This window comes from Bos grunniens, chromosome 7, assembly GCF_055505025.1.
Source record: "Bos grunniens cultivar Pamir isolate PY7600 chromosome 7, Bosgru_T2T1.0, whole genome shotgun sequence".
NCBI classification, from domain to species: Eukaryota; Metazoa; Chordata; class Mammalia; order Artiodactyla; family Bovidae; genus Bos; species Bos grunniens.
In genome coordinates, this window is record NC_141171.1 from 46,418,911 (window position 1) to 46,993,624 (window position 574,714).

The window sequence follows — 574,714 nt, forward strand, 5'->3', positions numbered from 1 at the left end:
GAGTTTCTGCACCTGCTCAGGCCTCTCCCAGAGGGTGCCTCGCTGCCCCCACCTCTGCCTCCAGCGGCAGCACAGGGTGACAGAGGCTCAGCGAGCAGACATCCATGGCCTGCCCCACCTCCCTGTCTTCAGGGCCCCTGTGGGTCCCCTTCTCCCACTCCTGGCTTCCCCCAGACTGGACGTTGTCCTGCTCACTGCAGACTCCTGCCTCCCCCCCGAGTGAGGGCTCCTCCCAGGTGGCCCGGCTGCGTCCCCCCTCAGGCCAGCTCAGCCACAGGGAATGGGCCACTTGTCAAACGCTCTTGTTTAATTTTCCTCGCTCACAGTCTGCTTGTTCCAACACCCTGCAATGACACGGGTGTTAACCGAGCACCGGGGACTATAATTATCGGGGTTGAGAGACGAGAAGCTCCTGGTGGTGCAGCAGCTGCAGACAGGAGCGCCGCCCAATCTGTCCCTGGAGAGGAGCCGCTCGGCCCGACTCGTGTCTGAAGAGCCGCCGGGTTCGCGCCCTTCACCCTCTGCTTGTCTGACCGCGAGCCAGTTGGGATTTCTCCCTCGTGGGCCCCCAAGGCACTCTCCTGTGAAGGGGGAGATGCTTGGATATTATTGGGTCGAGTGTGGCTGGAAGTGTCTGATGGGGACGGGTAGCGTGTGTGGTCTTGTGGCAGGCAGACAACGCTACTGGACTGGGAAGGGGCCGCTCTTGACCACATGGGTGGCGGAGGAGGCTGGGTGAGCCCCCTGGGGCCACATCTAGGGAGCAGGGTAGGACGTTACCCGGGATAAGTACAGAGTGCTGTGTTTAGGTTCAGGAGATCAGTTCCTAAGTTCTGTCTGCCGGTGGGAAAGACTAGACTCAGCAGCGGGAATTCTGGCTACAAAGCTGGGGTCAACTCGTGTTATATGCTGTGGTTGCTTAGTCAGCATCCCTGAACCCTCTAAACTCTAAACCCATGAATAGGTGTTTAGCATCCTGAGTGGCTGAGGGGACAGAAGGTGCTCCTGGGGATGGTACCTCGTTGTGAGATGCGTGGACAGCCTGGCGTCCTGAGGAGATGGCCATCTCGTCCTATTGGGGTGGGGGGCGCCTCTGGGATCTGGGGATGGAAGGAGAAGGGACGCTCACCTGTGTTCAGGTGTGTGAAGGGCACGTGTGAGGAGGAGGCAGCAGGGGGCAGGGGTTGGCTCTGGAGAGGAAGGTTTGGGCTCAACATGCATTGTGGTGACCCAGGATGGAGAGTTGGGCTGTCAGGGATGGAGTCCCTGGTCTTTGGGGTCCCTAGTAGGCAGAGTTAGGGTGGCTGTTGGAGATGTTGGAGAGAATAACTCCTGCCTGGACAGGGCTTCAGGTTGAGTCTCGTTTGCTGACTGCAGGGCCTCTAACCCTGAAGCTAGTCTTGGCTCTGCCGCTAACTGGTACCCACTCTCTGGGTTAGTTTCTCCCCTTCTCTGTGCCTCTGTGCTCCTGCCTGGGATGGAAGTAAGGTCCTGCTATCCCTTGATTTATCCCGTGGGTGGTATCAGGGGCACGTGGGGAATGGGGTGCTGATAGGGGGCACTGGGTGCTTTTGTGGGCACACGCTCCAGGGTGCTGCAGAGCCCTGGGGGTCAGTGTTTGTGGGCAGAGCACTTTCTCCTAAGACTTGTGCTTCCCCAGTGAGATCTCGATGCTGTGGTCTTGAGAGCGTGATGGTTCAGTGTGAGTCTGTACTGTCAGGGCTGGCACTGGGACCCAGGACTGGGAGAGCCGTCAGAGCCCACGGGACTGGGGAGGGGGAGGCCCCAGCAGGTCTCCTGGCCGAGCCGTCATGAGCGCTGGCATCAGCATGAGTGTGTCGTAGCCCCTTTCTTGCTCAGCATGTTTGGTGGGCTGTACCAATGGCACAGCCTGGCTTCTGACAGGTGAACCTAGCTTCTGGGAGTCAGCGATGGACTTGCTGAGGGTCTCCGGCCTTCTGGGCTGGCTCCAGGGCCAGAGGATGGGGTCTGGGGAGGAAGGAGAAACTGGAGCTCCTAGGGAGCATCAAAGGGTTGGTGCGAGGTTTATTGGGGCCTTTACTGCCCTAGTTTTCATTATTTACACCCTGTTGATTCTAGGAGTTCCCGTTAAACGTGTAATAAATATAAAAATATTTTACAGGCCAGTGAAAATTCCACAGCAAAAATAACTCTATAAAGAGGGATTTTGCCCTACATTGCCCGCTGCCGAATTCTGTGTGGCATTCCTCTGAGCCTGTTGGCTGGCAGCAGGGCGATGAGGTAGCTGGGTTCCTTGGTTGCGGGGGCTGGGGGTGTGGGCTGGGTGTTTAATTAGCCCCTTTACCAGCCTGTGAATGAAGCAGCTCCTCCCCGGGCTGAGCCTGCCAGCTCTCCCAGGCGGTGGTGGGTAAGTGGGCTGGAGTGGAGCCTGGGTCCCAGATTGCACTGTGGAAGTCTGGAGAGGCACAGGGAGGAGGGCGGCGACAGGTTAAAGCTCTTCCTCCTGCCCTCCCTAGACAGTTTGAGATGCAGCCACGGTCACAGGCAGAGAGGGTGGGGCTGAGAAGGGAGGGTAGCGCAGTGATGAGGACCAAGGGCTCTGGGGTCAGCCTGGGGCATTCTAGTCCCGTTTCTACCATGTAGTAGCTGTGTGATCTTGGGCAGATAACTTGCCCCCTCTGTGCCTCAGGTTTCTCCTTCGTAAAATCCTACCCCACGTGGTCATTGTGAAGCACGTGCCTGGTCCTAGGAAGGACTCAATAAATGACCATAATTGTTATCTTTATGCTCAATAATTATAATTATTTTTAATAAAAGCACGGCATTCACAGTTTTAGAAAATTAGGTGTAGGGAGAAGGATGCCTGCTGCTTCTGTCTGACCAGCACGATCCAGGTCAGGAGCCACTGGCCACGTGATGGCCGCTGAGCCCTTGAGATGTGGCTGGTCCAAGTTGGGATGTACGTGAGGCACACCCAGACTTCCCAATACTTGGTGTAAATAAAGTATCTCAGTAATAATTTAAAACTATTGATTATATGTTGAAATGGTATTCTCTGTGTCTTGGGTTAATCAGATATATTATTAAACTTAATTTCACATGTATCTTTTTTTTTTTTTAATGTGGCTGGTAGGAACTGTACAACTACATATGTGGCTTGTATTGGTGGCCTGCATTGCATTTGGGTTGGACAGCTCTGCCTTTCTCTGAGCAGGGCAGGCTTGAAGCCCTTGGTCTCTCGTGTGCTGGCCCAGTCCAGCCACCCATGTTCTAGAATGGGAGCCATGGCTGCAGAGGGCAGTGGCTTCCCTGAAGTCTCAGCTGTTGCGGGGCAAACCTGCCCCACAACTCAAGACACCTTGGATCATGGAGAGATGCTGACAGTTCGCCTTGCTCCTTCCATTTTCTGGTTATTGGGAGAATTAGATCCAGGGAGTTACGACAAATGTGTGTTTGCAGCTTTGTTGAATGAGGTCTGTGGTGTTTGGTGAATTCCATGGCATGCTTGGGGGCATGCAGCTGCACGGTGGGGACTGAGAGAAAGATGCAGGTGGCTCATTGGCCTGATGGAACACAGATGGACTGAGTCTGCCTCGTGGAGGTGCCGCGAGAACAGACCCCTGCCTCCCTGAGCGCCCACTGCTGCTTGGGTACGAGGCAGGGTGGTCAGAGAGGAGTTTTCCTTTTAAAACTTTATGTATTTATCTTTGGCTGTGCTGCGTCTTTGTTGCCGTGTGGACTTTTCTCTAGTTGTAGCGTGCAGGCTTCTCACTGCAGTGGCTTCTCTTGTTGCAGAACATGGGTACTAGGGGGTGTGGGCTTCAGTAGCTGTGGCAGGTGGGCTCACGCTCAGTGGTTGTAGCTCCCAGGCTTTAGAGCACAGGCTCAGTAGTTGTGGCACATGGGACCGCGGCATGTGGGATCCTCCTGGATCAGGGATCAAACCCGTGTCTTCTGCATTGGCAGGCGGATTCTTTATCACTGAACCACCAGGGAAGCCCGGAGAGAAGTTTTTGGATAGTGGTAAGACCCCACGTTTACTCTGTGGTGATACAGACCAGGCCGGCAAGGTGCTCTTAACCCCACAGCAGCCCCACAAGAGCTTTGGGGTCAGAGCATCTCCACATTAGAGAGGAGGCAATGGAAGGATAGTAGGTGGTGGACATGAGTTAAATCTCTTTAGTTTTAAGGCGTGTGCTTGGAGCTCAGCTCTTGCTAACATGCCGTCTGTCTTGGCCACTCACCTGCTGAGGGCCCCTTGTCCTTCTGGTCCTGGTGGCCACACTGAGGGGAAGCACTGGCCTAGGTGGTCCAGGTGTCTTGGCACAGACTTTGGAGTCAAGGCTTTGCCACTGCTTGGCTATGTGACTCACTTCACCTCTCTGAACCTTGTCTTCTTTTTTTGTAAAATGAGGGTAATACTGATGCCTGCCTTCTAGTGCTAGTTAAATGAAATGCTGTGCTCCTGCCATGTAACAACCTCTTGATAAATAATTGTGGCTCAATAATAATGCTGATGTCAGCAATTTGACTAGAATCATACCACATGGCGGAGAAGGCAATGGCAGCCCACTCCAGTACTCTTGCCTGGAAAATCCCACGGACGGAGGAGCCTGGTAGGCTGCAGTCCATGGGGTCACTAAGAGTCGGACACGACTGGGCAACTTCGCTTTCCCTTTTCACTTTCATGCATTGGAGAAGGAAATGGCAACCCACTCCAGTATTCTTGCCTGGAGAATCCCAGGGACAGGGGAGCCTGGTGGGCTGCAGTCTATGGGGTTGCACAGAGTCGGACATGACTAAAGTGACTTAGCAGCGGCAGCAGCAGCATACCACATGGACATCCTCTTAAAAAATGGTCTTCAGAGTGGAAACAGATTGGAATTTTCTTTGAATTCATTTTAGAAATGTGTCTCTTTGCTCCTGTCCCATCAGGTGGAGGGATCACATGGTCCAGAGTCATCCTTAGGAGGTGGGCCAGTGGGGTCTTAGGGCTGTTTCTGAGCATGTCTGTGGCCTCACCATCATTCCCAGTGGCTTCTGGGTCTTGGCTCTGAGTGCTCGGGGCAGCTGGCCACTCTCCTTCCCTCCCATTTCTCTGGGCTCCTGCGTGCATTCTGCACTGCTTGAAGAGCTGTGGGCTTTGAAGGGGAAGGGCATGACTGGACAGCCTTCACTCCTGCAGTCCCTCTTAGGGGGCCTGGACTTAGTTGATGCCCAGGACACCAGTGGCTGCAGAAAAATGGCCCTGTAGTTGAGATGCTGACTGGGTGGATCTGAAGGTCTTGGCCATTTGTCACTTCCTGTGATATGATCTATTGCCCTGGGGGAGAGGATAAAGAGTAGTCATTGCCACATTTTGTAGATGAGGAAACTGAGGTCTGGGGCATGACTATTTCTAGGGGCTTGCAGGGTGAAGTCTTAAGCTGGGAAATTCAGGACCCTTCCTTTATGATAGCTGCTTCCTAGCTGGGCAGAGGGACTCAGGAACTAGCTTGGATGCTGCTCTAATTCAGGACAACCCCACTCAGGACTCTTCTCCCATTGGCCTTGGCCTATTCTGTTGAAGTCCCCTAGAACCCTGGGCCTGCTACCATTTGGACTTGGACAATTCTAGGGCTCTCACATGTGACTGGGTTTCATCCCTGTTTTCTCTGACTCCCCTGTCTCTGCCTCTCCTAACCTCAGAAGAGCCCTGCACGGGGATTGGATTGAACCCAGGTCTCCCTCATTGCAGGCAGATTCTTTACCAGCTAAGCCACAAGGGAAGTCCAAGAATATTGGAGTGGGTAGCCTATCCCTTCTCCAGCAGATCTTCCTGACCCAGGAATTGAACCGGGGTCTCCTACATTGCATGCTGATTCTTTACCAACTGAGCTATCAGGAAAGCCTAGGACTGGGAATGGTGTAGCAAAGACTGAAGGCAGCATCTTCATTGACCCAGGGGTGGAGTGGGGAAAAGACTGCCAAGTGCCAGCCTCCCTGTGGCCAGCCCATGAAGACTGGCCGTCCCTGCACAGGCCCACCTGTGGGTGGACTGGTCATGGTAGGTGGGGAGGCTATGTGATAGCCAGCGTGCATGGGGCTGGGTGTGAGCCAGGCTCTGTGCCATAGCCTTCACACACTCTACCTTTGCACACGTACAACTCAGAGAGGTAGGCGCTATTGTGATTCCCATCGTATTCCTCTTTTTCCCTCCTTTTTTTGGCTGTGCTGGGTCTTCATTGCAGCATGTGGGCTCCTTCCGGATGTGGGGCTCAGACTCTCTAGTTGCTGCGTGCAGGCTCAGTTGCCCTGCGGCATGTGGCATCCTAATTCCCTGACCAGGGATCGAACTCAGGTCACCCACCTGGAAGGCGGACTGTCAATCACTGGACCACCAGGGGATTCTCAAGGTTACCATTTTAGAGATGTGAACATTGAGGGAGGGAGTAACAATGTGAACATTGCAGCAGGGAAGCACTGGGACTGAACTTTGAAGCCAGGTGGTCTGAGCCTAGACCAGGCTTCTTATCATGGGGCTGTCTGCCTGTCTGCCAGTGAGGTGGGGGCTGCCTCACCCCCAGAAGTGCAGCTCCAGGACGATTTCCCTGGCGCTCTGCCCTTCCCAGGCATGGCCAAGCCCCCCAGCATCCTTGCTCTTCTGATGCTCTGCCTTTTCCTTGCCACTCAGGAGAACAAGTTGGAAAGCCAGTGACGAAAGGGATGTTGTCACAGGAACTTCCTTAACTCTGCTCTAAATCTGCAGAAACAGTGACTTATTCCCAAGTTTGGGCTCTTCATTGTAGCCACCATCTGGACACACAAACACCCAGAGCCTGCCAGTAAGAAGGAGCCCCAGAGGCAGAGGCTCGTGTGTTCTGAGCAATGTGCTGTCACTCTCCTACGCTGCCTTTCCCTTTCCCCTTGAGGCAGGGCTACATCTGCGACCATTTCACAGGTGAGGAAACTGAGGCCCCAAGGAAGTTACTTTATTGCTATTGTCACAATAAATGGAGTGATGCCTGTCACACTGCTCTCCAGAGGGCAGAGCTAATTTGGTGTTTCTGGTGCTTCCTTGGCTCTCCTAGTGGCCTGGATCACAGATGACAGATTACCAGCCACTTTATTCCCCTTCCATCCCTGGCAGTGGTGTCCACCATCAGGGCCAGCTGTGTAGAGCCTGGGACAGTGAGAAATGCTGGCTGCGTGGTCCTGGTGAGTTTCTGCCCTTTGGGCTTGGTGTGCCCATCATAGCCTGACGGGGTCTGGCTGGGGGCACCTAGCAGTCACTGACTGCCATGATGGATGGTGCAGGTATGGGGTTGGGACCTCAGCAGGGCAGGAATGCAGAGGGTCTGAAAGCTGCTGAGTTGGTGGGCACATCAAAGGCAGTATGGTGAGGGCCTCAAGTAAGGCCTAGGGGCTGAGGGTCTGAGCCCCTTAAACATGAGGGTTCTTTCCTGCCACTGGTCCAGAGGCCCCTTGCTCAAGTCTGCAGTCCAGGCTCTGTTGTGTCCATCCCTGAGGCCAGCGGGTGTGCAGGCCCACCAGGCTTGTGAGGGCTGCAGGGCAGGGTGGGTGGCACGTATCTTGGACTCTGTGTCTTCCTGTCCTCCTTCCCATTTCAGAGATGTGACCATGGAGGCAGGTGGGGGCAAAGCTGGAAGACCCTTCTCCTGGGCAGACCCTTCCTTGACTGGTCTATCTTGCATTGCTCCCTCCCGTCTGCCAGCCCATGCCTTTGGAACCACCCCTTTCAGTTGGAGAAATTGTGCTTCCATTACCGTGTGTCTTGGCTGTGAATTTTGACTCCTAAACTAAGCCAGACCCTGGGAAAGTGCAATCTCTGTCTTCCCCTCCAAGCACATGAGCTGGGATTCGGAGGCATTCCAGAGCATTGAGGTGAAACTTCTCAAACAGAATATCGGGTCTGTAGTAATGTAGCCTTTGCCGTCTTCCCTTCCCTGGGGCCAGTGCACACCTTAGCAGAAGTAGCCCTGAGGCCTGCCCTGGGTTCCTCTGAGGTTTGCTGCCTGGTATCCTTAGGAGGTGATGATGGGTCTTTCCAGATGTGGTTCAGGAGGACCATGCCCGGGGCTGGGCTTGGGGAGTGGGAGAGACTGGCTTAGGCTGTGAACTGCCCCTATCAGGCCATGGTCTCAGGCAGAGGCTCAGATGAAACCCCTTTGCTCCCCAGGCTTGGTTCTGCCTCCCCCATCTCAGCCAGGTGGCTTACTCTGCCTGGGTGACCAGCCTTGGCTGCAAAGCAGATGGTAACTGCCTTCTGGGACAGTGGCTGCCACATGAGAAGGCCTGAGAACAGGCAGGAGGAGGCCCAGCTTCGACTTGATACTAGAAGGCCTTCCTCATGGCAGGGTGGTGGGCAGGAGGCTCAGAATTTCTTAAAGGTCCTGGCTGCTGAGCACCTGGCTGCCTCTTCTGGTGGGGGCCTCTGGAGGGGCTCTCCTTCCCACCCTGGGTGTCACTTGGGGTGGCCTCTGCTTTCAGGATGCAGACTTGGCCTCACCAGCCTGTGGCAAGCAGTGTTTAATCCCTCTTTTGTGTCGTCACAGGCTGGGGTGAGAGTTCACGAGAGAAGAGAGTAACTAGGCTATGTAATTAAGTCGCACACTTGGCACGGAGACCCAGTGTTAATGCACGTATCCCATTTGCTGGCTTTTCCAGGCCTTTGTCCCCAGCCCGGGGCCCACGGACTAATTACAAGGTGTAGGCTCCGGGGTGGTTCAGTGGCCTGGCTGGCTGTGCTGAGCCATGCCTGCTCCTGGGTGCTGGGCTGGCTGTGCTAGCAGGGGCTGTGGGCCACCTGCTAGGGCTGGCCTCCATGATGGCCTTGTGGATCTGCCCTGGGGAGAGGGGTGTGGGAGCCTGGGTTGGGGGTGGTCATCGCTGGGGAAGATGTCTGAATTTTCCATGCACGAGCTGATCAGGCTGGCCTGTGAGGTAAGCGGCTGCAGTCCATGGGGAAGAAAGAAGGTGGAGCAAAAGGGCAGGGGCCGAGCTTCTGCCAGGGCTCTGGGGTTGTGAGGAGGTGCGTTCTGAAGATGGGGACTCTCTGGTGACCACAGTGTGGTTCCCAGAAGCAACTGTGCCCCAGCTGAGCCTCTCTGCCTTGGGCTTTGTGGAGGGAACTCCTTTCCTCCCAGAGGCAGACGCAGAGGGGGTTGAACATTAGACTCAACGACCACATCATATCTTGGAGGAAGAGCCTAGCAAGCCCCTGTCATGGTGAATCCCAGAAGCCGATCATACACAGGGACCCTGGGTAACTTGAGTGTGCGTGGGTCACTGAGAACAGCTCCTGTGACGCCTGGACTCGTTTCTGAACGAATAATAGTCATCACGTGCATTATATTTCCACATTCCCTACTGTTTTGCTTGCCTTAGATCTTATATATTTTTAAACATAATTTTTATGTACTTATTTATTCATTTTTGGCTGTGCTGATCTTCCTTGCTGGATGGGCTTCTCTAGTTGTGGCAAGCGGGAGCTACTCTAGTTGCGGTGCGTGGGCTTCTCCTTGCAGTGGCTTCTCTTGTTGCACAGGCTCTAGGGTACTCAGGCTTCAGCAGTTGCAGCATGGGGGTTCAGTAGTTTTGGCTCCCGGGCTCTAGAGCACAGACTCCGTAGCTGCAGCACATGGGTTTAGTTGCTCGGCAGCAAGTGGAATCTTCCTGGATTAGGGATTGAACCTGTGTCTCTTGCATTGGCAGGTGGATTCTTATCCACTGTACCACTAGGGAAGCCTTGCCTTAGACTTTGGGATAGATTTGAAGGATGGTTTACTGGGCTCAAGTCTCTCAGATAAAGTGTCCATAAAACTTGGAGTGAAAAAACTTTTTTCCTCTCGGAGTTACCCCACCAGTAAATGAGGCATGTTCCATTGGTTCCTGAGTGGGCCCAGAGTGGTGGTGGATAGGCAGGGCTGCTTGGCGAGGCCCACGACCTTCTCCATTGGCATCCCCCCACCTCATCCCTTCTGAGAAGTCCCAGAGTAGTAACAGCTAACGCTACTGAGAGTCAAGCTGTTCTAGGACCTCATAGGATCTCAGTGTTCCTCACTGTAATCCTCAGACAACCTCTAGAGTTAGGGGCTTTTTGGTGAGGAAGCGGAGGCACAGAGAGGTAAGTGACATGCCTCCAATTACTCAGGAAGGAAAAAGTGGTCCAGGACTGGGAGGTGGGCTCTCAGCAGCCAGAGGGTCTTCATGAGGCAGGACTGAGCCATATCCTCACTGGTTTATCCTGGTTACCCGAGCTCCACGGAGCTGAGCTTCAGGATGGCTATCGGTGCCCCAAGCAGACCCCTGTGAGTTCTCTGCACCCCTCTGCCTTCTGGTCCACCAGTAAGCAGGCCCAGATCTTCTGTCCCATCCCTGGCTGCCTACCTCTTAGAAAACTAGGTGCAGGAGGACAGTTCACTATTCTGAGACTAGAAGCTAACTGTGTTTAAAAGTATGAACTAGAACCTCAGTGCAACAGAGAGCAGCTCCTGGGCCCCTATAGCTGCAGCAGGTACTCCTGCTTATGGGGTAGCTGACAGCTGGCCCCTGTGCCAGGCCACACGTGGCGACAGTGGGTCACTGTGTGTGTCCTAGGGAAGAGCCGTCCCAGGCAGAGGGCAGGTCTCACCAGGGAGCCCCGTGAGTGCCTTGGCAGAAGCAGACTGGCTCTTCCTCGTCTGGGTGGGGACCCTGGGATCCTAAGCCACCCAGAGGGTCTAATTCAGTTCATGTGCCCCATGGGCCCCAGCCCAGCGAGCTTGGACCTCAGTAAACACTTGTTTCTAGATGTTTATTTTGGGGTTTAATGAAAAACAAACTAGCGAATCCCTGCACTTGTATGGAGCCAAGTTCTCAGTGCCCCTTGGTGGGCAGATCGCCTTCCTCCTCACAGCGGTCCAGTGAGAGTGTCCCGGCTCACAGCTCCTCTGGCCTCTGCATCTTTGCACATGCTATTCCCTCTGCCTGGCTGCATCCCAGCCCTGCTCCTTTGACCTGGCCTGGTTATCACCTACTTGGCCTTCAGGTCTCCACTGGGATGTCTCTTCCTCCAAGGCCTTTCTCTGCTCCCCACCAAGTCTGGATCGGGCCCCTCGGCTCTCAAGGAGCCAGTATGCACACTGTGCAAAGCCTAGGTGGGTGACTCCCCCTCCCTCAGTGACAAGGATTGTCTCGTCTTCACTGTTGGATCCCAGGTTTGTTGTGTGATCATAAGAAGGAGTGACAATTACAACAATAATGGTCCATGTGTGTGTGCTAAGTCGCTTCAGTCATGTTCCAGTCTTTGCAACCCCATGGACAGTGGCCGCCAGATTCCTCTGTCCATGGGATTCTCCAGGCAAGAATACTGGAGTGGGTTGCTGTGCCCTCCTCCAGGGGATCTTCCCTAGCCAGGGATTGAACCCATATCTCTTATGTCTCCTTCATTGGCAGGCAGGTTCTTTACCACTAGCGCCACCTGGGAAGCCCTCCATAAATGTCAGCTCTGTGCCAGGCACTATTTTTGGCATTTGGCAGGTGTTTACTGATCCGCTTCTCACATCAATCCTAGGAGGCAGGTGAATTATCTCCATCTGGCACGTCAGGACACAGGCACAGGAGTCTCTAACTGGTCCACAGTTGCACAGCGAGTAAGGACTGGAGTTGGGCTCCACACCCATGACTACTCTCCTCTTAACTATGTGCCGGGCTGCCTCCCCTGCTTGGCACCTGGAGACATACGATCAGTATCCCATCATTCAACAGAATAGATCTGTCTACCCCTATAGGTTAGAACTGAGGCTCAGGATGAAGGGGCTTGACTGAGGTCATGTGACTGACAGCAGAAGGGGGACTCCAGCCCACCCAGACCACACGCTCCTTGAGGGCGGGAGCTTGACCACAGTCTCCTTCTGTGTGTCACCAGCTTCTGGCTTGGCACCTGGAGCAGAAGGGGCTCATCTCTAGGGATGATAGCCTGTCAGTTACATCCCCCTCCCAGCACCGGAACCTGGGCCTCCCTACCAGGAGCCCCTGCAAAGAGGTGTTTGTGTCAATGAAAGTGTTAGTCGCTCAGTCGTGTCCTACTCTTTGCAACCCCATAGACTGTAGCCCGCCAGGCTCCTCTGTCCATGGGATTCTCTAGGCAAGAATACTGGAGTGGGTTGCCGTTCCCTTCTCCGGGGGATCTTCCCAACACAGGGAGTGAACCTGGGTCTCCTGAAGCTGAAGCTCCAATACTTTGGCCACCTGATGTGAAGAAATGACTCACTGGAAAAAGACCCTGATGCTGGGAAAGATTGAAGGCAGGAGGAGAAGGGGACGACAGAGGATGAAATGGTTGGATGGCATCACCAACTAGATGGACATGAGTTTGAGCAACCTCCAGGAGTTAGTGATGGACAGGGAAGCCTTGTGTACTGCAGTCCATGGGGTCTCAAAGAGTCATACATGACTGAGTGACTGAACTGAACTGATCTCCTGCATTGTAGGCAGATTCTTTACCATCTGAGCCACCAGGAAAGCCCTTGTGTTGATGGCTGTCGGAGGAATGACTGTGGAAGGCAGTCAGGCAGAGGCCACGGTATGCGGGTGTAAGCTGGAAAGAAGGCCCATGCTCCTGCTTCCGGCCTTGAGTGGGGCTTTCCTTCTGGCTGGACTTGGGTTCATCTTTGTCTGAGAACGTGGCTATCTGGAAGTGCCCACAGGGATCCAGGATGGAAACTTTGTTGGCAGCCCCCAGCAGGAAAGGAGGTTTCTGTCTTAGAAGGTGAGGTTTTGTTTTTCTGGGTAGCCTAGAGTGAAAAGACATTTATGAGTTCCTCATGGTCCAGGAGGGCCCCTCGCGCCAGCGGTGAGCAAACATGGGCGCTGCAGGTTGATAAATGCACGGTCTTTTGTTGGGCACACCTGGCTCAAACATCACACGGGATGGGAGTGACTCCGTCAGTCCCTACTCCCTGCATAGCAGCACGGAGTGATTTCAGACATTCTCCTTTGGGCTCTGACAGCTGTGTCAGCTTCTGGCCACACTCAGAGGCGAAAGGCATGTCAAAAGTGAGTTTTCAACCTGCAGCCTGCCGCCTTCCTGCCCGTCCCAGTCTTGCTGCCCCAGCCACACATCTGTCCTCTCTGCTTGCCTTTGCACTGGCATCCAAGGTCCAGCCCATTGCCTGTTTCTGATAGGCCCTAGACAAAGAATAACCTTGTATGTCATACACCCTTTTCTCCAGAGAAGTCCAGAGCCCTCCTTACATAGGAATTGAAAAGTTAGTGTCACCCATCAAATCAGGATATCAAATGCCCTGCCAGGGATACTGACCACAGCCAGCATGAATTTCCCAGCATCATGCCAAGGCCAGCAGCAAACCAGAAAAAGGGCAGATCAAAGGTTATTCTTCCTGGCCCTTGAGCCTAGAATTGAGAAATTCTGTAATTAAACTGTTCAATAAAATCAGTTTTGATAATTCTCTTTTGTGCTGCTAAGTCACGTCACCTGCTGAAAACTCAAGCTTTGCTCACCTTGGGCTTATTATTATAATAATAACTGGAGGGAATCACCCTCCTCTTTGTAAACTAGCAGTACAATGGCTGTTAAATCTAAAAGGGAGCTGTAATTTATTTTAAGATTCAGGGATTTTGTATGCGCAAGTAGGCAGCAATTATGAAACAAATACTATAATTATAACTGCTCTAGAAAAGTGAATGAGGCAGTAACTAGCTGAGATGTGTTTTCTGATTAGAAAATATATTATTTCAGTTTTGAGCAAACTCTGATGGGTCTCCTGTCCCTGGATTTTTGGAGTTGAATCCAAGAATGATGAAGAGTCTGAAAAGCTCCATCTCCACCTGATTTGCTGAGGGAACAAGAGGCTGACAATGTCATCGGTGAGCAAGAGTGTCTCCCGGGAGTCAGGCTGGGGAGAGGTTGAAAGATTGTGAGCCAGTGCCAGCAGGGAGGCAGTACCTGCTCTGCCCTCTCCTTCCCTCTCCTCCATCTGCACCCCACAGGGAGGGTCAGCTGTGTAGCCTGCCTTCCACGCCCGCTGAACTGGCTGAGTTTCGTCCTTGAACGTCTTTGGAGCTGCCCCGCATTTGGAGCCTCCACTGGGCTTGGCCAGATCAGATCTCTTGCCAGTGCCATGCCCAGGAGAGCATGGCACTTCTTTCCTGTTTCCCCTTTTGGAACATACTCTGGAACCCACAATTAGATCCCACAAAATGAGTTATCTTTATCCAGTGATGTTGTTTTTCTAAGAGACAGTTTTAACTCTCGGGTGCAGCTTTCTTGAAGGCATCACCAAAACATCTCATGACTTGCTAGAGGTTTTAGGACCTCTCTGGGTTCTTGGTGGGTGGTCTGAGACTCAGAGTTTCCCCACAGCTGGATGGTAAGGAACTCAGAAATGTTGAATATAGACTGACATCTGACCTGCCTTGGGTAACACGGAGACAGAAGATAGGATCTGGTGTTAGAATTCCTGGGTCTCTTTTCTCATTATAGAATTAAAATCAGGATCTATCTATCCATCTATAGATAGATATATCATTTGGAGCCAAGGTTTAAGTATTGGAGAAAAATCAGGCTCTTGAAAAAAATATGAAGTTAAAAGGATTTAGCCACCTTGATTAAGAACTGAATCAGCAAAAGCAAAATTCCTTATTAGAATGTGAGCTCCTTGAGGTTAAGGATGTACCGGTTCTGTCTGTCTGTTCACGGCTGCTTCTCCAGCCCATGGAACAGTACTTAGATCACATAGATGCTTAATAAATAAGAATGAACATTTCTAAGAATAACTTGGCTCACTTTAAGTCTTCCCTGTCAGAATGAGACATGCAGTATGGATGTATATGTATAGTTAGGGGCCAAGATCTTCTGGAAAATACTTCTTTTAAGGGGAAGGAGAAACAACCAAAGGATCTGTGCTCACCAAGTGGACCTACTGAATCTTGTTGCCCAAGAACTTGCAGAAGCAACAACTATTAATTCTGAAGGGTGTTGATGTAGTGAGACCATGCTGCTGACTTTTCTTTAACACTTTCCAGCCTCTTTGGGCAGTGTTAGTATCAGTTGGCTAATGTTTTTGTCAGCCAGAGTTTGTACCATGGTCAAGTAGGCATGAATATGTCTGTATTTATTTTTGTACGTAAACAGATAAAAAGAGCCACTTGATGAAAGTGAAAGAGGAGAGTGAAAAAGTTGGCTTAAAACTCAACATTCAGAAAACTAAGATCATGGCATCCAATCCCATCACTTCATAGCAAATAGATGGGGAAACAATGGAAACAGTGACAGACTTTATTTTCTTGGGCTCCAAAATCACTGCAGATGGTGACTGCAGCCATGAAATTAAAAGATGCTTGCTCCTTGGAAGAAAAGCTATGACCAACATAGACAGCATATTGAAAAGCAGAGACATTATTTTGCTGACAAAGTCTTTCTAGTCAAAGCCATGGTTTTTCCAGTAATCATGTATGGATGTGAGAATTGGACCATAAAGAAAGCTGAGCACCAAAGAATTGATGCTTTTGAACTGTGGTTTTGGAGAAAACTCGTGAGAATCCCTTGGTCTGCACAGAGATCCAACCAGTAAATCCTAAAGGAAATCAGTCCTGAATATTCATTGGAAGGACTGATGCTGAAGCTGAAGCTCCAATACTTTGGCCACCTGATGCGAGGAACTGACTCATTGGAAAAGACTCTGATGCTGGGAAAGATTGAAAACAGGAGGAGAAGGGGACAACAGAGGATGAGATGGTTGGATGGTATCACTGACTCTATGGACATGAGTTTGAGCAAGCTCTGGGAGTTGGTGATGGACAGGGAGGCCTGGCGTGCTGCAGTCCATGGGGTCACAAGGAGTTGAACACAATTAAGCTACTGAACTGAACTGATGATTTAACCCAGAAAATCCACTTCTAAGAATTTATCCCAACAACAAAAAAAATGTCCCTTGCACTCAATAAATATTTTTTGAGTAATAAATATGAGCAGAGACTTAGCCATCCTTAGCCATGAAGGATGTTCACTCATGTTAAGAACACAAAGGTAGAAGCAGCCTATATATATCTATCCACAAAATACAGTTCCAACCAATGAGAGGATGCTCTGCAGCCCTAGAGAAGATACTGTTCGGGAATATCCCATGACAGTTACAAATATTCAGAATTAATAAGCATAAAATCCAGGTTACAGAAATGTCATGTAGTTAACATGATCTCATTTTGTCTTATATACCAAGGTGGTGCGATTACTAAAAATTTATCTCCCTCTATATTTTCAGACCTTCCACAGTAATCAAATACAGCTTTTTAACAAGGAAAACAATGTTTTTTTCCTTACACATAAATGATAAATTTAGTACAAAGCCTGGATGAAATACTCAGCCCCATATAAAACTAATGGTTGCCACAATCTCAGGAGTGATAGAAAGACTCGGTCATGGGACGCAGCCGGATGCGAATTACAATAAGCATGTTCCACAGCGCTAAGGGACAGGATGATGCCTTAATTTTGACAGTGGGGCACGGCCACACGTGGATGTGGTCTCAAAATACAGGGTCCGCATCTCAGGAGTCCCTCTCTCCCTGCCCCTTGAGTCTCTAGGAGGCCACTAGGGCAGAGGGCCACATGCCAGACCAGGAAGGTGGCAGCAGGGGCATGGCCCTGAAGTGCCCTGGACCCAGGTTCCAGGCCAGCCCTGCTCTGCCTGGCCGGGGCACCTTGCAAGGGGTCACGTCCCCTCTCTGACTCTGTTACTTCTGTGTACAGTGAGAACTCCTGCCCCACCTTCCTTACAGCAGGCTGATGGATGGAGCGAATGAGAGGCCTACTACGTGCCAGGCACTGCGGGAGTGTTGTGTGAACACGAGGTGATTCCCTGTGGATTCCAGGCCTCACTCACGGAGCCAGGTCAGACAGCTGGGGATGATCCCAGGAATGCACTGAGGTGGGTTTCCAGCCCACCCCTGCCCCCACCTCCCCGTCCACCGCCTCTCAGCGCGCTCAGCCACACACACCTGCTGTCCCCTCCCTGACACGTCTTTCAAGGAAGTCAGTGTCCCAGAGAAAAGCAAACCTCTCAGGCAGCTGCTGGAAGCAACAGTAGCCCTACTGTCCCAGTTACAAGAATCTCTTTGCAAAGAAAGTTTTGACAAAGAGAAAGGCAAAGAGAGAACGTGGAGGGGGGGAGGTTGTGACAACAGAAGGGCAGAGCAAACCATTTCAAGTCCTGACACAGGCAAACTGGTTCTTAAAGTCACCTGTTTCTGACAGGAACGCAAGGCCCTGTCCTGTCACGCCACACAGCTGGGGCGCTATGCGATGCCAACTGATTTATATAAGCTCGTGAAACCCCGTTCATTTGAGTTCCCTGTTTGTACAAATAGTGTCAGGGGCGCATCCACGCACCCTGGCCATCCATCAGCGCCGCTGTGCTTCCCGGGCCGGTGCTGATTCACCTGGGCCCGAACCCCACTCTGTGTACACCCCCCACAAGCTGCGCATCCTGCAGGCAGAGTCTGTCACCACCAGGCCTTTCAGCCTGCTGGTGCCTCTTTCCCATCTATCAGGCCCACAATAGCCGCATTAAGGCCGATGAAACCCTCAGCATTCAGAGGGAGAGGAAGGGGCCCCCCTGACTGACAGGATGGGTTGGCTGTTTACTCTGACCATTTGGCCCAACCAGAGCCTAGGGGGTTAGAAACCACTCCTCTGCCAGCTTGTCTGTCCTGGAGAGAAGAAAGCTGAGGGTCTGGAGGTAGCCTTGCAAGAGGCACCCATGCCATTCTACGGCAAGAACCTTGATGTGGGAGAAGGCTGGGAACCTTAACTCTGCTCCGTGGGTACATGGGGCACTGAGACCCTAGGAACCCAGGGTCAGCAGCTCCCAACCAGCTTCTGGGGAGCTTGGCTCCAAGCCTCTCAGAGACTCCATGTCCACACCTAGGGTCAACCACACCCACAGGAGACCTAGTCTGCCCCGGTCAATCCCAAGTCATTTACTCTCAAACACAAATTCTTCTCTAGAAGTCAATTTAAAAAAGAAAATACACACGTGCCAATTTGCAGCCTCATAGCACAAGTCCCATGGGACAAGAAGGGTGTAAGGGCGCACACTCTCCATAGCATGGATCCAGGGCTATGATTTTCGGCTGTGTGATCCCATGCCTTGACTTACAGAGCGACAAACAACAGGCGAGCCCCATTTGCACCCCTGAAAATGAGTTATATTTACTTGGTTACATATTTGACATGAGCTCAGATGAGCAAACAGTGCAACACAAGCTACTACGACACTTATAAAATCAGTGCTTTAAATTCTCAGCCTATACTGATCTTTCCCAGGTGGCTCACTGCTAAGGAATCTGCCTGCCAATGCAGGAGACACAGGAGACTCGGGTTCGACCCCTGGGTCAGGAAGATCCCCTGGAGTAGAAAATGGTAATCCACTCTCATATTCTTGCCTGGAAAATTCCAGAGACAGAGGAGACTGGCAGGCTGCAGTCCAGGGTGTCACCAAGAGTCGGACAACTGAGTATGTACACACTGATCTTTTCTCAGTTCAATTCATGTCAGTCATTCAGTCGTGTCCAACTCTTTGAGACCCCATGGACCACATCATGCCAGGCTTCCCTGTCCATCACCAACTCCTGGAGCTTGCTCAAACTCATGTCCATCAAGTCAGTGATGCCACCCAATCATTTTGTCCTCTGTTGTCCCTTTCTCTTCCTGCCTTCAATCTTTCCCAGCATCAGAGTCTTTTCCAATGAGTCAGTTCTTCGCATCAGGTGGCCAAAGTATTGGAGTTTCAGCTCCAGCATCTGTCTTTCCATATTTAGGACTTATTTCCTTTAGGATTGACTGGTTTGATCTCCTTGCAGTCCAAGGGACTCTCAAGAGTCTTCTCCAACACCACGGTTCTAAAGCATCAATTCTTCAGTGTTCAGCTTTCTTTATAGTCCAACTCTCACATCCATACATGACTACTGGAAAAACCATAGCTTTGACTAGATGGATCTTTGTTGGTAAAGTAATGTCTCTGCTTTTTAATAGGCTGTCTAGGTTGGTCATAGCTTTTCTTTCAAGAAGCAAGCATCTTTTAATTTCATGGTTGCAGTCACCATCTGCAGTGATTTTGGAGCCCAAGAAAATAAAGTCTGTCACTGTTTCCCCATCTATTTGCCGTGAAACGATGGGACTGGGTCCCATAATTTTAATTTTTTGAATGTTGAATTTTAAGCTAGGTTTTTCAGTCTCCTCTTTTACTTTCATCAAGAGGCTCTTTAGTTCCTCTTCACCTTCTGCCATAAGGGTGGTGTCATCTACATGTCTGAGGTTATTGATATTTCTCCTGGCAATCTTGATTCCATCTTGTGCTTCATCCAGCCTGGCATTTCACATGATGTACTCTGCATAGAAGTTAAATAAGCAGAGTGACAATATACAGCCTTGATCTACTCCTTTTCCTATTTGGAATCAGTCCGTTGTTCCATGTCCAGTTCTAACTGTTGCTTCTTGACCTGCATACACGTTTCTCAGGAGGCAGGTCAGGTGGTCTGCCATTCCCATCTCTTTGAGAATTTTCCAGTTTGTTATGATCCACACAGTCAAAGGCTTTGGTGTAGTCAATAAAGCAGAAGTAGATGTTTTTCTGGAACTCTTTTGCTTTTTCTATGATCCAATGGATGTTGGCAATTTGTTGGGTTAAATGATATGAGTGTTTTAATTTTTTATTTTTTTATAAGTGCTTTTAAAGTTATCACATTCATGGTGAAAAGTTTAAAGAGTGAAGGAACAGAGTGAAAACTTGAAGCCCCTCAATCTGCTCTCTAAAAATAACCACTGTTAACAGTTTTTAAATATTCTTGTATGTGCACCTTTTTAATATAAATTGATTAATTGCTTTTACAGTATAGTATAAATAGTGATTGTTCTGTTTAATAAAGTGTCCTGGGCAACCTCACAGCATGACATCAGCATTCTAGCTTTGTGGCATAGTTGTATTAGTCGCTTACCAATGGACTTATTTTTCTTTAATTAGGATGCATGCCTCAATGACCATCCTTATGTCTTGGTTTAGTTGTGCAAGTATAACTGTAGGAGAAATCCTAGCAGCAGAATTGCTGTGTTGGAGAGCTATGCCAGTTTATAAATTTTATAGCTGTTGCTAAATCAATGCTCGTGTTTGACATTGTCACTTGTATTGGCTAATCATTTTCCACAATGTGTCTTTTTACACTCTTACCAGCAGAGTATGAGAATGTCTGTTTCCCAACATCTTTCACTAACTGCAGATTATAAATTTAAGAGATGTCTACTTTTTAGCTAAAAAAGAAGAGATATAATATTTGTACCTTGGTTTACATTCTTCTTAGCATGAAGCACTCCTTATTGCTGAGATAGTGCTTCAGAGAAAACCTGTTTTTTGTTTTTTTTTAAGACTAAATTCCTTGACTACTTGGGCATTTTGGGGGCAATTTCCATTGCACATCAGTTTCCTTACCTACCAAATGGGGATAGTGAAATCTACCTCTCAGGGTTGCAGAGCAAACATCTTGTGAGTGATTTGTCTGGCCTTCCTGACAGGAAAGGTGGCCTTGTGCAGTCCGAGGAAGGGTAACCACTTCTACCTATGAGCCTGTGGTTTTCTCCACCTTTGGAAGGTCCTTCAGGTAAGAGCCCTGCCTTTCTGGAGTGGTGCCTCTGGTGTTGTTTTTACTCAGCGTTGTCATTCTTTCAAGTTGCCAGCTCCTCCAGTCATCACCATGCCCTCCCTAGCCTCTGCCCTCCCGTGGTGCCTGAAGCGCGGGATCACTTTAGCTTTGGCTGGTTTTGAAGGGGGTTGGGGACACAAGCTACTTTGCTGGGAGGTAACTCTTAGGACTGCCTTCTGGAAACCAGATACGGATTTGCTGAGTGCCTACCAGGCACTGGGCACTGTGCTGGCTGCTTTATGTGGCTCAGCCCAGTGATTTCTCCTGAGGGCCTGCTGGGAGGGTGTTCTTACCTTCACTCAGGGGTGTAGCATGGTGGAGGACTCTTTTGGAGGCACACAGCCAGTTGGCAGGAGAGCCCAGAGCTGACCTGCTCCCAGGCCTGTGAGCCTTCAGTCACTGTGTGCTGCTGAGGACAGCTGGCTCACCCGAAGTCTGGGACCCTGCCCCTTGAGGAGTTCTGTCGGTCAGGACTGGAGGGTACCTGGGTGTCATGCAGGCTGCAAGGGACAGAACGTCCCCACTTAGCTGCAACAGTGACCATCACCCCAGCCTCACTAGGTCCAGGCTAGTTAGGTCCCTCTCTGGGTCCCAGCCGTGTCTCAAAGTGGGCCTTCGGGGTACAGTTACATGGTACCAGGGAAATAGGGTCCTGTTCCCCACAGGACAGATCCTGCAGGTCTGCTCACAGGCTCCCTAGAGTGGCCCTCCCTAGCCTGAGTTGTCTGGCCCTTGTGCCCTTCTGTATTCTCTGGGTGACACTTTATTTCTGAAAATCAAAGTAAGTTTGAATGAATTATTTTATTTCGTATTTATATTTTCTTATTTTGAAGTCTTTTTTTTCCTGCTAATACTGACTATGAAAAATTTAAACAATGGAGTACAGAACACATTTAGGTATTCAATATTTGAAGAACAGATGAATGTAATATAGAAAGTGTAAATTGCCTTGGTCTCCCAGAAACAACCATTGTCAGTAGCTAGTTAAATAAAGTTTCATAATTTTCTTCTAGGCATGCATATATAGTCTATACTTGTTATTTACATGAATGGACTGATATGACACATACTGTTTCACATTCATTTAATAACATCTTGGGCTTCTTTCTACATCATCCGCACACAAACCTCTACCTCTTTTTGGATATCTGCTTTGTGTTTTGCTGTATAGATGGCCTTCAATTTATCTAAGTCCTTTACTGATGAACATATGGGATGTTTCCAACTTTCCGTTGTTTCAAACCATGTTGCAAATGTATACTATTTTGAAAGGCCTCTTCGAAATGAATAAAAAATTTCTAGAGCATGTTAACTCTATACTAGAAATGATTGATCACCTGTTTTTTAGAAGTCTTTGCTAATCCAGCCACTCAGAATCAGTCCCTTTCTCCTGGGTCTCACTGCCCGTGACTTGCTTCATCTTCTCCTTTTTCCGAAGGAGAAGTGAGTGTCTGCCCTCTGGACAGTGGCAGCATGCTGCTTTCTCTATCTTCTATCTTTCTTTTCCTTTTTCTATGGTGGTGGTGGGGATTTGTTTTTAAATTTTTCAAAAATTTTAAATTAAAATTTCTTTAAATTGGGGTATAGTTGGTTTACAACGTTGTGTTAGTTTCAGGGGTTCAGCGAAGTGAATCAGTTATGCACATACACATACCCACTCTTTTTTAGATTCTTTTCCCATTTAGGCCATTACAGAGTACTGAGTCAAGTTCCCTGCACTGTTCAGTAGGTTCCTGTTAGTCATCTGCCCTACATATGGTATATGTGCATATGTCATTCGCAGTCTTCCAATTTATCTCCCTTCCCCTTACGTCCTGGCAACCATAAATTAGCCCTCCACATCTGTAACTCTGTTTCTATTCTGCAGATAACTTCATCTTTACCCTTGTTTTAGATCCCATGTATAAGCGATATCATACGATGTTTGTCTTTCTGTTTTTGCTTTTTAAATTTAGTTTTCACTTGTTACTGAAGTTTGACATTAACATAAATAATTTAATATTTATATAATACTTGCTCTGAAAAAGAAGCTTCCCTTCCCCTGAATACTCATCTGTCCTCATTTTGACTTCCTAGGACAACCTATTTCAGCCCTTTATCTGATTTTTAGGGATATTGACTTTCATAACTCTATCGAACATGTTTGTATTTCTACTTTAACATTTTTCAGTTTTAAGCTCTATGTATTGACTTCTCATTGTGAACAGCAAGCATTTATACTTCTTATCTACTTTTCACATATATGTCTTCTCGTAGTGCCTCCCCCCACGCCCCCGCCATGCTCCTAAGACAGTTGCATCCTATGTTTGATAAGTCAACATTTAGTGTTTATACTATCTGGTCTATGTCTTTTGAAACTATGAGTATTTTCCTTGGGCTACACAATGTTTTTGTGTTTCCCTACAATTAATAATTATTGTCCTTGTGTAATTTTCTATGCATTCATCATGATTTTGTCTCCTCATTATACCCTAGTTATGCAAATCTTCTTAGTATATTCAGACACATGAGTATTTTATGAGGTTCATCTCCCTGAAAAAGTCTCCCCTGGAGCCTTCTGACTTGCTGTGGTCTGGACTGGTTGCCCTCTGTGCTTGGTGTACATCTTAAGCTTTTCCTTCATCATAACCCTGGGAATTGGTGTCACTTCTCTCTTCTGAGTAGGATTTCCTGTCTCCTGTATCTCATGCCTTCTTCCTCCTTGGTTCCCTCCCTTATCTGGCAGAGCAGAGTCTCTGTGGCTTCCTGATAAAGGATGTGGTGGAGGTAAAGTTTTTTAGACCTTGTGCATGTTACACAGTCTTTATTTTCCCTTCACATTAGCTTGATAGTATGGCTGGGTATACAACGCTAATTTGAAAATAATTTCCCTTAAGCATTTTGAAGGCTTGTCAATTGCCTTTTTGCTTCTGAAGTTACTGTTGAAAATTCTGATGCCAATTTGGTGCTCCATATTTTTTGTGAAACTTGTTGCTATTTCCTCTTCAGAGGCTTCTAGAAACTTCTTTTGGTTCCCAATGATCTGAAATTGATATTTGGTGGGATTTTTGGTATGATTCTCTTTGCTTTCATTTGCTAGACACTCAGTGAGCTATTCAATCTAGAAAATCATGTCTTTTAGGTAATCTATGAGACTTATTTAGTTTATGATATCTTCCTGTCCTTCTATTTTCTGATTCTCAAAAAAATCTTACATGGTCAGTTGCAGAAATAGCCTCTTCCTCACATCCTTGTCCTTTGCCGTGTAACTTTGTGGTTCTTCCTTCTCTGATTCTGGGTTGAGACATATGGGCTTCTTTGGGCCAGTGGGTTGAGGGTGATCACGATACAGGCAAAGGACTGAAAGCCACATGTGTGAGTGAGCTTGCTTGCTTTTGCTTGCTACCATCACCATGAGAAAAACATGCCCAGGTTAACCAGTGGTTCCAGGAGGAAGATGAGAGACACATGAATCAGAGCCAATCCTCAGCCAAGATCAGCAACCACTCCAAATATGTGAGCAATAATTGCTTATTCTTGTGTGCTACTGAGGTATTGTAATTGTTTATTATTTAGCATTATTGTGGTAATAACTGATATATCTGATTATTTAGATGCTGAATCTCTTAGCGTAACCCTTTAATTTTCTTTTTACTGTTCTTTATGGGAGATTCTCTCAACAATATCTTTCATCCTTTCTACTGAGTTTTTCATTTCTGCTGTCATAATTTCTAAGAACTCTTTGGTTCTCTGCATGTTATTGCTTTGTTGTATCCTATTCTGTTTTCATGAAAGCATCATTTCTTATTACATTAACTATTATTCTTTCAAATTTTGCTCACCTTGCATATCTCTTTCTTCCAGGTTGCTTTTTTATTCTGTTTATTTTATCCTCTATCTTTGATTGCAGAGATTTCCTCTAATGTCTCATAATCTTTGCTTGTCCACTCATACTCACTAAAAAGCTGGTTAGAAGCTTTGTGTATGTGTTGTTCACAAAAAAGCAGTTGTTTTGTAGAACTTCTGACTCTTCTTTAAAGCTAGAGAGATGACCCAGGGACGTCTCCTCCATTCTGCAGCTTTGAGGACATCTGCCAGGCTACCAGCATTCTGGGAATCTTATGGGGGGAGAAGGCAAGGGGTCCCAACATTTAGGGTGTCAACTGTTACTAAATTCCTCTGTTTCTGGTATAGCAGCCCTGTTCTCAGCTGTACTTGGTGTCCCTAAACCAAAGTCCCTTTGCCAAAGTCTTTACAGAATAGACTCCCCCTGTCTCTGTCAGCAAGGAGAGTGTGGTCACCTGGCTTCAGGGAGTTGGAGAGGGGATCTGTGTGTCTCAAAGTGGGTTATCAGGGCTTTCAGCCAGCCCTTTCCCACTCCTGTCTTATCACTCTTTGAATTGCTGCCAGTAGGTTGGGCAAAAAGGTGACCTCACCGCTGTGTTGCTGTGCATTTCTTCGAATAGTAAGGCTGAGCCTCTCTCGTGTGTCATGGCCGTCGTGTGAACTGTTTGCTTTCTGTGTGGTGCTTTATTCTCTCTTCTGAAGGGCGTCCTCGGACCTCAGTTCAATCCTGTTTTTACTCCCTGGGTGTCATGTGTCCTGGGGTCTGGAGGTCTGCAGGCTGTGTGGCAGTGGGAGAGAGGCACAGAGCTGGCGAGGGGGTGGTCCCGAGAGCAGGGTGTGCCCTCCCCGGGTTCCCCCCTCTCCCCTACAAAAGTACGTAATTGGAAATGGGCCCAGCCTTTTCCCCACCTCAGCACAAGCCTGCCACTGACAGCTCCTAGGGATGGAGTGGTCCTCTGGGCTGCTTGACTTAAGGGACAGCTCTGTGCAGGGCCCCATTAGCAGCCAAGTCCTGGGTGATGATTCTGGCACCAGCCTGAGGTTTGGCATTTACCAGGGTTTACATTCCACAAAGACGGTTACCTTTTCTTTTCTTTTTCAACCTTAAAAAAATTGTGAAATATAACACATATAGAAAATGTTCAGTTTAACAAATTATTATAAAGCAAACACCCGTGTAACCACCTCCCTGGGAGACAGTTGGCTTTTAACAACACCGTGGCAACGGGAGCTGGCAGCTTGCCCCTCAACTGTTGGGCTGTCCGTTCCCCTCCAGCCCACCCCGAGTCTTGGGGCCTGGGCGGGGTGGCCCCTGGTCGCTGGAGGTCCACTCAAGGTGTGGAGGCTCTGGGGCAGGGCCCTGAAGTCTAGATGGGGGGTTGAGTGTGAGACTTGTTTTCTCTCAGCCCCCTTCACTGACCTGTGTCCTGACAGACTCAGGGATCACTCAGAACTCAAGAATTTGCGTGGAACCCAGGGAGCAGGGGGAGTCCAGAGACCCAGGGTGCGAAGCCCAAGGCAGGCCTGAAGGCCAGGTCTGGCTGGCATGGGGTTGGGGGCTAACCATGAAGCACTCACCCTCCACAGAGGGACTTGGCCCTCCTGCCTAGCCTGATGCAGGGCAAGGCCATGTGTGTGGGAGGGTTCGGAAGGGACTGCCCTCCGTGTGGGAGATATTCCTCATGGATGAAGGTTAGTACGCGTGCTCAGTCCTCTGGGGTGGGCCAGCTGAAGGACATTCCTGTCCCTGGGCACTGCCCCTCCCTTTTGCTGCAGCAGCCCTGTGGTTCTCCAGATGGGATGTCTTCCCCTGACAGCCAGGTCCCAGGTGGAATGCCCATGTCCATTAAAGTGCAGCCCCTATACACAGGAGACGGGCCTCGGCCACTTGTTTGCCTCCACTTCCTTCCTTTACTGGTTCAGCCCACATGGAGCTCCCCACCATCTTCTAGGCACTGGGTGGCAGCAAGGGGCAGGACAGACTCAGTCACGCTCTCGTGGTGATAGTCTAGTGTTGCACAGTCCAATAGACTTTTCTGGGATGACAGGGCATCTGAGGGGGCGTGGTGCAGGGAGGAGATGGAGGAGACAAGGAAATGGGCACCTCAGGGCCATGGGAACACACAGGGCTTGCATTGGAGCAGTGCTGGCTTGGCAAGGCTTCCTGCACAAATCAGCCCTGAAGGATGCAGATGGCAAGTCAGGCAGAGGGCCCAGGAAGTGTGATCAAGGTAGGGGAAAGGCACATGCCTAGGGCTGGTGAGGAGGGACGTGTGCACTTCTGGAATGGCAGGAAGAGAGCCTGAGGGAGGGGCCGGGAGAAGGGTGGGCACTGGGAGCGGTGGGGGGAGGGTGGAGAACTGGGGAGTGGCACGGAGTCGCACCTGGAAGGACATCTGGGCAGATCTGCATTTTCAGGTCACCCTGGTCGCTGCAGGGCAGGAGAAGCGTCTGGAAGGCAGGACCAGTTAGGAAGCGGCTGTTGCGGTCTACCTGGTGAGAGGCAGAGGCAGCAGGGGGAGGGACAGGACTGGAGGCGGAATCGGCAGGACTTGTGGACGGGATGGATGCTGAGGGGGAGGGAGAAGAAGCAGAGGTGAGGGACCTGGTGCTTCTTGCTGGGGAAACTGGGCAAGGAGGAGCCATCCGCGGAGCTGGCGATGCTGGCGGAGGAGCAGGTGCGAAGGAGAAATGAGTTCTATTGGGGTGAGCTGTGTCGGAGGCTCCTGAGGGCCACCGGTGGGCCTTTGGATGGGGGAATCTGGGGCTAGTGGAGTGGTCCACTCTTGTGGGCCTGCTCGTCTCTGGTTCTGCCCCTAGGCTGTCACTCTCAAGGTGCCCCAGACCAGCCCAGCCTGGGGAAAGGGTGGTCCTGACCGGGGTGTAGCCATAGCTCACTGATGTCTACTTGGGATGTGTCTGTGTACCTCTGTGTAGTGGGGTCTTTTACATACACATTAGGAAGAAGTGGGCTGGGGGTAGAGGAGAGGGGAACACAAAGTTTCAAAGAAGAACTTGTCCCAGGAAGGTGAATTTTGCTGTGTGGGGTTAGGCTCATCTGGGCTGATCCTGGAGCCTCTGGGCGTTGGCTGATGGAAGAAGAGTTGTGTCATTCCCTACGCTCTGCCTCCTAGACTGGTCATGGAATAGACTCACTTTTTGCTCTGACCACCAGCCTGTGGGTTGCCTAATTATTCGTGTTCTTGGGGGACTAGCATCTTCGAGTACAAACTGAAATTCAGTACATGCCAAATCCAGTTTACGCTATTTAGGTACAGTTGAAGCTATTTGGGCCTTCTAGGGTGTCTACCAACTTAGCTGTCCCCTCCTGGCCCCCACCAGCTCCTCCTCCTTGCCATTCTGTGGGCTATCTGGTCTTGGCTTCTGCTTTTGGTTGGGAACGCATGCATTTTGTATTCAGAGGTACAGAAACTGGCCATGTGACACCGGGATAACATGTTCTGCTGAGTCTCTTGGATGGGGCTCGGGACTAAGATCTTAGACTCATCTTGTCCTGATCTTCAGTGGTGACAACTGGGAGAGTCCATGTTGATGGTGAGGACCCAGCCCAAAGAGGGCACCATAGAGTGGTTCATAATCTTGGTCTGTGGCCTTCTGCAACCAGCCACGGCTCCTGACTTGGCCAGGTAGCTAGTGGGGCCAGATGCACGGGCATGGCTGTTCCAGGAAATCCAGCCCCAGGGTCAAGTTTGCTTAGGATGTTTGTGGTTTCCTCTGTAGGCGTCCATCACCCAGGTCTATAGACTCTGCAGTGTGTCCACTGCTGTCCCCTGAGTCACTGCCAGCTGCTCTAGTTCAAGCCTTCACCATTTCACAAATCTCCCTACCTTCTCTGATCTGGCCGACCCTCCCTGGCAGCCGGACCTGATCCTGTGAGTCTTATCTTTGACTTTTACCCAGAGTGTTCCCATCCCTCCATCTCACTCCCCTCTGCACGGCCAATTTCTGGTCATTCAATGCCTGGCATATAGTGTGTATTCATATGTTTCTCAAGTGAATAAATATAAATTAATGTGAATTGAGTCCTTTTGATCTTGACTGTTTATCATTTCATAAGGAAGTCTCTTACTCCCCTTCTTATTTTATGCACCCACACTTCGTGTTAATAAGTGCAGATATGTGTTCATTTGGCCGGACTCTGTATCCTGGAGTTGTGGGGGACCACTATCTGTCACATGCTGCATGTTGGCAAATATTGTTGAGTTAAATTGAGTAACATTATCTTTTCAAACTTAGAAAAGCCAGGGAATCTCCATTAGAGATCAGATACTTTTCCTGATATTTGGATTCTTCTGATGGTGAGATTTTGTGTTTTGATTTTCAGCCCCCGGTTTCATGGAGAAGGTGGCTTGTGAACCTAGAGGATGGGAAGATCTGATCCTGAGATAGAGAAAGTCGTTTCAGGCAGAGAGAAAGTCTTGAGCTAATGTAAGAGGCGAGATGTTTTCTTCTTCAATTCAACCCATAGGTCATTGTCCCAGTGTCCAATTCAGTGGCTCTGAATTGTCAGTCATCTGACTTTGAACTTCTTTCCTGGGCTTAGGTCCCTCTGAATCTGACCTGGCCTTGCTCCCCATCTTCATTTTCTGCTGCTTCTTGTCTCCAACTTTGCTTGGACTGCTGCTCTTGCCTACGATGATGTTTCTCAGGACATGCGTCTTGAAAGCTTGAGCCTTTCCATCTTCCATTGGAATTGTGATTTTTAGCACCTGCACGTTTTGCATCTTTCCCAATGTCCCTCAGCTGCATGTATCTTACAGTTCAACCAACTTCATGCTTCATCCGTCCCCACAGTGTCCTTTAGTTGTTTGTTTATTTGTGAGTCTAGTATATCCTTGTTGCTGCCAGGGTCTGTGGAGGAGTCAAGCGCCTAAGACATAATCTCTGTTCACATAAGGTTCTTGGTCTACCTGCAGAGTGGAGATACAGGAGGAATGGCTACTCAAGGTCTTATGCGGGTCAGAAAGGGATCTGTCAACCATGGCCTCTAGCGGGGAGAATCAGGCAGGGCTTCACAGAGGAGGGAACCTATGGGTTGAGTCATGGCATATGAGGAAGGGATTTAGTCCTGCAAAGTTGAGGTAGAGAAGACTTCCAGGTGGGACCGTCTTGAGGAAATTTAAAGAGAGAGGAGAGGGACTTCCCTGGTGGTGCAGTGGTTAAGACTTTGCTTTCTAATGCAGGGGTGGGGTGTGGGTTTGACTCCTTGTTGGGGAGCTAAGATCCCACATGCCTTGCAGCCAGAAAACAAACAAACAAACAAGAAAAACCCCACAGAAAACAGAAACAGTATTGTAACAAATTCAATAAAGACTTTAAAAATGATCTGCATGAAAAGAATTATAAAAAAGGAAGACAGGAGAATAGGGGCTGGTAGAGGGAGTAGGGTATTAAGCTGATGCATGGAAGTGAGATAGGAGACTGTGTCTGGAAAAATGGGCACAGTCTGTGTTTTATGACGATGGATATGGGGATGGAGAACGCTTGCTGGTGTTGAGCAGTGAGGTGTGTTGCTAATTTTGATAAGTCAACATAAAAAATTAAAGGTGATCAGGCACCATAATGAAGATGATTTGGGGTAGAGAGAAGTGACTGTGGGGGGCGAGGGATGTTGAGGAGAGTGGCACTAGGGGCCCCCAGCACCTGGTGACCCCTGCCTGGGTCTCAGGAATCACAGAGGAATGAGCTTATGGGAGCTTCAGTGACTCCTAGTGACTTCAAAGGAGCCAGCAGAAGGTTGCAGACCATGGGGTCTCCCAAGAAGAGGGGAGGATGTCACCCCATCTTCCCAGGCTGGGGTCAGGCTTTCCTGTTTTACTTCAGACACTTGTATCATTTGAAAATTTTACAGAAATACATGCTACCAATTAAAATGATAAACACTTTGTTCTAACTCAAAACAAGAAAGAAAACAGGGTGCTTGAGGTAATGTGGGTGGTGATGGGACCCAGGAGCTGACCTCTAGGAAAAGGTTTTGAACTGTAGTGGGTCTGGGGTATCTGGTTGCAGGGTGAGATGAGGTGTCTTTAGAAAACCACGGCATCCAGTTAATGCCTGGTTAGAAAAGGGATGTCAGATTTATGATACAAGACAAACTGTCATCACGGATTAAAACACTTCTGCGATCCAAGAGTAACAGTCATTGCTTGGAACATTTGCTAATCTTTTAAAAATTTTACCAATGTGAAACAGATCAACTGCTTGAGACCGGCTTCTTAAAGGTTAGGTTATTCATTCGTGTAGTCACTTAACTGATATTTAATTGATTCATTGAACTGGTCCACTGATAGTAATTCCTGCAGAACCAGAAGGCAAGGTAAAGAAAGTGGGTCCTCAAGAAGGTGGGAGCTACAGAGTTTCACTTTTTATCCCCATGTGGATTAAGATGTTGTAGTTTCTGGGAGTATGAGAAGCATCTTGAAGTACAGCTTGATTTTCATGTTTATTATTGTCAGATTAATGCAAAAGACACTAAAAAAATGCCACTTACAAAGGAAAAGTTAACAATTGTGTGGCATTTTATGGGAGCCCCCTCATTTTATGAGGGTTGTGTGTTTTGGGCTCGCATATATAGAGGAGGAAGGGGCAGGAGGTGGGGAGATATGAAGGGGAAGGCCAGGGGCCAAACCAGCAGGTCCTGTCCTAGGACAGTGATGCCATTGTAAAGTGCTGGGTGCTGGTGAAGTGTGCAGATTGGAGGCCCACCCCCGAGATTTGCATCAGGAAGCCTGGTCTGGAGCCTGGCAGCCCACAGGTTTAGACAGTTGTCTACCCAGGAGGTCCCCAGGAGGACCTGTGACCCCGAGAGAAGGCAGCCCCAGTCTCGTAGTTTCTAAGGATGCCTACTGGGATGCGGGTCTCCTCTGTTTTAGGGCCACACCAGGCCCATCCACTTGGGTGGAGGGAGATTTCCGACCTGACCATCCAATCCCACAGTCATTCCTTCAGTTTTATGAGTTCTAGGTGTCAAGTCCCTGAGCCCTGGGACTCAAAGGCAGGCTTGTGAGGCCCAGGTAGCAGGCTTTGGACATGGCCTGGGCTCTGCAGGGCGCAGTGGCTCCTGGACGGGGAGGCCTTGAAGGGTTGGGAAGATTCTTGGCGCCAAGAGGACTGAACAGGAGCAGTGAGACTCTCCTGAGTCCAGATGGTGGCAGAGGCCCCAGGCTGCTGCCTCAGGACCCTGTGGCAGGCTGCGCTCCATATACCCACACCCTTCAGCAAGGCCCTTTAGTCTGGACCTTGACCAAAGGGCAAGTTGGAAGGTTATGATGCCCTGTAACAGAACATGTGCTGAAAGTGAGTGTTGGAGGAGGTGAAGAAATTGTTGCATCGGTCACCTCACTTTACAGATGGGTAAACCAAGGCCTCGAGAGGAGATATGACCCATGGGGAACTAAAAGGAAGATGGGCTATGAAATCAGACAGAAATGGGTCCTCTCCACCTCTGCCATCTCAGCTGGATGACCTTGAACAGACTGTGTGACCTCTCTCTGCTCCTCTGTAAGATGGGGATGATAATACACGCACCTTAGGCTTTGCTATCAGGATTCAGCATGAGTGTTTTCAGAGTCTGGCACTGTTGTTGATGCCCAGAGCTTGGGTCAGCGGTGGTTAGGCTGTGACTGGCTGCCCGGCCACCCTGTCCAGTGTTCTGGTCTGGGGCCCCCTGCTGCTGGGGCTCCTCGATGCTCTTAGCCTGGTCAGGCCTGTGCTCCAGCGATGATGGTTGGGATTGGGATGTGGGGCACTGAGCAGGCTCTGTTTGCTAACTTTGTGTATTGCTTAATAAGGAAAACACGGCTTGTCCTGGCAATCAGTAGATCTGGCCATATATGGGGAAAAGGAGTAACTTGGATGTGGTCAAGGACGCAATTCTGAGTAATTCTGATTTAAAACAAAATTAAAGACAATATGGAATTGCCACTTTTCTTTGTCCACTGTGGTTATGGAGTGATTTCTGGTTATAAATAGGTAACATCTTGCAGGGGGAACCTTAGAAATAGCTGTGAACTGTTTGGGGGAACAAATCCTTTCCACACTTGAAAGACCCTGGCATAGGGACAGAATCCCTGTGCATGGAGAGAAAGCGTTTTTCAGGCAGGCAGAGAAGACTGAGGTCTTCTGTGGCCCAGCCATCTCCAGGGTAAATTCTAAATCTGGGGCCCTCTTGGCCTCTCTGCACTGGGGCACCCACTGTCTTTCCTGCAGCCGTCTGCTTCATGGTGTCTTCGTCAGCTCCATTCCTTAGCCTTCACTCATCCATTCGTTCATTTGACTCACTCAGACACATCCTGAGCACTCATCCTGCGAGGCAATGCTCCGACTTCCTCCTGCTGGTGGCCTTGCCCCTCTGGCTGCTCTCGGTTCATGGCTAGTGCCTGGGGCTCTGTCCTTGGTCCTTTCCTTTGCTCCCTCTGTGCACTCTTCCATCTCCTCTTGGCCTGATTTCCATAGCACAGCAGTTCAGAGGGGCCAGTCTGCCTGGGTCCAGTCTTGGCCCTACAACTTCCAAGCTGTGTGACCTTTAGTAGGTTGCTCAACTTCTCTGAGACAGTTTCCTCACGTGTCAACTGGAGATGATTGTAGTGCTTACTTCTTGGGTAGTTAAGAGGACTAGTTGAGTTAATCCCAGAAAACTTCTAAAACAGTGCCCAACAGCAGGTCAGCGCTCAGAAACCTTGGTCCTGCTGTTGTTTGCTGATGATGCCCAGTTCTCTCGCTGGATGCCCTCTTTGCCCCGACTGCCATTCTTGACAGGAACAAGGTAGGCGGAGCTCCTACTGTATGCCACCGCATGCTTGGCACTCAGTCAGGGCATGTGGCACTGAGGAGGTCACAGTCCAGGACATGACAAACATTTCAGTGTGTGTCCTGCCCGAGAGCTAGCACTCCCCCACCCCACACTCCAGCTGACATCTTTGTCCACAACCCCTTGCCAAGGCCAGCACCCTCGTGGGGATTAATTAGGGCAAGGGTGTGAGAAAGAGACAAAAAAAGGTCCAGGTTTCCAGCCTGGGTAGAGGATGCTGCCATCCATTCTGCTTCTAAAGTATTTCTTGATTCTTCATCTCCTCTCCATGGTCATGGTCCCTGCCTGGGTCTGGCCTCACCATCTCTCTTCTACCCCTGTGATCTCTCTGGATAAAGCCTCTTCTGCTTCCTCTCATTCATCCTCTGACCTCCCCTGGCCAAAGTCAGGCCAGGCCTGGGGGAAGCTCTTCAGAGGTGGCCCATCCCCCCCTGCACCTGCAGCCTCCTCCTCCTCTGCCTGGGGGAATCCTGTGAGCTCCTTCCCTCCTGTTTGCTGAGAGCCCAGCACCCCCTGCTCCTGGAATACCTGGTCCCGCCTCCTGGGGAGGGAGGGAAGGTGCGCAGGCTCTGTGGGAGCGTGGGGCTGAGTGACCCGTCACATCCCAGCCCTGGCTTTCACCCAGCAAAGCAAAATTACTGAACAATTATTTCCTTGAGTTCTCGGAGGCTCCCCAGGTCTGTCCCTGATCCCTCTCACACACACTGTCGTCACCACTCCTGTTCTGGTCATAACAGACTCAGCTACCTCTTGGCCAGGGACCCCTTCTTGGGCTTGTCCCGTGGGTGCTTGGTCCTTGGACTCCAAGGTTGACTTTGCCTGTTTCCTTGATTGGACCTTCAGAGCTTCCTGAACCAACTGCAGGTACCACTGTGGCCTCCAGCTGACCGATGTGAGCACCCACCCGTCTGGCTTTCTATGGGGGAGTCCCTTCTCCCGCACCTGGCCCCTGTGTGTTTCTGGAGGGCAGGAGTCTGCCTCCTCCTGGTCTCCTCTCAGAGAGGAGCAAGCCCAGAGCTGACACACAGTAGGTCTTAGGCCACCGAGCCTTCCTGCCCATGTTGCTGGCTCCCTGGGGGAGGGCACATGTGTTTTCTCCCTGCAGTTCCATTTTAACCTTTGTTTGAGCAGAGATTTCTATGTTAAGACTTTCTTCAGAGAAGACCTGAGACCCTCTGGGCCAGTCTGTCTATCTGGTCTTTCAAACTTCCTGATCAGGTCCTCCTGCGCCCTGGGTACTTCTTGTGCTGCCTCTTCCCTGACCTGCGTGCGGCCCTCAGTTCTGATTCCTTGTGACCCACGTCCTTGTGTGCATCAAGGGGGGATCCTGAACCAAAGCCTGGACCCGGGCAGCCCATAGATCTCAGGTTTGGTCAGTCTAACAGGTAGACCTTGTGTGTGTTGGGGCCAGAATTTGGTCCTGGACTGAAAATTCTGCCCAAGTGTTGGCCTGGCTCCTGAGCTACTGTATCTCCACGCAGATGCTGGGCCCTCAGTGCCTGCTTGTCAACATGGGGGTGTGGCTTCTTCCCTGAGATGTTGGAGAAAGCCAAGGTATAGCTGCCTTCTGTCCTCCCCACCCTGGGGAGGAGAGGTGGCCAGGGTGTGAGTCACAGGTCCCCTACCCTCCATCCTAGAGCATGGAGGTCATCCCTTCTGGATATATGGAACCTCTTCTCTGAATTGGTCCCCAGGACCCTATCCCAACCACCTTGTCCTTCACACAGTGGGCAAAGTGGAGTCATTCCATTGTTTTCCAAGGGTCATGCTCAACCATGCCCTCCCCTCCCAGACTGCATCTTTCTGCCACTCTTGTGACATTTGATCAAGCAGCCTGGAGCTTCCCAACTCTCTGGCTGGTTTACATGGGTACAGAGTATTCTATGGTTATCATAACTTACTTAATTTTTCCTTCATGTATGTTTGGGTGGTTGTTTCCAATTTTTTCTTTATTATAAACAATATTCAGGGAACATCTTTAGAGGAATGTTTTTGTAGGGCCAACAAGTATGAACATTTATCATGTTGGTACATAATGTCAAATTGGTCCCCTCAAAGAACACTTACACTGCATGAGAATGTGTTTCCATATACCCCAGCCAACATGGGTTTTGGTCCTGTTTTTATTTTTTGCCTTTATGGAAGCAAAAAAAAATTATACACTATGCCTATTTGCATTTGATTTTTAGCGGCTGTTTTGTATTTCTTTTTTAAAAAAATTTAGCTAATTGATTTATCAGATCAGATCAGATCAGTCAATCAGTCGTGTCCAACTCTTTGCGACCCCATGAATCGCAGCACGCCAGGCCTCCCTGTCCATCACCAACTCTCGGAGTTCACTCAGACTCACGTCCATCGAGTCAGTGATGCCATCCAGCCATCTCATCCTCTGCCGTCCCCTTCTCCTCCTGCCCCCAATCCCTCCCAACATCAGAGTCTTTTCCAATGAGTCAACTCTTCGCATGAGGTGGCCAAAGTACTGGAGTTTCAGCTTTAGTATCATTCCTTCCAAAGAAATTCCAGGGCTGATCTCCTTCAGAATGGATGGGTTGGATCTCCTTGCAGTCCAAGGGACTCTCAAGAGTCTTCTCCAACACCACAGTTCAAAATCACCAGTTCTTCGGTGCTCAGCCTTCTTCACAGTCCAACTCTCACATCCATACATGACCACAGGAAAAACCATAGCCTTGACTAGACGGACCTTTGTTGGCAAAGTAATGTCTCTGCTTTTGAATATGCTATCTGGGTTGGTCATAACTTTCCTTCCAAGGAATTTATAATATTGTGTTAATTTCAAGTGCACAGCTTCAGATTATTTTCCATTATAGGTTATTAAGAAATACTGAATATAGTTCCCTGTTTATACAGTGGGTCCTTGCCGGTTATCTATTTTATATATAGTAGTGTGTATCTGTTAATCTCTTACTCAGAGTTTATCCATCTTTTTCCACTTTCCCCTTTGGTAACCATAAGTTTGTTTTCTATGTCTGTGACTATGTTTCTGTTTTGTAAGTAAGTTGATTTGTATTTTTAGATTCTATGTATAAGTGGTATCATATAATATTTGCCATTGTTTACTTCATTTAGTATGACAGTCTCCAGATCCATCCATGTTGCTGCAAGTGGTTATCTTTCTTTCTTTCTTTTTTTAATGGCTTCTTTTACAGATTGCTTGTTCATATGCTTTGCTCATTTTTCTACTGGAGGCTCATTTTGAGGAACTGAATAGTGAGAGCTCTTTGAATGTTTGAAGTGCAGCAACTGGAACTCAGTAGACCAGTTCGTAAAAGTTTGTGGTCAAGTAACTTTGTTGTGTCTTGAAAAGATTTTATTTAACCACATATATTTTTTAAATTAGAAGTTTTAGGTTTCTGTGTGGTTGAACTTTTCTCTTTTATATCTTTTAACTTTTCAAATAATATGCTCAGAAAGCATCCCTCTCCCTTGGCAGATTATTTGCCCATATTTTCTCCTAGAACTTACAAAGTTTTATTATTTATGCCAGAATCTGTGTTCCATCTATAGTAGAATTTATTATAGTTTAGGGATAAATGTATAGATTTAACTATTCCTTCCCTTACACCAACAAAAATTAGCCATCAGTTGTCCTGACACTATTTTTTAAAATTTTATTATTATTATTATTTTTATTTTACAATATTGTATGGGTTTTGCCATACATCAACATGCATCCACCACGGGTGTACATGTGTTCCCCATCCTGAACCCCCCTCCCACCTCCCTCCCCATACCATCCCTCTGGGTCATCCCAGTGCACCAGCCTCAACCTTCCTGTATCCTGCATCGAACCTGGACTGGCGATTTCTTTCTTATATGATATTATACATGTTTCAATGCCATTCTCCCAAATCATCCCCCCCGTTCCCTCTCCCACAGAGTCCAAAAGACTGTTCTATACATCTATGTCTCTTTTGCTGTCTCGCTTACAGGGTTGTTGTTACCATCTTTATAAATTCCATATATATGCGTTAGTATACTGTATTGGTGTTTTTCTTTCTGGCTTACTTCACTCTGTATAATAGGCTCCAGTTTCATCCACCTCATTAGAACTGATTCAAATGTATTCTTTTTAATGGCTGAGTAATACTCCATTGTGTATATGTACCACAGCTTTCTTATCCATTCATCTGATGATGGACATCTAGGTTGCTTCCATGCCCTGGCTATTATAAACAGTGCTGAGATGAACAATGGGGTACACGTGTCTCTTTCCCTTCTGGTTTCCTCAGCGTGTATGCCTGGCAGTGGGATTGCTCGATCATAAGGCAGTTCCATTTCCAGTTTTTTAAGGAATCTCCACACTGTTCTCCATAGTGGCTGTACTAATTTGCATTCCCACCAACAGTATAAGAGGGTTCCCTTTTCTCCACACCCTCTCCAGCATTTATTGCTTGTAGACTTTTGGATCGCAGCCATTCTGACTGGCCTGAAATGGTACCTCATTGTGGTTTTGCTTTGCATTGCTCTGATAATAAGTGATGTTGAGCATCTTTTCATGTGTTTGTTAGCCATCTGTATCTGACACTATTTATTGAATGATCCACTTCGGTTCCTCTAAGTGGAGATGCTACCTGCATCATATTCTGAATTTCCATATATGTGCTTGTGTCTGTTTATGAGTTTTTCTCCTGTTTCATTGGTCTGCTCACATTCATGTTTTTTTTTTTAATTCATTTTGAAATTTTTAATTTTTAGAGTATTTATGTATTTGGCTCCCTCTGGTTCCGGCTGTGGCACATGGGGCCTGTGTTGCATTCTGCAGCGTCTGCCGTTGTACTGAGCAGGCTCTGCAGTTGTAGTGCATTGGCTCAGTAGTTGTGGTCTGTGAGCTTAGTTGCTCTGCAGCACATGGGGTTTTAGTTCCCCAACCAGGGATCGAACCCATGTCCCCCGCACTGCAGGGCAGATTCTTAACCACTGGGCCACCAGGGAAGCCCCTGCATTTCTGGTTTTAAAAGCACTTTTGTTAATAACTACCAGTCATTGAGTTCCTCCTGTGCTTCAGGTACTTGACATACTTGATCTCCAGTCTTTCCTGACATCCTACAGGGTGTAGGGACAATGGTCCTAGTGTAGCCAAGGCTTGCAGGGTAGATGAGTCGCAGAAGGTCAAAAGGGTAGTAGGTGGATTAGCCAGGAATCAGACCCAGGAATGCTTGCCTGTAAGTCTGGCACTTCCCACCACCCTGTCCTGCTCTGGTGACCCCACTCCGCACCGTCTGGGGCATGTGGGAGAGGTGGCTTAGAAAATACCAGCTGGAAGGTGACTGTCTCGCTTCACATCATTGAAAGCGGAGGCCTTGGGGAGTGGAGGCTCTCTTCAGACCCAGCCCTGGTTAGAAAGAGCTGAGTCTGGGACTCTCAGCTCACTGACTCTGTATCCCCAAACCAGCGTCATGACAGAGCTGACCTGTTGGCCTGCTCATGGGCTTATCCATGCCCGGTCTCCGAGCTGTTACAAAGATTCCACTGCAGACACAGCTGATGGGCAGTCTCCCTTGTAGAAGAAGGTGGGTGTGGTGGTGCGCATTGCTGAACTGATGGGAATTACATGATTCTTCTGCGTCTTAGAGCTGTAGGCTAGAGGGTTCCTAAGAAGTTACATGGTCCAGCCCTGCCAGGTTTAGATCAAGAAGCTGATGCCCAGAGAAGGGACAGAACTTTCCTGGAGTCCCTGCTGTGGGGATCTTGGGCATATTCCCAAACCCACACCCTGCAATGAGATGTGTTGAGTAAGAACCCCAGCTGGAACTTGGCTCTCAGGGACAGTGGTAGGAAGGTGTCAAGTCAAACCCCAGCCTGGTCTCCTGGACTCTGAGATGGCCCTGAGGGCAGGTCTTGCTAAACCCCATGGAAGTGTTGTGGGATGGTGTGTGGCCTTCTCCCAGCCTACGATCTTTATGGCTGACACCAGGGGAATTGTACAAGAGTGTGATAAGCATCGCTGTTGAGATTGGCACCTCTTGGTAGTGCTTTCTGTGCCCCAAGTATTGCCTGCTGGCTGCTTCCCATGGGAGAAGTGGTTCAGCTTCAGACTGCGTAACCACCTAGGCCAGAGATGCAGTGTATGCATGGGCACACACGCACATACATACACATACATGCTAGTCTTTGGAGTGCTCGTGTCCCCACAGTGCCGTCAGGGCCAAGCCCCAGAGTCTCTTGTCCAGGGTCTGTGGGTTCTGATTTTCCACTGGGATCCTGGGCCATCCTCTCTTCAGTGCTTTTGCCGTTGCCCACCCTGCCCTGCGGTACTCATGTCTCCTTTCTCTCCATGTGTCAAAACTCTGGCTGAGCTGTGAGGCTCAGCTCAAATCTTTCTCTGGCTCTTTTTTTTTTTTTTTCTAAAGATTTTTTTGATGTGGACCACTTAAAAAATCTTTATTGAATTTATTACAATATTGCTTCTGATATGTTTTGGTTTTTTGACCATAAGGCATGTGGGATCTTAGTTCCCCAGCTGGGGATTAAACCTGCAGCCCTGGCATTGGTAGGCGAAGTCTTAACCACTGAACCACTGGGGAGATCCCTCCCTGACTCTTCTGTAGAGTCTTCTGTCCCCAGCCTCATGCAAATCCCAGCTCTCTCCCTCTTCTGAATGTTGCTAATGTTCTTCTGTGTCATCCACATGGGACTGGAGCTTGTACTGCCCTGGGACAACTCTTCTATAGAACTCTCCCTAACAGCATGTGTGGCTGTGTTTTCATGAGATGAAATCTTGTTGATCCGCTGAGGCAGTAATCTTGTATTTCACAGTGCTGTGTACTCTCATCAGAGTCTGGCACACAGTAGGCCCTCAGGAAATGTTGGTTGCCTGGTGGATTGGAATGAGCCAATATGTAAACACAAACGGAGACGCTTTCAGGCCTCAGTGGGTGCTTGCCTGCGCTTGCTGGCGGCCAGTCGAAGGCGTGAAGTGGGCTTGCTCAGCCCTGTAGGACGTGCACCGGAGAAATGCTGAGATGTGGGGATTAGGGAGATAATGCAGACCTGGGGTTAAAAGGCTGGCAGTGCTTTATTCCCCTGTGAGGGGGAAAAGGGCCTTTGGGCAGCAGGTGACAGGGGAGGTGTGAAGTGGCGCTCCCAGTGAGGCCTCGGCAGGAGACCTTCGCTGCCGTCCACCTGGGAGGTTCCTAGAAGAGATGGGTGAGGAGTTTGGCATGAGGTGGTGGGATGTAGTTCATTCTCAAACACTCTCTTTGGGCCCAAATAGTCCTCCTAGCCAGTCCTAGGAGCTCTCAGAAGACTGTCCTGGGCATGGGACACATTTTCCCCTTTTTCGACCCTAAAGGGATGCTGAGTGCTATTTGAGGGCACCTTCTTGAGTGAGAAGTACAATGTACTTGCCGTTCATTTGCTTACTTGTTTATTCATTTTGCGTTGGGCCTAATGATGTGATGCTGACCTGCTGAAAGATCTGAGTGGGGGTCCCCTGCTTACAACACTGAAGCAGCTGGTGACTGTCTCCTGCGTGGGTGACAAGTTAAGGTCATGCTCTCTGTCATCCAGGATAGCACCCAGGCTCCTCGGGCTGGCATGTGGTGGCCTCCGCCCCCAGCTCTGTAGACTGCTGTGGCTCTCCTCTGTGTTCTCTAGAACTTCCTCGAGCCCTGCTGCCCTTCTCACATTTCCCAAACACACTGGCTGCCTTGCACCACCATTCTTCTGCTCATGTTGATTCCTCTGCTTGGACCCGCCAGGTCTCCTGCGCTGTCAGGATGAATGAGCCCCAGGCATCCTAAATAGAGCCCTGAGTAGACACATGTAGGAGAGAGCATGGAGTCAGGCAGTGTGTATGCATGCTGAGTCATTACATCGTGTCCGACTCTTTGAGACCCTGTGGACTGTAGCCCGCCAGGCTCCTCTGTCCATGGGATCTCTCAGGCAAAAATACTGGAGTGGGTTGCCATTTCCCTCTCCAGGGGATCTCACCAACCCAGGGATTGAGCCCATGTCTCCTATACTGGCAGGCTAGGGAAGCCCAGAGTCAGCTAGATATGGATTCAAATCCTGCCTTTATCTTCCTGGCTTGGCATGTTACTTCCCTGGGCCTGTTCACCAAACAATAGCACTGACCTCACAGGGCTGTTGGCGGAGCTGAATCGAGGGAGGTGGTGCCTGCCCCTTCTCTCCCTGCTTCCGTACCATTCTCAGTGTGCAGCCTGGAGATGCCTCCTCCTCCTGGTTATTTGTCTTGGTGAAGCCCTTTTGTTCAGATGGTTACTGAACACCACCGTGTGCCAAGTGCCCAGCACTGGGAGTAATTTTTGTTTGGTCATCGGCCACCAAAGAGTTGTAAGAGCCCATACTTGGCTCCTGGGGGAAATGACATTTGCTCTGACAGACTTCCTGCTTGGCTTCCTTGGTGGCTCAGACAGTAAGGAGTCTGCCTGCAATGCAGGAGACCTAGGTTTGATCTCTGGGTCAGGAAGATCGCCTGGAGAAGGGAATGACAACCCACTCTGGTATTCTTGCCTCGAGAATTCCATGAACAGAGGAGCCTGGCGGGCTACAGTCCACTGGGTCACAAAGAGTTGAACACGACTGAGTGACTAACACTTGCTGAATGTAGGAGGCTGAGTGAGAGGTAACTTGGAGAAGATAGGAGGGAAGAGAGTTCTAGGCAGAGGGAGTAATGGGGTGAGTGGGACCCAGTTAGTAATGAACTATGTGAAGGTATTTATCCTAAGAGCAGTAGGAAGGGTTCTATGCCAGGCTGGGGTCTTGGTCACTTGTGCATCCCCAAAAGCAAAAAACGGACAGAGAAGGACCAGAGGAAGCTGGGAGACCAGTGAGGAAGGGCAAGACAAAGGCATGGCTGGTTGGGGTAGGGGCTGTGGCCATGGAGAGATCCTGGAGGTGAGGTTCGTCAGTGTGGTGAAGGCTGGGTCCTGGGCAGTGGGGGGAGAGGGAACAAGGACTCCTGGGTTCCCGCCTCTTCCACTGGGATGCATGTATGTGTGGGGAGCAGGGTGGTAGCCACGGAAAGATGAGCTTGTTTCCTTGGATGTGTAAGCTCCCTGAAGCAGGGATGGGCCCTCACACTCCATGTCTCTCCCATGGGCCTTTATGCCCAAGAGGATTTCAGAAGACTTGTTCCTGGTTAAGGTGAGAAAATTACCCCTGTTCCCCCATCGGTCAGCAGACTTGACCATGGACACACCCCCTTGGACTCCAAGGCTCTCTGCGTTGGGGGGTCGACCCTGTGCTCATCTCTTGGAGGAGGCCCAGCCCCTCCTGGGCGCTCCCCGCTGGGACTGGTGTGCCGAACCTCCCTGTTCTTAACAGGACTGACTGGGGTGGGTCTCCCACCGCCTCACTGAGGCAGGCCTGGGTTTGGCCGCCCTCCCGGCTGTGTTGTATCCAGTGGGAAACATTTAGAATATGTGAACGTAAGTGGCTGCTGGAGAGAAATCTACAATTTCTCCTATTATTGGGAAAGAGCTAGGCTACCATAGGCTACCAGATGTCCTATGTCATATAATGGTATGTTTTATGGCAAATGAAAATATATATAAAATCTGTACCCAGAGAGCTCCCTACTTGCTAAAAGGGGGCTAGATCCTTCTTTTTATTCTTACCCTTTTCAGATTTTTAGGCAAGAATTCCCTTTCGGGCAATGAACTTATCTGCCAAGTTGGGGCCCAGGGGGAACCCTTATGGGGGACTCGTAAACCCCGTCTTTTGAGGAAATCTTGGGGCTGAGGCCACATTCAGCCCCACGTGTTTACACAATACTCTCTCTCAGCTCTGAGGGGCCATTAGAGTTAATTGGGTGAATAATCTGTGTTTAAAAAGTCCCCAAATACGTATTTACATAATCCACGCTTTGCCCAAGCCTGCTCAAGCCTATTTGTGGGATCTGGAGTGGATCTGGGCTGAGCGTCTTCCTCCCGTGCTTCTAGAGCAGCTTCTCCTGTTGGTGACCATCCTTCGGTGAGGACGGGGATAGGCAGGCTTCCCTCCTGGCTGATGGCGTGGTGGGGCCTATTAGTGTGGGGTCTTCCTGAGCCTTGGCCAAACACGTGTTTTGGATCACTGTCCTGAGAGATGCTGTATGGGGAAAGAGGTTCCACGGTTCAGTAAGTTTGGGAAGCACTGCATCTTATCTCCTCTCTTGGAGATTCCCTGTGCTCATTATTCCACCAGGACTCCAAGAAGTCCTACAGTAGAGAGGTGGATTTAGCTGTGTCTAAATCCAGCTTCCTTCAGATGTTATCTGATCTCAGCATCTCCATCCCTAACTCTGATGAATAGCCCAAAGAACTAGCCTTCTGTAGAAACACATTGGGAAACAGCAATCCACCCCCACTCCGTCCTTTTTTTTTTTTTTTAAACCAGGGGGCACTTCGAGTTCTGGCCACCCACCCAGACATTGTGTGTACTGCCTTTGGTCGAGGCCCTTGTGTGCAGTCATGTTGGCTGTGCACACACAACCCCCAAGAATGCTTTTCACATGACCACAGCCTTGCTGGATCTTGGAACAGGAAAGACTCCAGGCATTAGAGGCAGACCCAGGGTGTTGCATGGAGACACGGCATTCTCAGTTAGGGAGCCCTTACAGCCTGCCCACTCCTGTAGTTCTGTGCCCCGTTAGTTGCTGGCATCCTTTCTATAACATTGTCTGTATGGGTCACTCCAGCCACAGGAATTCTCTGGGCTGGTTTGGGCACCAGGAAGGATGAATTCAGATACACTCAGGCCAAGCCTGCTTCCAATAAAAGCTGAGCACTCACCCTCGGGAGTAGCCCTGCTTATCTGTCTTCATGAGGTTCTCAGTCTTGGCTGCACATGAGAATCACCTGGAGAGATTAAAAAAAAAAAAAAATCCTGATGTTGGGTCAGAACTCTGATTTGTTAAATCAGAATCTGGGTGGGTAAGAAACCTGGCTCAAATAAATGGTCAAGCTTCCAGGTGATTCCAATGTGGCTCCATGAGGAGGTGGAGCGCAGCCACGCTGGAGCTTTGTCAGGAGAGCTGGCGGGGTAGGAAGGGGAGCAGAAGTTCACGGCGCTACTCCGGGCTCAACCGCGACTGCATGAAGGACCAGACCGCCCACCTTCTCCAGTCCTGCCTGGGCAGCCCTCTGCAGTGTGGCAAGTCCCTGGGTGAGGAAGAGGAAGCGTCCTGCCGTGTTTACCCTAGGGATGCCTTTGTTGGGTGGTCCTGAGAAGGATGACGGCCAACATTACCGAGCAGGGTGTCTGCTGTGGGCCAGGTACTGTAAGGTGAGTTGACTCATTTAATCCTCACATTCCCCATGAGTTAGGATTCCTGGTTATAGATGAGGAAATGAAGGCACAGAATGGTTATGGAGGGCACCCAAAGTCACACAGATTCAGAAATGATGGAGCCTTGGTTTGAATCATCCCCGTGAAGAGTTCTTGGTGCAGTGCTGGTGAAAAGCCTTCTTGTAGTTCAGGAGCTGTGTGAGGGGTGGTGTGGCTGGGGCTGGGAGAAGAGACCATGTGTGTGTGTGTGTTCTCTGAATTCAGGGATGGACATATTTCTGCTTGGGCTGAGGGGAATGGGGTGGGCCTGTGGAGGAGCAGAATCAGTGGGGGTGCTGAGCCAGCTCCCCCGAGCCTCACAGCTGGCTGTGACTACTTCTTCCCAACTGAGTTCAGTGGCATCCAGTTGGAAGCTTAAAACCAGCCAGTGTGAGCATTTGCACCATAGAAATCGGCAAACACTACAAATCAGATTTTTATTTACTTAGTTTCTGTGAGAGCTGGCTCTTACACATTAGCTAGCACCTCACTCGACCCAACTTTTTAAGCTCAGCACCATTGGATTGAGGCTAGTGGGTGAAGCTAGAGGCTTGGATTAGGATGGGGGAGAAGCCAGAGGGCAGGGTGAGAGAAGTGGATGAGAAGCTGTGCAACAGAGTAAATAGTTCTATCAAAGGAAATGAAACGAGAGAGGCAAACACGCTTCCCTGACTTAGAGCAATACGGTGAAGAAGCATGGTGAGTGCTGAGTAAGTGTTAATTTCTCTTAAAATTGGGATTATTGGGGAGAAAACTAGCAACACAGACTGGAATGGAAATGAGGGGAAGGGAAGGGACCATTCCTGAAAGATGTGCAAACTAATGGGGAAGTTCTGCCCCACCATGCAGGCAATGAGCTCAGAGAACCAAGTTGCAGCTTGCAGTCCTGGGCCAGAAAGCCAGAAAAGCATCCTGAGTCTGCCTTTGGGAGCGGGCAGATAGGGGCTCCGGCAGTGAGATGGTTAAATCAGAATAACAAGGGGTGATTTATCTTGCAGCCCCAACATTCCCTTGCTCACTGCTCCGGCTGGCCCTGATAATGCTCCCGGGTTGCAAATCTACCTATTTGTCAAGTCCCTCTCCACAGCCGGGCTCTCTCTGGCTGCTTGCATGGTTTATTAAAGAGGCGTTTGCTACCTGTCATCTCAAACGGCCTCCTTTATCCAAAACAGAATAATAGAGATATCTCCCTCCAGGGACTCGGGATGCAAATGCCCGAGGACAGGTTGCCAATTTGCTGCGTGTATTAGGAGAAGGAAGCTGTCAAGGGAAACGGCCAGGATCCAGGCTCTTCTAACAAGCTCATTTCTGGGTTGAGGGGAGACCTGGGCCGCTCGACTTTAGATTACGTGGGCACGCGCCTCTGCTTTCCTATGGACAGCTGTCAGCAACGATCGTTTCTCCCCGGGAAACAAAATTGGCTTTTCTCCCTGCTTCCCCTCCCCCAGCTCATCCTCGGGTAGTAGGGGGACCCTGCCAATAACTGTCAAGAAGCCGTCCAGCTGTGGAGCTGCGCCTGCATGAGGGGAGCTGCGGGCAGCGGGTGCCTGCTCTGCGGCGGGTCACCACGGTTAGCAGGCTGGGGAAGTCGGTCTTGGCTGGTGTTTGCTGCGGTCCAGGGGACGGGGGTCATTTTCTCCCCTGAGGGAATCTAGTCAGAGCAGCCCGCCTATGTCTGGTGGGCACGGGGCAGAGATGCTTCTCACTCTACCCACCTTGTCCCTCCCAGGATCTCATCTTAGAAGGAAACACAGGCTTCCTTCCTGCCCCAGAATCTCCCCACACTTGGCACCCACCACCTTGGCTCTGGGATCACTCAGTGTGATAGTTGGGGTCTAGTGCTTTCTGCCCCCAGGAAGACTCTAGACTCTGAGAGGACACAAGTGCAGAATTAGGGAGCCCACCAAGAAGCTCCCTGCAACTCCGCATTCCTCCGAGCATCCCTCCCTCCGGGTTCACAGGTGAGGAGGCTGTGGCCCAGGGCCTCCCTGACAGCTGGTGAGTGCTGGGCTTTGAACTTGAACCTGGGGCAGGACTGTTGCATTTCCTGCATGGCTGTGCTCGGGACCGTGCTGTGTGGAGGATTCACAGCCCAGGAGAAGTAGCTTCCATATCCTGTGGGTTGTCTCCAGTGTCGTGGCTCTGTGGGCTCAGGCTGTCCAGCCAGCTTGAGGGGCCTGTCTGTCTCCACTCCTGATGGTGGGAGGGGACGGCAGAGTCTCACTTGAGTGTGTGAGACTCCTGGATCCCTAAGAGTTTCATGATCAGCGGGATCTCTCTTCCCCACCATGTCCTCACCTCCATTCCACCCCTCACACTGCCTTAAGACTGTGTTACCCCAGAGCAGGGCCTGCAGTTCACAGAAGTGTCCTGGGAGGGTGGCGGCAAGGGTTTATCCTTGAACTGGGCAGAGGTGACCCCAGTACATGGAGACACCTGTTGGACCTGTGCCGTGACCCAGAGCCCAGAGCTAGCCAAGGAAGGCAGAAGTCAAGGGCCTTCCTTGACTGGAAGCCAGACCACGCCTTGGGGTCTTGGAAATAACCTCAAGGAAGGGGTCAGGGCCCTGTGGGCAGTTTGGGTGTCTGTATGAGGCAGGGAGGCCCCCGTGAGCTGGGGGCACCATGGAGCTGGCTGGCTGCATGTTTGCCAGCTCCCCGGTCCTCTCATATGTTTTGGGTAGGTGCTCAATTCAAGCGTGTTGGTAGCCTGCCCCACACCTTTCCGTTCCCTGGTGTCATCTTTACCTCTTGGGACCTCTCTTAGACACTTACCAATGCTGATGGGGCTCCAAGTGTGTGCCAGTACCATGCCTTATTGGCAGGTCCACCCTCCACGTCTTAGCCCCTATTCCTTCCCAGATGTCAAGATTTCCTTCCTTGCCTGTTGTACTCAGGCTTCTCTCTGAGTCTGACTGACTCAGCCCCACCTGACCTGTTAGTATCCTTGTTTTACAGAAAACTGACTCTCAGAGAGGTTAAGGTCAGAGCAGGATCTGAGCCCAGCCATTCTGCCCCCAAAGTCTGTGTTCTTACTCCTGGAAGGGCTGCATGTTGACTGTGGCAGCGCTTTGGGCTTAGAAGTGAGGACTCTGTGTGCTAGGAGGTCTTGCCAACACACTGTCCTGGTGTGACTCTTCTGTGAAGAGGGTCTAAGATGCTGCATCTGGCCACAGCTCAGGGCTGCCTGAGGGTGGGATGGGAGGATAGAGTGGAGGAGGACCTGTAGATCTTTCCTCTGGGATGGCGGGGGGGGGGGGGGGGGGCGGGCATTGCTGCTCTTGCCTCAGCCTGTAGGGATGCTGGACTAGGGCTGGGGCCCCAGGCTGTGGTTATGAGCTGGTCTATGGAGTTGCCAGTGCCTAGATATCATGCCCTGCAGGGCTGTGCCACCGTTTCTGGCCAGCTGTACAGCAGGGAGACCTGCTGTGGATCCCTCTGCACTGCATGGCAGGATTGCATCCACCTGCCAGCCCAGTAGCAGCTGCCCATGGAGTCCATTGAGGGTGGAGATCTGGGATTCCTTGTACATAGTCTATGCTTCCTAGAACACACTGTCAAAAAGGCAGCCTCTGGGTGAGGAATGTCAAGGCCAGAAGGAAAAAATGGAACATTTGTGGGGTTCTACCCACAAATGACATTGGTATGTTGGGATTGTTCTTCAACGTGAAGTGGGACCTTGGGCACCTCACAAATTCTGAACCTGGGTTGTCTCAGCCAGTGCCTGACACGTGGTGAGCAATCACGGTTGTCTAATGACTCTGTCAGATGGGAATGGTTGCTATCTCAGAGGCTGGTAGGGGGTGGAGTGAGATGGAGTGTGGAAAGCAAGTGGTATGCAAAAGGCTTTAGGTGCTCAAAGCCCTCCTTTTGGTAGGTGGAGTTGGGGGAGCTTGGCACCTGGCCGCTCTCATGGTGCCTCTTGCTTGCCTCTCACTCATCTGCTTTCCCTCTGCTCTGGGACTCTGAGACCTTGCTCTAGAACACAAGACACTGTAATTTCTCTAGGGGAGATTCCCCAGGAGCAAACTTCGTGAAAATCTTTGAGTAGATGTGTGAATGCCAGAGCAGGAAAGGCCCTTAGAGGCATCATGGAACCATGGAATGGCAGAGATAGCAGAGCCAGGCAAACCTGAGTCTCATCCCAGCTCTACTGCCTAATAGCTGTGTGGCCTTGGTTAGCCCACCGCCCCTCTCTGAGCAGCCTCCTCAACAGTTCCTATCCTTGGAGGCTCTTGTGAAGCCAGAATGAAGGATCTTTGCAAAGTGGAGAGCTATATTTGTATTTATTATTAACATGGTAACATGGTAACTGTGTTAGGAGAAGCTGTGTTGCTCATGATATTTTCCAGTCTTCTTGTTCCGCTGAGGGGGCATCTAGGGCTCAGGAAGGAATGAACGGGGTGAGAGCAAGAGAGCTAGGTCTTGGGTTGAGAGACCGGTCCCAGGTGCTCTCCTGCCTCTGTGCTCTGGAACCACAATGGGGTGGGAGACAGCGGTTGTCAATCAGCATCCCCGAGTCCTGGTATTCATTCCCCACCAATGGTGAATAGGTCCTGTTTGTCAGAGGGAGCTGGTCAGCCAGAGCCAGGGCCTACTTGGAGGTCCTCTCTGGAGCAGATACCCCAGAGGGGAATGGACCCGTCCGCAGGGCCTGGAGAGCTCAGGCTGGCAGACGTCCTCTGTCGGGGCCTAGGGAAGCCAAGCCTGACTTAGAGAGAAGGCATCGTGGCTGAGTTTGTGCATTTTAGGAGAAAATCAGCCCAAATAACTCCCAGATTCAGACTCAAGCTGTGCAGGTGAAGAAGGCAGGTAGGAAATTACAGCCACTTGAGGCTTTCTCTCCCAGGGACTTGATTAAAGCTGAGGAGTGTTGGAGCCAAAATAACTGGGAAAAGTGCTCTTTGATATGTTCATTTGGTTTTAATTTGCGGGGGGGGGGGGAACACAGGGCAGCCCCAGCTTGTTTTATTTCTGCTTCCTTTTAGTGTCTTTCACTTGGCTCCTCTCTCCCACTCCCAACCCCCTCCCCTCCTGGAGTTTGTGAATTTCAAGGTCAGCTGAAAGTCAAACTTTACCATGTCGGTGATGAAATGCAAGCAGATGTGGCTGGTTGGGCTGATGGAGGCCACACCCTGAGAACCATGCTCAGTCCTGTGGGTGATGCCTGGCAAAATGAACAAAGTCTGATCGCTTACAATCCTGGGTTTCCATCTCGCAGATTCGGATTTCAAAGTGAGGGCCAATCAGGCATGTGTTTACCTAGGGGGGTTGAGAGAAGTGATGCTGGCTAGGACAGGCATGGCTGCCTCATCCCCCTTGCCCGTGACTGAGAGCCAGTGGATGGGTGCCAGAATTTGGGATTGGCCTTTGGCACATGGTGCTGGCTTTCCCGGGGACCTTGTCTGCTGGCCCTCCTTGCTAGTAGAAGGGTTTGGTGGATTTTGGTCACAGCCCATGTCCGTCAAGTTGCCCTTGCTCCCCCCAAAGTGCATTAAGCCATTGGCAAATCCTTGCCATGTGACCAACGTGGTGTTGGCAGTGACCTCAGGGTGAAGGTCGATCTTTGGCTGGGCCTCCTGGCATCACCCACACCCCTCTGTGACTCAGAAAGTGGCCCAGCTGGCTGCTTCCTGCTGCAGCATTCTGGCAGATACGATCAGATGGTACAGAGAGGAGCGGTTTCTGATGTCCTAGCTGCTTCCACCACTAGCCCAGACACTGCCTCTCAGGCTCCACAGGAGGTCTTGCATTGCTCCCCAATGTGCGGTCTGTTGATGGACTGTGGCAGCCTAGTCCCTGGCATCCTTGGGAATCCACCTTCCCAGTAACATGCTGGGACTGGCTTACCAGGAAAGTGGGGAGACCCAGCAGACCTGGGTTTCTTGCTCTGTACTCACCAGCTCTTCCCAGCCCAGCTCCCTGCACCCAGTGCCTCTCAGTCCAAGCTACAGGACAGAGCAGATGGATGTACTGCCCATGAGGCAGGAGGGTGGAAGGATGGGCATTTGGGAGTCAGGACTGTGCTGGGAACCAGCTCCATCCGTGGTCAGTCATGAGACCCCTGACTCACTTCCTAAGTCCTCCAAGTCTCAGTTTCTTTGTCTGAAAGAGGGGATAAAGGTGCCCTCCTCAGAGTTGCTGTGAGGATGAAATGGTGCATGTAAAGTGCCTGGCACAGTGCCTGTGCTCAATAATGCCTGCTATTATAGCTATTGTCCAAATCCGGCTAGAGCCGTTAGAGATAGCGTTGTAGGGAGGGACCTGCCTGGGCTCCCCTGTGGGCTGCTGGGTTTTTGTAGCTGCAGAGCCCAATTACCCAGCCTTTTCCTCCACCCAGGAGCACAGCTTCTTCCCCAGGGTCCTCACCCCAGCTCAGCGAGAAGCAGAGGCAGATTCAGATAGGGAGTTAGCCTGAAATCACCCTTTCTACCCTGCCTCTTTGATTGGCAGCGCACTGCAGAGAAGTGATGTGTAAAGAAATGTCCCTTCAATCCAGGAGCTGTCCAAAATGGGAATAGTTTTCACGGCACAGTCATTTTTGGATAAGAAAGTCTGAAATGAGAGAATTCTGAACGCAGAACAAAGCAGAAGAGCCTGCCACAACAGTGCATGTGAGTCAACCCGCAGCGCCTCGCAAACAGCCTGCCTTGTTAAAATCAGTCCCTTGGTGCAGGCGGGATTAGCGCTCTGCAAACTTCCCATCCCAGGCCTGTCTGCATTTTTACTTTCCCTGCTGCACGTCTCTTGCTGATCTTCCTCCCTTCGTACCCGGGGGGATTTCCCACACATAATGGAGGCCACTCCCATTGCTACAGTGAAGGAGACTTTTTTCCTCTGCTTTGGGCAGAAAAATAGTAACTTGTGCTGGGAACACAGAGAGGCTGAAACACTCTCTGGAACAATTCCCTTGGCCCAGTCCCCGACTCTTTGCATTGTGAGAAGGAGCAGGGAGGCCCAAGGGAAGGTGCCCTGGGGAAGGGCCCTCTGGAGGTAATTTTGTGGGAGTCCCATGGGCATTCTCTTCCTCCCCCTCCTCCTCTAGCAAGTCCTGCCTGGTTAACTTACTCTGCAGAGTTGGGGCCTCCACTCTGGGGTTCCCAGTGGCAGACACAACTATTCACACATGGTACCCCAGGGGCTGTGTCCTGTGTGGAACTGCTGACCACCCCCCGTCCCGGTCACTACTTGCCACAAGAGTGGCTTGTGGGCTGAAAAGCATGTCCAGGAAGGAGCAGCAGGCCACACCAGGAGGAGGTTCTGATCATTTCTGCCCCGTGGCTTCCTGCCACTCTGGGTGAGCCCGAGCAAGACCGGCCGGCTGGGCTGGGTTCTGGAGCCAAGCCCCTTTCCTCACCCTGTTTGCTGAGCCTCCCCACACTTTGGCCGCTCATTATCTCCCCACTGGCGGGCGAGTGGGAGAGGCCGCGCCGAGGGGAGGGCCAATTACTGGGGCCTCACCGCTACGCACCGCCTTGAATGCATTTTTCTTAAATGGTGAAGCCCTCTTCGGGGAGAGGCAATTTGTGGGGAGCTCAGGGCCGCATAATTTACGGGCCCCTCTAGCCTGGGTAGGAGTGAGGTGGCTGTGGCTTGGTTTAATTAGCTGGGTGTAAGCCGAGCACATCACCAGAATGGGCCCGGAATCCTGGTCACCGAGGCTCATTTCTCTTCTGTGCGAAGCACCGCCAAAGACGAAAAGGTCTAAAGTTACTTCATTCATTGGATCCCTTGGTTAGCAACGTCTTCCAGTTTGAAATATAAACCCACTTATTTTTCTTAACAAGAATCCAGCCCACCAGCTACAGTGTTCTGCTCATGCATTTAATAGGAATAATTGAATGGAGCTCAAATTATCATAACCTAATGCTTTCCGAGGCAGATCCAGCCATGGCATATTTTTTCCTACAAGGAAGCAAGTTATGTGAGGCAGGGCAGTGAGGGGGAAGCCAGCCTCAAGTGCTGCCGGTTCCTAGCTCTGCTCTGCAACGACTTGTTGGTTGAATTTCAGGGGCTGCTGGCCACTGGGCTGGGGGCCTCTAGGGGCTTCGAGAGGCAGGGCACCAGGGTGGTAGGTGCTCCCTAGGTGATATGCAGTCCTCAGCTGGGCATGACTCCCTGGGTCATTTTAAACAATGATCAGGGAGAGAAAGCTAGAGATGAAAGAGACCATGGAGTGCTAGTACTCTTGGTGGTAGCAGCAATCCTAATGATGTTTGTGGACATAATTAAATATAACAGTGATTATCGGTAAATGAGGATGCCCACTTACTGTATGGTTGTGGGAACTGAGGTCCCAAGATATGGTGCTGATGACAGACCCTTGATCCAGTTTTCTATAGTCCCCAGAGCACAGAGGGAGGTTTCCAGTGATGCGATTCATAGACCCAGACCCTTTGAACAGATAGGATACGCAGGCTCTGGAGGGTCCATGAGGAGCTCTCCCTCACCAGCTACCCAGTCTTGGGTAGGCCTCTCTCAGCCTCAGTTTCCACATCTGTAAAATGGGGCTACCGCCTGCCCTGATTCCCTCATAGCACTGGTGTGTGACAACTGTGAGAATTCATGCAGAGGAGGGGGCACAGCAAAGTGCTGCCAGGGTCTTTGAATTGTCACCCCCACAGTGCCCTTACCTGCAGAGACAAAAGCTTCCTGGCCCCACTCAGGCATGATTTTGAGCTCGAAATGACCAGAATGAAAAGAGTGGCCAGAACCAGGGGCGGGCTGCTGACTGTGGGTGGCCTGGATTTGAGCCCTGTAGCTTTCCCCAGATATGGCCCTCATGCAGATCGTGTACGGCAGAGCAGAAGGTACTGCGTTTCTGAGCTTTCCCCTCACTTTCATCAGCCCACAAAGGCAGGCCTTCAGGTCAACCACCTATGGAGGAGTAGGGGTGTGTGAACACAGGACCTGTGCTTTTTCAGCCAACATGGCCCCCTTCGGAATCAAAGAAGGGCCCGTTTCCCAGGGGCATGTGTATAGTCCCTTCCTTATCTCCCTCCCTTTCTTCCTTCTCTTTCTCTCTCTCTCTTTCTGGAACTACATGTAAAGTTATCAGGAAACCCCAGCTGGGTGTGTGATGGTGCTGGGCTTCACCTTGCCTCACTGGGGCTGAGGGTGGCAGGTGCTGGGTCCCCCGTGAACACTGTTATCCTCCCAGGGCTCGGCTCAGAGGCTCAGGAGATTTGCCCAGTGCCAGCAGAGAAGCTGTGCTGGTCTGTTGTCAGCACATAAAAAGGTCACAAAGGCAGTGAGAAAGCTCTAGAAGGCCTTTGTGATCCCTCTCCCCAAGAGCCTTGCTGGTTAGGCTTTTGTTACTTAACAAAGCAAGTGGTGCCTTCGCTCTTCAATCACAAATCGTGATGTTGACTACTTCAAAAAAGCAGAGTGAATATGATTCCAATATTTATCTTAGCACAAAACTAACATTTCAGGGCCTATGCCCATAATTCAAATGTTGATGGGGAACACATTGTGTGAATGTGGTGCAAATATATACAAGGGGGGAAGTTGCTTATATTTAATAGGGAAACATGAAGTAAACATTTTTGAATAAAATGGCAAAGACTTGGGTTCTAGTTGCAGTTTCTCAGTTGAGCATATTTAACTGGCATGTCCGAGGAGCTGTCATGTGGTCTGAGGGCGGAGCAGGGTGAAAGTCGAGTTGTTGTTACCAGCGATGCCTCTCAGAACCCGAGCCCACGACTCCGTGTTCCCAGCTTTGCTGCGTACTTGCTGATCTAGAGGCTGGCCTGTGGCTCTGGGAAGTTGAGCGCGGCTCCTTGTTCTCTCTCTGTCTTTGCTTCCACTCCAGTGCTCGTTAGTGGCAGGAGCCCTTATAAAGGCACGTGGGAAGGGGAGCGTGGCTCCTTGTTAAGGGCAGTTGCCTTCTGGCTGCTTTACAAGAGTCTCAGTACGAAGGCTCCCCTCCCCGTGGCATGCTGTGTGTGGAAAAGAGAGGCGCAGGCCCTGTGTTCTCGCTCTGGGAATCCTTATGCAATGGAAAGCCCGGCTCCTGCCGGCATCTGACATCATGCGAGAAGGCCTCGCAAGCCTTATGTAAACACCCAGGTGCCTGTCTGTGCAAATGTGGGGCCTTGACACTGGCAGGCTCCGTTTCTGTTACCACTGCAGGGTGTGGACGTGTGGGCACTCGCAGTTCCTTCTGGAAGTCTCTGGTCTTTGTGTGTGGATGGGGAGGCAGTTCTGGAGCTGCCGCTGCACAGCCCCAGCCCCCTGCCCCCGGGAAGATTCATCAGGTTTGTAGAGGTGGAGGGCCTTTGTGATGCTGTGCATGCTGGTTCCTGGGGCTTTAGTTTCCATTCTAAATACGTCTTGCCTGCCAGGATACAGCCACGTGACTTCTGCAAGTGAAGAAAGGACACTTTGGACTTGTTCCCCTGGCTCTGCTCATGGTCATCGTCTTGTTCCGCAAGGTTTCATTTTCTCACTGGCTGCACTTTGTGTTTGTACGGGCTTCCTGAGACAGCAGGACCATATAAGCCTTGGTGCCCCACTTTCCAGGGGACAGAGATAAAGTGACACCCAGAAGAAGTTCACAGGGAGGGGGGGACAAGGGGAGACCTGGAATCTCATTGGTTCAATTCAGCAGACACTGACCAGGCGCCGGCTGTGTACCCAGAGCTGCACCATGAGTTGGGCAGGGGTGGTGGGGCAGAGAGGGGGCAGAGCTAGGTCACCCGCGGTTTCCTAAGGTGTAACGTGAGTAAAACAGAAGTTAGGACTTTGCTTGGGAAATTCAGAGGCCATTTGTTTCAGAGGATCTGCTCTGGGACCTAGTGGTGGTGATGATTAAATTGAAAATTAAAAATTATAAAGCTGATAACAGTGCTTATACATATGCCAGAAGCTGTTCTAGGTCCTTTATGGATGTTAATGCATTTAACCCTGACAAACAGTCTCTGAGGTGGATATTATTACCCACATTTTTACAGCTGTGTGTAATAACGCCTTGTCCAGGTTAGAACACAGATAGGGTGCTGGTTTCTCACCCCAGGCTGTCCAACTCCAGGGCATATGCCCTGAGCCACTGTGCAGGTGAAAAGAAGCAGGCACAGGTGCTGAGTGTATTTCTGCTGCAGTCCTTTCCCTGGGGACTTGGTGTCTGGCTGATGACCCTGACCTGGACATTGGCTCTCTGTGCCTCCTGGGGGTGGGCAGGATGGGCCTGGTGCTGAGAGGAGAGAGCAGGCCAGGACTGCGGCTGCCCACTGTCCATACCCAGGACTTTGCGGCCTTCTCTTTCTTGCAGAGAGCCTGGGACTCAGAGCTTTGCTGCTCTTTAGTTCCACTTGCCACCTGAGGAAAGTGTGGGGCCAGCTCTGCCCACTGGAAGCTGGAACCGCATCCCAGGGTGGGAGGTGGAGCTGGAGCAAGGGTGAAGTGACTGGACTGAGGCCCCGCCATGCCTCTCCTCCTGGCTGCTGCCAGTGGCTGCTTACCGGGAAGGGAGCACCATGGTGCGTGCCTCCCCAGCCTGCTGATTCCGCTCTCAGATGTGTCACGGCTTTCTCATGTGTCAGGCTGTCACTTCACACTCCTGCCCCTATCATTGCTATCTACTCCCACCTTGAAAACAGACAACAGTATGGCTGATTCTCGTCTGAGAAGCAACTATCTGAGAAGTCTTTGGACACACTGCCTGCGCGTGTGGTGTGAGATCCAGTGAGCAAGACTCAGGAGGGATGTCCAGGCCTGGACCAGGGCTGGGGAGGGAGACAGATGGTTGCAGAGGTGTGTGATGGAGGAAGAAAGGGTGGTGGTGATGTGGAGGTGAGATGCCTGTTTTGAGCATCTTCTACTTTGTTTAAGGCATCACCTAGGAAACTTGTAGATCTTTAGAAGCTGGGTGGTTTGGGAACCGTTTAGCCAAAGTGAACTGATTGTTCCACTGGGTGAGTAGTTGGGACGTTCGGCCTAGGGTGCTGGGGCTGCAGGAGGAGGCATTCTTGTGAGAACCAGTGTGTGGAGGGCTGGGGGAGCAAGATTTTCCTGGGCATGTTGAGTGAGATAAGTGGTTGAAGCTGAAGACTTCAGCATCACACTGGGCCCTTGGGGCATCTGGGGATGATGGAAACTGTTGAGCTTAGGCAAAATGTTATCTACTTCTGAAAGCCTGTTTCCTTCCAGCATCAGTACATCCTCCTCCTTCTTGGTGGTCTCTAGAAGCAGCCCCAGTGGGTGTTGTGTATCTGGTAGCTCTCTGCCGCCTAAGGAATGACTGAAGGGGCCGCTTAGTGCCGTTTCTGAGCCGGGAAGCAGTGGAGGGGGTGGAAAAGCAGAGCAGTACTGGCTGCAGTGTCCCCTTCCTTGTTTCCCTGAAATGGACCCACTGGTGTCATGGTGTTGGAGCTGGGGGAGGACGGGTGGTGTGAAGTGACTCCATGTCTCAGCTATGGGTGTGGAGAGGTCTGCTTGGGTGACATGGTGACTGGCCTTCAAGACTCGAACAATACCTGGGTAAAGGCATGTCCCGTTGTAGGTGTCTTTTGAGGCAAAGAAAAATAGTTTTTTGTTTACCAAGAGAATCATCCCCTGTTGCTAAGGAAAGAGCTAGAAGGAAGGGGTGAAGTGCCCGGAGGGGAGGGTGTGTGGTGACAGGACTTCCTCTGGGGGAGGTGCCAGAGGAGGAGCTGAGGGGTGGCCCTGTATCTTCTGTGCCCTCTGTGCTCTTGCTGGGACTTGGCCTCTCCAGGACCCGTCCCCCTCGGGCCCCCACGGAGCAGAACACCATGTGCGGAGTCTGAGTTCCCTGATGACCTGCTTTCCTTCTGAGCCATTGGTCCAAGTTCCATCATCTCTGTCTCCTCCAGGTGGCCCTGGGTCCCCAAGCCTCAGGCTGTTGTCTACCCAGTGTCAAACTGATGGGGGCTCTGGCACAGCTCAGATCCTTTAGATCTTTGTTCTCTTACCTGGGTTCTCTTCTCCCCAAGGCAGGGTTTCCTGGAGTGTGGTCTGTGCATGACCGCTGGTGCCCACAGTGACTCTAGGAGTCCCCTTGGGGTACTTTTTTTGAAGTCAATAGTTATGGTTGTGTTTGATGTATACTAAAAGATGTTCGTGAACATACGCAATCTCAGGTTTTGGGTTTCTCAGGCATTAGAACCAAGGATGAGACCTAACGTCTGTGGGTGACTGCAGAGTGTGCTGGTAACAGCAGGGCTTTGGGGACAGACTGCTTGGTTCACATCCTGGCTCTTCCCTCTACAGACTGTGACACCTTGGACTTGTTGCTCAGTCTTCTGTCTAACTGGGGATCGTAAGAGGCCCTTCCTCTAGGGTTGTTGTGAAACTGAGCAAGTTAATGCATGTAAAACATTTAGAAAGTGCTCAACAGATAATGCATACTCTGTTGGTGTTAATATTATTTAAAGAAATAATATTGAACAAAGAGTAGTGAAGATGGTATGCAAATAGCCAGCTCCAAAGTAAATGTTCTTTCTGCATAGATAATCCTGGATTCCTAGTTCAGCTCTGCACCTGCTCTTTTCTGTGTCCTGGGGAAGGCATGGTGGCTCTCTGACTCCTCAGTTTATGCATCTGTACAATGGGGAATGGAATGTTTACCTTGCAAATTTGCAAGGTTAAAAATAGACCACCCTGGCATAGTGACCGGCACACAGGGGTCATTTGGGGGCAGCTCTTGTGATGCTGTTGATGACATTGTTTCTGCTGCTATACCTACCCTGTGAGTGCCTGAGGGATGGGACCAAACACACGCATCTTGGGAACTAGAAGCACCCAGGATGGGGGAGATGCTAGATAGACTCATCAGGGCTGTGTTCTAAGCTCAAGGACGGGCACCTAAGAGTGAGCGCAAGGCAGGTGGGGCTGCTGCCTTAGGAACTCAGGCTGCTTCAGGGAGAGACACCCAGGGGTGGACCAGGAGGAGGAGGATGTTGGGATTTCAGGCTGCATTAACTGTGAGGCTGCCTTTTTGACGAAAAGTGGGAGAAGAGGCCAGGCAAGGGGGGTTGGTGTTTGAGCCTGCCTGAGGCCCCTTCTTAGCTCCACTGCCTTCCTGGGCCCTGGTGACATGTGCTCTTGGAATCTCCACAGGGCCTGCCCTCCTGCCCTGCCCTGGGCACCCCCGGGTGAGCTCTTGGTTCCCAGTGAGACCAGGGTGGCTTCAGTCTGTCCTCTTCCAGCCACTGGCCTCAGCCAGGCTGTGGCAGCCCTCAGGAGGAGCCTCCAGGTGGCCGGCACCGTGGCCAACCAGGCATGCTTTCTAGAAGGCTGACAGGTGAAAAATGACCGAATCTCCTGACCCTTGGCCTGAAGGAACGTGCGGACAGTTACACTATGGTGTCCTAAACTGGTGACCTTGGGACTCCGGTGACCTGAGAGTGTGGAGAAACCTCTGTTAAGTGGCCTGGAACCCCCTCACAGGCGGAGAAAGTGAGAGTTCTGACCTCTGGCCTTGAGATTGCTGAAAGGAGAGGTCCTCGTATGGCGGTGCAGGAAAACCCGAGCGGGGCCAGGCCGTGGTGTTGCAGCCCCGGCTCTGGCAGGGGGAGCGGAGGTGGACCCTGGTCTGAGCTTGTGAAATGATACATTTTGCCCTCACTGTGTGCTCTGTGGAAAGAGATCAGTCTAGACCCCTTTCTTGTTTTCAATTAGTGTACCCCCACTAGCAGTGAGTATACTCTCTCCAGGGGACAGAGAGTGGCCCTCTCTATGTGGGGGTAGTAATAATAATCAAAAGACAGTATTGCTAGTTGTATTACTACAGCTGCTGTTAATTAAACATTTACTAAGAACTGTGGTGCTGGAGAATACTCATGAGAGTCCCGTGGACTGCAAGGAGAGCAAACCAGTCCTAAAGGAAATCAACCCTGAATATTCATTGGAAGGACTGATGCTGAAGCTGAAGCTCCAGTACTTTGGCCATTTGATGAGAAGAGCCGACTCATTGGAAAAGACCCTGATGCTGGGAAAGACTGAGGGCAGGAGGAGAAGAGGGCAACAGAGAATGAGATGGTTGGATGGCATCACTGACTTAATAGACGTGAGTTTGAACAAACTCCGGGAGATGGTGAAGGACAGGGAAGCCTACAGTTAATGGGGTTGCAAAGAGTCAGACACGACTTAGTGACTGAACAACAGCAATAAGCCCCACTCTGTCCTTATCTGAGCTACCTATAAGCCCTAGGTGGTAGATGCCAGCTCCATTGTACATAAGGAAACTGAGTTGAAGAAACCCTAAATGACTATTTATTAGTTATTAATATTATTTAAAGAAACATCATATACAGCCTAGTAAATGGGCTCAAATTCCTGAGCGTGGATTCCAAAGTCCATGCTTTTAATCTCTAGCTTTTCTTTTGGTCTTTATCATATAACGGCTTAAAAAAAAAAAGGCAAGAGAGGATTAAATTGCATTTCCGTTCTAGACCTGATTGTCCTCAGAGCAAGGATTGTGTGTGTGATGATTCTGGCCTTTGCCTTACCCCTTGGGTCGGTGGCCACAATACCGGTAGCCATCCTCGTAGGCCATGTCAGATGCAGCTGCTGCTCTGGGCTCTGTGGAAGCTTTCCCTCTGCCCGTGGGCTGCTGTAGTGACAGAGCCTGTCCTGGGTCTGTGATGAGGTGTCTAGGAAGGCTGCTGTACTAGCGGCAGGAGTCTAGGGCCCTCTTCCTGGCCAGCAGTGTGGCCTGCTGGGGCTCCCTGTGGCACCTTCCTGGGGTACTCCAGACATCATCTGGGGGCAGATGGCTTGTCTTTGTCCTTCCGATGCCAACTCCGGAGTCCTGTACAGTCAGCCAGTCAGAGAGGATGTTGTGATGTACGTGATTGTGAGGTTTGGTGCTCCTCTCCGAAGTCCAGACTTCCTGTATGAAGCTGAACCAGGCATTCCCTCCACTTCCTGGGTGCCTGCCTCTTTCTCTGTAGAGTGGGGTGGCCATCCCTGTCCAGCCTCAGACACAGGGTCACTTTCAGGCCAGATGAGCTTAGTTTGTGAAGGCTTTGTTCTAAATCTAAGAGGGTGCGTGGTTGCCTTTAGATACCCCCTTGGAAGCCTTCCTTGACCCATCTGTTGGGTTAGGGGCTGTGTGTCCCCAGCCCCCATATATCTTTTTAGAGCTGTCATTACACTGTAGCAGAGCTGCCAATCTGTGGTGTTGTGTCCCCCGCACCCCTCCCCCAAATCTGAGAGTTTTTGAGGGAAAGGACTGTGCCCTGATCGCTATTGGTGGCACAGAGCTGACACCCAGTACGTATATGTAGAATTAGGAGATGATTGAATGAATCCATTTCCAACTGGGGGATGTGCTTGTGAGTCTTTCTGATCTCTCAGTTGGCAAAGAACTTCTAAGAGAGATTAGGAGGGGGAGGAATCAGATGTCATGTCTCCTTAATATTCTCTGAGTAACCTGTGGGTAGATCAGGTGTGGCTTGATCCAGCACCCAGACTGTCTCCATGACAGGGTTTCATTCTCCCCATTCCTTGGTTCCTTTAAGTGAAGCTAGTCCTATTCTCAGACCCCGCATGGTGAAAAGATGACTACAGCAACTCTGCCCCCATATCCTCTCTGACTCAGTCTAGTGGGACAGATGGGGAATCTTGGTCCCAGCATTCCTAGGAGTCGTGGAGCTCATTGTGATCGGACTAGCTTTGGTCATATGCCCTCTCCTGAACCAGTTACTGGCCAGGGGAAGGCCGTGTGCTAATTAGCTTAGATGGGACTTTTGCTCTACCCTATGTGGAAATGAGGAGGAGGGCATGGCAACCCACCCCAGTGTTCTTGCCTGGAGAATCCCATGGATAGAAGAACCTGGCGGGCCACAGCCCATGGGGTCACAAAGAGTCAGATGTGACTGAACAACTACGCATAGCACAGGTGGAATGACAGTGTGGGAGGGTGGATCCTCCAGGGAAATGGAGGCTGTTGCTGAGAGAAGGGGAGAGGCATATGGAGGAAATAGAAGGTACTTTCATCATAGATAGCATTTTATGTAAAAAAAAAAAAAAAAGAAAAAATCAGTGCATCCATGCCTCAATTCTGGGCCCCTTCAAGCTAAAGATGTTTTCCCCTTCAGTTGTCTGCATCAGCCCTGCAGTTCTGTGTGCATATCCAGTAAGGGCCCAGTTGCTCCACAGATGCCTCCCTGGCTTAGCTGGGGACCGGCTGTTGGCACTGGGCTCTTTCACGCTTTCTGGCTTAAACATCTCTCAGTCTGTGCATCTTGCTTATGGCATGTCAACTAGGTGGGGCCCTAGAAGGCATTGGTTGCGAACTGCCCAATGAGAAAACCAAAGCCCAGAGACGTGAAGGCTCTTCCCTGACAGCGTAGCCAGTGTCAAAGCCAGGATCAGAACCTGGTGTCCTGGCCCCATCTCGGCTTTCTTCCTAACCCTCGCCCTCCTTTCTACTTTGAGATGAGACTTCAGAGCCACAGACACACACAGGAGAGACTCAGGCAGGAGTCTAGAGGACTCGTTACAGGAGGTCGAGCACCAGGATGGTGCCTTGTAGAACAGTCCCGTCTCCAGATGCAACCCTGAACCTGCCTGCCCTTGGGTGCCCAGCCCAGGGTCTGCGGCTGGCCTCCAGGCTCCAGAAAGTCAGCAGTTAAGTTGGCAGCCTTTGCCTTTGTCCTTTCTGAGCTGAGTGATTAGGGTCTCTAAGAGTAACCATTATCTGTGTGTTTGGGGAATGCATGTTTTTCACACATGCAGCCCTTCCAGAAAGATTTAGCCTGGGGATGCAGCAGACGGGCTCTCCATTGAGGGCAGATACCAATCATTTTTACAATTGTTTGCAACAGGAGAGGAAGCTTGAGCTTAACAGTTCTGTTGTGGATGGATTTGGGGGAGAAGCATGAATGAATTATCAACAGGATGGCTTCTGCTTTTATCCTGGGATTTGCTGCCGTCCCTGCACTCCGGCCACCCTGTGCAGAGCCCCAGGATTTACATTCCTCACAGGTGTGGGCCTCATTGTGTGCTGAGGTCTCAGGGGCCCGGCTGGCATCTGTAGGAGAGAACCTGTCAGGTGTGTCCGGGGAGGGAGCACGGTCCTCAGAGGGGAATTTGGGGCAGCCCCCACACTTCTTCAGTTGGGGGAGGGTCCCCAGCCAGGGACACAGACCTGAGCAAGTACCCACCAACCTCTGGAGTTGATCTGAGCCCCCATAATGTTTTAAAGAGCCCTTGACAGCAGTGACCAAGAGGGATAGCTTTTTCAGCCTCTTGCTAGGGGGAAAAAAAAAAAAGATCCTGCTCAGAAATGCATTTGCGGGAAGTTTGAAGTTTGAAGCCCTCCAGCTGCAGCTTGGCGGCCTGGGTGGTCGGGTGGGTGGGATGGTGTCCTCGAGTGGGCGGGGAGTGGAGCATGGCAGCTGAGGAGCACAGCCAGGAGGGCAGGAGTTGCATCTAAACAGCGGTGGTGGGTGTGCCATCTGACGGACCTGGGTTCAAGTCTTGCCTCTTGTTCAGCAGCTGCAAGAACTTGGGCAAGCTACTTGGCCTCTCTAAACCACAGTTTACTTATCTATAAGACGGAGATAATACCTCTTTGGATATGATGAGATTTAAGTGAGAAATTGCATGTAAAGCTCTTGGTGCTATCAATGGAAGTGTTCTTTGCTGTTATTACTAACAACAGTGGTGGTGGTGGTGGTGGTGTCAAAGGTGCCCTGTCCCTGGTCTCCATCAACACTTCCCCAAAGACCCCAAATAAACACCAAAGCTTTGTAAACATACTGTGTTTCTAGCCCTACTCCCCCTTCCAAGCAGACGACCACCTTTAAGCTCCTGTATTGTAGAAATTCTGGCACCGTCCCTAATATTGATACAGGTGATATTTCAAAATGATTTGTCACTTTCCAAATGTCAGGCAGTTCTGGGTGGGACAGAAGCCAGAGTGCGTGATTCCTGATTCAGAGAGGAGGCAGGTGGGAGCTGAGTACACGCATATACCTGGGGTGGTAAAAGGTAGGACAGGTGGAAGGATGGGCAGAGGCAAGTAGAAACGGAGGCCCAGGACAGTTTCCCATACCGCACCCCGATAATGACCAGACAAGGAAGGTGGGGGACTGAAGTCACACTGGTCAGCCTCAGGGGTCTGTGTACCTGTCTTTTTTCCTGTGTGATGTGGTGGTGGACACTCTGCTGACGGTTTGACTCTGTCTTCCAGGAAAGGTGGCTGGTGTCATCCCAGATGTCATGGTCAAGAGGAGCAGAGTCGTGCCTGCTGAACACAGGCCTGTGCCTCACCCTCCCCAAACTCGCTCTTTCAGAAACATGCCCTCATCAGTTTTCGGGAGCCCAGGGTAGGGGCGGGGGTGGCATCTTGACACTCAGGCCCTGAGGATGGTCCTCTGGGTCTTCTGCAGGCATCACCATGATCTGGCCCTCAAGTGAAGTGCCTGGGGAGTTTGGAGGTGTCCCACGTGTGTCCATTCCTGCTCGTGCCCCCCACAGTAGCAGGCAGTGCCCTGGAGGCATAGTTTCTCCAGGAAATCCTCTCAGCCCACACCCTACCCTACCTGGTGGGGTAGGTGAGACTCCTGAGTGGGTGGTCTTCTGTGGTGGAAGGTGGTGCCGGTGCCCTGGTTGGGAGAAGTCCCCCTGGCCGTGTCCTCACTCTAGCGTGTGGGTCCCCTGGCCTCCCAGTTGAGGACAAGTTCCACTCTTGTCATTCCCCTGCCTCCAAGGGCCTCCTTCGTTTTGTTTCTAGTTGTTTATTTGGTTGGCCAAGTGGCGATCTTGGCCCCAGAATACATGAGCCGTTGGACCAAGATCTGAGTTCGTGCCGTGCTGTGTCCTAGGAACCTGGCACCATACTTAGTATTCAGTGTTTCATCATGTTCCTGTTTTATGCCAGGCCCTGTGCTAGGACTGGGGTGCAGCAGTGAGCACCACAGATGAGGCTGCATCCCCAGAACTTAGAGTCCAGAGGTGAATCCTGGGAGCTCAACATGTGCTGGTAGGAGGAGCGATCTAGTGAAGGGTCCAGGAACCCTCCTGGCCAGGGCAGGGTCCCTGACTCTGTCAGCTCCTCTGGACACGGGTGGCAGGACTCAGGGCTGCCCCTCCTGAAGGTGGTTAGGACTAGGGCCCTGATCGCTTCTGATGAAAGGGGCTGGCGGGCAGCCCAGGCCTCGCTCACCCAACCTGTTGGGGTTTCAGATTTGTTCCATCTGAGCAGTCAATTAATTAGTAATTGGAGCTCCCATCATCCCGGGCTCTGAGCGAGTTGCAGGGTGCCCCTCCTTCCTCCTTTCCATTCGCTCAAATTGAGCAGCCAGGTCCTGTGATATCATTTGAAACCCTGCCAAGAAGCAATTAACATGCTGTTTGCTGACAAGGATTTGCTGCCGCTTCAGGAGCAGGGGCCGGGATGAGAAGGCCAGTGGCGGGGAGCCGAGCCGTGAGAGCAAACAAAGGTGCGGATGGAGGTGCTGCTACCGGTCTTTGAAAGTTGCCAGGCCAGGCGGGAGTGGCCTTCTCTCCTTGGACCTCCTTCTCTCGCCCCTCCCTGCCCAGACCTGCACACTGCAGGGGTGGCCCTGGATTGTAGAACAGGATGGGTTTCTTGGAAATTCTGATGGCAGTGGCCAGTTACTGAGCTCTTACCAAGTGCTAAGTGCGCTGGACTGAAGAGCCCATTCAGTCCTCACAACAACCTGGAGAGAACCCATTTTACAGGCCAGGAAACAGAGGCACCAGAAACGAAAGGGCTGGCCCCACGTGACCCAGGCAGTAAGCGGTGCAGGAGAATCTGAGCATCTGGAAAAGCCTGCATGTTCAGGCGGGTACCCAGTGTGGATAAAAGGGTCAACCCCTGGGCCCACCGCCAGGTCACGGTGACTTGCTACGGGACGCGGGCTTGATAAATGGTGCTGTTGCGTAATCAGTGGCTGCCTCTGCGGGGTGTTAGGTGGAATCTGGTGGAGTGGCTGGCCCAACCCAGCCTTGCTGACAGAGCAGAGGCCCACGGCCGTGAGGGGCCCGCCTGGGTGAGGCTGAGGGGCAGGGCCGTGTCCCCGTCCCGGGTGGCTGACCCTGTGACAGACCCTGGGGACCCTCGAGGAAGCACCTGCGGGTGGCGGTGTCCTGATCGGAGGGGACTGGGAGGCCTCTCTCGGTGGCTGGGGTCCCCATGCTCTGCTTTCCCACCTTCTCAACAGCTTTGGGTCCGGCCTGTGGGGACTCCTGTCTTCCCTGCTGTTGACTCATCCTGGGTGGAATTATGTACAGAAATTAGTCAATGGAGCCGGTCCGTGGACCACAGGCAGCTCCCTGCAGGCGCAGTGCAGGGGCTGTGCCCGCCTCAAGGGTCCTTCCTGGACCTGGAGTGGTAGTTTCATGGGTGTGTTTTGTGGGGGAGGGGACTGCTCCTTGCAGGGCAATACATACAGTTGGAGGCTGGTGGCCCTGCCCCCTGCCTAGTGGCCTTCCCCCCATCCTCCTGAGAGGGGAGAGTAAGCTCTGGCTTCTGCCGGCTTCCAGAAAGACATGGAGGCCCTGAAACTGGAGGTGCTGGCACCTCCCACCCCAAGCCCTTCCCAAGCATCCCGTGTGCCAGGCACAGAGTCGGGCACTGAGGATTTGGGGGAAAACAGCACATGTAGGAGTCAGAAGAATCTATGCTAGATGGGGCAGGTGTGAGAAATGCTGTCCCACAAGAGGGTTCCTTGTTGATTTCCTTAAGGTAGCATGGACCCTGGGTGACACTTGTGTAGGACACGTGGTGCAAAAGGGCAGATAGCCACAAGTGCACCCTCTGCCTGTTTCCACCATCCGAGCCCGCCTGCAGAGACAACCACGGTTTCCGGGGCGTCCTTTGTGTCCTGCCAGAGATGTGCTCAGTCAAGCGTGCGGGGGTCAGGGCTTGTGCATGTATCTCATCCCTCCAAGCTTTTTCTTTTTGTGAATAGCAGTGTACTCTATATGCCAATCTGCCTGATTGCTTTTTTCCCCTTTAATATTTGGCACATCTCGACACTCATTCTGTATCAGCTCACACAGAGCTGCCTCGTCCTTTTTATTGGCTGCATATTATTCTGTTATGTAATGAGGCCATACATTTTTGGACCAGTGCCCCGTGGATGGGCTTTGTGGTTGCTTCTTGTTTTTTTCTGTTAACAAGTGACCCTGCTGCAGTGAATGTCTTCTTTAACATGTGCGTGAGCAGGAGAAATCCCCACAGTGGACAGTGGATGAGCTGATCGAAGCAGATACGCATTTGTGAAGTTTGCCTGATGCTGCCGTGTTGCCTCATGCAGAGGTTGTCCCACTTTTCCTGTCTTGGCCGCAAGGTGTGAGTGGCTCGCTTCCCCATATCTCCACTAATGAGGAACTGTATCAACTATGCTGATCTTTGCCAATCTGATGGTTGAAAAGTGGTATCTCATTGTGGTTTGGATCTGCGTTGATACAGCTGTGGGTGGCTGAGCTCTTTTGCATGTGTTGCAAGCCACGTGTAGCTTCCAGGCAGGTTTAAGCAGAGGGCCATGTGAGTGGTGGCGTGACCCTTCACTGGCAGGCCTGCTCGCTCTGCCCACTAACCAGTGCTCGCTGAGTGACACACGCTGGTCAGGAAGGGGCAAAAGAGACCTGGGGTGGGGTTGCCTGGGCCACTCTGCCAAGGGTCAGGTGAGGAGGGTTTGCCTGCCTGGAGTGCTGGGGCGACATGGCACGTGATTCACTTCTGTCTGGTGATGGAGAGGAGAACTTGGACTCTTTAGACCAGGGAAGAGTGGGGGGCAACCTTCGCCCTGACTGGCAGGCAGTTCTGCCTGGAGGCTGGGAGGGAGACGCCTTGCTCTCTAGAGCTTCCCACTCTTGGGACTTAGAGCCAAGGTGGCTGCTATGGGACACTCTGCTCCTCATTGAGCTGCCAGGCTCTGGGCCGGGGCATCCTCGCTGCCTGGAGCTTTCTCTGCTGCAGGGCCCATGGTGGTGGTGGGTGAACTCCACGTGTGTCCATCTGGTGCATGGACCAGCTCCCACCCCCTGCTCCTGTGAGCTCCCGTGGTTTCAGGCCTGTTCTTCACACTCTGCCTTCTCCTCCCCGTGCCTCCGGCCCCAAAGCAAGGGGGGGCGGCGAGCTCTCAGAGCTTCTCACCCGGCTCCTCCCTGACGCCGATCTCTTCCCCTACTCTCCGACTTGACCACTGTGGCTCCTTAGTGAACTTCTTCCCCTTGATGACAGTTGTGGGCATGGGACTGCCCACCTAGAAGCCTCCATGGATAAGAATGAAGTCCCCCCTCTGAGCAGCCCCTGCCTCCAGTTCTCCTCTCCAAACTCCATCTTTGTCCAGATCTGCCAACCCGCCCTCCCCAGACACGCACTGTGCCTTTGGGCCTCTGTCTGATCTGTTCCCCAGGCCTATGGTCGTCTTCCTTTACTCAACGCTTACCTCCCCTGAGATCGAAGTCAGAGGCGCTGCCCAGGAGTCATTCTTCAGCCACACCGACCTGCTATCTCTGCCCAGGGGCCGCTTTGGGGGTCAGTCTCCAGGGGTCCAAGGGATTGGAGTGGTGGTGATGGCTGTGGTCATAGTCACAGCCCACAGGTGTGGTGGGTGGCAGGTGTGACACTTGAGGCTGAGCGTCAGAGCGCGGAGCCAGTGCCTGTAGGTGCTGGAGGTCGAGTCCCACCTGGGAGAACAAGTGCTCCCTCCTCACCTGGGACACCAGCCTTGTCATCTCGCTGCTGCCGCAGCTGGAGCTCCTGGCCCAGGGCCTGGCAATGTGTAACTGGTGAGGGAGGGGATGAGGGGTGAGAAGGGTTTTGAGCAGAAAAGCAACAGTCAGACCTGCCTGGTTACGAGTCAGTGGACTGAAAGGAGGAGACGCTTCCAAAGGCTGTGTGGGAGTCCACACGGGTGGACCCAGGGGACGAGGGCCTGGGTCAGGGAGGAGAGTGGGGGAGGGAGGGTGGCCCATTCTGACAGAGTCCTCCTGGGGCTCTCTCTGTGAGCTGGGTACAGGCTTGCCCACCAGGTCCATCCCTCTGCAGAGCAGGGATGGCTGCTTTCTTCTTGCAGGTGTCCAGCACAGCGCTCACACATGGCTAGCATGCAGCAGGTGCCCACTGGAAGGCGCCGGCTAAGCTTGGACCTGGAGCCCTGAATCCTGAGGGAGTCTAGGTGGGGAGGCATTTTCAGTGGGCGCTCTGCACCTTTTCTGCTTCACAACCAGAGGTAAGGGCCAGGCAGAGCCAGACGTGGGTGATGGCTTTGGCTTTCGAGGTTTCTGGTGTCATTTGCTGAGGAGGAGGTTGCCATGTAGCTCGCTGTCTGTAAAGAGCCCAGTGCAGGGTCTGGGCACAGCAGGTGCTTAGCCAGTGGGAGCCATTGTGATGGTGGTGCTAGAAGCCAGGAGGAGAGAGGGCTTGGAACCCACAGGAGTCAGAACAGAATGAGGGTGACACCCTGGATCAGCCCCCCTGGGGACTGTTGTGTGGCCTGCGACATCAGCCGTGGTAGCAGAAGGCTGGGCTTGCCACTGTGGTCTGGGGCCTCTCAGGACAGGCTCTGCAGGACTTGGTAAGGATGACTGTTCTTGTGCCCTCCTGACCTGTCCAAATAGATGAGTGTGTGGTCCTGCCCTCAAGACTGTTCTGGGTCCCCGCTGGCTCTGGTTCTGGGTGGACAGGTGGGCTCGAGGCTGGCAGGCAGAGGGGAGAGAAGTCAGGGACAATCTGGGGGCCTGGTGTCTGGCCAGGACCTGCCCTCAGTCCTGTGCCAGGCTGACGTCACCAAGTGTGAGACCCATCACTGGGCACAGGGGTGATGAGGCGGAAGGAAGGTCTTGGGAGGCCAGGCAGCCATTGTTGGCTGGCTTACCTGGATTAGGCTTTTCATGTGGAGGGAAGAAAGAGATCTGCTTTGTCGCAGCCGAGGCATCAGGCTGGAAACACGGTTGGTGTTCCTGGCAATCCCCGGCACTCTCCAGAGCTTATTTGTTGCCTTCCCGAGACACGTCCAGGTGCTCTCTGTTATGATAACAAGTGGTGACACAGAGTTACCTTGAAATGGGATAAACAAACAGACTAAAAATAACTGGATTTGGGGTGGCTTGGCACCAAATCCAGCTTGCAGGCTGTCGCTGCTCAGCCAAGGGTGAAGGCAGGGATCATCAAAGGCACCACGACCCTCAGAGCCCTGGGGGAGCTGGGGTAGGGTGTGGCTGAGTCCCTCTCCCGTCCCCACTCCCACCACCATGGAGCTGTGGGCTGCCTGAGGGTGGAGGTGCCAGATGGTGATGAGACCCCGGCGGGAGGGGTATGGTGGGCCCGGATGTGAGCGAGGCGGTTTATGTCTGTTTGGAGGAAGCTGGGCCAATGTTTGGACATCTTTATGGTTTGGGGAGTTTCTTGGCCTCACCCAGAGGAGCCACGGTTGCATCAGAATTGGAGGTCCTGTCCTTGGTGGCTCATGCAGTGGGAGAAAAGAGCCAAGGGAGCCACTCTGGAGTCTGTGGAAAGATGGGGAAGTATGACTGCTTTCTAATCCCAGGCTGCTGCTCCAGACCACCTTGTGCTTCATGAAGGGATTTGCGTGATGCGTTGGAAGACTGCTCTGGGCGAGGCGGAGGAGGAGGATGGGAGTCATACCTGTGCGGGGTTGCATACCCAGGATGGATGTACATCTTGCAGAAGACCTGGCCTGAGGAAAGGCCCATCACAGGGCACAGAGGAAGAGAGTTCTGGTGCAGGACCCACCTCCTCTGCCGTCACTACCTGTCCATCAGTTATGATGCTCTTAGAGATCACAGGCTTGCTTCACCACTGACCCCAGGATTCCCTCCAGCAAACAAACGTCCACCCTGGCAGTCATAGGTCCTGCCTCCCGCATCTTTGTTTCTCCTCCTGGCCATGGGGTAGGACTGGGTTTCACTCTCCCCTGATGTTCAGTGTGGCCATGTAATTCGTCTTATTTTCTCTTTCCCTCTGGCACAGAAGTCCAGAGAATATCTAATCTGTCTTCTCGGAACCCAGAGTGAAGACGGCAGGGCAGAAACCTCAGCCGACCTGCAGTGGGTGTGTTGTGTAGGCTTGAGGCTGTTTGTTATTGCAGCATCACCGAGCCCATCCTAATGGTCTAAGTGAGGGAAAATTCCCCATGCCTAGCCTAAGAATCAAAACCTAAGAGCTTAGAAAGGTAGCAAATGGCTTTTCACAGCACCTCTTTGCTCACTAAGTACCACAAACTCCTGTTTGTCTTCATGTGCTGTACGTATTTGCTCAGTCGTGTCTGACTATTTGTGACCCCACGGACTCTTCTGTCCATGGAATTCTCCAGGCAAGAATACTGGAGTGGGTTGCCATGCCCTTCTGCAGGGGATCTTCCCAACCCAGGGATCAAACCTGAGTCGCCTGCATTGCAGGTGGATTCTTTACTGTCTGAGCCACCAGGGAGTTTTATATCTGCTTACAGGCTTATTATGTCTCCCCTCTAGAAAGTCAGCTTCGTGAAGGCCAGAACCCCAACCCTCAGGTTTATATCTGAGTAGCCAGGGTATACTGCGGAGCTGGTCCAGGATGGGAGGCCCACAAGGACTCGATGAGTCCCTGGATTGGGAGGTCTGAGGGGTGTGGTGACCTAAGGTGGAGACTTGTAAATATACTTGTTTGGTGCTGACAGTGAAGCAGGAGCTTGATGAGTTATTCTTTGAGTGAACGAGCTCTGGTGGAGACGGGTTGGGGTAGTGTCACTTCATAATGTGGGAGAAATGGCGAGCTCTCCAGGAGGAGAGACTATGGTACCTCATCTTCTCTGTGCTCCCGGCCAGCTTCATGCAAGGAGCAAAGGAGGAGCTACAGTTTCTGGAGAAAGGAAGAGCGATTGGGATGGTGACTCAGGCCACCCCCTGCCACTCGTCACAGTTCGATTGGTACTGGTTCAGGGAGCAGAGGGTGGAGTGTGAGTGGCTGGACAGGTCTCGCAGGCTGCAGAGTCGAGCCCTGTGATGGGTCCAGAGGGTGTGAGAAACTGCGTGTGTGCGGGTGTGAGAGAGAGCATGTGAGTGGATGAATGCTGGGCACCACCAGGACCAGCTTTGCGAGCTCTCTACCCCAGAGGACTCTGTGCTGCCCAGGAGGCTAGGAGAAGCCAGGAGCCCTGGAGAGAGGGCCAGGAGCTTGGAGCAGGTGACCCGGTTCGGGGTGCTAGTAGGGAAGTGGCTCCCAGGCCTGTCCTAGACTGGCATCTGGCCTTTGCGCATCTCAGAACCCAGCAGGCCTGGGCCTTGCTGGGCACCTGCTCTTCTCTGGGATGTTCTTTCCTGGGATATTCTTTCCACGTGGTGACTGGAGGTCTGCTCCCAGCATGGCATCCTCTGTGAAGCTCTCTTTGACCACTAAGAGCTGGTGTCTACCTCCCCACACTGACCCGGACCCCCACACCACTCCTCTGCGCTCACACAGTTCTCAGCTCGCTTCTGTGAGAGTGCCTATCTCCCTGACCATGTCACCTCCTCGCTGGCCTCCTCCCCCCAGCAGATGGCAGGGCAGGGCTCTTATCTCACTTCTGTCTCCTCACTTGCTGCCTGGCATGTGGCTGCCACCCCCATCAGTGACTGTTGATGAGGGTCATGGTGTCTTCAGGTAGCTGATGGCTCTTGGCTAGAAGAGGAGGTGGTCTGATGGTGTGTTGTCAGTAGGAGGATTGAGGCTGGGCCACAGAAGTAATAGACAGGTGTTGGCTCACTAGGAGGAGGAACTTCCCATCAGAGTGTCCTCTAGGGGCCTGGCCACCTTGAGGCCCCTTCCCATCTCTGGAGGTGTGTGAGCAGAGATAACATGACCCCTCTCCATTCCAGAAAAGAAGTGGAAGCATTAGATGTTCCAGCTCTCTGTCAGATTTTACTGGCCCTGCAGTCTGGGGTCTAGAGCAGCTGTGGCATCAGGTAGTTGCCAAGGTGCTAAGCTGAAGTGTTGCGGCCCCAGGAGTTCCCAGGTGATACGGGTGTGGTCTGAGGGTTCCGGCCCTGACGGGTGCTCACCTTCTGACCTCACTGAAAAGTGGGGTTGAGTGGCCTCGTCAAACTGCCCAGAGTGCTGAGATGGGAGAGGAAGCGTGCCTGGCCCACGCTGTGTGTGAAAACCCTCTTTCCACAGCAGGTTGGGCAACCTGGGTGAGGCTGAACCATCCCTGACCCCACACCCTGTGGAGACTCCACTCTCCTGTGGGGAGTTTCCTGAGGGGAACACCACCCTGGTCTCCTCGAAAGGCTCAGGGTTCACCCGCCCCCGGCCAACGGACAACCCCCTGGCAGTTGGATGGTCTTATGCCTGGCTCTGGGTTTCCGAGTGGTCCCTAGGGCAGTTGAAGGAGGTGGCATCCCCAGGTGGCAGGTTGTTGGTATATAATGGGGAGCCTGTGGCTCAGTGTCTCCGTGATCCACGTGCTTTCGGCTGTGTGGGACGGCTGCTGTTCTTGGTCCTGGGGGCTCAGTTCTCCTGCCTGTGGCTTCAGGAAAGGGTGCCCACCTCTCACTGTGGTGCCCCTAACTGTTCATCAGGGCTACTGCTGGATACACATGTCCTGACCCACCTCACCCGGCTCAGCCCTCGTCAGTATCACTGAGCCTCTGTCCCAGGACCTCCAGCTCCTGCCTCAACCTCCCCTGAGCTCTGCCCCTCCTCCCCTGCAGCCTGGCCACCTCGGCCCTAACAATGCCGTGCTTTCCACCTGGGAGCTTTTGTGCACGCAGTGTGCTTGCAGTAGACTCTTGCTGTCAGTGACTGCTCCTCTTGGAGGGGACCGTGTGACGTGATTGAGGGCATGCGGGGCGGATATTTGCAGAAGGTGCGTGTCACCCTTGCTCCTGTGATGGCAGGGCCAGTGCTGCTCTGACCCCATGCCAGCTGAGTGGCTCAGCCTCAGGCCAGGCATGCAGTGGAAGGCCAGTCACACACCCCTGGGCTTGGCAGACCTGTCTGGCCTTGCAGGAGGTGAGCCACAGATGGGTCAAGGCTTCTCCCTTTGGACAGGCTGTATACCTGTGTGACCTCAGGGTGACCTCACTGCCCCTCTGTGGCCTTGGCTGCTGGCTGGGGTTAGTGGATCTGGCCCATTACCCTGGTTGCTGAGGTGTGCTGAGCTGAAGAGCTGTCTGATCTGCTTACTGAGGTGAGTGACAGTCCCAGCAGAGCAGGAAATGGAGAGGTGTTGAAGGAGCCTCTTTCCCTGTCTGAACATTATAGCTAACGTGGACAAAATGGGGTTCCTGCCTGTGTGTGGTGTGGGTGAGGTGGTCTCTTCTAGGGGCTGCACAATGCTCTGAGCTTTAGTTCTCTTACCCTTTCAGAGCACCTGCTGGGTGCTGGTCCCTATGCAGGACAGACGAGGTCCTGGCCCTCATCAGGGGTCCTGAGGGGATGTGGAGACTCAGTCTGAGGAGTGTGTGTGTGTGTGTGTGTTAGTCGTTCCATTGTGTCCAATCTTTGTGACTCCAGGGACTGTAGCCCACTAGGCTCCTCTTCCATGGAATTCTCTAGGCAAGAGTACTGGAGTGGGTAGCCATTCCCTTCTCCAGGGGATCTTCCCGACCCAGGGATTGAACCAGGTTCTCCTGCATTTGCAGGCAGATTCTTTACCGTCTGAGCCACCAGGGAAGTACCTAGTGTGAGGAGGGGCGGGAGGATTTGGGTGGCAGGGGTAAGGACGGGAGAGGTATACTTGTCACTGGGTTGAGCCCCATAATGAAGTGGCATCAGCGAAGCCGCAGAGATCCTGGATGCTCCTGTGAGGCTGCCTAACCTTTTGACTTTTGCAGGGACCTGAAAGTTCAGTGAGCCCAGTGAGCTGTGTGGCAGGGTAACATGGCATCATACCCTACAGCCAACGGTAGTATGTAATTCTTAATATATTAACCTAGTATGCTGTTGTAATTGATAGTTTCTAGCTGTATGGCGGTCACATGCATGAACTGGTCTCTCCCTAAACCTCGCAGTCTGAATTAGCCCCTAGCCCTCCCACGGTGCCCTGTCTCACCGTGTGCATGGCCTTCTGCATCACTTGACGTTTAAGTTCATTCATTACTTGCTGCTAGAACGGAAGCACCCTGAGGGTGTGGATGATTCTGGTTACTGCTGTGTCTCCTGAGCCCAGAGCAGGCCCAGCATGGGGTACAGGACTGGCTATTGATCAGTGGTGAATGCATGGATAAAATGCACCCTGGATTTCCTCGGAGTCAGGGGAACTGGGTGTTGTTGCTCTTCCGTGTTCCAAAGGGAGGCAATGAGCCTTGATGAGATGAAGTGACAGGCCAGATCACTTAGCTGGTTGGTGCCAGCACTGGGGTTTGGACTCGTGCGCATGCACAGGTCAGGTGGGTATGGACGTGCCCTGGTTGCAGCGTGTGAGGGTAGAGACTGGCACGCGTAAGGGCTGTGTATGAGCCGCAGTCACTTTATTGCATGTGGCACGTCGAGATGGAAAGGCTTTGCAGGAATTTTGCTTTATGGGTAATAAAGGCCTTTATGTGCCTATAATGTGGACGTGGGTCCAAAGAGGATTCTGCCCTGCTTTCTACCAAGGGGCTTGGCGGAGACTCCTGTGGGGGCTGGAGCTGCTGGCCCTGCTTTGAGTAGACTAGACCCCAGGGAGGAGGAGATGCTGGCTCTGGGCATGGCCTGGGGCCTGCCTGGGGCAGGTTGGTGTCCATGGGGCAGGGTGGAATGGCAGCATCCCTGGGGCGAAATGTAGGTTTAAGCTGCCTCCGTGGGAAATGTGATGTTATGTAGCTCATTAAATCCTACAGGAGCAGCGAGGAGACCTGCTTCCAATTATCAGGATGAAAATTAATGGAATAAAACCTCCAGCCAGGCTGCCTGGTGGTGGATCAGGGAAGGCATGTGCTGCGCGGCCAGGATCGGCCAGGAAGTGCTGGGGCAGTCACATGGGTGAGCCAAGCGAGGAAGCACAGACTGTCTGCAAATGATTGGGCAGGGGCGGGGGTCCTTGCTAATCTTCACAGCGTGGTCCCCTGGACCAGGAGGGAAATGGGGCTGAACAGGCAGCTGGACGAGGCTTGATGTGCGGAGCCCTGGGACGGGAGGAGGCCCCTTGGCACCCTGACCAGCCTCTGGGGCTGAAGGAGAGGTGGGGTTTGCTTTCTTGCGAGGTGATGTGGAACTGTGTGCTGCCCCTGAGCTTTAGACCTGGGGCAAAGCTGGGATGGAATTTGGGCTCCCTTTTGAGCATGTGCCTGAAAGCCTTGTCCTTGGGGGACTCGGTGAATCTCAGGCGCTGTGACAGCAAGGTGGGGAGCCCAGATGAGCTTGGCTCCTGTTTCCTGTGGATCCTGAGGACAGGCTCAGGCCCAGGTGATGATTGTGCCACTGCTGCTACTCCGAGCGGGTGGTGGTGTCTCGAGCTGAGAGTCCCAACTGAGTCCTGGCCCTCCGGGTGGATCAGAGCCCGTTTGTGCAAGGGAGCAGGTCTGGCTCGTGGCTGCCTTTCCTCCAGCCATTCTCTGCAGGTCTTTCCTGTTGGGACTCACTTTCACAAATGCTGCCTGAGTACTGTCTGCCACCATCCAGCCAGTGTGCACTGAAGGGAGTGGGCTGAAAATTTAGCCAGGTCCACAGTCCACTCTCAGGTGGTCTCCCCTGGCTCCCCCTTGGTTTAGGCCAGTAAACACTCAGTTCATATCGATGATCAGTGACAACCTCAGAGACTGATACTGTATCATCTCCATCCTACTGGAAAAGAAGCTGAGGCTCAGAGAGGTGAAGTGATGTCCCCAAGGACGCACCGCCAGGAGGTTGTGAACTGAAACTGTGACTCACATCAGAGCCGGTACTCTGAGGAGCAGCATTCTGCGGCCTTCTTGGGTAGGTGAAGTAGCCTTCCTTTGAGGACTCTCAGGCCTCCCCCTGCAGCATCGCAGGACTTCTCACGTCACTCTTTGCCGGTGGTGAGGGTGACATTCTTAGCTTCACTTGGCCAGGGAGGAAACTGCTGGTGGCTTGTCGCACTCACACTTAATTGATGCCCATCTATGGAGCATGGCCCCAGGATGATGGGTGTGTTTGGTTGAACTTGTTAAAGTCCTTGGCTGCCAATAGTGTGTCATGGGGCCTCTTGCCTGGAGTTCCCTTCAGTCTTGGGGAGCTGGTTGTTCTGTGTCCAGAACCTAGGTTCCCTAGGCTCCTGGCTTTCTTTATGGGGCTTCTCTTTGCTGGAGGCTGCCCTTGCTGATGGACCACACAGAGTGTTTGGCTGGCAGGGTCTCATGGGTTAGTGCACGCAGCCCTGGATGGAGCGGGCAGTTGGGAGGCTTGGGGCTCGGTCAGCCAAACTGGACTGTTTCCTCGGATTGTTGTGTTATATTTATTTCCACTAATCTACTTCTCTTGCCTGTTTATACACAGAAAAGATCTAATAAAACGTATCTGAGACTAGAGCAAATGAAGACCATTTTGGAAAGAAGCATAAAAGGAGCGCTGTCTTGGAATACTTAGCTAATCTGAGTTGCCCCCTCAGCTCTGAGGTCCTGCCTTTGAAAGCTCCGTTTCTCCTTCCGTTGCCTGTAAAAGCGAGAGTGCGACTTCTCAATGCTAAGCCGAAGCTGGTGGCCTGCCTCTGGGGTGGGGTTTGCACACATGTGCGGATCGAGAGCAGGAAGCTCTTCCTGGCTGGAGGATGCTGGCACTGTAGCTCTTCCATCTAAGGATCCCTGTGGAAAAGTGGGCTGATTCCACCACTTACGTGCCAGGACCCCGGATGCCGAGGCAGGGGAATGCTGCAATCTAAACATTTACATTCTGAAAAATGGGAAATCATCCACTCAGATATAAATTAGCCAGGGCCTGACGGGTTTATTACATCCTGGAATGCTTTCATGAGGCTTTCAGAGGGGTCCATGTTGCAGGCCCAGGTCTCCAGCTGGGCTTGCCTGTGGCATGCTCCTAGGGAGACCCTGCTGGAAGACACAGGCTGGGAGGACTTGTCCTTAAATTCCTGTGGGCCCTGATTCATGTGTGACATGAACAAGGAAACACAGTGCTACACCCTGGATGGTGAGGCACCCTGAGCTGTGAGCATCTTAAAGCTGAAGGGGCGAGGTTAGTCCGGGAAAAAACAAGGGAGGAGTCAGACGTGGTGGCCCAAAGAGAGGTGCTTGGATGATCATGGGGCAGGAGAAATGTGCTGAAATGTGTACATTTCATAACATATGCAACAGGACTCTTGTTGAGCAGGAAGAGGGCAAGGAAGGAAGCAAGAAACGAGCAGGAAGGAAGGATCACGTGTCCTTCGGGGTTTTCAGACAAGTCTTGGACCGTAAGTCCCGGAGGCTAGGCTGGGTGTGAAGTCAATAGAAGCTGGCTTAACTCCAGCTCACCAACAGTGGCCTGAACGACACTGAGGGAAAAATCCAGGGAAAGCTAACTGAGTCCCACGCTCAGGACATTGAGGGGGTCTTAGGGAGAGGTGGGGAAAACACACAGACCTAACCATAAACACATAATTGTAATGAGCCAACTTATTTCTCCCTTCTATAATTATATGTACTTCCAAATCTATGTAGGTATCTTAGCTCTAAGTAGAACAGATGCTGAATAAAAGATTGTGGTGGAGTTTGATGTTAATCCTGAGTGATCTTTGACACCAGCTGTCTTTTTCTGTTTCAGAGTAAGAAGCCCACGTTGTATAGGGGGTTTAACTTGGGAGTCTTTATCCCGAGCAGTGGTTCTCAAACCAGCTTGCATCAGAATCACCTGCAAAGCCCGATACAGCAGAGTCCTAGTCCCACCCATCTTTAGAGTTTGATTCATTAGGTCTGGGGTGGGTCCTGGAAATTTGCATTTTTAACAGGTTCCCATGTGCTGCTGCTGCTGTTAACTGGGGAACCACACTTTGAGGAGCACTGGTCTAGACAGAGAGAAGGGTGAGGGCTTTGGTGGAAGATGATGGATTCTATACAGAACTTCCTTGGGTCTGAGAACTTAACATTTATGTCTTTGATGGAATGAAAGAAGACTCATAGATATCCTTGGAATCATTTTTTGTTTTTAGGAAGAAGCCAGAGCCTCCTATATGGTGGGTGGAGCCAGCTTGCTGCCATGCAGAACAGCAACTGGCTTTGTGGGTCTACAGATTATTTCAGCAGGTATTTCCCAGGGTCCATTCTGTGCCTGGTCCTGTGTGTGACCTGTTGTCAGCATCGGGAAGGACTTGAGCAGAATGTTTTCAGTACAGTTGAATCTAACAAGTGCTTTGCGGGGCGGGTGGGGCACTTCCTTGTGCCCTGTTGGAAGCTGGAGGAGGGATGATGCCGCAGTTGCCATGGGGATGCCAGGGGTCATCCCCTACGCTCTCCCCACTTTGTGCTCGGCTCCACTTTTGGTCCCCAGTAACAGTTCCGGACTCCTCTGGAAGCCAAGGGTTTCCTTTAAAGCCCGTGGGTCACTTTGACACCCAGGTGTGTCTGTGTCCTTTGGGGCCTCCAGCAGACACCTGAGCCTGAATGTCTCTGCCCCTGGGCCTCAGCCCTGCCGCCCCTGCACCTCCAGCCAAGCCCTACTGTGTTCTGACCTCTCACCGTGACCAGGTACCATAGGTCTGTTTTGCATCCGCTTGCCACCATTTTCACTGAATTGTAAACCCAAAGCTGGACTTCGGAAACCCATGAATGGTTCTTCCTCCTTACAAATAGGCCAACCCCAAAGCCTGAATGAGCACAAGGAAGGGGCCTGCTGCCGTGTAGCTGAGAGACCGCCTGACTCAGAAGGTGAGACAGACCACCTGGGTGCCTGTCACGTGACTCGAGGCACGTCCCTTCTTCCCCTGGTCTGTTTCTCTTCTCTATCAGATGAAGTGTGATAGTGCCTGTCCTGCCTTCTCTCCTCTCGTGGTGATGTCACCACTTTCCCCAAACATGCGCAGATTATTGAGGGTATCAGGGTGACAGGCAGACCTGTAAAACTGTCATGAGGAGGGCAGGTGACCCTCCTGAGGCTGGAGGGTGGGGTGTAGAAGCCCCCTGAGAGAGAGGCAAGGGTTAACTTGGAAGTGTGGCATGGCTGTGAGACACAAACTGAGCACCTAGATTCACGTCCCCCTGGGCAATTTACTAGCCCTAGGAATGGGACCATGACTCTTAGGCTGTTTGAGCTTGTCTCACCTGGAAAAAGGAGATAGGGAAGAGAATGTAGCCTACCGGGTGATGTTACACTCTGTATTAAGATCCAGTGAATGATGCGACATAACAGAGCTTGTTGGAGTGGCTTTAGAGTCAGCCACAGGAGAGTGAGGGAACACCTTTGGATAAAGGAACCCAAACTTCCCGTTCCCCCAAATCATGCCACGCTTGCCATTCACAACTGGCTAGCCTGTGATTACGGGGTAGAGGAAAGTAAAAATGCAAGGAATGTTTATTGAATGAGACTGTGAAGAGGGGAGTTTGGCTCTCCTGGTGCTGGGGTAATTTTTTAATTTAACTTTTATTTTTATCAAAGGAATACATATTCATAGCCAAGCAGTCATAAGCTTATAATGAAAAGCAGCCCACTGCCTCCCACCTCTGATTTCTGCTTTCTGCTTTCTGGAGGTAACTGTTTTTAATTCTTTTAGTTGTTTCTTTTGATAGTTACCATATTTCTAGATAATGTGCTTATATTATCATTTTCTTGATTTTTTGTTTTAGATGTTATTTTTGACTTTCAGTTATACAAGACGGGGGTTAAGTTTCCCCGCATCATTCTCCTTTGATCAAATAGGTGCACATAACTTCCCCTTTCCCCGTCTTTATGAAGCATGGTTGTACCCAGGTTATGATGGCGTTAATGCCCACCATGGTGTAAACATCCATGTAGTATACTGTGGTCATTTTTCTCTGGATTGTCGTTTTGTTTTCTTTGAAATTAGGTATATAGGAACTGACATACTATTTCATTGCTTGACTTTCTATTATCATTTATCCTTTAATTCTCTGATTAAACTCTAAATATTCTCTGAATATATTCAAATGCCCCTGTTAATCTCTGTTTCATTCTTTCCTTCAGTCTGGATAGTGACTCTGTAGGCACCGCTGCTGAGTCCATCCTTCACCTTCACATGGGGACTCTTGCTGGATCACTTGTCTCCTGAGTCCCATGCTTTTTCCTTCTTCCATTTACTCTCTTGCAAGGAGCATACACACCTTCCAGTGCCTTCCTGAGAGGGCTTCCCTGGTAGCTCAGCTGGTAAAGAATCTACCTGCAATGCAGGAGATGCCAGTTCAATTCCTGGGTTGGGAAGTTCCCCTGGAGAAGGGATAGGCTATCCACTCCAGTTTCTTGGGCTTCCTTGGTGGCTCAGACGGTAAAGAATCTACCTGCAATGCAGAAGACCTGGGTTCAATTCCTGGGTTGGGAAGAACCCATGGAGGAGGTCATGGCAACTTACTCCAGTATTTTGCCTGGAAAATTCCATGGACAGAGGAGCCTGGTGGGTACAATCCATGGGGTCGCAAAGAGTCAGATACAACTGAGTGACTAAGCAGACATCTTCCTAAGAAAGGGCACATCGGAGGCAGAAACTTGGAGGCTTTGCATGTCTGAAAATATCTTTGTTTGACTTTTATGCTTGATGAGTAGTTGGGCTGAATATAAAGTTCTAGCTTCTCCTTAGAAACTTGGAGGCACATAATGTTCCATTGTCTTCTACTTCCCATTACTCTGGAGAAGTCAGGTGCCACTCTGTCCCCATCCTTAGAAGGTGAGCTTTTCCACACTACTCCTTCCTTCTCCCCTTGCCCCTGCCCAGAAGCTTTAAGATCCGTCTCTTTGTCACGAGGGCACTGAAGTGCACATTTCTGTCACTTAATGTGAATTTTAAAAAATACATTGTTTTGGGCACTAGATGAATGCTTTTAAATTTAGAAACCCTAGCTATAGGGATTTGCCTGATATGATTTATTTGATAAAAGTTTCCATCCATTTTCTCCTTCTGGAACTCTTTTTTCTTTTTTTAAAATATTGAACCTCTTTAACTGATCCACTGATTAACATTTTCTCCTTATTTCCACCATTTTATTGTTTTACATTCTAGAGCAGCTGTTCTCAGACCTTTTGGTCTCAGATTCCTTTTTAGTTTCAGGATCTATTTATACTCTTAAAGATCACTGAGAATCACAAAGACCTTTTATTTATGTAGACTATACCTATATTTACCATTAGAAATTAAAACAGAAGTTTAAAATTATTAATTCATTTAAATAAACTCAGTACATGTTAGCATAACTAGCATAATTTATGAAAATATCAATGCATTTTTCAAAGCAAAAAATTAGTGAAAAGAGTGACATTGTTTTATAGGAGCAAGTCTGATTTCATTTAGATGTGTACTTGGAAGAGAGAAGAATATTCCTAATTGCCCTTTCAGATAATTATGGATATCTTCTTTAATATTACAATAGAACTCTACCATGATAAGTTCTCAAAAGTTAGTTTCAATGTGGAATCTGAAAACTTATCAGTAAACATTTTTTTTCTGTTACGTTAAAAATCCTTTGCTCTATCTTGTACATGGAGTGGATATTACCTATGCCTGATTTTGTAACCTCATTTATTGATCATTTGGCAAATACAAGTGCACTCATCTCCCATGCCAGTAAGGTCATGCTTAAAATCTTGCATGCTAGGCTTCAGCATTACACAAACCAAGAACTTCTGGATGTCCAAGCTGGGTTTAGAAAAGGAAGAGGAACTAGAGATCAAATTGCCAACATTCACTGGATTATAGAGAAAGCCAGGGAATTTCAGAGAAACGTCTGTCTCCATTTCATCAGTTATGCTAAAGCCTTTGACTGTGTGGATCACGACAAACTGTGGAAAGCTTAGAGAGATAGGAATACCAGGCCATCTTACCTGTCTCCTGAGAAACCTGTATGTGGGTCAATGAGCAACAGTTAGAAGCCTGTATGGAAAACTGATTGGTTCAAGGTTGAGAAAGGAGTACGACAGGGCTGTCTGCTGCCACCCTGTTTGTTTAACCTATATGGTGAGCACATCATGAGAAATGCTGGGCTGGATGAGTTACAAGCTGGAATCAAGATAGGTGGGAGAAACATCAACAATCTCAGATACACGGATGACACCACTCTAATGGCAGAAAGCAAAGAGGAACTAAAGAGCCTCTTGATGAGGGTGAAGAAGAGCCAGCTTAAGACTAAATATTAAAAAAGCTAAGATCATGGCATCTGGTCTCATTACTGAATGGCAAATCGAAGGCGAAAAGGTGGAAGTAGTGACAGATTTCCTCTTCTTGGGCTCCAAAATCACTGTAGATGGTGACCACAGCCATGAAATCAGAAGATGATTGCTTCTTGGCAAGAAAATGATGACAAACCTAGACAGTGTGTTGAAAAGCAGAGACATTTTTCTGCCGACAAAGGTCCATATAGTCAAGGCTATGATCTTCCCAGTGGTCACATATGGTTGTGGGAGCTGGACCATGTAGGCAGATGGTCTGAGAAAGAAGGCAGAATGTCAAAGAATTGATGTCTTCAAACTGTGGTGTTGGAGAAGACTCTTGAGAGTCCCTTGGACAGCAAGGAGATCAAACCAGTGAATCTTAAGGGAGTTCAACCCTGAATATTCCCTGGAAGAACTGTTGCTGAAGTTGAAGCTCCAGTATTTTGGTCATCTGATGTGCAAAGACGACTCATTGGAAAAGTCTCTAATGCTGGGAAAGATTGAGGGCAGAAGGAGATGAGGGCATCAGAAGATGAGATGACTGAATGGCATCACCTATGCGATGAATATGAATTTGGGCAAACTCTAGGAGATGGTGAGGACAGGGAGGCCTGGTGTGCTACATTCCATAGAGTCACAAAGAGTCAGACATGACTGGGTGACTGAACAAAAGCGCACTGAGTTACAGAGATCTTTGAAATGTTGACACATTTCTTTATACAATATCACATAACTCAATTTGTGAATATCACTGATCTCAACAGAAGAGTGTGCTCTCAAGATGATGGTATTAGATGAGTTTCCTAAGATTCTAATTTTGCTTGAAAGCTCAGATTTTATTGTAACTAACAAGTATTACCAGGTATGTTCCTCAAATTGGAAGGTTTCCTTTGTTAATTTTTGAGAGAAGATTTGCTGATGTGGAGTTTTTACTTCGAGTGTGTGACAGTGAAGAATAGTGACTACTTGTGCAGTTGGCTGCCACCCCCTGATTTCTGTTAAGACCCAGAAGTTTTACCCACAATTGCTCTGGCACCATGTGTAATGTGTAAATGTGTAATGTCAGTGTAAATGTCAGCTCAGTGGAAAAGGTGAATAATGACTTAGTAGTATTGCAAAACTGGAGAAGGAAATGGCAACCCACTCCAGTGTTCTTGCTGGAGAATCCCAGGGACGGGGGAGCCTGGTGGGCTGCCGTCCATGGGGTCGCACAGAGTCGGACACGACTGAAGCGACTTAGCAGCAGCAGCAGCAGTATTGCAAAATAATTTTGGTTTCGTTGACCCCATGAAAGGGCTTCAGGAATCCTTAAGTGTGAGGACCACACTTTGAGAACTGCTATTTTAAATTATGTCTTCAACTTTATCATACAAATATTTATTGGGTTTTGTTTATTCTTGTTTTCCTTTTTTAAAATTTCTTAGAGCTCTTGCTTTGCACTTCTTTGTATTGATAGTTTTCAATTTTTACTTTTTAAGTGGTTTATGTTCTCTTATTTCACTGAAGGTATTAGTTGTATTTTTCTCTGGAGTTTTCTTTTGCTCTTTATATTGTATCTTTTCTCTGGGTTACTTTTGTTTCCTTTTGGTTCTCCTGTCTTTTTTGGTGGAGGCTGGTGATTCTTGACTCATATTTAAAATGAGGTGCCAACATGTTGGTTGGAAGTCCTCTGGGCATGGAGACCCTCAAATACTGGTATTTTGGGGAGTTTTTCCCTGGGCTGATTAGTTTCAAGGTGGGGGGAATATTACAGCCTGACACATGTAACTCTTGGAGCCCAAAGGAGAAAAGGCACTGGGGGATTGGACTGCTTTGTATATTGATTTTCACAGAATCCCGTTTGAGGATGGCACCTTACCACTTTCATCAGTTTTTGCTTTGTGTCATTGAATTCAGAGGGTAGAGCTACCATTTTCTGAACGTTTGGAAGAGAAATAATTGGATGGGTGATGAGGATCAAGGAGGGCACATCTAACTGCCCCCTTTAAAGACTCTTAACTATCTGTCTTCTTTCAGAGACACCATCACCCCTAACTCGCTTGCCTTTCCGAGGTTCAGTCTACAGTAGCTTACTTCTGAAGGCTGGTCCGAGCAGCCTTAGCTTAGTATTAGCTTAGCACAGTTTCCAGCAGACTGTGGAATACTGCAGCCTTTGTCTGCATCACACATCCATTTGCTTTCTGGCTTCCAAAATAGTTTTGACATCTTTCTTCTGTTATTTTCTTTTCTCTTGGTCCTTTTGGATTGAGGCAATAAAATACCTTACTTTGTGTTAGGCAATGCGGGGGACACTGTACAGAGGCTCCATTTATTCTCTCCTCCTGGTGCTCATGTCTTCTTCCATCCCCCTGCCTTCAGTGTGATTGGGACATGTGACTTCCTTCTAACTAACGGAATGTGGCAAAGGTGGCGGGATGTCACGTCCATATCTTACACAGGACTGTAGCATCAGCCTTGCTTGAAGGTTCTCTCCCTCGCTGGCTTTGATGAAGCATTGTGGGAGGCCCACATGGCAGGGCTCTGAGGGCAGTCTGCACCCACAAGCAGCTAGGAAATGAGGCTGGCCCCTGGCTGCAGGTCAGCAAGAAAGCCCCAGGCCAGCAGGCTGCAAGGAGCTGAATTATGTCAAAAGCCACAGAAGACTGGAAGAGATCAGTCCTTCCCCATATGAGCCTTGAGATGAGATTGCAGCCCCAGTGGACACGTTTTTGTAGCTGTGGGGGTTACGTACCACAGTAACAGTAACTAATGGAGGCAGTCTTCAAACTGCTATGTTGAACTGGGCATTTAGCTCCTGTGCTTTGGCCTCCTGGGCTGGTAGCCAGGAGTAGCTGAGTAGCCCGCCTCTAGGGCTGCAGGTCAGGATGCTGTCACCTAAAGACTCCATGTACATTTCCTGGTGGTTATAGGATTCAGAAGACTGGACAGGAGGGTCTCAGAGATTCAGAAGGAAGCTCCTTCCTCCTCTTGTGGGCTCATCCTTCCTGCACTGTGGGGTTGCAGAGGTTTTGTACCCAACTCATGGACTATGCATTCCCTGTTGTCGAGCTTGGAAGGGGTCTGCAGCCCAGCTCTCTGTGATCTTCCGAGCTGGTGGTCATGGAATGCTTTGCAAAATTTAACTTGAAACGCTGGAATTTAAGTTCCACCTGTGGATTAACAAAGCACTGTGAAATCCAGGATGGGCTACTCTGTGAATGTCGCAGAGTGGGTCTGAGGACTAAAGCGGAGTTGTGGCAGGAACTTAGCCAGGAGCCTGAGCCTGGCTGCTCATCTTTGCTTGGTTCTTACCAGCTGGGTCATCTTGTACACATGACTTAACCTTTCTGCCCTCAGTTTCTTCGCCACTAAATCACTCAGTCCTTCACCCAATCTTTAATGAGTGCTGATTGTGTCAGACCCTGTGCCGGCTGCCAGATCTCCAGAGAATGTGATGTGGTTTTTGCTGTTAGGGAGCTTCATTGGAGGTGGGATAGAGGGGCCCCCAGTAGACAGGAGAGCAGAGCTTGTAAACAGGGGAGGGAGGGCGCTGCAGACACATTTTTTAAAAAAATCTTTTCATTTTAAATTGGGGTACAGCTGATTAACAATGTGATAGATTCGGGTGAACAAGCTGCAGACACATTTGTTTGGTTCATCCAGTGTTTTGTTAGTATTAGTTGCTGAAATTTAAAAATTGAGGACTTTGACCTTTAAATTTGGATTTCAGACTTTTCTTGAGAAATAAGAAGATATGGAAATAGTTACCAAAAACTCCCTTCTTTAAATGGGTAAGGACCCATGCCTCTGTTTAGAGAGAGAGAAAGAGGGCTGGGAGGACTGTCTTTTCAGGAAAACGAGAGAGAATGCAGGTAGGATCTGTCTTCTCCGGTTGAGGTGCCGCCTGGGGGCTCCTGAGTTTGTGACCCCTGCCACTCAGGATGCAAATGCTGAATGGGGACAGAGGATCCAGAGGAGGAAGGGCATGCTGAGGTCCAGGTCATAGGTGCCCCCTCTACCTCTTACAGCTGTTATAAGGAGCAGGGGGGCTGGCCGACACCAGTGGAAGCCTCTCAGTCCTTTGTAGCAGACAGGTCATTCATGGATCAGTATCGAGGGCCAGGCATTCATTGGCGAGTTGTTTCACACCACAATCTACATCCTTTGCATGGCTCCTTGAGTGCAGGAGGGCTTGCCTGGTGGCTCAGATGGTAAAGAATCTGCCTGCAATACAGGAGACCTGGGTTCAATCCCTGGGTTGGGAAGATCCCCTAGAGAAGGGAACAACAACCCACTCCAGTATTCTTGCCTGGAGAATTCCATGGACAGAGGAGCCTGGCTGGCTACTGTCCATGGGGTCGCAAAGAACTGGACACGACTGAGTGATTTTCACTTTACTTCACATGAGTGCAGGAATTACGTCTGAACGCGACCAGAATATGGCTATGAAAATGGTTGTGGGGTCCAGGTGGCAGTTATCTTCCTCCCTCAAACTTCCTGGCCAAACACCAGTTCCCTCTAGGACGTGGTATCTGCCCCCTCTGTCTCAGCCACCGTGACTGTGGCCATCTTGTAGCCCCAGGAACCTCATCGTCCTGTGGGGCCCTTGGGGACTGCCTCTTCGTGGAGGGTCCTGTCAAAGGAGATGCTCAGGAATGGCATCCTGGTGGGCCTGAGCTGACTGAGTGCCCCCACCTTAGGCCCGCCTGAGGCAGCTCTGGGGAGGGCCGGGGAGCCTGGCCACTTATCTCACACCATTAGGCTTTGGGCAGTGCTGCTTGCAGACAAAGGCTCGAGGAGGATTAGGGGTAATTACCAGGCCGGCTCTTTATTCCCAAGGTTTAATGGGCCCAGCCACTGTAATTGTACCTGCGGGTTTCAGGCTGCTCCCTCCCATCCAAAGGCCAGGCCTTGGGCTGCAGCGTGCAGACCAGAGGGCAGACCCTGCTGCTTGCCCACCTGCCCACCTAGTGCTGGTGGTAACCGGAGTGTCCAGTGGCTACAGGTAAATTCAGTGTGGTGTGGCTTGGCAAGGCTGAGGAGCAGAGTTCATCGTGGAGAAAGTGGGGAGCCCATTGTGTGCTAGGGACCTTCTCATGGGGGCCACAAGGGCTGCCCTACGTTCTCAGGACCTGAGTGACTCTAGAAATCTCTGTCCATGTTGTGGGGGTTCTCTGTGGCCTATGGGTGCTGCAAGTGTCTCCAGAAAGGCTGGACATTCTGGAAGACAGCGCGGTTGAGGACCTTAGCCTTGTAAGGTGGGGCCAGCCTTAGAGATGGGCTTTGGCTCTGGGTGGCTTTTGTGGAGGAGGGAGACCGGCCTTTGCACCCTGGGTGCTCTAGGGGACAGGGCCACTCAGACAGTCCTGGCTGTGGCTGTGGGCACAGGCTGGAGGCCCTAGGATCCTAGCTGACGGAGCTCACGTCAAAGCCAAGGGGGAACCACTCTCTCGTCTGGGGAATCCCTGTACGGTCCCTCTCCCCCTGGGAGCCTTTGCAAGGAGAGTTCAGCAGAGGGCATTTGAAAATTCAAGCTATGCATCCTTTTAATCCTTTCAGGGAGCCTGTAAGGTGATATTGATGGCGATGTTTTTATTTCTTAGAATTATTTTTCCAGTCATTCAGGTGAACTCAGAGTACCATATCGGTTTTCCACCTTAAGTAAGAGGATTAAAAACATTGCATAATGCAGGACCTGAGTTAAGTGCTCCAGCCCCAGCGCCTTGTCACATCGTGTAATTGGGAGTAATTGCTGGTGTGGGGTTGGAGAAAGATGCTCATATGGGGGTTGGGGGTAGGGCTGGGGGCCTGGTTTGAACCATTGTTACTGGAGGCAGAGCAGGCTGAGTCAGGGGGCTCCTTCACTCGGACAGGTGTGTCCTGGGCATCATCTGAGGGGAACGTGGGGTTGCTTTGAGGGTGCTGCAGGTGTTGAGGGAGATGGGGGCAAAGCTGACTCTCTGGGGACAGCAAGGCTTGATGTCATGGACTTCTTGGGTCCTTCTACTCTCTGGATGTCCCTGCTTCACTCTTGGGACAGGGGATCTGACCATGACCCTCAGTCTCTCTGAGCTGCCTCCTGCAATAGCTTTGGTTAGGTGAGACTGAAGTTCTCTGCTGGGCAGGCTGTAGGGTAGTTGGTTTGGGAAGCTTCCCTTCCAAGGGCTGTAGATTCTCCAACCAGCATTCCTCAAATTCAAACTGGAGTGTGCCCTGGATCTTATGCAGTCCATCTGCCTTGCCACAGCTGCACAAATGCCCTTCATACCACACTCTTGCTCATCAGTGAGAGCCTGGGGCAGAGGGAGGGAGACCCCAGCCCTGCAGAAGTGATGGGTCACGTAACACTGGAAGCGTCTTGGGAACGCTGGGTGGTGGCCACAGGGCAAGCTGCTCCCACGTCTTCTCCCTGCCCAGTCACCGTCCGGCCACAGATGTCACCTGCTTTCCCGAGTTTGGATGCCTGCTTCCTGGGGTGGGTGGTTTGAGGTGGGGAAGTAAGAAGGAACGTGACTCTTCTTCAGGAGTTTGTGGCTGAGTGGTTTGTGGAGGCTCCCTGGGGGAATAGGAAGAGGGAGAGAGAGGTGAGGCCTGGTTGGGAACAGTGGCACGTCTCCCGGATTCTCTGTGCTTCCAGGAGTGCAGGGCTGGGAAGGGAGAGGTGGTCTCGACTCCCTCCCCTAGACTCCCCTCAATCCTACCTCATGTTCTCAGTCGTCACTGTCCCCAGGGAGGGAGGAGAGATTCGGCCCCAGCACAGCCATGGCCCTCTCAATACCCACACTTGTTTTCAGTCGAGGGTCCTCTTGGGAACAGAAACAGCAGCTCACGAGGATGGACAGGAAGCAGAGACTGAGGATGTTGTCCGTCTGTTGCACTTCAGAGCAGGTCTTAAGTACCTGCCCCCGCTCACCTGGTGCTAAGCCCCGCGTGGCTCTGTGCTCCCAGGTCAGCTATTGCAGGCAGCCATCTATAGGCCCAGCACACACAATGGCCCAGCAGATGTTGCTCTCAAGGTCTCATACTCCTCCCCAGGGACTCAGAGAGGCACCCCTGCTCTTCAGGAGCTTGCTAGTCAGTGGGGAGAGGGTTCAGTTCAGTTCAGTCACTCAGTCATGTCTGTCTCTTTGCGACCCCATGAACCGCAGCACGCCAGGCCTCCCTGTCCATCACCATCTCCCAGAGTTTACCCAAACTCACGTCCATTGAGTCGGTGATGCCATCCAACCATCTCATCCTCTGTCGTCCCCTTCTCCTCCTGCCCTCAATCTTTCCCGGCATCAGGGTCTTTTCAAATGAGTCATCTCTTTGCATCAGGTGGCCAAAGTATTGGAGTTTCAGCTTCAACTTCAGTCCTTCCAATGAACACCCAGGACTGATCTCCTTTAGGATGGACTGGTTGGATCTCCTTGCAGTCCAAGGGACTCTCAAGAGTCTTCTCCAACACCACAGTTCAAAAGCATCAATTCTTCAGCGCTCAGCTTTCTTCACAGTCCAACTCTCACATCCATACATGACCACTGGAAAAACCATAGCCTTGACTAGACGGACCTTTGTTGGCTAAGTAATGTCTCTGCTTTTGAATATGCTATCTAGGTTGGTCATAACTTTCCTTCCAAGGAGCAAGCACCTTTTAATTTCATGGCTGCAGTCACCATCTGCAGTGATTTTGAAGCCCCCCAAAATAGTCAGCCACTGTTTCCACTATTTCCCCATCTATTTCCCATGAAGTGATTGGACCGGATGCCATGATCTTAGTTTTCTGAATGTTGAGCTTTAAGCCAACTTTTTCACTCTCCTCTTTCACTTTCATCAAGAGGCTCTTTAGTTCTTCTTCACTTTCTGCCATAAGGGTGGTGTCATCTGCATATCTGAAGTTATTGATATTTCTCCCAGCAATCTTGATTCCAGCTTGTGCTTCTTCCAGCCCAGTGTTTCTCATGATGTACTCTGCATATAAGTTAAATAAGCAGGGTGACAATATACAGCCTTGATGTACTCCTTTTCCTATTTGGAACCAGTCTGTTGTTCCATGTCCAGTTCTAACTGTTGCTTCCTGACCTGCATACAGGTTTCTCAAGAGGCAGGTCAGGTGGTCTGGTATTCCCATCCCTTTCAGAATTTCCCACAGTTTATTGTGATCCACACAGTCAAAGATTTTGGCATAGTCAATAAAGCAGAAATAGATGTTTTTCTGGAACTCTCTTGCTTTTTCAATGTTGGCAATCTGATCTCTGGTTCCTCTTGCCTTTTCTAAAACCAGCTTCAACATCTGGAAGTTCACGGTTCACGTATTGCCGAAGCCTGGCTTGGAGAATTTTGAGCATTACTTTACTAGCGTGTGAGATGAGTGCAATTGTGTGGTAGTTTGAGCATTCTTTGGCGTTGCCTTTCTTTGGGATTGGAATGAAAACTGACCTTTTCCAGTCCTGTGACCACTGCTGAGTTTTCCAAATTTGCTGACATATTGAGTACAGCACTTTCACAGCATCATCTTTTAGGATTTGAACTAGCTCAACTGGAATTCCATCACCTCCGCTAGATTTGTTTGTAGTGATGCTTCCTAAGGCCCACTTGACTTCACATTCCAGGATGTCTGGCTCTAGGTGAGTGATCATCGTGATTATCTGGGTCGTGAAGATCTTTTTTGTACAGTTCTTCTGTGTATTCTTGCCACCTCTTCTTAATATCTTCTGCTTCTGTTAGGTCCATACCATTTCTGTCCTTTATTGAGCCCATCTTTGCATGAAATGTTTCGTTGGTATCTCTAATTTTCATGAAGAGATATCTAGTCTTTCCCATTCCATTGTTTTCCTCTATTTCTTTGCATTGACCGCTGAGGAAGGCTTTTTTATCTCTCCTTGCTATTATTTGGAACTCTGCATTCAAATGGGTATATCTTTCCTTGAGAGTACACGTACCTGAACCCCCTCCTGAGGTGGAACAGGCTGGGGTCTTCAAGACCACTGCTCTAGTCTGCTGCAAACCCTTCCTTTACAGGTGGAGCGCCTGCAGCACAGAGGACAGGTGCAGAGCCACAGGCCACCCAGTGACTGAGTCAGAGCTCGGGCTCATGGCTCCCAAGTAGATGCCCCAGGATGGATGATGTGATGGTGTGGCTGACTGGGCACCAAAGATACTTCAGGAAACATCCATCTGGGTCTGTTGCTGAGGACAGGCTAAAATGGAGAGTGTGTGGAGGGGGAGGGAGATGGGACAGAGAGAGGGAGAAAGAATATGTGTGAATGTATGTGGTTGTGTACCCTGATCCATTTGCTGATGCCATGTACATTTCTGGACCTGTGGTCATGTTTTTTTCTGGGCCCAAGATGGTTAGGGAAGGAAGAAGGGACCCTTGGATTCTAAGGCCCCCAAGTTAGATGGTTCTTGGCTGGATTCTGCAATTTTCTGAGTTCTTCTTGTTGTCTTCCCTGTATCTTGTCCCTTAGATCAGAAACCCCCACGGGAATGAAGCCCCCTGATGTATAACCTGGAATTCCCCAAAGGAGAACATCTCAATTGTCTTTGGTGGTGTGACCCATTTTTATAAGTGAAATTGAACTGTCTGTTTAAAATTGAGATTCTGCTGAAGAAAGTTGCATTGATTAAAATGGAGATAAGGGACCAGCACCTTATCCTTCTTTCCTTTTACTTGGTTTGATGGTTCCCCAGGTAACACCATGCAACTCTAGGGCTCTTTGAAAAATGCTTTCTAAGCCACTTTCCCAGGCAAGGTGAAGGGGTGAAACTGGACTCTGAAATCAAGTTGCCTGATTCGTTCTTTGGCATCTGCCACTTGCCGGCTGTTGCGACCTTGGGCATGTTTCTTAATCTCTCTAAGTCCCCTTTCCTCATCTGTAAAATGGGCACAGTAAGATTATACTCAAATTTGTTATGTGGATTAAATTAGTTAATCCACGTAGAGTATTCAAAACAATGACCAGCACATATACTGAAAAAGTTAGCAGTTATTAAATGTGAATTCTTGAGCTTACATAAGTCCCGAGCATCCAAAGAAATTCACTCTAGCGGTGAGAAGTGAAGCCATGACAGGTGTTGGGAGAGAGGTTTTCAGGTGGAGAGAGGGCCTGCCTTCAAACCCTCAGGGTTGCCTGCAGGTCAGACCAGCCCTGGTCTTGTGGGTATTGACCGTGTTTGCAGGTGAGTCACAGTGGAGACCTGCCTCTTTCCCCTGACTCTGCTTGCATAGAAGTTGAACAGGATTAATCAGGGTGTTGAATTGTGTCATTCTCCTGCCTCCACCTGGGGCGGGAGGGTTGACGGGCTCTCTGCTTGGGCTGTGCTGCCAGAGGTGGTGAGAGGAGGGAGTGGTGGCCCAGCTGGGAGACCTGCATGCGTAGAGCAACTGTGACTGATGTAAGGTTAGATCTGAGAACCTCCCTAAGGAGGGGACCCTGGCTCCTTGTCCCCCAACCTCCCCCCCCCACTTCCTCTGTAGGAGGAACTGAACAATTATAATATGGTATCACCATTATTAGGGCCTCCCTTTCCTCACTCTTGGAGCTCCAGGGCAGGTCCTTGTATCCCCATCCTAAGGTGGGGTGCCTGAGGCCCAGAGAGGTGAAGCTGCTTGCGTGGCTGACTCAGGGTCAGAGCCCATGGTCTCCTGACTGTGCTGAGGCCTCACAGATCTGCCTCAGGGGGCCAGAGGGCTGGAGGCAGGCACACCCTGGGAGTGTCCCAGCTGCTCTGTTTCCAGTGGAAGGGCCTCCTCCGTCTGTCTCCACTGCACCGGGAGCTCCTCTGGTCCCATGCTCAGCGAGCACCAGGAGAAGTTCACTGAACAAGGCGACAGCGTTGGGAGGTATTCCTCAAACGTGATGGAACTGCTTCATGGACATGCAGCCCGGGTCATGACTGAGCTGCACAACCGGTAGAGCCGTGTGTCCTGTCACAGTGTGTGAATGGTTGAATGTCCATCAGGGTAGACGGTAAAGATGAGTGCTGCTGACTGAGACACCTTACCACGGGACCTGCCGCCGCTACACCCAAGGCACCCACGCCAGCCCTGGAAGATCTTGCCCTACCTTGCGGCTGTAGGCCGTCAGCTTTGTTTGTTTTTGGTCCCTCTGTCCCAGGGAAGAAATTCTGACTTAGAAAGCATCTGGCCTTCCAGAATGTTCCTCACTGCATCTGCACAGCAGATTACTATCTCCGTCCACCTCTGGGTAGTGTTCTTGGTGTCAGCCTGGTATTCTGAGTACGGTGGGCTGGGGCGTGTGCCCTCTGAAGAGGGTCAGAGGGTCAGTGGCCACATTCTGTAGCTTTCCACATGCCTTTTCTGCAGTTTGCTGTGGGAGCTACCAGGGCAATGGCTCTTTGCTATGAGAAAGAAAGCCACTTAAGCGTCTCTGGGCCTGGGCCTCTTGTAGACTTATTTCACATGTGTATACTGGGATCATGGGTCAAGGCTGGGCACTCTGGGCAGGTCAGAGGCCTTCTTGAGCAACGCTTTTTGTTTAACTGGTAGAGCATCTTGGAGGGAGGAGGAGAGCATGGGCTGACTTCACTTGATGGGTGAAGCTGAGGTTCTAGGCACCTGAAGGCTTTTTAGAATTACAGTATCAGGATGGCAAGAGCATGATGTATTCATTCACTGGGTGCCGCTGTGTGCCAGCCACTGTGCTAGACACAGGGACTCTGGGCCTGAGCAGCCACATCTATGACCAAGTGTGAGCCGCCTCCTGCTGGCAGCGTTCTCCCGGGACAGGTCCCTGCCCCGTGCCAGCCCCTCCTTCTGACAGGCTGTAGAGCAGGGCCCCTGGAGCCAGCCCCCAAGGTCATGAAGACAGTGGGGACTGGTTGGCACATGCCAGAGTTCTAGGTGTCAACACATCCAAATCAGATTTGGTTTTATCTTGAAAAAGTTTCAAAATTGAATGGGATTTCAAAATACTTCTTTCATAGGTGTTTCAAAATTAGAAGACCCAAAACCCTATACTGTCAACCTGTATGTCCCAGGTTAGGCCAGGATGCTGCTCGGCTCCTCAGCCCTGCCCCGCTCCCCAGCCTCTTGCTACAGCTCCGTGGGATGGAGCTTCAGGGATGGAGTCTTGCCTATCCTGGTGAAGGATCACTGGGTGCATGGAACAGTGTGCCATGAGAAAGAGCCCAAGGCGTAGTGCTGCAGTGCCCTTTGGTGGGGGTGGGGACACTGGCCTTGGAGCCAGCCAGGCCTTGGACTTCGGTTCCCACCTGGCTGACTACTCCTGGAGAAAGCCCTTCTCCCGCAGGTCTCAGTCTCTGAGCAGTTGTGGTGATGGTGACTTATGCCAAGAGGGCTCCACGGGGCTCTGGGTCCAGGCTGCGTGTCCTCACATGGCGCTGTGCGCTGTCTTCCAGTCCATTAAGCCATTGCTCTTTCCAGGCTGCACCTGGCTAAAGCGGAACAAGCTCGCTCCCCGGCGAGCCTGCCTGCCTTGCCCACTCCAGCACACTGTGCTGTCCTGTCCCCAGGTCCCCGCTGACCCATTCTCTGGGGATATGCCCTACCGTGCCACAATCTGTGTGTGTGTGTTTCCCCATCGAGACTGGGAGCTCACTAGTAATGGACCTCAGCTCCCTTTCCGTCTCGTATCTTTCCCATGGCCTTGGCGGTGGTATGTGGGTTGTTCGGAGACTACAAACAGGACACAACTCATCAGGATCACAGTGGCCTATGGAGAGGAATTTCCCATGGATCATATATTTTCCTGGTGTTCTAATAGCTTTCCTCTGGACTCCACATGAAGTGCATTTCAGGAATCGGTGTCATGCTCTGGCAATTGGTTGGTTTTTTTCCACCCATGGATGGTCATGGGGCAGCTGTCCTCTATCCTGAGGTCCACGGGGACCAATGAAGGGCAGGAAGTGGATGGAGGCCTGGGGAGCCCACTGCCTGGTTTCCCATCGTGCCCATTGTTCCCCAGTCTTTCCCAGAGACAGGTTGGGGTGGGTCTGAAAGGGAAGGAGGTAGCTGGGCCAGTGCTATGGTTTCAGCCTGCTGGCTGGGCCCGCGAATGCAAGGATTATGGAGACGCGACCCCTTTCTTCCCTGCTGGAAATGGGCCCCAGAGAGCTACCACTGGCCTCCCTCTGTTGGGAGGGCAGGAGGAAGCATGCACCACAGATTCTGTGAAGTCTGCAGGTTTCACTCAGTTGGGATTTGTCATCTGGCAACCAGTCAAGTATCTGCCATACCTGTCCGTGTCAGCTGCAGCCTCCACAGCCAATCCGCATGATGAAGTATCCAGTCAAGTTTTGGCAATTCCGAAGGTGTGGCAATCTTGGTTCTTGCAAGGGGCCAGTGGGGAGCATTGCGACAGAGGCCCTTGTGCCGGGCCTGCAGGCTGCCCCAGGAGGGCGGCGGAGGGCACCCTTGACAGTTGACATCTGTGTCAACAGCGCCCAGTGACACACCGGGGGAGGACGAGCCTGCGCTTGGCAGGCCAACAATGGGCTGATTGACGAAATGAACTTTTCCCTCAAAGGCCCCACCACTGCCAGGGGTGCCTGGGCTGAGTGGTCTGCCTGCTGCCCCTGGGGGCCTCCCCTGGCAGGCTCAGAGCAGGGGGCGGGAGTGGGTATTGGTCCCTGCTGTGGTCACGACATGTCCATGAGCCTCTGGGAGCTGGCTGTGGGGTGAGGGCAGGCTGGCGGCTTCTTGGCGTGCAGGAACAAAGGCCTGGTGGCGACGAATGCTGTATGGGTGGGAGTGGCTGGGCGCTGGGTTTGTGATGTATCCACCATGCCTCCCACCTGGTGTGGGGAGGGAGGAGCTTCTTGGGCTGCTGGGAGTCATATTTGTCCTCCCACAGCAAGTGGCTCATTCTGGGGGGAGTGTTCCAAGTGCTCCCCTGAAAGCTTAGCCACACTGCACTTCTAAGCTCAGTTCAGCATTGTGGTTGAAAATCTTGGCTCTTCTTCTTCCCCATGCCCCATCTTCTTTTCCTACACACACACACACACACACACACACACACACACACACACACACACACACTCGTACACACAGTTACACACACAGACACACACACACAATCACACAATAAACACATGCAATCACATAGTCACACACACACAGGCACACACATTCGCACATACTCACAGATACACATTCACATGCACTCACACATACACACACACACACACACTCTCATACACACTCAAACACACACACGCACGCTGCCTTGCCTGCTGAGGCTGCAGGACTCATGTCAGTTGGGAGGTCAGGTGGCCCAAGGCCATGGTGCTGGGAGACTCTCTATATAGATGTGGACGTTGGAGCCTAGGTAGCCTTAGGTGATGAGACCCCAGTTGACTTTGCCAAGTCCACCTACTGTTTTCCCCTTTTTTCTAAATCTTCAGACTTAAGTTACTCAACAGTCCCCACAAGACAGGCCACTGCCCCTCATGGGGTCCCAGGCATGTGCTCTTCCTGAGGGCGTTTGTGCCTGCTGGGTGTGGATCTCAGGATTGGGTGTACCCAGACAGCGAAGGGAGAAAGGTCATTTCAGAGCTGAGGAGGAGAATAGACGGATCTTCCAAGGCCCAAGTTTGTCCATTTCACTTTCTGTTGAAACCTTCAAAGCCTCCTTCAGTGGTAACTTTCAGTCAGTATTCTCAGGATAGAGACCCAAAAGCCAGTCAGGGTCCCTCCTTCACTCATCCTGGTTCTTTAACATCAACTCTGCTCCGCTGCTTGTTCTCCTCCCATAGTATCTGACATTCAGAGGCCTTATGGTGGGATAAAGCATGGAGCCCACTGGCTCTTTCCTCTTTCCTTTCTCTCCTGCCCTTTCCACCTAGTTAACTCTATGGAATTTTCCAGGTGAGAGTACTGGAGTGTGTTGCCATTTCCTTCTCCAGAGGATCTTCCCGACTCGGGTATCGAACCCAGGTCTCCTGCATTGCAGGCAGATGCTTTACCCTCTGAGCCACCAGAGAAGCCCTTTCACCTAGTTAACTCCTGTCAATCCTTCAGTTTTTTTAGCATTTTTCCTTGTAAATATTTTCCATCTTGTTTTTTAAAAATATTTTTAATAAATTGTAATCATAATTGTTTAATAGATTGTGAGAGAATTCTACCACGTGGAGTGTCTTTTCTGACTCTGTTTCAGTTGTCTGGTTCATGGTGTCTTATTTCCTTATGTGGCTGAGTAGTTTTGACCATGTGCTGATCATTTATATTGAAAAAAATATTTTAGGGTCAATTCTTTTAGGGAAGCTTTTCATTTGTTTCTGCTGGGGTTTGAGGGTACTACCGGTTAATTCAAACTTGAGATTCCTTGAACTCTCAGGTTATTTGAAACATAAGCGTCAGGACCCCAAGAGGGCTGGTTTATTTCCATTTCATCCTGACTGAAGCTCTTTAGAGATTCAGCTTACTGTACGTGGGGAGTTAAATACCCGCCACCCACGCCACGGGTGAGCACTGGACTTTGACTTTTGTCCCTCTTCCTAGGAGGCCACCACAGTTATAGTTCAACTTTGCTTCTTCTAGAACAGAAAATGATCTCTGGGCAAAAGTAGCTTTGAATATTGGGCTTGTCTCTCTATGTCCTTTCCTTTTTTGTAGATTTTGGCCTGGTAGTTCTTCACTGTTCTTTTGAGAAGATTAAAAATATTTTATTCAGGGTTTTTATTTTGCTTTATTAATTTTACCTTGTCAATTAATGAGGTGTAATTGGTGTACAGTATTATATTAGTTTTAGACACACAACTTAATGATTTGATATTTGTATATATTGCAAAATGAACACTATAGTAAGTCCAGTTAACACCCATCACCATGGCTAGTTACCAAAACTTTTTTCTTGCAATGAGGCCTTTTAAGATCTGCCCTCTTAGCAACTTTCAAATATGCAATGTAGTAGTATTATAGTCCCCATACTGTATTTCACATCCCCATGTCGTGTCATTAGGGTTTTTAAGATGTTCTCTGTGAAAAGTTGGTTAAAATTCAGTAGCTCTGCTTAGGAGAACAGAAGTTTCTTGGTATAATTGTAATTTCCCCCACGCAGCCTTCTCCGACTTCTCCATCCCCCGTGCTGTACCCTCTGCTAGTACCCCTCTCCTTTCTAGTTGTACGTAGGAGTTCATTATTTGACTAACATATCTCTCACCTCCAGACTGTAAATCCGTTCAGACAGGAGCAGGATACGGTTACCACTGTATCCCAGCTACCTAGAACAGTGCCTGAAATGTCACCTGTTCTTAAGGACTATTTATAGTTGTAATTACAACTTACACTTCCTTCACTTGGTCCATCATATTTGTTTTTATGCCAGTTTTTGCTGTTGCTTTCAATATGCAACTCTTATCTCCTACTTTATATTTTGGATCCCTCAAAGACCAGTTTGACCCTGGCATGCATGTAAGGATTAAAAACATAAACTTTAAATTTAGAGAATCCTGGGTTTTATCCATGTTCCTTCCTAGCTGTATGGTCTTATGTGAGTCTGCTAATTTCTCTGCGCTTCAGTTTCTTCATTTGTAAATTGAGAATAACATTTGCATTTATTTTAGGTTGCCTTGATGACTGAGTGAAATGATACTTAGCATAATGGTTGACTGTGTACCAACCTCTTTCTAGTGTACCTTCCTACATGCAAGTGTTAATAAGGCAAAAACTATATGGCTCAGATTCTCTTCCAGCTGAAGTCAGAGTGTAAATAGGTGCATTTGAACAAGATTTGGAAGGCAGAGATGAAGTGGAGGTTAGCGTCTTGCTGCCTTGGCAACAAGCCTGACAACAGCAAGCATAGACATGATGCTGTTGACTCTTCTATGTCAGAATTCTAGTGCCTGGTCACCAGTTTTTTGGGGAGTGAAGAGGCATTTGTGAAAGTGACTTCACTTTATATCCTTGGATTACAGCTGTGGAAGTGTGTTTTTGAAGTCAGCAGTTGCAGTGGCATCTTCTTGATACCCTATTAAATCAAGTACCAATGAAGCTCTGGGTATAATCCATCCTGAGGCATAGTGCATTTCACATATGACCCTGTGAAGTTCAGTAAACAAGTTTTCTGCTCCAAAACACAATGGTGAAACAGGCATAACGTAACAGTTATAGAAAGTTCTGTTAAGCAAGGGAGAAAATATAAAGAAAAAGAGGTCATTGGTCCCAAGCAATTTCGAAATCCAGCAGGCAAACTCCATTTAATTTCGAGGCCACTTCTGGGATTCTTGGCTCCAACCTCTGGGCTCAAGTCTCGATCCTCTGAGTCATCCTTCCTTTTTCATTGTAGGTATCATGTATTTGCATTTAAGGAGTTTGATCAACCTGCTTCTTGCATGGACACTTTTGGAGTTCATACAGCCTTCTGTCATTTAGTCACCTCTCTTTCCACTTCATTGCAAACTGGCAGTATTTCTTCTGGTGTAACATTCTCAAGAACTTTGTAGGTCTCCTCCTCCCCAGGTCTTTGCTGGGCAATCTCATCTCTGTTTTGGCTTCCATTGAGATGGCTGAGGGGGACCTATGAGTCACACACTTAATCTTTTCAAAGAGCCTTTTGTGTGACTGAATACTGTGACCTTTTGATCTTTCTGAGGTACTAGCAAAAGATTGTCCAGCCACACCCTCAGTTTTTACCCTAGAACCTATTTTCCTGACGGTGAATCTCTTAATTTTAGTGTCTTGCAATCCAGATAGGCTGAGAAATTTTCCAAATCACCAAGTTCTGGTTCCTTTTCACCAGTTCTTCAGTTTATCTTTTTCCTTTTGCATTTTACCACAGACAGCAATCAAGAATAAACCTGGCCACGCCTTTGACACTTTTCTTGGAATTCTCCTCAGCTAAATATCCAAATTCATCACTTACAAGTTCTGCTTTCCACATAACTGCAGGGCACAATTCCACTAAGTTTCCTGTCACTCTATAACAAGGATCTTTTTTCTTCCAGTTTCCACTAACATTTCCTCATTTCCTTCTGGGCCTTCATTGGCAGCACCTTTAACATCCATATTTCTACTAATAGTCTGTTCACAACAATTTAAGTATTCTCTAAGGTGATTGAGGTTTTTCCCTACCATGTTCCTCTTCCCTTCTGAGTCCTTACTAGTAGAGCTGTTAATGTCCATATTTCCACTAATAGTCTGTACAAGGCAAGCTAGGCTTTCTGTCATGCTCCTCAAAATTCTTCCAGTCTCTGCAACTGGAATTGCAAAGTCACTTCCACTCTTTTAAGTATTTGTTAGAGACAACCCCCTCTCCACTTCTGGTACCAAAATATGTTTTAGTTTTCCATGGATGCTGTAACCAATGACCACAACACCAACTAATTATCTTATAGTTCTGGAGGTCAGAAGTCTGGAATGGATCCCACTGCACTCAAAACAAGGTTGTAATCAGGGCTTCATTCCTTGCTGGAGGCTCTAGGGAAGAATCCATTTTCTTGCCTTTTCCAGCTTCCAGAAGCTGCCCCCATTCCTTGGCTCATGGACCCTTCCATCTTCAAAGCCAGCAATAGCTGGTCATGACTTTTTCACACCACATCTTTCTGACACTGGCTTTTCTGCCTCCATCTGTTGCATTTAAGGACTCTTGTGATCGTATTGGGCCCATCCAAATAATGCAGGATAATTTCCTGTATTAAAGGCAGACCACTTGCAACCATAGTTCCATCTACTACTTTAATTCCCCTTTCCCATGAAACGTGAAACATTCACCAGTTCCAAGATTTATGACATGGATATCCTTGGGAAGCCATTACCCTGCCAGCCACACTTCCCTTCACATTGGCAGATAGGCTCAGTGGGGTTGGGAAGACTTTGCTGGAGGCCCATCTACAGCTAACTTTTCTAGTCCTTTTAGTGGTTTTGTTAGCATCCAGTTTCCTAGCTGAGTAAGCTCCCCGTCCTCCGAGGGCTCCCGTGCCCGGTGACAGCATCGCAGCTATGAAGTGACAGAGGAGGACAAGGAGGATGGTGACCTGTTTCCCAGCCCTGAGGGACGTGCGCTATGGGGACTGAGCAGCTGCCGCCCAAGAGGGCTGCAGGGAGTCAGCATGAGCAGTGATGGTTCACAAGAGTGACTGGGCTTTGTGGAAAGGGTGAAAGGCGCCAAACACCTACTACCTGCTAGGCACTGTGCTGGGCTTTATTTCCACAGTAATTATATTTAAGTTCATGAGCTTCCCAGGTGGCCCAAGAATCCTCCTGCCAATGCAGAAGAAGCAAGAGACGTAGATTTGATCCCTGGGTTGGAAAGATCCCCTGGAGTGGGAAATGGCAACCCTCTCTAGTATTCTTGCCTGGACAATTGCGTGGACAGAGGAGCCTGGCTGGCTACTCATCCCTGGGGTCACAAAAGAGTTGGACACGACTGAGCATGCACGCACGGGCTCTAGGAGCAGGGCTTCACGAATTGTGGCACGTGGGCTCAGTGGTTGTGGTGCACAGGCTTTAGCTGCTGCACAACGTGTGGAATCTTCCCGGACCAGGGCTTGAACCCATGTCCTCAACATTGGCAGGCAGATTCTTAACCACTGGACCACCAGGGAAGTCCAAAAAAACTAAATTTTGATTTTATTTTATTTTAATTAATGTTCATTTGCATAGCTACATGTGAATGGCAGCTACTATATCAGACCACACAACTCTGATAGGTTAAGTTGTCCTAGGTTTTACTGTGGCAGAATTAGGACAGTCACGAGGGAAGGGTTTGGAGTTGGGCAGCCCTGTCTCATCACACTTTCTACAACTTGCCTTGGTGTGGCTGCTTCTCCCAGACCCTAGCCCCAGCCTTGAACAATTCAACTCCTTCTGCTGTCTGGCCATTGGCTGACACCAACCCTGTAAGCCTTATCTGTCACTCCTCCACAGTTGTCCCCCTGGAGCTGGGGACTTGTCATTTCATGGTTTAAGGGAGCCAGTAAGAGAGAGGGTGTATCTGGGGTGGCAGAAGCCAGAGTCAGCCAGGCTGGTACCTTGTTGGATAGAGCCTCCGGATGCTGGCACCTGAGATGCCATGGCAGCATCATCACCCCACGTGGGCTCAGCTCGGTCCTGGAGGCTGCTTCCCCATGTGCCGCCATATGTCACTTGTCGGTTCAGAGCTGCTGGTGTTTGCCCTCTTGGGGGTCTCCTTTTCTGCTGTGTGTACCTAATCTGCTTTCTTGGCACACATGAGAGCAGGTGGTATTGCAGGGGTGGACGGCTGTGCAGTGGGGACTCGTGGCTCTGGGGAATCAGGGTCTCCTGTAGGCTGCTCCTTTCTGAGCCCTCGCTTGTGGCCCCATGGGGGGCGTGGCAGAGCTATGGAGCTGTGTATGGTGGGACTGGCCTGGGGTTGGTGAAGGTGGGATCCTGGCAAGAGGCCGGCTATAAATGTTTGACCAGGCAGAGTTTTAAAGTGTCTGGTTTAGGGGATGTGCCTGAACTAATCCTGTTATTAGCTGGATTATCTCTTCAAACTGGGAACCAGCCTCTGTGGGTCCCCAGTGGGGTGCTCAGTTGGGAGTCAGGGTGACTGGCCCCACCCGGGGTGTGTGCCTGGTGTCACTGAGCCTGCTGCCTGCATGGCAGCCAGGTGGCTTCTACTCCTGGTTCCCCCACTCATTTATGCATCCATCACACGGTTGCTGGGCGCCAGGCCTAAAGCTGGCTGCTAGGGGCCCAAAAGGGAACCCAACCAGATGGGGTCTCACAAAGACAGAGCCCAGTGGAAGACTGCAAAACAGTAAAAACCAAGGTAGGTAGAGATCTGGGGCGTTTAGGATGAAAGGCTGAGATGAGGCTGAAGAGGTGGGTAGGGACCAGCACACAAGGAGGGCCTTGGGGGTCTTAGTAGGAAGTCAGCCTCCGTTCCAGCTGTGGTGGAGGCTCCTGATAAGTCTTAGGAAGCGAGTGATGGGATCAGATGTGAGAAAGGATGGATTAGAGGACACTGGCTGATGCAGAGTGAGACCACAAGGAGGCTATCTGTTCATTTGTTCAATCATTTGTTCACTTTTTTAATCCAGCAAATATCTGGGTTCCTATTAGCTGCCAGGCCCTGTTCTAGGAACTAGGGATGAATCACTGAACAAAATGGACAAAAAACTCTGTCTTCAAGGAGCTTATATTCTAGGAGAGGAAAAAAAAAGAGACATAGGGAGGGGGAAGGGAGTGGCAGAGAGAAGGAGAGGAGGGAATAGTGTACATAACTGCTATAATAAATGTGTGAACAATGGAGCATGTTAGAAGATGAAACATGCTACATAGTAAGAAAAAAAGTGCAGAGCAGGACTCGACTCTAGGGGCAGAGTACCTCTCATGAACCGGGAAGATGTGAGTAGAGACTTCAAGGAGACGAAGAAGGTATCCATGTAGATGGGACAAACCCTAAGGCAAGACTGTATCTGATGTGTTTGAGGAACAGCTGGAGGCCAGGGAGCCTGGAGTGGAATGGCCACAGCAGAGAGGAGCCGAGGAGTCAAGAGAAGGTGAGAGGTGCACGGTGCTGTGTACAGCAGTATGTTGCTATCCGTGGACGCCCAAGGAGCTCATGGATAGAGCTCATGGGATCTTTGAGCATGAATGGCCAAAAAAAAAAAAAGGACACCTTTATTTTCCTTAACCTTTAACAAGATTCAGCATGAATGTATGAAATTCAGCATACATTTCAATTATGATTGTAGGCAAAAATCCCATCTGTGACTTTCTCAACAATGCAAATTACAGATATTTTTATTCTACATGAAAACTATTCAGATAGCTTGAAATATTTCTTCTTACCCCGAGTTTGGTTTTACAGCATGCACCGACCCTGTGATTTAATGCATACATATCACAGTGTCACAAATTTTAAAAATTAACTCTTTCAGCAGAGTCGGTTTCACTTGTAAGGCTCTATAATTTTTATACACGTACAACCTTTCCCCACAACGAGTTCTCCGGCCTCTCCGGCCTGCTGGGGGTTATGGCACAGAACCCGCCAAGGAGCTCTGGTGTGGAGTCTGACTTCACCTGACACACTTTGAGTGGAACGAGAAGCCATCGCAGGATGGTGAACACAGAATCCTCCTTTTAAAATGTAAAGCGAGATTCTAGCTGCTTTGTTGTGCCAAGACTGGTAGAATCGGGGTCAGAGTAAAGGTGGTCACAGAGATCCTGGTTGGAGATGGTGAAGGTTCAGGCCAGCATGGAGGTCCAGGGCTGCAGGGGTTAGCCTGGATGCACAGTGAAGGGAAGGCCAAGAGGAAGTGCAGCCAGATGGGGTGTGGGGAGCGAGAGAGAGGCTTCAGGGATGCCCGGCTGCTGTGACTTAGCTGCTCAGGATAGATTTCAGGGGAGGTAACGTTTGCGCTGGATTAGAAGGTGGTGCTGGCTGTGTTGTTGAGTCCTGCAGGGCCTGTGTGCTGTCATCTGCAGCCCTGGCAGCCTGCCTGGGACCCGTCATAGGTCCCCGTGATGTATCAGTCCAAAGGTGGGGTGCAGGTGGAGGGAGGCTCTAGGGGGTTGCTCAGGCTTCTGGCTGGGGAGCTAGGAGGGATAGCTTTGACGTGATGATGGTCCTGGCACCCCAGGAGAACAATGGGCAGAAGGCATTTGGTGCTATTTAAACTCCTAGGCCAGGGAGGCATTAGCCTGTGCTGAGTGGGAAGGAAGCTCGCTTCAGCTCCCTCAGCTCTCTGTTTAGCTCGGGTGACTGATTGATGGCCACGGATTTAATAACGCGGTCAACCAGGGCTACTCCGTGCAGGATGAATTTGGTTGAGATGTAAATATTTTATATCAGAGTATTAACTGCTTATTAAAAGTGTATTGAGATTTATATGTTATGTGGCTATAATTATAGACATCACAGAGAGGTCATTTGCTTGCTGGAAACATCTCTAACAGAGCTGTTAATCCGGAAATGTGCGTCCTGCAGTCAGCTGGCCTTTAGGTAGGCATTTTACTTGTCTTATTAAAGCAGAAATTAAACACAGGTATACATGCTGCTGCACAGGCGGCTCCTTTTCTGGACCCACCACATGCAGGTCACGTGGCACCGCCAAGCCCTGAGTCAACTCTTCTGAGATAAAAGGGAGTTGTGTGCTGCAAGGTCGTCTTGGCTTGTGGTGATGAGGGGCACCCAGGGGAGAGTTGGTGTTGCTTCTTTCTTCCACCCACGTCCAGAGGTTGATTGCCCAGGTCTGGGTGACGAAGGGGACCTGCCACAGACAGTCATACCCCTCTGTTCATGGTCAGTGCGTACTTGCTGTGTTCACTCCTTCTTGTGGAGGGAGGTACCATACTCTCTGGAGACAGATTGGGGTCTGTTGTGGGTAAGTGATTAATTTTTTTTTCTTTTAACTGAACATCTAGAACTTGCTCTGTATGAAAAATATGTGATCAGAGTAAAACTTAGAGCAAGTTACCCATGGGAAAACAAGTATTTTTTGAATGATTAAAGTGTGTTGAGTTTAGGGGGCAGCTTGGAGTCCATCCATCCATCCATCCAATGTACTGGGTGTCAGGTGCTGGGAATACAGCAGAGAGAAAAATAGAAACTCCTGCCTGCATGGAGCTTATATTCCCCTGGGAAAGTCAATTCAGTTCAGTCACTCAGTCATGTCTGACTCTTTGTGATCCCCTGGACTGCAGCACGCCAGGCTTCCCTGTCCATCACCAACTCCCGGAGCTTGCTCAAACTCACAAGTATATAATGGACCCGAATGGATAAACAATAAGGTCCTATCAAATAGCACAGGCTCCCCAGGTGGCTCAGTGGTAAAGAATCCACCTGCCAAGCAGGAGATTTGGGTTCGATTCCTGGGTCAGGAAAATCCCCCAGAAAAGGAAATGGCAACCCAGTATTCTTGCCTGGGAAATCCTATGGACAGAGGAGCCTGGAGGGCTATAGTCCATGGGGTTGCAAAGAGCTGGACATGACTTAGTGACCAAAACACCCACAACAATAGCACAGAGAACTATATACAATATCCTATGATAAAGCATGATGCAAAAGAATGCATAAAAAAGAATGTACATATGTATGTATAACTGAATTATTGTGCTATATACCACAATATACCAATTGTGCTATATTGCAAATCAACTATAGTTCAATTTTTAAAAAATGATTAGAAAAAGGTTATTTAAATAAGATAAAAAAGCATAATGGATTCAGATCAGGCTGCATACAAGAGTAATTTTATCCACCAAATTTAAATGATTTCTGTAACTTTTTTTGTGTGTGCTTTGTTCTTATTTCTTTTTAAAATTGCTTTAGTTGTAGACACATATCTCAGTGTGTCCTAAACAGTCATATCCTGGCCTTCTGGGAAATGGCCCACTTCTGGTTTCCTGGACTTCTCACAGCTCCAGCTTCCTTTTACTGTCCTTCATGAGAGTCCTTCTGTCGTGTCTTCATGGGTTTCATACTCCCTGACTCGGAAGGCAAGAGTGTGAGAGACGAGCTGTGCTGTGGTCGCTCCAGGCTGCTGCCATGCCTGTTCTGGGCTGATACCCTGTGGAGGTGGGGCACACTTCCAGCGCTCTACTCTTTGAGTCTTGGAGTCTTCTTTCTTGTAGTCTCCCCTCTCCTCCCACTGGCAAGCTGTTCCTCCTCTTACTGTGCTCGATCCTTCTCCCTCCATCTCCAGATCCTTCTGGCATGCACACAGAAACAAAGAAAAACTGGCTCAGGTCTTCCAAGAGGAGGCTCGTTAGCGGACTGATAAGGCATCTTCATCATTTTTGCCTTGAGGTTCCAATAATTGTTGTTAACAAAGTCTTAGGCTATAAAGAGAGGCACATCCCTGGGAAGAGTTGAAGGACCTCTACTGACTAGGGCAGCTGTAAAATGGGCACATTTTCTGAAAGGAAGCTGAAGGAACAGGAGGTTGAGGGAGAGTAGAGGGTTTGCACAGAGCCCTCGTCATTTAGCTGGCTCAGGTGGTACTACAGTCGCAACCCTGTAGAAGGCGCTCTGATGGGGTCCCTGAGTGAATGGTCCTCCAACTGGGATCTCATTTTCCTGAGGCACCTAAGCTTGCGCTGGCCAGTGCGGGAGCCATTGGCCATGTGGGGCTTTAGAACACTTCATGTGTGACTAATGGGGCTGAAGAGCAGAATTTTCAATATTTAAACATTTTAATTAATTTAATTTTAAAAACAAGTACAGCCTGCCAGCAGGGAGGAGAGAAAAAACTATAAAAAGCAGACCCAAGGACTCAGAAAGTTATTAGAAAACTTTTAAGTATGTTTGGAATAACTGGGGTATGTGAATTTACTTTTACAACTGTAAATTTTATGAGACCTAAATACTGATTAAATATTTCTGAGGAAAATCTAGCATCTGAATTGACACCTGCTGTAAGTGTAAAATACACACCAGAGTTCAAAGACATAGGATAAAAAAAGTTAAATATCCTGTTTTATATTTAATTGCACATTAAAACAATAATATTTGGGGTATATTGAGTTAAAGAAAATATATTATGAAAATTAATTTCACCCGCTTCTGTTCACTTTAAGAGCGGCTTCTCAAAAATTGTATTTGAGACTGGTATTATATTTCTGTTGGACAGTATTGCTCTAGACCTTTCTCTGCCCTTGTTTAGGTCTGAGGCTGTCACATAATTTGATGGCATTCAGCCTCCCACTGAATTTGTCCTAAGAACTTTACATGTTTTCAGTCTTCCCAAGCGTCCAGTGAGATAGATACGATGATTTCCCACTTAAAAATATATGGAAACGGAATCTCAGGGTGATGAAGGAACTTGCTTAAGGTCACACAGCTAATATGGAGCAGAGTGGGGTCCCTAGAACCAGACAGGCCTGGGTTAAAGGCACCCTGCTACTCACTATACCACACTGGCCCCACTCTAAGCCCGTGATTTCAATGCCCAGCTTGGGGCAGTGTATCCTGGAGCAAGCTCAGCAAATGACCACCAGAATTATAAGAGTCTTTGGGGGGTCATGCTTTTGGGGGGACTCTCATGGGAGAGGAGGTGAGCCCTGGGCTGTACCTGGGGAGCACTGCCACTCTGCTCTGAGGGGTGAGAGAGATCTGAGGGCATAGTCTGAAACTCCAGCAGCTGAACTGAAGCCCACATCCCAGCCACAGACTTGACCCATTGTGTGGCAGAGTGTTTTCAGCAACATCATGAGGTGGCAGGGCCAACACAATGGTCATCTCCGTCTCGCAGGTGAGCAAATTGAGCCCGATGTGGGCAAAATGACTTCCTTGAGATGACCATCAGAGCTGGGCCTAGAGCCAAGGGTTCTTTCTGGTTCCAAATTTAGAGTATTTTCCACTAAGAAAGTGGGAAAGACCGGATTGCTCAGGGTAGGAGAGGATGCAGGAGGTGAGCGGGCCACCTGCAGACCCAAGCTTGGCTTTCACAGTAACATCCCTGGGGCTAGAGACCTCTTTCCTGGAGGTCCCTGATGTTCTCTGGTTGCATGAGAACAGAGAGCCATTGGGTAGGACTTTGTGCAAGAAAGCAAGTCCTGGCCTTTCCTGGATCTTGTCTCTAGGCTCACTTAGCTTTCGGAATTCTGGGTTCTGTCCTGACATTTCTATTTATTACCTATGTGTTGCTTCATCCCACTGAACTTCAGGTTCCTTACCTGTAAAATGGGACTTTATCTTGCAGGGGGAGGATTAGCAGAGAGGTTGGGAAATGTCTGGCACGTGGGTGCAGTGAACACTGGGGCTCAGTCACCTGTGGCTCTCTGGGACCCTCCCTGTCTCTCCATGCGAAAGACGGGAGGCCCAGGAAAAAAGCTGCAGTCTGAGGATTGCAAGCCTAGAAGGTAGGAAACACGACTGCAGAATTCTCTCCAGCTGCAAATTGCATGTCCAGTCTAGGTGCTTTAGTTTCTTACCATAAAATCTGGTAGCAATGCCAGTAAGCTTGGAAAGGATTCTTGTTGTTCAGTTACCATGTCGTCCCCGACTCTTTGTGACTCCATGGACTGCAGCACTCCAGGCTCCCCTGTCCTTCACGATCTCCCGGAGTTTGCTCAAACTCATGTCCATTGAATCAGTGATGCTATCTAACCATCTCATCCTCTGCCACCCTCTTCTCCTTTAGCCTTCAATCTTCCCCAGCATCAGGGTCTTTTCCAATAAGTTGATTCTTCACATCAGGTGGCCGAAGTATTGGAGCTTCAGCATCAGTCCTTCCAGTGAGTATTCAGGACTGATTTCCTGTAGGATCGACTGGTTTGATCTCCTTGCTGTCCAAGGGATTCTCAAGAGTCTTCTCCAGCCCCACAGTTCGAAAGCATCAATTCTTTGGTGCTCAGCCTTCTTTATGGTCCAACTCTCATATCCACACACGAGTACTGGAAAAATCACAGCTTTGACTATATGGACCTTTGTTGACAAGTGATTTCTCTTCTTTTTAATCAGAGGTTAAAGCGTCTGCCTCCAATGCGGGAGACCCAGGTTCGATCCCTGGGTCGGGAAGATCCCCTGGAGAAGGCAATGGTAACCCACTCCAGTATTCTTCCCTGGAGAATCCCATGGACAGAGGAGCCTGGCGGGCCACAGTCCACAGAGTCGCAAAGAGTCGGACACGACTGAGCGACTTCACTTCACTTCAGGTTGATCGTAGTTTTCCTTCCAAGGAGCAAGCATCTTTTAATTTCATGGGTATAGTCATAACTGGCAGTGATTTTTGGAGCCCCAGAAAATCTGTCACTGCTTCCACATTTTCCCCATCTATTTGCCATGAAGTGATGAGTCTGAATGCCACAATCTTACTTTTTTGAATGCTGAATTTGAAACCAGTAGTGGAAGGGATTGCTGTACTTAGTCTCAGTCATGTCCAACTCTTTGTGACCCTATGGACTGTAGCCCGCCAGGCTCCTCTGTCCATAGGAATTCTCCAGGTAAGAATACTGGAGTGGGTTTCCATGCCCTCCTCTAGGGAATCTTCCCAATCCAGGGATCGAACCCAGGTCTCCCGCATTGCAGGCAGATTCTTTACCATCTGAGCCACCAGGGAAGTGATGCTATCTAACGCTAGTGGTAAAGAACCCTCCCGCTAATGCAGGAGACTTAAGAGACGTGGGTTCAATCCCTGGGTTGGGAAGCTCTCCTGGAGAAGGAAATGGCAACCCATGCTAGTATTCTTGCCTCGAGAATTCCATGGACAGAGGATACTGATGGGCTATAGTCCATGGGCTCCCAAAGAGTTGGATTCAAGTGAGGCGAGTTAGCTTGCATGCACACAGACCCCCAAGGGAAAAATGTGTGTGGTGTCATGCAAAATTAGTTTTTCAAGGACTTGGCTTACTGTACCAGATAATTCTCTTGAAAGTATTGGTCAAGCAGGGGCCATAGGGTGGATTGCTTCCCTCCACTCCCCCACCCCGCCCCCACCAAGGCAACCTAGTTTCCTAGAAGAGATGACAAATTCTGGGTCGTATAACACTCTGTCCAGGAAGCATCTTTGGAGAGCTCCATGACTATAGCCAACTTGCCTTTGAGGTAGAGGACCTGGCCAGCTCTGCCAGAGGAGGCCCCAGGGCCAGCTCCTGGGGCCAGAGGAGCCCAAGCCTGCCTCCTGGAACTCACAGCCAGCCTTGTGGGGAGAGGCAAGGATGCTGGCCCTTGCCTGTTCCCGGCTGGTGCAAAGCACAGCAGTGCAGAGCCCAGGCCTCCCTCTGCCTGCCTTTCTCCATGGTCGCTGGATATCTGAAGACCCTTCCTGGCAGAAACCGGCAGTCTGCTTGGGCAGAAGGTGTATCTAGCCCCGTTTGTGTTCTCCCTCCTCTACCCCAGACTATGGCTGCTGCTTCTGTGTCAAGTTCAGACCCATCTTGAGAGGGAATCTGCACCCAGCAACCAAGCAGAAAGGCCCCTTCTCCTTCTGTCCCAGGGCCCAGTTGAGGAGGAGGGTGGGCAGACTGAGGGCTGAAGGTGCTGGGACCCTGGCACCTTTAAGAAGCTGTCCTCCCTGGCTGGCCTGGGGCTTGGTGAGCCCAGGCACTCTGCTGATGGTCACTTGGTGATAAGCGGTAAAGCCTGGCTCCTTTCGCCTTTGAACTGAGCGCTGCCTTTCTTCCGCCTGGGAGCCGTTTTGAACTGCCAGTTCCTGGGGATTAGATGCATGTTTAGGCTGGATGAACTCATGAATGAAAATATTTTGCTTCGTGGTTTCGACAACAGAGACCTGCACGGTGGGCCCCCCTTTTCTCTCTCCCTCGCCTAGCACCACCCACACAGGCCCACCCTAATAGAGGGGGCGCAGGCTCTCCCAGCAGCACCCGAGCTGCTCTCTGATAGTTTGGACAGGACCAGTGTGCTGTGATGCAACCAGACCACGGGCAGCCTCTGGGCCAGGTGAGCACTTTCTCGATCATTTTCCCCTTGATCCATGATAGCAAGATCGCCGAGAGGCAGCCCAGGGGGCTTCCATTCACGAGCAGGGGCAAGGTGAGGAGGGAGGAACTGGCCCTGGATTCGTGTGCTTCACCTCGCTTTGATTCCACTTCCATGGGCGCCTTGAGCTTTGGGGGGTGTGGGTCGTGTGGTTGGCCATCTGAGTCCTGCCATCTTGGAGGTGTGGGGGTCATGGAAGAGACAGGGGTATCAGAGTTCAAATCTCTGCGCGGACTCTTAGTTGTGTGACCCTGAGAAAGTCACGCCGTTGCCTCACATCCCCAGTTTATGGGTGAAGACACTGGGATTCCCACATCTCCCTGCTGATCTGCTCTGAGGGTTGTTAGTGCATGAGGTGCCAACCATTGTGCCCGGTATGAAGTTAGCATTGCATCACTGTCCATTCCCTCCCTGTTGCTGGGCTTGGCTGGGCCAGCAGCCTGAGCCAACACCCACTCCATGTCTCCTGTGCCCTACTTTCAGAGAATGAGGAAGACCCAAGGGAGGTGCTTACAGGGCCCCAGTGTGACGGATGAAGTCATCAGCTCCTAAGTGAATTAATGCTGCAATTAATAGATTGATGCTGTTGCTGGCTGGGTTACACCCTTGGCTGGTTCCACCAGATATATCATCTTTATTGTCACATAACTCTGGGGGATACTGAGACCAGCACCCACCATCCAGAGGGCAGGTGTCGGTCATCCCCTCTTGCACGAAGTTGCTGGGCACTTCCTGTAAGGGGCGTAGGCCGGTGGCTACTAGATATCTGCACTGGGATGTAGTGCTTTCCGTTGTTGTTTAGTCGCTAAGTCATATCTGACTCTCTGCGACCCCGTGGACTATAGCCCGCCAAACTCCTCTGTCCATGGAATTTTCCAGGCAAGAATACTGGAGTAGGTTGTCATTTCCTACTCCAGGATATCTTTGCAACCCAGCAATCGAACCCATGTCTCCCGCATCTCTTGCACTGGCAGGTGGATTCTTCACCACTGAGCCACCAGGGACGTACAACAACAATTGGGGTATAATGTTTTCTGTTACTTAGTGAACAGATTCAGTTGAGGATCAAAACAAGCCTTGGGCTGGTCACTGATGACCTGGCTTGTCTGGGTGGGAGGCAAGCCTGGTGCCATCTCGTGTGTGTATGTGTTGTGGGGCAGAAAATATTATTGGGCTTGTCTCATCTTAACTCCTGATCAGCAGCTCTATCACTGAATAATGGGTAGTGTTATTCTACCCAAGTACTATAGGCTACATGGAGAGAAACTAGAGTTAACATTTTGGAGGCTTCTCGTCTTTTCTTTTTTTCCCTCTGTATACGTTTTTCTCCACTTATAAAACAGTATGGTCCATTTCTGGAACTTGCACTCACTTTCCAATCTACCGTGTTATGTATTGCTGTGTGTATACTTCAGTATATCGTGATAGCCTTTTACATTCTACACCACCGTTTGCGAGGAGGGCCTGTGGTACAAAAGTGTTCCAGTTTTCAAAACCACTGTCTCATATGTGGTTGTATAGGTGTCAGCCATCACTAACCACACGGTGATGAAGCTCCTTATATTAATATAAGCTGCCCGCAGACAGCTGTTTCCCTAAGAATAAATGCTTAGAAATTTAATTTCTCAAAAAGATATGTGTTTTTCAGGCTTTTGCTAAGTTGCCTTCCAAAACGTTAGGACTAATTTACCTTCCTCCCAGTAGTGAGAGTGTTTGCTTCCCTGTATTCTCTCCGATACCAGGAATCAAATATTTAAATCTCTCCTCTGCTCTACTAGAGGAAGATAAACGAATATGTTATTCTTTTAACTCGCGCATGCAGCGTGCGGAGGCCCATGCTGAGTCTTTAGTGAGGACCTGCTGTGTGCAGTACTGTGTGTGCGAGGCCCAGGCAGGCCCTGGAGAAGCAGGAGATGGTGGGCCTTGTGCCACGGGGGCTGACGGTCATGTCCAGAGGTCAGGAAATGGTGTCTGTGAGGTTGTTCCTTCAGCTGGTGTTTATCAAGCGCAGACTGGGGGCAGAAGGACCGAGAGCTGTGGGAACACGGAGGAGGGCAGCATTAGAGAAGGAGATTGCATCAGGCTGAGGCCTGAAGGAGAAGCTGAGATTCGGCAGGGGAGGAGGGGAGAGGGGTTGTAAGCGCCTGCAGTGTGGACGGGAGTGTGGGTAGATGTCAGACGGGGGCTGATGGGTGGCCTCTGGCAGTGCTGGCGTGTTTCTCAGGGAGGCCAGGCCTGTGGGAGGTGCACAGGTGTGGGGCTCCCCTGCATAGTGGTGTGGAAGATGGGGTGAGGGGCACCATGTGGCCCCCTCCCTACTCTGAGGCATCCCTTCTGGATCTGCTCTGGGATGAGTCTCTCGAAAGGCTGAAAAGAACCTTTCTCTGGATTCAGAAGCTGTGCTCTGCACTGTCCCTTCCTAGGCCGGGGCCCGAGGGTTCTGGGTGAGAGGGAGTCAGAGGTGCCCTTGATAGGCAGAGCTCAGCTCCAGGAGGAGGCAGGCCCCCGCCCAGCTCTGCTCATCTCAGCCTCGCCGGCCTGCTTCCGGAAAGCCGCTTCCCTCTTGTCCCTCCCTGCTGCCTCTGGAAGGGTGGCCTGACTTCTCACCAGCGCCCTTGGGCCCCGTGAGGTAGGCCTGCACTGAGGTTGCTGGCTGTGCGCTGGGCATCTCAGCCTGCTTGTTTCTTTCATGGCTGGGTCCACGATACTGCCTTCTCTCCAGTGGAAACCTGTGCGTTCTCACTTCACGTCTTGGCTTCCTTTGACAGATCCCCATCTTAGGACTTGCTCATCATTCCAGGTGGACAGAGATCACCTCCTCCCAGAAGCCCACCTAGCTCTCTAGCCCTCTTGGGCAGGGCACAGCTCTCCTTGCTTAGGGAAGGGGGGCTGCTCAGAGGGGGTGGGTCTGTAAGGCAGCATTTCTCTAAGAACCAGAGCAGGAGTTGCTCAGTAGGCACCTCCCTCCTTCTGCTGTCCAGAGTAAAGTGCTAAGGAGAGAAGCGCAGAGGCTGTGTGACACGGGTCAGAGGTCAGGCTCAGGAAACAGCAGGTCTGGAGGGGACCTGGCTCCGCGCTCAGATGCTGTGTAACCTCAGGCAAGTTACTTAACCTGTCTGAACCGAGGTTTCTTCATCTGCTTGATGGAGAATATGCCTCAGGGATGTTGTGAGCATTAACAAGATAATGAGTGTGTAACCCTCATAACCCCCGGGCCCCACGTGGCCAGGCCTCTGCACAATCTGGCACCCAGAAGTAATTAGAAAGCTGTCTCTTTATTGTCTTTTGAAGGAAGTTGAACAGTTGGAGTCCCTGTCCTGTGCCCCAGAGGCACACTTGAGCCCGTGTGCCCAACAGCAGTTCTCTCCCCCAACCAGCTTTCCTTTCCTCTGTGCTCCCCACACCCCAACTCTTGGTAATGTAGATGGGCCCACCCTCCAACAAAGCCTTTCTCCAGTTTCGTCCTTCCTCTGCCCTGCCTACCACCTCCTGACCCTACATCACACAAGAGGCAGGGGCAGCTGGCAGACACAGGAGTCCCTTAGAATGGGTACAGGGAGGAAGAAATACTTACATGTGGATGGATGAGCTGTCTTAGATGCACAAGCTCCTGGTCTACTGTTCATGCTACAGTGGTATGAGGCTGACACAATTCACGAAGTGTTGATGGAGGACCTATTATACACCTGGCACCAAGTTAGAGTTCATCCTCCGAAAAACTCTGCGAAGCCGGCAGTGCGAGCACCATGTGACAGGTGAGAGAACTGCAGCTCAGAGTGCCTGCATCACTGTGAGTTGTACAATTTGTCACCCCCACCAGTGGTTAAGTGTTAGCAGGGTGCCAGGCTGTGTGGGGAGCTCTGCAGGGTGAGGGAGCCCCTAAGAGTCCTCCCCTTACTCCCAGGTCTGGCAGGGGGACCATTTGGATGAGCAGAGAACAGGCTAGAGGCAGGTGATGGACAGAGCCTAGATGTGCAGGATTAAATATTTACATTAGGTAAAGATGAGAGTTAAGTGCCTCAGAGGCAGGCAAGGGAGAGTGGAGGGAATTGCTGCTGGGGCAGCCCCAAAGAGCTCCTAGAGAGCTGCAGGAGAGGGGACCGTCTCTGCGGGCTCAGCAGAACCGTGAGGGGCTGGGGCCAGAGCAGGAGTCAGGGGCTGCATCTCCTGCGAGATGTGTGAGATTGTGTGGTGGCCCAGGAATGTGGGAGCCACATACTTTTGTGTAATTAGGTCGGCTCCTCTGCAGCGACTGCAATTAGCTGCAGGCAGGAGACAGGACTTCCTGCAGCCAAGGTCACTTCTGCACCTGGGGCGGCTTACCTGGGCTCCTGCTGTCTGGGCTCGGGCCCCGTGGAGTTTCCGGCAGGGGCAGCCGAGAGGCAGGTGGGGCTATTGGGACTCCAGGGTCACAGCTCCCACCTCACAGCAGGAGGAGAGAATTGTCCTGGCCCTCATCCTGCCACTCAGCCCTTTTTATATCTTCTCTGATGCTCAGCTGAAGAGGAGCCTGTTGTTCCCTCTCTTTACCTCTTCGGGGGCTGTTTCTGAGCCTTTCTCACTGTTGCTGCCTGTGAGACGCACTGTCAGCACCCTGGAGGCAATCAGCACCCCTGCCTAGTCAGTGAATGCCTTGTATGCCTCCTTCCATGGGGAGCTCAGTGGCAAGAATATTCTGAGACTCTGGTTTTTCCTTTTGAGGGGCCCAACCTATCCTGCTTTAATGAAAAATATGAAGAATGGGATGATCCTTGCAGCCACTTTGTTTCTTTTACAGTCCAGGGAGTATTATTTACTTACCTAATTTTATCTGTAGCAGTAATAATTACAGTCTTTGTGCCCCTTACCAGCCCTGCCTGTCTGTCTCCTGGAATTATGAGATACTAGACATGAAAACTTGGAAGCAGGAGGGTCATTATTCCCTTTTCTTTACAAATGGGAAAAACCAGAGATTGAAGTGAGTTGTTTGCTCAGGGTCACGTGGGGCGGCTGACAGTGGCCCTGGGCCACAGGGGTGCCAGGTGGCACCATCCTCGGGCTTTCACATCCCAGCTGGGATGAGTGCTGTGGCTGAGATGGGACATTCAGTCTGGGCATCTGGGCTCTCCCACCATGCCAGGCTGGGCTGGAGAGAGCAAGCTGCCTGGTCCATCACACAGGGTTGAGGAAGTCAGTAGCATGATGTGAGGTGATGCATGTGAGCAGGGAGGAGGCCCTGCCCTGCAGTGGCCTAGGGCGTGGTGGTGGCAGACTTAGGGCACAGCTTGGGAACACACTGGCTGCCCTCTCAGGCCACTCTCTCAAGGCTTTGCTGTGAGTCCCTGGTTCCTTTATTCAACACTGTGTACCCCAGAGTTGGAGAATGGTCTCTGAATCCTTGGAGCTTGGCTTTTCCAGCTATCCCCTTGAGGAGGGGACGCTGAGTGCACTGACCACTTGCTATGGAGTGCAAGTTAACTCAGGCAGGGCGCCTGAGGTCACCTATGTTCACAGGACACAATCTTATATCCCTCTCTTTATATACCCTTAGATGAGGTACTATGTGGTAAATGTAAAATCAGTACTGTATGCCTGCCTCCCTGTAAATGTTCAGTTGCTGTTAGTGGCCATTATTACAGTTTTAAACAGTATTATTAAGGACACAGACAAGGTTCTTTGAGGTAACAGGCCTGCCCTGGTGTGGGGAGGCGGTGCTGCAGGAAGAGTAGCTGACATCAGCTGTTGGCTCTGCATCTCCTTAAATCTCACCTCCTCTGATAGGCCCAGGCACCTTCAGTAGGAAGGAAACTCCAGTTGTTCTCATTATTTCTGAGTGGTTGTGTTCTAGAAAGTCACTATGACACAGAAAGAGCAAATACTGAACTGTGCTTCTAAGGGAGGTGCAAAGTTTGGTTCCTGCAAACCTCAGTCACAACACACTCGTCAACTGAGCGATACCTAATCTTGTCCTATGTGAGTTTCTGTGTTGAGACACCTTCTGTAATATATGTATATTTAATTGATGAGCACTAAACTCAATAGTAGGGTTTCTCTGGTGGCTCAGTCAGTAAATAATCTGCCTGCAATGCAGGAGACTGGAGTTCGATCCCTGGATGGGGACGATCCCCTGGAGAAGGAAATGGCAACCCACTCGAGTATTCCTTCCTGGAAAATCCCATGGACAGAGGAGCTTGATGGGCTACAGTCCGTGGGATCGCAAGAGTTGCACACGACTTAGCGACTAAACCACCATCACCAAACTCAGTAGCACCCTCACGCCTAAACAAAGCTTACTTAGTACAGGGATGGTCTCTGTAAAGCGTACCACAGTATTCTTGCCCTTAGGTGTACTGGGTGGCACGTCTGCATGGCACCTGGGGGCCATTTTCAATGGTAAAATCACCAACAAAAAGCACAGAAATGTGGCCAACGAGGCACTATGTTGACTGTGGAAAGGAGGCTTGAGTGTAAGAGCTGAAACAACCAGGCAGAGTGTCGCCACGTCCCACCTCACCTGGGACCCTGCACATCAGGGAATGCAAAAATTCACTGTTCTCCACGTGTCTACATGTGCTCATGCCAGTCCTGCACGGCTTGATTCGGGGGGTCACTAATCAGTTTCAGCAAATAGGGAATGGTATACATGGAGTCTGTAAACTGTGAGCATCAGCTGTGTATGGCAGCGAACCCACACTTCTGGCCCAGCCCAGCTGACGGGGATTGCTCAAGGATGGGAGGTGGCAGCAGAGCCCTTGAGCCACAGGCAACTCAGATGACCCCAGGGCCAGCTGCCGGCCCAGCCCGAGCACAGGGAGGCCACGGGGCTTTTAGGTCCCCTCCGGGCTCTTAGGTCCCCGCCGGGACTGTGGCTGAGCCGGAGCGCTTCATCCCAGGCGCCCTGATGGGTTCTCCATGCACAGCACTTGAGCTGTTTACGGCAGTAGGTGGGAGGGATGTGTTTATTTGTACTCTTTGGCCATATTTTGCACACGTAAATGAAAAGAAACTAATCTTTGCAGGATTTTCACTTTGTGCCCCCTTCTGCATCCTGCGTCTGTTGGCTCCACAGAGCGCTGGCAGAGAAGAGAAAATTTGTTGGAGGTGGTCATATGTTAGGGACCCAAGCATCTGTGCAGGTGGGAAGGAGGACGGGGAGATTATGGATTCCCCAGTAGAGATCCCCCCAGGCCTGGCTCAAGGTGTGGGGTGGGGGTGGGAGTGGAGAGGAGGGCTGGGAAGGAGGACGGCAGGCTCCCCAACCCTCCCCAACTCCCTAGACTTACCTGAACCCTGTTAGTCCCCTAGAGGCTGAGATTGAGACCACGGAGGGTCCCTGGGCTCTCATCACCTCAAGTTGCAGGTGGTAAGTGAGGCCTCAGAGGGGCTGGGCAGTGCGTCCCCCATCAGCACGAAGCAGGGCTGGTCCTGGGCCAGACTTCCAGCCTCTCAGACCAGCATGCTCTCCACGTCAGCACGAGACAGTGCTGCTCCTTCTCCCTGAGCCTCTTGGTGTGTTGCAGAAGGGCAAGTTTCCTTCTTTTGTTAAGGACCTGCCCTCAGTTCTTTGGAGGGGTTAGGAAGTTGGGCTTTGGAGCCAGCTTGCCCACAGTAGAATCTTGGCTTAGTCACGTATTGGCTGTGCAACCTGGGGCAAGTAACTTAATCTCTCTGTGCCTCAGTTTGTTCTTTTTAAAATGGGGATTGACAGTACATATTCGTCAAGGTTGCACTGCAAATTTAATCAGTTAATATTTATAACACATCTAGAACAGCAGCTGGCACAAAGAAAGAGCTCTGTGTTTGTTAAATAGAGTAAAATTTATAGAATTACTGTGTGATCTTGGGCAAATCGTCCTTCTTGTGCCGCGTATTTTTTTGTCATTTACAAAACAGGGGTAGATAATAATACCTACCACAGAGGGCTGTTGTAATCACTTGATGTGATGAATAGTGAGTTTACAATGCTTAGTGCAGGGTGAGCTTTTAAAAACAGACTAGATTTTATTATTGGCATTTTTATGCTCTGGTAGCCTTCTCCCTGCTCCCTGGCACTCTACTGCCCTGAATTCGGATGAGGAGAGCAGAGGAGAGCAAACACAGATGGGCCAGGGGAAGGGAGATGCCAGGCTGCTGAGATCTGCCTGCACATGAGGCGCCTCTGGGCTTCCCCTCGGCAAAGCCCCTGTGACTAACTGGGTGGAAGGTCCCCGGAAATGAGTGGGGAGCTGTTCTCTGAGCCCCACCCTGCAGGGGCCTGGCTGCCCCACCCTCAGGGAGTCTGAGGACCTGCACTGGTCCCCAGGGGGTCCTTCACCAGGTCTCCTGCCTGGGGCTGATGTCTCGAGGGCGGCCCTTCCACCTGCCCGGGCATCTGGGCACACGTGTAGCCAAGGGCACTGTCGGCAGTGGGAATGCCATTCAGGGGAGGCGGATGCCTGCAGAAAACTCCCTTCTGCAGTTCTTCTGGAGGGCTCGGGATACACTTCACAGGAAGCGTCAGCACAATTTTCTAATCAAGTTGAAGTCCGTGGCCCGTAGTTAGAAACAATAAATGAAACGCAATTTGAGCCGGCACTTTGCCTGAGTCTCCATTTCTGGAAGTGGGTGTGAGTGAGAAGCTGGTCTTTCTGAGGGAAGAACTTGACCCCCGACCCTGACAATTTAGCCCCCAGCCCTACCCTCAGCTTGCAGGGGTGGGACCCTCGGACTTTATTTTAGGTAATCATTCCAAAATCTTGATTTTGATCTGTCAGGTCAAAGTCCACACTTCTCTGTAAATCAGTGCACACTATTCAGCAGACTCTTTGTTTCTCCTCCTTCAAGCTCCTTCCACCTACCATGCTAGAGTTTGGTCTCAGAGATCATTGTTTAATCAATATTAAACCATTCACATAGTTTAAGTGTTTACTTATGTGCTTTGAATCATAGTTTGCAGTAAGAACAAGTGATGCCCCCCTAATCTGCCTTCACTACGCTCCCCAATACCCTAATTATGTAATTTAGAAAAGAACATTTCCTGACAGCAGTTTTTCAGTGCGCGGCAACAAATGCCGACTGGGGACAGGACCAAACAACCTGGTAATAGCTAGCACATGGAGAGCGCTGCCTCGGTCCAGGCAGCTTTGGCTTGGGGCAGACGCCCGTCCGTTTGGGTTAAGGCTTTCAAATGATGGCGTATTAGTGCCAGTAGAAGTAATTCCACATGAAAAGAGCTGAGCTAATAGCCCATCTCCAGTCTCTTTTAGTTTGCAGAATAGGCCCTCACTGCAAATTGTTACTGACTCAGACAGTCAGGAACAGATATCTCACCCAGCCTATGGGACTGACACGGCCAAAGCCGTGTCCAACAGGCCAAAGTTTAGACCAAACCTGCTCTTCATGAACTTGCCAATCCCTCACATCTATGGTCTAGAGGCTGGGCCTGAATGTTGCTCATTGTTTTTGAGGGGAGTTTGGAGACTGGCCTATTGAATCAAGTAAGTGGGAGTCTGAGGGGCTGTGGGTGTCATGTTGGGAGGTGGGAAGGCTCCATGGTTTCAAGTACACCTACACTTCAGCATCACCTGGTCAGTGTGGCAATTTTGGGTAGGAGGCGCCCTTAATGCTTTTCTCCTCCTCTGCCAGTGTCCACCACTAGCATCTCCAGTCCACTGACCCTTGCTCACCCTTGTCTGGCTTTGTGAGACCTCAATGCTTACTGATTCAGCTGCTTCCATAACAGGAATGGAAAACTACCCTTTCTGCTTCCCCGTTCCCTCATGGATTCCTCCGTCTGACAAATATTCCGTTGCTATGGAAACTCAGTGGACACCTTTGGGGGCTCACCTGTCTCAGCATTTGGGGCCTTGGTGTGCAGCCACTCCTTGGGCGGAAGCCAGCAGCTGTGGGCCTGTGTGGTTATGTAGTCATTCAGCCACTCGGGGCTGTGCTCTTGACAGTCCCAGAGGAGGGGTAGGGGACGAGTGAGAAGCAAACTGAGCTGCGGAAATCTTAATTTGGCTGTGAGTCCCAAACCAATGCGTTAGCCTTTCTAGAAGCGCTGGTTGCTATGGTTACAGAAGTGGTGCCAATTGCAAGAGTTGTTTTTGTGGTTAGGGTGCCTGTCTTAGACAAAGAGAGTGAGGCCAAGCCAACAGCCTCCATCCTCCCACTCTTCAAGGGTTGGATATTGTCAACCCTGGCCTCGGAAGGTGGGGGTGACAGCCTCCCACAGTGGCCCTTTAATCCTTGCAGTTATTCTGGGGGTCCAATGGCTTCAGCCAGAAAGGAGTCGATCACCTAGCCCTCCGAGAGAGACCCCACAGGTGGGCTCACCAGTGGAGATGGGGCCACTCAGAAATGGCAGAAATCAAGAGTTCAGCAATCTCTCTCTCGGGACAGACTCACCATAGAGCGTCCTTTATGGAATCTTCTGCCACCCAGAGCCTGGCCACGAGCCTGCGTGTAGGGCCTGCGTCTTTAGGCCACATTTTGTCTTGGGCCTCAGATATTAGCTCCCCTGAAAAATTTCCTAAGTGACGGAATGGAGGCCTTTTCTTTAGTAGGGGTGCTTGTGTAGCTCGTTAATTCTCAAAGTGTTTTACAAATATTTATCCACCTTAGGTCATTTGCAAACCTAACCCCTGTCATCCCACCTCAAGGTTGTCCCCTCCAGCCTGGTTGCCCAAAATGAAGTCAGAAGCCTTGGACTGGGAATTCCACATTGGCGGATTTTGAAAAGCTGGCCTGAACGGTTTGTTTATTTCTCTAGTCTGCCCTTCTTAGAGTCCCAGAATGTGTCAGGACTTCCCAGGCCAGACATGCAAAGCCCTTTGCCCTCCCTGCCAGAGGTGAGAGTATTTTATTTATGAATTCATCTTAAATCACTTTTTAAAATCACTTTTAATCAAATTAATAGTCTTTCTCTGAGATTATGTCAAAGCATCAAAAATAAAGAGGGCTTTGGATGGGAGTGAGGTATTTTAGGACAGGTCACCAATTCCCTCCGACTTGCTTTCCCTGCTGGCACAGGCAAATAGAGAAAGTCTAGTTTGTTTTGCTCTCAGAGATACCTGAGGTCTATTTCCTTGTAAAGAGGAAGGCCCCCCCGCCCCGGGATTTGGAGGCCTGGGTCATTCCCAGGGGCAGTTGCATGCTGAATGTCAGTGATGTTTCCCCCAAGACCCACCCAGATGATTCCTGGGTTCCTGCCCCTCCCCATCTTCCCAGCAACCCACCGCCCTGAGTTTCATCAGGGTTGCTGGCCTCAAAGTGACCAAACCTGAATTTGCCTCGGCCCCTGGTCTCAGAGGTTGTGACTAATGAAGACTGACCCCTGGTGAATTTTCAGAAGCCATGACTTGCCTGCACTGAGCCTGTTCTGCCGATAAGATAGGCTTTTGTGTCGAGTGGGCAGGGGGGTAGCAGCTTCTATACGGTCCATATCAAGGTGTTACTAATCCTTGGCTGGCTAATGTTTGCCAAATAAATAGCCTCATTAGGAAGGTCTATAAAAGTCCGATAAGATTCTTCTAATTATCCCCCAAAGCACAAATACTTGGGGTTTCAGTTTAGCAGAAAAGAGACATCGAGAAAAGAGGGGAAAACGTGCGAGTGTGAATATTTAACAATGGGTTTCCCTCCACCTCAGCCCTAGCACGGGCACATCTACCATTTCATATTTTGTTTTTGCAAAAGCAACAAATTGCTGAACAGGAGGAAAAAAAAAGACAATGACATATTTTAGGTTACTATTTCACCTTTGCAAATCAATATACAAGCCATTAAAACTACATTTTTCCATGAATGATAAGTGTAATTACCTCTCTCTTGCCGTAAAAACTTGTCCTTATTAAATGTAAATATTTAAAAATGATTGAAATATATTTGAAGGGCACTTTATAGCTTGATTTTATATGCTGACATCTGGGTTGCCTTTCCTAAAACACTCTGTTTCTTGGAGAGTTATTAAATTAGTATTTTGAAAGGACTAACACTAGACTTGTTCCTTGTTTCAATTTTAATTTCGTACATATTTAGATTTACTGGGAACTCAGAGAGGGCTTACATTTAGCTAGTACATCGTTATGTTTGTGGGATTTGTACACGTAGAAGTCATGATATTATTTGCAGAGAGTATCTTTACACAGTGGGAAACTCCATCTCTACCCCTGCAAAGTATAAGAGTAGAGGAATCGAGAGTCTAAGATTTCTGGCTATAAATGTTTAATTTTCCAATTCTTCTGAGCAGGAAGATTGCTTTAAGTATTTATTTTACTTTTAATTGTGCATTATTTCAGATAGCAAATTACCCGATCTATTTTCTTATAGATCTGTCAGAGATTATTTAGTTGAACTCCGAGAAAGATACGCAGTATGATTATTTTATTTTTTATTTTCCTAGCTCCACTCTTAGGAAGAGATTTTCTTTTTCTTTAAAAATTCTCATTTTTAGTTGTCTCATTTTTAGAACGGTGAGATTCAGTTCTGTGCTTGAGAAAGTTTCAGAGAAGGATAGAAAATCTAATATTTGAAAACACAAGCTTCACTAACATACTTAATTCCAGATGGCAAAAAGACCATGCCCAAAAATGTGAAAGAATTCAACATTTGGTGGCTCAAATATTTTTTCATGATAAACAAATATTTCTGGGGTGGATGTATTCCTGAGCTCTGCATAGGAAAGCAACCATCCATGCAAGCCGCGCTGGGCTGCCCTTCAAACTCTCTTTGCTCTTTTCCTTTCACTATGTTAAATCCTTGAGATGTGTGAAGATGTTATGATAGGCAGTGGGTCAAGTGATCTGCACATGTAGCTTTTTATAAATTTTTCTTTGCAAAGGAAAATTTTTCTTCAAATAAATCCCCCCAAATAAATGGTTTGTAAAAACAAAAGTCTATTTGTTTTGAAATTGCACAGAAGAAACCATGTTATAACAATATCTCTTTTTTGAGTTCTGCCTGAGAAAAGAAATTTACCTATAGTCAGCGATTTCCCTCATGATAAGCCTTTAAAAAATAAAGTTGTCTCTTGGGAGAAAATAAACATTAGCGAAGTGGAGGTATTTGTAACGAGGTGGCCTTTATTCACTTGTCCAATGGAACTGTTGAACCTTTGTTTTTCTATCCACCCCCCCCACCCTGTGTCTTTTTATTTCTTTATAGTTCTGTTCATGTAAATTCCTGAACCATAAGCATTTTAGAAATTTGTTGCTTGTAATTACATAGGTGCTTCTTGGATGAGCAAATGTGCTGTTTTTTCCCTATGTGGAATAGAAATTTTAGATAAGTTTTTAAATTCTTTTTTTTTTTTTTTTTTTGCTGAAGCGTTTGGCAAATGTCTGGGGTTTGAGGGTATTTTCACGGTGCCCCCGAAGGTGAGCAATCGAATAGGGAACATGCAGCGTTCACCAGGCAGTGACTTGGGAATTTTTCAGGAGACATTATTTTCTTACGTTAATGCCTTTGTAGATTCCATCGACGTTCAGACATCAAAGAGCATGCAATTAATAATGGGCATCTGGAGGGCTGATCACATGCTTCCGATGTTAAAGTGGTGAACGACAGGACAATCAGCCGTGGTCAGGTATTAGCTGTAATCATTTCTAAACAACAGCAGCGAAGCCTTCTCTTTTGTGCCTCTGCTCTCAGAAACGCAAAAGTTCACGTACAAAAGGTTCCCGTAGATGCTTTCCTTCTGGTGGATGAGTGAGTAATAAATGATTTGTAGACCTACATGGTCAGTGTTGAGTCAAATCACCTTAATTTCTTCAGTAAATGCAAACCCAATTTTGTGTGAACTTTTCCCCTTGAAGCCCAACATGGACGCAGGGCGACAGACAGCTGTTCGTATTATTTGAGCCTTTAGTTAATCCTCACCGATTTGTCCCTTTATTTGTTTGCATTTTCCAAAATATACGAATATTTCTCTAGCACTAGGACAATAGTCACTCTCTGCCTGCTGCCACCAAAAGCGTCCTTCCTAGTTATTTCATTTCTTTGATGGTAGCTTGTTTATCTTTTCCAAAGCGACCTATGTTACCCAACCCTAAGTAATATAAGATAGGCAGGTAAGACTGTATTTAAGCTCAACAAAAATGTTCCAGAGAAATATGGCGCTTTGGGCTCTAAATGCTTCAGCAGGTACAAAAAAACCTGCAACTCTTTAACAATAATTCTCATTTGAGTAGGTCACAGATAATAAAGGAACTCTTGTTTCTGGGAAATTAAAAAAATGACATGGGAGAAAATATTTATTTGCTCTCTACATTGGTCAAATGACTGGTGGATATTAAAAACCTGTAAACAGACAGATGCAACCAATTCTCTTTCATTAACAAATCGCAATTTCACAATAAAGTAAATGCATTAAAAAATGTCAACTTCCGAGATGCTGAAATTGTCAGAGCTTGAGCATACTTTAATTGTTTAAAAAAAAAAAGATATTCTAAACAATTCAGGGAAAAAAATTTTCTTGTAAATCTTTAAAGAACCAACTTAAATGTTAAAGCCTCCTTTGGCCGTTCAGGTAGCCAAAGCGCCGTTCAACCATGTGTACATTTCTGTACGTTTGCCCTTAGACTAAATCTACCCAGTCACCAGCTTTGTTTTCCTTCTAAGTACAAGCCATATCAGCAGCACATTTTAAAGTTAATTTGAAGCAGGGTCTATATATGGCCATCAGCAAATATGTTATAAGCTTATTATTTAATAGTGATTCCTGGGTAAGGCCATCATCCCCTTCCTAAATCCAAATATAAAAGCTGAAATCGTATTTGTTAAAACTGTCATTTTGAATTTGTGGTCCAGATTGTTTTCCTGAGCGTGCTGAGTAAGAGGCTCGAATGCTCCCAGCTGCAGGCACCCGGAGCCCAGCAAAGCCGCGGAGGCCAGAGGCTGAGCAGCTCCCAGCCTCAAACTGCCTGCCTGCTTCCCCCAAACAGAGCTCCAGCCCAGCGCGCTCACGGCTTTTCCACATTGTAAAATCATTTGATTTATTTGTTTGGTTTGGTTTGGTTTTTAGAAGCACTGCAGAAATTATTTCCTACTGGCAGAGAGGGCACTTTATGTTACACTACATTAGTTTCACATCATTAGTTTAGGGTCCTCAAACTTAAAATTGTAAAGTATATTGGAGGCTTCTAGAGACCTCAGTTCTGACCAGAGCAGAACCAATTAAACCTGATGGATTCCTTTCACTGTCTGTAACGTGTGAGGCCATACAGAACAAAGTGCTGTGGCATTGCTGAAGGGATTCCCTCTGTTAGCTTTGGAATTTGGTGGTAGGAAATGTTGCAAGTTATTTATAAAAGAGGCAAAATTCCTCTGGTACTGTTCCGGTTCTTAAAAAAAAAAAAAAAAACACGTAATTTTATCGTCACTGTTTGCAACAAGAAGCCAAGAAGGGGTGCCGATGACAGCCACGGACCCCATCTCTCTGGGCTGTCTCTCTCACTGCGTCAGCCACTTCCCGCTCCGCACTCTCGCTCTTTACAAGTAATTCTAAACCCACCCGCGGATAGAGAACTAGCCCAGACCAGAGCGGCCCTGCTGGCCAGGGGTTCACCCGGCAGGGTGCCAGGCTGGGGGAACCTGCACCGTGGGGCCGGGACTCTCGGGCCCCTCCCCCGGTCTCCCCCACAGGGGTCCGCACCCAGCGAAGTTCTCCATCCCCTGGCCGGTGGAGGTGAAGTTCGCGGAGCCGGGAGAAGGTAGGCTGGAGCCTGGAGCGCCTTCTCCGCGGCCGGGCGGAAGGAGAGCCCCCGCTGGCTGGCCGGCTCCCACGCGCCCATTCCGCTCTCTCCTCCCTGACCCTTCCCTCCCCGGGGTCCCTTCCTTCCCGCAGCTTTTGAGGGAGACCTCGGCCCTTGCTAGTTGCGGTGGCGGAAGAGCCGCCGTGTCAGGTGAGCGCTCCCCGAAGCTCTCCTGCCACCTGTTGGCCGCCTGCGGTGGTGACGCCGGGAGAAGCCGCGCTGGTGGGACTGGCCAGGCCTGGCTTCCGAACCCCGGGGAGGATTGTTAATGACTTCTCTGCGGCCGCCGCTGTGTGCTGGCCAGGGCCCACAAACTGGTCCAGGGCCCACAGACTGGCTGACCTGCAGGTCTCTCCTGAAGCCCCCTCGGCTGGTTCTCCGAGGTTTCCCAGGCCCCCATCTGTGGCCCCTGAGCTAACCCACCCAGGAATATAATGCACAGGATGCCTCCTGTCCTGGCATCCTTTCTCTCAGGCAGCCATGGGACCAATGGAAGGTCCAGGGTGTCACTGGGGCCTCATAGGGCAGTGGTGTCTGGAAAGGGTTTGGTGTGTGCCCTGTAAGAGCCACAGTGGGGGGTGTGGGCTGTGACCCCCTGATGTGGTGCTGGTGCTCTGCCCTGAGACAGTGGAACAAAGGGAGGACAAGCCAGCCTGTCCAACCTGGGCATTCTTATACTGAGCAGAGGGGTCTGCCCAGCCCATCTCATTCCTTCCTTCCTGGGAAGTCCCCAGAGTGTGGATGGATAGCGCAGGGAACTTCAGCCAAAGGTCAGAAGGAAAGGTGTAGGAGCTTCAGTATATAGGAGGCTGTGGCGCTTTCACACTGGAAGCTGGGGACCTTTTACTACACAATGAACCATGCCCAGTATTGTAGACGAGCAGTTCTGGAGAAATCAGGAACCCCCAACAAACAGGCTGGAGTTCACTCATGTGAACAGCTCTCTAAGGCACTTTTAACAAAGTGGGGCTCTAGTTTGGTGGATGTTTGGGGCATTTTGATACAAAGCAGTGCAGCAGTCCATTTCTGAACCATCTGGGGGCAGAACTAAACCTCTTTCCAGGGACCGATGGGCCAAGTCTTAGGAATGGATTTGGCCTGACTTTGAGAAAGTCACATGTGCTTTAGGAACATGAAAGGGCAGAGGACAAGTGTGGCGAGGATACTCTCATTCCTGTTTTAGGGAGGGGGTCTGGAGCCGTGGCTTCTCCAGGCCCCACTGGAGGGGGCCAGGAGCCACAGCTGCTGTTGGCCCACGCCCGGCGCTCAGCCCAGTTTGAGACACTGTGTATTTTCATTCCATGGTAGTTTTATACACAAAGACTGCATCCCTCTCAGCCCCACCCGCTTGCGGCTCTCCCAGGCCTTAAACACAGAGTCTGAGGTCCAGTGGGGCATCTGTGCTTAATGCCGCTCAGCAGTGTGACTGGACCGCTGACACCCAAGTTTTACCAACAGAGGTCAAGCTGTTTTCATGGGGGCTGACTTATGTGTAATGTTAATACCTTTCCTCTAGTCTGTTTCGGGGGAGGTGATTGACCCTGAAAGCCAAGGGTGCCTGTTTTTAGGTGACGGTCTCCTGGCTTATCTAAGGCCAAAGTGTTCTTCCCTCCTAGTGTCTGAAATCGTAGGGAAGGGACTCTGGTATCTGGCCAAGTGGCTGCTGAGAAACCAGCCCTAAAAAGTTATTTTCTTAGTCCAGGGGTTCATGTGAGCCCTGGACTAGGGGTGATTTAGTTGTGTTTTTTCAGCTCACCTCATAATTTAATGGAGAAGAAATTCTTTGGCATGTTTCCTCCTGGGTGCCGACTGCCTTTGGAGGAGTTCTGTATGGAGCAGTGCCCCATGGTCAGAAATCTTCTCATTATGCCAGGCCTGGGCTTTCGGTAACCGCCAAGTGGCTGGCTGTAGTCTCTCAGGTTAGCCAACAGAGGAGGGAGAGAAATCCTCCTTAGCCGGGACTTGCATTTTTATGGAGAAGGAGGAATGTTAGAGAAGTCAGTAAACTTCCAGTGCTCACAGCCCTGTGCACATGAAGAGGAGAAGAAAAAACCCCAGGCCACTGGCTGTTTACTCCCAGCACAAAAGCGGCCTCCCTCCCACCCCTTCCCTTTTATTTTCGGCCTCTCTGACAGAAATGTATTACCGACTGAATACGCCTTCCCACAATACTGTCCGTCACACCGGCATGAGGGACCAAAGGTAAGCAGACTTTAAACACACCTGGCACCACTAACTCCCGCCTTTGTGCTTAGAATGGCCGCCAGCCAGCTAGCTGCCCTGTCCCCCATTCACATGTCCTCCAGAAGAATTCTGATGGGGGACTTCTTTCTGAGGCCGCGTAGTATTCTCAAATCAGGCCATTCAGACGCCTTGAGAGAGCTGGGGCAACCTCTGGGGTGAGCAGCCTGGTCAGGCTCCTAAAGCTTGAAGCCGCTCAGCCTAGAGAATTCCCTGGGGGCAGGAAGCCTCCGGGAGGGACTCTTGACTCCCAGGTGGGCCTCAGCAGAAAGGGCAGGGTTTCTGAGGCTCCCAGGTGAGCCCTGTGGTTGCTAACTGTGCTGATGCTCTTCCTCACGCCCCTTGTGGGCACCTTGGAAGAGGGGGCAGTTGGCTGAGCTGTGGACTGTCTTCCTGGCTTTATGCATCTGGAGTTGTGAGCTTTTCCCCAGAGTTGTGGCAAGTGAGGAGAGAAGGGGTGGTTACTCTTCCTCATTCCAGGTTGCTTGAAGGTGCACCTCAGCGTTTGGCCTTTCCCATAACTGGGTACGAAATGGCCTTTTCTGAAACAGAGAAGAAGACTCCTGAGTCATTCTCAGTCTTCTCTCCAGCTGCTCCAAGTTCATGTGTTGTAACTTTCCTTCTCCTGTGATAACGTATTCCAGAGGCCAGTGAGAAGAAAATGTGGGGAAGTCTTGTAAGTGGGAACATTCTCCTTTAGGAGATGGAGCGGTTTGGGAGGGTGGTGATGCTTTCCAGGATCACAAAGCTGAGAGGTGAGGAAGCCATTGTGGCACTTGAATTTGGGGCTGATAAGACTGGTTTTTGTAAAATGCTGGAATCCTCTGTGATTGTCACTTGGGAAACTCATCGTAGTGTTTATCTGTTGAGGAAGGAGAAGACAAAATGGACTTCTAGAACATCAATTGGTTTGCTCGTTGTCAACCCATCACTTAGTGTTAGTTCTGGCTGTTGAGTGTCATTGCTACCAGCCACTTAAGCCCTGGGTGAAGCCAGGCTCTGCGTCAGCCCATCCTAGAGATAAAATCCAGCCCTGCTTTTCTTCTCCATGGGATCTCGGCCTAGGCAGCTGAGTGTTGCTCTGACTCCAACAAGCAAACCTCTGCAAGCAAAGCCCTAATTATTAGCTTGAATACAAATTGGATCTTGACCTCAAATGAGATTCAAGAGCATAGAAACAGATACTTCGGGAAGAGCTAAAGGAGATGACAGAGCTGTCGTCACGGCCATCTGGTCCTCTTCCTGAATTTCCATGCCCCTCTCCTCTCCCCCTCACCCCTGCTTGCCCTACTGGAATCATTCAGTATTCACCTGGCTGTGAGGGTGAACATTGTGAAATTCCAAAATTGTTTCAGTGACTTGAAGACATGGAAAATACAGACTCCTTGCTTGGTCCCTCCTGTCTTCAGCTGATACAATCTCATGGAACCATGGGCGTACCAATGCCAGTTATGATCCAACTGAATACATTTCTGAGAACATGAAATCTCCCATTTCCCTTTGTTTTCAGCACAAAAGCCATTCTCACTCTGAGTATGTCAGACACAATCATCTAGAATAAATCTCCAGAGAGAAAAGTACATCTAAACATGAGTGACCACTCCTTTCCCATTTTCCCCCACTCTCCCCATCTTCACAGTGAATGAGTCACTGGGGTGTCTGCTGACAGCTTCTGCTGGCCAGCCAGACTGGGAGGAGGATCAAGGGACTTCTTGCAAAGTCTGAGGTTGTGGCCTCAGACACAAGGTCATTGAATTCCAGCAGGGGCAGAGTTTGGGCTTTTGCCCATTGGGCCACCTCCATTCTGGTTGAAGGTCAGAAGAAGGCCACACCCTTTGTTTCTAGGCCTCCACTATGCCCGAGGCTTGTCTAGAAGGTGCTCTGGGGTTTTGGCATCCACTGTGGAAGTCTAGGAATACTTAAGTCAGCCTAACTCTTTGTGCACATTAAAGGCTGGGAGTCTGGGGCTGCCCTCTCCAGGCCCTGGATGGATGTCCTCCTCAGAACACCTGCTTACTGTTAGTGAAGGGGATGCAGCCATGGGGAAGAGTACGTGGGAGCCTTTGCCAAATCAAGATTTCAGAAGCTCCCTTCAGAACTGGAAGATGTTTGTGATTGAGTAGTTAATTGTCTCCCTGCATCTACAGTCCCTGTTCCAGATTTTTTCCTTTCAGTACAGGATCCAGTCCATGAGCACAGACTGCATTTAGCTGTCAGGGCTCTGTTGGATGACTTTCAGTCTGGAACTATTCTTCAGCCTTTCTTTATCTTTAGATTCATGTTTGAGAGCTCTTGCTGGGCTGCCGCATCCTTTCAAGGTTTCAGAGCAGGAGGCACGTGCTGCCTTCCGTGTTCCATGTTGGTGTCCCGCAACGGTCACTTAGATTTCCTGGTCAAGGTGTTGTCTGGTTACTACACTGTATCCAGCTGACCCTTGAACAACATGGGAGTTGGGGCACCGACTCTCTGAACAGCAAAAATCTGCATATAACTTATGGGTGGCCCTCTGTACATGCGGTTCCTCTTTGTCTGCAGTTTTCCATCCTTGAAGCCAACCCACCACAGATAGCAGAGTACTGTAGTGTTTATTATTGAAAAAAAGTGTGCGGATCGGTAGACCTGTGCAGTTCAGACTTAAGTTGCTCAAGGGTCAGCGGAGGTTACTGTTCCCCCTTGTAACTGATAAGCGGTCTATGAAGAGCCACTATGACATGGGAATAGCCTGCTCTTCACATCCCTTCCACTCTGAATCTAGCATCCTTCAATGATTCTTTTCCCAACCAGTCTTTACTATGTTGGTCATAAAGTGGTGATTTTCCAGTTCCCATACTTTCTCCACGTTTATCAGTTGGCATTCTCCTTTGAGTAAGAGCCTACCATCCCTGCCTTGCACCCTCACTCTCTTCTTCCTTCCTCCCTTTTTGCTTCCCCCCTCTCCTGCTTCTGCTTCTCCTGCTGCTTCCTCATCATAGTCTCATGCTATGCTATGCTAAGTCGCTTCAGTCGTGTCCGATTCTGTGCGACCCCATAGACAGCAGCCCACCAGGCTCCACCATCCCTGGGATCCTCCAGGCAAGAATACTGGAGTGGGTTGCCATTTCCTTCTCCAATGCATGAAAGTGAAAAGTGAAAGTGAAGCCGCTCAGTGTCCGACTCCTAGCGACGCCATGGACTGCAGCCTACCAGGCTCCTCTGTCCATCGGATTTGCCAAGCAAGAGTACTGGAGTGGGTTGCCATTGCCTTCTCCATCATAGTCTCATAGATGCCTATTTTATTCCATGGGTTATAAGCTCTAGTATTGTTACGTATTTGGATCCTGAAATTGTCCCAGATGTAGCCAGTGAAGTCGCCTTCCAGCTTGGCTCCAGCGTCCTTTGACGTGCTACCATCAATATTTTGAGTTTGCTTTTTGGCATTAACAAGATACTTTCAGGCTTGCCTTGTACCTTCCTTGCCGCTGCCCTTGTCTTGGAATCAGGCATTGTGCTCAGGAACCCTGGTTCCTTTTAATGGAGAATGGTATGTAAATAGGTATGCCCCGTGCTACTGGCATGTCATTGCTTCTAGACTCCTTCAAATATAGGAGGTACGTATTGTATATATATATACACAAATACACACTTAACACATCCTAGCTTCGAAATAAATAAATAACACACATTTGAAGTTATATATGTATATATGTCATGGAGAGGAAAATAGCAACTCACCCCAGTATTCTTGCCTAGAGAGTTCCATGGACAGAGGAGCCCGGTGGGCTACAGTCCATGGGGTCACAAAGAATCGGACGTGACTGAGTGACTAGCACACATATGTGTATACATATTTCAAACTTTATATACCTACATGCGTGTATATGTATACAACCTGCCACGGTTCCATGATGTTGCCCTCAAGCCATCCCATCCCTGCTTGTTCTTCGTTACCTCCCTTCATACCATCCCACATTTGAATCTCCCTTCTTCCACAGTGAGAACCCTGGCTCCCAACAACACCACACATTTACTGATACCCTCAATCATATAATATACATAAAATAGTTTCAAAATTTCTATACCCATATTAACTGTATAAAAAAAAAAAAAGGCCTAACTAAAAGAGTTCACCTGGGAGTTCCCTGGTTGCCTATGATTAGGATTTGGTGTTTTCACTGAGGAGTCCCAGGTTGATCCCTGGTCGGGGACCCATTCTGCATGTCACACAAAGCACAGTCAAAATCCAAACGAGACAGAAATAGAAAGAGTTCACGATTAGTTTGTAGTTCTTTCCCCCCTTTCCCCTTCTAAGGGGGAAAGATGGTATATAGTCAACATTTGCTGCTGTTGTTGGTTAGTCACTAAGTTGGACTGACTTTTGCGACCCCATGGACCATAGTCCACCAGGCTCCTCTGTCCATGGGATTTTCCAGGCAAGAATACTGGAGTGGGTTGCCATCTCCTCCAGGGGATCTTGCATACTTTGTGTTTTTTTTTTTTTTTTTAAACATTACTTGGATTACCTCTTATTTCCTTTTCTTTTCAGTGTTGTTCTCAATTTAGGTTTATCAGATGATATCTCATGATTAGATTTATCAGAAGTATGTTTGGTTCATTTGCTTTCGATTTTAGCTTTTTGTTCCCCTCATCCTTATTGATAGAATTTTATTTCTGATTATGTACAATATTAATATGCTTCCCAAAGTCCAAGCTGTATTAAAAATATGCTCGGAGAAGTGTTACACCGTTCCCTCAGATGTAACCAATCTTATTTTTTTCTGTTTTTTTTTTTTTCTTTTGGTGTGTCTCTTTTTGCAAAAACCAGCAAACATTTTATGTTTTCCTATTTCTTTTTTCTTATACAAAATGTCGTATACTGTAAGTGTTTTTCATTTAGCAATATATTCTAGAAACCACTCTATCAGTTAATAAAAGTCTTTCCCATTCTATTTTACAGCAGCATATTTTTACTCCATTGTATGTATATAACAGGGGCTTCCCTGTTGGCTCAGAGGATAAAGCATCTGCCTGCAATGCAGGAGATCCGGGTTCAATCCCTGGGTTGGGAAGATCCCCTGGAGAAGGAAATGGCAACCCACTCCAGTATCCTTGCCTGGAGAATCCCATGGACAGAGGAGCCTGGCGGACTACAGTCCACAGGGTCACAAAGAGTCGGAAACAACTGAGCGAACAAGTTTGTTTTCAATCAGTTTCCTCTGTTTGAGAATTCAGGTAGTTTGCAATATTATGCTGCAGTGAATAAACTTTATGTGTTTATATGCTCATTGTGGGAGATGTATCTTTAGGGTGATTTCTTAGAAGTAGAACTGTTGAATCAAGATAGAAAGAGACATAGTTTTGTTACTGTTCCAGACTCCTCTTCATAGGAGTTGTACAAAAGGCATTCCCATCAGCAGTGTGTGAAAGTACTTATTTCTTTACAACTTTGCCAACAGAACATACATCAAGATTTTGAATTTTTGCCAATCTTATAGGTAAAAAATAGTATCTCAGTGAAGTCTTGTTCTGTATTTCTCTGATTGTGTGTGAATTTGAACATCTTTCATAGATTTTAGAAGCATTCTTAAGTCTTTTTGGTGAATTGTCTATTTATGTCTTTGCTTAATTATTTTCCTATATGATTTTTAAGAGCCTTTTAAAGATATGTTAGCCCTTTATCCAGAGAAGGCAATGGCAACCCACTCAGTACTCTTACCTGGGAAATACCTTGGGAGGAGCCTGGTAGGCTGCAGTCCACAGGGTCACTAAGAGTCAGACACAACTGAGCGGCTTCACTTTCACTTTTCACTTTCACGCATTGGAGAAAGAAATGGCAACCCACTTCAGTGTTTTTGCCTAGAGAATTCCAGGGACAGGGAAGCCTGGTGGGCTGCCATCTATGGGGTCTCACAGAGTCGGACACGACTGACGTGACTTAGCAGTAGCAGCAGCACTTTATCCGGAGAAGGCAATGGCACCCCACTCCAGTACTCTTGCCTGGAAAATCCCATAGACGGAGGAGCCTGGTGGGCTGCAGTCCAGGGGGTCGAGGTCAGACACAACTGAGCGACTTCACTTTCACTTTTCACTTTCATGCATTGGAGAAGGAAATGGCAACCCACTCCAGTGTTCTTGCCTGGAGAATCCCAGGGATGGAGGAACCTGGTGGGCTGCCGTCTATGGGGTCACACAGAGTCGGACACGACTGAAGCGACTTAGCTTAGCTTAGCCCTTTATCAGTGATGTACGTTGCAAATATTTCCTCCCAGTTTGATGTTTATCTTAATTTTACTTGTGGTGTTTTATTGCCATGCTAAACTTAAAAAATATTTTGTAGTCGTCAAAATTATCATTTTTTAAAGTTGATTTCATCTGGATTTTGATTCATAATTCTTATAGAAGGATTCACTCATGTTTTCTTTTAGTAGTAATATAATTTAGTTTTTCACACTAAGATCGCTGGTCGGTTTGGAATTTATTTTTGCATGTAATGTGAAGAATGGATCAAATTTAATTTTTTTCCAAATGTCTATTGTATCAGTACTCTTTATTACAAACTATATCTCTGCCTGAGTGACTTGACATATCACCTTTATCATGGACTAGATTTCCACAGGAAGTTTGGTTTATTTCTGAATTAGTCTGTTCCATTCGTCTGTCTTTTTATGTGCCAATACCACATAGTTTTAATTCTGTCTATGCCTGCATGCTCAGTCATGTCCCAAACACAAAAGTAGTCATGTCTGCTTTTGTGTTTTATAGGAGTGTGTTATAGTTTTCTTCATAAGAGTTTTGAATATTTCTTGTTAGATTTATTCTTAAGTACTTTATCTTTTCTACTGCTGTTTTAAATGAGAGGTTTCTCTTACATTATATCTTCTGATTATTTATTATTTGTGCTTATGAAGGCTATTGACTCTTGTTTATTTTATATCCTGCTGCCTTGATGAATTATTTTATTGTTTGAGTTAGTTCAGTGGTTCTCACTACCTGGTCTCAGCACATTTGAGGTTCCTGAGACACATTTAGTGGACTCACAAGGTCCGAATACTTTTTGTAATAATAAGACATAATTTGCCCCTTTATTAATAACTTCATTCTCTCTTGAGTGTACAGTGGAGTTTTCCAGAGGCTACATAATGTGTGAAATAATAACAGACTAAATGCAAAAGCAGATATGAAAATCCAGCTGTTTTCTGTTAAACTCTATAACAAAGAGATGTGCAAAGATGTAAAACAATGTCATTCTCACTGGAAGTTTTTGTATTTTCAAATAGTGCTATTTATGTTAACATGTTTATTAGCATTACTTTTAAATTAATATTTAGAATTTTCTCAGTTTTAATGTCTAATTCAGTAAATATCAGCAAATTAAAGCTCTTTGAGGTCTTTAATAATTTTTAAGGATGTAAAGGAGTTACAAGATCAACACTTTTGAGAAACTCTTGAGTTTTATCAGTTCTTCTCTAGGTTTTCCGGGTATGCTATCACGTCCTGTGCAGTACAGCTCACTTTCTTTATTCTGTTACAACTCTCTCGAGACTCTTACCGTTTTCTCTTGCCCAGTTTCACTAGCTAATCCTTCCAGTACAATGCTAGTAGCGGGAAACTGGGCATCTGTGTCTTCTGTCTTCAGCGGAAATGTCTCTGGTGTTTCCCCATTGAGTAATAGGCTGAGATGCTGCCTTAGGACTGTGTGTATTATGTTTTCTAAGTTCCTTTCTCTGTGTTTGGTGTTTTTCCATTATTGTCTAAAAGTTTCTTTGGTATTTAGAAGGGTTTTTATTTTTGATCAAGCCACTGCCTTTGCATTTGTACCTTCTACACTGCCCTTAATCTATCCTATTCTTAAACTTTTACCTTGTGGACTATCAGTTTCAAATGATATAATTTACTCCCATCTATTACCTAAACAACAGTCAGTGGTCATATTTTACTTTCCCCTTTGTTCCCATTTTTAAAGTTATGTTTTTTCTGCTTGGTCAGAACATATAATGTTTATATATTCTTCTGTTACCATGACCCCAGCTTCTCCTTCTTTTATTCTTAGCTCTGTAATTAAATATATCAAGTGATCACCATTGATCCCTTTGCTGAAGGCCCTCCCCCCATTATCTTTTGGTTGGGTAAAGCTTGGTTTGATAAGGCTAAATATAAAATCCGTGGCTTGTACTCTCTTCCCTGTGTGTTGAAAATGCTGTTTCAATCTGGCCTTGTTGTTTATGCAGCTCAAAGGAAGTTTTATGCCAGACTAAATTTCTCACCTGCATTAAGAATTTGATGCTTTTGCATAGAGGTTGAGGATGTTTTTGTCATTAAAATCAAGTCATTTTACTAGGAAACATCTCAAAATTGATCATTCTAGATTAGTTTTCCAAGCACACAGGGGCCTCTTCAATATGTTGATGTATTTCTGTTGCATTATTTTTCTTCTTCATGGACTCCAATCATATGTATATTGGACCTTCTTTGCCCATGTTCCATTTTAACTACTTTCTCTCTGATATTTTTTATTTCTTTTTAAACTAATTTCCATTCTGTTTTTTTGTTTTACCTTTCTTCATTGGCCCTTATTAACTGTTTTATTTAGACTTATTGTTTCTTTGGTACCTTGTCATTTATTCTTTATTTTGGAGATAGTTTTGAATTTTTCTTTAATTTTTTTTCCCGAATTTTATCAACTTTCGCTGCATTTCTTCCTAATTTGAGGAATCCTCTTTTATTCTTAGGTTTTATATGTGAATCTAGCTTTTTATAGCTTCAAATTTAAAATCGTATTTAATTAGCTTGAAATGTTACTTTATAGCTTTCTTCTTCTGTTTCATGGTTGTTTTTTATTTTGGTGGGAGGGTGAGAAAATTTTTAGCTAAACTGTTTGATTTGTATTTGATCTTTTCTTCTTATAGTAGCTGCTGCTGCTAAGTCGCTTCAGTCGTGTCCGACTGTGCGACCCCATAGACGGCATACAGCCTTATTCTGATTTTGTTTCCCCCTCCACTCCTGGGTATTTTTGAGGAGAGAGTTCCTATTTCAAGAGCGCCCTCTTATGTCAATATAGTGAAGTACAGTTTATTGAATGGTTGGTGCTGGGAGTGGAGAGAGTTGAGTTCAGTCACTGTGGAATGTTTGCGGCCCCATGAACTGTAAAGGCTTCCCTGTCCATCGCAACTCCGGAGCTTGCTCAAACTCACGTCCATCGCGACGGTGATGCCATCCAACCATCTCATCCTCTGTTGTCCCCTTCTTCTCCCACCTTCAATCTTTCCCAGCATCAGGTTCTTTTCCAGTGAGTCAGTTCTTCACATCAGGTGGCCAAAGTATTAGTTGCAGCTTCAGCATCAGTCCCTCCAATGAATATTCGGGACTGATTTCCTTTAGGATGGACTGGTTGGATCTCCTTGCGGTCCAAGGGTCTCTCAAGAGTCCTTGGGAGTGAAGAGACGGGTTTGGTATATTTTGTTTCTGACTCTCTCTCTTTTTTCCTGCAAGATTCTTAGTTTCCCTCTCTTTCTTTCTTTCAAAATTACTGTCAATGCTCTAAGGGGCAACACTTTAATTTCCTTCTTCTTTTAAAAGTCATAATTCTCTGTCATTGCTGCCTCTAACCCAACTCACTTTTAAGTAGTTTCCCTGTAGCCAGTGTTGTGAACTGCTAAGTTTAGTGTGTTTTTTTATTTTCCAGCTTTGTTGAGGTATAATAGACTTTAGTGATGGACTTTTCTTTTCTGGGATCATTCTTTATCTGTGTCCTCCACTCCCCTCCTCTTTTTCCTCATGGATTTCCCAAGACTCCCCTTTTTAGAGCTCTATAGTCAAAAACTTGCAGCAGTTGTAGGTGCTGTGTTGAAATTTGGTGTTCATTTCTTTACTTAACTGTAATTTGAAGTTCATAGTATTATCTAGTGCCTTGTAATGTTGAAGACATGGATCATGTATAGATTTTTTTCCTGCCTACCCCCACCCCCCATCAGTCTTAGCTTCTTTGTATGTTTCTTGCTTTTGGTTTTAGATGTGAGGAAAGGTTTGGATTTAGGAAGCCACCATCATCTTCCATCTTATTACTGAAAAAAAGGTGAAAATGTTGATTTTTAAAGGAACGTCTATCATTGCAACAAATGGTTTTAAATTACTTGGATTAACAAATTTGGTGACAATAAGACCGCTACCTGTGTTAATCACATTTTTATTTATTATTTTCAGTGAGAGAAATGTTCCATAGTGGAAGTTTTTAGAAATCTTTTCATACAGCATAGGAGTTGTACCCTATTGTGAGAGAGGGTGGCCCCTGTAGAAACATAATTATTCTTCTTAAAAACACTTATCCTCTGAAAGCCATTTCAGTTTTAATGCTGGCATTTCCCTACTATTCCTTATGGTTCAAGAATCCCTGCACTCATCTTCTTTGCTGGTTGTTGGCATATTGCTAAGTATCCAGTAATTTTTTTTAAGCATCAAAAGAAATACCCTAAGCTCTACATTTTTCTCTTGATGGGGGTGAGTTCAGTCTAAGCTAAGTCTTTGCAAATGAGAAGAGCCTTGGTTCTGATAAGTGGCTGCTAACAAGGGAATTGCAAAAACCAGGAGACTATCTTTGTAATAAGGCAACTGTATGTTGTTTCTTGGAGCTACTGTTTTGGTGCCTTCTCCAGTGGTCTCTCAGTGCTTGTCTTATTCCATTTCTAGTAGGTGTTTTTTCCCCTCCTCAGAGAATCTTTGTAAAAACTGAGGACAGTGCAAGGCAAGTATTTCTTGACCAAGACATAAAATCACTAGCCATACAAGCAGACAGATTGATAAATTAGACCACATGAAACGTACAAACTTCTCTTCATCAAAACACACCATCAGGAAAGTGAAAGTCAGTCTATAGGATGGAAGAAAACATGTATCCTACCCTATAAGTAACATTCTATAAATGTTATAGAATTCTACTTAAAGAATACATAAGTAACATTCACAAATTCATAAGAAAAAGACAGCTTACTAGAAAAATGTCCAAGGAAGGCCTGAAAAGATATTTCATAAAAGAGGATATCCACATGGCCAAAAAGCACATGAAATAGTGTTTAGCTTCATTAGTCATCAAAGAAACACAAATTAAAACCACAGTGAGATAACACTATATTTACCAGAATGACTGAGGTAGAATAAGCAAACAAACCCAGAAAATACCCAAGTGTTGACAAGGATATTGAATACTGGAAATCACATACACTTTGTGTAACTGTGTCTGCTGCTAAGTCACTTCAGTCGTTTCCGACTCTGTGTGACCCCATAGACAGCAGCCCACCAGGCTCCCCCGTCCCTGGGGTTCTCCAGGCAAGAACACTGGAGTGGGTTGCCATTTCCTTCTCCAATGCATGAAAGGGAAAAGTGAAAGTGAAGTCGCTCAGTCATGCCCGACTCTTATCGACCCCGTGGACTGAAGCCTACCAGGTTCCTCCGCCCATGGGATTTTCTAGGCAAGAGTACTGGAGTGGGGTGCCATTGCCTTCTCTGGTAACTGTGTCTACCAAGGTTAAAATATACCTTCCATTCTAGGTGTATGCCCAAGAAAAGCATGCATGTAAACCTCAAAAGACATGTATTAGAATGTCATAACAACACCATTTGTAACAGCTCTGAACTGGAAACCACCGACATACCCATCAAGAGTAGGAAGGATAAATGAATTATGGTATAAATTCACAGAGTGGAATACTATATATTGCGATTAAAATGAACAGCCTACTTCTATTTCCAACAATATGGAATGAGGCTCATAAACATAAAGTTGTACTTCAATAAAAAGTTAAAGCAGGAATAAAAACAAAAAACTAGACCAAACAACCTAAAAACTGATGCTCCAATGGGAGGTATTCCTGGGGTTTTGTATTAATAGTGAGAGCCTCCACGTTTAGAACAGGTTGGATGGCAAGGCCACTTAGCTAGTTGGGCCCCCAGTCCACTGAAGGGGCCAGCGTGGCCACCTGGCCAGCCTCTGAGCCACAGTTCTGGACGTGACGGGAAAAACCTTGATAATGTCACAAACTAAAAACAAGGACAGAGTCTTCTCACCCACAAAAGTTACAGCTTTGAGAATTCCTTTGTTTTTAATCAATTTTTACTCAGGCAACGTAGAAATACAATTGCCTTCGTTTACAACATTACAGGTGATAGAATATCACAGATATCCTTTAAAATAGCGTGAGGTGGGAGTGGCTGGGGGACCATGGTTAAAACATGATTGCTCATTATCCGATGGTTGTTGAGCCTGAGCCGCAGATACTTGGAACCTTGCTGTGGTGTTCTCTGCATTTTTGTTTCTGCTTAAAGTTTTTTTTACTATAAAAAGCAAACACAACACATCATTATTGAAAAGGCTTAAGTCATTATAGATCTCTAAGCTTCTGGTATTTATTCCTCTTTTCCCTGCCGCAGCTAACTGTCACCAGTTTAGGTCTGTCTTAGGAGGAAACAGATGGCATGTTCTAACTAGGATGATTTGAGGAGGTTTTAGTAGAGAGACCCTATGTAAAGTCATGTCAAGGGAAGGCCCAAAGCATCACACAGTACCCCAGGGAAAGCTTTCTCACCTTTAGGCCCAAGGAACCGAACCTGGGAGAAGAGAGCCGAGCAACTTGAAAGGGGCCGGGAGCTTTGGTTGTGGTCAGTTTTTGGAGACACTGTAGGTAGAAACTGGGAGAATAAATACTCTGGTCTCCTTCTCCTCCATTCCTTTGATCTTGTATTGGTGCTCAGCACTGGCTGGAAGGCAAGGTCACCCGCTGGTGCCTCCCAGGGCATGGGGTAGGCTGGAGCGTGGTGGAGAGTGGATCTGCAGGGGCACGTGGAAGATATCCAGTGTAGGTCTAACCATATGTTTTCCAGTGTGTTTGTGTATGTATATTTATGAATCCAGTGGGTTTTCATTGTTGTCTTTTTTTTTTTTTTAATATCCTTGGGATCATATCATATGCCTCATTCAGCAACTTGTGGTTTTCACTCATCAGTGTCCTGGTGTTCTTTCCATGGCAGTACTTCAAGATCTACCTCATTCTGCCTTGTGCCTGATAGTATTCCACAATGTGGACGTAGAATAGTTTATCTTACCATTAACCCTTGACAAAAACTTAAGTTGCTTCCTTCTTGAGACTTTGTTGTCTTAACCCTGGAGACTCTCTGGCCATCTTGGGAACATCTGGAAAGTGGCCACATGTAAAATGTCGTTTGTTTCCATGGAGTCTCATGATTGGTTGAAGGATTTTTGTGTTGTAGGATATACTTGAACTATTCAAACAGTTCTGACTTTTGGCTGCTGAGACTGCTGGGGAGAAAGATAAGGAAAGCCATGAGGACTGGATCAAGAGTTGGAAGATGGAGTGTGAGTTCCAGGTTTGCCCCCTGCCTTGCTGTGTGACCTTGGGCAAGTTGCTTAACCTCTCTGATCTTTGGTTTTACCTCTGTAAACTGCAGATGATATTCCAACCTGCTTCACCTGCCCCCTGTAGTAGTTGTGAAGGTGTTGGGAATCAAAGGGTGAGAAAGAGCTTGAGGTGGAATCCGGTGACAGTTCCCTATCAGAAGACAGGGCTTGTGCTTCTGTTCGCCAGGCCTCTCCCTGCAGGCAAGACCATGGCAGAATTTCCAAGAAGGGTGCTGTTTCCCTGCTCCCATCACCCCAACCACAGCCGTGGCTCAGATTTGGCTTCCCTGAGTATTATCCGACCTTGTGCTTTTTGGTTGTTTTTTTTCCATGGGGCTAATTTGCTATGGGACTTGGACTCCTTTTTTCCTAGAAGCCTGTATGTCTCTTGGGATTGGAAGACATGGTCCAAAGACCAGTAACCAGTCCTTCTCTCTTCTCTGACTTTAGATTAGAGAGGCTGCAGGTGTCACAGTCACCACTCCACAAGGGCAGGATGACAAGCTAGAGGATAGATCTGTGTCCATTACTTATACCAGAGCATCAGAACTCGCTTTCTCCAGAAAGCATCTCTTCCAGTAAACCACAGCCATTGCTCCTTGAGTGCTTATTGCGGCAAGCACCATGCCAAGTGCTTTCCATAACCATCTCACTTGGTTCTCACAAGAACCCTATTATCTGTAGTCTTACTTCCATTTTACAGAAGAGGAAACATAGGCTCAGAGTGTTTAAGGTGCTTGCCCCAGGTCATGCAGTTAGAAAGAGGCCGAGTTGAAATTCACACCCCAGTCCAGTCTCTCTGTGACAGCAGGGCCATGTCCTTGGCCACTGGGCTGTGTGCCTTCCTGGCTCACTCTGCTATACCTGAGGCCACTCTGCCCTGCGTTTCTTAAGGTTTCAGTGTGGTTTGACCTGGACTATTTCCTGTCCATGTGTGCCTGACTCCCTAAAAAATAGCGAATATGTTTCTGCTTTTTTGTGCCCTCTGGAGTGACTGGGTTAGAGTTGTGTATGTAGTAGGAGCTCAGCGAATGCCAATTTCTTGTGAAAATCCTACTGGGGTGCTGTTGGCAGGACCGGCAGAGCAAAAAGGCAGCATTGGCCCTTTATGGAAGTTATCAAGAAGATGAATAAGGCTTGAAACGCGAGACCCTGGCAGGGCTGACTCAGACCTCACAGAATGACTTGCCCTGGCCTTTGAAGAGCTGAGAGCTATTTACATCCAACTAATGGACCTCGCTGGCTGCGAGCAGTCAAAGCCGCTGTATAAATACTCCCGCCTAAGGCCACAGAGTGAGTGAGGACAGGAACAGGAAGAGACCCCTCCCCACCCTCCTCCCCTCCCTGAGAAGCCCATGGGGGAAGCGATGGCTCTGATTTGGTGGGGAGCCACTGGCAGCGAGCCCGTGCGTGGTAGCAGCGTGGAATCTAGTTGGCAACGTGGTGTGTAGAAATCTCTCACGGCACGAGGTGCTTTGAATAAATAAGTGGTGGCCAGCTGTTAGTCTTCCTATTGGCGTGAACATCCATCATGGCATGTTTCAAATATAAGTCTGGGAAGGAGAAGCTCAGACGCCCATGAAAGGCAAACGCTAGGCTGATCACCCAGCCCAGTCTGGCACTCATGCGCCTCAAGAAACTCACAAACTGGAAACACTGGCAGGGGTCTGTCCCGGGGGTTGGACACAGGGTCTCATGCTCTCTATAGGTGTCCCCCACCCCACCCAGGAGCTGAGTGTTTTCCAGCAGGGGACTCATGAGGATGCCAGGCTCCTGCTAGGACCTGTTTGGTGGAGTCAGTGCAGTGCTGATGGCAGCTTCCCTTTGCTGGGTGTCCTTCCCCATCTCCTGCCACTGGCCCTGAATCACAACAGACCTTGAGAACAGGTGGGCTGGGAAGGGCAAAGGCTCCTCCCACTGGGCCCAGCCCCTTGTCTGCACATGGTGGTCATGGCCCAGGGGCTGTTTGAGGTGCCCTGCTTTGGGGCTAGCTGGTGAAAGGGCAGAAGGTCACCACCAATCTATGGTGAGCTCTCCAGTGCCACTCTCTGTCCACTGGGAGCAGGTCCAAACCCACCGTGGCAGTCTCGTCTACCCTCAGCCAGGCTGGGCGAAGGAGCCTGGGGCCTGCCTAGCCTGTGCTCCTCACATCCTGCAACCAAGTATGCTCTCTCTTGTCTTCATTTAGGATCATTTGTATTGCTTTTTTGTCTTCCTCCCTGGGTATTCATTCATTAACCTACTCATTCTAAAAATATTATTTTGCATCTACAGTGTACCAGGCACTGGGAAGACAGGGGTGAGCGAGAGGTGGTCTCTTGTTACTGGAGCTGACCTTTCATTGGAGTGGGGTGCGCAGTCAGATAAAACACAAGAGACTAAAAGATAACATCATGTTGTGAAGAGTGCTATTAAAGAAATAAAGGGGAGAGAACCTACTCTAGATACTGTGGCTTTTTTGCTGCTACAGCTGCTAAGTTGCTTCAGTCGTGTCCGACTCTGTGTGACCCCATAGACGCCAGCCCACCAGGCTCCCCCGTCCCTGGGATTCTACAGGCAAGAACACTGGAGTGAGTTGCCATTTCCTTCTCCAATGCATGAAAGTGAAAAGTGAAGTCGCTCAGTCGTGTCCGACTCTTAGCTACCCCATGGACTGCAGGCCACCAGGCTCCTCCGTCCATGGGATTTTCCAGGCAAGAGTACCGGAGTGGGTTGCCATTGCCTTCTCTGGTGGCTTTTCTGAGGAGGTGACTTTTAAGCTGAAGCCTAAAGACTGAGAAGGAATCCACCAAGTGAAGATGAGGGGGACGAGCATTCCAGAAGAGAGACAAGCATATACAAAGGGCCTGAGGTCAGGGAGAGCTTGGTTTCCTCGTGGAATTAAAAGACACGGAGGTGTCTAGAGTGCCGAGAGTTGAAGGTGATCTAAGAACAACTCAGAGTGGCATCTCAGGCCCTGTAACAGTCTGGAGAGCAGAGGAGCTCAGTGGGCTCTGCTAAGGTTGGGGAGGCTTAATGGGGAGAGGGGGCGTGGTGCACTGAGAATGTTGCTTTAGGAACATTCCGTACACTTGTTACAGGTATCAGGAGCCTAGTGCTTGCCACGTGTTGTACTGAGTGCTGGGATGGATGACATTGAGTTTGGATGGTCTCCTGGAAGCAGAGAGGACCCCACAGGGTCTTTACCTTGGGGTGACATGGTAAGATGGGAAACGGAGCAGCCCCAGGGGCAGTGGCTTCAGTGAGTTCTCTGCAGAATGGTTTCCCAGAAACCATTCCCCACTTTCTTCCTACAGCCTGAGACCCAGGCTTGTCTGGCCTTTCACAGCTGGTGTGGCCAGTGCCCTCTTCATAGTAGGTGCATGGTGCCCCGGACTCTGGAGCGTGAGCTGAGAGGAGGAGGAAGAGGTCTGTTCCAAGGCACAGAAAGCACAGAGGCTGCAGATGTGGAAAGGGGAAACAGCCCTTATTGCCCACCCTCTAGGCAGGCAGGGAAACTGAGTCCTAGGGGGAAAGTCGCAAAGTTTCTTGACTGGCTGCTAATTGTACTTTGCACTTCATGTTTGAAAAGTACTTAAAGAGATGGACGGTGTGACCTGCCCAGCTCACATATCTATCTGTAGTGCCGTGAAGGTGGCTGGCCTGAGAGTATCTGCCATCTGTGTCCTGGAGAGCCCTCAGCTTGTGTATCCCAGCTCCGTTATTCCTGAGCATAAATGGACTTATCTCTGGCCACAGAGGCTCTATACCCTCATGTGTTTGGAGGGGTCATTTCTATTCTTAGGCTCTTTGCTCTCCTTGAAGGTTTACATAAAGTGTTTATAGCTGTTACCCACACTAACCTCTGCTTACCACGTGGAAAACACTGGCAGGACTTATTTTGCTTTAGGGTTTGTGGGAGGAGAAGGGGACGATGAAGGATGAGATGTTGGATGGCATCACGGACTCAATGGACTTGAGTTTGAGCAAGCTCCAGAAGATAGTGAAGGACAGTGAAGCCTGGCGTGCTGCAGTCCATGGGGTTGCAAAGAGTTGGACTCAACTTATTGAATGAATTGAACTGATCTGAACTTGGGCTTTAAATGGAAGACACTAGGGCTTGTTGGATAGGCTTTGGTCTCCAGAGTCATGCCGCCTGGGTTCTGGCTGTTTGGAGCAGTGACCTGACCTCACTGAGACTCAGGTCCGTCAGAAGAGAGAGTCAGACAGTGGTCCCTGCAGTGCAGACTGCGGCTTGCTTGCCCGGCGCTTGTCCTCAAGCACATTCTATACACAGCTCAGTGATGCTGCACCCTGAGTGCATCACAGTCACCAGAGGGTCTGTGCAAGTAGGTGGCTGGACCCCCCTCCCCCAGAGGAGCCCAGCCAGGAGAACTAAGGTGGGCCCAGGAATCTGCCTTTCCATCCGGTTCCCAGGCTGTTGGTCCCAGGACCACACTTTGAGAATGGCTGCGTGAGTGCATTTAATCAGCCATCACGACAACCCCCTCAACTTGTTATTACTGTTATTATGACTTTGCTGATGAGGAAATTAAGGATTAGCGGGTGAAGTAACTTGCCCAGGGTCACACAGCCGCTGGGCGGTGAAGCTGGGATTCACATCCCAGTCTGGGTGACGCACAGCCATCATTCCTGGACTCCGAGGGGAGTTGTGTGTGAGTCCCAGCAAGTGCCTGTCTGGCAGGGATGAGGCACTCCATACATGCTGGCTGCGGGCCCTTTACCCCTTCAGACCCAAGCGGGCCTTTATCGGAGATGATAGTTGACACCGAGTGGTTTTCATTATTGTTTGGTGATACAGCAGAACCAAATTATACTCAGAAAACTTAGATGAGAAGATCTAGACTAGAAAGGATGAGTGCCTGGAGAGGGGCTGATTCACCAGTCACAGGCCTCCAGGGTGGGCAGGGACCATGCAATCACTCGTTGTCCTGGCCCTTCCCCAGCAGAGGGTTCCCAGCCCCGTGGGAGGGCTTCCAGGGCTGGGACCTTCACTCACTCCGCTGACACCGGGACAGAGAGAAAGGGCTTCATTTTCAGAGGCGGGGTGTTGGCCTAATGGAGCCGGCCCAGGCCCGCAGAGGGACATCACGGCCTCTGTCTTCCTGAGCCTCTTTCCCCAACTGGAGTAGGGGGTCTGGTCCCCACAGGACAAGCTGTACACTGGGAGCCCCTCAAGCCTGTGCAGACAACATGGGTGCAAACACAGAAGACTGAGTCCAGGGCAGCACTGGGAACCTTAAAGCTGGACTTTACAGGAGGGGAGGGACTGCTGGTGAGGGAACTGGCCTGAGCAAAGGTTCAGGCAGTGTAAATGCAAACGGCTCCCTCAAGTCACATCATGCAGTTCTTCCAGCACATCCAGTCCTATCTCCCATTGATGTTTCCTCGATGGAAACGTTTCTACTCTAGTCAGACAGTGGGCCACCTTGCCTACCAGGCAGAAGCGTTTGGGTTGTCTGCCGTTGAGGTAAAGGAGCAGGGGGCTGCAGAGTCCTAGAAGCAGGCAGATCCACTGCCTGTCTTGGCCTGAGCTTCAGCTGCTGAGGGGGCATGTTGCTTTTTTTTGTTTTTTTTTTTTGGAATTCTCAGTCCAAACATTGTTGCAAACTTTCTAAGTAAATCCTCTGGAAGCTGAATTATCATGGAGACATCAGCCAGGCAGTCCCTTCTTTGTACCCCATCCTCTTTTTTTTTTTTTTTGCTGGCAAGGAATGGATTTGGGGAGTGCCATTGTCTGTGTTCCAGCTCTCCCAGCCCGGAGCAGACCCTGCTGAAGCTGGTACCTTTATCTTGGTGAGCTCAACCCTCAACTCTCTGGGTCTTAGCTGGATTAAGGGCCTAGATGTTGCCGAGGAGGAAGGAGGGACCTCTGTAATTGCTGTTTAAATCTACCTAACAATAGCCACATGTGGAGCCAGATTTGAGGGTTATTAAATATGAGCACCATTCTTCCCCCAAACATGCCTGTGTTTGCATAGCTGGGCAACATGGGGCAGCGGGGGCTGGGAGAAGGCTGCCGAGTCAAAAGGGGGCTTCAGAGGCCCCTTTTCTGAGAGAGAGGGCAACCCTGGGTTTGGCTGAGAAGCCCGGTGACCAGAGTCTCCCAGCCCTGGTCTGGACTCACTCTAGGCCCCTACTCCTTTCTTTTTTTTTTTTTATTTTTTAATTTTTTGGCCATGCATGTGGCACATAGGATCTTAGTTCCCTGACCAGGGATCGAACCTGCGCCCCCTGCATTGGAAGCAAGGAGTCCTAACCACTGGACTGCCAGGGAAGTCCCCCCTGCTCTTTTCTTAGGGGTTCTCATCCTCTGCAGCAACTGCCTGCTGTCTTGGTGTGACACAAGGGAAGGACGGGGTGCTGTGGAGAGAAGCCTGTAAGCTGGCTTATCTGCTGCCATTTGGGGACAGATGGTCATGTGCATCTCAGCTTTGCCCTGGTGCCCCTTGCCCACAGTGAAGGGTGATGGGCAAGGACATTTTGTTGTGACGGTGTGGCATGCCCAGCTCCTTCCATGGCGGGGTGGAGGGAAAGCCCAAAGGCTCAGTTTCCCAGCTCTATACCGTCAGGCCTGAGAGCTGACGGTGAGTCACATGGCCTTATTCTGACCAGCTGATGTTTTGGAGACAACGTGCTCTGCAGGTGTGTGTCTTTGTGACAGGAACCAGCTCAGGGAAAGACCTGGAGTGAGTGTGGAGCTGCCTCTGGAGGGGGCGAGGTCCCAGGAAGGGTGCAGCCAGCTTCCGGTGCCACCCTCTGGCTTGGGTGTGGTGCTACCACCTGAGGCTGGGGGTGTGGGCTCCCCTGCAAAGGTCTAGGTGCTCTGGGACCCTGGAGGCAGGACGACAGGTGTGGCTGAGACAGAGACCAGTGGATGCCGATAATCCGGGAGGGCTGCCGCTCTGAGTGAGCCCCAGGGCGGCCTCTCCTGTCACTCATCAGACATGGTGGCTTGTCAACCATGGAGAACAGAATTAAAATCCTGCAAAGACATGTCTTTCCTTTGATTTTTGCTTTAAATGACAGATTTAAGCAACTTTGTAAACTGTGTTATTCAAGTTAAATTTCCAGAAAGGAAACTAACACGTCATAAAGACAAAGGACAGACAGGGAAATACATTTGTATCACATGATAGATGAAGAACGTACACATTTCTTACAAATCAGTAGAAACTTCTTGCAAGGTTGTGGAAATAGCAACCCTTGTAAATGCTGGTGCATGTAGCCAGGGTATTTCTGAAAGGCCCTTTGGCATTAACTACCTTTAAAATATGCACAAAGCTTTATGTTTTGCCTCTTTCTACAAGGTTCTGTTTCTTACAGATTTTTCTCCCAATTTTGGACATCTTTTAAAAAAAATTTCTATATGGCTGCACTGGATGTTCGTTGCTGCATGCCAGCTTTCTCTAGTCATAGTAGGCGGGGGCTACTGTTCGTTGCAGGGCACGGGCTGCTCATTTCAGTGGCTTTTCTTGCTGTGGAGCACAGGCTGTAGGGCGCGTGGCCCTCAGTGGTTGTGGCACACGGGCTGACTTGTTCCCCGGCACGTGGGATCTCCCAGACCAGGACTGAACCCGTCTCCTCGGCATTGGCAGGCGGATTCTTAACCCCTGGACCACCAGGGAAGTACAGTTCCCCCCCTTTTTTTTCTGGTCATGAATAGCAAATTTTTCTTCTTTGGGTACCATTGTATAACATATTTATTGTGACTTTTGTTATGTTTATATACGTATAATGCATTTGTTTTGAAATGCTGTTGTAGATCATTTCTACCCTGTCCGTAGTCCGTGTTAGCCATGTTTCTAAGAGCACTGTAACACCAGGCTCTTCTCCAATAAGAGTGGGGTTGGGGTTGGGGAGAAGGGAGAAGTATGGGCTTTGGTGATGGTCAAGGATGCCAGCCCCAGCAGTGTACTTCACTCTCTGGGTGGTTTCAGGTGGGTTACCTAACCTCTCTGAGCCTCAGTGTCTGCATCTTTCACAGAGAGTACTGCACCCAGGGGCACTGTTGTGAGGATGAGATGAAGAAGTAAGAGTAAAGCCCCTGGGCACTGGTTCTGCCTGTGGGGACTGCTTGGTGAATGGAGTCATGGGTACCAGGTGGACAGGGTTCCCGTGACTAGCACTTAATCATTTGGGCCCAGGGAGCTTCGGTGGTTACTAGGTCCAATCCCCTGTGTCTTGGCAGGACTGTATTCCAAGCATCCCCAAGAGACTGCTATCCACTCCTATCTCAAGGACCTCGGAGGCGGCGCGGGGGAGCCCAGACTCCTGCTTACTAATGCATTCCAGTGTCACACCCTTGGAGCCAGGAAGTCCTCCTGAGTATCTACACTTAATCCCCCTGGCTAGATTTGAAGGTTATTATTTTTTTTTCCCTTACTGTTTCTGTAGGGGAAAAAAGACTGAAATTTTGCTTGTGCAAAAAGGTGTCTGACTTCCATGGCAAGCAGCTCTATTTTGCAATCTCCATATGAAATCCCTTGGTAGGAAGGCTCAGGAGGAGGAAGTGAGAGGGGCTGTGGAGAGAGAGCTGTAATATCCTGGGACTTGTCCCTGATCAGCCCTTGGAAAGGAACCACATTACTGGACATGTCCTCCCTTGACACCCGTGTATTCTCCTGCTTGCACTTATCTCTACGTGGCTGTCTTGAAGGAGTGGAAGACTCACTCTGACCTTCCTCCCCCAGCACACCCATCTTGCTACCTCCTCCAGGGTCCTTCCTCTCAGGGGGGTCTCTGTCCATCCACTCACACAGCTGGACACTCAGGGGGCGTCCTTGACCTGGCCGCTCTAGCCCCCGGGGGTGTCCGGCCCCGTGTCTTGTTGGTTTTACGTCCTGTAGCTCTTGAACCCCTCCGCGTCTGTCCGTCCTCACTGCTGCCACCGTATCCCCCTGCCTTGTCTCTTGCCTGGACAGCTGCAGTAGCATCCTCGCAGCCCCCTCCTTTTACCTGGCCCTCCTGGCCTTTTCTCCATTCAGCACCCAGAGCCATCTCTGCAGAACACCCTTGCACTCACCTCTTTAATGGTGTCCCACTGACCTCTGTAGAAAGACCAAACCTCTTTGGGTGCCCTCCAAGCCCTTGTCTGTTGTCTTGCCGCTCCTTGCTCTTTACTCCTCAGCCACTTTGGCCACCTCTCCCAGCTCCTCAAACATACCATGTTCCCTCCTACCCCGGGGCCCTGACACATGCTCTCATCTCTTCCCAGATCACTTTCTGCCCTACCCATATCTGCCTGGTTAACTGTTACTTATCCCTTAGATGTTAATATAATAGTTATTTCTAGCAAAGCCTTCCCTGACTCTCAAGCCAGCTCAGGTGCCTTTATCAAAAGCTCTCCTGGAGCAGAGTTCCTTTCCTTTAGAGTCCCTCACTGAGTTTACAATTAGGCATTCATTCATGTGTGTGTGTGTGTGTGCGCCCTCAGTCACGTCCGACTCTCTGCGACCCCATGGACTGTAGCCCACCAGGCTCTTCTGTCCATGGGAATTTTCAGGTGAGAATACTGGAGTGGGTTGCCATTCCCTTCTCCAGGGGGCTACAGTCTTCTGTGGCGGGCTATGGTCCATGGGGTCACAGAGAGTCAGACACGACTGAGTGACGAACATTTTCACACTTTCTTTGGTGTTTAGACCAGGCAGGAGTGGTTCATCAGGTGTTTCATGCAGGATAGTTGTCAAGTTCTAACCTAAGAGGGGCTTTGTGCTCCTGAACAGGCTGGTGTACTCAGAGCCTTTGTGGATGGGGTTATACCTACATGCTAGAAGAAGAGCTCTTGCTATTTATAAGAACCCCATTTTTATGGGGTGAAAAAATCAATCCTTCCCTAAAGCAAATAATTACCAGCCGATTGGTCCCTTTTGTGACTTCAGTTTGCCATGTGCACTAAGAGCTTAATTAGCTACTTCCTAGAGAAATAAGTGACTTTAGCTGGTCACACAGTCTTTGTAGGAGTAAGCTCCAAGGGCCCTAGTGGTAATGGGGTCTTCTCAGGCAGCTGGTCAACCTCCGGGTCTCAGAAGTGACGTCGAGGGCGTTTGGTGGTTACCACAAATAAATTGTCACTGTGTATGAACCCCGCAGTGAGCTGAAGAGCTAACCCTCTTTCTGCATTCCTCCCATTCTCCCTTCCCAGATGTATAATGCCCTCTTGCAGTTCCAGTGTCTCGGTATTGATGGGTAAAAGTGCCAACTTGACAGGCTGGTGGTCTAGTGAGCAGGTCGGCCTGGGTTTGTCCTGGTTTGTCACTGGCTGTCTGTGTAAGCTGAAGCATCCCTTCACCTGTTTGACCTCAGTCTACCCGCCTGATGCATCGCTTACAGGTGTGTGGGGCTCCCTCTAAGAAAACAAGTCAGAGAGGCTTTGAAAAGTCTAGCATTCAAATCCAGAGAACTCTGAGGATGGAAATAGACCCATTGGCAAACGTGAAGAATTTTTAATGCTTGATCTTCTGTTCTAATGTCTGACCTCCTGGTATAGGTTCATCTATTTCTCTGGGCCTCAGTCTCCCCAAGGAACAAGCGGGTTTGATTCTGGGTTGGCAGATAGAAGAACTAATTGCTGTCCCACCTCTGCTCTCCCGCAGTTAAGGCAGACATCACTAATGAACACCGAGTATGCAGTCCTCCTCGGTAGAGAGCCACAGCCAGCCAGCCAGGACTCCTCTCTCCAGGCTTGCCTCGGCAGTGAAGCTGTTTGTCAGTTGTGGAGAGCACACCCTCATGAATCAACTGATGTGCCTATAGGAGGATCAAGGCCCGGGGAGGCTGACTCGCCCAAGACTTGGGGGTAAGTGCACTTGTGAACTTACAGCTGGCTTTGGGGAGGTGGCTTGATGGCGTCTAATGTTTGGAATGTACTGAACAGGTCCAACTCGGGTCAAAAATGGACCCATCATCTGTTTCAAAGGCATCACTCTTTTCTTCTGCCCACCTCACGGGAGGCCCTTGACTTTGTTCACTGTCAGAGGTCTCTGTGGTCCTTTGGCTGCCTGCCTCCCCTCCTGTCACGGGGTGACTGTGGCAGACTCCAACAAGGATTCTGCCAGTCCCCATGGAAGCAGATCCATGGCCATGCCCCTCCCTGGGACCTGGGGCTGAGCACCCTCCTTGGAACAGGTATCTGGGGCCACGAGCCCCAGGAGGTGCCATCCTGTCTTTAGAAGCGAACTGGTTTTCCATCATGTAGGGAGCTTTTCTGCCCAGAGGAGTGAGGACAGAGAGTTATTTTGTAAAGGAAGAGGCTGGGGAGGCTGTGGCGAGAAGAAGCATCGGGAAGCTTAGGTGAGCGGCTCAGCTCTTCTCTCCCCACCCCATCCAGTGTGGGGTCCCCATGCGAGTGTGTGGCTGGGGAAGGAAGGGCGTGCCAGATGGGGCCTGAGCTGAATTTAGGTGTGGGCCTCTGAATGAGCAGTGTGATGTTTGGCCTAGGCTCCTGAGGGTGGCAGGCCCAGCTGAGGCACCAGCTCTGTTTAGTCAGAGGACTGGGCCTAGGGGCAGAGGCCTGCGTGCTGGTGGCCTGCCTACTCATTGGCAATAGAGTAGTTGGAGGTACCGTGGGAGAGGCAAAGGTCCTCTCTGCTCTGTACCCCTCTCATCCCCTTCTCTAATTTTATTCTTTCTCTCTTGCTTAAGAAACTGATGTCATGAAGACATGATGTGGCCCAGTAGGCCAGACCCCAATGTGACCCTGTCCAGACCCCAGGTCCAGACATCCCTCCCCCACTGCTCAGGTGTATCTCAAGGGCCGGGTACCATTGCTTGTGAATTCTGGGCATCTCAGACAGGCAGTTTTCCTCCCGACCTGGTTATGCCATCTAACAAATTCATTTGGGGGCGAGCTCGGAGATGAGGTTCAGAGGAGTGCGAGAATTGTCTTTTTAACTGTCCCCAGGATGCCTGGAGCAGGCTTGGAGGATTCTTACTAATCTAATCCCTGTCAGAAAAAGAACGATAAAACAGTTCAGGCTTTAGAAGCCAAATCCCCTTCCTGCGCTCACACTCCTCCTAGCTTTCTCCCGGACTATTTTCCCTCCTTTGTGATGAAGTCGTGGTTCAGCTCCTCCATAAGGGTTTCAGTGGATTTCATGTTTCACTCCTCCAGTTTTCATATTTAAATCTGCTTTACTCTCTGGTTTGACTTTCCACTGACCCTTGAAGAATTGGCGTATTTTAAGGAGGGGGAAGAGATCTCATTATAGGAAATGAGAAAAATGGGGCAGAGTTTTAAAACTTTTAATGACTAAAACACTGTTCCAAGTCGGTATTGCGCTGGGGTTGAAGTCACTGTTTGGTTACAAGTCTTTAGGTCTAAACGGGGTTGATGACATCTGTTTAATTTTAGATGTCTGGAATACATTCTGAAAATAATGAAATCCAAATGTATGACCAAATTAGAGAACAATTTTATCTGCGACAAAGAAGTTTTTAAAATAAGAGCAAACATTTCGACCAAACAAAACTTTAAAAGACCCATCAAACCTTTGGTCATCTTGCCTCAACTTTTTCCCAGTGGGTCTCCATGGTTGAGAGAACTCTGTGTGTGAACCAGACGTTATTATGTAATTTTATACCCATTTTCCTGTCCTTTCTCTGAGCGTGCGCTCTGCTATGTGCTGTCAGCCCCAGAGAGACTGTGTTTAGGGAAGTGAGGACCCTTTACGGCAAAGCTTCACTAATGAAGCAAAGGGCTCTTGTCACCAGCACTTGGGGCTACCTGTCAGCTGTTGTGTAATAAGCTGGATAGCTTGGGCGGGGACCTGGGGAGAAATTCAAAAGTGCAAAGACCATGCTGGTGCCACAGGGGGATAACCCTGGGCATGGGGACGGACAAAGACTATTTCTGACTCTCACATGCCCACTGTGACCGAGGCAAGTCCCTGACCCTCTCTGGGCCTGGCTTTTTCCATCTCTATGAGGAGCTCAGGGATTCTGGGAGGCTTGTCAGGGTTGACCTCCCTCCAGGAAGGTTGTGTTGTGCTGAGGATCCCCTATGATTAAGACGTGCACTGAGCAATTCCTCCCACCTCCCTGGAAGTCTGGCATCTAGGATTATGTGTAGACTCTGCCCATGGGAGTCTCTTCATTGTCCAGTTCCCGGGAGTCCTAGGAGGATAACCAAGATTCTGTGTCTACTCCGTGCTGCCAAAGAGTCCAGTGTCTGGGCCACCTCTTCCATCCTTGGTGAGACTTTCCTATTAAGACAAGAAGTAAATTACGGTTCAAGTTTTGCCTGATGTCTTAAAACATTTGGTTACTGGGCAAGGTAATTCTTGCCCAGTGTTTGTGCCTTCCAAATATTTGTAGATTCTTACCTGTGTGCCCTGACCCACCCCTCAGATATCAGCTCAAGTCTGTCCTAGAGAACCAGCCCCTTCTCTCTGGAGTCCCCCCAGTCCCCTTGCCCAGGACTGCTTTCCCAGATCAGCTTTCTGAAGTGTGGCCCATGCACCATTGTCTACACGCTTCTCACATGGTTTAGGTTTGTCAGTGGGATGTCCCAGAGACGGGAGAAGGTTTCCCAAGTGCTGGCCCTTGACCAGTGACCACAGGCACACTGGGAAATGGGGGTTCTATGCCTGTGCTGCCCGGCTCAAGGGCCTGGGGTAAAGCTTGGGCTTGGTGAGGCCTCCACGCTAGACTGGCCTCTGCAGAAATGAGCAAGTGGAGGTGCTGCCTGCTGCGGACGGATGATGGACGGATAGGTAATGCCAAGGTGAGCCCCGGCCTGCCCAGAACTCGGGGGTCTGTACATTTTGCCTGTTAGCTGCTTCTTGCACCATCTGGTCCATTCTCAAGACTTTGTTTTTCAGTTGGTGCCCCCACTGGTTGGGAGGCATCATTAGCTGTGCTCTGGGCTGAGGTGGAGGATGATCTGATGGTGGTGATATTTGGCAAGTGTATTTGGGTACATTCGTGGGGGGTTCCAGAGGGTTCATTGTTAAGGGGCATGGATTCATCAAGGACAGTGGGCTGAGGTCAGCAAGATGAGAGGCCGAGGAGGAGGGGACGCAGTGGCACCACTGGCAGCAGGTAGTTGGTGAGGGGCTGTGGGTCTCTGGGGATCTGGAGTGGAAGTTTCATTTAGGTCTGGGAGGTGGTAGGTGAAGAGCACTGGCGTGGGAAGCACCACGGCCCCCCGATGCTCCGTGTGACCTTGGGCCGCCAGAAGCCTTGCTGGGCCTCAGTTCAAACTCTATGAGATGTGAAGGCTGACACCCACCTGACAGGCTTATGGTGAAGCCCAGATCATAAAATGGCATTGAAAACCATTGTAAAGATGGCACTTTGTGAAGTCTAGACAAGAATAAGAAGTTGGAATTTTTGTTCATTCTAATGAGACATAAAAGGAGTATTGATGATAGTAAGTCATCCAGCCCTGTTTTTTGAAGTCCTTCAGGACAGAGGAGTTGAAAGAACATGGAAATAGAAGTCAGACTTAGATTTCCAGGTTTCTCGTCCCTCACTCTGTGTGTGGCTCCGGGTCTCAGTGTCCCTAGGTGCACAGAGGGTCAGTAGGCCTTACTCTGTTTTCCTTCCTGGGCTGCTTTGCGGTCGGAGGGTGGGTGGGGTGGTGGTGAAGTGACCAAGTGCTTAGCAGGCGGGAAGCACCGTGAGGATGGGTTGAATGGGTTGGGCTGGTGTTGATGGCCTGTGTTGGGCTGGTGTTGATGGAAGGGCATTCAGGCCAGGACATCTTGGTTCAACTCTGAGGACCAAGGCGTCCTGAGCTGGATGTTTTCCTGTGGTCCAGGTATAACTTGTTGCGTAATGAGGCTGCTGAGCTCGGTCTCTAACTTTTTATATGGCAGTAAGGGTCTGAATGCAAGTTTGTCAGGGTGGCTGTAATTAGAACTCAGACTTTGCAGGTATTAAGTGTGGCTTAATGTTTTAACTATGGTACAATAAATTTACAACATCAGGGCCGTGTCTAGCTACTTGGTAGACCGAAGGCGTGAAGAGGCATAGTCACATTTTGCCAGATATATATCAGAAACTTCCCTGGTGGCTTAGATGGTAAAAGCATCTGCCTACAATGCAGGAGACCCAGGTTTGATCCCTGGGTCAGGAAGATCCCCTGGACAAGGAAATAGCAACCCACTCCACTAGTCTTGCCTGGGAAATCCCATGGACGGAGGAGCCTGGTAGGCTACAGTCCATGGGGTCGCAAAGAGTCAGACATGACTAAGCAACTTCACTTTCACTTTTCAGGGAATTCTGGGGGCCAGGCTTGGTGCTGGATTTTTACAATTGAAAAAATTTTTAATAACTTTAGTTTTACTGGAATGGTTTTACGTTCATAGCAAAATGTAGGGAATGGTACAGAGAGTTTCCATGTACTCCTCCCCCCACCACCTTGCATAGCCTCCTCTATTGTCAGCATCCCCCACCAGAGTGGTCCATTTGTTGTAACTGATTAACCTGTGTTGACACATCACGATCACCCAAATCCGTAGTTTACACTGGGGTTCTTCCTTGTACACTGCATGAGTTTGGATAAATGTTTAATGATATGTATCTACCATTATAGTATCAGAGTCATTTTGCTGCCTTAAGGACCCTCTGTGCTCCATCTGTTCATCCCTCCCTTCCCCCACCCCCTGGCAACCACCAATCTGTTTGCTGTCTTCAGAGGAGTGAAGAGATCTTCTCAGGCCCCTTGGCCATCAGTGGGGAGCCAGGATTTGACCCCTGGCTGTCTTCCTGCAGAGCTGATACTCCAGAACACAAGACTGCCTGTTCACCATTTCATCCTCAGGCCATGGCAGGTGTGACCCAGGGCAGCCCGGGAAATGGGGAGGTGGGAGTGGTGGCTGAGACTCGGGGAGGAAGAAGACAGCCACTGTGATTCCCACTTCTCTTCACCCTTACCCTAAGTTCTGACATAATCAGGACACTGGTCTTCACCATGTGGGCACTGGGCCTTGGGGGAGATTGGGTGGGTGATGGGAGGGGGACTGAAGAGCTGGGAGGACACAGTCACTCATGTCCTAGTGACCAAGCATCGGGGCTGAGCCAGGCGCTGTGCTGGATGCTGGGGGCATAGCAGAAAGCATGACAGATAGGTCCCTACCTCCTGGGGATCCCAGTATGGTGAGAGACAAAGATAGTACACATAGATAAATAAAGCAGAAAATTGTCAGGGGTGACAAATACACTGTAAAGCATTAAAAATGGGTGATGTGATGGACAACTCTTTTGAACTGGGTGGTCAGGGACAGCTTCCCCACGGAGGAGACAGTTAGGCTGAGATCTGGATGACAAGGAATTAGCTGTGAGAAAATGAGGGGAATGCATGACAGGCAGATGAAACTGCAAGTGCAAAGGCCCTGGGGTTGAACAAGACTGGTGTTTTGAAGATGCAGAGTGGACAAGACAGCTGGATTTAGGAATCCAGAAAGGAGTGGTAAAGGATGACATGGGTGAGATAGACTTCAGATCATCTGGGGCTGTATGGGGCAGTGTCTAGGAGTTTGGTAATAATTCCAAGTACAATATGAAGCCAGGGTGGTGGTGGTGGTGGTAGTGGTGGTTTAAAAGATGCCTTTGACAGTGGGTTGTAGGGAGGACAGGTACAGATGGGAGGTGAGTTAGGCTCCAGGTAAGTGTTTGGTGTAGAGTTAAGAGGATTTTATGATGGATTGGCACTCTGTCCAGAATTGCTTAAGCTGAGAATTATGCCTAACCTTTGGCAGCATTATTTTTTTTTAAAACCTCTTTGAGCCTTGGTTTCCTCATCTGTAAAGTACTGTTAATAAGAAGACTTAACTTACTGGCATTTGGTGAGGGTTACAGTAGCTCAGATGGTAAAGAATTTGCCTACAATGAAGAGTTGACTCATTGAAAAAGACTCTGATGCTGGGAGGGATTCTGGGTAGGAGGAGAAGGGGACGATGGAGGATGAGATGGCTGGATGGCATCACCGACTCGATGGACGTGAGTTTGAGTGAACTCCGGGAGTTGGTGATGGACAGGGAGGCCTGGCGTGCTGCGATTCATGGAGTCGCAAAGAGTCGGACACAACTGAGCGACTGAACCGAACTGAATTGAACAATGCAGGAGACCCGGGTTCAATCCCTATGTCAGGAAGACCCCCGCAGAAGGGAATGGCTACCCACTCCAGTATTCTGGATGGAGAATTCCGTGGACAGAGGAGCCTGGTGGGCTACAGTCCATGGAGTCTTGCAGTCAAACATAACCAAGTGACTAACACTTTCATACTCAAATGAGATAATGCACATAAAACTGTGCCTGGCATGTTACCAGTTCTCAATATCTTCATGAGCACCGTTACTAGTATGTTATGTTTTCCCCTACCATTTCTTCAGTGGGACCTTAGGTAAATCACCTGGCCTTGCTGTGCCTCAGTTTCCTTATCTGAAACCTAGGGATCATAACAGAACCCCCTGACCCCCGAGAGCTGCTGGGTCTAATGAGGTGAGATGAGCAAAGAGGTGCATACTACAGCTGGCACACAGTAGGTGTTTAAGAAGAAGAGCTTGCTTGCCTTAGCCCCACAGCCATTTGCTGAGGTGGGGAGGAGCCAAGGAAGAGTAGGTTTGGCGGAGTGGGAATCAGGAGTGCAGTCTGGGACTTGTTCAGTTTGAGAAGCTGGTAGACATACAAGTGAGGGAATCAAGTTTGCTGTCAGGAGCTTCGGAGGGCTGGGGCTTGACATTGACATTTTGCATGATAGGTTTGGAATGTAGAGCCACACTGGGTGAGCTGGTGGGCAGAGAACAAGAAGAGAAGAGGGCTCAGAGACTAGGGCCAGGGCAGTCTTAGACGTGGGAGGAACCAGACAGGGCGACAGGGAAGATCCAGCCAGGTGGATGGGAGGAAAACCGGGGGTGTTGGGGAAAGGCTGCCCAGGGGGCCTGTGACCACCTGAGCTGTTGACCTGGTGAGAGCCGGTTCAGTGAGGAGGCAGGGAGCCATGGGAGAAGATGGAGCTCTCTGACCCCGTCACAGCTCTTGAGGTGTTTTGCCAAAACGGAGACGGTTAAATGGGGTAGCACCTTGAGAGGGATGCAGGGGTTTTTTTTGACACAGAAGAAAATACAGCAAATCAGTATGCTGGAGGAAGCAGAAGGGAGATGATCCTGAGAGAGGCAACACTGGCAGGAGTGGGGTCTTTGGGAGGGTTCGAAAAGTAGGGCTTGGTGTCAAGGAGCTGGTCTTGCATAGGAGCAGAGATGCTTTCTTCACGCCCAGTCACCAGAGGGAAGGCAGAGAGGGTGGGTGTGGGGGAAGGATCCCTATGTTCTCTGACCCCCCTCCCCCATGTCTGTCCCTAGACCAGACCTGCCTCCTGATCCTTCTGCCCATACGCCTCCTGAGGTTCCTGCTGCGTTCTTCTGGGCAACCTTGTCCTTTCCCACACTTGCACACCATTTTACCCACTTCCACTGTCTTCTGTGCTTCAGCCCATCCTTTCTCAGCCTCGCTTAGCCTCTTCCTCCAGGGCGCCTTCCTTGATTATTTCAGCTGTTGGGGCCCTGATGATCCAGAACCTAGACAGACCCCCAGTTACTCTGCCTCCAGGGTCAATGGGAGGGAGGCTGCCTTGTTACATCTCCTATGCCATTGTCCTGAGGTCCTCTGTGGCTGGGGAGCACACCGTTAGTTCATGGAGTGAGAGGAAAGAGATTGAGGGCTTGGGTTCTGAGGTCTCACTGACCTGGGTTCAAGTCAGTGGTCCCTGCTGGTTCTGTGATCTTTGGCAGCTTTTTAAAAGCCTCTCTGAGCCTTGGTTTCCTCATCTGTAAAGTAATACTAATAACGCGACTGAACTCATTTGCCTTTGGTGAGAGTGAAATGAGATCATGCACAGAAAACGTGCCTGGCGTGTGACTGGCACTCAGTGAACATCACCATGCGCACCAGCATTAATACGTTATGTCTTCCCTACCCTTTCTTCCGTGGGAGCTTGGGTAGATCACCTGGCCTTGCCCTGCTTCAGTTTCCTTATCTGAAAATAGGGATTGTAACAGCACCCTCCTGCGAGGGCTGCTGGACTTAATGAGCTGAGGGGCGCAGAGTGGTGACTACCACAGCTGGCACGTAGTAGGTGTTTAAGCAGAGGGGCTTGCTGCTGTGATGATGCTGGCGACGATGACAATGATCACTGTGCATTCCTGTCTCCTGAGACTGTGCAGCTGGTTGCCTGGGGCTCCCTCCAGCTCTGCCAGGCATTGGCAAAGGTACCCCCACCCCTCTCCTCCCAGGCTCAGCTCCTTCACGTGTTGCTTCTTACACTTTCCCACGAACCCATTCATCTCTGGCTCTAAGGTTACAGGGCTTTGAAAATGAATTTTAAAAATTATACTCTGCTGACCCTTTAAACTTCATTTTAAATCCCCCTAGTGCCTTAATGAAGCTCAGGCTATTTTGAGCATCTTGGAGAAGTGAGGCTGACAATGCCTTTTGAATTTACATAAAAACATAGGAACATGCATGGACCCAAATATGTATCTGTATAATTAAGAATAAAAATCATAACCCCCTCAGCGGGCTGTGCTAGTGAGCATCAGGTTTAATAGGGGATTAGAAGGAGGAATTAAAGTTGCCCAAGGGGTACATGCAGAGACTTCAAACACCTTTCGGAAAACAAATTAACGTGGTTTTCAGAAAGCCTTTTCCAAGGGCGGCAGAGGGTTTCCTCGGGCTTCCCCGCTTTCTTTTGAAATGTATTTTTAACACTTGTGTAAACAGTTTGGGCCTGTGACACGGGGCTTCCTGGGCTCCCTTCATTAGCTGGTGTCTCTGGAAGAAGAATTCAGCTCATTATCTGGGTGTTTTGATCTTCCTGGCGGTGGCCGTTGCTTCTGGGCCCGGCCTGGGCCCACCCTTCTCTCTTTCCTGTCGCCTGGTGGTGTGGAACCCATAGGCATGTGTCCTGGCTTGTTTCCACATCTGCCCACTGAAGCGTGGCTTCCCAGATGCGCCTTCAGTTCCTGGAGAACGTCCCGTCTCCTTGGCAGAGGGCAGTGGTGGGGAGGGTGGAGGCTGGCCCTCCCTCAGGTTCATCTGTGACGTTGGCAGAATCGGCCTTTGCCACCCCGGCTCCCCTGGCCCCTCTGTTTATTTCCTGTTGCCCTCTCCTCGGGCACATCTGCAGTGGAATGCATGACCTCTGAAGGTACAGAGTTCCCCATCACTGGAGGTATTCAAGTAGTGTCCTGGCCTAAGTCTTAAGGAAATCTGTGCCCTCCTATGGAGTGGACCTAAGTCGGCGTTAAAGTTCCCCACAAATCTGGGATTCTGTGATTTACATTTTACAAGCAGAGTCTGAGCCAGACCATGTGAACCTTGGCAGCCACCAGGATCCCTGTGATAGAAGATACAACGCCTTACTCCAGAGAGTCAGCACCAGTGGCCCTTATCCTGCTGCCCTTGCCTGGGGCAAAGGAGAGGGTGCTCTGTCCTCCGGAGGTTCCAGGCTTCTGTACAGTCATGAGGACACCTTTACAGGGACTCGGGATAAAAGCTCCAAATGGTGACTGTCTGGTGTTCCTTTTAAGCCTCCCTTACTTCTGATGTAAAATAGGGGCAATAAATTATAATAGCTACCACATATTAAGCACTTAGGGCTTGCCTTGTAGCTCAGCTGGTAAAGAATCTGCCTGCAATGCAGGAGACTATGGTGCAATTCCTGGTTCGGGAAGATCCCCTGGAGAAAGGATAGACTGCCCACTCTAATACTCTTGGGTTTCTCTGGTGGCTCAGACAGTAAAGAATCTGCCTGCAGTGCAGGAAACTTGGGTTTGATCTCTGGGTTGGGAAGATCCCCTGGAGGAGGGCATGGCAACCCACTCCAGCATTCTTGCCTAGAGAATCCCCCATGGACAGAGGAGCCTCTCGGGCTATAGCCCATTGGGTCATAAAGAGTCAGACATGACTGAATGACTAAGCACAGCACAGTAAGCACTTACTGTGTATCTGAAGCACTTGATGGCTTATAACCACTCAGGAGGGGGTACTATTATTGCACCCACTTTGCAGAGGAGGAAACTGAGGTCCAAGAAGTTGAACTCACTCGCCCAAGGCTATGGATAGTAAGTGATGAGAAGTAACACCGAATAACCATCTGCTGGGGATCTGCTGGGTTCTTCACAGGAAAGTGGAGGTGACCCCAGGATCTATGCTGAATTCTGCCAGAAAATGAGGAGGGTGTGGCCCAATCTGCTCTTGACCTCCTGGGAAGGCCCAGTGAGGGAACGCCTCACACCTCAGTTGGTACACTGTCCAGGGCTGGCAGGGTGCAGGCCGTGAATGTGGCATTGCTTTTCCCACAAAGAGCTGGTCAGCCAGTGGCATCCAGGCTGGGCTGGCCGGTGCACCATCTTCTAGAAATTTTCTCACCTTGGCCAATGGGCTGGCAGCTGGAGGTGAACCCTGAGGCTGATTCACCCTGCATTCACGGGAGGCCACTTACCTACTTCCTGCTGCTGCTTCCTGCCACTGTTGGGCAAGTGCCCAGGAGGAAGAAGCAGGGAACTTCCTTGTCCCTGAGGAAGGATGTCATAGAAAGGGACGGGTGCTGGCTTCGCTGATCAGTGGTGAGGATATGGAGGGGACCTGGCATCTCCTGCACTCTTGTAATCCTGCTTCTCACTAGGCCTGTGCAGAAACCTCATGCATCCCCCAGGCTGCCTGCCCTGCTCTCACAGGGTCCGCCGTCTCATGTCACAGAGCCACGGTCACCAAAGGTGGGCTGCTGGAAGGGAATGGCTTCACCGTGGAGGTTGAACCTTGAAGCATGGGAGAATTTCCATGGGCAGAGCAGGGGCTGAGGGTGATTTTGAGCAGACCCCCGGGTCAGATGTGGCGCTGAGCTTACAACACACTTGCTGTTGTTTCTTGCTCATCATCTCCTGGGCACCTACCTTTTCTTGATTAGGGGACAGAGACAGGGAAACGACTTGGCCAAAGTCACATGGCTGGATCTGAAGTCAGGAGAGCACACGTGCCCATGTGCTCTCCCCTGGGGCAGCTGGGGGGCACAGGGCATGCCCTAGGGAAGGACCTGGTGGGTTTGGTGAAGAGAGGAGGGAGAGACCAGGAGAGAGAGGAGATGGCAGGACATGAGGCTGGGGTTGATGGTGACGATGGAGTGTGTGCCCAGAATGTCAAAGGCCTCATTCAGTAGTATGCTCTTAAGCATCTAACAACCAGCTCTCCGGGAAGGAAGGACAAAAAAAAAAAGAAGAAGCCTTGATTTGAAGTGTTTGCCCATTTCCATGGTGTAAGTGTTTCCACCATGGCCCACTTCAGCCCATCCATGTGATAGCACTGAGGGCTAAGCTCTTGAGAGCCGGCGTGAGCTGTCTTCAGCATTCTCGTGGCTCATCTCTCTGTCTCTGGTGTTCAGGAGACAGTAGAGAGGTCATAGGAGAGGTGACCTCTCAGGGTTGGCTCATGTTGGGAAAAGAGACTGGAGAACATGGCCAGTTAGGAAGCCACTGCTGACCCTTGCAGGCTGAAGGGGGCAGGCAGGGGTGGGGGATGGGGGTTCTTGGAAGAGAAGGGCCAGATCTCATCATAGACACTGAAGTAGATGTCCTTCCCTGTGTTGGAAATCTCATGGGTCTTGTGCTCTAAAAATGCCTGTCTCCGTGGGAGGCTTCCAGAGGCAGTGAGACCTCGGTGCTCGCATTCCCCTCCAAGGTCAGGGGGGCCTCAAGCAGTTTCACATGAATGTGCTCAGCTTCCCATTCAGTTTGTCCAGCAACAGCATCTATTCCCCCAAGAAATGACCTGGGAGTTTTCATCTGGGGAAAAATAAAAATGGATTTCCTTGGAAATAAACCCAGTTGGGGAGTTCAGGTCAGGGCAGAAGGGCACACAAGAGTCTTACTCCGCTGTGATGAGGGCTGCTGAACTGCCGGGACATCTCTGGGACCGGGGAGAGTTCAGAAAGGGCCGCCCATCCTGATCCCATGTGGGCAAGGGGACTGAGGCCAGAGGAGTGCAGGCTGGTACAGAACCATCTCCCAGGGCTTCCTGAAGGCAGACGGTTTGGGCCGAACTTCAAGTGTGGGCAGGTTCTGGAAGAGTCAGTGTCTCAAGGTGGGAGGCCTAGGGTGTCTGTGTGTTAGTCGCTCCGTCGTGTCTGACTCTTTGTGACCCCATGGACTGCAGCCCACCAGGCTTTTCTGTGCATGGGATTCTCCAGGCAAGAATAGTGGAGTGGGTTGCCATTTCCTTCTCTCATTGGCTCAGATCCATTCCCAGCCCTTCCCCTGATGGCTCTGCAACACGGGGGCTGGCCCTGAAAACTTCAGTTCCCGGGCTGCCTTGACAACTGGTTCTGATCAGGTTTAGCCTATAGGAAGCAGCGGCAGGAGACTGGAGGGCCGGAGGGAGGGAGAGAAAAACGCACTTCTGCCTGTCTCTCTGCCACTGCAGCTGTTGCCTCTAGGGCTCCAGCTCCCATGGTGTCCCTCCGGGGCTCCCGTCTCCCTGTGGTGTAGGCGGCCTTGGCCTAAGGAGGCCTTTGTGTGATTGCTGCTGCAACTGCAGGGCCCAGCCTCTGGGCTCTGGGAGCATCTCCTTTAGCTTCTCCCCCAGCCCTGGGTCTAGCCCTGCCCTCCTCCTGCTAAGGCCGATGCTGCTGACCTCGGCCTCACCTCATTCTCCAGCCCCTGTGCACCCCTCCCACCCCCGCTGTCTTTGCAGCTTCTCCAACTTCGTCATCTCATCACTGCGATGCCTCCTGGGCATGGGCTGTGGGCTCTGTTCACCTCACCGGATGCTGACTAAACCAGTTTGCCTCTTGTCATGGGAAGGGGTGAAGGGCAGGAGAGGCCTCCTGGGGGTGGGGGGTGGGGGTCTTCCCCCTCACCTTGCTTTTGAGTCAAACCTGGTGCCTCCTTCTGCCCGGGCAGACCCCTGAGGCTTTGTCGACTTCTGAAGCCGACTCGTCTCTCTGCCGTCGCAGCAGGGCCTCTCTAGAGGCTGGGCACTTGGCTGGAGCTGTGACCCATTATCTTGCGGTTCCTTCATTTCTGTGGTTGTAGCTGGCCCCTCGTGCCAGCACCTACATGCTGACTGGCTGCCTTTCCCTCCTGCCAAGCCCTCTCCCTCACCCTGCCCTGACCTGCCTAGGGTGGAGGGCCCACTGACCTCCGGCCCAAGCCTGGCGTTCTGTAGCTTCCTGGAAGACCGTATCCGAGTGGGCAGAAAGGGTGAGGCTGGGGCCCAGCCTTGTGAAGAGGAAGCACTTGTCCAGGGTTACGCAGTCAGGGCCAGGAGGTCTTGGCTCTGAGACACTTCCAGGCCACAAGTGTGGCCACAGGGCTTCCTGGAACCAAGCTGGGAAATCACCAGTCTAGTCCTGGCTTCTGTTTTACGTGTGAAGAAAAACATCAGCCAAAGGGGAACAAGGCTTTGCCCAGAGTCACAGTACACCAGTGGTGGAGCAGGCGCTTAGGCTGTGGTCCCTGTCTGGCACCCGCTGGGCACTGCCCCCAGGTCCTCAGTGGTTTGGGGAAGCACAGCAGGTGAAAGCAGAGCCCGTCTGCTGACAGAAGAGGCCTCAGGCAGGCCAGGGTGGCCCCAGTGCTCATTCCCCAGGAACCCCTGCATCCGGCAGCCCACAAGGTCAGCAGAGGCCTCTCCAGGGCCCAGGTGTGCCCGGCCACCGCTGTGCGCGTGTGTGGCTTCCTGCCCTGGGAGTGGGTGCAGCAGTGCAGAAATCCCCGAGGACCTGCCACCAGGAGTGCCAGGTTGTGCAAGAGCTGTGTGCAGTGGTTGTGCTTGTGTAACTCTGTTTAAAACAAAACAAAACTGGAGGGTTGTGCTTTGCATGGATGAGGGGTGACTCAGCAGTGCCCAGCCCCTTGAGGGAGGTGCCAAGGGAGGCCAGTGTGGCGGGGCCACCCCGAGGGTGCAGGCTGTGTGTGCACAGTCCTGTGGGAAGCCCCAGCAGTGGGAATGGGGTGCCCTCTGCCCAGGCTGCTGACTGGCTTGTTGTGCACCTGTCAACTGAAAAAACAGACAATCTACAACATTGGGTTGTATCTTATTCAGCAGACTTTCTGAGGACTTAAGCTCAGGACACAGCATCTCAGATAAATGCTGAGAAAACTGTTCCAAAGAGGCAAGGGAGGAAACCAGATTATATAGAAGTTTTTGCAACAAATGACCAGGTAGTTGGAACATCAAAGGATTACTGTTAATGAAGGAAAACCAGGTATCTCAAGCTAAGGAATCTAACCATGTTCCTTTCCCTGGTGGCTCAGATAGTAAAGAATCTACCTGTAGTACAGGAAACCTGGGTTCAGTCCCTGGGTCGGGAAGATCCTCTGGAGAAGGGAATGGCAACCCACTCCAGTACTCTTGCCCGGAGAATTCCATGGACAGAGGAGCTTGGCGGGCTACAGTCCCTGGGGTCGCAGAGAGTCAGACACAACCGAGCGACTAACACTTTCACTTAGCTATGCACCTCAGCTATCCAGGGCCAGTTTCCCGTGCCTTCTCACCCTAAGTCGTCTCAGGGTACACTGTAGTGGGTGGCTGCGGAGGCTGACCATGCCATGGGCATGGCAGTTTGGGTAGCCTGTTTTTTTTCCATCCTGAGTTTTTTCAGGGCTCAGCATCTGGGTGACTGTAATGTGATGGCTTGATGGCTGCAGCATCCTTTGTTTACTGATACGGCAGGAAATCCTTTAGTTCTCATACCCACTGGGTCACCTCCCACACCCAGCCCTCACTCTCCGCTGCCTGACGAGTAATCCCCCTTCCTGCCGCCCCCCGCCCCACAGTAGCTCCCCCACGCTTGGGCACACCCGCCAGCTCTGGGCAGCAGTCTCAGGTGAGGGACCCAGAGGCAGGCCAAGCCAGGTTCAGCGGGTGGTCCCAGTCAGGTGGGAGGTAGTGAATGTGTAGGAGAGAGTCCTGAAAAGACGTCTAGAGAGAAAGTCGCTGCCTTGTCACACAAGGCCTTCAGTGACTGGCCTGCCTGGACTTTGATGTGTGAAAACAGAGAACCATGCAAGGCTTTGGGGCAGGTTGGTTTGGACGAGGTAGAAATACTTCAGGAAGGTGGGTGGGGGAAGTGGGCGGAGCTAGAGCAGGGACAGCCAGGGTGGACTCCACGCAGTTTGTAACTCAAGCACCGAAGAGGGCTGGCTCAGGGCAGTGGCCACAGAGGGGAGAACCAGGCTCGGTCAGCCTTGCTCAGCTGGCCCCCCGGGCCTGAGGAGGCGGTGCTGTCCCCCATTATAGGGGGTTGGGGGTCAGGAATGCAGGGTGGCAGTGGAGAGCACCCTGTTGCATCCTAACCAGCATCATGGGCAAGTTACTTAATGAGCCACTGCATTGCTAAGTTATTCACTTATTAAGCAAACGGAGATCCATTCCCAACCTGCCAGTTGGAAATGACCCTACTAGTGTTGTCATGGGGACAGGATGTATACAGAAGACCTGGCATGCCAGCTGGTGTGTATCTAGAACATGCTGGGCCCTGGAGGCAGGGCACATGACTGATCCACATGCTAATTGTTGCTTTCTCCCAAGGGTCAGATCCAACACCCCAACATACGCCCTCCCAAGGCTCCTTCCTTCACCACCTCTGTGAGGTACCCTTGGGTCAAGGTGGGGTTGCTGCCAAGGCCCCTCCCCACTCCCCCTCTCACTGTGCCCATAACTTGATTGAGGTAGGAACTAGCCTGCCCTTTTTACCCACTGAGGTCACTGGGGGGTCATGGCCCAAGATGCCCCAACTCCCACCACGGGCCCAGCATGTTTCCCCTAAGCCTCCTGGCTTGGGGAGCCGGGGAGGAAATTTGCCATAAGGATGGGTGGCTGACCAAGCAGCTTCCACCCGTCATTTTAAATCCCCCTTCCTTTAAAGGCGCTAATGGTCAAGAAGCTTCTCAGGGAAAGGCCTTGGTTTCTCTCCCACCAGAAGTGGGGCTAGGTTGGTGGGTGGCTGGACAAGTCCCTCTTCCTCTTGGGACCCCAGTCTCCTTGCTTGGGCCCTTGAACAGAAAGTTGGGGCCTGTTTGTGGGCATACTGGTGGCCACTGGCAACATGGAAGAGTGCAGAAGCCTCCCTGAGGTCAGGTGAGGGGAAGAAGGTCATAGAGCCAAGTGCTGGGGGCCCTGGCAGGGGGGCTTCCTCCCTGAGAGGTGGGCAGAGTTGACACGAGCTAAGGAGCTAGTCCTGGGCCTGTTCTTCCCCATGGATGCCTCTCCCAGGGCTGACTGGCCGCTGGCGTGGTGGGGCTACTAGGCCTTTGTCTCTGTAGGTTCCTGGCTTCACCCTCACACCTGAGCAGAGAGTGGAGATGACTGATACAGAACATGCTTTCTCAGCAAACAGGGCACTCCCTCCTGTTGGAGACTGGGTAGGAGGCTGCATTAGCTTGGGTGGAGACGTGTGTGTGTGTGTGTGTGTGTGTGTGTGTGTGTGTGAGTGTGTGTGAGAGAGAGAGAGAGAGAGAGAGAGAGAGAGAGATCAACAGGAGGGGAAGGGGCTGGTCTTCCTGTCACAGGGACAAACAGCCTGAGGTCTTGGAGAGAGCCTATGAGAACTGCTTCCTCCACCATGTGAAGGAATGGGCTGAGGAGAGGTTTTCCTCCCTGGACTGAATACCACTGATGCACTGAATACCGTCCTCAGCGTCTGAAGAGACTGGGGGGCCATGTGTGCCCATGCTAAATTGTGTCAGTCGCGTCCGACTGTTTGCAACCCTATGGAGCCTGCCAGGCTCCTCTGTCCATGGGATTCTCCAGGCAAGAAGGCATGAATAAGAAGAGTTGTTTTTGCTCTAGGCTGATGCCCTGGGGAGCTGAGCCAAGTCCCATCCCACGGTTGTGCTGGGGGCCTGTGTGTAGGCAGGAAATTGGACCAGGTGACCCCTTGGCCTGCTGAACTCGATGTCAGACCTCCGGGGTGGCTGGTCTTGGCTGGCACCCACCCTGAGGATGCATGCCAGGCCACGGTGAGCATTTAGGTAGGGTGCCAGGAGCCCCGTCACATTGCAGAAGGACTCCCCTTGCAGGCACACCCTTTACCAGGCAGCCCAGCACTTAGAGGTACCCTCATAAAACAGAATCATGGTGCTCTTGTCCATATTGGCAAGGGAAACAAGACCCAGGCTGGAGAGAGAGTGGGTATAATGTTCTCAAGTGTAAGTTTTTCTCCCATAAATTTTTAATTAAACCTCTGGCACCCATTATGTCTTCATCCCTGGAAAGCCCTTGCTGATGCCAAAATTACGGAATCATTTCAGAACACGTGTGAATCCAGTGAACTGACTCGCAGTTCCATGTGGGCACTGCTGGGACTGGAACTTTAATAGTTTCCTGGTGGCCTGATGGCTGCATTTCCGACTGGTAAGATGGTACTTAGTCCCTGGGCTGGAATTCAGCACCTCAGTGCTCCGCTGTGTCCCCTGGAGGGGCTTGGTGACAAGTGCCAAGGTCCTCGAATAGGTAAAGAGATCAGTGCCTCAGGGCTCTGGTTTGTCATTCTCAAAGGTCTGCATTTCCATTTTGATCGCCACCTTTGGAATTCATATGATCTTATCTATACTATCTTGATACCCACATTATAGCCTGGTATTGCTGGATGATTTAAGAAATATTTACATGTCTTCGTGATGGTGTCAGCATATTTGATGGTTTCAGGTTTGCTGCAAGGGAAGGTGAAATACAGCCTCAGTCCACCGTATGGAGGAAATTCTGTTTGGTTGCATCAATTTAGATGGAGAAAAGCCAGGGCAGAACAAGACCCATGCCAATGGGCAGTGCCAGAGGCCAAGATGTTGGTGTGCTGGTGGCCAGGGTCACATGCATATGGCAAGGGGATCTTCAGCAACAGGCTGAAGTTCATTGGCAGTAATTGTGCTGGGAAATACATGAGGAAGAGATGGCTAGAATTAGGATGAGGAGATTAAGAGTTTATTTAAGGCAGGTTTTCAATGTGATCATAAGGTTGATGTGGCTTCAAGTGAATAAGATACCTCTGCAGAATTATCAAGTAATCCCTTGTTAAAATGGGTGCTGCAGGCCTGTGTGGTGGATTTGGGTTTTGTATGAAAGCTGGTTATCCTTGCAAACAAAGCCTCAAAGTTATTAATGCCACTTTGTTTGCACACATCTGTTTGCAGGCATTCGCTCTCCGTGGTGGTATTAATTACATCAAAATACAGCAACAGAACTGGCTTGAGGCCCTATCTCTCTCCTATTAAACCCATTCTTGGCAATTGAACTGGAGTAAAACACATCATCTAATTTTGTCGGTAGTTTTGTTTGGATTTAATTTCCAAGTTCGCCGGGGCGTTTTATGTATTTAAGAGTTGCTAAATACTTAGTGGACAGCCCTGATTTTGGTTTCTCTGTATGCATGCACTCATTTACCGGTACACCGATTGAGTTCCGACTGTGTGGGAGGCGTGTGCTGGGCACTGAGCCTGCAGCAGTGAATGGATGAGATCCCTGTCCTCATGAAGTTGATAGCCTAGAGAGGGAAAAAGACCCCAAACAACACAAAAGCTGCACAAACAAATGAGTAAATATATAATAACATTATGAGGTGGAGATACACAAAAAGTTATCTGGGTAAGGAGACAGAGCAAACGAAGAGTGACCTTAGATAGGATGGAAAGGACAGGCCTCTCTGAAGAGGTGACATTGCTCAGAGACCTGAGTGAAGTGTGCCGGTCAGGAGAAAAGAAATCTGGCTTTGTTGCTGTTGTTCAGTTGCTAAGTCATGTCCAACTCTTTATGACCCTGTGAACTGCAGATTCCCTGAGTATCTCCCGGAGTGTGCTCAAACTCATGTCCGTCGAGTCAGTGATGCCATCCAACCATCTCATCCTCTGTCATCCCCTTCTCCTCCTGCCGTCAGGCTTTCCCAGCATCAGGGTCTTTTCCAGTGAGTCAGCTCTTCATGTCAGGTGGCCAAAGTATTGGAGCTTCAGCTTCAGTTCTAGCTTAAGGAGTAGCAAAGACTCCTGAGATGGGGATGTGGTCAGTGTGTGTTGTATAATATTATTTTAATTTGTGATGTGAATAAACAATTGATAGTCATCAACTCATGATGAGTCTGGGTTCTTGGGGTTTGGGGGTCTGCAGTGAGAAGTGGGGTAACCTTTCAGCCTCCTGAGGGTGAGAGGGCCCAGAAAGAGCCCAGGGCCACAAAGAGGAGCAGCCCAGGAGAGCAGAGGGGTTCCTTCAGGCTTGCTAGCTTGGTAAGCAGCTACAGTGGGTTGAAGGAGAGCAGAGGAGCTCCTGGTCCCCTGTCCTGTCCCCCTGCCACACCCACCCCAACAACACAGCCATCCAGAGTTGCATCAGAATCATCTAGAAGGCTTGTTAAAACACACGCGGCTGTGCCCCACCCCCGGATTTCTGAATGAGGAGGCCTGGGGTGGGGCCTGAGAATGCATTTCATCCAAGTTCCCAGGTGATGCTGCTGCTGTTGGTCCAGGGACCACACCTTGAGAATCATGGAGAGCAAACTGAAAACTATGCTGGGATCTGTCCGGAGTGACTAGAGAAAGAGCAAGGACCAAGCCTTCGAGAACGGGCCTGCCCAGGCTGCACACAGATGGTCCTCTGGCTCAGTGGGCCCTGCTGCAGAGTGACAGCCGTGATTCTGGGGCCCCCAGGGGCAGGACCAGGTCGGCCCTTGCTGAATGCTGGTGCATGTGTGTGACACATGTTGCCCAGGCATCAGCACACCCAGGCCGGCTGCTGTGGCCAGGACAAGTCAGGAGCTTCCCGGGTCAGGTCCTGCAGCTGAGGAAGGTGGGGTGGGGTGGGGTGGGGTTGGGCACAGTCTTGGCCCAGGGCCTGGCACAACCAGCAGACTGATGCTGAGAAAGCTCCAGCACTGATGTCAGTGCCCAGAGTTTCTCATCTCTGCCCTGTGGTTCCAGGGTCCGGCAGCTCATCTACCATCCCATTCCTGACTTTAGTCTGGTCTCCCAGGGCAGCTGTGTATGAGGGTCCTCTGCCAATGGTTTGGTGTTCTGGAAATGGGAGCACTTCCTTCCTTCCTGGAGGAAGCCGGCTCCTGGCCTGATTTTCCCAGATGAGGCCTCTGTTCTTCGCCCTGGTGCAGCCGTGGGTGTGGGTTTGAGAGTCTAGGGGAAAGGGAGGCGGCAGGCCGTGCTGGGCGCCCCGGAAGCATGGCGGGAGCTGATGGGGAACAGTTGAGCCAAGGGTTCCGCACACTTGGAGAATAAGCCCCAGCTTCCGAAGAAGCAGCAGAAAATTGATTTTTCGCGGCTTCCGTAGTCATCCTGAAGGATTTGGTAGGGTGAAAACTGGGCCCATTTCTCAGCTCTCTGTGCCCTGTGCTGCCAGGTCTGGTGCTGAACAGGCTTGTCCCAGAGGCAGAGAGGCCCTTCCGGCTCCTCCCACCACCCCGCGTCCCAGGAAGGGATGTGGGGCTGTCCCACTCAGCTGCCCTCCATGGCCAGCTGCTGCTTGTCTCGTGCTTGCCTTTCAGGGCTGCTGCCGCAGATGTGAAAGGTGTGTGTGAACCTGAGCCCAGCTGGGATTAGGGCATCTGTCTAGGGATGTGGCTGCGGCCCTTTGCTCTCTGGGGTGGGGTGGGGCGGGGCTGGGGAGCTCAGCATCTCCGTGTCTGTTCAGTCCCCTTGGTGAGTATTGTTGTCGGCACTGCGAAGGCAGCAGCCGGCTAGAGGGGGTCTGGGGTGGCCATCCCCCTGGGTGCTGGGCAGCCTTGCCAGGGGTGGGCCTTGTCTGGGAATAGCGGCCGGTTTTCAGCATGTGTCCTCTGTGTGTATGGAGAGTGGGGCTTAGTCCAGGCCCCGGGGAGCTGAAGATGCCTCCAGCCAGGGAGGAAGCCACAGCTACGGCCCGACTATTCCTGGAGCTCCTGTTGGCTTTGGATGATTTCATGGAACGCTTGGCCAGGGTGCTGTGAGTCAGAGCTGCCACCTCTTGGCCCAGCAGCCAGCACAAGGAGTGTTTAGCCTTCCAGAGATGTATGGTGTGGGGTGCCACACCCTCCCCCAGCCAAGCATCCAGGAAGCAGAAGACCTGGCTCTGTCCCAACTCTGTCCCACAAACTGAGCTGCCTCGGGGAACATCTCCACACCTCTCTGGTTCTTAACCTGCTCCCTGGCAGGAGAGACTAATCTCTGCCTTGCTGGGCTGCAGTCCATGGGGTCACAAAGAGTCAGCCATGACTTAGCGACTGAACAGCGAAGTGCCGCGCCCCTATCCACATTCAGAGGGGGAGAATCAGGTTCAGAAGGAGTGTGCACTTGGGCGGTTGCTTTTGTTGAGGTTTGAAATCTGGAAATGGGTCAGCTTTGCTGGTCCTCCCTGACGTGGCCTTATCAGGGCCTCCCCCTGTGAACAGCATGGCCTTGCATCGTTTTAATGTTCCCATCCTGGTGGACTTGTCGGAAGGACGTGTGAACACGCTGCCAAAAGATCTCAATTCATCAGGGGGTTTCATGCTCAAACCCCTGAAAAGTGGCAAGTGTTTCTTGTTCCTTGTCTTGTTTCTGGTGGCGGTGTCTGTTGTCCATGACCAGTGGCACCAGTGTTTGAGCTCGAGGTTGTGGTGGGGTTTTAGGGGAGGGGAAGAAAAGGGGAGTGTCACACAGCTTATCTAGGATAGGGAGTAAAGATACTTTCTTTAGGTAAAGTGTGGAATGGGAGCCCCATTGGGAATAATAATAATGGTATAGATATAGTGTTATAAATATGGATATTTTCCCCCAGCTTTGGCCTGATCAGGGCTTATGTGCCCTGGCATTGTATATATCACATATTAATACCTATAATTACTAAAGAGGAGCTAACTTTTACCAGACTTTTTAAATTAGTTAATTTATTTATTGAGACTGTGTTGGGTCTTAGTTTTGGCATGTGGGATCTTAGTTCCCTGACCAGGGATCGAACCCAGGCCGCTTGCACTGGGAGTGTGGATTCTCAGCCACTGGACCACCAAGGAAGTCCCAAGGACTTTGCATTTATCTGCAAATGCCGTAAAGCGCTAAGCCCTTTAATCTTCACTGTTTCGTGTAATTATCTCGAGAACTCGAGATATGGGTAATTATCATTCCCATTTTAAAGTGAGGGAAGCAGAAGCTGAGAGGTTGCAGATCTTGTCTGAGGTCCACTGAGCCAGGGCAGGGGTCCAGCAGGCCGAGCCCTTGCCTCAGACCCTGGGTTTACTTAGACCCTGAGGGTACCACTTCCTGGGGGCTAGGCTGTGCCTGTGAAGGATCAGCAGGCAGGACAGCGCTTTCGTTATAATAATGATGACGACAGTGATCCAGTGGTGGTCAGGGCAAAGGTTCTGGGGCTAGATTGCCTGACTCCAGATGCCCAGCTGGGTGACCTTGGGCAAATGACTGAAACCTGTGGCTCGGTTTACCCATCTGTGCCTCTCTCAAAGGTTGTTGTGAGGATGAACACCTGGGAAGGGCCTTGAAGAAGGCTGTTAATATGTGATCATCGTTGTTCCATCACTGTCCCCTGTGTATTCTCCCGGTCCACACTGGAAGGTAGGTGTCTATGGGTTAGGATGGAGACTGGCATGAAACAGGTGCCCAATATATCTTCTCTGTATGAGGGAATGGAGTTTACCAGGCAGTCTGGAGGGCTTCTCTAGTAATCAGTCTTCTCTTCAAAGGGTCTTCCCTACAGTTTACTGTCTGAGACCAACCCACAAGTAAGGCTGACCCTATCTCTCATCCATACTGGCCAGCACGAGCTCCCTGGGTCCGCCAGGTGGGAGAGTCCTGGTGGAGCTCCGTGCCCGCTGGAGGCACAGGCTTCTTAGAGAGGCAAGCGATGGCAGATGCCAGCTCTCCAGCCTGCAGGGCGGGGGTTGGGGGAGGGTTGGGAAGCTGTCTGTTTTCTGAACAGTGGGGGCCACTCTGTGTGGCTATGTGAGCAGCGGAGCTGGAGTCCTTGCCTGAGCCTCGTGGGAGGGGGCTCAGAGGGCCAGGCCAGCCAGTGCAGCAGGCCTCAGAGCCTGTCAAGGTTAACAGATAGGCCTTGCCTCTCCCCTAGGAAGTCATTCAATTTCTCCCTTGACTCAGGCCACATTGTTTCAAAGCATGTGGTATAAACTACTAACCACTGGGGAATCGCTTGAATTAACAAACTCATTTTTCCTGAGACCTGAGTTTGAACTTGAGTGAGGAGTTCAGGGCTCTTTTGCAGAAATCCAATAGATCAGGAGAACTCATGTTACACCATGTTTTCAACCTTGATCAAATGCACATTTTGCATGGTGGGGCCTTCTCCACGCCTGTACACTTCCAGCTGCACGGATAGCTCAGGACTGTGGCAGGCCAGGGCAGGAGCTGGCACGAGGGCCGGGCTTTTGGGGAATCCAGCCCTCTGCTTGGGTTGGAAGGCGCTTCAGAAAGGTTCCTCTCTCCCTCTCCCCCTCCTCTCTTCCCAAATCCTGCCTCCCCCATACCTGACCTTCTGAGTGCCGTTACTTAACAAGAGGTATGAAGGTTTTGCTGGAATGAGCCTGGATTCTGGACTGAGTCATGGGGCCCCAGCTCAGGTCTCTGGTGTATCTTGTCTCTGCCTGTGAAGACCTGCTGGGCCAGTTTCCTCTTCACCCAGGCGCCTGGCTACAGGGGCCACCATTGATCTGTGAGGTCAATAAGGAGTCAGTCAGCCTCCCACAGCCAGCCCCACCCACGTAGCCCACAGCCAGGCCTGAACCTAGAGCTCAGGGGAGGCCTGCAGATAGCTCCACATCCTAGAGGCCAGAGGCCAGCCCCAGAAGGCCAGGAGCTCCCTGGGGACAAGGATTCCATGTGTGGTATGGACTGGAAATCATAGAGCAGATGGATGGCCGAGTGTGGGGAAGGTGGGGCTCAGGGAGGAGCTCACATAAGAAGGGTAGGCTTCCTGGAGGAGGCTGGGTGGCATCTGGAGCTCCAAGAGAGAGGAGAGCAGGCTTGGCCAGTCTCATGAGGAACTTCCCAGAAAACACCATTACTCCCCAAACCTTGTCCTTTGCCATCCAGATATGGGGGATTCTGTTTTTGTGAGGCAAGGGGTGTATGGCCCAAACTAGTGGTTCTTAAGCCAGGCCCAGAATCCTGATCACCTGGGGGGCTTTATGACACTGTCAACGCACACCCCCACCCCAGATCTATGTAGTCAGTTGCCCTTGGGTCTGTGTTCTGAAGCTCCCCAGAGGATTACAGTGCTCGGCTAGATTCCAGAGACCCTCCCCCTGTGTGGGGTGATCAGCCCTCCTCCTTCCCTGTTTGGGCTTAAAGAACATGAGTCTATGGAGATATGCTTGGTGGAACCCCTGTGGGTTTCAGTGTCCCTAGGGCCCAGTAGCCAACTCCCAGCTCAGCTCAGGCTGTAGGTGGCAACCTGTGGGTCACAGGGTTGGACTACTGGGCCCCACAGGTAGGAGATGATGGTTCAGGTACTCCCCTCTGCCTGCCTCTCTCCACCTGACAGTGGAGGGCCCTCACCCTCTCCTCTGCCCTCTGGCTTTGTTTCTCAGCCTAGGGAGAGCTGGCTTTGGGACATATCATGATTTGCAGCTATAACCTCTGCTGTTCTGCAGTTCTCTTGGGGTTTTCTCATTCCAAGTTCCAGCACAGGGGATCAGTTTGGCGTAGACTTCTAGGTCAATGGGAGCCCATTGATTATTGCCTTGGGGGCAATACAGAGGGCAGACAATAGAAAACACGGCAGTCAGTGCTCCTGGGGTGGGGCCAGTGTTGTTGTTCCATCACTCAGCCATGTCCACTCTTTGTGACCGCATGGACTGCAGCACACCAGACTTCCCTGCCCTTCACTATCTCCTGGCGTTTGCTCAAATTCATGTTCATTGAATCCATGATGCCATCCTACCGTCTCGTCCTCTGTCACCCCTTCTCCTCCTGCCTTCAATCCTTCCCAGCATCAGGGTCTTTTCCAATGAGTCAGCTCTATGCAACAGGTGGCCAAAGTATTGGAGCTTCAGCCTCAGTCCTTCCAATGAATATTCAGCATTGATATCCTTAGGATTGACTGGTTTGATCTCCCTGCTGTCCAGGGGATTCTCGAGTCTTGAGAGGGGGCCAGTAGGTCAGGGCCATGTCTGGTACAGTTTCTGGGTGTTGAGGCAGAATCTTCTGGGAAACTGAAGCCTGCCAGAAGTATCTTCAGCAGGGAGAGCTGGGTGGACAGTCCTGGCATCTAATGTGCAGGCGGAAAAACTGAAGTTTGAGAGGGTGCCCCACTAGGATGCTGACAAGCCGAAGTCTTCATTTTCATTTTCATTTTGGCTGAGAAGAGGTCAGGGACCCAAATGAGGCCCAGAGTGGGTCCTGGACCATCTTGAGCAAACTCCAGGAGATAGTGGAGGAGAGAGGAACATGGCATGCTGCAGTTCATGAGGTTGTAAAGAGTCAAACACAACTGAGTGACTGCCCAGAAAAGTTCACACAACACTTTTCATCCCGTGTCATAGGAAGCTCAGATGAAGACGTTCTACCATAAAAGTTCCTCAACACAAGAAAACCAAGGCAGCCAAGAGACCCACAGGCAACTTTTACCCTCCCAGCCCCTGGTGCTCTAAAATACACAAGAAAAAAGCCATACCTGTGGTATGTGGAGCTTCAGCATCAGTCCTTCCAATGAATATTCAGGGTTGATTTCCTTTAGAATTGACTGGTTTGAGAGTCCCTTGCTGTCCAAGGGACTCTCAAGAGTCTTCCCTAGCACCACAGTTCAAAAGCATCATTTTTTGGTGCTCAGCCTACATTATGGTCCAACTGTCACATCTGCACATGACTACTGGAAAAACCATAACTTTGACTATATGGACCTTTGTTGGTAAAGTGATGTCTCTGCCTTTTAATGCAGAAGGTCCAAAGCTCTGTAAGATTCTTCGAGGGTCCCTAGACTCAGCCATGGAAGATCACTGCTTATTGGAACTTATCAGTTAAACCAATTTCTTGTGGTTTCTTCTTCTTCTACTGTGGAGCACGTGGCCTGGCTCTTTCTCATCAAAGGCTTGAGGAGGTGCCTTCAGAGTCTTTGCTGATGCTGTTGGCACCAGTCAGGGATATTCTCACCTGGGAGAGGAAGCCTAGGGCCTGTGCTGTGTGTGCATGCTCCCCACTGCTAGGTCAGTACCTGGCTAGGGAGAGAATTTTGACTTGGGTCCAGAAGTATTTTTTTTTTTGTACCTCCCCCTGTTCCTCCAAAAGATGTTCCCTCCCCAGGGCTGGGGAGGCATGTGAACTTCTTAGAATGTGTGCCCGCTGGGAGAAAGAACTGCCTTCCTTTGGTGCCTCTTTAGGGATCATCATGGCTCAAGGTGGTTTAGCTCATGACCAGAGTGTTTTCTCCGTGGCTTCCTGTCCAGGTCACAGCCAACTTTCCTGTACGCTAAGGGGCTCTCTGAAAAGATCAGATCCAGCAGTGAATGTTGCTGCACCTTCCTGAAAGCAGCCGTCATACAAGGTATAAGTTATGTGCCCAGAGCTCCTGACAGAGACATGCCAGTCCCCCGGCTGGAAGGCCTGAAAACAATCTCAGTGGTGGAGCAGGTGCTGACAGTGGGTGCTGCCACCCGCCCACAGCCTGTGCTCTGCGTGGACATGTGTGCACTGCTTATGTGGCTAACAGGCATCTTTACTGAGGGTGACGTTTACATGCTATAAAAAGTCCATTAACTGCATTTAAGCTTCTCCAGAGATGGCAGGGCCTAATCTGTATTTGGCATGTGACATGGCAGGAACTGAGAGATGCAGAGACCCCTTCTGCTGGGCCTTTGCTGGGATTTGAGACATGGGCTTTGCCAAGTGAGTAGGTGAGTGAATGAATGCACGAGTGTGTGAGACAGTGAGAGAACGACATCTTCAGGGCCAAGCATGACTCGTGCACAAAATGAGGCTGTTTTCCGAAGTTTTCAGTAAACAGGCTCTCGTTTCAGTGCCAAGTGGCACAGTCGAAATTCTGTATGGGAATAAGACAGCTTTGTTATTTTTGCAGATCAAAGTGTTATAAAATACTGCTCTCTGTTTTTAAATCAACTGTTCAGAAAGCGTTTTTGTTTTTAAGCTGAAGACTTCACAGGTTGAGCATCTACAGGAGTTTACCTTTTCCCGGTGCTGTGCTTTAAGCCTGAGTTGAGGATTGTTTGTGCACTCAAGCAGGGCCCTTTGGTCCATCAGCCAATGGACCAATCAATGGACCAGATCTGCTGGGTCCCTCTCCTGCCCTTTGAGAGTCACCCGAGCCCCTGAGCCACAGGTGGGTGCAGATTTGTTTGAAGCAAGGTCTCTGCTGCTCCTCCTGGGCCACTGCAGAGTTTGAGTGACTCAAAGACCCCTGGCCTGGAAGTGTTCCCCAGTGACCCCCTCCCCTGGACCTCCTAGACAATGTCCACCTCATGCTTCTTGGGGGTCACACCTGAGAACAAGTGAACTGAGAGCTCCTGGGGCCAAGCATGGGCCCCTCTTTTCTGAAACCCTTTACTAGTCTATTGCTGGACTTTTCTTACCCATTGAGTGCCTGATGGCACTGTCCCAAACAACTCAGTGTGGGTGGTGAGTTGGCACTCTGGGTCCTCGGAGTCACGTGCCGTGGGAGAAATAGACACTTCAGAACCAGAGCATCCTAAGCTTGAGTCCTGGCTCTGCCACCCACTAAAAATATATTTGGAAAAGGGACATGACTCCTCTGAGCCTCAGTTTGCTTATGTGTAAAATGGGGATGCTGCTACATACTTCACAGATTGTTTTGAGGGTTCTGTGAAAATGATGATGGTTAAGTGCCTTGCTCAAAGTAGATGCATGAGAACAAAATCACAACAGCTTAGGTTTGAATCCTGACTCTACCTCCTACGTGAGCCTGAAGCTCAGCAAGAACAAGTGACTTGCCGGATTTCTCTGTAAATGGTGTACCATCTCCTCTCACCTCCTGGTGACCCACACATTGAGCACCAGGCGAGCCTGTGGGTGCTGATGATCATGAGACTGACCCTCTTTGCTCGCTGATCAGGCCAGCCAGCAGAGGGTGAACACCGCCCCCCACCTCCTTTCCATGAACTGTGGGTACTGCCAGGCTCTTGCCTGCATGTCGGGGTTGCAGTGATTTCACAACCATCCTCCCAGCCTGGGTTTGGGGAGTTTGGAGCAGAAAGGTCTTAGCAAGTACCCCCTTTCCCAGGCAGGCCCCTGAGCCCACCCCACCCCACCTCTTGATTGCTAGCAGGCCTCAGAACTGGCCAGGCTGTGGAACGCGGCCCAGCCTTGACCTCGGGCCCCGAGCCCCCATGGTGCCCTGCCTGTCATGCATGTGCAGCCCCGTCAGGGTTGGCTCCCTGGGCCCGGGGGCTGCCCCGTGCTCCTCTGCGTCCCTGGCCGAGCATACCGAGTTATGTAATGCTGCTGAGCCAACATTTATAAGTCGCGGCCAATTTGCTGGCCTCGAGTTACACTGTGCAGATGCTCTGCGGTATGGTTGGCTTTTGTCTCGGAGGCCGTAAGCAGATAGCATAACTCCGCTTACCATTAGACATTTCGCAAATCATCTGGGCTCGAGCGTGCCGCAGCCAGACAGTTCATTTATGTTGCGAACGGTATGATTTGTAAAGTAATAAATTTCCCATCTCTCTGCCAGCAATAAAGTACAGCAAGCAGGCGAGGCCAGAGCCCTCCAAAAATACCCTGGCTCCCAGCGAGACCTGGAAGAGGGCTCTGTCAGGTTCTGTCTCTGCTCCTGCCTACACTGGGTTCTGGGAAATCAGGTTTGGGCCATAAATCCCCTCTACCATCTGGGTGACTCGGGGCCCTGGCACGAACTTGTTATTAGCATGTATAATTGGTCCCCTACCATGACACATTTGTCACTTCCCGGGCCCCTCTGCATCCTGGCATGAAAGGGCGGCGTGATGCAGTGACAGGCAGTTGTTGCCCACCCCTCCCTCTCTCTGTCAGCACATCTGTGCTCAGGGCCAGGTCAGGGCTGTTTGTCCTGGGAAATCAGTGGCAGACAGAGAGTTGTGGGGAGATGTGCTGGTGACAGCATCTTTCGGCCTCCGGGGAAGGTATGTGCAGGCCTTGCTCCGCCCAGGGTGCAGGGCTCTCTGTTGTGAAGATAGTTGCTCTGGGCAGAAAGTCAAGGACTGGTTTGCAATGAGCCTTGGGATGTCCGAGTCCCAGTTCCCTTCCTGGGGGAGGGCACCTGTGATCGGTAGATGCTTCCACATCTGTTGGAGTTGTCAGGGGGACCCCAGAGCTGCATCCCAGAGCGCCAGATGTGGTCTGGGACCCCAGAGTACAAGTGCATGGCTTGGAGTCCCACATTTTTTAAAAAAGTATTTATTTATTTGGCTGTGCTGAGTCCCAGCTGCAGCATGAGGGATTTTCAGTTGTGGCATGCAAACTCCTAGCTGTGGCATGTGAGATCTAGCTCCCCAACCAGGGATCGAACCCAGGTCCCCTGCTCTGGGAGCTCGGTGACCCAACCCTTGGGCTACCAAGCAAGTCCTTGGAGTCCCCATTTTTGAGCAGCCCTATCTTCTTGTCCTCAGTGGTGGCTTCTGTGTAGAGACCTGGCTCTGTCTCTGACCTCTGCCCTAGGTGATCACAGCACCTGCTCTGTTAGATACTGTGCTGGTCAGCGATGTCTCTGGGGACATCGGGGGCATGTCACGTCTGGGGAAGTGGAGCCCGGGGAATGGTCCACAGGCTGCGAACGTCCTCGTGCTTAGCTGCAGGATGCTTCCCACCCACCTCACCTTCTTCCTCCTCCTCACCTCTGCCTCCTCGTCTTCCACTATTGATATTTGCTTTTTAAAAATCCCATTGAAAAATGAAATAACATTTAAGAACTACATATAGAAAATAACATTTAAGAACTACATATAGAAAATAACATTTAAGAACTACATATAGAAAAGGGAGTTCTCTGTAGTGCAGTCACAAAAACGTAGTCACAGTGATGGTTTTGCTGTGTTTCCTCCACGCTGGCCTTTGGTAGTCCCTCGAGGGACACTCTCCCTCAGTCAGGGCAGCTTTGCCACCTTTGAGGGTGTCCTGGGCTTGCACAGGGCTCTTTGTCTGGAGGGGAGTGGGGGTGGGCAGGTAGATTCACTCCTCCAAGCGGGTCATGAGGAGGGTGCACTTCCCAATGTCAGAGTCCTGCCTTGGAGGTGGGCCAGTAGGAGCACAGGAAGGAGCCGAGGCCTCCAGGGTCCCCCACGACCTCCTTGGTCCTCCTGTCTTGCACCACGGCCTCCACGGATAGTCCTGCCCCGCTGTTTCCTTCTAGCCGAGGTAGGTCCGTCCCTTGGCGACTTCACTCCTGACGTGTTGACCTTGGGCCACTTGCCTTGCCTGTCTGGGCCTCAAGGTACCCTGAAGTGTGGGGCGTGATCCTTACTGGGCGGGGTTGTGTAAGGATGAAAGGAGACAGCCTGGCATCTGGAGGGCTTCAGCAGTGCCTACCAGCTGTGCGGATGTAATGCCCCTTGCCTACAGCGGGCCCAGGGCTGTCTCATGGCTCAGTCCTAGGAGAGGCCCACACACTCTTATGCCTGTGAATGCCTCCCTGCCCTGCCCTGACTGAGCAGTGCATAGCCTTGGCCTGGAGGTGATGTTTCAGGGCCTGGGACTGAATACTGAGAGTCCAGGAGGAAAGCCTGCCGGGGAAGTAGGAGAGCGAGGAGTGACTATTAAAGGGAAGAGTCTAGTCTTTGGACCTTGTTCTAGAGGAGAGTGGGCAAGGGTGGTGGGGTGACCTGGGCCGTGGGGAGGAAGTTGCTCGTTGCCATCTTGGTCTCTTTGGAGAGAGGTGAGGGCTGAAGGCCGAATGTGGGGTCAGGACCTACTGGCCAAAGCCCAGAGGATAAAGGCTGAAAAGAAAGAAAGGTGGCTACAGATTGCCAGGGAAGATGACCTGAAGCTAGTGCTGAGACTCCAGGGGCCAGGAGTCCTGAGCAGGAGACCTAGGACGGAGTTTTGCCGTGTGGCTAGAGCTGCTGGGGTACCAATACACTGTCCCCAGGGAACCGAGCCTGGTGCCCAGACTCTGGGTTGTTTGGGCACAACCAGGAGGGTCGGTAGGGATTGGTGGAGGGCCCTTAGTTTTGGTAGGATGCCACAGGCCACTCCTTCTTTACAGAAAAATGGCAGATGCTGGTTGAGCAGGTGTGATGTGCCAGGCACCATGGAGGAACTCAATGTACACGAGCTCTTTTGTTTACTCCTCACTGCAGCTCTGTGAGCAGGCGTCAGAATGGGGAAACTGAGGTTCAGTGAGGTTTAGTGATTTGCCCCACTTTTCCCAGCTAGGAAAGAACTAGAAACAGGGTTCCAATCACTTCAAAAATGTCTACTAGACCATAAGCTCTGTGAAGGCAGAGCCCAGGCCAGTCCTGTTCTCTCTGCCCCGATACACAACCAGCTGCCTGGCACAAGCAGGACGGAGCGGATGTGGCCACGAGGGTGGAGACAGGCCCAGACCTGCATGGTTCCTTGCGCGCACCTGTCATCTCAGGCGCTCCACTGGCCGTTTCTCTCTGCCCTGCCCGGGGTGGTTCTGTTTGCCAGTAGGGCAGACCTTGGGTAGACAGCACCCTTCTCCCAGCTGTCTCCCAGACACTCTAGACCCTGAAATTGTCGAGTCACATGTTTTCCTTGGATTTTGATAATTGGTGATTCATGTTTGCAAGGAAGGCAGGAAAGTGACTCATGCCGATTTAATAAACCTAAGCATAGTCTCAAGAATCAGCTGATAAATCGCAGACTGGCAGCCCACTCCCCCATGCCTGCCAGCACCAAGCACTCAGAAATCACCAAGTTCAACAAGCCTGCAGAAAATTCAATCTCCCCAGCAGTGTTTTCCTTATTTGAGCTAATAGCACGAGGCACCTCTCTTCTGGCACCACGAGGTGGGCCAGGGGGCCCTGCTGCCTTCCCTGGGGTCCCGTGGGAGGAGGCGCAAATGCTTCACATGGGGCAAGTTCCTGAGGCTTCAACAGTGATATGAGTTGCTGGGACATCCCAGGGTTTACCTTGTGCTCTTGGATCCAGCGGCTGAGCCCCTGGGGAGCCAGCCTCATGCCCCAGCTTCTGAACGCTGGGGTAACGTGAGCAAGGACCCCTTCCCCGCAGAGTAATGAGAACAAGGCCAACAGCCACCGCCCTGGCCTCTCTGGGCCGTGTCAGGACTAACACACCTCGGTCAGTTGTGCGGAGCTCAGGTTACTCGATATAAACAAGCGGAGGTGAAACGTGGCAGCCCAGAGGGGCAGCCCAAGGTGGCAGGGAATGCGTCATTTCAGACAGCTCTCCAGCGACGGAGATGATTCCTGACATCTAGCAGGTATTAACTCGGGAGTTAATCCTCCTGGGTTATGGTTCTGCGTGGTCTCCACATATCTCTGTTCCAAAGCACTTAGGCCAGTGGGCTGGAGAAAAATTTCAGAGATCCACTAGGTCAGCATCAATGCAGAGATCCTGTTACCGTCCGCATGCTCTCATTCAGGGCTGAGTCCTCACAGAAGTTCCAAAGGAGGGGGTGGGGGTGCCAGGCCATGAGGAATGGGGGTGCCCTCTTTGGATGTTAGGGGTTTCCTAAATCTGGTGGCTTTTCTGGAAGTTCTTTGGTATTCCCTCCCCATGTTTACTGAGCCCCTAGTGGGGAGTCAAGCTCCATGAAGAGTCCAGCCAGAGGAACCAGGATTCTTCCTTGGTGAGTCTGGTACTTGGTTAGGGTCCAGTCTTCCCCTCCCTGCTCATTCCTCCCTCTTTCTATTCATCTATCAAAAAAAAAAAAAAAAATGGATTGACTGTGATAATGTAAAGCATTATGTATGTATGTATGTAAAGCATTTAGTGTCATGTCATGACTGGCTTGGTGTTAGTTTTTATTATCAACATTCATATCATTGCTATTATTTAATATCTATTGCATGCCAGGCAAAAAAAAGGTGAGTAATGCTACAAATTGGTGAAAGGACTGCACAAGAGCTGGAAATCATCAAGACAGTCTAACCTCACCCCTCACACTGCAGGGGGGCCTAGCGAGGCCCTGAGGGATGCAGAGACACAGGCTAAAAGGGGTTTCCCCAGGAGAGTGCGGCTGTGCCTAGAACACAGGCCTCCTGCCACGGCCTGCAGCTGCCACACTGGGATGGCGTGGTCTGAAGACGCTTCCTGAAGTGAGTGGGTCTTAGGATGAGCTTTAGAATAACAGTAGGAATGAGACCAGCAGGAGAGAAGAGAAGAGAAGGGGCTGAGTGCCGCCTGGCCCCCATAGAGGGAGGGGGCTACAGGTGTAACCACAGCCATCTGTGTAGCATCATTTGAGGAGACCCAAGGAGGCTTCGTTGTCTCCACATTACTCTGTTATTACCAGCAGGTGCTTCTTTCTGGCCTTTGCAAATCAGAACTGTTGGGGTTGGGGCTCAGCCTGCTCGCCTGTGTCTGCTCATGCTCGGAGAGGGTGCCCATGGGTCCCGGCTGCAAGCCACAGGCCAGGAGTGGATTCCTTAGGGAGAGGAAGCCCATTCAGTCCTAATGTGCCATTAACCCCTGCATTTGTTTCCTCGGGCTGTTGTAACAAATTACCGGGAACCTGGTAGCTTAAAACAACAGAAGTTTATTCCGTCAGTGTTGGAGGCCAGGAGCTCAGAATGCAGGTGTTGGCAGGGTTGGTTGCTCCCCCAGTCTCTGAAGGAATATCTGTTCCATGCCTCACATGTAGCTTCTGGGGGCTGCTGGCAGCCATGGGCTTTCTGTGGCTTGGAGTTGTGTAACTTGTCTCTGCCGCATCCATCTTCATGTGGCCTTCCCTTCTGTCTGTATCTTCTCCTCTTCCTTTAAAGGCACTAGTCATTGATGGATCCAGGGTGACCTCCTCTTAACTGGATCTGCAAAGACCCTTTCTCCAAATAAATTTGTTCACAGTCACAGGTTCTAATTGGATCCAGGCTTACTGATGGATCCAGGGTGACCTCCTCTTAATTGGATCTGCAAAGACCCTTTCTCCAAATAAATTTGTTTACAGTCACAGGTTCTAGGAGGCCACCACTCCATCCACTACGCCTCTAAAGAAGTATGAAAGTGTGGCTCCAGAGATGGGTTACATGGTAAATTTTGATGGCATGAGGGGTTAAGTCTGGTTGAGACACAGATCTGGGGGTACCAGGAAAACTCCCAGAAGTGTTTGGCCTTGGGTGTAGGGATTTTTATTTTTGAGACTGAGAGTGCAGCTTAGAAGTGCTGATCAGGGGCATATGGGCATCCAGCAGAGCCTGTTGACAGAGCCCACCATGTTGGGGATGGAGTGTTGTGACCACAGCCTGCTCTTGGAATGGTCCAGAGCAGTGCAGTCCAGTAGCACTTTCTACAATGATGGAAATGTTCTTTATAATCCTAGGCATCTGATACAGTGGCCACTAGCATGTGTCTGCTGAGCTTTTGAAATGTGGCTAGTGCAATAATGGTCTTCCCTGGTGGCTCTGATGGTAAAGAATCTGCCTGCAATGCTGGAGACCCAGGTTCGATCCCTGGATCAGGGCGATGCCCTGGAGGAGGGAATGGCCACCCAGTCCAGTATTCTTGCCTGGAGAATCCCATGGTGAGAGGAGTCTGGAAGGCTATAGTCCATAGGGTTGCAAGGAGTTGGACACAACTGAGCCACTAACACAGCACTAGTGCAACAAAAGGACTAGATTTCACTTCTATCTACTTTTAATACACTGTATTTAAGCTTAAGTAGACCTACGTGACTAGTGGCTACCTATTGGCCAGCACAGCTCCAAAATATCTTGATTCGACCCTTTCCCCTCGTCTGTTCTTCATTTCACTATCAAAAATACATTTCATCATAAAGAGCTTAAATTGCTCTTTTGCTTTTTTATGTGTGTAATGCTTATGTTTTAACTTTTGGCTGAGGTATAGAGGCCAGATGGAGGTAACTGGTTTTAGACCCAGTACAAGAAAACGTGGCTGGCTCCTTGAGTAAAGGGAAAAGAGCGGTGTTTTCTATGGACACTCTTGCAGTTGACGGTTGCCTGGTCGTTAAGCTGGAGATGCAGCTAGAGAGGCCGTGGTGAAATGTATCCTTGCTGGCAGCGAGGAGGTTGCCTGGCAAGGTTGCTTGGAGCCTGAAGAAAGGGGTGATTGCCCACGTCAACTCCTCTGGCCCACTTTTGGGAGTCTATGAGTTTGGACTGCTTTGCTCCTTTTCTTGGCTTCTGGAAAGCCACAGATGAAATTTGTGTCTTACAAAGCTGTGTGCGCTCAGTCGCTTCTTTGCAACCCTATGGACAGTAGTCCACCAGGCCCCTCTGTCCATGGGATTTCCCAGGCAAGAATATGGAACAGGTTGCCATTTCCTACTCAAGAGCATCTTCCGACCCAGGGATCAAACCTGCGTCTCCTGCAGCTCCCTCACTGGATTCTTTCATCATGAGCCACCAGGGAAGGCCCTTATGGAGCGGTTTCTCCCAACCCCCTCCTTGTTTTCCCAGTTCCCCAGATGGACACTGCATACTGTCTTACTTTAGAGTGAGGATATTTATTTTTGTACACTGTTTAGACATGATCTTAAGCAACACTTCATTTATTTACCCATTCACATGTTTTTGACCTTCTGGGTGAAAAATAAAGCATTTTCCTGAGAGGAGAAAAATCTCAGAGGAGGCAGTTCTTGGGGTGATGGGTTCTTGATAGGACATGTGTGGGCTCACAGCTCATCTCTCTTCTTTCTCCTTGCTTTTTTTTTCTGGCTTGTGCTCATCTGAGATGGTGGCTCTGGTTCTCGAAGCGTGATCTGCTTGCCCTCCTCCATGCTCATGCTTGACGGGAGCTCACAGGTCCAGGCTGGAAGTCACAGGCCAGGCATAGAAGACGTTTCCAGTGACACAGGCAGAGCAGCCTGTTTTAGGTGGGGAGCTGTGGAGGAGGATGGTGCGCTGGGTCAGGCTCACACCGCTCTGTGTACACGTAAGACACAAACGAGGGATTTAGAGGTGAAGAGTCCTGTGAGTGTTGCTAGGCAACCCTTCAGCTGGGTCTGGAGGTAACATAATCTCTGGGAGCAGCCTGGTAGGAGGGCCTCCTAAGGACAAAGCTGAACTTCAGAACCACCGCCTTCTGCGCCTGTTCCCTCCGGGGCTGCCTCTGGGAGGGAGTGAGAAAGGTCAGCAGAGCCACATTACATAAGCCGCACGGGTGACTGATGTACCCATGGATTCGTTATTGTTCTGTCTTCTTTTTCTCATGTATCTATTTGTACCCCACCTTGTACAAGAGAGGGTCTGAGGTGGTTTCAGAAACACAGCTGCTATAGCAGGATAAACATTAAATAAGGGAAGAAACTGGGGTAAGGGAGAAGAAGGATGAGGAAACGGGTGGGACCAGTCACTCAGCAAGTATCTGCTGAGTTCTGAGTATGTGCCTGCCTGTGCAGATAGAGCAATGAACGCAGCAACCACAGTCCTCCACTCCCAGAGCTGATGGTCCCATAGAAGAGGGGTGAGAAAGAAAGACCACAGGTCCAGTGCTCTTTTGGGGGGTAGACTATGCATTAGACCCTGAGCCTCCTAGTGGGCGAAGCTAGAGGGGAACACAGTTACGAGGGGCTGGGTGTGTTCTCTGTGTTGTTTGTGTGGGTAACAACAGAGCCGCAGTGATGAGCTTCACTCTCCTATCCTAGAAGTGCAGTCCATGGCAGGGTCCTTCTACCCTCTTGCTTCTCCTCCACTGCCAGCCTCATTTCAGGTGCCAACCTCCTGCCTGGGTTCTGAGAGTCAGCCCAGTGACGGATTTTGCTAAGCAGTTTGCCTGAGGCCCCACAGCTTCATGACTCCACTTTGACCCCTATCTTTGACTTCTTCCAGTTTGGTATTTATTATTATGCTTTCTATAGTGGGAGCCCCACTTGCTCATAGATTCTGAAGAAGCTTGATCATTCAGCCCCTGGCATCTCTTTGGGAGGGAGGTGGAATGTCCTTACCCCCTTACATCAGCAGACCAGGGTCTTCCCATCATCTCATGGATGGGTGAGGTGGCTTGTTCTTTGAGTAAAAATACTGGCATGTAGGAATCCATCTTTCCAAGGCAGCCCTTTTGTTTGTCTATTTATTTGTTCATTCCTCCAACAAATATTCTTGGGCATGTTAGGTGTTGTGTGTTAACCACCCATCATCTCTCCTGTCAAGGAGTCCAAGCTTTAGTTGAGGAAGAAGGATCAGTACATGTGAGCCTGCTGTGCAGAGTGGGGAGGGTTTAAGTATGAGATAGAGTGCTAATCAATAAAGCAGAAGTAAAAAATATAAGCAGGCTAAATTCATCCATACTGTATAACCACTTTATATGTCCTGGCCACAGATCAACCCTCATCCTGAGCACCCCTCCACAGAACTCACCCTATTTGGGCAAAGTGAAAGTGAAGTTGCTCAGTCGTGTCTGACTCTTTGCAACCCCATGGACAGTAGCCTGCACCAGGCTCCTCCATGCATGGGATTTTCTAGGCAAGAGTACTGGAGTGGGTTGCTGTTTCCTTCTCCAGGGAATCTTCCTGACCCAGGGATCAAACCTGGGTCTCCTGCATTGTAGGCAGACGCTTCTACCATCTGAGCACAGTCCACCTGAAAGTGCAAACGTTCAGAATGCAGTAGACCCTGTACAAGTTAGCCATACAGAAGCAGAAAGGGCCTCACCTCCTTTGTTCTTGGAAGTGTACTTCTGTTAATGCAACCTTAACTTGTCAGCAGCCTAGTGATATGAGACAGAGCCTAGAACAGGGAAGCCTGCAATACCAGCCTCTTGTACAAGCTGTGCCTTCCGAAGTGAGCCATGCTGAGGAATGCTGAGGGAATCTTTCTCAAGGACATGAGGGCAAGTGCCTTGTGTGTACTCCATTAATGAATGCCGCCCATTCTCAGGTTACAGGAGCAGGGCTCTTGGATGGATTTCAATGTTTTGATCCCTCTTTAAAGAAAGCAACCACAGCTATTCCAATTATGAATTCTGAAATACCATTTTGCAACCATTGGGGTGGGAGACGATTGGGCCCCTGTGTTATCATACCATGCATCTCCCAGAGATAGAGACCTGCATAAGTAAAACCATATTTCTGTTTTCCAAGATCCAAGGTACCAATCCCAGGGACTGTCAGGCAGGCTCAGGAAGCAGCGCGTGGGGAACATTCTCAGACTTGGTAAGTGGCTGGCCTGCTGATAGAGGAGATTAAGGTGCTTTTGATCTCTTTGGCCCTAATGGCAACGTCTTTAGTTTTTAAAGTGACTTGGGAAAGTCTTCCTTTGAACAGCCAAGAGACTGCTTCAAGAAAGGCAAGCCCTATTCTAGACAGATTGTCGGGGAGGTTATGCTGCTGAACTGTAAATGTAGTTGCATGAATTTTTCCTTCCAGTTCCTTAAGAGCATAGATTTAGCCTTCAGATCAATTAGCTGATGACCCACAGTGCACCAAGGCTCTGCAATCCCTCCCCAAGTCGGGTGGTCAGTGAAGGCCTCAGGGCTCTCCCTGGCTAGTCCAGCTTCCCTCTGCATTTGGACTCATCTGCAGGCTCATCTTACTTGGGGCCACTGCTCTGCTGCCACACTCTGCAAACCTCCGTCCAGTCTTGGCCCTCTGCTCACTGGAGGGAGGCTATTCCTGAAGGCAGTAGGGTGATGGAAGGACATTCTGGTGACACAAGTGGGAGAGTGGCATTTCCTGGTGGAGGGTTTGTGTGAAAAAAGGGTGTGTGTGTGTGTTGCTCTGACCCTGGATGTATGGAGAGCTACATGAATTAGAACTCAGATGTCAGATCATGAACATAAAAATTTTAGTTTAAGTAAACATTTAATCCCTTACTACTCCTTTGTATAATGGAAGTTAAAAGTAGACTCTAAAATCCAGACTGCTTCGGTTAAAGTCTTCATTTCTCTAGTTATTAGCTATGTGGCCTTAGTCAAGTCATTTTATTTCCCTGAACGTGAATTTCCTCATCTGGAAAACAGTATCTAATTCATTGAGTTGTGAGAAATAAAATCATGCATATGTAACATACCACCTGCTTTACCTGCTCTGTGATACTGTGCTACTGGTTACTTTACCTGCTTCATGGTACTACAACAGATGTTATAGTTATTCTAATGTTATCCATTCTGTCTTTGATTGCACACAAATGCCTTACCCTATTACTATTCATAAGCTCTATGTGCAGGGAGTTACGGGACTAAAGGAAAAGGGTAAGGTTTGATTATAATTTCACTAGAAAAGAATAAATGTACAAAAAGTGAATTTGTATCTAAGATCTTATAAATACATACTGAAAGAGAGAGGTCATTAGTTACTCATATTTATATTTAATGAGGGCTTCTGCCCAGTATATAAACAGTTGGAAGAGAACATTACTGCCACCCTAACAATAAGAACAAGCTAGCCCATTTATAAAATCATGCATGATTACAGTCCAAAGGGTAGCAGCCCTTTCAAGAAGAGGTGGGACCCACGAGTGTTTCACTGTGGGCTGAGCTGCAGGAGGAGGTAACCATCACAGAACCAAGTGAGACGGAAAGAGTTTAAATTTAAAGGAATTTTTAAGAGCCACGTGTGGGTTAGCATAACAGTTTAGAATTCTTGGAAGCTCCAGACTTGGGTGTGTCTTCGTACTCACTTTTGTCCATGGACTTCTACTGAGAACTCACTAGGAAGATTGGGGTCAGGACAGGAGAATGGACAGAAAATTCCCTGTGGTATAGGTACATGAGACCTACCCAAGTCTGTAGTTTAAGCAGGAGAACCAAAAAAATACTCTCCCATTTCCTGACCTTTCAAGAATAGGAGGCAGAAGTTATCTGCCACTGGGGGAGGGTAGGAGTGTTGAGAGACCCCCACCCTTGAGGAAGTATCAGACAGTAACTGTAAAATAACCATCATATGTTTGTCAGAGAATCTAGTAGGAAAGGTGGCAACATGGATGAACAGATACAGGATTTCAGCAGAGGGATGGAAGTGTGTGTGTGCACATGTGTGCACTTAGTCATGTCCAACTCTTTGCAACCCCATGGACCGAAGCCCTCCAGGTTCTTCTGTCCATGGAATTTTCCAGGCAAGAATACTGTGGAGTGGGTTGCCATTTCCTACTCCCGGGGATCTTTCCAACCCAGGGATTGAAACCATGTCTCTTGTGTCTCCTGCATTGGCAGGCAGATTCTTTACCACTGTGCCATCTAGAAAGTATATTAAAAACAGGTCTAAATGGAAATACTGGAGATGAAAAATGGGATGTCAGACATGAATTCTGTTGGTGTGCTTAGCAGATGGGACACAGCAGAGGAAAGACTCAATGGAGACATGTCAATAGAAATCATCCAAACTGAAACAAAAAGAGAAAAAAGAGTGAAAAAACAAAACAGAGCATTTGATCTAAGGGAGAACACCAAAAGGCTAACACACTTTAACTGGAATCCTAGGAAAAGAGGATGAGAGCAAAAAGGTCAGAAAAAAATATTTGAAGAGATAGGGACCAAACACTTTCCAAAACTAATGGAAAACAAACAAACAACAAACCCCAAACCATCACAGTCTGAGAAGCTTAGAAAATCCCAGGTGGGATCATAGTCAAATTGCTGAAAAAGGATAAAAAATTTTCTTATGGATTTATCGCAGACTTAGAGGAACAATGACAAGAATGAGAATTGACTTTTCATCAGAAATTGAGGTCAGAGGCAATGGAAATGCCATCTTTAGAGTGCTGCATGGAAAAAACAAACACAACAAAACCTGTCAACCTGGAAACCTATATCCAGTGAAAATAAACTCCAAAAATGAGGATGAAATAAAGATATATCGACACAAGTAAAAGCCGAAAGAACCAATCTCCAGAAGAGCAGGACATGCTAAAAAGGACTTCTATAGACTAAAAGAATAATTTCAGAGGAAAACCTGGTCCCATGGAAAGGAGTGGGCCCAAGAAGGAGTGAATAGGTCTATAAATTAAAAGGACTTTTAAAACTTAAAATCAGTCATTTGAAGTAATAATGACAAAGGAAGATGGAGGTTTATGGTCTTTTAGAACTAAAACCAATGGCAACAGGAGTACAAAGGGTGGGGGCATTGTACTTGGAAATGTACTGTCCTTAGTTCTTAAACTATTCAGGAAGTAGTAAAATATGTTTTGAAAGTAAAGTGATAAAGATAAATGTGTAATCTCTGGAGAAATCACTATGATGCAAAAAAGCAAGCCTAACATGTCAATTGTTGTTGTTTAGTCACTAAGTCATGTCAATAGCAGATGTGAGATGAAATACTAAAAATACTAATATTAAAATACTAAAAATATTTGTTTCATTCCAAAATTCAGGATAGGAGTAACAGAAAAACAAAAGGTGTAAAGGCCTAATGGTACTCAAAACCCGAATTTGGTATATTTAAAACAAAAATATATAAATAGTTAATTACATGCAAATGGATTACACTTCCCAATTAAAAGGCAGAGATGGGCAAACTGGATAAAAATGCAGGACCCAACTATATGTAGTTTACGGGAAATACACTTTAAATAAGTCACAGACGGAAAGTACAAGGTTGGGAAAAGATACCATGCGAACACTATGCTTAAGAAAACAGTTGAAGCTCTCCTAATATCAGAATGAATAGACTTCAAGATGATAAAAAGATAAAAGGGGCATTTTATAATGGCATTAAGTGTTAATTAATCAAGACATAAAAATCTAAAAGTTGTTGTATAATAACAGAGCTCCAAAATATGTGAAGCAAAAACTGACCGAGCTGAAGCTGAACCACAGCTGAGGAGTGTGAGACTCTTCTCTTTGTAACTGATGCGTTGAAAGATTGGTGAGTGTATAGGAGATCTGAACAGCACTGCCAATAGCCTGACCTAATGTACATTTATCTAACATTCCATCCAACAAAAGCAAAATGCACACACTTCTCAAGTGCCTATGGAGCATTCCTCAACCTAGATCATAAACTAGACCATAAAACAAGTCTAAATAAATTTCCAAGGATTGAATTTCTAAATGTTCTCTGAACAAAATGGAGTCAAAGTAGAAATCAGTGACAACAAGATACCTACAGAATTCTTCAAATATTTGGAAATGAAACAGTACTAAATAATGGACTAAATAGTCCATGAATTCAAAGAAGTCACAATAGAATTACAAAATATTTTAAATTTAATGATAATAAAAAGGTGACATCAAAATTTGTGAGATGCATAATTTTTAAAGGGAAATGTATAGCTTTAAATGATTATCTTAGAAAATAAGAAAGATGCAAAATCAACTACCTTTGTTTGCACCTTAAAATGTTAACAAGAGATAAGCTAATTAAACCCAAGTAAGAGTGGAAATCAATGCAATAGAAAACAAATAATAGGAAAATCAGCAAAGACTAATGTTGGTTTGTTAAAAAGAGTAATAAAAATGATAACTACCTAGGAACATTTATTTACTGGATACAGAATTTCAGTTTTGCAAGATGAAAAGTTCCAGAGATTGGTGAATATACTTAATACTGTTGAACTGTAGCCTTAGAAATGATTGTGGAGGTAAATTTTATATTACATATATGTTTAACCATAACAATTTTTATAAAAAGGAAAAAAGAAGACACAAATTATTCATAAACCAGGAATAAAAGATGAGCTATCACTAAGGACATTAAAAGGCTAATGAGGTGATATTGTGAACAACTTTACAGCAAAAGTTGTACAAAACATCCTGTTTCTATTAATACAAAGTAGCCAACATTCAAAAAACATCCATGTCATCAGTGACATATTACTTGAAAAACATAACCTGCAAAAGTGACACAAGAAGAAATAGCAAATCTAAACCCTATACTCACTAAAGAAATTGATTTGGTAATTAAAGTTTCCAACAAACAAATGTCCAGACCCATATAGTTTTTCTGGTGAATTCTTTCCAATATTTAAGGAAGCGCTAATAATCAATTTGTGGCACCCCACTCAAGTACTCTTGCCTGGCAAACCCCATGGACGGAGGGGCCTGATGGGCTGCAGTCCATGGGGTCGCTAGGAGTCGGACACGACTGAGAGACTTCACTTTTCACTTTCATGCATTGGAGAAGGAAATGGCAACCCACTCCAGTGTTCTTTCCTGGAGAATCCCAGGGACAGGGGAGCCTGGTGGGCTGCCGTCTATGGGGTCGCACAGAGTCGGACACGACTAAAGCAACTTAGCAGCAGCAGCAATAATCAATTTTACATAAGCTATTTCAGAAAATATGGTATGAGAGTATACTTCCCAACTTATTTTATGAATCCAGCGTTACTTTGATGCCAACACCAGACAAGGGTATCAATAAGAAAGGAAAATTACAGATCAAAGTCCCTTATTAACATAGGTATGAAAATCCTTAAAGTGTTAGCAAATGTAATCAACAATATATAGAAAAAGGGTAGAGTTCATCTCAGGATGTAAAGTTGATATACTATTATCAGATCAGATCAGATCAGTCGCTCAGTCGTGTCTGACTGTTTGCGACCCCATGAATCGCAGCACGCCAAGCCTCCCTGTCCATCACCAACTCCCGGAGTTCACTCAGACTCATGTCCATGAGTCAGTGATGCCATCCAGCCATCTCATCCTCTGTCGTCCCCTTCTCCTCCTGCCCCCAATCCCTCCCAGCATCAGAGTCTTTTCCAATGAGTCAACTCTTCACATGAGGTGGCCAAAGTACTGGAGTTTCAGCTTTAGCATCAGTCCTTCCAAAGAACACCCAGGGCTGATCTCCTTCAGAATGGACTGGTTGGATCTCCTTGCAGTCCAAGGGACTCTCAAGAGTCTTCTCCAACACCACAGTTCAAAAGCATCAATTCTTCGGCGCTCAGCCTTCTTCACAGTCCAACTCTCACATCCATACATGACCACAGGAAAAACCATAGCCTTGACTAGACGAACCTTTGTTGGTAAAGTAATGTCTCTGCTTTTGGATATGCTATCTAGGTTGGTCATAACTTTCCTTCCAAGGAGTAAGTGTCTTTAATTTCATGGCTGCAGTCACCATCTGTAGTGATTTTGGAGCCCAGAAAAATAAAGTGACACTGTTTCCACTGTTTCCCCATCTATTTCCCATGAAGTGATGGGACCGGATGCCATGATCTTCATTTTCTGAATGTTGAGCTTTAAGCCAACTTTTTCACTCTCCACTTTCACTTTCATCAAGAGGCTTTTGAGTTCCTCTTCACTTTCTGCCATAAGGGTGGTGTCATCTGCATATCTGAGGTTATTGATATTTCTCCTGGCAATCTTGATTCCAGCTTATGTTTCTTCCAGTCCAGTGTTTCTCATGATGTACTCAGCATATAAGTTAAATAAGCAGGGTGACAATATACAGCCTTGATGAACTCCTTTTCCTATTTGGAACCAGTCTGTTGTTCCATGTCCAGTTCTAACTGTTGCTTCCTGACCTGCATACAAATTTCTCAAGAGGCAGGTCAGGTGGTCTGGTATTCCCATCTCTTTCAGAATTTTCCACAGTTTATTGTGATCCACACAGTCAAAGGCTTTGGCATAGTCAATAAAGCAGAAATAGATGTTTTTCTGGAACTCTTTTGGTTTTTCCATGATCCAGCGGATGTTGGCAATTTGATCTCTGGTTCCTCTGCCTTTCCTAAAACTAGCTTGAACATCAGGAAGTTCACGGTTCACATATTGCTAAAGCCTGGCTTGGAGATTTTGAGCGTTACTTTACTAGCGTGTGAGATGAGTGCAATTGTGCGGTAGTTTGAGCATTCTTTGGCATTGCCTTTCTTTGGGATTGGAATGAAAACTGACCTTTTCCAATCCTGTGGCCACTGCTGAGTTTTCCAAATTTGCTGGCATATTGAATGCAGCACTTTCACAGCATCATCTTTCAGGATTTGGAGTAGCTCAACTGGAATTCCATCACCTCCACTAGCTTTGTTCATAGTGATGCTTTCTAAGGCCCACTTGACTTCACATTCCAGGATGTCTGGCTCTAGGTCAGTGATCACATCATTGTGATTATCCGGGTTGTGAAGATCTTTTTTGTACAGTTCTTCTGCATATTCTTGCCATCTCTTCTTAATATCTTCTGCTTCTGTTAGGTCCATACCATTTCTGTCTTTTATCAAGCCCATCTTTGCATGAAATGTTCCTTTGGTATCTCTGATTTTCTTGAAGAGATCCCTAGTTGTTCCCATTCTGTTGTTTTCCTCTATTTCTTTGCATTGATCGCTGAAGAAGGCTTTCTTATCTCTTCTTGCTGTTCTTTGGAACTCTGCATTCAGTTGCTTATATCTTTCCTTTTCTCCTTTGCTTTCCACTTCTCTTCTTTTCACAGCTATTTGTAAGGCCTATTTGATATACTATTAAAAACCAATCAAGTTGATATACTATTAAAAACCAATCTGTATAATTTATCATGTTAGTTACAGAAGAAAATCATCTTTGCATAGATGCAGAAAAACCTATGGACAAATTCTGGTATTTATTCATGATAACAGCCTTCCCTGGTGGCTCAGATGGTAAAGTGTCTGTCTACAATGAGGGAGACCTGGGTTTGATCCCTGGATTGGGAAGATCCCCTGGAGAAGGAAATGGCAATCCACTCCAGGACTGTTGCCTGGAAAATCCCATGGACAGAGGAGCCTGGTAGGCTACAGCCCATGGGTTCGCAAAGAGTCGGACATGACTGAGTGACTTCACTTTCACTTCTTTCTTTTCATGATAAAAACTCAGCAAACTGGGCATAAAAGAGAGCTTTCTTAACCTAACAAATGGTATCAACAAAAAAACCTACAACTGATATACTAATTGGTAAGTGAATGCTTCCTTTCAGAGGCTAAAGACAAAGTGAGGATGCCTCTTTCACAACTTCTACTCAACATTGTACTGGAGGTCTTTGACAAGGCAATACTATAAGCAAAAGAAACAAAGGACATACGGATTGAATAGGAAGAAGTAAAACTGTCTTTGCTTATAGGTGACATGACTTTATACAAAGAGACTCCTAAGGATTTTTGGAAGATGAGTAGAGCTTAATTAATTAAGTAGTAATTAATTTTGCAGTAGTGAAAGATAAACAGAGTTATGATTCCATATACTAGAAATGAATAGTCGACAGTAAAAAATTTTAAATAACATTTACTGTAGCATAAAAAATCAAATATTTAAGTGGGCAATTTTTCCTTTGACAAAGTGATCTTAAAATTTATATGGAAAGAAAAAAAGGCCTAGAATAGCCAAAACAGTATTGAAAAAGTAAAACAAATTTGGAAGACTTATCCTACCTGATTACAAGACTGACTACATAGCTACAGTAATCAAGACAGTGCAGTACTGATGAAAGGGATAAATGGAACAGAATAGAGTCTGTACATGCGCCTACAGATATATGGTCCAAAGATTTTTGACAGGAATGTCAAGGAAATTCAATGGGCAATGACAATCTCTTTAACAACTGGTACGGGAACAATTGGTTATACTTTTAAAAAATAAAAGAACTTTGGCGTCTATCTCTAATCATGTATAAAAGTCAATTCAATGTAGGTCACTGACCTAAATGTAAAAGGTAAAGCAGTAAGATGACTAGAAGAAAAAAAACAGAATTTTTTGCAACCTTAAAGTAAGCAAAGATTTCTTAGAGAAGTCACAGAAAACATGAACCATAAAAACAGAATCTGGTAAATTGAATTTCATCCAAATAAAAAATTTAGGCTCATCAAAGACATTGTTAAGGGAATAAATAGGTTAACACATATGTCTGACAAAAGACTTGCATCCAGAGTATAAAAACTCTTTAACAATTCAAGAATAAAAAGACAATTCAATTAAAAATGGGCAAACAGTTTTAATAGAGACTTCACTAAAGGAGATAGGCAAATGTATATCACCCAAAAAATAAGCACCTGAAGAAGTGTTCAGCATCATTATGTTTGAGGGAAATGCAAATTAAAATTACAGTGAGTTACTACTAGTTATCCACTAGAAGTTATCCACTGACAGGGTTAAAGTGAAAAAAAATTGATAACATGAAATGTGAGAGAGGAAGTAGAGGGACTAGAACTGTCCTGCATTGCTGGTGAGGGTATAAAATGATATAACCACTTAGGAAAACTGATTATTCTCTTTAAAAGTTCAAAATACATTTACCCTATGACCTAGCAATTCCACTTTCAGATATTTACCTGAGGAGAATGAAAACACATTTTCACAAAAATTTTTGCATCAGAATGTTCATAGCGAATTTATTCATAAAATTCTGAAACTGGAAGAGAGCCCAGGTATCTATCAGATGGAATGAATGACTGAATGGATAAACTGTGGCACAGTCGTATGACAAGTTATGAGCAATATAGAGGAATGAGCTTCTAATATACACAGTATCATGGGTGACTCTCAAAACTGGAATGAGTGAATGAAGCTAGATACCAAAATAAATATACTATGTAGTCCATTTATAAGAAATTCTAGAGTAGGAAAAACTAACCTATGGTAACAGAGATCAGATAAGTGGTTGATTCTGAGGGTGAAAAATTGAGAAGAGGTGTGGTATACTTTCTGGTTGAGAGAAATGTTCCATGTCTTTGTGTATATTTTTCAAAATAGATTGAACAAAACACTTAAAACCTGAACATTTCACTTTATGGAAATTATATGCTAATAAAAAATATGGGATTAAAAAATCTTTTTCTTTCGCTAGACTTCAAATCCCAGTTACCAGATTTGAAAGTACTGTATTTAAAATAAATCAGTGACACTCTCTAACATAAATCACAGCAAGTTCTATGACCCACCTCCTAGAGTAATGGCAATAAAAACAAAAATAAACAAATGGGACGTAATTAAACTTAGGAGCGTTTGCACAATGAAGGAAACTGTAAGCAAGGTGAAAAGGCAGCCTGCAGAATGGGAGAATATATTAGCAAATGAAACAAATGACAAAGAATTAATCTCTAAAATGTCATTCAGCTCACTACCAGAAAAATGAACAACCCAATCAAAAAGTGGACCAAAGAACTAAACAGACATTTCTCCAAAGAAGACGTACAGATGGCTAATAAACACATGAATAGATGCTCAACTTCACTCATTATCAGAGAAATGCGAATCAAAACCACAATGAGGTACCATCTCAGACCGGTCAGAATGGCTGCTATCACAAAGTCTACAAACAATAAATGCTGGAGAGGGTGCGGAGAAAAGGAAACCCTCTTACACTGTTGGTGGGAATGCAAACTACTACAGCCACTATGGAGAACAGTGTGGCGATTTCTTAAAAAACTGGAAATAAAACTGCCATATGACCCAGCAATCCCACTTCTGGGCATATACACCAAGGAAACCAGAACTGAAAGAGACATATGTACTCCAGTGTTCACTGCAGCACTGTTTACAACAGCTAGGACATGGAAGCAACCTAGATGTCCATTAGCAGGCAAATGGATAAGGCAGTTATATGTGGTACATATACACAATGGAATATTACTCAGTTGTAAAAAAGAATGCATTTGAGTCAGTTCTAATGAGGTGGATGAAATTGGAGCCTATTATACAGAGTGAAGTAAGTCAGAATGAGAAACACCAATACAGTATATTAATGCATATATATGGAATTTAGAAAGATGATAACAGTGACCCTATATGCAAGACAGCAAAAGAGACACAGATGTAAAGAACAGACTTTTGGACTATGTGGGAGAAGGTGAGGGTGGGATGATTTGAAAGAATAGCATTGAAACATGTATATTACCATGTGTAAAATAGATGACCAGTGCAAATTTGATGCATAAAGCAGGGCACTCAAAGCCAGGGCTCTGGAACAGCCCAGAGGGATGGGGTAAGGAGAGGGGTGGGTGGGGGATTCAGAATGGTGGGGACATATGTACACCTGTGGCTGATTCATGTCAATGTATGGCAAAAAACCACCACAATATTGTAAAGTAATTAGCCTCCAATTAAAATAAATTAATTAAAAAATAAGTTAATGGTATAATTATATTTTGATGGGCAAATGCTATGATAAAACTATTGTAAACCTAATTTGAAATATTTTATGAGAGCTACATCCTGTAAGCCTGTTCTTTAGCAGCAGCTCTGCTCAAACCCTGGAGAAGGTGATGGCACCTCACTCCAGTACTCTTGCCTGGAAAATCCCATGGACGGAGGAGCCTGGTAGGCTGCAGTCCATGGGGTCAAAAAGAGTCGGATAAGACTGAGCAACTTCACTTTCACTTTTCACTTTCATGCACTGGAGAAGGAAATGGCAACACACTCCCGTGTTCTTGCCTGGAGAATCCCAGGGACGGGGGAGCCTGGTGGGCTGCCGTGTCTGGGGTCGCACAGAGTTGGACACGACTGAAGCAACTTAGCAGTGGCCACAGCAGCATGCTCAAACCCAGATCTGCCCACTCAGCCTTCCCCTGGGGAGAGGAGAACTGGGTGGCAGGTGAGAGGCAGCCCCTGCCGGCCTCGTGGTGAATAGGCAGAGTGTCCACAGAAATGAGCTTTAGTTGTATCTGTTAATTATCTGCTGCTGAATCTGGAGCTTATGAAACCCTGTTCACTAGACTTCAAAAGCTGGTGAGTCGGCTCGGTTATCTCTTTGAGGAACCCACTTTATCCCTCTCGCCAATCTGTGACAGCAAAGATTTGGTTTCATTGCAAAATTGTCTGGCACGATGGCGTCAGGCTGACTTGGGAAGGGTTGGAAAACAGTGATGACTCAGAGCTCTGCTGAGGAGCATCTAACCCACCTATCTCCTCTGCATGCCTTAGCCTGGTGAAGGAGGGGGCAGGGTGGACCTGGCCCCCATGGGAAGGAGGCTCCAGAGGCCTTGCAGAGGAGTGGGGCTAAGTCCTCCATCCTTCTGTGGGAGCAAACCTCTCAACGTAGGCTGGGAAGGGTAGGGTTTGTTTGCTTGCTTGCCTTTCTTTTTTGGTCTTTGGTAATAGTTTTCATTGACTTTCATTGACTGCGGAGTCAATGAAAACTGGATTCCTTTCCTCAGCTGGTCAGGGTCAGCTTTGATTCTGGGTTTTCCTTTTCCTATCCTTTTATTAGAGTGAAATGAGGTTCTGTATCAGGTTCTTAGGTGAGAACATATTTCTGTTTGTTCTGCTTTCCTTGTTTTCCTTACTGGAGTAAGTGTTGTTTTCCTAAAATGACATATATATTAATTCGTTTACATGTTTCTAAAACTAAGGACGTTAGTTGAATTTATTTGTAGACAAAAACGGAATGAAAGATTGCTTTCCTACTTGTTTTTCTGCTCCCTGGCATTAATTTCAGAAGTTAAAAATCTGGGTTGTTGCTTCTTGTGCTAACAATTCCCATCTCACTAAATCATGGCACAGATGCAAAGTTTCAGTTTAATTTGGATTCTGGTATTATGCTTACGGAGGTAAAGGAAGACCCAGGCTTCGTAAATCTTTTTTTGTTTTTCCACTTTTATTTTTACATGTAGCTAGACTCAAAGTTTATGTCCATTTAGCTGACCTTTTCAATAGTGAGAGCTATTTTATAAGGCAGCAGAAGTGAAAGTTATCAGCAAGACTGGGTAATGTACAGTATTTATGAATGAACGTGCAAAAACCAACCTGGGGGTGTAAAATGTGAGGCTGTACTCAGGCAGAACTGCTTGTGACTTGAGCCTTCTTTGCAGTAAAGCATAATTCATGCTGCTGTTAGCCCTTAAAACAGGAAATAATATACCCATTTAACTTAATCACAATTTATATTACATGTGCATATTTCTAAACAAATGTTGTAGATGGAGAGTTTGGTAGCAATAATATTTATGAATTACACTTTTAGTTAGCAAAGGAAATGTGTGACCTCTTACATTTGGTTTGACATTTGAATTTGGTGTTCAGTGCATTTGACAGGGGTGATGGATTCTCATTAGCTCAATGTATAAACAGGAAATGCTTCCTTGGTGAACAGTTATTAATGTGGGACATCCCTGAATTTGAATTTTTAGTTGCTTATTCTGGTCCAGACTATGAAACTTATTTAATGTCTCCCTTTCAAAAAAATAAAAATAAAAGGAAAAAACAAGCTTTTAATATTGTGGCTTGACAACCTGAACACGTGAATGCCAGGTTCTGAAAAACAAAATGGTTGGTGAGCGGGTGGCAAGTAAGGCTGCAGGGATCTCACACACAGGGAGTAGCCCCAGCAGCGGGCGGCCCCCACGTGGCTTCGGCTTGCCTTAATTTCTAAATAAGATAACCTATAGGAATTAGAACATGACGTGGGGGCAGAATGGAGTAAGCTCCTACTTAACCTTTATCCAAACCAGGATTAAAGCTGTTCGTGCAAACCGGGAATCAGAGCCCATTTGCAATGTGACTTCAGACAGAAATTTCATCTTGAGTTTTCAGTGCTAACTTGCGATTCAGCGACAAGCCTATGAAACAGGAGCTGAAGGGAAAGATGCAGGAAAGTTGGGAGAGGCATCCAACTTCTGATGGGTAGGAGGAAAAGCCAGGCCCGTGTGCCAGCGTCCGTGGTGGGCCTGACTCTTCTGAGTCATGCTTCGAATCTAATTAGAAGTCAGTTAGAAACCCAGAAAGTGAAGCTGGCAGGCCCTTAATCTGTATTTCAGGTCTGCAGAGGGGGAAAGTAGCATTTTTATTGTTGGAGGTCAAAGTTTAAATTTAGTTTATATCAGATTACCAAAATATGCTTTCGGTAAGGTTAGATTCTCATGCTCGGAGAGAGTGGGACTGTAATGAAAGCAAACAGGGCCAGAGATAATCCCATTACAGATGAACTCTTCACTCGAGCCTCAAACATTTGGGAACCATAATAACACCATCTCAGCAAGAAGATAAAGCCGAGCGGGCGGGAGCCGAGAGGGAAGCTCACTGAGCCCCCCTATTCAACATACCCCCCTTTCCCTTATTCCCAGAGCACACCCTGCTCCAGCTTTTTAGCTCACAGCACTTGGAGAAATGACTTACTTATTAGTTTTTCTGCTACTTCCACCCCTAAAATTTAAGCCCCGTCTATGGGGTCGCACAGAGTCGGACACGACTGAAGCGACTTAGCAGCAGCAGCAGGGTAGAGATTGTTTTTTTCTATTTTGTTAGATCACAGCCTGGCTCATAAGAATCTCTCACTAAACACTGGTGGAATGAATGAAGGAAGCTCATTTCCTCTGAGCAGAAAGTGAAGATTTTAAAACCAAGATAGGGAGCCAGCCCCTTTGGGTTCTGAAAGAAGTGACAATTGCCCTAGGAGGAGGAAGGCATCATCATTCCTGTGGGTTCTAGAAGGAAAATCATGAGGCTCAGATTGGAGGTTGCCGGCTCTAAGTCTGTGAGAACAGGAGCCATGCCCGCCCTGGTACCCAAGGCCTTGCACCCTGCTACGGAGGCTCAGTAGCTGGGAACAGAGCTGGACAGAATGAACGAGGAGTTGGGGTTGGAAGAGCCCTCAGTTGCACGTCTGGGAGATAGTGTGTGTCTCTGCCCCAACCTTTCAGGACAGTGAATCAGTACAGGCTGAGCGGGACCCCGTGAATACTGCCGGTCACAGACTGGACGCAGATGGGGATGAACCATCCAAGGGCTGAGGAAAGAAGCTGACAGGGCGGGATGTGTCTCTTTGGAGCCAGCTTTGCTCTCCCTGCTTAAAGTCCCGCCAGGACATTCCTGAGCTTGAGACAAAATAAAGCATCACCTTTCTCCACTAAGGACGTGCCCGTGGGAAGACCACGTCCCTTCCTCACGCCTTCTTTCAGAAATCATGTGAAATAGACCGACGACTGCTTCTGCCTCCAGTGAACATGATTTGCAAACTACCCTTTCTCCTCCTTCCCCCATGGAAATAATGGACAGCCTGTCCTCTTCCTTCTTCAAATACTCTCAAGAATATTGGTATGAATCCCTGTTTTCTTTTGGCCTCTTAGAACAGAACCTTATTTATCAGTTTGTGAACTCCAGACCCCAGCTCTTTCCTCCCAACTCCTGGCAATGTTATCATTCTACCAGCCAGCAAGGGGGAAAGCCAGAGGCTTCTGCAGCAAAGACCAAGTATACAAAGCAATATGAAGGGGTCACTTACTCATTGAAGCCTCTAACAGAGGATTGTGAGCCACACAGGGCTGGTTGCTACCCTCAAGCCGCTTAGATACCAGCTGGGAAGATCGCAGCCTCCACCTGTGTGCTTCTGAGGGAGGCAGGTTGACCTGAGGTTGGCGTGGTGATAGGAGCCAACCTGGTCCTGGCGTGAATACCGCTCTGTGACCCCAGAGGTGAGCCCTGCTCCCTGGTAGGCCTCCCAGACTTTCAAGAGCCTGCCTTTGGCTCAGCTTTTGGGACAGAGAGCAGTCTTGCCTTGAATCATTCCCCACAGACCCGGTCCTCTGCAGGGAAACTGAAACCTGTCCTTTGAAGAGGCAGCGTTCAGACTGATGTGCAAACTCTCGATGGCCACTGCCACCTTCTGAAGAGAAGGGGGTGCAGCAGGCCGAGCTCAGGAGGCACGTAGAAGCATCCACAGTGTGCCAGGCCTTTTCCTAGACCCCAGCCTCTAAGGGCAGGCTCACTCACAGCCCGGGACCTTTCGTTTGCGTCGGCACTGCTCTTGCACTCCCTAGTCCTCCATTTATCCAAGGCCTTCCATCCTGAAACCCTGGGAAACCTCCACCATGAAGCCCTCCCTGAACACCCCAGATCCTGTCTGCCCCCGAATCTCTGTGGATTTTAAAATTGTTCTCTAAGGACTGTGTGCATTTTGTCCCCCTGAGCTCTGTGAGCTCCCTGAGTTCAGGGGCAGTGCTACTTCTCTGACCATGCCTTAGTTAATTAGTACAAGCCTTAGTATTTATCGGGCTTCCCAGGTGGCTCAGTGGTAAAGCATCTGCCTGCCAGTGTAGGAGACTGTGGTTCGATTCTTGGATTGGGAAGATCCCCTGGAGGAGGAAATGGCAACCCACTTCAGCATTCTTGCCTGGGTAATACCATGGACAAAGGAGCTTGGCAGGCTACAGCCCATGGAGTCCCTAAGAGTCAGACATGACTAGGCATGCACACACATTAGTACTTATTAAGCATGTCTTGAGGTTCAGCTATCACTTTGCCTTTTTTGACTTTGTTTTTGGAATGATTAAAAACTTTTCTACTTAAAAATATCTTAAAAGAGAGTGTTTTGCCTATGTTCTCCTCTAGGAGTTTTATAGTTTCTGGTCTTACGTTGAGATCTTTAATCCATTTTGAGTTTATTTTTGTATATGGTGTTAGAAAGTGTTCTAGTTTCATTCTTTTACAAGTGGTTGACCAGATTTCCCAGCACCACTTGTTAAAGAGATTGTCTTTAATCCATTGTATATTCTTGCCTCCTTTGTCAAAGATAAGGTGTCCATATGTGCGTGGATTTATCTCTGGGCTTTCTATTTTGTTCCATTGATCTATATTTCTGTCTTTGTGCCAGTACCATACTGTCTTGATAACTGTGGCTTTGTAGTAGAGCCTGAAGTCAGGTAGGTTGATTCCTCCAGTTCCATTTTTCTTTCTTAAGATCGCTTTGGCTATTCGAGGTTTTTTTGTATTTCCATACAAATTGTGAAATTATTTGTTCTAGCTCTGTGAAGAATACTGTTGGTAGCTTGATAGGGATTGCATTGAATCTATAAATTGCTTTGGGTAGTATACTCATTTTCACTATATTGATTCTTCCAATCCACGAACATGGTATATTTCTCCATCTATTAGTGTCCTCTTTGATTTCTTTCACCAGTGTTTTATAGTTTTCTATATATAGGTCTTTAGTTTCTTTAGGTAGATATATTCCTAAGTATTTTATTCTTTCCGTTGCAATGGTGAATGGAATTGTTTCCTTAATTTCTCTTTCTGTTTTCTCATTATTAGTGTATAGGAATGCAAGGGATTTCTGTGTGTTGATTTTATATCCTGCAACTTTACTATAATCATTGATTAGTTCTAGTAATTTTCCGGTGGAGTCTTTAGGGTTTTCTATGTAGAGGATCATGTCATCTGCAAATAGTGAGAGTTTTACTTCTTCTTTTCCAATTTGGAAATAGAACTGCCTTATGATCCAGCAATCCTACTGCTGGGCATACACACTGAGGAAACCAGAAGGGAAAGAGACACGTGTACCCCAATGTTCATCGCAGCACTGCTTATAATAGCCAGGACATGGAAGCAACCTAGATGTCCATCAGCAGATGAATGGATAAGAAAGCTGTGGTACATATACACAATGGAGTATTACTCAGCCATTAAAAAGAATACATTTGAATCAGTTCTAATGAGGTGGATGAAACTGGAGCCTATTATACAGAGTGAAGTAAGCCAGAAGGAAAAACACCAATACAGTATACTAACACATATATATGGAATTTAGAAAGATGGTAACGATAACCCTGTATACGAGACAGCAAAAGAGACACTGATGTATAGAACAGTCTTATGGACTCTGTGGGAGAGGGAGAGGGTGGGAAGATTTGGGAGAATGGCATTGAAACATGTGAAATGTCATGTATGAAACGAGATGCCAGTCCAGGTTCAATGCACGATGCTGGATGCTTGGGGCTGGTGCACTGGGACGACCCAGAGGGATGGTATGGGGAGGGAGGAGGGAGGAGGGTCCAGGATGGGGAACACATGTATACCTGTGGTGGATTCATTTTGATATTTGGCAAAACTAATACAATTATGTAAGGTTTAAAAATAAAATAAAATTAATTAAAAAAAAATATCTTAAAAGTTATACATGTTTGCACTAAAAAAAAACAAACTATTCAGAGTTGAGTACAGAAAAAGTTAGTAGCTCTTGGGTCCCACTGCCAATCCCGTTCCTGAGGTTATCAGACCTAACTGTATAGGACATCTTTACATCTCTCTCCATGCCCCCACAAACTTAAAATGTATGTATACACACATATTGGAATTTTAACTTTTCATATTTTAAATTATTTCTTTTTAAAAATAAAATCTGGCTCGCACTAACCAAACACTACCTTGACAGTGCTTTTTTAGGTAATGCCACCTCATGATATTGTGCTGGCTAGTAAATTTGCCGAGAAAAGCTTGCTTTATCAGTAAGGGACATAAACATGTTCAAACCTTCTGACATTCATGGATAACTCTTAAAAATTTTATTAATATAAAGGAAAAATAAAAAGAGACTGAGTAGTAGGACAATAGATGTTCATGGATGCTGCAATATAATATATGAGTAATTAAAAAGGAAAAAAATCCAGCATGGCTTTTTCTGTTAGTACATGTAAGATGTTATTTATTCTTTTTATTCTCCTAATAGCTGCATAATTTACATTTGATGGTATAAACATAACACAATTTATTCAACACTTTAACTGATGGACATTCATTTTGATTTTACTTTTTGCCCTGATAAACAGTGCTTCTGTAAACATTCTTGTAGATATGCCCTGCAGGACATAATCCTATAAGTGAGATTGCTGGTATTTTAAATTTTAATAGACGGTGCTATACATCTTTTCTAAAGATTATAGCAGTTTATCAGACCCTAGGAATGAGTGAGTACTCCTGTTTCCCTTACTAGCCCTAGGTATTACTATTCTATCACTCTGATGGGTCAGATTTGTTGTTTTAATTTGTATTTCCCTAACTAATGAAGTTGCATATCTTTTCCACTGCTTACTGGCAATTTACATTTCCTTGTCTTTAAATTGCCTTTTCATATCCTTTACCTCTTTTTCTGATATTCTTTCTTTTTCTTATCTGTAGAAGTCCTTTATTAAGATAGCATATAAACCCTTAGCAATAAGTGTTGCAGTTTTTTCTCCCTTCTTTTAATTTTGTCTATGATAAATCTGGCTACCTAAAAATTTAAAACTTTGCATTGTCAGGTATTAAAACCTCTCTTTCTTTATGGCTTCTAGTTTTTATGTCTTCTTTAAGAAGACCTTCTCTCTCAGAGTTTATATATACATTCCCATAAGTTTTCTTCTACTATTTTTTTTTATAGTTGTATCTTTTTCATTTAGATCTTTAATTCACCAGGAAGCCAGGATGTGTAGAAGGGTCTAGCTTTATTTAACAGGTGATGTTGGACTAACTGCCTATCCATAAAGGAAAAAACCAAACCGAAGCAAAGTTTCCTTTCCCCATTGACTACATCTGTGTCTTGTATGGAGTTATTCTACTTTTAGGATATGTTAGGTTCCCAGGCCTTGCTTTAGGGTGGAAGACAGCTCCCATTGTCCCGACACTGTACGAAGAATCAGCATGAGCACTGGTTCCCTGCTTGGGTAAATCTCTCTTTTCTTGATTATTAGCTATCAACAGGGAAAGGGGAGGGTTTCGATTACACATTCCCAAACCCAGGCCTATGTGAAGCTCTCAGAGCAGCAAATATCCTTCTTTTGGCTTGCGGGGTGGTGGGGGGTGGTGGCGGGAAGGACCAAATTTTGAATTATGACAACCCCAAGTGGTGCCCTAAATCACCAGGTTTCTTACATGCTGGTGACAACAGAGCCCCTGATATAAGAGGTCCTGGTCAGAGACACCCTTGTCCTTGGCAGGCTTGGGGGCGGTGTCTGTCTGGCTTTCTTTTCAGTATCTACTCGCAGGCTGAGATTTTCTTTAGGCCAAGTTTCAGCCTGGAGCAAATTTTTTATGGCTGTGAGCTAATCCCCTAGCAAACCCTGGTTTATATAGAAACGCTGACACAGTGCTAGCTCTGGTGATTCAACTGGGGCGGCTGGGCTATTTATGGCTCCCTGATGCCAATAGGGGATAATTCTCATTTAATAGATTCCGTTTCTGTGGGGACAGGGATCCCACTTTTTCTCCCCAGTGGAACTTCTTGCACCAGGACCTGAGCAAGTAGACGGCTGCCTGGGGGCAGGGGCAACCATGGGAGTAGCTCAGGCTGCAGTAAGTTTCAACCAAGGTGGGCTTTTCATCCTGGGATTGCAAGAGCCTTAGAAACAAATAAATATTTTCATCTCCTGTTTTGTCTCTGGGCAGTGGGCCCGAAAAGCATCTTGATTCTTCTCAGTGAGCCTTGGGAGAAAAGCTGAGGATGACTTAATTCCGTCTTCCCCTTTCCCTTTCTGCACTTCTTTCTTTGTCCTAAGGACCTGCAGCAAGGGTTCTACGCAGCCACTGTTTGTGGGCGTGAGCCAGGCAGGGCTGTACTCAGGGTCCCCCGGGAGGTGAGGCCGTGTGCATGGCTGACCCCTCCTGAGACAGCTCCTTTGCCCCAGGTGGGGGCTGACGGGACCAGGGGATGGGTTTGGGGCTGGCAGGAGGGGGCAGTTCTTGGTTTAGCTTCATTTCTATTATCAGCCAGTATGAATCTTGGGTTCCAGCTTGAGCTCTTAAAAGACCTAGGGAGTGCCTTGTTTCCGTTCCTCTCAACTGCCTCCTTACATAGGGTCAGACTTTTTAAAAAATTGTGGTAAACTATTCATAGCATAATATTCACCACTTGGAAGCATACAGTTCAGTGACATTAGGTCAGTTTGTATTGTGCAACCGTTTCTATCATCCATCTCCAGAATTCTTTTCATCTTACCCAGCTGAAACTCTGTGCTCATATTAAACAATAACTCCTGCTCCCTGGGGGGAAAAACTCTTGCCACTATGGGATGAAGGGTTTTGGAGCTGTGATCTCTGATGACCTGGGCCCTGTTAGGGTGGCTCTAGGGGGGTGCCAAGAAGCAGCCAAGCCCCTACAGAAGGGAGTCCTCTTCACCATGCCGGGCCTGTCCCAGTGACATTTGGAGGGTTAGACAGGTGAACTTCATCATCCCCGTTTGTCAGAGAAGCTTCACAGCAACAGGGTTAAGCAGTCCAGTAACCCAGTGGCCGAACTGGGGCTTGAACTGGGGCTGCCTGGCTCCAGAGCCTGTGCCCTTAACCATTTCTGGATATTTATTGCTAAGCTCTGGGGCTCCTAGTGTCATCCCCAGACCAACAGAGTCATTGCAAGAGCACCGGGCATTGGTCTCAACTCAGCAAAGCAACCAGATTGCGCCCACCTCATCTGTGGCCTTTGAAGTCAGCGATGTCAAAAAGCGGGACAGCCTTGTCTTTAACCAGCTTTTATGGGGCCTGTCAGGGGGATGGAAGCACTTAGAGATGGCAGGCAGATAAAGGATGGGCCAGGCCTGCCCTGATAAGGTGGCCCAGGACTGGGGGAGACACCGAAGCCGCCAGGACTGTGGTTTCTGCATGGGAGTAAGCACGATTTCTGGCAGAGCCAGAGAAGCTGTGAAGACAGGCTGGCGGCCACAGGATTTAGTGGTTTAGCTTTGTTGAAATCCTCAACTTCAAGGACTTCCCCTGGTGACTGAGTTTTGTCAGGCTAATTAAGAGCAAGCCTGGCCCTGCAACAAGCCAAGCTCTGGGAATAGAAGAGGGAGGGGAAGGGTGGGCGAGGGATGCCCAGACATGGCTGGGGGGCAAGGATCTGGTGTCAATCCTCATGGATGGATGAGGCCCCCCTTGCCATGCCTGGCAAGACAGATGGTGAGGAAGATCCTAGGGTGAAGCCTGTTCCGCTTTTCACAGCTCCTCTTCCAGCTCTCCCGCCCCCACTTTCCCAAAGGCCCTGACAGGCCTGGAGCTGGGAGGACTTGTGGACTCGAGCCTGGAGGATGGTGGGGGGTTGGGCATCCTTAGATTCAGGGTTCATCCATCATCTTACTCTCACATGTGAGCTTGGCTAGAGACTAGAACTTGAGATGTATCTCATGAGGGATTGTAGGCCTGGACGGAGGGGAGGAGACACGGAAGGGGCTGGTGAGTGTGCTCCTGGATAAAGGACTCCTCAGGGCTCTCCCAGGACTGTCTCCATGACACAGTGAGAATACCTGCCCAGGGCCTGTGCACAGTGCAGTTTCAGGGAATAGGTGGGGTCTTACTAACTAGCTAACCCTCCCCAAGCTCCTGAGATGGGAGAGGGATACTATTATCCCTATTTGACAGCCAAAGAAACTTTGGCTCAGAGAGGTTGAGTAACTCAACCAGTGTCACACAGAGTATATTTGAACCCATGTCTGATACCAGAGCTTCCCAGGTAGAGCTAGTAGTAAGGAATCTGCCTGCCAATGCAGGAGATGCAGGAGACACAGGTGCAATTCCTGGGTGGGAATATGCCCTGGAGGAGGAAATGGCAACCCACTCCAGTATTCTTGCCTGGAGAATTTCATGAACAGAGGAGCCGAGCGGGCTACAGTCCACGAGGTCACAAAGAGTCAGACAGGACTGAGTACGCACTCACCTCACTGACAGCAGAGCCTAAGCTCTTTAGCACGGGTTACCATGGACTGTACAGTCCATGGGGTTGCAAAGAGTCGGACACCCCTGAGCAACTTTCACTTTCACTTCATTGTCACAGAACCGGCAGCAAAGCCTGCCTGGCTATCTGCCCTCAGACCGATGCAGACAGACTGAGATGGGACCCAGATCACCTGCGGCCTCATTCAGTTCCTTCAGCATGAGAGGCTGTTGGATGCGAGCTGGGTCCCTCAGCCAGACGTATGACAGGAAGTGCGGAGGGGCCTCAAGAGCCCTGTTGGCCACTGCACGGTGCGGGGAGCAGACCAGGGGGAGCACTTGAGGGCAGGGGCCGTGTGGGGAATCTGTGCTCATACCCTGAGAAGCTGAACAATGAGCCAGGCAGTTCCTGCCTTTGCTCACAGAGCGGGAGCACAGGCTGAGGGGCACGGGGTGGGAGTAGGGCTCAGGAGTCAGGAGCCCCAGCTGAGATGGAGGGGGCGCTGGGTCTGGGAGGATGAGTGGGAGTTGGGGGGTGAGCTCTTCCTTCCTCAGGGAGTGGGGTGAAGAGCACTGCTGCTGGGCAGAGGAGTCCAGAGGTCTGTTTGGTGAAAACCCCAGCTCTGGTGAGTTCGTGACCTTGAGCAATTTAACCTCTCTGTGCCTTTCTGCGTCCTGCAAATAAAAGTAGTCCATGTGGCATGTGGTTGTTTTGAAGACCAGATAAATTAATGCAGACAGAAAGCTAGGTCTGTCCTCAGTAAACTGAAATGACCATGCAGGCTCTGGGCTGCTGCTGTTCTCCCAGCTGAGAAATACTAGCAGGCACAACCTTTGTGCAGAGGTGGAGGAAGGGGCCCAGCTGCGTGACCTGCGAGTGGGCAGGTTGCCCGTGTCTTACTGCCCTGGCTCCCCTGACTCCCTCACTTCCTACTTGTTTATATGGGTCTTCCCAGTGTGACATGTCAAGTGTTGTCCAATAGAACATTTTCCAGGGTTGGTGGTGCTCCTCTAGCTTGACTAAGAGTTAGTTAAAGCTTGTGGGGAGCATCATCCCAAACAGTGGAGAGGTGCTTGCTTCTTTCAACACACTGTCTTTGATCGGTCTTGGTCTTCCTGGTGCAAGGCACCAAGCTAGGCTCTGGGAGAACAAGCCAGTCACAGTCCTTGCCCTTGAGAGCTCACAGTCCACGGAGAAGGCATTATTCATTCATTCATGCATTCACTCAGCCACCATTTACCAAGCACCTGCTTTGTGCCAGCGCCCTTTCTAGACATTGAGAACTCAGCAGAGAACAGGACAGTCGGCAACTGCCCCCAGGCTACTCTTGTGGTTTGCTTTTCCGGGATGGCAGCAAGATGCAATCAGTCTAGAGTGATGACCCTCGGTCCCTACTATGCGCTGGGCACTGGGAATCCACTGTGGGCAGTAGGGCAGAGTGGTTAATAGCTGGGTCTCTGGGTCCCGTAGCCTGGGTTTGTATCTTAGCTCTGTTTACTGGCTGTGAGACCCTAGGCAGGCTGGATCTGAGTCTGCTTTGTCTGTAAAATAGGGATGCTAATGGTACCTTCCTCATGGGGTCACGGTAAGGATGAAATGCAATGAGGTGTGAAAGGCACTCAGCACTTGGCACGCTAACTGCACTTACACAACACCCACCTGTTGGGACTGTTGTCATCACCCTCCTCCAGCTTTCAGGGGCTCACCTGAGACCCTGGGAGGACTATCCTCTCTTCCCCGTCAATTGTAGGATTTAACATGCAAGTACTGTTGGAAAAGTCATGCATGTAATTCTGGTTCAAGGTTAACCAATCTCCTTTTCTAAGTAACCTTTAAAAATCAATTAGACTCTGTAAATGAACTATATGGGAATACAATCTTGACAAGTGTGGATACATGTATATGTATAGCTGATTTACTTTGCAGCACAGCAGAAACTAACGCAACATTATAAATCAACTATACTCCCCCAAAACTTAATTTAAAAATAAAAAGAAATAAAAACCAATTAGAAAAAGGCAGACAGCCCAGTGGAAAGATGGGTAAAGATTTGAGCAAATAGTTCACAGGAAAAGAAAGAAGAACAGCTTATTAGCAAATGAAAAGAAGTTCAATCCTGTCTATATTTTTTAAAAATATCTATTAACATAGCAAGATACAATTTTCACCTTGCAAGCAAATGAAGGTTTAAAATTTTGCTGATACCTTTTGTTGGAAAGGATATGGGGAAATAGACATATTCACATAAGTGAGTGGGGAGTGTGAATTGGTGCAAGATCTGTGGAGAAAGTTTGGAGGGTTCTATTAAAAATGCACCATCCTTTTGACTTAGCATTTCTATATACAGGAACTTATCTTATGGATATGTTAATAAATTAATGCAGTGATATGCATCTAAGGACATTTACTACCTCCCTGTTTATTGTAGAGAAAAAAATAGAAAGAACTATAAACATCCACCAATGGAGGACTGGTTAAACTAAGGTACTTGAATACAGTGGCATACCCAACAGCCGTTATAAGGTACCGGGGCCCTAAAATGTATCTTGCAGATCTTAACATATTGCTAAGATATGTTTTTTTTAAGGTATAGAAAAAGGAAAGTGTAGAGCAATATGCCCATTTGGTTTACTCTCATTTGGGTTAAAAAGTATAAGCTGATACACATGTTTATATGTATAGAATATACCCCAAGGAAATGCGTAAGAAACCACTCACAGTGGTTTCCTTCAGACAGAGGTCCCGGGAGCCTGAGCAGGAAGGGAGATCTTCATTCTACCTTCTTGTATTCTCAGATTTTTTTTGTATCTGTGAATTACTAAAATAATTACAAGGAAAAAATCAAGCCGACTGAAGCTACTCATTGCTAGTTACAACATTCATAGTTAAAAGATGAAATCTTGTTCCAAGTTTTTCTGGTTTGTGTTTTTGTGTGCGGACTGATATAGTATTCTTCCTCTGAAATCCTCCTGATTAGCTAAGAGATGGCTCTCAGGCAGGGCTGCCCATTTGGATGGTTTCAACGTAAACCAGCGTCCTGCCATTGCTTTGATCGAGGTGGAAAAGAAAGCCCAGGGGTTGAGCCTGACCTAGCTGGTGACGAGGGACCCCTCTCCTTCCTGAGTGTTTGATCCTGCATTCTTATCTCCCCCTGTAGAATCAGAATCCAGAAGCCTCTAGGGTGAGGCTTGAGGTTCTCAGAGCATCCTCAGTACCAACCTTACCCCTGTACTGGTGAGTAGGTAGGTGTTTTCTAGGAGCGAGACCACACACCCAGGTGGTCCTGGAGTTGTTGTTGAGTCGCTAAGTCATGCCTGAATCTTTGCAACCCCATGGACTGCAGCACATCCACTTTCCTGTCCTTCACTACCTCCAGAAGTTTGCTCAGACTCAAGCCCATTAAGTCAGTGATGTCATCCAACAATCTCAACCTCTGTCGCCCCCTTCTCCTGCTCTCAATCTTTTGCAGCATCAGGGTCTTTTCCAATGACTCTGCTCTTTTCATCAGGTGGCCAAAGTATTGGAGTTTTAGTATCAGTCCTTCCAATGAGTTTTACAGGTTGATTTCCTTTAGGATTGGCTGGTTTGATCTCCTTGGAGTCCAAGGGACTCTCAAGAGTCTTTTCCAGCACCGCAATTCAAAAGCATCAACTCTTGGGTGCTCAGCCTTCTTTATGGTCCAGGTCTCACATCCATACATGACTAATGGGAAAACCATAGGTTTGACTATATGGACCTTTGTCAGAAAACTGATGGCTCTGCTTTTTAATATGCTGTCTAGGTTTGTCATAGTTTTCCTTCCAAGGAGCAAGCATCTTTTCATTTTGTGGCTGCAATCACTGTCCACAGTGATTTTCAAACCCAAGAAAATAAAATATGTCACTGTTTCCACTTTTGGAGGTATGGCTAAAATGAATCCTTCCAATCGGTGAGAAAATCTATTTTTTGTGAGGGCTATTAGGACAGCTTTCATGTGTATGGAACTTGGGGCACAGTCTACTGTTTGTCCCTGAATTTTTGGTAGCTAGAGGTGACTTCTGTCAGGAAGTAGAGAGGTAGGAGCTTTTAGAGCAAGCAGCCTGCAAGCTGACTTGTAACTTCTAATAATAATTCAGAAGCCAGAATGCCCATACTTTTTTCTCCCTCATTCCCTCTCACCCCTTCTTCTTCCTTTCCTTTTCCTCTTTCTCACTGTTTTCCTGTTTAAAATTTTTATTAGTTTTTGTTTTAAATTTCATGTAAAAAAATAAAAATTACATTTGCAAATGGTTTAGAGTCAGATGTTACTAGACTTGTGTAAACACACACAGGCACACACCCCCCATATCCTGGTTCTGGACTTCTGCCCACCTCCCTCATTTTCTACTTCTCAGAGGCCACTATTGATACCACTAGTAATCTAGTGGATTCTTTTGATATTTCCCTCTGTGTCTCTAAATAATGTACTTATGCTGCTGCTTGAATTCTTCCATCTTTGGCATTGTTGATTGACTTTCTGCTGAGGAAATGAGGATTTAACTCTCTTTTCATCATCACCTGCACTTCTCCTCTCCCATTGTTCTAAAATAGTTAATAGCATAATTTCATTATATCGGTGTTTGGTGGTTGAATTATTGTGACCCTTGAAGTTCTGTTCATAGCTGAACTATGATGACTCGTACTTTCCTGACCATTTCCTCTCGTCAGTTACCTTTTTTCCACCTCTGCTCAGTGTTTTGTTATAGGTCACTAGTTCAACACCAAACTCCTCTCTAGCTGAATAAAGTCTGTCTTAAAATTGTTTCCACAAACTTTATTCTATCGTGTCCACCTTCTGAGAAAATCTCTCCCACAGCTTCTGAACTTGGTCGGGTACTTTCTAGATCTGTTATCCAGTTTTTGTTCCAGGTTTCTTCATTAGCATATTGGCGATTCCCTCAGTTTTATTTTTCTGCTGATCTTCTATTTCCTGGATCCCATATCCTCCTCTTTCTTTGGTTTCTTCTTTGCTTTAGTGGAGCGCATTTTTTTCACCATTAACTTATAAAGAACTAAGTATTTTTTGTACCCTTGGATATTTTAAAATGTATTTATTCTAGCCTCATGCTTACTTGATGGTTTGGCTGGGTATAGAATTCTGGGTTGGAAATAATCTTTCAGAACTTTGATGGCCTTGTGCCATTGTCTTCATGGTTACAGTGTTGCCAAGAAGGCCATTAGTGAAATCTGTTTCTCTCTCTCCCTCTCTACTATAGGAAATTTTCTTTGCTCTGGTTGTTTTGAAATTTTGTATGCAGTTCTTTAGAGTAGATATGTTTTTACTCATCCTGCAGGGCACTTTGTGAGCATTTTTGAAACTTATATCCTTCAATTCTGGTTGTTGCTGCTGCTGCTGCTGCTAAGTCGCTTCAGTCGTGTCCGACTTTGTGCGACCCCATAGACAGCAGCCCACCAGGCTCCCCCGTCCCTGGGATTCTCCAGGCAAGAAAGAACACTGGAGTGGGTCGCCATTTTCTTCTCCAATGCATGAAAGTGAAAAGGGAAAGTGAAGTCACTCAGTCATGCCCCAACTCTTCACTATTACCTATGAAAATTGTTTCCTTGATTATTTCCACTTTCATTTCCCCTCTTTTTATTTTCTACCTCCCCACCTACTCCCTGAAACACCTATTATTTAGAGGTGCATGTATTGAACTATTTCCTCAATATTCTCATTTATTTCTCTTCCTTTTTTTTTTTGTTTTCTCTATTTTCTGGGCTGTTTATCTTTGAAATTTTTATGCATTGTATTTCTTCCATCATTTAAAAAAGTTTCCAAGATCTCTCTCTTGTTTTCTAAACATTCCTTTTTAAAATAACATCTTGTTGTTGATTCATAGATATAATATTTTCTCTAAGGTACTGTGATTTCACTCAAGTTTTCTTCTCCTTCCCTACTTATTTTGGTCTCTATGTTTCATATTATATAGTCTCCACAAGTGCCTTGTTATTCTTGATTGCCTGATCACCTTTAAGAGTAGAGGTCATTTAAAAGCTGACTTGAAAGCTCTGTGTCCTTTAGGTGGGGCTGTTTAAACTATGAACTTCATGTAGCATAATCTAGGTAGGCTGTTTGCAAGAGAATCCTCACTGTTGATGTCTTTTGAATGTATCTCTTGCACTAGTAAGATTGTTCAGAGAAATTGTCTCCAGTCTTCTGCCTAGAAGGTATACATTTGGCTTTCAGCATTCATGGACTTTAGGAGGGAAAGAAGGCTAACTATCTCCTTAGTATGTGTATTACTAGTCTGCTCAGGCTGTCATAACAAAATACCACAGTCAGGGTGGCTTAAACAACAGAAATTTATTTTCTCACTGTTTTGGAGACTAGAAGAGCAAAGACAGAGGCTTGGTTCTGGTGAGGCCTCTCTTCAGAAGGCCACCTTCTCCCTGTACCTCACATGATCTTTCTACTGTGGGCAGGAGGAAGGAGAATGCTTTGGTGTCACCCCTTCCTCTCCTTTTCAGGACAATAGTTCTATTGAACAGAACCCTAACTTATGACCTCATTTAACCTTAATGACCTTCTTAAAGGCCCAAACTCCAAATATGATAATGTGGGGAGTTCAGTTCAGTCACTCAGTCGTGTCCAACTCTTTGTGACCCCATGGACTGCAACATGCCAGCCTCCCTGTCCATCACCAACTCCTGGAGTTTACCCAAACTCATGTCCATTGAGTCGGTGATGCCATCCAACCATCTCATCCTCTGTTGTCCCCTTCTCCTCCTGCCTTCAATCTTTCCCAGCATCAGGGTCTTTTCAAATGAGTCAGCTCTTCACATCAGGTGGCCAAAGTGTTGGAGTTTCAGCTTCAGCATCAGTCCTTCCAATGAACATTCAGGACTGATTTCCTTTAGGATGGACTGGTTGGATCTCCTTGCAGTCCAAGGGACTCTCAAGAGTCTTCTCCAACACCACAGTTCAAAAGCATCAATTCTTCAGCACTAAGCTTTCTTTACAGTCCAACTCTCACATCCATACATGACTACTGGAAAAACCATAGCCTTGACTAGATGGACCTTTATTGGCCAAGTAATGTCTCTGCTTTTTAATATGCTGTCTAGGTTGGTCATAACTTTTCTTCCAAGGAGTAAGCGTCTTTATTTCATGGCTGCAGTCACCATCTGCAGTGATTTTGGAGCCCAGGAAAATAAAGTCAGCCACTGTTACTCCATCTATTTGCCATGAAGTGATGGGACCAGATGCCATGATCTTTGTTTTCTAAATGTTGAGCTTTAAGCCAACTTTTTCACTCTCCTCTTTCACTTTCATCAAGAGTTCTTTATTTTATCTGCCATAAGGGTGGTGTCATCTGCATATCTGAGGTTACTGCTATTTCTCCCGGCAATCTTGATTCCAGCTTGTGCTTCATCCAGCCCAGCATTTCTCATGATGTACTCTGCATATAAGTTAAATAAGCAGGGTGACAATATACAGCCTTGACATTCTCCTTTCCTGATTTGGAACCAGTCTGTTGTTCCATGTCCAGTTTTAACTGTTGCTTCCTGACCGGCATACAGGTTTCTCAAGAGGCAGGTCAGGTGGTCTGGTATTACCATCTCTTTCAAAATTTTCCACAGTTTATTGTGATCCACACAAAGGCGTTGGTATAGTCAATAAAGTAGAAATAGATGCTTTTCTGGAACTCTCTTGATCTTTTGATGATCCAGCACATGTTGGCAATTTGATCTCTGGTTCCTCTGCCTTTTCTAGAACCAGCTTGAATATCTGGAAGTTCACGGTTCACGTATTGTTGAACCCTGGCTTGGAGAATCTTGAGCATTACTTTACTAGCATGTGAGATGAGTGCAATTGTGAGGTAGTTTGAGCATTCTTGGCATTGCCTTTCTTTGGGATTGGAATGAAAACTGACCTTTTCCAGTCCTGTGGCCACTGCTGAGTTTTCCAAATTTGCTGGCATACTGAGTGCAGCACTTTCATAGCATCATCTTTTAGGATTTGAAATAGCTCAACTGGAATTCCATCACCTCCACTAGCTTTGTGTGTAGTAATGCTTTCTAAGGCCCACTTGACTTCACATTCCAGGATGTCTGGCTCTGGGTGAGTGATCACACCATCGTGATTATCTGGGTTGTGAAGATCTTTATTGTATAGTTCTTCTGTGTTTTCTTGCCAACTCTTTTTATGGGGAGTTAGGCCTTCAATATGTGAATTTGTGAGGGGTATAATTCAGTTCATAATGGTATGTAAAATTTCACTTAACTGTTCTGTTTTCATTCTGATACTTTCATCTTCTGCTGTATTTGATGATCTCAATTCTGTTTCATCCTCTCTAGAAAATAATCTTCGAGTCTACTGCTGGAGTGGTGATTAGGCTGCCACCCAGGTACATTGAATGAGAATGGGTCTCTGAAGGTCTGACGGTTCTTAAATAGATTATAAACCAATTCTTCTTTTAATAGGTGCACATTCACCGCCACTTCTAATGTTGCTTCTAATTCCTGACTAGTTGACTTTTGGCCTGCATTACTGTTGACTTAGGACTCAGTTTTTCAGGTCTGCTAAATTGGTTACCACTTATCCAGCTTCCAAAATGTTCTTGCTTTTGTAATCTCTCCTGTTTTCTCTCTCCATGGGAATTATATCATAAAAATATCTTTCTGTTGTCAGCTTGTGTTTCTGGAGGAAGTAGAGGTAAATGTATGTTTGTCTCATTCTCCTTCTTTAACTGGACACCATATGTCTCCTTCCCTTGAAAGCAGTGGAAGCCCATCTGAGGAGTTAGCTTTGGTTCCCAGTCCATTTCTCCACCAACTCTGGTGTTTCCACAAAACATGTCTGTAGCGTCCAAATGCATTTGATTTTGAGGTGTTGAGTGATTTCTGGGGACCAATAGTCTGACATCACTTGACCAAAAGATAGAAATATACTCTGAGCTCATCACAAGTATGCAAACAATTTTAATACACTCAGAAAATGATTTGTGCTTCAAGTTCAACAAAGCTTCCACATTTTCCTGAACAGCATCTCCTTACATTTAAAAACTTGATATATTTCCGGGGGAATCTAATCCATATGTTTCCTATTTTTGTTTTTTTTTTGCTTTTAATGCATCTTAATATTGTTTCATAAAGCACTATTTAAGCTAACATTCTTTATTAGCTTTTTTTCCCTTAAGTAAGCCTTTTCCATTAGCTTTTATTTAGAACTGTATTTTTTTCAAAACTTGCCGACCACCAAGTTGAATTGAACCCCTAAATGTCTGAGTTTCACTTGAAAGTTTGACTTCTCTTGGCGTCTAGTTAGGGCAAACCCATATTTTCTAAAATCTTGTGTTTTCTGTCTGTGTTTCCCAGCTAAGCAGATCTGTACCCAGAACCCATTCCACAGAATCCTATACTCCATGGTAATTTGGACCAGAAAGAAAGTACCTACATGCAGCATACCTCTTGTTGTGGTCAACCATGCACTGGATAGATAAGAGTAGAAGGAAATATTCCCCTGCCTTGAGGAGTTCAGTCTACTTAGGGAGATGAGTAAGAAAAGAAAGTCTTTCATTTCCTTCCTGTATGTCAGATAATGGACACTTGGCCATGATTGTCCTATTTAAACCCAATGATACACATGTATTTTATCTAAATTAATCCTCTTAATAAGTCTTCAGGATGAATATAATTATTACCCCAATTTACAGAATAAGGGCACTTGAGACTCCAAATGTTGCTGAGCTTGCCCGAGATTGTACAACTATGAAGTGGTAGAGAGGCTGGTTTAGAAGGTAGGCAGAATTCCAACATATGAAAAGCAGGAACATGATTTAGGTACCTGGTTTGGAATGAGTATTCAATAGTGGTTGTGAAATAAATATAACAGGGCCAATGATACATCCTGTAAAGCTGAGAGAAGACTTATGCGGGCTGCCACCACTAAGAAAGATGTCCTAGAGGAGACTATTATCCCAAACCTGTCTTCACTTGCTCTGCTGCCATGTCCAGGTGACTGTCGTCTGTTACCTGGATACCTACTTTGCTGCTGTTGTTCAGCCACTCAACCATGTCTTGACTCTTTGCGACCCCATGGCCTGCAACACACCAGGCTTCCCTGTCCTTCACTAGGATACCTATTGGAGCCTGTCAACTGCTCTCCCCACTTTCCTTCTTGCCCCATTACTAACTGTTCTCCACACAGCAGCCAGCATGATCTTTTTTTTTTCTATTCAAGGTAAAATTTATCTACAGTGACATGCATACAACTTAAGTATTTAATCTGACGAATTTTAACAAAATGTATATACCCATGTAACCAACACCACATTCAAAACATAGAACATTTCTATTACCCTGTATTCCCTTTTTGTCAATACCTACCTCTGATAGGCAACTAAAATTCTTGTTACTATAACCATAGATTAGTTTTGTATGTTTTGAGTTTCATGTAAATGAAATTACACATTATAACTCATTTGTGTCTGTTTTTTTTTTTTCCCAATCAGGATGTTTTAAGATTCATCCCTGCTGTTCTGTGTAGTTGTACCTCATTTCTGAAATTGTGAAATAGTATTTCAGCTATAAAAATATCAACTTTATTGATTGATTTTTGTGTTGAAGGAGATTGTTACAGTTTGGAATTATTGTGAGTGAAAGTGCTACATTCTTGTACAAGAGAGTTAGTGAACATACATTTTTATTCTCTTGAGTGACTAAGAATGCAATTGCTGGTCATACATAGATACATATTTAATATTTTAAGAAAATGTAAAAATGTTTCCAAAGTTCTTTCACTGCTTTATACTTCTATCAGCAATGTATGGGGGCTGTGTTTGTTCTTTTTCCCCCTGAAACACTAGGACAGTGAAAAATAAAAAAGATAACACCCAGTGGTGGAGAGACAGAGGGAGCTGGAATAATTGGATATGGACATGGGGAAAATACAGCTTGGCCTATTCTCTGTGTGAGGTAGAAGTCAAGGCTTGCTTTTTTCTCATTAGCAATATATAGGTGTTCCAGCATTATTATTATTATATTACTATGTAGCATTAATTTTTAAAAAAGACTTTACTTTTGCAATGGAATTGTCTTGGCTCATTTGTCAAAAGGCATGTATGTTAGAGTCTATTTCTGGGTTATCCATTCTATTCCACTGATATATTTGGTGATCTTTATGCCAACACTGAAAGGACAACATTGGAAGGACTGATACCTGAACATGAAGCTCCAATACTTTGGCCACCTGATGCGAAGAGCTGACTCACTGGAAAAGACCCTGATGCTGGGAAAGATTGAGGGCAGGAGGTGAAGGGGGCAACAGAGGATGAGATGGTTGGATGGCATCACCAAGTCAACAGACATAAATTTGAGCAAACTCCAGGAGATAGTGAAGGACAGGGAACCTGGCGTGCTGCAGTCTATGGGGTCACAAAGAGTCAGACATGACTTAGCAACTGAACAACAACATGCCAACACTACACAATATTAATTTTTTAAATTATTTTAACCGAGTTATAATTGATATATTAGTTTTGGGTATACAGCATAATGATTTATTATTTGTATGTATTGCAAAATGATCACCATAATGAGTCCACTTAGCATCTATCACCATACATAGTTACTGTTTTTTTCTTGTGATAAGAACTTTCAAGATCCATTCCCCTGGCTACTTTCAAATATGCAATATAGTATTATTAAGTACAGTCATCATGCTGTGCTTAACATTCCCATGACTTACTCATCTATAACTGAAAATTTATACTTTGTGACCCCTTTCACTCAGTTAACAACCCCTAACCCTCACTTCAGGCAACCACTAATTAGTTCTCTACATCCCAAACTTGGGATTTGTTTTTCATATTTCATGTATAAGTGAGATCATATGATGTTGTCTGTCTCCTCTGACTTATTTCATGTATCATAATGCCCTCAATGGCTTCCCTGGTGGCTCAGACAGTAAGGAGTCCGCCTGTGATGTGGGAGACTTGGGTTCGATCCCTGGGTCGGGAAGATCCCCTGGAGAAGAAAATGGCAACCCACTATTCTTGTCTGGAGAATCTCAAGGACAGAGGAGCCTGGAGGGCTACAGTCCATACAGTCACAGAGAGTCGGACACAACTGAGCGACTAACACACAATGCCCTCAGTGTCCACCCATGGACCTTGTTCCAAATGAACCTTTTTCTGGCTCAATAATATTCGTGTGTGTGTGTCCCCTTTATCATTATGAAATGACCCTCTTTTTCTGGCATTATTCATCACCTGCTTTCTCCTGATTAGACTTTGCCTGATATACCTTTTTATGTATTTTTACTTTTAATGTATCTGTGTCTCATTTTGAAGTCCATTTTTCCTTGAGAATACATGGTTGTGTTTTATCTATATTGAGAATTTCTGCTTTTAGTTGGACTATTTAGAATAAAATTTAATATTAGTATATATATATAGTTGAGTTTAAGTATATCATCTAACTATTTATATTCTATTTGTTTCTACTGTTTTAATACCTTTTTAATAATATATTTTCCCTGCTTTGTCAGAGTTTTTAAATGATTCTGTTTTCCCCTACTCATGGCTCATTATGTTAACCTTCATTTTACTGTGGTTTTTCACTTGTAGTAATGCTGGGAGGGACTGGGGGCAGGCGGAGAAGGTGATGACAGAGGATGAGATGGCTGGATGGCATCACCGACTCGAAGGACATGAGTCTGAGTGAACTCCGGGAGTTGGTGATGGACAGGGAGGCCTGGTGTGCTGCGGTTCATGGGGTCACAAAGAGTCGGACACGACTGAGTGACTGAACTGAATTAATTTTAGTTTTTAAATGTTTGTATTTAACTTGCCACAGTATATTTTAAAATAATTTTATATCGTGTTATTTATAACATAAGAACTTTACGACAGTATAGTTCAATTTACCCACTCCTATTTCTTTTGCGATTTAAAAAAAAAAATTAAACTTCACTTCCAGGTATGTAATAATGCCAAAATCTCTCTTCTCTCTGTTGCATTAAACAGTCAAGTCTCTCTTAAAGGAAATCGGAAACCTTTTTATTTTGTAATAACCTGAGACTTACAGGAAAGTTATAAAATGAAGATGGAGATTTCCTATGTACCCTCCACCCGGCTTCCCTTAATGTTCACTAACATCTTACAAACCATAGTACATATGTTAAAAACTAAGAAATCAACACTGACACAATACTGTTAAGTAAACTAGATTTTATTCACATTTCATTAGTGTTTCTGATGTCCTTTTTCTGTTCCAGGAGCCAATCCAGAGTCCCACCACGCACTTAATTATCATCTCTCCTGGGACAGTAGTGTTAGTCTCTCAGTCACATCCTAGTCCTTGCCAGTCACCTCCCCCAGTCCTTACCAATCTGTGACAGTTGCTTATCTTTACTAGTCTTTCATGGTCTTGACACTCTTAGAGAGTTGTTTTGTAAAATGTCCCTCGCTCTGGGCTGAGTGTTTGCTCATGATTAGGTTGAGGTTGTACAAAGATACCCCAGTAGTGATGCGCCCTTCTCCATTACCCCATCATGGGGCACGTGATGTTAATACTACTGGTGGAGCTAACAGTGATCACTAAGCTGAGGCAGTGTCTGCCAGGAGTTTCCACTGAAAGTTATTTTTCCTTAATATCTGGAAGAAATACTTTGAGACTATGCAAATACCCCATTTCTCCTCAAACTTTCTCCCACTAATTTTAGCATCCATCAATGGATCTTAGCTGTAACAAATTTCAGGATGTTCTAATGGTGGTTTTCAGATTCCCTTACCCCTTCTAGACTTCCCTGGTGGCTCAGATGGTAGAGCATCTGTCTAGAATGCAGGAGACCCGGGTTCGAGCCCTGGCTTGGGAAGATCCCCTGGATAAGGAAATGGCAATCCACTCCAGTACTATTGCCTGGAAAATCCCATGGACAGGAGGGCCTGGTAGGCTGCAGTCTATGGGGTCACAAAGATTCAGACACAACTGAGAGACTTCACTTTCACTTACCCCTTCTGCTTGTGTTAATTGGAATTCTTGAAAGAACCATTCCTTCTCATCCATGTCTCTCTCTCTCTTAGTTTTGGTCCTTGTATATATTTTTTATCCTACAGGTTATTCTGTTGTTATACATTTTATTGCTTAAATTATTTCAACTTTGGCCAAGGAGAACTCTTTGATATTGATTCCTGAGCCCTTTATAGGTATCCTCATTTTTTTTTTTTTTTTTTTTTTGAGCACCTTGTCACTTTCTGGCACACAAGAAGCTCCAGACTCCTCTTGTATTTTCTGTGACCCAGGTTTGGATTTAACCACTTATCTAAGAATGCTTCCCTGGTAGCTTAGTTGGTAAAGAATCCGCCTGAAATGTAGGAGACCCTGGTTCGATTCCTGGGTTGGGAAGATCTGCTGGAGAAGGGATAGGCTACCCACTCCAGTATTCTTGGGCTTTCCTGCTGGCTCAGTCAGTAAAGAATCCGCCTGCAACGAAGAGAATAAAATACTTAGGAATATATCTACCTAAAGAAACTAAAGACCTATATATAGAAAACTATAAAACACTGGTGAAAGAAATCAAAGAGGACACTAATAGATGGAGAAATATACCATGTTCATGGATTGGAAGAATCAATATAGTGAAAATGAGTATACTACCCAAAGCAATTTATAGATTCAATGCAATCCCTATCAAGCTACCAACAGTATTCTTCACAGAGCTAGAACAAATAATTTCACAATTTGTATGGAAATACAAAAAACCTCGAATAGCCAAAGCGATCTTGAGAAAGAAAAATGGAACTGGAGGAATCAACCTACCTGACTTCAGGCTCTACTACAAAGCCACAGTTATCAAGACAGTATGGTACTGGCACAAAGACAGAAATATAGATCAATGGAACAAAATAGAAAGCCCAGAGATAAATCCACGCACATATGGACACCTTATCTTTGACAAAGGAGGCAAGAATATACAGTGGATTAAAGACAATCTCTTTAACAAGTGGTGCTGGGAAATCTGGTCAACCACTTGTAAAAGAATGAAACTGGACCACTTTCTAACACCATACACAAAAATAAACTCAAAATGGATTAAAGATCTTAACATAAGACCAGAAACTATAAAACTCCTAGAGGAGAACATAGGCAAAACACTCTCTGACATACATCACAGCAGGATCCTCTATGACCCACCTCCCAGAATATTGGAAATAAAAGCAAAAATAAACAAATGGGACCTAATTAAACTTAAAAGCTTCTGCACATCAAAGGAAACTATTAGCAAGGTGAAAAGACAGCCTTCAGAATGGGAGAAAATAATAGCAAATGAAGCAACCGACAAACAACTAATCTCAAAAATATACAAGCAACTCCTACAGCTCAACTCCAGAAAAATAAATGACCCAATCAAAAAATGGGCCAAAGATCTAAATAGACATTTCTCCAAAGAAGACATACAGATGGCTAACAAACACTTGAAAAGATGTTCAACATCACTCTTTATCAGAGAAATGCAAATCAAAACCACTATGAGGTACCATTTCACACCAGTCAGAATGGCTGCGATCCAAAAGTCTACAAATAATAAATGCTGGAGAGGGTGTGGAGAAAAGGGAACCCTCTTACACTGTTGGTGGGAATGCAAATTAGTGCAGCCACTATGGAGAACAGTGTGGAGATTCCTTAAAAAACTGGAAATAGAACTGCCTTATGATCCAGCAACCCCACTGCTGGGCATACACACTGAGGAAACCAGAAGGGAAAGAGACACGTGTACCCCAATGTTCATCGCAGCACTGTTTATAATAGCCAGGACATGGAAGCAACCTAGATGTCCATCAGCAGATGAATGGATAAGAAAGCTTTGGTACATATACACAATGGAGTATTACTCAGCCATTAAAAAGAATACATTTGAATCAGTTCTAATGAGGTGGATGAAACTGGAGACTATTATACAGAGTGAAGTAAGCCAGAAGGAAAAACATAAATACAGTATACTAACGCATGTATATGGAATTTAGAAAGATGGTAACGATAACCCTGTGTACGAGACAGCAAAAGAGACACTGATGTATAGAACAGTCTTATGGACTCTGTGGGAGAGGGTGGGAAGATTTGGGAGAATGTCATTGAAACATGTGAAATGTCATGTATGAAACGAGATGCCAGTCCAGGTTCAGTGCACGATGCTGGATGCTTGGGGCTGGTGCGCTGGGAAGGCCCAGGGGGATGGTATGGGGAGGTTGGGAGGGAGGAGGGTTCAGGATGGGGAGCATGTGATTTTTTTTAAAAATATTTAATAAACTTAATAAAAAAAAAAAAAAAAAAAGAAAAAAAAAAAAAAAAAGAATCCGCCTGCAATGCAGGAAACCTGGGTTTGATCTTTGAGTTGGGAAGATTCCTAGGAGAAGGGAACAGCTACCGACTCTAGTATTCTGGCCTGAAGAATTCCATGGACTGTACAGTCCATGGGGTTGCAAAATGTTGGACATGACTGAGCAATTTTCCCTTTCACTTTCCAAGGATCCCTGGTTGTGGTGGTGGTTGTCTTGGGGTTTTTTGCTTTTTAATTGAAGAGTGATATTTAGAAGCTAAAATCTGTGCAGTGAAGTCCTCAGTAGTATTGAAATGTCATTGTTTCTAGTGTCTGTCAGCACCAAACTTGGATATATATATACACTAACTTATTCATAGACTCATTTATGTTTATTTTTGTATCTGTCAGAGTGAATATATTTTAAAAACAATTGATTTCTTGTTGAGTTCTTATTGATTCTCAAACAATTGAGTTCTTATTGATACTTTTAATTGCAACCCAATACCAGTGTCCCTTCTGACCTTCCCCATTTGCTTCTTTGTAACTGCTTTTATAGAAAGTTAGAAACAGAATTTTCATTATTTACCCTATATCTGTTTATTTGTTCAACTCTAGTATACATTGGAAGTTGCTTCAAAATTGTTAACCCATATCTCTGTGAGAAACAAATTTACCAAATACAAACTGTATTTGAGTACAGTTCTTTTTCTTTTTAGCTCTATAGTACCTAATTCAAACATGGTTTTTGAAAGTTACTAAGGTTAGTTCTTCACTTTTCAATTCTCTCCAGTGTGCTTATGCTGTTCATTAGTAATGCTTAGATTATATATTAAGATTACAATTTATATTCCATCATGTGTTCCCACCACATCCTGGTTGATTGTATTTTATATAAATTTACATGCAGTGAAACTTCCTCGCCGCCACAACTGTTGAAAGTCCGTGTACAGCAACGAAGACTGAGCACATCCCAAACCAAACAAACATATACAGAAAACTTGCTCTTTGTAATGTACAGTCCTAAGGGTGCATACAGTCATGTCTTCACCACCAGACTTGTGATACAGAACAGAAAAGTTCTAGCAACCCGTACATTCTCTCTTAATTTGTATTATATCAGCCCCTTCACTGTCCTCTATCCCTGACAGCTGCTTGTCGTGAGTTTGTTTGCCTTTTTCAAAATTCGTAAAAATGGAAGTGTAGGATATATAGATTTTAGGTCTGACTTCTTCCATTTAGCCAAATGCATTTAAGATTTATCTATGTTGCATGAATCAGTAGTTAGTTTCTTTTCATTGTTAGCTTTTATTTATTGTTTTTTATTGTATGGATGAACCATCGGCATGGTGATTATCCATTCACTAATTTAAAAGTGTCTGGGTTGTTTTCAGCTTTCGGTGATTATGAGTAAAGATGGTATATAAATGTATAGGTTTCTGTGTGAAATTAAGTTTTTACCCAAGAGAAATAAAGAGTCCTGGACTGTTTGGTCTTATGGTAGTTCTACATTTAACTTTATATATTAAAAAAAAGCTGACAAATTGTTTGCAGCAGTAGCTTTCTTATTTTGTATTTCTACCTTCAAGGTATATAAGTTCCAGTTGTTTTGCACCCTTGCCAGCAACTGGTTTTGCCATAAAAACAGAGCAAACAAAAACCCCATAGGCATTCTTAGTATGTAGTGATTTCACTGTGGTTTTAATTTGCGTTTGCCTGATGACTAATGATATGGAGCATCTTTTTATGTGTTTATTTTCCCTTTGTATATCTTTGATAAAGTGTTTAAATTTTTGGCAATCTTTAATTAGATTGTTTTCTTTCTAAGTTAATTTTTATTGGAGTATAGCTGATTTACAATGTTGTGTTAGTTTCTGCTGTACAGCAAAGTGAATCGGTTTTACATGCACATATATCCACTCTTTTTAGATGATTTTCCCATATAGGTCATTACAGAGTACTGAGTAGAGTTTCCTGTGCTGTACAATAGGTCCTTATTAGTTATCTATCAGTTCAGTTCAGTCACTCAGTCGTGTCTGACTCTTTGTGACCCCATGAATCACAGCACGCCAGGCCTCCCTGTCCATCACCAACTCCCGGAGTTCACTCAAACTCATGTCCATCAAGTCGGTGATGCCATCCAGCCATCTCATCCTCTGTCGTCCCCTTCTCCTCCTGCCCCCAATCCCTCCCAGCATCAGAGTCTTTTCCAATGAGTCAACTCTTCGCATGAGGTGGCTAAAGTACTGGAGTTTTAGCTTTAGCATCATTCCTTCCAAAGAATACCCAAGGCTGATCTCCTTTAGAATGGACTGGTTGGATCTCCTTGCAGTCCAAGGGACTCTCAAGAGTCTTCTCTAACACCACAGTTTAAAAACATCAATTCTTTGGCGCTCAGCCTTCTTCACAGTCCAACTCTCACATCCATACATGACCACTGGAAAAACCATAGCCTTGACTAGACAGACCTTTCTTGGCAAAAATGTCTCTGCTTTTCAATATGCCATCTAGGTTGGTCATAACTTTCCTTCCAAGGAGTAAGCGTCTTTTAATTTCATGGCTGCAGTCACCATCTGCAGTGACTTTGGAGCCCCCCAAAATAAAGTCTGCCACTGTTTCCACTGTTTCCCCATCTACTTCCCATGAAGTGATGGGACCAGATGACATGATCTTTGTTTTCTGAATGTTGAGCTTTAAGCCAACTTTTTCACTCTCCACTTTCACTTTCATCAAGAGGCTTTTTAGTTCCTCTTCAGTTTCTGCCATAAGAGTGGTATCATCTGCATATCTGAGGTTATTGGTATTTCTCCTGGTAATCTTGATTCCAGCTTGTGCTTCTTCCAGCCCAGCATTTCTCATGATTTACTCTGCATATAAGTTAAATAAGCAGGGTGACAATATACAGCCTTGACGTACTCCTTTCCCAATTTGGAACCAGTCTGTTGTTCCATGTCCAGTTCTAACTGTTGCTTCCTGACCTGCATACAGGTTTCTCAAGAGGCAGATCAGGTGGTCTGGTATTCCCATCTCTTTCAGAATTTTCCACAGCTTATTGTGATCCACACAGTCAAAGGCTTTGGCATAGTCAATAAAGCAGAAATAGATGTTTTTCTGGAACTCTCTTGCTTTTTCCATGATCCAGCAGATATTGGCGGTTTGATCTCTGGTTCCTCTGCCTTTCTAAATCCAGCTTGAAATCTGGAAGTTCACGGTTCACATATTGCTGAAGCCTGGCTTGGAGAATTTTGAGCATTACTTTACTAGCATGTGAGATGAGTACAATTGTGAGGTAGTTTGAGCATTCTTGGCATTGCCTTTCTTTGGGATTGGAATGAAGACTGACTTTTTCCAGTCCTGTGGCCACTGCTGAGTTTTCCAAATTTGCTGGCATGTTGACTGCAGCACTTTCACAGCATCATCTTTCAGGATTTGAAATAGCTCCACTGGAATTCCATCACCTCCACTAGCTTTGTTCATAGTAATGCTTTCTAAGGCCCACTTGACTTCACATTCCAGATGTCTGGCTCTAGGTGAGTGGTCACACCATCGTGATTATCTTGGTCGTGAAGATCTTTTTTGTACAGTTATTCTGTGTATTCTTGCCACCTCTTCTTAATATCTTCTGCTTCTATTAGGTCCATACCATTTCTGTTCTTTATCGAGCCCATCTTTGCATGAAATGTTCCCTTGGTATCTCTAATTTTCTTGAAGAGATCTCTAGTCTTTCCCATTCTGTTGTTTTCCTCTATTTCTTTGCATTGATTGCTGAAGAAGGCTTTCTTATCTCTTCTTGCTATTCTTTGGAACTCTGCATTCAGGTGGATATATCTTTCCTTTTCTCCTTTGCTTTTCACTTCTCTTCTTTTCACAGCTATTTGTAAGGCTTCTCCAGACAGCCATTTTGCTTTTTTGCATTTCTTTTCCATGGGGATGGTCTTGATCCCTGTCTCTTGTACAATGTCATGAACCTCATTCCATAGTTCATCAGGCACTCTATCTATCAGATCTAGTCCCTTAAATCTATTTCTCACTTCCACTGTATATCATAAGGGATGTGATTTAGGTCATACCTACATGACCACTAGAATGGTCCAGTGGTTTTCCCTACTTTCTTCCATTTAAGTCTGAATTTGGCAATAAGGAGTTCATGATCTGAGCCACAGTCAGCTCCTGGTCTTGTTTTTGCTGACTCTATAGAGCTTCTCCATCTTTGGCTGCAAAGAATATAATCAGTCTGATTTCGGTGTTGACCATCTGGTGATGTCCATATGTAGAGTCTTCTCTTGTGTTGTTGGAAGAGGGTGTTTGCTATGACCAGTGTGTTCTCTTAACAAAACTCTTATTAGTCTTTGCCCTGCTTCATTCCGTATTCCAAGGCCAAGTTTGCCTGTTACTCCAGGTGTTTCTTGACTTCCTACTTTTGCATTCTAGTCCCCTATAATGAAAAGGACATCTTTTTTGGGTGTTAGTTCTAAAAGGTCTTGTAGGTCTTCATAGAACCGTTCAACTTCAGCTTCTTCAGTGTTACTGGTTGGGGCATAGACTTGGATTCCTGTGATATTGAATGGTTTGCCTTGCAAATGAATAGAGATCATTCTGTCGTTTTTGAGATTGCAACCAAGTACTGCATTTTGGACTCTTTTGTTGACCATGATGGCTACTCCATTTCTTCTAAGGGATTCCTGCCCGGAGTGGTAGATATAATGGTCATCTGAGTTAAATTCACCCAGTCCATTTTAGTTCACTGATTCCTAGAATATCGACATTCACTCTTGCCATCTCCTGTTTGACCACTTCCAATTTGCCTTGATTCATGGACCTAACATTCCAAGTTCCTATGCAATATTGTTCTTTACAGCATCGGACATTGCTTCTATCACCAGTCACATCCACAACTGGGTATTGTTTTTGCTTTGGCTCCATCCCTTCATTCTTTCTGGAGTTATTTCTCCATTGATCTTCAGTAGCATATTGGACACCTACTGACCTAGGGAATTCCTCTTTCAGTATCCTATCATTTTGCCTTTTCATACTGTTCATGGGGTTCTCAAGGCAAGAATACTGAAGTGGTTTGCCATTCCCTTCTCCAGTGGACCACATTCTGTCAGACCTCTCCACCGTGACCCACCCATCTTGGGTGGCCCCACACGGCATGACTTAGTTTCATTGAGATAGACAAGTCTGTGGTCCTAGTGTGATTAGATTGACTAGTTTTCTGTGATTATGGTTTCAATGTGTCTGCGCTCTGATGCCCTCTTGCAACACCTACCGTCTTACTTGGGTTTCTCTTACCTTGGGTGTGGGGTATCTCTTCACGGCTGCTCCAGCAAAGTGCAGCCGCTGCTCCTTACCTGGGCCGAGGGGTATCTCCTCATTGCAGCCCCTCCTGACCTTGAACGTGGAGTAGCTCCTCTAGGCCCTCCTGCACCTGCGCAGCCACTGCTCCTTGGACTTGGGGTTGCTTCTCCCGGCTGCCGCTCCTGGCCTCGGACGCAGGGTAGCTCCTCCCAGCTTCTGCCCCTGACCTCGGACGTGGGGTAGCTCCTCCTGGCTTCTGCCCCTGACCTTGGACGTGGGGTAGCTCCTCTCGGCCGCGCTTGTGTGCCGTTGCAGCTGCCCGCACCGCCGGCTCCTATAGATACTGTTAGTTATCTATAGTAGTGTGTATATGTCAATCCCAATCTCCTGATTTATCCCTCCTCCTCCTTTTCCCCTTGGTAGCCATAAGTTTGTCTTCTATATTTGTGACTCTATTTCTGTTTTGTAAATAAGTTCATGTGTATCATTTTTATATTCTTTTTTTGAAGTGTTGATTTTAGTACTTTCACCTGAGCATCACAGTGACTTGGCGTGTTTACAGATTGTACTCCATTAGAAGTTATTACAAGACAGTGGCTGTAATTCCCTGTGCTATACAGTATATCCTTGTTGCTTATCTGTTTATACATAGTAGTTTGTAGCTTTTAATTCTGTACTCCCTCATTTCCCCTTTGGTAGCTATTAATTTGTTCTCTATGTCTGTGAGTCTGTTTCTGTTTGGCATATACATTCATTTGTATTATTTTTTAGATTCTACATATAAGTGATATCATAGAGTAGTTGTCTTTCTCTGACTCATTTCAGTAAGCAAGCTTCATCCATGTTGCTGCAAATGGCAAAATTTCATTCTTTTCTATGACTGAGTAATACTCCATCATGTGTATACATACCACATCTTTATCCATTTGTCTGTTGATGGGCGTTTGGGTTGCTTCCATATCTTGAATATTGTAATTAGTGCTACAATGAAGCAACTCAATATAGAAAACACAACTCCCAAAAATGGGCATAAGACCCATTTTTTATTGCAAAAACAATTAAAAAATGGACATAAGACCTGAATAGACTTTTTTCAAAGAATATGCATAGATGGCTAACAGACATATGAAATTATATTGTGTTGCTATTAGAGAAATGCAAATAGTAACAATGAGATATAATCTCACACCTGTCAGAATGACTATCATCAAAGGTCTACAAAGCAAGAATGCTGGAGAAGATGTGGAGGAAAGGGAAATCTTTATACTGTTGGTGGGAATGTAAATCAGTGTAGCCAGTATGGAAAACAATCTGGCGGTTCCTCAGAAGCTAAAAATTGGAACTACCATATGATCGAGCTATTTGCACTCCTGGGTGTATGTATGTATGTGTGTGTGTGTGTGTATATATATATATATGTTTGGAAGAAAATGAAAACACTAATTTGAAAAGGTCATTTGTTTTCTTATTGTTGAGTGTTGACAGTACTTTACATATTCTGGGAACAAGTCTTTTATTAGATACGTAGGTTCCAAATATTTTCTCCCGTTCCATGGCTTGTCGTTTCATGCTGTTAACAGTGTGGTTCCTATAAAAAGCCTTTTTAACCTTGAAAGAAGACAGAAAGAAACCCTGACAGCCTTTTAACCTTGAAAAAATCTAATTGGTCGATTTTTCTGTTATGAATCATGCTTTTGGTATAGCTAGAACATCTTGGGGAAAATTAACATTTGAATAATATTGAGTCTTCCAACTCATAAACATGGCGTATTTCTCCATTTATTTAGGTCTTTGATTTCTTTCATAAGTGATTTATAGTTTTCATCTACAGATCTTGTGTGAATTTTGTTATATTTACACCAAAGTGTTTCATTTTTTGGTGCTATTATAAGTAGTACTGCTGTGTGTGTGTGTGTGTGTGTGTGTGTGTGCTCAGTTGTTTGACTCTGTGTGACCCCATGGACTGTATCCAGAATGAAGCAGGGCAAAGGCTAATAGAGTTTTGTCAAGAGAATGCACTGGTCATAGCAAACATCCTCTTCCAACAGCACAAGAGAAGACTCTGCACACGGACATCACCAGATGGTCAACACCGAAATCAGATTGATTATATTCTTTGCAGCCAAAGATGGAGAAGCTCTATACAGTCAGCAAAAACAAGACCGGGAGCTGACTGTGGCTCAGATCATGAACTCCTTATTGCCAAATTCATACTTAAATTGAAGAAAGTAGGGAAAACCACTAGACCATTCAGGTATGACCTAAATCAAATCCCTAATGATTATACAGTGGAAGTGAGAAATAGATTCAAGGGATTAGATCTGATAGAGTGCCTGAAGAACTATGGACAAGGGTCTATGACATTGTACAGGAGGCAGGGATCAAGACCATCACCAAGAAAAAGAAATACAAGGCCTCCTGTCTGAGGATGCCTTACAAATAGCTGAGAAAAGAAGAGAAGTGAAAGGCAAAGGAGAAAAGGAAAGATATGCCCATTTGAATGCAGAGTTCCAAAGAATAGCAAGGAGAGATAAGAAAGCCTTCCTCAGTGATCAGTGCAAAGAAACAGAGGAAAACAATAGAATGGGAAAGACTAGAGATTTCTTCAAGAAAATTAGAGATACCAAGGGAACATTTCATGCAAAGATGGCACAATAAAGGACAGAAATGGTATGGACTTAACAGAAGCAGAAGAGATTAAGAATAGCTGGCAAGAATACACAGAAGAACTATACAAAAAAGATCTTCATGACCCAGATAATCACGATGGTGTGATCACTCACCTAGAGCCAGACATCCTGGAATGTGAAGTGGGCCTCAGGAAGCATCACTAATGAACAAAACTAGTACAGGTGACAGAATTCCAGTTGAGCTATTTCAAATCCTGAAAGATGATGCTGTGAAAGTGCTGCACTCAATATGCCAGCAAATTTGGAAAACTCAGTAGTGGCCATAGGACTGGAAAAGGTCAGTTTTCATTCCAATCCCTAAGAAAGGCAATGCCCAAGAATGTTCAAACTACCATACAGTTGTACTCACCTCACACTAGCAAAGTAATGCTCAAAATGCTCCAAGCCAGGCTTCAACAGTACGTGAACCGTGAACTTCCAGATGTTCAAGCTGGGTTTAGAAAGGCAGAGGAACCAGAGATCAAATTTCCAACATCCACTGGATCATCAAAAAAGCAAGAGAGTTCCAGAAAAACATCTATTTCTGCTTAATTGATTGCACCAAAGCCTTTCACTATATGGATCACAACAAACTGTGGAAAATTCTTCAAGAGAAGGGAATACCAGACCACCTTACCTGCCTCCTGAGAAATCTGTATGCAGGTCAAGAACCAACAGTTAGAACTGGACATGGAACAACAGACTGGTTCCAAATTGGGAAAGGAGTACATCAAGGCTGTATATTGTCACCCTGCTTATTTAACTTACATGCAGAGTACATCATGAGAAACACTGGACTGGATGTGCTGGAATCAAGATTGCTGGGAGAAATATCAGTAACCTCAGATACGCGGATGACACCACCCTTATGGCAGAAAGTGAAGAACTAAAGAGCATCTTGATGAAAGTGAAAGAGGAGAGTGAACAAGTTGGCTTAAAGCTCAATATTCAGAAAACTAAGATCATAGCATCTGATCCCGTCACTTCATGGCAAATGGATGGGGAAAACAATGGAAACAGTGACAGTCTTTATTTTTCTGGGCTCCAAAATCACTGCAGATGGTGACTGCAGCCATGAAATTAAAAGACGCTTACTCCTTGGAAGGAAAGTTATGACCAACCTAGACAGCATATTAAAAAGCAGAGACATTACTTTGACGACAAAGGTCTGTCTAGTCAAAGCTATGGTTTTTCCAGTAGTCATGTATGTATGTGAAAGTTGGACTATAAAGAAAGCTGAGCATTAAGGAATTGATGCTTTTGAACTGTAGTGCTGGAGAAGACTCTTGAGAGCCCCTTGTACTACAAGATCAAACTAGTCCATCCTAAAGGAAATCAGTCAAAGCTGAAACTCCAATACTTTGGCCACCTGATGAGAAGAACTGACTTGTTGGAAAAGACCCTGGTGTTGGGAAAGATTGAAGGCAGGAGAAGGGGATGACAGAGGATAAGATGATTGGATGACATCACTGACTTAATGGACATGAGTTTGAGTAAGCTCCAGGAGTTGGTGATGGACAGGGAAGCCTGATGTGCTGCAGTTCATGGGGTTGAAGAGTCGGACATGACTGAGCAACTGAACTGAACTGGATAATTAAAGATGTTAAGCATCTTCTCGTGTGCCTCTTGGCCATCTGTATGTCTTCTTTAGAAGATGTCTATTTAAGTCTTCAGCCCCCTTTTTTTATAGGTTGTTTGGTTTTTTGATATTGAACTGCATGGGTTGCTTGTATATTTTGGAGATTAATCCCTTGTCAGTTGCATAGTTTGCAAATATTTTCTCCCATTCTGTGGGTTGTCTCTTTGTTTTGTTTATGGTTTCCTTTGCTGTGCAAAAGCTTTTAAGTTTAATTAGGTCCCATTTGTTTGTTTTTGTGTCCATTACTGTAGGAGATGGATAGAAAAACATATTGCTGTGATTTATGTCAGAGAGTTCTCCCTGTATTTTCCTCTAAGAGTTTTATAGTATTAGGTCTTATATTTAGTTCTTTAATCTATTTTGAGTTTCATGTTGTGTATGATGTTAAAGAATGCTTTAATTTTACTTTTTTACATGTCCAGTTTTTACATGTCCTTTTTTACATGTCCAGTTTTCCCAGCATCATTTATTGAAGAGCCTGTCTTTTCTCCATTGTGTATTCTTGCCTCCTTTCTTGTGGATTAATCAATCATAGGTGCATGGGTTTATTTCTGGATTTTATATCCTGTACCATTGATCTCTATTTCCTTTTTTGTGGCAATACCACACTGTTTTGATTGCTGTAGCTTTGTGCATGCATGTGTGCTCAGTCATGTTTGACTCTGTGACCCTTACAGACCTCTGCTCTATAGCTCTCCAGTCTCCTCTGTCCATGGAATTTTCCGGACAGGAATATTGGAGTGGGTTGCCATTTCCTACTCCAGAGGATCTTCCCGACCCAGAGATTGAACTCATATCTCTTGCGTCTCCTGCGTTGGCAGGTGGATTCTTTACTACTGCACTACCTGTAGCTTTGTAGTATAGTCTGAACTCAAGGAGCCTGGTTCCTCCAGCTCCATTTTTCTTAAAAATTGCTTTGGCTATTTTGGGTCTCCGTATAGATTAATTTTTTTTTGTTCTAGTGAGAATGCCATTGGCAATTTGATAGGGATTGCACTGAATCTAATATTGCTTTGGATAATATAGTCATTTTGACAGTACTGATTTTTCCAATCCAAGAACATGGTATATCTTTCCATCTGTTTGTGTCATCTTCAGTTTTTTCATTGATGTCTTATAGTTTTTGGACTTCAGGTCTTTGTCTTCTTAGGTTTATTCCTAGGTGTTTTATTCTTTTTGATGAGATGGTAAATGAGATTTCTTCTTTAATTTCTCTTTCTGATCTTTGATTGTTAGTGTACAGAAATGCAACAGATTTCTGTGTATTTAATTCATATCCTGCAACTTTACCCACTTCATTGATGAGCTCTAGTCACTTCCCGATAGCACCCTTAGAATCTTTTATGTATAGTATCATGTTGCCTGCAAATAGTGACAGTTTTACTTCTTTTCCAATTTGGGTTTCTTCTATTTCTTTTCTTCTCTCTGATTGCCATGGCTAGGACTTCCAAAACTGTGTTGCATAAAGGTGGAGAGAGTTACCTCCTTGTCTTGTTCCTAATCTTAGAGGGGATGCTTTCAAGTTTTTCACCATTCAGTATGATGTTAGCGATAGGTTTTCACAACTGGCCTTTATTATGTTGAGGTATGTTCCCTCCACGCCCACTTTCTGGTGTTCTCTCTCTGTTTGGCTCCTCTGTATATAATTTCATGCCTTCTTTTGGATTAATTGAATATTTAAAAATTTTTACTTTTGTGTTGGCTTATTATATCTTCATATATATCTAACATTATAATTATATATATATATAAGTGATTACAAATGATACAACATAAACCTAACTTTGCAGTCTATTTAGAGTTAACATTTTACATTTTTAAGTAAAATACAGAAAACTTACAACCTAAAAGGTACTTATTAGCCTCCCCACTCTGTTATAGTTGTCATAGATATTATATAAACATACATTGACTCCTTTTTTCAGGGCTCTGTAGATGATCATTTTTTCTTTCAATAGTCATGTATTTTTGAAAACCTAAACAGAAAACAAAATAGTCTATTACATTCATCTTTCCTGTTTCTGTTTCTTCATTTCTGAGGACTGAAATTGTTTCCTTTAACCTGGAAAGCTTCCTTCAGCATACATCTTGTAGCAATTCTGCTGGTAACAAATTCTTTTTGGTTCCTTCTTTGCATTTCTGAAGGTGATTTTCACTTGACACACAATTCTGTGTTAACGTTTCTTTCAGCACTTTGATGATGTTATTTCACTATCTTTTGGCCTCCACAGCTTCTGATATGAAGTAAGCAGTCAAATAACTAATCTCCTACATGTAATGTGCTTTCTCTAGCTGCTTTCAAGACTTTTTTCCTTATCTTAGTGTTTAGTAGTTTGATTTTAATGTGTCTGTATGACCTGTGGGGTTTTTTTTTGCATTTATTCTGTTTTAGATGTATTTGATTTCTTTGTTCTGTAAGTTTATTTTTTTTGCCAAATTTGCTAAATTGGACAATTTTTCTTAAGTATTTTTTTCTCTTCTACCTTGGGGACCCCAATGGCACGAACATTAGACCTTTCAAAATTGACACACAGATCCCTAACGGTCTGTTCATTTTTCCTCTCAGTAATTTTTGTCTTTTCTTTAGTTTGGGTAATTTTTATAGATCTATATTTATTGATCTTATTCTTTTTTTTTCTTTCATCTCCATCCTACTATTGAACCTATCCAGTAGTTTTTAATTTCAATATCCTTTGTATTTATCCTGTTTTTGTATTATCCTTGTACAAAATCCTGTTGTATTTATCAGTTTCAAATTTTCCATTTGATTCTTTTTCATAACTTCTATTTCTTTGCTGAACACATCTATTTTTTCACTCATTTCAAGAGAGTTTGTCTTTACTTCATAGAGAATGATTATCTAGCTGCTTGAAAGACTTGAATATTCTAACATCTTATTCACCTTGAGGATGGCACCTGTTGAGTGTCTTTGCCTTTGAGAATTGGTCAAATTTTTCTGGTTCTTGGTAGGTTGAGTAATTTTGTATTATACCCAGGGAGTTCTGTATATTAGCTTGTGAGGCTCGGGTCCTGTTAAAATATGCTGCAGAATGTTAATTGTTTTGTTTTAGCATGCCACAAGTCTGGTTGGCTTCAGAGGACAAGTTCTGCCTCACCTTCTGTGGGGAGCCTTTCTCACCTTTCCCTAATCCCTTCTCCATAGGATTCCCCCCACACTCTCCAGCTCTCAGAGACGCCCTGGTCTGGTCCTCTGTCTAGAAAGCTGGGGTTCCCTTGTTGCTTTAGCTACTGACACTGTTGCAGCTTTGCATGATTGAACCTATAGAAAATACTGATATGGTCATAGAATAGAGAAGAAAATAGCGCACTTTGCTCAACAAGATTCCCCTTGGTCAAAAGGACGGGCTTCTTGCAGGGGGTTAGGTGCCTGCATTATGTCCTTTGCATGGTCCTGCACTTCTCAGACTGAAGCTGGACTTGTGGTGGGGCCATGAGGGGAAAAGGATATTAAAAACAATGCAGACTCCTCCACACTCTTTGGCTTAATTTAGGAGCCATGTTGGCCAAAAGGGTCATTTCTTAGAGTTTTTGTTGCCTGCAATCACTTTGCAGTCTCCCAGTTTGAATCACTTCAGTTAAAGCCAAGAGATAGGACATCCCTGGTGGTCCAGTGGCTAAGACCCCATGCTACGAAGACGGGGCTGTGGGTTTGTTCCCTACTCAGGGAACTAGATCCCACGTGCCACAACTAAGAGTTTGCATGCTGCAGCTAAAGATTCCATGTGCAGCAATGAAAAAAGAAGATCCCTCATGCCACAACTAAGGCTTGAAGAAGCCAAATACATAAATAAGACAAGAGAGAAAGGGAGAAAAGATAAAAACACATAACTCATTACTATCATACTGATTATACTTCAGGTTTTAACTTTCCTTCCCATACCATCTGCTCTTATTTGCTTTTCAAGATCCTCAGGTAGCTGCTTTCTGAATTATATCCAGCATCTTTAGTTGTCATCATTTGGATAGACTGTGGTAGACGCATTCCATCATAGTTGGAACGGGAGTTAAGCCAGTTTTCACTTAGGGGCTTTAACCTCTGGCTTCTGCATTTGACAGCTCATTTTTGGAAACTTACACCTGCATGGTTCATGCAGACTCAGAGAACTCAGGTTGACAGACAGAAAGATTTTGTTTCTGTGCAACAAGGAGTACATTCTTGCCTCCTAGGTTCATGCAGGGTTGATTCTCTGTCTCTGTTGCTTTGATCTGTGTCAGGGCATTAGTGATTAACTGGCATTGGTCTCATTATATTTGGGGTAGATAGAGCCAGAAAGACTAAGTACAAGTCTAGTCTCTGTTATACACTCAGTTCAGGTGCTCAGTCGTGTCCAACTCTGCAACCCCATGGACTGCAGCATGCTGGGCTTCCCTGTCCATCACCAACTCCCAGAGCTTACTCAAACTCATGTCCATGGAGTCTGTGATACCATCCAACCATCTCATCCTCTGTCATCCCCTTCTGCTCCCACCTTCAATCTTTCCCATCATCAAAGTCTTTTCTAGTGAGTCAGGTCTTCGCATCAGGTGGCCAAAATATTGGCGTTTCAGCTTTATCATCAGTCCTTCCAATGAATATTCAAGGCTGATTTCCTTTAGGATAGGCTGGTTTGATCTCCTTGCAGTCCAAGGGACCCTCAAGAGTCTTCTCCAACACCACAGTTCAAAAGCATCTATTCTTCGATACTCACCTTTCTTTATAGTCCAACTCTCACATCCATACATGACTACTAGAAAAAACGTAACTTTGACTAGATGGACCTTTGTTGGCAAAGTAATGTCTCTGCTTTTTAACATCCTACTAGGTTGATTATAGCTTTTCTTCCAAGGAGCAAGCATCCTTTAATTTCATGGCTGGAGTCACCATCTGCAGTGCTTTTGGAGTCCCCAAAAATAAAATTTGTCACTGTTTCCATTGTTTCCCCATCTATTTCCCATGAAGTGATTGGATTGGATGTCATGATCTTAATTTTCTGAATGTTGAGTTTTAAGCCAACTTTTTTACTCTCCTCTTTCACTTTCATCAAGAGGCTCTTTAGTTCTTCTTCCCTTTCTGCTATAAGGGTGGTGTCATCTGCATATCTGAGATTATTAATATTTCTCCCAGCAGTCTTGATTCCAGCTTGTGCTTCATCCCAGCAGTCTTGATTCCAGCTTGTGCTTCATCCAGCCCAGCATTTCTCATGATGTACTCTGCATATAAGTTAAATAAGCATGGTGACAATATAGAGCCTTGATGTACTGTTTTCCCAATTCGTACCAGTTTGTTGTTCCATATATGGTTCTAACTGTTGCTTCTTGACCTGCATGCAGATTTCTCAGGAGGTAGGTAAGATGGTCTGGTATTCCCATCTCTTTCAGAATTTTCCACAGTTTATTGTGATCCACACAGTCAAAGGCTTTGGCATAGTCAGTAAAGCAGAAGTAGATGTTTTTCTGGAACTCTCTTGCTCTTTTGATGATCCAGTGGGTGTTGGAAATTTGATCTCTGGTTCCTCTGCCTTTTCTAAAACCAGCTTGAACATCTGGAAGTTCACGGTTCACGTACTGTTGAAGCCTGGCTTGGAGCATTTTGAGGATTATCTTGCTAGTGTGTGAGATGAGTGCAATTGTGCACTAGTTTGAGCATTCTTTGGCATTGCCTTTCTTTGGGATTGGAATGAAAACTGACCTTTTCCAGGTTACACACTAGCTGTTTGATATTGCAAGGGCCATTTTACTTCTCTGAGCTGGAATTTCCACATCTATAAAGTATTAGATGAAAATGCCTGACTTGAAGGCTAATTCATTGAACAATTATTTAGTATATGTCATGAGTGAGACTGTATTCTAGGCGCGGGGCATATAGTAATTTTAAAAAATCACACAAAAAATTCCATCTTCATGCACCTTATATTCTAGTAATGGGTGGATAGTAAAAGATATGAATGTGGAAATTACATGTAATTTATTAAAAGCAAGACTAATAACTGCTCACTATACACTCCTCACGTAAACATGGAAAACTTAAATAGCACATTTCTCATGAAGCAGCTGCCAGTCAACTTTCCCTGGCATAGTGAGCTCCAATTAGTTTGACTTGAAACGAGCCTTGGCTTACCTCTCTGACCATCCAGTTGTGCATATGCTTCCTGTTCATGTTCAGTGTTGGAAGTGCTCCAATCCTGGACAGACCCCATTGGAAGCATTGCCCAGTTGTTAACCACTCTAGGCAGAGCAGTTATATGTAAGAGATGAGGCTTTGTTTAAAAAATGGGCCTGGAGTAAAGTCAGACCCTTGATGACTATGAGCTTTTTAAAACTTTAAGACCAAAAGGTCATCGTGGTTTCATTCTTGTGGCTATTGTAGCTGAAGAATAGATAACCTACATTCCCTGATTTATACAGATGGCAGAGTTATGGTAAGTTAAAATTTTCTATGTGTACACTTTCCTATCCATGATCTCCTTTAAGGCTCACAATATCCCTGGAAGAAGAAGGAGAAGAGAGAGAAGAGGGAAGGGTAGGTGGAGGAGGGAGATGATGAAAATGATAACGGTGTGATGAGACTAATAGTTGACATTTATGAAGCAGCTATGAAATTAGCACTTTATATGGATTGTCTCATTTAATAAATGAGCAGGACCAAGATCACTTAGTTTCATTGCAGGGAAGACTGAGACTTGGGGAGTCACTGGATGGAATAGTCTGGGCCTCTGGCCCAGTCTGGTGCTCTCTGTGCTGTTCCCTGTCTGCCTGGCGGATGGGCAGTGCCAGGGTCCTGTTAGTCATGTGACTCCAGCCACCTCCCAGGGTCCCCCTGCAAGGTTCTGCCAAGCACTCCTCCCCTCTCCCCACCCACCCCCCACCACCTCAGGCACAGGCAGGTTCACAGCAAGGCCCCTGGGATGCACACATTTCCTGGGTAGTGACCTTTCCCCCAATCTGGGAGCCTGGGCTGTGGATTAATGTGTCCGTCACACTAACTAGTTATCACCCAGGAAAGTGTGACGTTGAGCATCATGTCATGGCTGACTCAATGTGCCGAACAGATCTGTGACTTGTTGGTTTGGCTGTTTTGACACTGGAACATTTTGACATGGTATAAAGAAAAGCGTTGAAAGTGTATGAAAACGTCAGCTTATCGTGTTTGTTTTATTACCTAATGATGTGAAGGATGTCCCTGACTCCTACCCTCTTGCCTAAGTATGAGGTTCTAGAATAGATGGGGCCCTGGGCTGGCATGAGGGTAAGGAAGATGTGATTAAATCTTTACAAACTGTATTTCTTGGTGGTAGGCTGGGATGAAGACTTAGCTGATTTTTTTTTTTTTGAATGCCACCTCAACAAACTCCACATTCTTGTGAGAGGCCACTCTTCACTGGCCACCCAAAGGGCAAGTTTGAGCATCCAGACACTAGAGGGAACCAAAGCCAGGGTGGTCCCTGACCTAAAGAAAGGAGTCCTCCAGAACATCACAGCTCTTGCCCCAATTCACCTTTATTTCCATCTACTCAAGCCCCAGGCTCTGCTGCCTCTTCCTCTCCTGGCATTTCCATGAGAGCACTTGGATGGGGTGTGTGGACCCAAACACTAGGCTCTTTCTTAAAACTGCTTTGGGTTTTGTTTGCTCAAACAGTTTTCTTAAAACTTGTCTCAAGGTTTTGATTGCTCATCTTTTGGCTTTCCTCAGTGCTTATGCTGCAGCAGTAAAGGCAGGAGCTAAAATTGAGAGGCTGTCTCAGATCCTGGGAGATACTGTCTACTGAGAATGTGAGCTTTCAAGTCAGGTGGACAAGGGGTTAGCCTGGCCTCTACTACTTAATTAATCAGGCAGGATAACTTCTCTGAACTTTGGTGCTATGGACCGAATTATGTCCCCACTCCCCTCCCCACCCAGGAAATGTCAATCCACTCCAGTACTCTTGCCTGGAAAATCCGATGGACAGAGGAGCCTGGTAGGCTACAGTCCATGGGGTCGCAAAGAGTCAGACACGACTGAGCGACTTCACTTTCTTTCTCCCCCCCAATTTACATATTGAAGTCATAACCTCTGATGTGATTATATTTGAAGATGGGATCCTTGGGGAGATATTTAGGTTTAGATAAGATCAGGCTCTAAAATCACTGCAGATGGTGACTGCAGCCATGAAATTAAAAGACGCTTACTCCTTAGAAGAAAAGTTATGACCAACATAGATAGCATATTGAAAAGCAGAGACATTACTTTGCCAACAAAGGTCTGTCTAGTCAAGGCTATGGTTTTTCCAGTGGTCATGTATGGATGTGAGTGTTGGACTGTGAAGAAAGCTGAGCGCCAAAGAATTGATGCTTTTGAACTGTGGTGTTGGAGAAGACTCTTGAGAGTCCCTTGGACTGCAAGGAGATCCAACCAGTCCGTTCTGAAGGAGATCAGCCCTGGGTATTCTTTGGAAGGAGTGATGCTAAAGCTGAAACTCCAGTACTTTGGCCACCTCATGCAAAGAGTTGACTCATTGGAAAAGACTCTGTTGCTGGGAGAGATTGGGGGCAGGAGGAGAAGGGGACGACAGAGGATGAGATGGCTGGATGGCATCACTGACTCGATGGATGTGAATCTGGGTGAACTTGGGGAGTTGGTGATGGACAGGGAGGCCTGGTGTACTGCGATTCATGGGGTCACAAAGAGTCGGACATGACTGAGCGACTGAACTGAACTGATTGTCAGTCTCTGTGTCTTTAAAAAAACATCTATTCAGGTCCTCTGCCCATTTTTAATTGGATTGTTTGCAGGTTGTTTTTACGTTGAGCTGCATGAGTTCTTTGTATATTTTGAATATTAACCCCTGTCAGATATATCATTTGCAAATATATTCTCCCATTCAGTAGGCACCTTTTATTATTTAGTTGATGATTTCCTTTGCTGGGCAAAAGCTTTTTAGGTTGATGTAACTCACCTAGAGCCAGACGTCCTGGAATATGAAGTCAAGTGGGCCTTAGGAAGCATCACTACTAACAAAGGTAGTGGAGGTGATGGAATTCCAGTTGAGCTATTTCAAATCCTAAAAGATGATGCTGTGAAATGCTGCACTCAATATGCCAGGAAATTTGGAAAACTCAGCAGTGGCCACAGGACTGGAAAAGGTCAGTTTTCATTCCAATCCCAAAGAAAGGCAATGCCAAAGAATGTTCAAATTACCACACAACTGCACTCATCTCACACACTAATAAAGTAATGCCCCAAATTCTCCAAGCCAGGCTTCAACAATACGTGAACCATGAACTTCCCAGATGTTCAAGCTGGTTTTAGAAAAGGCAGAGGACCAGAGAGATTGCCAACATCTGCTGGATCATGGAAAAAGCAAGAGAGTTCCGGAAAAGCATATATTTCAGCTTTATTGACTACATCAGAGCCTTTGACTGTGTGGGTCACAACAAACTGTGGAAAATTCTTCAGAAAAAGGTAATACCAGACCACCTGACCTGCCTCCTGAGAAATCTGTATGCAGGTCAGGAAGCAACAGTTAGAAATGGACATGGAACAACAGACTGGTTCCAAATTGGGAAAGGAGTACATCAAGGCTGTATATTGTCACCCTGCTTATTTAACTTATATGCAGAGTACATCATGAGAAACGCTGGGCTGGAAGAAGCACAAGCTGGAATCAACATTGCCAGGAGAAATATCAACAACCTCAGATATGTAGATGACACCACCTTTATGGCAGAAAGTGAAGAGGAGCTAAAGAGCCTCTTGATGAAAGTGAAAGAGGAGAGTGAAAAAGTTGGCTTAAAGCTCAACATTCAGAAAACTAAGATCATGGCATCCGGTCCCAGCACTTCATGGCATATAGATGGGAAAACAGTGGAAACAGTGGCAGACTTTATTTTCTGGGGACTCCAAAATCACTGCGGATGGTGACTGCAGCCATGAAATTAAAAGATTCTTGCTCCTTGAAAGGAAAGTTATAACCAACCTAGACAGCATATTAAAAATCAGACACTACTTTGCCAACAAAGGTCCATCTAGTCAAGGCTATTGTTTTCCAGTAGTCATTTATGGATGTGAGAGTTGGACTATAAAGAAATCTGAGCACTGAAGAATTGATGCTTTTGAACTGTGGTGTTGGAGAGGACTCTTGCGAGTCCTTTGGACTGCAAGGAGATCCAACCAGTCCATCCTAAAGGAAATCAGTCCTGACTATTCATTGGAAAGACTGATGCTGAAACTGAAACTCCAACACTTTGGCCACCTGATGTGAAAGAGCTGACTCATTTGAAAAGACCCTGTTGCTGGGAAAGATTGAGGGCAGGAGGAGAAGGGGACAACAGAGGATGAGATGGTTGGATGGCATCACTGACTCAATGGACATGAGTTTGAGTAAACTCCAGGAGTAGGTGATGGACAGGAAGTCCTGGTGTGCTGTGGTTCATGAGGTCACAAAGAGTCGGACATGACTGAGCAACTGAACTGAACTGAATTCTCTTTTTTTATTTTTGCTTTTGTTTCTCTTGCCTGAGAAGGCAGGTACGAAAAATATTGCTAAGATTCATGCCACAGGGTAAAACTGTCTATATTTTCTTCTAGGAGTTTTATGGTTTCAGTCTTACATTTAAGTGTTTAATCCATTTTGAGTTTATTTTTGTGTATGGTATGAGAGAGTAGTGCAGTTGCTTGTTTTGTATGCAGTTGCCCAGTTTCCCCATCACCATTTATTGAAGAGGCTGTTGTTTCCCCATTGTATATTCTTGCCTCCTTTGTGATAGATTAATTGACCACATAAGTATGGGTTCATTTATGGGCTGTCTCTTCTCTTCCATTGATTTGTGTGTCTGTTTTGTACCTATAGCATACTCTCGATTACTCTAGCTTTGTAGAATAATATGGAACCGGGGAACATATCTCCAGCTTTGTTCTTTTTTCTCAGCCTTGTTTTAGCTACTCAAGGTTTTTTGTGTTTCTGTAGAAATTTAGAATTATTTATTCTAGTTCTATGAAAAATGCCATTGGTATTTTGATAGGTTTTGCACTCAATCTGTAGACTGCCTTGAGTAGTGTGATTATGTCAACAATAGTAGTTCTCCCAGTTCATGAGCATGGTATATCATCCCATTTGTGTCATCTTCAATTTCTCTCATCAGTTTCTTATCGTTTTCCAAGTACATGTATTTTACCTTGTTAGATTTACTCCTAGATACTTTGTTATTTTTGAAGCAGTTTTAAATGGGATTGTTTTCCTAATTTCTCTTTCTGATAGTTCATTGTTAGTATATAGATTTTGTGTCCTGCAACTTTATTGAATTACTAGTTCTAATAGTTCTGGGGTGGTATCTTTAGGATTTTCTTTCCTTCTTTTTTTTTTGTAGGATTTTCTATATATAGTATCATGTCATCTGAATATAGTGACAGCATTACTTCTTCCTTTACAATTTGGACTCTTTTTCTTATCTGATTATACTATGTTGAATAAAAATATCAAGAGTGGGCATCTTTGTCTTGTTCCTGATCTTTGAGGGAATACTTTAAGCTTTTCACCACCAAGTAGGATGTTGGCTGTAAGTTTGTCATATATCACCTTTATTATGTTGAATTATATGCCCTCTATATATACTTTGTTGAGAGTTATCATAAAGAGATGTTGAATTTTGTAAAAAACTTTTCTGCACCTATTGAGATGGTCATATGATTTTCATCCTTCAATTTGTTAATATAGTGTGTCACGAATCATTGTTTTGTGAGTAAAGTAAGTCCTCTACATACTGAACCTTCAAAGATGTGAATGTGTATTCACATATCCAATCATGTAAGTTAGTTCACGTGTCTGACGTACGTTGCCATACGTGCATCTTCTACAGGTGGTTGTGCCTTTGTGTAATTTACTGTAAATTACCTTATAGAGAATGGCAGGACAGTATCTTTATTTCAAGCCTAGGAAACAAGGGTACAGTCAGTGTCAGTGTAGTTGGTACTGCTAAGAAACACTCAGATAATGATGGAAACCAAAGTGAAAGCAATTGAGTTAGTGGAGCAAGGCGATAATATGGATTTGGAGGCCCAGAGCAAAGATGAAGAGAGACAAGGGGAAGAAGGAACTGAAGAACTGAAGAGATTCATGCTGCAGGAAATGGCAAGGGGACTTTCTTTATTTGAGGTGGCACTGTTTGTGAGGCACTGCTGCTGCTGCTGCTGCTGCTGCTGCTGAGTCGCTTCAGTCGTGTCCGACTCTTAGCGACCCCATGGACTGCAGCCCACCAGGCTCCTTCATCCATGGGATTTTCCAGGCAAGAGTACTGGAGTGGGGTGCCATTGCCTTCTCCGTTGTGAGGCACAGGACCTGAATATAGAATGGTACATGAAGGTTGCAGCAGCTGTTGAGAATGCAATCCAGTGCTGCCGTGTCATCTGTGACAAGGAAAAAAGAGCTACTACCCAGACAACACTACATCACTTTTTCCAAGAGGCTAGCTGTTATTTCGTTGGGTAAGTTCTTTGTCCCTTTCTTTCTCTCCTCTTCTTCTGGGACCCATATAGTATGTACATTAGGGTTAAGCCTCTTGATGAGAGTGAAAGAGGAGAGTGAAAAAGTTGGCTTAAAGCTCAACATTCAGAACACGAAGATCATGGCATCTGGTCCCATCACTTCATGGCAAATAGATGGGGAAACAGTGGAAATAGTGGCTGACTTTATTTTTGGGGGCTCCAAAATCACTGCAGATGGTGACTGCACCCATGAAATTAGAAGACCCTTATTCCTTGGAAGGAAAGTTATGACCAACCTAGATAGCATGTTCAAAAGCAGAGACATTACTTTGCCAACAAAGGTCCGTCTAGTCAAGGCTATGGTTTTTCCTGTGGTCATGTATGGACGTGAGAGTTGGACTGTGAAAAAGGCTGAGCCCTGAAGAATTGATGCTTTTGAACTGTGGTGTTGGAGAAGACTCTTGAGAGTCCCTTGGACTGTAGGACATCCAACCAGTCCATTCTAAAGGACATCAGCCCTGGGTGTTCTTTGGTAGGAATGATGCTAAAGCTGAAATTCCAGTACTTTGGCCACCTCATACGAAGAGTTAACTCATTGGAACAGACTCTGATGCTGGGAGGGATTGGGGGCAGGAGGAGAAGGGGATGACAGAGGATGAGATGGCTGGATGGCATCACCGACTTGATGGACATGAGTTTGAGTGAACTCCGGGAGATGGTGATGGACAGGGAGACCTGGCATGCTGCGATTCATGGGGTCGCAAAGAGTCAGACACGACTGAGCGACTGAACTGAACTGAACTGAAGCTTGATGTTGTCCCAGTGGTCTCTTAAGCTGTTCTCATTTGTGAAAATGTGTTTCTCTTTAAGGTTCAGCTTGAGCAATTTCCACTACTCTGTCTTCCAGTTTGCTGATGTGTTCCTCTGTATCATCTGTTGTCAATTCTTTCTAGTGTATTTTTATTTCTGTTATTGTATTCTTCAGTTCTGTTTGATTCTTTTTATATTTTATAGCACTTTGTTATACTCACTGTGTTCACCTATTCTGAATTTGTTGAACATCTTTATGATCATTACCTTGAACTCTATCAGGTAGATCGATTATCTCCACTTCACTTGGTTCTTGTAAGATTTTATCTTATTCTTTCATTTGGAACATATTCCTCTGTCACCTCATTTTGCATAATTCTTTGTTTTTATTTCTATGTATTAGATAGGTTGGTTATGTTTCTTGGAGAAATGGCCTTATGTGGAAACTCCCAGTGGGGCCCAGCAGCACATTCCCCTCTGGCCACCAGAGCTGTATGCTCCAGGGATGCCCCTTATGTGGGATGCATGGGTCCTTCTATTGTGACAAGGCCAATTACTCTGGATACACTGGTAGGTGGGGCTGACCCTTGAGGTAGCTGGATGATGGGCTTGGAGGTGCTTAGGGATGGTGCTGATCTGGTGTTCATGGGATTGAGTTTCCACATGTCTATGCAGCAGGATCCTGGGACAAGTGCTGACTAGCTAATGGGAGGGTAACCCCCAGCACTATAGGATAGAGGAAGGGCTCCAGGACAGCACTTGCCAGCACCCGCGTCCTTGTGGTAGGACAAGTTCTCTAAAATGGTTGCTGCCAGCATCTGTATCTCAGGGTGATCACAGCTGTCTTCTCACTCTTCAGGAGACTCTTCAAGATTAAACAAGTAGGTCTGACCAAGACTCCTCTCAGATTACTGCTTCTACACAAGGCCTTGGAGTGTTTGGGATTTTGTGTGCACTGTTTAAGAGTGGGCTTCTCTGGTGGCTCAGACAGTAAAGAATCTGTGTGCAGTGCAGGAGATGCAGGCTCAATACCTGGGTCGGGAAGATCCCCTGGAAGAGGGCATGGCAACCCACTCCAGTATTCTTGCCTGGAGAATTCCATGGACACAGGACCCTGGTGGGCTACAGTCTATGGGGTGGCAAAGAGTCGGGCACAACTAGTGACTAACACTTTCACTTTAAGAGTGGAGTCTCTGTTTTTTAAAGTCATCTGGTTGTCTTGTAAGTGTGCTCTGCTGGCCTTCAAAGCCAGATATGCTGGGCCCTCATCTTCCTGGTGTAGGGCCCGTGGGCTGGGGAGCGTGATGTGGGGCTGAGACCCCTTACTCCTTAGAGAGAACCTCCATAATTGTGGTTGTCCTCCTGTTGTGGACCGCCTACCCAGGGGTGTGGATCTCGACTATACCATGTCTTCATCCCTCCTACCCGTCTCATGGAATTCCTTCTTTACATCTTTAGTTGTGGAAAATCTTTTCTGCTAGCCTTCAGGTTGTTCTGATTGATAACTGCTCTGAAAATAGTTGTCATTTTGGTGTGTCTGTGGGAAGAGTTGAGCTCAGAGTCTTCCTATTCCATCATCATGGTCATTTCCCTTAAAATTTTGATGAGTGACAATGCCAAATGTTGGTGAAGATGTGGAGCAGTTAGCATTGCTCTGCATGGTGATGCAAAATCATGCAGCCGCTTTGGAAAAGAGTTTGGCTGTGTAAGTTTAACATATGTTTACCATGTGGCCCAGCAATTAAACTCCTTGTTACTTACCCAAGAATAATGAAAATATGCACCCCCTTTAAAAAACAGAGTTGTACAAGAACATTCTTAAAGGAATTATTCATAATAGCCCCAAACTGTAAATAATCAACTGGTCATCAAGTGGTGAATGAATAAACAAATTGTAGTGTATCCATGGGCTTCCCTGGTGGTTCAGCAGTCAAGAATCTGCCTGCCAGTGCAGGAGATGCAGGTCCGATTCCTGGGTCTGGAAGACCCCCTGGAGAAGGAAATGGCAACCCACTCCGGTATTCTTGCCTAGGAAATCCCATGGACAGAGGAGCCTGATGGGCTATAGTCCATGGGGTCACAAAAGAGTCAGACGTGTCTTAGCGACTAAACAACAGCAATGGAATACTACTTGATAATAAAAAGGAGTGAAATATTCATATACACAACAAAGTGGATGACTCTCAAACAGCATGAAGCTGAGTGAAAATACTACATACTGTATGATTTTATTTGCATGCAATTCTGGGAAAGGCAAAACTGTAGTTACAAAATGCAGATCAGGGGTGACTGAAAATCAAGGTACAAGGGAGGGGATCGACTGCACAAGGGCTCAAGGGAACCTTTTTTGGTGATAAAAATGTTCTGTATCTTGATTGTGGTGTGGTTACATGACTATATATAATTACCAAAGTTAATCAAACTGTATCCTTAACATAGGTGAGTGTTATTGACTGTAATTTATGCCTCAATAAATCTGAAGAAAAAGAAAATATTTCAAATACCAAAAAAGCTGACATTTTCAAATGCTAGGGAGGATGTAGGGTAAGTGTAACTCTCATATATGGTTGGTTGAGGTGTAAAATTGTACAGCCTCTCTGGGAAACGGGTTGGCAGCTCTTTTAAAGTTAAATATGCACTTAACAGTATCCCGTTCCTAGGTGTTTATTCAAGAGAAATGGAAACATATGTCCACCATGAGACATTTATATGAATATTAATGGCAGTTTCACTCCTAGGAGCCCCAAACTAGACACAGTCCAAATGCTCATCAGTAAGTGAATAGATAAACAAGTTGTGGCCATTCATACAATGAAATAAATACCACCTAGCAATAAAGATCAGGAAGCTACTGAAATACACAGCCTTGTGGATGACTCTCCAAAACATTATGCTGAGTGAAGGAAGAACACATCTTCCAGGATTCCATTTACATGACGTTTTAGCGCAAGTAAAACTATCGTGATTGAAATCACATTCAATGCTGGCTGGAGGTGAGGGAAACTGACTGTAAAAAGGGTACCAGGGAACTTTTGAGGGTGACGGAATTACTCAAGATCTTGACTGCAGGTTTATGTATATGTGTGTATACATACATATATAAATATTTTATATGTATATATAAAATACATGTATAAAAATGCCATCTCTCTCTCTATATGTATGGCCTAATATAAGTTCTGACTAAAGATCCCTCAGTTTGAGTTTTTAGGCTTTCTGAGTTATAAATAGTAGAAAAAAATTTTTTTAACCTTTTTTCTCCAAAGACATAACTGTGTGCACCCTTTAAAAGTGGGCTTCCCTGGTAGCTGAGGGTAAATTCACACTCATTACAACCTTGAATTGTTACCATTTTAATGTGATTATTTTACTTTTTCAGGGATTCTCTTTAGCTTGCTTCCCTGTACTGAGAGAGTATTGTGAGAATTACATTTTTAGTTCTAAGTACTCATCTTACTCTCTGCCAAGGCTAAGTTGTCCTTCCGGCTTCTGGAAATATGATTAGGGGCTGGCCTTTCATCCAGGGCCACTAAGTCCCTTGTTTACCAGTCTGTGTCTGCTGTACATTTCAGAAACTTCAGGCCATTTAGATAATTTCCATGGGGGAAAAAAACAAAAAACCTTGTTATTTCAATTATCTAGTGGCATTCATTTAAAAAAAAATGATTTTTGCTCTATCTAAGCAGTTGATCCACTGGCCCACTTTGAGAAGAAAGGTGCAAATTCAAAAGTGCACACTGTTATTGGGAGCAGGGGATGCATATTATGAAGTACCAGGAATGTGCCAGGCACAGGGCTCAGTCCTTCATGAGCATTGTTTTCCTTCATGAGCATTAGTTTTTGCCCTCATATCAGGTACTCAGGCAGCTCCCATCAGCTCCATCTTTCACCAGTGCCTGAGGGGGTCAGCTTAGGGAATCAATGCTGCTTTCAAATTGTGGAACAGAATTGAAACCTAGAATCGTATCCCCAAATCCATGTTCTCTCTGCGGCATCTCTCCATCGAAAATAAATTATGGTGCCCAGATGGCCAAGGAAACTGTCCCACTTTCATTGTATCTGAAATGGCATCTTGCCTTTGTTTGTCCAGAGTACATGTTCCTGCCACATGTGAATGACTGAGGACCGTGGCAGGGGACAGGTCCCCGCTGTGTCACCATCCAACAAGCAGCCAGCAGGACTGGTTTCTGAAGTCCCTGAGATTCTGGCCTGATCTGGCTCCCCTCTAAGTCCGCAGAATGTGTGCCTCCTGACCTCTCAGCCCACCTGGAAGATCCCACAGTTTTCTTGTGAAAAGATCAACCCAAAGTTCTCAGGGTTTCAAGGGCTTGTGTTACCCACTGCTCTACCAAGCACATTTTACACTGGATTGAATTTCCCCTGCTTTATGCAGGAACTCTGCCCTGTGTATGAGCACACCACTGGAGTCATAAATATTAAGAACAAATTTTTCTTTCTTTTTTTTCCCACTGCCCAGTGGTGATAAGAGTCAGCGAAAACAGGCAGGTGGATAATTCTGCATGGATCACCTCAGTTCTGCGGGCTCCCCATGGGCAGGGTGACTGGGCTGGGTGGCGCTTGCTTTGCTGAGGCAGAAGAAATGCTTTTGTGCGTGTTGGAGGCTGGGGGAAGGTTCATGGCCAGGTCACGGCGCCAGCATTCTTGCCTTGGCCGCAGAGGCAAGGCAGCGGTGGGCCCCAACCCGAGAAGCCCAGGCCGGGGTGGGGAGGGGGCACGGGTCCTGGGAGGCAGAGCTGCAGCTGCTGTGTTTGGTTTCCCTTTGGTCCCAGGGATTTAGATAAAAGGGCTGCTTTTATTGATTGGGGAGATTGAGAAAGGGAGGGAGGGGGCTCTAGAATCAGTCTTTGTCTTTTTGTTTTTCTAAGCAAACATTTATTGAGCATTTACTGTGGACCAGGCATCATGGTGAATGCTTTTCATGCATTATCAGGTCGAATCCACGTGACAGCCCTGCTGTTAGAGTCTCATTCCAGCGAGGAGGCGACTAAAGCTCAGAAAGGTTAAGTAATCTGCCCAAGGTCACACAGCTTGTAAACGGGTGAAGAGTGTGGACCCTGGAGCCCTCTCTCACCTGAACTATTGCAGTAGTCTCTTTACTGCATTCTTCTTTCTATCCTGCATCCCCAATCCACTTGCCACTCTGCCCCCAGAGTGATCTACTTTTTAAGAATTTTTTTAATACATGTAAAATATCATGTATGAAACGAGATGCCAGCCCAGGCTCGATGCACGATACTGGATGCTTGGGGCTAGTGCACTGGGACGACCCAGAGGGATGGTATGAGGAGGGAGGAGGGAGGAGGGTTCAGGATGGGGAACACATGTATACCTGTGGCGGATTCATTTTGATATTTGGCAAACTAATACAATTATGTAAAGTTTAAAAATAAAATAAAATTTAAAAAAATTAAAAAAATAAACTTTTCATTTGGTATTGAGGCATAGCCAATTAATAATGTTGTGATAGATTCAGGTGAACAGCAAGGGAACTCATCCATATATACACACACACACACACACACACACACACACACACACACACACATACACACACATACACACATATGTATCCATTCTTCCCCAAAGCCCCTCCCATCCAGGCTGCCACATAACATTGAGCAGACTTCCATGTGCTGTACAGTAGGTCCTTGCTGGCTGTCCATTTTAAATATAGCAGTGTGTACACGTCCATCCCAGAGTCCCTAGCACGACCTCTTCCTCCTGGCCACATAAGCTTATTTTCCAAGTCTACGAGGGTCTCTGTCTTTTAGGTTCATTTGTGCCATCTCGTTTTTGATTCCACACATAAGGGCTGTCATGATATTTCTCCCTCTCAGTTGGACTGACTTCACAGAGTGGTCTTTCCAGAACTCAGGCCTGCTCTCCAGCTGCCAGTGGCCCTGCTTTCCCATGGTGCAGAATTCGCAGTGACCAGAGCACTACTTACCCTGCCCCCGGGACTCCCACTGAGCTGGGCCCTTCCCCGCCCCGGCTTCCCTCCCTCACACCGGGCCGTCCCCTACAATACCCCCACCTCCTGCCCAACACTCAGAGCACCTCCTGAGGGCCCTGCTGTAGGGAGCCCCTTTCCCTGCCAGTCACCACTCCTCCGCCAGCTCCTCCTGGCCCTGACAAGCTTGGCCATGGTCAGACAGGGTTCCGGAGGGGACAGCCACGTGTTGTTTGTCTTCCCCCGTGGCCCGTGTGGGAACGGGCCATGCAGTGGGTATTCTGCTACTCCTTGTTACGATGACTCTTGTGGGAAAACCTGCCTTTTCACCCCTTTGTTCTCAGCACCCAAGGTGCTTCACAGTCTCGGGGATCTCCAAGACCCTTCTCCCACTTGGCAGCGGACCCATCCCTAAAGCGGGGCTGGCCTTAGTGGCCATTTCCTGCCTACTAATAAAGTCACAGGAAAAAACTGGCTGTTGATTTGAGAGGAAGGTGCTGCCTCTGGGTGGGATAAGGCAGGCAGAAAAATGACAACCTAATGGGCCACCTGGGGAGGGTCTGGGTGGCCCTGAGAGATGCTGGGGTAGTGTATGGGGACATTTAGGGACAACATCGGGCCCCCACAGGGACGCAGCATGAGAGCAGGTGAGGGGCCTCTGAGAGCCCAGGTGTTCCCTGGCCAACAGAAAACCAGAGGGGCAGGGATTATCCCATCTGAGATCACAGAGACAGAGGTGCTTTGGATGCCATTTGCTAAAATGAATTAGGGCCCCAGTTGGGTATTCAAGTTGTATAAAAAACCTCCAAGAGGTATTTCTGGGGGATCAGTGTTACCCACTCTAGTTAATGAGCAGATAATGCTTCCATGGGAACTCCTCCACTGAGTGCTATTGCAGAGATCTCCCTGGCCTCGGTTTCCTTGCCTGTGACAAGAGGCCCCAGCACGGCAGCTTCCATCAGGCAGGTGATGGTGTCCAGGAGATGAGACTTCCCCTGTGCAGTGGGCAGTGAGGGCGGGCTGCCTGAAAAGTGTCAGGGATCTGTAGTGTCAGCGGTCACGCTGTGGGATAGCGCAGAACACAACTTGCTGTCGGTTGCTTGCATTTCCTTATAGGTTCCATCAACTCAGAGTTTTCACAGCAGTTTCTAGGTGGGGGCACATCTCCTGCCCCACCCATCCTGCATGTGGGGCACAGAGGGGCTCATGGTGGATGGTGGAGTTGGTATTCCCATTTTTCAAGTGGGTGTGACGTGGCTCAGGACAGGTGACGGTCTCAGGTCACACAGAGTTGTGGGGCTGGGGGTGGAAGTCAGGTCAGGCTCACTTGAGCGCTTGTGCCCCCGGCTGCTCCATTGGTGACCTTGCTCTGACCTCAGTGACAGAAAGGCCTCCCAACTGCACCGCGTGGGACAGCAGCCTGGGGCTCATCCTTTGTCCGCTCTTCCTGGTCCTCCCAGGACACAGGGATCATAGAATGTACCAACCATGTTTCTCTGCAGCCACCCCTTGGTGAGGGCCAGCAGATCATGGGTGGGGTGGCCCTTCCCTTCTTGACCTGATGGCCCCCGTGTGTTGCAGGCGGCTCTACCCTGTGCAAGGCTCACTCAGTCTGGAAGGCTCTTGCTGGAGGCAGCTGGGGGCAGCATTTCGTGGTTTATAGTTCCTTCCCAAGCTTACTGGTTCAGGTAGAAACAAAAGAGAATGACGCTTTGGGCGATGGCACGGGCTCACAGGTGTACATAACTCCTTACAGAGTGCTGCTCCCCCAAGGTCATGTTGAAGAGGCTCACAGGCCTGACGTCTCTGCTGAAGGACGCAGGAAGGGCATCTGGGACAATGGCTAGGGCTTGCGGCTGGCCAACCACGGCTGCCAAGGGCCAAGGGAGGACTAGAGTGCGCACAAGAGCTCAGGCCTCTGTGTCAAATGGCCTGGAGCTAGCTCCCATTACCTTCTGCAGTCTGAGCCTGAGCCAAGGTTCTTTGGGTCCCTGCCCCCTCGTCTGTGCAGCAGGGGGGTGATGGTGGTGGTGATATTGATGATGGTGGTGATAGTAACAGGCTCTCTCCACTGGGGCAGGCGAGGCCCTGCAGGGACCCTGGGCTGTGGAAAGCAGCCCCAAAGTGCTGGAAGCAGTTGACAGCCACTGTTACGGCTCTGGTGGAGTCAGGTCCCCCCAGTCCCTTCCCTCGGCAGGCCAGGAGGAGGCCGACTGGCTGCTGACCCCGCAGGACAGGTTCCTCCACAAGGTGGGTTCTGTGCCTGTCCAGAGCCCTCTCTGCTCGGGAGACACATGGAGATCGTGTTAAGGCCCCAGCGTCCATTGTTCAGTCAATCAGGCTAATCTGCCTGGCTCTCGATAAGGGCAGGAATCAGGTTTCAGGGAGATTTTCCTGGGATTACTTCTAGTAGCCGCTCAGTCTAGACAGGCCTCTCAGTTACAGAGGTGCAGACAAAGGCGAGGACCGGGAGTGCCCGGCCACGAGGCGGGCCCAGAGCCCTGCCCCAAGAGCCTTCCACCACAGTTCCTGCTTTCTTCCTGGGGGGTCAGCGCAGGGAAGGCGTCACCTCACTGGCAGACAGCCCTGGTCTGTCTGAGAGAGGGTCCTGAGCCCCTTTCGTGAGTCCAGGCGGGGCCCTAACATAGTGTGAGTGCCTGGTGTCCATGGAGCCCTCGCGCTATATGAAAGCACAGCTCACACTTTGCCCCAGTCAGTCCTGCAGGGGCTCATGAGGTGGCTGCTGATGACAATGGGCTGTCCCCACACCGAAGAGGTGGGCAGGGAAGTCTACCCACCTGCTCCTTCTGGTTCCTAGCCTGTTTTTTCCCCTATTTCCTTGCTCTGAGACTTGGGTGGTTGCTTTTGGACATCAGTGTGCCCATCTGTAGAATGGGCATGATACCTACCCCGCCAAACAGAGTCATTGTGTGAGTCACCAAGAGAACGTGTGTGAAATGGTTTTGGAAATTGTGAAGTGCTGTGCTCATGACGGTCACGGGTTCCTAGTGTGCTGCCTGCCACGGAGTTGACCATAAATAAGTGGATGGATGAATGAGTGAGTGTGAATGACCCACCCTCTAACATAGAATTGCTGAATGTCAATTGCTCCCGTTCTCCGCCTCCCTCACTCCCCCAACCCTGGGAAGTGTGTGGAGCAGCCTGAGGCTAAAAGGGACAGGGAGCTGCAGGTCCAGCCTGCTCCTCAGTTTTTCTGGAAGATGAAGGGGACCCATGTCCTGCCCTCACTGGCATCCTGGGGACATTGTCGGTGTGACCACTCCAATGTCACTGTGTCCAAATGGGATGTGTCTGCTCTTCTTGAGCCTGGGGAACAGAGCCTGGAGGGGCTTTGAGGAAATGTCCTTTGGGGCTGGATGTCAACTTTGGTCACATACGTGTGCACAGGGTATGGGGGGTGGGAGGAAAGGAGGAGACAGATAAACAGTTCTTTGTTTCCTGGCTCATCTACCTGGGGTTTGAAACAGGCCCTCCATTACTTCCTGGTTCTCTTCAGCTATACCTATGCCCTCTAAGAGAGCTAGATTAGGTTTAAAAGTACAAAGTATCACTCATTTAATGAATTGGGTTTTCTCAGAGTAGCACTGGAGAATGAAATGGCAACCCACTCCAGTGTTCTTGCCTGGAGAATCCCAGGGATGGGGGAGCCTGGTGGGCTACCATCTATGGGGTCGCACAGAGTCGGACACGACTGAAGCGACTTAGCAGCAGCAGCAAAACTAAAAGTCAAAACAGAATGGAAATACAATAACAACAGGAAAACTTACAAGTTCAGTGAGACTTTCAGGCATTGCTCTCTGGACACATGGAACCTACCTCTTAGGGTTATTTGATTTAAAGCCTCTGATCCAAAATTGACCTCGTACGTGAAGCTTGGAGGGCAGAGGCTACACAGTGATGACCCTGGTTGGCTGACTTGCACACGTCTTACTCAGTGTTGGGCAGTTATCCAGTCTGTCTGCTCTGTTCTTCAGATCAGAGTGTAGAATTAACAAGGCAGGTCTCTATAGCCAGGACCCTCAGGAGAGGCGTGAGGAAGGCATGGGGACCTTAGGGAGCTTTGAGTCTCAATGACCTGAGTTTAAGGCCTGGATCCACCATCTGCCAGCTGTGTGACTTAGGCAAGTCAGTTAACTCACTATGAACCTCTGCTTTCTCATCTATGAAATGGGGCGAATGATAGCACTGACATCATGAGGCCATTGTGAAGGTATGTCGGAGACGGTGGGCAGGAAAGGGCGTGTGGGGAGAGCAGGCCCTCAGAAGGATCTGCCTTTGGGAGGATGAGTGTGGGGAGCTGCCAGCAGGGCTGTGAACCCAGCAGCAATGCCTTCTCTGTGCGCTGCGACAGGTGTTCGACTTGTCCGGCCTTGGGTGCCTCGACTCATTTCCACGTTCACAGATGTATTGAAAAAGGCCAGTGGGCTCAGGACGAATGCCAGCTGAACCCTTGGAGTCTGTATCTCCACCAAGCCATGCATGGCTGCTTCCAGAAAGACGAGCAGAGCTATAATGAAGTCAGCACGTGTTCACAGCCATCAACTGGGTTAATAGCCTCTTTGGATCTGGTAAACCCAACTCTTTTCCACAGTCCCTGAGCAAACCACGTTGGTGGAAGGGAAGTGGGGAGCGCGCAGAGCAGGAAATGGTAGCGGCTCTGCCACCGCCTCTCTGTAGGACTTTGAATGGACCACTTGACAGCTCTGGGCCTCAGTTTCCATAAGCTGTCACACGTGATCATTCCTGTCTGTCTACCCACTGGGCCATTTTGAAGACCAAGTAGAAATATGTACAGAAAAGATGTCAGAATCTTATGCAAACATCTTGAGTTGTTATTAATGGAAGGACACGGTGATGTATGGATAGTCATTGGCAACAGTTGATTTATAAAATTCTGTCATTAAATATTAGGTTTCTGAGCTCCATGGGTAACTTGGAAAATATACCAACCACAACAAACATTTGCCTTTTGAGGAGTCTACACGTTGTGTGTTTGACATTTAATTGCACATCCTTCTATCTTCCTAAATAGAGCAGAGAAGACAAAATTTAACCTTTTCTTGTTGACCTGGCCATTATAAACATTATCAGCAGTGGTAGCTCAGATCAGATCGGATCAGTCGCTCAGTGTGTCTGACTCTTTGCGACCCCATGAATCGCAGCACGCCAGGCCTCCCTGTCCATCACCAACTCCCCGAGTTCACCCAGATTCACGTCCATGGAGTCGGTGATGCCGTCCAGCCATCTCATCCTATGTCGTCCCCTTCTCCTCTTGCCCCCAATCCCTCCCAGCATCAGGGTCTTTTCCAATGAGTCAACTCTTCACATGAGGTGGCCAAAGTACTGGAGTTTCAGCTTCAGCATCATTCCTTCCAAAGAACACCCAGGGCTGATCTCCTTTAGAATGGACTGGTTGGATCTCCTTGCAGTCCAAGGGACTCTCAAGAGTCTTCTCCAACACCACAGTTCAAAAGCATCAATTATTCGGCGCTCAGCCTTCTTCACAGTCCAACTCTCACATCCATACATGACCACAGGAAAAACCATAGCCTTGACTAGACGAACCTTTGTTAGCAAAGTAATGTCTCTGCTTTTGAATATGCTATCTAGGTTGGTCATAACTTTCTTTCCAAGGAATAAGCGTCTTCTAATTTCATGGCTGCAGTTACCATCTGCAGTGATTTTGGAGCCCAGAAAAGTAGCTACTGGAGGCCAATTAATGAATATACATTTCCCATGTATTATCTTAATTCTTGCCACAAACATGGGAGACAGAGCACATTATTTATTCTGTTTTATACTGAGAAAACTGAACTCATAGGAGTGAGATAACCCACATCACACTGCCAATAAGAAGAGGGACAGGTGTTCGAGACCCTGAAATCTATTGCCCTCTAGTATTGCCAATAAGTCATTTAAAAATACTTTGCCTCTCTTCCCTTCTTCTCTCTTTTCTTCCTTCTTTCCTTCATCAATACCTCAGTCAAAAAGCCATCAGGCATTGGTATGGTGGGAATGAGAGACTTGGCAAATCCTTTCCCCAAATAACACGGGACCAAATTGTCAAAAACAACCATTTCAGGGCTCTAGAAACTGACCAAGATTACATGTTTCCGGTAAGAAGGTAAAATGTTACAGCAGCTTTGAAAAACAGCGTGGCAGTTCCTTAAAAAGTTAAATATAAACACACTATGCAACCCAGTTAGGTATCTGCCTGCATTGGTTTCCTGTCATTGGTGTAACAAATTACCACAAGCTTAGTGACCAAAACTCACACAAATGGATTATCTTACTGTTTAGTAGGTTAGAGGTCCGCCAGAGCCTGACTGGGATACAGTCAAGGGGTCCACAGGGCTGCATTCCTTAGGAAGCACTGGAGGACAAACTGTCCGGCTTCTGGACGCTGCCCACAGTTCCTTGGTACATGGCCGCCTTCCTCCACCTTCAAGCCCGTCAGTAACAGTGGGTTGAGTCCTTCTCACATCACTCTGACCTTCTCTTCTGCCTCTCTTCCTTTTAAAGACCCTTGTGAGTAAACAGGACCTACCCAGACAATCCAGGATAATCTTGCTTTCTCAAGACCAGTTTATAAGCAACCATAATTCCATCTCCAACCTAAATTCCCCCTTGCCATGTAACATATATTTACAGGTTCTAGAGATTAGGACATGGGGGCTTCCCAGGTGGCTCAGTGGTAAGAGTCCACCTGCCAATGCAGGAGACACAGGAGACGGGTTTGATCACTGGGTTGGGAAGATCCCCTGGAGGAGGGTATGGGAACCCTTTCCAGTATTCTTGCCTGGAGAATCCCATGGACAGAGGAGTCTGGCAGGCCACAGTCCATGTGGTCACAAAAATTCAGACATGACTGTGTAACTGAGCATGAGCATGGGGGTTTAGGACATAATATAAAATAATCTAGGATAATCTTGCTTTATTCAAGTTGGCTGATTACTAAATTAGACTTCTTTGGGAGCCATTATTCTGCCTACCATACCACCCAAGATAATGAGAATATGTATCCACACAAAGACTTGTGCATGAATGTTCATAACATTATACATAATGGCCCCAAACTGGTAACAACCTAAATGTCTGTCTACTGGTTAACAACAGATAAACAAAGTATGACGCATTCTTAAAATGGAATATGATATGGAAGTAAAAAGGAGCTGTGGATGTCTGTTACCTCATTATGTAAAAACATTGTGCTAAGTGAAATGAGATGCAAAAGATATATAATTCTCCTTATATGACATTTCCAGAAGAGGTAAATCTACAGACAGGAAGCAGATCTGTGGTTGGTCTGGGGACGGGGAATGGGGTCTGGCTGCAAATGAACACTGGGGAGCTCCCCAGAGTGATGGAAATGCTCGGAAACTGAATTTAGATGATAGGTGATGGTTACACAGTTCTATGAACTCCCTGTACAAACCTTTGAATGATATAAGGTGGGTTAATTTTATGGTAATTTATAATTCACTGAAACTCTTCAGGGAGAAAAGTGTTTATGCAGGTCCAACAGGGTTGTGGCCTGGTAGGAGTTCAAGGCCAGGTGAGGAAGGCGGCTGAGTCTGGTAGCAGCCTAGTAGACCTGAGGGTTTGATTATGCACAGGATGACTGAGCAGATAAGTAAATATATTAGGATAATCGAGGCTGGTTTTCTCACTATTAGAGGAAGGAGTTACAGATAAGGAAAGGGGAAAGTGAGATTGAACCCAGTGTTGTCAGCCTAGAATTGGAGGTATTGGTATAAATACTTGGTTTTAAACATAGATAAGTTTACAAATTAGCATATATGTAAATATGATGTATATATATGTATTCACATATGTATATATTACTGAGCTCTTTCTACTAGGAGGGCATAGAAACACCTACATAGCAAATAGCATACCTGGTTGCTAAGGTAATGGTTTCTAATGCTGGTTTTCACTGAAGAATACCAGGACTGCTTGGAGAAATGGCTGATTCCAGGGGTGGGGCAGGAAAAGAACACAATGAGTTGGAAATACCTCCTACCAGAAAGTATGGAGGTGATCAGAGAATGATGTGGACATGTCCGAAGAACATGGAAGTCAACTTGAAAGGACTCCCACTGGTGCAATCTGGGACATTTGAGCATCATATTATATAATAGTAATGGGTTAAAACCTAATAGCATTCCATGAGTCCACACTGGTTTAAATTAATGCAGAAAAGAAAGCTCTTTATCATGGTAGAATGCCAGCTGATCAATGTAGAAGGAGTGATGGGGTTAGAAAAAAATCTCCACTCGGCATTCATTATAGTGGTAATGAATTCAAGTAAAACTCATTCATTAAAGTAGTTTCCTATTAAAACATTCAGGGACTTCCTTAGCAGTCCTGTGGTTAAGACTTCACCTTCCAATGCAGGGGGTGCCAGTTCTATCCCTGGTTGAGAGCTAAGATCCCACATGGCTTGTGGCCAAATACCAAAATATAAAACAGAAACAATATTGTAACAAATCCAATAAAGACTAGGAAAAAAAACCCAAAACATTACAAAATATATTTGCATGCAATGATGAGCCAGGCCTTGCTGCTGCTGCTACTAAGTCGCTTCAGTCGTGTCCAACTCTGTGCGACCCCATAGACAGCAGCCCACCAGGCTCCCCTGTCCCTGGGATTCTCCAGGCAAGAACACTGGAGTGGGTTGCTGCCTTGTTCTGTGCTAATCGGATATGTAGCACCGTCCGTTCCTACCTTGAATGGTCACAGGCTACTTTTTTAAAGTTTATCTGTTTCATGGCTCTGCATTCTTTTCCTGGGTGTCTGCTGTCAGTTAGTAGCTGTCTTTTTTTTTTTTTTTTTTTTTGCTGTGGCCTGTATTCCATCTGCAGGTAGTCCTGCTTGATCTTACTGGCAGCTCCCACCTATAATTTCCAATCTGTTGTGGCTTAGGACACCATAGGAACAAGCTTGTTAGGGGCAGCACCACTGGCTCTGAGGGACTTGTGCATGAGGAGAGGGCATGGGCTTTTGTACATGGAAGCTGGAACAATATTTTGGCTGCTCAGAGACCTTGTGGCCTATTTCCTGGCTCCTACGATACTTCGAAGAGGTAAGATTGCCTGAGCATTGGATATAACTAATGACCGCCTTTGGTTTGGGGGGACATCCGGTTTCTTTTCCTAAAGCAGAGTCACTTGACAGGTCAACATGAGAATACACACTCTCTGGTCACCACTGGAGCCCGTAGGTTGCCCAGTGTTAATAAATTGGCTGAGGCCACCTGCAGAGGGAGTCAACCATAGACAGACGCTTGGGAGATGGCTCCGGGGGGCACACCAGTCAGATGATCCTTTTAGTGAAAATGAGCAAACTCTTGGCTGTTAATGAGCCGAATAATTGCCCCAGTCACCTATCCAGACTCAGACCCTTTTGCTCAGAGACAAATGCTGTTTCTTCACTTGCCAGTCCACACATTCCACAGGCCTGTTCACGTCCATGTAGGCTGGGTCATCATGAACCCTGCAGCTGTGTCTGTCTTTAGCTGTCAGGGCCTGGGAGGAAGATACTTGCGGGGGCATATCCTCCAGACAGCTGTCATGGGGCCAGAGCCCTCACTGACAGTGACACCTCTGGGACTGGGAGTATGGGCAGGACAGATGGCCCTGGGCTATGGGAACCTGTCCCAAGATGTTTGGTCTACCACCCACAAATAGACATCCATCATCCTGAAGCTGGAAATTTGGTTTCTGTACTCATTTTTATGTGTGTTTATGTTGGCTGCTCTCCTCAAAATAACCTTGGCCAGCTGAGGAATAAGGGAAGTCATGCTGTGTCCACTCTGAGAGGGTAATTCCAAAGGGATGGGTGGGATGGTCAGGGACTTTTCTGATAGGGTACGACATGCCTCTGCTTGGCTGAGCTTGGTTTTAATGTGGGCCGAGTGCTCTCTTGGGAGTGGTAGCGAGGGTATGTCATGCCAGAAGAGGCCCCAGAAGCCAGCTGGCACCACGTGGAAGGCAGTTTCTTCCAAGGAGCAGCCATCATGGGCCGAAGAGGGTCTGGGTCTGGGGCCCATGCAGCAGAGCCCTCAGTGGCCCTCCTTTCTTCTTCTGAAAGTGAAAGTTGCTCAGTCGTGTCCAACTCTTTGCGACCCCACAGACTAGAGTTTATGGAATTCTCTAGGCAAGAATACTAGGGTGGGTAGCCTTTCCCTTCTCCAGGAGATTCTCCCAACCTAGGGATCAAACCCAGGTCTCCTGCATTGCAGGCGGATTCTTTACCAGCTGAGCCACCAGGGAAGCTCAAGAATACTGGAGTGGGTAGCCTTTCCCTCTCCAGCAGATCTTCCTAACCCAGGAATTGAACTGGGGTCCCCAGCATTGCAGGGAGATTCTTTACCAACTGAGCTATCAGGGAAAGCCCTTTATTCTTCTAGGCCCTGTCGTATGGATTTGGGAAGTACCTGTTCTTTGTGTACCCCTCTGTACTGGGCTGGGCACATGCAGCCTTCTCTGGTAGGAAACACAGGCTGGGAAGTGACGCTCTGGACTCTCACATCTGCCAAGAGAAGGGGACAAGCTACACAGTCACTTCCTCCCTTTGCTTTGGAGCCCCATGTCCCCATCTGTCATTGAGGGGGCCAGATTAGAGACCCTCTAAGGTTCCTTCCAGATAACATGATACTTGCAAAGCCACCTGCCTGGAAACTCTCCTCAGTGAAGGGTGTGTCTGTCCCCATAGGTAGACCCCTAGGCATGGAGTTCATGCAAGGCAGGGGATCAGTGGCATCCTTGCTGGCAACTTTTAAGATTTTTTTTTTTTCTTTGAGTTTATACTTGGTCACTGTGGTAGGTCTAAGTGTGAGTTTCTTTTTTTCTGTTCTACTTGGGATTCATTTGGCTTCCTAAATCTGAGGGTTAATATCTTTTACCAATCCTAAAAAAGGATCGGATGAGATATACAATAAATAAACTTTCTCAATCGATATTCCATTAAATTTTGCAAGGAAGTACTTATGACAGAACCATTTACTTTTTGCTCACAGATTCGTAGGTTGGGCTCTGGTGGCTCCACTCCACATGGAGGGTTAGATTTGGATCTAATCCACATATTGTCATCCCAGGATCCAGGCAGAGGGGACAGCAGTTACCGGAGACATGTGAGAAGCCAAGGCAAACCACAGAAGCACATTTAAACTCTGTACTTCATGTCCACTCACAGTCCATTGGCCAAAGAAAGTCACATGGCTACGCCCAGAACAGTGGGTGGGAAGTCTCGTTCACTCAGGGAAGGGGCTGAGGAAAGATGTTTTTTTTGCTGAGCAACAATGCACTGTATCACAGTCTGTCCACCTAGCCACAAATATCCACTTTAAGCCTCAAGCAGAACACACTTCCTTTCTCCCCAAGACTGTCTGAAGTTTTACCCAATGGTAGAATCCGGCTCAGAGTCTTGTAATCTCCATGAGGTCTCTTGGTCCAGAGTCTTGTGAACTAAAGAGATAAGTATTTGCTCTCTACCCCAGCCCCTTCCCCTGCAAAAGGAAAAACTACACAATGTGTAATTGAAAAATGGGGACAGTGACCACAATTATTATTCCTTTTGACTAGGGGAAGAATGGGAGGCCCAGAGCAGTGGCCCATGGTAGATTCCTCTTTCTGGGAAAATACAGAGAGATCCTCTTCTTGGGAGGGTAGGCAATAGTCCTTGATTCTTTCTTGAATATTCCTGGATTCCTTGATTCTTGGAGCAGTACCCACATCCATTGTTCTCCGTGGCTCCTGGTTTCACCTCCTGGGATTTTCTCCCTCTTCCATTACCCTCCTTGCGTCCCTCCAAAGAGAGTGTTAGAATGTATGCCTTCCTTCCATGGCCGAGAAACTTTCTATGGAAAGTGGGGATGGGTAGAGGCAAAGGCTTTTAAAAAAATCTATCTACGTTTGGCTGCGCTAGCCTTCGTCGTGGTGCGCGAGGCTTTCTCTAGTGGTGAGCAGGGGCTGCTGTCCAGTCGTGGTGTGGAAGCGTCTCACTGCAGTGGTTTCCCTTGTTGCAGGGCATGGGCTCTAGGGCTCCCGGGTTTCAGTAGTTGCAACACATGGGCTCTAGAGCGCAGGCTTAGCAGTTTTGGGACACAGGCTTAGTTGCTCCGTGGCATGTGGAATCTTCCCAGACCAGGGATCGAACCCATGTCTGCTACATTGGCAGGAGGATTCTTAACCACTGGACCACCAGGGAAGTCCCAGGTGCATTTTTAATGGTAATATAACACTCTCAGAATCATGTTTTAAAATGTGTTTGATTTTATTGTATTTTTATTACTTACCTCTAAAAATGTTTTTGAGTTCCAACTGCATACGCCACAAGCCTTTGGAGGACTGCCCCTCCCTCTCTCCTTCCCTTTCCCTCTGCCTCTCTCTTTTTCTCTCTCACTTTAATTATAGGTATGCTGAGTTAATCAGGCTTCCACAAGAGGAAAGCCTGATTTTGTTCTTTATCTACCAGGTATGATCTTAATCCCCTCAGATTTTAGCAAATGCTATGTGATGGTCACACCTGTGATTCGATCTGTGCTCTGAGACAGTGTCTTAAAGCCTGTGCCCTTGATTTGGTCTTTGACCTAAGACTGCATCTTTATGGCCATACCCTCAACTTGGTGAGAAAGCAGTTCCATGTTGCAACTTTGCAAGTCCAGGGATTTCGGGACCCTCTCCATTCTGCTTGCAAACTGGTCCCATGGTCAGTTCTTCCCTGCGCTCACTTCTCTCCTGTGCCACCCTATGAAATGCAGTGAGTAACATCCAACTCACTCACAGAATCATCTTTTATGACACTTCTTCACGGGAAGCCATAAATACACGAGGTGAATCTCTTTACGGGTTTCCAGGGCAGCAGTTTTCCCACCACATAACGCAAGTGCCGTTTCTCCAGCCCTGCTTAGTGTTCCTTACCACCTGCTGCCCGGTCCCAAAGCCAGGGCCACAGACTTTAGGCTGTCATAGCAGCCCTCACCTAGGCACCAAGTTCTGTATTAGTTCTAGCAGCAACAATACTTTCTGATAACTTCAGGGCTTACAGCAAAAACAAATGCTTCCTTTTAACTCTGGGATGTGCAGGGCTTTTGTTCTGCTCCACGCTGTGGGTCAGGTCTGGGTCCATGCCACTCTTTGAATATTCTGGGCTCCAGGCTGAAGTGCCGACCGCTATGGAGGGTGTGCTCATCTCATGGTGTATCACAGAGTGTGAGCACTGGCTTATTTTTACACAGCGGTTCTTTCATTTCCCGCCCCACCCCACCATCCCATTTTATCTTTGTGCCGGTCTCTAAGTTATTTGTTTAGATCTTTTCCAGTGAGTTAATTCTCACATCATCTGTGTTTTAACTGTTCATTGGGCATTTAATTTTATGTTTCATTTCTGGAAATTCTAAGTTGATTCTTTTTCAGGTATGCCTGGACAGTTTTGAAATGTTCTTTTTGCATTATGTTTAAGCTCACTGGTCTTAATTTCGGTTTCATGTCTACAAATTTAGTATCTGGTCCTTGGGGCCCAATTTTGCTGCCGTTGTTCTTGCTGACTGTCACTCCTGGTGCCTTCTTTGGGTCCTTGGTAATTTTTCATGGCGAGTTCATAGCTGACTGATTGTAATCTGCAAGCTTCTTGGGAGGCCTGGGCTGAGCGTGCATCCCCTAAGGAGCTTTTGTGGGTGCTTCCTCTTGCTGCCTGAGGATACCACTCTCTGAAGTCACTTTTCTTTTGTTTTTCTTTTTCTTTTATTTTTTTAATGTGGGCCATTTTTAAAAAGCCTTTATTGAATTTGCGACAATATTGCTTCTGTTCTGTTTTTGGTTTTTTGACTCAGTCCAAGGCATGTGGGATCTTAGCTCCCCAAACAGGGATTGAACCCGCACCCCCTCCATCAAAAGGTGAAGTCTTAACCACTGGACCATCATAGAAATCCCTGAAGTCACTTTAAATCAGCATACCTTCCAAAAGTTTCCCAGACTGAGAAGGTAAATTCATGTTCAGAGCCAAGCCTGGAGACGGCCACGTTTCCCAGTTCTCTTGTCCCAGGGACCGAATTGGAGGAAGTAGATCTCTTGCAGAGTCCTGGGTCTGGGCAGAGGTCTCAGTTCAGACCTCCCCCTTGTGTCTGCTTCTGGGTTTGGCAGAGGCCCAGGGACAGCTCATGGCTTTAGTGTTCACATGGCCTTGGCCTCCATATAGCACTGTCGCCACATCTGTTAGCATTCCCCACATCTGTTCCTTGCCTCTCTCCCTGCCTTCTTGGCTTCCTCTGCTTCGCCTTTGCATTTAAATTTATCTTTATTGTGTCCAATCCAGCATTTCTGGATGTTTATAGTGGGAGGGTGGTCGGGCACAAGGGTAGAAGGTCTCCCCTCCGTGGGATACTTACTGCTTCCTGGGTGCACAGCAGGCCCTGTTTCTCTAGAGGCCTGGGGGGCACAGTCCTGGACGCAGCCCAAGGACCACCCAGAGGAAGGAAAAGGCCCACGTGCCCTGCATTCTCGTCAGAGGACAGGGTGGATGGGCAAGGAGGGATGGTAGAGGAGTACTGACTGTGAATTTATTGAGTGCCTCCTGTGTGCAAAAGTCCCATGTTAGTGCCTCTCTACTCATATTTCATCCTATTTAAATATGGATTTAAATCCTATTTAATCCTCACATCAACCTTTTGATAGGCTTATTATTTAAGCCTTATATAATCCTCACAACAATCTTTTGTTTAATCCTTCTTATTTAATCCTCACAACAACCTTTTGAAAGGCTCAGAAACGGCAAGGGATGTACCCAAGGTCACACTTGTAGTGGGCAGCCAGATTGAGAAGCCAGGCCTACACCATTTTTGCTTCTTTAGAAACCAAGGCGCAGGTGGGCCTGGCCATCTGTGATGGGCCATAGGAGAAGCAGCCTGACCCGTCATGTACCGCCCTGTGCAGCTGGGTCTGAGTGTGTGTGTGCAAGCTGACAGGGGGCACCCATGAGGGGGGCCTTGAGGGGACATTCCCCCTCGTCCCTTTTCGTGATGGTTGTAGAAACTCAAAAGTGTGCTTTTTAAATGAGGTAGAGAGATGCTGTATTCTCTGGGGGCAGGGGGCTGTGGTGCGGTGGGGGCTGGCAGGACGGCCCAAACCCTGTCTTCTTTAAAGTCAGCGTGTGGAGTCACTGGTGACTCCAGCATGGACTCTTCAGGTTGAGAGGCAGGGGTTGGGGGTGGTGTGGATGGGGCTTGGCCGTGTGGTGCTCACTCTGCAGAAGTCCTGACTGCTCCCGAAACATTCGCCAGCCAGGACTCAGGGGGCCCTGGATCCTCAGGTGTTTTATTATTTTTGAAATCTAGATTATTTCCCAAGGATGACAGCAGCTTTGACACACAAGTCTGGCTCAGACTTTCTCCCCCAGCCCAGCAGTGTCTGCGTACACCTTTGCCTCTGAGCAAGCCACATTTCCTGTCTCCTCCTCGGCACTGCCCCAGCCCCCAGGCAGTCTGCTCCTTTGCAGCAGGGTGTCCCCCTCACTGAGAGGGAAGGCTTCAGCAGATGTTGGAGGCAGAGCAGAAGGAAGCTGCCCTCAGCGGATACTGAGACCTGTGCGGTGCTCACCTTGGCTTTCCCAGGCCAGCAGGGGCAGGGTGCTCTGTCTAAGGAGTGGGACAGGATGCTCTGTCTAAGGAGGGGGTGGCCTGGGGGCTGAGGGGCAGGCTCAGCTGCTGCACAGTAGTGCCCTGAGCTGACTGTAGGTCCACAAAAGCTTTCTGGGCACAGCAGCCTGGATGCTGGGCCTCTGGGCAGAGTTCTGTGGTGGGAGGGCAAATGCCAGGGCAGGGAGCAGAGAGTTTCAGAAAGTGGATCCAGGATACAGATGAGCCTATTTGCAGGGCAGAAATAGAGATGCAGATGGAGAGAATGAACATGTGGATATGGGAAGTGGGAGAGGGGTGGAAAGATTAGGAGACTGGGAATGATGGACGTGCGCTGCCATGAATAAAACAGACAAACAGTGGGAAGCTGCAGTACAGCACAGAGAGCTCAGCTTTGTGCTCTGTGGTGACCTAGAGGGGTGGGATGGGGGTGGTGGGAGGGAGGGTCATGAGGGAGGGATGTATGTATCAGTTCAGTTCAGTCGCTCAGTCGTGTCCAACTCTTTGCAACCCCATGAATCACAGCACGCCAGGCCTCCCTGTCCATCACCAACTCCCGGAGTTTACTCAAACTCATGTCCATCGAGTCAGTGATGCCATTCAGCCATCTCATCCTCTGTCGTCCCCTTCTCCTCCTGCCCCAATCCCTCCCAGCATCAGAGTCTTTTCCAATGAGTCAACTCTTTGCATGAGGTGGCCAAAGTACTGGAGTTTCAGCTTCAGCATCAGTCCTTCCAATGAACACCCAGGACTCATCTCCTTTAGGATGGACTGGTTGGATCTCCTTGCAGTCCAAGGGACTCGCAAGAGTCTTCTCCAACACCACAGTTCAAAAGCATGAATTATTTGGAACTCAGCTTTCTTCACAGTCCAACTCTCACATCAATACATGACCACTGGAAAAAACATAGCCTTGACCAGATGGACCTTTGTTGGCAAAGTAATGTCTCTGCTTTTGAATATGCTATTTAGGTTGGTCATAACTTTCCTTCCAAGGAGTAAGCGTCTTTTAATTTCATGGCTGCAATCACCATCTGCAGTGATTTTGGAGCCCAAAATCCACTGTTTCCCCATCTATTTCCCATGAAGTGATGGGACCAGATGCCATGATCTTCGTTTTCTGAATGTTGAGCTTTAAGCCAACTTTTTCACTCTCCTCTTTCACTTTCATCAAGAGGCTCTTTAGCTCCTCTTAAATTTCTGCCATAAGGGTGGTATCATCTGCATATCTGAGGTTATTGATATTTCTCCCAGCAGTCTTGATTCCAGCTTGTGCTTCTTCCAGCTCAGCGTTTCTCATGATGTACTCTGCATAAAAGTTAAATAAGCAGGGTGACAATATACAGCCTTGACATACTCCTTTCCCAATTTGGAACCAGTCTTTTGTTCCATGTCCAGTTCTAACTGTTGCTTCCTGACCCGCATATAGGTTTCTCAAGAGGCAGGTCAGGCGGTCTGGTATTCCCATCTCTTTCAGAATTTTCCACAGTTTATTGTGATCCACACAGTCAAAGGCTTTGGCATAGTCAATAAAGCAGAAATAGATGTTTTTCTGGAACTCTCTTGCTTTTTCCATGATCCAGCAGATATTGGCAATCTTGTTCCTCTGCCTTTTCTAAAACCAGCTTGAACATCTGGAAGTTCATGGTTCACGTATTGCTGAAGCCTGGCTTGGAGAATTTTGAGCAGTACTTTACTAGTGTGTGAGATGAGTGCAATTGTGCGGTAGTTTGAGCATTCTTTGGCATTGCCTTTGTTAGGGATCAGAATGAAAACTGACTTTTTCCAGTCCTGTGGCCACTGCTGAGTTTTCCAAATTTGCTGGCATGTTGAGTGGAGCATTTTCACAGCATCATCTTTCAGGATTTGAAATAGCTCAACTGGAATTCCATCACCTCCACTAGCTTTGTTCATAGTGATGCTTTCTAAGGCCCACTTGACTTCACGTTCCAGGATGTCTGGCTCTAGGTGAGTGATCACACCATTGTGATTATCTTGGTCGTGAAGATCTTTTTTGTACAGTCCTTCTGTGTATTCTTGCCACCTCTTCTTAATATCTTCTGCTTCTGTTAGGTCCATACCATTTCTGTCCTTTATCGAGCCCATCTTTGCATGAAATGTTCCCTTGGTATCTCTAATTTTCTTGAAGATCAGTGGAGAAATAACTCCAAAAAGAATGAAGGGATGGAGCCAAAGCAAAAACAATACCCAGTTGTGGATGTGAGTGGTGATAGAAGCAAGGTCTGATGCTGTAAAGAGCAATATTGCATAGGAACCTGGAATGTTAGGTGCATGAATCAAGGCAAATTGGAAGTGGTCAAACAGGAGATGGCAAGGGTGAATGTCGACATTCTAGGAATCAGTGAATGAAAATGGACTGGTTTGTGTGAATTTAGCTCAGATGACCATTATATCTACTACTGTGGGCAGGAATCCCTTAGAAGAAATGGAGTGGCCATCATGGTCAAAAAGAGTCCGAAATGCAGTACTTGGATGCAATCTCAAAAATGACAGAATGATCTCTGTTCATTTCCAAGGCAAACCATTAAATATCACAGGAATCCAAGTCTGTGCCCCAACCAGTAACTCTGAAGAAGCTGAAGTTAAACGGTTCTATGAAGACCTACAAGACTTTTTAGAATTAACACCCAAAAAAGATGTCCTTTTCATTATAGGGGACTGGAATGCAAAAGTAGGAAGTCAAGAAACACCTGGAGTAACAGGCAAATTTGGCCTTGGAATACGGAATGAAGCAGGGCAAAGGCTAATAGAGTTTTGCCAAGAGAATGCACTGGTCATAGCAAGCACCCTCTTCCAACAACACAAGAGAAGACTCTACACATGGACATCACCAGATAGTCAACACCGAAATCAGATTGATTATATTCTTTGCAACCAAAGATGGAGAAGCTCTATACAGTCAGCAAAAACAAGACCAGGAGCTGACTGTGGCTCAGATCATGAACTCCTTATTGTCAAATTCAGACTGAAATTGAAGAAAGTAGGGAAAACCACTAGACCATTCAGGTATGACCTAAATCAAATCCCTTATGATTATAAAGTGGAAGTGAGAAATAGATTTGAGGGACTAGATCTGAAAGAGTGCCTGATGAACTATGTATGGAGGTTCATGAGATTGTAGAGGAGACAGGGATCAAGACCATCCCCATGGAAAAGAAATGCAAAAGAGCAAAATGGCTGTCTGGGGAGACCTTACAAATAGCTGTGAAAAGAAAGAAGCAAGAAGCAAAGGAGGAAAGGAAAGATATAAGCATCTGAATGCAGAGTTCCAAAGAATGGCAAGGAGTGATAAGAAAGCCTTCCTCAGCAATCAATGCAAAGAAATAGAGGAAGACAACAGAACGGATGTATGTATGCATATAGCTAATTCACTTGGTTGTACAACTTTATAAAGCAACTACACCCCAATTTTTCAAAAAGAAGAGAAAATGGACCCTGGGTTCAGGTTGTGGTCCATCGCTTGCCTGTGTGACCTTGGGCAAGTTGCTTGACTTCTCAAAGGCTCACTCTCCTCCCACCTTGTGAGTGAGAGTAACAGCAGTGCCCTCCTCTGTGTTGTTGCTGCTGCCTTTTGCACAAGGCCTGACACATGCTAAGCAGTCAGTTAGTGCTCCCTGTGGTTGGTGTCATTGTGGTCGGTGTTAAGGAATCCTGGAGTCCATGGTGCTGACTTCCATTGGCTCTGGTCTGAGCGTCAGGATGACAGCTCAGACCATAAAGGCCAATAATTCAGAGCACCAATGTAGAAAGTGAGTTGCCAGCCGCTAGTACTGGCGCAGTGACACCCCTCACTCTGGGAGGAGGGCATCTGAAAGGCCAAGTGGGATGAGCAGGTGGTTGAAGGGGGAGAGCCCTCCTGGTAGGTTCTCCAGCGAGCCCGGCAGGTGAGCCAGTCTTCTCCTGCTTCTCACTCAGAGGCAGCTGGTCTACCCTGCCTGCCTCCTGGAGGTCAGGAGACAAGGGTCTTTCCTGGAAGAAAGCTGCAGAGGAGCCTGGGCTGCCAGGGATGAGAATCTGGAGAAAGAGCAGGCATACTAGGACCTCAGAGAGAATTAAGAGAAAGCCACCATGTCTGACATTTGGAGGAGGGTAGATACTTACCCACTAGGCTGCACTGTGCCTGGGACTGGGGTCTGGTCAGGATCTGCAGGCTCAGCCAGCTGCAGAGGTGGGCATTGATCCTGGACTCATGGACTCCAGAGCCCGTTCTCAGCCTGCTTGCTGTGTGTATCCCACTGGAGCTTCAGTGTGTGTCTGCTCAGAGCCTGCTCCTCCAGCCCTCTGTGGCTCTGCATCCCCTACATCACCGCCTGGCATGGGCTTCACAGGGTCAAAAACTGGTCCAAAACCAAGTGGCTGGAGCCCACGCTTGGAGCTTTGTTAGGTGGCACCATGAAATATTTGAGTGGGGGCACAGCAGCCTGATGGGGGAAGGTTTGGGTTAAGTAGTGGAGGGCCTGGGTTCTATTTCCCAGTAGGGCTAAGGGCATGCCTGACCTTGGAGCCAGCCCTGGCCCAGAAGAGGGGCCTTGTGCCCCTGGGCCCTCAGAGTCATGTTCATCGGGTGATGCTGGGAGAAAGCACTTTGCAGGGAAAGCTATGTTTCATCTACTGGATTTCCTTCCTTGCATGACACACGTGATTCCGCTAACCCTTTCTTGATGGCAAGTCCATCTTTCCCTGTTCCTGGGGGTGTGTGGGCCACTTATGCCCCCAAGATCTATGAGGACAGACTCTTGTAGATGGAATACAATACCCCACTCCCACCCAAAGGTGCTCAATCCTAATCACCTTTACATGGCACAAGAGACTTTGCAGATGTAATAAAGTTCAGGATTTGGAGATGAGGTTACATGGCTGGGTCCAGTGTAATCATAAGGCCCCTTGTAAGTAAGGGAGGAAGGCAGGAGTGTCAGAGACAGAAGGGGTGGGATGACAGAAACAGAGGTCAGAGAGAGGCAGAGAGGAGTTGGAAAGTGCTACACGGCCAGCTTTGCAGATGGCAGAAGAAGCACGAGCCAAAGACTGCAGGCGGGCTCTTGACACTGGAAAAGGCAAGGAAGTAGGTTCTCCCTCCGCCCTCCCCACCGCCCCCAGAAGAAACACAGCCGGTGACACTTTGATTTTTCGTATAATGAGACCCATTGTGGACTTCTGACCTCCAGAACTGTAGGATAGCATGTGTTGTTTTAAGCCACTAAGTTGGAGATAATTTGTTACAGTAGCAATGGGAAAACAACTCCAGACACTAAGACCTGAGGGCCTGAAGGAGACGATGAGCACGGGGCCTTCCTGGATCTGCCCCAGAGCCTCTGCCTGGGGCCCTGGACACTGCTGTCTGCATTGGTTTCCACTTCTTCCCTTGCCACGACCGGACACTCTGCTGGCGTGTCTTTGTGAGCATCTTCTATCTTCTCGGTGTTCATTTCCTTCAGAGTTGAGTCCAACAGCCGATCAGGAGCAAACAGAAAAGATAGCAGGCCCCTGAGGGAAGATCAGGCCTCACTGATGGGGAATGGAGCCCCCTTTTCCTACCAAGTCATAACTGTGAGCTTTGTGACAACAGTTTCTCTCCATTTGGCTGCACTTCATCAACAATTTCTGGCCTTATATCAGTGTTCCAGAGGGCAGAGCTCCCAGAAGGCTGAGTGCCAACCAAAAATGGGTTCCATGTGCTCTCAGGGAACACAGGACAGCTCACTCCACTCTCTGGCCTTTAGAGAAAGCCAGCACAGGAGTGGAATCTGTGAGTTTTTATCAGAAACGCCTTTGGCTTTGGTGTACTCAGAGAGCAAGCCCTAAAGACGGCATCCGATTGGCAGCTGGCTTTGTTAGAGGAACTGGCAGGCTGTGGTGATAGACAGGGGGTGGGAGGGGGGTCCATCAGCTTTGGTGTTTTGCTTTTTTCTAAGGCCTTAGGAATCTTCCATGACTAGGCCAGCCTTTGCTCCTAGCGGGGGCCTCCTCCCAGAACCTGATTGATCCACACATTCCTTGACATTTTAGAAACTTGAAAAAACAAATCAGCTCTTTATCTAAAGAAAAATTTAGCACAGACAATTAACCTTGGGATATGGGCATTTCACGGAGAAGGCAATGGCACCCCACTCCAATACTCTTGCCTGGAAAATCCCATGGATGGAGGAGCCTGGTGGGCTGCAGTCCATGGGGTTGCGAAGAGTCGGACACGACTGAGCGACTTCCCTTTCACTTTTTCACTTTCATGCATTGGAGAAGGAAATGGCAACCCACTCCAGTGTTCCTGCCTGGAGAATCCCAGGGACAGGGGAGCCTGGTGGGCTGCCATCTATGGTGTCGCACAGAGTCGGACACGACTGAAGCGACTTAACAGCAGCAGCAGCAGCATGGGCATTTCAAGGCTGTTGTAAAGGAGAGTGAGGCAAAGACAGAAAGGCAGATGGACCAAGACAGTGGTGCTTACCTCCCCAGAACTGACATGAAGCTGGTAGCTGGGTCTTGAGTGGTTTCTCTGCACTGGGGCCTCAGTTTCCCCACCTGCTACCCAGGTGGTTCCCCATGCACCCAGCCACTGACTTCTACCTCATACTGCCAGTTGATTCTAAGCCTGAGTATTGCCACAGGCCTGTGTTTTACATGACTTTACAGTGAGGAGGTCTTGCTTCATTCAGAAACAAGGAGAAAATATTTCATGAATGATTTCAAGAAATTCTCCTAGAAACTAAGAATTCCCTGAAGGTGGTTAACAGACAGTTCTCAGAATTTGCAAAGAGATAGTCACTTTTCCAGGTGCTTCCAGACTAGGGTGTGGCAGAGAGATGTCAGACCTTTAAGAGGAATGCCAGGCGGCGGGACTCCTACCTCAGTCCCTCCCCACCCCACCCCTTCCTGAGGGCACTGCCAGAGGACTTCTGTTGGCCTGGCCTCCACTGCTGGCTGCAGGGCTTAGGCTCTTGGAGCCATGGTTAGTTAACTCTGGAGTTTGAGCCCACAGAGAAAGTTTGATTTTCTGCAGCAGGTAGTAAACTGTCCCCACACACTAGACCAACTCCCTGAGCCCTGAAAGTGTTGTAATAAAACCACTACCTTCCCTCCCCAACAACCATCGCCAACTCAAATGAAAATGATTCCTTTGTAGAGTTGCTGATTACAAAATTCCAGCTAAGTTTCTTGACACCAAGTGTTTCTTACTGATTAAAGGACCTGCTTGGCTTTCCAGCCTGGAGTGTTCTGTTCTAAAGAGTTCATGGTCATGGCCTTTGGAGTGTGAAAGAACTGAGATTTAAACCCAGTTCTGTCTCTTTCTCCCATGTGAGCTTCTCACTTCTCTTGTTCTCCAGAAGGGGAGACTGGTGTCCTCCTCATGGACCTATTAGGCTTGAAGCTGCCATGTATGGAGTGCCTGCATGTGTGTGCACGCTCGGTGGTGTCCGGCTCTTTGTGACCCCATAGACTGTAGCCCTCCAGGTTTCTCTGTCCATGGGATTTTCCAGGCAAGAATACTGGAGCCGGTTGCCATGTCCTACTCCAGGGAATCTTCTCGACCCAGGGATTCAACCCACGTCTCTTATATCTCCTACATTGGCAGATGGGTTCTTTACCACTAGCGCCACCTGGGAAGCCCAGGTGGGAAGCCTGCACTAGGGCATAATAGTCACAGCAATCATGGTGGGTGTGTGTGTGTGTTGGGGACATCACTGTTCCTATCTTAGAGACAGATTATAGACTCAAAGAAGCTAAGTGACTTATCCAGGGTTACAACTTATAAGTGGCAAAGCTGGAACTTGATCCCAGAAATCGACTCAAATGTCTGCGTTCTTGACCACTGAGTTCATGCTCACCAAGTGCCCAGGAGGCCTTGTACTTAGTAGGTGCTCATGCAGGTGAGTGAATAGAGAAAGAGCTGTGTGCATGTCTGCAAACCTGACCTGAGAAGTCCTATCACAGGCGTGAAACCGTGGCTTCTGTGACCTTGGCGTGATGGCAGGCACACGGTGCCCTTGGGGATTGTTCCAGGGTGAGGCTGGGCAGGAGAAGGCCCTCTGGGATGCCTGAGCTGTCTCGTCCTCTTCCTCCTGGGTGAGCATCACTGGAGCTCGAGTCCAGATCCCAGATCCTGGAGGCGGGCACAGAGGTGCTTAGATTTAAGGGGTAAGTTCAAAGCAGAAAGGAAGCTCTCTTAAAAATGAAGGGCAGTGTGAGTGTCGGGGCCAAGGGAGGATGGTTGAGAATTCCTAGTAAAACTTTACAGCTTCCGCATTTCCCCTCCTCTAAATCTTCCCATGAAAACCGTGCGTCTGGGGGGGCCGTCTTGGCTGAGTGAGGGCAGGAGCCACCCATTAGCCCAGCTAGGGAGGGCTTTCCGGCTTCATTAGTGCTGCCCGTGGTCTGGTGGACAGTGGCATGCTAAGTGGGTGCCCGCTACGGCCCAGAGGTGAGGAGAAACAGCTACAGACGCCCGCGGCAGCCGGGTGGTGCCCACGCTGCCCTCCAGCCCTGCCGGGCCGCATCTGTGCAGAGGAAGCTCAGCTGTTGTCCCTTTTATGCGTATTGACTTAGTGGAGTGCAAACATGTTAAAAGTTCACTTTCTCCTTTATGGAAGTCTATAAAAAGGCTCTTAAACTGGAGTCCTAGGGCTTCAGCGAGACACACGTAGGCTCGGGCCCTGGGGAGGGCAAGGTCCATCCCTCTGCCTCCAGCATGGGGTGTGATCCCCTCAGCACGAAGCCTGAAAGCCCTGGTTTAGCCAGCATGGCTGCGGTGGACGCGTGACAGTGGGCAGAGAGGTCCCGACTCAGGGGCTGCCTGAGGCCTGTGGGCGGTCTGAGCCCAATGCCTGGCAATTGTTCAGTGACTTATAGACAAGTGAACGAAGGCTCTGGGGCTCATGCCAAGCGCCCAGCCACCGTTGCCCTGTCCTGCTCCCTGTGCCTCGGCATGGGCCACAGCTAGGGCTTGGGGCAGGAGCGCCTCCTGCTCGCAGGTACATACAGTGGCATGTCCGCCTGACACCTGCTGCCCCTTTGCACCCTGCTGACCTGACCCTGCAGAGGGCCGCACTCCCTGCAGGGGGCTGGCAGCACAGCTCGGGCCTTCCTCCATTGTCTGCCCCCATGGTCCACTGAGCTGATCCCTCCAGGAACTCGTAGGCCTGGTGGGCTGTGGCAGCCCCCCTGGCCAGGAGGGGTCTTCGCAGATAAGGCTGGGCTTTCCTGAGAGGAAGAAACATTCAGAGCTACGTGAAAGGCCAGAAGGGAACTGGCACTTTTGGGAAAGAGCAAGCATTCCTCTGGGTGCAAATCTAGTCAAAGCACAGAGGGTCAGATGGAAATCCGCACCTGAGGGGAGGCTGGCTGTGCAGTTGGAGCTGGTTGTGCCCCTCTGCCTTGCTTGATTGAGCTCTTAAGTCCATTTTGTCTTGAGTAAAATGGAGATATGTCACTAACTGGAGCATGTTTGGAAGGTGGGGGTTAAATGTAATACAAGTATGAGGCATGCAGCAGTGCATGGATTTTACTGTTTCCACCATCACAATTATCAGTCCCTGTCCCTGTCATTATTGGCAGTATAGAAACATTTGCTGGTGGAAGTGCCTCGGCCACGGTTGTCGCTCCACACACTAAATGGTATGAAAAGCTTGGGGTGTTGCTCGGAAGCACTCCGTGGACTGATGTTCTAGAACAGAGCTGCCCGATACAGTGGCTACTGAGTACTTACAAGGTGACCAGTGAAAACAAGGAGCTGAATTCTTAATTTTATTGTGTTTTAATGAATTTAAATTTAAATAACCACATGTAGCTAATGGCATAGCTACATTGGATGGCACAGTTTTAGAAGGTTCCCCCCAAACTGGGCATTGCCCAGCTCCTCTCTGTGCTGTGGTAATACAAGATGGGGAAGGGCTTGCCAATGACACCAGCCCCTCAGCCATACACAGTGCTGGGTTACAATTGACCATGGTATTGATAACCACGTGGCCACGTTCCTTTGAAGCTGGCCGCATGGAGATGAGCTGGCTACTGTCAAACACTGACCCTAGCCAGAGTTTGGATTCTAGCCATGACAGCCACGAGGCTTCTGACCTTTATGGGAACCAGAGCAATAGAAAGAAGCAGCTCATTTTGATGGAGCATCTGTCCCTGACACTGGGCTGCCAACTCCATTTTAACAGATGAGACCACCCCTGGAAGAGGCAGGGTGACCTGTCGGGACTTCATCCCCTAGCGGTTCCTCAGACCACAGAGATAAAGACGAGCCAGGTTTTGCACTGACTGAGGAGACACCAAAGTACAGAGGCTCAAGGTCTCAGGCTGCAGAGTGGAGCTTTCCTGGCCAGGCAAGGCATGGTTTCCCATCAACAGCTGTGGGGATGCAGGCTCAGAGGGTCAGGGGGACCAGCCCAAGACCCCACAGGGAGGTGGACAGCCACTGGCAGCAGGATGGAGATCAGGGGCTAGGTCTCTGAGCCCACTTCTCCCATGCCCCCCTCCCCGGTCCCCCCGCAACTCTGCTTCCACTTCCTGCGGCCACCCTCAGCCCCTGAATGGACAGGCCCCACCCCGGGGCGCATCCTCATGCACTGGAGGGTGGGCGGGGCCCAGAGTGGGGTGGTCCTGCCTCCAGGGGGCGCGGTGTTTGGTGGGGTGGGGGGCTGACAGCTGACAGCCTTAATGGGCACATTGTCCCCTCACTGCCGAGAGCGCCGCCCGGCCACTTCCTCACACGCCGCGCGCTGGATGAGCTCATGTCTGAGGCCGCGGGCGGCGCGGGGCGGCCGAGCTGGGCTGCAGGGAGGCCCGGCGGCCGCGAAGCCCGAGCGGCTGGGGCGGCAGAGTCGTGAAGCGGAACGTTGTAATGAGCGACGCCGGCTGGATTTATGGGGCTGCGCACGTGCGCCTGGCCTTCCTGCGAGGGCCTCGCCTGGGAACAAAAACAAGCCCTGGCCCAGGCACGGCGCGACTGGGTCTTAACAAGAGCCCACTAATTACTGGAAGGCCTCGGCCAGGTCCCCGGCCTGCAGAGGAGCAGAGTCGGTGCTGCTTCCTGTGTCAGCGTAGGCTTCGCTGGAGCCGGTCTCTTCCCAGGAGGACGTTCAAGGCCAGCCTCTCCCTGGCTCTATGGCCTCGTGGAAGGGGCTGATTCCACCCGCCCCCATCCTCAGTTTTCCTCATCTGTGAAATGGGATAACGCACCTTATGAGGCCATTGTGGGGCGTTCTAGAAGGAGCAAGAGTTGACTTGAGAGGGACTTACTCCTGGTTTTGAATCCTGTTCCGCCAGGTTCCTACTGTGTGGCCTGGCCAAGTCACTGCACCTCTCTGGTGCAAGTTGCCTCACCTAGAGTGTGGGGATAGGCTTGTTCACTGTCAGGGTCATTGGGAAGGTCTGCCAAGAGGACGCATGCAGGCTCCTTGGTGTTCCTAGCATTCATACTGCTGCCGCTTCTCCGTGCATGATCACATCCCTGGTTGTGGTGTTAGTGCGGTTTCCCCCGAGCGTGGAGGTGGCAGACAGGGTCTTGAGCGGCTGGCATCAGGTGATCCTGCCCTGCGCCCTGGTGGTCTGAGCAGCTCAGGGTCGGACCCACGTCCTGTCCAGGGCATTTGGAGACTCACCAGGGCCAACAAGCGCCATGAGCTTGTGATCACAGCCTCTCTCTGCTGGTGGGGAGCCTGATGGGACCAGGATCCAGGCCTTGGACTGAGCTGCAGCCTGTTGTCCTGTCCTGGGGCTGGGGCTGTGAGAGGCTTCCTGACTCAGGCATGTATGTCGGGGTCATCAGGAAATGCTGCCCATGGCCCACCCAGGACACCTGCCCAGGTTAATACCCTTGCCTGTGAAAGGTGTGACCTCAGCCTCACTGGCACACAGGCCAGGGCTCTCGGCCGCCGTCACACAGAGGTTTCTCCTGCACACATTTCCCGCTGCTGTCCCTGTCTATTGATACTGTGGATTTAGCATCTAGCCAGAAAGTTTCCATGTCCACACCCTTTTCAAATCAAGATCCAGGGAAGTGGAAACAGCAGATACCACGAGATCCAGGCTGCCGTTAGCTGTGCGGCCGGCTGGCTGGTGTCAGCCGAAGTCTGGTGCCAACATCAGACTTGACTCTGAAGCCTCTCTGTGCACACACGGAGCCAGAGACCCAGTAGGGTGTTGCTCCAGAACCGGAGCTCCAGGAGTGGGCGTATGCACCTGCGTCTTCCTCCTTCTTCCCCTCTGAGTCAGGCACTCTGACTGCTGGCTTGCTTCTGAGGGTCCCAGCAGGCTCGGCTTGACCGTGATTTGTGCAACCCTGAGAGAGAGTCCCTCTTCCCTTCTTCTTCCCTGGGGTGAGGCACTGAGGATGCCACAGGGCACTCGGGGAGGGTGGGGTCTTCTTTGCTTGCTCACTGCTGTACATCAGAGCTGAGGGCGGTGCTCGGCCCAGAGGGCTCCGGGGGTGTGTGTGAATGAACAGTACTTGCTGTCTGATGGGGAGATGGCCGTCAGCGCCAGACAGCTGTCCAGCAGGTACAGTGCTGTCACTGGTGGGTGTGCAGGCTACACCAAGGAAGGACACCCAGCCGGACGATGGGGTCAGGAGGGCTTCCTGGAGGAGGTGGAAGGGCAAGAGAAGAGACCCAAAAGGTCAAGCAGGGTTACACAAAGGCAGCAGTCATGTGTTCGGGGCCGAGGAACTGACACATGCCAAGTCTTGCAAGCAAGATATGACTGGCCTGACACAGAGTCAGGACAGGTATAAAGAGGGGCGGAGGTGGAAGGTGAAGCTGGAGAGAACAACCAGCCTTCCTCCATTCTCAGGCCTTTATCGACTTCGAAGACAGCTTTTAAAACTTCCATGGATGGTCTCATATCCTTAACCATTTTATAAATGGAGACATCGACCATCACCTCAGGTGTGTTAGGATTGAACCCTCTGTGTGTATGCAAGTCTTGCATGCTGGAAAGGGCCAAGTGATGGGGTATGGTGATGGTTTCGGGGTGCTGCCCTCTGAGTAGCCCTGGGGTTACTGGGGACACTTGAGGCAGAGGAGGGTTCAGCTGAGGGGCCCCTGGAAAGTGAGGCTCCCTGGGGGTCACCTCAATGGATGCTGTCTGCATCCTCCAGGTGTTAGGGTCTGCTCATAATGAAATCCTGGAGGGGCCATCAGTGGCTGTTGGCAAGCATGTCGTAAGTACTTGGTTGAGCCTAAGTTCCCTGAAGTTGGTCCAGCCTTTGCCCAAGGTGGCATCTCGTTACAGAAGCTGTGTGGCAAGACCAAGTAAGTAAGTGGCTTCTCTTCTGGGGCTCGGAGGCTGTCTCAAGGTGGGAATCCGTAGCTCAGACCTGAGGGGCCCTAATGAGGAGCTGCCAGGGTTCAATTAGGCGCGCGGCCCCAGCTCTGCAGTCTTTGACTGACAGCTCATTACCCTGCTGCCATTTTGGGGCAGTGGAATTTAATCTCCCAGATGGGAAGCAAATCAATTTGCCCATCGGCCACAGCTGAGCCTCCTTGAACTCAACTCTAATTTATTCTCCTAAGCTTAGGAAGCTTTGTCGTTTCAAGGTACAGAAATATCAGGTTTCCCAGCCAGCCTGGGCATGGTGTGCATAGGTGAACATGTCGAGAAGGTCAGGCCTGGAGCCCAACCTCCTGTTGGTTGGTGGGGACTGTGCCATCAGCCTGGCTAGGAGGAGACCAGGGTTCTTGCCCGGGAGGCCAGGCTCATCTGTGGGAAGGTTGTATATGGAAATTGAGGGCCATGTGACATCCCAGGTCATTGGGATCAAGGTCGCCTGCCCAAGAACTCAGCCTGGAAGGGACTCCTGCCAGCAAGGCACATGTGACCGGCTCACCTGGGCCGCCTGCATCCTGGGGCCACGTTCTTCTGTGTTGGGGTCGTGGCTCTGGTTTCCTAGATTTAGACACAAGAAGATTCAGAGGGTGTCGTCCTGGGACTCTGAGCTTTCTGCCCTCCCTAGTGAAAAGTGAAAATGTTAGTCACTCAGTTGTGTCCGACTCTTTGCGACCCCACCAGGCTCCTCCATCCATGGGATTCTCCAGGCAAGAATAGTGGACTGGGTAGTCATTCCCTTCTCCAGGGACTCTTCCTGACCCAGGGATCAAACCCAGGTCCCAGCAGATTCTTTACCATTTGCGCCACCAGGAAAGCCTCCAAAGTGTCATCATAAACCCACAGTGCACACAGGGACCTTTACCTTGTAATACCAGGTCTGTGCTCAGGACTCAGGTGGCCTCTCGCCAGTGATGACATTACCTGTGGCATGTGCGCCAGGACATGTGACGGTGCCCCCTCTGCTGTGGGTGCTGGGCCCCAGTGGGCTCTGGCAAGCAGTGGGTGCCCCTTCTAAGCATGCTCAAGGGAGAGTTAGCAGAAGAAGCACATTCAAAGGGTGAAACAGGCCAGGGAGGGCTTTGCTGAGCAGGAAGGTAAGCTGTCTTATAGAGCAGAGAGTCCTGGCTGATTCTGTTCAAGGTGGATGTTTCTCTGCTTGTCCCTTGATTTTGCCCCCTCTGACACACAGGGCCTGGAGTCTCCTGCCTTAGGTGAGTGAAAGTGAGCACATGCACGTGTGTGGGAGGGTGTGTGCATACACGTGTGAGCATGGGTGTGAGTGAACATGTGCGTGATGGTGGGTCACTTGAGTGGGAGCAGGGGAGTGAGGGGAAAGTGCCCTCTATGGAGAGAGAGTTTCTGAGATTCTTTCTCTGAGTTTGACAAAGGCGCCCGGCTGGGTTGGTTTTCAGGGGTCAGGGAAAGGCCAGTCTATTTACACACCTTTGCTGAGGAGCATGGAGGGGCGGTGATGGGGGCCGGGATTAATGAGCAGTTTTATTGCCTTGCCTGTCAGGAGGGTCATGCGATATTATTTTGATATCGGGGCCCCCAGAAGCAAACACAACGGGCCAGGTTATAAATGGGAGAAAAGCCAAAGAAAAGGCGGCCTCACCCTTTGCCATTGAGTGTTTCCCTTTCTTCTCGGCCAGGGTTGGCCTGGGACCCTCCTCCCACCCCCAGTGCCTTCAGGTGGATCGCTTCGAGGCGGCACTGAGGCCAGCTCCCAAGATAACACCGGTCAGTGGCGCCTGGCCATGAAAATTAAACACCATGGTTGCTAAAGAATAAATGGGCCATGCCATCCCCCAGCCACCGTGGCCTCTGATGAGAGCTGGACCACTCAGGGTGACTGAGGATACAGCCTGCATGACACAGAAGGAAACAAGGGGGCTACCAGCACCCTGAATCGACTGGTCCAGGCTACTACCGTCTCCAGGAAGGCCAGACTCAACAACAGACCAGCCGTGGGGCCTCAGGGTTTTGAGGGATGTGATGGAGTGAGAGAGGGCAATTACTGCGCATCTCTTATTCCCATCCTTTCCCTTTCCTTTTTCTCTTCTTTCCTTCTTGCCTTTTTTTCTCTGTCAGGGCTAACTGTATCTAGGACCAAACACAGTCACCTGACCCAGGTAAACACACCCATGGATGGACAGCTCCACATGCTGGGGGCAGGGATGGGGCAGAGCTAGGGCTGGCGTGGCTGCCTGGCTGTGAGCAGGCCGCAGACCCGGACCTCCCAGCACAGGGACACGACGAGCTTCCCTGGCTGGGACAGAGATGCCTGTGTGCCGTCCGGCCGCTCGTCCCTGTCTCCTGGCTGTCTTGGCTTAGAGGATTCCAACCTTCCCCACACAGCCTGGCTGTAGGTTGTCTGCTCCCAGAAAGTCTCCCTGAACACTGTGAGCCCGTGGGTGCAGCTCCCCCTGCCAAGCCCCTGCCCATACAGTGGCTAAGTCTGTGGGTCACCCACACTGCTGGGCAGAGGCAGCGTCTCACCTGTCCTTGCAGGAGGCCCTGGCCTGAGCCTCATTCAGAGTAAGCGCCCCGTGAGTCCTTGAAGCCCACTGCGCATGTGTGCTATGTGCTCAGTCATGTCTGACTCTCTGCGACCCCGTGGACTGTAGCCTGCCAGGCTCCTCTGTCCATGGGATTCTCCAGGCAAGAATCCTGGAATGGGTTGCCATTTCCTACTCAAGGGGATCTTCCTGACCCAAGGAATGAACCTGAGTCTATCACATCTTCCTGCACTGGCTGGCAGATTCCTTACCACTGTGCCACCTGGGAAGCCACTGGATTGTTTTAAATACGTGTTTCTGTTTGCCTATCATCCGGGTTCTGGGTATACCCCCAGGCCAGCTGCATAGGACCTAGAAGTTGAATAGGCAAGAAGCCATGTCTCACTGGAGTAAAATTTGGGAGTGCATACCATAGGAGGGGCCAGTCCCCAGGGCAGAGGGGATGGGAAGAACTCCATCTATAGACATAGACAGTTGAGTTCAAACCCCATTCCACACTGATAGCTTGGGGGATACACTTCACCTCTCTGTTGTAATTTTTTCATCTATAAAATAGGGAGGGTATGATCAACCTCCTAGGCTTGCCATGAGAAGTAGATGAAATGATGGATATAGAGGACCAGTACACACACGTGTCCACATGCACACGCACACACACACACTCACACAGTAGTTGTCAGTGTGGTCCCAGTTGGAGCCATGGCACTGTGTTAGATCTCAGATGTCATTTAAGGAAGCTCATAGGCTTTCTGACGAAATCGTCTGGATTATTCGGGGCAGAGCCCAGCTGCCGAGGGCAAAGGTTGCTCCTCAGAAGTAAGCAGGAGGGGGTGTTGTCTGCCCAGCTGCCGGCACAGGCTGCGTTGCCGGCTGCATCCTGAGGTCGGGCTGGGGCTCAGGCGTGGTGGCCGTGGGGTGAGTGGCTCCCTCCCTGCTCACTGCAAGCCTGCCTCCAACACAGCTCACAGCACCAGGGAGATGGGGACAGCCCTTACCTCTGCAGAGGCTGCAGGTTTCTCCCTTCCCAGAATAATCTCACTTCTGGTAAATTTTACTAACTGCAGACTTTTCATTTGAGGTCTGTGTACGTTTCAAGTGGTTCCTTGCACTCATACCATTTTTTTTTTAAGTAATGAGCTGTTTTCTTTTTTCCCTGTAAACATGAGGCCGACATCAGAGAACAGTTTTTGATCTCAGTTTTGAAAACAGACAGGGTGGTTTAGAGATGATGGGGATCCCAGGCGAGGGGTTGGCGTGCTTTCCCTCAGTGTCACTGAAAAGAATTTCTTCAGTGAGCCCACATTTCAGGGGCACAACACACTCTGGATTATCGAAAGTTTAGAAACACTTAGGTGATTATGGTAAATAATTCACACAAATCCTGACGAATGCAGTCTATTCTTTTGTGCACAATCGAAGAGCAGAAACCTGCAGCGCTCTCCTCTCTTGGCTTCCCATCCTTTGAGTGACATCTAGTGGACGATCTCTGATAAACACAGGACTGGGTTTTAAGGTGTTCCTTTTCCAGGGCGAAGGAAATGCCATTTACCTAGAAACTACTTAAACCTCTGTTCCATCTGTGTTTCAGTCTCTGAGTTGAAAATGGCACCAAGGCCAAGTGGCCTCTCTTTGTTGCTGATTAGTGTGCCATCTTGGGCCTTGTCTTGGTGGTCAGCATTTCTGTGTTTAAATCTGGTTATCACGAATTACCAGTGTGATCACAAGGTACTCAATCTCTCCCAGTCTGTGTTCTCAGCTGTAAACTGGCTCTAACAAAAGGACCTGCCCTTCAGGGCTGTCACAAGGGCAGAATGGATGATACCTGTAAGAGACTCAACACAGTGCCTGGCACACAGCAAATAACCAGCTCCTAGAAGCCAGCGTCCACATCACAGGTGTCATCTGCACAGACAACACTCTTGGGTGAATGGATACTCAGTATGGTTTGTCCAGGAAGACGTGTGCAGATATTACTGATGGAGTGATATCATTTTTAAGATGCATCTTCTTTTTTTCTTATTGTTTTAAAATTTTTTATATTGGACTATAGTTGACTAACAATGTTATGTTTCAGGTGTACAGCAAAATGATTCAGTTATACATGTATTTATTCTTTTTCATTGTTTTCCCATTTAGGTTATTAGAGCATACTGAATAGTTCCCTGTGCTATATAATAGGTCTTTCTTGATTATCTGTTTTATATATGGTAGTATGTATATGTTAATCCGACGATGTATCTTTAAAAAAAAAAAACCTTTCTTTTTGCCAAAATATAATTAATAAGTAGGAATATGTGATCTAGACACAGTAAAGATCTTGGGGGGAAAATGTAAGTCTTAATAACACCTTATGTTTAGGAAAATTTCAAAAAATCTTTCAGGTTTGAGTGAGAAGTGTTGTAGTTGCTTTTTCATTGAAAAGGCTGGTTGTGTGATGGCTTAGGAATTCTATTTTTATTTCATTAGGCACAGTTTGGAAAGGAAAAATGATCCTTTACATTCATCCAAGATATGCAGCGTGCTATGTATTTCCTCCTGGGTAAAGTCTGCTTTAGAATCAGGCACGTTTCTTTTCTAAAGTGACAAAAGCAGTCTTCTGTGCCTTTTAGGCAAATTTAGATTAAGGTGAATGTACCTTCTGAAGCATAGAGTGTCTGCATTTTGCTAACAAGTTGAGATAGCCAGAGTTTCGCTACTCTAGTGTGGCAGGGATCATCCCTAAACACCCACAGCTGTAAAAGCTGACAGCATGATGGGGGCCTTGGTGACAGCACCTTCCTTGCCTTTGGAAAGCTCCCAGTAACAGGGACCCCATCCTGTAGGAAACAGCATGGCCCGGGTTGAGGGCTGAAGGCTTCTGTCACTCCATCTGGCAAGTAAGTGGCCCAGGGGCTCTGGGTCCAGCCATGAGTCAGAGAGATGGTCAGGAGGGAGGAGGTGGCAGGAGAAAGCGGAGCTCAGAGTCTAGAGATCCAGGCTGGAAGACCAGCCTGCCACCTGCCACCCACATGGCTGTTGGAACATCTGCTTTCTCATCCATGAAATGGGATCGCACCCTTGCCCGGTGTCATGGGATGAAAGACTTTATACGAACTCCCCCCCTAGAGACCATCAGGGTCTGAGGCTGCTCTCCCTACCCCAGGGTGCAGTGACCACTGTAATATTTCTCAGGGGTGGGCTGCCCCACCCAGGGTCCCCCATTCCTGTGATGAGAGAAACCGACTTAGGACTCAGGGCACAGTAAGTTGGAACACACCAGTCAGAACAGTTTAACATTTTACTAAATCAATTCACACAAATTCCAAATTGCAAATATAATTAAGGACAACAGATTCTGTTCTGCCTTTTAAATCTTTCATTTTTCAAATCCAACATTAAGACAAAAAGTAAACAAAAATTAAGTCTGCTGCAAATTCATGATTTTTCTTCTTGAGGGGAGGAAAAAAGGAACATTATAGTAAAAAGAACGCCACTGGGTGTACAATAAAGCACCACGACACACGGTTACAAAACGGGCTTCCTGCGCTCTGCCCCACGTAGAAGACTGCTCTCCCCACTGCTCTGCATCAGGCAGGATTCCATTAAAATAAAACTATAAAATCTCCTAGGTTACACTAAAGTCAGACACGGTCTGGAACAGTGCTTAACAACAGTAATGTCAACTATCAGTGCTAACGTAAAAACATTTTAGAAGGTCAAACACAATTAAACTGGAAACCAAAACCTTATTTTCCCTAGATGAGCAAAACTGGGGGGAAAAAAAAATGAAAGGGTTCCCGCCTCCCACTAGGAGTGGAGGGGATTTCTTTTTTTCTTTTCTTTCTTTCAAATTGGAGGCGGGGGCATGGTGCGGGCTGGCCTGCAGTTCCTCAGCCTAGTTGGCATCCAGCTTGGCCATTTCCTGCACGTATATGCCTATACTCTCACTGTCGAAAAGCACAAAATACACCGTTTTGATGGAGGAGGACATTGTGGACACGAAATAACTGGAGATGGCCTTCAGGATCAGCTGAGCTGCCGTCTGCTTCGGAAAACCGTTCCTGTGAGAGAGAGAACGAGGGCTCAGTAACTACGGGGCCACGGCGGCCACCGGTCCACCCTCCCCAGCCACCTCCTCCCTCCAGGAGCTCCTCGAGTTCCCTGTGCCATGGTGGCCTGGTGCTGTGTTGGGGTTCACGAGCGGCCCTCAACCTCTGGCTGCTAGGACACAGGTGTGAGAGCCCAGGGCCACCAGGCAGGGGGAGGATGAAGCGGCGGCAAACTGTGTCCTGCAGGAAAATACGCTGTGTGCTCCAACAGGGGGCGTGCCATGATGCTTTCTGAGAGGCAGTTAGCAAGGCGACAGGTCTGTGTTTCGTGGCGTGTGGGGCGTGTGCTATCTCTTGTGGGCGGTGTGAACACTCACGGTTCTCTTCCCAGCATCACTGGGACTAGCATGGGGCTTGAGATACAGCCCAGGCTCCCAAAGGCTCCCCCGGGGGCTCAGTCTCAGGGGTAATGGAGGCTGGAGCTTCTCCAGGAAGCACCAGCCTCTGTCTTGTCCACGGTAAAGGGTTGCACCCTCCCCATGGGCCTTCCGATTTCATGGGTGCCGAATATCCTCCTCCCAGTACACACCAGCTTGGACACCCCATAGGCCTGAGTGTCAGGGAGCTGTGTAAGGGAACAGCCCTGGGACAAGTAGGCTCTTCATCCCAAGGGACAGCATCCAAGTCTCCACGCCAAACTGACATGAATTCACATACAATTCCATTTAAAGTAAATGTCACGTGGCTCAGAACTCAGGCAAGAATCTGAAAGGCAGGACTAACAGGATAAGCACTCTGCTCCGTGTGTGCCCGGGGCCGTTCCTGGGCAACATTGCAGGTGCGGACCCACAGGATCCAGGACTGTGACTAGGCTTAGTATAGGGCAAATAATGGCCCTGGATTCAGGCTCTTACTGACCCATCTACAGTTCAGGATACTGAGGGCAAGAGTGAGGGGCTGGAATCCACGGGGATTTCTTTGTTCATCTGCAGGTCTACTGTCTTCCATCCGACCTGACCTTGGAGTGTGAAGTGTGGGGCCAACTTGACTTTGCTTCGAATGGTGTGCCTGCTGCCCGGCGAGAGGCTTTCAAATGTGTCAGGTACAGGATTTCTCCCTGGCTCATTCGCTAAGCGCTGTGAGATGTGCACCACCTTAGCTTCTTTTGGAGTCGCACTTAATCTCGTCAGCACTCAGAGCCTTTCAGGGCCGAGGAGAAAGCCATTCTTGCAACTTGCTTTCAATCAAACAGGGCTTCACTCAGCTTGATAATGGACCCCTACTAACTCCTGAATGCTTCAGAAGTGAAGTTCACTCTTAGATGACACGGGCATCACCCCAGACCTGTTCCCAGTCTGTGCAGAGGAGCCTGCAGGCTGTATGTAGTAGGTGCACCCCAGAGTTGGGGCTCCCTCACAGGTTCCCCCGCCCCAAGCACAGGGCACTCCTGGCGGCAGCCAGCATACACGAGCCTGTAACCAGACCAGGGTCAGAAGCTGAGGGAGAGCTGCAGAGGTGTTCTGGCCAGGATGGTGCTCCGGACAGGCAGCCTCCACCTGAGGACCCCCTGGGGGCTCTGTGCACCAGCAGAGTTGGGGTGACCAACAGGCGGCCTGGGGTGGAGGGTGGTGGGAACAGTGCAGGAAGTTTCTCATCCCCACTCCCGGACCTGCAGGCTCAGCCTGGCAAGAAGCTGTTCTCACAAGCCTGGCTCAGCTGCCTTGACTCTCCTCACGGGAGTCAAGAAGCACAGAGGCCATGCTGTCCAGGATAAGATGCAGGCTGGAATGACTGCACGAAGTAAAGCTGACCTTCTATTTTGGCGCTTCTCTCTGGTGAGTGTGCTGTGGGGCACCCAGCTCACACCCTGGAGGGGCTACCCTTCCTTCCCCACCCCCAACTCTTGAAAGGGGGACCAGGCCCACTTTGGGTGCAAGCGTGCAGGCACAGGGTCCCAGGGTCACCCGAATAAGGGCCCCCTTGAAGCATCTCACCAAGAGCAAATGTTTATTTTCCTGCTGTAAATACAGATGCTGTCCGGAGAACTCATCAATTAAAACGATCCCACTTGTTCTGATCCTGATGAGAAAAGCATGAGAAGGGGCAGGAGTGGGGTCGCGGGGTGGTGGTGGGGGGCAGCAGCAGGACCGCAGAGCTCCACCCACCGCTGGGGGCAGCCTGCACTCAGGCCAGGAACTCCAGGGCCTTCTGACCAGGCAGAGCTCGGCCTGTACACACCACCTGGCTAGGTAGGGGCCGGGCAGCACTGGGAGGTGTTACCTCTGCACTGGAAGCCCAAGACCAGGCTCCACAAGCCCCAGACACCCTACTAACGATGCCCTCCTGGGTGTCCTTGCCTGCATAGGTGAGCTGGGCCGAGGTGAGGGACTCTGTCGTGTGGCCTGATGGTCACAGCTCACCTCCTCTGGCATGTGCCCCACTGGAGCTGGCTCTGGGCAGGGCTTCGTGAGCTGCCCTCGTGCCACTCTGACGCTGCTCTGCCCGAGCCAGGGGAGATGGTGTGGTACAGAGACGTGGCGGGGCCTCTCTGGGGCGCCCTCACCAGGCCAGCCACTGCACCTGTTGTGCCCAGCACTTTCTGACACAGACCTTCTCCCCCAGCTTCCCATTCCTCTGCCCTGGAGGATGTGTGACTCTGACTGAAGGGATATTAGTCCCTGTTCCTCTCAGTCAACAGTTCTCCACTTTAGCTTCTATCAGGATTATGGAAGGGTGGCCAACATGCAGTTTTCTGGGCTCCAGCCAGGAAGTCTGATGAGGTGAGCCCAGGGACCATGCTCTGAGAGCCACTGTTCTACACACAGTCAGGGTAGACTTGATAATCTGAACTTGTACTGTGGGCCCAGAGGTTAAGAACCTACAAGTGGGGAGGTCATAGAGCTACAGTGCCCAGGCCTGTATGCCCCACTGTTAAGGGAGCACAGGCTGATCTGGCTTGTCCTGCAAGGTTGCTGTTGGGTGACTATGAACATGATCTGTTTCCAGGAGACCTCTTGCTGACAAACGCAGACCTGTGTCCGAGGCAGTCACAGCCTGAAGAAGAAACTCAGCCATGGGACTGTGGTCACTCTGGACCACACAGGCCACCAGGAAGGAATGGAGGTGGCAGCAGCTTTCCTCTTGTCTTCAGGTACGGCCTCAAAACAATTTCTAGTAGGCACACTTAGAAGTATTTGTAATGGAATGGAATGTGTAAGACGCAGCAGCCTGGAGCCCCACAGGACTTGAGTCTGGGCCCTGGCTCTGTGCCTTGTTTCCCCACCTGGTGAAATAAGGCGGGTAATCAAGTATTTATTACCTGGAGAGGCTGTGCACATTGAACAAGACACTACACAGAGCCCTCAATCAATAGTGTCACCTATAAAGTGGGAACAGGGTCTTTCTAAAGGTACACATGGTGGGAAATGGCCTCCCAGGCCCTGTGACAGCTGGGATTGGGTGACTGCTGCTGTCTCTGCTGACAAAGTTGTAGTCAAGGCACCCAGAGGGCCGCCGTCCAGGCCTGCAGCATCCAGTTCTCGTGGAGGGCCGTCAGCCGTTGACTGCTGTGGTGTGGGCAGGGGCTCCATCGCCCTCCTGGTGCAGCTCCGACCAGTTTAGAGAGAGGTGCTCACCTCTGTGTGTCTCACTCATCTCTTGGCTTAGTGGCTGGCTGGCTGGGCTCCCTCGTGGGTGGAATAACCGCTGCCTCTCTGCTTGGCTGGGTCTTCCTCTCCAGTCACTCTGTTCTACCACTGCCGCGCTGTGTCTGCCTCCTGGCTGAGACCAGTTGCCACCGCTTCTAGAGTGAGGGTGGACACGGGCTCCCACTCCAGTCAGATCCCAGTCTGAATCGTGCCGACCTCTCTCAGCACAAGCTTCCTCCACTAGGAAGCAGGTTCCGCGTGGTGCTGACGATGGGGATGCAGGTGGGCTTTCCCGAGAGCTGGGAGCCCCCCATGTTCCATGTGGCCCCTCAGTGTCTTAAGGTGCTTTGTGAGAAAGGGCTTCCCACCCCTCAGAGGGTTTATCTTCCACTTTGACCTTTTTTATTGCCTTGACCAGACTAAGAAGGTGTCTAAGCTTCCCTGAAGTCACTCCAGTTGTGTCTGAGGCCTCAGTCTCCATGACTGTTGCAAGTGGACCCCATGGGCTACCTCCGTGTGGTGCCCTCCCAGGTCACCTGCTCGGTGATGGCTGGGGGCTGTCTGTACACACTGGTTTCCTGTCCACTGTCCCATCTGGATGGCAGAGATTCGGGTTCACAGAAGAGGGTTTCCTGCCTCCAGCTGGGCTGAGCCCCTCTTCATTTAGGGCTTTGCCAAGCGTCCCTGCTTCCAGTGAGCTTGGCCTCCAGGCCTGGTAAGGCAGGCCTGCAGGCCAGGGGCAGTGCTGAGGAGGCTGACCAGGGACCCAGAGATTCCTGTGGGGAGAGGCTGTGTCTTGGGAGCTGGAGAGCCCAGGTGGATTTTCTGGAGGGCAAAGACTAGAGGCCCAAGCCTGAAGGCTAAGAACAAAAGTGGCTTCTAGATGGACTCTGGTCTTCACGGACCAGGCCACCTGTTTAGTTGTCTCGGCTGTTTGGAAGATGGCAGGTAGCTTGCGTGATGCGGGCAGAGTGTCTGTCGCCCCATGTGGACCCCGTCTGCTGGGAGTAGGTCTACTTCACACTGTGCTCCTGGGCCTTCCTGTGCTCTATCTGGCTTTGAATAACTCTCCAACCAGAGACAACTCTATCCAGAGGTAAAGACCAGGCTCTCAGGGTCTGAGCTGAGAGCAGTAGGTTACAAGAGGGTGAAGCTAAAATTCAGAAGGCATTGGCATCCAACGCAATGCCTCCAAAGCCAGAGAGAGGCCAGGGCAACAAAACCCCCCAAGAGGCCTCTTACCTTCTCTTCAGGGCTCATGTAAGTAATTCTCCCCAATAGAGTTTGTCTCTTCTTTGTATTTGTCTTCTAAGGCCCATGCCCAGGGAGCAGGGAGGCTGATGCTGTGGCTGGGCAGGTCAGGGAATTCCAAGCAGTGTTTCCAAGGTTGTCTAAAATCTCCCACAGAGAGTGTGCAAGGAGTGGTGTGATCCTCTGGCAAGGCTGACCAGAGGGGACACTAGGTGGGGGTTCCATGTGCCTAATATCAAGAGCACTGAAGCCAAGGGCCTTGGATGAAATGCTGGCTCTGCAAGTACATGCTGTGTGACCTCTGGTGAGTGACTTAACCGCTCTAAGCTTCCCCTTTGCCTTTGAGTTGAATTAACAGTGCTGCTCACCTTGTGGGATTGCTGTGAGGATACTGCAGATAGGAGGTTTAGCACCACTCCTGAAACTCAATGAACAGCCATAAATGGTAGTTTGAAGAAAACAAACTGGCTTTCCTTTTTAGGCTCATAAATCTAAGGAGAGTTTAATCAAAGCCCCACACTAGCTGTTCCCCAAGTGCTGCCCCTCTGGAGAGGGGTCGTCCCCTAATGTCAAACAGAGCAGAGGGAGTCGGGGGGAATCCATAAATACTGTGAGCAGGATGCCCAAGGACAGGAGGGCCAGAGGCGGTTTCCCGAGCCCAGGGCTACACTGTGGGTCTCATTTGCCTTCAGTGGGCTCTAGGATTGGCTCCTGCTCTTAGGGGCTGGAGGAAGGCAGTGCAGGGGTGTGGTCAGCCTCCACATGCCCGTGACACCGGGCCTTGGCTGAGAGAAAGTGATCCCACAGCCCTTCACCAACATGTTTGCATTTATATTGTTTTCATTCCAGCATGACTTTTATGCTGGAGACACTGGATGCCACAAACAAGCTGTTTTATTTCCCCTCCTAAACCCCACTGTGATTTACTGGCCGGCTCTGGTGTAATCCCATTCTCTGCTCATGAAAGGGAGGGCAGCTGTTTACACGGCTCTGTGGGGCAAGGTCTGCCCCACAGATGTGGGGCCAGGCGGCAATGCACATGTGCTTGTCTTTGGCATTCTGCCCTCTTAAAAGCTTTCAACTGATTATTTTTTAAAACATTTTACTCCGTGAAAAATGTAAATAAGTTTGTAATAACAGATGCTCTTTTTATGGGCATGACTTCTATGCTTCAATTAAAAATTTCCCAATAGTCATATGAAGGAGCGTGAAATTATTACCTCCAATAAAGACTCCTCTATTGCTTCTCTCCTCGGAAGCACCTTTCATCAGAGTAGATCAAAGTGCATCCGAAACGCTAATTAACTGTGCCTTAGAACCGTCTGTGAGGAAGGGCAGTCCCTTAGCCTCACTAGCTGATAAGGCAGGCCAGGGACAGAGAGGGTGATTCACTTCCCAAAGGTCACACAGCCATGCCAAATAACAGAATTTCTGTGGGAGGATGGGAAAGTGGGAGAAGCAGGAAGCTGGCTAATTATGCTCAGATCCAAGAGCACGTTGTAAAAAAAAAAAAAAACTTGCAAGGGCTCTGGGACTGAGTAGGGTCAGTCCCTGGGGAAATTCACTGCTGGGTGCTTGCTGACTGCTTTATGGAGGGTGCGTGTCTGCCGGGTGCTCTTAGAACCAGCCGAAAGGGCTGTTAGATGCTCTAGCTCGGTCAGCTTTGCTTTCTTTTCAATGTGTATTTACATGGTATTGGCTTTTAAAATGATGGTCAAGTTTTGCTTCTGGCAGAAGAGAACAGAATGAAGATGTATGGCAACTAGAAAGACAGACGACAATCCAAAACACCAACGGCGTGCGTTCTGGACGTACCTGCACTTGGAGGTGATGGGGCCAGAGCACGGGGCAGGGTGGGCACGGGGACTCGAGGCTGGGGCGGCGTGCATGTTCCCTTGTCCTCTGTGCAGGGTCCAGCCTCCCACACACCAGCTTCGCTAGTAAGCCCCAGAAGAGAGCCCGCTTCTGCCCTTGTGCCCCCTCCCACTGCCCAGAACTGCAGGGCCCGAGGGGAGGTGTGGCACCCATAGCTCAGCTCCAGGAGGGGGACGCTTCTTCTGTCCTTGCTGGAGAGGGACGGGGAGAGGCAGAGGCTCCGGGGAACAGTCTTCCCGTATCAGGCCCTCTGGTGTGACTACTGTGACCCTGGCACACGGTGCCTGTCTGCCTACAGGCAAGGCCTTCTGCGTATAGTGGCTAAGCTCCGCTCAAGCAGACATCCCAGGACCGCTCTGGCATGTGGGCTGTGGGCCCCTCAGTGATGGCACTGTTCAGGGAAGCAGCATTACAAGGTCTGCACAAGGGTACAACCAGCCAAGTCCACTCTCTGTCCTCCTCGTGGGTTTGGAAGGGGAATGTTTGAGAAGAGCAGCTTTCTATGTGCACAAAGAACGGTTCTGGCCCAGGAGGACAGTGTAGCTGGCCGCGTCACGGGGCGTCAGTGTGCTGGACCCATGCTATACTGCACAGCCCACCTTCCTCAGGTGTTGGGAGGCACTGATGGCAGAGACCCTGCAAGGCTCTCCGTGTGCGCAGGATGCCCCAGGGACCGACACCTGCCGACACAGTGCCCTGGGCTGTAGCAGCTCTGAAGGCCACTTTCCACTTGCTACTGTGCCCTGTCCAGAGGGTGAGGCTTCTAGAGGCCTGAGGCTCAGACCCTGGGGAGGGAGGAGCCTGGAGATGTGACGGGCAGTGAGACACAGCCTCAGAGGCAGCCATCCCACCTTCTTCATGGCAGAGTTCTCAAAGCATGCTCTTTTCAGAGAGCACCTTAATGTCTGAGCGGTCCTGAGATGCTGCATGATGAAGGGGACGATCACGTTTCTTTTACAGGGTAGGGGGTTAGAGCCAAAGGCGGGGTTCGTCTGCCTGCTATCACTCGGCTGGTTAGCCAGGCCCAAGCCCGAGTGCAGTGCTGCTGACAGGCAGGGACCTTACGGGCTATGTGCTGACATCTGGGGTGTACCACCTGGGGTCGGGGGGGGTTGTGGTTGGGGGCTTGTGGCTGAGTCCTACCTGCCCCATTAGAGGTTCAACAACTCCACCCTTCCAGGGCTGCCCCTCTGGGTTGTGTGTGTGTCTCAGGGGCAGTTGTACTGTTCCCCACAACCTCTGTAAGTCTCCCTGGGGAGATTTCAGGGCTGGGAAGAGGGGTCAGCCGTTTCACGTACCTGCCCAGTCAGATCCACCTCATGCGCAGGGCAGTGAAACACAGGTAGAGAGGAGGGTGGAGAACACTCGGGAATCCCACAGGGAAGGGGCTTTGCCTAGCGAGCGCTGGACGCAGCCTCAGCTGAGCGTGTGCACGGAGCTCTCTGCCAGTGTGGCCCACACGCCCCGGGGAGGGCGCCACATGCCCTTACCTGCCGCTACCGATGGAGGGAAAGGCAATGGACTTCAGCTTCTTGTCATCCGCCAGCGCCAAGCAGTTCTTCACCGTCTTCTCCAGAAGTTCCTCACACTTGTCTGCACCCCAGATGGGACTGTTACAGTGGATCACAAACTTGGCGGGCAGGCCATGGCCTGCGCTGACAGCAGCTGCAGGGGACGAGCGAGGAGCAGTGAGTGGGGTTCCCACACAAAGCGCAAGGACCACTCTCCAGCACATCCCCCCAGACGCGTGGCCCCAGAGCCGCCTCCCTCTAAGGGGGACGTCCACCCCCACACCTGGGAAGCCGGCGTTAGGATGCATCACCATCAGGAACTTTAGCCAAGGTCACAGTAAACACTCTCCCTACCCTCCCAGAAGGCAGAGCGTTAACCATCTAACTTGACCAAATGTGTCAGAATGTTTGTAGCCTCCAATTAATTGCCTTCTGGGGTCTCCAACCGCCTTTCCCTCAAGTGGATTCATGTGCATTTAATTATGATGTATCTATAAATCTCTCAGACATGGTTCAGAATAAACCTATTGGGAAAGTAAATAGCATGTCTGCTGTTCTAGTCTTCTCCCTGACCAACCCATCCTGCTGGTTTTGACAGAATTAATTGGACTGTGTTTTTAGGATGGAACCGTTTCCCATCTTACTCTCTTCCTCTCCTAGGAGAAGCCTCTCTCCAGCTAAAGACAGTGGTCTGGGTCTGCTCCCACCAGGAAATGTGACAGGTCAGCCCCTGGCTCCCAGGGCATGTACCAGGGTTCCCATCCCAAAAGCTGCAGCGCAAAGAAGGTGGTTCTAGAACCAAGGTGTCTGATGAATGCTGCCTGCCAGATTTCTGTACAGGAGCACACTCACGTCTCCATCCACCGTTCCACTAAGACACCCAAACCTTTTTGATCAAATGTTCCCTAAACCCAATTTGTGAAGAACACCCAAGTGCTATCCAGGGGTCTTGGTTGTTACTGGGTCTGCTATTTGACTAGCAGAATCCAGAGAAGAGGGATTTGTGAGAAGTGTCTCATGCAGTAGCAACAGTCTGAACCCAAAGTCACAGGTCTGACTTTGAGTCCTGGCTCTGCTGACTGGTTCAAGAACTGCGGGCTTGACTGACACCATGGGACTTAATTCACAGGTCTGCCCACATGAGAAGTAACTGCTAAACCATGCTTGGAAAAGATAAAACCTCTGTTAGCAGTGATTATCTATTTCCTTCATACTTAAAAATATTTTAAAACATTTTCTAAAATAGATCTTAGAATAAAGATCAAAATGTGTTCGCATTTTTGGAAACAAGCAAACATACCTTTAGTTGTGCTAAGTCTAATGGGTTGGCACCAGCTGTGGCTCCTCTGTCACCAGCTACGATGGTATGTAGCAGCATCAGGGCCCCCCTCTCATCACACCTCCTGCTGAGGGCCACCAAACGGGCTTGAACTGAAGTACCAATGGGAAGGACGCCGGGCTAGCACAGAGAGGCGCCAGGAGGGGACTGAGGAAAGGCCAGGAGCCCCTGGCTGGGTGCTTTATGCTGTGCGTGTCCTCCCTGTTCAGTGTGGGCAGTTCCAAGGGCAACTTCCTGCAAGAGCTTGGTAACTGTGCCCCAACAAACTCTCTTCAGTGCCTTGCCCTTTGCAGGCAAAACTGAAATGAACTGGCAGAGCAGAGGTCAAATGCAATGCCACCCTCTTATTACCGCTCATGTGCAGGCACTGAGGAAGGAGGCGTAAGGCCTGGGGGACCCTCAGAGAAGGCTGTGTGGGTGTGACCTAGGAACCATTGATGCCCATACTTAATTAAGATTCATTTTAAAAATCATAAATAGGATGTGGAATGGGCACTGGGGAACCATCTAGTAAGAAGAGGAAACGAGCCCAGAGAGAAAGGAAGGGAATGGTCTGTTCTCACACAGCTGGTGGGTGAGTCAGCCTTGCCCCCTGTCCTGACTCTCAGGTGCTCAGGAAACCCTGTGTCCACCTAAAATCCCCCGGTCCAGGCTGGCAGCAGGGAGCAGTGCCCTGCCTTGAGTTCTCAGCAGTAATTCTCCTCATCTCACACTTCATTTTCTTACCCCTCTTATCAGGAAAGGTATAATTGGCAAATGAGAGATGTGTATTTATATTACTCCCATTAAAAACACAGATGGCTGAATGGAAATGATTCATTTGCATCTCTCATCAGCAATTTTGCAGATGGCTCAGTATCACTATAATTCTCAGCTCTCAGATTTGCCAAGTTTGGCTTCTGTAACTGCTTAAAATTTGAGGACTAGACATCAAACATTTAGAAGCTATTTTAAGTAATAAGGAAAAAACTTTAGAAAGGCAATTTTCACAACCCTTAACTCTCCTGACAATTAGTGTGTGATAAAAAGTCTACCAGGCTTTCTTCTGCCTCCATCTCGGAGACACCCATACACCTCTGAATTCTAATCTGTCCTGTAAAATGGTTTCCGTGATACAGCATGTACCACTCCCAGATAAGCAGGGTGCTGCCCCTCCTCACCTCCAGCTACTTCCAAGGGCCCGTTCTTTTTCCGGAGTTCCAGGACAGCTTCCACAAACTCCTTGCCACCCTTCTTCTCTAGCGTGTTTCCTAGACAAGAACAGGGCGAGGTCAGATCGCCATCCCCGGGTCCCAGGGCACACACAGACACTTAGCATGTCAGATGATTACATACTAAAAATGATCTGACCAGCTAAATTCCCAGGCAGCTGCAAGATAGGAACAAAGCTGTGGCTGAGTCAGAAAAGTGAAACTGAGAAGAGATGCACTATCAGCCAGTCACCACTCTGCACGGCTGGTCACTGGGCCACCTCTGCTGCCCCTTTATGTGGGGGTGATGGGGTGACCCTGGATGTGCCAGAGATGTGAAGGCGACGCCTGTTCTCTGCAAGCATGCCTGTCTCGCATGCTTTCCACCAGCGTGAGAAACCAGATGGTGCTGGCTTCCAAGGCTGATGCCTCCCCCTGGATTTTCTTCCCTGTCTCTGGGGAGAACCCCCAAATAAGGAGGTTTTAGAGGAAGCATAGCAGGCCCCCATCAGGCAGCTAGCTCTCCTCTTGGCAGCAGGCCCAGAAGAAAGCATTCAGATTTGGCCACCTTTGGGCTAGCCCTACTACCACGCTTAGTTTCTATTTTGCAGCTTTGGTGTCATGTGTGAATTAAAAAAAAAAAAAAAAAATGGCCTCAGACAGTATTTCCTTAATCACACTAATGACTCAGAATCGTTTTAGGTAAAGGAGGGCAACATCAGAAACAGAGCTTAAAGATGAACTTAAAGCTTGGAAAGAAGGATGTCTGTTCAGGACCAGATTTTAAAAATCAAATGGGATTTGGGGAGCACTTCTTCTTAAATTAGGGTACTTACTAAGTAATCAATTCCTCCTATGAAAGCCAAGTTCCCAAATATGATTATCGACACCTGTAATAAGGTCTGTGGGTTAAATGTCTCACTAGGGAGAAGCACTCAGAATCATCCTTTTAAGTTTGGCCAGCATGGGGCCTCGGTCTTCCCTAAGCTCTGCTTCCTCAGCTGTGCACATTTTAAAGTACATTCCTCGCAAGAGGATAAAATACTCCCCTTAAGATTCACCGTTTGTCATGGAAAATTCCAGGTGCCCCCGGCATATTCTGTTATGGGTCAGTCAGGGTGCACTGGGATGCACCAGCCCAGATTCTCTTTGGATTCACCCTGGAATGACTAGGTCTGATTATCTTAGAGAAACCTGCCTCATTAGCATGTTATTGTGGAGGGGTGAAGTAAACCCAGGAAGTGTCTAGAAGGAAAAGCAGATGGCCTGGGCACTGTCACAAATAAGTCAGCACAAGGGCTACTGGCAAGCACCACCTATAAGCCGCCCACTCTACGAAGTCTGGGGGCCTGAATGGTTGTGAGCAGCAGGCCATCATCCATGAGGAGCTCTCAGCTAGGGGAAGGCCTGGCTTTCAGACAGAGATTAATGTGGGATCCCTGAGGTGGGATCCAGTGCCCCTCCTCGTTAGCCCGCAATGCCCACAAGCCTTCACCTGTGCTGGAAAGCAGTGAAGTGGGCTTTAAATGGCAGAGGCGTGCAGAGGTAAAACACATCCGCCCGCTTCAGAGACTTTCACTGACAGCGGCAACGGCCTCTGGTGTTTGTGACAAAGTTCAGCATCCAGGACAGTGCCCAGTGGGCTTAGGGGAGCAGGCTTGGGCCTCATGGCTCAGCTTCAACCACCGGGAAGTGCAGAGTTTGAGGCTACAACCCAGGTGAGTGAGGCCCAGTTACAGGATCACCCGAAACATCCATGCAACTGAGAGAAATGAATCTGAAGTCTAAAGTCGCTGGATCCCAAACACTGCTGACCATCTACACCTGGTCTGGCCTTCCCTCCTCATCCATCCTCCAGCTTGAGGGATGAATACGAACATGCTCTAGGCAGGACTATTTCAGGACGCATTCTCTAGTCTTCCTACTCTTTACGAGGAATGGGAAATTTGGAAGGTAATATCAGTGCTGTATTGATACTACTGACACCTTTCTGAAATAGAAAATTTAAGAAAATGGGCTGATTTATAATTAAAGGTGTTTTATCTTAGGAAGAGTGTTTACTTTAAAATTTTTACTTATAATTAAATCTTGCTTTAATTAGAAGTGAAATTTGCACGTTAAATTACACTTAATGCATTTCCCAAACTTAAAAATTGAATCCTAGATTGCAGGCAATCAACCCGGTCAGGACTTGACTCCTACACACACATATGTATGCACATGTTCATGTAGACACACGTGTACTTTTTAACAAGAAACAGGCCCATTTCAACTGTATTGTCAACACTCTTAATGTAAGACTCTTGCTTTTTAGGCTTAACTTCAGGGTTAATCATAAAGCAATTGGCTTATTTGCCCCCAAGCATAAACATGTGTTACTCCCATGAGAACAAGAACATTATTTCATGCTTAGAAAGCAGGCATAAGTATCAGTGTTCAAAACAGCCTAAGCAAAAATTTAGGCTTGGACAAATGTCAGGCTCAGCCTGTGGTCTATTTCACTGTTAGAAAGAACTTTTTGATGGGTAAAAGTTAATCACTGGGGCTAAGCATTCCTGCACTCGCATTCCTTCTTCCAGCAGTCTCGGGACTCGGGAATTCACACCAAATATGAGAAGTGGAGTGATTACATCCTCGCTTCCTCTTTTCCCCTCTCACACATCAAAGTGGGAGCTGGAACCAATTGAGACCATGTGTGAATCTGGTTGACCATTATTTTGGTATTGTAAGAGATCTGGGTTCAGTTCTAGTTTGGACTGGTTCAGAGAAAAAGCACAGAGGTGGGCTTTGGAAGCCCTGAGTTCTAGTCCTGGTACAGTCTTGCTCCTTGGCCAGTCAGGTTGTCTGGACCTGTTTTGATAGTGTCTGGGAGTGACGTGCCAGGTAGCCTTGGCAGAGCTCTCAGACCCAGGTTAATTACATGTCACTGAGGCTACTCTTCCCTGCCCTGTGCACATGAGTGAGTTAAGGGCATGTGTGTCAGAGAGAAAAGCACTAGCCCTGTCATTATTCCAAGGAGACCAGTTCCATTCATGGTTTATGAAGGACTGAGCTCTTGTGGGGTGGGGACAGTTGGCTCTGCCTGTTACCCCTGCTGGCCCCTGCTGGCCTCAAAACCTCCAGCTCCACCTCCTGGTGTGGCTAATCCTGAGGAAAGACTTCCCAAGAAGCAGCAGGCTGGCCCTTCCTTTCTCTCCCCTGGGCAAGATTTTTTTGCCCAGCAAGTTTCATAATTTCCATTTCACCCAAAGTCTGGGACGGCAGGATGAACCCAGGCTTTAGCCAATCCTGGCTGAAAAGATAAGCCCTTAGCTGTTTGTTTATTTATTTTCCTCCAAATCAGTACTTCCCTCCCATCAAGTTCTCACTTGGTTAAGAAAGGAAGTATCTTTCGCTTAAGCTGCCTGACTTAGGAGCTCTTAAACTCCTCCAAAATCTTGAGAAAGGGGAGTTTATTTTAATTGCCTACAGCCTGATTTCATTTGGGCCTAGCAGGTTTGGCAAATCCTGACTTTCCATCCAGTTTGTCTTTCCATCCTTATCCAAAATCCAAAATGCCCAGGAGAGCAATCAGCCCAAATCCCAGTGGCTGGGGCTGACTGTGAACAGCGGGCTTTGTGACTGACACTGAGCAGAGTTGGATAGCTACAGATTGCTAAACTGCTGTGCTGCTAGTGTCTGGGACACTCATGCAGATCCCTACAGCCTCATCCTTCAAGATGACTTCACTTCTGTCCTTAATAGAAACGTAGCCAATTCTCTTTGGAAGCTGGTGTTGGAGTCTACACTCAGAAATGCTGCTCTCAGGATCAGCACGCTTACGTAAGAGTCATACGTGCACCTGAGAGCAAGACGACAACAGCGAGCCCCTCTCACGAGCCAGACGTGAGGCGCGGTGCTTCGCTTACGTGACTTAACGTGATTCAACACAGTTCTCATTGTTCACACTATTATGGACAGGGAAACCGAGGCACTGAGGAGGAGTCAGGTGACTTGCCGAGGCCCCAAATCTGGGAGATGGTAAGGTTAGGATTCAGGATCCTACCTCCTACCTAGCTCCAAACCTGCGCTGTTTTGCCATCACTCCCCGATGCCTTCACACCCACATTACAGAAGCCCCTCAACACATTGGTACAGCAGGGCACTGTCTATGCCAGTCTGCTCACTCTGCCTTGCCCCACCCACAGCTACTTAGGGCCAGATGCCAGCTACTTAGTGCCAGATGCCACCCTGTGGGTCAGCTGCTGGGGAGAGGAAGGGGCTCTCTGGGTCCAGGAGAGTGTTTCTCAAGAGTGTCTAGAAACACAAAATCAGAATGAGGGGACCTTCGTGCACTTAAGGTCTGAGAACACGAGAGTGGGAGAGGGTTGTCAAGTTCCCCCAGCGTGCACTTAAAGTTGAAGGCCACTGTCAGGAACGAGTGTGCTTCTGACACAGACCTGTGAACAGGCGTTGCTGCGTGTCTGGTCCATAGAAGGGCACAGAAGCGGTCATGGATGCCACGCAGCGCATTGGGCTGCATCCCCCTGGCAGCTTAAAGCTGTGCCTCAGGAAGCAAGTGAGGACATGATGTTGCTGAACCAGTTTCCAAACCAGAAGTGGGCCCAGCTGGGAGCGGCATGATGTAACCTGGCTGACAGTTAGCTGTACTTCTCGCATTCACGACCCGGGGACGGGAGACCCGGGGAAGGTCAGGACAGCTGGAAGTGTGAAATGAATGCAGCCCTGCATAGCTGTCAAAGGATCAAGCTGTCTGCGGCGGCCGACTGACCATGCACACACACACTCGGCAGCACCCGGCTAGGCATTACCTACTTCACCACCGGTGTAGAAGTCAGTGTTTGTCGGGTGAACGACAGCATCACTGTCGATCGAGGCAATGTCAGCCTGTACAACTTGCAACTATAACAGGTAAACAAATGTATATCAACTGTGTTGGACCGAGACCCACGCACAGGCACATTTACTAAGGCCCCAGTGGCAGGGCTGGCCTACCTGGTCGATTCCAACATACGAGCCAAAGGGCAGTCAGTCCACGAGGTGTGCGCACGTGTGGGTGGGGGTGAGCGGAGGAGGGGAGGGATATCAAATGTGACATGTTTAAATTAAACATTTGAATGACAGGTCCAAAAAAAGAGAAACACACACGAGATCATTTCCAAAGGTTAAAAGAAAGAACAACGAATGCCCCGTTTCACTTCGCAAAAGCCTGTAAGACTGGCACCCCACTGAGAAGGCTACTAAAACATGGCATCTGGTTTTTTTTAAATGTGGACTATCAGGCCGACCAAAACAACAAGTTTCTCCATTTTCTCGGCAGCAGTCACCGTTTAGGGTTTGATTTTTATTCCTGTGAAGTTCATCATTTTGTCTACCTTCAAGGGACATTTCTTGAAAACGGAGAAAACAGTATAGGTGTGCACAGAGGAATTTTTATTCTTTATTCTTCCCCTTAGATGTGTAAAAATATTTTTCTAGGCCTACCTCTTATTCTAATCTTGTTTTTATGTATATTGTGAATAGATGAATCCTCACCTTTTCTAGCTTGTGGGCACTTTTTTTTTTTCCCCCTAAAAAAAGAAAGTATCTGTTTAAGGCAGTTGGAAAACAAGTTCAAGCAGGGCATTTTTGAGTCCCAGTTTTCACGTCTTCAGCCCATTACTGCACCCAGTTTGTGTGGGTCGGGCCTGGGCTCTGGCATGGGTGTCTCTCCCGGTAAAGAAATCTGCTATCTTACAAAGGTGGCCAAAAATGAGAGCTAAAGGCACACAAAACATACCTAAGTCAGTATCAGATATACGGCTGCCTTGGTGGGCACCTGCTGCCCCCGCAAGGCTCACAGCTAAGGAGATAGAAGCCTTCATTGTGCCCTGAGCCGACGGCTCCTCTCTGCAAAGGTGAGACCACAGAGTGGGACTCCTGAGGGCTACCTCTCAGCTTGTCCTGAACCGTCCACCCTCCTGGACAGGGACTCCACAGCTCTGGGATAGTTTTCCTCTGGAGGAACTCACTCAGAAAGAGAATGAGTGCCTTCTCTCTAATATCATCTCAAGCCAAATAATTCATGAAGGTGGCACCCAGTCATATACTGTTTTCAGTTGTAGGAAGAGTTGAAGTGGCAGTACATGGTAAATTTGGGGGAATCCAATTTGCTGGTGGATGAAAGACACCTAATAATATCCTGATGTGCAGCTTAACCGTCTCCCTTCTCAAGTGTTTTCATGCTTTGTTTAACTGTCATTTCTAATTAAGGCTTAAATGGAGAAACTCATTTTGTAGTGACCTGAGATGTTTCAATTCTTAAAAAAAAAAAACAAAAAAACAAAAAACACAGTTTTAAAAAATCCCCCCCAAAGTAACCAGCAGTCAGTGTGATCATTATGGAAGAGAATTTAGATGGCAATATATTTATAATCAAGGGGAAAGCAGCCAATAGGGCTTAACAAAACATAATCACATCATTCCCAGTTGGAAGGGCTTAGAGTAAGTAGACATTCAGTGTCTACTCTCAAATATTAATCTCGGTTTTGGGAATTTAGTTTGACCATCTGTAATTTGAGAAGATGAAGAGCCTAAATTCTGGATTCCATAACTTTTCAACTGACAGCTGATGGTGCCAAACCCCATCCCCAATTACCTAGGTCATCTTTAAGGTCAATGTCAGCATTGGTAGGATTGATTATGGCCTCCACCTCAAAGCCGGCTAAATTACTGATTTCACTGTGAATAAGGTTCAGCTGAAAAGAAAAGCATGAGGTGGGAAATAACAGGACAGCTGGGAAGTCACAGAGATGGGAGCCTTGGGATATAGATGAAGGGCAGGGGATACTCCAGGTGCACTGGGCACAAAGGGGAAGAGGGACTCTGGCTAAAATGAATCCGTTTCAAACAAAAGACTCAAATGCCACTCAGGATGCTAAAAAGAAGCAAGCTAGGCTGAGGGTCTAGAACCTGTTTGGTGATGCCTGGGGCCAAAGGGAAGCCTAAGCCAAGTCAGACTGAGGGGGTCTACCTTCGTTTAAAAGGTGGGTGCCAAGATCTGGGTGCCAAGGTACAGCAGCTGTCAGGACCCAGAGTCAACTCCTCAGGGCTGGGTAGGGTCAGGGGGTATATGGAGCCATCCTCATTTTTGAGCAATGGGATGCTGCAGAAGTCCTAGCTGGTCTGGGCAAACCCCTAGCAGCTCTGCCATTCTCTTCCAAGCGGCCATGGGTTTCTCAGGCTCTTCATGTCACTGTGAACACTGGCTAAGTGGCTCCCGTGCCCTGCTCGGGGGTGGTGAGGAGCAAGAATGGTCTGTTATTTAGTAATATCTAATTTTATATGCCTGTTAGCTATGTGATGCTGAAGATCTGACCAAACCCAGGAAGAAACACAGTAGTTCTCCATCAAGACAGTATGTCTTTTAAACTGGGTTCACTTGTTGGTGAGGCTACTCTGAGGCGCAATGGGTAGAGTGTTTTCCTTGAGTGACTTTTATGAATATCCCACCAGCCGAGTCCTTGTAAAGCGCCACTGCATGTCCTGCCTCCCCGCTGCTATTCTGGTGCCACAGCAACCCTCACTCTGAGAGGAATCTACGTTCTAGACTGGCTGTCAGAGGTGCAGGGGGATTGAGCTGACCCAGGACTCCCCTTCCTGCTCTCAGGCCCAAGGGCCTGCAGCGGAGTGCTCACTCTCTCCCAGGGAAGATGGCTGTTCTTCAGTGACAGAAATTCCGACCAGCTGCACAGAGAGCCATGCCCAAGCGGCCCCCAGAGGAGCTGCTGACCAAGACAAACTGCAAGCCTGGCTCGGGGAGCTGACCACACCCCCTGGGCCCAGGTGGGGCAGGCGTTCACCCCCCAGGAAAGGGCCGTGTGCGGACACTCGGCCGGGATGCTCCTGGCCACAAGCTCCAAGTGACTGAATTTCTGGGGCCAGACCATTTTGTGCAAACAAAACTAAACAAACAAACCAAACCCTGGCATTCTATAAGCTATAGAAATATTGCCCCCCATTTCTGATTCCCAGAAGCAATAAGCAGATTCTCAAAACAGGGACCTGCTTAGACTAAAAGTTGTGGAAATGAACTGGTCTTATGGCCAGGGAAGGACCCTGGCTAGACCTCACCACAGTGAAGGGAGGCCCATCTTTAGTTAGGGCTCAAAGGGAGAAGAAGCCCAAGTTCTCTCCACTTACACTTTCTGCGGTGTGATTCTCAGCACTGCAGGGTGATCGGGGGCCCTGATGTTCCTGCAGCTGGAGGATGCCCACTGAGGCAACCTCACATACTGACCCACTCAGAAGCATATGTGGGCCCTGGTGCCAGGACAGAGGCACAGAAGGGGATGGCATCGGGGCGAGGATACTCATGGTTGTGCTCAAGGGGAAGGGGTGTGGGTGGGGTGTGATCTCAGAGTAAGGCAAGTGAAGCTTCAGGACAAGGCAAAGGGTTTGATTATGTATCATGTACGTATTGCATATGACATCAAGCAAAAGCTGTTTATAAAAGCTCAAATTAAGCCAATATTCCCTGCTCCCTCCACCGAAAATAAAAACTCACACTGTGTGAAGCAGCAGGAGGTTCTAGCAGGAGGAATGGAAAGGAGAAAGGGGGGGTGAGCAGGGGAAACAGTCCACTTGGTTTTATGGGTGAATACGCTTTAAAGACATCTGGGAGATTTTTTTTTTTTTTTGGTTTGTTTTAAAGTCATACATGTTTAAATCTTTAAAACTCATGCTGTTTTTCCCCCCAATTGTATAGATGCTTCTGGATTTGTATTCAGAAATGCCTCAATGGAAAATCAGCTATTTCCATGGGCTCTGATTCAACTAGCCAGGGAGACCCTGGTAGATTCTCCCTGTCTCTGCCTCTGCCTGGGGAGAACTGCCCCCTGCTCTTTAGGGAGAGGGGTGTTCTGGGGAAACCATAGGGCTTCAGGGCCTTGCTGAAGTGAGGGAGAGGTTGCAAACAGAATTCCGAGTTCTCTCTGGGCTCACCTTCCCTCTGAGTGGAAGCAGCCCCTTCTTGGAATCACAGAATCCTGCCTGTCAGGCAGCCACTGCCCCTAGCATGGAAAAGCCCTAGCGAACCAAGTGCACCTTCAGTCTCACCCACATCCGAGCCTTGATTTCCCAACTCTGTTCTGCCAGGTGCCAGGCTCAGCAGAAGTCCTCAGGGTGAGGGGCTGAGCCACAAAACAGTATTGCTCTTAAAAATGTTTGTGCCTGGGGGAGGCCCAGTCCGTGTTTGTGTCGGGGAGAGGAATGGGGAGGGGAGAGGACAGATTGCTTCAGGCACTCTGGAAAGGTACATGGGCACTCAGCTTGGCTTGGGCAGGCTGGACCAGGTGCAGAAGCCGACAGTGATCTGATCATCTGAACACGAACAGGGACAGAAGCTCCCCTGGACAGGAGGACAAGTAGAGGCTGCGCATGCACATGCCTGGAAAGGATCTGGATGTGCAGAGGACATATGCCAACAGGCCTGGCAGGCCCAGAATAGATGTCCAGTAGTAGGAGGTCCCAGGACCGCCCCCCCAAGACCCACCCCGGGTCAAATCCTCTTGGGCCTCTCACCCAAAGGGATGCCCAGCTGTCTGAAGCACATGGCAGAGCAGGGGTGTTTGTGGGCTGGGAAATCAGATGTCTGGGGCACTGTGAACATTCCCAAGTTGAGTCTGATTTTCTGGGAGTGGGGAGGCTTGTTAATGATTTTGGAATGTGAGTAAGATGACCACTTCCTTAATATTGGGAAAGATGGAAAACTAAGTTTTAAATCCCAGAATGGTGAATTTAAAATATCTGTGAAGACTACTGGCCACCGGAGAAAGTAACCAAAGAGCATCACCAGGTATACAGCAGAAAGGGGGTCCCACCTGGCTATGGGGCTGGGGAAAGGGGACTGAGCCAAGGGTCCTTCAGGATCTCCTCCACCCTGGGGACCTGATGATGCCCAGGTCACTGGGCTCTGCTGGAGCCAGCCTCTGATGTCTAGGGTCCCCAGTCTTCCCTCGAGGAGTTATGCCTAGTGAATCCTTGTTGTCTACTTCTGATGTGAACTCGTTAAGGTGTAAGCTCCTTGAAGGCAGAGAGAGGGCCATCCAATGTCTAAGACAGTGCTCGGGTCTCTGTAGGCCCACAAACAGAGCTGGGATTGAACATCAAACATCCAGACACAACTCTGTGATGAGATGAACAAACTGCTTCCCTGAAAGCAGGGATATGGAGAGGTCAGAGCTCAGAAATTTCCCTTGTCCTGGCTGGGACCTGGGGTGGCTCAGAGCTGACCTGGCCATCCAGGAACTGGCTGGGAGGCAGCCTGCCTGTGGTAAGGAAGGAGCTGGTGGCTTGGGGCTACTGGAAGGACATCTGGGATATCTTGACATGACCTCCTTGGCTAAAGGAAGCAGTACAATCCTTTTTTTTTATTTTTAACATATGTGATCAGAAATTCAATTTTAGGGAATAACAATATTAAAGATTATCTGAGTGACTCACTGAGTATAGACTGTCATAGTCCAAGCTTTGTCTCTCTCATTCCCTTACAATGGACAAGGAAGAAGACTTCTTTCCCTGTATCCGCCACATAAAATGGAACTCTTCTCCTGTCCCCAGGGTCCACTTCAACTAAGGTGGATGGAGAGGCAGAGGTCCTCCACAGAATTGTCTCCACCTCCTCACAGAGCACAACGTGTCCCCGGGGCCTGCTTCAGGACCCACTCCCGCCCCGGCCTCTCAGGTGAAGGGGCTTCCTCCTCTGTGCTATGCTGCCCAGCCTGCAGGTATGCCTGGTCCAAATCCCCCAGAGGCTCAGGCCTGGTGGTGGCATCTGATGCATTTCAGGCTAGCATGGGCCACCCGAGGATAAGGGCTCAGGACACTGCCGGAGGAAAAGCATGGGATCGCCCGTGCCCTAAACTGTCTCAGAAGCCAACCGTCTGCCATAGGATGGAAGCGGGTGGTGGTGGGCCTTTCCTCCATGTTGCTGCTTCAAGAGCCCTCTCTCTCTCCACTATTCCCTAGCCCCCAGGACTAGGGTGTCTGGATCCGAGGAAGAAAACCCCTGGTGCCTACCCCTGCCTCAAGCAGCCTACAGGGGTTTGGCTGCAATCCTGATAGTGTGCGGTGTGGGCGGGGAGGGCACGCACACAAGCCCTCCTGACACTGCCTTCCCAGCCGCTTCTAGTAACACTGACTCTTCCAGGGAAGTCCACATCACTTACCACCACTGACGAAGATTTATAATACACCTTGGAGGTACTGCTTTTGAACACAAAGCTTTTTAAATCTCTGAAAAGACGCTGAGAATCTCCACTGAATCACAAAGCAAACACATCTAGTCAACTCGGATTCGCAGCACTGTTTCCCTTTTGAAAACAATTCAACAATGTGTGTGAACACTGGGTAAAATCAAAGAATAATGAGAGTGATTACTCCTGAGACAGCTGTATGTGAAATACATCATCAACAATTAGAGCCCCGGCTCCTAAGCCCTGGGCCAGCTTCTCCTGTGAGTAGCTTAGCAACCATGCCTGTCGGGACTGCAGTGAGCACAGCACCACCCTTCTGACCTCAGCTCGCCTGCACTAGTCTAGCGCTGGTGTCATCGTCACGGGTGGAAAATAAGACTCGTAGAACATAGGGTACCATACAGCCATCACTGTGAAGTACCCTCTCTGAAACATTTCCAAAAATCCAAGTCAGAATTAATGCCTGTACTAATGACATTTTAAAATGTGCTTTGTGTGAAAATTCCTGTGTGTCAGTCTGACAACTCAGGCCCCTTTTGCACTAAATGCCATGATTTGCACCCAACAGTAAAAACTAACAGAGGGCCAGAAAGTACTGCTTCAAAGTAATGCTGCTAACTAGGAACATTTACTCCCTTTCTCACGCTGCAGGGGTTCAGGGTTCCAAAGACACTATTTTCTAAGAGGGTGCCCCGGCTGACTTGAGATGCTGATTTACTCTGTGACAGCACTTTTGGGGAGACACAGTTTACTCTGCTAAAGGGTGCCTACAGGACTGGGTCTGGGGTAGCTCATCCTGGATGTGTGTATCTCGGGTCATGAAGCTGGACGGGAAAGAAGGTGGGTGTTTCTTCCGGCTCTGCACTCAGCCCCTTCTCTCACAGCTGACCATGTTACACTGGGCTCCAGCTCAGCCCATCCTTTCAGGCTTTCCCTCCAAAAGTCAAGATATCAAACAGCCACGTTAGCTTTACTATCAAGCCCACTGCTTCCTTCTTCCTGTATTTCCTATATAGTATTAGATAACACACCTGTAAATTACTCTAGAGTATCAGTGCCTCTCTACAGCATTTTGGACTTCCCCTTCCAACCTAAGTCGGGTGTAGTAAGTGTTCACTGGATTTGTACTTTCTGGTACTTTCCTGCCTGTAGTGCTGCCCTGAGGTCAGAGGCCAGACTATACCCATCATGGAGCAGGTGGCGCTGCTCGGTCACAGCAGTGCTAGCCATGAATCTACAGCCTTTGCTGGCTCCCTCCCAGGCCTCATATGTAGCACATGAGGCCCTGATCCCATGGCCAAGAAGAGCATTTTTATGTGTACACAGGTGCCGTATGGCCAAGTACTGCCACTGTAGGGATCCTGCAAGGGGGTGCAAGGAGTTCCGATCTGAGGCTGGTTTTGGAGTAAACAGCAGGAGTGAGCAAGAAGAACACAGGGAAGGGAGAGGCACCCAAGGGTGGGGCAGGGGAAGGAGTGAGGGAGAGGGTGGCCCCTGGGCTGAACTGTTGTACCTGTTTAACAGGCTTCCAAGTCCCGGCTAATAGCATTGGGGATCTAAAGCACACTGGAGCTAGTCCTTAAATTGCAGAGCGTTTTCACACTTTAGTTCAAACGAAAGCAATCTGGGTGACAGGTCACATTAACTTTCAATATATTACCCAAAGGACAGGTTAAAGGGTGAAAGTAAACCCAGGTGGTTGCCTTCACTGCTGTGCTGAAATTTTATCAATAAAAAATATTTTACACAAACTTTCAAAGCCCCAGACCTTAAGATGACAACTAGTGCTGCGTATATTTTCCCTTTGAAAAATGCATACAAAATACAGACAATGGTTATAAAATGTACACTGTAATGGTTATTTGCTGGAACACAGAGTCCACCACAGGAATTGCATCATGAGAGCCTGAGTGCAATTAGTGACAGGAAGCGGGAGGAGGAGGAGGAGGAGGCTTGCAATGAAGTGAGCAGGAGGACTGTGTCACTGAGATGCAAAAGAAAACTGACGGTGAGCTTTTAAAAATGATGCAGCTTCAGGACCAAGTTGTTTACCACATTCAAACTAAATGCAATTTACGTGGAAGTTCAAATCTATGCCTTTAATACTTTTTAATGTAGGATTAAAAAAAAAAAAAATCAGCCAAGTAATTCCCACTGTCTCTCCACCCCCTTTTTTGGTGTTAACAGAGAAATTTAACCCTCCTTCTGAGGTCTTAAAAGCCTTTGCATCATTTTTATTTTCAACAAAAGTGAATCATCTGTTACAAAACCATGTAGTGTCCTGGCAAATTTACACCACTGGGGCAGCCGAAAACACACTGCCCACGGTGAAAACAAACAAACAACTGGCTTGAGGACTCCTCAGGTGGCACGGTGTGTCTAGCGACAATCTCGGCCCCTGGATCAAGGCTCCACCTCCAGTATCCACCAGAATGCCTGGGCTGCCAGCTAGATCTTTCTCTTTCCAGGCCCTGGTTTTACTTTCTGGCCAAGATTATAGGATGGCCAGGTCCTCCCATGTACGCAGCTCCTTCCACAGACCGAGCCCAGGGTATCTCCAGCCCCACAGGAGCTCCTGTCCCTCTTCTTCACCACATCTCCTCTCCCCACCTGCCAATCTCCCCTCAGCACCTGGCCCAGCCCTCCCCGAGTTGGTTCCTAAAGCTGCCCGCCCCTACTCTCTCTGCCAGCCCACAAGGCCAGAAGTGGTCCGCAGGCAGGTTTTCTGCTGGGAGAGGCACCCTTCAGTCCCAGGGCACGTGAGCAGACTGGGGAGAGCGCTGGCCTACCTTCTGGCCGAGGAAGAGGCTCTTGGTGGAGAGCACGGTGAAGCCGTCGGCTGGTGTGCCCTCGGTCGTGCTGTCGGCGCTGGCGGCCTTGCTGACTTCTCCCTGCTTCTTCTTACACAAACAGAAGAGTCAGTATGAGGCCTGCACAGGTGGAGGCCATGTGAATCTGGGCTTTTCCAACAGACAGGTGAAAAGAAAGCCTCGCCCATAATACTCAAGAGAAAACAGAAAACTAAACCACTACCAGCTCTCAGCATTTGGGGGCTGCAGGCCTGCATTCAAGCCCAAGCATTCCATACAGAGTGCTAAATTGTATTTTCATCACTTCAGAATCTTAAAAAAAAAAAAAAAGCTACTTAAAGGCAAAACTTAACAGTGATAATTTACAACAGAAACACTTGTATAACTGTAGACCAAGTAAATGTCTCTTAATTCAGGGTCTTCACTTTCTAGATGCCTGTACAGTATTCACATCTGAGAGGAAAAAACAAACTACTCTGGGTACTTAGTTGTCAAAGAGCCAAAAAAGCAGACCAAGGACCATCACCCTCCAAGCCTCCCCAGCTCATGAGGTAAGATTCTCCCACTTTCTTTCACTAAGACCCGCCTTGGAGAAGCCTCCATATGGGGGCTGTTGGTGAGCTGATCTGCCCCCTTGAAATGCTCCAATCCCCAGCAGTGGGCATGAATCTTGGCAGGCTCCTGGGCCTCTTTCTGGCGTCATTCACATTGAAGGATGTACACCCTGGGGTTTCCAAGAGCCTTGCAAGGGTATGTTGTGTAGAGAGGTTTAATTACTCTCCAGATCCTCAGCTTCATCAAGTATTTACCTCTTCCTGAAATGGATCAGTCCTAAGAGTGATCTAAGCAGCAATCAAGGCTTCATGCTGGGCCTCCCCTCACAGCCACTTCTCAGTTCCCAAGAGTGGATATTGTGTGGCGCACCACCCTTCCAGTAGGGGTACGTGCCTTTCTCAGTCTTTCATTTCTCTTAAGGATGAGGTGTGTATTAGAAACGGATATTTTGGCTCATTTGGGGATTTATTTTATATTCAGATATATTGTCGAGTGAGCAAGGTGAGCACAATGGCAATTTTTGTTTAAGGTACTTCACTTTTTTTTCTTCCCCCAATTATTATCAAAAAGGACATCACTCCTGAAGGATGGTCTAATGGAAGCAAATCAAGAAAGTAGGGGGTGAGAAATATAAATGGCTATGCCTTCCTGAAGGAAGGATCTGGACAGTAAATTCAGGGCAAGGCCCGTGCCCTATCCATTTGCCCTTTTAATACTCAAATTCATTAACATATTAACATTTTTTACTGACATTGAAAAGTAAGGTCTAGTTTTACTAAGTACTTTAAAAATAAGGACTGGTTTCGCATTTAGGTTACATGGCTAACCTGGAATATTTTCTATAAATTAAATGAGCTAAATTTGATGCTCCAAGGTGTTTATATAAATGATAAGACAGAAAGCATTTTATTAAGAAACATGGTATTAGCAAAGATCTATTAAAATTATCGCTATTCTGGTTCTCCTAACAATTTGAGTGTATCAAATTTGACAAGTAAAAGAGAAACACGTATAATCAACAATTACATAGTAAGTCTTAGTAAAGCCTTTTTTGATATACTTTCCAGGAAACAAGAAAGGCAAAGGCTGGATGACAAATCCTTTCACAAGTCAGATGTTTCTAATTCTGTGCTTTCAACAAAACTGAAGAAATACCAAACTGAGTTAGCAGCTGATTCATCATTAAAGAAAGGACTGATGGAGCTTAATTAATAGTAGAGTACCAGTGCAGGTTTCTCAGTTGTGATGAATGTACAGGGTTATGGAAGATGTTAACAACAGTGAGACTAGGTGAGGGATATTCAGAAATTCTCTATACGCGCTTTGTAACTTCTATAAATCTAAAACAATTCTAAAATAAAACATTAAAACAAAGTGATGACAGATTACTATGTGATTGTTGGCATGTAACTCAGAAAGAGTTCAGAGGATTGAGTGATGTTGCTATAACAAAATCCTTTCCATTCCCATTTAATTATTTTTGTGAGCAAGACTTTCCAGGCACTGTACCTATAAGTATAAAAATATAGGATGATGATTCATTTTTACAATAAGCAATGTTCATCTTAGGGTACTTAAGTTAATTGAAAAAAACTATCTCCTTGAATCAATCCTATGACATGATACTTTTACTTTCTCAATAGTTAAAATGTGTCGAGTATTTATCAGCTTGATCAACTGTGTATTATTAATAAAGATGATAACTATCCAGTCCTGTGCAAACCATAACATTTAGTGCTTTTAAGATCACAGGAAATTTTTTCAAAACGAATTTAAATTTATGTTAATTATTTTTGTTGTGCAAATCACTAACACAGTACAAGCAAAGAAAAATGTATTATGTTAGGATAACATTTTCTGGAGAAAGGGAAGGGAAACAAGGGTTCAAAGGAGAAAAATGATGCAGATTTTCCAACTGTTAAAAAAGAGCCTGCTTGTGTATTTTATGGTATATCAAACCATCACAGTAATTAGATTTACTTGGATACATTTAAAGGAGTGATGAAAGAGCTTTCTTTTTAAATTTCAGTATTTATATCAAAATTATGCCCTTTATAGATATTTAAATTTATTAGTATGAGAAGTTTAGTTGTCAAATTTTAGATGTATGAGATATGAAGATTTTCAAAACTGCTTTAGGAAGTATGCGAGCAAAAAACTGTTAAAGCCAATGGTCTACCCAGTGACCACCACTCATACAGGAGATATTCAGTAAATGCTTGGGAATGGAGTGCAGTTGATAAGTAGACAAAGATTTACTGCTTCTGTCCAAGGATACATGAATTTTAAGAGATCAGAAAGCCCTAAATGATAGAATTTCAGGCATCTGGGAATTGGAACTGGTTTTACTGGGAGGAGGGGCCTGAAAGGCTCCCTGTGATCCTCATACAAGCCAGCAGCTGCCTATGCAGTCAGGTTACAAAGCTTAGCCTGTGGTAATTAAAACTGGTAATTTTCAGCAAGCATTCATTTGCATATGGTCATCTGCACTAAAGCTGTTGCCCCATACTGTAAATTGGTCCAGTCACTACGGAAAAAAAAAATATAAAGATTCTTCAAGAAATAAAAAATAGAACTACCATGTGCTATAGCAATTCTACTTCTGGGAATGTATTCAAAGGAAATGAAAACATTTTATGAGGAGATATCTGCACCCCATGTTCACTGGAGCATTATTTACAATAGCCAAGACATGGGAACAACATAAGTGCCCATCAACAAATAAATGGATAAGGAAAATGTGCAAACACATACATACAATGGAATATTATTTAGCCATAAAAAAGAAAATCCTGCTGGGAACCTGAAAGAGTTCCAAATAAGATGAATGCAAAGAAATCCATGCCAAGACACATTATAGTTAAAGTGGCAAAAGTTAAAGATAAGGAGAGAATCTTTAAAACAGCAAGAAAAAACAACTTGTTACCCAAAAAAACCCATAAGATTACCAGCAGATTTTTCAGCTAAAACTTTGCAGGCCAGAAGGAAATGCCTTGATTTTCCTAAGTGCTAAAAGTTTAAAAAAAAAAAAAAACTTCCCACTAAGAATACTCCACCCAGCAAAGTTCTACTTGAGAAGTGAAGAATACAGATAACAGTTCTCCAGAGAAGCAAAAGCTAAAGGAGTTCATCACCACTAAACTCACCTTACAAGAAATAATAAAGACTTCTTTAAGCTCAATGGAAAGGGCACTAATTTACCAACAGGAAAATCTACAAAAGTATGTGTCACTGGTAAAGATTTACAAATACATAGCAAAGGTGGTAGATTATTAACTTATAAAGCTAGCATAAAAGTTAAAAGTACTAAAAATAACTAACTACAGTAATTAGTTAAGGACATACGCAAGAAGAGGCTTCCCAGATGGTGCTAGTGGAAAAGAATCTGCCTGCCAATGCAGGAGACACAAGAGACGTGGGTTCTATCCCTGGGTTGGGAAGATCCCCGGAAGAAGGTATGGCAACCCACTCCAGTATTCTTGCCTGAAGAATCCCATGGACAGAGGAACCTGGCATGGACAGAGGAGTCCACAGGGTTGCAAAGAGTTGAACACGACTGAGGCAACTTAGCACGCATGCAAGTACACACAAGCAAAGAAATGTAACATGGAGGGAAGAGTAAAAGTGTAGAGCTTCTGAATGGGATCAAACTTGTTATCAATTTTAAATAGACTGTTATGTTGTTATACATAAGCCTCAAGGTAAAGAATAAGCCCATAAGAGAAGGCAATGGCACCCCACTCCAGTACTCTTGCCTGGAAAATCCCATGGATGGAGGAGCCTGGTGGGCTGCAGTCCATGGGGTCGCTAAAAGTCGGACACGACTGGGCGACTTCCCTTTCACTTTTCACTTTCACGCATTGGAGAAGGAAATGGCAACCCACTCTGGTGTTCTTGCCTGGAGAATCCCAGGGATGGGGGAGCCTGGTGGGCTGCTGTCTATGGGGTCACACAGAGTCGGACATGACTGAAGTGACTTAGCAGCAGCAGCAGATACGCAAAAAGAAAGAAATGTAAGCATACTACTAAAGAAAATCATCAAACCACAAAGGAAGAAAGCATGAAAATAAAGGAACAGAGGGACTACAAAACAGACAAAAACAATTAAAATGGAAATAAGTACATACCTATCAATAGTTACTTAAAATGTAAATGTACTCAATTCTACAATCAAAAGACAATGAGTGGCTGAGTGGATGAATACATAACACCCATTGACGTGCTGCCTACAAGAGACCCATTTCAGATGTAGGAATATACACAGACTGAAAGTAAAGGGATGGAAACACATTTTCCATGCAAATAAAAATCAATAGAAAGCCGAGGTAGCTATACTTCTATGGGACAAAATAGACTTTAAAACAACAGACAATGAATGACATTGCATAATGATAAACAAGTCAACCCAACAAGAGGATATAATATGTGTAAATATTTATACACCTAACATAGGAGCAAATAAATTTATAAAACAAATATTAACAGACCTAAAGGAAGAAACAGACAGCAACACAATTATAATAGGAGACTTTATATCCTATTTTCATCAATGGACAGATCTTCCTTCCAGAAAATCAAAAGAAATAATCCCATTCACCACTGCAATGAAAAGAATAAAACACTTAGGAATAAATTTACCCAAAGAAACAAAAGACCTATATATTGAAAACTATAAAACACTGATGAAAGAAATCAAAGATGACACAAATAGATGGAGAAATATACCATGTTTGTGGATTGGAAAAATCAATATAGTGAAAATTAGTATACTACCCAGAGCAATCTATAGATTCAACACAATCCCTATCAAGCTACTGAAAGGTTGTTGCTGAACCATGCAAAGATGCCGGGATTCTTGGCCTCCAGAGGAGAAGAATTCAATCCAGGGCCAGAGATGAGACTTGATCACTCAGAGCTTTTGTATAATAAAGTTTTATTAAAGTATAAAGGAGACAGAGCATTATCCTACCAAAACAAGGACACCAAAAGAAAATTAAAGGCCAATACCCCTAATGTACACAGATAAGAAATGCTCACCAAAATATTAGCAAATTGAATTCAACAATACATTAAAAAGATAATACACCATGATCAAGTGGAGCTTACTTCAGGGATAGAAAAATGGTCCAACATCTGCAAATCCATCAGTGTGATACACCATATCAACAAATGAAGGATAAAACTCATGATCACATCAATAGATACAGAAAAAGCAACTGAAAAACTTCAACATTTGTGATGAAAAACCCTCAGCAAAGTAAGTACAGAAGAAGCATACCCCAACATAATACAGATCATATATGCCAAGCCCATAGCTAATATCAGATTCAATGGTGAAAAGCTGACAGCTTTTCCTCTAAGATTAGGAACACAACAAGGATGCACACTCTTGACACTTTTACTCAATGTAGTATTGGAAGTTCTAGCCACAAGCAATCAGGCAAGAAAAGGTATCCAACTCAGAAAGAAAGAAGTAAAATTGTCACTATTTGAACATGACATGATATTATACACAAAAAGCTCTAAAGTCTCCACCAAAAAAAAAAAAAAGAATAAATGAATTCAGTAAAGTTGCAGGACAAAAAAAATCAATACATGGTGTTCTGCAGTGTTTCAAAACATACACTGATAATGAGCTATCATAAACAGAAATTAAGAAAACAATTTACGACCACATTAAAAGGAAAAAAAATACCAAGGATTATTCTTAAACAAGAAGGTGAAAGTCCTGCACAGTGAAAACCATAAGACATTGATGAAAGAAATTAAACACACAAATAAATGGAAAGATATTCTATGCTCAAGGATTGGAAAAATTAATACCATTAAAATGTTCATACTACCCAAAGTAATTGACAGATCCATTACAATTCCTATCAAAATTCCAATGGAGAGAGATCTCTGCGAGATGGTGGAACAGAAGGGCCTGAGCTTACCTCCTCTCATGAAAACATCAGAATCAAAACTGTTGAGCAACCAGTGACAAAAAATACTAGAATCCAACAAAAAAGGTATTTTCAAAGAAAAGAAGAAGCCACAACAAGATGGTAGGAGAGGTGCTTTTGTGATATTATCAAATCCCAACCTTTAGCCAGACTCAGCAAGAAAAAAAGGGAGAAGACTCAAATCAATAAAAGTAGAAATGAAAAAGAAGTTACAACAAACACTACAGAAATATAAAAAATTGTAAGAGACTATTGCAAGCAACTATATGCCAGTGAAAATAAACAATCTAGAAGAAATGGGACTATTCTTAGAAAGGTACAATCTCCCAAGACTGAACCAGGAGGAAATAGAAAATATGAACAGACCAATCACAATCACTGAAATTGAAACCATAATTAAAAACCTCCCAGCAAATGAAAGTCCATGACCTGACTGCTTCACAGGTGAATTTTATCAAATATTTAGAGAAGAGTTAACACCTATCCTTCGGAAACTGTCCCAAAAAGTCACAGAGGAAGAAAACTTCCCAACTCATTTTATGAGGCCACCATCACCCTTATCCTAAAACCAGACAAAGATACCAGAAAAAAAGAAAATTACAGGCCAATATCACTGATGAACATAGATGTAAAAATTCTCAACAAAATACCAGCAATCTGTATCCAACAATACATTAAAAAGATCATACACTATGATCAAGTGGGATTCAACCCTAGGATGCAAAGATTTTTCAACATCTACAAATCAATCAATGGGATACACCGTATCAACAAATTGGATATGATCATTTCAAAGACACAGAAAAAATTTTTGACAAAATTCAGCACCCGTTTATGATAAAAAGAAACTCTCCAGAAAGTGGGCATAGAGTGCACATACCTCAACATAACAAAGGCCAGTTACCTGGAGAATCCCCATGGACAGAGGAGCCTGGCGGGCGATAGTTCATGAGGTTGTAGAGTCGGGACACACTGAGCAACTAAGCACAGCACACACGACAAACCGCCAGACCTACAGCTAGCATCATATCCAGTGCTGGAAAGCTGAAAGCATTTCCTCTAATATCAGGAACAAGACAAGGATATGCACTGTCACCACTTTTTTCAACGCAGTTTTGGACGTCCAAGCTGTAGCAATCAGAGAAGAAAAAGAAGTAAAGGGAGTCCAAACTGGGAAAGAAGTTAAACTGTCACTGTTTGCAGATGACATCATACTGTACAAAGAAGACCCTAGAGATGCTACCAGAACACAACTAGAACTCATCAACGAATATGGTAAAGTTGGAGGTTACAAAATTAACACACAGAAATATGCTGCATTCCTATACACTAACAATGAAAGATCATAAAGAGAAATTCAAGAAGCAATTCCATTTACCACTGCATCAAAAAGAATAAAATACCTAGGAATAAACATACCTAAGGAGACAAAAGACCTTTATTTCAAAAACTAAGATGCTGATGAAAGAACCTGAAGAAAACATAAACAGATGGAAAGATATACCAAGTTTGTGGATTGGAAGAATCCATACTGTCAAAATGACTGTACTATCCAAGGCAATCTACAGATTCAATGCAATCCCTATCAAATTACCAATGGCATTTTCCATAGAACTAAAACAAAAAAATCCTCAAAATTTGTACGGAGACCTGACCCTGAGTAGCCAGAGCAATCTTGAAAAAGAAAAATGGAGCCATAGGAATCAGGCTCCCTAACTTCAGACTAAACTACAAACTCACAGCCATCAAAACAGTATGGTACTGGCACAAAAATAGAAACATAGATCAATGGAACAGGACAGAAAACTCAGAAATAAGCCCATGCACCTATGGCCAACGAACCTATGACAATGGAGGCAAGACTACACAGTGTTGGAAAGACAGTCTCTTCAACAAACAGTGCTAGGGAAAACTGGATGGCCACATGTGAAGAAGTTAGATCATTCCTTAACTCCATACACAAAAATAAGCTCAAAATGAATTAAAGACCTAAATGTCCGACCAGACAGTATAAAATACCTAGAGGAACACATAGGCAAAACACCCTCTGACATAAATCACAGCAACATCTTTTTTGATCCATCTCCCAGAATAATGGAAATAAAAGCAAAAATAAATAAATGAGACCTACTTAAACTCAAAAGCTTTTGCATAGCAAAGAAAATAAACAAAAAGACAACCCACAGATTAGGAGAAAATATTTGCAAAGGATGTGACTGATAAGGGATTAATCTCCAAAATTTACAAACAGCTTATGAAATAGCACCAAAAAATGGGCAGAAGACCTGAATAGACATTTCTCCAAAGAATACATACAAATGGCCAATAAACACATGAAAAGATGTTCAACATCATGTTATTAGAGAAATGCAAATCAAAGCTACAAGGAGATATCACCTCACACCTGTCAGAATGGCTATCATCATATAATCCACAAACAACAAATGTTGCAGAGGGTGTGGACAGGAGGGAACCCTTCTCTGCATTGTTGGTGGCAATGTAAATTGGTATAGCCACTATGGAGAACAGTATGGATGTTCCTTAAAAAACGAAAAATAGAGCCACCATATGACCATAATCCCACTCCAGGGCATATATCCAGAGAAAAACATGGCGTGAAAAGATAAATGCATCCCAATGTTCACTGCAGCATGGTTTACAACAGCCAAGACATGGAAGCAACCTAAATGTCCATCGACAGAGAAATGGATAAAGAAGATGTGGTACATATATACAATGGAATATTACTCAGCTATTAAAAGCAATGAAATAATGCCATTTGCAGCAATATGGATGGACCTAGAGAGTGTCATATGGAGTGAAGTAAGTCAGACAGAGGAGAAATATCATATGACATCTCTTATATGTGGAATCTAAAAAGAAATTATACAAATGAACTAACTTACAAAACAGGAGAGAGACTCACAGACTTCGAAAATGAACTTATGGTTGCCAGGTGGACGGGATAGAGACTTTGGGAAGGTCGTGTACATGCTGCTATATTTAAAATGGAGAACCAACAAAAACCTACTGTAGAGCACATGGAACTTGCTCAATGTTATGTGGCAGCCTGGACGGGAGGGGAGTCTGGGGGAGAATGGATACATGTGTGTGTATGGCCGAGTCCCTTCACTGTTCACCTGAAACTACCAAAACACTGTTAATCAGCTAGACCCCAATACAAAATGTTATTGCTGTTAAAATTTTTTAATTAAAAAAAATCACAACTGCTGAGCAAACATTGACAAAAAATAGAACCTACCAAAAAAAGATATTTTCAAAGAAAAGAAGAAGCCACAACAAGGTGGTAGAGAGGTGCTTTTGCGATATTATCAAATCCCAACCTTTGCCAAACTCATCAAGAAAAAAAGGGAGAACACTCAAATCAATAAAAGTAGAAATGAAAAAGAAGTTACAACAAACACTACAGAAACATAAAAAATCATGAGAGACTATTGCAAGCAACTATATGCCAGTGAAAATAAACAGTCTAGAAGAAATGGACTATTCTTAGAAAGGTACAATCTCCCAAGACTGGACCAAGAAGAAACAGAAAATATGAACAGACCAATCACAAGTACTGAAATTGAAACTCTGACTTAAAAACTCCTTACAAACACAAGTCCAGGACCACATGGCTTCACAGGTGAATTTTATTAAAAATTTAGAGGAAAATTAACACCCATCCTCCTCAAATTCTTCCAAAAAACTGTAGAGGAAGCAACACTCCCAAACTCACTTTACAAGGCTACCATCACCCTGATACCAAAAACCAGACAAAGATATCACAGAAAAAGAAAATTACAGGCCAATATCACTGATGAATATAGATGTAAAAACCCTCAACAAAATACTATCAAACCAACCCAACAATACATCAAAAGGATCATATGCCATGATTAGGTGGGATTTATCCCAGAGATGCAAGGATTTGTCAATATCTGCAAATCAATCACTGTGACATACTACATTAACAAACTGAAGAATAAAAACCATATGCTCTCAATAGGTGCTTAAAAAGCTTTTGACAAAACTCAACACCCATTTATGACTAAAAAAAAAAAAAAAAAAATCTCCAGAAAGTGGGCATAGAGGAAACCTACTTCAACATAATACAGTCCATACACAACAAGTTCACAGCAAACATCATTCTCAATCGTGAAAAACTGAAACCATTTCCTCTAAGACCAGGAACAAGGCAAAGGTGTCCACTCTCACCACTATTATTCAACATAGTTTTGGAAGCCCTAGCCACAGCAATCAGAGAAGAAAAAGAAAGAAAAGGAATTCAAATTGAAGAAGTAAAACTGTCATTGTTTGCCAATGACATGATAGTATACATAGAAAATCCTAAAGATGCCACCAGGAAACTACTACAGCTAATCAATGAACTTGGTAAAGTTGCAGAATACAAAATCAATGCACAGAAATGTTTTGTTCTTATACACTAACAATAAAAGATCATAAAGAAAAATTAAGGAAACAATCCCATTTATCATTGCAACAAGAAGAATAAAATACCTAGGAATAAACCTACCAAAGGAGGTAAAAACTTGTACTCAGAAAACTATAAAACACTGATGAAAGAAATTAAAGATGACCCAAACAGATAGTGAGATAGTCCACGTTCTTGTATCGGAAGAATTGATATTGCAAAAATGATTATACTACCCAAAATAATCTACAGGTTCAATGCAATCCCTATCAAATTACCAATGGCATTTTTTCACAGAATTAGAGCAAAAAATTTTATAATTTGTATGGAAACAGAAAAGATCCCAAATAGCCAAAGCAAGCTTGAGAAAGAAAAATGGAGCTGGAGGAATCAGGCTCCTTGACTTCAGACTATAGCATAAAGCTAAGTCATCAAGACAGTGTGGTGCTGGCACAAAAACAGAAATATAGACCAATGGAACAGACTAGAAAGCTCATAGATAAAGCTACACACTTAATCTATGACAAAGGAGGCAAGAATATACAATGGAGAAAAGACAGTCTCTTCAACAAGCAGTGCTGGGAAAACTGGACAGCTATATGTAAAAGAGTGAAATGAGAACATTCTCTAACACCACACTGAATGTCTAAGAATTGATGCTTTCAAATTGTGATGCTGCAGAAGACTCTTGAGAGTCCCTTGGACAGCAATTAAAACAAACCAGCCAATCCTAATGGAAATCAGCTCCGAATATTCACTGGAAAGACTGATGGTGAAGCTGAAGCTCCAGTACTTTGGCCACCTGATGTGAAGAGCCAACTCACTGGAAAAGACCCTCATGCTGGGAAAGACTGAGGGCATAAGAAGGGGAGGATGGAAGATGAGATGGTTGGATTGCATCATCAACTCAACAGACATGAGTTTCAACAAACTCTGGGAGATAGTGAAGAAGGAAGCCTGGCGGGCAGCAGGAAGTCCATGTGGTCACGAAGAGTCAGACATGACTGAGAGACTGAACAACAACAAAAACAGCATACACAAAAATAAACTCCAAATGAATTAAAGACCTAAACATAAGACCTGGCACTATAAAACTATCAGAGGAAAACATATGCAGAACACTCTTTGACATAAATCACAGCAGATTTTTTTTTTTTACCTACCTCCTAACGAAAATAAAAACAAAACTAAACAAATGGGACCTAATTAAATGTAAAAGCTTTTTGCACAAAGATAACCATAAATGAGACAAAAAGACAACCTTCAGAATGGAATGAAATATTTGGAAATGAAGCAACTGACAAAAGATTAATCTCCAAAATATATAAACAGCTCATGAAGCTCAATAACAAAAAAACAACCCAATCAAAAAATGGGCAGAAGACCTAAACAGACATTTCTCCAAAGAAGACAACTATTGTCGTTTAGTCACTGAGTCATAGCCAACTCTTTTGTGACCCCATGGACTGTAGTCTGCCAGGCTCCTCTGTCCATAGGATTTCCCAGGCAAGAATATTGAAGTAGGTTGCCATTTCCTTTTCCAGGTGATCTTCCTGACCTAGAGATTGAACCCATGTTTCCTGCTTGGCAGGCAAACTCCTGCATTGCAAGCAAAGTTTTTTTGTTTGTTTTTTTTTTAACCACTGAGCCACTAGGAAGCCCATACAGATGGCCAAAAGGCACACGAAAAGATGCTCAACATAACCAATTATTACAGAAAGTGCAGATCAAAACCACAATGAGCTATCACTTCTCATCAGTCAGAATGACCAAGCAGGGAACTCAGCTCAGTGCTCTGTGGTGACCTAGATGGATGGGGTGTGGGGAGAGGCGGAGGTCTAAGAGGGAAGGGATATATGTATACACAGTTTGTTCACTTTGTTGTACAGCAAAACGAACACAAAATTGTAAAGCAACTGTACCCCAATTAAAAAATAAAAGAACAGGTATGTGTATAACAAAAATAACTTGGCTGTACACCTAAAACTAATACAACAATGTAAATCAAATATACTTCAATATAAAATTTAAAAGATAAAAATGTGCTCTTAAAAAAAGAATGCATATATAAACGTGTGTGTGTAACTGAATCACTGTGCTTTACAGCAGAAATTAACAATATTATAAATCAGTAATACTTCAGTTAAAAAAAAAAGAAAACAGTAAAATGTGAAAAAGATTCCAATGGCATTTTAAAAAGAAATAGAACAATCTTAAAATCTGTGTGGAACCATGAAGGACCCTCAACTATCCCAAGCAGTCTTGAAAAAGAACAACAAATCTGGAGGCACCATGTTCTCTCATTTTCAAACTACATAGGAAAGCTGTAGTAATGAAAACAGTATGGCACTGGCAAAAAGCAGACAATGGAACAGAATAACAAGCCCAGAAAAAAACACCAGCACATATGGTCAACTAATTCACAGCAAAGGAGCCAAGAATATACAATGGAGAAAGGACAGTGTCTTCAATAAATACTGTTGGGGAAATTCAACAAGCAATGGAAAAGAATAAAACTGCACCACTATCTTACACTATACACAAAAATCAACTCACGACAGACTAAAAACTTGAACATAAGAGTTGACACCATAAAACTCCATGAGGAAAACAGACAGTAAGCACTTTGATATTTGTATTGGCAATGATTTTGGAGTTGATGCCAGAAGAAAAGGCAACATAATAAGTAGGTCTATATTAAACTAAAAGGTTTCTACACAGCAAAAGAAACAATTGACAAAATGAAAAGGCAACCTATGGACCTATATAAAAACTCTGACAATGCAAGAGCTAAAAACTCAAGAGCACTTTTCCAAAGACGACACACAAATGGCCAACCAGTACATGAAAAGGTGCTCAACATCACTAATCATGAGGGAAAATGCAAATCAAAACCATAGTGATATAGCACCTCACACCTGTTAGAGTGGCTATTATCAAAATGAAAGGAAATAACAAGTGTTGGTGAGAATGTAGAGAAATGGGAACTCTAGTACACTGTTGATGGGAACATAAATTGGAGCAGCCACCTTGGAAAACATTGTGGAGGTTCCTCAAAAAATTAAAAATAGAACTACCACATGATTCAGCAATTCCACTTCTGAGTATTCATCCAAAGGAAACAAAAACACTAACTCAAACGGATATAAGGGCTTCCCTGGTGGCTCAGCTGGTAAAGAATCCATCTGCGATGTAGGAGAAATGGGTTCGATTGCTGGGTCAGAAGATCTGCTGGAGAAGGACAGGCTACCCACTCCAGTATTCTTGGGCTTCCCTGGTGGCTCAGCTGGTAGACAATCTGTCTGCAATAGGACATGTGCACTCCACGTTCACTGCAGCATTACATGTAATAGCCAAGATACAGAAATATGGAAACAACCAGAATGGCCATCAATGGAAGATGGATAAAGTATGACACACTTTATAGTATAGTTAATATACAGGGGGCGTAGTTAATACCCCCTATATAAACAGAAAGAAGTATTAATCAGTCATAAAAATGAAGGAAATTCTGCCATTCGAGACAAAATGGATGGACCTTGACAGCACTGCTAAGTAAATATGTCAGAGAAATTAAAATGCCATATATACCGTATAATCTCTCTTATATGTGGAATCTTAAAAAATAGTAACAAGAAAACCAAACTCACAGGAAAAAAAGATCAGATCTGTTACTAGGGGCAGAGGATTGGGGGAGGAGGGATTGCAGGAAAGTGGTCAAAAGGTACAAACTTCCAGTTATCAGATAAGTACTAGGAATGTAATATCCAACATGAGGACTATGGTTAACATTGCTGTATGAAACACAGGAAATTTGCTGAGAGTAGGTCCTAACAGTTGTTATCACAGGAGAAAAAACTTTTTAATATATGAGACAATGAATACTAACTATACAAATAGCTGAGAAAAGAAGAAAAGTGAAGGGCAAAGGAGAAAAGGAAAGAGATACCCATCTGAATACAGAGTCCCAAAGCACAGCAAGGGGAGGTAAGTGAACAATGCAAAGAAATAGAGGAAAACAATAGAATGGGAAACACTAGAGATCTCTTCAAGAAAATTAGAGACACCAAGGAAACATTTCATGCAAAGATGGGCACAATAAAGGACAGAAATGGTATGGACCTAACAGAAGCAGAAGATATTCAGAAGAGGTAGCAGGAATACACAGAAGTGTACAAAAAAAGATCTTAATGATCTCGGCCAAGTCTCATCTGCTCTGATGTATGAATTTCTGGAAATTTCATTAAAAAGTCAGCAAAATTTTGCAAGGATGGCATCTTCACAAAAGAACCATCCCTTTCTTTGGCATCCCTTACCAGAACATTCATCCCTCATTTGCAGTTTAAAATATTTCTCAAAAAAGAAAGAGGCACTCTCCCAAAATCATCTTCAGCTTTTCGCCAGGCAAAAAGGAGCAAATGTATTTTCTTGATCAAGGAGAGTGATTCACACATGAGGGTGGAGTTCAGTTGAGGCGGTAGCATGGATATATATTTGAAAAATCTGAGGTGAGATAACTTTTTATCAGAATTTTTGGCAAAAATTATCTTCCTGGCGATGCCCTAAATATTATCCTGTGAATCTTGGCGAACCTTCTGACAAGGGGTCTCAACCTAGAAGATTTAGGCACAGTTTCCTTTGAATCTTCAGTGTTCTGTTTTGAGAACGGTCCCCAGGTTTCTATGATGTGTTGGGGACCCCGCACGAAGGCCTGCCCCCTTCTCTCTGGGAGGAGTCAGGCGTGCTCCCGCCCTGTGCCACGAGCTCTCTTCTCTGTCACTGGAATGCCTAGATACCTCCTCCTCCAAGTGTGGCCTTCCCAGAGAAGCCTCCCCTGACCAGCTATGAAAGGCGACACTGCCCTGCTGTCACTGCACTTGGCCACGGGCAGAGAGCCACGCACCCCCACCCCGCTTCTGTAATGACTCTGCCTCCCTCACCAGACCAGAGCTCACTGAGCACCGAGGTGCTATACCCTCGCTACCAAGAAGGGGAACAAGCACACGCTGACGAGAAAACACGCGTGCATCTTCCTTCAACAACTCAAGTGTCAAACGGGAAAACAGTAAGGCAACTTTCAAAATTTCTTAATGGGATAATATGCTGTATATGTGAGTAATAGCCATCAAGGTTAAAAATACACTGTCTCCTTCAGCAAGTCCACTTGGAGGACTTTCTCCTACAGATGACTTGAACACAGAGACCCAGGCACAGTGATGGTCACTATGGCACAGTTTCTCCGAGTGGACACAAGGAACAATCCACAGAGAACTGGGTACACTGGTTCTGTTTACAGTATCAGTAACTGGGGTCACACCATGAGATACTAAAGCAGCTCACATGCCAAGATGAACAACAACTGCCAAGAGAGTAAGAGAAACAGTTGATGTGTGCCAGACACTGCTGCAAGCATTCCACATGGATTCTCTGTTAAGCTTCCCAACCACCCTGTGACATACCTCCAGTTTACAGATGAGGATACTGAGATGCTAGAGAAATAACCTTTCCAAAGTCACACAGCCAGGAACTATCAGAACTGGAATACAAAGCTGGCACCAGTAACCACTGAAACCACACTGCCAAATCACTGGGGAATAAGATTCATAAAAGAGAAGCGAAAAGCAAAGGACAAAAGGAAAGATATGAGCATCTGAATGCAGAGTTCCAAAGAATAGCAAGGAGAGATAAGAAAGCCTTCCTCAGCGATCAATGCAAAGAAATAGAGGAAAACAACAGAATGTGAAAGACTAGAGATCTCTTCAAGAAAATCAGAGATAAAAAGGGAACATTTCATGCAAAGATGGGCTTGATAAAGAACAGATGGTATGGACCTAACAGAAGCAGAAGATATTAAGAAGAGGTGGCAAGAATACACAGAAGAACTATACAAAAAAGATCTTCATGACCCAGAATAATCACGATGGTGTGATCACTCACCTAGAGCCAGACATCCTAGAATGTGAAGTCAAGTGGGCCTTAGAAAGCATCACTATGAACAAAGCTAGTGGAGGTGATGGAATTCCAGTTGAGCTATTTCAAATCCTGAAAGATGATGCTGTGAAAATGCTGCACTCAATATGCCAGCAAATTTGGAAAATTCAACAGTTTGGAAAACTCAGCAGTGGCCGCAGGACTGGAAAAGGTCAGTTTTCATTCCAATCCCAAAGAAAGGCAATGCCAAAGAATGCTCAAACTACCACACAATTGCACTCATCTCACACGCTAGTAAAGTAATGCTCAAAATTCTTCAAGCCAGGCTTTAGCAATACGTGAACCATGAACTTCCAAATGTTCAAGCTGGTTTTAGAAAAGGCAGACAAACCATAGATCAAATTGCCAACATCCGCTGGATCATCGAAAAAGCAAGAGAGTTCTAGAAAAACATCTATTTCTGCTTTATTGACTATGTCAAAGCCTTTGTGTGGATCACAATAAACTGTGGAAAATTCTGAAAGAGATGGGAATACCAGACCCCCTGACCTGCCTCTTGAGAAACCTATATGCAGGTCAGGAAGCAACAGTTAGAACTGGACATGGAACAACAGACTGGTTCCAAATAGGAAAAGGAGTACATCAAGGTTGTATATTGTCACCCTGCTTATTTAACTTCTATGCAGAGTACATCATGAGAAATGCTAGGCTGGGCATGGAAGAAGCACAAGCTGGAATCCAAATTGCCGGGAGAAATATCAATAACCTCAGATATGCAGATGACACTACCCTTATGGCAGAAAGTGAAGAGGAACTAAAGAGCCTCTTGATGAAAGTGAAAGAGGAGAGTGAAAAAGTTGGCTTAAAGCTCAACATTAAAAAAACTAAGATCTTGGCATCTGGTCCCATCACTTCATGGGAAATAGATGGAGAAACAGTGGAAACAGTGTCAGACTTTATTTTTTGGGCTCCAAAATCACTGCAGATGGTGACTGCAGCCATGAAATTAAAAAGATGCTTACTCCTTGGAAGGAAAGTTATGACCAACCTAGATAGCATATTCAAAAGCAGAGATACTACTTTGCCAACAAAGATCCATCTAGTCAAGGCTACGGTTTTTTCAGTGTTCATGTATGGATGTGAGAGTTGGACTGTGAAGAAAGCTGAGCGCCGAAGAATTGACGCTTTTGAACTGTGGTGTTGGAGAAGACTCTTGAGAGTCCCTTGGACTGCAAGGAGATCCAACCAGTCCATTCTAAAGGAGATCAGCCCTGGATGTTCATTGGAAGGACTGATACTAAAGCTGAAACTCCAGTACTTTGGCCGCCTCATGTGAAGAGTTGACTCATTGGAAAAGACCCTGATGCTGGGAGGGATTGGGGGCAGGAGGAGAAGGGGACGATAGAGGATGAGATGGTTGGACGGCATCACTGACTCAATGGACATGGGTTTGGGTGGACTCTGGGAGTTGGTGATGGTCAGGGAGGCCTGTCATGCTGCAGTTCATGGGGTCGCAAAGAGTTGGACACGAGTGAGCGACTGAACTGAACTGAAAGATGTATGTGTGTGTGTACATATATATTTAAAGTTAGTAGTATCGGGAAGGCTTTATATATCCACATGCTTTCATGTGCTTAGACTTTCTCAAAGGGTGCATGGAAACTCTGCTCTGGGGAGAAGTGGGAGGACTGTGGTGTGAGTGAGATTTTATTACCACATACTCTTTCATACCGTCCAAATTCACACACACTACCCACACAAATATTCATTAAAGCACTAAACTGTAGGGCTGGAATGGAACCCACTGTTTCACTAGGGGGGGTAAACTGAGGCACAGAATCACCTGAGGCCACCCAATTAGAAGGAGAAACCCCAAGACACTTGCAAGGGCCCTGGACGCCCAGCACCTGGTGCGTTGTGTCGCCTTCTCTAACAGTTTCCACTATAGCTGACTCAGCTGTCACAACTGCAGACTTTCAAAATCTTCCAATTACATAGAATTGGGGGAAAAATTATGATTTGGAATTCAAGTGTTGACACTTGAAAAATACCAACTCCCTTTCACTACAAGTGCTTTAGCATGTAACTAAGGCTTTTTCTGCATGTCTCTGGAAAGGTTATTTTCAGAACATTCCACTTAAACCTGGAGATGCAGGGTTCTCTGCTGTTTCTGGGAGCTGACACCACAATTTACATTAAACAAATGTTTTGAAAATTAGCTGTTCACGGTTCCAATTTCAGCTTCCCCCAGGGTTTAATGTTAGCCAAATACTGGTACAGTAAGCAGACAATGTGTTTTATTGTGTAGAAGAAAAACAGACCACCATAACAGACTTCCTGCTTTTGTAATCAAGGGAGAAGTTGAGTGTTCAAGTGATTATTGGCATATGGTTATTAGAAACACCGAGTTCCAAATATAGCTACTAGAAGCTAAAGACATACACACACACACACGCCCTCTGTATTTCGAGTCCAAAAAGAAAGAAAAAGCATTCCCAATGTTTGGTAGGCTGTGAAGTTCATAAAGTCATGGGGCAAAAACTATGGCAGTAGACTGGGGATGATAGGGAATCAGGTTCAACCCAGGACTGCCAGACACACTGGAGTTGAAGAGGTGCTCAAACATCAAGAAGCAGTGGCCCATGTGAACAAGGCCACACTCTGGCCACGGCACAGGAAGGCTACGTGCAGGGACGCAGCTCTGCTCCTACTGGCCCCTGGTCTGCGGGCAGCCAGCTCCCTGAGGCCCACAATCAAGAGATGATGGACTTGGCATCTCTGTTTTCTTTTTTAACATTTAAAAAAGCCAGGATGCCCTGGCTTTGCCCTGTCCTGCCCCTCCCCACAAATGCAAATGTTGTAAGGGGGAAAAAAAAAAACCAGTTCAATCTGTTAATTTTATAGTTAGCAGGAATGAGTAACAGCATTCTGTGAAATCCCCTGCCTGCCCCTAGCCTGCCCCAAGCCTCCTCCAGGACTTGTGAGCTGGGTGGAATGCAGTGTCTGGAAATAACTTATAGGACACTCTCCAGTATTAGGTTTCTCTCTCAAAGAAGTGGGAGTGATTCTGAGCCTGGTGTGCAGGGTGGGGTGGGGTGGGGTTGAGAGGCTCTGTGGGCAAGAAGAATTTTGATTTTGTAGTTTTCAGGAAAGTGAAGACTGAAGGCAGAAGGGGATGGCAGAGGATGAGACAGCATCACCAACTCAATGGACATGAGTTTGAGCAAGCTCCAGGAGTTGGTGATGGACAGGGAAGCCTGGCATTCTGCAGTCCATGGGGTCGCAAAGAGTTGGACACGACTCAGTAACTGAACTGAGGGAATGAGGGAAGTGACTGTCTACATACAGACGGGTGAATAAAAAATATAGCCTCTTAATACCTTAGCTAAAGAGTCCACAAACAGTGTGGGTGGGAGGTTAGAGGTCTCAGAAGGTACCCCTCCATTTGGTGAAGGCCTGCCTGATCTCTGGACGAGCTTGGAGGAGGGGACATGCTGGGAGCGTGGGCTGGTGTGTGGCTCTGGGTCAAGGCTCCTAGACCTGTCCTGGGAAGGTGTCTCACCATCTCACTCCGGTGAGGCCTCTGGTAGAAACGTCCTGACACTGACACTGCATTAGACCCCTCACAGCATTTCCAAGGGGATATGACTTACAAAATAGGAAAGCCACCTTCTGCCACAAAGAATTTCCTTAGTCTGACTGGGGGGCCGGAAGGATGACTCCTGAGACAACACCATAGAACAGGGCAGCCTTCAGATTCCATTTTACTAAACGCAGAGCAGCACTGGCCCTAGCTTCCTGGTCCTGGAGTCTGTGACAACAGCAGAGAGGCAGGGCCCAGCAAGGAGGAACAGAGAGCATGCGTCCCAGTTACCCGGGAGTCTCAGATGGCTGAGTACAACCAGTTAAAGGCGTGGGCCTCCAAAGGGCAGATGAGCCAGATCCTGGCTTGGGATCAGCTGGCCCGCCCTACTCCAGAAGACATTAGGTCACACTCACGAGAAGGTTTCACTCCCCACAAGATCAGCACCTATGGCCTAGTCTCAGTTCAAACTGGGTCTGGCAGGAGGAGCCCAGACAACACATCCATTTTCCTCCTAACAAGGCAATCATTTCAAAGAGCTAACTGTCTGAACCATTCCTGCTACAACAGGCTCGGAAGAGGACATGAAGCCATGGCAACACAACAACAGTTCTGACGTGTCAAAGGCAAGCGTTGCAGCCGGCACCTCTGGGCAGGACTTGATAGTTGCTCGCACAGGGAAGCTCCTGCACACACAGGTCCCTCCCCACAGGCGTGGGCATCTCCTCGAAGGGCAGGCACCGGCCCCTTCCAGCCTGGGGCTATCTGCCCCAGCACCTCCTCACATGACCTCTGCCTAGGGAAATCTAGTTTCCCACTTGCATCCAGACTTTGGCCACTTGACTCCGTTTGTTTCCATAGGCCCCCACCCCGAGAGGGGAATGAGCCCTCAGCAGGAAGGGGCACCCTTGTGACCCCACCTACCTGCCCCTGCCTGGCCCCACACCTCACACATCCCTGCCAAATCACATACTCACCTTGGATTTCCGGGCCCCTTTCTTGCCCCCCGTTTTCTTAGACACGGGCTTCTTCTGGGACGGAGACTTGGCCTTTTTGGCTGGGGGTGGTGTGATGATGGCTTCCAATTTCCCTTTGGATCCTCGTTTCTTCGCTAGCAACTCTGGATGGATGTTTGGTAACACACCCCCACTGGCTATGGTGACTCCTTTTAGCAGCTTGCAGGAAAACCAAATGAGCAGAAAGTGAGCTGGACCACCCCGTCCATGACCTTCAAGAAGTCAATCCTCCCCACCCATGCTCCTGCTCTTGGTTGGCAGAGCTCTCTCCTCTATGGCATCTACAAGGATGCTAACAGGACCCTGGCTCACTACACAGGGAGCAGGCCTTCAGACTCCTTCACTCGGGTGGAGTTTCCAAACCATCTTTCTTCCAGGAGAGTCAAATATCTTTCTTTATTCCCCCCACCCCCAACCAATAAAGTCTTGGGGAAAAATTGCCATGGGGGGTGGGGGGAGGGCAGGGAAGTGGCTAACAGTCACAAGCAGTCCACACCCTTGACAGCCAGCCAAACACCATCCTCCCTCTGGACAGACAGCTCTTGGGCCGCAAGACCACCTGCTGGGGTGTTTGGGTCAGGGAGGCAGAGGAGAGCCCCATACCTGATTCAGCTCTTCATCGTTGGCCACAGCCAGCAGGATGTGCCGGGGCGTGACCCTGCCCTTCTTGTTGTCTCTTGCTGCGTTGCCAGCCAGCTCCAGAATCTCCGCTTTGGGGAAAGGAGAGGAAGGGCGTATGGTCACATTATAGCATCAGAGAGCTGTGTGCACCCTTCCAAATCCTCTGTTCTTGGTGTCGGGAAGGGGAGCAGGCAGCAGTGTCCTGACCCTACCCTGAGCCATGAAGCTGCAGGCGGTCTGCCTGGAAACACTTGGTGGCAAGTCACAAAGGTGTCGAGAGGCAAAGCTGAGGGAATAAGGGAGACCCCTAGCCCAGCCCATTTGTTGTGGACATGCAAAACTGAGGTTTAGAGAGGAGAAAGAACCACCAGCTACAGGCCCTCAGTGAGGGGTGGTAGAGCTCAGATTTGAACTCTCTTCCCAGAACAGGGCTGCCCACAGCCAGCATGCCAGATATCATCAGCATCAACCCCATGGGGCCAGCAGTGTGGCCCCTGAGCTAGGAGTCATGAAGGGGTTTCTGGGATGTCAGGGGGAGGTGGCATGTTACTCAGTACATTTCTGTTAACAGAATCAATGTAACAGAATCAATGTTGAATGCCTGCACACTCAGATTCAAAACTAGAAGGATATGACTGCACCCTTTACAAAGTCAACATCATAAAAACATAAAAGAAAAGAGGTGGGGTGTAGTAGATTAAAAGAGGCTACACAGACACAACAGCCAGATACAAAGTGTCAATACTCAATGGGATCCTGATTGCAAAAGAAGTTATAGAAGTCATTCTGGTGACAACTGAGATTTGAATGTAGGCTGGATAGTAGACACAAAGGAATTACTGATTTTCTTGGGTGTGATAACAGTACTACCACTTTGAAGGGAGCATCTTGTCCTTAGGAGATACATGCTGAAGTATTTAGGGGTGAAAGGCTCTGGTATCTGCAATTTACTCAAATAATTCTGAAAAAGTCTACAGAGGAAAACAAATGTGGTGACGTAACAAAGGTGTTAAAGTTAACACCTGTTAAGTCCAACTGTGACGTGAGAGAGTAAGACATCAGAGTTCCTCTCTTAACATACTGTATATTTGACATTTTCCACAAAATAATTAAGAACCCAGAAGGAGATGAGCCTGACCTATAGTTGGTGCTAAGTTAGAGGTTACTAACCAATCTTTTGGGACAAGGTCTCAGCAGACAAGACGACAGGTCTCCAAAAGCACCAAAGATGGGAGAAATGAGGAAATGCCCTTCAGTAAGAGATTTTTTTCCCTCCTTGGTGGCCTAGTTCTCTTTGTGAACTGTCAACCTCGTTACTTTCGTCTCATTTTCTTAATGAGAAATGCAGACTGTCCCCAAATGTGTCTTACATCCCCACTTCTGCAATTCTGTCCACACCACAGCCCTGCCTGCAATATCCATCTAGCCCACCCTTCTGGGCTCAACTCAAGTCTGGCCTCTTCCTAGTACTAAAGGATTTATAATATTCAAAGTTATGTTGTAAACACTAGACTTGTCCAGCAAAGTTAAAACTTGGCGGCATTGAAACATGTAAAGTATCATGTAAGAAAAGAGTTGCCAGTCCAGGTTCGATGCACGATACTAGATGCTTGGGGCTAGTGCACTGGGACGACCCAGAGGGATGGTATGGGGAGGGAGGAGGGAGGAGGGTTCAGGATGGGGAACACATGTATACCTGTGGTGGATTCATTTTGATATTTGGCAAAACCAATACAATTTTGTAAAGCTTAAAAAAAAAAAAAGTTAAAACTTGGCATCATTATAAAATAACTGCGGAAAAAAATTCTAGCTACATTAAAATCACATATTTAAATTTTACAATATTACATGGTTTACCCTGGAGAAGGAAATGGCAACCCACTCTGGTATTCTTGCCTGGAGAATCCCATGGACAGAGGAGCCTAATGGGCTATAGTCCATGGGGTCGCAAGAGTCGGACACAACTTAGTGACTAAACCTACATGGTTTACAATGTTAAACCACTATTACAGATGAACCCAATACAAAAGGAGTCCGTGTGTCAAACTGCAGCTGCTTGGCTACCCATAGCTGGATCAGGAGGGTTCCCCTCAATCCAAGGCAGGAATTCCATAATTGCTGCACTGATGACAAGTGGACACCAGGGGCACCTGAGGCTCTGCCTGCTTGATGCTCCCAGGTCACAGGGATCCTTATGTGCATGTGCTTGGCACCAGAGTGAGGCCCAGGGAGGAAGGGGATGTAATCAATACACCTCCCACCCTCATCCATTAGCTTCAACAGGACTGTTCCCCAAACAGTCTGAGTACCAGGATCCCGTCAATTTTACTGAAGCTTCCCTGTAACTGATGGTTGGCTGCGTGTGCCGAAGCCCAGAGGAGATGACCCTATCATGACCAAGCAAGAAAGAGTGCTTGGGATGCTTAAGTGACCTGATGTCCAGCTGCAGAAATGAGCCCAGCTTGAACTCCACTCTGCCCCGTTCATGGAGGAGGCAGTATACCTACAACACTATTGTCCAACTCACCGCCTGGAGGAAGCCAAGCAGAATCCCAGACCCTAGGAGTCAGGGCACAGGAAGGAGAGCCACCACAGCCAGCCCATGTGGCAGGAAGGCTGGAGAGGGGCTGCTGGCACCACTGGGCTGCAGCCCGCTTGGCTGGCTTCCTGACCTCTCCCACCCCTCACCTCCCCAGCCTTTCTCCACTGTGAGGCCACAGGAAACACGGGGCCATCACTATCTACAGCAGGAATATACAGAAGGGGGCTGGGGTATTACAACTTTGTCCCCATAATGTGCTAAGAATCCGTTACCAGGCCCTCATTAAAAAAGAGACAGAGAGAGAAAGAGACAGAGAAACCCACAGTAGTGCCCTAAGCCCATCCCTGTGGTAAGAAGATCGTTTGAAATTACGGTTTCTCGGGAAAGTGGAGGTGGCCTGTTTCCTCTTCCTGCCCAGAGTACTGGTGCAGGCTCTCCCCTAGAGAAGGCACAGTGGCCGTTGGTGGGGGTAGGGGGAAGAGGGATGTGGTCATTTTATTTTTGGCATCACTACTTTAGCTTTTTTCCTGTGGGGAAGGTGGTAACGATGAATTGCAAAGACCTGGAGGGTGGGGAAGGGTCACCAGAACTCCAAGTGTGTTCCAGCATCTGGGTGAGGGACAGGCAGTATGGAACACAAGCATGAGAAGCAGCGTGCTTCCCACTAAGCAGCACCCACAGCTGAGAAATAAGATCAATTCTCCAGGAAATCCCCTGAACTGCCACTAGTTTCACAGCCCCCACACACCCCTACACTCTCACATTATGGGGAAAATCTCTAATGGCCCAAGTCTCTCCACTTGCAAAATCTCAAGGATTGTGCTGACTGGTAATTCAAGGCTTCCCCGGTGGCTCTGTGGTAAAGAATCCACCTGCAATGCCGGAGACGTGGGTTCGATCCCTGGGTTGGGACGATCTCCTGGAGAAGGAAACGGCAACCCACTCCAGTATTCTTGCCTGGGAAATCCATGAACAGAGGAGTGTGGTGGGTTACAGTCCACAGTGTTGCAAAGAGTTGGACACCACAGAGCAACTAAATAGTGACAACTGCTAATTCAGCCTGGACTCAGGGATGCCAGACAGGATCCATCTGGGAGTGACGATGAGATGGACATGGAGGGCTTGGGGAGGTGTGTGGAGTGCGGCAAGGAGTATCTAGCACCTTGGAAATAGCTAGGCTGAAGTGTCCTTTCTGTGTCATTCCTCTGCCTTTTCACCAAGGAGCCAGAAAACCCCTTTCTTTTTGCAAAACTCCAGCTCACTTTTGATCTGTGAAGACCAAGATAGCTGGCCCTCCCACTCCCTGTCTTCAAAGAGTGGACCCTCAGCCCTGTCGGGAGGGAGGGAGCGGCATCAAATGGGGTAACAAAGAAGGGCAGAGGTTCAGAGTTTGGTTGATTGAGCCAGAGCTTTATCTTCTGTTTACTCCTGCATGTTTTCCAGATGGATAGTTACCATAGCAACTCCTTCGTCAAGGGACACACAAGATGGAGCACCTCAGAGACACACCTTTTATGAGAAGTGTGTTCCCGGCTCCACCCTACCCCTGCACTGCGGCAGGCAGAGGGCTGGGGCAGTTGACAAGAGACCAGAAAGAAGCAGGAACCCAGAGCACAAACTCGCCCCTTGCCAAGGATTCAGTAATATGTTCCCCTCTTTCATCCTCAGTCCAGTTTTAGAAACGGCAATCGTAAAGGGCTTTCCTGGCTAAAAGAGGGCTGCCTGCTGCAGGGGGGGAGGAGAGGTGCAAAATGCCAGCAACTCAACAAGATGGATCAGTTCCCATCTGCTCTCCAGGGCCTGTTTGCAGGAGGGCGGGAGAGAGGGCGCTGAGTGCTCAGGATTTGGGGCAGGGCACACGCCACTAAAGGAGATTTCCTGATTAAGTTTCCTTCCTAGTTAAGTGATCCTTGGCTTTGCAAATGATAGCAAGGACACATCTGTGGAAGCCCTGCGCTCAAGGCTATGCCTGGGTTCCTGCCACTGTACCCACTGCCCAGGGGGACAGGCCCCTCCTGGGCCAGGCCAGAGCCAGCTTCAGCTCTACCTAGACTTGAATGGAATCCATGCCTTCCTACCAGGGAGGGTTTGCTGCACTTGATTCATCTTGTATTTCAGAAGGTTTTGTGTGTCTCTAAATTTTTTTTGCCTCTGTCTATTTTGAGAAAAGGGATTCTGAGAACAAGAACTAGACAAGCACCACATTTACAGACGAAAATTCTTTTCTCCATGGTTTGCAGTGCTCTGTGCTTGGATCCTGCCTCAGAGGGAGTTTCAGGAGCCACAGTGCAGAGACTGTAACCGAAACAAATGGAATCTGTAAGAAATCAGCAAAGAGTGGTTAGCAGGAAAAGAAACAGACCCCTGACCAGGGTCTGCACCCCCTCTAACTTTGTCACCAATGACCGACGCTGGGACAGGTTTGGGGCTCAGAGCCTGGGGGGTCACCTCTGAGACAACTCAGCTTGGTGAAGTTCCGCAGTGACAGACCCTGCAAAGGGGTCAGGTCAAATGATGAGTTACACTAGCCAACTCGTGTGCCAGTCTCCTGTTCTAAGATCTTTTTAAGATCTAATTGGTAAAACACCTGAGTATCTCTGGCTCCAACTCCTGGCCAGTCCCTGTCCAGTGGTGAGCCACTGGCTCCATCACATGCCTAGTGATGCAACCTTACTCTCCCCTCAGAGCAGCAGGCAGGGCAGAGGCACCCCTGGGCCCACCATACCCTGGCCACGAGGAATGCGACCATTTTAGGGCCACTTGACGAGATCCCCACAGCCTTGAGTAACAGCATTATTTGGCAGCCTTCTCGGCTACAGCCCAGCTGTCTGAATGTGAATGCCTCTGACAGGTCTACTTTCCAAGTTCACTCAGAGACCAAAGGCTTAGTGTCTTTTTTTTCCTTCTCCAAGCGTCTTGCATATAGTCCTATCTGTTGTACTGAAGCATTGTGTCTATCTTCCTTCAGGGAGATGAAGTCATGGTTTGCAGAATTAGACCCCTAACAACTAACAGGTGATGCGTGGAGGCTGCGCCAAACTTTAAACACAACTCTTGCAAAGGAAAGAGTCAGGGGCTGCTACAGAACTGTTTGAAGCGTCTTCTCTCACAAAAGAAATATTAAAAAGAACAACCAGAAATCAAAGAAAAGCAAATGTTCACGTAATCCCAGGGAGAACACAGATATTTGCTATGAAGCCAACAACGTGACAAGGAATCTGTTTATTGTATTTCCTTCCATTCATCAGGCTGCCATCAGCAGTTCATTGAGTTCAGAGCTGTTTTACACTATTCTGGAAGGCCTTAACCCAATCAACCCCAATCGGAGACTGACTGCTAAGTGTTTCCTGCATCTTGACTGCACCAGTTTCCTCCAATTCCCTCGGCAGCCCAGAATCCACCTTTTCGGGTGATGAGTGGCAGGAACTGAAGCCCACTGAGCCATTGGCCTGCAGCACCAGGGCCTCGCCTGTGGGCCACAGCAAAGCTCTCCACTCTGCTTGTCCCGGGGGCCTCCAAGGAACCAGTGATTCCACAGGGAAAATAAAATACCTTGTCTTCTGCCCAGAACAGCAGTAACTGGGGGTGTTATGTTCTGGGCAGAGGACAGGGTATTTTGCAGCAATGAGCCATTCTGTCACTTTTCTGCAGATATTCTGAGTCTCACACAAACTCAGCCATTGCTGTTACGCCCACAAGACAGACCCCCCTCCTCAGGGTCCAGGTGGCAGCATGTAGTCCAGTATCCCACCTTCCCCACAAAGTCTCCCAGTAAGAAAGAAATGCAGCTTAGTATCAAGTTTCTAAAGTAAGCTAATTCTTTTACACATTTTAAAATAAATAATTAGTACTTTTGCATATACACATTAACAAGAAAAAGATTATGATTCTTGGCAAATATTACCATCATCTAACCCGCCAACCCAGTCTGGTGCTTGAGTATCTTGCCTCTCAGGAAAGTCTTCCTCTTCCTTCCCCAGATCACTGGAGGGTCTGTGTGAGCTCACCTCCTGGGTCCATCTTCAATGGTGGCTGCAGCCCCACATAGCACCATGGTTAAGCAGGGGCATGCCGTCAGACAAGCTGGGTGCGAATCCCAGCTCCTGCCCTGAGCTGTGAGATTTGCCAAGAAACACCCGTGCCTCAGTTTCCCATTCTATAAACGGGGCGTGAGGTCACCTCTAGGCTTGTGAGGATTAATGAGTTACCAAATTACATGCCTAGAACACTTGGTAAAAGTCAACTTCAAATACTGACGCCACAACCACACACTTTTATCTCTTAATAGAGTATAGCAGGCTTGATTTCTAGGAGAAGAAAACTCTTTCTTTTCCTCGATGTCCTCTATCAAAATAACTGGCTGTCTGGCTAGGTGGATAGATGGGATGTACGTGAGAGCTGAGAGGAGGAGGAGAGATGCAATATGGAAAACCTGGTGTTTCCTCCCCTGATAGTTTACCCTTTGCTGTTACACTTAACAGTTTACATATGTTTGAAAAATGCACTTGAACCTGCTTAACCTCAGTGCTGCCAGACTTGCCTTGATATTACGCAGCACCCAGGGCGGCCCCACAGGCAGCCTCTGCCTAGGGATGGGCTCTGGGGCTTTTGTCTGACCCGGCAGGGGGTGGCGTGGTGCGCAGGAGCAGAGCCAGCTGCTGAGGCAGCACAAGTTGAGGCCCCAGGAGGAAGGCAGGAGGCCAAGGTGGCTGGGGAAGGCCAGAGGAACCTGCTCTAACCGGAGGCCTGGCCAACAGCCGGGCAGGGCCCTCTCCGCACGGCTCACTGCTTTCAAGGACTTGAAATTCATTTACAAGGAGATGGTTAATATGTATGTTTGTTTTTGATATGGAAAATCATAGCCATTTGTTCTTAATTTATCTCAGAAAGGGGTGAACAATCAGAGATGTCTGCTGAAATGAAAAGATTTGAGGAGTGTGATGTAAAGAGGAAACTCACTTAAAGAACCCTGACGTGGTGCCATTTCTGAGACAGACTTCTGAAGTGGAAACAAGGAGCGGAGCGGGGCTTTGGTGGGCTGCCATCCTACGGGGAGGTGCATGCCTGTCACTGGCGATGCCTGTCGCCCGCGCTTACACATGCCATTTAGGAGCTATGGCACAGCTCGGCTGCCTGGGAGTGGAGTTGGCGACCAGGTCTGAGGGAGACATTTGGCTCTACCCACTTGGGCACTGACTGAGCTTATCTTGTGTGCAATTTATCTTTTCAAAATGTAAGAAATAAACTGAATACATAGCATAAATGAGAAGAAGTGACTACGCTAGATGCCACCCCACTGGCCTTGGCAACTGCGTGTCATAAGCACCCCCCGCCTTGACATCTGTCCTGGCATGCTTAATCATGCTTCTGGGATTAAAAAAAAAAATCTGAGCACGTGAAGACTTTTTAGGTTCTTTCATAAATGACTTTTTAGAGCCATACAAGGGTGTCATAGTAGGGGAGGTCCCCTAGAAGGGGCCTGGGGTCACCTTTAATAGCCCTGCCCCAGCTCTATCTGTCCACACGGATTCCCAACGCGAGGCCCACTGGTCTAAGGACTTGTCTAAGCTCCGTCACCCAGGATTCCACCTCTCGTTCACTAAGAGGACAGTGAAGGGACATCAGGAATAAACCTTCTGGCTCTCGGTTGGCTCTTAGTCCACTCTCGGTGCTGCTGAGCACTACAGCCACCCACACTGACTGGGCACTGCCCTCCGCTCGCCTCATTGCGGCCATCTGCAAGCTTCTCCCCGAGGACCTGTGTGTCCTGTTGCTGCTACAGGCAGCTCCTCCCACACTGATCAGACTGCCCCTTCCTAGAGCCCAGCACCCGTCACTCCGACATCATCACCCCGCTTGTGCTCACGCACTTCCTTCCCACAAGCCCTCAACTTTCCTCCTTCCCGTCAGGGACTGCGTGTCCTTCCAGGTTCATCCTTTAGGACCCCTGTCCTCTTTGCCCATGCCAGGCCACGGGGTTGTCTCCCGCCTGGCACATCCACACCACGTGCCCTCTAGCGCTCATGTGAAATTACAAAGGGCCTGCCTCCCCAGCTGGGCTACGAGGACAGAAGCCAGTGTGGAGGCCTGGGCATATCCCACCTTCTGGAGACGTCCGCTGAAGCCAGAGGAGAGGCAAAGTGGACTAAGTGCTCCCGAGTCCAGTGCTCTCCTTTTAACAGGTAAGGTTTCGGCCCCATTGAGAGCCTACAGAAATGCTCTGCTAGAGGTGAGTTAGGAGAAGGCACTGGCACCCCACTCCAGTGTCTTGCCTGGAAAATCCCATGGACGGAGGAGCCTGGTAGGCTGTGGTCCATGGGATCGCAAAGAGTCGGACACAACTGAGCGACTTCACTTTCACTTTTCACTTTCATGCACTGGAGAAGGAAATGGCAACCCACTCCAGTGTTCTTGCCTGGAGGTTCCCAGGGACAGGGGAGCCTGGTGGGCTGCCGTCTCTGGGGTCGCACAGAGTCGGACACGACTGACACGACTTAGTAGTAGTAGTAGAGATGAGTTACTGTGCTCAGTGACCTTTGAGAAGTACTTCAAACTCCTGGAGCCTCAGTTTCCTCCTAAGCAAAATAGGTGGTTTGTGGATTCAGTGAATTACTCAATGTCAAGCACTTAGCCAATGCCTGACACACAGTAAACGCTCCATGTATGGCAGGTATTTTATTACCTAAACCGCCCTGCCTTTGCCTGCACTCAAACACTGCCCTCTGTGCCCCCAAACTCACATTTTGACAAGCCATAGTTTTAATCTGGGAGGGAGACTGCCAGGGCCTGGGGCAGAGGTGGAAGGGCAAAGAAAACAATGCTATTGGAGTTAAGGACTGGCATTTTCTGAATGAACAGCAGACACTGACTTTTGGCGGTCAACATCCAGATTTACAGAGCCAACAGAGAGCTGTTAACCAAAGACTACCTCAGGTACCAATTACCACAGGGAGCATCAATCAGGACACTGGCAGCAAGGGAAACCGAAAGCTAACCTTTTCCAGAGACCCTGGATTTCCACGAGGTTCTCACAGTTCTGCAGGCAAGAAATGTGGGCTCTGGCAGAGATGGAGCCGCCTTCTCTAAGGAAGACATATATAAAAGTCTTCTATCAAGGCAATTCGATACAGGTCCCCCGGGAGACCCCACAGGCCTCTCGAAGTACCAGGGAACATAATGCTTTCTGGCCACTAGATGGAGGGCACTTGTCTGAAAAGGAAGAAGGTAGGGTGGAAGATGAAGGGAGAGAGAGGGAAGGAGGGAAGATGGAGGCAGGTCAGAGCTGTAGGCTGGCTGAGCCTGGCAAACCAGAGGAGAATGTGTGTCATCATCGGGCACCAGAGCTGGAGGGGGTGGAGGGGAGAGACAGGCCGGGAGACAGAGGGAGGCCGCCTGTGGTCAGTGCCCCTTGGCGTTTGTGTACTTGCTAGAACTTACTTATAGCTCTGAGGAGTGGCTTTTTGCTCTATAGTATTTTCTGCTGGATTGACTAGACACAGAAGCCTTGAGACAGGGAAAGAAAGTAAGAGGGCTATAAATATGCTTTATTAGTTGCTGATAATTTTAATAGGAAGATATTGAGAGAAGAGATATTTGTGGAATTCTTACTCACTTCCTCCTCTAAGTTAGCAGGTCCTTTAAAGCCATTCTTGATGTTCATTCACAGGGGGACCCAGGGGTATGTATACTTTGAGCACCCCTCCTGGGACACTGCCACTTTAACCAGACCTCCTGGCTCCCTCTGCGATGCGAGGTACAGCTGAGACATCCTTTTCTGGTGGGAGTGAGAGATCAACTCTTGAAATACCCCCAGTGCCTTCCTGTTTGCCACCAACTGCTGCTCTGCCACTAGCCTATCCTCAGGCTGGGCTGGGCCATGATGCCCTGAAGTTAATCCTAATTACTCATATTAAAAACTCCAGGAGTCTAGTTCAGCTCTCATTCTTACCAATTTCCTGGTAGCATCTGCCATTAGCACCATCCCCTCCCCTCCAGAAACTCATCCTTCCCCTAACTGGTCTTCTTCCCCTTCAACAAAAATCCAAGTGCTGAGCAAGAGAGTCTACAGTGATGAGAGAGGGGTGAGAACGGCACAGTCCCAGACCTGGGGTCACTAATATGTCCTCTGCAATGTCTGGCCCGTCAGACAGTCAATACACATCTGTTGAAATCAACAGTGATTCTTCAGACCCACCCCCCGCCCCACCCCCCCCACGCAGCACCCAGCTCAGAATCTTGTACCTGGTCAGAGCTTGGTAACTCTGTCACAAATAGGTCATTACAGATGAATTACTAAACCACTGAACAAGCACTGCAGCATTCAGAGGGTGATGCAGGATGGAAGTGCAGGGACACTCTCTGAGGCACTGGCCTGGTTTCATGGATTAGAACAAACACTCAAGATCCACGGCTTGCAGTGTGAACTACAAAGCTGTCACCCCAGGGGAATTAGTCCCTGGATGGCCCAGGATCCAGGCAGGCCACCCTTCACAGTCTCAAGTCAGGATGCGAGGTTGGCTCAGGGGGGTGGGGGGTGGGATGGAACAGGGATGCTGGGGCAGGTTAGAGGCAGATGAAACACCCTCAGATTTGGGCTCAGATACACGTACACACATCAGTCTCTGCATCTCACAGGCACCTATTATTTTTTGGCATTACATTTTCTAGATATATTTCAAAATGAAAAGGGGGAGGAATATATTTAGAAACATATATTGCGTATATAAGAAACTGGCAATACTGATTGTCCCCTGGGAGGAGACCTGGGTGTGCAAAAGAGTAGGGAAAGAAATGCATGTCTCACTGTATGCCTTTGGGGAACATGATTTTTATCATTGGTATATATTACTTATTAAAGAAAATAATGTGCTGCGTGCTTAGTCACTCAGTCATGTCTGACTCTCTGTGACCCCATGGACTGTAGCCCGCCAGCCTCCTCTGTCTGTGGAATTCTCCAGGCCAGAATTCTGGAATGGGGAGCCATTCCCTTCCCTAGGGGATCTTCCCAACCCAGCAGTCAAACCCAGGTCTCCGCATTGCAGGCAGATTCTTTACCATCTGAGTCACCAGGGAAGCCCAAGAATACTGGAGTGGGTAGCCTATTCCTTCTCCAGGGATCTTCTCCACCCAGGAATTGAACCGGGTCTCCTGCATTGCAGGTGGATTCTTTACCAACTGAGTGAGCAGGGAAGCCCAAAGAAAATAATTACTTTCTATAAAAATTAAAACAGTGAAAAACCTGCCAGATATGAGAAACATCTCATAAAATGCATAACAAGATAAACACACCATTGAAACAAAAGAAAGTCCAGAAATAGCCCTATGTATATACAGAAATTTCATGTATGATAAAAGCAGCCTCTTCGATCATCGGGGAAAAGCTGGAATACTCAATTAATTGTGTTGAGATAAATGGGTAACCATATGAAATAAAATTAAGTTGATTCCTCTCTACACTATATCAGGAAAAATTCCAAATGAGTCAAAGTAAAAATGTAAAAAATTAAACCATAAAAAGTACTAAGCAAGAGCATGAGGGAATTCCTTTGCAGCCTTGAAGAGAGGTAGACACTCTGAACAATAACTCAAAATCCAGCAAAAACAGTCTCATAAAAATTTCTGATACTAAAATTATTCAGATAAAATAGCTAATCATTTCACTCATATTAAGTCATCACTTTGTACGTTTTAAATATATACAATTATATTTGTCAATTATTCCTTAACAAAGCTTGGGAAAAAAGAATTATTCAGATAAATACATAAGAATGTGTGTAAAATACAAAGAAAAATATGTGTAAAATACAAAGAAAAATTTGAAAATGAAGAGAAAACAAGATATCGTGAGGAATGACCAAGTACATTCACAAAAGAACCAAACAGAACTTCTAGACTAAAAAATAACAAAACAAATTAAAAATTCAGTGACTGAATTAAATAGCAGATAAGACACAGCTGAAGAGAGAGTTAATAAAGTGGGAGATAGTTTTACAAGACAGACCTGAAGTAATTATCCAGAAAGTACTTTGAAAAGACAGAAATGAAAAATATGAATGAGATAAACAGATATGGAGCTTAGAAAAACCACTAACAAATCGTTAATTTGCATTCCATAGGGAGAGACTAGAGACACTGAAGAAATAACAGCTAAAAACTTTATGGATAAGATATAAAGACATGTTCAAAATCAGAGAAAATTTACCACCAGAAGACCTTAGTCAATGACATTTTAAAGGATGTATGTATGTAAAGTGAACCCAGGCAGAAGGCCTGAAGTGAAAGAGGCATGCACATTTTGGCTCACACACTTTTCCTTGCCCACATCCAGAATCAGTTTTGTAGCGCTCTGAGCCTTCCCACTAGCCTAGGCAAAAACAGAACCCCTCATGAGAACTCATCTAAGTACATGCAGACCCCAATGACAGAAATGAAAAGCTGCGTACCACCCTTCAAAGAGAAATCATGGAGTAACAGCGAGACTCCTTGACCACCAAGGTTTACTAGGCACACAGCTTATCTTCAAGAAAGCAGCTGTTTTCAACCAATGGTGGTAGAACAGTCGCACATTCGTATGCAAAAACTGAATCCAGACACAGACCTAACACTCTCTGCAAAAATTAACACGAAAGGGGTCAGAGACCTAAATGTAAAATGCGAAACTATAAAACTCCTAGAAGATAACATAGGAGAAAAATCTAGATAATCTTGGGTTCGGTGATGCCTTTTTAGATACAACACCAAAGGCACAATGCATGAAAGAATTGAAAGTTTTTTTTTTTAATTAAAAAAAAAGAAAAAAAAACACCCTTCTGCTCTGTGAAAGACAGTGTTGAGAGAATAAGATAAGTCACAGAGCAGGAGAAAATATTTGCAAAAGAAAGCAATGAGATCTTTCCTTTCTCTGGTCTAACCCATAGGGCTGGGAGAGCAGGGGACATGGGGCCATTGTTTTATGAAGGTGCCCAGATCACACTTACACTCTCCTGGACAACCGCATGGCCTCCTTAGGAGGACTGGGTGAAGGACCAGATAAAAATTCAGGTTTTGGCCTCTGCAGCAGATTCAGGAGGCCCTGGGAGAAGTGCGTCCTCAAGCTGTGCTGCAGGATGCCACCTCTGTGGATGGAGAAGCGGGGCACTAGGGTGCCCCACTCCTCAGTGCTTTCCACGCCTGGCCTCGGCCCTGAGGTCCGACTTACCTGGGTAGCTAACAAGCTGGCCATCTGACAACAAGTCACCAGGGAAATGGCAAATGCTAAACTGCTGCTTCTCCAAGCACCTCCTGAAGGTTCATCCACCACGGAATCATCTAGGACTGCCAACGTAGCTCCCAGCTTAATGACTTCATGATTTGCTTCATATGATCATGTACAGTGATCAAGAGCAGATGTTAATAAAAACAGACTAAAATCTAACTCTCTTTTGTGCATGTACACATATACACAAAAGGCATTCGGTGCCAGCTGCTATCTCTAGGCACTGAGATTATGAGTTTTCGCTTCTTAAATTTTCAGACATAAATTACTCACATAACTGGAAAAGGGAACATACATTTAAATACAGTCTGCACACACTGGGTACCCAGCACACTGGGGTTTCAACTTCTGTGTTTCCGATTTTTTTCTGGTTGTAACCCTCTGGCTTATTAAAATCCAGTCCCCCTGAGACCCCACTTTCATCTGCTGACAGGCTTTGCAGAACAGTGAGCCCTGTGGGGTTCTGGGAGCCTCAGGAAAACATGAAGTCTCTAGCAAGAAGAGTTAGCTGGGTCCTGGCCAGAAGTTTAAGTCTAAGGTTGGGTGGCCACGGAAACAAGCGAGAGACACAGCCATTCAGAGGGCTTCGAGCATCACAGAGCCAGCCTGTCCTGTTCTCCCTACCCTATTTTTAGCTGTGTGAGTACAGGACACACTTGGCTGTTCCGGATAGGAAAGCAGTAACAAAGGCCAGGTAAGTGACAGAGCCAACTGCAGGCTCTTCCTACCCTAATCTTCCAGGCTTGTCGGATCCTTTCTTTCCCAGGCCAGAAATGCCAAGTGTGATGGATGTTTGTTGAAATGAATATCTGTGTAACAGGGCACACTGCTGACAGAGGAGGCCTCTCCCTGTCATACCTACAAGAGAGGGGGGCAGGGATGGAATGCAGACAATGAATACCACCAAAGGGATATGCAACAGCTGACCTGAGTTATAGATCAGAAAGCAAGCAAACTGAAAACCTGGATGAGGATGATCACTTTACTAGCTAACATGAGGCAGAGGTGTATCTTTAACACCATCCCTTTTCCCTGGGGTTTTACTACAGGATGTAGTCAGGCACAAGGGCTAGGACACATCCAGTCTGCAGAGTGGCCATAAGGGTCCCCTGGGTGAACCCTGCTTGTTCCCCAGGTCAGGACCTGACCCTGAAAACTTCACCGTGGTTAGCCTAGTACCTACAGACAGCTTCAGAATGGAGCACCTGCTGTGAGAGACGCCAGGTGCCTGCTAGAAGTGTGTGGAGGTCCTTCCTGGTCACCAGCAGGAGATGAGAGAGAGAAGACTGAGGTCTGAAACACAGGGTGTGGGGAGGGGCAGGGAATGGGGAAATGGAAAGGGACTGGTAGGTGAAGAATATGCAAACCTGGATGTCTTCATTATTTTGTAGATTAGAGCCAAAGATGACAGAAAAAAAAAATTGTAGGCATGGCCTTATCCTATAAGAGGTGGAAATATACTATGACCGTAGGTTTTAAACAGACCAGAGCAGGGTATCCAAATCAACAGATCTCTCACAGTGATCAACTTGAGAGGGTCTACACTTATTACAAAGTGTCGACATTCAGTCTTGAGATGCGAATTCCCATCCTCCTTACTGTCGAGAAATCAACTGAGAATAGATTTGATTTTTGCAAACAGGCTTACATCCTAGGAGGCAGGTTGGCAGCTGTGTGATCAGGCTATGTAGCAGTCTCTAGACTCCCCCACCCAAAAAAAGATGTCATTGCACATCCCTTTGGATTTGATGACCAGGAACCAGGTCTGTCCTCTCAGGAGTTGGGTAAGCAACTCCAAAGGCACTTCCCTCCAGGGTAAGCCCAGTGGGCAAGGACTCTCATCTGGCACCTCAGTGACGAGCACAGCCCTGAAGAGTGCTGGGCCCTCCCCAGGTCAGCAAGTGAGTGGTTCAGCTTAGCAGAATAAGCACACAGCGTCCCCAGGCCACAGCCTCACGGCACAAATGCTGAACACCTTCTAATATGTTGAGCCCTGTATGGAGGCGGCAGACCTAGCTCTCCTGATCTATTAGACAAGCTCTGCACCTCAGTGCCACAAGCCAGACCTCAGAGCATCCTCCATGGTGCCTTAAGCTTTGCTTCTTTAGCTGGCATTCCTCATGGTCCCATTTTCACATCCTAAACCACCAGTGTCCCCACACTGCATCATGCAAGGTGTTTATAGGATAGCTGTTTCTTGAAAGGCTTTCTGATAAAAGTTTGGGAACCACTATATATCTAAGTTTCTCCCCTTGGGGATTCAGAAGGACACCCACATGTTAAAGGCTCCCAAACATGCTGCAGTAAACAAAGCTGTTTCCCAGTGGTTCCCAAACTAAAACCAGTTGCTTTACTGAGGAACTCAACAAAAGGTATTCACATATCCATCTCAAAACAGGGAATGTGAATACAGCCATCTCCCAGTTTCACCCACAGAGCCCTACGTTTTGGTGGACTACCTCTTACATTTCACCAAATACCTGGGCTCTGCTGAACACAGTTTGAGCAATGTTGACCCAGGGTGCTTTGCATCCATCTAGTCATGGCATGCTTGCTTTCTACTCTTCCACATATACTTTTCATCCCCCCTATCACCCCCACTGTAGGACTCCAGTGCTTTTAACTTGCCCCTTCAGTTCAGTTGCTCAGTCGTGTCCGACTCTTTGTGACCCCATGAATCACAGCACGCCAGGTCTCCCTGTCCATCACCAACTCCCGGAGTTCACTCAGACTCACGTCCATCGAGTCAGTGATGCCATCCAGCCATCTCATCCTCTGTCGTCCCCTTCTCCTCCTGCCCCCAATCCCTCCCAGCATCAGAGTCTTTTCCAATGAGTCAACTCTTCGCATGAGGTGGCCAAAGTACTGGAGTTTCAGCTTTAGCATCATTCCCTCCAAAGAAATCCCAGGGCTGATCTCCTTCAGAATGGACTGGTTGGATCTCCTTGCAGTCTAAGGGACTCTCAAGAGTCTTCTCCAACACCACAGTTCAAAAGCATCAATTCTTCGGCGCTCAGCCTTCTTCACAGTCCAACTCTCACATCCATACGTGACCACAGGAAAAACCATAGCCTTGACTAGATGGACCTTTGTTGGCAAAGTAATGTCTCTGCTTTTCAATATGCTATCTAGGTTGGTCATAACTTTCCTTCCAAGGAGTAAGCGTCTTTTAATTTCATGGCTGCAGTCACCATCTGCAGTGATTTTGGAGCCCAAAAAATAAAGTCTGACACTGTTTCCACTGTTTCCCCATCTATTTCCCATGAAGTGATGGGACCGGATGCCATGATCTTCGTTTTCTGAATGTTGAGCTTTAAGCCAACTTTTCACTCTCCACTTTCACTTTCATCAAGAGGCTTCTGAGTTCCTCTTCACTTTCTGCCATAAGGATGGTGTCATCTGCATATCTGAGGTTACTGATATTTCTAGCGGCACTCTTGATTCCAGCTTGTGTTTCTTCCAGTCCAGCGTTTCTCATGATGTACTCTGCATAGAAGTTAAATAAGCAGGGTGACAATATACAGCCTTGATGAACTCCTTTTCCTATTTGGAACCAGTCTGTTGTTCCATGTCCAGTTCTAACTGTTTCTTCCTGACCTGCATACAGATTTCTCAAGAGGCAGATCAGGTGGTCTGGTATTCCCATCTCTTTCAGAATTTTCCACAGTTTACTGTGATCCACACAGTCAAAGGCTTTGGCATAGTCAATAAAGCAGAAATAGATGTTTTTCTGGAACTCTCTTGCTTTTTCGATGATCCAGCAGATGTTGGCAATTTGATCTCTGGTTCCTCTGCCTTTTCTAAAACCAGCTTGAACGTCAGGAAGTTCACGGTTCATGTATTGCTGAAGCCTGGCTTGGAGAATTTTGAGCATTACTTTACTAGCGTGTGAGATGAGTGCAATTGTGCAGTAGTTTGAGCATTCTTTGGCATTGCCACTGGTCTATGGACTTGTGTGTTCCCAACATCAACTTTCCCTAGGGCAAAAACCATGTCACATGTTCCTATTTCATATCTCCTAAACCTCCCAGCACTGAGCAGGGCTGTGCTGTGCACAGGGAAGAGATTCCAAAGAGGCTTTCTGAGCTGAACTGAATTCAAGTTCCTCTAAATATCACTTAAGAAAAAAAGTACCACAGTAATACCAGAGCAAAGACAATGCCTCAAAGAAACTACCTCAGTTTCCCCATGATAATACTTCTTTTTATCTATAATTTATTCAGTGTTTACTAAGAATGCTGGCAAAATTCATAAGATGCAATACCAATCTTCACAGCAACCTGAGAGTTGGGGCTACTATCACCACTTGGCTGGAAGGTCAAGGGCCCTGGGGTGGAGAATGGACTGTGCTGGGGCACCGGGAAGCCCAGCAGACAGCATAACATTCCTCGGGAGGCGCTCTGGGAAGAGTCAGCAGGGCTGCAGAGCCAGGCACACAGAGAGCTGGGGAAGGAGCTGTCTGGTCGCCAGACTCAAGCCTGTTCCAGATGTTGCCTCTTCCTTTTAAGTTTGGCAGATGATTGGGCTCTGCACCCAAGAGGAGAAACAGATGCCAGCTTCAAGTTTCAGAGAAGACGCAGGCCCCAACCTCCTCCCACAAGCACCCCAGCCTGGAGCAGACCATAAGGAGGAGTACTCCGTGGTCCCTCACCCCTGAAGACATGCTCTTCACAGGGGATCATCTATCTGGACTCTGATGGCCCCTGGTCTGCAGGACTGCTGTCTGTCCTGATGCTCTTGTGCTGGTCTGGCCTCAGCTCTGGCCTAACCCAGGCCTAGGGCTGGGCATGCTCAGCTCCCAGTTATCTAGAAAACCCCTCAAGGTTTTCATGAGCATGCCAAGAGCTCAAGACAGAAGTAGCTTTCAACACCAGACAGAATAAGAGTTTGGTAATAGGGCACCTTGGTGTTGAGGGTGAGTCTGGCTTTAGGGGTGTGTGTGTGTTAGCTGCTCAGTCATGTCCAACTCTTTGCCACCCCATAGACCGTAGCCCACCAGGCCCCTCTGTCCATGGGATTCTCCAGGAAAGAATACTGGAGTAGGTTGCCATTCCCTTCTCTGGGGGATCTTCCTGACCCAGGGATTGAACTTGAGTCTCCTGTATTGGCAGGCAGATCGTTTACTGTCTAAGCCAGCTTGAGGAAGTGGAGTCAGATGGCAGCTTGAAATAAACCAGAGGGAGTAGGCCTGTAACAGCCAGGGCGTTCTGCAGGTGCCTGGTCAAAGGACCCCACAGCCGAGTGGGCAGGGACAGCCCCACCAGCATCCCCAAGGCAAGCGGGCACCCTCGGTCACCTCAGCAGCCAGAGCAGGACTACTCCCTCTCTGCCGTCACCCTAACGTCACCAGGTTAATAGCTGGGCACTTACACTGTGCAGACACAACAAAGCACTTCACACGCACCCTCTCATTCCCACCTCACAGTAAGTCCATGGCACTCACTGTAACCCCCATTTCACAGATAACAGAACTACAGCTTGGGGATGTGAGTGAGCTGCCTAGGCCATAATGAGGAAATGGCAGCTCTGACGCCAGGGTCCCTAGTCTTAACCACCTGGTTCTGCTGCCCCTACCAGATTCTACTGGACAGCATGGCACCCCAAGTGGTGCCGCAGGCTGGCCGGAGATGTCAGCTCCCTGCTCCAGAGCTACCTGGCCCTAGGTGGGCCCTGCAGCTCAGGCACCCGAGCATCCAGACCCCTCCTCAACTCTCCACCAGAGTGTTCTCACAGGAGGCCAGGTCAAGCCATGTCAGAAGAGCACTGGGTGGCACCCCATCACCGTGCCTGCAACTGTGTGCCACCTGTCAGAGAAGGAGACAAATCCTCCAGGGGACCTTTCAGGTGACAACTAGACCAGCAGGGCAGCTCTGGTCAGCAGGTTAACACACATCCTCCAGGAAAAGTTTTCTGAAGCCTGATCTCAGCACGTGTGTTCCTGCATCATCACCGCCTTTTCCTGGTTTGTGCCTGCCTCTGGACAAAGCTTCTGGGGGTCGGGGGAGGTCTTGCTCTGGCTTGACTCTCAGCACTGGACACAATGCAGCTCTCCTGAGGACCTGTGGAATGGGTGGCACTTTGCTCAGATGCCGTGTATTGGAGCACAGTGTCTGAGCCCGAAGCTACATTAGCGTTTCCCAGCTCTGGGAAGAGGCTGGCACCCAGTAGGTGCATTGTGAAGGTGGCAGAGCTCTTTCCTATCCCTCACAGGGCTGGTTGGCACCATCTCCCTTTCCAGGTCTCAGCTGATTATGTCTCCTCCTCAAATAAAACCCTCCTGGGTCAGTTCACCTCCAGGCCCCCAGGCACTGGGGCTCCTTGGCCAGTTTACAGCCTCCACAGCCCTTGGCACAGTCAGGAACCATCTGGGTTGGCTGGTTCTTCCTTCCAGACTAGAGCATGAGCTCCATGGAGCAGAGACTATTTCTGCCCCAGCTACTCCTGTGCTCTGGAGCTAGCACAGGGCCGGAAACAGAGCAGGTACTCAGTAAGCATGTGAAATGACTGGAAAGGGTCTTCTGTGAAACAGGAGCAGACAGCAGAGCAGAAAGAGAGCTGGGCCACCTCTACTTCTCTCTCAGGGACCAAAGCCCAAGTTCTGAGCAGGCAGATGGGCTCCCACAGCCCAGCCCGAGGGGCTCAGGACGGATCACCTCCTGAGAGCAGTCATGGCGGGGCAGGGCGGGTGGAGTGCAGCAACGCTCCTGAAACTCAGCTCCTGCCCATCAGACAACCGGACACAGTGGCTAGCAGTGATCAAGTATAGCGCTGAGGGCCTAGGACATCTCCCAAGGTCCCATCCCACAGACCAGATGACAAGTCAGGGCCCCGGGCAGTGGTCACTCCAATGACTCAACACTGTGGGTAGGCAGAGAAGACGGCTCAGATTCACCTAACTATAGCTCTTCTGGAAGGACTTGGTAAAATTTCAAAATATGTATTACTTTTTAATACACAGGGGTTAACATGGCTAATGCCAGAGTAAGGATTTGCCTTCAGTGACTTGGCCAGCTCTAGCACTGGACTGCCCTGATCATTCCCACCCCACTTTCGGACCACTACTGAACCCAGGACAGTCAGAGATGGACACAGTTGCGGGGGTTCAGGGTCAAGGTGCCCGGCCCCCATGAGAACAAACCTGCTGACCTGGCCCTCACATGCGCTGCGCTCAGTTTCAGAGCCAAGCAGACACAGACAAGGAAAACATACAGATTTTCTGTGCGGCACAGACAGCTGTTGCCTCAAACGTGATGGAGCAGCAGTATGCCCCCGCCAATGCCCTGCTAACTAACAAGAGGGAGCTTGATGGAAGAAATGAAACTGCTGTGGTACTTGACCTAATGAATGCGTCTGTGAACATCCCAGTGTCATGCCTGTGCCAGGGGCATCATATGATTCGGGAGCCAGGAAACACAGGTTGGCAGGATTTACACATCATGTCAACTTTCCCCACTGTGCTCAAAGTCCCTTTGGATCTCACAGCAGCCTGGAGTTGGTAAAGCAGGGACTGTTGTCTCCAAATGAGTTGAAAGGAAATTGGGATCCGGAGAGGTTAAATGACTCTCTCTGGGTCACAGAGCACTAAACTGCTAAGCCAGACCTTAAAAGTCTCCTCTGGGTCCCACCCAGTGGCTTCTCCCCTGGTCTCCCTGGCCAACTGCCAGCATTACATGTGGTCTTCCTGGGTGTGACACCTATGTTCTGGGCTTCTGTTTCCTCATCTGCATAGTGAGAAGAACCATGCCTATGTCATGCTACCAGGCATGCCACCTATGAGTCTCTGACAAGCACAGGGTCCAAGTTCCAAATACGTGCAAAGGCCTCACAACTAGAACCCCCAATACTTTTTATGCCTAGACACTTTTAACAGAACACAAAAACTCTAGAACCCTCATAGTTGTGAGGGGAAGCCTTGGGTCTTGTCTTAACGAGAAGGCTGGGAGAGCAGGGAGCAACCCAGCCTTGTCTTGCTGAGTCAGTCTCTCCTTTCTCTCTAGAGAGATAGCTGTCCCCATCTGCCACTTGCCCTGATGATGTATGGAGAAAAAACTGGTAAAAGCATTACAAAGGGACAGCAGGATGTGCCCCTTTGCAAGTACTTCCTGGTTATACGTGGCAAATCTTTTTATGCCCTGAGGTTGGTTTCCTCAATACTAAAAATGGCGGCTGGGGTTGCAGGGGGGTGTACGTGAATCCTGCCCAGCTGACCTCCCACAGTTGCTATGGAGTCACCAATAAGACCAACAACATTTTATCTGGGAAAAGGACCAAGGACCCCCCACCCCCCGTCACCTCGCCCCAGAGGGATGGCTGATTACTAGACTGGGACAGGGGAAGGTCAGGAGGAGATGAGAATATCTCATTTTGTTGGAAAGAAAAGAAATGTACAGAGTGATGGAGAGGGGGAATAAGGGCATAAAATCCAGCCTGAAGGTCAAATTTGAGACAATGTGACCAAAATACTGAGTAAAGACATGGCAGTACATAACATGTTAAATTCTAAAAATCCACGAACCAGCATTGATAGAAAAAAAAAAGAAGGGAAGGGCAGAAAGAAAGCTCTTCTTAGCAGAAGAATGCCAACTAATAAATGTAGGAGAAAGACAGAAATAGAAAAACCACTATTTTATAACCACCCTAGTGATAACAGATCCTGGTAATAAGATCATCAAGGAATGCTAACGCCATGGGTGAAAGGCTGAGATCCAGGATGTGCAAAAATGCACAGACACCACCTTAATCCAATGACCAAAGTGAAGATCACCAGTGACAGGACAAACCCACAGCAGGGGCTCCTGACACGATGCCAGAGAAGGATTCAACATCGCTTACAGAATTCTCCTGCCAAAACATTTAACCTGAATCCAAGCCTGAGGCCCACACAGATTAAAGGGCATTCTGCAAAATATCTAGCCTGTGCCCTCCAAAAACATCCATGTCATCAGAGATTTTTTTTGAAAAGCTAGGGAATTTTTTAAAATGAACCTAAAGAAACCTGACAGACAAATGCAATGTATGATCCTAAAATGGATCCTGGATCAGGAAAGAAAATAGAACAAAATCATAAAGCACATTATTGGGACAATTGAGGAAATTTCAAAACAGACATTATTATAATAGGTAACAACCAAACAGGTAACAGCCAAAAATAAATGTATACGTGTGCATGCACATGCATGCACACACACACACACACACACTCACTCACTCACACACACACACACACAGTGGAGAGAGATAAAGCAAGTGGGTCAACATGTTCACAGACGGTGCATCTAGGTAAAAATGTGCACTCACTGTTCTTCTAACTTTTCCGTAGGTTTGAACATTTTCAAAATAAATGAACAAGGTCCTCCCAATCCTTGGAAGCTGTGTGTCCACAGTGACTCAAGCACACTCACCTGTCAGGTACTCCAGGACGGCGGCCATGTACACGGGCGCCCCCACCCCGATCCTGTACTTGGGGTGGCCTTTCTTGATGTACCGCAGCATCCGGCCCACGGGGAAGATGACTCCCGCCTTGGCGGACCGGGAGGTTTTGGTGGACTTCTTCTTCCCACCCCGGCTGGACATGGCGGTGGCCCTGGAGATGGATCAGCAAGTACACTGTGGAGGCAAGCGAATTCTCGGGTCAGGATTACTGGGGACATCGCCCCTTTCCCCACACCCTCTGGCCCTGGAAGAAACGGGCTGTGCTGGCAGATGCCACCGCCTACAGTCACGGAGCCCTGCGAGCCCAGTTTCTGCATTCCACCCATGTGCTTCAGCCCTGGAAAAAAGAATGGCTTAGCTTTTCACATTTTATACCATGACATCAATTTTATCAGCCACTTCCATTTAAACGTTACTCTGACAACGACTGCTCTTAAGTGCCTCGCCTTTATGCCACATGATGTAAAAGAAAATGGGGTTTCTTGGCTGAGATCTATATGCTTGTTTAATAATTGTATTTTCATACACTGGAGACCAGGGCTGATACATTTGCTGAACACTTGATAAAAGAAAACTATGTCACCTGCCTCTACAATGAAGACGTTAAGTCAGACACTTAGGTTCTTTGATGAGAGCAGCCTCTTTCCCTTGCAGTCCTTTATCTGTGAGAGGCAAGAATTGCCCACAGGAGTTAATCGGGCAGCCAGGTTGGAATATGAGGCCCTCTGAGCACTTCCTGACTGCTAGTCAGGCCTGTCCTCAGAGAAGAGAGTCCTTCCTTTCTTCTCCAACCCACTCACCATCCAAAATGCCCCATACCTCTTGTAGGGTCCTCTCTTCTCCACCCCGACTGTAACTGGACCCAGGTCACCACTATTTTAACCAAATGATCACACATTTGGTCCTGAAAAGGTCTTCCCACCACAGGCCACACTCTAATCCACCTGCTCTCCACTGGCTGAGCTGTCTCCATGCACACAAATCTGAGTATGCTGTGGTACTGTTCTTAAGTTTTCCCTGCTGCCACAATTCCCAAGACGCAATCAGAACCTTTGGCCTGTCATGCAATGCCCTAGAAATCTAGGCCTGCCACACCCATCGAGCTTCACCCGTGCTTCCTGAGGTCTAAACGCAAACACAGGGAGTACCCCCAAATGTCCTCCTCCACAGTAGTCGTGCCCTTTAGCCAGGACCTCCTCTATCCTTCACGCTTTTCTGCCTTCTGCCCACCCTCCCGCGTGCTCCGTCCTCTGGGTTCCCATGTGCTTCACACCACGGCACTGACGTGCGCACATACACACTCCCCCGCCCTCTCTCCCTCGTCACACCACGAGGTCTCAAAAGGCTGCCCCTGACTGTATTCCTGGCGCAGTACCACACAGCAAGGTCGCAGACGTTTACTAGGAGCATCGAGTCATTCACGTATGCACTTAAGGAATCATGCTTGGGACGGAGACGACAATGCACAAGGCAGTTGGGGCCTTGTTCTCCCAGAGCTGGTGGGCACAAGAAATACTACATAACCCTCAGTCACTCAAATGGGAACTGTGAAAAACCAGTGCAGGACACTGCGGAAGGGGCTGTGAGAGGCCCTAGCCTGTTCCAGGGCACCAGACAAGACTTCCCTGGAAGACACAGATGCTCAGACCACTGAACCAAACAGTCAGGTCTCCCATTTACTGGTAAACTGAGGTCAAGCTCCAGTGTGGGCTCCTCCGGCTCTAACAGTCCCTATCTCTGTGACCGTGGAAGTCACAACGTTAGGAGTCCTTGTTCCTGACACCCGACCCTACATTCAAGATATACATGGTCCACATCTAACATCAGTATGACCCTCAAGACCATCTTGGATGGTCGGCCTGACAGAGATGGCCAAAACAGGAGAAGGCAGAATTTCTGGGTACTCTGACAGGCTCATCAGAATTAAGGGGGCTCAAGGCCTGTGTGATGAGAACCCTGTATTTCACCCTGTCAAGGGAGATACCTAGTCTTAATTGATCATTGATTGCTAAAGAGAGTCCCAGAAGGGTCTGGTTTTTCTGAAACAAATAGTTGGCTCCACTTCTTCTGTAATGAGCTCTGTTTTAAAACATTCCTGGCAAACAGGTGCCCACGCTCACTCTGAGCAGGAAATGGTATTTGTACTTGTGTGTGCATGTGTTTGTAGGGAAAAGTTGGATCTGGGCTCCCAGCAGTCTTTGGCTTTAATACAAATATGTTGCACAGATTAACCCCAGACCTTTAGACTGAGAGTTTTAATGGTTCCCCTCTTCCAGCAGGAGAGGCCAGTGACCAGGGATGGTTTATGCAGCTCAGCCCTGTTCTTCCTGGTGCACAGACTCCAGCTCTGTCTCTGGGTGGACCTGCCTGGGTATGTTTGGGGCTGACTTTGTGGGAATCGGACAATGTCCTGTCCCAGACAGGAGCCACTAGTACCCAGGGACATGACACGCCTATTCTTCAAAAGTAACATTCCTGGGGATCCCCTCTGATTCGAGCCAAGAGCCTTTAGTCAACAAGCTGGTGACTCCCGAGTCCCTATCCCAGCGTACACCTGGCTGCCGAGCCCCAGGGCTCTGTTCTGATTGCCCTCAGCAGGGCCTGCTTTTAAATCCCATGTGAACTCCTGTGGGTTTCTCAGCCCCAGCGGTGGCAACATCATGCATCAAGCTACCAATCAGGGGCCAGTCTGTCCCTACTTCTCTGCCCACCTCCACAGCTCCCAGTCATTAGCCAGGCTCCGTTGAACCCACTTCCATAACTTCACAAGCCTCTTCCCGTCTCTTTGTCCTCCCTGCCTTGGTTCAGCTCCTGCTCCTCGCCTGTTCTCCACAGCATTAGTCTCTCTCCATGGATGCCAGAGGATCTCTGCCACTTTGCTGGCTCTCCAGCTCCCAAGCCAGCCACAAACAGCATCCTTTACTTCTTCAGCACTGCTTCCCATCACCCCTGCCTGGGCTTAGATGCCCAAGTTGCCCTTGACTTCCTGACCTGTGAAGCCATGTCCAGAATGTTTTTACACATGCTGCTTCTCCTGCCTGAAACACCCTTCATCCTCTTGCCAAACCTGAATTGATGCTCACACAACCTCTCCTCTTGGTCCCAACCATGGACTGGATTGTTCACTGCTCCGTATTCCCACAGTACATACCCTGGCACCTCGACGTGTGCCTGCCTCCCTAGCTCGACTCAACTAGGACCTACTCCATGCCAGGTGCTGCAGTCATGTGCAGATCCCCAGGTTCCAAGAAAGACCTTATACATCAGTGCTTAAACGTCAGAGCCATCTTCAGGTCTCATTTGGAACCAGACTCCTCTGATAAAACAGCCCTGAGTCTTCATTCCCTCCCCAAGACTGCCCTGAGGAAGTTCTGTTCCTTGCCCCTCCTCATGTTCTTGCTGCACTTCTAGCAGTAAATCCCTAAACTGTAGCCACAGCTATGAAAGAATTCTAACTGAGCCACGCAGCTTCATGATATCCAATAATGTGTGGTGATTTTAAAAACATCATTTGGAAAATCGCCTTGGAGCGGTGCAAACTCCAGATAAATCCACGAGTGCGGCAGGTCCATCCTGCTCTTCAGAAGTCTAGGAGACAAGGTCGGTTACGGCCAAGCACCAGCATGGGGAGGCAGGGTGGGAAGAGTAACTGTGACATAAGTGGCTGCTGAGCACTGCGATTAATAACTTGAGTTCCAAAGTCAGACTAACCCAATTCAAGTCACAGATCCACCACTGAGAGCCTATATATCCTAGGCCAGCTGCTGTAACAAATAAGCCCCTACTTCTTATTTCTTACCTGGGGAAAGTCCATGACTGGTGTTTCTCTGCAGGATGATTCATGGGTCCAGACTCCTCCCACCCTTCAATGCACAATTTGGGGTTACCACTGGAGGTAAAGGGCCATGGAGGAAAATACCCAGCGGCTTTCAGAGGCAGGTCTGGAAGTGGAGCACACCACTCCTGATCATGACCTACCAAGTACAACATGGTCACCTGGCCACACCTACTGCAAGAGAGGTTGGAAAATGTCCTCCAGCTATTTCCTACAGAGAAAAGAGGAAACAGCCAGTCTCTGTAACCTGACAAACCAACTTGAGAGCTGACCCTGAAGCCAGGGTCTGAGTGACCAGTCAAAGCCTACTTTGAACCATGTCCTGCGTCAAGCCTTTTCTGAGAGGTGGACAGTCCTTTGTCATGCAGAAAGTGGCTTCCCATGCATTCAGCTTCTCATTGGGGCACTGACCTTGTTCACAGGAGAAACAGCAACAGTACCCTGCCAAACTGACAAAACTGTGTCCTTCCTTCCTGGATTCATCAGTCAGGAGGGCAAGCCATTCAGCAAACCAGAAGCCCTCAGCCCTGCAGAGGGTTCCACATGCTTTGAAGACAGTGATAGGTCTTCAGGCAACCCTGGCATCTGTTCATTACTGAACATTAGCTTGACTGTTATCAGATCAGGAAATGAAGATTTTGTGGTTGATCCTGAAGGGATCTCTGTGGTCTTTATCTCAGCAACTCCTCCAGCTATAAATCAATCACAATAGACATGAACCTTGTTTGCAGAAACCCAAAGTTCACGCAGACACAGAGGCGGAGTGGGCTCTACAGAGAAGAGCCAGGCTCAGTGAGAAGCAGGTCTTTGACAACAAGCCCCTCAATGATCAAGATGTGACTGTGACATTGTGATCTGTCCTCAAAGCACAGGACAAATGAGATGCCTGGCTGTGAGGATCCCGTGAATAAGACAGACAAGAAAACAAAGGGAAGGGGAACAGAGGCAAGGAGGGCAAAGGGTCACCCTACTACACTGTTGTTCTCCTCGCCAACAGGGCACCACAACTGGCTCCTCCGTGTGCCGCAAACCACCTTCATCCCCACTTCCACCCTTTGGGACATGCCGCTCACTCGGTGTGGAACTCTCTCTCCTGCCCTCAGGCTGGGGCGATTCTGCCTAGTGGATCCAACATTTCTCTGATGATGGAGATTGATCAAGGAGCTCCCTCCTCTGCCTCCCTGCAGTGGCTGAGCCAGGTGGCCCCCAGTTCTAGTCTAGTGTGCAGCAGTCCCATGCCCAGACTCTGGCTTTGTACAAGACCCAACCAACTCTGGCCCATCTTTCCTATTACCAGCCATGAGGGCTCCACCAGGCTGAATCACTCTATTTACTCAGTAGACATTCCTGCAGTGGCCCCTGAGTCCAGTGAGAAATCCCTTTTAATGAACCTCAGCCACCATTGAAATATGCACAATTGTTTTTCTCAGTCTTATATAAACGGCTCTCTATAAGCAGTTTCCAGCCCTTCCCTGACTGTCACGCTGGATCCAACTTATACAAATATTCTAAAGCCACCCACCCCACTCCTAACACTTGTTACACTGTATCACCACTGCCTCTGTTCTTGCCTGTCTTGATGGGATGGACCAGGCCACTCTGCTCACTGACTGTATCTCTTAGAACCTACCACCCTGTCTGGTTCCTGCTGCTGCTGCTGCTAAGTCGCCTCAGTTGTGTCCGACTCTGTGCGACCCCATAGACGGCAGCCCACCAGGCTCCCCCATCCCTGGGGTTCTCCAGGCAAGAACACTGGAGTGGGTTGCCATTTCCTTCTCCAATGCATGAAAAGTGAAAGTAAAGCTGCTTAGTCGAGTCCGACTCCTAGCAACCCCATGGACTGCAGCCTACCAGGCTCCTCCATCCATGGGATTTGCCAGGCAAGAGTACTGGAGTGGGGTGCCATTGCCTTCTCCAGTCTGGTTCCTGAGAGGCCCTCAAGTGCTAGCTGGGTGGTAAATGATAAGTTACAGTGGCTGGGGGCTCTCTTGACAAAAATGAGGGCTGCATTTGCAAGGATCACAGGACTCAAATGTGACAAGTGAGACACCAATCCGGGAGCTTCTCTGGGACCATTCATGTGGGAGACCAGACCCACAAAATTCAGGAAGCTTGTGGGGCTACCCTGGGGATTCCCAAGAAGGGACCACCACCATTTCCCTGATGGCTGAGGTATGAGCATGCAGAGGCCTTCGGTGACCATCCTATGACTCCAGCAATCTCCCTTTTTGCAGTTAAGACAGGCACAGTAACACAGACCAGTGGAAAAGACTTACCTTCCTCATATCTGTAAGATGCTGACCTCTGTTAAAGCTGCCGCCTAGAAAACTCTCAAAAAATCAGGGCACTCACGAAACCATTGGAATGGTCAATGGTAAAGTCTTTTATATCTAAGGAATGAATGTGTGCATATTGATCTTGAGCAAAATATTGATTAGAACTGCTGGGGGGCTGCTGGTCAGACAGCCCTATCTCTGGCCCCCAAAGATGAAAGAATCTGAGCTATCAGCGCTCAGGTCACTGTTACAGAGTGAGGACTGCCCCATCCATTCCCTGCCAGGGGATAAGTGCCCGCATGTCCACATGCATCTGTCACCTTCCCATCAACTCGAATCACCAAGGCAAACCTGAGACACTCAATTCTGACGTGCAGGACACTAATCCTGTTTACAGCATTCTCTTCCATTTACTCCCATCATACCAAATGATTAACAGTGACACTGCTGTCATGTCCCCAGAGGCATGTGGATATACTACACAACTATCACTTGCAGAGCTGGGGTTCACAAGATGCACTCTGATTGGCTCAGAACAGAGACTTGTTCTGGTACTTTGGCCAATCACGAAAAACATCTCTCTCCATTCATAAAACACTATACCACAAAATGAAAGGGATTACTAAAGAACTTACGGTCCATCCTCAGTGAACCAAGGGATTGCAAACAAGAAGAAAAGGACAAATTGAGCTAATAAATAAACCTTAAACTGAACACTTTGTTCCAGCAGATTTTACTCTTCTCATGTGTCAGGATTTTAGTGGTGGGAAAAAACAAAAGCCAAAATGAAGAGTGTTATTTACTACAAGCAGGAACAGTTAGCAGGAAGGCAGTCTGGGATTAAAACGTTCACCTCTGCAAATCCACTCTGTGGTATGCATCCTGAGCGACACTAAAGGAACCAGCACTACATTCCAATAGTTGGTATGGCACTGCCTGCCTCCTTCGCAAGGAAATTTTCCTTCAAACCTCCTCTCCCTGTTAAAGGACGTGCCAACTAGGAGACAGTCACCCCAGTGGAAGGCCATCAGAGGAACATGGGAGCTTCAGTAGGGCAAGACCCTGGTCAGGCTTAGCATCTAGAAGCTATTCAATGTTTGTTGAACAGATGAAGCATCCCCAAGAAAAGACATCTTCCTCCTATCCAGAGCCTTTGCAGGCTTATTATTGCTCTTGGGAAGAAGTTTAAATCCCTCATTGTGTTTCTGATCAGGTTCCCCCTCTGTGATTTGGTCTGTTTGGCCCTCTGGCTTCACTAGTTTCCCTCCAGAACCACGACTTCCTGAGCCTCTGGCAGTTCCCCCATGTGATCTCTACTCTCATTGTTCTCAGACTTCGCACAAGCGGGCCAGGTCTCAAACACTTGTCCCTACCTGCCCTCCTTTGCCCAGTCAACTCTTACTTGGTCTTTCCGTGCCTAGTAAGGGCTTGCTCCTGGCTAGGTTACTGTCCTGGGAGCTGCTATGAGAGCTACTGTGGCTTCCTGCACTGACCTTGCAATGGACACTTGCCTGCCTTCTGCTCCTCATGTCAGCTTCCCAAGGGTAAGAACTCGACATTTCTTCTTTTCTTTTCAACTACATACCAGTTTATTAACAAAAGGATATAACTTGGGAATAGTCAGATGGAAGAGATACATACATACGGTGGTGCAGGCAAGGGCATGCATGGAGCTTCCACGCCCTCTCCAAGTGTGCCATTCTCTCTAAATCTCCACTTGTCCATCAACCTGGATGCTCTCTGCACTTTGTCCTTTGGGGGTTTTACAGAGATTCCATTACATAGGAGACATGACTTACCAAATTACTGGCCACTGGTGATTGATTCAAGCTCCAGCCCCCTCCCCTCCTAGGAGGCAGGGGGACATGGCAAAACTGGACACTTTCTTGATCCAGTTCTGTCCCTAGTGCTTGACCCCCAAGAAACCTGATTCCCAAGAAATATTCCCTGAAGACTGCAAGGCACTGATCTAGAAGGCTTGATCCAAGCTAACAAGCTATACAATTCTCTGGAATGAAGAATTAACCACTTGGGCTCACTCATAAGAGCTGAGGTAGGGCCCAATGTATTTCTAAACCTACAGAACTCGGGAAGGACCCATAAGACAGACGTGGGCCCCACTGACCTCTGCCCTTTCCCAGCCCAAGAACAGGGATCTGAAAAAGCTGACACAAACCCAAGGGCACAATCCAAAGAGAACTAGAAGCTGCTGCCATTCTGATGAATACCACATATAGATTCTTGTTGGGTTTTGTCAAGTTGGGCTTTTGTGAGTTTGGGCTTTTATTTAAGTAAACCTCCTTTGAATGGCTTGGGGTAGCATTAACTTTGAAGATATTAGAGGTAGGTCCCAAAATTCATGTATATAGTCCAAGCCTCTCTTGGAAATAAGAGATGAAAGGGTCTTCCAGAGATCTGCTATCTGGAGGACCAGAAAAAACGGCAGCCTGAGATGTACCATTCTCTGACCCTGGCCCACTGGGTATAGACCAAGCCAGTGACTTATAGTTGTATGAAGTATAGAATGTCGTGTGTGATGGGCTAGACAACTCAAAGTTTAGTAAAACATAAGCCATCCCATCCTCATTCTAAAGGCCCTGCCTCAAACAATTTTCACTTATTTAACCCCCTCCCTCCTCCTAAATACCTTTATCGAAGGATCAGTATTAACAATGGTAAGAGATCAAAACAGTAACAAAGTGGAGAGATTTCCTACTCTCCTCCTAAAAATAGAGTAAATAAGATTTTAAAGTCTTGAGGATTTAGGAAGAGGAAGAAAGAAAAATAGGTTGAAAAATACATCTCTCCTCACTGGGGAGCCTCTTGTGCAAGACTGAGATGCTGCTGCCCAGCTTTGGTTAGTAGTGTACATGGGTATTAATTCCAGGTGCAGCAGAGAAGTGTCCATTTCAGAGCTAATAACGCCTCTGAAAGCAGACCAGTAATCTAAAGGTGGCCTGGAGTAGGTGGATTCCATCTAATTCACAAATAGAGTCTCCCACTCATTGAAATTTAAAACTTCAAAATTTCCTGAGTCCTTGGAGCAGGAAATCTTGGAACAAAGCACTTTCCCCCTCTTTAATGATGACACCTCAAACCACATAGGTAGGAGAGAGAGAGAAGCTAGCAGGAGCGCCCATCTAATTGTCTATTCTTATACGCTGTTTATTGGATCATTAAAGTCTTACAAGGACTTCGTGGTAACTGTAATTGTTGAATTTAAGGCTTGTCTCAGCTGTGTGTCTCTTATTTCCACACTCGGGAAAGTACGTTTCAAGCAATCTGCTGACAAGATCCTTCGTGAGTGATCTGTGGTCCCGGCACTAGTGCAGGTGGCATGCGCCGTCCCGCACACCTGTTGTCAGGTGACTTGACCAGCAGCACCCTGCGCACTCACCTCCTCTTTCCACCCCACCCCCCAGCGAGAGACTTCCCTCCTGGCCTTCTCCACTCGAAGAGCCTACAGCCTTCTGGAGTTACCTTGGGAAAAAAAAACAAAAACAAACAACACCTCCCAACCACAAAGCAAACAAAAGGCTGATCACAAAACGAGAGGGCAGCGGGGGTTCCTGTGGCCCCTCTCCAGCCAGTCCCCGGACAAATCCCTCCCCGCCCCGCCTTGATTCCACTCTTGCAACTATCCCCCAAACCCCCATCCCACTCTCCCAGCACACCACCCAGACGCCTACACCACCGCCACCTGGGGCTCGAGCCCCACTTATTGTGCCCCGGGCAGGCAACTCGCGAGCGGGCGGGCGCCTCACCAAGTACAACTCCGCGCACAACAGCTCCCGGGCGCCCAGGCCCAGGCCGACCGGCTCCCGCCGCGACGCCTCCCCCGGCCTCGGGTCCAGCCCGCCCGCTGTAGGAAGGGTCGCCGGGGCACGAGCCGGGGCTGTCTCCTGCCCACAAAAGCGCCCAGGCGCGGGCAGGAGGACGCGGTTCTAAGACAAGTTGGCTTCCGGGTTTGCTTTTTGAACAAAACCAGAGGATCCCGCGCGGCCCGGGCAGGGCCTGGGAGGGCCCCGTGCGCGCGCGAGGCCCCGGCGTGGGCCGCGTTGAACCCAGCAGCCCGAGTCTGCAGTGCGCCGCCAGGTGCCCGCCAGGCCCGGCCGCTCCCATGCACTCTCGGCAGGAAGAGCGGGGCAGCCGGACCCGGGCTGCGGGGACGCGGCGCGGCGAGAGGGCCGGGGGGCACTTACGGGGCGGCTCGGCGGCGGCGGCGGCAGCTGCAGCAAGGTGTCTGGCCTGTGCCCTCTCGGCCGCTCGCGCCTTTTCTCTCCGCGCTCCTCGCTGGCCCGCCCGCCCACCTCCTCGCTTCCCGCCCGCGCGCCCCGCGCTCGCCCCCTCCGCCCGGCTCCGCTGCCGAGTGAACTGGAACCAGTCGCCGCGGCCCCGGGATTCCCACAATGCACAGCGCGCCGCTCGTCACATCCCATCCCGTCCCCGCGCGTCCGGCCACCCCTCCCGCGCCACCTGGGCGCCCCAGGCTTGACCCCAAGCCCGCAGCCGCGCGCGCGGGGGCCCTCCGTGCTGTACCTCCTGGACGTCGGTGGGTTAGTTCCCCGGCTGCACGGCGGCCCCAGCTCTGGTCCTCTGTCACCTGGCCTGGACGCCGCACGCAGGGTCCCGCCCGAGCCGGGGACTCGCCCTGAGCTAAGTCCTGGCAAAGGGTCGGGACCCTGGGCAGAGGCACTTCTCCAGCGTGCGTCCCAGCCTGTGCGTCTAGAGGAACGCTTACTGAGCGCCTACTGGGAGTGGGTGGGGTGGGGTGGGGTGGGGAGGGCGGTGGGGGAGGGCGGCTTTCCCTGCCGATCTCTAGAAGCCTTCTCATTGACGCAGGGCGGGAGGCAAAACTGCTGTTATCAGCAAGCATTTTCCCCTCCCCAACCAATGCAAACCTCCCTCGCACCTCAGAACCTCCCGCTGTCTTTGGACCCAAGCCCTTATCAAACCTGGTCTTCCCCACGACCAACTGTTGTGCATCTGGCTCCCCTGGAGTTCTTCGCAGTGACCCCTAGAAGTCTGGATTTGCTTTGTTGCATGGAAGCCTTTTACTTAGATTCAGCAAATATTCGCTCTTGGACCCAAGTTGAGATTTACTAAACAGTGATTCTCTATCATCACACACATTTTTGTTTGTTTGCTTTTTAATTATTTTCCCTTTCCCTGTATTTTTAAAAATTAATTTAGTTTTGATTGAGACAAGCAACAAGAGGGGGCCGCTGCAAAACCCAACTTGTATTTCTAAATTGGTTTTTGGCCTTAAGACCTTAGTGACCCATCCCAAGAGCCCTCCAGCTCCTCCTCCTCTCCCCTCCATCCACCAAAGGCTGAGGGGGAGGGGGGAGGCATTAGCACCCAGTTGAACCAAATTTAGATAATAATACAGACCCTGCAGAGTTGTTCTGAGGCTGCTGAGTTGGTGGTGGAAGATTATGAGTCATTAATGACCACTCCCTTCCCTCAGGTTGCCCCTGTAGCAACGCTGGTAACCTCCCTTCACCACGATGCTTTACACTGTACTGCAAAAGTCTGCAAAGCAGTGTCCAATACATGCCACTCATACATTCATTAATTCATTTAACTACTGTGGTCATGTTTCGTGCCATGCATCAATTTGGGTGATGAAGATGAAGCAGTGAATAGAACAGGCAAAAATCCCTGAACTCCAGATGTTTGCAGTCTAGCTGGGAAAGAAAGATTATAGGCAAAAGAGATGATGTATCAGATGGTGTAAATGCAATACAGAAAAATAAAGCTGTAACTGGGAAATAACTTTTGTGTTCTATTACAAGTTAATCACTAAAGGAGTGTTGTCTATAAGCTTAAATTATACAAAATGGCCCATTTCTGGTAACTCTGTCTTAAGATTTAACTCAAGGGAAATATCCTGACCAGGCCCACCTGTGAATGGCTTCTTGGAAGAAGAAATTAACACATCCCCTTTCCAGGCTGACCAGAACCAGGAAATGTTTGACTTTACTCCCTCCCCTTTTAGTATAAAAGAAGCCTGAATTCTAACTCAGGTAAGATGGTTCTTTGGAGGCAAGAGTCCCCCATCTTCTTGGTTTTCTGGCTTTCCAAATAAGTCGCCATTCCTTCTCCCAACAACTCATCTCTCGATTTACTGGCCTGTCATGTAGCAAGCAATATGAGCTTGGGCTCAATGACAAAGCAAGGAAGAGGGATAGGGGTATAAGTTGGGATGGGGCTTCAAATTTTAGAAAAGGCCTCATTGAGAAGGAGACATTTAAGGAACTGAGTGAAAGTGAAATTCACTCAGTCGTGTCTGACTCTTTGCGACCCCATAGACTATACAGTCCATGGAATTCTCCAGGCTGGAAGAAGGGAGCGGGTAGCCTTTCCCTTCAGGGGATCTTCCCAACCCAGGGATAGAATCCAAGTCTCCTGCATTGAAGGCAGATTCTTTTATCAGCTGAGCCACAAGAGAAGCCCGAGAATACTGGAGTGTGTAGCCTATCCCTTCTCCAGGGTATCTTCCCAACCCAGGAATCAAACTGGGGTCTCCTGCATTGCAAGTGGATTCTTTATCAACTGAGCTATGAAGGAAGCCCAAGGAATTGAGGGAGCAAGCCAAGTGGATATCTGGGGGATTGGGCGGGGGAGGTATTCTAAGCACAGGAACAGCAAATGAGGCAGACAGAAGCATCTCTGAAATCAAAGTACAGTGAGTGTGTTCACAAGAAAAGATAATGTGTAACATGTTAGAGGTGTTAACTATGTAATCATATGGCAGTATATAAGTGTAACAAATCAACAGGTTGTACACCTTAAACTCACACAATGTTATAATGTCAATAATATCTCAACTTTTAAAGTGTGAGGCTGTTGTGGAATGAGTGAAAGGAGAATTACAGGAGATGAAACTGCAGAAATGATGATTCTTCGGGTCTAAAAACAAAGCATTAAGGATGTGTGAGGATTCCCCCACGGAAGCTGCAGAGAGGTCTCAGAAGAGGGACAGAGACCACCACCACCCACCTTTGCTCTGTGCTTCCCTTCTCCTTGGGGACGTCCCTCAGTTCTGCAGGGGCCAGCTACCAGGTGAGGCTTATGTAGGCCACAGCGAGTCAGGAGGATGCCAGACTCAGTAAGTCATTCAGCAAACACTTGCTGAATGCCTGCTGTGGACCAGTCTCCTTCCAGGAGAAAAACCCTCTAGGTGCACTGCCACATTGCCTAGGTTCTGGTCTGAAATGTAAGCAGTACAGTACCCCTGGAAACCTTAACCGGAGAGACCAACCGGGCTGGAGGAAAGCCCAGGCGTGTGCGGAGACGGGGAGACACCTACAGCCTGCTGCTGCCCTAGTCGTTACAGACCTGAGGCTTCCTCCTCCCCAGGTCCGTAAGTGATGTTGAAGGCCAAACACAGGGCAAGATTGTCTTAGAGATCTGCAACCCTAGCGGACCAAGAAGTAATTCGCTCACCTCGACCCCAGCTTTGGTCTCTAAGTTGGTTTCCCTGGTGACCTGGAAGTGGGTCAAGCCTACAAGACTGGTTTTTCTTCCATCCTATTGCACATTCACCATGTGTCAAATCAGATATATCCCATCATTTCTGTTTCACAACAGCCCCCAGCAGGCACACTATTTCGGGGACATTTCTACCCCCATTTTACAGATGAAGGCACTATAGATTCGGAGAGCTAAGAAAAATCCTGGGGTTAAGACAGTGGGTAGGCTGGCTGCTGCTGCTGCTGCTAAGTCACTTCAGTCATGTCCGACTCTGTGCACCCCATAGATGGCAGCCCACTAGGCTCCTCTGTCTCTGGGATTCTCCAGGCAAGAACACTGGAGTGGGTTGCCATTTCCTTCTCCAATGCATGAAAGTGAAAAGTGAAAGTGAAGTTCGCTCAGTCGTGTCTGACTCTTAGCGACCCCATGGACTGCAGCCTACCAGGCTCCTCCGTTCATGGGATTTTCCAGGCAAGAGTACTGGAGTGGGGTCCCATTGCCTTCTCCGGGGTAGGCTGGCACTGGGGTTCAAATCCAGGTTCATCCAGGACCTGAGTTTTCATGACTCAGTCCTGAATAAAGCCCTTCTAGGCATGCCCTTCCTCCACACCCAGTATCCATCCTCCCCATGCTGCCACCCCCCCAGTTCAGAGTGGGTCTTCTTGTCCCCAAAGTCATGCAGCACTGTCCTTGGGTTAGAGTCCTCACCCCTCCAGAGCTGACCTCGGTGCTGTCTTCGCGCCCCTCATCCCTCCACAGTGTGCCATTCACAGAATCACTGGGAATATTGTCCCTGGGAGTTCAAGATTCCCTCTCTCTTCCTCTCTCCCAAAGGCTCCACACCCCCTTTCTCTTCCCTCTAATTTGTCTATCCTGTTCTTCCATGTTGGGGGCATGCCCTCTCCCCCAGTCAGGCTCAGAGTGTTCCATCAGATTTTTTTCTTTACAATTGCAAAATAAATGCATGCTCAGTATGTAAAACTTGGAAAATAAAAATGCACAAAAGCATAAAAATCACCCTAAGTATACCTAGGAGAAAACCACTGCTTCCTTTTCAGTCTTTGTATCCATATCTACTTAATATTAAATGTATTTGTGTTTCTATTGCATTTAGGACTCGTCACCTGCTTTTTAAACTTAATTGCCCTTTATAAACATTTAACCTGTTGTAGGTATTCTACAATAGCAGTTCTCAAACTATTTGAATTGAAAACACCTCTACTCTCTTAAATTATTGAGAACTGCAAAGAGCTGTTGTTTTACATGGGTTGTATCTGTCAATATTTGCTCTATTAGAAATTAAAACAAAAATCTTAAATATTAACTTATTCATTTTTTAAATGTTAATCTGTAAACAAGTTTCATGCTAAAACAATGTATTTGTATGAAAAAAACTATATTTTCCAAACAACCAAATTTTAGTGAGAAGAGTATTACTGTCTTCCAACTTTGCACATTTCTTTAATGTCTGTTTTAGCAGAAGATAGCTAGATTCTCATGTCTTCTGTATTCAGTCATTGCTATCTATTGTTCTAAGTATATGAAAAAATACAGTCTATATAAAAAATACAGATATGTATTTTGGAAAAATAGAGGATTTTAATAACCTTTTCAGATAATTTTGGATATTTTTCTTTGATACTACTCCAAAACCCCAAAAGTAGTAGTTTCTTAAAGGTTAATAACAATATAGAATCTGAGACCAACTGATTTGGTAACATCCATTAATCTACATTTTTATTATTTTTAATGGATTTATTAATCTATCTTAATTTTTATCCATTATTTTGATGGACCATTTAGCAATGCATGATTTGATATAATCACTCATTGGTTGTTTGGAAAATAGTGGTTCACTGAGTTATACAGATCTCCTAATCTTCCAAATGTGAACTCCTTTCATGGTATAATGAGGAAATCACATTTCTGATATCCTTGATATCAGCAGAGGTTTTTAAGTACTGAGAAGTTTCCAAGCTCATGGTGGCAGATACAAATTTCCCAATACTGTAATTTTTGGTTGAAAGTTCAAATTTATCATTGGCAACATAACATCACAGTTACTTTTCTTGAAGTGACAAGTTCATTTCATTTCTTTTCAAGAAAACTTCCACCATATTCTCAGGGCTGCATTGTGACTTTCCTGGGCCTCAGGCATTCTTACCTTCTTGGGCTCATTTAAAAACAAAAATCCTCCAGCACTGGTGTAAAGACAAGTATATTAGCATGAAATATACAACTATGCCTAGTGGGGATTTCAGCCTGGTACACACCAGAGTCTGAACAGTTCAATCACAGTTCATCTGTCAGGCAGGCTCACCTTCGCCATAAGGAATAGAGCCAAGGCCCACATGACTTTATGGACCATGAAAGTGTTCCCATTTCTTTAAAATCAGAAGAAGAAAATGAAATTCACTTCTTTTAGATCAAATATTTTAATATATAACATTCATACATTTGTCCCTATGCCAACACAGTTGTAAAATATAATCTTTATATCTTTTTATAAAGGAAAGGGCCCGCAAAGACAAAAGTGCCTGGAGCTGATGAAAATATTAACATAGCCCTGCTGTCTATTGTCGTTTCAAGTAAAATGGTGTTTCGTGAAAAAAGCAGCTAGTTTAGCCCACAATTCAATCACACAAATGCTTTTCCTTAAGGCAACCATCCTAGTGTGTTAAATAGCTGAACATGAAAAGTGAAAGTGGTTCAGTTGTGTCCTACTCTTTGCGACCCCACGGACTATACAGTCCATGGAATTCTCTAGGCCAGAATATTGTAGTGGGTAGCCTTTCCCTTCTCCAGGGGATCTTCCCAACCCAGGGATCGAACCCCAGGTCTCCCGCATTGCAGGTGGATTCTTTACCAGCTAAGCCACAAGGGAAGCCCAAGAATACTGGAGTGGGTAGCCTATCCCTTTTCCAGCAGATCTTCCTGACCCAGGAAGTAATTCACATATACTTCTCACGTGGTCACAGAGAACATTTTAAAATGTAAAGTATGTTCTGAAGGGTTGAGATCAATAAAATTAGTAATTTTTACTGCTTTATTGTGGAGAAGGAAACGGCAACCCACTCCAGTATTCTTGCCTGGAGAATCCCCATGGACAGAGGAGTCTGAAGGGCTGCAGTCCATGGGGTCTCAAAGAGTCAGACATGACTGAGTGACTAAACAACAACAATTGCTTTATCAAGGACATTCTTAAATGAACTACTGGGATTTTTTTTTTTCTGGCAGTGCTTGGCAATAAAGGATAAAATGATTATTAGTACAGTTTGGTGTCATTGCTGATATGTGCTAAGTCATCAGCAGTTTTACCCACAATTGTTTCTGCACCACTGGTGCAAAGATCAAGACAATGAAAAAGCTAAATATTGTCTTAACATTATCACAAAAAGTTTGAATTTTGTGAACCCCTGCAAAGGGTCACAGTGACCTTCAGCGATCAGCAGACCCCATTTTGGGAACCACTATTCCAAACATCCTGGGTTGTACCATCACTTTAAGTGATGTCGCTCAGTCGTGTCCGATTCTTTGCAACCCCATGGACTGTAGCCTAACAGGCTCCTCCATTCATGGGATTTTCCAGGCAAGAATACTGGAGTGGGTTGCCATTTCCTTCGCCAGGAGATCTTCCCAACCCGGGGATTGAACCCAGGTCTCCCGCATTGTAGGCAGCCACTTTACCATCTGAGCCACCAGGGAAGTCCAATCACTTAGTTAACCGATTATTATTGGTTATTGCTGTTGTTACTGTTTTTCTTTCAGGCAGTTTTGCATTCTATTAGAAAAACCTGATGCACGTCCTTAGCAATACATCTTAGTGCACATCTGACGGCTGAAGGTTAATTCTTAGAAGTGGAACTGCTGGATCAAAGATCCACAGTTTAAAAGCTTTAACGCAGGTAGCCAAGTGGCCCTCCAGAGATCCTGGGACTGGGCTGGCAATGGGCAGGGCTGAGCATTCCTGCATTTTCCCAGCACCTCTCAGCCCCACCCTGACTATTCTCCAAGACCTTTGATGATCTGAGAGTCAAATGGTGGGGTGTCACCATTCCCCTGGTTTAGGTTGACCTTATTTGTGGGCAGAGAGAGGTCTCTAGTTAGTTCCCAAGCTTCTGATCAAGCCAAGGGGTGGCTGTGGGTGTGTGGGTGTAGATGTGCACGTGTGCGCGTAGGAATCCCAGGAAAGAAAGAAACTGCTCTCCACCACACTCTGCCTCCACAAGCAAACAGATGCACCCTTTTCTACGGAACAGATGCACCACTGTCTCTTCCATTGGAGCCTTTCTAACTTACTTGATTACTTCAGAGATAAGTTGTCTCACTTTGATCTGTAATTAGCGGCAACATCTGACTCTTACCCCGGTTCTCAACAATCCCCACCCCCTCCTGTCTTTGTTAAGCAGTTAATGCCTTTCTTTAAGAGAAGTACAGGTGAATATTTACCCTTGATTGAAAGTAACAAAGGGACCAAGGAAAACCATCCTCTGGTGTAGGAGGGGCTGTATTACTTTTTTCCAGACCTACAGGCATCTCAAGATTTAAATATTTTCCCACCCACCCCCAGGTTAGAGCTGGATTGAAAATATGGTTTGAAAAATTCAGGCTACCAGAAGAGCAGTGGTGCTCAAAGAGACCTTTGGGGGTCCCTGAGATCCTTTAATGGGGTCTGTGTGTCAAGACTACGTTTATAATAATACTAAGGCTTTATTTGCCTTTTTCACTGTGTTTACATTTGCACTGATAGTACAAAAAGCACTGGTGGATAAGACCATGTCTTAGCATAAATCAAGGCAGTGTCCCAAACTGTTAGCAGTCATAGAATTCTTTAACACACACACAGTTTCACTTAAGAATTAAAAGTGTCTTTAAATGAGCAGATTTAAAAATTTTGAAAGCTTGTGTCTGCTACCATGAGCTTGACAGCTGACAGCTTCGTGAAACTTCAGAACCTTTATGATAATATTGGTGATGGTATTCTAAGTAAAATAATTTTCTTATATTGTATAATAAAAATCTGTTAACATTGGGAAAAATCTTAAATATCTTAGAGATATATAATATAGTACAACTTAGTGAACTAATATTTTCCAAATGACTAATGTATGATGTTACAACATTATGCACTGGCTAAAAAAAATCCATCCAAAGTGAAAGAAAAACCAATGGGTTTAATGGCACAGAGTATGAAAAGTCCAGTGATATGCTTTAATATCACTACCTTTAAGAAACTACCATTTGTTGAGTTTGGATGTAGAATCAGAGAACAATATCCATAATTATCTGAAAAGGTTATTACTGGGTTGGCCAAAGAGGTCTTTCAGTTTTTTCTGTAACATCTGATGGAAAAACCCAAATGAACTTTTTGGCCAACCCAATATAATACTCATCTCTCGACTACATTCAAAACAAAACAAAACTTTGCATGGGAAAAGAAAACCACCATAATAAAGTCAGAAGACAAATGACAAACTAGAAGAAAATACTGGCAAGATACAACACAGGTAAAAGTTATTATCCTTATCTTAATCTGCTTAGGCTGCCATAGCAAAATACCATAAACTGGGTGACTTAAATAATATAAATTTTCTCACAGTTCTGGAAACTGGGAAGTCCAAGATCAAGGTTTTGGTACAGGTCAGTTTCTGATAAAAGCTCTCTTCCAGGTCACATGGCCACTTGTCTTCACATGAATTTTCCTCTGTGCATATATACAGGGAGGGAGGGAGGGAGAGAGAGAAGAGGTTACTCTGGTGCCTCCTGTTATAAGGACACTAATCCTGTTGGATTAAAGCCCCATCCTTATGATCTCATTTAAACTTAATTACCTCCTAAAGGCCTTACCTCAAAATATAGTCACATGGGGGGTTAGAGCCTCAATATGAATTTGGAGTGGGGGAGACACAATTCAGTCCATAGCAGTCATATAAATGTATCTTCAGAAAACTGGGGGAGGAGATTTAAAATTCTATTGAAAAATGCTCAAATGATACAATCAATTAACAAAAGAAATAAAAATGGTGCTTAGACTTCTCTGGTAGTCCAGTGGTTAAGAATCCACCTGCCAAGGCAGGGGACTTGGGTTCAGTCCCTGGTCTGGGAAGATTCCACACGCCGTGGGGCAACTAAGCCCATGTGTCGCAACTACTGAAGCCCACAGGCCCTAGAGCGCGTGCTCTGCAAGACGAAGACACTGCAATGAGAAGCTCGTGCACCACTAGAGCAGTCTCTGCTCACTGCAACTAGAGAAAGCTCGTGCGCAGCAATGAAGATCTAGCCCGCCCGAAAAGAAATAATTTTTAAAATGGTGCTTAAAATATGAAAAGATGTTCAACTTCACTCATAAGAACACTATAAATAAATATACACCTAGATATTTCTCACTTATCAGACTAACAAAGGTTCAAAAGCTTGAAACTGCATTCTGTTGGCACAGCTGTAGGAAACAGGCTCTCATACATTCCTGGTAGAGATACAAACTATTACAGACCTAAGGAGGGGAATTTTACAATATTTAATAAAAGTATCTCTGCATTTACCCTTAACCAAGCAATTCTGCTTTTAGAATTTACCCTGAAAATGCACCCCAGTGATACAAAAATGCCTGCTCATGAGATTTTTCACTGCTTCATTATTTGTAATTGCAAAATATTGACCAATACCTAAGTATCCAAGCATATAAGATTGGTTGAATCAACTCTGATACATGTACATAGTATACAGTACACACTGTAAAAATTAAGGATGAAGATCTCTATGAACTGATTATGGGCTGATTTCCAGGAGATATTGTTAAATGAAAAAAACAAAGAGCAAAGAAGCATATATAGTGTGCTATATTTTGTATAAGAAAGAAGGAAAACGAAGAAAACATACATGGGGCTTCCCTCGTGGCTCAGTGGTAAAGAATCCACCTGCAAATGCAGGAAACATGGGTTCAGTCCCTGGTCCAGGAAGACAGTCCACATGCTGCAGAGCAACTAAGCCGGCACCACAACTGCTGAGCCCCTGCTCTGCAACAAGAGAAGCCACTGCAGCGAGAAGCACACACCACAACTGGAGCTTAGACTCTGCTCACTACAACTAGAGAAGAGTCCACACAGCAATGGAGACCCAGCACAGCCAAGATAAATAAGGGAAAATAGTTAAAGCAAATAAAAACATACATATATCTCTACAAATAGGAATGAGCATGCATGCCTACTTAGTTGTGTCCAACTCTTTTGCGATCCCATCGACTGTAGCCCATCAGGCTCCTCTTTCCATGAGATTTCCCAGGCGAGAATATTGGAGTGGGTTGCCCTTTCCTTCTCCAGGGGATCTTTCCCACCCAGGGATCAAACCCATGTCTCTTGCATTGGCATGCAGATTCTTTACCATTGAGCCACCTGGGAAGCCCACAATAGAAAACACAGAAGGGATAAACCAGAAAACAAAGAACATATTTACCTATAAGGGATAATGGGTAGAAAGCAAGGGAGATGGATAAAATTTGAGTATATTTTGCACACTTTTGGCTTTTGGAAGTATGTTAGAGTTCTATATATTCAAAAACTAAAATTATTATTTATTAGAATGAACAAGGAGAACATTCCTAAAACTGAAATCAAACTAATACCAATGAACTCAATTGTGTTCCAAATGAATACCATAATCGTACTGAATGCAGACGGCAAAGAAACAATCAACTTTCCATGGTGGCTCAGTGGTAAAGAATCCGCTGACCAATGCAGGAGATGCAGGTTCGATCCTTGGGTCAGGAAGATACCCTGGAGAAGGAAATGGCAACCCACTCCGGTATTCGCACAATTGCACTCATCTCACACGCTAGTAAAGTAATGCTTAAAATTCTCCAAGCCAGGCTTCAGCAATACATGAACCGTGAACTTCCAGATGTTCAAGCTGATTTTAGAAAAGGCAGAGGAACCAGAGATCAAATTGCCAACATCCGCTGGATCATTGAAAAAGCAAGAGATTTCCAGGAAAACATCTATTTCTGCTTTATTGACTATGCCAAAGCCTTTGACTGTGTGGACCACATTAAACTGTGGAAAATTCTTCAAGAGATGGGAATACCAGACCACTTGACCTGCCTCTTGAGAAATCTGTATGCAGGTCAGGAAGCAACAGTTAGAACTGGACATGGAACAACAGACTGGTTCCAAATAGGAAAAGGAGTTCATCAAGGCTGTATATTGTCACCCTGCTTATTTAACTTATATACAGAGTACATCATGAGAAACACTGGGCTGGAGGAAACACAAGCTGGAATCAAGATTGCTGGGAGAAATCAATAACCTCAGATATGCAGATGATACCACCCTTATGGCAGAAAGTGAAGAAGAACTAAAGAGCCTCTTGATGAAAGTGAAAGGAGAGTGAAAAAGTTGGCTTAAAGCTCAACATTCAGAAAACTAAGATCATGGCATCTGGTCCCATCACTTCATGGCAAATTGATGGGGAAACAGTGGAAACAGTGGCTGACTTTATTTTTCTGGGCTCCAAAAATCACTGGAGATGGTGACTGCAGCCATGAAATTAAAAGATGCTTACTCCTTGGAAGGAAAGTTATGACCAACCTAGACAGCATATTCAAAAGCAGAAACATTACTTTGCCAACAAAGGTCCGTCTAGTCAAGGCTATGGTTTTTCCAGTGGTCATATATGGATTTAAGAGTTAGGCTATAAAGAAAGCTGAGCGCCGATGAATTGATGCTTTTGAACTGTGGTGTTGGAGAAGACTCTTGAGAGTCCCTTGGAGTGCAAGGAGATCCATCCAGTCCATCCTAAAGGAGATCAGTCCTGGGTGTTCATTGGAAGGACTGATGTCGAAGCTGAAACTCCAATACTTTGGCCACCTGGTGCGAAGAGCTGACTCATTTGAAAAGACCTTGACGCTGGGAAAGATTGAGGGCAGGAGGAGAAGGGGATGACAGAGGATGAGATGGTTGGATGGCATCACCGACTCAATGGACATGGGTTTGGGTGGACTCCGGGAGTTGGTGATGGACAGGGAGGCCTGTCATGCTGCAGTTCATGGGGTCGCAAAGAGTCGGACATGACTGAGTGACTGAACTGAACTGAACTGGTATTCTTGCCTGGGGAATCCCATGGACAGAGGAGCCTAGTGGGCTACAATCCATGGGGTCGCAAAAGAGTCAGACACAATTTAGCGACTGAACAACAACAAATCTGATACTTTGTCTGTGGTGAGAAAGGGAGTTATGGAAGATTTACAAACAAAACCTGAACCATTTTTATTGAGTTTGGTATTTTGCAGTGCTGTAGGAAAATCGATTCTAAAACAATTTTGTATCTATTATAGGTTTTAGGAAAAAGGGTAAATGTGGGTTCTCAGCAGTAGGGAAATGAGGGATGTAAAAATATAGAATGCAGGAAGGCAAGAAACAGCCCTACAGGGATGAATGGGAACTGGAAATACCAGGTGAACTCATTTCTAAAATAGGTGTATGTAAATGTGCATGTGTCTATACCTACATATGTGCACACACATATATCTACATCTGTATATAGATATATACATGTGTCTTACACATGCATATATTACCTAGCTCTGTATGCTGAAAAGAAACCCCTGGGGCAATTACCATATCTATCATACAGATCTTGATTCTAATACCATTTCCTACTAAAAGCAGCTAGGGCTCCTTGGAGAAATGGTTCATTCTAGAGTTGGGGCAGGAAGTACATAAAATGAGACTGGAATATCTTGTTATCCTTAATATAGGGAAATATACATGCACAGGTACACACACGCAAAAAACGATGGGAGCCAGTTTAAGAAAGAGGCTCCCATGGGCCAAATTTGGGACAATTGAGGGATTCGTGAATCCACACTGATTATAAAAAGATAATACATGTACAAATATGTAATATTTATTTATAATATAATATATACATATATTGTTGTTCAGTCACTAAGTAGTGTCCAACTCTTTGCGACGCCATGGAATGCAGCATGCCAGGCTTCCCTGTCCCTCACTGTCTCCGAGTTTGCTCAAACTCATGTCCATTGAGTCGGTGATGCCATCCAACCATCTCATCCTCTGTCACCCTCTTCTGCCCTCAGTCTTTCCCAGCATCAGGGTCTTTTCTAATGAGTTGGCTCTTTGCATCAGGTGGCCAAAGTATGGAGATTCAGTTTCAGCATCAGTCTTTCCAATGAATATTCAGGGATGATTTCCTTTAGGATTGACTGGTTTGATCTCATTGCTGTGCAAGGGATGGTCAAGAGTCTTTTCCAACAAATTCCAAAGCATCAATTTTCAGTACTCAGCCTGCTTTATGCTCCAATTCTCACATGTGTACATGACTACTGGAAAAACCACAGCTCTGACTGGTCAGAACTTTGTCGGCAAAGTGATGTCTTTGCTTTTTAATATGCTGTTTAGGTTTGTTATAGCTTTCCTTCCAAGGACCAGGAGTATTTTAATTTCATGGCTGCAGTTACCCTTCATGATGATTCGGAAGCCCAAGAAAATAAAATCTGTCACTGGTTCTACTTTTTCCCCTATATATACATATACACATATATTAATAATATATATCAGTTCAGTTCAGTCGCTCAGTCATGTCCTACTCTTTGCAACCCCATGGACTGCAGCACACCAGGCCTCCCTGCCCATCACCAACTCCCAGAGTTTACTCAAACTCATGTACATTGGGTTGGTGGTGCCATCCAACCATCTCATCCTCTGTCGTCCCCTTCTCCTCCTGCCTTCAATCTTTCCGAGCATCAGGGTCTCTTCAAATGAGTCAATTTATCGCATCAGGTGGCCAAAGTATTGGAGTTTCAGCTTCAACATGAGTCCTTCCAATGAATATTCAGGACTGATTTCCTTTAGGATGGACTGGTTGGATCTCCTTGCAGTCTGAGGGACTCTCAAGAGTCTTCCCCAACATCACAGTTCAAAAGCATCAATTCTTCGGTGGTCAACTTTCTTTATAGTCCAATTCACACATCCATACATGACCACTGGAAAAACCATAGCTTTGACTAGATGGACCTTTGTTGGCAAAGTAATGTCTTTAATTTTTAATATGCTTGTCTTCCAAGGAGCAAGAGTCTTTTAATTTCATGGCTGCAGTCACCATCTGCAGTGATTTTGGAGCCCAAAAAAATACAGTCTGTCACTGTTTCCCCATCTATTTGCCATGAAGTGATGGGATCAGATGCCATGATCTTAGTTTTCTGAATGTCGAGTTTTAAGTTTACTTTTTCACTCTCCTCTTTCATCAAGAGGCTCTTTATTTCTTCTTTGCTTTCTGCCATAAGGGTGGTGTCATCTGCATATCTGAGTTTATTGATATTTCTCCTGGCAATCTTGATTCCAGCTTCTGCTTCATCTGCCCCAGTGTTTTGCATGATGTACTCTGCATATACGTTAAATAAGTAGGGTGACAATATACAGCCTTGACATACTCCTTTCCTCATTTGGAACCAGTCTGTTGTTCCATGTTCAGTTCTAACTGTTGCTTCCTGACCTGCATACAAATTTCTCAAGAGGCAGATCAGGTGGTCTGGTATTCCCATCTCTTTCAGAATTTTCCACAGTTTATTGTGATCCACACAGTCAAAAGCTTTGACATAGTCAATAAAGCAGCAGTAGATGCTTTTCTGCAACTCTCTTGCATTTTCAATGATCCAGCGGATGTTGGCAATTTGATCTCTGGTTCCTCTGCCTTTTCTAATCCATCTTGAATATCTGGAAGTTCAAGGTTCACGTATTGCTGAAGCCTGGCTTGGCGAATTTTGAGCATTGCTTTGCTAGCGTGTGAGATGAATGCAATTGTGCGGTAGTTTGGACATTCTTGGCATTGCCTTTCTTTGGGATTGGAATGAAAACTAACCTTTTCCACTCCTGTGGCCACTGCTGAGTTTTCCAAATTCCCTAGCATATTGAGTGCAGCACTTTCACAGCATCTTCTTTTAGGATTTGAAACAGCTCAACAGAATTCCATCACCTCCACTAGCTTTGTTCATAGTGATGCTTTCTAATGCCCATTTGACTTCACATTCCAGGATGTCTGGCTCTAGGGGAGTGATCACACCATCATGATTATCTGGGTCATGAAGACCTTTTTTGTATAGTTCTTCTGTGTATTCTTGCCATCTCTTCTTAATATCTTCTGCTTCTGTTAGGTCCATACCATTTCTGTCCTTTATTGTGCCCATCTTTGCATGAAATGTTCCCTTGGTATCTCTAATTTTCTTGAAGAGATCTCTAGTCTTTCCCATTCTATTATTTTCCTGTATTTTTTTGCATTGATCACTGAGGAAGGCTTTCTTACCTCTCCTTGGTATTCTTTGTAACTCTTCATTCATATGGGTATATCTTTCCTTTTCTCCTTTGCCTTTAGCTTCTCTTCTTTTCTCAGCTATTTGTAAGGCCTCCTCAGACAACCATTCTGCCTTTTTGCATTTCTTTTTCTTGGGGATGGTCTTGATCCCTGCCTCTTATACAATATCACAAACCTCTGTCCATAGTTCTTCAGGCACTCTGTCTATCAGATCTAGTCCTTTGAATCTATTTGTCATTTCCACTGTATAATCATAAAGGATTTGATTTAGGTCACACCTGAATGGTCTAGTGGTTTTCCCGACTTTCTTCAATTTAAGTCAGAATTTGGCAACAAGGAATTCATGATCTGAGCCACAGTCAGCTCCTGGTCTTGTTTTTGCTGACTGTATAGAGCATCTCCATCTTTGGCTGCAAAGAATATAATCAATCTGATTTCAGGTTTGACCATCTTGTAAAGTCCATGTGTAGTGTCTTCTATTGTGTTGTTGGAAGAGGGTATTTGCTATAACCAGTGCATTCTCTTGGCAAAACTGTGTTAGCCTTTGACCTGCTTCATTTTGTATTCCAAGTCCAAATTTGCCTGTTACTCCAGGTATCTCTTGACTTCCTACTTTCCTACAGTTATACATATATTTATTCTTTTATAGATTCCTTTTCATTTTATTTCTTTAAAAAACTAACATTAGTTTTTTTTCTTTTAATAAAGACTGCTGACAACTAATTCTCTCATATTTTCTTCCTTAAAATCTTAAAATCTTAAAATGTCTTTATTTCATTTTCATTAATAAATTCTATTATGCAAAAATTCATACATTTACAAAGTAAGCAGGAAAATACAATTAACTCCAGTATATTCATCACTTATCTACAACAATTAAATTCTGTCATTGTCTATACTTCCAAACTCCCCAACCTGATGGTGATTTTTAACAGTTCTTTTAAGGTAAAATACACATGCATAAAAGTGCACACATTTTACTGTGCAATTCTGACAAGTGCATACATCACTTAATTGCTTCCTTTACCATGATACAGAATATTTTCATCACCTTAGAAAATTCCCTTGAGTCCCTTTGCAGTTAATCTCTACCTCTGGAGGCAACCATTGTTTTGATGTTTTTCTTCGTATTGGTTTTGACTGTTTTAGAACTTCATAAAAGTGAAATTAGAGAGTATGTCTCTTTTGCCTTCAGTTGTTTTTGCTTAGGATATCAATCCATGTTGCTGTGTGCATTGATTGTTTTTACTGTTGAATATCCCCACATTGTATAAATATATCATGATTTGTTTATCCACTCTCCTGTTGATGAATATTTGGTTTTGAAGGGTTTTTTTTTTCCAATTTTTTGTTATTGTGAATAAAGACATGTGGCACATTCTTATACAAGTTGGTTTATGGATGTATGTTTTTTTTATCTCTTGGATAAATAAGTAGGATTGGAACTGCTAGGTCAAAGTGTTTAAGTGCATATTTAACTTGCTAAGAAATTGCCAGAGTTTTTCACAAAATGGCCATATTCCTTCATGTTCCTACTAGTGACATGAGAGATTGGGTAGCTCTACATTCTTGCCACTTTCCTGCTGCTGCTGCTAAGTTGCCTCAGTCGTGTCCGACTCTGTGCGACCCCATAGACAGCAGCCCACTAGGCCCCGCCGTCCCTGGGATTCTCCAGGCAAGAACACTGGAGTGGGTTGCCATTTCCTTCTCCAATGCATGAAAGTGAAAAGTAAAAGTGAAGTCGCACAGTCGTGTCAGACTCTTAGTGACCCCATGGACTGCAGCCTACCAGGCTCCTCCGCCCATGGGATTTTCCAGGCAAGAGACTGGAGTGGGGTGCCATCGCCTTCTCTGGCCACTTTCCTAATGTCTTGTAATGTTGAGCACTTTTTCACAAACTTAATGGCCATTCAAATATCTTCCTTTGTGAAATGCCTGTTGAGTCTCTCGCTTATTTTTATGGGGTTGTTTTTCCTTTAAATTATTAACTTGTAGGAGTTTTTATGTTTTCTGAATATAAGTTCTTTCCAGGTTATCTTGAAGATATTTTCTTCCAGTCTGCGACTTGCCTGTTTATTTTCTTCCTGGTGTCTTTTGATGAACAGACACTTTTGCTTTTGATAAACTACACTCAATCAATGATTTCTTTTATAGTTATATCTTTCTAGTTCTGAGAAGTCTTTGCCTAGCCTCAGATCATGAAGATATTTTCCTTACTATTTTATAGTTATAGTTGTTACATTTAGGTTTATGATCCATGGCAAATTAAATCTTATATATAGTGTGAGGTAGGGAGGTAAAGTTTCATTTGATCTCATATGGATATTTAGTTGTTCTAACACCGTTTGATGAAAAGACTTCTCTTTCCCCACTGGTTTGATTTGGCATCTTTACTGAAAATGAATTGACCACATACATGTCTCTTGAAAATAATGTGGATTCTGAACTCATTTGGTAAAAATTTCTCCCCTCAATAAATCTTATATCCTTTTACCTCTATTGCCTCTTTCTCTAATGCTTTTGAAAATGATTTTTTTATAAGTTGTCTGTGTTTCCAGGTTTTTGTTTTTTTTTTTAACTGGGAGCACTGCCTTGCCACAAACTACTTCACGCATCTGGAAGTGGACCTCTTAGTGTTGAATATGCTGTTGATATTCTAACTTCGTGGTGACAGATGCTCTTTTCTCTTCTATGAATTCTGGGTTAACAATTTCCTTCTAGGTCCAGGTTTACTATATCCCATAATATCTTAGCTGTTCCATAACAAAATTCTATAGCCCGGATGGATTAAACAACAAACTGTATTTTCTCAAGTTTTGGAGACTGAGATTCCAAGGTCAAGGTGTGAAGAGATTTAAAGCCTGGTGAGGGCCCTTTTCTTGGTCTATACACCTTCCTTCTGTATCCCCATGTGGTGAAAACAGAGAGGGGTCTTGTCTCTTCCTCTTCTTCTAAGGGTACCACTCTCACCATGAGAACTCCATGTCAGCTCATCTAAATCTTAATTACCTCCCAAAGGCCCTGCCTCCAATACCATCACACTGGGGATTAGGGCTTCAACCCATGAACTCTGAGGAGACACAAACATTCAGTCCACAGCTCATGAGTTTTAGTATGTTGTATTTTCATTATGATTCAGTTAGTTTCTCCTCTCCCTTGTGACATTCTTCTGACCCAAGATTTATTTAGAAGTATATTGTTTAATTTCCAAACATTTGGGTATTTTCTAGTAAGTTTATTGCTATTGATTTTTAGCTTAATTCTACTATGGTTAGAGAATATCTTCTGTATGATTTCAGTTCTTTGAAATTTGCTTTATGGCTCAACATATGTTCAATTTTGGCAAATGTTCATATACACTTGAAAAGAATGTACAGTCAACCCCTGAACAACCAGCAGGTTAGGAGCTCTGACTCTGCACAGAAGCACAAATCCTAGTATAATTTTACAGTCAGTCCTCCATATCCAGTCTTACATCCTTGGATTCAACCAACAACAAACTGTATAGTACTGTAGTGTGAAGTGAAGTGAAAGTCGCTCAGTCGTGTCAGACTCTTTGAGACCCCATGGACTATACAGATCAGATCAGTTGCTCAGTCATGTCCGACTCTTTGCGACCCCATGAATCACAGCACGCCAGGCCTCCCTGTCCATCATCAACTCCTGGAGTTCACTCAGACTCACGTCCATCGAGTCAGTGATGCCATCCAGCCATCTCATCCTCTGTCGTCCCCTTCTCCTCCTGCCCCCAATCCCTCCCAGCATCAGAGTCTTTTCCAATGAGTCAACTCTTCGCATGAGGTGGCCAAAGTACTGGAGTTTCAGCTTGAGCATCATTCCTTCCAAAGAAATCCCAGGGCTGATCTCCTTCAGAATGGACTGGATGGATCTCCTTGCAGTCCAAGGGACTCTCAAGAGTCTTCTCCAACACCACAGTTCAAAAGCGTCAATTCTTTGGCGCTCAGCCTTCTTCACAGTCCAACTCTCACATCCATACATGACCACAGGAAAAACCATAGCCTTGACTAGATGAATCTTTGTTGGCAAAGTAATGTCTCTGCTTTTGAATATGCTATCTAGGTTGGTCATAACTTTCCTTCCAAGGAGTAAGCATCTTTTAATTTCATGGCTGCAGTCACCATCTGTAGTGATTTTGGAGCCCAGAAAAATAAAGTCTGACACTATTTCCACTGTTTCCCCATCTATTTCCCATGAAGTGGTGGGACCAGATGCCATGATCTTCATTTTATGAATGTTGAGCTTTAAGCCAACTTTTTCACTCTCCACTTTCACTTTCATCAAGAGGCTTTTGAGTTCCTCTTCACTTTCTGCCATAAGGGTGGTGTCAACTTTGTATCTGAGGTTATTGATATTTCTCCCAGCAATCTTGATTCCAGCTTGTGCTTCTTCCAGCCCAGGGTTTCTCATGATGTACTCTGCATATAAGTTAAATAAGCAGGGTGACAATATACAGCCTTGACGTACTCCTTCCTATTTGGAACCAGTCTGTTGTTCCATGTCCAGTTCTAACTGTTGCTTCCTGACCTGCATACAGGTGTCTCAAGAGAAAGTGATAGTGAGAATGAGAAGTGGTAGTAGATCCATTATTTAGGTCAAATTTTTTTTATTATATGGCTCAATTTTTTTTAATCCTGATTTTTATCTACTTTTTCTAACAGTTGCTGAGAGGAGTCTATTAGTATTTAAGTCTCCCATTGTAGTTGTAGGCTTGTCTTTTTAGTTCTGTCCAGTTTTGCTTTTTATGTTTAGAGCCTCTGTTGTAAAATGCAGACACATTTGGAATCGTTATATATTTCTGGTGGACTGACCCTTTTTAAAAAATTCATAATCCCTCTTTATTTCCTATAATGCTTTGTTTTGAAGTCTACTTAGCTACACCAGTTTTATTTTAGTTATTGTTTGAATTGAGTGTCTTTTTCCATCTGCATTTTAAAAATACTTCTGTATCCTTATAATTATACTATTTAAAGAAACATTTGGTTAATGTTGTTTCTAAATCTACTCTTAGACTTTTACTTGTAGCATTTTCTTCATTCATACTTAATTTTATAACTGATATTTAGGTTTCAGCATTACAACTTACTATTTATTTTCTATTTGTCCTACCTCTTTTACATTCCATTTCTTTCCATATTCTTTCATATTAACTAGTATTGTTTTTTTTCCTCTCTATTGACTGTGACACATTCAGTTTCTATTCTGTTGGTGGTCAACCTAGAGACTCAACATGTCTTCAGTTCAGTCGCTCAGTCGTGTCCAACTCTTCGCGACCCCATGAATCGCAGCACGCCAGGCCTCCCTGTCCATCACCAACTCCTGGAGTCCACTCAAACTCATGTCCATTGAGTCGGTGATGCCATCCAGCCATCTCATCCTCTGTTGTCCCCTTCTCCTCCTGCCCCCAATCCCTCCCAGCATCAGAGTCTTTTCCAGTGAGTCAACTCTTCGCATGAGGTGGCCAAAGTATTGGAGTTTCAGCTTTAGCATCATTCCTTCCAAAGAATATCCAGGACTGATCTCCTTTAGAATGGACTGGTTGGATCTCCTTGAAACATGTCTTATGATTTATTAAAATCTAACATAAATAAATATTTTAGCAATTTTCCAGGCAATACAAGAATTTTAAGATATCTTAACTCTGTGTATCCCCATCCTTTTGCCTTTGAGCTACTGCTGTGCTTTAATTATGTAATATATGTGTTTATTAGTATTTAATATGCATAGAGTTTAATTACAAGTGATGTTAAATGTATGTTTATAATCCCACAAGTCATTATTATTATTCATGTTTTCAACAGAGAAAATTCATTTGGTTTAACCTACCTGTTTACTTTTTTAAAAACAAAATTGTATTTTAGGATAGTTTTAAATTTACAGAAAAGTGGCAATGATAGTACAGACAGTTCTGTATACCTTGCTCCCACTATGCCCTATTGATAACAATTTATATTACTGAGGTATATCTGTAACACTTAAAGAACCAACACTGGTACATCACTATTAACTACACTTCACACTTTATTTGGTTCCCATTAGTTTTTTCCTAATGTTCTTTTTCTGTTCCAGAATACTACATTTAGTCATCACATCTTATCTGGTCTGTGACAGTATCAAATTTTCCTTCTTGTGGACGACTTTGGGAGTTTTGAGAACTGGTGTTTTGTAGAGTTCAGTATACCCTCCTTTACACACATTCTCCTCTCTCTGACTCACTCCCTTTCTTCCTCACTCCAGCTTCCCCTGCAAGTGTGTTTCCTAGCAAAGTGACAGCATGCAAGTTTTTGCCTCTGGCTCTGTCTTCTAGAAAATCTGGGCTGAGACCTTCTTGTTCTAGGTAGCAGATCTTTGAAATCCCCACTGAAAACCTGGGCTGTTCATCGCATCTTCTCCTGACTGGCAGGTCTGAGTCCAACTTTTGTTCCTGCAACCTGGTGAGAGGCTATCAACAGTTCTGTGCTTTCTCATCAGTGCTTCAGTCAAAAAGTCCCAACTGGCAAACATCTCAAGGAGATAGGGATGCCAAATACTGGGCTCAGATTCCTGGCTTCCCCTTCTCTTTGAGATCTTGCTTCTGGAAATCTTTTGTTGCTCTTTAATGCCATCAACAGTTTAAAATATTATATATATATATATATATATAATTTCTGTCTCCTTTTCTAGTTATTTTCAGCTAGAAGCTTGGTCTGGAAGAAAGCTCGTCCCCCACCCAACCACCCATTCCAGGAAGCAGAACTCACAGCCTTGGGTTTTAATAGGAAACCACAGGGTATTGCTAAAGAAACTGCTGTTTCCTTATAAACTCTTGCAGGCCCCCAGCCCAAGTGAAAACAAAATGGGACTCTGTCCTCTCATGTGCTTCTCCTTTTATTTCTGTTTTTTCCCCCCAGTGCCTGTTTTCTAACAGCTCTGTATGTTTATTTGGTGGAAGGTAGCTTCAGCACAATTTTTCCTTACGTCACGCAGCTGGATCTTTCGGTGGGAGAATTTTTAGATATGAGGGGAAAATACAAGCAGAGCTAGTCCTTGGAACAACTGCAAGGGAGATGGAGGTGGAGGCATGTATCTCAAAGAAGCTTTCCTGACTGTTCCCCATCCCATCACCCAGAGACCTCCCACAATCCTCGTGTCAGCTTGACTTTTTTCATAAATATTGACTTCACTTCTCCATTTCACAAGGACTCAGTTACTATACGTACATCAGCTATTATATAGTATTGCCCTCTGGTGGTACAGAGCTGTTAGCCCTGTAGTGAACGTATCCAGAATGCAGCTGTTCTGAGAACTTTGTCAACAAAGGAGATGGCAGAACAATTAAAAAAAAAAGAGACAGAGGACTTGCCAAGTCTCATATCTTACAATGAATCTTATCTCTTTGCTCTCTTGCCCTAACTCATCTGGGAATCTAGTAAACAGTACCTATTACAACTGTTTCTGAATTAAAAGTCAACTGGTAACAGGCAAGAGGCCTCTTTGGCTTCTCAGATTTTTAAAAATTCTTCAGGGATGGCTCTATGTTGCGAAAATAGGGGCGATCTGGAGACCAGGATTTGTCTAGTTTCAGAATGATTCTTGTCTTATTTAGACTAACTGCTGTAACAAGTAAGCAATGCATTTCAACACTTTACACAATAAAGTTTACTTCTTGCTTGTGCAATGTCCATCATTGGTTTACCTGATCAGGTGACTTTTCTACATGGCTTTCCTCCACATTATGTCACAGGGACCTGGACTCCTGTCTTACAGAAAAGAAAGTCCTCTTCAGAGAACTCTTCAATTAGCCAGTGGACATGAAAAGTAATCAAGGGTTGTACATGGGAGGGTTTATGGGTCAAACAAGGAATCTGTATCCATCACTTCAACCCACTCAGGGTATTCCACTGGCCAGAATCCAGTCACGTGACTGTGCCCACCTGCAAGGGTGGCTAGGAAGTATAGCTCAGTGCTTGCCACAGGCCTCATTTGTATGTGTATGTGTATGTGTATGTGTATGTGTTTGTTTTTCTGCCTTCTGAAGCAAAAGTAAAAGCAATGTCTTTGCTTTTGCCAAAGAGCCCCTAAACCTTCTTGGCTTTTTCACTCCTCAGTTTTAAAAAACCGTGAATTAAGAGCAGCACTGGAAATGGTTTGTTCAGGCTTTTAAGATTGGAAGGAAAATACTTCTAAATTAAAACATGGAATAGTTTCCTGGTCCTGCGTGAAGTCTAATCAGTCAACACTGTTTTATTTTTTATTAAGGTAACATTGGTTTATAATATTATGTAAGTTTCATGTGTACAACGCTGTATTTTTACTTCTGTATACCCTACAGTGTACTTACCTCCAAAGATTTAGTTTCCATCCATCACTATAAAGTTGGTTCCCTTTACCCATCTCTCCCCTCCCCTTGCCCCTGTTCCTCTGGTAAGCACTACTCTGTTCTCTGTATCTGTGTGTTGTTTTCACTTGGTTTGGTTAGTTCACTTATTTTGGGGTTTTTGTTTTGTTTTTTAAATTCCACATGTAAGTGACCATACAGTATTCATCTTCTTCCATCTGACTTATTTTACTAAGCATAATACTCTCTAGGTTCATCCATGTTGTTGCAAATCAGCCCACATTATTTTTTAACTAAACTTTTTCATTGAAATCTATATAATATTAAAAAAAGAAAAGAATCCATAAGTAACCAGCTCGGTGAATTTTCACAGGGTCAATACAGACATGTGACAATCACCCAGATCAAGAAATAAAAAATGAACATGACCATGATCTCAGAAGCTAACAAGTAAGGGTTGGGGAGGATTTCTTAGTGATGAAGTAATTCTAGCAGCACTGAGTTTGGGCTATGATACCGCCTCCATTAAATATTAGCTCCAAAGTTGAGAAGAAGATAAAGAAGCCTGGGTTCTGCCCTCCCCTTGATTCTAACCAAGAGAATTACCTTTGGCAGGTCACTTCCCCTCTCTGTCTCTTTCTCCATGTGTACAATGGAAGGCTTGACTAGCAAGCCACGAAGGTCTCTCAAGCTGAAACAATGAGGTTTTAAGACTTACCACAAACCCCACAAGATGGGGTATGGTGGGGCCAATACATGACAGATCACAAAGGAATCCCTGGGGTAGAGAGATGCTCAAGTCCCAAGCTGTCCCCAGACCTGATGGAAGCCACCTCCACTGAGTCCTCCAGATTGACATCCTGGGAGCAGGTCACCACTGCTCTGTTACAAATGGTGTCCACCCACTTGGTGTTCAGGTTTTTTTGCCTTAATTCAGTTCTGTGTGTACTGTGAGGGCTGACCTTGGAGGGTCAGGGAGGTGCACACATAGCCTGTGTGTGCTCAGTTGTGTCCGACTCTTTGCGACCCCAAGGATTGGGGCCCACCAGGCTCCTCTGTCCATGAAATTTTCCAGGCAAGAATATTGGAATGGGTTGCCATTTCCTTCTCCAGGGAATAGCCTGGGGCTAAGGATTTCAGAATACGGACTTAGATAGACTTGGGTGCAACTCTGACTTTACCACAGACTGACTATGTGACCTCGGATGAGGCATTTATTCTCCCTGAGACTCAATGTCCTTATCTATGAAATTCAAAGGATACAGTCACCTACCTTAAAAGTTCTGGTGCAGGTGACAGGAGCCTAATCTCTGTAAATACGCTTGGCATTATGCCTGGAATCTACATGCTAGTGTTAGTTGGGAGAACTGCCCTTCCATGCTAATCCTCCAACAAGGCTGCTGTAACTCTTCCCCCATGACAAAGGGTCAGAAACCTATAGCCTGGAAGAGAGACATAGGAAAATATAGGTTTGTTCTACAGTGAAGTCCAGAATAGTCCCCTTTATTTTCTCTTACCACTCCCTCTGAACCCTCTCTCCCCTGGTACTGGAACAACTCATTTCTCATGATTGCCAGAGTCATTTTATCCATAATAATCTCCTTGCAATTTAATCTGAGATCTGATAATAACCACTGATGTAATTATAATTAATAAGAATGCTTAGAACATGTAGAGTGTTTTTTCTCCTATGTTTCCCAGAAAGCAGTGAGAAAAAACAGGCTTCCAGGTCTTGCAATCTTGAGCTTAAGTAATGGCTCCACTACCCACTAGCTGTGTGACCTTGTACAAGCGACTTAACCTCCTTAAAAATGAGAAGATGAGGCGGACTTATTGTCAATTCAACCCTCCTTCCTTGGAGAGCCTGGGAAGTTCCCCAGGCTCCCTTGCAGCTAAAGTTATGGATGGGAAGTAAGTCCCACTAGTTGGTGGTTCTCATGGGAGGTTTGGAGCTGAAGGAAGGAACCGATTCCTCTGCCAAGGCATGCTTGGCTGTTGTGAGTCTAGAGGCAGTCAAGAAAGAGGGTCATCAGCTTCAGGCTGGGAGAAGTCATGTGACAGTAGCCATGTTGGCAGCTATAGCAGCTTCCTGATGTCCCACCAATGTAGTGGGTCCTTATAGATACAGCTTTTATCACCCCTTTGCATATGCAGCTCTTACCATAATCTTATTGGCACTTGATTTCTGATACAAAAATCCCCCTTTGCTCAAAATACCTAGAACTTATTTCTTGCACTGAACCTGACATAGGATGATGATACTGCTAATTTTTTAGGATTACAAGGATTACGCAAGCTATTAAATATAAAATACCTGTCATAGAAGGAGTACTCAGTCAACAGTAGTCACTGATACTTATTATAATAAGACTGTGTAGGTGTTAAAATTTGGGGGAAACCAGTTCTGTAAATTGCATCTTGCCGCCCACTGATGTTAGCAGGATTTAACACACACACACCCCACCCCCCGCACCCCCCTCTTTTTTTCCAAGCAGTCAGCAGGCATCTATAACAAGAGGAAAATGATCCTTGGCTAATGTTGCTTTCCCCTTATGTTCTCGCCAACAATTCATGTTGCCTTAAGAGATTAGGCCTTTTTATTGCTTGCCTCATTGCCCTGCTGTCTGCACCAAAGTTACGTCTTGGCTGGCTGGGCGTGTCCTTCTGATGGAGTCCAGGCCTGCTGCACAGAGAGCAAGGGGGTTATTTGATCTCCTGACTGTGGCTCTTACAAGTCCCATTGAGAGTGTGCTTACCCACAAAGCCCTGCTATGCTAATTGGCCCAGTGTAGCCCAAGAAGCAAAATTTCACCTAAAATGAGTGTTTTTTCTGGCAGGATTTGGCATTTGGGAGAAGGCAGCCTCTATGGGGACTCAGGGGTTAGCTCTGCAGCCCATCCACCGCTTCCCAGACACTCAGAACCCCCATAGCTAATAGGCAGCAGCTTCTCAATGAGGGTGATGAGGGGTCATGGGGGAGGATCCCCTACCTCCAGATAGATTTTCATGCCCCCTGGACTAAAGTCCTGGAATACAAGAAAACTTCTCTGATTGGACATCTCTCAAAATGGATCCAGAGCCTGATACCTTGCCCACTAAGCAGTGTTCCACAGACACTGTGGTGGGAAGGCAGAGGAGCTATTCTCTCCATCTCTGTCTCACATGTTTGTTTGCTTTTTATTAAAAAGCTGGATGACATTCTTCCCACTGTTAATTCTCATTAGGGTGGTGGTGGTTTAGTTGCTAAGTCACATCCAACTCTTGTGACCCCATGGATTGTTACCTACCAGGTTCCTCTGTCCATGGGATCCTCCAGGCAAGAGTACTGGAATGGGTTGCCATTTCCTTCTCCAGGGGATCTTCCCGACCCAGGAATCGAACCTGGGTCTCCTGCACTGCAGGTAGATTCTTTACTGACTGAGCTATTAGCAAAGACTATTCTCATTGTCAATCAGTCAGTCAGTTCAGTCACTCAGTCGTGTCCGACTCTTTGCAACCCATGAATTACAGCACGCCAGGCCTCCCTGTCCATCACCAACTCCCAGAGTTCACTCAAACTCATGTCCATTGAGTCAGTGATGCCATCCAGCCATCTCTTCCTCTGTCGTCCCCTTCTCCTCCTGCCCCCAATCCCTCCCAGCATCAGGGTCTTTTCCAATGAGTTAACTATTCCCATCAGGTGGCCAAAGTATTAGAGTTTCAGCTTCAGCATCAATCCTTCCAAGGAACACTCAGGACTGATCTCCTTTAGGATGGACTGGATGGATCTCCTTGCAGTCCAAGGGACTCTCAAGAGTCTTTTCCAACACCACAGTTCAAAAGCATCAATTCTTTGGCGCTCAGCCTTCTTCACAGTCCAACTCTCACATCCATACATGACCACTGGAAAAACCATAGCCTTGACTAGACGGACCTTTGTTGGCAAAGTAATATCTCTGCTTTTGAATATGCTGTCTAGGTTGGTCATAACTTTCCTTCCAAGGAGTAAGCGTCTTTTAATTTCATGGCTGCAATCACCATCTGCAGTGATTTTGGAGCCCCCAAAAATAAAGTCTGACTCTGTTTCCACTGTTTCCCCATCTATTTCCCATGAAGTGATGGGACCAGATGCCATGATCTTCGTTTTCTGAATGTTGAGCTTTAAGCCAACTTTTTCACTCTCCTCTTACACTTTTATCAAGGGGCTTTTTAGTTCCTCTTCACTTTCTGCCATATGGGTGGTGTCATCTGCATATCCGAGGTTATTGATATTTTTCCCGGCAATCTTGATTCCAGCTTGTTCTTCTTCCAGCCCAACTTTTCTCATGATGTGCTCTGCATATAAGTTAAATAAGCAGGGTGACAATACACAGCCTTGACGTACTCCTTTTCCTATTTGGAACCAGTCTGTTGTTCCATGTCCAGTTCTAACTTTTGCTTCCTGATCTGCATATAGGTTTCTCACTGTAGCTCTTCCTAAAAAGGCAAAGTTATCCTTCAAAGACAATACACAAAATCATTAGATTCTGGAGAGAGAATCAGATTCTGTCCCTTCCACTGGTAAGAGCTTCACAAGAGTGGGTCCCCGACTGCAGGGCTTCACTGTCACTAATCCTGCACCTCTGCTCCCAGGTCAGTCACTGTCTGCCCAGTCTTCTTAGAAGATCTCACACCCTCCCTCCCAACTCCCAAACTCTTCAAAGCTGCTTCAGGACTATGAGGTGCTGTTGATGGGACACTGAACTCAGCACTAGGAACCAGTGTTTGTTTAAAACAACAAAGAAGAAAACTCACTCTTTGAAAAACTGACAAAGATCCCCTTCCCTTTACTTGAGTCCTTATCTCTCTCTGTTGAAAGTTCTGTCTCCTTTTTAAACAGTAGAGTTCTCCAACTTTAGCATGCATGAGAATTATCAGAATAAAACCACAATGAGGTACTACTTCACATCTACCAGGATGCTTACAAAAAAAAAAAAAGCCACATGGAAAATAACAAGTGTTGGTGAGGTGGGGGATGGAACCATTGTGCATGGGGATGTAAAATGGAACATATGGTAGAAAATACCCTGGCATTCCTCAAAAAGTTAAACATAAAATCATCTACGACCCAGCAATTCCACTACTAGGTATATACACCAAAAAAAAAAAAAGAAAACTGGGACTTAAACAGATACTCAAAGACCAAAGTTCATAGAAGCATTATTCACAACAGCCAAAAGGTGGAGTGTTTGTCAATCAATAGAAAAATGAATGGGAAAATAGCATGTGATACATCCATGAGATGGAATATTACTCAGTCATTGAAAGGAATGAAGTTATGATACATGTTACACTGTGGATGAAACTGAAAATACTTACATTAAGTGAAACAAGTCAGACATAAAAGGACACATATTGTATGATCTCACTTACACGGAGAAGGTAATGGCACCCCACTCCAGCACTCTTGCCTGGAAAATCCCATGGACGGAGGAGCCTGGTGGGCTGCAGTCCATGGGGTCACACAGAGTCGGACACGACTGAAGCGACTTAGCAGCAGCACTTACATGAACTATCTAGAAAAGTCTGACTCATAGAGACAGAGAGTAGATTAGAGAAGATTACCAGAAGTTTGGGGAGTTATTGCTTAATGACTACAGAACTTTCGTTTGGGGTGATAGAGAAGTTTTGGAAACAGATGGTGATGACTACACAACAGTGTTGATGTGACTAATGCCTGTACAGGATTCAGTTCAGTTCAGTCGCTCAGTCATGGCCGACTCTTTGCGACCCCATGAAACGCAGCATGCCAGGCCTCCCTGTCCATCACCAACTCCCGGAGTTCACCCAGACTCACGTCCATCGAGTCAGTGATGCCATTCATCCATCTCATCCTCTGTCGTCCCCTTCTCCTCCTGCCCCCAATCCCTCCCATCATCAGAGTCTTTTCCAATGAGTCAACTCTTCGCATGAGGTGGCCAGTGTACTGGAGTTTATTATTCATTTAAAAATGGTATAAATGTTGGGCTTCCCTAGTGGCTCAGTTGTAAAAAAAAATCCACCTACCGATGTGGGAGACACGGGTTCCATTCCTGACCCGGGAAGATCCCACATGCCTAGGAGCAACTAAGCACGTGCACCACGGCTATGGAGCCTGTGCCCTACAGCCCGGGGAGCTGCAACTACTGAGTCCACGCGCCACAACTGCTGGACGCTGTGTGCGCCCTAGAGCCCACACTCTGCAACAAGAAAAGCCACTGCCACAAGTAGCTCCCATCTCGCCACAACTGGAGAAACGCCCCTACAGTAACAAGACCGAGCATGGCCAAAAGTGAATAAATAAAATTATTTTTTAAATGGTTTAAATGCATATTTTATGTTACATATATTTACCACAGTTTTGTTTTTTTAAAAAAGAATTACCTGAAGAGCTTGCTGAAATGCATATTCCTGAAATCCACTCCTAGACTTGACTCAGTAAGTCCAGGTTGCATCCCGAGATGTGTCTTTTTAACCGTGTTCTCAGTTCCTAGAATCTGACCCGCGTCTGGTTATCTTCGTGATAAACTCTTTACCGTGAGCAATTTTACCGCACCGGTTGGCCATTAGGCACTTCTGCCGTAAAGTACGGTCAAGTAAGTGATTGGTTTCAATGTCGTAAAAGATAGTATATAAGAGGCCGCTAGTCACTTCACTCTCACTTTTCACTTTTCTGCATTGGAGAAGGGACAGGCAATTCTCCAGTGTTCTTGCCTGGAGAATCCCAGGGACGGGGGAGTCTCATGGGCTGCTGTCTATGGGGTCACACAGAGTCGGACACGACTGAAGTGACTTAGCAGCAGCAGCAGCAGTCATTCATAACGGTCTTCCAGAGCACTGATTATTGATTCTTTTGGCTAATTTAGATTAACTGTTTCCTAATACCATCTTTATCAAATTTACACAAATTTTTTTGTTTGTGGGACTCAGCATGTGGGATCTTAGTACCCCCATGAGGGACTGACCCCAGGCCCCGTGCTGTGGAAGGACCGAGTCGTAACCATTGGACTGTCAAGGCATTCCTTCTCTTGCAATATTAGAAGTTGGGGGCAAAAAAGGAATGGAGCACTTCCTACCTCCCTGCCCCCTCATAAATGGTTACAGGTATTAAGTTTCTTGAAAATGGTGGGGAAAAAAGGTGCTATTTCATAGTAGGTAACTTGGGAGAAGGCAATGGCACCCCACTCCAGTACTCTTGCCTGGAAAATCCCATGGACAGAGGAGCCTGGTGGGCTGCGGTTCATGGGGTCTCTAGGAGTCAGACGCGACTGAGCGACTTCACTTTCACTTTTCACTTTCATGCATTGGAGAAGGAAATGGCAACCCACTCCAGTGTTCTTGCCTGGAGAGTCCCGGGGATGGTGGAGCCGGGTGGGCTGCTATCTCTGGGGTCGCACAGAGTCGGACACGACTGAAGTGACTTAGCAGCAACTTGATGGAAGGAATGATGCTAAAGCTGAAACTCCAGTACTTTGGCCACCTCATGCGAAGAGTTGACTCATTGGAAAAGACTCTGATGCTGGGAGGGATTGGGGGCAGGAGGAGAAGGGGACGACAGAGGATGAGATGGCTGGATGGCATCACTGACTTGATGGACGTGAGTCTGAGTGAACTCCGGGAGTTGGTGATGGACAGGGAGGCCTGGTGTGCTGTGATTCATGGGGTTGCAAAGAGTCGGACACGACTGAGCGACTGAACTGAACTGAACTTGACGGAGGGACGTCCCTGGTGGCTCAGATAGTAAAGAATCTGCCTGCAATGCGGGAGACCTGGGTTGGGAAGATCCCCTGGAGAAGGGAAGGGCTACCCACTCCAGTATTCTTGCTTGGAGAGTTCCATGGACAGAGGAGCCTGTCAGGCTACAGTCCTTGGGGTCACAAAGAGTTGGGCACAACTAAGGGACTTTCACTTCAACGTGATGTAGACAGAGTTGTGGTACTAGCACAGAATTTGTCTTAGATGATTTGGTGAAACATAAAGACTGTACATGTGATGAAACATTTAAATATAGTCCAATAGTACTACCAGTTATATGGGCTATACATATTGGTTGAGAAATTGCAGAAACTCTTAACCTATTTGTTTCCAGGGAAATTTGAAGAGGTTTACGGCAGATTATTTAATATTGTAAAGAATTGCATACATCTGACATTAGATCCTGAGCACTTAGTGATCAACTTTGAGAAAGGAAGATCTCTAAGATATACCCAGGTACAACTGTAATCATAAACCTACACACATTTTGGGCTACCTAGGTGGCGCTAGCGGTAAAGAACCCAGCGACAATGCAGGAGAAGAGACGCTGTGTTCCATCCCTGAGTTGGGAAGATCCCCTGGAGGAGGGCATGGCAACCCACCCAGTATTCTTGCTTGGAGAATCTGATAGACAGAGGAGCCTGGAGGGCTACAGTCCACGGAGTCTCGAAGAGTCAGACACGACTGAAGCGACTTAGCACACACGCACACACATTTTAAATGTATTCAAATAGTTATTGTATTTTCATTTTCCACAATAAAATCTTTTAAAATCTTGGTTATTAATTTTCATGTTTCATTATGTATTATCTAATGTCCTCTTTTATTTTCATTATTTTATCTTTTATGTTATTTCAATGGCCAATTCACTGTGCAGCAAAACTTCCAGCAGCAAAGATTCTTAGGAATATTGGTGTGAAAGAAGACAGCATGACCAACTCCAGGAGGTGGCTGGAACCCAAATCATCCCCTGCTCCTGGCTTTTGCCAGACTGAGCAGAAGAGCCTTTCTGGAGTAGTGCAGGGTGGAGAAGAATACAGGACAAGGTTCTGAGTGCTGGTATGACATCTTAATCTGGACTGTATCTTCTAAGCAGTGGAGAATAACAGAATACTCTGAGCAAGAGGGCCATGTGATCAGATTTGCAGTGGTTTTTTTTTAATGTATGAAAAATTTTGTAAGAAGTGAAAAGAAGAGTATAATGTACCTCCCATGAACCCATACTGAAATTGAACTTTAGCTTTTTTTACACAACTGCACTGCCTTATCTCACACAATTAACAGTAGTTTCTTAATATCAAATATGAAGTTCATATTTCAAATTTCTAAGATGGTCCCCAAAATGTTTTTGTTTTAAGGTTGATTTGTGTGATTCGGGATTCCAATCAGGCCCACATATTACATTTGTGACTTTGTTTCAGAAAGGTCACTAGAGAAAGTGAAGTTTGAAAGCTCAAGTGTCCTGGCTTGGGAGAGAGGCCAAGCTGCATTGTTTTGGTTAAAAATACGGATGTGAAATTCAGGAGAGCAGGCTGGGCTGGGATCATCTCTTGTATTTCTAGGTAAGAACGGATGGGGTCTGAGCCCAGGGAAGGACCAGCCCTGAAAGGTGGCAGGCACAGAACTCTTAGTCAATCTTCTGAGAGAGATGGGGGAGAGGTGCCTGTGGCCGAGGTGGCTGACGTGTCTGAGGGTTAGGTGACCAAGCATCAAAAAACGACCTTGACATTTGGTTCAAAGGGCCTGCAGTAACTCTGAGGAAACTCTCAGTGGAATAATGGGAGTGGGGAATCCTTTTGCGGTGCCCTGAGCACTGGGTGGAGAGAAGGATGAGGGATATGGACAACTCTTTCAGGAAACTGCTGAGAAGGGACCAGAAAATGGGCCATGGTGAGAGAGGGAGTCCTGGCAAAGAAGGATATCATTAGGGATGGGAGGTCCATGAGCCTCTTAAAGGCTGAGGCCTGGGAAGGATCAGGATGGTGTGGATAAATAAAAACTGCCTTCTGGAGGACAGACTAGCAGTACGTATCCAGCTCTTCCAAGTGGCTACAATATGGAGTTTCTCTCACAGAAACTGATGCACAGGACATAATCAGAGGTGCACAACATGATTTATCTAGGAGGTTTGTTGTTGCCTTATCAATAACTTATTATTACTTATTAATTACTATCGCTAACATGGATTCGCAACCTCAGCACTATTGACATTTGAGGTTAGATAATTCTCTGTTGTGGGAGCTGTCTTGGGCATCATGGGATGTTTAACAGCATCCCTAGCCTCTTCCCACTAGATGCCAGTAGCCACCACTCGCCACAAGTGGTGACAGCCAAAAATGTCCACAGACATTGCAAAATACTCCCCGGGGGAGGGGCAGAATCACTCAGCTTTTTGAGAATCACTCGGTTAAAGGACGGTATGTCCATTTGGTGGCATTTACAGAGTCATAAGGATAGCTTTCAAGAGTCATTAAGGACATGTTCACAAGTCCTTACAGTATCATATTGAGAAAACAAAAGTCACATCTGTACTTTTAAGTTCAAAAATAATACTAAATATATAAAATACACACGCATCATACATGGCAAGAGGTGGGAAGGAAACAGACTAAAAAATAAGTGAAAGCAACTTAGCATGGGAGGATGAGGGATCTGTTTCCAAGTTTCCACTTTAAAAAAAAAAAAACATTTTCTACACTGAACATGAATGCCTTATATTAGTTTTTAGTACAGTTTTGCCATGGACCTGGCAATTTATTTTAATGAAATTTATTATGGAATGTAACAAAAGACACACAGAAAAGTGCCCAAATCACAAGTGTATGGCTTGGTGGATTGTCACTAAGTGGACACACCTGTGTAACCAGCACCCAGCTCCAGAAACAGAACGTCAGCAGCCCTTCAGAAGTCCCCCTGTCTTCCCGTCCGCTCACCACTGCTCTCAAAGACGACCTGCTTCCTGATTTAAACACCATAGATTCCATTTCCTATTTTAAAACCTTATATAGGTGGTTTTGCATGCAGTGTGAACTGTTTTCCTGTCTAGCTGCTTTTGCTCAACATTGTTGGTGAGATTCACCCATATTATGGAGTATAGTTATAGTATATTATAATGAACATATAGAGATTTTAAATCATAAAGCTATTTGTTAAAAGATGGCAGGTGGACGTTGTTAAAAATCTGAATGCTTTCACTTCCCAGTGAGGGCTCTACAGTGCTTCTTCTAGGAAGTTGGTCGTGTCTTCCAGCCCCCAGCCCACTCCCCTGAAAGTTCTCCCTCCCAGTTGCTACTCCAGGTCTTGGATGGATCTGTGACAGTCCCACCAGGCCCTGGCTCACTTGCCATCACCGATGACACATATTGGTGTCTGAATTCCTTGAAGAAGAAACCAGTCAGACAGGGTGGGTGGGAAGGGGGCGTGTGTCTCTTGCACAAGACTGAAGATGGGAGGAAGTGGGGCCACGGGTGTCCAAGATGGGGTCAGGGCCTCCTGAAGGGAGAGTCTTCACCTCTGTTCCTGAAGTGACCATGGCTGATATGCCACTGGCAGAAAATCAGAAGTTTCCCGGCAAAAGCAGCCTCATCTGGTTGCCTGGCTTGTCACATTCCTCAGCACCAAGCACCCTCTGGGCCCTTTATTTCTCACACCAGCCCTATAAAGGTGGGGCTATCATGAGTTCCCATTTTATCACCATGAGCCTGAAATGGAGAGAAGTTAGCTTGTGTAAGAGCCCAGTCTGGGCTTTGAGCTCAGGTCTGTGTGGACCCAAGGATCGCCCCATCAAGGCCACTTCCCTACCTTTTTCATCGCTGGCTGACATGGGAAGAGGGGAGTCGTGACTCCGTCTCCAGTGATAGATTCAGTCTGGCAGCCTGGTCCCAGCCAGCTATAATGTCAGGCAAGCTATTATCTCTGATGATGCTTCTGTGGGTTTAATCATACAACAGGTAGCTCAATATCTCTTGCTTCAAGCCCTACCTCCTCCAACCAGCGGGAATCTCTGGAAAAATGTTCTGGGGAAAAACGGAGGCATTTTTACGACTCTCTCCTCACCTAAACCCGCTGGGCCAGGACAGAGCACAGACCCTTGGGCTCTGACCATTACCCTACACTTTGGACCCAGCCGCCCCTGGCTTTGATGTTGTCTTGGTAAATGTCCCCCAGTCACCAGTGGGCTCTGATCTCTCCAGCACCTAATAATTCAAACAGCCTGGGGCAGTGAGCAGCTAATCAGCTGGACAGGCCTTGCAGCTGCACGATGAGGTTGAGGGAAAAGGGGGTGCTTCTCTTCTTAGGGTCTCATTCCACAACCTGATGGCCGTGGCAGACGCCCCTGTCCGCCAGCCCAGGGGTGAGGTTAATTCTCTCAAGGACCCGTGTGGGGATGTGCCTGGCTGTGGTGGCCGTTACGCAGTTTGAATCATGGCTGTCCCGGCCAGGCCATCGGGTGGAAATTAAAATTTAATTTAGACAGTCCCGTCTCTGCGGCCCTGGTGGCCGTCGTCTGGGTGATTGACTGGCTGGTTTCTTTCACCTTTGCACGCCTTGGGTTTTTACTGGCGGAGGAAATGAAGGCTGAACTGGGGCAGGAAATTCCATGTACACAGGTGTTTCTGGTTAGCCCCATGCACCTCACCCAGGGGCACAACTGGGGGCCAGAGATGCCTGTGTGAGCCTGGGGGCCTCTGTGGTGCAGCAGCTGTGGCAGCTTCGCATCTAGAGAAGGCTGGGCAGGATGATCAGGGCCACAGGGCAGACAGAGGTATTCACAAATGGGCCCCCAACTGGTCCTAGGAGCCCAAAGACTGCCTGCCACTGCCATGAGATCGCATCAGCACCTTGGTGAGAGTCACCCCGGCCCCTGTGCCTGCAGTGGGTGGCTGGTGGCACCAGGCCCTGACCTGGGAGATTAGCAGTGCCCTGAGGTGGTGTTTACACGTTGTAGCCAGCACTTCATGTGGCTGACCTGCCCCCATTTTCACATCTTCTGAAGGGCTTAGAGATCCAAAAAGCATGCCTTCCCTTGCTTAAAGGGTCCCCGGAGGGATTGAGGAGGGCGGCCTTGGGCTTGGTCAGACACAGCCATCTGCAGGCTTCTTTCAGAGGCTGAAGAAGTGGTGTTCTTCGTCCCATAATTATCTCCATTCTGCCATCTGGACACTTCCACCATTACTCATTCATCACCCTGGGTAAAGGCACTCAGGGCTCCTGTTAAACTCAGAGTGCCCCAGGGGGGAGGAAAGCACATGCTGGGAAATGACACGGGGAGATACCCACCCTGCACCTCAGTTTTCACAACTGTAAAACGAGAATTAGACCCGGGGTCTTCTGCTGGGTTGGCACATAGATAAATAAGAGGCCATTCATAGAACATCAGGCCCACAGTGGGTAACTAGCGCACAGAGAATATTCACACCACTTTCAACTGGGCTCTAGCCCCTGGGAACATGTCCAAGGGAATCATTCAAAAGGAAAATTATTTTATAAATAGTTTAGGGTATTATCTTCTTAAGTCATGAAATTAAAAGACACTTGCTCCTTGAAAGAAAAGCTATGACAAACCTAGACAGCATATTAAAAAGCAGAGATATCATTTTCCCAGCAAAGGTCCATATAGTCAAAGCTGTGGTCTTTCCAGTAGTCATATATGGATGTGAGAGTTGGACCATAAAGAAGATTGAGCACTGAAGAATTTATGCTTTTGAACTGTGGAATTGGAGAAGACTCTTGAGTATCCCTTGGACAGCAAGGAGGTCAAACCAGTCAATCCTAAAGGAAATCAACCCTGAATATTTACTGGAAGAACTGATGCTGAAGGTCCAATACTTTGGCCACCTGATGCAAAGATGCAACTCATTGGAAAAATCCTGACGCTGGGAAAGATTGAGGGCAGGAGGAGAAGCGGACACCAGAGGATGAGATGGTTGGATGGCATCACCGACTCAGTAGACATGAATTTGAGCAAACTCAAGGAGACAGTGAAGGACTGGGAAGTCTGGCCTGCTGTAATTAATGGGGTTGCAAAGAGTTGGACATGATTTAGCAACTGAACAACAATACTTACTTTAAGCACACACACACACAAATGTAACCAATGAAAATACCCATCACTGGTTATACACTGAGGTATGTCATTAATGAACAGCCAATAAGATCAGTATGACAAGTATGAAGCCAAGTCAAATGCTCAGGAAATAGCTGAAGAAAGCAAATCTACACCGCTAATTATGACTGTGGGAAAATGCATGACAAGTATGAAGAAGACTGGAGGGAGATGTGAGTAATTGCTTATTTAAATATATTTAAGTCATTCAATATTTAAATGCATAATAAAAATGAAAATGAAATGAGAACAGAGATAGATATGAATGTGTCTACGTTATCGAGTTTCTTCTAGTATGAGAGCCCTCCTCAGGAGTCCAGGACACAAAGTATGTGATCACAAAGGCTGGAGAAAAGCTTGCAGCTGGGGTCTTGCCCACACAGAGGACACAAAAGCAGGTTCATCAGAATGTGTGTGGCCACCCGCATGAGCTTCCAGGGTTAGGCAGGGAGTCCTGAGGGAAATGGGGCTGAGCCCTCATCAGTCAGCCTCCTTTCACAGCCCAGGATCCCCACATACACCCCCTGCCCCTGTCGCTTAGAGAGGGTCCTGGGCCCGGTCCTCAAGATTCCGACCGACGCGCGGCTGCCCCTGGAGGTAGGGTGGGGGAACTGCATTTTCATTGCTTTTCGGCGTTCCCGGTCTGGGCACTATTATGGAAAGGACCTTGCTGTTTTGAGTGAAGCATAAATGAATGGCTGCTGTGTGGGACCAAGAGGATTGGAAGCTGGAGGGAGCCTAAACTGAGAGCTCCCTGCCTTATCTTCCGGCCCCTGCCTGGTGAGCTGCAAGGCACAGAGGGTGGGCGTCTCTCTATCTCAACAGACTTCCCGTAGTTCAAGTCACAGTTTCACCCTCCTAGCAGAAACCTGACCAGTCCAGTCCTTGTTGTCTGAGCTCAGAGCCCTTCTAGAATCTGGCTGTGGTCCTGGGTCCCTCACCCTTTCTCTGTTACACCTCCCTATCCCTCCAGGCTTTCATAATGGACTTCAGTTCATTCTTATTGAATTGCCTTGGATGCAAAATAATGGTTGGAATACCAGCAACCAGCAATGGTTGTGAATTTCAATTCCTCTTCTAAAACCACTTGTAAATATTTCTGCAGCTTTCCTCCCCTCTCCCTCCCACCCCTTCTTCCCCACCCCACTCCACCCCACCCAACAGACAGGAATTACAAGACAGTAATTCACAACCCCTCCCTTTGTATCTCCTGCTTCTTGTGGTTATCAGGATGGTTACTGCAGGGAGTAAGCCTGGCTCTGACCTACCTTCCAGACCTCAGACCCCACAAGCACCATCAGATAGGAGGCTTGTCATCTTGAAAAGAAAGGCAAAAAAAGATAACTTCCAAATGTTGAGCACTTGCTGTAAGTCAAGTATCTAAGTATGCTAAGTGCCACATCCACCCATTTCCTCCTCCCAAACACCTTAGGAGACAGGTATTTCTGCTTCACAGATGGAAGAAACTGAGGTTGGGAGAGGTAGTAAGTGGTAGAGCTGAGATCCAGATGTTGGCTATCTGACTCCAGAGTCTAGGCTTTTCTTTGCTCTAAATCCCTTCACTGAACCTTCTCTTTTGTCTGTGGAATTCTAGGAAGTGTCGGTTCTGTTTCTCATCAGCAGGGCCTCCCGCTCCCCATGAAGCAGGGTCTCTGGGCATTTGCGCATCATCCCTAGAGGGGAACCTTGGGTGTGCAGAGCCTCGTCTCAGGATCCAAAATGTCCAGAACTAGCTGGAGTCAGAGGCCTTCTGGCCTCTCTCCCCACCACATGGAAATGTCATTTGTAGTCAGCGGCTGTAGTTGGAGAACTGCCTTTTAGGTGCAGTGAGTCAAAGGACCACATGGAATCACTTTAGCCTGAGCCGGCGCTGGAGAAGCCCTGGCTCATGGCCACGAGTGGCGGCATGTCCAATAATCCTGAACTCCAGGCGTGAGTGTTGCCAAGAAACCAGGGGGGGTTGGAGACTGACCAGCTCTCCCATTGCATGCCAAGGTCCTGCATGGTGCTGGGAGTGTAGGTACTCAGGAACATAGCTTCCTGTTCTCTGTTAGGGAAGGGCCTTGGTCCTGTGGGCTGAGGGTCTTCGTGATATTAATAAAATGCCCTGTACTATAACCATCTTGGGGGATGGAGGGTCTTAATCATGGACCATAGGCCTCTGTGACTGTATGGAGCTTTATGTAGGTTTCTGTGTCCGAAGAGGAGCCACAGCTTTCTCTGCATTTTCAGAGGTATCCAAGACCCACAAGAGGCCAAAGACCACACTGTCCAAAAAGACTGTAGTAGGAACAAGGGGATTACACCATTCAGCATGCTCAAATGTATAAGCCCATCCCCGGCACTGCTAGTGGGGGGAGATGTGCCAAGCTGGTGCAAGTATGTGAGGATGGGGAGTGGGTACCCAGGTCAGGTTGGCTCCCTGAGCAGAATGGAGCTCCTCCTGACTCCCTTCCCACGCTGACCACACAGGCTGCAGACAGCATACCCACCCCCCAGGCCTTTGGGGAAGATGGCCTCCCCCACCATCATCTGTGAACCTCATCTCCAAGCTTAGGGCTTCCTCCCCCGGTGGGGTTGCCCCCTCTCTGAGCTCCAATTTCCCCACCAGCCTGGGGCCGTATATCTTCTCCTCCTTTCTCCTGGCTGCTTTATAGCTTGCTGGAAACACCTTCCCTTAGCACTTCGAAATGTATCACTTGAAAGCATCTTAACGTTAACCAATGTGATTCTTTTTTAATTTGAAGGGGCTTATTTCTCCGAATGGCTTTCCTGATCATATAGGAGGGCATGCTCCCTAATATTAAACTTTTTCTTTATAAAGAGCAAAAAAATGACTCACATCTGTTTGATATTTAATTCAAATTGAATGGCAGGACAGGAACAAAATTACACTGCAAAAGGCCATAAAGCGTGATGTTTAAAAAGGCCAAACATACCAAACCTACATGTCAGAAAATTTGAAATGACACAGGATTGAGGGGATATGGCCTGGGCAATGGGGTGTCTCCTACCCAAAAGCCAGAGAGGTGGTAGCCAAGCTGGGAGAAGGTGAGAGGTGGGAGAAGCTCATGATGCACTGGAGGATTTTGTAGGGACAGGTTTCTAGCCACATATGAGTTTGGAGGTCTTGATGCCATCTCGAAACCACTGCTAGTTGTTCTGGGTTGACGGGTGGCCTGTCTGGAGCCTCCCAAGGGGCTGCTGGGTAATGCTCACACACTGCCTAGGGGACCAACCAGGCACTGCCCCACTGTCAGCATCCAGAAGGCCTTGGGGTTTGCCTACAGCTCAGAGACTGAGTGGGAAACCCCTATGCTGATCAGTAAACCAGAGGCTCCAGTATCCTTTGTCTAAAGGGGATGAGAAATGGGGTGGGGCCCAGAGAGCTGTGCTTTCCTTCCTCTAAATACCAGGCAATCTGTCACCACCCCAGACTCTTAAAGAGTTCCCAGGAAAGAAGTGAGCGTGGTCTCCTACTTATCACCCCCGTTGCAGAGCCCCAGCACAAGCAGTCCAGTTGTGAACCATCTGGTGACATCTGTGAGATGGGCATTGACAATGGGGCTCTGCTACCCGAGCTTGACCGGAGCAGATTTGGTGCCCCTTAATGAGTGTACACAGAGAAGGCAATGGCACCCCACTCCAGTACTCTTGCCTGGAAAATCCCATGGACGGAGGAGCCTGGTAGGCTGCAGTCCATGGGGTCACTAAGAGACGGACACAACTGAGCGACTTCACTTTCACTTTTCACTTTCATGCATCGGAGAAGGAAATGGCAACCCACTCCAGTATTCTTGCTTGGAGAATCCCAGGGACGGTGGAGCCTGTTGGGCTGCCAGTCTATGGGGTTGCACAGAGTCGGACATGACTGAAGCGACTTAGCAGCAGCAGCAGCAGCAGCAATGAGTGTACATGGAGGAAGGGGGTGGGGAGAAGAGTAAGGATCTAGAAGAAATCAGATGCTGGCTCCCTCACTGACCAGCTGAAGTCACTTGGGCATGCATCTCCTCTCTTAGCCTTGGTTTCTTAATCTGTTGCATGGAATGGTTTAACATCTTCATAAGGTTATTTTGAATATCTAATGTTTTAAATCTAAACACACATTCACTTTTTTTTGGGGGGGCAGCTGTATCTAAATCCTTCATTCTTTCTGTTTAGATTATTTCTTTGACTCTCACACAGAATCCAACAGTGCTGTACAGAAACTACACATTTTAAATCAATGAACAGATATTAAAGTTTTGCTCTTGTATTTTTTAACCTGTCTTTACAACCTGCATTTTACTGATTTTTTACTGATATATCTGTGGGTGTAGCTATAGTAGAAGCATCTATCTCTATGTTACCTTTTTTTCTTTGTTGTGTTTTCAAACATTCATGCTTTTAAGTACCAAAGCATTGTACGACTTTCTTAGAATAGTTACTCTAACCCCTCTACGGCTTTTGTACAGTAGCACCTTTATTTCCAAGGCGTTTTCACGTCAGTTATTTTGTGTCTCTGGCCCACAGTTGAGCACAAGAGGCTGGCACTTTTTTCACACAATGGTGTGCTGGAGCTGTCTCATGCTGTCTTCCAAGAGATAATTGTTACACAAGTCACTATTAAAAATTCAATTGTATGAACTCACAGTTAAATAAACCATATTATATACAAAGTTAATAAATAATGAAAACTCAGCTTCCTAATTATTTTACTGTATTTTAGTATACCTATGCTCTTGTAAATTGTATCTGTATGATGGAAATTCTATGAAAGGGTGTGCTCACTGTGCATCTCTTTCCAAATTCAAGTTCAGTGATGTCATCTTGATACCTTGAAACTGACCACAGTTGGAGAATGTACGCCATGGAAATCAGAGAGTGGTCAACACTATACCCAGACTTCACGAACCACTCAGAGAGCCGATTGTTGAACATTAACCAGCACATCCCCGATTGTTGAGATTGGCAAAGTGAGGCATGTGGAGCTTTTGGTGACTCTAACGGCCACAGTGAAAGTCCTCCTCTCAACCCACTGCTTTCTCCATCAGACTTAGCTCTTCAGCATTCCCAGGACCACGTATCCAGGGTGTACTGCTGCTGCTGCTGCTGCTGCTAAGTCGCTTCAGTCGTATCTGACTCTGTGCGACCCCATAGACCGGCAGCCCACCAGGCTCCCCTGTCCCTGGGATTCTCCAGGCAAGAACATTGGAGTGGGTTGCCATTTCCTTCTCCAATGCATGAAAGTGAAAAGTGAAAGTGAAGTCACTCAGTCGTGCCCGACTCTTAGCGACCCCATGGACTGCAGCCTACCAGGCTCCTCTGTCCATGGGATTTTCCAGGCAAGAGTACTGGAGTGGGGTCCCATTGCCTTCTCCGATCCAGGGCGTACAGCATTTCGTTATCCAGAACACTATGATCTTTTCCGAATGTCCCCTACCATTCCTCTTACGAGATCTCCTTGGCTTCTCAATTTCTCCTGAACTGAGCCAAAACATCCACTCTAGTTTGTAAAGCATGCTGAGACTCTCAAGTGAAGGCATTTTCTCTTTCTTTAACTGAAAGGAGCAAAACTCACAACTCATCATCACCCCCTCAGTTTTCTAACCAACACATTACCTGAAGCGCTTGACAAAGCCCAGAGGCAGGCGTATGCGTGTGAGTATATGTGCGTGCGTGCGTGTGTGTGTGTGTGTTGGGGAAGGAGAAGTCAGACCACAGGAGGCTTTCCTGATGATGCAGCTTGAAGTCTGCACAGCAACCGCAGACCCAGGGGAAGAGGAATGTAAAACCGAAAGATGAAGCCCCCTGACGACTAGCTTCCCTCTCTAGCCTCCAGCGAGTGCCACGGGGGACCATGTGTTCCTCAGTAATGAGGCCCAGCACTGGTTCTGGAAGCCTCCAACGTCAAGCGTCCAGCTTGCCTGCTTCCAGGGTTCCTGGGTCAGAGCTCCAGCGTGGGAGCCCTGCACTGTATGTGTATGTTTCCGAGAAGCAAAAGGCTTAGTGGTCTCTTTGCACCACAGACGCTTCTAGAAACAGAAAAACCTGTTGGACTCTTCTCATTCTGATCAATTAGTTGTTAAAATGCATGTTAACCTTTTAACCAGCATCTTTGTTGTGGTTTGACCTGTTTCTCAAAGCCTCATTCCCTAAAAGTCTGCTTTTACCCCATGCAAATTCTTGAAGTTTAAAGGCACTTACCAAGGACCTACTGTGTGCCAGATGGCTGTTTGATCTGCAGACAGTTGCTGTCAGGGCTCTGCTGGGGGTGGTGCCAGCATGTACACAGCAAGTACACATGCCCTGCTGAGGAAATACCTTTTGTTCAGTGGATCTCACCTGGAAATCCCCTCTGAGTGTCCCAACACTGTCTTGGAACTGGGAGGGAGCTGGCTTTTTGTGGAGAAAAGTCAAGGAGGCTTTTGGGAGGGAAGAATGTTTAGGGATCAGTGGTGGTTCATGTTGAATAAGAAATGGCTGGTATTTACTGAGCATTTCCAAGGAAGGTGTGAGATCTTGTACAGACTGTGTATCAGTCTTCACAGAGGTGGAGTAGGTACCAACAGTGTCCCCACGTTATACATGAAGGAAAATGGCCTGGGGAAGGAAGGCAGTTTCAGGGTCAGTAAGTGGAGGGCGTGGGGGTCTGGACCCTGCTCTACTGCCCTGCCTCTCAGGTGGGAGAGGAGGGGCATGTCAAACCAGACACCCCGGCAGGACTGTGTGCTCCAAGCCAGGCCACATCTGTTGCCCTGGACATGTCCTTTGTGCTTTCCACCTTCCTTTCTTGCAGACTCTGAAGGTCACACACATTGGGGTGACAGTGGTGGAGGGGGATTTGTATTTGCCAGTTGCCTTCAAGATGTCCCTGGGAGCCCTCTGTGCTGTGCCCCCACCCCCATCTCCTCTCCATTTTTGGTGGCCACCCTAGGGCTCTAGGGCTTCCCTGGTGGCTCACATAGTAAAGAATCTGCCTGCAAAGGGGGAGACCCACGTTCTATCCCTGGGTTGGGAAGATCCCCCTGGAGAAAGGAATGGTTACCCACTCCAGTATTCTTGCCTGGAGAATTCTACGAACAGAGGAGCCTGGTGGGCGTCCATGGGATTGCAGAGTTGGACACGACTGAGTGACTAACACTCTCACTTTCACTAGGGCTTCAGGGTGGGGGGCTGAGGGAACTGTGATGGGTACACTCCTTGATCGAGCTTTCTTGCTCCCCCTTCCCTCCTCTGCTCTGTCCTGCAGGGGAGCGGACCCTGCAGGCTGCAAATCCTAGGCTACTCATTAGCCTCTGGTCTCCCATAGGAGAGGGAGAAGCCCGCATGCTTTGCACTTTCTCTGGACACCTTGGGGAAGAGTATCTGGCGGGGGCTTCAGCTTCCTCTGGACAACTTCTGTCTCCAAGTTCCCAGCTTCTCGTGCAGTTCTAGCTCCGTGCTGCACGGCACCCTCTCTGGTAACACGGTCTCTTGCAGGTGACCATGCAGCCCCAGGATGGGGGCTAGCAGCAGTAGCACTTCCTGTTCCTGTTGATCTCTGAACTGCAGTGCCTATGTGGCATTTTGGCCATTCCACTCCCCGTGTGCCCAATGTCCTGATTCAATTCTTTTAAATACTCAAGAGTGTTTTTTGTTTTTTGTTACTATTTTCTTGACTGGATCCTGACTGATACCATCCCTAGCACTCTCTCCCCACCTCCCCCACAAGCAAGGTGAACATAAGGGTCCATCTTCCCAGCCCATGTGAGCAAGAGGCCAATGAATGAAAGAATATCACAGCATCCTCATCCCTCAGAGAAGCAATTACGGAAACCCTGTGGCTGGCTGCCTAGCTGAGCTTTCTCTCCAAAGGCCCCTGTCTCTGCTTTTATTCTGAAGATTCCCCACCCGCTACCCCCTGCCCCCACATCTTTAAAGGAAAGTGAGGCAGACAGCCCAGCTGGGGTTCCTTGCAGCAGTTGGAGCGCTTGGCTCAGAGCCGGGGCGTCCTGACGGCGTTGCCCAGTACCTGCTCTATGTAAGCTTTGTGTCAGGTAACACTGAGGGGATCAGATGACCAACAGAGGGGGAAGGAAAGCCCCCTCCACAACTCCAGATCCCACGGTTTCTCCCTCCCTTCCGGATTGTGGTTTGATTTTGACTCATAAGTGCCCTTTCTCGGATCTCTTCTTTCTTGTTCCCCAGTGACTGGCACTGAGCCCCTTAAACAAGCTGGCATCGTGGGGAAATGGAGGCAGAGATAGGAACAGCTCGATTGTGCTGACATTGCTGCAGGAACACACATTTTTGTGGCTCAAGCCCCCCTTGCCAAATGGCAATATAAAGCCCTTTCAACTCACGTGCGTAAAGAAGAAAATAATTAAACTCTTCTGTCGAGGATCACCTGGCTCCCCCCATCCATTCACTTAGGATGTTTTGTTCCCACTGGAGCATATGATTGGAAAACAAAGGTAAATGAGAGCAATTTATTCCCGGATCACTCCCCCCCCCCCCCCCCCCGCTGCAGGATTAAAGCTGCCTCAGCCATAAAGAGTTTACAAACTCTAAAGAAAGATAATAACTTCCCTTCTCACGGCCCGGTCACGGGGAGGTAACGCATGTTTCCAATCAGCTGAGAATGGAACTCAAATGGTAGATTTTATTTCACTTTAATCCGCCTGTGAGTTCACTTTCAAGGTAAGAGGGACCACAACCTGCAATGTGAACAGAGTTTATTAACTTCGAAGTCTCCTCCTAAAGGTGGAGGAGCCAGCTTAGTTTACTCCTCGCCCCAAAGCCTTGCCTGGCTTGGGGGCCTGGTGTGGTTGGTGCCTGCCTGGGGCACAGGGTGAGTGCTGAGCAGGTAGAGGGGCCTCAGCGATTCAGAGCCCAGCCTACCTGATGGCAGCATCAGCACCGCCAAAGGTCATGGAGGTGACAACAAGCCATTCCAGCGGCATGGAGCTTACTTGCTTCAGCACGTCTGTTTGCTGCCTACAGGACAGCCTGGCCGCTTGGTAGGCTGCTGTGGGAAGAAGCCATTCTCAGGTCCTGTCTCAACTCTCTCTGGTCACATGGCAAGCTTGACCTAGCCCCCTGCCCTGTCTTACTTCACACATTTACGAAGTCATCGTCCATTGGAAGGGAAAAGGAGCTGTTTCCTTGATTGGCCTACTGTGGAACCTTTAATGGGTAAGGTTACCACTGGAAAGCCCTGCCCTCCCCAATTCTTCCCTTGACAACGTAGATGCCTCCAGCAGGGAAAGATCTTAGGAGGCTTCCCTGACTCAGATGGTAAAGAATCTGCCTGCAATATGGGAGACCCGGGTTCCATCCCTGGATCAGGAAGATCCCCTGAAGAAGGAACTGGCAACCCACTCCAGTATTCTTGCCTGGAGACTCTCCATGGACAGAGGAGCCTGGAAGACTAGAGTCCATGGGGTCACAAAAAGTTGGGTACGACTGAGCAACTAACACACACTCAGACACACACACACACACACACACTACAGGGAATCTCTTTATGACACAATCTGGCCCGTGAGGAGTCTTGCTTCAGGGAGGCCGTGTTTCCTAGTGTATGTTTGGGGAAGGAGGTCTGTGTGGACCCCAGGCCCAGACTCAATCCAGCCTGCCCAACCCCTGACTGCTATGGTGCGGTGGTTGGGTGCCCACCCAGGGTGTCTCCTGGGGGCACCCACATGCCCTGTTTGGGGCAGGAAGTGCTAACTGAGAGCTATCTGCTGGTGATCTGGGGCCCTGTCAAATCAGTCAACTTTCTCTGTAGTCATCACACAGAGTTCCAACAACCCAGAGTCTGGGTTAAGTTTGGGCACAGAGGCTCAAGAACTAGGCAGAAGATCCAGCCTTGTCCTGTCCCAGCCAGAGGGTCTGGGCTGCCCAAGGCAGACCCTCTCACCAGCCTCGCAGGTGAGACTTACTGTCTGCTCTCAGCTTTGTGGCCTTCCTGCCCCAGCCCTACCCACTGCAGGCCTTGGGCCTGCCCTCCCTGGCCCTGAGAGGCTCAAGCCCTAGCACCGTCAAGGTGACTGCTTTCCTGACCACGTCTGCCTGTCTGCCCACACCTCCCTGCCTGGCTCTATGATGGCCATCAGGAAATCAGCAGCAACAACCCAGGGTTCTTGTCTGCACGGAGCTTGGGCTCTCACAGGAGAGAGAGCTGTGGACTCCGTGGGCACAGCACTCTGCTGCTGGGAGGGAATGGCCGTGCTGGGCCATGGCCGGGACCACACTGTCTGCTGCATTTGCTGCCACGACAACGTCCCAGGCTTCTTCGTGGCGCGGAGCCCCAGCCTGGGGCTGTTTATGGAGACTTCTGCTCCCTCTTGTGTCATCCCTCCTCGAGGCGGCGCAGTGACTCACAGATGGGTTGAGGAGACTCTCATTTTTGGAAAAGCAGAGGAATGTAGGGGTTACAGTGCCTGAAAGGGCACAAGGAATTATTTCTAAATTTCCAGATGTCTTAGAGAATTGTAGCACTCTGGGATACACCTGAATGTAATTGATGTAGCACTTTGTATGTGTGTGTGTGTGTGTGTGTGTGTGTGTAAGCTGAGTCCATGGTTCCACATGCATTCCATTCATTTCACTAGATCGAACGTTGAAAGCCATCTTATCGAGCACTTCCTGTGTGCCAGACACTGCCCTAGGTGCTTTGTATGCTGTGCCTCACTTTACCTTCTCAGAGCTGTCATTTTCCCCATCTTACAGAAAAAGAAACTGAGGTACCAGGCGATTCAGTCACTTGTTCACGATCACAGCGGTGGTAAGTGTGGAGCAAGAATTCTCACCCAGACAACAGCCTGACTGCAGAGCCCCAGCTTGGACCCAGCACAGTGTGAGTGTGTGTGTGTGTGTGTGCGCGCACGCTCATGCATGCCTCTGAGCCATGTGGGCTGCCCTGTGTATGGAAGATGAGAGAATGCAGAGGACACTGTTGAGAGGGACTCACCACCCTGCTCAGTCTGAGCAGCAAAGAGAAGGGGTATCACGTTCATGGACCAGGGCCTGAAGCCAACCTGATAGCTCTAACTAGTTGGATGAGATAGCTAGCTTAGATAGCTAGATGAGAAAGGGGGTGGGTGTCGGGCTCTAGTGATTGAAATGGTTTCTACCCAAGAAAAGTGGAGGCTTGCATGGAGTGGAGCTTTGCTGTCTTGGAAACATGCTAGGAGGCAGGCAGTTTCTGGAAGGGACTTCACGAACAGGTGGGGTCTGAAAACAACAAGCTGCATGTTTCTTGGCTCCCTTCCACCCTGTCTCTGGTCTTGCCCTCCTCCGGCCTGCTGTGTCATCTGTACTGGGGCCCAGAGGGCCTCACGGACTTCACTACAATTCAGAAACTCCTGAAGGGAGGAGGCAGGGGGACTCTGCTAGGCCTCCAGCTGCGATGGGTTCACTTCTTCCTGGAGGGCAGAGGACTCTCCATGTTCAGCAAAGGTTCCTTGGTGGAGCAGGGGAGCTGCACCCTGGGGCCTCTGGGGAGCCACCGGCCAGCTTCTGCTCTTCTTCCGCCTTTGATGTTCAGTCTCCAGGCAGTGGCTTCTCAGTTCTGCACAAGAGGGGCTGCTGCTCCCTAATGCATAGTTTGAGGGACACTTTGGTCTCCGGAGGGATTGTTGTGTAAAAAATAAAGGCAGCTCCAAAACAGTGGGCTTCGTCAGACCACACCACACATGGCTTCTGCTGCTCACCAGCCTTGACCCTTGTGTTTCCCATTCTACAAACTCCAAAGAGTGGGCCTTCTGGTGCCAACATTTATGATAGTCAACCCAGTCCTGACTGCCCACTAGTCCATGGCTAAGACAAAATTTTTCACTAGGGAATCACAGAATATGGATAAGTCCTCAGGCTCTGGTGCCAGTCTGCCCAGCTCCCAAATTTCTCCCACTCCATGTACCTATTTAAGTGAGCCCCGGGTCAGCACCTATGTTGCCCTCTCTCGGGTCTCGCAATAGAAGCTAATGCTTACTGAGCGCCCACTGTGTGCCCGGTGCTGCCCTAAAGGCTTTATGCATGCCACCTCCTAACACCTTCGCAACAGCTCCAGCAGGGAGGTGCTATCATCTTACCCATTTTCCAGGATAAATGGAGAGACAAAAGTAGGCTAAGTCATTTGCCTGAGATCACATAGCTTGTGAGTGGCGTGATGTTGAGCAAGATATTTCACCTTCCTGAGCTTCAGCTTCCTCATTTGTACAGTGTGTCTGTCTGGGTGTTGTGAAGATTGAATGGGGGAATGCACATAGCACCTAGCAGAGTGCTGAGCACATAGCAAGTACTCACCAGACACGGTCACTTAAGCGTAGAGCTGAGGTTAATAACCCCAGTGTGAAGAGAGAGAAAACACGATGTCTCTAGCATTGCCTACAGTGAGTTAACTCCAGAATGCATGTCTTTACTGAGTCCCCTGTAAACTCCTTGAGGGCAGGGGCTTGGTCAGCCTGTTCATCGCTGGTTCCTGGGGCTTTGCACAGCATCTGACGCAAGGTAGGTGCTTGGTGAAAGTCTGATGAATGACTGAGTGAAGGACTGCTTTGCGAGCCCCCTGGGCCATTCACAGCTTTGGACAGCCCCTTTCTCTTACACCACTCATCCTCTCCTGCTTTGTGGGTGTGACTTGAGTGTATCTGCCTCACTCCCTGTAAAATAGAATCTTCCCAAGTCAGAGCAGCCTGGGTCCTGCCCACTGCTATCTTTCCCAAGGAGACGATGTCAGACCTGGCAGTGCAGTGGAAATTCCTTGCAGCCTGGGTGCAAAAGGATCTCTCTTCTTGGGCAGGAAGTGGAGAATGTTGAAAACCTTGTTGAAGGTGGTTACAGACTTGGAATGTGAGCCAGCCAATGGGCAGCTTCAGGGCCTTGGATATCACAGAGCAGGGTCTAGGCTGATGGCAACCATCTGGGTCTGAGGCCCCTCCTTTCATTACACAGGTGAACATGGTTTCTAAACCACACTCCCCATCCCCATGGCATGGAGTGTGGCTGCTTATGCTCTGCTCCCCAGCACTTGCTTCCCAACATTTGCTGAGAAAATGAGCCCATGCTTGATCCCCTGCTAGTCCACCCGCATGGGCACATGAGCCACCCTTGAGTGAAGTAACCGCTGCACTGCATTCTACCAAAACCTCCCACCTCGCCTTCTCATAGAGTTAGTCCTGGAAGAGCCCATTGCTGTGTGAAGCCACCTTCCCCTGAAGACCTCTGCTCTCTGGTCCTCCAAGACTTCGATCCACAGGTGAGAGTGAGGGACCATGAGGATGAGGCGGTTACACTGACAGTGAATTCCCAAGCAGGCCCAGCCCCCAGCTCCCCATCCCCAGGAAACCCTGGACTCTACCTTCGTTCTTTCCAGAGATGTGAGCCCCCACCTCTCCAATTTCCTCTTACACCTCTTCTCTATTTCCCACCCCCACCTCTGCGTGACGATGTGGCGTGCATGCGGCCCATCTGGGGGATCAGGGAATCCTGTCGGGCATGCCAGCTTAATGAAATACTTGCAGTTTATTAAACACAGGCTTCCCTAAGCCCCGAGAGCCTGTGGGTATTTGAAAGCCCAAGGTAACCCCGAGCTACCACAAACGTAATTGTTACATGTGTCCCTGCATTCCTGGTGCAACCTCAAACTCCAACTCTTAAACAGCACACAAAATTAGCGACATAAAGTAACTCCTAGTCAGAGGAGAGGGGGAAATGTGGGGAAACACTGAGGGAGGCTCCCAGAATCCCTCAGGGCCTTTAAAAGTATATGAAGTTCCTGTTACCTCGCATAGCTGTGGCCATGAAGGGCGCTCCCCTCACCCCCGGCCATTCATGTTTGCAGAATCAGTTCATTATTATGTGGGCCTGGCCTGTCAACCTGGCATGATGTAGCTTGAATATTTCAAGTCCTGTTTCAGCCGAGGCGTGCTCCAGGGTGGCCGGCGGGGCTAGCTGAGCGAACCGTCTAGGGGCTCCCTCTGGAGCGGTATTTCTGGCACTCCTCCAGGGCTGGGCTGGAGAGGGCTGTGGAGAAACCCCAGGTGATCTGGAGCCCCATGCCCGGAACCTGGGGGAGGCTGCTCCTGGGGCACGCTTTCCCGTTCGTCCGTCTCCTCGGCGCGGAGCCTGTAAATCAGAGGCGAGGGGCTGAGATGGAAGCAGCAGACAAAGGCCTCCAGGGAGGTGCCTCCCTCGATGCGGACCACCATCTGGACGCCAGAGAAGGCCACTCTGTTGACGGCACCCAGGGGCACCTGCTCCAGGAACCTCAGCGTCAGCCCGTTGACCCACACGCTGCCCTTGCGGCTCAGGGCCTTCAAGCTGAAGGCCAGCCGGGTGCCGCCCTTCTCCAGGTAGGGCTCCAGTGACAGGTGCTGGCGGGAGAGGCGAGGGAGCTGCAGCCGGAGGTGGGCGTCCGGGCCCCTGCCCACCAGCAGTGGGCTGGCGTCGTGTTCCAGCTGAGGAGGGACATAAGCAAAGGTGGCAGAGCCCGGCGTGGGGTGGTGCAGGCTCACCCGAAGGACTGTGAGGGGCCTCTCCATGGACAGGAGCCTGGGAAAGATGGAACACAGATGCACAGGCCTGAGTGGTGGCAGTCACTCCCTCTGTGACTCCTTGAGCCTAGACATGCTTGCTGCCCTCAGGGATCCCTGGTCACCTCCAGCCAAGCAGAGCCGGGCACTGAACGTGGATGTGGTCACTCTGCTCCAGCCAGGCTGCAGCCATGGGCAGAGCTGGTGAAGCTCAGGCCCACTGTTTCTAGCCTCAACTTCATCCCTAACACACTCTGTGAGTTAGTGGGAAATGCCACTCACTCTCTAAATTTTAGTTCTCTTTAACATAACATAGGTACATCCATCCTTGTCTTTGCAAAGTCCAAGGCACACCAGCCTGTGTGGTGGGGTTTTGGTGGCATATTGGCATCTGGGGACAATTTGCCTGGCTTCCTGGGAAAGGAAGAATGGAAGACAGGACCCACCTTCCTTGTATCCGACAGTCACATGACAAACGCTTGCTGAGCCCTCCTCTGAGCCAGGCACTGACCAGCTGCTGGGACGAGCAAATCAACAGGAGCACCCAGCTGCATAAGGAGAAGGGGCTTCCAGTTCCCAGCATTAAGGAGGGACCCAGAAGAGGGAAGCCCTGCCCGCTTCTGGGAGATGGGAAAGGCTGCCTGGACACACTAAGGAAGAACAAAGACACCTAGCACATTCCAGAGGACGAGATGGTTGGGTGGCATCACTGAGTCAATGGATGTGAGTTTAAGCAGGCTCCGGGAATTGGTGAAGGACAGGGAAGCCTGATGTACTGCAGTCCATGAGATCTCAAAGAGTTGGACAGGACTGAGCGCCTGAACAGCAGCAACAAGCACATTCCAAGTGCTCCTATGGATGCTAATGCTGCGAACATCTGCTCCTCACTGCCTAGGGCAGAAGACGGGTCCTGAGGATGCACTTGGCAAGAGCTGAGATCTCTCTCAGAACTGATAGGGGCTCCCTGGAGGTCGACTGGCCATACCCATGTGCAATGCACACGTCCCTTGCCCCAGCAACTTCATTGCCAGAAATTTGTCCTTCAGAATCTAACTGGAACATGCAGGGAGTCTCTGTTCCCCCATGGAGCTGAGGAACATAAACTCCCTGGCATGTGTACCAACCCCAGATGGCCCAGGACCTGCCACCACCTTCTGCAGGAACTGAGGGCTGAGTGGATCTGAATAGCTAACTGTATGCTTTTTCCAGCTCCAGGCTTTTGCTTACAGTACTTTCTTTCCTGAAAACGCATCTTCCATCCCAAACTGCTTATCTTTAAAGGCCTGGTTCATGTGTGACCTCTCCCATGCAGCTCTTTTCCTCTGTTTACACTCTGACCCTCAAACAAGAAGACTCCCCCGGGGCTGCCCCCTTTCCACTGTGTATCAGTGATGTGGGTCCTTGTCCCATCTTCTCTGTCGTTCCTGAGACCTCCTGAGGGTAGAATTGCCTCCACGCCCTGAGTCCCACTGCCCAGTACAGACAGGACCAGGCGACAGCAAGTGTCTGGAGGCACATTTGCCAAATAGCTAACTGAGAAGAGGCTCACACACATGAAAATCATGTGAAATCAAGTCCAGAGCAACCCCATGTGAGTCTGGTCCTTAAAAGCTGTGGGACAGGCTTCAGTCCCCTACACACTCTGGACGCCCTGTCTTTTGGTGAAGTAATGGTGAGAGCCTCTCAGTCTGACAGTGAGTGGTGAGCCCTTAAGAAACCCCATTTTCCCTCATGCATACACACACACCGCCCCCACACACCCCATTCACATTCCCTGTCTGGCCCCAGTATTCCTGCAGAAAGCCTCTCCCTCAGGTGTGTGTACACCAGCCCTATTTACTTTCATTTATATAAGTATAAGAACAGCTGAGCTGGACGTCCAAGTCCTCAGGCCTGGCCAGAAACTCGGGGTTCACTTCTAGGAACCAATCCCATGGCCTAGGGACCCTAAGAGAATCCCTTGGAAAGAAGGGTTCACCACTGTTCCTGTGACCTTACTCTGCTTCGCTGGGAACTCCAGAGCCCATAGCAATCCCCCTGGCCTTGCAGAGCTCTTCTCCTGTTTCCAGTTATTCTGGGGTATGTGCCTGGCGAGCAGCCTGCAGGGGCCCTGCTCCCTGCCCCGCCGCCCTCAAGTTTAAGTTCAAGCCCCTCTAATCTCCACCTACCTTACTTCCTGGGGTGCATCTAGCTCTGGGACAGCAGCTGTGAGCTCCCCGAGGTTGGGGGGCATGTGAGTCTGGGCTGGGCAGGCCTGGGGATGGCAATGACAACTGTGGTTTGGGGAGGTGATGCGTCACCATGCCCATCGACTTTGTTGCTCTCTTCCTTTTTCCCTTTAGGAAAGAAACTGGAAGTGTAATTTCCTATTGCAGAAGTGCAACCCTGCTGCCAAGAGGTTGAAAACCCCATGGGACTGTGGCTAGGAGAGGCCGCTGAGTTCCTTCCTGGGTTTCATCTCGGCAGGCCCGAGGACCTTGAGAATGTTTCCAGGGTGTCAGCTGAGTTCCTCTTCTCCCCTGGCAGGTGTGGGGTGTTGAGGGGGGGAAGGCATCCCAGACCTGTTAGAAAGGGGAGCCCTTTTGGACAGATGGCCAGTGAGGGGCATCCCCACTGCATGTGGGAGGCTGTGAGGAGGCCACTGTGGCTGGGCTGGTGGTGGCCGAGGGAGCTGCGAGGGACATGGTAGTCCACTGAGTGTCTCAGGAAAGGACAGGGCCTCCAGGGAAGGGGAAAACAGCTGCTCACAGCAGGTGGCCTCTCCCACAGTAGGACAGCAGGAGGGCCCCCCTATGTCCACCCATCTGGAGTCAGTCCCGCTGGCCTTTGGGAGCGGCCTGGACCAGACCAAGATGGACGTGTGCCCAGTGCTGTGGGGGCTGGCCATCCTGGAAGTGACCCAGCGTTACTACAGTGTAACCCTTCAGTTGGTGCAGTTCTACCTAGTCTGCCAGTGTGGCCTTCCTTCCATTGTACCCACAGACCAGCTAAGCTGGCAAGAGACATGGGCCCATCTTATACAGGGGGCGAACAAGGGGCCCAAGGTCCCAGAACAAGTAAACAACATCATCCTTTCACTTTTTCCCCATCAAACCCTGGCTATCCTGAGGATTCTTGGAGATTATACAGGTGAGTGTTGTAGGCTGGGCCACTCCTATCAGCCAGCGGGTGCCTCTCCAATCGGCCTCCTTGACCCCCAGGCCCACTGCTCACTTCCTCCTCATGTTACCCTTGTGGCCCCAGAGATTTCAGCAGGCCGCACACTGGGGCTAAGTCTCTGTGGGTACTATTCAGGATTCCTAGCCTGCACCCTCTATTCTCAGCAAGTTGTTTGCTTCATTTGTAGGAAGGAGAAACAGAGAGCTCTGAAAACAATCATCCATCCCTGCCTGCCCCAGCCTGTGACACAACCACTGGGGCTCGCCCAGAGATGGGAACTGTACCTGCCCCAGGAATGAACAAGCTCTCCCCCTGTACTCCATCCTCTCCATGTGCTCTTCTGGAACTGTAGCTGCCCCAGGAATGAACAAGCCCTCCCCCTGTACTCCATCCTCTCCATGTGCTCTTCTGGAACTGTAGCTGCCCCAGGAATGAACAAGCCCTCCCCCTGTACTCCATCCTCTCCATGTGCTCTTCTGGAACTGTAGCTGCCCCAGGAATGAACAAGCTCTCCCCCTGTACTCCACCTCTTCCACGTGCTCTCCCGGAACTGTACCTGCCCCAGGAATGAACAAGCTCTCCCTCTGTACTCCATCTCCTCCATGCGCTCTCCCTCTCTGAGCCCCAGTCTGCATCGGCTGTGCCAGGTGTGTGTGAGGCCCGCCCTCAGGGACTGTACCTTCAGGATACCCAGGGTGCCAACATTCTCAGTGGGAGCACATGGAGATCTTGGCATACACAGTCGTTGCAATAGAAGAGCAGAGGTGAGAGAGACACTTGGAGTATTCTAGGAGGGCTTCATGGAGAAAGGAGTCCCTAGAGCCAGCTCTTAACCTCAAAGCTAGACTGGAGAGGCTGGTTGTCTATCAGTTAAAGGTTGGCTTTGGTGTCAGTTATATCTGGATTCAAGTTCTGTATCTTTTTTATGATTGCCTGATCCTGGGCAAATCTTTTCACCTTTTCTGACTCAGGTTCTCCACCTATGAAATGGGGACAGCCATAGCACCTACCTCAATGGTCTGTTCTGAGGATTCCTTTTTTGAAAAGCATGAAAAAGCTTAGGTATGGTACCTGGAACGCAGAGCCAAACTCAACGAATGGGAGCTGAGACAAATAATCAATGATGAGACTTCAACTCCCACCATGAAATAGGTGGTGACAGACTAACCTTCCACTAAGAGCAATTATAAGTGGTAGGTTTTTTAAGATTTGTTTGAAGATATTGGAGAGCAACAAGGCAGCTAGACTCGAGGGTCCAGGACCCCATTGAGAAGAAAAGCCCATTTACTTTAATTTTTTTAAGATTTATTTTTGATGCAGACCATTTTTAAAGACTTTATTGAATTTGTTACAATGTTGCTTCTGTTTTATGTTCTGCCTGTTTTCTTCTTTTTGGCCATGATGCATGTGGAATCTTGGCTCTCGGACCAGTGATTGAACTCACACCTTATGCATTGGAAGGAGGTCCCAACTCCTGGATAGCCAGGGAAGTCCCAGGAAAGCCCATTTATTTAAGCCTGACTTGCTACCCCTCTTCCTTGTGAGACATTTGCTGGTTTGAAAGTGATCCAGGCCTTCAGGCTGAGCAAAGAGTGGCCACTGAGATTCTCAAGGATCTCCCCAGACAGGGGAGGCACAAACGGGGACTCAGCCCTTGAGAAGCCAAGTGAAAGTGAAAGTCTCTCAGTCGTGTCCGACTCTTTGCGACCCCATGGACTGTGCAGTCCATGGAATTCTCAAGCTGAGCACCTGGATAAAAGCGCACGCAGAGAAGTGAGCTCATATTCTGTTCAACCTTCAAGATGCCTTGCTGGTCTCAAAGCAGGAGGAATGAGAAACCAAGGAGCCAAATAAATGCAAGAGCTCAAAGGCTAAGAGGCTCAGCAGAGGGTGTGGCTGTCTCTTGGAGGTCAGGTCCAACCAGGGAAGAGGAGCACCCTGCTGAAAAATCCCCCAGACTTTCAAATGAGACCCTGTACAGTACATGGGGATTAAGGACAAACTAAATTAGACCAGGTCTTAAGAAGGTGGAAACCTGGCCCCGGATGATCCCAATCTCTCTTCTCTAACTGCCTTCTAGGAGAAAAAGAAATACTTGCTAGACCAAGTTAACATCATACAGAGCCTCTACAACTTCTCATTAACAGTGTTCTATGATGAACAACAACAAAAAGTACTAGGCATGCTAAGCTACAGGTTGTTCAGTCACTCAGTTGTGCCTGACTCTTTGTGACCCCATGGACTGCAGCACATCAGGACTCCCTGTCCACCACCATCTCCTGGAGCTTGCTCAAACTCATGTCCATTGAGTCTGTGATGCCATCCAACCATCTCATCCTCTGTCATCCCTTTCTCCTTCTACCTTCAATCTTTCCCAGCATCAGGGCCTTTTCCAATAAATCAGCTCTTCACATCAGGTGGCCAAAGTATTCAGCTTCAGCTTCAGCATCGGCCCCTCCAATGAATATTCAGGATTGAGTTCCTTTATGACTAACTGGTTTGATCTCCTTGCAGTCCAAAGGACTCTCAAGAGTCTTCTCTAACACCACAGTTTAACTGTCAAAAAAAAAAAAACAAGAGAAAAACAGCAGAAACAATCTCACTACATATGCCACAAAAGACCTGGACAAGAATGTTCATAGCAGTTTTATCCTATTAACCCCAAACTGGAAACAGCCCAAAGGTCCATTAAAAAGGAAATGGATAAACAAATTGTATAATATGTATACAATGAAACACTACACAGCAGTAAAAAAAGAGACTGAGCCAGTGATACATACAACAATGGAGATGGATCTTAGGACCATTTTGGAGAGCAAAAGAAACCAGGCACAAATGATACAGACAGTATGATTATATGAAATGCAAGAACAGATAAAATAGCCTATGGTGATAGAGGCCAGACTATTGAATGATCTCTATGGAGAGGTACTCACTGGTATATTTGTTTACTGGGACAGCCATAACAAAGAACCACAAATGGGGTGGCTCAAATAGAGAAATGTATTGTCTCAAAATCCTGGGGGCTAAAAGTCCAAGTCTGTTTCAACAGAACTAGTTTCTTTTAAGGGAGACTCTGTCCTTGGCCTCTCACCCAAGTGCTGAGCTTTGCTGGCAACCTTTGGCTTTGCGTGGCTAGTAGAAGCATCACCCTGATCTCTGTCTTCATCATCACGCGGCAGCCTCCTTGAATGCAGTGGTTCCAATGGCAGCGTTTCAGGCATGCTGATTGGCTTGTGAGGGAGAGGGACCGGGGCAGGCAGTCAGGCTAGACTCAGGGCTCTTGCCAGCACCATAACCCTCAGTACAGCTTCACCTCCCGGGTGGATGGTTGGATAACCAGAAGTCCAGATGGCCACTCTGGGGTGCTTTAAGGTCTGCAGACACACCTGGGACTGAGCCTGCTGAGTGGAAGGTGGCTGGCCACGTTCCAGAGCCTTTCCTCTCAGCCTGTAGGTCTGCCTCGTCCAGACCACCAGCCAGCTGCATGTCTCTGAACCATGGCCTCCTCCCCATGGTTCCTCACACACACTGCCTTCCCGTCTTGGTGATGCTCAGGTATTTCTTCCCGCCAGCAGAGATGGGCTCCAGGAAGAAACCTGGAAGGGGCTGTGCTGTCCCTAGGTGTATGACCTCCGTTGAGTCCTACCCCCTCTCCACGCTTTAGTTTTTTCCTGGGGCATGGGACACCTCTCCTCGTTGCCCCCTGAAAACAGACGTCAGTGAGAAAAAGGCTGTGTCCACAATCCCAGCCCTGGCACGGGAGAGTGGGTGGAAGAGCTTGCTCATGGCCCCTGAGTTCCCTCAGTAACTCCGTTCAAAGCAGTTCCTGGCAAGACAGAGAACTGAAACAGCCAGGGAATTTATCGGACGAGAGGAAGAACTGGGGACTTCCCTGGTGGTCGAGTGGATAAGACTGTGCTCCCAGGGCAGGGGTCCTGGGCTCAGTCCTTGGTCAGGGAACAAGATCTCACATGCTGCAACTAAACCCCTGTGCAGCCAAATAAATAAAAAAAAATTTTTTAAAGGAAGAACTGCTCAGGCTACATCTCCTGAGGGCCAGCAGGAAGTCGTGCTGGTAACCGTCTGTCTGGCCTTTCCCCGGGGGGCAGGGTGAGAGCCAGGGAGGGTGAGAGTGGGGGAAGTGGAAGTGCTGGCTGCTCTCTGCTCGGCCCCCTTGGCTAGGATGGCCTCCCTCAGTTGGTGCTGTGGCCCTGGGGAGAGTACATTAGTGAGCAAATGTCCCTAGTTGTGCTCCTTGGAGAGCTCAGAGCTGGAAGGGCACCTTCCAGGGCTCCTACTGTGGTGGGCAGGAGAGGACTCTGGTGTCAGACTCGGGTCTGAGGCTTGGCTCCTTCTTGTGGCAACTGTGTGCGCTCAAACAAGTTACTCGACCCCTCTGAACCTGAATTCTGGCCTGTAAAATGAGGATAATCTGTTGCTGCATGAGGGCTAAATGAGATGTGTCCAAAATGCCAAGCACGTGGAGAGGGCTGGTAGAGGAGCAGAGTCCAGTGAAGGTGCATCCTGGGGAGAGGGGCTGGCAGACCCAACTCACAGCCTGTATGAACCCCAGGTTCTCAGAAGCCTTCAGGTTTTGCTTAAAACAACCATGATTTTTGAGTTGAATATATAATAGAAATTCCATTTTTAAATGATAATGAAGTAAAATGGATGCTCTAGAAAGAATCTCCAGGTTATGGCAGGGGCACACGGCTCTAACCCAGGAGGAGAAGGCTACTCATTATACAGACAAAGCTGAGGTTCACAGCAATTAGTTGATTAATTAAGATCATAGGTCTGGGAATGTCAGAAGCGGGATTTGGGCCCAGTCTGTTACACTCCAGCTTAAACATGAAGCCATTGTGCCTCATGGGTGGTGTTCTCTGGGGTCCAGCTGCCCTACCTTCTCTAAGTGTGTGCTCCAGCTGTCTGGCTGGCAGTGCACTCAGCCCGTCAAGTCAATGGGGCTGCTCACCGCCCCCACCTCCCCAACCCCGACCTCCACCCCACCTCCCCAACCCCGACCTCCACCCCACCTCCCCAACCCCGACCTCCACCCCACCTCCCCAACCCCGACCTCCACCCCACCTCATGTCCTTATAGCTTCTGGCCACCAGGGGGCAGCATCCCAAAACCCAAGTGACTGGCTCTTTTAGGCGGACCGGGTGGACAGTGCAAGTCCAGGGGAGCCATTTACGGGCCTGCTAGTCTTCAAGAAAATCAGAGATACCAAAGGAACATTTCATGCAAAGATGAGCTCGATAAAGGACAGAAATGGTATAGACCTAACAGAAACAGAAGATATTAAGAAGAGATGGCAAGAATACACAGAAGAACTGTACAAAAAAGATCTTCACGACCAAGATAATCACGATGGTGTGATCACTCACCTAGAGCCAGACATCCTGGAATGTGAAGTCAAGTGGGCCTTAGAAAGCATCATTATGAACAAAGCTAGTGGAGTCGATGGAATTCCAGTTGAGCTATTCCAAATCCTGAAAGATGATGCTGTGAAAATGCTGCACTCAATATGCCAGCAAATTTGGAAAACTCAGCAGTGGCCACAGGACTGGAAAAGGTCAGTTTTCATTCCAATCCCAAAGAAAGGCAATGCCAAAGAATGCTCAAACTACCGCACAGTTGCACTCATCTCACACACTAATAAAGTAATGCTCAAAATTCTCCAAGCCAGGCTTCAGCAATATGTGAACGGTGAACTTCCTGATGTTCAAGCTGGTTTTAGAAAAGGCAGAGGAACCAGAGATCAAATTGTCAACATCCGCTGGATCATGGAAAAACCTAGAGAGTTCCAGAAAAAACATCTATTTCTGCTTTATTGACTATGCCAAAGCCTTTGACTGTGTGGATCACAATAAACTGTGGAAAATTCTGAAAGAGATGGGAATACCAGACCACCTGATCTGCCTCTTGAGAAATCTGTATGCAGGTCAGGAAGCAACAGTTAGAACTGGACATGGAACAACAGACTGGTTCCAAATAGGAAAAGGACTACGTTGAGGCTATATATTGTCACCCTGTTTATTTAACTTCTATGCAGAGTACATCATGAGAAACGCTGGACTGGAAGAAACACAAGCTGGAATCAAGATTGCCGGGAGAAATATCAATAACCTCAGATATGCAGATGACACCACCCTTATGGCAGAAAGTGAAGAGGAACTCAAAAGTCTCTTGATGAAAGTGAAAGTGGAGAGTGAAAAAGTTGGCTTAAAGCTCAACATTCAGAAAACGAAGATCATGGCATCCGGCCCCACCACTTCATGGGAAATAGATGGGGAAACAGTGGAAACAGTGTCAGACTTTATTTTGGGGGGCTCCAAAATCACTGCAGATGGTGACTGCAGCCATGAAATTAAAAGACGCTTACTCCTTGGAAGGAAAGTTATGACCAACCTAGATAGCATATTGAAAAGCAGAGACATTACTTTGCCAACAAAGGTTCGTCTAGTCAAGGCTATGGTTTTTCCTGTGATCATGTATGGATGTGAGAGTTGGACTGTGAAGAAGGCTGAGCGCCGAAGAATTGATGCTTTTGAACTGTGGTGTTGGAGAAGACTCTTGAGAGTCCCCTGGACTGCAGGGAGAACCAACCAGTCCATTCTGAAGGAGATCAGCCCTGGGATTTCTTTGGAAGGAATGATGCTAAAGCTGAAACTCCAGTACTTTGGCCACCTCATGCGAAGAGTTGACTCATCGGAAAAGACTCTGACGCTGGGAGGGATTGGGGGCAGGAGGAGAAGGGGACGACAGAGGATGAGATGGCTGGATGGTATCACTGACTCGATGGACATGAGTTTGCGTGAACTCCGGGAGTTGGTGATGGACAGGGAGGCCTGGTGTGCTGCGATGCATGGGGTTGCAAAGAGTCGGACACGACTGAGCGACTGATCTGATCTGAGGGAAAGGGGAAGATGGTCCACGCTTCTCTGGCTCAGAATGCCCTGAAATGGCCCAAAGGTGGATTTCTAGCAAATCTCACGAGAGGACACCAACTCTGAGCGTGAGATAAAGCAGGAAGCCAGGGGCCACACAGAGCATAGCAGTGGTCTGTTACATGGCAGGTGCAGGGACAGACAGGCCCAGAAAGGCGAACCACCTGCCCAGGGTCAAACAGTGCACAGCAAGGCGAGGGTGAGAGGCCAGGCCTGCTCCCTTATCTGTAAGATGGAGCAGTCATGATTCTCTTCAAGGAGGGCCACCACATGGGGAAATGAAGACGCCACACTTAGCCCAGGCCAGCACTTGGCACTTAATAAGTGCTCAAGGACAGGCTTCCCCAGTGGCTCAGCAGTAAAGAATCCACCTGCAATGCAGGAGACGGGTCCAATCCCTGAGTCAGGAAGATCCCCTGGAGGAGGGCAGGGCAACCCACTCTAGTATTCTTGCCTGGAGAATCCCACGGACTGAGGAGCCTGGCGGGCTACAGGCCTCTAGGGTCATAAAGAGTCAGACACGACTGAAGCGACTTAGCACCCATGCAGGCAAGGGCTCAGGGCATTGGATAGGGATGGAGCGGTAGTTCCATGACCATCAGGACAAAGTGTGCTCTGCCCCCTCTGAGTTGTCAGGTGAGAAAACAATTATGTGTCACTTCTAGAGATGATGCTGTGAGGGACACACAGAACGTGAAGCCAAGGAGGGACATCTATACAGCCAGTGTGGGGAGACCGGGGCAGCCCTCCTCCAGGGGACGCTGTGTTGACTCGTGCAGAATGACTCCGAGCTGGCCAGGTGGAACCTGGTCGGGAGGTGCCTGATGGAGGGAGGTGAAGTCAGATACCCAGCCACTGGACGGGTTCTGTCACGCCTTGCTCTACGCACTTGGCTAACACGAATGGTAACAACAGCAGTAATGGTGCATTTGAACTTTAAAACAATAACGAAGTCAGCACTGAGTCCTGACTAGATGCTGTGTCCTGTGCTAAGCCCTCACGTGAACTGTCTTATTTAATCCTCACTGCCTTTGTGAGAGAGGTCCCAGTATTAATCCTAATTCACAAATGAGAATGTAGAAGCACAATTAAGTAACTCAAGATCACCCATATAGCAGGACGTGGAGCTGCCTCTCAAGCTCACATCTGATCTTCAGATCATTGTGCTCAACTCCTGTGCTTCCAGGGGCAAACCCTTCCCCTCCCTGGGCCTTGGGTCCCAACCTTCTGATGGCTGGTCTGGGCTGGGTGAAGTGAATGGCTATGGGGATGGGGGAGGGGAGGGGCAGCCCCGGTTGCTTATTCCTGCTGCATTCCCTCCCGACGGAGGAGGCCTCCTTGCACAGGTGGGGCTGGCCAGTGTGGCCGTCGGGGCCTCTACCTGCTCAGGAGTCAGAGACGGTGAGCATTCTGCCTGTGCTCACTCCCCTATTCCAGGGGTCATTGCTAAGCCCACAATGATTGCAGCCAAAGATGGAGAAGCTCTATACAGTCAACAAAAACAAGACCAGGAGCTGACTGTGGCTCAGATCATGAACTCCTTATTGCCAAATTCAGACTTAAAAAGTAGGGAAAACCACTAGACCATTCAGGTATGACCTAAATCAAATCCTTTATGATTATACAGTGGAAGTGAGAAATAGATTTAAGGGCCTAGATCTGATAGATAGAGTGCCTGATGAACTATGGAATGAGGTTCGTGACATCATACAAGAGACAGGGATCAAGACCATCCCCATGGAAAAAATATGCAAAAAAGCAAAATGGCTGTCTGGGGAGGCCTTACAAATAGCTGTGAAAAGAAGAGAAGCGAAAAGCAAAGGAGAAAAGGAAAGATATAAGCATCTGAATGCAGAGTTCCAAAGAATAGCAAGAAGAGATAAGAAAGCCTTCCTCAGCAATCAATGCAAAGAAATAGAGGAAAACAACAGAATGGGAAAGACTAGAGATCTCTTCAAGAAAATTAGAGATACAAGGGAACATTTCATGCAAAGATGGGCTCGATAAAGGACAGAAATGGTATGGACCTGACAGAAGCAGAAGATATCAAGAAGAGGTGGCAAGAATACACAGAAGAACTGTACAAAAAAGATCTTCACGACCCAGATAATCACGATGGTGTGATCACTCACCTAGAGCCAGACATCCTGGAATGTGAAGTCAAGTGGGCCTTAGAAAGCATCATTATGAACAAAGCTAGTGGAGGCGATGGAATTCCAGTTGAGCTCTTTCAAATCCTGAAAGATGATGCTGTGAAAGTGCTGCACTCAATATGCCAGCAAATTTGGAAAACTCAGCAGTGGCCACAGGACTGGAAAAGGTCAGTTTTCATTCCAATCCCAAAGAAAGGCAATGCCAAAGAATGCTCAAACTACCGCACAGTTGCACTCATCTCACACACTAGTAAAGTAATGCTCAAAATTCTCCAAGCCAGGCCTCAGCAATATGTGAACGGTGAACTTCCTGATGTTCAAGCTGGTTTTAGAAAAGGCAGAGGAACCAGAGATCAAATTGTCAACATCCGCTGGATCATGGAAAAACCTAGAGAGTTCCAGAAAAAACATCTATTTCTGCTTTATTGACTATGCCAAAGCCTTTGACTACGTGGATCACAATAAACTGTGGAAAATTCTGAAAGAGATGGGAATACCAGACCACCTGATCTGCCTCTTGAGAAATCTGTATGCAGGTCAGGAAGCAACAGTTAGAACTGGACATGGAACAACAGACTGGTTCCAAATAGGAAAAGGACTACGTTGAGGCTGTATATTGTCACCCTGTTTATTTAACTTCTATGCAGAGTACATCATGAGAAACGCTGGACTGGAAGAAACACAAGCTGGAATCAAGATTGCCGGGAGAAATATCAATAACCTCAGATATGCAGATGACACCACCCTTATGGCAGAAAGTGAAGAGGAACTCAAAAGCCTCTTGATGAAAGTAAAAGTGGAGAGTGAAAAAGTTAGCTTAAAGCTCAACATTCAGAAAATGAAGATCATGGCATCCGGTCCCATCACTTCATGGGAAATAGATGGGGAAACAGTGGAAACAGTGTCAGACTTTATTTTGGGGGGCTCCAAAATCACTGCAGATGGTGACTGCAGCCATGAAATTAAAAGATGCTTACTCCTTGGAAGGAAAGTTATGACCAATCTAGATAGCATATTCAAAAGCAGAGACATTACTTTGCCAACAAAGGTCCGTCTAGTCAAGGCTGTGGTTTTTCCTGTGGTCATGTATGGATGTGAGAGTTGGACTGTGAAGAAGGCTGAGCGCCGAAGAATTGATGCTTTTGAACTGTGGTGTTGGAGAAGACTCTTGAGAGTCCCCTGGACTGCAGGGAGAACCAACCAGTCCATTCTGAAGGAGATCAGCCCTGGGATTTCTTTGGAAGGAATGATGCTAAAGCTGAAACTCCAGTACTTTGGCCACCTCATGCAAAGAGTTGACTCATTGGAAAAGACTCTGACGCTGGGAGGGATTGCGGCAGGAGGAGAAGGGGACGACAGAGGATGAGATGGCTGGATGGCATCACTGACTCAATGGACGTGAGTTTGCGTGAACTCCAGGAGTTGGTGATGGACAGGGAGGCCTGGCGTGCTGCGATGCATGGGGTCGCAAAGAGTCGGACACGACTGAGCGACTGAACTGAACTGAACTGAATGTACTGTTCAAGATTCTTAATACATGTCAGTTTTCCTTAGCACTAAATCCAACAACGGAGCCCTGAGCAATGCCTGAGGCAGGCCCTCGGGACAGGATGTCTGGGAGTTCTGAGGCTTTCTGGGCTCTCACCTTGGGGTGGGACAGTCAGGCCACTTAGAGCCAGTACCAGCGAGCCTAGCAATTACCTCTGCTTTTACTTCCTTTTTTCCCGCTGGGCTACAGGACTGTCCCTTAGGCTGCTTGCAGAAGGAGGCCGTGTCTTGCATCCTGCCTAGTGCTGTCCCCTCCTGCTTCACCCAGAGCCTCCGAGGAGCAGCTGTGGGCCAGAGGGCAGGGAAGGAGCGCTATCTGGGAGCCCAGCCTTGACTCTGCCGCGGACATGCTTTGTAGCACATTGCTTTTCCTCTCTGGGCCTCGGAGTCCTCATCTGTAGAAAGAGGATAATCATCCCTGTGCAACCCCCGGGCCCTATAGCCAGTGTCTTTAACTTTTGGAGAGGGCTCCGCTTTCACCTGGTCAAAAGGTTTTGCCAAGGGCTTCTTTCTTTCTCAGTCAAGAACCCATATTGAAGAAACGCAGCTTGGTCTCATTTAGACAGTGCGTCTGGCCAGGAAAGATGGCCTTAAACGCAGCACACCACACATCAAACAGGGGCTTTTTGTTTTTAATTAAGTGAGGTAAAAGCCTAGCATAAATACTTTGCCTAAATTTTAGAAATAAAACGTATTCTGAAATTAGCATGTCTTCAAAGGCAGATTTTTAACACACCATGAAAAAAACTCTGTGTGGCAATTTAGACGGTTCCTGGTGCCTAGAAGTACTCCATGTAGATCTGATAACAGGAGGACAAAGAAAACAAACAACGACAACAACGATAAAAACGTTCCTCTGCAAACAGTTCTCTCTCTTTAAATTGTGGTCAAACACACAGAACGCAGTTTCCCATTTTAGCCATCGTAAGTACACAGTGCACTGGTGTTAAGCACATTCACATTTTTGTACAATCTCCAGAACCTTTTCATCTTGCAAAGCTGAAACTTTAAACCCATTAAACAGCAACACTCCATTCCTCTTTCCCTCAAGCCCCTGGCAACCACCATTGTACTTGTTTCTGTGGGTTGGACTATTCTAGATACCTCATATAAGGGGAATCACACAGTATTTGTCCTTTTGTGTGATCCGCATATGTCACTTGACGTAATATCTTTAAGGTTCACTCATGTTGTAGCATGTGTCTGAATTCACTCATTTTAAGACTGAATAATAGTTCACTGTATGCATATACCACATTTTGCTTATTAATCTGTCAATGGACATTTGGGTTGCTTCCACTTTAGGCTGTTGTTAACCATGTTGCTGGGAACAATATGCATAAATACCTGTTTGATACCCTGTTTTCAGTTCTTTAGGATATATAAAGCAGTGGAATTTCTGCATCATATGTTAATTCTGTGTTTAATATGTTGAGGATCTGCCCTAGTGTTTTTCCATAGCGGCCACACCATTTTACATTCCTACCAACAGTGCAGAAGGGTTGCAATTTTTCCACCTCCTTGACAACACTTGTTATTTTCTGTTGTTGTGTGGTTTTTATTATTTTTATTTTATAGTAGCTATTCTAATGGGGGTGAGGGAATATATCATTGTGGTTTTGATTTGCATTTCCCCGATTAGTGATGTTGAATATCTTTGATATGCTGTTGTCCATTTATTTATTGTCTTTGCAGAAATGTCTACTTTAAGTCCTTTGCCCATTTTTTAGTCAGGTTATTTGTTATTAAGTTATAGGAGTTCTTTACAGATTCTGGATATTAACCCCTTGTTAGATAAGGAATACACAAATATTTTCTTCCATTCTATGGGTTGCCTTTTCTCTCTGTTGTGTCCTTTGAGGCACAGAAATTTAAGATTTTGATGTAGTCCAATGTACCTGTTTTTTCTTTTGTTGCCTGGGCTTCCCTGGTGGCTTAGACGGTAAAAGCGTCTGCCTACGATGCAGGAGACCTGGGTTCAATCCCTGGGTGGGGCAGATCTTCTGGAGAAGGAAATGGCAACCCACTCCAGTACTCTTGCCTGGAAAATCCCATGGATAGAAGAGCCTGATTGGCTACAGTCCATGGGGTCGTGAAGAGTCGGACACGACTGAGCGACTTCATTTCACTTCCAAGAAGTTATTGCCCAATCCAATGTAATGAAGCTCATCCTCTAAGAGTTGTATAGTTTGGGTTATTCCATTTAGGTCTTTATTTTGAGGTAATTTTATTTTTTAAATTAACCATCACAGATGTTTATTTTATTTATTTTTGGCTGCACTGGATCTTCGTTGCAGCTCACAGGCTTTCCCTAGTTGCGTCAAGCTGAGGTTACTCTTCACTGCGATGCGTGGGCTTCTCACTGAGGTGGCTTCTCTTGTCGCGGAGCATGGTCTCTAGGACACATGGGCTTTGGTCGTGTGTCACACAGGCTTCATTGCTCTGAAGCATGTGGAATCTTCCTGGACCAGGGATCAAACCCGTGTCCCCCTCATTGGCAGGTGATTCTTAAAAGACTGGACCACCAGGGAAGGCCTTGAGGTAACTTTTATATACTGGATACTGTAGGAGCCCAGAGTCCAGCTTCATGTGGTTATCCAGTTTTCTTTGAAATAGTTACCTGAAAACAAGATGTATGGTTGATGGTGACAGTTCATCGGATTTGACCATATTTGGTTGAATAAAATAAGTTACTTTACCTTGGCTACAATGCAAAACAAAAAGCATTCAAATTCACCTTGTAGGTTTCATTAATTTCACGTTCCCATCTTTATATTGTTTAACAGAAATACTCTTCATTTAAAATAACACGCTGCACTCTCAGCAGTGTGGATTGTTTTCTAACAATATAACTCTCAGGGAGGTGTTAGTGGGCGGATCCATGAACCACTGGCTGTTTTCTGCCTGTGAGTGGGTCCTGTGCTCCTGCTCTCTGCACTTTCCCAGTGTTCCCGATGTCGCAGATTTTAAGAGTAAGGGTTGTTGTCACTGTTACGTTTTTGCTACCTTGGGTTTCTAAATAAACCTGCGGCCAGACTGCCACCACCGAGCACTGTGTTTTGCGGATTTGGACCCCAGACTCAGAGCCCATGAGCAGAGTTCTGAACCCCTGATGCAGGAGACACACAAAACCCAGAGGTTCAAAGCACTTCCGAACTTTTGATTTGCTCCTAATTTAGAGCTTTTCCTAGAAGACTGATTCTTCACACTGGTGGATAATACCCACAGGGAAAACTACTCTCTAGGATGCAGAGTGCCACTGGTAGAGGGCGTCTGGGGGAGGCCTGTGCTCAATGTCAACTTGCTCCCTCTGCCGCTTACACCTCAAGCTACCTCCCGCATCTGGAATAGTCATCAGGAGCTGAAGAAGGACCCGAATTTCCTGGGAAGAATGCTAAATCACGGGAGGTGTCTGGTGCCAAGAAAAATAGCCTGGCCCAGCTTTGGGGCTGGGAGCCTCAATTGCCACCTCGGGAAGCTGCCGTCACCACACATACAGAGTGCAACGTGGCCTGATTTTGCCAAAACAAAGGGAAGGCCCTCTGGCAATTTCTGTGGCTTTGTGTTGCAAATTTAAATTGTCTGCTTTTAATTCTCCTTTACCAGCTTAATACAAATTGGAATTTCAAAACCAGTGAAAGACAGAAACCTCACTTTGGAGTGGAAGACAGACCCCACGTGACCTGCATTTCAGTCTGGGACAAATAGATGGATCCTGGAAACTTCTGGGGAGTGAAGGCTTTGGTGGTAGTAGGATCCCTAGGCTGTGGGGCTCCTGGGCCACCCCCGTGTATGCATGTACTCTGAGCCCATGGGGGCCAACAGTTGTTTCCACACACAGAACAGAAGCTTGCCAGACTTCCCCGCTCAGGACACTACCCCGGCATGCGTCTAGAGCCAAGTGCCAGCTCATTGATGTGTATTTCCACATGGGGCTCCTGGACCTCTTCCCAAGGAGCAGGGAGGACTCAAAGGAAACTGGCCTCCTCTGCACCCAGCCCTGGATAGGCTCTGCAGTGATCAAGCACATGAAGACAAGCTCTGCCCTCAAGGAGGTCCAGGTGCATGCAGAAGACAGACTCTCAGACAGGTACCACCCAGTAGGACCCAGGAGGGAAGCATGAGGACAGGCGAGTCCCAGCAATGTGCCAAGACCAGCCTAGGGGGATTAGGAGGGTTTCCTTGAGATGATGGCAGGGCCAATCTTGAAGAACCAGTAGGAGTTGACTAAGTTAATGAGGAGGAAGGGGCATCTCAAGATGGGGACATACATGAACAAAGCCTCACTCAAGCTCAAGGGAGCCAGACGTCAGAAAACCAGAGAAGGAGGAGGCTGCTGCTTCCTCAGCCTCAGCACGTGTGCCAAGGTTCTGCCGTAATCATTACCTCCAGGTCCCCCTGGCCCTTCCCCTCCAGTCTCTCCCTTGACCCTGTCAAAGCCCCAAAGTTTATTGGGGTTGATGGGGCATCATTTAGCTTGTTTTCCTGTCTCTGCTGTCCTATTGAGTACCCCAAGCCACAGCCCCTCATAAAGAAAGTAGTCTCTGCCCCCAGAATGCGGGAGATCACCAGAGAAGGAAGGTTCCGCATACAGTCTGCATGGTGCCATGCCCAGAGAACCTGCATTCTGGGTCTCTGGAAGGCAGTGTGGCTTGGGGGTCAGGTGGACTGAATCCTAATCCCATATCCACCACTAATGAATCAAGGGACTTGGGCAAGTTCTGTAAGCTCTCCAATCCTCGGTTTCCCACTGATGAAATAGCGAGGAAGGAAATGAGGAGGAGGAAATGAGATTGAGGTCAGGTATGTAAGGCATCGGGGTTTCCCTGGTAGCTCTGTTGGTAAAGAATCTGCCTGCAATGTAGGAGACCCCAGTTCAATTCCTGGGTCAGGAAGATCCCCTGAAGAAGGGATAGGCTACCCACTATATTCTTGGGCTTCCCCGATGGTTCAGTTAGTAGAGAATCTGCCTGCAATATGGGAGACCTGGGTTTGGTCCCTGGATTGGGAAGATCCGCCGGAGGAGGGCATGGCAACCCACTCCAGTATTCTTCCCTGGAGAATCCCCATGGCCAGAGGAGCCTGGGGGGCTGCAGTGCATGGAGTTGCAGAGTTGGTCATGACTGAGTGACTTTCACATGTAAGGCATCAGAGTGTGACTGTATTGATTGCCAAAACCTAGATGAAGACAGGCAAAGTGGTGATGTCCTATCTCATCTTCTCCAGACTTCCCATACTAAGTTTTTCTCTACATTTTCCCTCTCTCTCTTCTCTTTCCGGCATAATGAAAGTTTGGTTGGTTTAACACAGATCTAAAGCAATGGTTCCAGGACTTGCCTGGTGGCCCAGTGGCTAAAACTGTGTGTTTCCAGTGTAGGGGAGGCCTGGGTTTGATTCCTGGTTAGGGAGCTTGATCCCACATGCCACAATAAAAGCTTCCAAGTGCTACAACTAAGACCTGTTGCAACCAAATAAATAAGTAAATCAATTTTTAAAATAAAAATAAATAAAGCAGAGGCTTCAACAAGACGCATATTTGTCTCTTACCTAACAGGCCAGGTATAAGCAGCTGAGGTCTCCTAATGATTGTTCCATGATGTCAACAACCTGAGTTCTTTCCAACCTGTCACTCGATCAGTTGCAAGTATTGTCCTCATCCGTGTCGCTCCAGATGGCTCTCGCCGCCCAGGTCTGCATCCCAGCCAGCTCGGGTGGGGCAGAGGGAAAAGCACATGGCAAGTCCTCTCCCTTTAAGTCATATCCTGAAAATTGCCCGCATCACTTCTACTCACATCCTTGTGGCCTGGCCTTAGCCAGGGGCTAGACCTGGCTGGGTAGCAGTGTGCTCAGGGGCCAAATGACAGCTCTCTTATCATAGGAAAAAGGGAGACCAGATATTGGGAGACCATTGAGTCGTCTTTCTTCAGCCCCGTTAGCCTACTCCTCAAGGGTATGAAAGCTCAGAGCTGGGCTCCACTGCTACAGATTTATTCCCAGGGAGGGAGACTGACTGCTAACCTGCTACAGTGAAAAGCCCCATGATCAGCCCTCTGCCTCCTTAGAAAGCAGAACAAGGGGGCGGTCTAAAACAGCAGCAGGAGAACTGCAGTTTATTTGGGGAAAGGCTTCCCTGAGAGAGGGGGGTGGTCACTGTGGCAGCTGCTGGCCTGCTGCATACAGCGTGGTACTGTGCACTGGAGGGTGGCGGACAGCCAGTCGCTGGGCACAGAGAAAGGAGCGAGGAAGTTCCCGGGTGAAGAATCCGCCTGCAATGCAGGAGACCCCGGTTCAATTCCTGGGTCGGGAAGATCCACTGGAGAAGGGATAGGCTACCCACTCCAGTATTCTTGGACTTTCCTCATGGTTCAGCTGGTGAAGAATCTGCCTGAAATGTGGGAGACCTGGGTTCATTCCCTGGGTTGGGAAGATCCCCTGGAGAAGGGAATGGCTACCCACTCCAGTATTCTGGAGAATTCTATAGAATCTATGGCGTCTATAGAGCCTGGAGTCTATAGATTCCAGAACTATACAGTCCACGGGGTCACAAACTGAGCGACTTTCATTTCCCTGGTGGTCCAGTGGCTGAGACTCCAAACTTGCAATATAAGTGGCCTGGCTTTGACCCCTGGTCAGGGAACTAGATCCCACATGCCAAAACTAAAGGTCCCGAGTGCTCTAACTAAGACCTGGTGCAATCAAATAAATAACAAATATTTTTAAAAATAAAGATGCCGTTTTTCTCTGAAGGTTCTGGTCTGTTCTGAGATGGAGGCACAAAGTGAAAAAGCCTTTTGTTTTATTTTTATGTAATGTTTTGAAAAGGTTATACACTCACATTATTCACAATCTTTGAAAAGATAAAAAGGAGTAGCTTTCAGGGTCCCTCACCCCTCTTCCCAACAGGTAAGTGCTCTAATGAGTGTCCTACCTGCCTTCCAATCCTCCTTCTGCAAGGACAGCAAACATGAAAACACGCTGCAGCCACGCCCACCTACCTCTTTCCCCAGCACTGTCCACTGCCCGGCTCCGTGGACACAGCCTCAAGGCCAGCAGCTCACGTTCTCCCCAGTGGCCTTGCTCTCCTTGTCCTATGGTGTTTCACAAAACTAGCCTGAGCCACGACGACATATATTTCATACCTCCCATGCATGACATTTTTCACATATGCTTTACAAATGTGCGTCTTCACCCCGAATCCAATGTCCCGGGAAATATGTCTTTTCCACATGGCTGCTGCTATAATATAAAAAGCATTTTCCCCTTCCCTTGGCCCCAGGAGGGAGTTATATCATGAAAATGGAAAAGTGATGAGAAAATGAGAAATCCTGCCTCCAGAGCTCTCTCTCCAAGTGGTTTTCCAGAGGCTCCCTGGGACTGCATCACCTTGAGAAGCATAAATCACCAGTGAGGCTGGGTGACACTGTCACCCACTGGTCCTGTGCATAACTGTTTCTGCTTGGTGGCCACTGACCCAGCGCATGCCTGCTGTGTAGGTGTGGTCCTCTGCCTGTCCACCCACCTGCCTGATGTGAGCAGGCCTGGCATTGGGATGGGCACACAGTCCCTGGTGGGCCCATATCGTGCAGAGCTGCAGATTGTCTAGGTGAGGCCCACAGCCATCGCGGTTCAACCATTTGGAGGGAAACCTTACTGTGGGTGGTCTTTCCACAGACCATGGGGATGCCTCCAACACCTTCCAATAAAACCCCAGCGAGCTCTGAGCTCAAGTGTGGCAGACTTCGTGAGCCTTCAGTACAAGCCATGGCTTGGAAACCTGGCGAAAACACCAGATCCAGGGCTTGGTAAATCCAGGGCTCAGCCTGCCTATCCTTCCTTCACCCTGCCCTTCCCTCTAACCCCCAACATGCCCAAGTTATCAATAAGTGAAGCTCAGAGAAGCAAGGGAGAAGGCAATGGCGACCCACTCCAGTACTCTTGCCTGGAAAATTCCATGGACGGAGGATCCGGGTAGGCTGCAGTCCATGGGGTCGCGAAGAGTCAACAGGACTGAACGACTTCACTTTCACTTTTCAGTTTCATGCATTGGAGAAGGAAATGGCAACCCACTCTGTGTTCTTGCCTGGAGAATCCCAGGGACGGAGGAGCCTGGTAGGCTGCCGTCTATGGGGTCGCACAGAGTCAGACACGACTGAAGCGACTTAGCAGCAGCAGCAGCAGCAGCAGCCGAGGAACAAAATCTCTAGTCTCCAAGCCCTACTCTCTGTAAGAAAGATCACAGCTTGTGCTGCTAGGGGGCGCTGTTGGGCAACTTTTCTGTGCGCAAAGGTCTTGCCTGCATTAAAAAAAAACAAAAAAAAAAAACAGGTATTATTTTTTAGAACAATTTGAGGTTCAGAGCATAAATGAGCAGGAAGTACAGATAATTTTCATATACCCCCCCTGGCCCCTCAACACACAGCTGCCTCCACTTCCAAGATTCTTCACCAGAGGGGTACCTGTGTTATAGTCTATGAGTCTACATTGACACATTATTGTCACTCCAATTCCATAGTTTACTTAGGGTTCACTTTTGCTGTTGTACGCCCCAGGGATTTTTGGAAAATGTATAATGACAGGTGTCACCATTGTGGTATCATCAGAATAGTTTCACTCCCCTAAAACTCCTCTGTGCTCTGTCTATTCATCCCCGTCTCCCCTGTCTCTGGAGACTACCAATCTTTTTAAAGTTTCCACAGTTGGTGCCTTTTCCAGAATGCCATATAGTTGGAATCCCACAGTATGTAGCCTTTTCAAATTGGCTTCTTTCACTTACTTACATGCATTTAAGTTTCCTCCATGTCTTTTCATTTGCTTTTAGTGCTGAATAAAATTCTATTGCCTGGATGTATCACAAGTTTATTTATCCATTCACCTTTGGAAGGACATCTTGGTTGCTTTCAATCTGAGGCAACTATGAGTAAAGCTGGGCTTCCCTGGTGGTTCAGAAGGTAAAGAATCTGCCTGCAATGCTGGAGACGTAAGAGACTCGGGTTTGATCCCTGGGTCGGGAAGATGCCCAGAAGGAGGGCATGGCAACCCACTTACAGTATTCTTGCCTGGAGAATACCATGGACAGAGGAGCATAGGGAGCTAGAGTCCATGGAATTCCACAGAGTCAGACACAACTGAAGTGACTTAGAATGCACCCACACCTGAGTAAAGCTGCTGTAAATATCTATGAGCAGTTTTTTGTGTGGACATATGTTTTTAATGGAGAAGGCAATGGTACCCCACTGCAGTACTCTTGCCTGGAAAACCCCATGGACGGAGGAGCTTGGAAGGCTACAGTCCATGGGGTTGCTGAGGGTCAGACACGACTGAGCGGCTTCACTTTCACTTTTCACTTTCATGCATTGGAGAAGGAAATGGTAACCTACTCCAATGTTCTTTCCTGGAGAATCCCAGGGACGGGGGATCCTGGTGGGCTGCCGTCTATGGGGTCGCACAGAGTCGGACACGACTGAAGCGACTTAGTGTGTGTGTGTATGTTTTTAACTCATTTGAGTGAATTCCAAGGAGCACAGCTGCTGGATTCCTACCTGTGTATTTAGAGGCAGAATGCTCAGTGGGATAGGCTGTCTCATGTCCATTCCCTGGGACCCCTGCAGTCTCGTGTCCTTCTATGCCATAGCACCCACCTCAGTCTTCCAGAGATTCTGCTCCCTCCTGCTGGCAGAGACACCCTGACAGGTGTGAGTGGTAGGCCTGCCTCTTCCCTCCTCTCTCTGTTTCATTCTTTATTCCACAAAGATGAGGGCCAGAAGATTTTTCATTACAAACTGAATAATTTTTTTCAACACCAGTATTTAATAAAATCAACTACGCAGCTTTTCATTCATTACTGATATTTTGCAGTCACTGTTGGAGTGATTCATGTCACACCTCTTATTTGTTCTAAGTATTTGTTGCAAACATACAGCTGCACTGGCATTCAAACTTTTTATGAGACAAACTGATGAAGATGTGATATACATATATATTTAAAAAGTAAATATACATACATATATGGGGCTTCCCTGGTGGCTCAGATGGTAAAGAATTTGTCTTCAATGTGGGAGACCTGGGTTCGGTCCCTGGGTCAGGAAGGTCCCCTGGAGAAGGAAATGGCAACCCACTCCAGTATTCTCATCTGAACAATTCCATGGACTGAGGACCCTGGTGGGCTACATACACATACATATATATGCATGTGTGTGTGTGCGATAGAATACTACTCAGCCATAAAAAGCAATGAAATTTTTGCCATTTGCAGCAACATGAATGGACCTGAAGGTTATTACGCTTAGTGAAATAAGTCAGACAAAGAAAGACAAATACTGTCTGTTATCACTTATATATGAAATCCAAAAGCATAAAATAAATGAATATGATTAAAAAAAGAAACAGATTCGTCAATATTGAGAACAAACTAGTGGTTACCAGTGGGGAGAGGGGTAGAGGATTAGGCAAGATAGGGGTAGGGGGTTAAGTACAAACTGCTACAAGCATATAACTTACAAGGATATATTATACAGCACAGGGAATATAGCCAATTTTTCATAATAACGATAAATGAATACAATCTATAAAACATTTTGAATCACTATGTTGTACACCTGAAACTAATATAATATTGTAAGTCAGCTATATCTTAGTAGAAAAAATGGTTATGGTGTTTTGCCCCAGGGACTCTAATTCCTCCATGAATCTTCAAGGAAAACGGTCCTAACTTTCAGGCATCCCAGTCTAACCTGGGAGCCACCAGGACTTGGGATCTCCTCTTCATGGATTCTTTGTTGTCAAACAAGAAACTGGTGGTTGGTTTGGGCTAGTATTTTTAACACTTAATCTAGGTTGTCAATGTTTTGAAATCACGACCTTGGAAATATAAACCTTGTTTGCAGCTTCTCTTAAAAAGTCGGAAAATGAGGCCAGCCTGTGCTTCTGTACCTACAGGGGACCAGTCTGCACCCTCAAGGTGAGTGGGACACTCAGTCCCTTCCAGCCTGTCTCACCTGTCTTGCTCCTGTAAGCCTTTGAGTTTGCAGCCCTTGTGTGAGATATTTCTTATTGCTACTATAAGAAACTGCTACAAACTTCAGCCTGTGTTGTTCTGGAAACCAGGAGTCTGAAATCAGTATCACAGGGCTTAAACCAAGGTGTCAGCAGAGCCATGCTCCTCTCAGAAGCTGTAGGGGAAGCAGCCTTGCCTTGCCTTTTCCGGCTCCTGGTAGCTGCCAGCATTTCATGGCTTGTGGCTTCACCACTCAGTTTTCAAGGCCAGAATCTTCAAGCCTTGCTCACTCTACATGGGGCCCCTCCTCTATGTGTGTGAAACCTCTCTATGCCTGCCTTTTGTGAGGATATCTGTGATTGCATTTACTCCCACATAGATAATCTAGGGTATTTTGTCTCAATAGCCTTAATTTAATCACACCCTTTACCATATAAGTTATTGTTCTTTCTTTTGCCATATCAAGGTACCATTCACAGGTTTCAAGATTAAGAAGCAGATATGTTTGGGGACCATTATTCAGCCTTCCACAGTCAAGAATCCTTCCTTTGGGGAGCTAGCATTCTAGAGAGTCAGGAAAGGAAGGAGTGATGGGATGGGAGCAGCGCCACGCCATTAGAAAACCAGAGAGACTCTAGTTCACAAGGGACTGAATTGGGACTTCCCTGGTGGCCCAGTGGTTAAGAATCCACTCTGCAATGCAGGGGATTTGATCCCTGGGCAGGGGACTAAGATCCCATGTGCCATGGAGCAACTTAGCTCATGCACCCCAACTAAAGAATCAGTGTACCACCATGAAAGATCCTGTGTGATACAATAAACATCCTGCATCCCGCAACTAAAGCTTGATGCAGTTAAACAAATAAATATATATATATATATGTGTGTGTGTGTGTTAGTCGCTCAGTTGTGTCCGACTCTTTGCGACCCCACGGACTATAGCCCACCAGGCTTCTCTGCCCATGGAATTCTCCAGGCAAGAATACTGGAGTGTATATTTTAAATGAGAGCGAGACTGAAGTGAAGCATGAGGCCTTCAGGGCAAATGCCCTGAGGCAGCAACTTGCGGGTCAAGCACTGTCTGTGAGCTCAGGAGGGGACACAGGGGAGGAGGCTGGAAGACCAGGAGCGGAGCAGACAGTCCCTGAAGGGCTTTGTAAGCCATAGTGGAGGGTTTGGCTTGTGTCCCTAGGCAACAGTGAGCTGTGGGAGAACTTCCATCCATGAAGGGAAGTGAGCTATTGAGTTGCACAGGGCTAACAGGTGAGCCTTCTGCAGGCACCCTCCCCTGGGCCAGTAGGGGATGACACCGGGGGCCCCTTTCAGGCCACAGCACTGCCCAGCTACAAGCCTTTCAGGCCCCATCGACTGTCCCTTATGCTGGGCACCTCCATGCTCCAGACGTTCCGCTGAGCACTCGCCACCCACGTTTGTGACAGGGCGCTCCAGGTGACACTGGACTCCAGCACTTTTGAAATCTCAGATGACTAGAAGTGGATAGGGAAGGGGGAGACTTCAGATCTCATGCTCTGACCTTGAGGCAGTGCTGCCCACTTGAAGCTTTAAGAAGCCAGACTGTCTGGATTTGAATCTGAATTCAGACACTTACTAACTGTGGGACCCTGGGGGAGTCCCATAACCTCCTTAAGCTTATTTTCCTCCTCTGTAAAATGGAGATCAAATGCCTTCCAGTGTTGGGGTGAAGAGTCAAAGAGATAAAACAGGAAAAAGGACTTAAAGCTGGAGCTTAGATTAGGAAACACAGAATAAATGTTAACTGTTGTTATTTGATTTTTAGTTCCTGTAGGAGACAATTTTGAGAGCAAGCTCTTCCTTTGTTTTCTGAGAAGTGCAGTGTGGGGGGAGCAGGGAATAACTAACAGAGCATTTGATTTTATATAGAAAAAAGCCAAGATGGGATGGAGAGCTTCCAGGCAACAAAATAAAAACACTTGAGAGTTTTGTATAACTGCATGAAAGCTTGTCTTCATTCAAGGCAGAACTGTGCCTCTTGCCAGTTGCTTGTAGAAATAAAAATGATGAGATTTTGCTCTCAGGGCTTCAGAAAGCTGGGGGTTCCTGGAGGTGGGGGTGCAACATGGCTAGGGCTTTCCTGTGTGGAGGAGGGTGCCAACCAGGGACCTCACAGACCCCAGTGCATCAGGAGGGGCCTGAGGCTACTATGGCTTTAGGACTTTGAACCTGGTCACACCTAGGAGCTAGTCTGAGGTTTTCCATTTTGCTCTGTGGTTCTTTCCTGTTCTTCTTCCAGGCAAATCTGGTCCTTGTTGGGCTTGGGGGCCTTGTTGAAGTATCCCTGGCCACAGTTGGGGTGCGGGAGTCTGGAGCTCAGCAGGGCCTGGAAAGGCTTGTAATGTGGTGGCAAGAGGTCTTTGGAGAACAGGAGTGCGGGGCACTGGAGTCGGGAGGTGAAACAAGGGAATAGCAGCAGCCAGGGTTTGAGGCAAGAGCAAACTCAACCTGCAGGATCCCAGCAACCCTGGGGAGAGGATCCTGATAAATGCAGTCTTGCTACGGCCAAGAAGGTGGATGGTTGGTTCTCTCATGCTGGGTGGGCATGAAAGGGCAGCCTGACCCTTGGGAACAGTGAGGCTCTGGGCATCTGGGTTACAGATAATTTTTCATCTTTGTAGTCACCATGTGGGGCAGGTGCTGTCATGTGGCTTGTTTCTCAGGTGGGGGACTGAGCACAGAAAGGGTGAGGTACCCAGTCCTCAGTCACACAGCTAGTAAGGAGCAGAGTTAGAATTCATATTGGTCTGTCTGACCCCCAGACCTGCTGGTTCCCCCAGGCAGCAGGCCCTTACCTGAACTCTACAGTAACTGTAGTCATTGAATTCCGCTCAAAATGAGAGAGTGTCTGGGAAAATACTGCCCCAGAGGAGCTGGTGGAAGAGAAGCCCTTTCTGGGGTATTCTCAACACAGTTCATGACCTCCAACTCAATCCCGGGCCCCACCCTTATTTTTCCGAGGAGGCCACTCTTGCTGGTGATTGCGAGGCAGTGTGTAGAGTGTCTAGAGCGTGGACCTGGGAGCAGCGTTGCAAACAGCGGTTGACATTACAGGTGCCTGGTCAACCTGACGGTAGCCGGGATTCCCCTGGAGTCAGCCCTTTCCTGCCGGTCTGCGAAGCTTCCGGTAGATGGCGCTCCGACCCCGCTCCTTGCTCTGAGATCTGCACTTCGTGCTTCAGGTTCCCAACGTCCTCCTTCCAGTTCCGGGCTTGCCTGGCTGCGCAGGCACTTCCAGATCAATAACTGCTTCTTTACTGTTTTCCTCTTTAACAGACTCTGAGGCGACGCTTGCTGAGTCCCGGGGCCTGTTCTCTGTGTTGTGTTCGGCGTTCACGGTCCAATGTGGGGGACAGATGCTGCTAAGTCCCTTCAGTCGTCTCCGACTCTGTGCTATCCCATAGACGGCAGCCCACCAGGCTCCCCCGTCCCTGGGATTCTCCAGGCAAGAACACTGGAGTGGGTTGCCATTTCCTTCTCCAGGGGGACAGATGAGGCCACTGCAATTCAGTGCGACCACCTCTAGGACAGGAGAGGTCTGGGCAGGAGCTTGAGGGCTGAGAGAGCGCTGGACTCCTGGACTGGGGGGCCTCACGCTGTCTCCGTGGCAGGCTGGAGCTAGCGTTCTCAGAGAGCTGTGCCGAGGGGAATGCCTGGGTGACCTGGGACCCACCTCCACCCCTACCCAGGCACACAGCTGGTGCCCAAGAAATGAAGGGGAGTACAGGAGAACGTTGTGGAGGCTGTGCAGATCAGCCGTCAGGGCTCCCGCAGGCCCTGCCATGCAGCAGCACCCATGGTGGCAGTAGCAGCAGTGTGTTCATTCCCTGGGGACTTCTCAGCTCCTCATAGCTTCACAGGGGACTCTGGGCACCGTCGCGGAAGCTGCTGTCTCCGAGGGTTCCAGGGTATCCACCCACCACAGCTAGGCCTCAGGGCTGCACCCAGCCTTGAAGAGAGATCCAGCCGCAGGGCACCAAGGGGAGCAGGGAATGAGTGAAAGGGGTCGCGCTGACAGAAAAAGGAGATACTACCCTGCATTCAGTTCCTTTTTATACTGTTCCTGAAGATCAACCCTGAATGCTCATTGGAAGGACTGATGCTGAAGCTGAAGCTCCAATACTTTGGCCACTTGATCCAAAGAGCTGACACATTGGAAAAGACCCTGATGCTGGCAAAGATAGAAGGCAAAAGGAGAAGGGGACGACAGAGGATGGGATGGTTGAATGGCATCGCCGACTCAGTGGACATGAATTTGAGAAAACCCCAAGAGATAGTGAGGGACAGGGAAGCCGGCCTGCTGCAGTCCCTGGGGTTGAAAAGAGTCAGACACGGCTGAAGAGCAACAACAATTCAATTCCTGTCGTGTAACGGCACTGTTCTGGGCACTGCATCTTCCATTATCCTCACAGCAACCTTTTCAGGAGACATAATCTTCCCTGCTAGGTAGATGGATCATGGAAGTTCAGGGAACGAAAAGCTCAGGTCCAGGTGTACACAAGGCGAGGGCTGGATGAAAAGCTATGCTGTTGACACATGGCGTCAGGGGCTTTGGGGAGACGAGTGCCAGCCCCCCCACCATGGTGTTGGGAAGGGGCCTGTTAGTGAGTATCTGAGTATAGAGCTGGTGAGTGCCTCTTTCCGAGTCAGGCTGACTCCAGACTAATGCCCCCAGTTTAGCTCTGGTTTCTCACCTGGGGGCACAGCCACCACAGCACACAGCCCTTGCTGTCCTCATACAAGACCTAGGTCACCTGGGCCATCTTCAGGGACTCTTATGTGTTCACTTGCCTGGCCCTGATTCCTGGTTGAAGTTTCACGTACAGCCTGAATTCTGAGCCCAAGTCAACCAGTAATGATGACAACCCATGACGTCTCTCACCCCTCCTCCCAAAGCGACTTCTCAAAACCAGCCCCTTGAACACTCTCTCAGCCGTGCTGAGTCCTCAGTCTTTCTTTTCTCTTCCTTCAAACAGTTCACTATTTGCACGGAGATTTCGCTTTTCTTTGACTTTTTTTTTCTTCATATATAACCTGATAAAAGGGCTCCCGTTATTTCAGAATATATTCTGGGTCCTATTCTGTGCTCAATTACACACCATCTATAGTTGATTTTCATGAAATTTAAATAACAAAGAGGGACGCTTATGTCATTTCTCCCTTATAAAAATACACCCTTGAAATCCTCTCTTATTGGAAAGCTGCAGCGTGTCCGCAGTTTAACAGCTTGTGAGAGTGTGCGTGTATGTGCTGCCTCATTAGAAGTGCACACAGAGTGAGGTGCGTCCTGGTAACAAGAGCTAAATTTCCACTCACTGTCCCCAAATCGAAATAGACTGTCCGGACCGCCGGGACGTGCCAACATCTGCCAGGCTCGGCCACAGCATCAGGCCAGGGCAACCTGCCACAGGGAGGTCAGAAATCCTGTCCTGTCAGCTGGGGATCCAAGGGGGGCGTGTGTCGGCAGAGACATAGTGGGACCACAAGTGGACAGGCAGGATGTCTCAGTGGCAAGATGTTAAATACCCAAATCGGGCTGACCCCTCTGGAGCCCCAGATGGGGGGTCTGTGTGTCGCTCTGGGTCTAAAGGGCCTCATTGCCCAGACAGAAGAAGGGTCGTATCCTTGAAGGCTTGACTCAGGTCCTGGAGCCCAAGGTGGTGGCTGAGACCAGAGGGCTTGACAGGACCCTTGTGATGGGGCCACCCTGTTGAACTAAGGGGTGATGATAGTTGACCTCCAGTTTTAAGCTTCCCTCTTTTGGACTGAATTCATCATGTGGGGCCCGGTAGAGAGGAGCAAAGGGACTTAACCCCTGGATGGGGGGCTGTCAAAGGCTGGTAATTGCAGGGGAGTCTGGACTTGTGGAAGAGGGGGTTCCACCCATTCCTTACATCCCAAAGCCTACTGCCACAGCCTAGGTCTCCCTTCAAGGAAGCTGAACTGGAGCAGCAGGGCGCCCACAATCACAGGAGCCATTCCAGGTGGCACTCAGTGATCTGGAGATGACCTTCATGGGCCCGGCCTGTCAGCCTAACCGGTTTGGAGTGGCACTCGGGCTCGGCCTTAAATACTTTGATGCCTGAGAGAACGGGCAGAGGATATCTGAGAGGAGGAAAGGCATAGACAAACGCCAGGAGCAGGCAAGTGCAACTCAGGTTTGGAAGGAGAGAAGAGCTGTTATGTTTGGAAAAGATAGTTAGGAAGTCTCCCATAAAAGTAAATAAAAATAGGTGTTGTTGTAGGATAGAAAAACAAAACACAGAACTGCACCCCAAACCCCCTGTTATCGAGACCCACCCCTGAAATAGAAATGCAGCAATGGTTAGTGCTTAAGGGTCCAGTCACTCTTCTGTGCTGTGCTCAGTCATGTCCGACTCTTTGCAACCTCATGGGCTGTAGCCCACCAGGTTCCTCTGTCCATAGGATTTCCCAGGCAAGAGTACTGGAGTGGGTTGCCATTTCTTTTTCCAGGGCATCTTCCCAATCCAGAGAATCAAATTTGTGTCTCCTGCATTGGCAGGTGGGTTCAGGTATCAATACATAAAATATTATGTATATATAAAATATCTGTACAACAAACAGTCTAGAAGCAAAAACACCCAGTTGCAATGAGCACATTTAATATCCAGATCTTGGTTTCTAAAAACAACAATAACAACAAAACCAGCTCTCCTTGGAGGATAGCTATTTCCAAGGCTGGGGAAGGAAAAATACAAGATGAGCCTGGAACATCTCTTTATGTCAAAAAGTAAGGAAGTCTTCAAAGAATGATGGGGATGTATCAAAATGACTCAGAAGCCAGCCTGAAGAGTCTCCACAAATCATACACGGATTAATCTGAACATCAAGCAAATAAGGACAGTGAAAGATAATAAACCACTAAATGACTCCATGAGTCTAAACTGGTATGAATAAATGAGTGAGCAAATGAATGAATAATAAATGAGGTAGAAGGAAAAATGTTTTCTTTAAAGAAATGCCACCTAATGAATGTAGAAAAAGTTATGGAGTTAGAAAATTTTGTTTTGAGAACATTATGTAATCATCAATGGATGCTAAAACTAATGGGTGAAGTTTGATGAGGATCTGGTTATTTACAGTCTCAAGGAATCTCCCCATAAAAGAAAAAGGGCTTCCCAAGTGGTGCAATGGTAAACAATCCGCCTACCGATACAAGAGACGAGGGTTTGATCCCTGGGTCAGGAATATCCCCGGGAGGAGGAAATAGCAACCCATTCCAGTACTCTTGCCTGGAGTACTGGACAGAGGGGCCCGGTGAGCTGGAGTCCTTGGGATAGCAAAGAATCAGACACCACTGAGCACACACAAACATAAAGGAAAACACATTAACAGTTACTTTATAGTGGAAAGTCCTGGCAGACGTCACCTTAACCAAAAGCCTCAAGTTAACATCACCAGTATTAACATGACCAAGGTGGCCCCTGGTGGGAGAGGTCAGCGTCAAGTACTTCCGTCATATAATATGTGGGAAGAAGATGTCACCTCCATGGTGCTTCTTCCAAAATGTTGATCCTCAATCTGATTATGAGGAAACATCAGAAAAGTCTACATTGAAAGACATTATACGAAATAGTTGGCCTTTAACCCCCCCAAATGTCAAGGTCAAATAAAATAATGGGGGAAGAACCATTCCAGATCTAAAACAGATGAAAGAGACATGACAACCAAAAGCAATGTATGATTCTAGATTGGACGCTGGCTTTGAGAGATGATAGGTAAAGAGGACTCAACTGGAACAACTGGAGGAATTGAATATGGACTGGGCAGTAGATATTAGCATATATCAATATTAACTTTCTTAATTTTGATGGTTGTATTGAGACTATGTTTTTAAATGTTCTTTTTTTCAATAAATACACACTGAAGTGTGTTCATAGGGTTCTCAAGGCGAGAATGCTGAAGTGGTTTGTCATTCCCTTCAGTGGACCACGTTTTGTCAGAACTCTCCACCATTACCCCCCGTCTTGGGTCATGTCAGAACCGGTCAGGTCTTGGGTTTGTCAGAACTGGACATGGAACAACTGACTGGTTCCAAATTGGGAAAGGAGCATGTCAAAGCTGTATATTTCCATCCTGCTTATTTAACTTAATATACAGAGTACATCATGCGAAATGCCAAGCTGGATGAAACACAAACTGGAATCAAGATTGCTGGGAGAAATGTCAATAACCTCAGATGGTATGCAGGTGGTATGCAGATGACACCACCCTTATGGCAGAAAGTGGAGAGGAACTAAAGAGCCTCTTGATGAATGTGAAAGAGAAGAGTGAAAAAGCTGGCTTAAAACTCAACATTCAAAAAACGAAGATCATGGCATCCAGTCTCATCACTTCATGGCAAATAGGTGGGGAAACAATGGAAACAGTGACAGAACTTTCTTTAGTTGGGCTCCAAAATCACTGCAGATGGTGACTGCAGCCATGAAATTAAAAGACGCTTACTCCTTGGAAGAAAAGCTATGACCAACCTAGACAGCATATTAAAAAGCAGAGACATTACTTTGCCGACAAAAATCTGTCTAGTCAAAGCTATGGTTTTTCCAATAGTCATGGAAGGATGTGAGAATTGGACCATAAAGAAAGCTGATCAACGAAGAATTGATGCTTTTGAACTGTAATGTTGGAGAAGACTCTTGAGAGTCCCTTGGACTGCAAGGATATCAAACCAGTCAATCCTAAAGGAAATCAGTCCTGAATATTCATTGGAAGGACTGATGCTGAAGCTGAAGCTCCAATATTTTGGCCACCTGATGGGAAGAACTGACTCCTTTGAAAAGACCCTGATGCTGGGAAAGATTGAAGGCAGGAGGAGAAGGGGATGACAGAGGATGAGATGGTTGGATGGTATCACTGACTCAATGGACGTGAGTTTGAACAAGTTCCAGGAGTTGGTGATGGACAGGGAAGCCTGGCATGCTGCAGTCCCTGAGGTCACAAGGAGTCGGACACGACTGAATGACTGAACTGGGCTGAGCTGAACAGAACTGAAGTATGTAGAGCTAAAAGATTATGCTGTCTGCAACTTGCCCTCAAATGATTCAGCTAAGAAAGAGTATTTCTGTCTATCTATCTATCTGGAGCCTGGTAGAATCCCATGGACGGAGGAGCCTGGTAGGCTGCGGTCCATGGGGTCGCTAAGAGTCAGACACGACTGAGCGACTTCACTTTCACTTTTCACTTTAATGCATTGGAGAAGGAAATGGCAACCCGCTCCAGTGTTCTTGCCTGGAGAATCCTAGGGATGGGGGAACCCGGTTAGGCTGCCGTCTATGGGGTCACACAGAGTCGGACACGACTGAAGTGACTTAGCAGCAGCAGCAGAATGATAAAGCAAACAAGAGAAAATATTAACCATTGGTGAATCTATGTATTCAAGAGTTTTTGCAACTGTTTTGTGTATAAAATTATATTAAACTGAAAAAGTTACCCTCAAAAGGAAAAAATGTAGTTCTTACACCCAAGAGCATAAGCTCTTTAACTGTTAAATGGAAATAATATCTGACTCTGAAGTAGGCTGGGAGGAATGCATGCCTTTTTGTGAGAACTTAACAAATGAAAGAGATTCTTATTAATAATACCTACTTTTACTTACAGTTATTTACAAGGAGGGCTCATCCTTGTTCCCTCACATGGCATGCAGGGATTTGTGTGCTATTCCTGGTCTTATATCTGGACAGCCATAGAAATGTCCTAGTTCTTCACTATTGTTGGTCCTAAAGTTCTTAGAATCTTTGGTATTTTAGAACCTCCAGGGCATATGCCAGGAATAAGGCCAAATTTCTCCCTGATTGGTCCTTTGCAGATGCCATGGGGTGAGTCCAGGGGCATTTACCTTTGGCTAAGACCTTAGCACCTGATGACTAACTTACAAATAAATGGTGTGAAGGTGCTCAATGAGAAGATTGTCTTAAACACCAGTTCCTGCTCTGTCTACTCATTCCTCAGAGTGGGAGGCTGGTGTCAGAAGCCCAGATGACCCTGCCTCTGCTCCACTGGTTGCTAGCTGTAGAAACTCAGGCCCATCACTGGCCTCTTACCTTCTTGTCTGGCAGACTCTCCAAAGAACCAGGCCAGTAGCTTCAACCTGCAAGTCCATCCTCTCTTGCCCCACCCATTTTCAGTCCACCCTAACCTCTGGACTGGACAATCCCACTCCAGCTGCCAGTACTCTCAGCATGCTCTGGCCCCAGTGGTTCTCAAAATGTGTTCCAAGGACCTGTGGGATCCCTGAGACCTTTCCATGGAGTCTTCAAAGTCTTTGCTTTTCTAGTTACATATTTGTTTGAGAGTACATTTTCATACTTCAACAATGTACCAGACCAGCTTCAATGCAGAAGTAGAGATGTGAATCTGTGTGTGCCAAGTTGCTTTAGTCTTGTCCAACTCTTTGTGACCCCATGGACTGTAGCCAGCCAGGCTCCTCTGTCTAAGGGATCTCCAGGCAAGAATACTAGAGTGGATTGCCATGCCCTCCTCCAGGAGATCTTCCTGACCCAGGGACAGAACCCACGTCTCTTACGTCTCCTGCATTGGCAGGCCGGTTCTTTACCACTAACACCAACTGGGAAGCCTAGAGATGTGAGTCTGGTTGTCTTCTACTAAGCCAGATATTAGAGAGACTTGCAAAAATGTAAAGTACCATTACCCTTCTTTATAATTTTTTGTCTTGAAAAATACAGTTATTTTTCATAAAAATGTTCTGTGTTAACATGAAATGGGTTTATTATTGTTATTTCTTTTTTGTATTAATTTCAGCCTTATTGAGGTATAATTGACAAAATTGTAATATATTTTTTTATTATACAAAGTTAATTTCTTTAATTTGATGAATGTTCTTTTTTTTGAGTTCTACTTTTTTAATATAAATTTATTTATTTTAATTGGAGGCTAAGTACTCTACAATATGCAACTTTAAAGTATTGATTTGATACATGTATACATTGTGAAAGAATTCTCACTATGGAGTTTATATATCCATCACTATACATTTGTAAGAAAACTTAAGTTCTACTCTCTTAGCAAATTTCAATTATTTAACTGAAAGTTTATTTTCTTTTTACTACCCTCTCCCTACACATCCTCCAGCCCATGGCAACCACCATTCCACAATCCCACGAGTTCAGTTTATTTTTTTAGATTGCACATATAGTGATATTGCAATATTTATCTTTTTCTGTCTGGTTTATTTCACTTAGCATATTGCCCTCCAGGTACATCCATATTGTCACACAGGATTCCCTTCTTTTTTAATGGCTGAATAATATTCTGTTATATATACACTTACACACATATGTATCATATTTTCTTTCTTCATTCATCTGTTGATGGGAACTTAAGTTCTTTCTGTATCTTGGCTATTGTGAATAATATTGCAGTGAATGTGGGAATACAGATATCTCTTGGAGAAAGCAATTTCATTTCTTTTGAATGTATACCCAGAAGTAGGATTCCTGGATCATATGGTAGTTCTATTTTTAGTTTCTTGAGGAAACTCCTATGTCTCCATTTTCCTACCAACAGTACATAAGTGTTCTCTTTTCTTCATATTCTCCTCATGATTTGTTATCTTTCTCTCTTTTTTTTGCAATAGATATTCTAACAAGTATGAAGTGATATTTCATTGTGGTTCTGATTTATATTTTTCTGATGACTAGTGACATTGAGCATATTTTTGTGTATGTGCTGGCCATCAGTATGTCTTCTTTGGGAAAAAGTCTATTTGGGTCCTTTGCTCATTTTATTAATAAAATTAGGTTAATAGGTTATTGGAGAAGGAAATGGCAACCCACTCCAGTGTTCTTGCATGGAGAATCCCAGGGATGGGGGAGCCTGGTGGGCTGCCGTCTTTGGGGTTGCACAGAGTCAGCCACGACTGAAGCGCCTTAGCAGCAACAGGTTCATTGGCTTTTTTGCTGTTGAATTATATGAGTTCCTTGCATGTTTTAAATATTAACCCCTTATCAGACACATGGTTTGCAAATGTTCTCTCCCATTCCACAGGCTATCTTTTCAGTGTGCTTTTGATTTCCTTGCTGTGCAGAAGCTTTTTAGTTTGCTGTAGTCCAACTTGTTTATTTTTGATTTTGTTGCCTTTGCTTTTGGTGTCAAATCCAAAAGCATATATCATCAAGACCAATGCCAAGGTAACTACTCCTCATGTTTTCCTCTAGGAGTCTTATGTTTTCAGATCTTATGTTTAAGTCTTTAGTCATTTTGAGTTGATTTTTGTGTATGGTGTAAGATACTGGTCCAGTTTTATTCTTTTGCATGTGGATATCCAGTTTTTCCAATATCATTTATTAAAGGGACTGTCCTTTCCCCATTGTTTATCCTTGGCTTCTTGGTTGAAAATTAATTGACCGTATGTGCATAGATTTATTCTGGGGGGTTTATTCTGCTCCACTGATCTGTATGTTTATCTCATGGCAATACTATACAGTTCTGATTTCTATAGCTTTGTAACATGGTTTGACACTGATGCCTCCAGTGTCCTTCTTCTTTTTCAAGATTGCTTTGGCTATTTGAGGTTTATGGGGTTGTCCACACAGCCTACTTTTTTCTTGGTGGCTCCTAGTAGTTGACATCATGCCAGGATACAGCGGTGTCCCAGTGGGGAGGAAGATCACAGTCAGCCCTTAGATGGAGGCAGGTTTGAAGTTGCACCCTCAGGAAACAGCTTGTAAAATACGTAGTCAAACCATCCATCAGGCAGAACTCTTAAAAGTTGGGACACTAGATGTGGAGTCCCAACCTTTCGTTCCTGAGGGAGAAGTTGTAATTGGGGAGTTCCCTCTTGGTTATATGGCACTGTGCTGGGAGTGGGATTCATCTTGAGGTGTGTCTCAGTTTTTCCTACCCATTTCTATGTGGGTATTTTCTCATTCAGCCTATGTGTAGGAGTCACTGAGCTAGTCTCTGGTTTTCCCTCAGAGGAAATCGCTCCACATGTAGCTCTACATTTGATGTGTCTAGTTAAGGAGGGAAGTCCAGGAGCCTCTGGTATCTTAATCTCTCCTCTATTATTGTTCCTTTAGAATGAATTAAGTATTTCCTTTTTGGTTTCTATAAAGATAAGCATCAATAGATGTAATTCACATAAGCAAAAGCTGTCTAGAATTCTGAATTATTTTTCAGAAATCAAAACATGTGAGAACCACTGTTCTAGCCCCTGACTGTGTTTTAGCAAGGATCCTTGGTCTAGGCTCTATGGTGATCATAACTTGTCATCCCTCAGGGAATAGGCTGACCTCAGCATCCTGGATCTCTGTGATGGAAGAAAAGAGGGCTAGAGAGCCTTGAACTAGCAACTAAATGCTGTGGCCCAGAATGGCATGTATCGATTCCACTCATAGCTCATTGGCCAGTACTAGTTTCATGGCTCCACCCACTTGCAAGGGGAGGGGAAATGTGAGCCTCTCCTGTGTCCAGTGCCCTGAAACAGAACTGGCAGTGGCTGAGCACCAGGAGTCTCCACCATGCCCTGCTTCATTCTTCTGTACAGCAGGTATCACTACTTGATAGTCCTATTGGATATTTATTTGCTTATTGATGCTTGGGTTTCCCTGGTGACTCAGTGGTGAGGAATACACCTGCAATGCAAGAGACTTGGGTTCAATCCATGGATCAGGAAGATCCCTTGGAGAAGGAAATGGCAACCCACCCCAGTGTTCTTGCCTGGGAAATCCCATGGACAGAGGAGTCTGGTGGGCTACAGTCCATGGGGTCTCAAAGGAGTCAGACATGACTGTGACTAAACCATAACAACACTGACTCTTTGCCCTCTAAGAGGAGGGTAAGCTCTTTACCCGAGATCCCTTGTCTTGCTTTGTTCACTGCTCCATCTTCAGTCTGAATCTGGCATATTGTATGACCTTGATAACGGGAAGAAATGGATGAATGGGGTAAGAGTGTTGGGACTTTCCTGGTGGTCCAGTGGTTAAGACTCCACGTTGCCAATGCAGGGGGTGTATGTTTGATCCCTGGTTGGGGAACTAGGTCCCATGTGCCACAACTAAGAGTTCATATGCTGCAACTAAAGGATCCTGCGTGCCACAACTAAAGGTCCTGAGGGCCGCAACTAAGACCTGGAACAGCCAAACAAACAGACAAATATTAAAGAGAGCGGTGGGGGAGAGACTGCTGACTGTCCTCCCAGGCTGTCTGACTGGCTGGAGTTTGAAATGGGGACTGCATCTCAAAGTGCTTCCTGAGCCTGAAAATGCTGGAGAGGCTTGAGCTGAACTTGCACTTGGGGCTCCTTGTCTCTAAACATAACATACACAATTCTAGGTGCTGGTGCTGAACAAAGCCTGTGCAGCGTGTGCCTGGAGGTGGGGCCTTGTTCCAGGTGAATGGGTGAAAGATTCCCACAATGAAGACCTGGGGTGCAGTTCACTCACAGAGAAAGGATGGCTGTATCTGGTCAGGGCTCCCTTTTCTCCTGGCCAGTCCCAGCTGTGGGCAAGGCCTGGGCAGCCCCTTCTATGAGGGACACTCCAGAACCAGCCCTGGGGATTCTTGCAGATTTGGCCCCACATGCATGCCCTTAGGTAAAGTCTGTTAGGTATACAGGTTTGCGTTTTCCCTCCAGATCGCTGGTCTCATCAGCCAATCCCACTGGATCCTTACATCTGACTTGGGTCGAGTCAGGCTGTCATTCCAAATAGAGCTTATTAGCCTTCCTGGGGAGTAGGGGGAGGGACCAGGCTGTGTGGTAGGGACAGTTGGCACTTGGAAGGGAGCTCAGTGCCAGGCCCTGAGCATAGGCATAGTGTTGTTGCTTGACTGACATGTTCTAGGAGGCCCTGAGTCACAGCTTGTTTGGGGATTGTCATGCCCTCACTGGAGGACCTGGCTCAGATTTGGGAGAAGATTCCTACAAGGGGGCCATCCCCTCACATCCATCAGGTGTTTGTGACTCCCACACTTTCAGGTTCGGCAACTTCTTTTTTCAAACTCTGGAGCTTGTCGTAAGATTTCTGTCCTACTTCCAGCGTGGGAGAGGGAGTTTGGATGATGAAACACTAGGATTTCTGGACTGGGCAGTAGGTCCATGGGGATGACATATGGAGTAGAGTACTTAAAATCAAGGTCATCCAAGGAAATCAGGGATTCCTTGCCACTTCAGGGATTCAGGAGTGGGAAAGACATGAATGTCCATGGGAGAAATACTGGGAGTTCTCAGGAAGATAGTCAGGAAAACACAGACAATGCATTTCTGCCTGGCTTCCTTGATTGACCAAATAGCACTCAGTTCAGTTCAGTTCAGTTGCTCAGTCGTGTCTGACTCTTTGCGACACCATGAATTGCAGCACGCCAGGCCTTCCTGTCCATCACCAACTCCCTCAAACTCACGTCCATTGAGTCGGTGATGCCATCCAGCCATATCATCCTCTGTCGTCCCCTTCTCCTCCTGCCCCCAATCCCTCCTAGCATCAGAGTCGAAGAAAACTGAGCACCGAAGAATTGATGCTTTTGAACTGTGGTGTGGGAGAAGACTCTTGAGAGTCCCTTGGACTGCAAGGAAATCCAACCAGTCCATTCTGAAGGAGATTAGCCCTGGGTGTTCTTTGGAAGGAATGATGCTAAAGCTGAAACTCCAGTACTTTGGCCACCTCATGCAAAGAGTTTATTCAAATAGCACTAGATGCTGACTAATTAGGAAACCCTGAATCTCAGAGCATTTGGCTAGTGAAACTTTAGAAAATTAAGTCCAAACATCTAGGACTTTGTCTAAACACCATGAGAATGATGACAAAAACAATGACAAAAACCTCCAAACACTTGAATGTCTACTACACCGCTTGCCTGACCTGGGAAGAGAAAGGGCCTGGAGTGAGCAGGCCTTGATGGAGCCCTGAATCAAGAAATGTGACCCCAAACCAGTTTCAATGACTAGCTGAGTCTTCAGGGAACCCTGGAGCTTGGATCACATGCAATTCTAAACCAGAACAAACTGTTAATAAAACACCCAGGGCTTATGAATCATCAGTTCCAAAGGCTGTTAGATGTCATCATCAACATGGTCTTTAAACCACATCTTCCTGGGACTGAAATGAGATTTCCTTTCTCTGGAGCTTTCTTTTTGGAATAAAAAGGGAAAACAAAAGGAAAATAAAGCAAAATTCAATATAGAATTACCATGTGATCCAGCAATGCCACTTCTAGGTGTGCTGCTGCTGCTGCTGCTAAGTCACTTCAGTCGTGTCCGACTCTGTGTGACCCCATAGACGGCAGCCCACCAGGCTCCCCCATCCCTGGGATTCTGCAGGCAAGAACACTGGAGTGGGTTGCCTTTATACCCTCAAAAGAACTGAAAGCAGCAATTCAAACAGATATTTACCTGCACGTGTTCACAGCAGCGTTTTCCACAATAGCCAAAATATGGAAACAATGCAAATGTTTATCCACGGATGGAAGGTGAAATGTGATATGGACATACACAATAGAATAGTATTGAGCCTTAAAAAGGAAGTAAGTTCTGGCTGAGGTTACAACAGGAACGTGAACCATGAGGACCTTGTGTTAAACGAAAGAAGTCAGCCCAAAAGGACAAATACTGGATGCTTTCATTTGTGCGCGGTACCAAGAGTAGTCAAATTCACAGAGACAGAAAGTAGAAGGGAGGTGGCTAGAGGGTGGGGAGAGGGAGAGAGGGAGCGGTATAGAGCACCTATTTAGTGGTACAGAGTTTCTATTTGGAATAATGATGGTTGTAAACAGTGTAAATGTACTTAATGCCATTGAACTGTATACTTAAAAGTAGTAAATCTTATGTATATGTACCATAGTGAAGTGAGTGAAGCTCGCTCAACCATGTCCAACTTTTTGCGACCCCGTGGACTGTAGCCTACCATGCTCCTCTGTCCGTGGGATTCTCCAGGCAAGAATACTGGAGTGGGTTGCCATTTCCTTCTCCAGGAGATCTTCCCAACCCAGGGATCGAACCCCGGTCTCCCGCATTGCAGGCAGACAAGACAGGAGCATGCCCACTTGGCTCATGGTCCGCAGAGGTTCTTGTCCATAAAGGCAGTGCTGAGCTGCTGGGTACATGTATGGAGAGGTGCCTGTGACTTGGGCTTGCCACTGATGGCTCAAAGTGAGCATGGACAGCAGACACCCATGAGGCAGGAGTCCAGAATGTGGACTTTCTTTCACCTGTTGGGCGGAGCTGCCACCTCCTGGATGGGCCATCAGAGAGCTGGGGGAACAAAGCCGGGAGGGTAATTTAAAGGTACTCTGGCCCCTGGGCCACTATTGTACTGGGCTTTCCCACTTTTATGCCAGGCACCACCAATCATGTACGTGCTTGAACAAAGGATCCTGTCCACTTGGGCTCCCGAGAGTGGGGAAGAGGCAGGTCTTCAGAGGAGCCAGGCAGAGTGCACGTGTCCAACTGCACAGCATAGATCCCTGGGACTCACAGTGACTATTACAATGATCAAGTACAGAAGGGTCTTATCACAGAACAACTTTCTCACCCCTCAGGGGGTGGGGGCAGTGAGGGGGTGCTTCTCAGCCACAGGGACTCACATCTTCATTCATTATTTTTCAAACAAGTCAGTCGAAAATTAAGGTGTCTGAGCAATGTGCAGATTAAGAACCACTCAAGATGTGAGTCCACATAGCCCCTCAAGCCAAAAATTAAGACCCTCCCCTCCCACATTCTCTTTCATAAGAACCTACAGTAGATATATTGAGAAGCAAAAGAAAAAAAAACGAGAAAAGCAGAAACGTCAGTAACCTTTCCTTTCCAGCATAGCAACTCTCCTTGCAGCCACACCGCCCGGCAACTCCTGGATTAATCTTTCTTTCTTTCTTTCTTTTCTTTTTTTCCTTTTTCTGTTCAATGGATTGTGGTCAAGGCCATTGTAACGTGAGCAGTGCCTCGGAGGGGATTGGCCGAGGGGGCTGCGAGGGGCCCCTTTCACAGAGGGCTAATTGCGTTTCAGACCACCAGTATTCGGGAGCTACAGATGTCTTCCTTCATTTGCTTGGGTAGCACAATTGGACCCATCTGTTGCATTTATTCCGCTGGCTCCCCTGCCCGCCCCCGCCCGCCCCCACCCCCTCACCCCCATCCCCTCCCTTCCCTTGTCTGCGGGCCTAAATTGAAAACTCATCAAAATGTAATCCAAGAGCAGTTTGGCTGCCGAGCTGCTGAGAAGGGGCTCAGTGGGAATAAAGGCCCCCCGCCACTTTACACGCGGGCCGGAGCCTGGGGAGCCGGGTCACAGGCAGCCTTAGGGGGGAAAGTGAGAAGTTAGTCGGCAGATGGGCTGCTCCACGCGGCCCTATAACCTGATGCCTGCAAAGAGGGGCCCTAGCAACGGGCCAGCCCAGGCTGGAGGATGCCTCTGGCCCGGAGGTGGTGACCCCACCTCGCAGGCCTCGCCCCTGGCCCAGGATGCTTCGATTTCAAACGAGGCTGGGGCCAGGGCTCAGCACTCTCTGACCCCCATCTGCCCTCTCCAGCTCAAAGGGATTTCCAAGGCAGAGAGGGCAGGGATGGGTGGCTTTGCGAGGCCTGGGGAATGTGGCACTAAGGGAGACAGCCTGCCTGCCCACCCCAGCCTCCTGCAGATCCAGGCCTCCTCCATCCATTGCTCCCTCTGCTCTGCACCTTGCCATGTGCTCAAGCCCTTCCCTGTGCTGACTTCTCTTTCTCCCAAGCAGGCAGTGAGTTCTGGAAGGTATGGAGGTGGCCACTGACTCCTGGTGTTGCCCCAGGCTTGGACACTGGCTGAGGAGCTGACCGGGGGGATCTAGGCTTATATTCAATACAAACCCCCATGTGTATTGAATCCGTTTCCAACACCTGCCCCATCCTGGTCCAGAATAGGGCCATTACCCCCAGGAGCAGCTCAGAGCAGCTCCCTCCCACTGCGTGCCGGTGACTTCCCAGGGAGGGGGTACCTGCCCTGCAGAATGTTTCAGATCAATAGGCTTGGAGAACAGCTGTGATAAGATCTCACTGCTGGGCACATCTGTGAATCTAGAGCTGGCACCTCTTTGCTGCTGAAGAGTTGTGGGTGCAAGGTTTTTAAACTCATTTTTTTTTAAAAAACTGAAACCCATAGTAACACATATATACAGCTGACCCTTGAACAACGTGGGGTTTAGGGGTGCTGACCCTGAGCAGTCAAAATCCATGTTTAACTTTACAGTTGGCTCTCTGTATGTGAGGTTCTGAGGACTCAACCAACCTTGATCCACTTCTATGTGGGTTTTTTTCAATAAATACCTATCACAATACTATACAACCCGAGGTTGGTTGAATCCTTAGACCCTCGGATATAGAGGTAAGGCATGGCATGTGAATGCCATGCAAATCCACATAGTTGTGGACCCACAAGGTTCCAACCTGTGTTGTACAGGGGTAAACTATATGTATGTATGTATGTATATGGGCTTCCCTGGTAGCTCAGCTGGTAAAGAATCTGCCTTCAATGCAAGAGACCCCAGTTCAATTCCTGGGTCAGGAAGATCCCCTGGAGAAGGGATAGCTTACCCTACCCACTCCAGTATTCTTGGGGTTCCCTGGTGGCTCAGATAGTAAAGAATCCTCCTGCAATGTGGGGGGAGACCTGGATTCAATCCCTGGGTTGGGAAGAGCCCCTGGAGGTGGGCATGACAACCCACTTCAGTATTCTTTGCCTGGAGAATCCCCATGGACAGAGGAGCCTGGAGGGGCTATAGTCCATGGGGTCGGTTGGACACGACTGATCGACTTTGCACAGCACAACATATATGTGTGTGCGTGTGTGTGTGTGTGTGTGTGTGTGTATTTATAGCAACCCAGCACACACACATATATAACTAAAACAAAAGTTTCTCAAAATAATACTTCCTCCCGCTCTATGCAATGCCCTCTGATATTTTCTGTTCTGATGTTATATTTCACTCCACTGTTAAAAATGCCAATCATCTTGTCCACTCCATTGCTTTCACAACCTACCTAGCAGTAGTTCTCCGACCCTTGGCATCAGCACCTACCCTTGGAACGTGTGCAAAGGCAGGTCCCTGAGTCCATCTGCAAGTGTCAGGTTCCGTGGCACTGGAGTAGGGCCCAGGAGTGGGCATTTCTGACAAGCCACCTCCCCGTTGAAGGGGATTCTGTTGCATCTTGAGAAACCCTGCTGCTCCCAGTGTGCTCAGTGGTCTCAAGCCCGTGGTCTGAGCTGGCAACAATAGGTTGACCTCGAGGTTGATCAGCTCAAGGTGGGGCCTCCCAAGGTCACCTCCTGCCTGGCCACCTCCCCACCATGTCTTAATTAAATCCTCACCCAGTGAGAGTGTAGATGTCAGGTCTCTCTTGAATGGCTTTTAATTGAAGTGTTAATTTGTGGCTGCAGAGAGAGGGCCCTGCAATTCTGGAGCCTTCATTAGCTGCCATCCTAAGCTGATTAGCCTTAGGGGGGAGCCAGGACACAAGTCATCAGCAGGGAGCTGGCTGGGCCAGAATCAGGCCTTGGAGCTGCCTTTGCTGAAAGAGGGGCGGGCCGGGGCCAAAGCTTTCGGCACCTGCCTCATCCGTCCCTCCAGATGCCAGGCAGGCACCTGCCTCCATGGGCCTCCAAGGCATTGACCTGGTTTCTGCTCTCCCTCCCTCAGTTCTCCTTAATGATAAGGAGGCACCTTTATCCTGTGAGTCTTGTGCTCACACACCATTGTCTATGGGATGAACAATAGCTCCTTAGCCTGATACTCAAGGCCCCCCAGGAATGTGCACCAAGACCATCTCCCACAACCTTCTCCTGCCTGCCCTTCATCCTTGCTGAGCCAGGCTGCTCCCCATTCCTGATCCTGCTCTGCAGTTCCCATACCTGCCTCCAGCCCTTTGATCTGATGAGCCTTCACCTGGAATGCTCTTGGCAACTCTTGCCCATCCTTCAAGGCTCAGCACCACTGACACTTCCTCCCAGAAGCCTTCTGTTTTGTCAGGTGTCAGGGGCAGGACTCCCTGTGGAACAGCTTGGGCTGGGAAGAGAAGGAACTGGAAGGATACTCTCCTGGGAACCCCGGGCAGCCGATTAGTCAGATCTTGGGAAGGGTGGTGTAGTCGGCTCTGGGATAAGCCTGGTCCTTCTCTCCCCGACCCCTTTTCTTCTCAGACTCTCTGGTCCTCCTTGGGCATCTGCCCCTCCTTGCTGGTGTGAGTCTGCCTCAGTGGCTGTAGGGTCTGGAAGTGAGCAATCTGGGCTCACGGCCTGCCCTGGCCACTCACCAGCTAAGTATGTGTGCATGCTCAGTGGTATCCTACTCTTTGCGACCCCGTGGACTGTAGCCCACCAGATTGCTCTATCCGTGGAATTTTCCAGGCAAGGATACTCGAGTGGGTTGCCATTTCCTTCTCCAGGAGATCTTCCCCACACAGGGATCAAACCTGCATGTCCTGTGGCTCCTGCATTGGCAGGCAGATTCTTTGCCACTGTGCCACCTGGGAAACCCCTAGTATGACACACTTATCTCCTAACAACAGGGCATTTGCACATACCATTCCTGCTGAGCAGAACACCTTTTTATCCCCTCTTCCCAAATGAGCTCCCACATATCCTTCCTCCAAGTCACCTTTCCCTTTGACCAGGTGAGAATTCCTCCACCCACAGCAGTCTCAGCACTTTCGTGGCCCTTGTACTAGTAAGACATTCACCAAAAAATCCACACAGTCTGTTGAAAATCTCTCTCCCTACCAGACTCTAAGTTCCATGAGGGCAAGGCTTATGTTGTGTTTTTCTCACTGCTCTATTTCCAGGACTTAGCACCCTGCCTGGCACAGAGGAGGTGCTCAATTAATGCTTAATGAAGGAATACCCACAGGAAATGGTGGACCTGGCTTTTGATGCCAGATCTCAGAAGCCAAACCTGGGCTTTCAGCCTGTCCATGCTGGGCTTCCTGGGAAGGCGTGCCTTGGGAGCAGAAGTTGGAGTTGCCAAGCATTCAGAGGTCATCCCCAAGTTGGGGCTAAAGGCCTGTTGGGGGCAGGGGCAGCCCACATTGTCCCTGAGTGAGTGAAATGAAAACCTCTGTGGGGGAGGGGCCAGTTCAAGCAAATCCTGCCCAAAAAGAGATAAAGGAAGTCTGTGGAGGGCTCCCCACCAACCCCCCACCACCATCTCCCACGCCCTCACAGGGCTGACTGCCTACCTGCACACAAGAGGGCCCTGGGCTCAGAGATAACCCCAAGACAGTCCCAGCTCACAACGCCCAGCAGGCAGTTTATGAGAGCATGATGAGAGCAGGCTGCACCCTGCACAACCAGGTCTCAATCCTCCAGTGGCTAGGTCACTGGGGCAACATCAGGGCCTCCAGGGAGCCTCTCATCATTTGAGAGGCCCCCCAGGGCATAGTCCTGGGAAATGAGATTTAAAATCAAGGGCCTAGTCCTGGGAACAAGGCCTGGGCTTATGCCCCTTTCGAGGAGGGCCAGTGTGGCGGACACCCTGCTGGACGTCTGTGGCTGTGTCACTCATAGCAAGGACTCCAAGCTGGGCCAACCCTGCCATGGGGGCTTCAAATGCCCTCTGACTCCTTGGACCTAGCGACTGGAGGCTGACTTCCTTGAGACTGAGTGGCGATCAGCTGGCCCTGCCTGCTTGGACAAGAGAGAGGGTGGGCAGCCCATGAGCTCAGGCCCAGCACAGGCGGATGCAAGGTCCATGGGGACTCGGGCCTCTGCTGTGACCTTCAGGTTCCTGTCCGAGGCACAGTGCTGTTCCCTCAGCCACGCCAGCTTGTTCTGGCTGCTGCATCCCACAGAGGGACTGCCAAATGTCATCTCCAGGCTTTTCTCTCATTATTTTGTCCTGTGCATGTGTGACTTCTATGATTAAATGAGTCAGATGGAAGGAAACAATGGGAAAAGAGTGAGCCACCCTTCCTGATGTGTGTGCCCACTGCCTATAGGTGACCAGCAAGCTGAGCCGGTGAAGGGCCGGGTATTTGGGTATCTTACTACCTGGGTAACTTTGGTCTATGTGCGAAGCTCTCTGTGCCTCAATTTCCCCGTTATAAAATGGGACTAATAATAGTATCCGTCTCTTTGGAATGGTGTGAGAACAAAATGAGATAGTATACAAGGAGTTCTCAGAATAGTGTATTTACTGAGCATATTCCAAATATACGTACACAAAAGCTATTTGAGTAACAAACTTTTATGTGTAGTGTGACCTTCAGAAAATTGCATTCAAATCCAAGCAAATGTGTGTACAAGGGTGCCTCTGTGTATGTGTGTCCACCCTTTAAAAATCATAAACTTATTGGGAAGTAGTATTCTACAACTAGCTATTTTTGGACTTCCCTGGTGGCTCCGTGGTAAAGAATCTGCCTGTAATGCAGGAGCTACAGGGGACAAGGGTTTGATCCCTGGGTTGGGAAGATTCCCTGGAGCAGGAAATGACAACCCGGTTCAGTATTCTTGCCTAGAGAATCCCATGGACGGAGGAGCCTGGCAGGCTACAGTCCATAGGGTCACAAAGAGTCAGACATGACTGAGGTGACTGAGAATGCATGCACTATCTATTCTACTCATTGTCTTCTTCACTTAATAATCTATCGTGGGTGTCTTTCCATGTGGGCAAAGACACGATCCTTAGTAATGGCTACATAGTCCCATTATGTGCATAATTTTTCCTGTCGTTCAATCGCTCAGTTGTATCTGACTCTTTGCAACCCTATGGACTGCAGCACAACTGGCTTCCCTGTCCTTCACCATCTCTCGGAGCTTGCTCAAACTCATGTCCATTGAGTCAGTGATGCCATCCAACCATCTTGTCCTTTGTCATCCCTTCTCCTCCTGCCTTCAGTCTTTCCCAGCAGCAGGGCCTTTTCCAATGAGTTGACTCTTTGAATCAGGTGGCTAAAGTACTGGAGCTTCAGCTTCAGCATCAGTCCCTCCAATGAATATTCAGGGTTGACTTCCATTAGGATGGACTGATTTGCTCTCCTTGCAGTCCAAGGGACTCTCAAGAGTCTTCTCCAACACCACAATTTGAAAATATCAGTTCTTCGGCACTCGGTCTTCCTTATGGTCCAATGCTCACATCCATACATGACAACTGGAAAAACCATAGCTTTGACTAGACAGACCTTGGTTGGCAAAGTAATGTCTCTGCTTTTTAATATGCTGTCTAGGTTGGTCACGGTTTTCCTTCCAAAGAGCAAGCGTCTTTTACTTTCACGGCTGCAGCCACCATCTGCAGGGATTCTGGAGCCCAAGAAAATAGTCCCTCACTGTTGCCACTGTTTCCCCATCTATTTGCCATGAAGGGATGGGACTGGATGCCATGATCTTCGTTGTTTGAATGTTGAGTTTTAAGCCAGCTTTTTTTACTTTTCTCTTTCACTTTCATCAAGAGGCTCTTTCGTTCCTCTTTGCTTTCTGTCGTAAGGGTGGTGTCATCTGTATATCTCTGAGGTTATTGACATATCTCTTGGAAATCTTGATTCAAGATTATTATTTAAGTAAGGTACTATAAAGGGCATTTATGTAGTGCCACAGTTTGCTATTACAACAACACTGTCATAAATATCCTTGAACATTGAACTAATGAGTGCATTTTCCTTTGCAAGTAAAAGACCTCATGCAAACTGGCTTCATTAAAAAGGGGAATGCATTAGTTCATGTAGCTGAAAAGTATATATGTGGCTTTGACTTCAACAGTAGAATCATGGTGTTCCCACGATGGCTTCAGCCATCTCTCTTTCTCTCCCTGTTTCTTGGCTTTGCTGTTCTCTGTATGGTTTTATTCTCAGACAGCCTCTTCCCAGGTAAAGACAAGACAGCCACCATCTCTTTTGGGCTTACATCCTGTATGTTCAACCATCCCATCAAAAAGAGGTTGTCAATTTCTCGTTAACTCCAGCAGAGGTCCTAGAGTGGAATCTATTAATAATTGGTCTGGCTTGAGTCTCTTTACATTCAACTTTGCACATGTGAGGGTAGACCTGTAGTATATTTTCTTGAAAGTGAAATGGTAGGCCAAAGGGAACGCTCATTTGTGGCATATCCAATCTTCTCTGCCCACACTTGTGCATCATGAGAGTCCTTGGAGTCATGGCAGGAGAGGAGATAAGGGAAGCTTCTGGCCAGGTTGTGGTAGGGACAAGGCAGGCATCTACCTGGTGATGGCTGTCATGGTCCGCATGGCACCCAAGGGGCTGCAAAAAGAAGCAGACGCCTCACCTGGTAACCAATCACTGCTGGGCACCTCCCCCAGCACAAACTGACTTTACCAGTCATATCATGTCACTCCTCTGCTTTCTGACAACAACGGATCCCTCACTGTCCCCAAGTGTGATACCTGTGGGTATCCTTAGGAAATAGAACACAAAACTCAAGTGCTGGGGACTTCCTTGGTGGTCCAGTGGCTAATACTCCATGCTTCCACTGCAGGGGACATGAGTCCAATCCCTGTTCAGAAAACTAAGATCCCACATGCCTCATGGCATAGCCAAAACAAAAAAACCCCTCAAGTGCTGACATTTCCTGGGAGAGCAGGAGTAAGGGGGAAGGGAGTGAGTGTGGGAAGGAGGAGAACAAACATAAAGAAAAGTGTTAGGAGTTGGCTATGACCTGTTCCCAGCACAGCTGGCTGCTTGCTCTTGTGAGACATCTTCAGGAAGGTTGTATGAGGCTACTGGATGTCCAAAAAGTCCTGAGGAGGTAGGGAGAAGAAGAATTTATCCACTGGCTTCTGTCTCTCATTGATAGCGTTCACTCCCACAGAGCACTCGTGTCCTTTGGGGCTCTGCTCCCTGACCCTTGGCAGTCACCAAGGAAGCCACATCCCAGGACAGCAGCAGTGACATCTGCATTTGACGCATGCCTGTGGGGTGAGCTGGTGAGCAGGCCCAGAGCAGCAGCACTCCCTGTGCGCCTACCTGTAGCCTGCAACCTCACAGGCCTGGAGGAATGCCCTGGTTAGTGTACGTACCTGTGTGTGAAGTTCCTAGATGAGTGATGAGGTCCAATCATGCTGTGAGTGACAGGAGGGACCAGAAACAGCCATCGGAACAAGGCAAGCCAGAAAGTAAGGCAAGTGGGCAGAGCTACGCTGGTGCATAAACTGAAGCTAGAAGCAGTTCCTCTGTACTACTGCACTGAGCAGTTACCTTCCCTAGACAAGGCTTTCCTTCCGAATCTCCCTATCTAATCATCAAGCATCCATTTGCTCATCCACACATTATTTCAGGCCCACCATCCTCTGGAGTGTGCAGATAGGGTGTTGCTGTAGATACAACCGCTGGACTCAGGCAGCTCAGTGCCTAGTGGTAGGGGGAGATCCATGAAAATAACTGTATCACAGTGTGAGGGCTACAGTGATAGAAATAGGCCTGTGATATCAAGTGAGCGCCATAGAAAGACACTGTGTGGAATGACACAAAACCCCAAACAGGAGTTGCTTAAACAAGGTAAAAAATTACTTTTCTCTCTAGGTTTTCCATCCATGACTAGTGTGGCAGCTCTGTTCCATGAAACCCTCAGGGACCAGGTTCCTTCCATTCTTAGCCTGTGGCTTTCATCCCTTTATTTAAGAGGGTACCACTCTTCCAGGTGGCAGGATGCAAGAAGAGATGAAGAGACAAAGGTCACGCTCCAGTGCTGTCTTAAAAAAGGTTCCTGGAGGCTGCCATATGCCCCTTTTGCCTACATTCCACTGGCTAGAATTTAGTCACATGACACATGGAGCGGCAATGGAGGCTGGGAAATGTAGTTTTTCTCTTGACTATTTACTGAGCTAAAAATTCTATTACTGTGGGAGAAGAAAAGACAACCAGCAAAGACACATGATACAAGGAGGTGGTAGTGGGTATTGGAGAAGTTTCTTGAGGAAGGTGGCACCTGATGTGTCTTAAAAGATGGATTAGGGTTGGTGATTCACAGAGTAAGGGAAGGACCTTCCACACAGAGGAGACTGTGTGGGCAGAGGACAGGGTGGAAGTTCAGCAGCTTGCCTATGTTCGTGTGCACAGGTATGTGTGGTGCACCTGCAGGGGTCAAAGTCAAGAGCTGGCACTGGAAAGATAGACAGTCTCATGTTGTGTGCCTGGGCACCTCAAAAAAAGGCATTTTGTCTTTATCTCCAAGTGCATTGTGGAGTCTGAACTAGTTCAGTTTCTAGACTGAAATGCTGAGCAAGTCAAATCTGCCAGGGGAGAGGAGAGGGAGAGGAGAGGAGGAGGCCTCCGAGTTCCAGGGCTGGTGAGTGGTGGGTGGAAGAGGACCAGGTTGGAGCGGGAGAGTGGGTTCACTTGGCTGAGTCTGAGGAAGTTGGCCAGGGGTGTGGAAAGCAGCAGGGATGGAAGAGCGTCCAGGGGAGGGAGGGTATAGGAGCTGGCCAGAGAGGAGGCTGGAGACGATCTTTGGGTTGTGTGTGTACTTGTGGTAGTGTGTATGTTGGTATGCATATGTGTAAATGTACACATGAGGTTCAGAGGTAGAGCAGTCACAGTCAATGACTGCATCTAGAGTGTGGCTATGAGGTGGACAGCTCACCTGGCAAGAGGTGAAGGTAGCTGGAATCACTTAGGCAGACATGGAGCTGTGATCAGTAGCTTGGGGTAATTCTGACTAGGCATTGAGATCTTCCAAGGTAAGGCCAAGTGGAAAGGAAGACAGTGCTTGGAGTGTCACACTGATCAAGAAGTAGCTGCTCTGTTATTACCATGGCTGTTATTATCCTTGTCACCATCTTCAGGCAGCTGGGGTGAGGGATGTGTGTGCGGGTGAGGGGCATCTGGTAGCTTAGAGAGCTGTAGCTCCATGTTATCTGCTCCTGGATGTGGAAACAAGTCCCTGGGCAGATCAAGGATGGGCCGGGCCTGCTCCAGGCCACAGTCAAGAGCTGTGGGTCAAGATGCCACTGCCTGCAATCCAGTGGGGTGCAGGTCGCTAGGAGACCAAGCAGGCCTCTCCCCTGGCGGAAAGCTCCCGGCATGGTGGACTGGGCGCTGGGGCCCACTCGGCCGGTGCCCCAGGGATAATAAGGACTTCAGAAAGGACAGCCCTGACTCAGGGCTGAAAGAGGCTTTAGTTTCTTGTTTGGCGGCTTAAAAAAGGCAAATAGAAGCTTTTCTCCTTTGGGGATCAATGTGAATCCCAGAAAATCCCATTATTTTCCTTTTGAGATCAGTGGCCTGCTCTTGAGGGCTTTCTCTTCCCCAAGGCAACAGCCCTCTCCATGCACTGTGTGAGCATCCTGCCCCTGTGTGGCCCCAGAATGGGCCGAAGTAAGGTGGGGGCAGGGGAGGGGGCACAGGTGAGCCCCAGCTTACAGCTGTTTCCTCCTGCTGGCTACCCACCCCTTGTTCCAATCTGATCCCTCTCCCCACTGTAAGAGTAAGGGAGGTGGTGGGCCAACAGAGCCACCAGAAAAAAAAAAAAAAATGTTTTTCCATGCTCTTCTCTTCCATGAAGCCACGTATGAGCCCAGAGGCCTGAGAGGTCATGATGCTCTAGACTGCTGCTTCATGTGGGGCTTGCACCGGGGTTGTCACCTCCCACTGAAACGATAGTGCACCTGGGGTAGATCATCAGGGACAGACGATCATGATGGTGATAGAGAACAGGTACGAACCTCTACCATGGTGCCTGGTACCAGGCCTAGCTCCTTCCATGTGTCTAACAGCTCCATGAAGAAGGTGTTATTACTACCCCTCTTCACAGACGAAGAGACTGAGGCCAGGGGAGGCCAAGCATGTTAGCCAACGCTGGCTGCCGTAACAAAATATTACTGACTGGGTGAGTGACACAGCAGAAGTTCATCTTCTCACAGTCTGGAGGCTGGAGGTCTGAGATTAGGGTGTTGGCATGGTTGGGTCCTGGTGAAAGCTGCCTTCTGGCTGGGTCACCACATGGCAGACAGAGAGAGATTATTCTCTCTTCTTAGAAGGCCGCCAATCCTATCTGATTAGAGCCCCACCCCTGAAAGTGAAAGTGAAGCAACTCAGTTGTATCCTCTCTTTGTGACCCCATGGACTATGGCCTACCAGTCTCCTCCGTCCATGGGATTTTCCAGGCAAGAGTACTGGAGTGAGTTGCCATTTCCTTCTCCAGGGGATCTTCCCGACCTAGGGATCCAACCCCGGTCTTCCGCATTGCAGACGCTTTACTGTCTGAGCCACCAGGGAAGCCCATAACCTCAATTACCTCCTAAAAGCCCTATCTCCAATGGAGGTTAGAGCTTTAACATTTGAATCTGGAGGGTGTGGCTGACACAATTTAGTTCTTAGGACCAAATCAGTCATCCGTCGGCATGCATGCTAAGTGATAGAGCCCTGCCTGGTTCAGAATGAAGTGAGGAATCTACTCTGCACTCTTTTTTCAAACTTTTCCTTTTATATCAGAGCACAGTCAATTAACAATGTTGTAATAGTTTCAGGTGGACAGAAAAGAGACTCAGCCATACATATACTGCCCTGTACTCTTAAGCTTTCTGAGAAGTTGCCCCTACTGGGCCTTCTGGTCAGATGAAAAATCTCCAGTCTAACTTTTCCAAGAAGGAAATCTATGGAGCATGCCTGAGCGCTTGTCCAAACTGATCACCAAGAGCCAGCCACACATCCAGTTTAACCCAGGGGCCTCCTTTCCAAACCTGCCCATCCACTGGCTGTGTGTTGGGCCAGACCCACCACAGGGGAGACCCGTCCCGAGGGCACACTTGCTGGGTGAAGACCCCCTGCCAAATGCTTTTGCAAGTATCTAGCCTCTACAAGAATCCTCACCAGTTGACAGATGAGGAAACAGAGGCTCAGGACAGGGTTAGGTGTCCTGCCTTGTGAGTGCAGCCAAGACTGGAACCAGGGCTCTATTTGACAGCCCCCTCCCCCGGGGCTCACTCTGTGATCCACCAGGTCCCAGGCATAGTTTGGTAACATACCCTATGCAACCTGGAACTTTTTTCCCTGCTGGCTGCTTCTCAGAGGTGCTCCCATAAAGAACACATTTCTTTGAAGTGACTTTTAAATAGGTAAGTTGTCGGTGACAGTCCTTTTCCAGTCCTAATTTGGGTGGGTATGGGAAGCAAAAGCTCTCTTTCTGGAGTCCCCATTTGATTCTTAAGATACACACAAAAGCACGTGGACACTCAGTAGCTACAAGGAGGTCTTTTGGAGATGTGCTCTAATGAATAGAGAAGAAAGATCTTTCATTAGCATAAGAAGAGTTTGCAATAAAATAGGTGCTCCAGAGAGTACTTGAGAGTTGTTTGTTCAAGTAGGCTGAAAGTCTCTAGCTCTTCCATGGCCTCTTGGGCTTTGAGCTCTCCTGGAGGTGTCTGCTCTAGCCTGTGGGGTTTTTAAGCACAGCTTCTTTCCTCCATGTCCTGGGAGCAGTCTGCACATCCCAGCAGTGGCCTTTGGTCTGGGAATGTGCCCAGAGAGGCCCTTATAGGAGACTGGGTCTGACCCAGCTCTTCCTTCGTGTGGCAATTATCCTATAGGGGAGGCTACCTTGCTCCCTCGGGGTTCCCTTCACTGGGGCAAGGCTGATCAGCTTAAAGGGGCTCTGTCCCTGCTGGGCCTCTTGGCCTCTCTGTCCCCCCAGGTGGCCTCTGAGCAGACCGATGCCAGATTTGTACTCACTTAGCCTGGGAGAAGGAGTTGAGGCCAAAAGGGGACTGATGGCCAGAGATCAAAGGTTAAGAGGGGTTAAGCCTTCACCCTAGAAGGTCACCCATCACCCTTGAGACAAGTACCTCACCGGTATTTTCCTGAAACCTAGAGCAGAGGTAGGCCTGGAGGGAATATCCATTCATTTATTAAGGAAGCACTATTTTCCTAGTGTGGATGGTCCATACTCCAGTTTCTCATTAACTGTCTGGCTCAGATTTTGGACAAGTCACTGCCTCTCTGGGCCTCCCTTTCCCCATCTTTCCAATAAAGAGCTTAATTGACAGTCAAAGGCAGAACAGTGGTTCATTGTCGTGAAACACTGGAGTCCTTAAATTGTATTTCTGCTCTTGTACAATGAGAGAAACTTAGGTTAGACAAGGTGGATAACAGGGAAGATGGTAGGCCCTGACCAACATTCTTGCAGGGGCTGTAACATGTTTCCGAGGTATCTCGATGATCAAGGCAGACCCTGCTGGACTGTGACAGAAAAATGAGGGCGATGAACCCCAGGCTGAATCACAGCCTCTCCCACCTGTCTGCTAGGAGGGCTCTGAGTCAGCGGGGCTGGAGTCCATCAGGTCCCACTAATGAGGTGAGATCACAGCTTGATGGGGATGGTTTGTCCTGAGAACACGGAAGGCCCTCCAGTGGAGATGAAGGGGAATTCTTCCTGCTGCCTCTGATCGGTTAGGTGCAGTGCCAAGCCAGATCTATCAGGACGGTGGTATCTTTGCCAGGCCTAGAGGTGGTCTGGGGGGCTGTAGAAAGCATCACCTGGGCCACACTTGTGATGAGCATCCTAGGAGTGCCTGGTAGAGAAGGAAATAGAGGGAAGACAAAGGACTCCTCTGGTCCTTCCCCTCAGGGGACTTTCTGTTCCCCTTCGGAGGAACACTCATACCTCTCCAGGGGGCTTGGGCCCCGGCCTCAGCCTCCTCCCGGCCCGCCCATTCCCATCTTGGTGGGTAGGAGGGAGGCAGCTGGCCGAGGAAGGACACCAGATATGAACGTGGGGATGACCAGGGACCTGGTGGGCTTCACAGCACAGCTCTGGAAGCAGCAGGAATAGGGGGACCAATCCCAGGCTTCATCCCTGGGTGTGAAATGTGGGCAGGTCACTCGGCCTTTCTGTGCTGCTCTGTGGGCTCTCCGGGCCTACACTGGGGTAGTAATGAAGCATCAATAAGGTAAGCATGTGAAAGTACTTAAGCAGTGTCTGCAACGTGCTAAGTCCTTGATGAAAGTGAAAGTATTAGTCACTCAGTTGTGTCCAACTCTTTGTGACTGGATGGACTTAAGCTCACCAGGCTCCTCTGTCCATGGAATTCTCCAAGCCAGAATACTGGAGTGAGTAGACATTCCCTTCTCCAGGGGATTGTCCCAACCCAGGGACCAAACCTGGGTCTCCAGTATCGCAGGCAGATTCTTTACCATCTGAGCCTCCAGGGAAGCCCTGAAGCCCTAGGGTGGCCACCAAAAATGGAGAAGAGATGGGGGTGAGAGCATAGCACAGAAGGTTCCACTGCCCAGGGATGTCTTGAAGGCATCGGAAAATACAAATCCTCCTCCTCCACTGTCACCCCAACCTGTGTGCCCTTCAGAGTCTGCAAGAAAGGAAGGTGGAGGGCACAAAGGACATGGGTATTGAACCTGGGTCTCCTGCATTGCAGGCAGACTCTTTACCATCTGAGCCACCATGGAAGCAGTAAGTCCTCCATAAAGCACTATAAAAACACCAAGGAGAAGAGAATATGGCACATGGAGGGTGATGTTCAAAGTTCTTGGCAAAGTCCCTTTCCAACTCAATGCTAAATAATTATTAGACATTTGTGGAGTGGCTACACCTATGCAGGTGACCACAGGTAATACTTTTTATGGCATTTACTCCTATGCACAACCCTACAGGAAAGGGCTGCTACTATCTCCATTTTACAGTGGAATACACTGAGGTCGGAGATTGGGCTAAGTTTGAGCCAGATATTGAATTCAAACACTGAGCTTTTAAACAATAGCTCCTGTAACTGTGGGAGGCTTCCCTGGTGGCTCAGAGAGTAAAGCGTCTGCCTGCAATGAGGTAGACCTGGTTTCGATCTCTGGGTCAGGAAGATCCCCTGGAGAAGGAAATGGTACCCCACTCCAGTATTCTTGCCTGGAGAATTCCATGGACGGAGAAGCCTGGTAGTTAGGCTATAGTCCATGGGGTCGCAAAGAGGCTGACATGACTGAGCGACTTCACTTTCTTTCCTGTAACTGTAAGATAGCTATCCTCTGCAATCTCAAGCCATTTCAGAAAGTGATTTGGGGGACTTCTCTGGGGAGTCTAGTGGTGACACTCTGCGCTCCCAACATAGGGGATCTGAGTTCGATCCTGGTCAGGGAACTAGACCCCACATGCCGAAAGCTGAGAGTTCGCTTGCCACAACTAAAGATCTCACATGCCTTAATGAAGATCGAAGATCCTGCATGTTGTAACTAAGATCTGGTGCAGCCAAATAAATAAATATTTAATTTAAAAACAGAAAAAAAAAAAGAAAGTGATTTGAGACCAGGCAGAGAAGAGGGATTCTAGCATCTCCTTGGTTCTGTGGAGAGGGTTATAGAAAGGAGAGCCTAGTTGGCTTTCCCCAAGAGGAGGGGGTCTGAAGCTTCCCAAATTCCAGGTGCTGGGGCAGAAGGCTGTGAAGGAGTGTGGCTGCTTCATGCTCTACGCTCCCCTGGCCTTGGGCCCTGAGCTTGATACTCCACAAGAGTTCCAAAACTGTACCTCCATCCCCCTTATATTCTTCTGTGAAGAAGAGTGGGAGGGGGCGAGGAAAGCCTGCATCCCCAGGAGAAGATATAGGAGGTGTGAAAATAGATTTTTAAAGGCAGAAGGAGAGGTTACTCTGATGGCTTGGTTCCTGGCTATATTTTGTCCCAGACACAAAGAGAGTCCCAGAATTTGGCAAGGCCCAGCACACAAACCAGAGAAAGAGAATCCAGTGGCTGGATTGAACAGCATCCCTGATAGAGGTTTTTGAGACTGAGTGGGTGGGGATGGGCCCCATGCTGTGCGTGCCCACTCCCAGGTGGGGCTCATCACCCCCTCCTCCTCCCTAGCAGTGATGGATGTGGCAATCAGGGACAGATGGCAGTCCCAGAGAGGGAAATGGGAAGAGAGGAGAAACCTCTGCCTCATTGAAGGGATTGGGGTCAGACTAGGAGCAAAGCTCACCAAGAACAAAACTTCCCTCCCTGGCATTTTTATTATTGGAGGCCTTGCCAGAAAGGACAAATGGTTGTGTGCAAGGGCTGGGCATGGCAGATCTTTCTCACCCTGGGTGACCTCACAATGTCCCAGCTGTAAAATGAAGGTAGTACCATTGCCCACCCCCAGGCATTCTCAGGGACACCTCCAGGGACATCAAACAGGCCTCACCCAGGCCAGGGATGGGCCTTTCTTGTCCACTTCTCCCCTCATTCACTCTCCACAGAACTTTTCAGGAATCTATTACTATTATTACAAGGATGCTGAGACCCAGAAAGGGGAAGAAATTTTTCTTACTATTATTTTTGATCCTAAATCAGGAGCTTTAAGGAAGTGAATCAGTTTGAATGATTAAGTGTAGGGGGTAGCGGGGGATGGTCTTTCTACTTTGGAAGGTTTGATACGGTAGCAAGGAGATTGGGTGACACTGGCTTAGGTGATGCTGGTTGTTGGGCTAGTCCTGGGTCTACAGGCTTAAAAAAAATCTCCCATTAGCTCTAGTGAGTTACTGCAAGCTGTCCCTTAAGGCGGTGCTACAAGGCCAGCACTAATCTCCCCCACTTCGCTAAGAGCCCAGGAGATTTCTCCTCATATTTCAGAGACAGCCTTTGGGAAGTCCTCTTCCTGGACCCTGAGGCCTTTGCAGACTAGTCTCTCTATGCCCCTCCACCTCCAAACTGCCCATCCTCTCCAAGGACAGAAATTCAGAACTGGATGGAAGGAAGGACCATCAGCCAGATGACCACAGGCTCATCCTTGCCAGACCTTTGACTAGACAAGTCCTTGTCCTGCTGCCCGTCTCAGGGTCTCCGGCTGCACTAAAGGGGTGCAGGTCAGTCTGCCTGAGAGAATAGGGGTGGAAGTGACTTGAGGTGCAAGGCCGGGGAGCCCAGTCACAGAATAAATAGGGACCTATCAGCTTTGGACTCCGTGCCCCTGGCTCCCAGGTGAGAGTTTAGAAGGAAACTTTTAAGCCTTTAAAAACTCTTCCTGAGCCCCGCCCCACATCATATAAACGGTTAAAAATGCCCCCAGATCCCATATTAAATTTAACTTTTATAAAACGACACGAGTTGTAGTTGATTTACACTTGATAACAATGCTGTCATATTACTGACAACTAAATGTTTATTACTATCAATCTGCTGGGGGTTTGTTGTTGTTTCTTAGAGTTAGGGATTTCCCCTCCACCCAAGTTTCAAGCATTTCCTTAGAGACCGTGAAAAAGTCCAGGGCTTTGTGCTTCTGTGCTGTGGGGTTGTGGCTGCAGGTCGGGGAGGGATGGCCTGTCCCCCTCTGCCAGCCTCCGCGGGCCCTTCGGGAGGCGCCAGATTGTGTGGGCGGCGTCGCCTGGGGATGGTGGGGTGTGGCTCCCACCCGGCTGAGGGCAGGAGCGTCAAGGCTTGCCGAGGGAAGCTCGGCCGCAGCGCCCCCCCTCCTCCAGGCCGGGGAGGAGACCGCCGAGAGCTCTCCAATTGGAGAGCCTTTCATCTCTTTGTTTTTTACAGTGATTAACCCGTCCGAGCACGCTGCGAGCGTGGCTCCAGGCGGTGAGGGGCGGGGCGGGGGGGGGGGGGGCGGAGCGGAGGACCGGGCCGGGAAGGGAGGGGCTCCGGGCTTTGTCGCTTTCAGGGAACTCTGCTGCCATAGCAATGGAGCTTTCTAAGGTCTGACTTTGATTTGATTCCATTAAAGTCTGTCTGCTCAGTCTCGCGAGTGGAGGGGGCGTTCTGGTTTCTCCAGCCTGGCCCCGCGCCCCTCGCCCTTAGGGAGGGGAGGGCGCCGCCGGGCCTAGATGGACGGACCTGCGGCGGGAGCTGGGGGGCGCGGGCGGATGGCGAAAGGGATATGCTGAGGAGCCGAGGGCCTCATTTCGGGAGCACACCATCTCTGCCCGGGTCGTTAAAGATGGGAGACTAGCCCCGCGCGCCTGCGCTCCCAGGAGCCCTTCCTCTCCAGGGGTGTCGGGGTTGGAGCTAGGCGAGCTGTCCAGCCCGGGTCGTCAGAGCAAGGCCGGGGCACCTGCCGGTCGCTCCACCTCTGCATGCATTTCACACTTTCTATCCTGTTAGGCGTCCGCACTCCTATGCCGCAGACTTTTTCCCCTCTTTTTTTTTTTATGTCCTGTGGGTTTAATCTAGTTAGACGATTTTCTGCTTAAAATTGCATTGTTAACAGCAATTGTTTAAAAGTGGGCCGGGAGCGAGGGCGCCCAATCTTTGAACCGGGCGGGTTTTGCGTGCCTCTGCTCGGCGCAGGATAGCAGCCAGCGCGGAGCCGAGCAGGGAGGGGGAGGCGCGCACAAAACAATCCTCGGGCTCTGTCGCTCCCGAGCCTTCAGGGCCTTTTCCCCGAGCGCAAACAGATGCAAATGTCTCCGCAAACACCGCACAAAGCTATTCAAAGAGAGGCTGCCTCTCCAGGCCTCAATAGCCCTTTAAACCCAGTCCAATTGCTTCCAAGTAAAGGTAAAGGGTCCGCGCGCATTTTTTCACTTCAGCTGGAAGGGGGGCGGAGGAGGCGAGAGCCTTCGGGAGCCGGAGGTTGAGGAGGGCTGCTCTGGTTCAGTGATTTGTGCCATCGACCCCAGCTGCCGCGGACGGAAGACGATCTGGAGGGTGCAGTGGCTCTGGGGACGCCGCGCCTGGGGTGCGGTTGGGACAGCGAGGCTGCAGAAGCCGGTGCAGCGGAGATGCGGTTCCCGAGAGGCCGCCGGTCCTTTCAAGCCCACAAAGGCCGGGCTAAATCGCGGCGCGCACAATAGCATGAAAGGGCGAGCTTGGGCCGTTTGGACACAAAGTGGAATCACTGCTCCGAGGGGTACTCATAAACTTTTAACTAGTACGCGTGGTGGCGTCGCCACGCCCTTTGTGCGCTCCGTGCGGAGGTGAGAAGGGAGTGCGCGCTGCCGGCCCCTGGGGAAAGGGAGACTCTGGCCTTCAGCTTCCCTCGGAGATCCAGGGTCATCCACCGCTTACGACCAGTCATTTCCTTCTCACCCGAGCAACGGAAACGCGCCGGGATGAGGGTACAATCCTTAGCTCGCCTGGAATCCCTGCATACTGCGCGCCCGCCTGGGCCTCGAGAAGCCCAGAAGCTCAGGGACCGTGTTCTGGGCGTGCTGTGCTGCTGAGGTGGAAGCTGGCACATGTGCTGTCTGAGCCGGGAAAGTCTCCTTTTACATCCACTTCCACGTGCTGTGTGAACTACTTCCCTATTTCGCATTTGCTGAGGCCCAGCGGATGTTTGGAGGGAAGGAAGCATGGGGGTTGTCGGGGGGCGGTTCCTACCCTCACCTAACTTCCAGCCTGGTAGTCTGGACAGAAATCAAACTGTACATTAGATACAGCCCCAGAGATACATCAACCCTTCACATCCAGAGGAGAGTCCGTTTAGACCAGTTGTTGAGGTAATGATTGCCTCACTGAAGGATAGGGAACCTTTGAGAATCAGGGCAAGCCCAGAGATATATAGTTTGCTGTCAACTCTGATCCCCATGGAGTCTCTAAACTTTATGAGGGCAGGAGCCATACTTCACTCCTCACAGGATATGGCCCTTGGGACAGGTACCCCCGGTGTCTTAGACTAAATGAATGAGTTGCCTGGGGCCTCTAGGCAGAGGAAATCTCCCCTACACCCAGGGATGAGAGACTCTGGACCCTTGGGAAGGAGAAGGCCTCTCTTGATGGCACTCCTACCCCAGCCCTCTGCTTCCGGACTCCCTTTTCCCACCACGATGTCACTTTCACTTGTCATCATTTGCTGTATCACCCCTGACCTGTCATTTTTCGGGGCTGTGTCTCACACAGGTCATGGCATGAAAAAAAGTAGTAGATCCCAGCTCCAGATATGATCCTACACTCCTCTTTTAGAACAGGAGTTTTGTGGCCACAGTCCTTGCCACCTTCTCAAACACCTTGGACCACTTTTAATGCCCCAAAAGTGGTTGTGGCAGGTGCTTACCCAGATCATAGGGTGGCTAATGTTGGCCACCACTAATTACTGAAGTTTACTTTGTGTGACTTCCTTTAATGTCAAATGTACCAATCAGGTGGCACCAGTGATTATCCCATGTTACAGAAAAAGCAGAAACAGTGGCAGATTTTATTTTCTTGGGCTCCAAAATCACTGTGGATGGTGACTGCAGCCATGAAATTAAAAGATGCTTGCTTGTTGGAAGAAAAGTTATGACAAACCTAGACAGCATATTAAAAAGCAGAGATATCACTTTGCCGACAAAGGGTCTGTATAGTCAAAGCTGTGGTTTTCCCAGTGGTTATGGATGGCCTGAGAGTTGGACCATGAAGAAGGCTGGGCACCGAAGAAGTGATGCTTTCAAATTGTGGTGCTGAAAAAGACTCTTAAGAACCTCTTGGACAGCAAGGAGATCAAACCAGGCAATTTGAAAGGAAATCAGCCCTGGATATTCATTGGAAAGACTGATACTAAAGCTGAAGCTCCAATACTTTGGCCACCTGATGTGAAGAGCTGACTCACTGGAAAAGACCCTGCTGCTGGGAAAGACTGAGGGCAGAAGAAGGGGACGACAGAGGATGAGCTGGTTGGATGGCATCACCGATTCGGACATGAGTTTGAGCAAACTCCGGGAGATGGTGAAGGACAGGGAAGCCTGGCATACTGCTATTCATGAGGTCATAAACAGTCTACACGACTGAGTGATTGAACAAAACAACAGATGAGAACTTCCAGACTCAAAGTTGCTATCGCTTGTCAAACAGTGGCAGAGACAGAATTCGAACCTGACAGCCTCTGTTGTGAGTTACAAACCCAACTTCTTTCTTCTCTAACTCCACCCCCAGCCGTGGTACTAGAGACCCTTTCTCCGGGCTGGGGAGGGACGCAGTCGTGCCTCCCTAGAGGCGCGTCCGGGTCGCCTCGGGCAGGTGCAGGGCCGGGCGGGCGCGAGGGGCGGGGCGGGGGCGTTATCTCCTGACCGATGGGCCGCCCGCACATCTGTTTATCTCTGAAGCAGCGCTGGATTGGATTTCTCGATGTTTATCTCCCTCGGAGGAGCAGAGAGCTGGGGCCACGGAGAGCGCAGCTGCGGATCCGGCGTGATTGACAGATCCAGAGCTGGGCCTCCCGCCCCAGTTCGGTTTGGGTGGGGGCGGCTCAATGCCCACCGCTCACCCTGATCCGAGAGGGTTGCAGGTGAGCCTGCCGGAGGCCAGGTGCTTCAAGGTTCCTTGGTCTGCCCGCACGCAGGCTAGAACTCCCCCTCCTTTAGGGACCACTAACTGGGCCAGAGAGAGGACAATGTTGATTTATGACGCAGATGGGAGCAGGGGCTGGGGAGAGAGGGCGGTAAAAAAGATGGATGAAATTCTAATGAGTCTATTTCCTAACTTGCCAGGGAGTCAGCCTCAGGGAACGAGGGAAGGCCCTCAGATGTGACTTCTTGCTCCCAAGAATGTCTGGAGCTAAGGGATAGGGGAGCTTTGGCTGAAGAGGATGTGAGGTCACAAGTACTTCCAAGTGGAGCCACTTCAGGAGGCTGCAAAAACCAGGGGAAACTTTAGATTTTGACGTTTTCCTATCTTCTCTGGCTCAGCTGGTAAAGAATCTGCCTGCAATGAAGGAGATCCGGGTTTGATTCCTGAGTTGGGAAGATCCGCTGGAGAAGGGATAGGCTACCCACCCCAGTATTCTTGGGCTTCCCTGGTGGCTCAGACTGTAAAGAATCCTCCTGCAATTCGAGAGACCTGGGTTCAATCCCTGGGTTGGGAAGATCCCTTGGAGGAGGGCATGGCAACCCACTCCAGTGTTACTTGGAGAATCCCCCTGGACAGAGGAGCCTGGTGGGCTACAGTCCATGGGGTCTCAAAGAGTCTGATACCACTGAGCCACTAAGCACAGCACAGCACAGCTGGCCATGCCTCCTGCCGAACCAGGTCACTGCCGCTTGCATTTATGTGTACACTCGTGGTGTGGTTATGGGATTGATGAACTGTGGGTTCCTGAGGGGCAGGATGGGGCTGGTGGTGAGGCACCTAAACCAGTGAGCAGCCGGGAGTAGGTGTTTGGGAAACTTGTTGATGGGCCTGACAACTGGCCCTGGGGAGGCTGGGTGACCTACGGTGCTGTGACTGTTGTTTAAAAGGCTGGGAGAAGCCATGTGGATTTTGGTCTTTTTCATATCAGGCTCCCACCTGGTGGCCACATGGCCTGATTTATTTACATAAATGTTGGCACATGTTGGTGACTTCTATTCCCCTGTCCTGGTGGCTGCCCAGCACATGTGAATGATCCCTCTAAAGCTTTCATCACAATTTCCTCACTTCATCCACCACTCAGCTCCCCATTTTCACTGTCCAGCCCTCTTTAATATTTTTTAAAATTAATTTATTTTCTTTATTTGGCTGCACCGGGTCTTAGTTGCAGTATATGGGATCCAGTTCCCTTACCAGGGATCGAACCAAATCTCCCTGCATTGGGAGCAGACAGTCTTACCACTGGACCACCAGGGAAGTCCTGTCCAGCCCTCTTTAGAGGGGATTACTGGGTGCCCTTTGTGCTCCTGATGTTGGGAACAGAAAGCACATTTGTCACAGGCGGTACCACCCCTTGCAGCAGTGGTCTGGGGTCTGGAGTAAACAGGAGATGGGACACTCAGGGACTGTCTGGACAGTGCATGCTCTATCTATGCCACTTGCTAAGGACTCCAGAGATCATTGGCTGGTCTTATGTATATATCTACCTGGCTCTTTGGATGGTCCTGTATCTTCAGGATACATCTGGATTTGTCATTTCACTGGGACTCTATCAAGCTGGTTAGTAGCTATAACCCTAAAATAAACTGAAGTGTTGTTTTGATGGGCTAATGGATACAGGGTGGCCCAACATGGAACATAGGTCCTTTGGGGAAATGGGCACTCTCTGAGCTGGAGAGGGCCAAATGGGTTGTTCCTGAGCACCAAGAGATAGAAGTGTTCTTCTAGCCCTGCACTGGAATGACTGTCAGATGGCAGGTGGGGTGGGAGTGGGCCACACATGCTATCACGTTGGTGTCCTCACTTTCTGTGCTGCCCTGTAGAAGCACAGTGTGGATCTTCTAAGATCTTGATCAAATCAGGAACCATAAATCAGCTTTCTTGGAGAACCACCAGAAACAGAAAACCTGGGATGATACACTGAGACATGAGATAGCCCAAGATTGCTGAATGTGTTTCTTCTCAGTGCTTGCTTCTGTCTTGCATGAGCCACCCGAGATTCACTCACACCTAGTTCTGGGGAATTCTGCTGGGAGATCTGAGGGACAAGGGAGGCCTTGTGCATACTCAGTCGTTCAGTCACGCCCAACTCTTTGTGACCCCATGGGCTGCAGCCCGCCAGGCTCCTCTATCCATGGAATTTTCCAGGCAAGAACAGTGGAGTGAGTTGCCATTTCCTCCTCTAGGGGATCTTCCTGACCCAGGGATCGAACCCACGTCTCCTGCATCTCCTGCATTAGCAGGCAGATTCTTTACCACTGAGCCACATGGGAAGCCCCAGGGAAGGCCTCACCAGCATCCTATTTCTTGCTATGAAGTCAGAGTCAGGCTATTATAAAACAATGTCTGTTTCAAGACGTGACTAGGTTTGGCTGATTCAGGCTTCAAGATGTGGCTTCTGTTTCCCTTTTGTGAGCTGGAGCAGTGACTGCTAGCAGTTGCCATTAAGTTGCCATCCACCAAGACAGAGGCCAAGGCAGGCCCAGGGAAGGCCTGGTCTTCTCAATTACCTCAGACAGGTGGAACTTAATCCATGACTTCTGAAACAAATCTTTACATCTCTGAAGAGACCCTAAGGGCCTCTCATCATGAGGGGGCTTAAAAGGTTTTCCCTCTGAGGGCCAGGTCATGAACATCTTGAGGTGAAGAGTTAGGAATGGAAGGAATTTACCCAGCCTGTGTTGTTGGTCAACTGCCAGGGGAGGACCCTGGAGCCTTTTTTGGGAAATGGACTTTATGTGTACTGGAAGAGGTGATTGGGGAAAGGCTGAGGGGTGAGTGCAGACCCTCTCTGCCCTCTGGAGCCTTGAGAACATTTGCTTTTAGAGGAAGATGCATGGGGATTGTCCTGGACACCATTTCCAGCCCTTTGGGACAGCTGAAGGCAGGGCACGAGCACGGCTCCCTGGGGTGTCCTGGAGAACCCCAGCAGAGGCTCCTCACTCGGGGTGTTGGGCCAGCAGCTCTCCCCACGCCACTGTGTCACCTCCATCATTTAGGCCGCACTGTCAGCCCGGCTGCTGCTGCTCCCTGTTCTCCTTCCCATTGTAACAGACCCCCGTTCGACCAAGTCCTTTCTGTCAGAATAGGAAGACAAAGGCTGGCCCTCTGAGGAAAGGGTTTCTCTTTCTAAATATTTACCCTGCCGCTGTGACTTATGAAGACTCCCTTTGTGTGTAGTCACACAGGCTCAAGTCATTCACCCCTAGCCCGCTATGCTTGATCTGGCCAGTGGGTCAGGCCGTTCCGTCCTCACCCTTCAGGGAGATAAGGCTGGAGTAGCCCTTCTGTCCTGCATAGAGAGCCTGGAGTCCTGCTGCAGACTTGAGGATGAAGTTCTGGAGAGGCAGCGGCCATTTTCCTTGGCTGACTTTAGATGCCAAGGAGATCTCCCTGCCAAGGTCCTGGGCTGGCCAGTCGCTGGAGGCAGCTCGGGAGGGGTCCTGGCAGTGGGGAATTGTTTTCTTTCTTTGTCAAATGGTCAAGGGATAGCTGAAGATTGAGGGGAAAGTTCTCTAATCCTCTTCAGAAGCCATTCCAAGTCAGCTCACGTTCCTTCAACAAATATTCATTGAGTCCCGACAGGTGCTGGACCTGGTCTTTCTTTCAATGTCCTCAGAACTCAGCCTAAGTCTGACACAAAGTAGGTGCCCAGCAACAAAAAGCACGGTCACAGAGCAGCCCAGGAGCAAATGATCAGACAGAGAAGAGACCCCTTCGCAGAGTTTTACTGCCTGGGACTCTGACCTCATGTCTTATGAAGGTTGTAGCTTTTTGGGTCTGGGTAAGATGTTTTCTGGAAAACTTTGTGCAAATCAAGTTGATGTAAATTGGAATTTTGGAGTTGTCCTAGGTCTCTGGAAACTGTGTAAGGGCTGAGAGTCCTTTTGTGAGTGGCTACTGGGAGGTGATTAGATCACAAGGGTGGGGTCCTTGTGAATGGGACTAGTGCCCTATTAAAGAGACCCCAGAGAGCTCCCTTGACTCTTCACCATGCAATGGAAAGGGGAGAAGTTGCAGTTGTGGAAGAGGGTCATCTGTAGAACCAGACCATGCTGGTACCCCAATCTAGGACTCTCAGCCTCCAGATGGAGATCAGTGTCTGTTACCTATAAGCCACTCAGGTCTGTGATGTTGGAGGAATCATTGAGAGGACATGACCACCAGTTGAGCTGCATTGCAAGCTGCATCTGGGCAATCAGAGGCTGCTTGTCCCTTTCCCCTATCCTTGGAATGGACAGAAGACCCACTGTTCTTGTATTTGGAACCTCGTCAGGGACACAGCCATGAGAGGGCATGTGTTGTTGAGACCATCTAGACAATATGAGTGACTCAGCCAGTTAAAATTGCTGTACAAACTTGAAGATTCTAGGGGGTAGATGGGGCAATCTAATCATCTTGCCAACACCCAAGTCTAGCCTTATGTGTAAGTTTCCTTACTGAAATTGCCACCAGACTTCCCTGGTGGTGTAGTGGATAAGAATCCACCTGCTAGTACAGGGGACATGGTCTGTCCCTGGTCTGGGAAGACTCCATATGCCGTGGACCAACTAAGCCTGTGAGCCACAACTATTGAGCCTGTGCCCTGGAGCCCACAGGCCACAATTACTGAGCCCATGTGCTGCAACCACTGAAGCCTTAGTGCCTAGAGGCTGTGCTCTGTAACAAGAGAACCCACCACAATGAGAAGCCTGTGTAATGCAAGGAAGAGTAGCCCCCATTTGCCATAGCTGGAGAAAGCCCACACAAATCAACAAAGACGCAGCACAGCAGCCCCCCACCCTGCCCCGCCTCAAAAAAAAGGAAAAGCCTGCTACATACCAATCTGGAATGGTCTGCTTCTTTCTTACATTTCTCCTTGCCCCACATATATGGGAGCCAGTTTGGAATTTCACCTAGGAAACTCTTGAGGTTGGGAACCAGCAGTAATATGTTGTGAAAGCATCTGAGCTAAGACAAGTTTACAGTCAAGGTGTCAACAGGCTGCAGTCACTCGAAGGGATCACTGGAGTTGGAGGATCTGCTTTCAAGATGGCTTGTTAGGTGGTTGGCAGATCAGTGCTGGCTGTTGGCAAGAGCCTCAGTTTCCCACCTTGTGGATCTCTTCATTGGGCTGATGTCCTCAAGACATTGCGACTGGCTTCCCCCAAAATTAGAGTTCTGAAAGAGCAAGGAAAAACTGCCCTGTTTTTTCTGACTTAGTTCAGAAGTCAGACTGTCCTTCCTGCACTGGCCTGTTGGGCAGCCCTGTGCAGTGTCGGGGGTCGCACACAAGGGCATGAGTAACAGAGGGAGGATGAGTAGGAGCCATCTTGGAGGCTGGCTACTGACTTCTAATACAGTATATACTTTCTTGTTTAGTATGGTTGTTCACTGTCTTTCTTGGTCCACTAATTCTTTGAGAGCAGGTCTGCTTGTCTTCTTTGTTTACCAAGTGCCCAGAACAGTACTTCCCACATAGAAAGCACTCAATAGATACTAAGTTGTGTTCATTTTAATTGAGTGGTTTGCCTGGGACCTGTGGGAGGTGAAAGAGATAGTAGCCAGTGCCTCTGACATGTTTGTGAAACAAAAAATCCATTGTCTCTCATTGTCACTTACTAGATATGCTGAGTGTTGGCTGTGTTGGCTTTTTTTTTTTTTTAATTAAGGACTGCCTGTGTTTAAAGGTAGCTAGTGAACAAGAGTTATAGGAATGTGATTCTGTGCTTCCACTCCACAGGAAACAAAATAAAAGGAAGCTTCTTAATCTCTCTATTGCTCAGTTTCCTCATCTGAAAAATAGAATGTTGCTGGGTGTTTTTAAGGATTGAGTGAGTTAATGAATGTGAAGTACATCTCATCCAGTACACGCTCAAAAAATATGTCAGCATCATTTGAACTTAGAAGGTGCTTGAATCCTGAAACAGTATGTGAGCAAGGTGGAGGAACCCTCCACAATAGGGCCACAAAGATTCGGACACGACTGGAGCAACTTAGTGTGCGTTTACACACATAAGGCATCAGCTGTGTGTTCATCTGGAAGTATGCTGTGAAACCCCAAACTACGGTCACTGACCTAGTGGACACCTGCAAACAATGTAGACCCCATGAAGGAATCTTCTCAGCAAGGTGAGGAAGTGGTTAGGGCCATCCACTACTAACTCAAGGATATTTTCACCTAGCTCCTACTAGATGATGGCTGCGCTCTGCAGAAATGGTGGAGAGACAGACAGGAAGGCTGATAGTCCTGGGACAGTGTAGTCAGTGCAGTATAGAGACAAGTCCTAGAGCCCACGGGGGATCAAGGGGCTCAGAGACAGCCTTTGAGAAGAGGTGATACAACCTGAACTTTGGGGTTGAGTAGGAGTTGGGAATGTGAATGGTGAGAGGCAGGGGAAGAAAACGTCCCAGCAGAGGAAACTGTCTGGGTGAAAGCCTGAAGTTACAGAAAGGATGTTACGGGGTGGGGCAGACAGCACACATGTGGAGGTGACAAGGAGAGATGAGGCTGGGGAGGCAGAACAGATGAACAATCTGGAATTTTATTCTGTAGGATTTTTATTTCATAGCCCTAGAAAAACCTAAGAAATGAGGTTGTCAGCCCTGTGTTTAGAAACCCACCAGTGGCCTTCCAGAGGACAGACTAGAATGGGTGAGATCTGAGTCAGAGAGATGAGAGAGGACGCCGGCGTGGGGACCCTGAAGCTGAGGGTCGGGGTCACCGGTTGCGGGGCCCTGCTGGTCTGTCTGGAAGGAGAGCCTTCCCCGCGGTCTGCTCCAGCCGCTGCCAAAGGAGAAGGCCTGAGGCGACCACACTACCCGGTAGCAGAAACCAAGCAGCCGCTTCACTTTTGCATCTACTTTCTTCTCCTGGAGGGGACAGGACTCGTTCCAAAAGAGCTCCACCCTCCCTCTCTCCCCCTTTCTCCCATTTGAAATGAGATGACCCCTGTGTGCTCCCAGCACTTCCTTTATGCCTGACTCAGTGTGTGCTTGGGATAGGACAGTAGTTGCACGCTTCTCCTACGCTCCCCCCACCCCCATTGGCTTCTTCAGTAACCTGTAGTACAGTGGAGCCCTTTTAATAGGAGCCCGGTCAGTGGATGATCTTGGCACATGGATTCAAGCCGTTTAAAACTCTTTCTGCAGAGTCCTTACTCATGTGTGTTCACACACGTACACATGCGCACGCACATGTGCTCACGTGCATCCGTGCTCTCTGCCATCCAAGCCAAATCCAGAAGGGGATTTATCAGATCAGTCTCCACCGGATTCCCTCCCCACCCCAGCTTCGCAGCCAGGGAAGCGAAAGATGAGCTGAGTGGTTTTTCTCCTGAGCCAGATCTCAGCGGGATGCACATCTGTCGTGCCCAGCCTGGGGACTCTGGGGCAGGTCTCAGGGGGCCGCCTTCACGTGTCTTGAACCAGCTCTCTCGCTTTGAGGGGGGCAGGAACGTCTCTCACTGACAGTGAGGTCCTTGTGGTCCCCTGTACCTACCCACCAGCCCCCAACTCCCCACCCGCTTCATGGCCCTTGGCTGGCTCTGGGTGCTCTCGTCTGTATCCTAGTCCCCCACTCTGTGCGTGAGGTGCTGGGGGAGGAGAAGTGTCAGCGTTTATTTTTTTTTTTTAGTGTCAGGTTTTTGTGGTGGAGAAAATCTGGCAGTCCTGAATTTCTTCCCAAATCAACCATCTGCTGAGTGTTTTCCAGGATTATGAAACAATTTTTTTTGAGGGAGTGGGAGAAGTGGGAGGGTGAGAAATGGAAGTTCCTCCTTGACTTCTTCTCTGCTATTCTTGAAGCCCATTGGAGGGGAAACTGGGAGGCTTGGTGTCAGACCCGGTGTCAGGTCTGGCTCTGCAGCTTTCTTGACCCATGCTCTTTAGTCTGTTTCTGCCTGTTACATGGAGATGAACAGACCCAAGCTATTTACCTGAGGACTCAACGAGCCGGCAGTCCCCAGTCTTTTCGGCACCAGGGACCAGTTTTGTGGAAGACAATTGTTCCGTCGACTGGGGTTGGGGGGCTGGTTTCAGGATGATTCAAGCACCTTACATTTATTGTGCACTTTATTTCTATTATTATTACATCAGCTCCACCGCAGATCATCAGGCATTAGATCTGGGAGGTGGGGGCCCTTGCCAAGTCATTGAATGAAAGAAGGTTTATAAACTGGAGAGTGATGTGAACCTGCATTTGTTCATGATGTTGAAGTGAGCACCTGAAGAGCCAGACTTTGACGGGGGCACCCTGCTGCTTTGGGACTTTGGTCTAAGGTGTCATCGCAGTGTTTCCTCCTAAGCACTGATGGCAGGGAAACTGGGGTGCAACTTTCGAAGCTGACCTTTGGTTATCAGTTCATGAAAACCCACTGTTTATTGAGAGAGTCAGGGAAGGGAAGGAATGAAGGCAGCACCTGCTCAAGGGGACTGAGCATGCCCTGCATTGCAGACCCCAGCATCCTGACTTGGCCTCAGGGCCTAACAAATGCCTTTGCTCATAGGAGAATGTGGGGAGATGCCACAGCCTCAAACTAGGTCCCAGAGGAATTATACATGATTGAAACAGAGAACCCAGGTTTCTCTTTCCCATCCTTTGTAAATATTGGGTTGGCCAAAATGTTCAGTTTGTTTTTTCATAAGATGTTACAGAAAAACTTAAACTTCTTGGCCAAGCCAATACTTCGCATCTCAGGAGAAAGGGAGATTTCCACTAGGGACAACCAAACTGTCTTGGCTTATCCAAGACTGAGGGGCTTCCCAGGGTATGAAAACTTCCATGCTAACACAAGAATAGCCTCAGGTAAGCCAGGGCAAATGTCTCCTGAGAGTTTTTTCCTCTTGACCTGATTGTGTGGCTGGTCCTTCATATGGTGAAAACTTGATTTCGTCTTTATTTGTGTATTGCCAGCAGCACTGTGGTTGGTATAGCTCGATCAAGAGATGAGTGATGGATAAATTGCAATTTTTGGTTAATTTAAGGTGATCTAAATAGGTCACAGAACAGCAAGGAGATCAAACCAGTCAGTCTTAAGGGAAATCAACCCTGAATACGCACTGGAAGGACTGATCCTGAAGGTAAAGCTCTAGTGTTTTGGCCACTTGATGCAAACAGCCGACTCCTTGGAAAGGTCCCTGATGCTGGGAAGGACTGAGGGAAGAAGGATAACAGGGTGTCATAGGATGAGATGGCTGGATGGCATCACTCATGCAATGGACATGAACTTGGGCAAACTTCAGAAGATGGTGAGAGAGGGGGAGTGCTATAGTCCAAGGCGTGCTGCAGCCCATGGGGTCACAAAGAGTCAGGCACAACTGGGCAGCTGAACAATAAAAGCAACAACAAAGGTCATGCTGAGAGGCATTGGAAGATAAGAGCCACTGAATACATAACTCACATAAAAATGGTGCGATAACACAATGTTTATCCAGCTCTGTGTGGAGAAATTTAGAATAGGTGATAAACCAGCTATATAGTTACCTTTTCTTTTTTTTGGCCTGAAGTTATAACTGGTAACATCTGGTATTTGGGCAAACTCACAGCTTGAGGAAAATATGGATGACCTGAGGTGCTATGGTGGAAAAGGCATGGTTGCTGTTGTTCAGTTGCTAAGTTGCATCCAACTCTTTTCGTCCCTATAGACTGCAGCATGCCAGACTTCCCTGTCCTTCACTATATCCTGGAGTTTGCTGAAACTCATGCCCACTGAGTCAGTGATGCTATCTAACCATTTCATCCTCTGCTGCCCCCTTCTCCTCTTGCCCTCAATCTTTCCCAGCATCAGGGTCTTTTCCAATGGCTCTTTGCATCAGGTGGCCAAAGTATTGGAGCTTCAGCTTTGCATCAGTCCTTTCAATGAATATTCAAAGTTGATTTCCTTTAGGATTGACTATTGTAATCTCCTTGCTGTCCAAAGGACCCTCAAGAGTCTTCTCCAGCACCACCATTCGAAAGCATCAACTCTTTGATGCTCAGCCTTCCTTATGGTCCAACTTTCACATCCATACATGGCTACTGGAAAAACCATAGCATGGACTTTACAAACTGACCCTCATTTGAGTCCTTGTTCCTTATTTGCTACGTTACATGAGGCAAGCATTTCATTGTCCCCCAGCCTCAGTTTTCTCATCTGCAGAATAGGTGATTTATTTACCACAGGACTACTTTGGTGACAGAATGTCACATCATCTGTAATGTTCTTAGCATGACCATTGACACATAGTAGGATCTTGATAGCTATGAGATTCCTCAGATCTCTCAGGCTTAAGAACATATGCTTTGCTTATGCATGTTTTTCTACTCTTTTATCCCCCAATCATATTTTGTAATGTTTGATTCATGCAAGGGAACACATATAGAGTACATGCTATGACACAGAATTTTAAAATAATCGCCCAAGAATGTATTATGCAACTTGAGGTCTAGAGCATCACTGGATTAGTTTCCAGGGGCTGCCATAACAAATTACCACAAGCTGAGTGGCTTAACACAACAGATATGTATTCATTCACAGTTCTGGAGGCTTGAAGTCCAGAATCTAGGTGTCTGCAGTGCTAGGCTCTCTGTGCAGACTCTAGAGGAGAACCCTTCCTTTCCTCTTTTAGCTTCTGGTCATTCCTGGCATTCCTGGCTTAGAGTAGCATCACTCCAATCTCTGCCTTCCTTCATATGGCCTTCTTCCCTGTGTCTGTACCTCAAATCTCTCTCTCTCTCTCTCTTTCCTTATAAAGACACCAGTCATTGGATCTAGGACCCATCTTAAATCCAGAATGATCTCAGTCCTAGATCCTTAACTTAATTACATCTGCAAAGAACTTATTTCTAGATAAAGTTATATTCACAGGTACTGGGGTGAGGACTTGAACATCTTTTTCTTTGAGTGGGGGGGACACTGTTCAACTCACTATAGTCGCCATTACTGATCCCTCTTGTATCTTATCCCTCTGCCCTGCCCCTGCCCACCATCCCGAAGTGAATGGTTATCACCCTCTCGTCTTTTGCTTTATAAAAAGGGTATTATGGTATGGTTTATGTAATCTTTGTGATCAGCTTTACTCAGTGTTATAATTGTACATTGTCATAGTTCACTCATGCTGGATACCCTGTTGTCTGCGGTACCCCAGGGTGTTTATGCATTCTCCTGAAATTGGATATTCAAGTTGTTTCCACTTTGGGGCTCTTGTAAACAAGGCTTCTTTTACTTAGCTCTTGGTGCTCAAGTGCAAGATTTCTCTAGAATGTATGACTAGGAATTGAATTGCTGAACCCAAGGTAAATAGTACTTAACCAGATAATGTCAAATTGTTTTCCAAAGTGATTATATCAATTTGCATTCCCATAAGCTGAGTATAAAATGTTCTCTGTTCTCAAAGTGATTTTTTATTCCAGGAAATGGAAAAATCTCAGAAGGGTCTTCCTGTGGTGATGAGTATTAGATGACAAAATCTCATCTTCTTCCATGATTTTGCTCTGTAGCAGATTTTTCCTGGTGGGTCTCTCCCCTCAGAGAGAAAGCACTAGACCCTCCAGTCTCACCTGCTGCTGGCCGCCTAGGCTCTGCCTACTCTGCAAATCCATCTTAATGGCTCATTAGAGGTGCCTAGAAACTGTAATTATGGTATAGCATTTCACAGGCCTACAATTGAAGGCTGTGTTTTCTAGACGCCCAAATGAAGTCTGTTGTGGAAGGCTGCATCTCAGAAAGTTTGCATATGATATTCCGGATTATGAATAAAAAAAAAAGAGGCTTGCCTTTGCTCTGAGGTAGTGATGTAAGCATCCTGAGTAATTGGTTGAAAAATTGGTTGAAATAAACTGGCAGAGTGGAAGGCATGCTGATGACTCATGGGAGCCAGTGTGTAAATGGTGTATTCTGGGGAACATTTTCTGCAGAGGAAGGGAGACAAAGCAGCATTTGTCCCAGTTAGATCACAGAATATGAGCACAGCTAAGGATCTTAATAAATCCCTTGACTGATGGGGATACCGAGGCTCAGAAAGGACCTCCTACTTTCAATGCAAGCCTTAGGGTTAGCTGCATCTTTTTTTGTGCAAGTCTAGCTAACTTTTTTAGGTTGCATTCCCTAAAAGCAGAAAGTGAATCAGAGATTCTTGAGCAAGTGATTTGGTGTACGAGTGTTCTTAGATAAAACCTGTCTAGGAGTGAGGAGAACAGGGTAGGACAGGGAAAGAAGAAAAGCAAAGATGTGGGTCCAGATGAAGTCCAGCCTCAAGCTGATCCCACAGGATGCTCCTGAATATGAACAGTACTTTAAAACTGTCCAACTTGTACCTTCATTGATTGGTCCTTGGCTGCAGACTAGCTGACGGGAGGACATAGCCACCTAGGCTCTCCCGTGCTCCCATCAGCTGAGCGCAGTTCTCTGAAGGAGGCAGCCAACACTTACAGCAGCTGATGAGATTGCTATTCAGACTTGTTCAGTCGCTCAGCTGTGTCTGACTCCTTGTGACCTCATGGACTGCAGCACACCAGGATTCCCTGTCCTTCACTGTCTCCCAGAGTTTGCTCAAACTCATGTCCATTGAGTTGGTGATGCTGTCTAACCATCTCATCCTCTGACCGTCCCCCCTTCTCCTTTTGCCTTCAGTCTTTTTCAGCATCTGGGTGTTTTCCAGTGAGTTGGCTCTTCACATCAGGTAGCCAACCTTTATGCAACCTTGGAGTAGGCAAATATACCCTAGAGGGAAAACAAAAATCATGAATGTTAAAAGAAAAAGATAAACTGGACTTCATAAAAATTAAAACCTTTTGCTCTTGAAAAGACATTGTTAAGAAAATGAAAATTCAAGTCACAGAATAGAAAAAAGAGTTGGAATGCATACATCTGACAAAGGAGCTGCATTCAGAATGCAAAATGAACATTCATAAGTCAATAATAAGATAGACAACCCAATTTGAAAATGGACAAAAAAGTAAGTAGTGGTAATCAACTCTGATTTTATTTTTTTTTAGTTATTTATTTATGGCTATGCGGATCTCCTTTGCTGCACACGGGCTTTCTCTGGTTGCAGCCAGCAGGGGCCACTCGTCATGCAGGGCATGCCCAGCCTTCCTCACCTGGGTGGCTTCTTGGGTTGTGGAGCGCAGGCTCTAGGATGGCGTGGGTGCCCACTTCCATAGCTGCAGCACACGGGCTCAGTAGTTGTGGCACACAGGCTTAGCTGCTCTGCGGCATGTGGGGTCTTCCCGGACCAGGGATTGAACCCATGTACCTGGCGTTGGCGGGCAGATTCTTATCCACTGTGCCACCAGGGATGTCTTCAACTCTGCTTTTAAAACTTTGTTTTAGAGATACATTTCACTATTACTTTGGCTTTATTCTGTTCTGCTACTTCCCTCACAGTGGTGTTTGGGAATAACTAATATCCATTTATGATATATATTAACCTGATTGTACATTGAATGTGTGTTGAAATAAAAATAGCAGTATAACAATGAGCAAAGGACTTGAATAGACAGAAGATATACAGTCTATGGAGGGCCAATAAAATCATGAAAAGATGCCCAACAAAATACAAATTAAAACCATCATATGATGTCACTACACATCCATTAGAATCGCTAAAATCAAAAAGAATAAGAATACCAAGTCTGGGCAAGTATTTGAAACAGTTGTAACTCTCATATACTGCTGCCAAGAGCTGGAAATTGGTACAACTACTTTGGAAAACAGTGTGGCAGTTCTTAAAAAGTTAAATACACCCTTATTATGTTACTCAGAATCCTGCCCTTGGGTGTTTCCCCAAGAGAACTGAAAACATGTCCACTCAAAAACTTGTGTAGGAATGTTTATAGCAGCTTTATTCACCATAGCTCCAAACCAGAAACAGCCCAAATATCCATCAGCAGGTGAATGTATACAAATTGTGATACACATGTACAATGAAATATCATTTAGCAAATAAGCATTTGGATCACTGATATGCATAACAATATTACTAGAATCTTTGAAACATTATCCTGACTGAAAGAAGCCCCAAAGAGTCCATAATGTATGATTCCATTCATATGGAATTCTAGAACCGATAGAATTAATGTAAAATGGCAGAGAGTGAATCAGTGATTGTCTGGAGCCAGAGAAGGAAAAGAATTGAATGGAAGGGGACACAAGGGAATTTTATGGGGTAATTGTTGTTTAGTTCCTAAGTTGCATCTGACTCTTTTGCAACCCAATGAACTGTATAGCTGCCATAAGATTTCCCAGGCAAGAATACTGGAGTGGGTTGCCATTTCCTTCTCCAGGGGATCTTCCCGACCCAGAAATGCTCTATATTTTGATTGAGATGGAGGGTAAACAACTGTATTCATTTGTTAGTACTCAGCAGATTGTACACATGTACATTTTATTGCCTGTAAATTATACCTCATTAAAGTTATTTTGATGAAGAGAGAAATACCATCATCCTTTGAGTGATGGAATTAAAGATAATTTTTCTTTTATCCTTATCCTCTGTTTCTAAATTCTCTACCATCATCTCCTCACTTTACTTTTCAAAAGTACATTGAAAAAGCTTCTCTCCATCTCTGAAGCCCCATTCAGCTCAGATGCTCTCTCTTTCAGAAGCCTTACCTGATGCCTCAGTTAGAATTAACTGCTCCCTCTTCTAGATCCCCTTTGCCCTCCTTGGGGCTACTGCTAAGCCATTTGCACTCTGCCTTGGGCAAGTGTTACTACTTGTGTAGTTGGCTGCTTGTCCTGTGGGCACCCAGTGGTAGGAGGGTTGAATTAGGACAGAGCCCCAAACATGGTGGACAGGTGTTCAATGTTCACCAAGTTAAACTGGGGTTTTCTGGGCCAGAAGGAAGTTTCTTATCAAGTTCAAGGGCTGCTGTCATCTATAGGTGCATCCACAGTTAAGTGGGGAGACTGACACAGAACCTGGGGCTTCAAATCAGTGTTCTGCTGGTTACTAGCCCAGTGACTTCCTTGGGCAAATCCCTTAACTCTCTGAACCTCTGTGTCCTTTCTACATAGTAGGAGTAATGCTCTCTCTGTTTGTTGTGAGGCCAAGTCAGTTCAGTTCAGTTCAGTTGCTCAGTCGTGTCCAACTCTTTATGACCCCATGAATTGCAGCACGCCAGGCCTCACTGTCCATCACCAACTCCCAGAGTTCACTCAAACTCACGTCCATCGAGTCGGTGATGCCATCCAGCCATCTCATCTTCCGTTGTCCCCTTCTCCTCCTGCCCCCAATCCCTCCCAGCATCAGGGTCTTTTCCAATGAGTCAGTTCTTCACATGAGGTGGCCAAAGTATTGGAGTTTCAGCCTCAGCATCAGTCCTTCCAAAGAACACCCAGGACTGGTCTCCTTTAGGATGGATTGATTGGATCTCCTTGCAGTCCAAGGGACTCACAAGAGTCTTCTCCAACACCACAGTTCAAAAGCATCAATTCTTCAGTGCTCAGCTTTCTTTACAGTCCAACTCTCACATCCATACAGGACCACTGGAAAAACCATAGCCTTGACTAGACGGACCTTTGTTGGCAAAGTAATGTCTCTGCTTTTGAATATGCTATCTAGATTGGTCATAACTTTCCTTCCAAGGAGTAAGCATCTTTTAATTTCATGGCTGCAGTCACCATCTGCAGTGATTTTGGAGCCCCCCCAAAATAAAGTCTGACACTGTTTCCACTGTTTCCCCATCTATTTCCCATGAAGTGATGGGACCAGATGCCATGATCTCAGTTTTCTGAATGTTGAGCTTTAAGCCAACTTTTTCACTCTCCTCTTTCACTTTCATCAAGAGGCTTTTTAGTTCCTCTTCACTTTCTGCCATAAGCATGGTGTCATCTGCATATCTGAGGTTATTGATATTTCTCCCAGCAGTCTTGATTCCAGCTTGTGTTTCCTCCAGCCCAGTGTTTCTCATGATGTACTCTGCATATAAATTAAATAAGCAGGGTGATAGTATACAGCCTTGACGTACTCCTTTTCCTATTTGGAACCAGTCTGTTGTTCCATGTCCAGTTCTAACTGTTGCTTCCTGACCTGTATACAGGTTTCTCAAGAGGCAGGTCAGGTGGTCTGGTATTCCCATCTCTTTCAGAATTTTCCAGTTTATTGTGAGCCACACAGTCAAAGGCTTTGGCATAGTCAATAAAGCAGAAATAGATGTTTTTCTGGAACTCTCTTGCTTTTTCGATGATCCAGTGGATGTTGGCAATTTGGTCTCTGGTTCCTCTGCCATTTCTAAAACCAGCTTGAACATTAGGAAGTTCACGGTTCACGTATTGCTGAAGCCTGGCTTGGAGAATTTTGAGCATTACCTTACTAGCGTATGAGATGAGTACAAATGTGCGGTAGTTTGAGAATTCTTTGGCATTGCCTTTCTTTGGGATTGGAATGAAAACTGACCTTTTCCAGTCCTGTGGCCACTGCTGAGTTTTCCAAATTTGCTGGCATGTTGAGTGCAGCACTTTCACAGCATCATCTTTCAGGATTTGAAAGAGCTCAACTGGAATTCCATCACCTCCACTAGCTTTGTTCGTAGTGATGCTTTCTAAGGCCCACTTGACTTCACATTCCAGGATGTCTGGCTCTAGGTGAGTGATCACACCATCGTGATTATCTTGGTCGTGAAGATCTTTTTTGTACAGTTCTTCTGTGTATTCTTGCCGTCTCTCCTTAATATCTTCTGCTTCTGTTAGGTCCATACGATTTCTGTCCTTTATTGAGCCCATCTTTGCATGAAATGTTCCCTTGGTATCTCTAATTTTCTTGAAGAGATCTCTACTGCTACTGCTAAGTCGCTTCAGTCGTGTCTGACTCTGGGCGACCCCATAGACAGTAGCCCACCAGGCTCCCCCGTCCCTGGGATTCTCCAGGCAAGAATACTGGAGTGGGTTACCATTTCTTTCTCCAATGCATGAAAGTGAAAAGTGAAAGTGAAGTCGCTCAGCAGTGTCCGACTCTTAGCGATCCCATGGACTGCAGCCTACCAGGCTCCTCCATCCATGGGATTTTCCAGGCAAGAGTACTTGAGTGGGGTGCCATTGCCTTCTCGGAAGAGATCTCTAGTCTTTCCCATTCTGTTGTTTTCCTCTATTTCTTTGCATTGATTGCTGAGGAAGGCTTTCTTATCTCTCCTTGCTATTCTTTGGAACTCTTCATTCAAATGGGAATATCTTTCCTTTTCTCCTTTGCTTTTCGCTTCTCTTCTTTTTACAGCTATTTGTAAGGCCTCCTCAGACAGCCATTTTGCTTTTTTGCATTTCTTTTCAAGTAGCACACAGTAAATGAGCAGTTAGCTCTGACTGCTGTTGTAATTGGGACTTCCCTGATAGCTCAGTGGTAAAGAATCTACCTGCAATGCAGGAGACTCAGGAGATGTGAGTTTGATCCCTGGGTCAGGAAGATCCACCAGAGGAGGCAATGGCAATCCACTTCAGTATTCTTGCCTGAAAAATTCCATGGACAGAGGAATCTGGCAGGCTACAGTCCATGGGGTTGCAAAAGCGCTGGGTGTGATTGAGCACACACACTACTGTAAATTATCATCATTCTAACAAATAATAATAATACCAAGAAAGGAGTCTGCCCAGATGGGAAGATACTTACTAAGAAATAGACCGGTAAATGGAGCAAAAATTTTCTTCCTAGGGAAAGACTATGGACTCTGATTAGTGGTTGCGCAACAACTTTTAAAAGCCCATCTAAAATTAATTTTTTCCCACATTAATGGTTTCTAAGAAAGTCAAAACCATTTCCCACAGAAGCAGACATCCCAAAAGGAGTTAGGATTTTGCTGGCTCTGTTCCTCATTCAGATATCAGGTGGCAGCCGGGGCTCAGCCTGGAGGAGGCTGGCTTTCTCGGGAGTGTTTGCTGGAGCTGGGCTGACACAGATCTGATAGAGGTTGTCAGACCTCCGAAGAACAATCGACTTTCTAAGCTGAGCCCCGTCTCTGAGCCATGCGGTGCTGCGTTACATTTGTAAATGCCAGCGCGCTGCTAAGCACGTCCCAGTGAATAGAAGTGTTTTGATGTTTTGTTTTTGGTCGGAGATTGAAATCCAGTGTCTTGGGACCCAGTGACTTCGGCTGACCTTCCCGCTACATGGACAGGGCTAAATTTCAACCCCTGGAGGCTTCTGCACACAAAACCTCATGCGTCGCAAGGGCAGGTGCAAGGAAACCCGGCGGAAATCTGAAATCTTCGCTGCTTCAGAGACCTGAGCTTGCTTCTGTCAGAGGAATTAAGTTTCACAAGCCCTTTTTTTTTTTTTTTTAATGTAGAAAGCGTATCATTAGGCGAATCTGGACAGGGCGACTTATTAAAACTGCTGCCTGTAGCAGAGAGAAAGCTGTAAATGCCTAAGGACATTTAAGGACTGACGGGCTCAGTTTTATTTCCAATGACTTCTTTTTTTTTATTGTATTGGAGCATAGGTGATCTACAATGTTGTGTTAGTAGGTATACAGCAAAGTGAATCAGTTATATGTATATATGTGTCCACTCTTTTTTTAGAATCTTTTCCCATATAGCCCGTTACAGAGTATTGAGTAGAGTTCCCTGTGCTATACAGGGGGGTTTATTAGTTATCTATTTTACATGTAGTAGTGTGTATATGTCAAGCCCAATCTCCCCATTTATCCCTCCCTCACTGTATCTCCTAATAACCATAAGTTTGTTTTCTACATCTGTGACTCTATTTTTGTTTTGTAAATAAATTCATGTGTACTTTTTTTTTTTTAAGATTCCACATATAAGCAATATCATATGATATTTGTCTTTCTGCGTCGGAACTTACTTCACTCAGTATGACAATCTCCAGATCCAGCTTGGCCAGAGTAACGGGCTTCTAAATGAAGCTCTGATATGTCAGGTCTTGCTGACTCTGGAAAATGTGTTTTTCTTAAAACCTGTATTCTGGTTTTGAGACCAGGAAAGGTCTTTGGTTTATAATTTTTAATTGAGTGAGCACCTTTATAAAATATGTAACCTCTCCCACTTCTGAACTACCGTTGATATCTCTCTAACTCCTCCAGTCTTAGTTTTTGCATTATTTTGATCAATTATAGAGAAAATTTGCAGTCTCTTTCTACCTAACATTTTATTCAAGTTTTATGCGCTCACATTCATAATAGATAATTCTTTTTCATGATGCCATTCAGTTCTACTTTACTGAGTTGTTCCCCTGGGTTTGAGTATTTGGAGGTTTGTTGTGGTGGTGACTGTTTTAAATGGATTATTATCATCTTTAGTCATTGAATTTTTCTTTTCTTTTTATAAATACTTCCTTTAACTACATTAGAAAAGGTGGTCGGGGAGGTACTATGATATTTGCAAGGGCCCTCAGTCTTCCGCCCCCACCCTTTCCCCTTTCTTTAAAAATCTTAGACTCAACACACAGCTGCACGGTCTTCCTCAGCCCCTGCTCCAGTGTCTGGCAGCTCCCCTCCTGTGCTGCTGGCCTCGTGTAGCCCATAATCAGGGGGTGACTCATACTTTGGTTCTTCGAGCTTCTTGGGGCAAGGGTTTCCTGTAGGAGCCTGTGTCAACTGAACTCAGCTGGTGCCACAGAAGCTCTGGTCTTTTCTAAGAAGAAAAAAAGAATCCCATATGTTTACTTTGTTAAATAGCCAGTCTCTGGAAATTCATGCTACCTAAGTTTTTTGTGTGTTTATTTTTCTAGCAGGTGGTCACCTTATAGACGATGAGTTGTGGAGTAAAAGTCCTTCATGATACGGGACCTGGCACCTACAGTGTGGTGGTTCTTGTTACTTGGGGCTGCCAGGTCCTGATTAAAAGCACTCTATGCCCCCCACTGTCGTTTTGACGGGAAATATCCTTGGAGCGCCATAAAGTCCCACACACTGTTGCTCTCTTTCTGCCATCACCTCCTGCTTTGCTGGGCTCCATTCATACTGGCTTCTTCCTTCTCCTTTGAACACACCAATCATATTCCCTCTGATTGAGCTGCTCATCCTCCTGATCCATGCAAAGCTGACTCTCATCAGTCAGGGGTCAGCTTAGAGTCCCACTCTTCCGAGGGGTCTCCCCTGACCACCACTTTTAAAGGGGTTTTACTGACTCTTTAGTGTATGGTGGTGGTTTAGTCACTAAATCTTGTCTGACTCTTATGACCCCATGGACTGTAGCCTGCCAGGTTCCTCTGTCTGTGGGATTCTCCAGGCAAGAATCCTGGAGTGGGTTGCCATTTCCTTCTCCAGGGGATCTTCCAAATCCAGGAATTGAACCCAGGTCTCCTGCATTACAGGCAGATTTTTTACCAACTGAGCTATGAGGGAAGCTCCTTAAATTAGAGCAGAGATTTCTTCTTCTTCTTTTTTTTAAAATCACTATCTGATATTTTGTGTGTTGACTGTTTCTCCTACCAGTGGCTAAACCCCATGAAAGCAGGGGTTCTATCTGTCTGATTCTCTCAAATCCTAGAGCAGAGTCAGGCACACAGTAGGCACTCAATTAATATTTGTTGAATAGTGGAGTGGATCATTTGCTCAACAAACACAAAATGCTCCCAGGGAGACACTGTGGAATTCAAAACATTGGAGCCAGACACACAGTCAGTTCCCAATAAAAGTTGGTGCTGATGTGGCTATTTTGCAGATCAGTGGTCACTCAGGGAAACCAGACCCACTATCTTGGCATTATCTCTCTGGGAGTGGTAGGCACGGCTCTCTGACACTATTAAAATGTTTAAGACACAGTGCAGTGTACACCAGGAGTGCTTGTTACACGCATTCATTTGTTTGGCCAGCATAGTCAACAACTCTGATCTGAGATTGTATCTTGCTTGCAAGGTAACTGGTTAGCCTGCCACAGTTTCATGCTGGTGGAAGATAGGGAACTCATAGTCAGAGGCAAAGGATAGTCTATTACTCACAGCAGTAGCAGTAACCAATGTATTAGCATCATTAGGATGGTTCCCAAGTCCTGATTTTTCTAGGGTGACAGGAAGAGGGCCACATGACACTCGGTGCATTACAGGAGAGGAGCTCTGAGCTTAGGGAACATGATTCTTTTATACTGGACAGTCTGCATCTGCCCTTTGCTCTGGATAGAGACACGATCTCTCTCTTCCAAGTCTGTTCAGTATACAAATGGCTTTGAAAAGATAGTCTGGAACAGACTGAAGAGCAGTTAGTGCCTCTGTTCACCATGTGTAGAAATGCTTAAGACTCAATGGAGAATTGTCTCACAACAAGAAGCCTACTATGCCCTCAAATTTGTTGAATGAATGAATATTAGGTGTTGCTTGTGGCACTATGCAGTTGATTAAGACATGTTTTCTGTCATTAGGGGCTCATGCTTTCCTGCTGGAGAAATAAATGGTAGGGCAGTGCTCTGGTGAAGGGTGTACGCTCTGGGCTTAGGTGCATGAATTTAAGTCCTGCCCCTTCACTTACTGGTTTGGAAGCCCTGGCTTCAGACTCCTCATCTTTAAATTGGAAACAGTAAGGTTATTATGATTAGATAAGATGATGTGATGATAAAAAGCTTGGCTCAGTGTCTAACCAATGGTAAGCATCTAAGTAAGTGCTGGTTACTAGGTTGAACCACATGAAATCACCATTTCTGTAGTAAAAAATAACTGGCAATTTTATATGGTTCAACCTAATCACATATTCATCATTATTCATCTTTGGCTTGATTACAAATCATCACACAGAAATGCCTCTGACTGTGGGGGTCTGTGCTCTGGGTCAGGTGAGGCAAGCCTGGAACACAAAAGTATCTGGGAGAAAGAAATGGGCCTGGACCCAGATGTGGCTCCAAGCCCCACGTTCTCCCCTCATTAACCTCGTGACCTTGGGTGAACCACTTAACCTCTGAGCCCCTTACCTCATCTGTGCTACAGATACAATAATCCCTTCTACTTCACTGGACATTGTGAGGCTAATATCAGATGATGGATGCGAAATTGCTTGGTAAACTAGAAAGCACTGTAGTCAGGTCCTCATGCTTCAGATGAAGCCATTTTTAAAGGCAGTGAGATTTGTCTGGGCTTCAATCAGACAGCCACCAGGTAGAATTTAATATCCTTCCTAAGTCCTCTAATCACAGTTTTACATTTGAAGTATAGCATTGGCCTCCAAAATTATATTGCTTCATTAGCACCAAGTTACGCTAGTTAGGTTTGTATCTAAGACCTACAGTCTTGAAGAAAGGTAGGGACCATCTGGTGACCAAAGAAAGACCATCTCATCACAAAGGGTGATTGGTTTGCAGCTAAATCAGTCAATAGCTAACATTTATCAAGTCCTTTTAATGGGTGAGACATGTGTTTTCCCTCTTTCCGTGAAGAGTGAAGCCTTCATTGAAGACTTGGAAAATCCTGTGACATAGATATGTACTATCATTATATCCACTTTACAGATAAAGAGACAGGCAAAAAGAAGTTACCAATTAGGAACTAACAGACCTGGGCTGGTGGGTTACATTGCCTGAGCACCCTCAGTAATAGTCGGAAACACTCATTGTAAGTTGGCCCTGTAAGAGCGAGACCCTAGAGCCATCTTTCTGGGGTAGCCATAGCAGTTCCCAGCACTGCTGCTGTGCTTGCTGATAGAAATCCTGCCCCTCTCACAAGCAGCTAGGGAAAGCCAGGTTCTGCTGGGCACTTACAGGCCATTGGAATGGCTTCACACCCCATCTCTGCTATCAACCTGCCTGTACTCTGCTGAAGAAGTAAGGACTTTAGCTTTTACCTCCTCTCTTTTGCGGGGACTCTCTGCGATGAGAAGAGTGATGTTCACTTGGCTGGCTTTCTCAAGAACCTGTACTCTCTCTGGAAAGAGCTTGCTTCTAGCTCTACCTGGGACTAAAACAGTGGCTCAGAGACAATAGGCAGCATGCCTTAGTGGCAACGCCAGTTAGGGTAAGGATTGACTCCTAGAACAGGGACACAGTGATACCATGGCTTCAAGAACAAGTTCATTTCTCATTCATGCAACAGTCCAAGAAAAGCATCTCAGGTAGCCGGGTGGCTCTGCTTCACACAGTCGTTCAGAAAGTCAGGGTCCTCCAAGTTGCCCACTGTTCTCCAGGGCAGTGCTTCTCAAACTTCATGTAGTGAATAATTCTACATTTTCAATATATTTCAGATAAACATTTTTATATCAAATAATAAAAATGAATTACTAGAAAATGAAGGGGAAAAAACCTCCCAAAGACATACAAGATACAAACCTAAACTATTTTATTATTAGATAACAGACTCAAATTGCTATGCAAGTTACTAAATACACTTCCCCTCTGAACAATGGGTGATGTAGGAGACTGTTGTTCCATTTCCAATTATTTGGGAATTTGCAGTTTCAGAGAACATATTTAGTTCTTGAATTGGCTTACATTAACTTGAATTGGCTTAAATTATTGAAATTATTTTATGACCCAGAATATCTTGGTGAATAGTCTGTGCGTATTTGACAAGAATATCTGTTCTGCTATTGTTTGAGTGTGGATGGTGTTATTTTGTAAGTATAAATTAGGCCAAGTTGGTTAATAGTGTTGTTCAGATATACTATATCCTTACTGATTTTCTACTTTTTATATATTATACCGAGTGATGAGTGTTGAGTCTTTGTAGATTTGTGGATTTGTGTTTTTTCTTTTTTTCGAAGGTTCATTGTTGAGTGCTTACACATGTAGGATTGTTATATTTTCTTGGTGAATTGACCCCTTTATCATTAGATAGTGTCCCTCCTTATCCCTGGAAACATGTCTCGTCTGGAGCCTGTTTGTTGTTGTTTAGTCACTCTAAGTTTTGTCCAGCTCTCTTGCAATGCCACGGGCTGTATGTAGCTCACTAGGCTTCTCTGTCCATGGGATATTCTAGGCAAGAATACTGTAGTGGGTTGCCATTTCCTTCTCCATGGGATCTCCCTAAACTAGGGATCGAATTTTCGTCTCCTGCATTGGCAGGCATATTGTTCACCCCTGAGCCACCTGGGAAGCCGAAGTCTATTTAGTCTGATATTAATACAGCCACTGTAGTTTTCTTAAAAGTATTTACACGGCCTGTCTTTTTCCTTTCCATTCTTTTAAGCTATTTATATCTTTATCTTTGAAGTGGATTTCTTGTAGATAACCTACAGTTGGGTGACAGCCTTTGGATTTTAATGTAAGTTGTACTTAATATAATTATTTATGAGATTGGATTTAAATTCATCATCTTCCTAGTTGTTTTCTATTCATCTTATCTGTTCTTTGTTCCTTTTCCCCCACTTCTTTTGAATTAACTGAATGTTTTTTTTTTTTATTAGTCTATTATGCTTCTACTTTTGGCTTGTTACATGATTTTGTAAATTTTTGCAGTTTTCTCCTAGGGTTTACAAAGTATACTGTTAATGTAGCTGAATGTATCCTCAAAGAATATTTTACCACTTTATGTAAAGTGAAAGAGTCTTACAAGAGTGCAGTTGTCCCTTGAATAATTCAGGGGCTGGGATGCCCAGCCTCCATGCAGTGGAAAACCAGTGAATAACCTGAGAGTCAGCTCTACACATCTGCTGTCCCAAACCATAGATTCAACCGGCCACAGATTGTGTAGTATTGCAGTACATATTTAGTGGGGAAAAAAATCCACATATAAATGGATCTGCTCAGTTCAAACTTGGTATGTTCAAAAGTCAACTGTATTCCCATTGACCTCACCCATTCTTTGGGTTATTTTTCTTGTTTCTTTCTTTCTTTCTTTTTTTTGCCACGTGGCTTGCAGAATCTTAGTTCTCCTAACTAGGGATTGAACCTGTGTTCCCTGCAGTGGAAATGCAGAGTCCTAACCACTAGACCACCAGGGAATTCCCTGGGTTATTTTTCTTGGACATTTTACTTATGTTGTCAGTGCCACAGTACAGTATTACTCATTTTGTTTTATACAATTATCTTTTAAACTGATTTAAGATAAGTAAAAAAAAGAGTCTTTTACTTTCATTTTAACCATTTCCTTTTTTTTTTCATTTCTTTATGTAGATTCAGGTTTTCATTTGATATCATTTCTTGAATGCTCCATTCTGTGGTGGTTTTTCCTACTCCTTTTTTTCTCTTCATGTTTCAGTTTGGATATAGTCAGTTCATCTATCTTCAAGATCATGGAATCTTTAGAAATATCCAAGCTATTGATGAGTGTGCAATATCATGGGTAATTTTCTACCACTTCACTTTGATTTCTTAGAGTTATCATAGCTGAATTTCCCAAAATTTTTTTAAAGCATTGTGATAATTAAGTTTATATGTCAACTTGACTGGGCTAAGGGATGCCCAGAAAGCTGGTAAAACATTATTTCTGGAAGACATCTATGAAGTTGTCTCTGGAAGAGATTAGCATTTGAATCAGTAGACTGAGTAAAGATCTCCCTGAGGACCCGAATAAAACAGAAGGATGAGGAAGGTGGATTTCCTCTCTGCTTAAGTTGAGACAGCCATCTTCTAGGACATCAGTGCTCCTGGTTGGGGGCTTTCGACTCACACTGGGACTTAGATCATTGGCTGCCTGGTATTCTCAGGCTTTCAGATTTGGTCTGAATTACACCACTAGCTTTCCTGGTTCTTCAACTTGCAGCATGTCATAGGACTTCTCAGCCTCCATAACACTGTGAGCCAATTTCTGTAATAAATCTCCTCTTATACGTATACTTATATATCCCACTGGTTTTGTTTCTCTGGAAAACCCTGACTAACATAAGCATATTGTCCACAATTTCCACTAAATTCTTTACAGTATTCATCATAGTTATTTAAAACTTCCTATCTGAAAAGTCAACAGTTTGGGTACCTCTGGGCTGGTTTGTGTTAGAAACCAAAACAATATAATTGAAATCCCAACAGCCAGTTTTGGCATCCTGCCTTTAGAGTTGTCCCCATCCTGGCCACCAGTCCAGAGGCAAGCAGGTGAGCTCAGTACTGGAGCTGAGTGTCTGTCCTAAGCCATCCCAGGAAGTGACAGCTCCTACAGTTCTTGGCCAATGGCTGATGCAGGATATTGGTGGAAGTTGACCAGAGCACCTTCCAGAAGGCTCCAGCCTCCACCATTAGGCTCTTTGAAGGAGAACATGGGAACCTTGATTCCCTGCTTGGCCTAGATTGGAGCAACCCCAGAAGTATTTTCTAAGGAAGTCTAGGCTTTGATGAGATGGATGGGGCCTTTCTGGCCAACTGTGAATGGTGATTTTTCAGAAAAAGATGCCACCAGGCTCTTGGCCCTATTGATCTTACAAATTGAAATAGTGACACCCCAGGTCCTTGCCAGAAAACTCACCCCAAACCCTGAGATAGGCTTCCTCTATCTCAGTCAGGAAAAGGACTATTCCCCCGACTTCCTCTTGCCTCTAGGCAGGGCTGCTAGATCAGGTCATAAGGACTGTGCCCCATGCACAGCCCCTTTGGGAGGTGCGGGGTGGACAGGGGAAACTCCACTTACCTTGCTTTCTGCGCTTTGCACCAGGAGGATCGGAGGAATGAGCCCTTTTCCTCATGCAACCAACAGCCCCATATGGCAGCTGAGCCTTGCCTGTAACAATGATTAAGCTTACACTTGGATCAGGCTGGGCCCCAGAAAGCAAAGCTTGTGGTCCATGATGCTTTTTCTTAGTTGTATTCCATTTTTGTTCCAAGAGGAACAATATAAGAAGCAGTAGAAATGCTGGAACCAGATTGTCTGAGTTCAAATTCCACCTTCATGACTTACTTTCAGCGTGCTCTTAGAACAGTTATTTGACTTCTCTGTGCCTCAGAGATAATGCTCTGCAAAACAGAGATAATGATATTATTAACCTCATGGGTTATGAGAATTAAATCATTAATATGTGTAGTGTGCTTGCAGGGGCTTCCCTGGTGGCTCTGAAGGTAAAGAATCTGCCAGCAATGCAGGAGACTCAGGTTTGATTCCTGGGTCAGCAAGATCCCTTGGAGAAAGGAATGGTTAACCACTCAAGTATTCTTGCCTAGAGAATGTGCGTAGAATACACAATAAGTGCTGTGTAAGTGTTAGCTGGTATGATGGGGTTAATGATGATGATGTCATTGAGAATATTGCCCTGGACATCATGGGCCCCGTCCCCCTACTCACGCCTCCCACCCATTATAAGCCTTCTCCGAGGCATTTCTCTTAGGCTTCTGAGACTGGAGAAGGTTACGGTTATCTTGGACAACAACTTGTCCTTACCTTATGGACACTGAAATTCCTCTTTCCATCTTTGCTTTGGTGCTAAAATGAGCATTTTCAGGCAAACTTAATCATTTGTAGAGGACTTTTTGGGGATGGTGTTCATCGTTTCTGACCCAAATCCTTGAAGTCATCCTTAATTTCTCTGTTTCATACCCGAAAACAAATCCTGTTGTTTTCTTCTTAAAAGTTGTCCTGGTTCTGGACCACCCTTAACCCCTTCCACCACCATAAATCTTTCTTCAGGACTCTTATGCAGGTGCTTAGTTGGGTCTCTGCTTCCATCTTGGCCCCTAAACTCTGCTATCTCTATAACAAGAAGTGTGGCCTTAACAGTTATAAGCAAATTCACAACACTCCTCTTCTTTCAACCCTGCAATTAACTTGAGAAAAAAAAAAAAAAATCATGGTTTGTACTACCCCTGCCTGTCTCCGTGTTTCCCAGGTGGCTCAGTGGTAAAGAGCCTGCCTGACAATTCAGGAGATGCCAGTGATGCAGGTTTGATCCCTGGGCTGGGAAGATCCCCTGGAGGAGGAAATGGCAACCCACTCCAGTGTTCTTGCCTGAAAATTCCCATGGACAGACGAGCCTGGTGAGCCACAAATCCATGGGGTCGTCGCAAAGACTTGGACATGACTGAGCATGCATGCATGCACCTATTTTGCCCCCCTCATGTCTTCTGCTGCATGTCAGCCTCCTCATTCCTCTACTACATGGTAGATAGCCAGAGTTTTCCCCTCTTGGCACCTTCTCCTTGGGATGCTTTCCTCCAGATACTATCAAGGCTTGTTCCTTCGCTCTGCATCTGAGCCTCTGCTCAAATGTCATCTCATCAAAAGCCTTTACATGGCTGTCTTTTCTAAGAGAACACCCTCCCTTCCACTGTAGCATTCCATATTCCTCTAATTTTAGGTTATTTTTCTTCTCAACATTTACCACCATCTGTCATAAGCTGATTTTTGTCTCTCCCCCATTAGTGTGTAAGTTTCTTTCTGGTGAGGGCTCTATCCTGGTTAGCCCAATGCCTAGAATGGTGCTCAACACACAGGGCTTGATAGAATCATTAAAGAAATGACAGGCTAAGTGAATGCTTCATTTCACCATGTCATCCCCATTGTCCCTGACCTGGTTTCTCCAAGACTTGGAGGAAGAGTGTAAAAATACACATTACACCAGGACAGAAGCAAAGAGATAAACCCAAGTAGAATAAATAAGCTTTTCTAAGTGCTAGGTGATTCCTCAGTGGAAGATTCTGTTGAGGAAGTGAATCGTGGCTGTCAGTGAGATGTTCTTTGCTCTATAATGATTACAATACTCTAGTAACCTCAGCTGCCTTCACAGTGCCAGTGGATGATGACAGAATTTGCTGAAGGACAAAAAGAGGCCCCTGGGCTGGGGATAAGCATTTTTAAATCACCTCCTTTCTTTTCTCCTATTTGGGAGCTACAAGCCATACTTACAGGCTTGCTTCCATGGGAGAAAGAACAGTATAAACTGGCAGGGGTGGAGGCTCCCTCCATCAATCGATGCTGTTAAAGATGTTTTCTTTAGATGGAAGTTGCTCTGGGCCCTGTGCCTGGAGTTGTGTGCCTATTTTGGCAACAACATTGGGAATACAGTTTGCTCTTCTTGGGGGTAGTGGTGTTTCGCATTTTCAGTGCTGGCTGTAGGCAGTTGTAGGAGACAAAGCTCCTACTGCAGCTGTTGGCTCCAGGATGCCTGGGATGTGTGGGATGTTTGTCTGCTGGTGGTTTTCTCAAGACTTTGGGACAATGATAATATACATCAGACAGAATGCAGAATCTTCCTCTAGCCCAGACACTTGCACCAACACCATGCTGAGCAGTCTCTGTAGGGGACCTGCCTTCTTGCAGACCCGGCCTGAGCCCCTCAGAAAGCTGGAGAGAAGCACTTCCACACATCCTATGCACGGGAGAGCAGAAAATCTGACGCAGACCATTTGTGTTTTTTGCTATAGGAAAATGCAAAGCTGGTAGAGTGAATTAATTCTGAGACAGACAATAGAGCAGGGACCTGGGCAGGGTTATTCAGGAGATGCAACTTTTTCCTGGGAGCTTTTAGCAGAAGCCACTCTCTTCCAAGCTCTCACAACTTCCAAAGCTTTTCTTGGAAGACTCTTTGTCTCTGTTCTGAGGGCAGTCAGACAGAGGAAGCATCCAACTTTCCAGAACCTTCCAAAAAGAAGCCTTTTTATCTGAAGTACATAGATGGACTTAGCAATGACTGCCGGGGACCCAGCATCTGACTCTGTAGGTCTAACTCATCAGGACCTGCGTGAGTAGGGTGACATTCCCACAAGGGGAAAATGCTATTAGTAGTCTTACTTCTGGACTCTGCTTCTATTCACGCCCTAAACAGATAAGATTTCTCTCATGCTATAGAATACTATTTTCCCAAACCCATTTCTACCACCTCTTTGTACATAATTATATTCATGAAAAGGGGCAATTCAATGAAAAAAAATGGTCTTAATATTAAGTGGGGTAACTTATGAGCTGGGGGAATAGGCAGCAACTACATTTTAGGGACCATCTTTGTAATCATCCATATTCTGAGATTTAAAACAAAAGCCGCTATTGGCCAGGGCTGTCAGCTAATTGTTAGACAACGGACGAACACACCGCAGCCAGAAAAATCCCCACTGAGTTTGGATGGCTGATTTCTCTGGCAGCAAATGAAAGCTTTGGCTGTCGCCCCTGGCTAGCCAAGCAAGCCAGGCCCGAGTCCGCTGCATGCTCTCCTCTGTGGACACTGTGGGCACAGTGTGCGTGTGTGCGTGTGTGGTGCAGACACTCTCACAATTTTAGGCAGCTGCACACCCATCCAGGGACACCACACCAGCATAATTCATCCCACACCTCCCAGCCAGAGTGATCCCAGCCTCAATGAACAACAATTTGGAGGCATTGTTTACAAATCAATTTCCCCCTCTAAATAGGCTGTTATAAGAGTGGACCCTTCTGCTTGCCCAGCCTGGGCCCACCTGTCACTGGGACTTCCTAGCCAGTGGTCACACCGTATTGATCTTTTTAATCCCCTTTCTTTGAAACACAGAGCCAGCTGATGTGGAGCTCCTCAAAAGAAAGACTCTCCCACCGCCCCTACCTCTACAGGTAGCTGCATATCCGGGGCTAATTCTCCACTAAAAAGTCTTAATTGGCTTACGGGGAGCCTGAAAGATCTCCCTTCTGTTTACAAAGTGAAAGGAAATGATGGATCTCAGATGCCCTACTCTCACTTTATCCATTTTTTTTTTTTTTTTGGTGGCAATCAGGTGCATTTTATTTTTAATTGTTTCGAAAAAGGACTGGACTTTGGAAGTTGGGTGGGGATAGTGTTTCACTTTAGTGGTGGAGCAGCCAGGGGAAGGGAAGAAAAGCCCCAGAGACACCAACCACAGGCAAGAAACTTGGTGACTTATTACCTTTTTTATTTAGCTTTTATTTACACGAAACATCTGCAGTACAAAAATGTAAACTTTGATATCTCATAATAATAGAATAAACTCTTTATGCACAAAAATACATTTTCATATGAATGAAGCATCTTGAATAAATTAAAGTACTCTCCAGCCCAGTGCCTGAATAGCTACGCAAGAGTCTCGGGTTCTTCCTAGAGCGAGCCTGCAGTGGTGGGGGTCGGGATCCATAATGCATGAAGCCTACTCCTTGTCTCTCCTTTTTAAGCCTTTTCATTGTATTGTCAGCCGGCTCAAACCGAATTTTCATGCTCGTTTTTCTTCATTAGAGTTCTACAAATTGTAAAATTGACTTTTCACCTCGTCTTCAGGGACTGATGTGTCCCTTTTCTAAATCACACTGAAGTGGTGGCTGGGGTCAGCTCTGAGCCAGCCACAAAGGAGGTTTTGTGGAGTACAGAAAGTGCAAAAGGAAAGGCCGTCTAGGGGCGGGCGGGAGGGGCCCTGGGGCTGAGGGCTGGAGAAACAGACCAAGGGGCAGCGCTGCGAGGGTGCAGCGACCTAACAAGCGGCTCAGGTATCCCCTACCCATTTAAAGCTCCCGTTTCCTCGGTCTGCCTGGACTGGGCGGCCGGAGACCGCAGCTGGGTCCCCATCTACTGTCCGTCTCCTGGGGGAGGGGGAAGGTAACGGTATTCAAAAGGGGCCCTAGTGGTAAGGGATGAAACGGGGAGTCGTGTGGAGCAAGTCTTTGGGCAGGCCGGGGAAGGAGAAAAGAGGGTCGCCGGGGCCATAGGTGAAGTCTTCGGATGCGACGGGGCTACTGGGGTCAGAGAGTGGCGAGGCGGCAGCGGCGCAGGGGGAGGCGGCGGCACCGGAGGCCCAGGACTCCGCGTCGCTGGCGGGACTCGGGGGCCCGGGGAGGCAGGGTGCGCACTGTGGCGGCAGGAGGCGCTCGCGGGTACCGCCCCCGGGCAGCCCCTGGTCCGCCAGGCGCAGAGTCTCCGCCAGAGCCCAGATGTAGTTGTAGGCGAAGCGCAGCGTCTCAATCTTGGTGAGCTTGGTGTCGTCGGGGAAGGAGGGCAGCACGCTGCGCAGCGCATCCAGCGCCGCGTTCAAGTTGTGCATACGGTTTCGCTCGCGGTCGTTGGCCTTGACGCGTCGGCTCCTGCGCAGCGAGTGCAGCAGCGCCTCGGAGCGCACCCGTGCGCGGCCCCTGCGCCGCCGCCGCTCCTGCTCATCGTCCGGCGCGCGAGGAGTGTCGGGCGCCCCGGGAATCCCGGGTGCGCCCCTGCGGACCGTCACGGGCGGCCCCGTGGCGGACGCGGGCTGTTGGAACCTGGCACAGTCCTCCTCGTCGGTGAGGAAGCCGGACAGGTCGCTAGTGCTGCTGCTGCTGCTGCTGCTGCTGCTAGCGCAGTCGAGGTCCGAAAGGCAGGTCTCTAGAGTGGCTGGCATCGTGGCGTTGTGCAGGACCGATGGACAGTTAAGAGGGCGCTTAGAGGGCAGGAGTCCGGGCTAAGGGCAAGGCCGCCGGGACGCACTTACGTTCGGAACGGCCCGGGTCTACTCTGTGCTGGCTGCGGGCGCCAAGGGCTGGAAGGGCTCAGGGCGCACCGGAAACTTGGCCTCAACTCCTCGCCTCGCCTGCAGGGGCCACGCTCCTGCCTGTCTCCCGAGTGATCTCGCCGGCGATCAGATCAGCTCGTGTGAGTACCGAGTGTGGCACACGACTGGCCTCAGGACCCCTTAAGTACTCGGTGCAACAATGGGCGCCCCCCCTCCCTAGCCACCTCCGCCCCCGAGGCAGCCCCCTTGAATGGAGCTTGGCGGCAGGTCAGCCCCGTGCGGCGCCCGGGTATTTGCATAATTTATGCTCGCAGGGGGCCACCCCACCCCTCCCCCCTCCCGGAGCGTGCCCGTAATTACCGCGGGCCAATCGGCTGCGCCGTGCGGCCCCGAAGCTGTCTCCGGGCTAAGCTGGACTGGGCGGCTCCGGGCAGTGAAACGGAGGCGGGGGCAGCGGGCGATTAGCAGCCGAGGCACGCTCCTCCAGGGGCTGGCCAGGCGCCCCTCGCTGGGGTGGGCTGGGGAAGTGGGGCGCTGGCCGGAAAGTGTGGGCGGCGCACGAGTTGCAGAAATCTGGAGCCAGCTGGGACCCTGCGTTCGCTCCCTTTCAGGCTGCAGAGTGACTTCTTCGGGCTAGTGATTTAGCTTCACTTTCCCCATCTGTAAAGTGGGGCACGAGCGTACTCTGTGAAGGATGATGTGAGATGATGTTCTTGGAACACTTGGTAGAGCGGTTTTGTAACCGAGCGGCGCCCAAAGAATGGTTTCGAAATACAGGCGCCCTAGGAACCCAGGCAAAACCCTATTTAAGAAAACCAGAGAGTGCCTGAGTGTGGCTCAAAGGGCAGAGGGCAGAGATAGGCACCTCTGATCTGTCCAGGTTGGTGAACCGGAGAATGACTCTATTGACCTTCACCCAGGGCAGTATGGGGCGCACTCGTGGGGGAGCAATGAGAAAAGTAAAGGAATGGATGGTTTTCCCAAGTTGGGTGGCGTCTTGGCCCCCGCCCCCGTCCTCCCAATCCCCCAACTACCCTCCACACCACCTCCCCAACACTGTCTGAAGACTCAGAGTAACAGACGCATGCGGATCCCCTTGCCTCCAAGGAGCCCTCGCTGCCTCCCGGACCTCCCACCTTCACCCTTCTTTGTGCTATAACTTCTGGAAGGGTGTTTCCAGCCTCTGAGGCCCCCTCAGATTCCCAGTCAGGGAGGCTTCCACATGGCCTCAGCACCATCCTGATGACACCTCTAGGCCCCTGTATTTCCTTGAGACTGCTGTAATTATTTCCTTGAGACTAGGGGCTTTTAGAGTGGAGAAGGAAATGGCAACCCACTCCAGTGTTCTTGCCTGGAGAATCCCAGGGACGGGGGAGCCTGGTGGGCTGTCATCTCTGGGGTCGCACAGAGTCGGACACGACTGAAGTGACTTAGCAGCAGGGGCTTTTAGAACAACAGAGGTTTATTCTCTCACAGCTTAGGCGCCCCGAAGTCTGAAATTAAGGCATCAGCTGGGTTGACTTGTTTTGCGGCCCCGAGGGAGAATCACTCAGAGCTTTGGGTGACTCCTGGCAACCCTTGGCATTTCTTGGCTTCTGTTTGCACCACTTCAGGTTATGCGTTTTGTCCTATCCTTCTGTGTTTTCTATCTAAGGTCATATCTCTATCCAGGATGATTTCTCCTTGAAATCTTTACCTTAATTCCAGCTGCAAAGACCTTTATTCCAAATAGGTTCACATTCTTAGGTTCTAGGCTGACATATCTTTTGTTGTTGTTCAGTTGCTAAGTCGTATCCGATCCTTTGTGACCCCATGGACTGCAGCACACCAGGCTTCCCTGTCCTTCACTAGCTCCCAGAATTTGTTCAAACTGACGTCCACTGAGTCGGTGAGGCCATCCAATCATCTCATCCGCTGTTGCCCCCTTCTCCTCCTGCCCTCAATCTTTTGGAGAGCCACTATTCAACATACTACAGTTTCTTTTTCAAATTCCTAGAAGAGAGAATCTGGTAAATGGGACAGAATAATTAGAGTGGCCGTTGGCATTTCTTGACTGCCTTGCACCTGAAGATCCTTCCTATTGAGGAATTTGAACGCATGAGCACCTCTCTTCCTGGCAATTAGGGTGGGACCATGTGACTTAATGTGCATTGGTGGCTTCTCAGGTGGCTCAGGTGATAAAGAATCCACCTGCCAATGCAGGAGACACAGGTTCAATCCCTGGGTTACGAAGATCCCCTGGAAGGGGACATGACAACCCGCTCCAGTATTCTTGCCTGGGAAATCCCATGGACAGAGGATCCTGGCGGGCTACAGTCTGTGGGGTCGAAAAGAGTTGGACACGACTGAGCACACATGCACGCACCAAACCAGTGTTCAAGGCTCACTCACCTGCTTATCCTGGAGGCTTATTTTATGTGACTTAACTGGGCTAATTTCATGCCCCACTTGGAACTTAGGCTCTGAGCTGGTGACAGTTCAGAGTACACCTGTATTGTAGCAGCAGCTTGGAAGAGCAGTGGCCAGTGGTGGCAGAGATGGCCAGGAACCAGTGGGTGTTCTGACCTAGCTTGTCCCTGAACCTTTTTAGCTGTGGTTCTGCACCTGTCACCCCACCCCCATTTTCCAAGTCTGGTTCTCCAGTCTTCCCATTGATTGTATGAGAAACCTCATTGCAGACCTTTTCACAGTAGGGCTCTTTTGCTTGAATTGGTCAAGTGTGATGTCTGTGGTTTGCTAAATAAAGCACCAAGTTAAATGCTAAAGTTGCCAAAGCGTAGAGACTGAGGCAACCCATATACCATATTGCTTGCCTGTTCTGGGCCAAGCACTGTGCTAGACACTGGGGTGAGGGGGAGGGAAACCTGGCTGATGGGGGGCCAGGGGGTCTGAGTCTCATAAGCCTAGGGTTCAGTGTTGGCAGAAACCTTGGAGTTTATTCATTGATCTGCTGTACTGTGCACGTGGGAAACTGGGGCAGCAGATGGGGAGGTCTTATCGCCATGGATCCCAGGGAATCTGGTCGAGTTTGGACCAAATTCATAGGTCTTTTCAGCCCCCATTCCATGTTTTTCCACTGCAATTAATCAGTAAATACTCAATAAGCACCTACTGCATGCTGCCCGCATGGTGCCAGGTGCTCTATGGAGAGTCTGGCAGAGTTGTAGTCTTGGGGCAGAGGAGACATGGCCACAGAAAGGTGGCCTGCCACTGAGTGAGAGAAGTATGGAAGCCCACCAGTGGAACAGATCTGAAGAAGGGAAGGGGGTGGTCAGGGAAGGCTTCCTGGCAGAGAGGGACTTGAGAAGGCCTTGAAAGGTAGATGGGATGTGAGCAATTTAGGTAGAAAGGAGGGGTAAGGATGGCTGTGGCAGCTGCTCTGAGTGGGGCTTCTTTGGGGGCCTAGTGGATTAGGATAGGGGGCAGTTGCCATGGGCCTTGAATGGCCTTGGTGACCTTTCTTCTTCCTTTCTGTCTCCTTTCCTACTGCTTCTCTCCAAGCAGGGTTGTCACAGTTGTTCCAGTGGTTTACTGCACAAGGGCATCCAGGGCAAGTCAGGGCTACCGTCTAGCTTCTCCAGCACCTGCTAAGCCATGCACCCTGGTGTGGGGCTGCATCTGCCCAGGAAGTATGCTTTTCACAAGTGCACAAAGCCATGAGCCAGCAGTGGTGCTGTGCTCTCTCCCACCTTTGTCCCCCGACCTCTGCTGGAGCCTTACGGAGCTGACCAGAAAGGCATTTGAGCCTTGCCGGACACTCCTTCCTGGACATTAGTGCCTGTCCCTTGTGTTTTGAATAAGTGCATCTGAGGCTTGGGGGCCCCTACAAGTGACTCACTGAGGATGGAGCTGAATCCAGGGAAGGGGAGAATGAGATGGTTGCTTCGGCTCAGACCTGTTCTCTGTGAGGCTCAGGGCTTTGTGCTTGAGGACAAAACAGCTGGGCCCCAATAGGAGGATATATATATATATCCTTGCTGGAGGTGATAAACATTTCTCCCACCCCCATAATTCCTTGGAGCCTAGTACAGAGCACATCTGTAGAAGCCCTCATTCCCAGAGCACAATAGAATGTGATGTGGGCGTGTAATAAATCCAACCAAAGCAGGCACTGAGGTGGTGAGGGCCGAGCCAGGACTTTCTGGCTGCCTGATGTGTGAGCCATTCAGCTGCCATTGTGTGTAGAGGGTACAGATGTTCCAAGGGACTGGACTAAGCCAGAGTTTCTCACGTTGTGGTCACATGAGGTGGTAGTAATGACAGGGGGCCCCACCCCAGAGGCCCAGAATCATAATCTCTGGAAATCTGGACCACATGCTGAAGTCATTGTTGACTTCTACCTTAAGGCTCTGTTTGCCCCTCATATTGGAACAGATATTTTGCATACCTGTTCAAGGCAGTTCTGAAGTCTGACTCGAGACCACTGTGGAACTAGAGGGGAGATGATTTCAATTTCTTCTTGAGAGGACCTTTCTGATGTCAACACACTGAAAGGAACCAGCTTTCTGGAGAGGACATAGAGGTTCTCAGGGTTGAGCAAGTCATTTGATGCTTCCAGAATTTTTGAGATTCGAGTATACACACTTATATGGGACTTCCCTGGTGGCTCTGCCAGTAAAGAATCTGCCTGCAACTCGGGAGACCTGGGTTCAATTTCTGGGTCGGGAAGATCCCCTGGAAAAGGGAATGGTTACCTACTCCAGTACTCTTGCCTGGAGAATCCCATAGACAGGGGAGCCTAGATGGCTATAGTCCATGGGGTCGCAAAAGAGTCTGACATGACCAAGCAACTAACAAACACTTTCACTTTCACACACTAATACATGTGTGTGTGTGTGTGTGTGTGAAGAAAGGGAAAAATAGGAGAAAATAGTGGCAAATTATAAATGTTTGTATCTAATAGATTAGTGTGATCAGTACATAAAAATACAAAGGAGTCTGTACTGTTTCCAAGACCAGTTCCTGGATTTTAAATGAACATAAAATTATAGTGCCTGGTGGCTCAGGTGGTAAAGAATCTGCCTGCAATGCAGGAAACCTGGGTTCGATCCCTGGGTTGGGAAGATCCCCTAGAGGAGGGCATGGCAAGCCACTCTCTAGGCAAGCCATTCATGTCTAGAGAATCCCCATGGACAGAGGAGCCTGGCAGGGTACAGTCCATGGGGTCACAAAGAGTCGGACATGACTGAGCGACTAAGCACAGCACAGAACATAGGGATGAAGATTCAGGAATGGATTGGATTTAAATTTGTGGTTGGCACCTTCTTCCTCCAGTCGCTGTCAGCGTCTCAGTGACCATGTGTCGACTTTGACTGCAGTGAGTACCCACAGCCTTCAAGCACTTTTGAGATTAGGAGGCTGAGCCAGATGTTCCGCTTGCCATCCTCCCTTTCAGGTGTCCTAAACATGTGAGCTGAGGTTGAGCAAACTGTCTTTTAGAGATGCTGTGATAGGAATGAGACTGAGGGGTTAGTGTCCTGTAACTACAAGTGCTGGGATGGTGCTCTCCATGTGCTGGAGCAGGGAAGGGCACCATCCCATTTTGCATTTTTCCTCTAAGTTATTTTCACTGAGATTTATCATTCCCCATCCTGACACTTACTTGGAACTGAATGTTGTGAGGATACAGGCAGAGTTCTTTTCTCACAGTTCACCTGAGCTCTCAGGGGCAGTTATGTTAGGAGAGGCCAGTGGTGCTGGCACCTAAGGAAGCCACTTTTCCCTCCAGGTTTGGGCGAGGGGCTGTGCACAGCACTGACTTTCTAAGGCCCCTGGGCAATGCTGATGTCTGCAGGCATGGCCTGGATGGCAAGATTTGCACAAAGAAAAGTTGTGGAAGAGGGCCACCTTTTCTGAACAAAATTGCTTAATTTCCACCATCCTCTTCTTGTGGAGCTACCTGAGCGGGGGTGGTGGTGGGGGATAGCATTGGTTTCATGGGTGGCATTTTGGAAAGAGAACGTGGTAATCTTTTTAGAAAAAAGGATGAGAAAGTGCAGCTACTCAAGAGGATGGATGAAGGATGATGTGGGCCCCAGAGGTGCGCAGTGTTCCTTTCAGTCGGTTAAATACACCCGCAGATATGCGTTTCTATCTGAGAGAAGCAGGGTGGGGCTGGGGGAATGGAAAGGAGAAACAATTCCCTATTTTCTTTACTGATGACCCATGACAGTTGTGGAAGAGGGGGGCAAAAGGGAGGGGGAAACGAGGCAGGAGGGGGAAACAGAGGGGTCTTTCAGTGACAGAGCAAGGAAAATGGCAAATTATCCATGGTTTCCAGAAATCTGTGGAGGCCTCCTCGGCCCCTGCCCTGCTAAATACAGTGCCGGCTGTATGCATTTCCCACCTCAAAGATGTCTGCTTGAATATTCTGTGGCATTGTGTGCCAATGTGTTTGGTTGTGTACAGTCTGCCTACATGTGGGATGAATCTTGGCCTCCAAGAAAAGTCCTGGTACAAATCTACTCTCTTCTGGTCTTGTGGAAGAAATGCTCTCCAAAGACACTCTGGGAAACTCTGGAGCCACGTAACTTCTTTCCATAAGAATTTTTCAAATTTTAAGAAGTTAGTTCTCAAGCCTGTATGTGTGGGGCAAGGGGACAATACGTGCTTGGGGTGGCCCCAGGTTTGAAATGCGTTTTTTTTTTTTTTCTAGTTTGGGTCAGTCTTGGGTGAACAATGTCCTTTTTGTGCCCAGAGTAGAGTGGGGGAGGCGAAGGGGGTGTGCACACTTATGCAGGGAGGGCCCACAAGGGTGGAGGCCCTTAAATGAAGAGGGAGCAGGCAGGCAGAAGGTGCTTACCCCCAACCCCTCCTCAGCTGTGAGGCCTGCAATCATTTTCACATCAGCTGCTTGAGGCTACCAGTCAACCCAGAACCTCCTTCAAAGCCTCTAAGTTTTGCTTTTGTAGATTTTTTGAAGTCACATCTTCTGGACTCAGATACACACACACACACACACACACACACACACACTCACACACACCATAGCCCCTGCTGTTGTGTCACTAGATTTAGCTCCCCAAATCCAGGCTGCACCTGCCACAGGATACTGCTGAAGCCAGAGTTAATTTCACTAAGCAGTTTCATTTTCTTCTGCTTCATGTTTTTGAATTCTTAAGAACGTCTTCAGTTGAGATTACAAATATCTCACAAGATGCTTGTGAGTCAAGTGTGGGAAAACTGTGATGTGTGAGTGTATTTTCTTTGGTGTGTACAAAAGAGGTCGCAGTGAAATTCACCCTAATGGAATTTAACTATTGAGTTAAGGAGAGAATTCAGAAATAAACAGAGAATGGAGAAATAGCTGAAGTGTTTCCTTTTTGCTTCTCTCTATTTAAGTACTTGGCTAACATAAACTCACGTTGGGTTCGAACACAAATGCATTTTGTTTGTAGTAATTAAAATGTTTTAATGAGACAACCATAAAATCCACCATTAATTATTTTATTTCAAACACTTCTGCCTTCTTTTGAACCAGGTCTATTTAGAAATAGTTTAGAGAGTAGCCTGCAGTTTTATTCTTTCCTCTGCATTATACACAGGAGTGGAGAAGTCATTTATAAATAATTACACAATGTTTTGGGTCTTTGGGCTTGTATAATATATCAAAGCGATTAGTACACTTATTGTTCCATTGTAAATGCTTTTTCTCTCCTTTCAGTTTCACTTGCCTTGTCTTCTAGCTAAACCTTTTTCTGGAAATCTTTTGTCTTCTTCATTCTTTTTGCTTGTTACAGTCCAGGAGCATTCTTCTTATTCAAACACTCTCAGCAGGGGCAAAGAAAGCGACTTCGGCCGCATCTTAAGTTTTACCATAACTTTCTGGCATTATCTTTTCTTCCAGTTTTCCCAGACTACCTAGGGGCAATGAAGAATTATAACATACATGAATTATTGGTACTCCCCTCGAGTTAAAGGGGGGAAGAAAGTGCCTCATTTTCTATGCCCCCAAGGGCCTGAGCGAGCGGGCGGCGGCTGAACAATGTATCGATCGCTTTGCATCTCTTTGGGACGCCGGCCCTTCCCGGCGCCCCCATCCTTGCCGCCGCCGCCGCGGGTCTGCTCCCGCCCCGGACGGCTGGCCTTCCTCGATTTCTTTCACAGAGCCACAAATAAAGATTGCGTGGCTGGAAGAAGCGGATTTTCTCCGCGCCAGGGACTCTGTCGCCGCGTCCTCCCACCGCGTGGGGCTAAGGTGCAGGGCAGTGCGGGGGCGCGCGGGGACTGGGCGCGTGCGCGCGGCTACTCGCGCGGGAGGCTCCGGGGCGGCCGGCTTCCGGCTTCCCGCCAGGCCCGCTTGCCTCCAGAGCCGCGTGAGGGGATTAGGGCCGCACGAGAGGCGACTGCGCCGCGGCTGCCGGCCACGTGAGGAGAGACGCGTCTTCAAAGGTCCCCACCCAACTAATCCTTGTCATCCAGCAGGCCCGCTGCGCCGCGCCAAGCCCCGCGCCTCGCCCCGGGGCTGGCTCGCGGCCCCAAGACGACCACCTGTCCCCTCCTCAGGCCACTCCGGAGACCCCGGCCAGGTCGGGGCCGTTCCCCCGCCACCACCGCGCCTGCGCAGCCGCGGGGCCCCGCGGTCCACTTAGGACCCTTCAGATGCTGTTCTGGAAAATAAGGACGAAGTCGGGGAAATAGGTGTTGGCAGTAAAATAGAGGGGACAAGAAGACAAATGATAAAAGACGGGTCCAAGAAAAAAATACGGGCGAAGAAAAGCCGCGGGAGAGCTCCAGCTCTCCCCGCCGGGGCGTCTTCCAGGCGGGAGGGCCTTCTGTCACTCGCCCCCCACCCCCGCCCCGCCGGCCCCCGGCCCGAGAACGCGTCGCAATCTGTCAGGCCCGCGGCCCCGTTTCCATATGAAGGGCGCGCCGGCGCCTTGGGAGCGCTGAATGGCCGCTCGCGGTCGGGCGGGCGCGCACGCCCCCGGCCCGGGCTGGATTTGGCCGCATTTGCATAGCAGGTGCTGATGCTTGTCCATTCTTACTTAAAGAAGTTTTAATATGGGATAAATTACCAGGAATTAGGAGCAGGCGTGGGCGGGAATAAAGGAACCGTGTCGCCCGTCTTCTTCCCGCTGCCTGGTGCGGGGAAGAAAAGAAATAGTCAGTGAGATTCCACTTTAAAAAGTGTCTCCTCAACGAGCCACAACCCCCACTCCCCGGAAAGGGGCCGGGAGAAAACAGGAGGGAACTTTCAGCAATTTGATTTTAGAATCTGTTCGGCAGCGGGTAAAGCAATAATCCCAGGGATAGTAATACGATTATCGCGCAGAGATCTTTGAGTCAGAAAGTCTAGTCGAGTTTAAAATGTTAATCCTGACCCTAATCCGCCCGGTTGGTTGGCGGTGTGGAAGTGCTATACCACGAGAGTTTGTTTTCTTCCCCTACGCTTAGAGAAGGGCTTCCCAGGTGGCGCTAGCGGTAAAGAACCCGCCTGCCAATGCAGAAGATGTAAGAGGCACAGGTTCGATCCCTGGGTTGGGAAGATCCCCTGGCGGAGGGCATGGCAGCCCACTCCAGTATTCTTGCCAGGAGAATCCCATGGACAGAGGAGCCTGGTGGGCTACAGTCCATAGGATCGCAATGAGTTGGGCATGACTGAAACGACTTAGGATGCTTAAAGAAACATTAAAGAAACATCAGGCAAGACCCACCTCAGCCCATTGGCTCTGAGCACCAGGCACCAGCCAGGAAGCTTCCTCTGAGCAGGGTTGCTGAGCCCCCTCTCCTCTTGGGGAACCAGGTCCATGTGGCTGTACCAGCCTCTGGGGTTCATTCCATCTGTTTGGAATCTTGAAAAGACTTGGAGCAAAGTGGAGTTTGGAAGAAACTGGATTTTGAAGAAGAGACATGATTGGAGTGGGCTCACGCACTTGGTCCTGACTCTCAGCCTACTCGAAGCCAGACCCAAAGGTATCCTCTACAGAGGGACAGCCTGGTTTTCATGTGTTCAGGGTCTCAGGGACTGGAGAGGGAATGGCTGCCTCAGACACCAGCCTGCCAGGTTGCAGGGCTGCTTGTCATATTCAAAGGAGAAGTGTCTGAAGTCTGGGGCCCTTGAGGTGTCCAGATACCTGGAGGGGGGGTGGTTGGGGACTGAAAAGGGGCCACGGTGAAGATACTGCTGCCCCCATGCGCTCCCCACCAAAATGCTGTCAGACTTAGCATCAGAGGTGCTGCCAGACAACATGTGGACAACTGGCTGCCTTCTCCCTGAGGAGCCAGGTGCTCATCTTCTTTGCCCTCCGACTGAGGAGCTTCATTCCTTCCCTCCCAGTCCCACACATGGTTTTTCAGAGCTCAGCCTCCTCTGATCTCCGGTGGTTTCTTTATTTTTTTGCCCAGGTCGACCGTGCTTTGGGACAGGATCACACCTGGATGGTGTAGGCAGGCCTCTGGCTTGCCCCAAGCACTTCCCAACATGCCTGCTTTTCCCGGAAGAAAGTGTGAGGTGCCCAAATGGACCATATGGTTTGGAGGGAGCGCCTTGGAGCCCACAGACAATGGGGAAGTGAGAGGCCCAGGTCAGTGGCGGAGCTCGCGCGGCTGCAAACCTCTCTTTCAGTCTAATGAAGCTGTTGTCTGGGGGTAATGATGCAAATGCCCTGGCCCTTTCTCGCTGCGATAGTCTAGAACGTGATTTGTCATACAATCTGAATCTTTGGGAGGACTTTAGACAGAACCTCCCCCAAAGATGGAGATGAGCCATATGTGCACTTTGCATCTGAAGTGGGGGTGGGGGCGGCGGGAGGGAGGCCACTGCCCACGCCAACTTTCCGGAAGGACAGTGCTCTGACAGCCTGGAGGATCCGGTCCCTGTCCCAGTGAGCCCAGGGCTGCCTGACCCCAGGAGGCTCCTGATTGGGTGAAGCACTGTAGTATCTAAAGCAGGTTAGCAGTGTGTGTTGGAAAAAAAGGTGGAGGATCTGGATAGTTTGAATGAGGGGGTCATTGTTTGCCTCATTCCTTCTCCCCATGCTTCCCGGTGAGGATGGAGGAGGGGCCATTCTGGATGGAATCCTCACTTAATAACAATGCTTAGATTTCACTAGGCTGAGTGCTCTAACTGATGCTAATTGGGAGATGAAACTTCAAAGAATATCTCTGAGACAGAAATAGTAGAGAAACAGGGACCAGGTGTGGGTAGATACAAACCAAAGTGAGAAAGACAAGCTGGAAAAGTGTGAAAACCAGCTCCTACTGTGAGTGTTCTTGAAGGAGAAAGCAGGGGTTACTCCTCATTGCACCTCTGGCTCGGACATGGTGGGGCCGCCCAGAGTCTGGGCACAGAAATACATTACTCACAATCAGTCTCAGTGAAGTGGATTGCTGTGGGATGCATCGATCTAATAGCCTTGTTTTGTTACATGCATTAGAGAAGCACCAGTGGCCCAACATGGCTCTGATAATAGCAGTGACAATGAGGGGGGTGGGGGGTGGACGGTGGATCTATGGAATGAAGTCTGCCCGAGAGAAAAAGAGAGCAGGGGAAGCAAAGATGAGCTGTGTGCACGCAACAGCCCTTCCTCACCTTTCGGGGAGTGGGGAGTGGGGAGTTGGGTTGCAAACTTCTTTGGGATTATTCCACCTTTTGTAACCCGAGAGCTGGTTCACAAAACAAGTTGGCACCACAGCCCCAGACTCTGCTTGTGGCTCAGCTCCTGAGCTGGTGGAGGGCTTGCTGGCTGGGTAGCTGTTCATGCATTCTGCAGCAGTGTAACCTTAGGAGATAAAGTAGGGTGGGGTGGGAAATGGAGGTGTCATAATCCGAGGCGGAGAGGTCCCTAATTACCCTGCTGGCTGTGGGGGTCAGGACAGATCAAAATCCTGGTTACACCTTTGCCACCCATCCCTCCATGGCCACAGGTAAGGTCATAGGCAAGCTGTGCCAAAGCCCTGGCTACATGATCCTCTTTCTGCTCCCTCAGACGCCCCTAGCCTCCTCTCCCGGCTTGGAGGGCCCGGGGGCGGGGGGTTAACGCGCTGAAAACACCAGCTCTCAAAGCCCAAGCCACAAGCTGCTCACCGCAACACCTGTTACCACCTAGAGGTGTGTCCTGGAGTGGGATCTGGGAAGTAGGGTGGGGGTGGGGACCCTGGGAACCCAGCAGGACTGGATTTTTTGCTTATTTGAGTGCTGTGCAGAAAACATTTAGAATAAAATGGGAGTCTTTCTGAAACATCCCAATCTCCTTTCTTGCTTTAACGAATATGCGCCTGATGCCATTTGCATAGTGCAGGAAATGACCAGGGCCAAGGTGCTCAGTACCAGTCCCTCTACTTCTGAATCCATCATCATCCATATGAATATAAATAATATTTGTGAACAGTTTCTGTGGGAGGACACTGAGCTGCACTCTCAATATGATTTTATTACAAGTCTGTGAGCTGTATATTTTTTATCTGCCCTTTAAACATGAAGAGACTGAAGCTTAAGGAGTTTAAGACGCATGCTCAGGGTTGTGGTGTTGGCAGGCAGCAGACTAGAATGGGATCCAGGGCTATCTGGCTTCAGTGCCTGTGATGTTGACCACTCATCGTCCTCCTTCTGTCCTTTTCTGTGAACACCCACTCTGTGGTCAGCTCCAACTGGGGCCTGGGGACATGGAATGGAAACCACAGCCCTGCTCTGTGGGCGAGGGTGGCTGTTGCAGGTGTGGAGGAGGGGGAGGGGCCCCGTGGGAGAACTTCTGTTCCTGTCTGCTGGTGGATTGCTCTCGTGGGGACGGGCTGTGAACATGGCACACAAGGGACACTTGGGCTTTGACACTGGCCTCTGTTTTTGTTTTCCTGGTGAAAGTTGAGAAGTCTGGGTTCTCTGTGCTACCTTAAGAAAATCCTTCTCCTCTCTAGCCTCACCTTCTGCATCTCAAAAAGGGATGACAGAGCGGGAGGTGAAGGGTTTCAGGTGTCCCCAGGGGCTTGCAGGCCAGTGGGAGAGCTCCAGTATTGCCCTTTCCTGAGGCTGTGGGGAGTTACCTGGTTGTGTGACATCAAACGATCTCCTCTCCTTTCTGGTCTCCCTGTCCGTAGGTACACAGAGATTATGAGGGACCAGAGAGCTGAGCTTTGCTGTAGAGCTGAAATTAGTGGCCTCTCTCAGTGGTGGAGTCTTGTTCTGCTTGGTGCAGAATTTGCGGTCCTAGAGTTTGTGATCTGTTCTGGGCTTCTTGTCACCATGTCCCCAAGGATCTCAGCGTATCCTGGGCACCAAGAGACCCTCAGTTACTTATTTTCCTTAGCTCAGTAGTTGTCCATTCATCCATTGCTGTGATTCATGGGGTCGCAAAGAGTCGGACACGACTGAGCGATTGATCTGATCTGATCTGATGAGGTTGGTTAAAAAGATCACATAACTTCCCTGCCTAAAAACCCTTCAAAGGGTTCCCACTGCACTTAAATAAAATGCTCCTGTCTTTTAATTGTATCCCTGGTCAACAAGGCTCTGAGTCATCTGCCCTCTGCTGACCCAGGGGTATCTCAGCCTCACCGCTAGTTCCCTCTCTCCTTCTCCCTCTGTGTTCCAGCACCACTGTCTTCATTTAGCACTTTTAATGCCCATCAGGGCTTTACAGTACTGTGCCTTCTGCCTGGAGGCACTCCCCCTGTGCTTTCTCCTTCTCAGAGGAGGACCTGCTGATGATCCTAGCCAAAGCTACCCTCCCTGGCCCAGATGTCACTCTTCATCACATCGCTTTGTCTCTGACATGAATCTGCGGGTAGCTTGCATATTTGTGTGTTTGTTCTTCCTTGTCCATCCCTCTGGTTAACTGAAAATTCCATGTAGTGGCAGTGCCCTGTCTTAGCTTATTAATTCCATCTCTCAATGTCTAGAGCAGGGTTTGCCACGTGAGAGGTGCTCAGTGTGTTTTGTGGTTGAATGTGGACGCTGATTTGAATGTATTTTAAAGTATGAAGTGTGTGCCCTGCTCTTGTGTATGTATCCAGCTTCCCAGCTCCAGGAAAGTCTGGGCTGAAGACACAATGAATCATGTGTGAGTGGTTTAGCTCTGCATAGTGCCAGGTGGTGTGCTTCTAAGGGGAGGGTGTCTAAGGTGGATCTCTAGGCGTGGGGACATTGTCTGACTTGATTGGACAGAGCACATTTCTGACTTGGGTCTAACTCCCATAGGATGGTTTCGTGTCATGCCGAACTCCACAGGACTCTCTGAATCACACCTTTTGTGCCAGAGGAGACCTCTGCACCTGCTGGAGTTGGAGATGTCTCTTCCTTTTATGAAAGAGCTGTGCAACGTGCTTCTCTAAGCAGTGGACATGGGCGGGCTTTCCAGTCCCAGGCAGAGAATGGACATCCCCGTAGTGCTCATGAGGGGTGGGGAAAAGAAGGAGCTTCTTAAAGCAGAGTGACGGCTGAGTTGTTGCTGAGGACAAGGCACACTTATGTGGATGACCACCAGCAGGAAGAGACCGGGGACTGGTTCTAGGGAAAGCCGTTTGCAGTATAGCAGAGGCCAGAAGCGTACCTCCATGGTTCACAGGAAATGACCTGTGGTGATAAGTTTAGGGTGGGAATATGAGGGACCTGCCCTCCTCTCAAGCTCTCAGCTTGCCCCTCTCAGTTGCTCCCTCCCTTCCCTTAAGTCCTGACTCTGCCCACTGAGTACTGTCAGGGGTCCAGCTGGGCTGGATGTGGGAGGAGACCCTATTCCTGCCCTTAAAGAGCTGCTAGTCTGCCTGGAAACCAGAAACATGCAAAGCAGCTGGAGTCAGAATCTGAATGCGACTCTGCCCGAATGCTCTCACCCGCTTAGCCAGTCACCTACTAGTCATTTATGGAGTGCCTCACAGGTGCGGGGGTCACTGTGTGGAGTGCGGGGAAACCCAAGGAAACCCAACAGAGTTGGGTTTCTGCCCTTCTGGAATTTACTTTCTAACAGGAAAACAGATCTCAGCCACAAAAATGAATAAACATCTAAGATCACAGCATCTTTGGTGGTGGTAGTGGGTTAGTCACTTAGTCGTGTCCAGCTTTTTGCGACCCCACAGGCTGTAGTCTGCCAGGCTCCTTTGTCCATGGGGTTTCCCAGGCAAGAATACTGGAGTGACTTGCCATTTCCTCCTCCAGGGGATCTTCCCAACCCAGGGATTGAACCCATATCTCCTGCTTGGCAGGCGTGTCCTTTACCACTGAGCCACCAGGGAAGCCCTGCGACAGTTATAATAAGGGTTAAATGAACAGGGTACCATTGTGGGGAAAAACAGGAGAAACATACTCAAGCTGAGTTGGCAGGGGTCTCTGCGGAGATGATGTGGAAGCTAAGACTTAAAGGACGAGAAGGAGCCAGCCATGGACAGAGCTGCAGGGAGACCGTTCCAGGCAGAGGCCCTAGCGAGTGCTGACTTGGGGGCAGGAATGAGCTTGTATTGTGTGAAGAACGGATGGAGACCAGGGTAGGTTAAGAAAGGCTTCAGGAGTGAGGGGCAAACTGTGGACAAACAACATATGTCTACACAGCCTGACTAAGAACGGACATCTACTGGTTGCTCACAGGGAGCCTAGCCCTGTGCTTTTGTCGCACCTGATTGAATCTTCATGCCATCTGAATACTCCTAATCTCGGAGAGGAGGCAGTGGAAGTCAGTTGCCCCAGGCTGTGGAGCAAGTCAGCGGTGGGATCCGCTTTTGAACATAAGTCTGATTATTGATCATAACCTCGAAGTGATTCTGTCTCCCAGTGCACAGGAAAACAGTGCAGACTGCACAAACCCGCGACTTGGAAAAGGACAGAAAAAGGAGAAACCAGAGAAAGCTGTAGTCATGGCTTTAGGATGTTGGGAGGATCATGTAGAGAGATGTGTGGATAATCATGTGATGGAAAAACGATTATTAAAGCTCTACTGCAGCTTAGGGAGTTGTTTATTCTTTGATGAACAGGGCTTCTGTAGAGCCCTTTAGCAGTCTAACGGTGGAAAGCAGCGCCACCTGTTGGTGGAAAAGGGTGATGGCTGTAAAACAACTCGAGAACACTTGGATCCGTCCCTGATGAAGTGTTTCTTGGTCTGGTGGGTGAGGATGTGGTGAGAGGAGTGGGTCCAGGGCTGGAGGGAGTGCAGGAGAACTCAAAGGCACAGCTCTGCCTCCGGAATAGAGAGGGCTGGGTTGGAAGGTTGGGCTCTCCACTCTGTATTCCTCATGGGCACCAGAGGATCTCAGAAAATAGAAAGGCGATGTGGAAAAAGTGAGAGATCTTGAATGGCTCAAGAAGCTCGGAAAGGCTCCAGCAAAGAGGCAAAACCTGAGCAAGCACGTATTTGTGCATAACTGTGAAATGATGTAAGCTTTTCTCTGCAGTATTGTTTGAAATATGAAAGTTGTGTCCCACGTGCCCATCAGTAGGGGGTTGGTAAATAAAGTATGTTGCATGCATATGACAGAATGCCACACAGCAGTGAGAAAGTGGTGAGCAGCTCTTTATGCACCAAAATGGGAAAGTCCCCAAGATGTATTGAGAGAGAAAAAGCAAATAATAGCAAAAACTAAGGCATAGAACAGTGTGCACAGTATGCCATGGTTTATGTAAAAAGGAGAGGGGATATAAAATAAATATTCATCTTGCTCATCTGAGCCAAAGGAAACTCTGGAACACATATGAAGGTAGTGCTTTAGTTGCTAAGTTGTGTCTGACTCTTGCGACCCCATGGACTATAGCCTGTCAGGCTCCTCTGTCCTTGGGATTTCCCAGGTAAGAATACTGGAGAGGATTGCCATTTCCTTCTCCAGGGGATCTTCCCAAACCAGGGATTGAACCTGGGTCTCCTACATTGCAGGAAGATTCTTTACTGACTGAGCCACCAAGGAAGCCCAGAACATGTACGGGAGACTACTAATATTAACATAGTGGCTGTCTGAGTGAATGGGTGAGAGTGAGAGGAACGGGAGTGAGATCATTCATCTCATATCTTCTTATTTTTTTGAATTTTAAATTAAGTGTATAAATCCCATATTCAGGTTGATGGTTTTAAAAAGGAAACTTACAAATGAAAACTGAGATGAAATTCTGATCCCTTTGTAGCTTGGCACTGCTTCTCCCCCACTGGGTCTTTGCCTCCTTGGGTCCAGAACTGGTAAGCCCTGTGGGCCACATGCAGCCTGGAGGTCTTTTATCCACTGAATTGGAAACTTGTAAACTTTATATGTGTGGAATAACTTGTCCCTCGAAGCATTATTGTTAGACTTTGTTCATCCATGTTTTCTGATTCCCATGAGATTCACAAAGTTGCAAGCATAAGCTTTTTGTGCTTTACTGTAATTAGTGATGAGTCCAGGTAGCTGTTCATTTGGTTAGTTTCAGATATTGACTGAGCTCCTATGAAGTTTTTGTGCTAGTCTGATCCCTGAAAGTATCGCCAAGAAGCCTTGGCCCCAGGTTTTGCCCTTGGAGGGCTCACCATCTAATGAGATCAGGCTGTGACCAGGACCATGGTGGAGGAGAGCAGAGGATCAGTGGGTGTCCCTGACTTGAGGGAATCACTCTAATCTGCCTGGCAGAACTGGGAAGGCTTCAGGGAGGAGGGAGCACTTAAATGGAAACTCAGACCATGAGTGTTGAGCAAATGCACCTCCAGCATCAAGAACCAAGAAGAAATGGCTGAGTTTGTTTTTAGTGCTCAGAGTAAGCATTTTTTTTTTTTTTGGTGATGCATGTACTAAGGGGTACCAAGATGTGTGTGTTATTTTTCAAGGACTCTACATTCATTTAAAAAGAGAAAGATGTGCCTTTTGTTTATTTCTTGTAGTTTCTGTTAAAATTAGTGTAAGAAACCATTTTCTCTGCACCCAGGTCACATAAAAGCAGTTGTTGCTTCCAGTTTTATGGTGGGAGCAGGAGGAGGTCAGGGAAAGCCCCTGTCTTCCTGTCTGCAGCCTGCCCCCTCAGCTCTAGTGGATCTGACTTACTACACTGTGGGGCTGGATGAGACTGGGGCCAGGGCCTCGGTCATCGGGGAATGCCACTTCCTGTTGTTGCACAGGGTACTCCTAGACTGCTGTCCCCCTGGCCCCTGATGAGGCCTCATAACTAGGCTGTGTTCCCTGTGTGACCACAGTTGACCTGTCTGAAATAAGAAGTCTGGACAAGGTGATCTGTTGGAGGCCTTCTGGAACTCAGCCCCTACAACCACGATGCCAAACTCAGGGGGAAGTTCACGTCATTTCCCAGGGGATGGGCTCCAGTATGTTCAGGTGGGCATGGCCTCCCTCCACTTTTCTGGCACAATAAAGGTGTCTCTTTCTAAGCCCCAATCAGAGGCAGTGTGATTCCATGAAAGCATATTCAGGAAGAGAGCTGAGGACAGATTTGGATTTAAGCTGAGATCCTTCCCCTTTCTGGGCGTCTCTTCCTGTCTAATGATAGGAGGCCATTGGATCAGGCCTGTCCCAGCTCCAACTTTGCCAGGACGATCCCTTGTCCCTCAGTGGCAGACATGGAATCTGGGCCCTCTAGGCCAGCCTCTCCCTTCTGCCTCCCACATGTGCTTTCTCAAACATGTTGTGGGAGTGAATTGGAGCTGTGAGTGCCAGTGGTCCATGAGAGCCTCTTACTCAGGCAGTGCTCCACAGAGAGGACCTTGGGACCAGTGCACAGAGGAGTCCTTTGGCCCAGCCTCCCATTAGAGATGGGCTGCCATTTAAATTTGAATGTTGTCCCCAGTGAGTTTATGAGACAGGAGGTAGATGGGCCCCTCCAGGGTGAGCAACAGGGGTTTGTTCCTTGTGGACAAAAATTACAAAATATCAATAGCAGGACAATTGAGAGAGGAGGCTGGGCCCGTCCCAGAAAAGAGATAAGAGACAATATATTTCTCATTCTCCAAGTCAAGGAGACCTTACTGACTAGAAAGCTCCTTGGAGGTCAAAAGGGGAGTTATGCTAAACTACCCATAGATCTTTTCACTGGAATCCATCTTGGCTGATGGGAGGATCCTGAGATATGCCAAACGCCAAGTCAGAACCAGCCAAATCAAAATGATTGGACAAAGGAAACCTGGAGGAAATGCCCCAGATAGGTGATTTAAACTACCACAAGGGAGTGACTCTTTCTTGGAGTCCACTCTTGTTTCTATCCACACGTACTCTTTTCTTTTTTCCTCCTAATAAGTACTTTACTTGCTTCACTACTTTCCATCTTTGTGGAAATTCTTTTCAGCGAAGCCAAAGGACCAGGCCCTTGTCACTGATCACTGGTCTAGCGGCTAGGATTTGGTGCTCTCACCACCATGACCGGACCTCAGTCTCTGGTGGGGACCTGAAGCCCTGCAGAGGCTACCCAAGATCGTTTATAATCACAAGCAACTGGCTGAAGAGAAGACAGGTAGCACACAACTTTGAATTTATCTTTGTTTCTAGATCACAGCATATTATAGTATGAATTAATGTTTTTAAAAGTCTGCCCAAAATTGTATGGGTCATGTGGAAAAGCTTCATTAAGTATTGTGGCAGAGGTTCAGAACATTCATTTATTAAATATAGAACGGAGATGCTATAGCATTCTGTTTGGTATTTTGTCTTGTTGAGGGCCTCAGTGGGTGGATGCAGCCTTCTCTGAGGGCCTCCAAGGGCTCCTTCCTGAATAGCAGAGGAGCTTTTAGGAGTTGATGTGCAACCATGATCCTGGGTTAAACCAGTCAGTCCTAAAGGAAATCAACCCTGAATATTCATTGGAAGGACTGATGCTGAAGCTGAAGCTCCAATGTTTTGGCCATCTGATGAGAAGAGCCAATTCATTGGAAAAGACCCTGATGGTGGGAAAGATTGAAGCCAAAAGAAGAGGACGGAAGAGGATGAGATAGTTAGATAGGATCACCGATTCAATGGACATGAATTTGAGCAAACTCCAGGAGATAGTGAAGGACAGGGAAGCTTGGTGTACTGCAGTCCACGGGGTCACAGAGTCAGACACGACTGAGCGACTGAACAACAATAGCAACCAGGTCCTGGATGGGACCTGGCCTAATTTTTGCAGGATGACTCTTCTTCTGTAGGCATAGTGATGAAAAGGAGTGAGGAAGGAGGGGTGAAGGTGTGAAAAGTGCTGGATGAATTTGTGAATGAAGTCTGTGGAGCATTTGCCAGCCTTGGGATCACTTAGAAATCCTTTGCCACCTCCAGAGAGTTGTCTGAGCAACCACAAGGTGGTGCTCTTTGTCCACCTCCGGAAGGCATCTGCTCCCTCTTGGAAGGCTTTTCCAGACTGGGAAGTGTGGAGGTGGGTGCAAAGGACTTGCAAGGAAAAGCGCCCAGAGGGCAGCTCCACAGTTCCTTCAAAGGGATTCCAGGGTCTCTGCCTTGAAGGAAATTCCCTTCTTGGCACCCAGACAAGCCACTTTCTGCTCTAATAAGTTAGTGATGTTTTTATCCCATCACAGTCCAGGGCTGTGAAGCTCAGAGAGGTTTCAGGTTCCCAGAGCCAGCCTGGGGCAGAGCCCAACAACTCCAAGTCCACGTCTTTCCCTGATGTACATCCTATCCTGTATCGAGGGGACTTAGTATTGTCCCCAGTAGGTTGCTGCACTGAATTATTCCAGGAGGCATCTCTCCTTAGCAGTTGATGCTCCCTGAAACCATGGACTATGGCAGCCATTTACTGTCCCCCAAAATAGAGAGTTCTAGAAAACCAAATATATAAAGCATTATTGTTTTAAAAAACTCGCTCCTTTTAAAAAATATAATATATATGCAGAGGAATTAAAGTCAAACAATATGAAAGGGAAAGAAAGTCTCTAATGAAGTTTTCTAATGAATAAGTTTTCTAATGGAAAGAAAGTCTCCGTCTGTTGGCCCCAAGTGTCCAACATCCTTCTCTGGAGGTAGCCATTATTACCAGTTCCTTGGGGGCTTTTCTGGAAATATACATATGTACTTTTGCATGGAACAGAATTTATTTTGGGGGGCTCCAAAATCACTGCAGATGGTGAGTGCAGCCATGAAATTAAAAGACACTTGCTCCTTGGAAGAAAAGCTATGACCAACCTAAACAGCATATTAAAAAGCAGAGACATTACTTTGCTGACAAAAGTCCATCTATGCTATGGTTTTTCCAGTAGTCATGTATGGATGTGAGAGTTGGACCATAAACAAAGCTGAGCACTGAAGAATTGATGCTTTTGAACTGTGGTTTTGGGGAAGACTCTTGAGAGTCCCTTGGACTGCAAAGAGATCCAATCAGTCCATCCTAAAGGAAATCAGTCCTGAATATTCGTTGGAAGGACTGATGCTGAAGCTGAAACTCCAATACTTTGGCCACCTGATGCGAAGAACTGACTCATTAGAAAAGACCCTGATGCTGGGAAAGATTGAAGGCAGGAGGAGAAGGGGACGACAGAGGACGAGATGGTTGAATGGCATCACTGACTGGATGAACATGAGTTTGAGCAAGCTCTGGGAGTTGGTGATGGACAGGGAAGCCTGGTGTGCTGCAGTCCATGGGGTCGAAAAGAGTCAGACACGACTGAATGACTGAACTGAACTGTGAGCTCTAGAGCATGGGCTCAGTAGTTGCAGAGCTTGGGCTTAGGTGCCCCATAGCATGTGGAATCTTCCTGGAGTAGAGATAGAACCCATGTCTCCTTCATTTGCAGGTGGATTCTTAACCACTGGAGCATGAGGGAAGTCCGGGAAGCATTTTTAAAGCCAATGTGAGGGAGAGGAGTCCAGGGTATATAATTAACTCATGCACTCAGGTCTCGAGGCTATGTACTCATGGTCCTCAAATAGTTAATTTAATCCATTTGGTGGGAGTTTTAGCATCTGTACTACAGCTCTGGAGATGGGCATCAGATATGACTACCTAGATACTTCAGAGAAGAACTAAAGCAGAGGATTTTGGGGGAAGGATCTGTCCCAAGGGAGCCCCATAGCTTCCTGCGTGCTCAATTGCTCAGTTGTGTCCTACTCTTTGTGACCCTATGGACTGTAGCCCACCAGGCTCCTCTGTCAATGAAATTTCCCGGTTAAGAATCCTGGAGTGGGTTGCCATTTCCTACTCCAGGGGATCTTTCCAGGCCAAGGATCAAACCCACATCTCCTGCACTGGCAGATGAATTGTTTACTGCTGAGCCACCTTGGAAGCCCAAGGCCCATAGGGTCCTGGTCAATTACATTTTTAATTGCCCCATTTCAGTGATCATCCACTTAAGGAGTGCTGATCAGATATTTTGTAGGATACCATAAGTGGGCTTAAAATTTTTTTTTTAGTTTATATTGAAGTATAGTTGATTTACAATGTTATGTTAGTTTTAGGTGTACAGCAAAGTGATTCATTTATATGTACACATGTATCTATTCTTTTTCAAACAAGAATGGGAGTTTTTGATGACACTGTTATGTAAACTCTTCTCTCAAATGGCTGAACCACTGCAAAGATCCCAGGATCCTTGAGAAGGGCTTTTGTGTGCAATTGGTTGGCTGGTGGAAGTGATAAAGGAGAGAGAGTTGAAGCACTACTTTGGGGAGAGAGGTCAGAGGACATTTATTTGGGAACAGCCTGTTTGGATGGTTCAGTGAGAAAAAAGCCTCTTGAAGAGAAGGAGCAAAATCTCCCACGTCAGCACCACAATCTATCCTATGGGTCTGTAGATCTTCTCTGCTGAGCACAGGGTTTGGAGAGGGGCAGGGTGGTAGGAGACTGAGGTAGAAAGAACTCAGGCTGGAGTCTGACAAGGTGGGCTCAGCTCCAGCTTTGTCACTTGCTGACTGCACAGTTCTTTACAGTCTCCAAGCTCCAGGTTCACATCTGCAGGGTGGGGATAAGCTTTCCTCTTCTCCAGGAAGCATGAGGATTTGCTGGAATCCTCAGGTGGAAACCCTCACATTTTAGCTGCTGTGGAAGGGATGGTTTTGATGATGATGACCGGCCCAGAGAGGAATTGGGAACCCGGAGAATGCATGAAGCCTTTGCCCTTAGAAGCTGTTTAGTCTTTGTGGAGATGGAAAGAGCCACTTTCCTACCTGGGAGAGGGTATTTAGAGAACCCAGGAGCCTAAAACTGCCTTGGCTTTTCTTTCAGGATAAATATGCTATTTTAGGACAAGTAAATTAAATCAAAGCTTCCATTGAGTGTCTTCTTCAGAAACCTGCCTGGCACCTTATTTTGGAGGAATGCAGTTAAGGCTTGTTTGTGAAACTATTGGATTGGCTGAAAAGTTCATTTGGGTTTTTCCGTTAAGATGTTGTGGAGAAATACTTGAATGAAATTTTTGGCCAACCTGGTACAATGCATGTATTTCTTTGTATTTAGAAACATGTATTTAACAATCTATATCTATCTCTATTTTTTTTCCTGAATATATTGAGCTTTTTCAAAAATGAAGGTTTCAAGATTCTGAAAACCATGCCGATTCTACCAGAATGGGGTAGAAAATGGGGACCGCCCAACTCATGAAAATCTTCCACCGACCATTGCTGAACTCGCAGGAATAATGTAGTGATGTGGAGGAGAAAAGGGATCCAATGTTTCTTCCGGGGATTAAAAGTGAGTCCAAAATTGCAAGAACTTGGAGAAAAAGGCTCTTGTTGAGTTTCCCTTTGAATAACCGAGGCGCTTTCTCTCTGAGCACTAAGTGTTGAGAGGCAGCATCCTTACTGCCTAGAAACCCAACAAAGACTGGCTTGGTGGCTGCTTTGAGGTTTCTGTTCCATGTAGAATTTTAACCATGAAAAGATACAAAGATTGGTTTCTTCTGAGTCCTTAACTGAACACCACAAAGGGGGACAATTAGTGGGGAGCTGGGCTGCTGTCTCCCACCAGCTATGCTGCTGCCATTCGGAATCTTGGACCCCACACTCCAGAGCCATGTGGGGTGCACCACCCCAGTCTTTCTCCATCTTCAGGGTTTGGAAATGTGCCATAGACTTAGCTGTGGAGTGTGGTGGGTGTGGAGTGTGGTGGGCTCCAGAGAGGCCATGAGTTGTGGATTAGAGAGAGTGGGTTGCTGTTTAGTTTTGTAACCACTTAAAAAAAAAAGTGGTTGTGTCATCTTTACTTGCTGGAGGTCCTAATTTGTAAAATGGGATGAAAATTCCTGGATTGAAGGCCTGCTGTTAGGGTAAGCTGAGATAACTGTAGATAGTGTTGGCTCAGGGTAAGGAGGTAATCGGCTTCCTTTGTGGCTCAGGTGGTAAAATATCCACCTGCAATGTGGGAGATCTGGGTTTGATCCCTGGGTTGGGAAGATACCCTGGAGAAGGGAAAGGCTACCCTCTCCAGTATTCTGGCCTGGAGAATTCCATGGACGGTTTAGTTCATGGAGTCATGAAATCAGATTGATTATATTCTTTGCAGCCAAAGATGGAGAGGCTCTATACAGTCAGCAAAAACAAGACCAGGAGCTGACGGTGGCTCAGATCATGAGCTCCTTATTGCCAAATTCAGACTTAAATGGAAGAAAGTAGGGAAAACCACTAGACCATTCAGGTATGACCTAAATGAAATCCTTTACAATTATACAGGGGAAGTGACAAATAGATTTAAGGGATTAGATCTGATAGACAGAGTGCCTGAGGAACTATGGACAGAGGTTCATAACATTGTACAGGAGGCAGGGATCAAGACCATCCCCCAGAAAAAGAAATGAAAAAAGGCAAAATGGCTATCTGAGGAAGCCTTACAAATAGCTGTGAACAGAAGAGAAGTGAAAGGCAAAGGAGAAAAGGAAAGATATACTCATTTTAATGCAGAGTTCCAAAGAATAGCAAGGAGAGATAAGAAAGCCTTCCTCAGTGATCAATGCAAAGAAAGAGAGGAAAACAACAGAATGGGAAAGACTAGCGATCTCTTCAAGAAAATTAGAGATACCAAGGGACATTTCATGCAAAGATGGGCACAATAAAGGACAGAAATGGTATGGACCTAACAGAAGGTGGCAAGAATACACAGAAGAACTGTACAAAAAAGATCTTCATGCACCAGATAATTATGATGGTGTCATCACCATCCTAGAGCCAGATAACTGGAATGTGAAGTCAAGTGGGCCTTAGAAAGCATCACTATGAACAAAGCTAGTGGAGGTGATGGAATTCCAGCTGAGTTTTTTCAAATCCTAAAAGATGAAGCTATGAAAGTGATGCACTCAATATGCCAGCAAATTTGGAAAACTCAGCAGTGGCCACAGGATTGGAAAAGGTCAGTTTTCATTCCAATCCCAAAGAAAGGAAATGCCAAAGAATGTTCAAACTACCACACAATTGCACTCATCTCACACACTAGTAAAGTAATGCTCAAAATTCTCCAAGCCAGGCTTTAATAGTACGTGAACTGTGAACTTCCAGATGTTCAAGCTAGATTTAGAAAAGGCAGAGGAACCAGAGATCAAATTGTCAACATCCATTGGATCACTGAAAAAGCAAGAGAGTTCCAGAAAAATATCTACTTCTGCTTTATCGATTATGCCAAAGCCTTTGATTGTGTGGACCACAGCAAACTGTAGAAAATTGTTAAAGAGATGGGAATACCAGACCACCTGACCTGCCTCTTGAGAAACCTGTATGCAGGTCAGGAAGCAACAGTTAGAACTGGACGTGGAATGGCGGACTGGTTCCAAATCGGGAAAGGAGTACGTCAAGGCTGTATATTGTCACCCTGCTTGTTTAATTTATGTGCAAAGTACATCATGAGAAACACTGGGCTGGATGAAGCACAGCTGGAATCAAGATTGCTGGGAGAAATATCAATAACCTCAGATATGGAGATGACACCACCCTTATGGCAGAAAGCGAAGAAGAGCCTCTTGATGAAAGTGAAAGAGGAAAGTGAAAAAGTTGTTTTAAAGCTCAACATTCATAAAACTAAGATCATGGCATCTGGTCCCATCACTTCATGAGACATAGATGGGGAAACAGTGGAAACAGTGAGAGACTTTATTTTCTTTGACTTTAAAATCACTATAGATGGTGACTGCAGCCATGAAATGAAAAGACGCTTCCTCCTTGGAAGAAAAGTTATGGCCAACCTAGACAGCATATTAAAAAGCAGAGACATTACTTTGCCAACAAAGGTTTGTCTAGTCAAAACTATGGTTTTTCCAGTAGTCATGTATGGATGTAAGAGCTGGACCATAAAGAAAGCTGAGCACTGAAGAATTGATGCTTTTGAACTGTTGTGTTGGGGAAGACTCTTGAGAGTCCCTTGGACTGCAAGGAGATCCAACCAGTCCATCCTAAAGGAAATCAGTCCTGAATATTCGTTGGAAGGACTGATGCTGAAGCTGAAACTCTTAATACTTTGGCCACCTGATGCGAAGAACTGACTCATTTGAAAAGACCTTGATTCTGGGAAAGATTGAAGGCAGGAGGAGAAAGGGAGGACAGAGGATGAGATGGTTGGATGGCATCAGCGACTCAATGTACATGAGTTTGAGTAAACTCAAGGAGTTGGTGATGGACAGGGAGGCCTGGTGTGCTGCAGTCCATGTGGTTGCAAAGAGTTGGACATGACTGAGTGACTGAACTGAAGTGAACTGAAAGATGTAATAATGGTAACCATTTACAGAGTACTGTTATTCTCTCCATTCTAGGCTTTATGGCACAGATACTCTGTCTGACTTTCGAAGCTCGTCAGACCATTCCCAGCTCTATATCTTCTGCTTTGACTGAATAGGTGTCCATGATGTCTCCTGTTTATCTTCCTGGTACCCACAGGGATAAGGGACCATGTCCCTGACTGGAATGTGTGTACGTTCAGTCACATCTGACTCTTTGCAACCCCCCAGTTTATAGCCCGTCAGGTTCTTCTGTCCATGGGATTTCCATGCAAGAATACTGGGGTGGGTTGCCATTTCCTTTCCCAGAGGATCTTCTGACCCAGGGACTGAACTCAAGTCTCCTGCATTGGCAGGCAGATTCTTTACCACAGAGTCTCAGGGGAAGCCAAGCCTTAGATTGCTCACCTTTAAAAGAGTTTGCAAAACAGTTCCTAACAGTTTAAATTGTTTTAGGATTAAATTATATGAAGTATGTATAGGGCTTCCCAGGTGTGCAGTGGCAGAGAATCTGCCTGGCAAGCAGAAGACTTGAGTTTGATCCCTGGATCGGGAAGATCCCCCAGAGAATACTGGCAACCCACTCCAGTATTCTTGCCTGGGGAATCCCATGGAGAGAGGAGCCTGGCAGATTACAGTCCATGGGTTTGCAAAGAGTCAAACACAACCTAACAACCAAACAACAATGACAAACAAACATGTCTAATGCATAGCCCATAATAAGAATTGAATAAATTATTGTTGGTCTTCAATGAATGTTTGAGTAAATGTTTCTGTAGTCAGCATATGAGTAGCTTGCCTGTCTACACGTATTTAGTGAAATTAATGTACCATAGCATTCTCAATTGTATCCTAACCTTTTGAGTTTGCTTTCCTTTTTAGTTCTTTATTTTCACCTATAGTAAATAAAGTTGCAGTGAACATCTCCATGCAAGTATTGATTTCCTTGAATGGAATTCTTAAGACAGAATCCTAGGAATGAGATTATTGGTTTACAGGGCTTATTCAGCATTTCCAGAGGATGTTTCCATTTGGCCACATAGGCTACAAAGAGAAATTTAACAATACAAAATACTCAGAAAATGTATATTGTCCTAAGCAATTCTTTTTGATCTTTTGATGGATGTCTTGCTTCCATTTAACTTCTCATTTTAGCTAGGTTGAAAATCCATGGCTTTAAAATTTTTATGATATGTAATTATTTCAGTTTTTTTTTATTCTGTAGAGCTATTATGCATAGTTATTTGTTTTTAAAAGGCTTATTGCTTATAACAATTAATGTAGCCGTTATCTATTTTATGCAACTAGACCTTGGGTTTTTTTCCCCCTTTCTGCCTTTATTAGTGTGTTATGTCCCTTATAAACGGGACAGAGAATTGACTCTAACTAGATTAAGCAAAACCAGAATAAGCTGGCTCTTGTAATCAGGAAAGAAGGGCTGGTACAACTTTAGGCAAAGTTGGATCCAGGGGCTAACCCATGTGGCCATAGTTTTGTCCTTCCATTTCTCTGTTTTAAATCCTTCTGTGTGTTGGCTGTGCTTCTGGACAGATTTTCTTCAGAGGATCCCAGAGATGACATCTAGTCCTGAGAAACCACACCCTTTTGACTTGTGATCAACCAGAAGAGAAGCCTTTCTCCATCTTCCACCCAGCAAATCTTGTGAAGTCCCTGATTGGCTTTCCTAGGTCATGTGTTTATGTCTCAGCCAATCAATGTGCTCGTGGACTCCTGGGGTAAGGTGCTGCTGCTAAGTCACTTCAGTCCTGTCCGACTCTGAGCGACCCCATAGACAGCAGCCCACCAGGCTCCCCCGTCCCTGGGATTCTCCAAGCAAGAACACTGGAGTGGGTTGCCATTTCCTTCTCCAAGGCATGAAAGTGAAAAGTGAAAGTGAAGTCGCTCAGTCGTGTCCGACTCTTCACGACCCCATGGACTGCAGCCTACCAGGCTCCTCTGTCCATGGGATTTTCCAGGCAAGAGTACTGGAGTGGGGTGCCATTGCCTTCTCTGCCTGGAGTAAGGTGAGGGTATGCCTATGCATTAGTGCTCAGTCCTGTAGACTCTTTGAGACCCCATGGACTGTAGCTCGCCAGGCTCCTCTGTCTATGGGATTATCCCAGAAAGCATGCTGAAGTGGGTTGCTGTTTCCTCCTCCAGGGGATCTTCCTGACCCAGAGATCAAACCTGAGTCTCCTGCATTTGCAGGAGGGTTCTTTACCACTGAGTCATCTGGGAAGCCCAAAGTGGATGCACTTTTAAAAGTAAATATTTCTTCATTGACTTCTCATCAATTTACCCATTTAGGTGAGGGTGGGTATCATAATATGTAACCCCTCAGGCTTTACAGGTTAGGGAAGGGGCTTCAAGAGTGGGATATTGTTACTGAGGAAGTGCTAAGGTAAACAGCATGCAAGTTGTGAAGTAACCACCAGATGGCACTTTCGATCTTTCACCTTCAGGCGGCAGCTGGACCCAGACCGCCTTCCTTGGGTCTTTCTTTAGATCTCTTAACCCGCAGAGAGTTGGTGCAAGCTCTGGAAGCTGGTGATGGACAGGGAAGCCTGACTGTGCTGCAGTCCATGGGGTCACAAAGAGTCGGACATGGCTGAATGACTGAACTGAACGCTCAGAGATATGTTCAGTCCTGCTTGATAGGTTTCAGAAAAATTGAGGCCTTGCAGTTTGTAAGAAAAGGAACAAGCCTAGTGGGGGTTATATACCATGCGGGAGCATGGAAAAGCAGTACAGAGTGGATGGACCTATGGATGGAACGGGCTCAAAACCTAGATGGTAGTTTGGCTCCAGTGGTGGTGGTTGGTTATTTTCTGTTAAGCTTCCTCTCTTTAGCCAGACTCCTCAGTACAAAATTCTGTGAGTTCCCTTAAGAATGTGTTTTATGAAAATGTCTGAGTTGGTCAGGAATTTGGCTATCCTCTCAAGAGTAGTGAGAGATCTCAAACCAGAGGCTTCCTGAACCTTCTCCCTCCCAGTGCACAGCCTGCTGCCTTGAGGAGGCCAGCTGTGCGATGGGGAGTGGGGGGCACACTGCAGGTGCCCACTGCCGGACACAGGGGTGGACAAGGGCATGGGAGGACACAGGGCCGCTGCTTCCCATTTGCTTCCCCGTAACTTGGGTGAGTGAATGTTACAGTCTTAGGGCCAGCATGGTCCTGTGGGCTAGGGACCCAGAACTTTCTGGTCGTTTGGACAGACCTTATAACCTGGCAGCCAGCAGGGAAGAATAGAGGCTCGAAAAGAAGGACCTGAACTTCAGGGCTCCACTCTAAGAAGCGTTTTCTCACACACTAGCCCCCAGTGGCCACAGCGACCCTTCCCTTGTCTTCCCTCCCCCACTAGTCATAAAATACCTGCTCTGTGCCAGGCACTTGCTGGGGGCTGGGAATTCAGAGACAAAACCTATTCACTATTGTCAGAGATCCCACAGCCCAGTTGGGGAGATGGACATATGTAGAAAAACACCATTCAGTGTGGACATGCTGAGGGTGTAGCGCGATAGTGTGGTCAGACAGGCCTGGGTTGAAATCCTGGGTTGGCTAGTTGGTAAGTGGATGTTAGGCAGGTGATGGAGTCTGTATCAGACTTTTCTTGTTTGTAAAGTAGGGATGATACTATAGACGTCAATGCCTATTTCATAGAGTTGGTGTGAAGAGTGAGTGAGAATGTGTGTAAGGCACCTTGTCTTGAGCTTCAGACAGAAGGATATGCAGGTCTCATTGATTTTCTTATCTTGTATATGTCAAAGCCAAGAGGCAGAATGAACATACTGGGTGATAGAATGTGAGCCAGACTGTGCTTGAAGGTTTGGAGTGCTAGGGAAGAAATTGGTAAGACTTAATAATTAATTGGGACAGATGTAGAGTGGTGGGCTTGGGTTCAAAAGATCAGTTGCCCAAACTCAAGGATGGAATGCGGGTCTGTGTGGCCTGACACTCTGCTCCTGTATGAAGAGGCCTTGGGGACCATTTAAATGCCTGCTTAATGGATGTGATGGGGTCACTAGCACAGTTAACAGGGCTTAATAGAAATCTGATGTCCTGACAAAGGAAATGAGCCACCTCTGTATAGGAGACGGTTTGGGGAGTGGGGGTGTCCTGGATGGCTAAGGACCCAGAAGCCATCGTCTGGAATGACTGAGTGGACAGGCAGCTTTCACCTGGAGAGGGTCACATGTGTCACTGCCTTCCAAAAACATCAGGCGTTGGCACCTGAAAAAGGTATTGTGCTTCCTCTGTGTTGTCCCACAGGGGGACCTTAGGAGGCCTCATTTAGGTTTCTGATTTAAGGATGACTTTTAAAACTTTTTAGCTGACTTGGACTTTTCCAACATAGAGTGAGCTGCTTTATGAGTTGTGAGGTTCCTGTTACTAAAAACATTCAAGCAGCCTCTGGAGGCCCTATCTGGGATGACCTAAGGCAGGATTTATATAGGGTCCAAGACACCATAAGGATAACTTCAGAGGAATACAAGAATCTTCTGAAGTTGTTTACAAGGTTGTGCATTTCTTTGACGGAAAAAGAAATAGAGTATTCGTCAACTTTTCAAGGGCACCCAGTGTCCAAAGTGATAAGTTGCTCGGTCATGTCTGACTTTGTGACCCATGGACTATTCCTCTGTCCATGGAATTCTCCAGGCAAGAATACTGGAGTAGGTTGGCATTCCCTTCTCCAGGGGATCTTCCCAACCCAGTGATCGAACCTGGGTCTCCTGCATTGCAAACAGATTCTTTACCACTAAGCTACCAGGGAAGCCCCCATGTCCAAAAGCAGTTAAAAAATTCAGAAGTTCAAAGAAATTTGGATACAAGGTAGGACTAGATTCTAAGGTGTTTTCCTTCTGGAATTCAAGAGTCTTTGGATTGTTAAATATGTTCTTGTAACATGAAATTTTTGTTATTATTAGCTGTCATTTATTTGCTTGGTATGTGTCACATGAAATTTTACATATTCTATTTGAATAATCTCATCTAGTATTAAAAATAACTTTGAGATTAAGCACTACTATTATTTCTATTTTACAAGTGATGAAACTGAGGTATGGAAATTTGATCAAATTCTCAGAATGTTCAGGTTCCCTGGATAGATATGTGCCCCAAGTTTGGCCTTTTTATGTCTAATAGATATGATGTTAATCCAAGTAGGTCCACATAGGGTAGAAAACCACAGTGTTCCCTTGGAAATTTTTTTTTTCAATAATACAACTATTTTATTAAACATATGAACGTACTGATTTTGTACAACACGCATTTCTTTCTCTCCTCTGCCCCAGGAAGCCAGCACTCTAGAACCCCATGTTTATAAAAACACACTTTGGCAGCTACTATGACAAGGTGAAAAAAGTGCAATTCTGAAAGTGACAACACATAACCCAAGTGGGGAACAGAAAAGGCAGAGCTGAGTGGGCCCAGGGCTGCTCATCTTCTCTCAAGAGGAAACAATTTAAGAATAGAAACTCTTGAGCATTATTTAAGCAGTACTGCCCACCTCTCTTGGTAGCATCTCTGTTTCAATTCCATTTATCTTGATGTTGTAACTAACTAATCTGTTACTTCTTTAAGAAATTCTGCCCTGGTTTATATCCTTTTCAGTGACCCATATCCCTTTGAGCTTCAAAAACACAGAAGTCGCTCAGTCATGTCTGACTCTTTGCGACCCCATGGATGGTAGCCCACCAGGGTCCTCGGTCCATGGGATTTTCCAGGCATGAATACTGGAGTGGGTTGCCGTTTCCTTCTCCGTCCCTTGGAAATTTTAAAGGCAGGATGATAATAATAACTACCATGTAGCGACTGCTTACTTTCTGTGTTGAGACTTTCATCTCATTCCGTTCTCATGGTAACCCTGTAAAGTTGAGACTGGGAGAAATTAAGGGGTTGGGAGAAATAAAGTAACTTGCTCATGGTTGCAGGAGAGAAGCCTGCATTCTCAGCTCTGCAGACATGGGGCATAAACACTGGGCTGGGGCCTGGGTGTCTTCTGTGTATCTATCCGATGAGGGATACTTTCAGTACATTTGGAGGGAAGTGCAGAAAATCCCTTAGCATCTGAGGTGAGTCAGCTCAGATAGAGTGGCAGGAGGTCATATCCTGAAACCTCAGAACAGGAAGCCAGCCCAAGGACTGAACATGGAGAGGACAACAGTCAATAAACCTTAAGTGCCCAAGTGACCCTTCCTCTTTGCCCCCCATCCCCAGAGCTGCCTAGGCTCCAGGTGGCTTGGTGAGCCTGAGGCTCCAGCATGACCTGTGTCTTGGGATTCTGTCCTCTCTCCCACCCCAGCTCCTCCCAGGTTCAGGGAAGGGAGTGAGTCAATAGCCTTATGGTGGGAAAATACTTCAGACTTGCCCACAGCTAGCATTCAAAGGGGTCATGTGTTGTTTGGGACTGCCGTGAGGGGAAGAAGTTTGGGACTCCATAGTTTTCCCCAAGCTTCCTGATGCGCATCAGCCCTCCCCAGGCTCACTGGGGGAATAAGATGTCAAAGACCCATATCCCGTTACTACTTCTCTGAAGTAGCTAATCCCTCCCTTACAGGACATGCCAACTTAATTGTCAAGGAAAGCTATTCCTCAGTCCTCTGGGAAATACAGCTGCTTAACTGACTTTTGTTCTCCTGAAACCAGAATCTGATACTCTCATTGTCTGGGGAATACCATGTGGACAGACACACAGAGAGGGGAACAAGGATTTTGATTTGGGTCTTTATTCAACAGATGGGACTCCTCCAGTAAACAATCTATGGGCATCCACTCCGATCTTTGTCTGGCAAAAGAGGGAGGCCAGAGTGAAACAGGGAAGCCAGGAGATGGCCCAGGAAGATTCTCTAAAGTGCTTTGTGGGGTTTAAGGGTCACTATTACTTCCCAAAGGCCCATACTCACTCAGGTTGTCCAAGGAGAGAAATCATTTCTTAGACATCGCACAATCCCAAACCCTATGTACTCCCCCACTAGGCCCTGAAAGTGGGAGGATCATATAATTTATCAACCACACTAGAACTCTTTTAAGAGCATGGAAGGGAACCCTCTTCATAATTATACTGGGATGACTGTCCTAGACCTGGATTATCTCAGGAAACCAGGACATAGGGTCAACCTACTAGGAGTGTCCAAACCAAGATCTAACTGTGCTCAAGACCACTTGCCTAGACCTGGCGGTATAGCTCAGTGGTAGAGCACATGCTTAGCATGCATGAGACCCTGGGTTCAATCCCCAGTACTGCCATCTTCAGGCTTCCCTGATGGCTAAGATGGTAAAGAATCCACCTGCAATGCGGAAGACCTGGGTTTGATCCCTGGGTCGGGAAGAGCCCCTGGAAGAAGGCATGGCAACGCACTCCAGTATTCTTGCCTGGAGAGTCCCCACAGACAGAGGAGCCTGGTGGGCTACAGTCCATGGGATCCCAAAGAGTTGGACATGACTGAGGATCTAAGCGTAAGACTACTTGGCCACTCTGTGACTTTGGCCAAGTTACTCAGTTTCTCTTTGCCTGAAACTCTTCATCTGTAGAATGGACTAACTAACATAGAGTTTGTTGAGAAAGCACTCAAGTATTGGTGGTGGTGGTGGTTATTATTTTTATTAAACTTTATTGCCCTGCAGAGTATGGGAATCAGCCAGGCTGGTATCTTAGCAGCTGTAAAGGAATTGAGGGATATTCTTTCTGTCATCATTTTCTTGGTTTATAATACTTTTTGGCTTTACTAATGCAAATACTTAACTCTTGTCTGTCTTTTCGGGCCATTATTTCCAGAAGACAAAAGCCTTTGTAATGTAGAAATGATTCCTGTGCGAGGGCTGCTTTCAAAGACACAATGGGTTGAAAGAAAGAGCCTGTTGCTTCACCTTCCCTTTTGCTCCTGGGGGAATATCCTTGCATATTAGATGAGTGTCTCATCTGCATCTAATTAGACATCCTACTACTGTTCCCAGAATATCAGCTCTCTTCGTTGTGAAACAGGCTGTTTATTTTAAATCCAGTTCTGAATTAATTTTTTAAGTCAACATCTTGATGGTTTCAACTTGTTTCTGACCAAAACATTGAGTTGAATTTGATATCAGAGTCATTTTGCTTATTCCACGTATTTGGTACCTGTGTCTTCTGTCATGTCTGACACTCTTTGTGACTCCTCCATCCATGGAATTTCCTGGGCAAGAATATGGGAGTGGATTGCCATTTCCTCCTCCAGGGGATATTCCTAACCCAGGGATCGAACCGGAGTCTCCTGTGTCTCCTGCATTGGCAGGTGGATTCTTTACTGCTGTGCTGCCTGGTGGTGGTGGGAAAAATCTGTGACCGCTTCTACTTAGACTGAATTTGTGTCTATCAGAGGTGGGGCAGAGCAGCGATTCCACAGCTGTGGGGCTCACTTTGCTTTGTCGGATGAGTGGGAGAAGCCCTAGGGGAGCATGTGGCTGTCGTATTCTGTTTCTGAAAGACGAAATGAGGCACACCCGAAGCGCATGGGGCTGTGCTGCTTGGCCATGTGGCCCAAGCTCAGTGGACGATGAATCTCTACTTAGTCAACAGTAGGTGAGGCCTGGGTGAGGGCACAGTATAGTCTCGTGGGCTGAGGTCGGCAGGAGCTCTAAGACAGCGTGTCCTCTTGGGGCAGAAGCCTATTCTGGAGCCCGACACAAGGGTTTAAATTCTCCGTCTACTGTCTACTAGCTTTGTGAACTTGGGCAATCTGTATTCACCTTGCTAAGCCTCCGTTTCCTCATCTGTAAAGTGGAGCTAAAGGACAGACTCCCCCTCCCCCCTGCTGTGGTGGTTACCAGGATTGCATGGGATAAGGCTGCAAGGGTCTCACCACAGAGTCTGGCTCAGAGTAAGTAAGGACTGTACCAGTTCTATTGTCCCTGTCTCACACAGCCCCCCGGGAACTTGGAGAGCCCTTGGCGGAGGCTTGCTGGCTCTATGCTGCCTTCTGGTGTCATGAATTGTCATGGCCTGGTGTGGAGGAAGCTGGGAAGATGTTACCTTAACACATTATTATCAATATTTGTTTTTATTTATTTATTTGGCTGCACCAGGTCTTAATTGCAAAATGTGGGATCTAGTTCCCTGACCAGGGATGGAACCCGGCCCCCCTCCATCGTGTGTAGTCCTAACCACTGGGACCAGCGGGGAAGTCCCTTAAGAGTAAAAAAATTGCTTTAGGTTTTATTGCTTCCTTAAGCACAAGCTGGAATCAAGATTGCTGGGAGAAATATCAATAACCATATGCAGATGACACCATCCTTATGGCAGAAAGTGAAGAGGAACTAAAAAGCCTCTTGATGAAAGTGAAAGAGGAGAGTGAAAAAGTTGGCTTAAAGCTCAACATTCAGAAAACTGAGATCATAGCATCTGGTCCCATCACTTCATGGGAAATAGATGGGGAAACAGTGGAAACAGTGTCAGACTTTATTTTTTGGGGCTCCAAAATCACTGCAGATGATGACTGTAGCCATGAAATTAAAAGACGCTTCCTCCTTGGAAGGAAAGTTATGACCAACCTAGACAGCATATTAAAAAGCAGAGACATTACTTTGCCAACAAAGGTCCGTCTAGTCAAGGCTATGGTTTTTCCAGTGGTCATGTATGGATGTGAGAGTTGGACTGTAAAGAAAGCTGAGTGCCAAAGAATTGATGCTTTTGAACTGTGGTGTTGGAGAAGACTCTTGAGAATCCCTTGGACTGCAAGGAGATCCAACCAGTCCATCCTAAAGGAAACCAGACCTGGGTGTTCATTGGAAGGACTGATGCTAAAGCTGAAACTCCAATACTTTGGCCACCTCATGTGAAGAGTTGAGTCATTAGAAAAGACCCTGATGCTGGGAGGGATTGGGGGCAGGAGGAGAAGGGGACGACAGAGGATGAGATGGCTGGATGGCATCACCCACTCGATGGACATGAGTTTGAGTGAACTCCGGGAGTTGGTGATGGACAGGCAGGCCTGGCGTGCTGCGATTCATGAGGTCGCAAAGAGTCGGATATGACTGAGCGACTGAACTGAACTGAACTGAATGACTTCCAAAATTATCTGTTCAACTTTTCAAAAACAGGAGCACAGGGGAGGGTTCTAAAAGTAGTATGGTGTCTTCTTGTGGGAGAGTGAGCAGAAAACCTATGATGGGCTTCCTTGCCAGTGAGGTTAGGGAGGTCCCAGCCATGGTTCCCTGGCAGACCAGACATGAGGTGAAGAAGAGGGAGAGGAAGGGAGACGGATGAGCTGGAAGCAGAGGTTGGAGCTGTGCCTGGTTTCCCTGGACGTTCAACTGGGGCATGGCTGGTATTCCTGAGGCCCCTGTGAATTCCCTCACATCTCTACTTCCTGCCCCAGAGCTCTGTTTCTGCTGGCCTGTCTCATCGCACATGGACACAGGAGTCATGGGCCACGTCAGGGACAGGATGCAATCAGGACTTCCTGCCGTTGCCTGAGAACAGCTTACTATTTGCCAGGAGCCCGCTCCAGATTGATAGGCCTTGGTCAGAGGGGGCCCCTTCTCTGAGACTGGGTGGGACACCTCTTTGGGGTGTCCCCAGAGCCTGCCATGTAGCCATCTGGCTTAGTGTTAGACTGATAGGAAATTTCAGCAGCTTCTTTGTCTTCACTGTGGACCTGTTGTTTCTAGAGGGGTTGTCCCCAGCATCCAACAGTTGGTGACGCATAGCAAATACCTCATGATGGAGCAGTGGCTGGCTCGTGAATGAGGCAGTCTGCCCTTGAGGGTGACGGACAACACCTCACCAAGCCTTGGCTCCCCTCAGTGCTCAGCAGAGGGCTTTGCTTGCAGTGGTGTCTCCGTGAGTGAGTGCAGGATGCACGTTCTCAGGGGACTCCCTAAAACTAAGATTAATTCCTGGTGTTTGAGTATGTCCTAAGAGCTATCATAGGTTCTGGGAGATTTTTACAAAGAGGTGTAAAACATAGTCCCTGGTGTCTAAGACTATGTCTTGTTAGCTGTTCAAGTTCAAATAAAGGCATTAAATTGTAGGAAAAGTCCTATAGTAACGCAGGACCCAAATGGGCCATCCAGATGGGTGTTAAAGTTGATACCCAAGTGGTAAGGCAGGTGCCATGGGCTTGTGGTGTGAGAGCTGCACAGAGCCCTGTGCTGGGGCTTCATGCTCTGCTGTTGCCATCTTGAAATTCTTCAAATTTGAACAGAGGGCCTTGCATCTTATTTTGTACCAGGCTTGCAGTTGTGTAGCTGGTCCCAACCCCAGTTATGTATCTGGTTCTGGCTGCAGGTCCAAGATGATCAGGAAAAGCTCCATGAGGGAGGTGTGGCTGGGTACAGATGAGCAGCAGAGCTGGGCTGGAGCTCTCCTAGGATGCGGTCGTCCTGGTGTCAGGTCTGGGCAGCACTGCGTACCTGCTCAGGACCTGCCTGTGGGAAGAGTGCGGAGTCCGGGACCTGGTGTTTGGATCCTGAAATATGCCCATGTGTGAGGAAGCAGTGTGGCTCTGGAGGTGGGGCCTGCAGGGGACCTGGTCTGCCTGTGGGCAGAGGAGCGTGTTCACACCTCCCCAGGGAGGCCCAGGAGAACCGCTTAGAAGGCAGCCTGGCTTTGCTTTGCCACACTAGAGTTACCCTCCTATCTGGAATGCAGTGGGTGGATGCTCATAAGGCTGCTGGGAAGCTCAGAGAAGAGAAACAATGAGAAGCAGTTCTGTAAGCGGGAAAAAGGGTGTTTTCCCTGGAGCCAAGCACAGTTCCTGGCACTGCGGGGCCCTGTTGATGTTTGGCAAAGTTTGGAACTGAGAGCCCGTTCTTAGTGGTCCAGCTAGTACCTGTCTGTTGTAGGACAGGGTCCAGGTCATCCACGAAGCATTCCCAACCTCTGTTCTCCAGGGGCACACAGTCTCTGCAGGGGATGAGATGTTTGCCCATAAGACCTCCGCTCCTTCCACTGACACCCTGGGGCTTGAAGTCCAGCTCTCCTCACTCTTACTATCTGCGTTTCTCATGCAAATTGTGTCCCCTGTCTGGACACCTTCGACACAGCACTTCTGGGAGGGTAGAGAATGAGCAGCAGGGCCAATCCCTGGGCTAGTGCTTGACCTGCTGTTGGGGGCATTGTTACTGTTATTAAGAAACCAGTCAGTGACTTGCGAGGTCAGAGAAGGGACAGGACTCATGGGCCAGCAGGGCTGGAGGAGGAGATGCTGGGATAAAGTAGAACCCTGAACTCGAGTCGGGAGATGAGTGTAGTGTGTCTAGAGTGAGTGGAGGGCAAAATTTGCAACTCAGGGATCGGCACCGAGAATCCTACACCCCCGGTCGTCATGCCGTCAGGTGGAGAGGCCTTTGCATTGGCAGGGCTGGGCTTGAGAAGGGTGGGATTTGGGGGAGACCAGGGAGGATCCTGCAGTCAAGTTTCTTATGGGGGCCCTGTTCTGGAGAGGCCCCACCCCAGCACGGTGTGCTGATCTGGGGTCAAGAGGTCTCAGAGCTCCTGGGAGAGAGGGGCTCGGCCTCTGCTCTCCCCCGCCCTCACACTGTGGCTCCCCTGTTCTGCCTGTTGGTGTCTCGGCTTCCCTGTCTAGTCTCCCTTCTTTCCCCATTAGGGAGGGAAAGCAGGACCACACCAGGCATTCACGGTCACCCTGCCCAGCATGGCCTTGGCCCACCCTGTCCCGTTTCTCTCAGCAAAGAGACTGCCAGCCATTGCAGTGGTGTGAGGGGTGACCCTGGGCAGCTTCTGTGACTTCTCTGGGCCTTAGTTTTGTCAGGTTCACACTTGGTGGGACTTGGTAGTGCCAGGAGATGACAGAAAGGAGGCAGAAGCGCCCTGCTGAGGAGGTGCTTGGGCAGGGTCCTTGCTGTGCGTCCTGGCAGAGCCGGGAAGCCATCCTCAGAGGTGGAGAGACATGGGTGCCTGGCTCCTGGTGAGGCAGACAGAAACTGCAGAGCCAGGCATGTTCCCTTGGGCAATCCTGTGGAGAGTGGGGGTCCAGGTGGGCACAGAGGGGCCTGTTTCGGGCCTGGCTGACTGGGATACGTGAAGTGCGGGGCCGTGGACGGTTTTTGCAGAACACGAAGTGGCCTGGTCTTGTGGATGTTAAAGGAGTTCACGTTTACCGAGTGAGTGTTCACCGTGCCCCGGCATCCTGAGTGCTTCCCCTGGATTGCCTCCTTCAGTTTCCAGAAGCTCCATGAGGTGTGTGCACACATCATCTCCATCCTGCCGGAGCAGAAAGGCACCTCCAACATCGCGCTGGCTGTGGCTCCCACACAGCCTGGTCCTGGAGCCCTGGAACCTCCAGGTGGGCACTTCTTGCCTTTGCCTGAGTCCCACTAGAATCCTGGGGCCCTGGGCCACAGGGCTCCTAACTGGTCCCCTTTCTGTTCCCTTCCCTAAGTGGGAACATTAAATTGACCCTACTTTTCTGTTCTGATGAACCTGGCCCAGGTGTGGGAGTCAGGCAGGGAAGAATCAACAGCCTTGAGACCTGGGTTTCTGTCTTCAGGACATTCCATAGCGGTGGCAGTGCTGACTGGTACCTGGGAAACACCAGTTTTCCTTCCCAGTACCTTTGTCCCTGTTTATTCAGGATGTAGTAAACATTTGATTGTCATCCTGCTTTAATTAAATAGAAAAAAAAGTCAGTACTCTAGAATTTTGGTACATTTCAAATATATTTTATTACTTTTCTTTTTGTCTTAGAAAGAATATCAAACCTGCATGCAATGCTAATGGTTCCTGACATTTACATAGCATATGACACCATAGAGCAATGCGGCATATAACGAAGGGGCCCATGTAGGGCTGGCCTTCCTAAGAGAATATTTACAAAGGGAAGGGCATGTGGTCATCTTAAAGAGGACTGCACCAGAAGACTGCACTGTTTAACACTGAAGGGTTACGTCGGGAATCACAGAGAGATTGCTTTAGTACTGCATATTCCATTGTCGAGAGGGAAAGAAACAGGCTTTGAAGGCTCTTGCTCGTCAACAGCACGTGTGTCTGTAGTTGTATATTGTGCATGTATTTGTATAGATTTAAATTTTCTCCTAAGATTTTCACTGACAGTGTCAGTAACTTCAGGGGCTTTCAAAGCATTAAAGATTGAAGCGGTGAATTTTTCACAAATGCTCACGTTAGAGAGAAGACCCAACCCCTTCCTTAAGGACCATCTATCTGCTTCACCATCTGAGGATCTTGGAAATGTTTTCAAGGATGTGTAAAAATTAACCGCAGGGATGAAGCATATTTCTCTGACAGCCAAACTTGAGTTCGTCAAAGAGCAGATGCAGAGAAATCTGCTCTGGCTTGCCCTGTGACTGGGGCCGCTGCCGAATCCCCCCAAGGCTGTGACCGGCTATGAGCCCAGGAGAGCTCGTGGCCCCTGTGCCGAGGCGCCAGGACTTCTGAGTGGAAGCTTCCTGCACTAGGAAGGGAGCGATGCTGTTATGAAATGTCTCAACCAAGTTCCCTGTTCCTCCCAGGCGCTTATAAAGCTCAGATGTACAGTGATGTCTGGACAAAAAAAAAAAAGCATTTTTTTTTTTAATACAAAGGAAAGGCATGAGTTTCCCCACTTTTCAGTAAAAAGCGGCTTGTGATGAAATCTGGAGCGCAAGAGAAGGATCTCACATCTGGAAGCCTTTTGCACACAGCTATAAAATGTAAAAACTGACCCTCGGTAAAAAGTGCTTTGTAACAATATTTAATTTGTGTCTTATGCCTGTGAGAAAGAAAGGGTTTGTTTTTTGAATCTGCAAAGTCCTTTGCTTGTTTCCCAACCGGTGTGAAGTTTTCCCATCAGGGATTTTTCACCCTATTCTTCGTAGACCCTGGGAAGAGAAAACACCCACGTCAGTGGCTCAGGACATGAGGCAGGTAACACGCAGGCTGGTGTCTGAGCTGCTCTGTTCCTGGCCTGGGGAGTGCCTCTCCCAGGACCGCAGGAGCCGGGGAGGAGCAGGGACATCACAGAGGAGGCCCTCACATGGCCATGAAAGCTCCCCTGTACCCAGCTTTGACCTTTCTAAACAGCCTCCACCTCTGCAGTTTCTTTTTATCCTCAAAGCTCTAGGAAGCAAACCTTCCTGGTGTATGAGGAGACCAGGCACAGGAGACTTAAAGTCAGCCTGATGCACACAGAATGTCAGTGGTGGGAATGACATCTGTCTCCAGTGTGGATGCGGAGGGGAGCGGACAGGGGCACCCCCGCCCCCCATTTAGGCTTGTATCTTTGTGTTTTGTCAATCATACGTGTCCTCCAGGAAAAAAAAATCCCACTTCTAGCAGGCAGTGCCTCAGACCCAAGGATGGTTGGCGGGGCTGCAGCTGTCACCAAGGCCAGGGGTGCCAGGTCACTTCCTCTAGCAGTTACCAGGCCTGCGAGCGCTCCCGAGCTGCCTTTTCCCCTCACCTCCCCAGCCAGCTCTGTTTAGGTCCTTAAATTCCTTCCCTCCTGCCTCATGGCTGCCTGCCGTGGGGCCACATGTCACATTCAGAGAGTCCATCACTCCCTCTGCCTTGGTTCTGATTTCTGAGTAATTATGCACTGAAATCAAATGCCTTATGCTTCCGCTTCTGGTGGCAGTGAAGGCTCTGGGCTCTGAGCTTCTAGGAGCTCTCTAGTCTTGCCCATAGCCTGGGTTGGCTGCTGCCTTACCCTGCCTCTGTTCAAGGTTCAGCATTCTCCTCTCTCTGCAAAGATGACTTCAAGATAGTTCCTTTATTGGGACTTCCCTGGCAGTCCAGTGGTTAAAATTATGCATTCCAATGCAAGGGATGCAGGTATGATCCCTGATGGGGGAACTAAGATTCCACATGCAGTGCGGTGTGGCCAAGAAAAAAAAGGAGTTCCTTTGTCTCCACGGAGACATTTTCAACCTTTATAGAGGAAGGGGAGGTGAGGAGGACAAGGAAATGCCCACATCCTTTTCCAGGACACCTCGACATTCTAGGAAGGAGGGCATGTGGTGCTAAGTCACTTCAGCCGTGTCCGACTCTTTGTGACCTCATGGACTGTAGCCCACCAGACTCCTCTGTCCATGGGATTCTCCAGGCAAGACTACTGGAGTGGGTTGCCATGCCCTCTTCTAGGGGATCTTCCCGACCCAGGGATTGTACCCATGTCTCTTGTGTCTCCTGCATTGGTGGGCAGGTTTTTTACCATTAGTGCCCCATGGGAAGTTAGGAAGGAGGGATGAACTCCTTTTGTAAAAAAGTGATAGGAGGCCTGGAAGCAGAGGTGCCCTTATGCTCTCATCCATGGAATCTGCAGGAACAAAAAAAGCAGGGTTGCATGGGCCAGACCTGCCCCTTTTCCTCAAAGCCCAGGTGGAGGGGTAGGGGACAAAGTGCACAAAAGCCTGAATCTCCCAGCAACCTGACGAAGACTTGCCAGCGCTTCTGCGAACTGGCCCTGCAGTAGCCTCGTTCCACTTTTGATGACGCAGGGCCCGGAGGGTGACTGGACGGGACTGGACAGGACATGTCCTGCGTGTGTCATGTGAGCTGCCTGCCCTGACCAGAAAAAGGGCTTCATTCTCATCAGATTTTATAAAAAATCATCTCTCGCTCTCATCACTTTCTATTTCAAGCAACTGCAGATGAGGCAGTTTTGGAGCAGCACAAAAGGCCCAGGTACTGGGGATGGGCCCAAGCGTCAGCTACTGGAGAGCTGGTCATGGGCAGAGCTTAGGCTGGAAGGGCCTGCTGGTAGGTGGAAGTGGGGTGGGAGGGCGGGGCTGGCACTGCTGTAGGAGGTCACCTTCCGGTGACACCAGGAGACCTAGCTCCCTGACTTGTGCTCCCAGGCGAGTCACTCCCCACCCGCACTGAGCTCCCCTGTGGGATGAGGTGCAGGCCCCAGCTCCTGAGGAACTCACCTCTGTGTGTGTGTGTGTGTGCATGCACATGTGTACATGTGTGTGCACGCTTCCTAATCATGCTCTGCGAACACAGTGTAAACAGTCTCTGAGTGTGTGAGAGGCAGGTCTGCTCCAGGACAGGCTCACCTTTAGGAAGCACAGGGGAGCCAGGAACTTGTCTGCCCTTTGAGGACAGACATGGGACCTGAGGCGATCAGAGCCAGGAAGATCTGACTCGGAAAGCTCTTTTCTGAAAATGGGGAAACAGCCCGAAGAGGGCAGACATCTGTTTCAGGGCTCTGGTCAGCTGGCCGTTGCTGCCCCTTAGGGTAAGAGTGGCTCTGATTCTAAAGGGTCAAGCCCAAGGTCCTTCCCTGCACCTGCCGCAGAAGGAGTGTATCAGGTTTCTGGGCAGCAGAGGGGCATGGGGCACCTTGAGGGAAGATGGTGTGGTTGGCAAGGAGTTATCCTCATCATCATGTGGTTGTAGCCAGTTTTAGAGTTAATGAACCTTAAGCAATTGTGTTTCACCAAACCACACAAATCACCGAGAGATCCACGCCAGGTGTTCATCCAGCCGTTCGACCAGGGGAAACTAGGGGTCAGAAAACTTAAGTTACCTAAATAAGGAGAGGAATTAAGACTATCACAAACTTTAGTTCACTAAAGAACTTTCGATGCTTACAGCTGTCCAAGAGAGCAGTAAGTATAGCACTAAGTGGTGAGTTCCTTGTCCCTGGGAGTACGTAAGCAGCATCTGGGTATCTGCTTACTGTGACAACTGTGGTGGGCATTCATGCCTTAGAAAGGCTAGATGACCTCGAGGGAGTCGAGGATCTGGCTTTGGTAGCATAGTGGGAAGGAAGGTGAGGGGTGGTGGGCCATACCTGCGCTTCTCGTTCCAGGCGTTGTACCATTTGATGAACCGCTTGGTGCTCTGCAGCTTGGGGTGCAGGCAGTGCTCCTGACCCCGGTACCTGGACATGCTCTTGGTGGTGATGCTGAAATGGAGGAAGGTGAGGTGGAGGATTGAGAAGCCAGAATGACAGCCCCTCCGTGTGGCTCCCAGTCAGGACACTGAGAGACTGTGGCCTCCTTTCAAAGCGCCCTACCCATATGTGCCCTCCCTGGTTCCTTCATAAAAGTTTCTGGTTGTCCCCTTAATCTCTGACTCCACATTCAGGTCTAGCCTTGTACAGAGTGATGGGCTGTCACTTTTTCTGCTGGAGCCCCCAGAGTCTGGGAGAGTCCCTCCCCACCCCCCACAGCACTCATGCCTCCCTTAGGGAACAGATGTCAGGGGACCCTTCCAGCTTCTCCAAACCTGGGATGGAGACGTGGAAAGAGCTAACGCCAGCATGGTATATGTGCCAAGACCTCATTCCTTGGATTTGAGGCACTCCATGGCTGGGCTTGAATGTGCTGTGGTCTCTGTCTGATCTTCTAAACCCTAGTTCCCTGGATCCTCTGCAGATTGTTCTGGGGCTGGGCATTTGTTGACCTTGAAGCTGTCTTGTTGGCCTTGAAGCCCATTCTGACTCCTGAGTGTGAAGTCCCAGTTATCTCACCCTTGGGAAGGAAAATAAGACTGCCCTTCAGGTCTCTATCCACCAGTGTCCCAACACCAGTGGAGATCTAGCCACATGGTAGAGAAGCAGGTGGCTTTGTACAGAGTGTAGAGCCTGGGTTTGCATTCCAGATCTATCTCTGGGAGCCTCTTTGAACCCAGTTTGCTCATCCATAACATGGGTATAATGATAGGACCTACCTCTTAGGGTTATTGAGATGGTTAAAGATATAATCTATGTAAATTGCCTAGCACCATGAACAGTTACTGTTATTAGCCATTGTCATGGAAGACAGGATGGCCAAGGAGAAGCCTTGTGAGGTCCAGGCTGGGAGCGGGGGAGGGCAGGAGAGGCTGCTGCCCAGAACTGCTGTGTCCTTCTCGGCCAGGACTGGGCCAGGGTGGCAGGAGCTCAGGTAAGGAGGAAGGATGGTGTTCAAGAATGAGGGCCCAGCTAGTGGACATGGGAGAAGGGAAGGCAAGAGGTGAGGATGCCACTCCCTGGGAGGTCGCACGCAGGAGGGAGGCATGCTGGGTGCTGGGGTGCAGGCTGAGGGGGCAGAGAGAGCTGGTTGGAGGATGGGGTGGGAGGAGTGGCAAGGGAGGGAGTGCAGTCCGCTAGCACTCTGTGGGTTCCTAACTGAAGTGTTAGGGTGCCCGGGCCAGGTTCTAGAAAGGATCAGGGTTGCCATGAACTCTAGGTCTGCCAGTTGACCGGGAGAGGAAATCGAATTGTGATACCGCAGTGGGGACAGAGTATTTATGGGCAGCCTGTTCTCTTCCCTTCCCTGTGCTCTGAGTTTCCAGGGCCCTCACCATGGCCTCAGCCTCCCAGGGCAGGGACAGGCCTTGTGCTAATGCCAGGTGGCTGGGTTCTGCCTTCGCCAGCCCTCTCTATGAGACCTGGGACTGCCTGGGTCCCTCGTGCCAGATCTCAAGCATGGGGCACTGCTGTGGAGTGGAGTCCAATTCCCTCCCCCGTAGTACCTGGTCGCTCCACAGAAATTTAGCCTGTGTGTTGCTCTCTGCCTACAATGCTGCTTTTGCACTTGGAATAAAAGGCTGTGGCCAAGCCAGATAAAAACCCCCTCCTCAGTTAGGTCAGTGTGCAGGCTGAGGATCCCACATCCTGAAGATTGGGGCAGCAGGGGAGGACCCCACGGAGCTCAAATGCTCAGTCATAACACGGGGACTTGGAAACTTAGTTGTGGGGTGAAGACATGAGGATTTCTGCCCCCAGCAATTATGCAGAAATTCTGGGCCCTGTGTCCCTGTCCTTAGCCGTTCTGGGGTACTGAGGGTTTCAGTAAGAGCTCAGGGGGTACGTGAAACAGATTGCCCTTTCTAGAATCTTGACTCTCCTGGATCCTTCTGAGTGCAAGGACTCCCACTTGCAAAGCAGGCTGCACCCTGAGCCTCATCAGAGATGTCTAGGTGACACAGGGTGAGCTGGAAAACTTTCTTTAGTTCCGCTTTGGGGCTAAAAACCTGCTTTGGCCAAAAATGCTGGTCCCTCATGCAGTCTGAAGAGCTCTAGGAGCTTAAGAAGGGAGAAGACCTCCAGCTCTTCAGGGACCGGGGTTGGGTCCTGGGTGTGAAGTGGAGGTTTAGAAGAGGGTGTGTGCAGGGGTGTCCTGAGACCCCTGCAAGTTTTCACAAGGCTACATAAAGCTTTCTCACACACTTGCCTGCCGTCAGTTTCCTTTCTATCCTGAAAAGTGTAGCCACGAAAAAGAGCAAGCCTGTTGACGGCAGGTTCTGTCCTTTGGAGATGTCACTACATCTCATATCCTATTCCATTTCTCCTGTGAGGACTCAGTAGCTCAGCTTGGTGCGTGGGGCATCCTTCAGCACTGAGAGGAATGCAGAGTTAACTTGCCATGTCCCTGTCATTTTCAGCCTGAGAGAGCTGAAAACCCTGAGGGGCTTGTAGCTCTTCCCTCAACTGTGTGACCTCTGGCCCCCTACCCTTTTCCGGTAGTTTTTCTGGACCTTGGTCTGCAAGGTAAGGGGCGGACACAGGAGTCACTTTAGGTACCCAGGAAAGAAGGCAGAGGGATTCAGCTCAGGCCCAGTATTTTCTGAACTCCCCTAACTTCAGCGCCACTGTGCAGCCCCCAGGTGGCAGTGGGAGGGGTCGGGGGGTGGGTGGGAGCTGCCGTGCAGACACTGTGTGGAGGCCTTTGGGCCAGCAGGGCCAGAGAATGGAAGGCACTTGCCCAGACTGAGAATAAAGTGTGTCCTGTTTCTGGGGGAGGGGAAGAGGGGCCAATGGTCCGTGGCAGATATTTGGTAGCGGGTTTGCCAAGGGCTCCCTTCCTGGCCAAGAGCGTATTGATGGGGAAACAGTGGTGCTGGCCTCAAGTGGTTAATTGGGAAGGCAGAGGAGCAAGGAAACTCAGTGTTCTCTTGCTCTGCCCCACTTTTTAAAATATTCTCTGCATCCCCACCAAGCAGTGCTCCAGCCTCATGGCATGTTAACCCCAGCAGAGCCCTTTCCACAGGAACCCGCAGAAGTCCAGCTGGTGTTGGAAGAATGAGGAATCGCTGGAAGCCAAAAACCAGATGGCCATAGTCCCCCATCCAGAAAAAGGCCCTGAAAGGAGGTTCCTAGGACTTCAGACAATGTTTTAATCTCCCCAGTAACAGAAAGGCAGCATGCCTCAGTTTGGGTTCAAGTTTACTAGTTCTGGGTGTATTTTGAGTGACTTCAATCTGGTTGTTCTAAGTTGGCACAGGGAAACCATTTAACCCTGGATTGTCCTAGAAAGGTGGACTGTGCCACACCTAGGCTATGGCTATCCGTCGCACACCTAGCAAGGGTGAACTCAGGGGAGAGGCTGTTTCCGGAGCACAGTACTGTGACCCTTTTTTCAAACTCTTCCAGACTGCCGTGCCAGCGTCCTAAGGACTCGCTGGGCAATTGCAAAGGCTCGCCAAGGCCTTGACAAAGGCTGAGAGAAAGGTTTGTTAGGCTGACCCAGCCCCAAGTTGTGCCCCAGCACCGGGTTTAAGAGCAGCGCGCACAGGCTCACGGCGAAGAGCGAGAACTCACATAACCATCTTCTCCTCGCAGTGCGGGTACTTTGGCTTCATTTCCAGCTTCTTCACGTCGCTGTAGCGGATCTTGGGTCCCTTTCGGGAGCACTTGCATTTGGACCCTGAAAGAGAGATCGCGCGGGGGATCGCTCAGTTGCGCGCGGGGTCTCCGTCGCAACTCTGACCACCCTAGATGCCCGCCCAGACCCTCCGGGATCCCGGGACGCTTAGCAGTTGGCGCCGGGGGTTCCCCAGGACGGGCCGGGCAGGCGCCCAGGGACCTCCCAGGAACTCACCGTCCACGCGCGCGGCACACAGCGCCAGGAGCAGCAGGAGCAGCGCGGCGGTCAGGAGCCTCATGCTGGCCGAGAGGCGCGGCGCGAGCAGGTTTTCGGGGAGGGCGCCCGCGCGTCCGTGTGCTGTGCTTGGCTCTTTCTGCCCGGAGCGCGCCTCCCGGCTCCGCTCACTCCCGCTGCGCCCGTCGGTGGGAGCTTCGGGGCTGTGGCAGCGCGCTGCGCTGTGCGCTCGGCTCTGGGCTCTCTCCACAGCCTCCCTCCGCCCGCCCAGGCCTCTTTTAAATCCGCTCCTGCCCTCACTGCGAGCGAGCTCATTAATATGCAGAACCACTCGGTGACTCACTGAGATTTCTCAACGCGGCGGGGGGAGGAGACCTTCCCCGCCCGCCGCCCGCCCCGGACCGCGATCGCAGCAGCGCACACTCGGAGCCACGCGCGCACTCGCTCCTCCAAAGCTCACATCCGCTACCCTTTCGCTGTCACACGCTCTCTCCTTCACACGCTTGCACACCCAGGGTCTGGCATGCACACAGAGCCAGTGCCCGGCGCCACTTGACGGTGGAGAGAGGCTGCCTAAGGGCACGGCTCTTCTGATTCACAAGGTTCCCTCTGGCCTGCTGTCGTGAGCCGCGAGGGGAGACCCAGGCCCGAGGCCCAGATTTTCTGAGACCTGAAAGGGATTTGGGGCAGTGCCAGGTGTGAATGCCAGCAGGCCTGACTCTAGGGCGTGAGCTGTCTCTATTGGGCCAGCAGCCCTCGTGGCCAGAGCACAGGCCAGGTTTGGAGAGTGGTCACGGGAAGGATGTACAGCAGCGCAGCCGTGTCCTGTGATCCTGGAACTGGCTCAAAGAACGTGTGTGAGACGCTTGGTTACTCTGAAAGGAAGGCTTCCAAAAGTATGTGGTCCCACAGGCCATCACAGGTTCCACTGTCACATCATTCTCAAAACTTAGGTGGTGGCTGGGCAGGGAGACATGACAGTGATAACCATCTGGATGAAGTCCATGCCATGGACATTGTGCCAGGATGTATGGTGTAGTGTGGACCCAGGCATGATGACAGAAATTCCAGCTCCATGAGTTACCAGTGGTGACTTAACCACTCTAAGCCACTCTCATTGTCTATAGGGTGGGAGGAGTCACAGTGCAGCTGTGAGAATTCCGTAAGATCAGAGGTGGAAAGTGTTTGAGTACCTGACCAGCAGTTAGTGCCCAGGAAATGTTACCTACTGGCATCATTATTTTATGTGTATCTATGATATATTATGTATACTTATATATAGTATATATGTGTGTATATACATGTGTATATGCGTGTCTATGTGCTGTGCTGTAAGTCACTTCAGTCGTGTTGATGTGTGTCTATGTGTGTCTATACATATGTGTATATATATATACACGCACATAAAATTCCATTTTTTTTACAAGTTTCTTTCGAAGTTGGTATTTTAATTTCCTTACTTGATGGGTATTATTGGAACAGGCTCAGAGAGAAGGGCTTCCCAGGTGGCGCTAGTGGTAAAGAACCCACCTGCCAATTTAGAAGATATAAGATATGAAGTTTCAGTCCCTGAGTCGAAAAGATTCCCTGGAGGAGGGAATGACAACCCACTGCAGTATTCTTGCCTGGAGAATCCCATGGACAGAGGAGCCTGGTGGGATATGGTCCGTGGGGTCACAAAGAGTTGGACACGACTGAAGCACCTGAGTACCCACACAGAGAGAAGAAATGACTTCCTAAGATCACATAGCCAGGAAGCAGGTGGGGCCAGGAGGGGCCCTGGTGGTGTGGCTGCAGATCTGGGGCTCCTGTCCCTGGGCCATTTGGCTTCCTTCAGGCCTGTGTGCCCTTCACTTGGTGAAGCATTTCCTTGAAAGACCCGGCAACAGAAGACAGAGTGTCTCAGACTCCGAGGGTCCTTGGACTTGGCTTCCAGACCAGAGCTGGAGCCAGGGCAGAAGCTGCCAGGCTCTGGCAGCTCTCACAGCTCTGTGCTGTCAGTTCAGCAGCTCCCTGGGGGCTCAAGTGCCAGAGAGGATCCTGGGGGGATGGGATGAGCAGGCTGCTGAGGGCTAGGGTGGGAAGAGGCTCTGCCGTCTCTTCCTCCTGAGAGAGCCTTGGCTGCCTGGTGGGGAAGCTGGGCCGTGAAGAGCCAGCAGAGCCTGTGAATGGGCTTCAGGCCATGTCCTGAATCCTATGCAAGCAGTGGTCTCTATACTTAAAGCAAGGCCAACTGATGGGTTTATGCAGAGGATAAGTGCAAGGGAGTGATTTTTGTCATTTATGTTAATTTTTAAAAAATTT

The 574,714-nt window shown here is 47.8% G+C and overlaps 5 protein-coding genes, 4 long non-coding RNA genes and 2 other non-coding genes across 35 annotated transcripts; 5 read left to right on the plus strand and 6 right to left on the minus strand.

Moving 5' to 3' along the window:
• Positions 1–40,361: 40,361 nt before the first annotated feature.
• LOC147369393 (uncharacterized) lies at positions 40,362–44,081 on the minus strand. The gene is made up of 3 exons (XR_015167443.1): positions 43,724–44,081; positions 43,173–43,408; positions 40,362–40,488 (listed from the first exon to the last, which is right to left on the minus strand). It is a non-coding gene; the product is annotated as an uncharacterized LOC147369393 (long non-coding RNA).
• Positions 44,082–44,125: 44 nt separating this feature from the next.
• On the plus strand, positions 44,126–304,122 carry LOC147369394 (uncharacterized). Of its 6 annotated transcripts, none has more exons than XR_015167437.1 (6): positions 44,252–44,584; positions 154,011–154,213; positions 296,291–296,400; positions 296,974–297,133; positions 298,305–298,449; positions 301,931–304,122. XR_015167437.1 is itself a non-coding variant. In XM_086411692.1 (6 exons), exons 1-4 carry the CDS (start codon positions 54,713–54,715, stop codon positions 154,012–154,014), a joined length of 303 nt encoding a protein of 100 aa, XP_086267818.1. In that variant the 5' UTR covers positions 54,333–54,712; the 3' UTR covers positions 154,015–154,213; positions 289,941–289,962; positions 290,404–295,055. The 6 variants fall into 6 exon arrangements, 1 of the variants encoding a protein (XP_086267818.1); XM_086411692.1 differs by lacking the exons at positions 44,252–44,584; positions 296,291–296,400; positions 296,974–297,133; positions 298,305–298,449; positions 301,931–304,122 and adding exons at positions 54,333–54,884; positions 63,788–63,854; positions 64,980–65,039; positions 289,941–289,962; positions 290,404–295,055; XR_015167436.1 differs by having other exon boundaries at positions 44,126–44,584; positions 296,291–297,133.
• LOC147369395 (uncharacterized) lies at positions 73,746–78,205 on the plus strand. Of its 2 annotated transcripts, none has more exons than XR_015167441.1 (4): positions 73,746–74,459; positions 75,373–75,514; positions 76,325–76,447; positions 76,988–78,205. It is a non-coding gene; the product is annotated as an uncharacterized LOC147369395 (long non-coding RNA). The 2 variants fall into 2 exon arrangements; XR_015167442.1 differs by having other exon boundaries at positions 73,746–74,456.
• LOC147369396 (uncharacterized) lies at positions 189,926–207,743 on the minus strand. Its single transcript, XR_015167444.1, has 2 exons — positions 207,463–207,743; positions 189,926–190,360 (listed from the first exon to the last, which is right to left on the minus strand). It is a non-coding gene; the product is annotated as an uncharacterized LOC147369396 (long non-coding RNA).
• Positions 228,398–228,469, plus strand: TRNAS-AGA (transfer RNA serine (anticodon AGA)). The gene has a single exon. It is a non-coding gene; the product is annotated as a tRNA-Ser (tRNA).
• MACROH2A1 (macroH2A.1 histone) lies at positions 294,534–376,303 on the minus strand. 18 transcript variants are annotated; one of them, XM_086411689.1, is made up of 10 exons: positions 376,120–376,303; positions 365,439–365,643; positions 342,224–342,330; positions 341,582–341,779; positions 320,135–320,242; positions 312,749–312,848; positions 306,082–306,171; positions 303,562–303,736; positions 300,565–300,614; positions 294,534–295,310 (listed from the first exon to the last, which is right to left on the minus strand). In XM_086411689.1, the coding sequence occupies exons 2-10, from the start codon at positions 365,608–365,610 to the stop codon at positions 295,276–295,278; spliced, it is 1,035 nt and encodes a 344-aa protein (XP_086267815.1). In that variant the 5' UTR covers positions 365,611–365,643; positions 376,120–376,303; the 3' UTR covers positions 294,534–295,275. The 18 variants fall into 18 exon arrangements, 14 of the variants coding, with proteins under 14 accessions (XP_086267815.1, XP_086267812.1, XP_086267817.1 ...); XM_086411686.1 differs by having other exon boundaries at positions 320,135–320,245; XM_086411691.1 differs by lacking the exons at positions 312,749–312,848; positions 376,120–376,303 and adding exons at positions 310,923–311,013; positions 375,783–375,956.
• A 50,358-nt stretch (positions 376,304–426,661) lies between these two features.
• On the plus strand, positions 426,662–431,628 carry LOC147369399 (uncharacterized). 2 transcript variants are annotated; one of them, XR_015168497.1, is made up of 3 exons: positions 426,662–426,798; positions 430,417–430,600; positions 431,421–431,628. It is a non-coding gene; the product is annotated as an uncharacterized LOC147369399 (long non-coding RNA). The 2 variants fall into 2 exon arrangements; XR_015168498.1 differs by having other exon boundaries at positions 431,425–431,628.
• Positions 427,046–431,198, minus strand: TIFAB (TIFA inhibitor). The gene is made up of 2 exons (XM_086413618.1): positions 430,243–431,198; positions 427,046–428,093 (listed from the first exon to the last, which is right to left on the minus strand). Exons 1-2 carry the CDS (start codon positions 430,305–430,307, stop codon positions 427,490–427,492), a joined length of 669 nt encoding a protein of 222 aa, XP_086269744.1. The 5' UTR covers positions 430,308–431,198; the 3' UTR covers positions 427,046–427,489.
• Positions 431,629–522,773: 91,145 nt separating the features above from the next.
• NEUROG1 (neurogenin 1) lies at positions 522,774–524,299 on the minus strand. Its single transcript, XM_086413513.1, has one exon. The coding sequence runs from the start codon at positions 524,059–524,061 to the stop codon at positions 523,312–523,314; it is 750 nt and encodes a 249-aa protein (XP_086269639.1). The 5' UTR covers positions 524,062–524,299; the 3' UTR covers positions 522,774–523,311.
• A 33,540-nt stretch (positions 524,300–557,839) lies between these two features.
• Positions 557,840–557,911, plus strand: TRNAA-AGC (transfer RNA alanine (anticodon AGC)). The gene has a single exon. It is a non-coding gene; the product is annotated as a tRNA-Ala (tRNA).
• A 7,423-nt stretch (positions 557,912–565,334) lies between these two features.
• Positions 565,335–572,663, minus strand: CXCL14 (C-X-C motif chemokine ligand 14). The gene is made up of 4 exons (XM_086413621.1): positions 572,411–572,663; positions 572,131–572,236; positions 568,396–568,509; positions 565,335–565,477 (listed from the first exon to the last, which is right to left on the minus strand). Exons 1-4 carry the CDS (start codon positions 572,472–572,474, stop codon positions 565,462–565,464), a joined length of 300 nt encoding a protein of 99 aa, XP_086269747.1. The 5' UTR covers positions 572,475–572,663; the 3' UTR covers positions 565,335–565,461.
• Positions 572,664–574,714: the final 2,051 nt, after the last annotated feature.

Excerpts from the sequence above, each read along its gene's own strand:
- LOC147369394 (XM_086411692.1), top strand. The coding sequence starts at position 54,713 with ATGTGGGGCCTTGACACTGGCAGGCTCCGTTTCTGTTACCACTGCAGG. Across the intron at positions 54,885-63,787 it reads CCCCCGGGAAGATTCATCAG|GAAAGGTGGCTGGTGTCATC; the intron begins GTTTGTAGAGGT and ends TCTGTCTTCCAG. Across the intron at positions 63,855-64,979 it reads GTCGTGCCTGCTGAACACAG|GAGCAGGGGCCGGGATGAGA; the intron begins GCCTGTGCCTCA and ends CTGCCGCTTCAG.
- CXCL14 (XM_086413621.1), bottom strand. The coding sequence starts at position 572,474 with ATGAGGCTCCTGACCGCCGCGCTGCTCCTGCTGCTCCTGGCGCTGTGT. Across the intron at positions 572,237-572,410 it reads GTGTGCCGCGCGCGTGGACG|GGTCCAAATGCAAGTGCTCC; the intron begins GTGAGTTCCTGG and ends TCTCTCTTTCAG. Across the intron at positions 568,510-572,130 it reads TGCGAGGAGAAGATGGTTAT|CATCACCACCAAGAGCATGT; the intron begins GTGAGTTCTCGC and ends CCTCCATTTCAG.
- TIFAB (XM_086413618.1), bottom strand. The coding sequence starts at position 430,307 with ATGCCCCCCAACCTCGGGGAGCTCACAGCTGCTGTCCCAGAGCTAGAT. Across the intron at positions 428,094-430,242 it reads GATGCACCCCAGGAAGTAAG|GCTCCTGTCCATGGAGAGGC; the intron begins GTAGGTGGAGAT and ends CATCTTTCCCAG.
- MACROH2A1 (XM_086411677.1), bottom strand. The coding sequence starts at position 365,610 with ATGTCCAGCCGGGGTGGGAAGAAGAAGTCCACCAAAACCTCCCGGTCC. Across the intron at positions 306,172-312,748 it reads TGACCTTAAAGATGACCTAG|GAAACACGCTAGAGAAGAAG; the intron begins GTAATTGGGGAT and ends GTTCTTGTCTAG. Across the intron at positions 303,737-306,081 it reads GCCCTTGGAAGTAGCTGGAG|CTGCTGTCAGCGCAGGCCAT; the intron begins GTGAGGAGGGGC and ends CGTCCCCTGCAG.
- NEUROG1 (XM_086413513.1), bottom strand. The coding sequence starts at position 524,061 with ATGCCAGCCACTCTAGAGACCTGCCTTTCGGACCTCGACTGCGCTAGC.